General features: G+C 40.4%; 5 pseudogenes; 3 read left to right on the top strand and 2 right to left on the bottom strand.

Moving 5' to 3' along the window:
• Window positions 1-301453: 301453 nt before the first annotated feature.
• On the bottom strand, window positions 301454-301717 carry LOC147440571 (cytochrome b-c1 complex subunit 6-1, mitochondrial pseudogene; annotated as a pseudogene).
• Window positions 301718-405416: 103699 nt separating this feature from the next.
• LOC147440570 (uncharacterized) lies at window positions 405417-406419 on the top strand (annotated as a pseudogene).
• Window positions 406420-410569: 4150 nt separating this feature from the next.
• On the top strand, window positions 410570-411008 carry LOC147440569 (small ribosomal subunit protein uS3y pseudogene; annotated as a pseudogene).
• A 37-nt stretch (window positions 411009-411045) lies between these two features.
• On the top strand, window positions 411046-411680 carry LOC147440568 (small ribosomal subunit protein uS3x pseudogene; annotated as a pseudogene).
• A 159563-nt stretch (window positions 411681-571243) lies between these two features.
• LOC147440567 (large ribosomal subunit protein eL29z pseudogene) lies at window positions 571244-571618 on the bottom strand (annotated as a pseudogene).
• Window positions 571619-576716: the final 5098 nt, after the last annotated feature.

Here is a 576716-nt window from a genome sequence, read left to right as displayed (position 1 = left end):
AGCCTGAGTAGCCATCACACACAGTGTTCTTCTCATGACCAGCTACCTCATTTAGTATCTCATCCTGAAATGGGAGGGAAAAGTGATCTCTTTTTGTTGCCTCATTGAGTGGACGGTAATCCACACACACCCTCCACTTTCCGTTTTTCTTAGGAGTGACAACAACGGGAGAGACCCACTCTGAATTCTCCACTGGATAAATGAAACCTGCTGCTAGAAGCTTTCTTACCTCCTTGAGTAAAGCTTGCTCCTTGATGACTCCTAGCCTTCGTAGCTTCTGAGCCTTAGGTGTGGCCTCTGGCTTCAACTCAATTTTGTGTTGAGCAGCAACTACTCCACGCACATCGGTGTAGTCTTTAGCAAAAAGCCTAGGAAATTTCCTTAGCACACATTTGAACTCCTCTCTTTCATCCTTTGTAAGTGTTGTAGATAGCATACCTTCTAGCATTCTTTCATCTTCCACTTTTTGGTTCTCTTGGGAACCTACCTCCTCCAAACCTTGACAAGAGGTCTCTTGGTTGGTTGGCTTTAACCTTACCCCCATGACTTCGATGGAAGACTCCTCTTTAGTAATGCTGCCGCTACTTTCTTCTTCTGAAGTGTTATCGGTCCAACCTTCTTCCGTCTCACTTTGAGATGATTCTTCATGGAGCTCCTCTTGGCGTTGCTCCTTCATGTCAAAGAAAACCATCTTATGATTGTCGTTCCTGCAAATTAGCTTTCCACTCTCCCAATCCTGCAAAGCTCGCATTTTCATTAGCCATGGTCTCCCTAGGATAAATGGGTAACCATTTCCTTTGGTAGACATGACATAGAAATCCACAGCCTTCTTAATGCCAAAGGCCTCCACAAAAACATTTTTACAAATGCCTACGCACGTAGCCTTGCTATTGTTTGCCATCTTGACCTTAATTTCAGGTGTCTCATGGATGTGCATGCCTAGTTTTTGCATGAGTCCCTCTGTCATGATGCAAATTTGTGCACCCCCATCCACTAGACCTTTCCTAACCAATCTCCCTTTTATGTAACAATCTAGCACAGGTGTAATGTCCTCATTCATTTCAGCTTGTGCAATTTTTACAACAGGCACACTCTCTTTTACCTTTCTCCTAGTGCTAACTGCCCTTGTTAAATCCCTCCTAACTTGTGGACATAATGCAAGAAATTGAGGCCATGAGATATCACGACCCTTACCTCTCATGTCTTCCAAGAGGTCGTATGGAGCCATTCCATGTCCAAGAGGAAAGTCTTGGAGGTTGATATGACGTCGAGTCCTCTTAGCTTCCTTGGTCTCCTTTGCCTTCTTTTCTCGTCCATGGTCACTTTGTGATGTAACTCCTTCTTTCTCCTTACCTTTCCCTCGGCCACGCTTAATGCCATTTGCTTCCATGTCAACCTCTCTTGAATTTTTCACCTCTACCACATGCACGTTTGGGTCTGGAAAAGGTGGAACTCCTTCCACTCCTTGTGGAGGTGGTCTTGCTCCATTTGGCCTTTGTATAAGCCGTGGTTGCTGACTAGTTCCTTCCCCTGCATTCATCACTGGGTAATTCAAGTTAGGTCTCCCTGGGTCCCCACGGGGCCAAGGACAATTATACATCCCATGTCCAGACTCACAACAATTCCAACATTGCAAGACTCTCCTAGGTCGTGGGTCTCGCTCTTCAGACTTCTTTGCTTGTCGCTTTGGACCTACGGCTTGTGTAAGGTGAATTGACAAGCTGCTTAAAGATTCATTTAACTTCTCAATCACTTCTGCCGTTACCTCAGGAAGCTCCTTAGATGTTGATGCTTGTGACTTACCTTTGGGTCTAAGACCTTCTATTGGAACCTCCCCCCTTAAGCACTTGAGTTTCCTATATTTCTCAGCAGCCCTAGTTTCAGCTACATCAAAGGTAGCAGGTGCACCCGCCTCAACTTTTACCTTAAGGTCAGGAAAGAGTCCGGCTATGAACCTCTCCTTCTTTAGAAATTTTGCACCATCACCAGGGTTAGCAACATTTCGTATCCATAGAGCCCAAAGACGTAGGAACTCTTGCTTGTACAAGTAGTAGTCATCTAAGTCTTTTTGCTTATGAGAAACAATGTCTTGCCATAATTTCTGACTGTTTTGGGGATCAAAGAAGTATTTCTTGAAACGATTCAAAACTTCCGTGTAATTCCCTTTAACTTCCTCAGGCAAAGAGTCAAACCAAGTGCTAGCGTCTTTCCTAAGGACCACCTCAAACATTTCTACACGTTCTTGATCAGTTACTATCCTCTTGATATGGCAAGACATCTTGAAATTCGCTAGAAATAATTCTGCATCCTCTCTACGCTCTCCAAAGAAAAGAGGATATCCAGACATTTGGCGTTGGCTCTCCATTGAATTGATTTCAAAGTGACGCATTTTTGTTTTTTCTTTCTTTAAAAGATTTACACAATAATATTTTCTAAATTGCAATCTATTCTACAACAAAATAAAAATATTCACATCAAATGACCTATGATAATCAATAAGAGGTAGAATGACAGGGTTTGGTGACGCGAGAATTTCTCCTACTCTTTGGGCACCAAACATGAATACCATACGTTGTTGAAAATGGATTTTTCTACTAATTGCAATGTTTACTCTAATGTGTGGAGTGAGATGAAAGGGAAAAACCTGTATTCCTGAGCCATTATCCATGGTCTATGCATGACCTAATTCTTAAAACAAAACAAAAATATAGACGTCCAAACTAAGGTCGTACCTAATGAGAGGCAAAATAAAAGGATTTACTGATGCGTTTATCTCTACCAACCTAAGAGGACCTAAAATTCTACGAATTACTCGCTGAAATTGCAACTTAGTACTAACAATTATGTGTACCTTTTGCCTTGCAATGGGAATGAAGGGATCATACAAATTCTCGTGATTCATGCAAGCTACTTGATTATGCTAAAGGTTGAGCCTTCACAAAACATACACAAGCCTGCTCCTCCATGGGGGCACCAAAATTGAGGCGGTCCGGGGCGGGCAACAAGAGAGGCGACCTCTAAACACCCCTCAAGGCTCCCGTGTTGCTCAATTGGGGCTGGGGCAACCACAAGCACAACACAACAACAAACCCACAGCCAAACCCAAACAAGATAGAGGCACCACCTAGTTATGGTATGCGAACTAGGACGCAAGAGAGATTTTGGCACAACCAAGAAGATGCACCACACAGCACACACAAGCAACCTCACACCAAGACACACATGAAATGGACCAGAGAGAGCTAGAGCAAAGGGAAGAGAGAGAGGAATCGAAAGGATCTTGCGTAATACCTTATTTGTGACTTGCAAATGGAGATGGTTCGTTATGATGCTATCATAGAACTTGTACAAAACTCACTCAATGCTTAGTGATTGCTAAACATTGCCAAAACACACACACACATTGTCTTAGGGCGTGGGAGACCTCTCACCACAATACCCTCTTACAATGGACAAAAAAAATGGCAATGAAAAACACACTAAAACACTTTCTAAAATCAAGATCAACCGATAAAAACTCAAAATACACAAGTCACCTTGAATTCACCAAACCGTATTGCACAAATGGAAGGACGAAGATTTGAACGTCGAATCACGCCTTTGATGCACCAAACCTCAATTTATTGATGATGAAGGAGCATATACAATAGTGGTTTTGAGATTTGTGGAACTCACGCTCTCTCACTTACAATGTGTAGCTTGAAGGCTTCTCTCACACCAAGAGTGAAGCTCACAAGTGGTTGCTACACCTAAGTCTCTCCATAGAGTGTTGGGGTGCTATCAGAGATATTGGAGGTTGGTTTACAAGAAGGAGAGGGGTCTATTTATAGGTTGGAGACCCCTCATAAATATTATTGGAAATCCTAATTTACAAGCTAACAAATCAGGATTATGATTTTTTTGAATATCAAAACATTGCGGGCCTTCTTTGTCTGCTTGAGTCATGGGTGTGGGCTCAAAAGAGAGCATTATTGATGGTAGATAAAGTGAAAGTAAGTAAGGAGAGAGAAAGAGAGAGAGAGAGAGAGTGTGTTACTATACACATGTCTTGAGGTGAGGTGTCTTTTATGGTTAGGTCAATGCTATTTTGTGTTAGTATGTTAGTCGTTAGTAATCACTAGAAAGTTAATGGTACATTTACAATGGGTAGAGTGAGTTGATTTGATGAAGGAAGAGGGGTGAATTAAAAGAGAATCATTGAGATGGTGAAGCTTTGAAGAAGCTTGAACTCACCCTTGTGTAGATTGTGGAAAAAATGACCGCTGGTCTTCTTCTTCTTCTTCGCTTCTTTACGCCGCCGCCACGGTTGACCACCACGATGAAGAGAGGATTTGTTGATGAAAAATCCTCAATTTGCAGAAGTTAACATGGTTAAGATGATGAATTTTAGATATTTTTAGGAGAGGTAAATGAAATTGTAACATAGAAGCAATAGAGAGAGACATGGAGAGGGTGTATGTATGTAGAGGTTCATAAAAGAACTATAGGGATGAGAGAGAAGGGAAATGGTGAAGAGGGTGGGAGAAGCCATGGAAATTGCAGGTTTGAGTGAGGGAAGGAGAGGGAGGGATGTGTAAGAGTGAGTAGGTGTGTGGAAGGGTGAGAGAAGACTAAGGGCTACTTGTGAGAAAAGTGGGCAGACTGGGGTCCACTCCAAAAATCATAGCTCACCGCTGGTAGCTCCAAAAATCATGAAAAAATTTGAGGTGATTATTCAGGGCGTGGGCTACATTTTCGTTTTTGACCACTGCTCCAAATTCGGAGTGGAGATAGGTGCCAAAATTCTCACCAAAAAGCCTGTTTTTATGCCTGCAAAAGTCTTTTAGTGGCCCCCTCCTTTGTTGAATTTGTACAATGCATCCAAGAGTGAGCCCCTCCTTTGTCATATTATAATACAAAGCATCCAAGTTGCCCTTGACCCATGCATGGAGGAGGATAATTGGTGAATAAAGAAATATACACATGGTGGGACTAGTGTATGGACTATTCATGGACTTTAGCTCAATGAGCACATGGTGTTAGAATAATGAGTAAAAATAATAATAAAAATATGGAGGAGTTATGGATATGGAAAGATATTGGAATCATATGATATGGTCCCTCCTTGAATTATTTTAGGTGAAAGTGGAAAAGGTATGCAAGTAAATAATATAATAAACGTAACCAATGAGTAGAAATCAATTTTTTGTTTTCACGAGGGTGAGGGTGAAAATGTGGGAGTGATTTGTATAAAGGAAAAATATGAGGTTAGAGTATGTAAATATTGGCAAAAAATATAATTATGGTGTAAGAGGATGAAAGAAGGTGTACATAGGTTTAATAAAACACACACCTAAGTAGAAATATTTAAATAAAATACCAAAATAATTATTAAAAAACCCTATATTTAGGCATATATACAATGAAATATTTACACACAAAGAGGCCATAATATACTTTTATTTTTTTATTTTTTTATTTTTTTGGCTCAACTAGCCCAGTGACTAGCTAGCTGAGGGTTTTTAAGAAGATATGGGAAAACCCCCCTAACTCACACACGCCTATGTACAGTGAAATGGTAGGGATAGCCATAGCATTTGGGTGAATTTGGTAGGGTGGAGTAACTTAGTATGGCAATTATGGAGAGCCGAAAAACGGCTATCACTACCTTATCGAATGCAATGTTGCTTTAACAATCTTGAATTAAAACTTGACCTACCTCCATAATTTCCTCATCATTGCTCCGTGAGATGGCCGGTACTTGGTCGACCATGGGAGCTTTTCCCTCTCCATTAGTGTTGCTTGTCCCCGCCTTGCGGTCGTGGAACCACTGAAACGAGTCTCTTTGCCGGGGCCATTTTATACTCACTACTTAATTGACAACTTGGAAAAAGAGAGCTAACATTCGAGAGTAACATACAACCATGATGACGGATTAGTTTCAATAAGCAAATCCCCTTGTACGAGAGGTTAGACTTACTTCAAGACATAGAGAATCCCGATAGCACCATACTTGTTGTATGGGAATAGGCCCTAAGGTTAATTACTTGACCTAGATAATTATGAAATTCAGATTTTTACTTAAATCAGTTCTACTAGAGATGAAATAGACGTGCTGAATCACTTCTTAATGCAAGTAGAGAATTGCAGATTTACGTATGCATAGATGAGAGGATTTCTCCCTTCCTAATGATTAATGATGGATTAATTTTCCCTAATTAAATCCTAATCCATGAGCAATTGATCCTAATTTAATTATTTACACATTATGGAGTAATAGAATGCAATGGACCATTCCCACCTCAAATCTGACTTGATTTTTAATCACAACGGGGACTAGTGGATGATTCCTTAAACATGCATTAAACTATGATTAAGAGTGACTAATTGCTTGCATGATTACTAATTAGATTAGGATTTATGCAATAGATCATGGATACGGAGAATTAAGAGTATCTAATGAGTATTTTGACTACGATTATGCATACTAGATGCGGAATTAAGAGGATATTAGAGAGGGAATTACAACAAGCATGAATTAAATCAAAAATTACCGAGGTTACGGCCGAATTCCTCTCAAAATTCTGATGCAAAGACCTCCTTGAGATGAGAAACAGGCAGCACCTTCTCTCCTAGCTCCTCTTCCAAAGACTATGTCCGCCGCCGGCAGCACCTCCTCAAGGTGTGTGTGTGTGTATGTAGGAGAGTGTGTGTGTGTACTTAGTGTGTGTGTGAGCATATATGTGTGGTTGTGTGTGTGTGATCATGCTCTTATATAGTCTCACAAGCTGAAAAATTCGAATTTGCCTGCTATATGCATCTGGAGGAGTACTCATTTCATGCATGGCAGCTCTAGTTGCATACTTACCAAGTGTCCCAACTTGCTCAAGAGCTCACTTAGTCTCTCTCTCTCTCTCTATCTCTTGCATGGAAAGTAGCCCATGAGCCCTCTGAGTGTGTGAGGGCACCCTCTTACTGCCAAACTTAGTCTGCAGTGGCCTGGAGCCAGTTCCCACACAGCCCCCGAGTCCCGGTGCCTCCCCGCACAACTTTAGAAAAATTTAATTTTAACCTAAGACGGGCAATACGAATCAGAATTTAATGCCGGAACTTGCTATACTAAGCTCTAACTAAGGTGTATTAACCTGGGTACCTGCCATATTTAGCAACCCTCAACATCCAAAAATGCATTTTTTTTCAAATTTGGGGTACGGGTGCAGTTTTTTGAGACGATCAAAACTGACGGGTCGGGTGACCAAAAACTTACTATTTCCACAAAAATTATTTTAATTCACTTTTGGAAGCTTTATGACATTCTAAACATCATGGCATCGACAGATTTTGAAAAACTGCTAAAAATAGTAACTTTTTTCATTATAATTGTTTCATGGTACGATGGTGTTCTTTTAGCTCGGGGTCAGAGACCTTACAATTTTTGTTTCATGCTTGGCTGTTCATGTATATCATGGTTGAGCAAGAAGGGACCTACTGTGTCCACTTCGAGTTGTGAGGCTAAGTACAGGGCAGTCTTCACAGCTACGGTTGAGTGTGTATGGCTCAGACGCCTTATGGTTGATTTGGGTGTTGGACAGGACACTGCCAACACTATCTACACTGACAGTCAAAGCGCATTGGCAGTTGCCAGGAACCCGGTTTTTCATGCTCGCACAAAGCACATTGAGGTGCAAATTACCACTATGTCAGGGAGAGGCTCTCAGCAAGAGGGATCAGCTTGGCTTATGTGCCAACACAGGACAACCTTGCAGATCTTTTCACAAAGGCATTGTCCCATGAGAAGCTTGAAGATTTCCACAAAGCTTTGGGCTTACTCTCCTTTGTGGACTGATCATGTCCTCAGGGCATGGCACTTCCCTTTACTCATGTGCCAGCTTTCATTCACCGCATCACTCTAGGGGGGATTCGTTACCATATACATGTGGTAGTGATGTGTGTGAACACACTAGGACTGCCGGGGCATTTTTTCCCTCTTTAGGAGGTTTCCCCCCCCAAGCATTGTATATACGCCCATCACTCTAGGGCTATCCATCTTTCCATTGCACACTAAGTAACACACTCTCTATTGTGTGCCTTGAGATTCCTTCATCTTCTCCAAGCTGTGTGCATTTCTCTGCAACCCTAATTCCAACGATCATTTGCAACGCTTGCTGAAACATTTGAAACGTTATAGAATGTGAAACATAAGTCACTTCTAGGTACAAACAATGAAATGTTTTGATTAAAAACACATAGCCTTGCTATATGCATAAAACAACCATCCGTTAATGTTTTTTAGCAGCACTTGTAACCTTAACAAGTCATTCTATGTATCTGACAACTTTTGGCGATTGAAATTGTTCCTGATCTGATGTGCTCAAAATCGTCTAGTAAAAAAATTTGACTAGCACCTGTGGGAACTTTATCGCAACACATAACTGTAAAAACTCAACAATATGAGTGAGAGAGACCCTCATTAACCTTGCTCCACACGAGATAAACCAAACTTCTTGAGTTCGTAGACCATGTTGTATCCCATGTGACAATATGTGCCAAATAAAATCCTACATATAGGTCTAAAATTCCTTGCTCTTACATGACCTTGTCATGTCTCTGAAGAGAAAAATGGATGAAAGCATTCAAGCTTATTTATCGGACTTGAAAAAGCCAAGCAAATCATATTGAAAAAGGGAATAAAACAAAACCATATGCATACCTAGAGGTTGAACATAATGTTCCTTTATCCACTAGAAAGATGACTTAACATAAAACCGGTCGTAAAGAGGTATAGATTAATGACCTGTTGAACACTAAATGAAATATTAGTGGAAAACAAGCAGTAGAACCTGTTAACCCTAGGTGTTTCCTTTGCAATGAAAACCCCTTAGTTAGCTTTTGTAATGGAAAATTGGTTGGCTAGACTTTGCATGAAAACTGTTCAACCTAGCAGCCAACGATGAACAACACAACCTACCGTGTCTAACAGTGATTGAAGTCAACTTTGGAAGTGTAACATTTAATGGCCTAAAATCTTATGTGTAGCGGAAATTAGCATGAACATAGTGCGCATTTCATTAGAGTTGATTCCTAATGAGAATTACAAGAGTGCTTGGGTGGAGAGAGCAACAAAAAGCATAACACCTAGTTAGATAGCATCGACAATACTTTCAAAAGAGAGAGCAATTAAGCTATTGACAACAGTTGAGGACCGGATTTGCATGGAGCCGGTCCCCCCTCCAAAAGGCTTTGTATTATGGTTTCTCCCATCAAGAGAGACATTGTACAATACAATTCTTTGTGTTCCTTCAAGACGAGCTAGTGCAATGAAGATGGAAGCTTCATACACCAAGCAAAACACTTAATCAAACACAACTTGAATTATCCCCGTTCTCAGACCCAAGACCTCACACACCTTCGAAGATGGTGAGAGCTAGCAGGGTATGAGAGTAGATTGAGAGGAAAAAGAAGTATCTTACGAGAAAGAAGTACATCTCCTCACATAATCACTCATATTAGCATAGCTTAGCTTAGTAATTAGCTTGGTAGAGAAGATGAGCATGCATTGAAGCTTGGCTCTTGGTTGGATTTGCATCCACATGCCAAGAGAGTGTTGATGTAGGCTTCTATCTCACAAGCTTGGAGTAGGTGATGAGCTCTCCATTAAAGCTTGGGAGGAGATAGAGTATTTTCCCTTCACCATGGTCAAGTGTGAGAGTGTGTGTGTCAATGCCAAGCAAAAATCAGCCCCCTCCCTCTCTTGGGCGAGCCCTAGCTGCTAAGTTAGTCTGGCTTTTGCCTCATTGGACCTCCCCAGGTCAAGCCAATAGGGATTAAGCAGCATAAGTGATAGCCTTCTGACATGTGTCCCCCTTTCCCCTTTTGTGAGAGCTTTAGATAATTAAATAATTAAACTAAACTCTCATTGGACCCTTTTGCCTCCTGGCCAATAGGAATCAGGCAAGCCATGGGGCTCCTGAATGCTCATTGGACCCCTTGGGAGACTGCCCAATAGTCTTCTAGGACACTTAATTCTTATTGGTTTCTTTTATTAAATGTTTTTAAATTAATTAAACTAGATTTACTCTAGCCTAATTCTCATTGGTCCACTTCAAGGGTCTTCCAATAGGAATTGGGCATACCTTGTGGGCATCTGGCCTAGGGAGCTGACATGTGTCCCTCATTCCCTTTGTGTAAAGGGAGCCTGTGTGTGTGTGTGTGGCTTTCTCTCTCATCCCCTAGCTTTGGGGCTCGCCCCCTCCCATGTAGGGATGTAGAAAGACTTTTTGGGCACACACTAAGCATCCAATTTTCCCTAAGGTTGACCTTTGGACACAACCTTTGAATTTTGGAACCTTAGCATTTTGGAAGTCTTAATGGGCTGAACCTTAGGGTCTTTTTAGCCCGTTGTTTCACATGGCTCTTTTGCAGATGGCCCCCCCTTTGGATCCCTATTTTCCCTCCTTTGGATCCCTACTGTGGCCGGTCTGCTAACTTAACCAATATTCTAGCTTTTTCTCCCTTGGCACTTCCCCACATTAAATGATCAGTTTAATATGAGAAAATCATTTAGGAGAATTAGATATTGATTATTATGACATTACCTCTCTCTTGAAATCATAGTCGTCCTCGACTAGGGTGTAGAGAAGATAAAGCATATGCATGAGTCCTTTTCTTAGCGGGTAGAGGATCCCTATGTTACCCTACGACATCATTCCATAATGGATGACTAGTCCATTTGGCGCTTGAGAGCCTGAGGCTGCCGCAAGCATGTCTGCACATTAGTCCTATCAATCTTCCATAGTAGAGTGACAAGCTCTACTTGGTGTTCGGGAGACGTCGTCTCCGCAAACTTGATCTAAGCATGCATACTACTTCATTTTTGTGCACAAATAAAGAAAAAGAGAGTCTTATAAGACAAAAATTTTTGTTCATTTTTAACATTTTGTACATTTGCTTACTCTTGGGAAGCATTGTAAGCATTGACAAGGTTTAGGTTATCCTTTAATTGTATGCCTTGCATCCATCTAGCATCTTCAAAAGGATAATTCTTAAACTTAATAAGATATCGTCGGATAGTCTTACCGCCTCTTAATACCTTGTCTTCATGTCGGAGAATGGACTCGGGCTGCAGCACCTCCTCGTGGTCCTCGATCTCCGGTGGGTCTTCAATAGTTGGTTCTTGAGGTGGCTCTCCTTTGTAAGGCTTTAAGAGGCTCACATGAAAAGCATTGTGTATGAGCCAATGATTGGGCAACTTAAGTTGATAGGCCATCTCATTGATTGGCCTAAGAATCTGGAAGGGACCATAGTACCTTTTTGCTAGTTTAGCATAGTACTTCTGGTGGCCCGTAGGATTCTTTCCCGTCGTGTGCCTTAATCGAGCCTTGGGAAACTTTAACAAGACCCAATCGTTTTCTTTAAAGGCTTGGGCTCTTCTGTGCTTGTCAGCAACAGCCTTTTGCCTTTGCTGTGAGATAGAGATAGCATCCTTAATCTTTTGGAAAGATTCTTGTAGGTCTCGGCTATACTCATCTGCAGCGAAGATCTTCCCATGTACCTTAAGTAGCAAGGGACTTTTTGATCTTCCCTCAATTACCTCGAAAGGTGCTTTTCCTGTAGAAGTATGTACAGTGTTATTGTAAGCATACTCTACTAAGGGTAAGTACTTCTCCCATTGGGATCTTTGATCTACTTCCGTTACATAGGCTTTTAGTAGATCGAGAATAGTTAGGTTAGCTATTTCACTTTGGCCATCAGTTTGTGGATGATAGGCCGAAGAGAAGTTTAGCCTTGTTCCTAAATTCTCAAAGAGACCCTTCCAGAAATTACTGGTCATTCTAGGATCTCTATCCGACACTATGGACATTGGCAAGCCATGGTACTTGAAAATTTGCGAAATGAAGAGGGTTGCCATTTGATGGGCTTTGATAGTCTTTTTGACAGGTATAAAATGAGCTTGTTTACTGAACCTGTCTACTATCGTCCATATTCCCGTATTCCCATGGATAGACTTAGGCAATCCAAAGATAAAATCCATGGATATGCTCTCCCATGGTGAATTAGGGATTGGCAAGGGTTGAAGCAATCCAAGTTGCTTCCCTCTATCAAATTTTGTCTTTTGACATACCACACATTTGGAAACATACTCATGTATGTTGACTTTCATGGTAGGCCAATAGAAATATGTTTCAATTCCCTTTAGGGTAGACTGAATCCCTCTATGCCCCGCATATGGGGGAGCATGAGATTCATACATTACTTTCTCACGTAGTGAGTTAGTAACGCATAGTCTATTGCCATAGAGAAGATAGCCATCTTGTAAAGTAAATGGTTCTTCTTTCTTCCCTAAGGCAAGGGCTGAAATCACATCTCTAAAATTGGGATCAATAGCATACTCATCTATCATTAAAGATAGATCATTGTGAGTTGCTATGGAAACCGCATTCACTCTCGGTCGTCTTGAGAGTGCATCGGCTACTTGATTATGCTTGCCAGCAATGTCAGCAATATGAAAATGAAATTGCGAAAGGAAATTTGCCCACCTCATTTGTTTGTCGGAGAGCTTGGTCTGCGTCATGAAGTACTTAAGACTTTGGTGATCCGTTCGCAGAATGAAAGGAGTCCCCAATAAATAGTGCTTCCATGAGTCTAAGGCATGTAGAACTGCAAGGAGTTCTTTTTCGTATATGCCTAGAGCTTGCTCAACAGGGTCGAGCCTTCGACTCTCATAGCCTATGGCGTGCCCTTCTTGGAGCAAAACAGCCCCAAGGCAATCACCACAAGCATCACATTGGACCTCAAATGGTTTTGAGAGATCCGGTAGTGTAAGCACAGGTTGAGAGATAAGCTTTTCGAAAGCATTGTTTTCCTTAGCAGACCACGTATACCTAACATTTTTCTTTGTTAGGTCATGTAATGGTCCCGCAATTTGTGAGAACTTTTCTATGAAGCGTCTATAGTATGCACACATACCTATAAAGCTTCTTAGTTCATGAAGATTCCTTGGTTTAGGCCATCCTTTTATTACCTCTAACTTGGATGGATCCATTTGGATTCCATCTTGAGAGATAATGTGACCTAAATATTGAATCTCTTGCAAGAAAAATTCACTTTTCTTTCGATTAACATAAAGTTTATTCTCTCTTAAAACTTGAAATATTACCTGGAGGTGTTGCTTATGTTCCTCTAATGAATTAGAGTAGATGATAATATCATCAAAGAACACTCCAGTGAAGGTTCGATGAGGTCTGAACAGCTTCTCCATCAAGCGGTTAAATGTGGCTGGTGCATTAGTCAAGCCAAAAGGCATGACAATGTATTCGTAAAGACCAAATGTAGTACGAAATGCGGTCTTTACAATGTCTTGATCAACTATCCTTATTTGATGATAGCCACTTTTTAGGTCAATCCTACTGAAGTAGGTCGATCCTTGTAGCTTATCAAATAGGTCTTCTACCCGTGGAACGGGAAACCTATTCTTGATAGTGATCCTATTTAGTGCTCTATAGTCGACACACATACGATATGTGCCGTCTTTCTTTTGCACTAATAGCACAGGTGAGCAAAATGGAGATGAGCTAGGCCTAACCATGCCCTTCTCAATTAACTCATGCACTTGCCGCATAATCTCCTCTTGTTGAGCTTGAGAAACTCTATAAGGAGATTTTTTAGGCGGTGAACTTCCTGGAAGAAGTTCAATTGCATGGTCGTCATTACCTCGTTTAGGAGGTAGCTCAGAAGGGATGTCGTCAATAAAGACATCTTGAAACCCCTTGAGAAAATTGGATAACTCTAATTCCTTTTGGTTGCTTTTATTTTCTTTTGCTAAAGCATTAGGTTCATTTTGAGAATCTTTAACAAAAATCATGTACACGGAAATAGAGCTCTTTATTGACTTGTTGAAAGCTGGTGTATGTACAATGGGGATGGTGTTACCCATCTCCCTAGCATCTATATACATGTCCTTTTCCCTGAACTTAAAGGAGATTCTCCTTTCAGGAAATTTAACATGGGCAGCCAGACGGTCAAACCATGGTGCCCCTAGGATTACATCCTCATGCTTGAGAGGAGAGATAAAGAAATCCTCTTTGTCCACATAGCCTTGGACATGAAGCCTTAATTTCCCGATTAAGGGAGTGACTGAAGCTTCTTGCCCCTTGAAGGCACTGTCTGCGGGTAGGATATCTCCCATCTCGTAGGATTGTATGCCTAGCTTGGTGGCTAACTCCATAGATATGAAATTGTGAGTAGAACCAGGGTCAAAGAGAATAAAAGCATCATGTTCTCTTACCTTTCCCCAAGCATGGCATAGAGGAGATCCTTTGTGGTGAGTTTGGTGAATCTCCTCCTCTTGGATTTCAACCAAAGAAGCTCTAGGAGGATCTTGGCGGTTGTTCTTTTGGGGACAAGCGCGGTACGCATGCCCTTGTTCGCCGCACTTGAAACACCGGTTATCTTTACGATAACGCTCAAGCTCTTCAGGAGAGAGTTTATTCTTTCCTTTGTAAACTCCCTTCTCTTTAGCTTTGTTGGAATTGCCCTTAGGAGACTTTTGGACATTGTCCTTCCCCTTAGGCTCATTGGAACCTTTGTTTTCCGGGGGCTTATTATTTCTTTTACCCCCCGTTTGGAAATTGATTCGCGAGGCCACCATAGTATGGTGTATTACCGCCGATATGGTACGTGGCCTTTGGGAGTTGACATACTCCGCCATTTCTTCGGTTAAGCCCGCACAAAATTGTTGCTTTTGCTCTCCAAAATCCAACTTTTTGAAGACAGTGGCTTTGAGTTGTAGGTCCCAAAACTTGTCTACATATTTGTGGATGGATTCATTGGGAGAGAGCTTTAAGCTTCGCCATTCGGTGAGTACTTTGTCTTTGGCATCGGTGGCCAAAAACTGCTTCATAATGGAAGCTCTTAAAGCCTTCCATGTTCGTGGAGCTTCACCGTTGGCTCGTAGGCTAGACCACCATTGTCTGGCGGACTTTTGAAAGTGCATAGCTACATGGCGTAGCTTAGAGGACTCCGTGAAGCCCTCATCTCCAAACGCCGCATCGAATTGCTGGATAAAGGCCAAAACTTTGTCTGTAGCACCGAAGGTGCCATCATAGGTAAGGAAAGAGATGCTCTTCCCTCCCTCTTTGAATTTCTTCAGCTTGGACGACCTCTTCCATGCGGCATAGGATTTCCTATGGCCTCTTCTTTTTGATGGTTCAAAAGTTCCACCATCACTTTCTTCAGAAGATGAAGAATTTGAAGAAGGTGGAGAAGAGGGTGACCTCTTTCTCGTCTTTTTCTTGTCTTGATCTTTGTCGTCTTCACCATAGCTTTCATAAGAGGAAGAGGATAAAGAAGATGGAGAAGAGGGTGTCCTCTTTCTCGCCTTTTTCTTCTCTTGCTTTTTATCATCCCTCTTTGAATTATGGCGTGGAGAAGAGTGTGATGGTCTTCTCCGCTTTGGTGGTGATGGAGAGCGTTTAGCCCGCCGTCTTCGTGGAGCCATCTCCGCCGAGGTGGCGGGAGACTCGCTTCTTTCTCGTTCCTTCGGTGGAGGCTCTTGAGTTCTCCTTTGGGAAGGAGATGCATCATCAAGAAGTAAGTTCTTGAGCCCTTCATATGGATTCTCTTCTTCTTCCCGAATCGGAGAGAGACCTCTTTTGGTAGTCTCACAAGGAGGCTTCCTAGGTGTTCTCTCGTCATGGTGATGAGCTTGGAGAATCCCGTGAGCACGGAGCTGCCGTTGCACTTCACTTTGGAGAGATGGATTGCCCATGGCTTGTTGAAGCCTAGAAACAAGATAATTAACAAGCATTGAAGCATCATTAGTAGCTTGCTCATGAGCAAAATCAAAGTTATCAACATTAATTTCACTCTCTTTAATATTGTCAGCCATTCTAACAACTTTTAGGTGTAAACTTTTTAGGTGTACTTTGGAACTTCAAGCCCTAGTTGCTACTCCTCTTTACCCCTTTAGAAAAAGCACTCAAGCTACTGTACCCGCGGCTCGAATACCATTAATTGCAAGGAATAGAAGAGAGGGTCTTTCGACACCAAAACAGCACCGGCTCCTGTCAAGCTTCTAATAGCTCAATAGTGGTTAAGCCGTAGGCAAGCCCCATAGGACTCCACTATTAAGACCATAGCTCTCGATGGTGATGCCCCGTTAACTGCACAAAGGCAGGCGCACTGCAAGGCTGAAAATTCCCTATTCTACTTACTCACAGGCAATTAATAATACCAACCATTTGTAGCTAGCTTGAGGACCTCCCTTCTTGAGCAAGAAAAGAGAAACCTTGAGCTCTGATACCAATGTAACATTTAATGGCCTAAAATCTTATGTGTAGCGGAAATTAGCATGAACATAGTGAGCATTTCATTAGAGTTGATTCCTAATGAGAATTACAAGAGTGCTTGGGTGGAGAGAGCAACAAAAAGCATAACACCTAGTTAGATAGCATCGACAATACTTTCAAAAGAGAGAGCAATTAAGCTATTGACAACAGTTGAGGACCGGATTTGCATGGAGCCGGTCCCCCCTCCAAAAGGCTTTGTATTATGGTTTCTCCCATCAAGAGAGACATTGTACAATACAATTCTTTGTGTTCCTTCAAGACGAGCTAGTGCAATGAAGATGGAAGCTTCATACACCAAGCAAAACACTTAATCAAACACAACTTGAATTATCCCCGTTCTCAGACCCAAGACCTCACACACCTTCGAAGATGGTGAGAGCTAGCAGGGTATGAGAGTAGATTGAGAGGAAAAAGAAGTACATCTCCTCACATAATCACTCATATTAGCATAGCTTAGCTTAGTAATTAGCTTGGTAGAGAAGATGAGCATGCATTGAAGCTTGGCTCTTGGTTGGATTTGCATCCACATGCCAAGAGAGTGTTGATGTAGGCTTCTATCTCACAAGCTTGGAGTAGGTGATGAGCTCTCCATTAAAGCTTGGGAGGAGATAGAGTATTTTCCCTTCACCATGGTCAAGTGTGAGAGTGTGTGTGTCAATGCCAAGCAAAAATCAGCCCCCTCCCTCTCTTGGGCGAGCCCTAGCTGCTAAGTTAGTCTGGCTTTTGCCTCATTGGACCTCCCCAGGTCAAGCCAATAGGGATTAAGCAGCATAAGTGATAGCCTTCTGACATGTGTCCCCCTTTCCCCTTTTGTGAGAGCTTTAGATAATTAAATAATTAAACTAAACTCTCATTGGACCCTTTTGCCTCCTGGCCAATAGGAATCAGGCAAGCCATGGGGCTCCTGAATGCTCATTGGACCCCTTGGGAGACTGCCCAATAGTCTTCTAGGACACTTAATTCTTATTGGTTTCTTTTATTAAATGTTTTTAAATTAATTAAACTAGATTTACTCTAGCCTAATTCTCATTGGTCCACTTCAAGGGTCTTCCAATAGGAATTGGGCATACCTTGTGGGCATCTGGCCTAGGGAGCTGACATGTGTCCCTCATTCCCTTTGTGTAAAGGGAGCCTGTGTGTGTGTGTGTGGCTTTCTCTCTCATCCCCTAGCTTTGGGGCTCGCCCCCTCCCATGTAGGGATGTAGAAAGACTTTTTGGGCACACACTAAGCATCCAATTTTCCCTAAGGTTGACCTTTGGACACAACCTTTGAATTTTGGAACCTTAGCATTTTGGAAGTCTTAATGGGCTGAACCTTAGGGTCTTTTTAGCCCGTTGTTTCACATGGCTCTTTTGCAGATGGCCCCCCCTTTGGATCCCTATTTTCCCTCCTTTGGATCCCTACTGTGGCCGGTCTGCTAACTTAACCAATATTCTAGCTTTTTCTCCCTTGGCACTTCCCCACATTAAATGATCAGTTTAATATGAGAAAATCATTTAGGAGAATTAGATATTGATTATTATGACAGGAAGTTGAACTTTTCCACCAGCCCTTGGCAGCTTGTGGACTTTGAATTGTTTGAGATCAGACTATACTTATGGGGAGATTTGCAAAACACATAGGAAAAAGTGGGAATCACAAGATTAATAAAGGGAAAAGCCAAAGAGTTGCAACAAGACGAATCTCATGATAAACTTGTGAGATCTACTCTGACAAAAAAGGAAGTAGATTATTGCAAAGGAAATGAAGGGAATACAACACTTCCTATGGAATATAACAAAGTCAAAACCATAGCGATACTAGACATTGGGGCTGGCATTGCCATATACACCAAAGCCATATGGGAAGCTTGGGGTAACCAACAATAAGAAAATCAAGAATGAAATTGCAATCGGTAGATGGTCATATTGAAAGACCGATAGGATTATTGAAAAATATTAAAGTCAGCTCTTGTGGGACTGACAACCAACATACTTTTGCCATTGTGAACTTTGAACTATGAAATCATTTTGGGATGAACTGTTCTGAGGTAGATTCAATCAATCCAGGATTGGAGAAATGACCACCTGTGTTTGAAATAAGTAAGATCAGTTACAAGGGTAAACTTAAAAGATCATTCTTAGAAGGATGACTTGAAAACATCAATCCAAGAATTTGATTTTGAGATCTCATTGAAACTACACTGCCATCATGGATAGACAAATACAGTCCTATTTGGATGTGTGGAGATTTGGAGTTTAAAATGAGATGATTGTATCTTGGATCTAGATATGAATGATGTAGAGTACATGACATAACCTTTCCCTGAGAATTTGTTTTTGACACATTTGAATCTACTCAAATACTAGCGGCCATGGATGAAAATTTGTTTTTGACACATTTGAATGGACTCAGATACTAGAAGCCATGGATGTTTGTGTCAACGAGTCCATTCCGACCATATCTTGTGATGAATAGGTCTATGAAATTATTCCAAAACAAATGGTAACCATTGTGCAACTTGTCATCAAGCTTTCTCTATCCACTACTATGATGCTACAATGAGCTAGTGGATGAAACTCTTATGAAAAAAGAGTTTAGCTCTAAGAAAGAGAAAATAAGAGCAAAGATGTTGCTATGTGGAGGAGAGAAAAAATACTTTGATTTTTTCAATCAATGACACATACAACAAGAATAGCAAGGCTATGAGTGTTGTGTCTCATCATAAGAGCTATCTCTATAAAACCAAAGGATCATAGTGGAGCAACCCACTAAATAGCCTAAAAATTCGGGAAAATCTTATTAGGGCAAAGGATTGACCTAATAGACCTAGGGAAGAGCCAAAACTTGCATATATTGCAAATTATTTGTCTCCCAAAGAAGAGAAAATCCTCATAAAAACTCGAAACTTGGATAATAGAGATGTCTTTACATGGTTATATAAAGATATTAAGGGTGTAGATCCTGACGTTTTTCAACATACAATACAAATGAGAGATGATGTCAAGCCAAGTAGACAAATACCCTATACTGACAATGATACATTTGCCAAAAAAAATCAAAGAGGAGATAGAGAAGCTCAAAGAAGAATAATTCATCTATTAGATTGAACGTACAGATTTGGTATTTTTTATTGTGATGGTACCTAAGAAAAATGGAAAATTAAGAGTGTGTGTCAATCTCAAAAAGGTGAATGCAATGACTATTGAAGGAAACTATTCTCTTTTGATCATTGATTATGTTCTAGAAAGAGTGACAAGAAAAGAAGCCTAGAGCTTCTTAGATGGATTATCAAGCTATAATCAACTGCGCAATGATTCAAAAGATTAACATCAAACAATTTTTTGCTAGAAGGTGGGACATATTTGCAAATGGATTTGTGCCTTTTTTGTTGATAAATGCTCCAATAACATCCCAAAGACTCATAGGTCATGCTTTCAAGGAGTATCTACAAAACTTTTTGGAAGTTTACATGGATGAACTGTGTATGCATTCATCTAAATGAACAAACTAGCACAATCAAGAGATGGAATGGTGATTTTCCTATCTCTTATGTTATCAAGCCATTGATAGAAGGAGAGGGCCTTGGAATGATTTATGATGTCAAAATTTTAGACACTACTTATTGACAAATAATTTTGTGTTCTTTGTGGATTATTGAGCACTAATCTATTGAGTCAATAAGCCATTTAATATAAGCATGATGGAAAGGCGGTTCATCAGTTTGATTCTACAATGGTTATTAAGAAGGTTACCATACACCATAAAGCATATCAATTATCAAGGATTAGCTGAAGGAGCGAACCTCCCAAGAAGGGAGTTGATGAAGATTTTTCTGATGCTTATATGTTCTCTATATAGATGATACCTAAAGTCAGAGCACTTGGTTACCTTAATAATTGTAGCACAAGTAGACTCATAGATTCCTCATTTTGTAACACCAAATATGATTGAGCAATCAACTATGTATCGATTTCTAGTAGGGAGATTACACACAAAAAATAAAGATGGGATACAACAGCAATTGGAATCCATTTTGATGACGACCAAGAGAAGGATTACATGGTTTGAGGTATACTAGCCAACCATGAAAAGTGTCATAATAATCAATATCTAATTCTCCTAAATGATTTTCTCATATTAAACTGATCATTTAATGTGGGGAAGTGCCAAGGGAGAAAAAGCTAGAATATTGGCTAAGTTAGCAGACCGGCCACAGTAGGGATCCAAAGGAGGGAAAATAGGGATCCAAAGGGGGGGCCATCTGCAAAAGAGCCATGTGAAACAACGGGCTAAAAAGACCCTAAGGTTCAGCCCATTAAGACTTCCAAAATGCTAAGGTTCCAAAATTCAAAGGTTGTGTCCAAAGGTCAACCTTAGGGAAAATTGGATGCTTAGTGTGTGCCCAAAAAGTCTTTCTACATCCCTACATGGGAGGGGGCGAGCCCCAAAGCTAGGGGATGAGAGAGAAAGCCACACACACACACACAGGCTCCCTTTACACAAAGGGAATGAGGGACACATGTCAGCTCCCTAGGCCAGATGCCCACAAGGTATGCCCAATTCCTATTGGAAGACCCTTGAAGTGGACCAATGAGAATTAGGCTAGAGTAAATCTAGTTTAATTAATTTAAAAACATTTAATAAAAGAAACCAATAAGAATTAAGTGTCCTAGAAGACTATTGGGCAGTCTCCCAAGGGGTCCAATGAGCATTCAGGAGCCCCATGGCTTGCCTGATTCCTATTGGCCAGGAGGCAAAAGGGTCCAATGAGAGTTTAGTTTAATTATTTAATTATCTAAAGCTCTCACAAAAGGGGAAAGGGGGACACATGTCAGAAGGCTATCACTTATGCTGCTTAATCCCTATTGGCTTGACCTGGGGAGGTCCAATGAGGCAAAAGCCAGACTAACTTAGCAGCTAGGGCTCGCCCAAGAGAGGGAGGGGGCTGATTTTTGCTTGGCATTGACACACACACTCTCACACTTGACCATGGTGAAGGGAAAATACTCTATCTCCTCCCAAGCTTTAATGGAGAGCTCATCACCTACTCCAAGCTTGTGAGATAGAAGCCTACATCAACACTCTCTTGGCATGTGGATGCAAATCCAACCAAGAGCCAAGCTTCAATGCATGCTCATCTTCTCTACCAAGCTAATTACTGATCTAAGCTATGCTAATATGAGTGATTATGTGAGGAGATGTACTTCTTTTTCCTCTCAATCTACTCTCATACCCTGCTAGCTCTCACCATCTTCGAAGGTGTGTGAGGTCTTGGGTCTGAGAACGGGGATAATTCAAGTTGTGTTTGATTAAGTGTTTTGCTTGGTGTATGAAGCTTCCATCTTCATTGCACTAGCTCGTCTTGAAGGAACACAAAGAATTGTATTGTACAATGTCTCTCTTGATGGGAGAAACCATAATACAAAGCCTTTTGGAGGGGGGACCGGCTCCATGCAAATCCGGTCCTCAACTGTTGTCAATAGCTTAATTGCTCTCTCTTTTGAAAGTATTGTCGATGCTATCTAACTAGGTGTTATGCTTTTTGTTGCTCTCTCCACCCAAGCACTCTTGTAATTCTCATTAGGAATCAACTCTAATGAAATGCTCACTATGTTCATGCTAATTTCCGCTACACATAAGATTTTAGGCCATTAAATGTTACATTGGTATCAGAGCTCAAGGTTTCTCTTTTCTTGCTCAAGAAGGGAGGTCCTCAAGCTAGCTACAAATGGTTGGTATTATTAATTGCCTGTGAGTAAGTAGAATAGGGAATTTTCAGCCTTGCAGTGCGCCTGCCTTTGTGCAGTTAACGGGGCATCACCATCGAGAGCTATGGTCTTAATAGTGGAGTCCTACGGGGCTTGCCTACGGCTTAACCACTATTGAGCTATTAGAAGCTTGACAGGAGCCGGTGCTGTTTTGGTGTCGAAAGACCCTCTCTTCTATTCCTTGCAATTAATGGTATTCGAGCCGCGGGTACAGTAGCTTGAGTGCTTTTTCTAAAGGGGTAAAGAGGAGTAGCAACTAGGGCTTGAAGTTCCAAAGTACACCTAAAAAGTTTACACCTAAAAGTTGTTAGAATGGCTGACAATATTAAAGAGAGTGAAATTAATGTTGATAACTTTGATTTTGCTCATGAGCAAGCTACTAATGATGCTTCAATGCTTGTTAATTATCTTGTTTCTAGGCTTCAACAAGCCATGGGCAATCCATCTCTCCAAAGTGAAGTGCAACGGCAGCTCCGTGCTCACGGGATTCTCCAAGCTCATCACCATGACGAGAGAACACCTAGGAAGCCTCCTTGTGAGACTACCAAAAGAGGTCTCTCTCCGATTCGGGAAGAAGAAGAGAATCCATATGAAGGGCTCAAGAACTTACTTCTTGATGATGCATCTCCTTCCCAAAGGAGAACTCAAGAGCCTCCACCGAAGGAACGAGAAAGAAGCGAGTCTCCCGCCACCTCGGCGGAGATGGCTCCACGAAGACGGCGGGCTAAACGCTCTCCATCACCACCAAAGCGGAGAAGACCATCACACTCTTCTCCACGCCATAATTCAAAGAGGGATGATAAAAAGCAAGAGAAGAAAAAGGCGAGAAAGAGGACACCCTCTTCTCCATCTTCTTTATCCTCTTCCTCTTATGAAAGCTATGGTGAAGACGACAAAGATCAAGACAAGAAAAAGGCGAGAAAGAGGTCACCCTCTTCTCCACCTTCTTCAAATTCTTCATCTTCTGAAGAAAGTGATGGTGGAACTTTTGAACCATCAAAAAGAAGAGGCCATAGGAAATCCTATGCCGCATGGAAGAGGTCGTCCAAGCTGAAGAAATTCAAAGAGGGAGGGAAGAGCATCTCTTTCCTTACCTATGATGGCACCTTCGGTGCTACAGACAAAGTTTTGGCCTTTATCCAGCAATTCGATGCGGCGTTTGGAGATGAGGGCTTCACGGAGTCCTCTAAGCTACGCCATGTAGCTATGCACTTTCAAAAGTCCGCCAGACAATGGTGGTCTAGCCTACGAGCCAACGGTGAAGCTCCACGAACATGGAAGGCTTTAAGAGCTTCCATTATGAAGCAGTTTTTGGCCACCGATGCCAAAGACAAAGTACTCACCGAATGGCGAAGCTTAAAGCTCTCTCCCAATGAATCCATCCACAAATATGTAGACAAGTTTTGGGACCTACAACTCAAAGCCACTGTCTTCAAAAAGTTGGATTTTGGAGAGCAAAAGCAACAATTTTGTGCGGGCTTAACCGAAGAAATGGCGGAGTATGTCAACTCCCAAAGGCCACGTACCATATCGGCGGTAATACACCATACTATGGTGGCCTCGCGAATCAATTTCCAAACGGGGGGTAAAAGAAATAATAAGCCCCCGGAAAACAAAGGTTCCAATGAGCCTAAGGGGAAGGACAATGTCCAAAAGTCTCCTAAGGGCAATTCCAACAAAGCTAAAGAGAAGGGAGTTTACAAAGGAAAGAATAAACTCTCTCCTGAAGAGCTTGAGCGTTATCGTAAAGATAACCGGTGTTTCAAGTGCGGCGAACAAGGGCATGCGTACCGCGCTTGTCCCCAAAAGAACAACCGCCAAGATCCTCCTAGAGCTTCTTTGGTTGAAATCCAAGAGGAGGAGATTCACCAAACTCACCACAAAGGATCTCCTCTATGCCATGCTTGGGGAAAGGTAAGAGAACATGATGCTTTTATTCTCTTTGACCCTGGTTCTACTCACAATTTCATATCTATGGAGTTAGCCACCAAGCTAGGCATACAATCCTACGAGATGGGAGATATCCTACCCGCAGACAGTGCCTTCAAGGGGCAAGAAGCTTCAGTCACTCCCTTAATCGGGAAATTAAGGCTTCATGTCCAAGGCTATGTGGACAAAGAGGATTTCTTTATCTCTCCTCTCAAGCATGAGGATGTAATCCTAGGGGCACCATGGTTTGACCGTCTGGCTGCCCATGTTAAATTTCCTGAAAGGAGAATCTCCTTTAAGTTCAGGGAAAAGGACATGTATATAGATGCTAGGGAGATGGGTAACACCATCCCCATTGTACATACACCAGCTTTCAACAAGTCAATAAAGAGCTCTATTTCCGTGTACATGATTTTTGTTAAAGATTCTCAAAATGAACCTAATGCTTTAGCAAAAGAAAATAAAAGCAACCAAAAGGAATTAGAGTTATCCAATTTTCTCAAGGGGTTTCAAGATGTCTTTATTGACGACATCCCTTCTGAGCTACCTCCTAAACGAGGTAATGACGACCATGCAATTGAACTTCTTCCAGGAAGTTCACCGCCTAAAAAATCTCCTTATAGAGTTTCTCAAGCTCAACAAGAGGAGATTATGCGGCAAGTGCATGAGTTAATTGAGAAGGGCATGGTTAGGCCTAGCTCATCTCCATTTTGCTCACCTGTGCTATTAGTGCAAAAGAAAGACGGCACATATCGTATGTGTGTCGACTATAGAGCACTAAATAGGATCACTATCAAGAATAGGTTTCCCGTTCCACGGGTAGAAGACCTATTTGATAAGCTACAAGGATCGACCTACTTCAGTAGGATTGACCTAAAAAGTGGCTATCATCAAATAAGGATAGTTGATCAAGACATTGTAAAGACCGCATTTCGTACTACATTTGGTCTTTACGAATACATTGTCATGCCTTTTGGCTTGACTAATGCACCAGCCACATTTAACCGCTTGATGGAGAAGCTGTTCAGACCTCATCGAACCTTCACTGGAGTGTTCTTTGATGATATTATCATCTACTCTAATTCATTAGAGGAACATAAGCAACACCTCCAGGTAATATTTCAAGTTTTAAGAGAGAATAAACTTTATGTTAATCGAAAGAAAAGTGAATTTTTCTTGCAAGAGATTCAATATTTAGGTCACATTATCTCTCAAGATGGAATCCAAATGGATCCATCCAAGTTAGAGGTAATAAAAGGATGGCCTAAACCAAGGAATCTTCATGAACTAAGAAGCTTTATAGGTATGTGTGCATACTATAGACGCTTCATAGAAAAGTTCTCACAAATTGCGGGACCATTACATGACCTAACAAAGAAAAATGTTAGGTATACGTGGTCTGCTAAGGAAAACAATGCTTTCGAAAAGCTTAAAGAAAAGCTTATCTCTCAACCTGTGCTTACACTACCGGATCTCTCAAAACCATTTGAGGTCCAATGTGATGCTTGTGGTGATTGCCTTGGGGCTGTTTTGCTCCAAGAAGGGCACGCCATAGGCTATGAGAGTCGAAGGCTCGACCCTGTTGAGCAAGCTCTAGGCATATACGAAAAAGAACTCCTTGCAGTTCTACATGCCTTAGACTCATGGAAGCACTATTTATTGGGGACTCCTTTCATTCTGCGAACGGATCACCAAAGTCTTAAGTACTTCATGACGCAGACCAAGCTCTCCGACAAACAAATGAGGTGGGCAAATTTCCTTTCGCAATTTCATTTTCATATTGCTCACATTGCTGGCAAGCATAATCAAGTAGCCGATGCACTCTCAAGACGACCGAGAGTGAATGCGGTTTCCATAGCAACTCACAATGATCTATCTTTAATGATAGATGAGTATGCTATTGATCCCAATTTTAGAGATGTGATTTCAGCCCTTGCCTTAGGGAAGAAAGAAGAACCATTTACTTTACAAGATGGCTATCTTCTCTATGGCAATAGACTATGCGTTACTAACTCACTACGTGAGAAAGTAATGTATGAATCTCATGCTCCCCCATATGCGGGGCATAGAGGGATTCAGTCTACCCTAAAGGGAATTGAAACATATTTCTATTGGCCTACCATGAAAGTCAACATACATGAGTATGTTTCCAAATGTGTGGTATGTCAAAAGACAAAATTTGATAGAGGGAAGCAACTTGGATTGCTTCAACCCTTGCCAATCCCTAATTCACCATGGGAGAGCATATCCATGGATTTTATCTTTGGATTGCCTAAGTCTATCCATGGGAATACGGGAATATGGACGATAGTAGACAGGTTCAGTAAACAAGCTCATTTTATACCTGTCAAAAAGACTATCAAAGCCCATCAAATGGCAACCCTCTTCATTTCGCAAATTTTCAAGTACCATGGCTTGCCAATGTCCATAGTGTCGGATAGAGATCCTAGAATGACCAGTAATTTCTGGAAGGGTCTCTTTGAGAATTTAGGAACAAGGCTAAACTTCTCTTCGGCCTATCATCCACAAACTGATGGCCAAAGTGAAATAGCTAACCTAACTATTCTCGATCTACTAAAAGCCTATGTAACGGAAGTAGATCAAAGATCCCAATGGGAGAAGTACTTACCCTTAGTAGAGTATGCTTACAATAACACTGTACATACTTCTACAGGAAAAGCACCTTTCGAGGTAATTGAGGGAAGATCAAAAAGTCCCTTGCTACTTAAGGTACATGGGAAGATCTTCGCTGCAGATGAGTATAGCCGAGACCTACAAGAATCTTTCCAAAAGATTAAGGATGCTATCTCTATCTCACAGCAAAGGCAAAAGGCTGTTGCTGACAAGCACAGAAGAGCCCAAGCCTTTAAAGAAAACGATTGGGTCTTGTTAAAGTTTCCCAAGGCTCGATTAAGGCACACGACGGGCAAGAATCCTACGGGCCACCAGAAGTACTATGCTAAACTAGCAAAAAGGTACTATGGTCCCTTCCAGATTCTTAGGCCAATCAATGAGATGGCCTATCAACTTAAGTTGCCCAATCATTGGCTCATACACAATGCTTTTCATGTGAGCCTCTTAAAGCCTTACAAAGGAGAGCCACCTCAAGAACCAACTATTGAAGACCCACCGGAGATCGAGGACCACGAGGAGGTGCTGCAGCCCGAGTCCATTCTCCGACATGAAGACAAGGTATTAAGAGGCGGTAAGACTATCCGACGATATCTTATTAAGTTTAAGAATTATCCTTTTGAAGATGCTAGATGGATGCAAGGCATACAATTAAAGGATAACCTAAACCTTGTCAATGCTTACAATGCTTCCCAAGAGTAAGCAAATGTACAAAATGTTAAAAATGAACAAAAATTTTTGTCTTATAAGACTCTCTTTTTCTTTATTTGTGCACAAAAATGAAGTAGTATGCATGCTTAGATCAAGTTTGCGGAGACGACGTCTCCCGAACACCAAGTAGAGCTTGTCACTCTACTATGGAAGATTGATAGGACTAATGTGCAGACATGCTTGCGGCAGCCTCAGGCTCTCAAGCGCCAAATGGACTAGTCATCAATTATGGAATGATGTCGTAGGGTAACATAGGGATCCTCTACCCGCTAAGAAAAGGACTCATGCATATGCTTTATCTTCTCTACACCATAGTCGAGGACGACTATGATTTCAAGAGAGAGGTAATGTCATAATAATCAATATCTAATTCTCCTAAATGATTTTCTCATATTAAACTGATCATTTAATGTGGGGAAGTGCCAAGGGAGAAAAAGCTAGAATATTGGTTAAGTTAGCAGACCGGCCACAATAGGGATCCAAAGGAGGGAAAATAGGGATCCAAAGGGGGGGCCATCTGCAAAAGAGCCATGTGAAACAACGGGCTAAAAAGACCCTAAGGTTCAGCCCATTAAGACTTCCAAAATGCTAAGGTTCCAAAATTCAAAGGTTGTGTCCAAAGGTCAACCTTAGGGAAAATTGGATGCTTAGTGTGTGCCCAAAAAGTCTTTCTACATCCCTACATGGGAGGGGGCGAGCCCCAAAGCTAGGGGATGAGAGAGAAAGCCACACACACACACACACAGGCTCCCTTTACACAAAGGGAATGAGGGACACATGTCAGCTCCCTAGGCCAGATGCCCACAAGGTATGCCCAATTCCTATTGGAAGACCCTTGAAGTGGACCAATGAGAATTAGGCTAGAGTAAATCTAGTTTAATTAATTTAAAAACATTTAATAAAAGAAACCAATAAGAATTAAGTGTCCTAGAAGACTATTGGGCAGTCTCCCAAGGGGTCCAATGAGCATTCAGGAGCCCCATGGCTTGCCTGATTCCTATTGGCCAGGAGGCAAAAGGGTCCAATGAGAGTTTAGTTTAATTATTTAATTATCTAAAGCTCTCACAAAAGGGGAAAGGGGGACACATGTCAGAAGGCTATCACTTATGCTGCTTAATCCCTATTGGCTTTTGACCTGGGGAGGTCCAATGAGGCAAAAGCCAGACTAACTTAGCAGCTAGGGCTCGCCCAAGAGAGGGAGGGGGCTGATTTTTGCTTGGCATTGACACACACACTCTCACACTTGACCATGGTGAAGGGAAAATACTCTATCTCCTCCCAAGCTTTAATGGAGAGCTCATCACCTACTCCAAGCTTGTGAGATAGAAGCCTACATCAACACTCTCTTGGCATGTGGATGCAAATCCAACCAAGAGCCAAGCTTCAATGCATGCTCATCTTCTCTACCAAGCTAATTACTAAGCTAAGCTATGCTAATATGAGTGATTATGTGAGGAGATGTACTTCTTTCTCGTAAGATACTTCTTTTTCCTCTCAATCTACTCTCATACCCTGCTAGCTCTCACCATCTTCGAAGGTGTGTGAGGTCTTGGGTCTGAGAACGGGGATAATTCAAGTTGTGTTTGATTAAGTGTTTTGCTTGGTGTATGAAGCTTCCATCTTCATTGCACTAGCTCGTCTTGAAGGAACACAAAGAATTGTATTGTACAATGTCTCTCTTGATGGGAGAAACCATAATACAAAGCCTTTTGGAGGGGGGACCGGCTCCATGCAAATCCGGTCCTCAACTGTTGTCAATAGCTTAATTTCTCTCTCTTTTGAAAGTATTGTCGATGCTATCTAACTAGGTGTTATGCTTTTTGTTGCTCTCTCCACCCAAGCACTCTTGTAATTCTCATTAGGAATCAACTCTAATGAAATGCTCACTATGTTCATGCTAATTTCCGCTACACATAAGATTTTAGGCCATTAAATGTTACAAAAAGAGATGTCACACTTATGTACAACAATATTTCCAATGCAAAAAGAGGACACCTATACCTCATTCTACTTAATTCCAAATATCCATTATACCAAAATGGAGCAAATATTTGGTAGAGAACCTAACAAATCAAAGATTTTTTGAAGACATGAGAAAATTTTGCCAAAAGAAAATCAAAATAGAAGCAAGAAATTACAAAATGATTGGACAATAGTTTTACTAAAGAGGAAAATATCAACAATTGAGACTATGCACCAATGGAATGATATATTCCTATCTTAGAGCAAGTACATATAGGTCTAGTGGGAGATCATTGTTCCCATCAAACTATAGCTAGAGACATATTAATGACTGGCATTTGGTGGCCAATGCTGCTTGCTAAATTCCAAGGAATTTGTGAGACAATGTTATGCATGCCAAAGGGCTAACATGACACTTGAATGGATCGAATGCCATTACGACTAATGATGGGAGAAAGAGCATTTGCAAAGTGGAAAATAGAATTTGTGGACCCTATACAACCACTGTTTTACAAATCACAAAGGAATAATATATTATTATGGACATAAATTATTTAATCAAGTCAATTGAAGCAAGAGCTACAGAGAAGAATGATGCAAGAACCATGATTTCATTCCTATATGAATGTGTTTTCATGAGATATAGGCTTTGATCAAACTTGTGAGAGCTTGAGGTACTCATTTTCTTGATGAGTTGATAGAAATCTTGCTAGCCCAAAGTGGCCATTGTATAGAACAATGAAACTATCATGGCTACTACGTACAACCCCAAGACTACCATTAATTTGTAGAAGAGCCCCAACCACACAATTGAGCAAGTAGGAACATCTAAGAAAGCTACCATAGCTATAAGATAGGACACAACCATAATACAATGCTCTGTTGATAGGCTTCAGGCCTTATAAAAGAATAGGTTGGTGGGTGACCTAGTCATTGACACCTCCAAAAAAATGAAAATAAAGTTATAATGTTCTAGTTACGAGATATGAAGCAGATAGTATTGATGTTAATATGATCACCAATGTCTATGTAGACACTATTCAGATTGGTTGGAACACAATAGTGACAGGCTTGGTTAAATGATGGAGGCTCATACAAGCATGCAAACCTTTGACATCTCTTGCCTCTAACAATAGCTGGAACAAGAGCAGCAATTGGTCATAGACAAAATGACACAAGATTTAGTAGAACAATCACAAATAGTAGTTTCTTATCAAGAAATATGAGAGTATACCTTCAAGGATAAAAAAGTAACTACTCCAAAATTGGGGCATGACATTGATCATGGAGGTAGCAAGAATCCTCATTGAAATGGCCATAATTGAATAGGTTGTGGAGACATTTAACATTGACACAAATACAATCACAATCAAAGATCAAAATATCTCCTTAATTGTTGCTATCTTTTCATCTAGAAAGCCTAACACTACAATGCTGATGCAATCATTAATTTCTTGAATGAAATCGTAAATCCAAAAATAAGCAGAAGTTAGGTGGACAAGGGATTTAAGTGTCAACACTGGAGCTGAAAGCAACATACAAATCTTCTATTGAAAACATCATCTTGAAGCCCAACTTACATTTTTGAAAGACTTTTCAACATGTTACTAGTGAGAGCACTAAACAATCCTCCACCACAAAAGAGTCACACAAACAACAAAAGTCAAATCCCAACATCTGTTCAAGGCATGGTATGTATGACAATATTTTTGTTGGATCACCTATGTCCTAGAACATGTGAATATAAAAAATGTCAATCTAAGGTTAGCAAGACTAAAAAGCTAGAAAATCTAGATGCTTTCCTTGTTTGAATCAATAACCGAGACAACCAAGAAGCACGCTTTGGAACAGAGTGTGGCACAAACCCATGGATGACCAAATTAAGAATTCTGAGATCAAGAGAGCACCAAATCAAAGAGGACAACAAGAACATCAAAGGAGAAGAATCCAAAAATGTCCACTGTATAGATAGCTAGAACTTCCACATCTAAATTTATTGTACTACTAGGTACAACCCTCAAGATTGCCATTGATTTGCAAAGGAGCCCCAACTAGATAATTGAATAAACAGGAACATTTGAGCAAAGCTACCATAGCTACAAGACAAGGAACAATCATCATCACAACCCTAGTACATTGCTCTATCGATAGGCTTCAGGCCTTACAAAAGAGTATGTTGTTGGGTGATCTGGTCATTGATAGTAAATTACAATGTTCCAATTATCATATATGAAATTGATAGTATTGATGTTGATACAATCATTGATGGTTGTGTAACCACTATTTAGACAGGCTGGAACAAAATAATGAATGACCTAGGGGAAATGATGGAGGCTTAGACAAGCATGCAAAACTTTGACATTGCTTGCATCTAGAAACAACTAGAACAAGAAGTCATCAATGCTAACAAGTAAAACAATGAGCTACAAAATTAAAAGAGATTGTGATCAAAGAAGAATATGAAAGAGAGCAACACATCAGGAAATTAGAGATCTTGGAAGATGTAGATGAGTTTTCCAAGTATGCTCATGAAGCAGTCGACAAGATGAAGGATGAGATTTATACTTGACATCAACATCTTCATCACCTACATCAACGTCTAGAGTTCAAATGAAAGGCTTGAGGTAGCCATATCTCTTGATGAATCATATTAAGAGGCTATGGATAAAGCAACAAAAAAACTAGAAGAGATGATTTAAAACCCAAAGAGGAATTGGGAGCCTTAAGGACCAAAAACCAACAACAAGAGCAACAACTGAAGGAGGTAACCAATGCTCTACAAAACTCCATGTCATCTACTCAACAACTGCAAGTCCAACTTAATATTGCAAATGCTCATATGGCCCAGTGTTAGAGTCCCATTGCCAAGATCAGAATCAATTACTCAACCAGCTGAGAGATAAACCCACCGTGGCTACATTGCAAAGCATGGATAAGGCTTACAAAGAGCTTGAGAAATGGATTAAAGATATTGCGATGGAGGTAAAGCTGGAGAAGATGCAGTGTCGAGAACTTTCAGTTGGGTTCATGCAAAAAGAAGAGCGCTACTAGAAGGAAAATACAGAGATGAAGGAGGAATTTAGCAAATCTCAAGAGGTTGCTAGATCTCAAGCCTCCACATCATGTGAAGGTCAACTAGAATCAACAATGGGAGAAATTGATGCTCTACAATTTATGAATTTTAAGAAGAAAGCACTCCAGAAGGAAATCTCCCTGAGCTTGTGATCCCTCAAGAGGAAGATGGTCCTTCCACTCACACAAAAAGACTGTTTGTGGATGAAGAAGCCTTATTGAAGAAGAAAGTAGAAGATGAAACATAGTATATTTGGAAAGAGGCTATGCAGTGGGAGGTATAGGCAAGACAAGGAAGTCGGGCTCAAGTATCAACAAGGATTGGAGCGACTAATTTTAGAATTCTTGACCACTACTTAGCACCCTAAGTAGCTTTGTCGTGGATGACGCAATCAAGGAGGGGGGACATGTTAGCTGTCTGCTGAGCTAGTAGAAGCATCAAAAGGACATCATCAACATTTTTCATTCTCGCTTACTGTATCAAAACCTCATTTATTAATGAGAAATCCCATAGAAGTTCAAATCTATTGTATCACAATCGATTGTCAAAGAGTGTAAAGGGGCTAGGGGCTTCCAAAGTTATAATTAACCAGTTTTTGTAAATTTTGACCTAAGTACTATGAGTTCTCTATTCTTTTAATCATTTGTGTCTCCCTTGTGCGGTGTTGCATTGTGGTTTTGAGCATACTAATGCGCACACAGGTAAAAGCTCTTCCTTTCTATGTAAGTATCTCGCAATGAAGTTCTATTTTTAGTCGTGTCTATCTATGAGTTGTTTTCATTCCTTATGCACCATACACGCATCCAAACTGGTTTTTGACCATAGGAGTAGATAGAGCACGCCCTAAGGAAGTTAAAGAGTGCTTTGGAGTCCGAAACTAATTGGCCCAAAATAGGTTGTTTATCATTTAGCCCAAGTTTCAAAAATAACTTTTGAGCACATGGGGATGTTGAGGATACTCTGCACATTCTAGGTAGCAAGTTTCATTGTGTTTGAAGCACTATAGCTATACAAATTTATCGTAATAGGCTTGCGGTAAGAAGGTTAGCTTTTGGTGTTTGACACACACCTGAGATTGATCTAAGTGAGGGCACACTATACTTGGGTTGTTCAAGAGATTAGCTATCTCTTGTAGCCTCCATGCACTAGTTGGGTCAGCTACGTCCAATGGATTGACATTTTATGCGGTTGTTCTCGCTTTGCTAGCATCGATAGGGTGAGGCTTGGCAGTCGACTGACAATTTGCCACTAGGCAGTCTTGCAAAGAAACCTGCAATGATGGGAGATGAAACATGGAATGCCCTTGACCAAAAGGAATTGGGAACACTCTGGCTATGCTTGGTGCCAACGGTGGCCTTTAGTGTTTCAGAGATCAAGACTTTGACGAATATGTGCATACCATGTGTGCAAGAATGTGACTGTGTAAGAGAGGTCAAAGGATGCACTTTTAGCCCCAAAAAATGGAGTGGACAACTTTATGATTTTTGCCTTCCATTACTCCTACATACAATCTTTGATTTGGGTGGAGATCATAGATATTTAATCTACACACTGAGCTCTTTCCATAGATATGCTGCATGATATGTTTTTTCTCACTATTTTTTAAATTTTATTTTGGGGGGAAAATTTGAATTCAAATAACCTAGCCATTTTGCCAATTTGAATTCAAAATATGTCCTTTGATTGCTTGCTTAATACTAGAGCTTTGAATCCCTTGAACTACCAAATAAAGAAGCCCTCCTAGACCCCATTCTCTTCCTAATGCTTGTGTATGGTAAGCGTGCAATTTCAAGTTGTGCAACAGCCTACATAAGTCACTAGTGTGGCATGGAATTATCGGCTTGGACGTATGAGTGCTAAAGGAATAAAATCCTTCAATCAAAGAAGCTTCTAGAAAGTTTGAAAGAAGTGGACTTGGAATTTTGTGAAGATTGCGTTTATGGTAAGCAAAAGAGGGTGAAATTCCTTAAAGTGGGGAATGAAAGAAAAAATAAAAAATTTCCCTAGCCAGTTCCCAATGTTCCTTCGGTAGATGCGAGTACTCTTGAGGTGATTTGTGGGGTTCAATTGAATTACCCACATCTATCAAGCCTTCGAATTGCCTGTCCTCCTACTTTGTCTCTTCTTCTATTTTCTCAAAATCAGGCCCTGCTTCCAAGGGTCCTTTCTCTCTAGGTGGGAGGTTCTATAACTGCTGTATTGTTGATAGTCTATAGATGTTTTCTTAAATCCTCCACCTCCTTCATAAGCATCTGGATGCTTTCATCTTTCGCCTTTCCCTCTTCTCTCATGGCCTTTCTCTTGGTTTGTAGAGCTTCTTCCAAACTGATTCTTGTTGTTTGAGAAACCTTTAGGGCCTGTTGCAGTTATGTAATCTGCTTCTTGTAAATGTTGATCTACTCAGAACTACTTGTTGGGATGAGCAAGGGATCTTTTGTAAATGCCTCTAGCTATTTGTTCTAATAAGATATACATCCTTTAAGCACATCTATTGCGATCCATTGCTTTTGAGAAAGTGTTGCTGATTCTTTGGCACTCTAATGAGATTTTTGATATTGCTTTTCCTTCTAGTCCATGGCAAGTTTAATGCTCTAAGCTATACCTTCTTGCACTTGCCTAGCCATCTTTTCTTTCTTGTACATATCCTTGTATTTTTTCAGCTCTCCACTGACATGCTCTAATTATGCATCTCTTCTTTGAAGGTCTTCTACTAAAAGAGTGTTGGTCTCGACCAACTCTTTGTTTTCGCTCCTTGTCTTGTCCATTTCTTGTTGTATATTGACCATTGCTAAGCTGAAATTGGCATGTTTTCTTCTTTCTCTTGTATTTGAGAGTCATCTGTATGATCTCCCTATTTAGATCCTCAGCTAGCTTGGATATCAATGCTGCCTTGGCCATACTAAACATTGATTCTTAAATGAGTGGCCCTTGAACAACAACTTGTGTCATTTGTCGGGTGGTTTCTGGTACAGACTCCTTGCTTTCATCTTTCTTGATAAGCGTATTTTTTGGTGGAGCAATTGTCTTGATCTTGTGCTTTGGTCTATCTCCATGTGGAACCTCCTTAGGAGAGTGTCTTGGCAAAGACGTTGATCCTGCCCTCTGGTGATTTCTCCATATTTCTTGTATCTTCTTGACTGCATGTATTACTTATTGTTGTTGAGCTCTTGATAAAATTGGTAAACCAGCCATCCCAAGGTATTCGCGTACTTTTTACAAGCCTTCAGGCTGATTTACTCTTTGTACTTGTTCATTTTTTATTTCCTATTCTTGATCAGTCGTCATGGGTTTTCTTGTGTTTTTTGCAAGCTCTCTAACTGATCATCTTCACCTGTAGCTTGCTTGAGTGTTTTTGACTCTAGGCTAGGTTCTTTTATGGACAACATTGGTAAGTCCACCATAGCCTGGGCCTCTTCTAGACTGTAGCATGCATCCAGAAAGTCTTGGATTGTCTTTTTGGAATTTTTCTCTTCTGTGAGAGGTCCGTATGGACTTCTACCTTTGTGCTTTCCGTATGGATTTTGTTGGCTTGCTCTACTTGAAGGCTTACATTAGTGGGTGAGGACTCCACATGAATTAGATTTGTAGGCACAAGGCTTGATATTTTTGGTTCTTCTTGTTGTTGAATTTCCTATTGCTGCCCTTGCCTTGCCTGATCCTCCTTCTGGTAGATATTCTCCATCATTTCTATGACATTGTCTTGATCAAAGATCTCTTCTTTCATAGTGATTGTAGCGGTTTGTTGGCGATTGAATATTTTTATTGTCCTTAACTCCCTGGCAAAGGCACTTGCTTTAGGTTGATCCTAAGTCTTCATTCTTGTAGACTCCTCTCCTTCTATTCCTTCTTTTGTTGGTCTCTTTGATGGCTGGCCCATTGTTTATTTGATCTTGGCCCTCATCATATCTGGCAAGCTTTGGGCCTACTCTATTTTTTTGAGCTTTTCTGTATCTCTCCTTCTCTGAGAAACTTCCCTTTGTTTTTGCTTTCTTTCTTCTTCACCTTTCTGCTTTCTCTCCTGTTCATCTTTAGCTCTTTGCTCTCTTTTCTCCACTCTCTTAGCATTTGCCGATACTGGCTTTCTTTCTTGACTAGTGGCGTTTAACTATTGGAGCTCTATCTTTTCTTTGTCAGTCTCTAATCCAACTAACTTAGAAACGGTGGCCCCTTCATCCCTTACATATTTCAGTTGTGTTGTTTTCTTAGCTCTTGTGGTCCTTGCAGATGTAGAAGGTGTTTCCACCTTCTTTTCTTTTCTTTTCTTTGTCAGTCTCTAATCCAACTGACTTCGAGATGGTGGCCCCTTCATCCCTTACATATTTTGGGTTGTGTTTTTTTCTTATCTCTTGTGGTTCTTGTAGATGGAGAGGTGTTTCAGCTTCTTTGCTTTGGGTTCTCATACTCTTTCAGCCCATTCATTTGAATTTGGGGCATCCTATCTAGTGAATCTCATTCTTTGACTAGACATGCCACAATCTTCATAAAAAATTCGGCTTCCCCTAGGTGTGGGGTGCCAGACTACTTGGCCCATTGATTTTTCTTGAATATTTCTACAAGCCGCTCAAAGCCCCATTTGGCTAGATCAATAGATACATGCCTGTGTTGTGATACTATCTTGTTGATGCCAGATTTTCGTCAGGTCTTGTGTATCTCATTTGACTGTCAAAATGTAGGTGGTGCTGACGTAGAACCCTCATCAAGTGCTAGGTTCTTCTTTTCTTGATATTGCTAAATGTAGGTAGCTTTGTGGTACTAAAGTCCTCATCAACATAGCCTTGTGGCTTTATTGGTTCTCCCCTTTGGTAAATTTGTGATTTTTGCTATGGCATCTGGGGTGATTTCCACGGTTACCTTCTCTCCACGGTTTGTGAGAGTTCTCATTATCTTTTTTTCATCTACCTATTGGAGAGTGGTGATCAGCTCATGAGATCATTTGTAGTCAACTCGAACTATTGGCGCAGATAGAAAATCCTCAACTCCTAGCCTTGAGATGGCTCTATTAGCATTTTGGGGTGTATATGCAATTGTGCTGAAATATTTTGGCATCTGTGGTGCCTCCTATCTCTTTCCTTGCTTATCTTTCCACCCACAATTGAAAACTATGAGGGCGTGCTGCACTTGGATGGTCCCGTCGACAAAACAAGCTCTGGACCCTATAATATGGTCACTGTCAACCTAGTCACTCCCTCTACTTCAAGCTTGTAGATACTTCTGTGTCTCATTTTTATGGGAAACTGTGGTTGTTGTCATTTGTGCCAAATCTGAGTTTTTTTCACATATTTTTTATATTCATCTATCCCTAATCTCATCCATGCTATGCATGATCAATTTGGACACTTAAAATCTCAAATTAGGCCCAAAAAGTGTATGGACCCTTTTTCACTTGGTCTTTTTGGGATCAAGTTGGGAATTTTGACTTTTGACCTACCTTTTGACTTCATTTTTTTGTTCTATTGTTTAAGTGGGTTCATTGGACTGGCAGCATACTATAACTATCAAATTTCCCGACTCACGTGTACTTTTTAGGTCATGTGGCAACAACCATGGTACTTGTCAATTGTGGCTATTTTTTGCATGAGTGGTATCATCTAGTTTCCCTTGATGTGTAGAGTCTACTGGTCATTTATGTGCTTTTCAAGGGTTGGGTGTAAACTTTGTCCCATGGGCTAGGCAAACTGTCTGTTATAAAGAAAAACGCATTAGAAACACACATTCTATGATAAGTTGAATTATGGCCAACTTTTTTCTCTTTTCCTTATGTTAATTGTTTCCTTATGGTTAGGTGGATCTTATGGTTCAAAAATTCAAGGCTTTTGCACAAGTTTTTCCTAGTTTTACAATTCTGTTAGCTGATGGACTCTGAAATATTTAAATCTTTGAATGGAAACTCCTTGTTGGCCCAATTTGAGCAAATGAAGTGTCTGTGGACTCCTCATCACATGTAGAAATTGCTGGTGTCAAAATTTTCCTGGTTTGAGCCTTGTGGCAGCAAGGTTGACCATATAATTAGAAACAAAAAATGATTTTTTAATATGTATGGAGCATATACAAGAGTATGGGGTCATTTTGGTCCTGTCATGACCTGATCCCCCTTTACTTAATTTTCAGGTAGTACTTACAATTTTTTGAAAAAATCATTTTGCAATAAAACACAACAAGGTTTAAACATTGTAAAACAGTGCCTGGTAATATATAAAAATCTTTTTTTCATGAGGTTTGCCATGTGTTTTGTCATGTCTACCCCCTCTTGTGTTTGAGACCTCCTAGACAAATTGGAGCTATGGGTTTGAGTTTCTATGGGTAATCCATATCTTATAAAGACATTTTCATATAGAAATTGTGCAGTGGTTCTGGCATTTGCCTTTGTGTGGCTTTGCTTCAATCCATTTTGTGAGATAGTCCGTGGCAACGATGATATATTGGGCATGGAATTTGTAAGCGGGTGGCGAGATTGGTCCCACAAAGTCTAGACCCCACTTAGTAAATGCCCTTGCTCCCATCATTGGCCATAATGGAATGTAATATCTTTTTATAGGTACCTTACTATGCTAGCAATCATCACATAGCTTAACAGATTCATCTGCATCCATGTGCAATGTAGGCCACCATATTCCAGCAATTAAGATAATTTTGGTTGTCTTATCTCTCCAAAGATGGCCTCCGCTAATTCCTCATGTGCTTGCTCTAAGATATTTATTTTCTGTTGCACATAACATAGAATTGGTTATTCTTCCCTCTCTTGTAGAGTTGATTTTCAATTTATGTGAATTCTTGAGCTTCTAGCTCAATGGATCTCTATCTAGTGCTCATTATATTTTCAAGGAATGTCCTTGTTAGGAAATCAACCATATTTTGACTCCTTTGAGATGCAATTGCTATTTGAAATAGTGTCGCATGTTCCATTGGTGGATTGTGCCTGTATATCGCACAATTTAGAACATAAATATATACAGTCGCATGCACATTTGGCCAATATACTCTTAGATGCTTTAAGCACTAGAGTATCTTCTTTTGAGAGAAATGGAAGTCTATGTGGTGTACATGGTCTTCCTTGAGGTAGCACTTGAAATGAAAATAGCCTATGAACTTTGAGGATAGAGTAATCAGGAGAATGAAAGAAAGAATTTTTGTGAGACTACTTTGAGAACATAGAGGGTGAACTTAATTGATGGTAGAAACATAATCACAGTACTTAATTAACTTGGCATGCATAATACTTTTGCGAGAGAGAGAGTTTAGAGAACTTGACAAAAAATTGAGGACCGGATTTATGTGGAGCCGGTCCCCCCTCCAATAGCCTTTTGTATTATAGGTTCTCTCATCAAGAGAGACTTGGTACAATACAATGTTTGTGTTCCTTGTGACCTAGGTGATGCAATGAAGATGGAAAGCTTCATGCATCCCGAGCATAACATAGACTTTGTAAAAATCATTAATTATCCCCAACATCATTCCCAAGGCCTCAAACACCTTCAAAGGTGGAGAGAGCTAGCAAGGAATGAGGGTAGGGTAGAGGAAGAAGAAACATTCATAGGAGAAAGAAATAGTTCCTCACTTATCATCACTCTTCTTGCTAGCATACATAATAGCATAGTAATGAGGATGGCAAGCTTCAGCAATGAAGCATGTCTCTTGGCTGGATTTGCATTCCATAGCCAAGATTGTTGGTGTAGGCTCTCAACTTCGCTACTAGCTTGAAGAAGGAGATGGAGCTTTTGCACTTTGCACTTCACACAATGAGAGAGAGAGAGAGAGAGAGAGAGAGAGAGAGAGAGAGAGAGAGAGAGAGAGAGAGAGAGAGAGAGTGGGAGAGTACCCTAAGCAACCCTCCTCCTTGCTTTGGTCACAACCCCCTCTTCTAGCACTATCTTGCATATGATTGGACCTCCTCAAGCTTGGCCAATCACAAGCTTAGTGCATATCAAGAAACAAGGGTGGTCTTGGGACAAGTGTCCCCCTTTCCCATTTGGGAGAGAGGACTTGATAAATGAAAAAACAATTAATTAAATCAACTAAATTATCATTGGACCCCATGGGAGGATAACCAATAGGTTTTAGGCACACTATGAGGGCAACATGAGGAGGAGCTTGACAAGTGTCCTATTTTCCTTCTTGGTACCAAGCTTGCCTTGTGTGAGGGTGTGTGTGTTTTCTCTCTAACCCCTAGAATGAGGGTTCACCCCACCTTGTGTATGGACATGCATTGACTTTGAACATCTTACCCCCTCAAGCACCTTTGTCATGGAGCACCTTAGCACCTAGTCATTAATCACCTCAAGCACCTCAAGAACCTTAGTCAGCAAGCACGCAACAAGCACGTCAAGGTTCCCACCTCAAGCACAACCCTAGCTTATCTAAGGTCAAAGGACTTTTAACACTAACCTTTGGAGGTCTTCAATGAAGCTAACCCTAAGGTCTTTAAGCTCCATTGGCTAGCCTTGCTCCTTGACAAATCATCTCTCATTTGGACCCCTTTACCAATGGCCTCATGTTGAGATAGACCCGTAAGCACATGTCTATATTCTAACCCTTGTTCTCATCTATTCTTCCACATTAAATGATAAATTTAATATGAGAAGATCATTTGGGTTGATTAGATATTAATTTTTTTGACATTACCTCTCTCTTGAAATCATAGTTGTCCTTGACTTATGAGGGTAGAAGAGATAAAGCCTTAGTCATTAGTCAATGTTGACTAGGAGGTAGATGATCCCTTTTTACCCTACGACATCATTCCAAGATGAATGACTAATCCATTTGGTGCATGGGAGACGTAGCTGCTGCAAGCATGTCTGCTCTAGTCCATTTCATTCTCCCAAAGTAGAGTGACAAATTCTACTTGGTGTTTGAGAGACATCGTCATCTAAACATGAATACTACTTAAATTTTTGCACAATAAAAAGAGAACTAGTCCTTTAAGACAAAAACATTGATAATTTAAAAGAAACATGTATATTTTCTTACTATAATGTAGCATTGTAAGCATTGACACGGTTCATACTATCCTTAAGCTGTATTCCTTGCATCCATCTATAGCATCTTCAAAAGAATAATTTTTGAACTTAATAAGATATCGTCGGATAATCTTACCATGTTGTAGTACCTTGTCTTCATGCCGAAGGATAGCTTTGGGTTGTAGCACCTCTTCTTGGTCTTTGATTTTGGGAGGGTCTTCGATAATTGGTTCACTTGGTGGCTCTCCTTTATAGGGCTTAAGTAGGCTCACATGAAAAGCATTGTGTATGAGCCAATGGTTGGGAAACTTGAGTTGATAAGCCATCTCATCGATTGGATTCAAAATTTGAAAAGGACCATAGTATCTTTTTGCTAGTTTAGCATAATACTTTTGATGGTCCATAGGATTTTTGCCTGTCGTTTGCCTCAATCGAGCCTTGGGAAACTTAAGTAAGACCCAATCATTTTCTTTGAATGTTAAGGCCCTTTTATGCTTGTCAGCAACAACTTTTTGCCTTTGTTGAGAGATGGATATAGCCTCCTTAATCTTATGAAAAGATTCTTGTAGGTCATGGCTATACTCATCAGCAGAGAAGATCTTCCCATGTATTGTAAGTAGCAAGGGACTTCTAGGTCTTCCCTCAATGATTTCAAAAGGTGCTTTTTTTGTAGAAGTATGGACAGTATTATTGTACAGATACTCTAGAAAGGTAAGTACTTTTCTCATTGTGAGCGTTGATCTAGTTTTGTAGCATAAGTCTTTAGTAGATTCAAAATCATAAGATTGGCTATCTCACTTTGGCCATCCGTTTGTGGATCATAGGCCGAAGAAAAATTCAATCTTGTACCTAGATTTTCAAATAGACCTTTCCAAAAATTATTGGTCATTCTAGGATCTCTATCTGACACGATGGATGTTGGCAATCCATGGTGTTTGAAAATTTGGGATATGAAGAGATTTGTCATTTGGTGTGCCTTAATAGTCCTTTTGATAGGAATAAAGTGTCCTTGCTTGCTAAACCTACTAACGATTGTCCATATTCCCGTATTCTCATGGATAGATTTGGGTAATTCAAAGATAAAATACATGGATATACTCTCCCATGGTGAATTAGGGATTGGAATGGCTGGAGTAATCTGAGTTGCTTCCCTCTATCATACTTAGTCTTTTGGCATACCACATATTTTGAAACATACTCTTGTATGTCTTCTTTCATGGTAGGCCAATAGAAGTACATATCTACTCCTTGGAGAGTAGGTTGAATGCCTCTATGTCCCGCATAGGGAGTAGCATGGGATTCATACATGATTTTCTCACGAAAGAAGTGGGTAACACATAGCCTATTGCCATGGAGAAGATGACCATCCTGCAAGGTGAATGGTTACTCTTTGTTCCCAAAGCAAGGGTTGACATTATGTCTTTAAAGTCAGGGTCAGTAGCATACTCATCTATCATAGAAGATAGATCATTGTGAGTAGCCATAAACACTGCATTAACTTTTTGTTCGTGAAAGTGCATTGATGACTTGATTGTGCTTACCAACAATGTGAGCAATATGAAAATAAAATTGTTAAAGAAAATTTTCCCACCTCATTTGGTTGTCGGAAAGCTTGGTTTGCATCATGAATTACTTGAGACTTTGGTGGTCGGTTCGTAGAATAAACGGAGTCCCCAATAGATAATTCTTCCGTGTATCGAGGGCATGTAGAACAACCAAAAGATCTTTCTCATAAATGCCTAAGACCCGTTCATCCGTATTGAGCCTTTGGCTCTCATATGCTATGGCATGCCCTTCTTGAAGCAAGACTGCTTCAAGACAGTCACCACAAGCATCACATTGGACCTCAAATGGATTTGAGAGATTTGGAAGCATAAGGACTAGTTGTGAAGTAAGATTCTCTTTGATCTCGTCAAAAGCATCTTGCTCCTTAGCAGTCCATGAGTACTTAACGTTCTTCTTTGTTAAGTCATATAATGGTCCTGCTATTTGAGAGAATTTTGCTATGAAGCGTCTATAGCATGCACACATACCAATAAAGCTTCTTAGTTCATGTAGATTCCTTGGATTAGGCCATGCTTTTATTACCTCTAACTTTGATGGATCCCATCTTGAAAGATAATGTGACCTAAGTATTAAATCTCTTGAAGGAAAAAATTTTCTTTTCTTTTGATTGAGCAAAAGATTGTTCTCCCTCAAGGCTTGAAAATTCACTTGGAGATGTTGCTTGTATTCCTCCAAGGACTTGGAGTAGATGACAATATCATCAAAGAACACTCCATTGAATTTGCGATAGGGTCTAAAGATTTTATCCATTAATCGAATGAACGTGGCTGGTGCATTAGTCAAGCTAAAAGTCATGACTAGATATTCATAAAGACCAAATGTTGTACAAAACACGGTCTTTAGGATATCTTCATCCACTATCCTTATTTGATGATAGCCACTTTTAAGGTCAATCATATTGAAGTAGGTAGAGCCTTGTAGCTTATTAAATAGACCTTTTAATTGAGGCATGAAAAATCTATTTTTGATAGTGATATGGTTAAGTGCTCGATAGACCACACACATACGGTATGTACCATCTTTCTTTTGCACTAAAAGGGCTAGAGAACAAAAGGGAGAGGAGCTAGGCCTCACCATCCCTTTGTCTACCAATTCTTGTACTTGCCTCATGATCTCCTCTTGTTGAACTTGGGAAACTCGATAAGGAGGCTTCCTGTTGGAAGTCTACATTTGATGAAACATTAGGACCTTTTAGGGAATCTTTGACAAAAATCATGTATGGAAAACTTGAGCTCTTCATTGATTTATTAAAAGCAAGAGGATTTACAAGTGGTATAATATGATCAAGCTCACTAGCATCTATATATATGCTCTTTTCCCTATAGGTGAAGTAGATTATCCTTTCAGGGAACTTCATGTTGGCAGCCATGCAGTTGAACCATGGTGCCCCTAGGATAGCATCCTCATGTTGGAGAGGAGAGATGAAAAAGTCTTCTTTGACGACGTAGCTGTGTACATGAAGCCTCAACTTCCAATCAAGGGAGTAATGGAGGCTCGATGTTGCTTGAAAGATGTGTCGGCTGTTACATATCTCCCATCTTGAAAGCTTGAATGCCCAACTTGGTGGCCAACTCCGTTGATATGAATTTGTGAGTAGATCCAAGGTCAAACAAGATGAAGGAATCATGCTCCCTTACCTTTTCCCAAGCATAGAAGAGAGGTGATCCTTTGCAACGAGCATACTCTTTTGGAGCTTCAATAGTGGAAGCTCTAGGAGTCTCATTGCGGGCATTTCTCTTGGGGCAAGAACGATAGCCATGTCCTTGCTCCCCACACTTAAAACATTTATGGTCCTTGCAAAAAGCTTCAAGCTCTTCAGGAGAGAGTTTGTGTTTACCTTTGTAGACTCCCTTCTCCTTGGACCAATTGTTGGTGTTGTTATTGTTGGAATTACCTTGGGAAGAATTTTGGGCATTGGTTTTCCCCTTTGCATCACTTTTTTCTTTGCTTTCCATGGGATTGACATTTCGTCTAGCCCCTTGTTGGAAACTGATGCGCGAAGCAACCATAGTGCAGTGAATTACTTTGGTGATAGAACAAGGCCGTTAGGAGTTGACGTACTCGGCCATCTCTTTAGGTAATCCTGCACAGAATTGCTGCTTTTGCTAGGAAAATCTACCTTTTGAAAGACAGTAGCCTTGATATGTGAATCTCAAAACTTGTCCACGTATTTGTGGATAGAATCATGGGAGACAAGGTTCAAACTCCACCGTTCGGTAAACACTTTGTCCTTTGCATCGCTTGCAAAAGGAATTTCTTCATGATGAAAACTCGTAGAGTTTTCCATGTCTTTGGGTCTTTGTTGTTTTCATGAAGGCTAGCCCACCATTGACAAGCCAATTTCTAGAAGTTCATAGATACATGGTGTAGATTGGAGGACTCCATGAAGCCCTCGTCTACAAAGACCACATCAAATTGCTGGATGAAGGCAAATACTTTGTTTGTAGCACCAAAGGTGTCATTATAGGTAAGAAAAGAGATACTCTTTCCTCCCTCTTTGAATTTCTTAAGCATTTGTGACCTTTTCCATGCAGGGTAAGATTTGCGATGTCCTCCCCTCTTGTATTCTCTAGGAGAATACCCATAACTTTTGTCATAAGAGGAGGAGGGTGAAGAAGAAGGAGAAGAGGGTGACCTCCTTCTTGCCCTTTTATTCCTTTGTTTCCTCTTTTCCCTTTCGGAGTGACGAGGAAAAGGACTAAGGGTTGACCGTTTCCTCTTGGAAGGAGTTGGTGACTGTTGAGAGGCAGAAGTGGAAAACAGACCGAGTGGCCTCTACACCAAGACTATACACGATCATCATGGAAGGTACACAATAGGGGCACCACCTAGCAAGATATGCATCTTGGACGCATACATATACACAATCAAACATTCCATGGAAAAAAAATTCAAGATCCACGCCCAAGTGTGGGATGGGGTGGTCGAAAAACAAGATGTAACATTTGAATGGCCTAGTAACTTGTATGTAGCGGAAAATAGCATGAACATAGTGAGCATTTCATTAGAATAGATTCCTAATGAGCATAACAAGAGTGCTTGGGTGGAGAGAGCAACAAAAAGCATAACACCTAGTTAGATATGCATGAACAATACTTCAAAAGAGAGAGAAACTAAGCTATTGACAACAGTTGAGGACCGGATTTACATGGAGCCGGTCCCCCCTCCAAAAGGCTTTGTATTATAGGTTTCCCCCATCAAGGGAGACATTTTACAATACAATTCTTTGTGTTCCTTCAATAACTAGTTAGTGCAATGAAGATGGAATCTTCAAGCACTAAGCAAACACTTATAAAACACAACATCAATTCCCTCACGGTCTCAGACCCAAGACCTTATACACCTTCAAAGACGGTGAGAGCTAGTGGGGTATGAGAGTAGATTGAGAGGAAGAAGTAGTAGTATTACGAGAAAGATGTACATCTCCTCTCATAATCACTCATAATATCTTAGCATAGCTTAGTAATTAGCATGGTAGAGGAGATGAGAATGCATTGAAGCTTGGTTCTTGGTTGGATTTGCATCACAAAGCACGGAGTTGTTGGTGTAGGCCTCCCTTCTCACAAGCTTGGACTAGATAATGAGCTTTCCATTAAAGCTTAAGAAGGAAAGAGAGAGTCTTCTTGCTTCACACATGAGCTAGTGTGAGTGTGTGTGAAATAATGCCTTTGAAAAGTCAGCCCCCCTCTCTCTCTTGGTCGACCCCTCTTGCTAAATCCTCGTGCTGGCACCTCATTGGACCTCTCTAGGCTTAGCTAATAGGATTTTAGAAGCATAAGTGATAGCCTTCTGACATGTGTCCCTCTTTCCCCTTTTGTGAGAGCTTTAGGTAATTAATTAATGCAACTAAACTCTCATTGGACCCTTTTTTCTTCTGGCCAATAGGAATCAAGCAAGCCATTGGGCTCCTGAATGCTCATTGGACCCCTTGGGAGACTGTCCAATAGTCTTCTAGAGAGCATAATTCTTATTGGTTATTTTATTAAGTGTTTTCAAATGAATTAAATTAGATTTAATCTAGCCTAATTCTCATTGGTCCACCTCCATGGCCATACAATAGGATTTGAGTGCACCTTGTGGGCAATTGGCCTAGGGAGCTGACATGTGTCCATTATGCCCTTTGTGTAAATGGAAGCCTTTGAGTGTGTGTGTGTGTGTTCTCTCACAAGATTCTCTCTCTTCCCATACCTTTAGGGCTTGCCCCCTCCTTTGTAGGAGCTTGTATTGACTTTTGTGTACACTCAAAGCATCCAATTTCCCTAATGTTTCACCTTTGGACACAACCTTTGAATTTTGGAACCTTAGCATTTTGGAAGTCTTAATGGGTTGAACCTTAGGGTCTTTAAAGACCATTTTTGCACATTGCTCTTTTGCAGATGTCCCCCCCCTTTGGATCCCTACTGTGGCGGGTCTACCAGCTTAACCAATATTCTAGCTTTTTCTCCCCTGACACTTCCCCATATTAAATGACCAGTTTAACATGAGAAAATCATTTAGGAGAATTAGACATTAGTTATTATGACAAAAGATGAGAGGAATGGTGAGTGAGTGAGAATGGGCTTGCTACTTGTGCATGTAGTAAGGAAGATAATGAGGTAAGGGAAACATGCAAGTATGCTCACTTCTCATACTAGAGGTGGTGAATTTTCACACCTTAAGATGCAAGTAGCAAGATGATAGGAATATGAGAGGGAGAGAGAGTGTGTGTATGTTGGAGAATCCGTACACCTCAACATAAGCAAAATGGAAAGAAACAAGCATAAACCATAGTCACGATGAAGTATATCCCAAACGACACAAGGTATGACACCAAGATGGAGTGTATTGATTGATTGAAAAAGATGAGTACAATAGGTAGCATAGGGGAAGAAGATGAGAAGGGGACAAGACTGTAGGATGCATAATGGAGGCATGGGAGTTGATGGCCAAGAATATCATGAGTGTAGCCATCATTATTCTTCTTGAAATCATGCCTTCAATACTTCATTACAAGTGTGAGGAGACATGGTGCTCATTTTGTGCATGGTGATGGTGTTGTGATTATGTGATTAGGGTTTAAGCTACTAGCATGTAACACAAGGGTGTGTATATATAGGTGTTTGGATATGGGATAGCGTGCATATGGGGTAGTGTGTGTGTGTGTGTTTACAAAAGAGGAGGCCTCCTTTTATAGGCCAAGAGAGTGATTAGGGAAGAGCAAAAGGATTTATTACAAAGTAACCTCAGGTAGAGGCATTCCCTCAATGAGAGAGATCTGTGTGCCCTGCTTATTGACAAATTTCCTCCTAATTGCCTTCATCATGGCGAGCTTTGTCTCCATGCCACATTCCATAGCTCGAGTCCAAGAGCTTCCTTATAATATTTGAGAGTCTTGATAAAATAAGAGAAAATACAGTAATAATGGAGAGAAACCTATAAAAACTTGTGTCTGTGGAGCTAGATAATCATGAATTCTTCCCACGTGGATAGATAGAGTCCACCATTTTGCCCATATCTCTCAAACCGTAGCTTCAAAAATTATTAAAAAAATAGGGACAAGAAGACCAGCTCAACGCTTACAAATCTTTTGTTTGAAACTTTTTCCAAATCAGAATGAAAAAAATAGAGAAAAATATGTGTTCGTCTTTTTCCTTCCAAAAGTCTTCTAGGTGGTCCCCTCTTGACTCCATGTGAAAGCCTTGTGTCCACAAGTTAATTATGCTTGAATTTAAAAACATTGTGTGGACTCCAACTCAATAGTGCATAAGATTCTCCTCCCTTTTACTATTGACCCTTATTCTTTACCTGTAGTGATCGTCAAGTAGAATACGCATCCAATGAATTTTTTGTTTTCATAGGGTTTGTTCCTACCTCTCCTTATTTTTGAGATCCCAATGTGTCAAAACCATAGCTATGTACAAAATAAATACACAGATTTTTTTGTGATTTTCATGCATCAGATCCTTCCTCCTCTTAGGGTCCTTAAAGCCTTGCCACCAAGTGCATACCAAGAGAGAGGTGGAGCAAAATTTGAAAAGCGGCTCTCATCGTCTAGACCGCCATCTTCGTGGAGCCACATCTTCAGAGGAAATTAGGGATTCATAACTTTCTTGTTCTTTGGATATTCCTCTCGTAAGGGAGAGAGTCTTCTTTTGGGGATCTCATCAAGAGGCCTCCTAAGTTCTCTCTCCTCTTCAAGAGGAAGGAAAATCCCATAAGCACAAATTTGTTCAATAACTCTGTCTTGAAAAGCAAGGCTGCCCATAGCTTGCTGCAACCTAGTAGCAAGATAATTCACCAACATGGGTACATCATCATTAGCACCTTCGTGTACAAAAATCAAAGTTATCAATGTTCATTCTACTCTCTAGGTTATTGTAAGCCATGCTAGTTAAACTTATGTATAGGATTACTTTGTGCTTTGGTACCCTCAAAAACCTTAGTCACTATTCTTCTTTACCTCTGAAAATTAGCTCTCAAGCACCCATACCCATGGTTTCGACATTGTTGATTGTAAAGACTAGTGGAGAGGGTCTAACATTGTTCGGTTGATTATGGTTCCTGTTGAGCTTTCTCGTAGCTCAATAATGGTAAAGCCAAAGGCAAGCCCCGAGAGGCTCCATTATTAAGACTATAGTTCCCAACGGTGTACCTCAAACTAAGTGCTTCTGACCAAGATAATAGATCCCTACCCCATTTACCCTATTGTAATAAACAATCCCAACCTTTCATGGACAACTTAAGGACCTCTTTTCCTAAGCAAGAAAAGAGTCTAAACCAATAGCTCTGATACCAATGTAATGGAAATAGCCTATGAACTTTGAGAATAGTGGAATAAGGAGAAATAAAGAAATAATTTTTGTGAGACTACTTTGAGAACATTGAGGGTGAACTTAATTGATGGTAGCAACATAATCATAGTACTTAATTAACTTGGAATGAACAATACTTTTGCAAGAGAGAGAGTTTAGAGAACTTGACAACAGTTGAGGACCAGATTTATGTGGAGCCGCCGGTCCCCCCTCCAATGGGCTTCTGTATTATAGGTTCTCCCATCAAGAGAGACTTGGTACAATACAATCTTTGTGTTCCTTGTGACCTAGGTGATGCAATGAAGATGAGAAGTTTCATGAATCACGAGCATAACATAGACTTTTTAAAAAGCATTAACTATCCCCAACCTCATTCCCAAGGTCTCAAACACCTTCAAAGGTGGAGAGAGCTAGCAGGGAATGAGAGTAGGGAAGAGGAAGAAGAAACATTCATAGGAGAAAGAAACAGTTCCTCACTTATCATCACTCTTCTTGCTAGCATACATAATAGCATAGTAATGAAGATGGATAAGATGGTAAGCTTAAGCATTGAAGCATGGCTCTTGGTTGGATTTGCATTCCATAGCCAAGAGTGTTGGTGTAGGCTCTCAACTTACCTACTATCTTGGAGAAGGACATGGAGCTCTTGCACTTTGCACTTCACACAATGAGAGAGAGAGAGAGAGAGAGAGAGAGAGAGAGAGAGAGAGAGAGAGAGAGAGAGAGAGAGAGAGAGAGAGTATGTGTGGGAGAGTACACCCCCAAAGCAGCCCCCCTCCTTGCTTTGGCTGACCCCCTCTTCTAGAACTATCTTGCATATGATTGGACCTCCTCAAGCTTGGACAATCACAATCTTAGTGCATATCAAGCACCAAGGGTATAGTCTTGAGACAAGTGCCCCCCTTTCCCCTTTTTGAGAGAGGACTTGATAGATGCAAAAATAATTAATGAAATCAATTAAATTATCATTGGACCCCATGGGAGGCTAATCACTAGGCTTTAGGCACACTATGAGGGAAACATGAGGAGGAGCTTGACAAGTGTCCTACTTGCATTCTTGGTACCAAGCTTTCCTTGTGTGAGGGTGTGTGTGTCCTCTCTCTAGCACCTTGAATGAGGGCTCGCCCCCCCCTTGTGTAGGGACATGCATTGAATTTGAAAACCTTACCCCCTCAAGCAGCTTAGTCATTAAGAACCTCAAGCACCTTTGTCAGTAAGCACAAAAAGCACCTCAAGCAACTTAGTCAGCAAGCATGACAAGCATCTCAAGAACCTTAGTCAGCAAGCACGGCAAGCACATCAAGCTTAGGCCGGGTTCCCACCTCAAGAACAACCCTAGCGTACCTAAGGTCAAAGGACTTTTAACACTAACCTTTGGAGGTCTTCAATGAAGCTAACCCTAAGGTAGTTAAACTCCATTATCTAGCCTTGCTCTTTAGCAAATCGTCTCTCATTTGGACCCCTTTACCATTGGCACGGTGTTGAGATAGACCCGTAAGCACATGTCTATATTCTAACCCTTGTTCCCGTCTATTCTCCCACATTAAATGATCAGTTTAATATGAGAAAATTATTTGGGTTGGTTAGATATTAGATTTTATGACATCACTCGTATTCTTCTAGACTAATGCATAGTCGTAGAATTCCTTTGCAACCTAGGTGGTACAAGCATCCACCTACTAGATGAAAGTTTTTAGCTTGCCTGATTGTTTGTTGCTTATGGGTTTTTTGAGTCTTAACAAATTTACCACCGTAAGTCAAAAGATTGACTACCTCTTGAGACCACTTCAGAACCATCTCAATGTTGACAAGGTAAGCATCAAGTATATCATCATTTACTGCTTTAGGTGCTTTGCCATTGGGTAACCTAGAGGGATAATTTTCTCTAAGATGTGTTTTCCTCTTTTTTACCAAAACCGTAAAGAAAATTCAAGAATTACGATGAACCAACAAACAATTCTTCCTGTATTGCAAGGTTTGTAACCAACAAACAATTCTTCCTGTATTGCAAGGTTTGTGAAGGTGCCGTGGGAAGCGTGTGCGAGAGCAGAGAGAGAGAGAGAGACCTGCTTTGGGTGGAGCAGACAACAACGTTATCCTATTGCAGCTCCTTATTCTGTTGTATTAAAGAATAAGTGTATAATGGTTAAGTTAGTAGATGGGTTAGTAGTAAGTGGGATGTCCGGCCAGTTGGCTTGAATCCCAATAAACTCCCCTATATATGTGGCCCTAGCCACCTATGCTGGTACGGAAACCTTGAAAGCGATTGAAGACTTTTTGGATACCGGTCAGTGCTCTGAGAGATTGTCGAAGCTACAAAAGCGGAGGGTAGTACAAAAATCTCGCAAGTTTACACTGATAGGGGAGGATCTTATGACTTATGGACGGGATGAAGTGCTGCGAAGAGTACTTTATAAAGAAGAAATTGGTATGGTGTTGCAACAATGTCATGAGAAAAGTGGGCATCAAGGCAAATACTAGGTTTTGTTTTGAATCTTGAGAGCGGGTTTTTGGTGGCCCTCGATAGTACGTGATGTGCACTATTGGTGCAAAACCTGCCAGGAATGTCAGACTATGGGCGAGAGGAGGCTGATAGCCAAATCACAGGGAGCTATCATTGCCCAAGATGCTTTTGAGAAGTGGGGTTTGGATGCCGTTGGTCCACTCCCGAAGTCGGCAAGCGGTTAAAAATACATTATAGTGGCGATTGACTACCTTACGAAGTGGGTCGAGGCCAAGGCTGTCAAAGAGGTAAATGCAAATGTAGTAGCTCAGTTCGTGTTTGACAGCATTTGTTGCCGTTTTGGTGTTCCATGGGTGCTGATCTCGGACAGAGGCCAAGGATTTCAAAGCAAATTAGTGCGGGCTTTAGTGGAAAAGCTAGGTATCCAACACCGCTTCTCTGCACCATACCACCCGCAATGCAACGGTCTAGTAGAGAGTGCCAACGGGCAGATTGTGAAGATGTTAACCAAGTATGTTTATAAGCAGGTGACAGAATGGGAGGTAAACTTGGAGCAGTGTTTGTGGGCCTACCGCACATCCTACAAGGTGGCCACAAACTTCACTCCATTTGATCTGGTTTATGGTAAAGAGGCGGTTTTGCCAGTGCATGCACAGCTAAGTGCATTGAAGGGTATGTGGCATGTCAGTGCCACTCAACAAGACGTGTTGCAGGATCGAATCACTAGTTTGGAGGCTTTACAGATGGATAGGGAGGCTGCGGCAGATTTTTATGTGAAGCAGAGGGATAAGCGAGTGGCGAAGTTCAACATGAGCTTGCCAAACAAGGAGATTCAAGAAGGAGATCTGATGATGAAGTATGAGAGCTACTTGGACTTTACCTTCCAAAAGAAGTTTAAGAAGAAATGGACAGGTCCGTACAAAGTGCATAAAGCCTTTCCGAATGGGCCCATACCTAGTATTGAAAGCCGTCTTTGGAATATCCGATTCCTTGATCCTGATTTGGTAATATCCTGACCTTAGATCTATCTTTGTAAATATTTTGGCACCGTGGAGTCTGTCCAAGAGTTCGTCAATCCTTGGAATTGGATACTTTTTCTTGACAGTTACCTGGTTCAGTCCCCGGTAATCTATGCATAATCTTAAGGTCCCATCCTTCTTCTTCTGAAAAAGAACTGGAGCACCCCAAGGGGAAGTACTGGGTTGAATAAATCCTTGCTCAATGAGTTTCCTAAGTTGTTCCTTGAGTTCGATGGCTTCCGGAAGTGACATTTTATAAGGTCTTTTTGAGATAGTCTCAATCTCATGATCTACCTCTCTGTGAGGTGGAAGATTCGTAAGGTCTTCAGGGAATACATCATCATACTCCCTCAACCAGTCTGGCCGAAGTGAGTTATCTGATTGGTCCACCTTGTTGAGTTTAACCGCATAAATTTGCTGACCCTTCCTTAGTCCCTTCAAAAGTCTGTTGGCCTTAACTAGAGTAGCCTTAGGTCTCCCATTTTCCCCCTGGATTAAGGCTTCATTACCCAATTTATCTGTAAAGGTAAAATTCCCTGGTGCACAATGTATGTGGGCCCTATTTTGCTTTAACCAGTCCATCCCTAGTATCCCATCAAAGAATCCTAAGGGTAGGGTTCGAAATTGGGCAGAAGTTGGGCGTCCCCCTAAATCAAAAATCAATTTTTCCTGCAGAATGTTGAGATACTACTTCCTTGCCGTTTGCTAACTCTACAACTAGCTTGTTTGTTGGATACTTATCTAGCTTTAGCTTTCTCATGCATCGGGGTGAAAGAAATGAAAGAGTACTACCACAATCTATAAGGAAGTTAACTTGTTCACCTCTGAGAGATCCTGGCGTATGAATGACTGCGTATTGCTCGCAACCATTGGGATTGTCAATTGCAGCATGTAGGGTTGCTCTCTCCACTGCTTCATCACCCACAGTTGGTTGTACCACTGCGGCATTCACTTTGGCGGTAGCTCCATGCCCTCGCCCTCTGTTCATTCTTCCTCGTTCTCCTCTTACATTAGCTTGGCCACGCCCACGGGTATTCAAGGGTATGGCATTGGCGTTGGTTGCCTGAATATTCCTGGGGCAATTGGATCTGTAATGTCCATGCTCACCGCAACCATAGCATCGAACATCAAGGAACGCCATGGTTGTGGTGGTAGCCACAATAGGACGCTGGTTATACGCTTGGTTGGCTGGACTGCTATCCCAAGCAGTCATCCTTGACCTCTTTGCCCAATGATTCCTCCTGTTCTGATTAGCCTTTTGTACTTCGAGAGCTAGAGATTTGGCCCTCAACAAGGCATCCTGTAGCGTCGTCAGCCTGAGAGCTTCCAACCGAGTATTCAAGGGGTCGATTAGTCCTTGGAAGAACCTTGCCACCTGTTGTTCCAAGGTCATCTTAGGAGCATATCTCCGAAGAGTGACAAACTTTGCATAGTATTCTTCGACAAATGAATTCAGCTGCTGAAGTGAAAAGAATTCATCCATCCTCAAGGTTCTATAGGCAGGCGGTAAATATCGCCCCATTATTGCAGCTTTAATTTCTTCCCAGGACTGGGAAGATCCCTTAATATCCATGTCCCTGCAATGTTGCTTCCACCATATCTTGGCATTGCCAGTCAGGCGGAACATCGCAAGCATGGTCTGATTTACGGGTTGGGTCCCCGCAGCTTCAAAGTAATCGTCCATGGCTTCCATCCATACTTCCGCATCTCTCTCCACATTTTCTCCCTTGCCCTTAAATATCGGAGGTTGGTCTTGATTAAGGAGGAGCTTCTTCTCTTGCGCTGCCGAGGACAGAGCAACATGCAGTGCCTACATGGGTTATACGAAATTCTTGATACCATTACTTGGATTTCAAAATAGACACGAGACTTTAATAAAATTTCAAAATTCCACTTTATCAAGAGACAAGATTCAGAGACAAAAAGCACTTTATTGATAAAAATTTATTACAATCGAAACCTCTCAAGGTTTAGGATAACTGATGATCAGCTTATTACATGGCTTTATGGATTGCGTATAAAATACGCCTAGGAGATGGTATTCACATGATGCACTACTTCATTCGTGTAATAGTTTCTATACTCATTCTTGAGTGGATAATAAACTAAGATATCAAGCCGGAGTTCCGCTTTCAGTAATCCAAAGGTTTTGACTCGGTTCGCTGGGATCACATTGGTGACCTTCTCCAAGAGCCAATCGTTGATGGTTTGATTGGAGTTGTCTGAAACGGTCTGGTCCAATCGTGTAGGCACCAAGTAGAATATCTCTATGATCCTCAACTCTTCTCCCCAACGTATCTGCTTCAAATCTGTAGCCAGGCATCCTAGCTTCCGAGCGTTGATGTAGTAAACCCCCCCTGGAAATGTCCAATCAAGTTCCCATCCTTTATCAATGCAAGTGGAGTGTGGCGTATAAGCCTTCAAAAGTATCTCCATGACATCTCGCCTGAACTGGTAAACTGGGAATCTTCGAGCTTGCTCATAAATAAGCTCAAACACTTGGAACTTCCGATATTCGAGCATGGGGTCTTCCTGCAACACCAAAGCAAGGAATTCGGATCAACTCCTTATATACTTTCAGTTCCTTATTTAAATATTCAAACACTACGACTTTATTTCCCAGCCTAACCTAGGCTCTGATACCAGGTGTGAGGTCCCCACCCCACCGTATCAACAGCGGATTTGATGGTGAACCTGGTGGCCACTAGATCTATTGCAGAAGCAAACAAAATGGTTCGGGGTTCAACTAGCGGACGATCTCTCATCACAAAGTGAGTCGAGTTCGAGCCTACTAGCAGGGAGATCTAGCTCCACCTCGCAGGGGAAGCGTACTTGAGCTATCTAGCGATCCTAATACCCACCTTCCAAGAGGAGAGAAGCCTCGAGTGCCTTTTTTCCCATGTTTCAGAGGCACGTACTCTCGAGAATTCCCCGCTCTAGGGGCAATGAGCATTGCTAATATCGAGTAAGCACTATGGGGACAGAGAGTTCCCGACCAATTGGGACCACCCATCTCGTAGGCATTGGAAACCTGAGCCAAGCCCCCACTTTCCACCCCCACACTCACACTTCCTTGTGTGACCTAATTACTACCACAAAGGTTGTTCAACATAAACATTCCTTGTTTTAGTTCCGAAGCACATTGTTCGTTAAGACAACCCTTCAACCAGTATTGCAAACAACACCAAGACAGTATTCTAGTAAAAATTCTACTCAAACTTATTCATTAAAATTCCAATGTTCTAGAGGTACAACATCCCCTCTCCAGCGAGAGTTCACTCCTCCTGTTGTCGCCTAGCTGCCCATACAACTAGGTATGTCCACCACATAGAAAGCACGTCATGGACACTCCCACCGCATAGAAAGCAAGACGTGGGTTCCCACGGCATAGAAAGCAAGTCGTGGGTATCCACCGCATAAAAAGCAAGTCGTGGATTCAAGAGCCCTTTAACGAGGAACTCTACCCCCTGTGATCAGTAGGGGGGTCAGGACTGATTCAACATTGGAAATAAAATGAACATGTTGAGCTAAATTTTCCCTAGCAGACATTCTTTCCTATTGCAACTAGCATACCCATCAATCATTTCCTTCCTACTTTAGAACTTAATGTACAATGAATTCAATGCCGAGGTTTCCGTCAGATTTCTCCAACATGTTTGGGGATATTTTCATTCCTAACTAGACGTGTGCAATGTTAAATTAAACAGCTTGAATGAAATTATGACCTATCTCTTCCATTTCTTCGTCGATGGCCCGTGAGATGGCCGGTATTTGTTCCTCCATGGGATCTTTTCCCTTTCCGTTCACCTTGCTCGTTCCTGCCTCGTGGTCGTGGGCTCCACCAAGGCGAGTCCTCCTAACCGGGGCCATTTTAAACTCACTACTTTAAATAATTAACTTGGAGAAAAGAGCTAATGTCAGCAAGTGTCATAACAAATCAATAGATAGATTAGTAACATCAATTAATCCCTCATATATGAGAGGTCTAGATTTTTCCATATAGCAATCATTATGAATGACACATAATCCTATGGGAACCGGATCTAAAGATAATTACTCGGCTTACATGATTAAGAATAATAGGATTTCACTAATGGAATTACCAGAGATATGAATTAAGTATGATTAATCTCTTTCCTAGCAACTAGATGATGCAGATTTACCTTATGCATATGTGTGAGGAAAGTCGACTTGTAGAGACTTAATGATAGATTAATTATTCCTTAATTACATATTAATGCATAAGAGAATGGATCTAATTTAGCTACATTGTTAATAAAAAAAGTGATTTTTCATCAATCTACACAGTTACCGGCTTATCGATTAATCACTATGCTACCTAGAGAGAGAAAATTCTGTTAATCATGCACTAATCATTAATCAAGGATGATGAATGGCTGATAATTCAGCTTTGGAATGATGATTACTTAATAGAATATGGTTAAAGAGAATTTAGGGAGTAATTATAGAGAATTACGACTAGGAATAAGCATAATAGACGAGAAATTTAGGTGGTAATGAAAAGGATTTGCAGAAAGTATTAATTAAACTGTGGTCCTCTTGATTCTCTGATCTAATCGAGCTTCTTGAGGTGAGAATTCGACAGCACCTCCTTCCTTGCTTCTCCTTCAAAAGGTGTGTGTTCCAGCAGCACCTTCCCAGAGTGTGTGTGTGTGTGTGTGTGTGTGTGTGTGTGTGTGCACGCCTTTAAATAGGCTCCTACAGGCTGAAAATTGACCAGCCTTGCTAAATGCAACTGCAGGAGCACTCAGTCTCTGCATTGGCAAGTCGAGTTCCCCTACCCACCAAGTGTCAGGTTGGCTTGGTTAAGTGGCTCTGAGACTTAGTTACTGGCTTAGAAACTCTCCCAAGACTCCCACAAGGAAAGAGGGCGCCCCCTAGCTGCTAAAGCTGGTCTGGAGTGGGCTGAACCTGTTCCCATACAGCCTCGGGCCCCCGGTACCTCCCCGGACAATTTTTAGGAAATTTGGTTCTAGTCTAAAACGGGTCATACAAGTCGGATTTTGATGCCAAAAATTGCTATAGCAAGCTCTAACTAAGGCGTACTGGCCCGAGTACCTGCCATATTTAGGAGCCCCCGGGGTTCGAAAATGCATTTTTTTGAATTTCGGGGTACGGGTGCAATTTTTCGAGACGATCAAAACTGGACGGGTCAAGTGACCAAAAACTTGCTATTTTTGGAATTTTTTTTTACAAAAATTATTTTAATTCACATTTCGAAGCTTTAAAACATTCTAAACATCATGGCACTGACAGAATTTGGAAAACTGCTAAAAATAGTAACTTTTTTCATTATGTTCATTTCATGGTACAATGGTGCTCTTTTGATCGGGGTCAGAGACCTTACAAAAATTTTGTCTGTTGCAGTTGTGCATGTGTTGCTATTGCTACTGGTTAGCTTTGGTTCTCATGCATTTGAACTCTCGGCTCGACTTGATGGTCTCTAAGAATAATCTCTAAGCAGATCCTGGTCATCATTAGCAAAATTACTCCCGCTTGAGTTTGATAAGACTTCTTTTGCCAAAGTACTTTTGGTACTTGATTGCTCTAAGACTCACAAGAGTTGATTAACTCTAGCTCAAAAGTGTCACAATTGATTGAAACCTTTGAAATGATGAAAATCTAGGCCTTGAATAACCTAACCTGCAATCCAATGTGATTTGTGCCACTGTTTAACTACCTGGAAGCTCAATTTGCAGTGCAATTACTTGCACTTGTCCGTTTTTGGTCGGCAAAATCACTTTTAGTTCTTCTATGTGCTTTGAATCCACCGTGGTCTAACTTCCAAATCTGGATTAGAACAATGATGTTTTTGGTCTGTGTATATCACTTCAATCTGAGCTAAGTAAGTCAACAAATGAGACTTCCAAATTCTACCCTTCCAAAGAGCTAAAGGACTAATCGCAACCTGGAAACTGAATTAACATGTACTAATTTTGATTCGATGGAGCCCAAACTTGACCAATGGCCTTGTATTACATTGTTCTAACACTGTACAAGCAAAAAATTCCGAAATCTTGTCTCTGGGACTCAAAAGTAAATAATCTAATTATTTACTTTTCTCACTTTTTAGTCTTGTTTTTCCATATAAACATCTGGTTGTAGTCTCTGGACAAGTTTCACTGAGTTTGAACAAGATTTTCCCAAATGATCAATTGTTTAGTGTCTGCAGACTTAGATTTCAAGAATATCACTTTTGTGATCCAAATTTCACCAAATTTGATATGAGTAGTTTACTTGATATGCTTGACCTTGTGGTATACTCAGTTGTGCAAAGATTCTCAATTCTGGAGCAGATGTAAATAATCACGATTATTTACTTGTGGGATTTTTTTAGCAACTTTTTGCCAAAATATTGATACAAACTGGTAAAGCAACTTAATTTAATCTCCTTAGAAAATTTTCACCAAGTTTGGATAAACCCTACTCAATTTGTCAACAGTTTTGTGTCTACAGAGACCGACTTTACAAAACTGGCCATAATTTCCACATTAAAGATCCAAATCTTACCAAATTTGTGTGAGTGCTCAATAAAACATGATAGAACTTGTGGTATGCTTGGTTGGCTAGAAATACTTGAAAGTTGAACAAAAATAAATAATCGCGATTATTTACTTCCGGTAAATTTTAGCATCTTTTTGGTCATTTGAGCATACACACATGTTAAACACTTTAAACTAAAGTCAAGTTTCACAAAAGTTGAAAAAGATTCATAAAGTCAAACTCAATTTCTCGACAATCAGTACATATTCTAATTTTTATTATGTTTTTGGTCTGTTTTGTGATCCAAACTCTATGAGCCTTCACAAAAGATGTTTGTAATCATGCATAGAGTCTTTGGTATTAACCTTGATCAATTTTGAGCAAAATATAAATAATCATGATTTTTTACTTTTGACCTAAAATGAACAATTTTTGCAACTTTTCCAATGGCAATCTTTTTGTGACATTTTTTAATCCTTTGAGTTAAGTTTCACAAAATTTGAACAAGATTCATCAAGTCAAACTCAATTTCTCAACAATCAGTACAGACTTCAGTTTTTTCCAAGTGCCTGGTCTGTTTTGTGATCCAAACTCTATGAGCCTTCACAAAAGATGTTTGTAATCATGCATAGAGTCTCTGGTATCAACCTTGATCAAATTTGAGCAAAATGTAAATAAACGCAACTATTTACTTTTGACCTAAAATGAACAATTTTTGCAACTTTTTCAATGGTTAGTCTTTTTGTGACATGTTTTAAGCCTCTGAATCAAGTCTCATAGAATTTGAACAAAATTCATCAAGTCAAACTCAATTTCTTGACAATCAGTATAGACTTCAGTTTTTATCAAGTGTTTGGTCTGTTTTGTGATTCAAACTCTATGAGCCTTCACAAAAGATTTTTGTAATCATGCATAGAGTCTTTGGTATCAACCTTGATCAATTTTGAGCCATATGTAAATAATCACGATTATTTACTTTTCACCTAAAATGAATAATTTTTGCAAATTTCTTAATGGTCAGTCTTTTTGTGACATGTTTTAAGCCTCTGAGTAAAGCCAAAACTTAATTTGGCTAAATTCTCAAGAAAATATAAATTCTAAAAGTTTTTGCAGACTCTTGAAAATTTACCTCAAATGCATCCTTATGCTTACTTACTCGTTTATACAACTTTTATGAGCATAATCTCTAGCTAGATTCCGTGGTTGACAGTCTTTTGATGTTGTTTCAAGTCATAGACTTGAAATTTTGTATCTTCACATGAACAACTCACAGATGATTCTTTTGGAGTGAGCAATGATTTGAGATTCCACCTTGGATTCTACTTACCCTACTCCTAGGTTCTACTGCAATTGGGTTGTGGAAAGTGTCCACAAAAACTTGTTTTCTTGCTTTTATGGTTTCCTAAGCATTGATCTTAAGACTTGTCTTGTCCATCAATCATTCTCAAATTCCTAACCTAATCCTACAATCCTACAAGGTAGTTAGCAAGTAAAAATTAACCTCACTCCAATCTTATAACGTGTCAAGATCTCCTTCACTTGCTTTTGGAATATTTTGCACTATTTGAGCCATAACTTTTGCATATGAAGTCCAAATTTAGTGCTCAAATGGTCCATGGGTGGCACTTGACGAGCTCTATCCAATGAGTACCCATGTTGTATAGTTTTGGTAAGATCTTCGTGGTCTTTTTTAGGTTGCCATTTTTTAGATCCCTACACAGCCCTTTTTTCATCCAAATTGCCCCTAATGACTAGAAAGAAAGGATGTAAGATATCTAATCCCTCCGTGTAGTGCAACTGGGTGGTCAGCAACAACCAGAGACAAAAAATCTAATTATAAATAGTGCGACACGGAGGTCAGGAGCAGTCACGGACGAAGCGTCTAAAGTCTAACCCCCCTTGCAGTGTGTCACAAGGATCAACACAGCCAAGGACGGGTGTCTAAACTCTTTCTCTTTGCAGTGTGACATGGGGGTCAACATAGCCACCAAAGAGAATGACAAACCTCCAAACTAACACTAAGGTGTGAGCAAAGCTCCACAACAACAGTGCTAGCAAAAACAACCTCCAAATTAACACTGAGGTGCGAGAAAAACCCCACAAGAACAGTGCTAGCAAATAAATCTCACAAAAAAAAAACAGAAGAAGAGATTACCTAACTATCGTGATGGCACTATTGCTATCGGTGCGGGCTCTCTCTCTCTCTCTCTCTCTCTCTCTCTCTCTCTCTCTCTCTCTCTCTCTCTCTCTCTCTCTCTCTCTCTCTCTCTCTCTCTCTCTCTGATCTCTACTCTCTCTCGCTGTCTCTATCAGCGATGTCAATGTCACAACAATTTGTTCAAACTACTGCGACGCATTTTTTAATAAAGCAAACAATATTTTGATCAAAATATATTTTGATTGAAAAATGGTTTATTCGGAGATACGAGTATAATACCAAAATATACATATAATTTTTTTTATACGAGCGTATAAATGCAACTTAGTGAAGTACTTGAGACTTTGATGGTATGTTCATAAAATGAATGGAGTCCCCAATAAATAGTGCTTTCATGTGTTTACGCATGTAGAACAGCTAAAAGCTCTTTCTCATAAATGCCCAAGACTCATTCATCCATATTGAGCCTTTGGATCTCATATTCTATGGCATGCCCTTCTTGAAGCAAGACTTCTCCAACACAATCACCACAACAATCACATTGGACCTCAAATGGATTTGAGACATCCGGAAGCATGAGGACTGGTTGGGAGGTAAGCTTCTCTTTGAGCTTGTCAAAAGCATTTAATTTTGCTCCTTAGTAGTCCATGAATACTTAATGTTCTTCTTTTTAAGTCATGTAATGGTCTTGCTACTTGAGAAAATTTTGCTATGAAGTGTCTATAGTATGCACACATACCAATAAAACTTCTTAGCTTATGTAGATTGGATTAGGCCATGCTTTTATTACCTCTAGCTTTTATGGATCCATACAGATACCACCTTGAGAGATAATATGACCTAGCTAGTGAATCTCTTGAGAGAAAAATTTGTTTTTCTTTTGGTTGAGAAAAAGCTTGTTCTCCCTCAATGCTTGAAAAATGACTTGGAGATGTTGTTGTTCCTCTAAGGACTTGGAGTAGATGATGATATCATCAAAGATCACTCCAATGAGTTTGCAGTAGGATCTAAAAATTTCCTCCATTAATCAATTGAACGTGGCTGGTGCATTAGTCAAGCCAAAAGGCATGACTACATATTCATAGAGACTAAACAATGTGTGAAACACAGTCTTTAGGATATCTTCATCCACTATCCTTATTTGATGATAGCCACTTTTAAGGTCAATCCTATTGATGTAGGTAGAGTCTAGTATCTTATCAAACAAATCTTCTACCCGAGGCCCGAGAAATCTATTTTTGATAGTGATATGGTTTAATGCTTGATAGTCCACACACATGTGGTATGTACCATCTTTCTTTTGCACTAAAAGGACTGGAGAACAAAAGGGAGAGGAGCTAGGTCTCACCATCCCTCTGTCTACCAATTCTTGTACTTGCCTCATGATCTCCTCTTGTTGAGCTTGGGAGACTCGATAAGGAGGCTTGTTAGGCGGTGAGCTTCCTGATAGGAGCTCAATTCAATGGTCATCATCCCCTTGTTTTGGAGGTAAGTCCATAGGGATATCAACCATGAAAACATCTTAGAATCCTTTAGAAAATTAGACAAGTTTAACTCTTCTTGATTCCTACCATTTACATTTGATGAAACATTAGGATCTTTTAGGGACCCTTTGACAATAATCATGTACGTAGAAACTAAGTTTTTCATTGACTTACTAAAAGTAGGTGAATTTACAAGTGTTATAGTATGACCAGACTCACTAGCATCTATATACATGCTCTTTCTCCTGTATGTGAAATAGATTCTTCTTTTAGGGTATTTCATGTTGGCCGGCATGTGGTTGAACCATGGTGCCCCTATGATAGCATCCTCATGTTGGAGAGGAGAGATGAAAAGGTCTTCTTTGTCGACATATCGTTGGACATGAAGCCTCAACTTCCCAATCAAGGGAGTAACGGAGGCTTGTTGTCCCTTGAAAGCCGTGTCAGCTATTACAGTGTCTCTCATCTCACAAGCTTGAGTGCCCAAGTTGGTGGCCAACTCCTTTGATATGAAGCTGTGAGTAGAGCTAGGGTCAAACAAGATGAAGACATCATGCTCCCTTACCTTTCCCCAAGCATAGGAGAGAGGTGATCCTTTGCAATCCTCTTTTGGAGCTTCGATGGTGGAAGCTCTAGGAGTCTCATTGCAAGAATTTCTCTTGGGACAAGAATGATAGCCATGTCCTTGCTCCCCACACTTAAAAACACTTATGTTCCTTGCAAAAAGCTTCAAGATCTTCAGGAGAAAATTTGTTTTTACCTTTGTAAACTCCCTTCTCCTTAGACTGACTGTTGTTGTTGTTGTTATTGGAATTGCCTTAGGGAGAATTTTGGGCATTGGTTTTCCCCTTTGCATCACTTTTGCGTTTGTTTTACATGGGCTTGACATTACGTCTAGCCCCTTCTTGGGAATTTATGCACAAAGCAACCATGGTGTGGTGGATTACTTTTTGGTGATAGTGCCGTTGAGAGTTGACATACTCGGCCATCTCTTCAGGTAATCCCACACAAACTTGTTTCTTTTTCTCAACAAACTCTACCTTTTGGAAGACATCAGTCTTGAGATGTAAATCCCAAAAATTGTCTACATATTTGTGGATAGACTCATAAGAGAGAAGCTTCAAATTGCACCATTTTCTAAGCACTTGTTCCTTTGCATTGCTTGCAAGGAACTGCTTCATGATGGAGAATTGTAGAGTTTTCCATGTCTTTGGGGCTTCACCGTTGCCATGAAGGCTAGCCCACCATTGACGAGCCAATTTCTATAAGTGCATAGCTACATGGTGTAGCTTGGAGGACTCCATGAAGCCCTTGTCTCCAAAGGCCACATCAAATTGTTGGATCCTTGGTTAGTCGCAACTTTAGTCACCTTCTTGTCAAACACTAGGGTGGCATTAGGAAGGTCTATCATGAGGAGGTATTTAGGTGATTTCAAAAACCATCTTCCCCTTTACCACATTATCCCCGTACTTGTTGTAGTTCTCTGGATCCTTAACAACAATAAGGTAATGTGTTACCTCCTCATCACAAAATCTATCCCCGTCATTGTACGCTAGAAGGGCATCCACTCCTTCTGCTGGTTTTTCCTCAGTACATATGCTTTTTCATCCTCTTTCGTCAGCACATACCAAAGCCCCATCGGAATTTGGGCCTTTTAATTAAAGGGTTGTATACCTTAATGTCCAAGGAGGGTTTTAAAAGGTGCTCCCTCCTTCTCCTTGGATTGGTTGGTTAACCGTGGTGTTTCTGTCCATTGGGGGTTCACCATGAGATAAAAAGATTGTTCAGAGGAGGTGTCGGTTCCACTACCGTCTTCTATGATTGGTGCTAGTGGATCTATTCTAGCTTGGGTCACACTCTCCTCTGTAGACACTATGCTGACCTAATCTCCTTGTGATTTTTGGTCTCTTTGGAGGTTTCTTCCTGATCTTAAATACATCAATCCCTTAACAAACTACTACAAATCCAAACCTTTTACCTTTAGAGTTAGCTCTATAGTGTCTTTCTCTCCCTATTTCAACTCTCCAATTGGTTGATTGATTGCACTTCCGATTGGTCTGGACTTGCTGGACCTTGTTGTTGACTATCTGTACAAAACTTTAGACTCTGCAAATCTTTGTCAATGGTGGTTCTCCTTTTAGTAACATTTAGTATTGATTAGGAAGAACATGCAAGTATTTCTCGTCCAAAGCTTATTTTGGAAGGGTTGGTTCCCTGTATATATTCTTCTCACTGAACTGACTAGTAAAATGTGTTGTCAGAGTTAAGTGCAATACCTAGCAGACTCAATTTTCTCAGTATGCTCTAAATCTGTCTCTTGGACTTTATACATGTATAAAGTCTATTTGACAAAAATGGAAATATTTATTCACTAGGCCTTCACTACCATTCATCATAACTCTCAAAAACTTTCAAAATGACAATTGGACCACTTTACTGTAAGTTACAATTTGATGCAGATTGATTTTGTATATTTTTTTTGTTCTTTGGCACTTACAAGCTCAAATGCTTTCCATTTTCAATGTAATCTTGGCTATTGGCTTCTAGGGTTCCTTAGAATGCAAGGATATGCCCCAGTTTAGCTTTGGAAGTCAATAGGACCAAAAAGACATTATACGCGTATAAAGTCTTTCTTGACCAGATTGACTAAATTTTTGGAGGTTTGTACTTATAGTTGTGTGCTCATACTCCCTGTATGGTTTGAAGTTCAAATAATGGACAATAACATCAAAAACATATTATATGCGTATAATGTCTTTTTGAGCCAATTGACATGAAACTTGCTCCAGAGGTTGCAAGCACTCTCGGGCTTCACAAACATTCTTTGACTTGAGTTTAGAATCAAGTTGGTTCAAGTTGTGACCAAAAAGGGTGTGTAGAATGTTTGCATTGTTTCCTGGTCTTTTTAAGCTCAGATTTTGGTCCAAATAAACTACAGACTCCCCCAAGGCTTTAGGAAACTTTGGGCATATCCCTTTGTACCATTTGAGTCTATTTTGGGCAAAAAGACTTTATACGCGTATAAAGTCCTTTTGATAAAAATGAACTTAAATCTCAACCCAAGGTTCTCTTTTGAGTGTACTCAAAGCATATGTGCTCAAAATCAAGTTTTGATGCCAATGATTCACCTATTCACCACTTTTCTTTGTTTTTGGCTAGAATTTGCAAAATTATCTCCCGATGTAAAGTTGGTTGACCAAATGGTTTGGAATCGTAGTCAAGCTTATAGACACATCCCAAATGGCTGAGTGATGACAACATGCAGGATATTTCCCAAATCTATGTTGGAGACATTATACTCGTATAATGTCTTCTGTCTCAGAATTAAGATCTGTTTCTACCCTAAGTTTCACTATTTCTCAGCAACATGTACATGTATTCACAACAAAATTTAAAGCTCAAAAGTGCTCACAAACACAAGTGTCTACTTTTTTTCCATCACAATCACTCCGAGTTTTGGCTTTTGATTCCGAATTTTATGACAAAATTTCCCACTCAAGGTGTTCCTAAGGTATAAATACTCATTTGAACACTTTGGCACAGTCAATTTCCACAACTTTGGTCTCCTTTTAGTCCTGGAGACTTTATACGGGTATAAAGTCTAGCATTGCAAAATTCAAATTTTTATGTGCAAAGCTCTTTCTAATGCTTCTTATGCCCTCAGCCACCCTCAGTCATGCAAAACATTTTTATGAACTTTTTTTTGCACTGTTTCAACTAAGAATCACTCTCTTTTCGAGATTTCAATGCAACCAATCAACTCAAGCAAATTTTCATTGCTGGGCAGCTCTTGATCTATATCAAATCATCTACCTAAAAAGCTACTCCTAAACATAAAAAATGGATTTTGCAATTGTGAGTAGATAAGCAATTAACTGACACACATGGACTAGCCAATTCCTTTATCACCTCTTCAACCACTTAAACTCCCAAACCAATACAATTCTAAACTAAAACCATCAACACGGGTGACCAAGGCAAGACACACGTTTCCTAGAACCTCTCTATAGGTCCTTGTTAGAAGCTGGACACACCCTACGGAAAATGACTGCTCGACAGATTACTATTTTTTGTAATTATTCATTTATTGAGGAAACCCGACATTTCACCTTGTAAATATTGGGGCTTACAGAAGTTTCCAGATTGTATCCCAGTTTTGACATTTAGATTGAGTAGATGGTTAAATTGGAACATTAGGGTTTGAGAATTGTAAGGTATTTATACCACTTTTTGACCTTAATGAAGAGGAACCTTTTGTCATTTTTTAAAAAGTTTGAAGTCTGTGAGTGAGCGTACTGTGTAGAGAGAGTGAAAGCTTCATGTTGACACTACGCACGCACCGGTGGTCAGAATCGAGTGCGGAGAAGTGCAGCGTGTTGCTCCCGACACGAGCTACACACCAATACCTACATTGCGCGCGTACGGTCTGGTTTTGCAAGCTCCACCTGCGAGCTTCATCTAGTGATTCAGTGAGTATACGTTGTCCGATTTTGCATTGCAGCATATCCACACGTTCGCATTAAGTAGAGCTACACATTAGGCACTTTAGATTTTGCAAACGACGACCTGTAAATTTCGGTCAGACATCCTACGTGATTTTGCACCAGGTGTTTTGGGTTGGGATTTTGGTTCATAGACTTTAGGGAGAGTGATCTATTGGTGTTAGTAGGGTCTCCTTCAAGTTCTGTGGCGTTTCGAGATTGTTTGATGGGTGTTCGGCTCTAGAAAGCGTTGTAGGAAGTTTCCTCTTAAGCACTCTTGAAGGCAGTAGCTTCGACATTGGGTAGAGACCTCTGTAGGAATTAGTTAGGAGTCGGTTGAGTGTAGGTTGACACCCTATGCTTGCTTTCACGCGCCTGCGGGTCGAGCTTCATTCTTAGCTGACAAATCTTGTTAGGTGAGTTCTCGCTATGCTGACATCCGTCGTGGCGTATCCGTCCAACATTGGCGCCGTTGCCAAGGACGAAAACCTTAGGTAGGTGACCGAGACTAGTGCTTGAGGATAGGGATTCTTTGGCTTGCCAAGGTTCTTGTTTTACAGTTAGATAGGATCATAGGGTTGAGGACTCTCTAGGTCTTAGAGGGAGTCTAGGGAGCGTGTGTCTGGCCTAGATCCTTCGACTTAGGTAGATTTAAGTAGACTGAGATAGTTTTAGGTATTAGTTGAGTAGAGAGTAGGAGTTGGAGTAGTAGAAGCGGTGAAAGGAAAGATTGAGAGTCCAGAGAGGCCAAGAAGCAACCAAAAAACCATTATCACCATTTCACATGATGAATAGGAGTAGAGTAAGTAGGACATCATGATTTAGGATCTAGAGCACTTCATGCATGTATACTTGCTTGTTAGATTCATCACAAGGTTGTAAAAGACGCAAAAGTGTGTTTGAAAGCTGAAGTGAAGTCCAAAAGTTACTGTAAGTGTTTCTGATAGAGCTGCAGAGCATTAGGAGCATTTCTGTCAGAAAAAAAATTAATTTTAAGCCAGGAGACATCCTACGCGTAGGATGTCTATAGGCTAATCTGGTGAGAATTTTGGAATTTTGAGTTGACCAGGGTGTTCAAAAGGTAGGTTTACCCTATTTTCACATGGAAAGTGGAAATTTGACCATATCTTGACAGGATAAGGCCATATACACTGAAATTGCCAGACATCCTACCCAAATTGTGCCAAGGCATTATTTTAAGACCAAAACCATAGGATGCATGATATATTGAATGATTGAGAGAGGTTTCATCTCATTTGGGTGAGAAAATTGGGTTCTAAGCAGACTTTAGCACTTTTGAATGAAAAAGGCTAGAACAGCTAAAATTGGGGACTTTTGAAATCCAAACCAAAATCTAAGCATATCACTGGGTTTCTGACATCAAGGGGAAGCTGTGGGTCAAGTCTGTGGTCAAAAAGACCAAAAAAAGACATCCTACACGTAGGATGTCATCTATGTGATTTTGCACTTCAAACCTAATTTTGAGCATACCAAAGTGATCAGCACCTCAAGAGGAGTCTGTGCTTTGCATTTGAAGCCATTCAGAGCAAAAAGACATACTACGCGTAGGATGTCTAAAGCAAGAAATTGAAGCCAGATACTGACTGTGGACCTAACAAGGTGTTGTATAGCCTGAGGCAAGCCTCCTAGTCAATTTTGATCCAAATTGGAGTTGATTAGACTGATCAAGACCAGCAACAGGCTGTTGGAATAGATTTCTGATCCATTGACCAGCTTATAGGTGTCCAAATCAAAAAGTAAAAATAGTTGTGGACTTAGAGAATCAAGGGGAATCCATAGTGCAAGAATCCAGGCAAAACTGAGCAAGAGACATCCTACTCGTAGGATGTCTACTTGGGCTTAGTGAAGGGAAGCCGTTGAAGCTAGGTGGTGCCCCGTGATTTCTTTACTATGATAGGCACGAGGCGCGCCATTCGGTCCCCGGTGTTTTAGAGGCCATCGGGGGTTCGGGGTTCGCTTTGCTCCCGTAATTTGGTGCCCCCACTGAGGATCTTTTCATGAAACCCTTCAATTTACAAGACTGAAACCCCTAAACTATTGTGAATGGATGAATGGCTAGCAGGATTTGCTAACTGGACGACAGAAGAAGAAGAGATCCAAGCACAACTAGACGAACTCCGCATCTCCATCGAAGCTCGAGTGCCAGGTGTAACAGTAATCGATTTGCAGTGGGAGAGTCAATCAACACGCCAAACCCAGTGGATATACATAGGCCAAGTGCCAAGAAGAAGAAGGAGAAGCTCGAAATCATGTCTGCAACCTACAACGAACCCACAACAACAAAATGGAAGGAGCTATGAACAATAGAGAATCAGCACTATTCTACTTTGAGAATCGGGTAACTCAAGTCACCGAGGTAATTATCACAGTCAGTTTTCAAGTCGCACCTGATGCTGCAGCACAGATAACGGAATCATTGGCTCACACTCTCACTAGAGAAACCAGGGATCTACTGAGTTTGTTTTAGGAAAGAACACCACCCTCTCCCACAAGCTTGGACAGTGACTAAGCACCTCTAAGCTTCACATGAATCAGTACAACCTACCTCAAGACAGATCACACATACCAACACGTGTACACTCAATCAAGGGAATACTAGACTTGAAGGCTCACTACCAGCACGTCATTGACACCATGCTGGGTGGGGAGCGGTTTTTTGAGGTTCTGGCATCAGATCAGCCATTTGTCTTACCTTTGGTACAAAGCAATGTACCGTTTGAAGTTTTAATCTATGTCCTAGTATAAGAGGGTATACACGCCTCCTTGTAAAGAAGAAAAAAAACTTTTGCAAGTTAAGCAGTGTGTCTTTCTAGCTCTCTCTCAGTAATCATGGCAAGTGTAGCATTTCCAACATTTAAAGGAAATAAGGGGGAGGATTTGGTAACAGACTTCCTAGATGACTTTGAAGTAGCATGTGTAGTGAGCAACAAAGATACGGATGAATCCCGGGTTAGAATCTTTAAGCATCTCATGAAGCTAGAAGCTAGATCATGGTACAATGCACTTCCATAAGCAACCAAGGATGACTGGGAACCCTTAAAAACCGCTTTTAAGAGGCGCTTTGGGGGAGGTACCACTTCAGAAAAGTTGTGGGACAAGTTGAGAGACTTGAAGCAGGAGGGTCTTTTAGAATATGCCACCTATGAGTCCAAATTTGTGGATTGTGGGAACGGTGGGTTGAGTCACTGGCAAGGGGGGAAGCTACACCCGATTTCCTAAAAAAAGATCGGTTCATGCATGGCTTATGGCCGCTTCTCAAGGAGAAGGTGAAAGGTAGATTCCCGGCTACGTACGAGTTAGCCGTTGAGATTGCTCGCCTTAAGGACAAGAAGCTACGAATGAAAGCCAAATAAACCGAGTCAACAGAAGCAGGAACATCGCGTCGACCAGCAACTACGACAACCACCATTCCACCACCACCACCGGCTCTTGGGGTAAGAGATGACCAACAAGATATGTTGGCCCATATTACTGACCAACTGCAGAATTTGTCTGTCCACTTAATACAGCAAGGGAGGAGTCAAGAAAGAGATCAAGACCCTGGAAGAGCACGACCACAAAACAGGGAGTATCATTGCTACAACTGTGGAGAAGACGGTCATGGTATGTACTACTGTCCCAAACCACGACAAAACTATAATAGAGGAGGTAGGAGGAACCAATTGTCACCCCCTAGAGAAAGAACACCCCCACCCTGAGCACCAACCCCACCAACACAAATTCTACGTCCACCCCAGACACCACTACAAGCATCCATCCCACCTCTTCCACCAGCCCCACCACCTGATCGCCCTGTAAACATCATAAGGCTAGAAGAGAAAGGAAAAGCCGTAGTAGTGGATCCACCCAGAGCAAAGGAGAGGGACAAGGGTAAGGAGAAGGTAACCTTTTTAGAACCACTTGAAGCCATGACTGTGAAAAGAGCTAGGAGGGAGAAATCTACACAATCAGATGATGAGAGAAGCATGAGAGGAGAGACTAGCAAGAGGCCATCTAGGCCACGATGGAAATTGGGCATCACCGACTTCCAGCTAGGGTTACTATCAAAACTGGGCTACTATCAAAACTTGTTCTACCACTACAACAACTCACTCAAAGATCAACTTTCACTCGGGACAAGGAAAGCGAACATCACTACAACAAGGTAAAGGAGGTCTTAGCCACCCTGCCAACTATCTCACCACACAAGTGGGATGAAAAATTCTATGTCACCTCAAGTATTGGTAATGACTCATTGGGGGTTGTGCTACTCCAAAAGGATACAATGACATCTTTCATGAGGCCAATCTACTTCTCTAGTCGAATGATGACAACAGGAGAGAAAGGTTTCACCCATGTGGAACACTTAGTCCTAGCTCTTCGATTCGCAACTACAAAGTTTAGGTCATATTTGTTGCCTAAGCAATTTGTGATTCTAACCACGGATGAAATATCTCCTTATGTTGTACAACACATGGATATGTCTGCTAGGATTACTAAATGGCTAGTTCGTCTGCAAGAGTTTGACTACACGGTACAGGTAGAAAGCACGACAAGGGCAAGTTTGGGGGGACTCATGACCTACCAAGTCTTTGAAAGGAAGGAGAAGCAATCTAAGGGAGGAGAAGTCTGATTACCTCCAGTACCACTGATGGTAGAAGGAGCACACTCTCTCTACTTTGATGGAGCCTACAAGCAAGCGTCTGACAAAGTAGCTGCAAGCATAGTGGTCTTTGATGACAAAGGGACAAAGGTATTTTCGTTGGGCCAATTGTTAGATTCACATTCTAACAATGAAGCTGAGTATGTAGCACTAACCAAGGGTCTACAATGGTGCGTATCGCAAGGTGTACAACGTCTTAATGTGTTTGGGGATGCTCTACTTCTGGTAAGGCAAGTAAATGGAGCATGGACATGCAAGAATCCTAGTTTAAGGACTCACTTAAGTGGTGTAAAAACCTTGTTGGGTAAGTTTGAAGAAGTTCAAATACACCATATCCCAAGGGCTCAAAACCAAGAAGCAGGTGCCCTAGCAAGTGAAAGACTACAGGAAGTGGTGGTTGGAGCAATAAAGCTAAAGCTCCCTCTATTTCAAGGCAGTGATGCCTTGCCTGACATCATGCATTTTTTGGAAACAGGAGAATGCCCATCAGATTTAACAAAGGGACAGAAGCAATGGCTGACGCGGAAGACCACAAGGTATCAACTCATCAATGACGGTTTGTACTGTAAGGGTAAGGACCAAATACTCAGGAAGGTCCCTCTCTCTCAGGAAATCACGGGAGTAATTGCTAGCTGTCACGACGGGGTTTGTGGTGGTCACTTTGCCCTAGACATAACAAGTAGGAAAATCTTGCAAGCAGGCTTCATATGGCCTAGCCTCAACCGTGATGTACACCACTTGTGCAAAACATGTAAGTTGTGTCAAAAGGCCGGCACTAGATCACGTATGCCTGAACCACAGACACCTATTCTCTCATATGGCCCATTTGAAAAATGGGGTATCGACGCCATTGGGCCATTACCTAGGGCCAACTCAGGAAAATTCTACATTATCATGGGGGTCGACCACATGACTAGATGGGCAGAGGCCACAACCACCACTAGAATCAGAGCGGTAGAGGTAGCTAAATTTATCTACGAGCACATATGTTGTAGGTTTGGCACACCTTTAGAGATCATCTCTGATAGAGGGCCAGGTTTCAGAGCAGACTTGGTAGGAGAATTAATGCAGAAACTGGGCATTACAAGGAGGCACTCTTAACCATATTACCCTCAATGTAATGGCCTAGTTGAAAAGGTAAATGGAATGGTTTCTAAAATTATTACCAAGCAGGTAAACAATCATCCTGGAGACTGGGATAAGTACCTACTACCAGCTTTATGGGCCTACAGAACTTCATTCCGTACATCCTTGGGATTCACACCATATCATCTAGTATTTGGTAAGGAAGCAATCTTGCCCATTGAAGTGCAACTACAAAGTCTCAGAGTAATGGCAAGCCAACTTCAACAGCCCAACATGCATTTGAGAGATCACATCATCAACTTGGAAAGACTCCAGCTGGACAGAGAAGAAGAAATAAATATTATGCGACACAAGCAGAGCATAGACGGCTTAGCTTTAACCAGCATCTCCAGCAAAAAGAATTGAAGAAAGGAATGTTGGTGCTCCGCTAGACAATTGCTTCGACACGCGCAAGGATAAGAAACTCCTACTCCGATGGGAAGGTCCTTTCATCGTCAGGAAAAAGTATGCCAATGGAAGCTACCAGCTTATGGAGGCTGATGGAAAACTTCATAAAACCAGGTAAATGGTTGGCGACTTAAACCTTATTTTCTTCGATTTGACCAGGCTCCACCTATTAACATTCCATATGAGGACACACCATCAGCCGCCACCTCCGACGATAATGATCAAACAGATGAGCTAGAGACATGAATGCCTCTGGCCAAAAGGGGAGGGCTAATGATGGGGGCTTTTCACAAGCCAAGCTCCCATAGCCCTCTTCTCTCGTCCCCACCCCATGAAAACCCCCTCTTAGAGAGGGAGTGATAAAAGGCATTGGAAAAAGTAAGAAAAAATAAAGTATGATTATGTAAATATATGAGAAAGGTAAAATAGGCCACCTCATGCCTGTGGGGCAGCCCATCCCCACCTTGCCTCCTTTTTCTTCACTGCTGCCCTGCCGTGTGTCCCTTTTCCTCTCCTCCACTCAAAAGGTCAACCCCCTCTCTCTTCCCCTTGTCCTTTCTCCTTTCTCTCTCCCCTCAAGCTACCCCACCTCTCACCAATAATGCATTTTAACTCACCAATAATGCACCCTAACTCACATGCAACTTCTCCTATCTTCCAAAATAGTATACCCCACCCCCCTTTCTCTCTCCTATCATATCCCATGACCCAAATACCCCCCTCTCTCTCTAAAGGGCACCATGTCTCTTGTCTTGTAGCTAAATAACCTCCCCCACACTCACACACACTCAGTTTCACTGAAAAAGGTGCCCACAAACCCATCCCCACCCGCTGGTTACCTGATTTTTCTTGTGTTCACACACATCTGCACACTGATTCACCTCTGAACACACTACCCTCTCTCCTCTCTTGTAATTACTTTATTCTCCATGTCACCTCTCACTTTTTTTCATCAACCCATCTCTCTCTCTTAGTCTCTCTCTCATGAGACTACTGTTCTGGCACATATACACACAGCCAGACAAGTGGGGCCCACAGTCACATGGCCTATGTAGATAATGATTTCTTCATTTCTAAATTCTAGAATTTCTCCCCCCTCCTCCCCTATATAAAGAGGGGTTACCATCACACTTCACACACACACAACATCACCAAATAGTACACTATGCACTGTGTGTGCCTAGTGCGCACACACACACACCCACACCATCACCATTACCGCAATCACCATGCTCGTCTTGAGCATGACCTCTACACCCTTGGACTATGGAAGATGAAGGGCAGCTAAATGAAGGATGATGGTAATAAACCTCGTGCGAGTCTTCGCCATCAGCTCCCACCTATCCGCCATGTGCTCTACCACTCTCTCCCTTCTCATTCCCCTACCCTATGCTCCCCATTTCATCGCCTTATTCTCTAAATAAAGCTTGAGGTTTTGTGAGTATGTTTTCTTGCAATGTTTTGCCCATGTGAGGTGTGTGGAATTGCCACCTAGTCTTGTGTTTGGAGTGAGCTTGTGTATGTGTGAAGGGTGTGTGGATTCGCCATCCTTCTATGGTGCCTAAGTACTAAGCCGCTATACCCCCTCCGTCACTCTCTCTCTCTCTCTCTCACTTGATCTCATTTTCCTTCCTCTTCATCATTACTCCCAAGCATCCATCTCTCTTGGATGAAAAATTTGTTATGGTGGTGTGTTGTTTGCGTCCTAGCCGATGAAGCTAGGTGGTGCCCCCTGTTTGCTTTACTATGACAAGCACGATGCGCGCCATTCGGTCCCTGGTGTTTTAGAGGCCATCGGGGGTTCGGGGTTCGATTTGCTCCCGTCAGTAGCTTCTCCTCCAATTCCATCGATGCTTAGGTATCAAGCAGGCAACCTACCAGGACCTGTAGGTGTAAAAAGACTACAACGAGTGTTGGGGCAACAACCACCCCTAACAGGATTACGACCAGTCGGCATAAGATACACACCAACAGTAACCAAATCAAAAGAGAAGGCTTTGGTGCCTATGCATGCATATTATGAAGATCCCAATGGATATGTGGAAAATCATGTCTATTATCCATCAAAAGAACCCTCAACACCAGAACCATGGATACTAGAAGTAGTGACTTCCAGTGGAGGATAAGAAAACGAAACAATAATACCTATTCAGGTAGTGACACGAGCCCAAGCTCAAAGAATGACGAACGAACCCATAATTGAAGAGCCAAAAACTGATGCCCCAAGTTCAGAAATGAAAAATCCTACAAGCACTTGGAAAGCCAGAAAAGCGCGTATGAAAGCCATGAAAGAACGAGAGCAAACAGCTCTATCTGAGGACTTAAAACACACAAAGGATAGATTAGAGCTGTTAGAGGATCCAGTTAGCCTAAGCTCACACACTGTGACAACCATAACTCCCAAGGAAATAGCAGAATCTAAAAGTGCAGGATCAGGAGGATTAGTACTAGCAGACAAGGTAAATAAGCAGTTAGAGACACTTCTAAAAGCTTACGAAGCCAGATTCAAAAAGAACCAAACCCAAGAGCAAAGATGGATGACTTATCCATATGCTGAAATAGAAAAACAGAGGTTGGAAATGTGTAAAAAGATGATTGAAATAACTCAATCTTTGATAGAAAAACCGCTTGGTAAACCTGCAAATTGGCATGAAGTACCAGATCCCACCCCTATCAAACCAACTTTAGAGGAACAAGTAGAAATGAAGGAAAGACTCACGAATGCTTATGAGTCTAGGGGAGAACCTATCATAGTGCCAAATACAACAGATGAGGCAAGTGGCAGGTTCCAACCTAAAACATTAGTAGAAATGGGTAAGGATTGTAACGGTCTAAATGATCTATGGAAGAAAATCCGTGAGGCCAACGAAGCTAACAGGGTGAATTACCACATGAATAGCTCGAGAAGAGAGAAAAATGAGTTCTTACCTCCTATTGAAGAATTTGAGGCAAGATCACAAATGAACTTTGATACACATTCATAAGGGGGAGACTAGGGATCAATTAGTTTGGGGCACAACCAACCAGACTCGCTAAAAACTCTACCCTCTTACCTAGAAGAGTATGAAGCCAAGACTGAGGTGAGAGAAATCCCATCTCAAAGAATTTCTTCTAACATAGTGATGGATTCACAGGGGTTGATTGAGTTATTGTCCACCCCGGTGGCATGCACAATCACATTAGCCGAACTCCTAAGGTTACGACAAAACATGTGGACAACAGTAGGCAAATGCCTAGAAAAATATGCAGTGAAAGATCCCACCTCGAAGCTTCAGGAAGGGATCAGAGAATTAGACAGGCCTCAACTAAACACTAGGCCAGTACCATTAAACAAGGTTGGAGAGTATTGCGAGGGAGAAGATGGAAACACCACGCTACCAGTAAAATTCCAAGGAGTAGTTTACAAGGCTATTCTTGATAGTGGAGCAGGAGTTGCTATCCCCACCAAGGAAATCTGGAAAAAATGGGGAAAACCATCTTTGAGAGCTACTAGAATGAAATTGCAATTGGCATATGGGTTTATGGAGAAGCCTCTAGGACTCTTAGAAAAAGTGATTGTCACCTCATGCGGAATCGAGTATGAGCATACATTTGAAATAGTCGATTTTGACAAAAAGAACAATTACGAGATCATCTTGGGAAGACCATTGATGAGACAATTAAAGATGGTCCAGGATTGGGGTTACGACCACATATACCTCAGACATGGCGAGACAACAACCAAAATACACCTGAAAGACCATAGTTACAAGTTTGAACCAAACACCAGTGGGAGAGATTGATTCAACTACATTAGCAGGGTCGGAACTCCCAGCATGGTTAGGGAAACAAAAAGAGCTATGGATGTGTGGAGCTTCACATTGTGGGAGCTTAAAAAGAGAGGAATGCATCTTAGAAAGAGCGATTGAGGACAAGGATTATATTCCAGAACCTTTTCCTGAAGATGCCTTGGAACCTCTAGAATGGGAACACATACTAGCAACATTGGATGTTTGTACCATTACAGATAGTCCAACAACAAAATTTTGCGATAAGGATGGCTATGATGTGCTACCCTATGACATGGTAATCATGATACCAGGAGGAGATGAGATGGTAGAACCACCAAAACAAGAAGAGTTTCATAACTCCTCTGAGCATCTGGAGGTAAATAACGATGCAGATAATGAGTGTTCAGACAACTCAAGTGAGCGTAGGGAGAAAACAGAGAATCTCAAGTTTTATGATTTTGTGAATCAACACCCTAGACACCAGGAATGCTATAGGAAAAAACGAGCAAGAAAAAAAATGAGAGAGAACCTGATGCCCAGGATAAAAGATAAAACTCACTATCTATTGCTTGTAAAAGCAGAGGATTGTGCAAAAGATCAAATATCAGGAAGATTCTCAAAAGTTCGAAGGGAAGGAACGTGAGAGGAAATAAGACAAGTACGGAAAGCTAAAATAGAAACAAGATCACAAAAATCTCAAAAATAAAAAACAAAAACAACAAAAGACCCAGAGTGGACCAAACTGGAGCGTAAATAGAAATACCAAGAACTGAAACAGTCTTTGCGAGAAGAATGGACTACTGAGGGAGATAGTGATGGGAAAGGGGAGTCAGAAAAAGGAAACATGAATGTACCATCACACTATCGAAAATTTACCATCCAGGACAGAAAAATCATAATGACACCACCAATCAGAGAAAGAACAAACCAAGAATCTTATGATGGGCTATAAAATGCAAAACGGATAGACCTCGCTAAACGAGGTGAAGAGCCTCAGCCGGTCTATATAGCAACTGATTTAGAGCCTAAAGAAGAAGAACGGCTAACAAAACTTCTCAAGAAGTATAAAGATGTGTTTGCATGGTCCTACAAAGACCTCAAAGGAGTTGATCCATCAATATGCCAACATACAATTCCTTTAAAATCAGATGCTAAACCTAGCAAACAGTGTCTTTATACATATAATGACACATTTTCTAAACGAATCAAAGAAGAGATTGACAAGCTGATGGATGCTAAATTTATCTATGAAATTGAACATACAGATTGGGTGTCACCCATTGTGGTAGTCCCCAGAAAGAACAAAAAACTGCGGGTGTGTGTAAACTTCAAAAAGGTAAATGCAGCCACCATAAGGGACAATTATCCCTTGCCGATCACATGCTCTTGAGAGGGTGGCCGGGAAATGGGCTTATTCCTTTCTAGATGGGTTTTCAGGATAGAACCAACTTGCAATTGCAATAGAGGATCAACACAAAACAGCGTTTGCCACAGAACGGGGAATATATGCGTATAGAGTTATGCCCTTTGGCTTAACTAATATCCCAGCTACCTTTCAAAGGTTAATGACGCATGCGTTCAAAGAATACTTGAGAATATTCTTAGAAATATACATGGATGATCTTTGTGTACACTCTCTTCTACAAGAGGAACATATTGACCATTTGCAAAAGGTATTTGAAAAATGCAGGACATATCAAATCTGTCTTAACCCGAAAAAGTGCATTTTTATGGTTAGGCAAGGCCGCATCTTAGGACACATTGTCTCCAGAAATGGCATAACCACTGACTAGACAAAATTAAGATCATAGTAGACCTGCCCAAGCCTACTAATGTGAAACAAGTGCAATCCTTCATGGGACACTACGGGTATTATCGAAGACTCATATATATGTATGCAATCATCGCACAACCTCTATATCGTTTGTTAGTCAGTTTTGACTGGACTAAAGAGTGTGAAACTTCATTCCAAAAGCTGAAGGAAAACCTTGTATCAGCACCTGTACTTAAAGCACTGGATTGGAAAAAGATATTCCATGTTCATATTGATGCATCTGCATATGCAATTGGGAGTATTCTGGCTCAACCTGGAGACGGAACAATGGATTTTCCAGTTTGTTATGCAAGCCGACAGTTAAATAGTGCGGAAAAGAACTACACAACCACTGAAAGAGAGGGGCTAGCAATGCTTTATGCTGTAAAGAAATTTCGGCATTATTTGCTTGCAAACAAATTTGTGTGCTTTATAGATCATGAAGATCTTTTGTATCTGGTAAATAAACCATGCAATACAGGGAGGATTGTACGCTGGTTTATTATATTTCTCGAGTTTGATTTCACAGTGGTAGTCAAAAAGGATAAAACTCATCTACGAGCGGATCATATTTCAAGGCTACACAACAAGGAAGCTCCTGAAGGAGTAGATGATCACATACCAAATGCTTATCTTTTCAATATTGAAATGATACCCAAATGGTCTCAGGAAATTGTTAGCATTCTTTCCTTTAGAGACAGGTTTGATAACACGGAAGACAGATCCAAACAACAAACAATTCAACAAACAAAAAACTTCCAGTTGATAGCAGGACGGCTGTATCATCTAGGATCGGACCAAATTCTATGATTATGTATAAATCCGGAGGAATTCGAGTGTTATCTTGAAGAAGCCCATGTCCAAGATTGTTCATTTCATTGTTCAACAGTAAAAACACACCAGAGACTGAAACAATTAGGGGTTTATTGGCCAACTATGTACGCGGATGCACATGCTTATGTTAACAATTGTACTACATGCAGTGCCAAAAGACCAGTGGATCACGCAACATTGTTTCAGTTAAACATTGCACCCGCATGGAGTCAATATATCATTGATTTCTTAACCACAAGGACATTTCCTAAAAACATAACAAGAGCACGGAAAAGGGCTATAGAGCTGGAGGCTCGTGACTTTCAGTTAATTGGGAACCAACTCTATAAGTGAGGAAAGGACAATCAACTTAGAATTTGTGCAAGTGAAAGTGAATACCTGCTGATTCTAGAACACGCACATGGTGGAAAAAGTGGAGGCCATTTTTTAGGCGTGATAAGACGATAAAAATTTTCTTAACCGAAATTTTACCCTCTTTTGTTTACCATAAACACAATCTTCACAGAACTCTAAGTCCACTTCTTTCAAACCTGGTAGAAGCTTCTTTGTTTGAAGGATTTGCATTCCTTTGGCACTCATATGCCCAAGTCGGTAGTGCCACACCGCACTGTCAACTTCTGTAGTTGCTGCACAAGCTGAAGGTTGCGTGCTAACAGTACACAAGTAAAGTGTACAGACTTTTTCACCCTTGGCAACCACCAAAGATCCCTTTGAGATCTTCCACCGTTTGTTTCCGAATGCAATGTTGTGACCTTCATCGTCCAATTGTCTTGTAGAGATCAAATTTTTGCGAAGAGAAGGAACATGCCTAACATCTTTAAGCTTCCATTCATTTCCGTTAGCAGTTTTGACAGAAACTGTACCTTTGCCGACAATCTCACAAGCTTCATCATCTCCCAAGTATACATACCCAAAATTACCTTTGGTGTAGTCTTGGAAATGTTGCTTGTGTGGTGTCGCATGGAATGAAGCCCCGGAATCTACTATCCAGGAATTAGACACATTGTCTAATGAGAGAATTCGAGCACCTTGCTCTACTTTACCTGCCACATTGGCCTCCGATATTGTCTTGTTGTCTTGAGACTTTGTCTCCTTCTTCTTCTTGGACCAGCAATCCTTCTTGACGTGGCCCTTCTTGCCGCAGTTCCAACATTCAAGAACTGACTTTGTGCGTGACCTGCTCCACCTTGAGCGATCACGACCCTTTTGGTTTTTGAACCTCTCCTTAAGCCTTCCTCTTGTTTCCACTGATAGTGCAGCACTTGATGATTCTCCTGTGCTTCTCCTTCGCATTTCCTCGACTAGGAGAACACCCACAACATCATCAAACTTAAGAGTATTTGTGCTAGAGATAGAATTACTTACATCCATCACAAGGCTGTCCCAACTATCCGGTAGAGATGATAGTATAAGGAGAGCTCGCACTTCGTCATCGAAATTGATTTTCACTGATCGAAGTTGACTTATGTTTGTGTTAAAGTCATTTAGGTGTTCTGCAACTGAACCATTCTTTGCCATCTTTAGATTGAACAAGCGCTTCATAAGAAATACCTTATTGGATGCCGATGGTTTCTCGTAGAAGTCGTCAAGTGACTTCATCAAGTCGTCCGTGGTCTTCATCTCCGAAACATTGAAGGCCACCGTTGATGCCAAGCTTAACCGGATTGTTCCCAGTGCCTTTCGATCAAGGACAATCCATGCTTCATCTGCCATTGTTGTGGGTTTCTTCGCAAGACCGCCTAGTGGCAAATAGAGGTCCTTCTGGTAGAGATAGTCTTCAATTTGCATCTTCCAATGTTGGTAGTTTTTGCCGTTGAACTTCTCAATCTTGAGCTTCCCTTCCTCTGCCATAACTCCCACTCAATTCAAGGAATCCTCTCCTTGAGATAATTTAGCTACGAGCAAACCTAATTCTGATACCAGTTGCTAGGAAATAAGACGTAGCTAAATATATAATTGAGTAGATTACTTAATGGAGAGAGACAGATTTATATACACGAGATTATAAAGTAGAGAGAGAGAGAGAGAGTACACACGATATATGTGGTTCACCCAATGTGGGCTACATCCACGGGAAAGCACCCACTCAATGGCTTTAGTACTTCAAAACAAGAAGTAGTTTACAAAGGGATTATACCCTTAATGGAGCTCCCGCCTTGCTTCACTCTCACCACCTCACACTCACCTTGTTGCATCAACTTCACACTATGAAATGTGTGTAGAAATGGCCTCCTTTTATAGGCCAAAAGGGCTGCCCTCTCTTATGAGAGACAGCCATGTGTAGCCGCCCTTGTGCGAATAAGTCCAAATCGGACCCTCCAATCCGCCCATGTGTGGCCGCCCTTGAGAAGACAAGTCCGCTTTTGAATTCGGCCACCGGCCATTGAATTCGTCCACCGGCCACCGGCCATTGACTTCTGACCACCGGCCACCGGCCATTGACTTCTGACCACCGGCCATCGGCCATTGACTATCGGCCATCGGCCAACCGACCGGTTGTTTTCCGACCACTTTCCAGCCGCCGTCCGGCCATAATATTCCGCCGTCCGGCCATAATAACCGATGTAGGGTTAGGTCATCCCTTTCCCTTTCTGCATCTTCCAATGACTTGCTGAGTTTTCTATATTCTTCTTCGGCTCCTTGCAGTCTTTGAGCTGTCGCCTACTTTTTGTTAAGTATGGAGCCTGATTTACCCTTGTAATTTTCTATGGTAAAAGCGCACATTTGTAAGGCCCCCATTATGAGGAGAAGCCATCGTGCGTGAAGGAAAATCACTCACCGGAAACCAAAATTTTCAAGGACAAGAATCAGGGGCAACATTAAAGGCCTCCGTCCGGAATATTATGGCCGGACGGCGGCTGGAAAGTGCTCGGAAAACAACCAGTCGGTTGGCCAGTGGCCGGTGGTCGGTAGTCAATGGCCGATGGCCGGTGGTCGGAAGTCAATGGCCGGTGACTGGTGGTCAGAAGTCAATGGCCGGTGGCCGGTGGCCGAATTCAAAAGCGGACTTGTCTTCTCAAGGGCGGCCACACATGGGTGGATTGGAGGGTCCGATTTGGACTTATTCGCACAAGGGCGGCTACACATGGCTGTCTCTCATAAGAGAGGGGAGCCCTTTTGGCCTATAAAAGGAGGCCATTTCTACACACATTTCATAGTGTGAAGTTGATGCAACAAGGTGAGTGTGAGGTGGTGAGAGTGAAGCAAGGCGGGAGCTCCATTAAGGGTATAATCCCTTTGTAAACTACTTCTTGTTTTGAAGTACTAAAGCCATTGAGTGGGTGCTTTCCCGTGGATGTAGCCCACATTGGGTGAACCACATATATCGTGTGTACTCTCTCTCTCTCTCTCTACTTTATAATCTCGTGTATATAAATCTGTCTCTCTCCATTAAGTAATCTACTCAATTATATATTTAGCTACGTCTTATTTCCTAACAACTGGTATCAGAGCAAGGTTTGTTCGTAGCTAAATTATCTCAAGGAAAGGATTCCTTGAATTGAGTGGGAGTTATGGCGGAGGAAGGGAAGCTCAAGATTGAGAAGTTCAACGGCAAAAACTACCAACATTGGAAGATGCAGATTGAAGACTATCTCTACCAGAAGGACCTCTATTTGCCACTAGGCGGTCTTGCGAAGAAACCCGCAACAATGGCAGATGAAGCATGGATTTTCCTTGATCGAAAGGCACTGGGAACAATCCAGTTAAGCTTGGCGTCAACGGTTGCGTTCAATGTTTCGGAGATGAAGACCACGGAGGACTTGATGAAGTCACTTGACGACTTCTACGAGAAACCATCGGCATCCAATAAGGTATTTCTTATGAAGCGCTTATTCAATCTAAAGATGGCAGAGAATGGTTCAGTTGCAGAACACCTAAATGACTTTAACACAAACATAAGTCAACTTCGATCACTGAAAATCAATTTCTATGACGAAGTGCGAGCTCTCCTTATACTATCATCTCTACCGGATAGTTGGGACAGCCTTGTGATGGCTGTAAGTAATTCTATCTCTAGCACAAATACTCTTAAGTTTGATGATGTTGTGGGTGTTCTCCTAAGCGAGGAAATGCGAAGGAGAAGCACAGGAGAATCATCAAGTGCTGCACTATCAGTGGAAACAAGAGGAAGGCTTAAGGAGAGGTTCAAAAACCAAAAGGGTCGTGATCGCTCAAGGTGGAGCAAGTCACGCACAAAGTCAGTTCTTGAATGTTGGAACTGCGGCAAGAAGGGCCACGTCAAGAAGGATTGCTGGTCCAAGAAGAAGAAGGAGACAAAGTCTCAAGACAACAAGCCAATATCGGAGGCCAATGTGGCAGGTAAAGTAGAGCAAGATGCTCGAATTCTCTCATTAGACAATGTGTCTAATTCCTGGATAGTAGATTCTGGGGCTTCATTCCATGCGACACCACACAAGCAACATTTCCAAGACTACACCAAAGGTAATTTTGGGTATGTATACTTGGGAGATGATGAAGCTTGTGAGATTGTCGGCAAAGGTACAGTTTCTGTCAAAACTGCTAACGGAAATGAATGGAAGCTTAAAGATGTTAGGCATGTTCCTTCTCTTCGCAAAAATTTGATCTCTACAGGACAATTGGACGATGAAGGTCACAACATTGCATTCGGAAACAAACGGTGGAAGATCTCAAAGGGATCTTTGGTGGTTGCCAAGGGTGAAAAAGTCGGTACACTTTACTTGTGTACTGTTAGCACGCAACCTTCAGCTTGTGCAGCAACTACAGAAGTTGACAGTGCGGTGTGGCACTACCGACTTGGGCATATGAGTGCCAAAGGAATGCAAATCCTTCAAACAAAGAAGCTTCTACCAGGTTTGAAAGAAGTGGACTTAGAGTTCTGTGAAGATTGTGTTTATGGTAAACAAAAGAGGGTAAAATTTCAAAAATCAGGAAATGAAAGAAAAAATAAAAAAATTGAGTTGGTTCATTCTGATGTTTGGGGTCCTGCAAGTACACCATCACTTGGTGGCTCATTTTACTATGTAACATTCATAGACGATGCGACTAGAAAAACATCGGTTTATGTCATGAAGAATAAATCCGATGTATTTTCCATATTTCAAAGGTGGAAAGCCTTTGTGGAGAATGAAATAGGTACCAAGGTTAAATGCCTCAGATCCGACAATGGAGGCGAATACTGCAACCAAGCTTTTGAAAGCTTTTGTGCTAGCAATGGCATTCGGAGGCAAGGGACAACCCCAAGGACACCTCAACAAAATGGGATTTCGGAAAGGATGAACAGGACAATCATGGAACGAGCACGAAGCATGCGGCTACGTGCAGGCCTACCGCTTGAGCTTTGGGCGGAAGCTGTAAGTACGTCTGTGTACTTAATCAATCGGTCACCCTCAACGGCATTGGATGCGGGAGTTCCAGAAGAGGCATGGACAGGTAAACCGGTGAATTATGCATTTCTCAAAGTGTTTGGGTGCGAGGCTTTCATGCACATAGATAGAAGCCTAAGATCAAAGTTAGATGCAAAGTCCAAAAAGTGTTTCTTCATTGGCTATGGAGAAGGAGACTTTGGGTATCACCTATGGAATCCTGAAGATGGTAAAATCTTAAGGAGTAGGGATGTAATTTTTAACGAACAAAATATTTACAAAGATTACTTGGAAAGAAAACAAACAAAAGAAACAGGTGATGGGTACATGGAGCTTGAGGACAGTGAAGACTCAAGGACTGCAAACGGTGACAATGTGCAACAACGTCAACCAAATGAGGAGCCTCAACCTATTCCCCGAAGATCTACAAGAGCAAGTAGACCTCCAGAAAGGTTTGTTCCTTCCTTCAACCATCTCTTGATCTCAGATTCTGGAGAGCCGGAATCATATGAAGAAGCTATGAAACATGAATCCAAAGAAGAATGGACGAAGAGCATGCAAGTGGAGATGGACTCACTACATCGCAACCAAACATGGGAGTTGGTTGAGTTGCCTAAAGGTAAGCGGGCACTTCAAAACAAATGGGTGTACAAGCTAAAGGATGAAGAAGGTGGGAAGAAAAGGTACAAGTCTAGGCTTGTGGTAAAAGGTTTTTCTCAAAAGAAAGGTATTGACTTCAATGAAATATTTTCTCCTGTTGTAAAAATGAACTCAATTAAGCTTGTCTTAAGCCTTGTGGCTTCTCATGATCTAAATCTCGAGCAAATGGATGTAAATACGGCATTCCCTCACGGTGACTTAGAGGAGGAAATCTACATGCTTCAACCAAAGAGGTATGAAGTAAAAGGTAAGGAGAAAATGGTTTGCAGATTAAAGAAGAGCTTGTATGGTTTAAAGCAAGCATCAAGACAATGGTACTTGAAGTTTGATCGATGGATGTTGGATCACGGATTCACAAGATGCAACTCGGATCAGTGCGTCTACACGGAGAATTTGGGAGATGGGAAATTCATCATCCTAATGTTGTATGTTGATGACATGTTGATTGCAAGTGCTAACATGCAGGACATCAAAGACCTAAAAGAGGAGCTGTCCAAATATTTTTCAATGAAAGATTTAGGTGCTGCAAAGAGGATATTTGGTATGAAAATATCAAGGGACAGGACGAAGAAGACAATAAAGCTATCTCAAGAAGATTACATCAAGAAGGTACTAGAAAGGTTTGCAATGCAAAATGCAAAACCAGTTTCTACACCTTTGGCTGGTCATTCTAAAGTAACGAAGGATATGTGTCCAAAGACACAAGAGGAGATAGCCTATATGTCTAAAGTTCCATATGCTGCAGCGGTAGGTTCTCTAATGTATGCTATGGTCTGGACAAGGCCAGACATTGCACATGCAGTGGGAGTTGTGAGTAGGTTCATGGACAACCTAGGTAAAGAGCATTGGCAAGCTGTGAAGTGGATACTTAGGTATCTAAAAGGGACAACAACAAATGCTTTGTATTTTGGAGGAACTGATATTTTTCTAGAAGGGTATGCTGATGCAGATATGGCAGGTGACAAAGATACTCGAAGGAGCACTACTGGCTATGTGTTCACGGTTGGAGGCACAGCAGTAAGCTGGGCTTCAAAGCTGCAGAAAGTGGTTTCACTTTCTACCACGGAAGCAGAGTATGTAGCAATGACGGAGGCAAGCAAAGAAATTCTGTGGCTTCACAGATTCTTAGAAGATCTTGGATTCAAACAAGACAATTGTGTCTTGTACAGTGATAGCCAAAGCGCGATCCATCTTGCGAAGAACTCAGCCTTTCATTCAAGGACAAAGCACATTGAGGTGAGATATCACTTCATATGCACTCTTTTGGAAGAGGGACAACTAAAGCTAGGAAAGGTGGATACAAGTGAAAATCCTGCAGACATGTTTACAAAGGTGGTCAACAAGGAGAAGTTGAGCTTTTGCTCATCTTCAATCGGCATTCAAGGATAAGAAGCCAGAATGGAAAGCAGTCACAAGTTTGGTTTGGAGATCATTCTCCAAGTGGGAGATTGTTAAGTATGGAGCCTGATTTACCCTTGTAATTTTCTGTGGTAAAAGCGCACATTTGTAAGGCCCCCATTATGAGGAGAAGCCATCGTGCGTGAAGGAAAATCACTCATCGGAAACCAAAATTTTCACGGACAAGAATCAGGGGCAACTTTAAAGGCCTTGGGGACAGAGGCCCCCGAGACTTTTTTTTCGCCGGAATATTATGGCCGGACGACGGCCGGAAAGTGGTCGGAAAACAACCCGTCGGTTGGCCGGTGGCCGGTAGTCAATGGCCGATGGCCGGTGGTCGGAAGTCAATGGCCGGTGGCCGGTGGTCGGAAGTCAATGGCCGGTGGCCGATGGCCGAATTCAATGGCCGGTGGCCGAATTCAAAAGCGGACTTGTCTTCTCAAGGGCGGCCACACAAGGACTTATTCGCACAAGGGCGGCTACACATGGCTGTCTCTCATAAGAGAGGGAAGCCCTTTTGGCCTATAAAAGGAGGCCATTTCTACACACATTTCATAGTGTGAAGTTGATGCAACAAGGTGAGTGTGAGGTGGTGAGAGTGAAGCAAGGCGGGAGCTCCATTAAGGGTATAATCCCTTTGTAAACTACTTCTTGTTTTGAAGTACTAAATCCATTGAGTGGCTGCTTTCCCGTGGACGTAGCCCACATTGGGTGAACCACGTATATCGTGTGTACTCTCTCTCTCTCTCTACTTTATAATCTCGTGTATATAAATCTGTCTCTCTCCATTAAGTAATCTACTCAATTATCTATTTAGCTACGTCTTATTTCCTAACAGAAGCAGCTCAACAGCCATGTCGGGGACGACATGAGCATGGAGGGGGGGAGTGTTAGAAGCTGGACACACCCTATGGAAAATGACTGCTCGGCAGATTACTATTTTTTGTAATTATTCATTTATTGAGGAAACCCGAAATTTCACCTTGTAAATATTGGGGCTTACAGAAGTTTCCAGATTGTATCCCAGTTTTGACATTTAGATTGAGTAGATGGTTCAATTGGAACATTAGGGTTTGAGAATTGTAAGGTATTTATACCACTTTTTGACCTTAATGAAGGGGACTCTTTTGTCATTTTTTAAAAAGTTTGAAGTCTGTGAGTGAGCGTACTATGTACGAGAGAGAGAGTGAGAGCTTCATCTTGACGCTATGCGCGCACTAGTGGTCGGAATCGAGTGCAGAGAAGTATAGCGTGTTGCCCCCGACGAGAGCTATGCACCAATACCTACATTGCGTGCGTACGGTTTGGTTTTGCGAGCTCCACCTACGAGCTTCATCTGGTGATTCGGTGAGCATACGTTGTCCGATTTTGCATTGCAGCATATCCACGCATTCGCATTGAGTAGAGCTACACATTAGGCACTTTAGATTTCAGAAACGACGACCTGTAAATTTCGGCCAGACATCCTACGTGATTTTGCACCAAGTGTTTTGGGTTGGGATTTTGGTTCATAGACTTTAGGGAGAGCGACCTATTGGTGTTAGTAGGGTCTCCTTCAAGTTATGTGGCATTTCGAGATTGTTTGATGGGTATTCGGCTCTAGAAAGCGTTGTAGGAAGTTTCCTCTTAAGCACTCTTGAAGGCAGTAGCTTCGACGTTGGGTAGAGAACTCTGTAGGAATTAGTTAGGAGTCGTTTGAGTGTAGGTTGACACCCTATGCTTGATTCCACGCGCCTGTGGGTCGAGCTTCGTCCTTAGCTGACAAATCTTGTTAGGTGAGTTCTCGCTGTGCTAACGTCCGTCGCGACGTATCCGTCCAACAGTCCTAACTAAACTAAGATATAAAAGAATACTCTGGCACACTAGAGGAACTCTCACCTAATTGGTTAGTGTAAGGTCACCTACCTAGGGCTTTTTTCCTCGATAGTGGCGCCAATGTTGGAAGATACGCTATGAGCGAACACTAGCATAGCGAGAACAGAACCAAAAACTCTATGTCGGCCAAGGGTGAAGCTTAACTCGTAGGCACACGGAAATAAGAATATGGGTGTCAACCTCCTTCTCGACCTTCTAACGAGGAAATCACATCTAAGCATTATTATGCAGTAGTGAAAGAAATCCAACCTACGATGCTCATGCTATCCGAATCTAGGCCAAATGCATTTGAAATGTCACAAAGCTCACAAGATATACTCTCCTTATCACGAGACCAACACCCTATGGATTGTGACTCGATAATCGACCTCTAACTACCTCTCGTGACAATCGCGTATAAAGACAGGTAGCAAAATACAGGCTACCATTTTTGTGGAATATGATCCTAATGTGTATTCCTACTCTCCGTGAATACATATGTACAAAGAACTCACCAAACAGACACCTGATTTGCAAGAAAACTCACCCGGAAGCTCATAAGATCTCACTTTGCGTCATAGTCAGAATCTCACACTCTTGGCATTGAATGGAAGCCATTACTAACATGATGGTGGTGTTGCTTTAGCAATGGAACTTCCATAGTGCACGTAGGGAAGAGAAGAAATCACACACTCTCTCTCACTCTCTCTCTCTCTTAGACACCACGCACAGTGAAAACCGGACTTGATTAATTCAAAAGTTGGGTTAAGGGTTCCAAAAATTGACTTATATACATTCCTCCTTAGAGGCTTGTTCCCACAAATTCTAATGGCTGCTCAAATATTATAGAAATTATCATTTCACTTCAAAAAATAATGATACAACGTATTTTCTTTTGTGTTCCTCCGTCAACAGCCTTAGACTCTTCATTGTATCCGATAAACATACAATTCTTGCTTTTGGCTTCTAGCTTTGCTCTTTGTGAATTAGGAATATGTGCATAACAAAAACACCCAACTGTTTTGAAAATGCATTACCAAAGGTCTCTTACCAAAATAGTCTTCTTGAGTCATTTTCCCTTTCAAAGACTTTGTGTAGCTTCGATTGAGAATGTACATTGTTGTACTTACTGCCTCGTCCCAAAAGGAATCTGGCATATCCTTGGCTTTGAGCATGCACCTTTCCATTTCTACCATTGTTCGATTGTTGCGATGCTCCATAACTCCACTTTGTTGTGGTGTGTAAGCTATAGTTAGGTGACATTTTATGCCATGATCTTTGCAGTAGTTGTTGAATTCTTTTGAGATAAATTCTCCTCCTTGATCTGTGCAAAACTTCTTCACCTTCTTTTTTGTTTCATTTTTTACAAGATTTTGCTACATTTTAAAATTTTCAAAATCTTTAGACTTCTCACAAATGAAATACACCCACATCTTTCTACTAAAGTCATGGAATAACATCAAAATGTAAAGCTCCACCCAAAGCAGACTTGGACATTTTACCACAGAGATCCGCATGTACCAACTCTAGAGGAGATTGAGCTTGATTTCTACTCTCTTGTGGAAATGCCTTTATTTGTTGCTTTCCCCTCATGTAAGCTTTACAAACTTCATTCATATATGATATTTGATGCATGTGTGCCACCATCCCAAATTTTTGTGTCTCTTTTAGCACAACAATGCTTAAGTGACCAAATATTTCATGCCATAATTGAGTTGTACCTTTTTCTGTAGTGACTATAAGTGTAAAACGTTTGTAAAGGTTGCTGCACCTTATACCCTTCCGCATTGTGTTGCCCTCAAAATACATGATTTTTGCTCCACTTTTCTTGAAATGGACTTTAAGACCACAATTAGTGATTGCAACAATTAAGAGAAAATTTTTCTTGATTTGAGGCACGTACAACACATCAAAGATTTTCTTAGTCTCCCTTGTAGCTACTAAAAAGGAAATTATCCCTGATCCTTCAATTGAGCATTTGGTATTATTTTCAATAATTACACTGATGGGTTCATGTAAAGGCTTCCAAGAACTATACCAGTCTTTATATGTTGGGATGCACCACTATCTAGAATCCCAGAACCATCAACAAGAGGAGTTTGTGCTGAAGAGCATAACTCTTTTATGACACCCCATAATTTGAGGTCTACCTCACCATTGTTGGAGAATTCTCTTTCCTTCCAAGGAGCCTTGATGGTGCCATTCTTCTCATATGCTTTCTTCTTTCTGTAGTCTTTGGCAACGTGACCCTTCTTGTCACAGTAAAAACAGTTACCCAAAAATTGCATCTTCTTTGGCTTCTTCTTAGAGGCATTTGACATAGTCCCTTGCCTTTTTCACTGGCTGTGAAGGTAGCATCATCTCCACCATCCCTGGTCATGAGTCATAGCTCCTCTTCAAGAAAAATTGCACTCAATTCTTCAAACATAAGAGGGGTTGGATTTCATAATAAATAATATCTAATTCTCCTATATGATTTTCTCATGTTAAACTGATCATTTGATATGGGGAAGTACTAGGGGAGAAAAAGCTAGAATATTGGCTAAGCTAGTAGAGGATCCACAAGAGGGATCCACAAGAGGGAAAATAGGGATCCAGAGGGGGGTCCATCTGCAAAAGAGCAATGTGAAACAATGTGCTTTAAGGACCCTAAGGTTCAGCCCATTAAGACTTCCAAAATGCTAAGGTTCAACCCATTAAGACTTCCAAAATTCAACGCTGAAACACTAGGGAAATTGGATGCTTTGTGTGTGTACCAAAAAGTCTTCAAGACTCCTACAAAGGAGGGGGCGAGCCTTACAAGTAGGGGATGAGAGAGAAACACACACACACACACACACACACACACACACACACACACACACACACACACACACACACTCAAAAGCTCCCTTTACACAAAGGGCCTAAGGGACACATGTCAGCTCCCTAGGCCAATTGCCCACAAAGTGCACTCAAATCCTATTGGATGGCCATGGAGGTGGACCAATGACAATTAGGCTAGAGTAAATCTAGTTTAATTCATTTGAAAACACTTAATAAAATAGCCAATAATAATTAAGCTCTCTAGAAGACTATTGGACAGTCTCCCAAGGGGTCCAATGAGCATTGAGTAGCCCAATGGCTTGCCACTCTTGCTATGCTCGTTAGGATTCTATGCTCACTATGTCTATGCTATTTTCCGCTACACACAAGTTACTAGGCCATTAAATGTTACATTGGTATCAGAGCACAAGGTTTCTCTTTTCTTGCTCAAGAATGGAGGTCCTCAAGCTATCTATAAATGGTTGTTATTATTAATTGCAATTGAGTAAGTGGAATAGGGATTTTTCAACCTTGCAGTGTACTTGCCTTCGTGCACATAACGGGGCATCACTGTCAAGAGCTATGGTCTTAATAGTGGAGTCCTCTGGGGCTTGCCTATGGCTTAACCACTATTGAGCTATTAGAAGCTTGACAGGAGCCGGTTCTCTTTTGGTGTTGAAAGACCCTCTCTTCTATTCTTTTCAATTAATGGTATTTGAGCCATAGGTACAATAGCTTGAGTGCTTTTCTAAAGGGGTAAAGAGGAGTAGCAACTAGGGCTTGAAGTGCCAAAGTACAACTAGAAAACGTCTACACCTAATAGTTGTTAGAATGGCTGACAATAGTAAAGAGAGTGAAATTAATGTCGATAGCTTTGATTTTGCTAATGAGCAGGCTACTAATGATGCCCCTATGCTTGTTAACTACCTTGTTTCTAGGCTTCAACAAGCCATGGGCAATCCATCCGTCCAAAGTGAAGTGCAACGACAGCTTCGTGCTCATGGGATTCTAAAACATCCCCACCATGACAAGAGAGTACCTAGGAATCCTCCTTGTGAGACTTCTAAAAGAGGCCTCTCTCTGATTTGGGAAGAAGAAGAGGATCCATACGAAGGGCTATTAAATTTACTTCTTGATGATGCGTCTCCTTCCCAAAGTAGAACTCAAGAGCCGCCACCAAAGGAACGAGAAAGAAGCAAGTCTCCTGCCACCTCGGCGAAGATGGCTCCACGAAGACGGTGGGAAAAACGCTCTCCATCACCTCCTAAATGGAGAAGACCATTGCACACTTCTCCACACCATAATTCAAAGAGGGATGATAAAAACCAGGAGAAGAAAAAGGGGAGAAAGATATCACCCTCTTCTCGATCTTCTTCATCCTCTTCCTCTTATGAAAGTGATGGTGCAGACAAAGAGGATCAAGGCGAGAAAGAGGTCACCCTCTTCTCGATCTTCCTCAAATTCTTCATCTTCTGAAGAAAGCGATGGTGCAACTTTTAAACCATCAAAAATAAGAGGCCATAGGAAAGCCTATGCCGCGTGGAAGAGATCGTCCAAGCTAAAGAAGTTCAAAGAGGGAGGAAAGAGCATCTCTTTCCTTACCTACGATGGAACCTTTGGTGCTACGGACAAAGTCTTGTCTTTCACCCAACAATTCAATGTGGCGTTTGGCGATGAGAGCTTCACGGAGTCATCTAAGCTACACCATGTATCTATGTACTTTCAAACGTTTTCTAGGCAATGGTGGTCTAGCATACGGGCAAACGGTGAAGCTCCACGAACATGGAAAGCTTTAAGAGCTTCCATCAGGAAGCAATTTTTGGCTACCGATGTAAAAGACAAAGTACTCACCAAATTGCGAATCTTGAAGCTCTCTCCGTATGAATCCATTCACAAATATGTAGACAAGTTTTGGGACTTGAATCTCAAAGCCACTGTCTTCAAAAAGATGGATTTTGGAGAGAAAAAAAACAATTTTGTGTGGGCTTAAAACTAAAGAAATGGAGGAGTATGTCAACTCCCAAAGGCCATACACCATATCTGCGGTCATACACCATACTATGGTGGCTTCTCAAATTAATTTCTCAAATAGGGGCTAAGAGAAATCTTAAGCCCACGGAAAACAAGGGTTCCAATGAGCCTAAGGGGAAGGACAATGCCCAAAAGCCTCCTAAAGGCAATTTTAATAACAACAAAGCTAAAGATAAGGGAGTTTATAAAGGCAAAAACAAACTCTCTCCTAAAGAGGTTGAACATTATCGCAAGGATAACTGTTGTTTCAAGTGTGGCGAGCAAGGGCATGCGTATCGTGCTTGTCCCTAAAAGAATACCCGCCATGAGCCTCCTAGAGCTACCTTGGTCAAAATCCAAAAAGAGGAAGCTCACCACAAAGGATCTCCTCTATGCCATGCTTGGGGAAAGGTAAGAGAACATGATTCTTTTATTCTCTTTGACCCTGGTTCTACTCACAATTTCATATCCACAGAGTTGGCCACCAATCTAGGCATCCAAGCCTATGAGATGGGAGATGTCCCACCCGTAGATGATGGTGCTTTCAAGGGGCAAGAAGCTTCAATCACTCCCTTAATTGGGAATTTGAGGCTCCATGTCCAAATCTATGTGGACAAAGAGGACTTCTTTATCTCTCCTCTCAAGCATGAGGATGTAATCCTAGGGGCACCATGGTTTGATCGCATGGCTGCCAATGTTAAATTCCCTGAAAGGAAAATTTACTTTAATTACAGGAAAAAAAATATGTACATAGATGCTAAGGAGTTGGGTAACACCATACCCATTGTACATAAGCAAGCTTTCAATAAGCCAATAAAGAGCTCTATTTTTGTGTACATGATTTTTGTTTAAGATTCTCAAAATGAACCTAATGCTTTAGCAAAATAAAATATAAACAACCAAAAGGAACTAGAGTTATCCAATTTTCTCAAGGGGTTTCAAGATTTCTTTATTGATGGCATCCCTTGTGAACCCCCTCCTAAATGAGGTGGTGATGACCATGCAATTGAAATTCTTCCAAAAAGTTCACCGCCTAATAAACATCCATATAGAGTTTCTCAAGCTCAACAAGAGGAGATTATGCGGCAAGTGCATGGGTTATTTGAGAAGGGCATGGTTAGGCCTAGCTCATCTCCATTTTGCTCACCCGTGTTATTAGTGCAAAAGAAAGATGGCACATACCATATGTGTGTCAATTATAGAGCACTAAATAGGATCACTATCAAGAATAGGTTTCTTGTTCCACGGGTAGAAGACCTATTTGATAAGCTACAAGGGTCCACCTACTTCAGTAGGATTGACCTAAAAAGTGGCTATCATCAAATGAGGATAGTTGATCAAGACATTGTAAAGACCGCATTTCGCACTACATGTGGTCTTTTCAAATACATTGTCATGCCTTTTGGCTTGACCAATGCACCAGCCACATTCAACCACTTGATGGAGAAGCTATTCACGTCTCACCGCACCTTTACTGGAGTGTTCTTTGATGATATCATCATCTACTCTAATTCATTAAATGAACACAAGCAACACCTCCATGTAATATTTCAAGTCTTTCAAGTCTTAAGAGAGAATAAACTTTATGTTAATCGAAAGAAAAGTGAGTTTTTCTTACAAGAGATTCAGTATTTAGGTCACAGTATCTGGCAAGATGGCATCCAAATGGATCCATCAAAGTTAGGACAATAAAAGGATGGCCTAAACCAAGGAATCTTCATGAACTAAGAAGCTTTATAGGTATGTGTGCATACTATAGATGCTTCATAGAAAAGTTCTCACAAATCACGGGACTATTACGTGAACTAACAAAGGAAAACATTAGGTATACATGGTCTGCCAAGGAGAAAAATGCTTTTGAAAAGCTTAAAGAAAATCTTATCTCTCAACCTGTGCTTACACTACCGGATCTCTCAAAGCCATTTGAGGTCCAATGTGATGCTTGTGGTGATTGCCTTGGAGCTGTTTTTCTCTAAGAAGGGCACACCATATCCTATGAAAGTCGAAGGCTCGATCTTGTTGAGCAATCTCTAGGCATATATGAAAAGGAACTCCTTGTAGTTCTACAGGCCTTAGACTCATGGAAGCACTACTTATTGGGGACTCCTTTCATTTTGTGGATGGATCACCAAAGTCTTAAGTACTTCATGATGCAGACCAAGCTCTCCAAAAAACAAATGAGGTGGGAAAATTTCATTTTCATATTGCTCACATTGCTGGCAAGCATAACCAAGTAGCTGATGCACTCTCAAGATGGCCGAGAGTGAATGCAGTTTCCATAGCAACTCACAATGATCTATCTTCTATGATAGATGAGTACGCTATTGATCCCAATTTTAGAGATGTGATTTCAGCCCTTGCATTAGGGAAGAAAGAGGAACCATTCAGTTTACAAGATGGTTATCTTCTCTATGGACAATAGACTATGCGTTACTAAGTCACTACATGAGAAAGTAATGTATGAATCTCATGCTCCTCCTTATGCGGGGCATAGATGGATTCAATCTACCCTAAAAGGGATTGAAACATATTTCTATTGGCCTACCATGAAAGCAAACATACAAGAGTATGTTTCTAAATGTGTGTTATGCCAAAAGACAAAGTTTGATAGAGGGAAGCAACCTGGATTGCTTCAACCTTTGCCACTCCCTAATTCACCATGGGAGAGCATATCCATGCATTTTATCTTTGGATTGCCTAAGTCAATCCATGGGAATACCATAATATGGACAATAGTTTGACAAGTTCAACAAACAAGCTCTTTTTATACCTATCAAAAAAAATATCAAATCCCATCAAATGGCAACCCTCTTCATATCACAAATCTTCAAGTACCATGGCTTGCCAATGTCCATAGTGTCAGATAGAGATCCTAGAATGACCAGTAATTTCTGGAAGGGTCTCTTTGAGAATTTAGGGACAAGTCTAAACTTCTCTTTGACCTATCAGCCGCAAATGGATGGCCAAAGTGAAATAGCTAACCCAACAATTCTTGATCTACTAAAAGCCTATGTAACGGAAGTAGATCAATGATCCCAATGGGAGAAGTACTTACCCTTAGTGGAGTATGCCTACAATAACACTATACATACTTCCATGGGAAAAGCACCTTTCAAGGTGATTGAGGGAAGATTAAAAAGTCCCCTACTACTTAAAGTACATGGGAAGATCTTCGCTGCAGATGAGTATAGCCGAGACCTACAAGAATCTTTCCAAAAGATTAAGGATGCTATCTCTATCTCACAGCAAAGGCAAAAGGCTGCTACTGATAAGCACAAAAGGAACCAAGCCTTTAAAGAAAATGATTGGCTCTTACTTAAATTTCCCAAGGATCTTTCCAAAAGATTAAGGATGCTACCTCTATCTCATAGCAAAGGCAAAAGGCTGCTGCTGGATAAGCACAAAAGGACCCAAGCCTTTAAAGAAAATGATTGGCTCTTACTTAAATTTCCCAAGGCTTGAGTAAGGCACACCACGGGCAAGAATCCTATGGGACACCAAAAGTACTATGCTAAGTTAGCAAAAAGGTACTATGGTGCCTTCCAAATTCTTAGACCAATCAATGAGATGGCCTATACACTCAAGTTGCCCAATCATTGGCTCATACACAATGCTTTTCATGTGAGCCTACTAAAACCTTACGAAGGAGAGTCACCTCAAGAACCAACTATTGAAGACCCACCAGAGATCGAGGACCAAGAAGAGGTGTTGCAGCCGGAGTCCATTCTCCGACATGAAGACAAGGTATTAAGAGGCGATAAGACTATCCAACAGTATCTTATTAAGTTTAAGAATTATCCTTTTGAAGATGCTACAAGGCATACAATTAAAGGATAACCTAAACCTTGTCAACACTTACAATGCTTCTTTAGAGTAAGCAAATGTACATATGTTTAAAATGAACAAAGTTTTTGTCTTATAAGAGTCTCTTTTTCTTTAGTGTGCACAAATGTTAAGTAGTATGCACGCTTAGAATCAAGTTTGTGGAGACAACGTCTTCCAAACACCAAGTAGATCTTATCACTCTACTATGGAAGATTGATAGGAATAATGTGCAGACATGCTTGCAGCAGTCTTAGGCTCTCAAGCGCCAAATGCATTAGTCATCCATTATGGAACGATGTCGTAAGGTAAAATAGGGATCCTCTACCTGCTAGAAAAATGACTAATGAATAGGCTTTATCTTCTCTACCCAATAGTCGAGGAGGACTATGATTTCAAGAGAGAGGTAATGTCATAATAACTAATATTTAATTCTCCTAAATTATTTTCTCATGTTAAACTGATCATTTAATATGGGGAAGTACCAAGAGAGACAAAGCTAGAATATTGGTTAAGCTAGCAGACCGGCCATAGTAGGGATCGACAAGAGGAAAAATAGGGATCCAGAGGGGGGGCCATCTGCAAAAGAGCAATGTGCAACAATGGGATTTAAAGACCCTAAGGTTTATCCCATTAAGACTTCCAAAATGCTAAGGTTCCAAAATTCAAAGGTTGTGTTCAAAGGTCAAACACTAGGGAAATTTGAGGCTTTGTGTGTGTACCAAAGTCTTCAAGACTCCTACAAAGGAGGGGGCGAGCCTTGCAAGTAGGGGATGAGAGAGAAACACACACACACAAACTCACAAACTCCCTTTACACAAAGGGCATAAGGGACACATGTGAGCTCCCTAGGCCAATTGCCCACAAGGTGCACTCAAATCCTTTTGAATGGCCATGGAGGTGGACCAATGAGAATTAGGCTAGAGTAAATATAGTTTAATTCATTTAAAAGCACTTAATAAAAGAACCAATAAGAATTAAATCCTCTAGAAGACTATTGGACAGTTTCCTAAGGGGTCCAATGAGCATTCAGCAGCCCAATGGCTTGCCTGATTCCTATTGGCCAGAAGAAAAATGGGTCCAATGAGAGTTTAGTTGCATTTATTAATTACTCAAAGCTCTCACAAAAGGGGAAAGGGGAACACATATCAGAAGGCTATCACTTATGCTGCTTGATTTTCATTGGCTAAGCCTGGCATGGGCCAATGGGGTGCCTGCATGAGTAATTTGCAAGAGGGGTCGACCTAGAAAGAGAGGGGGATGATTATGGGAAGCATTATTCCACACACACTCACACTAGCTCATGTGTGAAACAAGAAGACTCTCTCTCTCCTTCTCAAGCTTTAATGGAAAGCTCATCACCTACTCCAAGCTTGTAAGAAGGGAGGCCTACACCAAAAACTCTTGGCTTTGTGATGCAAATCCAACCAAGATCCAAGCTTCAATGCCTGCTCATCTCCTCTACCATGCTATTTACTAAGCTATTCTATGCTAATATGAGTGATTATGTGAGGAGATATACATCTTTCTTGTAAAACTACTCCTTCTTCCTCTCAATCTACTCTCATACCCCACTAGCTCTCACCATCTTTGAAGGTGTGTGAGGTCTTGGGTCTGAGACAGTGAGGGAATTGATGGTGTGTTCAATAAGTGTTTTGCTTAGTGCTTGAAGCTTCCATCTTCATTGAACTATCTAGTTATTGAAGGAACCCAAAGAATTGTATTGTAAAATGTCTTCCTTGATGGGGGAAAACTATAATACAAAGCCTTTTGGAGGGGGGACCAGCTCCATGAAAATCCGGTCCTCAACTATTGTCAGTAGCTTAATTTCTCTCTCTTTTGAAGTATTGTTCATGCCTATCTAACTAGGTGTTATGCTTTTTGTTGCTCTCTCCACCCAAGCACTCTTGCTATGCTCATTAGGAATCTATTCTAATGAAATGCTCATTATGTCTATGCTATTTTTTGCTACACACAAGTTACTAGGACATTAAATGTTACATTGGACAAACCTAAGTGTTGAGTGTCGTAACAAGATCATCATATCTCACCGGAAGTATGCGAATGCAGGGTGGAGCTAAATCTTTTGGAGAAATAACCACACCAACAATGGATAATTGATATTGGAGATCCTTCATCCACTTGATAAAGGCCTCCACCTTCTCTCCGTCAACAAGATTCTCAGTAGAAAGCTAATTTTTTTATATTTTGAGTTTTGGTGTGATTGTGTGGCTCATAGTGGCGAGCCAATAGGTTCCAAGATTCATGTGCTTTAGTTGTATGCTGAACCAAAGTGAGGACCAAATCACTTACACACATGATGATGGTGCATCATGCATTTGCATTCCTTCTTTTCCATGCATGTAGAAGAGTAGCATCGGGGTGAATTACAACACTTGGATTTATCGAATCATTTGTTATAGTGGGCTACGAGTCTGCACCATTTGGCCCCAGCACCGTACCCAGTAGGTTGTATGAATCTAGGATTGTAGAAATTTGAAATTTCCAAAATGTGTAGTTGATGCCATCAAGCTTGCCTTTGGTGAAGGCTGGTGGAAACATGCAAAGCAGAATAGAACCGGTAGCATCACTTGCAGACATCGACCTGATTAATTTTGAAAAGTAATACAAGTACTTCTCGTACTTTCTTAGCTACAAGAACCTAGTGTTCTGATACCATGTAGGAAATATGGAATACAATTAAGGATCTCGTAGCAAGGAGAGTAGAGAGATATACAATCCAAAGTAAATTAGTGGAAAATCAAAAACTTTAGATTAGCACACTACTACAAAGTGATGGAATCATCCACCCATGCGCTCTCAAGGTAGAGCTTAGATGGCAATTTAGACAACTAGAGCAAGTAGGACATACAAGGGGCTAACAATACTTCAACAAGGATGTATGTGTGTGTGTGTCACAAGTGTGCACACCTCTAGTGTATAGTGCTAAGAATACTCATGGAGAAGGCCTCCTTATATAGATCTAAGGGAGCCTATAAACACCCATGTGTTGTTTCTTAGATAGCCAAGTCCAAGGAGGGATCTCCCATGCACCCATGTGTAGCCGCTTTTGGGTAGACAAATTTGCCTAGAATTTGACCATCGGCTAAGGAAATCCGGTCACCGGCCAAGGACCATCGGTCATCGTCCACCGACCAAATACCACAGACAACCAGCCATCGGCCATCGGACGACCATTTTTCGATTGTCTTTCGGCCACTGTCTAGCCATGATATTGCGGCAAACAGGAATATTTTGGTGAATAAAAAGTCTCAAGGGCTTCCATCCCCCGAGGCCCCCAAAGTTGGCCCTTAATTTTTTACGTACCATACAGGATCACAAATAAAGATCTCATCAGCATGCAAAGTTGGAATCCACCAAATATATGTGCACCATTGGCTTCTCCTCATATGGGGGCCTTATAAATTGTGAAATACTATATTGCGGTGGAAAAATTGAGAGCAGTGGGCATTGCAAGTATATTAACATAAATCTCCCACTAAAAATGCCAACCATATAGCTTTCTTACTAGCATTTGATGCTACAACGTACTCAACCTCTGTATTGGAAAAAGGCGTACAATTTTGGAGAGATTATCTCCAAAAAATTGCTCCTCCTCTTGCAAATAAGAAAATTTAGTAAGAGCTAGATCTCCTACTATCTCTGCAATCCACGTGATCTCCATCCATTGGTGCAGTCAAAAGTGTGCCAATCCTAACAGAGGGCATAGACAGTGATGTGTATGCTTATAGATGCATGGCAAAGGGCTAGAACAGATGAGGAGAACTTGTGCAGGCAAGTGACAACGGAGATGTATGCTTTATGTGGTGTTTTAGGCCAACAAGGCTCCAGATAGGGCCTGTTAGGGCAACAAGTGAAGAATGTCCAAGGTGTTGGTTTTTGTTCCTGATATGGAGAGCTTGAAGTGCTGAAGGAATAGCTCTAGACGGCTCGTCAAATGGAGCTACAGGGCGAAAGATATGGCAGCTCAAAGCGGGAGTGCATTGCAGATTTGAGAGGATGTGGCCAATGGGGACACGTGGTCAAAGTTGATGTGAATGTACGGTCTTTAATTTCTCATCCTAGGGAGTGTGTTCCACTTTTCAGATTGTCATTTGGAGTACTAGATGCCAAGTTATTGCCAGATGAAGTTTCAACGGGGACCAGTTTTGAGCCAGTTGGGAGCCGCTTCGATCTACGTGCCATCAGGTGTTTTTTGAGACTTGAAGGGAATCTAAAGCATGATATGCATTGTGCTGAGTTAGTAGGAAGTGAAAGCTCCTTGATTGGATGCCTAATCAGTTAGCTATGGCCTGTTGAAGTTGGTGTCAATTATAGGCGGTGGGTAGCAGATAAACTTGTACCTTTTTTATTCCCTCTGTCAAGGTGTCCGGAAAATTTGAATAAATGGGGATGCTTGCTCAAGATGAGTTTGGGGATCCTCTTTGAAAATGGGATCTTACAGATGGGTAATAGGAGTTATGGGCAAGGATTGGCAAGTGGTGGAAGATATGAAGAAATGGGGCTTTTTAAAGTTTTTGAGCGAGTTTTGGTGGGTTTGTGAGCTAAGAAGAGCTGGGAGTGACCGCGGGTCGCCACGTGATAAAGGATGGCCCCATATGCGGAACCAAGGATTATAGCGTGCGGTATTTAGGATGGGTGGCGCACTCTCTGTAAACGTTGCAAACCTGAGCCCGAGCTCGAGGGTCTCCGGCTATGGCGGTCTGTCACCTTGCTGCTACATGTTGTCGTAGTAGTAGATGATGGCAAATGTTTGGCGTACTAGTCTGCTGTCAACCATCGTTGGCATTCTTCCTGCGCAGGAGTGACGTGTCAAGCGGTGTTCTCATGCGGGCCTTCAATGGCCACATTCCTTTTTGAATAAAGGAGGCAAGAGGGATGTTGTCACACCTAGGGGGCCCCTCCCACATGCCTTGGTACCCAAGAAAAGGAGCCAAAAAAGAGGGACAATATACATGCAGTTGGGAGCTAAAAAAAGAAGTGTGGAGCCGAGAATAGGGAGAACGCTCACGTGCTCTAAGGGGGTAGATTTTAGCCGATTGGGGAGGAGCTCTCAAGGAGAGGTTTTTTTGGACATCTTGGGAAGAAGCTTGGACAAGCCTCTCTTGAGTAGGAAGGTAGGGCTCGATGGGAGCTCGCTTTGAAGGGAAAGCTCAGAGGAGCTTTTGAGAAACAAGTCAAAGCCAACAAGGACATCAATAATAATGTTTTTTTTGCGCCGCTCTCAGTGAGGAGAGCCGCACGGAGGTGAAGCCATCAATTGACAGGGTCTTTTTGCACTCGTCCAGGCTCGTGCCGAGACAGAGTCGATTGTAGCAACAAGGGTTTTTTTCAAGATTGTTTGTAGACGGTGTTCTTTGCCGCAATCGAAGCAAACCATATCGATTCTTTGTGCAATTTCTTCCCCTTTTCCCCATTCTTCTCTTTGCTCTATTCCAACAAGTTGGTGTCGGTGCGAAGCAGGAAACCAGAGCTAGGAGAGGCAAACAAAAAGTAGACGAGAGGAAAGAGCAGGCAGACTCAAGCAAAAGGAGATGACGGTAGAAGATCAAGCAAACAAATTTTTAATTAGGGTGTGGTCATCCCGAATATGATCTGGTGAGTGATGTTTAAAACCAAAAGGCTAATATCACCTTTGGACAATTGCTTGCATTGAACCCCAGATTCAAGAAGCAATGGTCAACCAATGTTAGTAGGAGGCTACCCTGTGCAAGAGGTGATGCCCATGCTGTGCAGAATCTAGCCTTAAGGGTGGGAAGTCCCACGGATGTGCTTCCAGTTGTGGAGGCTTTGGTTGAAAGGAAGAAGCGGGTGCAGACCTATATTGATGGTGGTGCTCAAGTCTGTGTGATAACGGAGTCTGCTATGAAAGATATAGGCATCAAGTCTATGGTCAGGTCTAATGTTCGGATGAGGATGTCCAACCATGCCAAAGCTCGATGTTTAGGAGTGGCCCAGGATGTGAAGATAAAAGTTATGGGTATTGAATGCAAGATTGACTTTTTTTTAATGAAAGCAAGTAAAAATGCATATCCAATCATTTTGGGGAGGCTGTGGTTGTTGGCAATCGAGGCCAAGCAAGATTGGGAAACTGGGGTTTTTACCTTGCTGGATGGAGAGAATGGTGGGAAAATTGTGCTTGACTTCAAGACCAGATAAAGCCACCTTCACTCAGGGGCTAAGGACGGTCAAGATAGCTCCACTACAAGCTACAAGTATGAGACATAATTGACTTATGATGAAGGCTCAAGTAGTGTGGAAGAGGAAGAGAGTGATGAAGACTTGCTAAAGCTGGACACGAACCTATTTAGTGTCATGGTTGATTCTACTACACCCTCTAAAGGTATGCAAGCTCTAATTCATGGTCTGGAAGCGAGAGAAATAGATAATATGTTGGGAAAGGACCTGACCAAGTAGGAAAGGAAAGCTATGTGGAGCTATGTGCATCATATCCTAATTTGTCTGCCACAGAGTACAAGGATTTGCGGGGAGCTAAAGGAGTGGAGCATCGAATTCTTCTTAAGCCTGAATGCAAGCCAAATGTAAAGAATGAGGATGCAAGAGAGCTACACAAGACAAGCACAAAGCACACAGAGATGGAAAGCTTCTTCTTCTTCTCACAGAAAAGAGAATACAAAATGACTAAGTGCTAAAGTTGAAAAGTAGCACATATGTACATGCGGTCACTAAGTGTGAACTCGCTAGAAGCGTACTAGGCTGGCACTATAAGTGTAGTCCAGCTGTAGAATCACTGGCAGAGATCCTCCGTGTCGGTCACCTAACGCGCCAGTGAGTAAATGCCGTACTAGCAGAGATCCTCCGTGTCGGTCACCTAACGCTCCAATGAGTAAATGCCGTAAGCGGCCAAGACCCGTAGTAGATGCCAGCTCAAGGTGTAGAGCTCGACATCTCAACACTCCCCCTCGAGCTCTGCATGTCGCAGAGTCCAAGCATAGTCCGGAAACGTCGAAGCTTCTCAGCTCCGAGGGCCTTGGTAAAGATATCTGCTATCTGCTCCTCTGTGCTGACGTAGACCAAGTCGATGTCGCCCGCCAACACTTGCTCTCGAACGTAGTGGTAATGGACCTCTATGTGTTTGGTCCTAGCATGGAACACTGGGTTCCTAGCCAACTGCATGCTGCTGAGGTTGTCACAATGAATGACAATCTGCTGGTCCACCTGCACTCCCAAGTCCTCAAGTAATGTGCGTAGCCAAGCTACCTCGCACGCCGCAACTGCTGCACCTTTGTACTCGGCCTCTGTGCTCGATAAAGCAACCGTAGGCTGCTTTTTGCTGCTCCAAGTAACAAGAGCACTCCCAAAAGATAACATGAAGCCACTCGTAGATCTCCTATCAACAATGCTACCTGCCTAATCTGCATCTGTATACCCATACAATGCTAATGGCACATCTGCAGCATAGAACAATGCGTAGTCAAGAGTCCCTTGCACATACCTAAGTGTGCGTCGTACTCCATCCAAATGTGTCTTCCTCGAAAGCTGCATGAACTGACTCTCCAAGCCTATTGTGTAGCTCAAGTCTGGCCTCGTGATAGTCAAGTAGATTAGACTACCCACAATCTTCCTGTACATCTTGACATCCTCAACAACATCACCCTTCTCTGCACTCAGCTTTGCATTCACATCCAAGGGAATAGAAATTGGCTTACAATCAGCCATACCATACTTTGACAACATGTCCAAATCATATTGTCTCTGTGATAGCCATACACCCTCTGGAGTCCTGATCACCTCAATGCCAAGAAAGTAGCGCAACTCGCCCAAATATTTCATTTCAAACTCCTGTTTGAGAAGACCCTTCACATGGTCAATCTCCATAGCATTGTCACCCACAATAATAAGGTCATCTACATATATGGTAATGACCACAATCCCCACATCACTCTCACGTACATAGAGTGAATGATCTGCATGAGCTCTCCTAAACCCAATACTGACAAGATACTTGGCAATCCTGTCATACCATGCTCTAGAGATCTGCTTCAAACCATACAAAGCTTTGAGAAGCCTGCATACATAATCTGGATAACCTAGATCGACATAACCAGGTGGCTGATCCATATACACTTCCTCTTGCAACTCACCATTCAAGAAGGCATTCTTTACATCCATTTGATGCATAATCCATCCTCTAGATGCAGCCACTGCTATGACAGCTCTCACAGTCGTCATCTTTGCCACTGGAGCAAAGGTCTCCTCATAGTCTATGCCATACGTCTGTGAATACCCTTTGCGACCAGCCTTGCCTTGTGACGCTCAATGTTACCATCAACCTTATGCTTGGTTTTATACACCCATTTACAGCCAATAGCTTTCTTGCCACTTGGCAATGGCACCAACTCCCATGTGTCGTTTGCTTCCAATGTAGCCATCTCTTTATTCATTGCATCATCCCAATGCACATTTCCAACTGCATCCTCAAAACATGTGGGCTCCACATCCTGTATCACCTTAGCCATGTAGGCTTGGTGATGCGCTAGATAGCCATCATAAGTCAATTTCTGAACTGGATTTCTGACTCTGTTAGATCTGCGCGGTCCTGGGTCACTCCTTTGCCCTTTAGCATCTTCTTGTACTTTCCTTACACTAGGTGTCCTGACAGCCGGAATTCCAAATTCCTCATCAAGACTTTGTTCAGAACCATCTGAATCCATGTCTACATGTGAAAAACCTGATGATGCATCAGCCATAAGGGGAGGTTCATCAACCTTTTCCTTTCCTTTTCGTGATACATTCCCTGTACCTGCTGGTGGAGTAACCTGCGTACGTAGTCTACCAGTCCATGGCTTCTCAACAGAGCCACGAGAAGAGGACTCTTGTGGTCCACTCAAAACCTGTGACTGTGGCCTCACATTTTGTACAACCACATCATCTTTTACATCAGCCCCAATAGTGCCATGTGCATTACTGTACCAACTGCTCATCTCATCAAAGACTACATCTCTGCTCACTCATAATTCTCGTGTAGTAGGATTGTAGCACCTGTACCCCTTTTGTTCAAGGGAATATCCCACAAGAATACATTTCTCTGCATAGTTTCCATGTTCTCTCTTTCCACTTGCTTTTCCCTTTGGACAGTCACGTGACATGTGACCTCTTTCACCAAAAGTCCAACATTCTCTGCTATCTGGAGTATGTTGCTGCCTGCTTGATCTTGCACCACGACCTCTTTGACTCCCCCTGCCTTGAGAGTGGTTTCCTCTGCCACCAGTATTGTTTTGATTTGATTGACCTTCCAGAAATTGGCCCCTGCAACCCCTTGGGCCTCGACCACGACCTCTACCTCTACCTCTGTTAGAGTTAGAATAGAAGGCCTATTCAGAATTATTTCTGCCATGAGAAGAAGATGTGTCAAGGTTCTTCTCCTCCAGAATAAGCATAGAAATCAAATCTTGGAACACGGGGATGTCGTCTCTTGTATTCATGGAAGACCTGAAATGTACATACTCATCTCCTAGACCATCCAAGCATGCACGGACAATGTCATCATCTTCCACTGAGACTTTAATAGATCCAAGAGCCTTAATGATACTCTTGATCTTCAAAGCATAATCATTGATGGAGAGGTTGTTCCTCTTAACCTGATTTAGCTCCGACTTTAGTTGAAGCTTCCTGGCCTTGGTGTTCACCTCGAACACTCTGCCTAAGTTTTTCCATGCAATGGCGGGGGTTTCAGCATCCTGTAGATAGCCCATCATGCCATCTGTGATGCTCATAGAAAGCCAATACATCACTTTGCTCTGGCCTTGTTGCCAGTCCCTCAAAGCTTTCCTTTGTTCTGCTGTAGCATTTGCCTCGGGAATCTCTGGTTCCTTTTCATTGTCTCCTTCTACATAGTCACAATAACCTTTTCCTTTTAGGAAATTTGTTATTCTGAACTTCCATGCAGGGTAGTTATTTTTCTCAAGCTTCTCAGTGACAATCTGACTGAAACCGTCAGACATCTTGAAGCACTAAGACAAAATAGCTGCAATCTGCAAAAACCTGCAAATCTGCTGAACCTGCTATCGTGGTACCTGTAACGCTTCTTACACTCAACGAGTGTCCACAATCTAGCGTACATACAACCAATGTACTTGTACAGTAAATCTCTGTGTACTGCACTTTGGAGACTTGTTCAGAAACTTGGACGAAAAACTCGGCATCTGGTTGTGGATTGCGAACGAAGGGATTGTGATGCTCTTGCTCTCTTAGCCTCTCTTGCCTGCACCAGGCTCTAATACCATGTAAAGAATGAGGATGCAAGAGAGCTACACAAGACAAGCACAAAGCACACAGAGATGGAAAGCTTCTTCTTCTTCTCACAGAAAAGAGAATACAAAATGACTAAGTGCTAAAGCTGAAAAGTAGCACATATGTACATGCGGTCACTAAGTGTGAACTCGCTAGAAGCGTACTAGGCTGGCACTATAAGTGTAGTCCAGCTGTAGAATCACTGGCAGAGATCCTCCGTGTCGGTCACCTAACGCGCCAGTGAGTAAATGCCGTAAGCGGCCAAGACCCGTAGTGGATGCCAGCTCAAGGTGTAGAGCTCGACATCTCAACACCAAAGGCACAAAAACTGAGAAGGCTAGGAGATATCGAGAAGGAGGCTTTGTGGCAGGAGATCAAAAATTTGTTGGAGTCAGGTATTATCTATCCTATAAAAGAGGCTGAGTGGGTTTCCCTTGTTGTCATTACACCAAAGAAGAACGGAAAATGGAGGGTCTGTGTAGACTACAAACCATTAAATGCTTCTACCAAGCAAAGGATATGAACGGTATTCCATTTTCAGGTTACTTTCAGATCGGTATAGTGTTGGAGGACCAATGAAAGACTAGGTTCATCTCACCATGGGGGTGCTTTGCTTATCAGCGGATGCCTTTTGGATTGGTGAATGCATATGCGACATTTAAGGATTGGATGAATAGGGTATTCATGCCATATTTGGGTAGGTTTTTTAGAGTTTTTTTATGGATGATATTGGTTGCTATAGTTCCAGGACGGAGCACTTGTCCAAGTTGAAGTTGTGTTTCCAAAGACTAGATGAGGAGTGCAATTGAACCCAAAGAAGTGCAAGTTGGCACAATCGCGGGCTCATCTTTTGGGCCATGTGGTCTCACAAATGGTATTGAAGCGTATCCTGAAGAAGTGAAGGCTTTAGTTTTGGTGGAGCCTCCCACCGATGCGATAGGTTTGGCTTCTTTTGTGCACAAACTTAAGTATTTTGCTAGATTAATTTTGATGCTTTCCCGGTATGTGTACCCCCTTCAAAAGTTGAGCGAGCAGGTTCACATACGGTTTCCAATGGACTAAAGATGCACAGGTAGCCTTTGACAAGGTGAAGGAAATATTGTGTCGATTGCCTATGGTGTGTCCTCCCAACAATGAGGATGCTTTTTATGTGGCCATGATAGTGGGTACGGTTGCCATAGGTGCGGTGTTGATGCAAAAGTTGGGTAGGTGCTACAAGCCGATCTATTTTGATAGCAGGGTGATTAGCCTCGGGGAGAGAACATATATGGAGGCTTAACAGTGGGTGATGACCTTGGTCTTTTCTTGCCTCAAGTTTAAAGTGCATTTGATTGTTCAAAAGTTTTATGTGCTCACATCTAACAATTTGTTGCCTGAAGTGGTCCTTCATCTAAAACCAAGGAGAAGAATAAGGAAGTGGGTACTGGAATTGCAAGAGTTTGAGTTCAAATTTGAAGTTGATCATACGAGTAGGTCGCATTTGGCGGATATCTTGGTCAACAAGGAAGCTGACCTACCCATCTAGCCAAGGGTGGTGAAAGAGGATGTTGCGGAGGAACCAGATCTGAAGGAAGCTTTTACCATGTGGTTTTATGGCGATTACATAAGGGTTGTATAGAAGGCAGGGGGTGGTGTGGTCATTCAGGATCCCCAAGGTACGATAATTTTCTCAAAGGCCTATGATTTGGAGGGTGTTCACACGAATAATGAAGCAAAATACCTGACACTCCATTTGGGGCTCAAGCAGTGTGTGGAATTCAGTATCTCCAAGTTGGTAATTAAGGGTGATGCTCTCCTAGTTATAAAGCAGCTTTTGGGGCAATGGAAAGTAAAAAGAGATTCTCTCAAGAACTGGTTTTTTTCCATAAAGAAGGTGTTAATTTTTTTTTGAGAAGTGCAAGTTAAGCATGTTAGAAGAAAACAAAATCAAGAAGCGGATCGGTTAGCTAGCAGTGCAGACTCAAGTATCAAGTTTATATGTGGCACCGATTGCTTATACGGGTAGGGAAACTCTCAAGGAGGTTGATGATTTTTTGAGAATAGGTCAATGTTCGAAGGGATTGTCAAAGTTGCTGAAGAGAAGGATTGTCCAAAAGACATGAAAGTTCAGCTTGGTGGGAGAAGATTTGATGACATACGGGAGGGATGGAGTGTTGAGGAGAGTTCTTTACAAAGAAGAGATTGGCATGGTATTGGAGCAATGTCACGAAGAAAGCGGTCATCAAGGCAAAGATCAAGTACTGTTTCACATTTTAAGAGGTTGTTTTTGGTGTCCTTCAATTGTGCGAGATGTGAACTACTTGTGCAAGACATGCCACCAATGCCAAACAATAAGTGAAAGAAGGCTAGTGGCTGAGACACAGGGGGCTATCCTATCTCAAGATGCCTTTGAACATTGGGGATTGGATGCCATTGGTCCGTTGCCCAAGTCAACAAGTGATAAAAAATACATTGTGGTGGCCATTGACTATCTTACAAGGTGGGTTGAATCAAAGGCGATAAAGGAGGTAAATGCTCATAGAGTTGCCAATTTGTTTTTGATTGCATATTTTTCCGTTTTGGGGTGCCTTGGGTGCTCATTTTTTATTGGGGTCAAGGATTTAGAAGCAAGCTAGTGCGGGCACTAGTGGAGAAGTTGGGTATTCAACACAGGTTTTCATCTCCATATCATCCACAATGCAACGGTTTGGCTGAGAGCGCTAATGGACAGATAGTCAAAATTCTCACCAAGTATATATACAAACAGGTTGAGGAGTGGGAAGCTAATCTTGATAAGTTTTTGTGGGCATACAGGACCTCTTATAAAGTGGCTACAAGATTTACTCCTTATGAGTTTGTTTATGGCAAGGAGGTGGTGTTGCCTATGCATGAGCAGCTAGGTGCACTAAAAGGTATGTGGCGGATTGATAAGTCTCACCAAGATGTTTTGCACGATAAAATAACTATTCTTGAAGCTCTGAAGATGGATCATGAAGCCGCATCAGATTTTTATGTGAAGTAGCAGCAGAAAAGAGTGGCAAAGTTCAACCAACACTTCCCAGAGAAGCAAATTGCGAAGGGTGACATGGTGATGAAGTACGAAAGCTATTTGAATTTCACCTTCCAAAAGAAGTGGATAGGACCCTACAAATTACATCAAGATTTTCCTAATGGTACTTATTTACTGATGCGGATGAATGGTCGTCTTCTGAAAAACAGAGTGAATGGTGTGTGCCTCAAGCCCTATTTTGAAAGGGAGCTTGTGCTAGCAGTGCATCAAGTTTCAATAGAAGGGGTTGGGCAACCAACCTGAACAGGGTTTACACTAGCCACAAATAAGACTTTGTACATACAATAGGTTTTTTGATTTGCTCACAATTTTGGATAGTGCTTGCCAGTTTTTGCAGTTGATAGAAGAATAAAGATGCTTTTTGGCTAAACACGAATGTTCAACGAGGGGGTTGGGCAATGATGGTGCAGACAAAGTTTGTCAATCCTAACAGAGGGCACAGATAGGGATGTGTATGCTTATAGATGCATGGCAGAGGGCTATAGAAGATGGGGAGAGCTTGTGCGGGTAAGGGACAACGAAGATGTATGCTTTATGTGGTTTTTTAGGCCAAAAAGTCTCTAGATAGGTCTTGACAAGTTGGCAAGTGAAGAGTGTTTGAGGTGCTGGTTTTTGCTCCTAATATGTAGAGCTTAAAGTGCTGAAGAAACAGGTCCACACGGCTCGTCAAACGGAGCTACAGGGTCTAAAGATATGGCAGTTCAAAGCGGGAGTGCATTGCAGATCTGAGACGAATGTGGCCGCTAGGGACAGGTGGTCAAAGTTGATGTGAATGTACACGCTTGAATTTCTCATCATGGGGAGCATGTCCCTCATTTTAGATTGTCATTTGGAGTACTATATGCCAAGTTATTGCCAGATAAAGTTTCAACGGGGGCTAGTTTTGAGCCAGTTGGGTCGCTTCCATCGACGTGCTATCAGATGTTTTTTGGGACCTGGAGGGAATCTAAGCATGATATGCATTGTGGTGAGTTAGCAAGAAGTGACAACTCCTCAATTGGATGCCTGATGAGTTAGCTATGGCCTAAGGTGTGAGTCAAGGAGACGAGAGTGGATTTATCCCACATATTGTGGAGCAAGGCTGTAGAGCTACTTAAAGCTCATCTCTTGAATCAATAAAAAAAAACTCATTTTGCACTACATGCTTGTCTATGGTGAGCTTGTGCTAAGCTAAGTCAATACTCAAGATTGTGTTTATGAGTCCAAGCTAATTCTATCTTGGAACCTAATTCACTTGAGTGATAACCTTTCTTACACACACACTCACACATTGAAGCCATGTTTCTCTTTCATCCACCATAGCTAGCACGATCCAATTCCTAACATTTGGTATCAGAGCTTTAGGCTATGCTGGCTAGGTTTGCTATTATGCATTTGTGTGTTTGTACGATTAGCATTCTTTAATTATCAGTAGCTAGATCCATTAAGTTTTCTCTTCTATTGCTTATCATACTCAACACTCAGTTACATTCTATTCTTTTGAGCTTCGTTAGTGATGGATACGTACTATTGAAGTGCCACTACCACCATTGATGGAATAAGAGAGAACGGATGTGATTAGAGCTTCTTGAATCATTAATTATACCACTTATTACACGGTGTTCCACTCCTTTTCTAGCTTCCATTCCCTTTCCTTACTCGTGTGTGCTACAAGCCCTTCTTGAGAGCTTTCAATTGATCCAAAGAATGCCAAATTTGAGTTAAAACTCAACGATTAATGTCCCAATTGTGTTTTGCTCAATCTCTGGAATTTTCTGCAGAACAAAGCCACAGGGGCATTGTGTGAGAGTGTGTGTGCCTAAGAGAGCATTCAATGCTCATCAACTTTTTCCCACACCATCACCCTTCTTCTGAGCCCACATGGTGGGAACAACCTACTTTTGGCGAAGTCAAACTCACAAGGGGCCACACACACTAAGGCGCCCACGGCAAACTTCAACCAAGCGCTCAACTGCATTGCAATTGTTTTTCGACTCCGGATGACTGCAGCCACCGGCCGGCCAGTCGAGCTCGCTCCGTTCGCTCCTGTGTGCGCCAGTGCCCCTTGCCTGCCCGATTGGCTGCAATTGGATGCCATCGCCGTCCGGCCACGGACTTCCCCCGTGCGCTCCATTCCTTTGAAAAGGCATTTAGGGTCCGCCCGTGTTGGGCCCCCCTTCCCGTGACTGCCTGGCGCTTGCTGCCTTATGCCAAGCCCCCAAAGTCACTCAATTTTTAAGCGGGCAATCCTGCCTCACTGCATCCGAGCCTATTTCAGCCCCCTTTCCCACAAGGACTTCAAAGGCCACTAGCCTTTTAAACCTTTTTTTTTTTTGCCACGGGATGACTACCAACGGCATCGGGGCCACCAAAAAGGGCAGTTCTCACCGACCAAACACTGCAAAAGAAATTCAAAGAAGATTATTACCAAGCTTTACAATCTAAAGCAACCAAAGTTCCCAAGAGTTGGAAATCTCCACCAGCTTTGACAAAGGCATCTCCAAGCCAAATATGCCAAGGTAAAACAAGACCGTGAAGGGTGACTTCACCTCGAGTGAAGAGGTACTTCACATTTTATTGAAAGGAAATTAAAATTGGAATCTTGAAGCCAAGCACAATAACTTGCAAATAAATTTTTCTATCATCAATTGTGCGCCGTGTAAAGAGGCAGACACTGGCTAGGAGAGTCTCCTAAGCTAAGACCCCTCTATTGGCACAGATGGGGGACAAGGGAATAGAGAAATTCAATGGGGAGGGATTTCACAATTGGCAAACAAAGTTACGAGGCTACCTTATGAAAAAATGTTTGTGGTCTGTCATTAGCACTGCCTTAGAGCAACAAGCCGAACCCGATGGAGTGCACACTAGGGCATCTACACTCATAGCAAGTGCACAAAATTTGGCCAAAGACGAACAAGCATTGGGAATTATCATAACTTCTTTTCATGATAACTATGTGCATTTCATAGATGAATGTAAGCATGCACATGAAGCCTGGCATGTCCTAGAAAGTAATTTTGGAGCTAGGGACAAAAGAGGCAAAGTTAGTCTTAAAAGACAGTTTTACAAAGTTACTACGATTGAAGGGGAGGAAATTGCTAGTCTAGTGAATAGGCTTAAGAGCATTGTCACACAACTCACTTACATCCGAGTTGAAGTACCAGAAGATGACAAAGTGGCCATACTTTTAAGTGCACTTCCACCTTCTTATGACCACTTAGTCACAATTCTTGAAGAAAAAGAACCACCACCACCATTCCAAGATGTCATCAACTCAGTACAAGTAGAAGAATGAAAGCAAAGAGGTTCACTTCCCCCATCAGGAGGAGTTTTCATTGCAACATCTTCAAGGGGAAGATATTCGCCATCAACATCGACAAACGGACGAAAGTGTTATGAATGTGGAAGAATGGGACACGTAGCGGAAGATTGCTACACAAACAAACCTTGCAACAAATGTGGTAGGAAGGGACACCCTCCGTCTTGGTGCTACTCAAGTGGAGGCAGTAGTAGTGGAGAAAGCACCAACAGTAGAAGCAACAACAGAAGCAACGAAGGCAAGAGACCTGACAGAGGATCAACTCACATAGTAGAAGACAAAAAGGACGAAGACGAAGGCAGTGTTTGGGAAGACCCATTTTGAAGATGCAAACTCTCTACTTGTAGGGGAGGACTTTTTCCTGTGTGGATACCAGCTTATCATCCTGTGTGGACATCACCATCATTTGTGGATATTTCTTGTGTGGATTTTACCATCCTGTGTGGATATTACCATCCTTTGTGGACTTTATTTTCCTGTGTGGATATCACCATCCTTTGTGGATTTTGTTAGCCTGTGTGGATTGTGCATCTTTAGTATCTTGTCTTAGTCCAAACCTCAAGGGGAGGATTGTAAAGTGTGAGCTTTTTCCTAAGGTGTGAGTCAAGGAGAGGAGAGTGGATTTATCCCACATACTGTGGAGCAAGGTTGTAGAGCTACTTAAAGCTCATCTCTTGAATCAATAAACAACAACTCATTTTGCACTACATGCTTGTCTATGGTGAGCTTGTGCTAATCTAAGTCAATACTCAAGATTATGAGTCCAAGCTAATTCTATCTTGGAACCTAATTCACTTGAGTGATAACCTTGCTTACACACACGCTCACACATTGAATCCATGTTTCTCTTTCATCCACCATAGCAAGCATGATCCAATTCCTAATAGTTGGTGCCAATTATAGGCGGTGGGGTAGCAGATAAACTTTTACCTTTTTGATTGCCTCGATAAGGTGCTGAGAAAATTCAAAGAAATGGGGATGCTTTCTCAAGACGAGTGTCAAAATAACTAATATCTAATTCTACTAGATGATTTTCTCATGTTAAAGTGATCATCTAATATGGGGAAGTACCAGGGAAGAAAGAGCTAGATTATTGGTAAGGCTAGCAGACTGGTTACAGTAGGGATCCAAACGGGGACCATTTGCAAAAGAGCAATGTGCAAACAATGGGCTTCAAAGACCTAAGGTTCAGCCCATTAAGATCTTCAAAATCCCAAGCTTCCAAAATTCAAAGGTTAAGTCCAATGGTCATTCCTTAGAAAAATTGGATGCTTTGTAGTGTGCAAAAAGTCTTCAAAGACTCCTAAAGAGGAGGGGGTGAGCCCTATAAATAGGGGATTAGAGAGGAATTAAGGAGTCCAAATGGGGCCTTATAAGAAGTTTGACTTCCTCTCTCATGTCCAAAACGGGCGTGCAATAAATTTTTGCAAATCAACTCTAAACTTGGAGGAGATTTGACAGTTATAATCTACGCTTCAAGATCTTTCTATTGATATATAGCACACCATTAGATTCCTCATATTTTGAAAGATTTTATTTTTTATTCTCTTGTGATGTAACAAATCTGTCTAGAATCTAGAGTCTTGTGATGTAACAATCCGTCTAGAATCTATGTGATGTAACAAATCTGTCTAGAATCTAGAGTCTTGTGATGTAGCAAATCCGTCTAGAATCTAGAGAATAAAAAATAAAATCTTTCAGAATATGAGGAATCTCGTGGCGTTCCATATATCAATAGAAAGAGCTTGAAGAGTATAATCTAACCGTCAAATCTCCGCCAACTTTAGAGTTGATTTGCAAAAAATTTACCCACGCCCATTTTGGACATGAGAGAGGAAGTCAAACTCCTTAGAAGGCCCCTTTGTGAGTCCAAATTTCCCCTAATGAACACACACACACACACACACACACACACACACACACACACACACACACACACACACGCACACACTTACAGGCTCCCTTTACACAAAGGGAATAGGGGACACATGTAAACTCCCTAACCCAATTTCCCCCAAGGTGCATTCAAATTCGATTGGATGACCATAGAGGTGGACCAATGAGAATTAGGCTAGAGTATATTTAGTTTAATTCATTTTAAAACACTTGATAAAAGAAACAAAAGAAATTAAACTCTCTAGAAGACTATTAGACAGTCTCCCAAGGGGTCCAATGAGCATTCAACAGCCCAATGGCTTGCTCGATTCCTATTGGCTAGAAGACAAAGGGTCCAATGAGAGTTTAATTGCATTAATTAAATACGTAAAGCTCTCACAAAAGGGGAAAGGGGACACATGCAGTCAAAAGGCTATCACTTATGCTTCTCAATTATCATTGGCTAAGCTTTGAAAGGTCCAATGGGGTTGGCAACATGAGTAAAATCCAAGAGGGGTCGACCAAGAGAGAGAAGGGGATGATGTTGGCAAGGCATTACCACACACACACTCACACAATCTCATGTGTGAAGCAAGAAGAATCTCTCTCTCTCTCTCTCTCTCTCTCAAGCTTTAATGAAAAGCTCATCATCTACTCCAAGCTTGTGAGAAGAGAGGCCTACACAAACAACTCTTTGCTTTGTGATGCAAATGCAACCAAGAGCCAAGCTTCAATGCATGCAAATATCCTCTACCATGCTAATTACTAAGCTATGCTAAGCTATCATGAGTGATTATGTGAGGAGATATACTTCTTTTTTGTAAGAATACTCCTTCATCCTCTCAATCCACTCTCATATCCTGCTACCTCTCACCATCTTCGAAGGTGTGTGAGGTCTTGGGTCTGAGACCATGAGGGAATTGATGTTGTGTTTTATAATTGTGTGCATGGTGCTTGAAGCTTCCATCTTCATTGCACGAGCACAAAGTATTGTATTATAAAATGTCTCCCTTGATGGGAGAAACCTATAATACAAAGCCTTTTGGAGGGGGGACCGGGCTCCATGTAAATCTGGTCCTCAACTGTTGTCAATAGCTTAATTTCTCTCTCTTTTGAAGTATTGTTCATGCCTATCTAACTCGGGTTATGCTTTTTGTTGCTCTCTCCATCCAAGCACTCTTGATATGCTCATTCGGAATCTAATCTAATGAAATGCTCACTATGTCTATGCTATTTTCCGCTACACACAAGTTACTAGGCCATTAAATGCTACATTGGTATCAGAGCACTAGGTTTAAATCTCTCTTTTTAAAGACTTCCCCAATTTCGTTTGAGATGAGGGCATCTCAAATTCTTGAGTTGGGGTAATTGTAAGGTGTCCACCTTTCTAGCTGCTGCAGAGGAATCAACTTTAAGCTTTAGGGAAAACCATTGGACATACAAACAGGTAAAGCACTATCTCAAAAGCAGTTAAAAATGGTATGTTTGGAAACTTAAGCATAGCAAACCCAGGGCTAGAAATTTTCAGAATTAAGTTCGGACTAAAACTAACCCCGCTAGTCCCTCCAAAAGATTCAATGTAAATTAAACTACCAATAAAAATTAAACAGTTATAGTAATCATTTAAGCATAGACTTTTACTAAGGTCTCCTAGATATTTTATAGATATTTATCAGATATTTACCAATTAAGCAAAAAATAGGTCAAAATATAGCAGATTTGATTTTTTAAAGATGGCAAGTGCTGGGAGGGGTCATCACTGACGTGCCACGGATAGGAAAAGAAGAAGGGGGCGCTAGGTGTGCTCTGGGGCTGCTCCCTTGGGATGCAAACTACTGCCATTCCCAGCATATGAGTGCCCATAAACCTTTAAATAGGACCCCTTGCTTCACAATTTAACTCACACTCGAAGTCTTGGCCATTTCTCTCTCACATAGAGAGAACCCTACTCAAAAATCACTAGAGAGAAAAAACTCTAGCTGATTATCCACGATAATTTTCCTAATATCTTTTTAATTAGTGAAATTATGCTAATTTACCTCTATTTTTCTAACTAATCAAGAAGATTAAACTTATTTACAATCTAAATTACTCTCTTATTTTTTAATATTCTTTTGTTTACTTAGATTAAGACTAGGGATACTAATCTAATTATTTATTAAGCCATATTAGGACTGAAATTAATCTTTTTGGTCTTAAATTAAGGTTAGTTATACTAATTAAACTTAGATTGTTATAAGATAATCATAAGAGCTGGATTAGATTGTCAAGAAGCTAGGAAAATTATCTCTTAATTTTCTAATTTGTTCTTGTAATTAATTAGGCAAATTTTAGCTGTTTTATATCAAAAATTTGATGAAAAATCTACTTAATAAACTCAAAAAACCATAAGTTAATTATCACAGTTAGGATACACTGTTAGGAATGCAAGGTAAACTACTTATTAGCAGATAATTAATCTAAGTATTTAATTAAGCTAAAATTAGCTATTTTTAGCTAAAAATTAAAAGGGGAAATTAGTAAATCATATTAGATAATTAAGTGCTAATTATCAGAGTTAGTTTACATGATTAAAAAGTTGTGATAATTATCTTAAGGTTAGAAAATTAATATAGATATTTATCTAGGTCAAATTAAATTAATTCTAGCTAAAAATTAAAGAGAGAAATTAGTAAATCATGTTAGATAATTAAGTGCTAATTATCAAAGCTATTTTACATGATAAGAATAATCCTTATAATTACCTTAAGGTTAGAAATTTAATATAGCTATTTATCTAAGTTAAATTAGCCTAATTCTAGCTAAAAATTAAAGGAAAAAAATAGTAAATCATATTAGATAATTAGGTGCTAACTATCAAAGTTACTTTACATGATAAAAAAACCATGAACGTTATCTTCAGGTTAGAAATTATTATAGCTATTTATCAAAATCAAATTAGACTAATTCTAGCTTTAAAAAATTGGGAAAATTAATAACTTATGTAAAATAATTAAGTGCTAATTAGCAAATGTTTTTTTAAATGATGAAAAAGTTGTGATCATTATCTTAAGGTAATAAAATTAATATATCTATTTATCTGAGTAAAATAATACTAATTCTAGCTGAAAGTTAAAGGGAGAAATTAGTAAATCATATTAGATAATTAGGTGCTAATTATCAAAGTTAGTTTATATAATAAACAAGCCGTGATAATTATCTTTAGGTTAAGAAAAATAATACATCTATTTATCTAAGTCAACTTAGACTAATTCTAACTCAAAATTAAAGGGGTAAATTAGTAAATCTTGTTAGATAATTAGGTGCTAATTATATCAAATTTATTACACATGAAAAAAAAATCCGTGATAATTATCCTAAGGTTAGAAAAATAATATAGTTATTTATCTAAGTCAAATTAGACTAATCCTTGGTGAAACTTAAAGGGGGAAACTAGTAAATCATGTTAGATATTTAGTTGCTAATTTTAAGAGTTAGTTTACATGATGAAAAAGCTACGATAATTATCTTAAGATTAGGAAATTAATATAGCTATTTATCTCAGTCAGATTATACTAGTTCTAGTTGAAACTTAAAGGAAAAAAATAGTAAATCATGTTAGATAATTAAGTGCTAACTCTTAGAGTTAGGTTACATGATAAAAAAGCCATGATAAGTATCTTAAGGCTAGAAAATTAATATAGCTATTTATCTAAGTCACATTATACTAATTCTAGATGAAAAGTAAAGGGGGAAATTAGATAATCATGTTAGATAATATGGTGCTATTGATTAGGGTTATTTTACATTATAAAAAATCTGTGATAATTATCTTAAGGTTTAAAAATTAATATAGCTATCTATCTAAGTCAAATTCTAATAATTCTAGCTAAAAACTAAAGGGGAAATTAGATAATCATGTTAGATAACTAGGTGCTTTTTTTTAGAGCTAGTTTACATGATAAAAAATTTGTGATAATTATCTTAAGGTCATAAAATTAATTTAGCTATTTATCTAAGTCAAATTAGACCAATTCCAATTGAAAAAGAAAGGGGAAAACTAGATAATTATGTTAAAAAATTAAAATATATTTACCAAAGGTCAAAAGTATCATTATCTACTTGTGATAATTATATCATAACTAAGTAATCAGCTAGGAAATTATAATTGACCAAAAGCCCTATGTGCAAATAAAAGATCAATTAAAATAAATAGACTTTGTAGTCAAAAGTTTGTAGCAAAAATATTGTAAGTGTAAACTAGTAATATAAAGTTGAGAAAGTGAAATCTTTAAGAGAAAATAAATAGAATAAATATGAAGCTCGGAATAAGTATACTCCAAGCTTAAAATTTGATGGGGAAATTAGGAAAAAGATATAGAAATTCTAAGAAAATTATCGGATCTTAGAAAACCCTTAGGGAGGCTTTGGAAAAAGTTGTCATACCTATATACGCAAATAAGAAATTACTAGGTCAAGAATTTATCAACTAAGACTACAAATTTAATATTCATTGGGTTAAGATTCAATACAAAGGTTAAGTCTAGCCTTCGGATAATTTACCTAATGATTAGATGTCCTTTTTTATAAGGATAAGAAGTTATGGCACTTAAAAGGACCCGAGCAAATTCTACATCCGATGATGAGGACGGAGCTCCAAAAAGAACCAGAGTGTTGCATGACGACGAAGCCGGACCTAGTAGTGGGACTACTGATGAGAGTGTACACACCCTGGTGCTACAACAAATACCAGATCAGTCTCAGGTGGGTCTTCATTATAATTAAGGTCAAATAATTCAAGTTTTCTTTAAATATTAACATTGTATACATTGGAGAGGGGGAATGGGGGAACACGCCCGGCACAAACACAAAGGCCTCTCTATAGCTCAGGGTATCCACAGCACCCCTATCCTCTCAGAAAACACCTTCAAACACACAACTCACACTAGTAAGCCACTGCCTGCTCAATTACCACCGCTCACAAACTCCACAAAACCACCATACGACGCACACCTACTACCACTGCCTGTATCCACCCTTACACACACTCACAACCTCTCAATCTCACTCTCTCACACAAATCACCGGTCCGGGGGGGCACACACTTCCACACAGTCGGCACCGAGGAAAAACACTAGAGCAGGAGAACGAGAAGGGGGGACGGGGAAACAACGGCAAGACAAGGCAACAACGACTTGATTTCACTTCACAAAGCACCTGTACAGACTCACACTACCATAACCATGGCAATTTACACAAGAAAAATGCAAAGGGATTGACAGGCATACTCCTCTGTCCAAAGCTCCACTCTGCAGGCTTCCAATGGGCTCCAAAAACCAAAAAAAAACTAAGAAGAAGCCCCTAATTTGATTCATTTTTTACTTTTATAGGGTGGGGGGGTTCAATTTGGGAAATTGCACTTTAATTGGTCCATATGGCACCCATTTTTGGTATCTTTTGGGGAGGGGGGTACCGCCTTGCTCTATCTCTCTCTTCTTCTCTCTTTGCACCTGGGGGGGGGGGGGGGGGGCATTAGCGATGTCGCTATTGCCCCCTAGCCTTTTCATTTTTTTATTTTTTATCCCTCCATTTTAACCCCTTTTGGAGCTTAACCTTGCACTGCTTGATTTTGACTTTGACCTTCACTCCCTATTCGACTCCTCTTTGCTCTTTGGTCCACGGGGCTTTCACTTTGGCTGGCCTTGGCTTTGCTTTGCACCCTTTGGAGGCCTCCGGATTTTCCATCTCTCTCTCTCTCTCTCTCTCTCTCTCTCTCTCTCTCTCTCTCTCTCTCTATGCTTCATGTCCGCGGGATCCTCCCCTCTCGCTACCAATAGCGATGTCGCTATTGGGGGGGAGGGGTTCTCCCTCCAAAAGACTTGAAGAGTTGGGGCCCTAAGGCCGCAGGCACAACCCCCAGTGGGCAGCCTTGCCACATCAGCAGTTAACTTCTCGGGCGCCAATGTCGTCTCATTCGCCAAGCCGCCGCCCCATTCGGCCAAAAACTGGATCGGTTCCACCCTGCGCAGCGCCTACTCGGCGCCACCAAGTCCGCCTTCCAACATGCCATAGCCAGGCCTTTCTCCCTCGCTTCGTGCTTCACAATGGACACGGTCCACCTTAAATACCCCACACCACCCAGTGCCTCTCATGCATATGGGATTTCGCCTGTGCCAGGTGGCAGCCCTTGGGCCACTTAGCCTCCATGAAAAAAAAAACACCTTTATACATTTCTTTTCTTTGGGCACACCTTCCCCGTGATCCCCTGCACCGCTCGATGGTCGGAACCTTGGGCCGCCAAGCCGTGCTGAATCTTTGCCGTGCCGGTCCCCGGTCGTGCAAACCTCGCCGCCTTATAATCCTTCTGAGTTCGCTATCCGAGGCCGCAAAAAACGTAAAAAATCATCTACAAATACTCCACCCTCGACTGCTCAGGCTTGGCCATACCGTAACTCGGTGCTGGAAGCTCGGAATCACGTGCCGTGACTTTGTGCTGACTCTACATGACTCACCCTATCAGGAAGAACCTTGGTGAGGCTCAAAAAAATGCCAGATGGCACATTTTTCAGTGCGGCCAAATGAGCTCAGACCCGGCCCCCAGAAAATCTTCAACTGACTGTATCTTGCTATCAAGAGCTCTGATTTGTGATCCGAGAAGATAGGCATGCTCCGTAACTTGAGCACTATACATGTATATACTGACATCAGACCGGCCCACTTGCCCCCATTTGCCCTGCCCATTGGCAATCTGCTACATACTCTAGCTTTAAACTTCAGTATCTTGCTCACCGAGGCTCCCTTTGATGAGCTGTCTGGACCGGCTTCTAGAGCACACTGAGCACCACATTCTAGCACATAAAACCCACATCTTAGGAAAAGTAGGCCAGCAACCTGCTTGGCTCTTTGCAGCACACCTTTGGCCTAAAGAACCGCTTCGAGCCTACACCTCCGCTATCCTTGGGCTGCCTAGGGCTTTGGTACCGGCCCTAGCCTTCTGCACTGCACTCACATGGTGCCTCTGCATGGCATTGACCATCTCCTAGCTCAGACCAACTTTAGATGCACCATCATTGCCCACCCCCTTGTTGAACATTTATGTTTAACCATACATGGCCTTATTGCACTAAACAAACGCACACCAAAAATAGACTCTTGGTATGCTACAAAACCACCTAACATATGTACAAAACTGGCTCCTGCTTCACTCAAACACAAAATTGTATTTCAATCCGATGATAGGCGAGTATGACATAGAGATAGGTACATTTGTACCTCCTCAGTACATTCAAAGTTTTCATACTAGTATTCCTTTGATTTTCTTTTTATATGGCTAAAGATGATGATACATGTTAGGCTATACATACTGGCTGAACAATTCTAATTCTGAATGGATGTCGTTTTATGCTCAATATCATAATTAACTTGATGGTAAATTTGGAGGAAGCCTTGTATTGATCATGATGCATAACGGGATTTGTTGTGGCACATATGCACTTGGTCCTTGACACAAAGTTTTTATACTTCTATCTTTATATGCAGGAACTCACTTTTGATGAAGGTAAGTATATAGTGGTGAATTCACAATTGTAAATTTCTTTTTGATGCTATCCTTTCTTGGTGGATAAATGCATAATTTTAAAACAAATGTTTGTAATTTACTTTGTAAATTTTCCAAGGATTGTTAAAAGAGCCTTAATCCTCAAGTGGGGTCTCGGATGAGATGGCATTAGACTGAACTTTTGAGAATTGATCCAATTTACAAAGGAGATGGTGTTCGATTTTTTAAAAGATTAAATGATGTAAAAATTATTGTAAATAAATGGACCATTCTCTAAACATAATATTTGATCTATGTTATGTTGCTAATTTTTGTTGTAATTTTTGACACCAATAACAAGGGGAAGGAGTCGTTGACACCTAAGTGCTGATAGACTTGCATTTTTTTTGGATGGTGGTAGGTAAGATGTTTCCTCCTTGGGATTACTTCAACAATAACAGATGATCACCCATGTCCAATTATTTTTATAATTGATTGACAGCCCTTGTATATGCTTCTTTAATAATTTCATATATTGACAAATAACACTATATATGTCAATGTCTAGTCTATATCTCAATTTTATACTAAAAGAATGAAGGGTCCTTTGGATTTTCCTAAATCCTACTTACCTCTATCCATGCTTAGTTTCACTTAAAACACCATCAAAAGCTCAAAACGAGCAATTAAACACACTAGGCAACCTAGAGCTAAAACCGCTCATTTCCTCGCACCCGCATGCACGTGCACACACACACACACACACACACACACACACACACACACACACACACACACACACACACACACACACACACACACACACACACACACACACACTCAAACATAGCACATTGAACATGTACACAATGCCAAGGGCATGAGGAAGCAACACATGAAGTTTCATTAACAATGCTTACCTTTACAAAGAGTCGTGAGCACGCAAGCGCATGCTACTCTTCACTACACGAGCTCCAAAGTATAAATATCCACCCTTAATCATTACAAATTTTGGCTTATATACCCAAGGTAGAAATTTGGTCATTTGACTAGAAAGGGATAATTACTTTAAAAATGTGATGGATTAGGGCATCTAGCCTCTTCATTAAGTACAAAATGGTTTGGAAATAATCAAAATATTTTAGGTTCAAGATTTAGAACACTGGCTTAAGTGGAAAATAAATGATTAAGGGAAAAAGGTTTTGTAGGCCCGTCCAAGTTGGCATGATTGGGCTCCTTGCTTCAACACTCCCCCTCTTGGATTCTTGTCATCCCTGACAAGACTTCAATCTTTGAGCAAGGGCTTTCTTTGCTTTTGTTCATCAACATACTGCTAGAATGCCAACATCATTGAGTGTACTTGGTACTCCTCCTATGGCTTGTAGATTCTTGTTAGGGGTTTTCTCGTTTGTGGAGGGCTTATAGATGGGCATGAAAATTATAGAATCCATGTCAAAGTAGCCCATATGGAAGGGCTCCTTGAAGGTCTGCAAGTAGTGGTTGGGTAGGAACATGATTCTAGAGAATAGGCCATAAATTTTCTTCATCTTGGGGGTATCATTCAAGATGAATATTAATCCTTTGTAGCCCCCAAGAATGAAGTTCATTTAACTTTTGGCCTCTATATTCCTAAAAGTGTTGATGCTTGCGGAGAGCATGTAACATATTTTCAACATCATCTTGCATGCTATATTTGGCTTTCCTCAAACTAGGCCGTTCATCTGTTTAATAGAATTCCTCATGTAAGCAAGGAAAAATGCCTCTCTTGGTTCAGGGAAAACTAGGTAATTCAGCCATGTGGGGTGAGAGACAAGCAATTGCTCAAAATCTACCCACCTTCTCCTTTTGATGATTGGGAAATATGTTGGGTCAATTTGAAGGTGGGTGGGAGAAAAGTAGTTTACTATGATTTCCTGCTTATTCTCCCCCACGACTTTAATTTTCCATTCTAGCTGGATTCTTTGATATGTTCTATGGTCCATTCTAAAAGATCCGCTTCTTTGTAACTTCCTTCGGCGTTTGGTAGAATTTCTGGTAGAAACTCTTTCTTCTTTTCTATTGTCAGTCATTTGAGTAGTGGATAGGTAATTTATGGCTCAAGAACCTCCTCTCGTAGTTTTTCTTGAGTGATGTACTTTAGTAAATCTGATTTCAATAAATGGTGCTCATAGTGGAGTTTCCTAGCCACAACTTCTTTAGTCACTTCCCATTGCTCCTTCAGTAGATGTGAGTACTCTTGAGGTAATTTGTGGGCTTCAATTGGAGTACCCACATCTACCAGGCCTTTGAAATTCTTGTCCTCTTGCTGTGTCTCTTCTTCTATTTTCTCAAAATTAGACCCTATTTCCAAGGGTCCTTTCTCTCTAGATGGGAGGTTCTAGAACTGCTTGACCATTGATAGTTATTCTCTTAACTCCTCCACTTCCTTCATAAGAATTTTGATGCTTTCATCTTTTTCCTTTCCTTATTTTGTCATGGCCTTATTCTTGGTGTGTAGATCTTCTTCCAATGTGATTCTTGTTGTTCGAGAAACTTCTAGGGCCTGTTGCTTTTCTGTGATCTGCTTCTTGTAAATGTTGATCTGCTCAGAACTACTTGTTGGGATGAGCAAGAGATCTTTGGTAAATGCCTCTAGATGTCTGTTTTGATCATCTATCTGACCTTTAAGCATGTCTAGTGATATCCTTTGCTTTTGATCAAGTGCTAATGACTCTTTGGCACTGTGGTGGGCTGGTTGATATGGCTTCTCTTTCTGGTCAAAGGCAAGTTCACTACTTTGAGCTATACCCTCTTTCACTTGCCTCTTCATCTTCTCTTTCTCATACATTTCCTTGTACTTTTCTAGCTCTACATTGACATGCTCTAATTGTGAATCTCTTCTCTAAAGATATTCTATTAAAAGAGTGTTGGTCTCGACCATCTTTCTAATTTCACTCCTTGTCTTGTCCATATCTTATTGTATACTGACCACTACTAAGCTGTGATGTCGGCATTGTTTTCTTCTTGTCTCTCGTATTTGAGAGTTATCTGCATATTTCCTTGTTTAGATCCTCAAATAGCTTGGATATCATTGTTGCCTTGGCCATACTAGACAATTGTCTCTTGGATGAGCGGCCCTTGAATAGCAGATTGAATATAATTGTTGCCTTGGACATACTAGACAATTGTTTCTTGGATGAGTGTCCCTTGAGTAGAAGCTTGTGTTGCTTCTATAGAGGTTTCTGGTATGGACTCCTTGTTTTCATTTTTCTTGATAGGCGTGATTTTTGGTGGAGTGGTTGTCTCAATCCTATTCTCCGATCTATCTCTGTGTGGAGATTCTTTAACACTAGTTTGGTAATGAGACACTTTTATGTCCTGTTAAGGGACCATTTTCCTTGAATTATGTCAAGAGTTTCAAAATGGATTTTGAGGTGTTATCTGTCTAGAAAGTTGTCTCATGAGCTGAAAAAAACTCGACATTTTTTTGGAATATCAATTCCATCTTTAACCTTGTCCTTGCACAATTTTTGAATTTTTTCAACTTTTTGCAACTATACCACTCTAGAATTCATATTTGTGAGGTCTATAATGCTAGAGAACTATCTTTAGTAGTCCTCAACATGTCTTGATGCTTCTAGGGAGAAATAAATGTTAAAGTTGTAAGTTATGACCAAATTACAAAAAATGTCAAATCCTGTTTTTAGCCAATTTTACCTCTTCGATGATTTTTTTGGTGGCTTTCATGATATCCAAATTCAGTTTTGATTTTCTATGTTGCATATTGTAACATGAATCTAATATTCCTTGAGTTTTGGGGCACCTAATACCCTATTTTGCATAGTAGACAACGATGGTTGATTTTTTCAATTATAGAAGAAAACGAAACATTTTAGTATATCAAGTATAGCTTTTTCAATATTGTTAGTTTCTTGTGACAACTACATGCATTTTGTAGGTAGTAATCATATCTAGTCATAAGGATCAAATTTGGCTAGATATTGAATAGTTTCTATGGGACTCTACAACTCATAATGTTGAACCCAGTTTTTTCATGTTTGCTGTATTTAGCACTTCATCTTTGTCACCAAGATTCCCCTTGGTGAGAGATGTATTATTCTTTTGACATCCTCCATGGATCCTTATGAACCTAAAGGACAATAGGGAACCAAGAAAACATGCATATATTATTTGTATTGAGTGTGGCTATAGAAACTTTGATGATAGGTTTGTAGAATGGTAAAAATTCAACTTTTTTGTACCTATTTCTTTTGGCAAAACAAAAAATAGTGAGTGAGAAGCAATCATATGTTTTGATCACCAACCCATTGAAGTTAACTAGGGAATTTATCTCAAGTCCTACAAAAATCCCTAATCTTATTTTTATGCGACAAAACGTAAGAAATGACTGTTTTGATGAAAATGTACTGGTCCATCAACTTTGGAGGCTTGGTGTGACCAAAAGATGAGAAATTTTCCAAGTTTCTTATTTTTTCCATGTGTAGTAGGCCTTGAACTATAACCTCATGAAAGGATTTTACAAAATGAGTGGATCTACTATGGTTTTGGAGGTTTTTTTCAAAACCCTGAAAAGACACTTTTATGTCCTGTTAGGTTACCAACCTAGTGTTAAGATAATGTCTGGGCAAGTATTTCAATCGTGCCCTTTGGTGCTTTCTCCACATTTCATGTATCTTCTTGACTACATGGATTACTTGCTGCTATTGAAATTTTGATAAATCAAGTAAACTAGCCATCCCGAGGTTTTCTTGTACTTTTTACAAGCCTTCAAGTTGGTTTACTCCTTCTTGTACCGGATCATTTTTTATTTTTTGTTCTTGATCAGTCATCATTGGGTTTTCTTGACTTTTTTACAATCCCTCTAATTCATGATCTTCATCAGTGTAGCAAGGTGCCAGTCAGAGAGGCTCCAACTATGGAGGAAGTGTTGATGGTTCTAGATCAGGTAGAAGATGCATGGATGAGTCCAGGTATTTTTGATCAAGCTCCATTAAGTAGTGTTGGAGATTAGAAGCTGAGGTTTGTAGATGAGATTGAGGCAAAAAATCTGGATGAGATTCTAGAGATCGAGACAGAAGAGAAGTTTGAGATGACATAACAATTCTATGGATGTAGATACGACTTGGAAACTAATTTGTCTCAATCAAGGTATGAGGACTTTGATCTCTTGCATGTGAGTGGAGATGATGTGAATGTGTGTGAAGAGCAAAGAGAAGTCCAAGACAATATGCTTGATGTAGATCAAGTGTGTGGGTCCAAGCCTATAGGTGGAGGCATGCAAGTAAGGATGGTATGTGGTGCCATGCTAATGGCTATGCTCGTGAAGGTTTCAATGGAATGAGCTATGGTGGTGCAGTAGGTACAAAGCTTTGTTGGTAGGGATGAAGGTGGCCTTGAGTATGGAAGAAGAGCAGAGTGATAGTGTGGTATGGGGTGGTTTTCTTTCTTCTTTGGCTGAGGATGCAACAATAATACATGTGGCTGAAGAGCATGCAAGTGAGGTCAATTGGCAAGAGGAGCTGTTTGACCTTGAAGGGCTAATTGATGAATGATTCTAGAATTGAGTTCATTGCAAGTGTGGAAGAGAGCATAGAGACAAAGATACAAGAGTGTGCAGTGCCACATGTATGTTCTATGGAATATGAAGGAGAATCCCAGGTTGCGGCTTTGTCCAAGATTTTGAAGGAGGTATGTGAGTTGTGGTTGAAAGATATGCTAGTAGGTGCCACTGTGTAGTGGGCTATTCATCAATTATAGAGTTTTCTTGAGGAGGACCTTGCTAAATACATGGATGGGAGGCAAGGTCAAGTATGTATTTGTGCAGTGAAAGTGATGGTTTTCTTGTTGATGCTTTGTTGGAAGTGAGCAATATGCTGATGGGTGCTCAATGCCGTGGAGGTGTGCCATGGGCAATTTGTGTGGGTGGTTGGCTATATGCATGGGTGAAACTGTGCTGTGGGTGAATGGGCAAGGTCAAAGCTAGGTGTTTGACCCAGGTGGTAGCTATGCTATGATGTAGGGGTCTGGGCAACCCGCTTGAATAGAGTTGGCACTAGTGTGGTTTTGTACACATGGTAGTGGTTATGTGTGTGTACATAGTGTTGGTTTGGTGGTGATTTTTTTGTAGTTCAAATAGCCTATGTGTGGTCGAACATAAATGTTCAACAAGAGGGTTGGGCAATGATGGTGTAGCCAAAGTTTTTTGGAGCTCAAGAGTGGACTATGCAATGATGAGGGTATCTATAGGTGTATGGAAAAGGGCTATAGCCAGTTTGAAGACCCTAAGAAAGCAAAGGGAAACAAAAATGTATGTTTCATGTGGGTTTTCCGATCAAGAAGTCTCCATAATTTGCCAAATGAAATGGTAGGTCCAAGTTTTCAAAGTGTCAGATGGTGCCTTGGAGTGTAGAGTTTGAGGTGCTATACAAGCCGATCTAGACAACTCCTCAAACAGAGCTACGATGTGAAATTTATTGTTGTCTAAATGTGGAATGCTTTGCCAATCCTCAATAGATAGGGTAAGTGGGGACATGTGGCCAGATCTGGTGTGAATGGATAGATTCAAAGTACTTGAATTGTGGAGCATGCCAACCTTTCTTGATCATCAATTAGAGCTTGAACAAGAAAGATATGGCTAGTTGATTTTTTGGGGGCCAGTTATGGCCCCAATTTATCGCAGTGGTAGGCGTTCCATTTGGTGTTTTCTTGGGTTCAACCATGTTCTGGAGGGGGGTGCACTATATGAAGTAAGCAGGATTCAACGGCTTGTTAGTTGGAGCTATGGGCATCAAGATATGGTGAGTTGAAGTTGGAGGCCTATGCTATGCAGGTGGGTGCAAATGATTTTTTTGCAAATTATGGGTACTCTATTTGAGGCCATGGAAAATCAAAATGCACCAAGGATTATGGGGTTTGGATTTGTCAAAGGGGAATTCCCGTGGCTTTATAGGAAAGGGATTTGACCCCAGAGCCATGAATAGAGGCAAGTAAAAGTGGGCTCATGGAGAAGTTTGATCATGGGGCTCGTGGTCCATGGAGCGCCACATGGCTGGGAGTAATCCCACATGAAAATGGAGGTACTGGGGGGTCAAATGCATATATATAAGATTGAAGCATTGTGTGTATTTTCTCAAGAAAGGGAGAGAGATCCGAGTGATGTCAATCCCCTCACCTCCCTTGTGCAAGTGGCTTACAATGTTGTGTCCGGGCATGCACGATGTTACAATGGCGACAAGTGATGGTTTTGGTGGTAGTGTGGGTAGAATGCCTGCTGGCAATCATCGACTAGTGGAAATATGCAATGATGACATGGTAGACCTTAAAGGGATCGTTCCGATGCCCAATGGGCACCACATTTTTTGAGAGTAGAAGGCAAACCTCCCCCCCCCCCCCCACTAGTGATGTCAATAGTGCAATGGGGAGGGCACCACATTTTTTGAGAGTAGAAGGCAACCCTCTCCCCCCCCCCCCCCCCCCCCCCCCCCCCCCCCCCCCCCCCCCCCCTTCCCCCACCCTCCCCCACTAGTGATGTCACTAGTGCAATGGGGAGGGGAGATGAAGGTGAAAGTGGGTAGGAGAGAGGAATTTGAAAGGGGTGACAGAGAGAGAGAGAGAGAGAGAGAGAGAGAGAGAGAGAGAGAGAGAGAGAGAGAGAGAGAGAGAGAGAGAGAGAGAGAGAGAGAGAGAGAGAGAGAGAGAGAGAGAGAGAGAGAGAGAGAGAGAGAGAGAGAGCTCCCACGGATTTGAAGGCAAGCCCAAGACCGGATAAAGGGGCAGTTCTAAAGGGTGGAGACCCCACAACAAGGTAGAGAGAGAGAGAGAGAGAGAGAGAGAGAGAGAGAGAGAGAGAGAGAGAGAGAGAGAGAGAGAGAGAGAGAGAGAGAGAGAGAGAGAGAGAGAGAGAGAGAGAGAGAGAGAGAGAGAGAGAGAGAGAGAGAGAGAGAGAGAGAGAGAAAGAGAGAGAGAATAAAATGAAAAAATTGAAGTGTGCCTCTAGTGCACCCCTCCAAGTCAAGAGAAGAGAGCATGCAAAGGGCAGTACCCTCCTTCCAAAGATTGCAAATTGAGATACCAGATGGTCCAATAAGGGAGTAGACGCTAAAAATGAGTGAAGTACCCCTATAAAAGATATCTTTTTGTATCATTTTTAATGCTTTTTTCCTGTCGTTTCCAAGGGAGACAAAGGTTAGTGTGTGAGCTTGGTGTGGGGCATGAGCTATAGAGAGGCCTTGTGTTGTGTGTTGGGTGTGCTCCTCCATTCCCCCTCTCCTACGTCCATCTCAATCATAGAAGGTGATCATCGGATTATAACGTTGAAGCTTGACTTTTGGTCGAAGATAGTTTAGCTCTGGATAGATTTTTGGATTCACTTGGATAATGTCATTCAGCTCTAGAGAGGATGGGTAATAAAGGATTATTTTCTCCAAGATAAACCATCCTTCTTGATCTAGAATATGGCATAATTCTATGGGCTGGTATGTAGGCCTCTCAAATATTGGTTGGTGCTTTTTGTATAGTTCTTCTTGTAAGTCTACATAACGTGCATAGGAATCATTGTGTGACATACAATGCTAACAACATATGCCTTTACGTGTCCCTTAGACTCAAATGATTGCACACTATTGGCAATGGATTTTTAATCATTTTCAAACCTAACACGTGTTTTAACATTCTGTGACATCTAAGTGCTTTTGACTAAATTCACGCATGAGTTTATAATTTTCTTGTTCCAATTTTAACTTTTCAAGTGCTTGTGTATCTTCATGCATATTTTGAACTTGCAATGCTTTTTCAAGCGTTTCTATTGGTAATGAGGGAGCATTTCAATGCACCAAGATGATGAATTAGATGCATTTAAATAAAACTTTGCAGTTCCAGTTTTCTCTCTGCTTTGCTTTGTAGTTGCTATGTCCCTGTTGTCCAGGTTTTTGAGACAATCATTTAGAAAATTTCCACCTATTCTTCCACAATTTGAGAAATACACCATCACGCGTGGTACTTCAATCTTTTCATCCATTTCAAGATCTTGTCGATAAATTTTTGCCTCTGGGTTGGCCACGTTGTTGACATCCTCTTTTAGAATAGTTAGCATAATCTATACACTGGTCCATCTTTATCTTTATATTGTTATGGCTTGGTTCTCTGATAAGACTTGTTTCCATCAATTGATTTGTTGGGTTTTCTATCTGTGTCTCTTCACTATAGACTTGACCATTGTAGTCCATGCATAAAGATCTTGATTCCATATGTACCAACTATATGGTTCTCTATCTTGTGGAGATGTCTGGATAGCACCTTGGGTCAATTTCTTGAAAATCTATTTACACCTCATCTTTGAGCTTGCAATACTTGGATCCACTAAAATCTATAAACATTTTGGAACTCTGGATCTGGCTTCACTCGAATCAATAAGATCTTGGCACTTGTGTTGCTTTTATTGTTTATAAGATACCTATGGACTTCTAAATCAGCATATAAAACATTGTCTCCACTATAGTCATAGAGCTATAAGATTTTCTTTGTTGCACTATTCTTTGTTCTACTACTAATGTTGCTAGTTGGCTGTACTGAATTTGAATTCTTTGCTAAACTCAATTCCATTGTGTGCTTCATACATAGAACTACCTTCCAACAGATTTTGATGTTGCTCACTGTAGAATTTTATCCTACTCGGGATGAAAAGGTTGCTTATTCCAAGACAAATTTTGCAATAGATTGTTTTTTAAATCACACTAAAGAGCTTCCTGACTCTACCTCAAATGAGTTAGAATGGACTACAACCCTTTAAAATGATGAAAGGTTGGGCTCTTAATAGCTTAATCTACACAATATTCCAATTTGCCTTTGGTCTTACGATCCTAAGTCTAGAGTGCAATGCACATGTAATGATTGCACTTGCTAATTTGTAGTGTGCATGATCTTTTTTAGTTCGTCTGTGTTCTTTGTTGAACTATTGGCACCGGTTTCCAAAAATGTGTTAGAGCAATGATATCCTTGATTGAAAGGATTGACAGTCGACTTTTGAAAGTTTCCTAGGTTTCTATGTCAAAATTTTAAAGCTTTGGTGAGTTTTAAGACTTGGGTTTTGCTAGTTTTCACCAAAAGTAGCTTAAAGCTCAACCTTCAATTGTAGTTTTAGCCCATTTGAGTTTCCCTAATGATCAAAATTTTATAACAACCAATTTTAGATCGAGGTTTTGTGTGCATTCTTTTTAGTCAATTGGGATTTAACGGGTTTGCAATCGCTCGGTTTCAACCACATTTGTTTTGCATTTGTCCATTTTTGTTAAATTTTGTGAAATTTTTATCGATTCACAACTCAGCTTTGTCTTGCTTTCTTTTCTTTTGTTGGTTTTTTTCTTGTGGTCGGATTACCTTCATGGGTGTTTTTCTTTTTTCTGAATTTAATGATTTTTTTGGATATTTTTTTTGTGTTTTTATGAATTCCTTTGATTTTTTGAGCTTTTTTGGATTTTTTGTTATTCTTTTAAAGTTTTTATGTTTTCTTGGAGATTTTTAATGACTTTCTATTTTTTTTATATTTTTTACAAATAAATTCTAAAATAAATGCAAATATGGAATTTAAATGAAATAAAAAACAAGTGAAAAATAAAATTGAAATTTAACAATAAAAATCAAATCAAATTAAAAATGAATAAATTTAAATTGAGAAATAAATCTAAAGTTTAAATGGTCAAACCCATAAAAAGGCAAAGAAATGTGAAGATAGTGGCACTAAATGTGAGCTATAGTCAAAGCCTCACCATTGAGTTTGCCAGTGATTGTCAAATCTGTTCAGAGTGTGCATTGAGGCTTGTGAACATTTGTTGGGACTTGTCGAGGCAAAAAAATTTATTTTATTTTTGTTAATCTAAGAAAATACCCAAATTAGCCAAAAAATTTAAAACCCACCCGAACATTACAAAAGTTTGCAAAAAAAATCTAAAACATTCCTTTAAAAATCCAACAACATTAAAAAATAATTGGAAATCACATTTTCACACATCAAGCGTGTACAAGCATGCCAAAAATAGCAGCTTTTTTGAAAGCACCAAGTATGACAAAATCATCAAACCAACTTCAAAAAGAGCAAAATGCACAAAACTCAACCAATGAGGGTACAAAAGTGCTCCAAATCATACATTATCATGAATTCAATATAGTTCTTCATGATCATAATATATCAACTTTTACAAATTTAACTAAAAATTAATGAAAAAAGTAGCAAAAATTGCCAAAATCTTACAAAAAATACTTGATTTTTTTTAAAAATCCCATACACTAGGTGAATGTTTTAGCCAAATAAAATATCAATTACCACATTGAATAAATTTCCAATTAATCTTACTAGGCAATAAAAATCAACAAATTTAGGTCAAAAAATTGTGCGATTAAGGTGTTGAAGTCCCTGTTTTGAGCTCAAAGACGCATCAATCAGCCATTAACACATAAAATTTCTAATCAAAGATCCGATTAAGTATGCACAATGATCACTTTTATGCGTATATACACCACTAATTGGCAATTTTTAATCAACCATCCCATTTCCAAATCCCTAATTACACATAATTCATTTTTAGAGCACACACAAAGGTAAATCAATGCACAAACACCTAGGATTAGGCATGCAAAAACTTGATTTTGTGCACATAATCACAATTGAATCATTCAAGCACACATTAGGCAAATCAATAATGAAAATTACCATGTGAAACCAATAATCTATGCACATTTGATTCTAGGAAAAATTTGGCATTACGATGGCATGTAAGTGCAAAAATGAAAACCCTAAAATCATGGAATTAACAAAGGCTATGCATACTACACCTGTTTGATTCCAATGGCATTGTATATTTATTTATTTTTCAATGTATAGCCTTGATTTCATTGATGCACCAAAGCCCTAATCTTGCATTTTGAAATCAGCAAATGGTTATGTGATTAACATAAATCGACACTGTTAGAATACAATACAAAACTCTAATTAGGCAAATATCAAAGTATATGCACGAAATGTTCATCCAATAAGAAAAAGATTAGCGTGTAAGCTAGAAAAAATTAGTGAAATTTAGCAAGGGGTTGGTGAAAAATTAGAGTGTGTAGACACACAATTAGAAAGATATGATAACAATTTAGGTAAAATTGAGCACATAACCACTTGCATACAATCCACAAAACAACAAACAAAAAAAGAAAATTAGTGAGGAACCTATTCAATTATTTCATAGCTACACTAGCGTAGGCCATGAATTTTTGGAGCCAAATGTTGGTGGTACCATCATAGAATAGCTCGAATGACCATCATATAAATGTTAATCCGGAGTAATGAGCTACTTCGCTAAGGCATGGAAACACTCACACACAATTAGTGAGCTAATCATGACAACACAAACGGTGACTCTATGAGGTAAGCTTCTTGGCACACTCCACATCACCTCAATCAATTCAATAACACACACTAACAATGATGCACAACATTACTAGTCCCATCATGTAGCACAAAAATAACAAGTGCACACACTTAGATCTATCAAGCATCCATGCTCCAATCAAACCTACATGCATACACAAAGAGTATATGAGAATCACACAAAATTAGAGAGAAATTAACCACTAATTAGTTACGATATAGCTAATCAAAGCATCAAAAAAATCAATAGAGAGAGTGATAGAGGTATAGTGAACTAGAATTAAGCATTGATTAGTGTTAATTGAGTCACATGAGTAAGGATAAGCTCAAGGACTCCATAGCCTTTAACAAATCCATTAAATTGACAAACTTGGCTAGGACATGGAAATACTCACACATGATTAGTGAGATGACATGAATAGCATTTCTATTAGGTGAGCTTCCCGGCATATGGAGGAGCTAAGCCACAATATTGGCAATCTCCACATCCATTTCTATTCACCTCAATCAACTTAAATGCACACACTAGCAATTGCAATGAAACACAACATCACTAATCCCATCATACAACAAACTAACCACAAGCGCGCACACATAGATCTATCAAGCATTCTTACGGCAATCAGTCCTTCATGCACACACAAGGAATCGAGAGAAGTCACACAAGACTAGAGAGTGATTAACCACTAGTTATTTAACATCTAGCTTATCAAAGCATCAATACAATCAATAGAGAGAGTGAAAGAGGCATAGTGAAAGAGAATTAAGAATTGATTATTGTTAATAAAGTCACATGAGAAAGAAGAATCTCAAGGAATCCATAGAAACACACTTTGTGATCTCTCACTAGAAGTGGTCTCAACAAATGACATTGAGAATCCTAATTCCATTTACATATTGCCTTATATACCTACGGTTAAAATGTGCAATGTCGGGGTGTCCAAAGCCTTTAGGGATCCACCCTTACTATACTTGCAACCTACACAGACACTAACATATTCTTTACAAGTTGGAACTCTCATTGAGCTCGTAATACATTACAATCATTACAATGCCTTGAAATTTTGAATTGAAATTTACAATACACTGTCATATTAAGAAAATGTGTAAATGAGAGATACCCTTCCGAGGGTCTATGCACAATTTATAGTTTTATACAATTTTCAATATACATCAGAGTTGCAGAAGCATTTGCATAGGGATGGAGTTCTCAGCACCCAACCTAGCATGGAGTTTAGGCCATGAGAATACTGCATCTAGAGGCACTTAGCGACTAGTCCTACCTCTGAATGGGTGATATGAGTGAAAGCGTACTCAAGAAAAATAACATTATGGAGGGTTAATATAAGTGTACACCGTATTGTGGGAATAGAGAAAGAGAGAAATAATAGTGGAGGGTGAAATAGAGTGCACAAAGACACAAGAGAATGACAAAAGAGAATCTTTAAATGCCCCATCTAAATGAGACAAGAAACCATGTAATAATAGAATCTGGGTATACCATAACATTGAAAAAATATAACAAAATGACTAGCGAAGCACTGAACCCTGTGTAGGGATCGACCGGTCCACCCATCCACTTCCTCTCTACTACAAACATAGAGAAATTCACTTCGTTAAGAGTGAGCCACAACACCTCCAACCTACCTGAGCTAGACATAGGTTGAGTCCTCTTCCCCCTCCCTCCATCAGAATCGTTTCATGATCCAATCCAAAACCATAAACCATAAGTCAATCACATCACATGGTAAGTACTCCACCCTACTTAGGGTGATGCACATCCATCCTTGTAGAAACCATTTTAGAACATTGCATGACTGCAAAAACCACATTCACATTAAACCAACTCCCACACTTGGAGTTTGGTATATCCACTACAATCAAACGGAGCCCACACACATGGCCCTTAAGACATGAACCTTTTATGTATAAATTAAGTATGACCAATAACTAAACATGATATCAAAATCCAATTTTGACAATATCTAATCATGCATAAGTGATGCCCATATACACTTCACCCTTCTAGCATATAGAGCTAGTTTTGACCTAGAAATCTAGAAAGTATCATACACATGCACATGAGGCATCCAGATCTATCCATGTGGTTCCATACATCATATGATATCATTCCATCAACATAAACATGATGCAAAATAGCTCCGATACTTAGGTTGACCATAAAACAGAGCTTCACATATATGCGAAAACAACTTTTTTCCATTTTTGAATGCATACGTAGCATGCAAATGAAATTGTTCAACCTCAAACCCATGATCAATATCAGATCCATTAGAAAAAAACACCTCATCACATCACTTTGCCCATGTGATACTCATGCAACAAACAGTTACACAAAAAGAAAGCCACTATATTCATAACTGCTCGTACGGTTCTGGTTGACTAACCATATACCCTCATATAAGTTTATGGACATCTAAAACTTGAAATCAAATCACCAAAACAAACCATAAATCATAGATAAACATATCGGTCAACTCATGAGGTCATATGGTACTCCCCCTAGGTAGCACCCTTACACGCGTAGGTAAGCCCAATTATAGAATATTTCATAAGTCGCATTCTCAAAGTGATATCGGAGACCTAAATACATTTATCATCAATTTTAATCAAGATTTTTAGCTAGATACGTGGGTTTTCTCATCCGATGAATCTATATGGTGGTTCTCCAAGGAGCCTGGGGTCTAAAAATTTGACATGTGTAGTGGACATCAAGCTGTTTTTTGACCATAACTCTTAGCTCGTGTGTGATTTTTACATGAAACCCCAAAGAGAAAATGTTTCAAATGATGTGTTTTATCTCTGATTTAAACGTCTCAGGCTGATTCATAACGGTTTGTGAGTTATGACCAAAGCAGTGCTCCTACCACCTACGTGAAACGAAAAGCGCTTTTTATGTACACACGTGACCATAAACACATCAAGTGCATAGATCACCGCGTTAAAAATGATGAAATAAACATGGAGAAACTTCATACACACTCGAAAAGCTCATACTTTCACTCGTATACAAAAAGCAGCCACCGAGAGGGTAGTTATAAAAAAAAATGACATAGAGAAAGAGAGATATGATGGCTATGGAGTTTAGAGATTCTTGCCATGCTTTAGGATTAATTAGGAGCTGTCAAAAGGCTTCTTGCTTTGCCGCAAGAGAGCGGTAATGAGAGCTATGTAGAGGTTTTCACCACGAAAGCCGTCGGAGAGGACGTACACCGTGAAAAGAGAAGAGATAGTAAGCAAATAGAGAGAGAGTATTCTTCTCCTTCTTCTTCATGTGAACAAGAGAGAGCTTATGGAGATGGTGATGAAGAGCTTGCACCACTCCATTTAGATACATATTCTCGTGCGGTGTAGTAAACGCAACTGACGGCACTAAAAACTGAGCACTACCTGCCAATTTATAGACTCTGCAAGAGGCTAGAGTGTGTCCCAGGCAGAGAGATACCACTACCTCCTCAGCTAAACCTAGATGCAAGATTTTAAGCACTTCGCTAAAAACATGGCTTACCTTTTGACAGTCAACTCTCCGCATTTTTCATCAATTTTTATAGTAAATCTGACTAATTGGAAAATATCCAGGCAACTAATGAAATCGTGACTAGACTATGCCACATAATGATACCCCGATAGAATTATGACTTTCTCGTACTACCTCAATATATTTACAGTACCGCTTTTTATAAAAATAATTCCCTTAAAAATCTCGTTTAATCTCGTTTTTTCTCCGGGCGGACGTTTTAAAATCCGACGGAGACTAAAAATAATATGTTTATATTTAGGTCATCTCAAAAAGCTTGTTGCTTTTCAAAAATGTCAAAAAGCACGAAAAGGTTAAAATAGCATAAAAAGAAAAAAAAACAATTTTTTGGAAATTGAACCACGAGTTTTCCTCGTCCACTGGAATAAGAAAGCGGACTCTCTTTTCACTAAAAAGCACTAAAAATCATGAAAAGCTAAAAATAGCATGAAAAGCACTCGAAAAGTAGATTTTTATAAAATTGAACCATAGCTTCCTTGGGACTTGTAGATTAAGGATCCGGACTTGCTTTTGAAAAAAGCACCAAAAAGCATGAAAAATCTTTTTAAAATGATTTTTTTTCAAAACGGCACCAAATGTCTGTTTGACCTATTGGAACATGAAAACAACCTTGCTTTTCACATTAGAACCTCACAACATTGCGAAACAAGCATTCTAAAACAAAATCTGGTAAAATCTCTTATTTTTAAAAGAGACCCAAAATTTGGGGATCTTACAGTAAATCCAATCTTTAGTGATTCTTTGTATTCATCCTTTATTTGTAGTTTCTAGGCTTGGGTTTTTAGCAAATCTTGTTAATTGACGTGGTTATTTATATTGTTTACATCCCCTCCTTTATGCAAAGGCTAGACCATGTTGAATTGCTGGTTAAACATATCGCACATCCAATCATGTGATAAATCTCCCATCTATTTAATCATTTTTTACTTGATAGCTTGAAGATCTTCCGCTTTGTTAGTGGCCAACTTTTCAAGCTTACCACACACATCCTCAATACTAAAGAAAGAGAGAGCACACATGGGAGTGAGCCATAAAATGTCATCTTTTGACATTTTGTTGCTCATATAGGTGCCCACAATGCTTGTACATACCCGTCAAACTCAAGTTAGCAAAACATACATGTGTCTTTTCTTGAACTTGGGAAAATTGATGCTTTACTTTCCATGTTATTATCTTCTTTTGAATCAATCCCTTGTATGCACAGAAATGACTTCGATAGTTACCTCTGTCCATAGTTGCATCTGGCTTAATCAATGACTTTTGGGCATCTTTATAGTCTTTATCAGATTAACTTTTGTGTGATCTACCTTTGTTGATACCATTGACATACTTTATGGGAAACCATTCTTTGGCAGAACAAATATCTTTCTTGAAAGATTCACATGTAGTTTCCAATGGTGCATCATTTTGAAGATTTTTCATCCATACCTTTTTCTCAACCATTTCAATACACATTGGCATCCTTTGAAATCCACACAAAGAGAAGTTTTCTTCCCTTTGACTGAGATTTTCATGCCTACTTGCTAATACATAAGGTTTGATGCCCTGATTTTGAAGTCAATTGACCAAGTGTAAGACTATTTATGCAATACATTATGGCTTCAGAGAGAAGCATATAGTCACTTAGGCTATCTCCATTGTGTTTTTTATAGGTAAATCCATCGGTTCCATTGATCCATAAAGATACACCATTCGTGATGAGCATACCCATACTATTTCACATGTGTAAAAGTAGTTTTCCATAGTGATCCAAATTTTTTTAATCCATTGAAGTACAATTATATTAGAGCTTTGATAACTTGTTCTCAAGCATTTGAATATACATTGCTGCTCATTTGAAATACACACAAAGAGAGCTTTTCTTCAATTTGGTTGAGGTTTTCATTTTTAATTGTTTTCACACATGTAAGGTCAATACATAAGGTTTGAAGGTCTAGTTTTGAGGTCCATTGACCAAATGTAATACTTTTTATGTGATACATGATGACTTCAAGAGTAGCATATAGTCAATCACACTATCCCCATTGCCATTGGTTCCACTCCATAAAGATATACCATTGGAGATGAGCATACCCGTACTATTGTACATGTATAAAAGTATCTTTCCATAGTGATCCAGTTCTTCCTCGATCATCCATGAAGTAAGATCATAGAAGTGAACTTCTTTGAACTCCCTTGAAATGCATGAAATATCAAATTGCTGGGTAGCATGTTGTTGTAACTTTTTTGTGTGGGAATTTATGTCCCCAAAGACAATAACATTATTGTTGCCTTCAAAATGAGTAATGTTCTCCTCTAAATCAATAAATGTCTGGTTTCTATCCATGCAAGCATAAAAGGAGAGTCATGATGAGGAATGTAGTAAGTGGCTACAAAAAATAGGTGGTTGGTTTGGTGTCACAATTTTTAGCAATATATAATGTTAGTGCTTGTTATCCTTTACAATTGATACAAAATCTTTCAATATTTTTTTAATTAGACATGCGACCCCTTCTTGCCATCTTCGCTGCTTGAGATTATTTTACCAAATCAATGAACGTACATTGTATTCCTCGAGCCCAATCATCACGCTGCCAAATTTCAACAAGAAGTAAAACTTTGGGTTTGTTAGTTAGCTCATCTATGCCAATCCCCGTATTCCAAGGATATCTATTGCAATTCCAAAAGCAAACTTTCAATTGTAACTCGACTTTACAGGTCACATATTTCTATTTGCTCAAGGGACTTGCCTCCTTGTTGCGCATTGTTAGTAGTCAAACCCCAATGCACATCCTTCGAGTCGGAACCCCTTCATTCATGAGCCCTAAATTGTTAATATATCTTCATTATTTTTTTTGAAAAGCCTTGTATTTAATTAAGAGTCTTTGATTGTAGTTGGACAATCTCTGGGTCTATTGATGCCAAAGCTGAGTTGTAAAGTCTGTAATTGAGTCTCAGCCTTGTGAAGTCTGTCATTGGCCAAGAAATCCCCAGGTATAAAGTTCATTTTGTAAAGTGGAAAAAGAACCCTTATCATTATCAAAGTTTTGAGTTTTGGAGCGTACGACCGAGAGCGGCTACTCTCATGCACCTTGTAATCCTCATATCTTGAGCTTTGGTAATCACATTTTAATTCTAAAACTTGCAACGTGTTCCTTGTCTCTTTCTCTTTCATTCAAGCATGCTCATTGTCGATTCTGTTGTGATTTATGACTACATGTTAGGAGGCTAAATCTACTAATCTGAGTGCATTAATGACCGTATTTTGACATTTTGACCATAAGAGAGTGTTCCTAGACCCTAGGACAACCTTTTTGATATGTTCTATTGCGGTTTATAGGACCTTGATCATGATGAATCGTGAATTTGGTACCTCATTGGATTGCAACCAAGCTTGGTAGGTTAGTGTCCCTAAGTGTTGTGGACCTCCTCCTAAGTCTAATAGCATTTGAACTTCATTCGAGTGTCAAAATTTGTTGATGGATGAATGTAGTGACATAGGACATAGGCAGGTTTCCAGACCAAAGAGTGATAGATTTGAGGGTGCTAGAGATACTTCCGTTCTGTAGGTTCACTTCTTGAGGTTGACACCCTCAAAGACTCTATGCTCCGTCCGAGTCGCTTTCTTGAGTATTGACATTATGTTAGTGCTAGAAAGCTATGATATAGATGTCCATCATTGAACCACTAACATTGGCACCATTGCCGAGGATAGCAATCCTTAGGTGGTGAGTGACCTAGTTGTATCTTTTTACTTATAGACGTTTGATTTTGATTTCAAATTCATTTACACTTTAGCAGCTAGGCAGCTAGAAATGGGGTTTAGCACTTGTTAGAGGCTAGAAGTTGAGGACTTTCTAGGTCTACTCTTGAGAGGTATTAGGAGTTGTGAGTGAGATACGAAAGCATTTCATTTTGCATATTCTTTGATGCTTTGAAAGTACTATTCCATATTCTATTTTTCTTTCAGTTTTTACTATTTGTTGATGTTTAGTAATAGGATTCAATTCTGCAATTAAGAGTAGGTTAGGTAACATCTATATCATCAAATTGAGTAGAAGGGATCAATGAAAAAACTGTCAAAACCTTATTTTGATTGTCGAGACCATAAACTCTAAATTTAAGAAATCTGATGGTTTGAGCTCAAAAGCAAACTCAAACCCAAAAATAAGTGGGTAAAGGGGTTGACAAATTTTTTTTCTTTTGGCAAGAAGACAGGTGTTCAAATCCAAAAATAAGTGGATAGGAAGATTCTATAGACTTCAAGTAACCATCTGACCAAGTTTGGGGTTTAGACATGGATTCCGTTTGCTAGATTTTGGGATTATGACCTTACAAATTTTTAGTAGAGACTAACACCGACAACTTCTCCAAAAACAAGGGTAACAAAAAACTTCAAGAAGAGGCTCAAACAAAGCCAAGGTCAATCAAGACCAAAACCCACAAATCAACAGAAAAAGTGACCTTTGAGAGACCTAAATTGGATTAAGTAACTTACAAATCACTTAATAGCCATCAAGATACTGTAAGAGACCTGTATGTCAAGCTTCAAGTGATTCTAACACTGGGGTACATGGATCACATCTATGACCCCCTATCACAGAAATTTCCTAGATTGATACTAGGGTTAGCACTAGTCCTTGAGAGCATAGTGGTGTTTTCAAATTCAATTTGGAGTTGAATTATGCATGCTACAAGAAAAATAGGAGTTTGTGCTAGAATCTTGAAAAAATCATAATCCACGTAGATTTTGACAAGCCAGTGGCTATAAATCTATAGCCACCAAGTGATTTTTGCATAGGTTGTGTGGGTCAGAGTTGTAACAGATTGCTTTTGATTGGAGGAATGAACGCACCATAAAAGTTAGCAAGTGAAGGTGTTGCAAGCTTCATTTTCTTGATGTGTTTGTGATTAGGCAAGTTTTACCAAAATAGAAACCCTTCTGCCAAAGACCAATCAAGCCATGTTTCAACGAAGGGTACTGTCAATCAAGGGACCATACCTACCTTAGAGCCAATATTGGAGGAAAGTCTTTCTGATACATCCTCCAAGAGATCATATACCTATATGGATGAGGGATCTAAAAGTGTGAGTTTCAAGGAGCAAACCAAAATGGGAGTGGGGCCATCACATATTGCACTTGTGAAGGAATTCTCAAAGAGGGAATCAAGCACAACACGATTTCTCAGATCTATGCTTTCAAACAAAAATAAAATGAAAAGGTGAAGGAAGCTTCATTGCGTTTCAAGCAATACATCAAAAGATGTCAAGTGAGAGAGTTACTATAGGATGATCTCTTTTTGGCTCTCTTCATCAAAGGCTTGAGAAACAAATCTCTCAAAAAGGACATGCACAACATTTTAACAAGTCACTAGGGAAGCATTGTACCTTGTTGTAGACAATTGTAAAACATACGGGGAGGGAGGAATCTCAAATCTCGAGCGAGATTTTCCTAGAAATCCCTAAAACAAGCAAGATTGGCCAAGGAAGAATATACAAAACAAAAACCAAACAGGATTTTTTAGGTAACTTCAAGCACCAAAAAAAAAAATTACACCTAATTTTAATGGTAAAACGACCACAAATTTTTGACAAGAAAAACCCCTTGAACAAGGGTTTGGTAGAATTTTTCCTTTGATGGGATAGAACAATTGGAACCCATACAATGGCATGTTGATATTCCTCTTCTTGGAACTAGTTGCCCTCAAATATTAAAATCTCATTTCTACCACCATTGATCCTTGTTGGGAATAGTGGCACTATGATTCCAATGGATATAAATCTCCTATTCCTACCTCCCTACATGTAGGACCATGAGACTTACACTAAAAGAGTAAGGTTATTGCCACTCAAAAAAATCTCATGAATAAGGAGAGTCTAGGATCTTGAGATTCTCTTCACTTCTTCTTCTTCTCATCTCTCTTGCTCTACCTCAAGTTATTGTGGGTTGATGTACAATAACATACTATGCATTTTAAGTGACTCTAGAGAAAACGGAGGAAACTTGAAAATAATTCTATTATTGCAATGAGGCTATTCTTTTGAGAAAATCCACATCATAGTATATATTAAAGTTTGGATCACACCATCATAGGTAGCCTTCTACCAGGGGGGGAGTGGGAGTTAGTGGTGTTTCCAAAGGTGGTGGCAACAAACGTGTCAAGGGAGGTGGTAACGATGGGGGATTATAAAGAGTGCTTTGATAGAAGAGTATGCAAGGTTGATAAAGCTATGAAAAATTTCCTTTTGAAAACTGTGTCCACATGCTAGTTCTCTTTCACCTACTCATATCGATAGAAATCTAGGTTTAGTGTAATTCCACCTACAAATTTTGAGATTTATCTTCAAATTCAAAGTAGAAGGTGAATAAACCTACAAACTTTAGAGAAATTTAGTGTAAAAACCTTCTCTTAAATTTTCCATGTTAATATGAGCACAATTCAAAGCTCCTAGACTGCTCACAGATCCTAGTCTGCTGAGTTGTCCGTCATGCCTCGACCCAGATACTCACCCAACGTGTGATGCCCCTATGATGAATACACTTCTTAGAGCCATGGTGTATGATTGTCATTGTAGTCCTTTGAAACTCTTTTCCTAATGCCGCTTAGCCCTCCATTTTTGTTTGTACTCTATTTACTGTTTGGGAGTTTTACGTCCATCGATGCCTCATAGCAATTCAAATGGATGGTAGTCCAACACTGCATCTGTCATCTTGTAGAATGCTGTGGCCCAAGTCTCGGTCCTTAGCACCCCATAAGGTAAACCCCTCAAAGGGGTAAGTGGGAGGTGGGTTGTGCTACAGTAAACAACATTGTGCCATGTTGAGACAATTGTGTTGGCTAGAAAAGGTAAATCTCAAGGCCCTAATCATTAACAAATTTGGTTTTGAAGAAATTGGGCAAGCAAACTGACAATAGACGAGGCAAGAAGGTCCTCGAGTTCAACCATCGTCATTTTCAACATCTATATAGTATAAACAAAACCCTTCAAAAAATATTTTTGAAAGAGACACGGACTCTTTCACGCACGGGCAGGGACCAGTGCTTGAAAAAAACTTTGTTCTGAAAACATGACAAACCCACCTATGAGAATTTTAGTGGTAAACTAACTAAATTTGAAGGTTTTACACCAAATGACGCTAAATTTCTCTAAATTTTGTAGGTTTTCTCACTTTCAAATTTAAAATTTAGAGGTAAATCTCCAAATTGCAGGTGGGATTACACTAAACCTAGTTTTTTTTTCAACCCCTCCCCCTCTGTTTGTTTCGCCTCGCTCTCTCTCATTAATCTCTTTAAAAAAAAGTCTTTGAAAGAGCCCGTGCCAGCGTGAACTTTTTGTTTAGAGAGATTGAGAGAGATGGAGGAGAGAGAGAGAGAGAGCAGGTGGGATTACACTAAACCTAGTTTTTTTTTCAACCCCTCCCCCTCTCTTTGTTTCTCCTCTCTCTCTCTCTCATTCATCCCTTTAAAAAAGAAGTATTTGAAAGAGCCCGCGCCGGCGTGAACTTTTTGTTTAGAGAGATTGAGAGAGATGGAGGAGAGAGAGAGAGAGAGAGAGAGAGAGAGAGAGAGAGAGAGAGAGAGAGAGAGAGAGAGAGAGAGAGAGAGAGAGAGAGAGAGAGAGGAGGAGGAGGAGGAGGAGGAGGAGGAGGAGGGTATCGTATATGGGCGAGGGAAGGCTGGAAGGGAAGCGACTGAGGAGATGGAGACCGTGCATGTTGTAGGATCAACATATCTATGTTGATATGTGTTACACGACCTTGTCCTCTGTCACAAGGAGAGCTTCTGTATGTTGATGCAGCCCGACCTAATCTCTTGTCGCACCATCGTTTTTGGTGTTGCGGATTGAGTAGGGTTTTCCCAACCCAATTAAGCATCCAGTGTGAAGAATCATGGTGGTTGTTGGACTAAGCGAGGCAGAGGAGGGAGAGAACGCACTCCTGCGAGGCAAGAGTTCAGAACTTCTGTTGGGGACGCGTAGAGGCACCAAAAGGAGACCTTCAGACTCCAGAGAGGAGCAGCCGCTAAATTGCACTTCTCTTTCTCTCTCTCTCTAAGTGAAAAAGAAACTGTCTTGAATAACAGGTCTTGAGTTCAACTCTCCTCGTCGGCTAGATCTTTAAGGTCTCTTGGGATAGTTTCCTATGACATTAATGCCATTTCCCTCTAGAATAATAGGTATTGAGTTCAACTCTCCTCGTCGCTAGATCTTTAAGGTCTCTTGGGATAGTTTCCTACAACGTTAAAACTCTCTTCTTCTTGTGTGTGTGTGTGTGTGTGTGTGTGTGTGTGTGTGTGTGTGTGTGTGTGTGTGTGTGTAGGTGTGGGTGTGTGTGCTAATAAAAAGAGGGAAATGGTATAACCTTTCTATCACCCAAGTGTGGTAGATTGGTTATGTCTTTTCCCTCTTGAATAACAGGTCTTGAGTTCAACTCTCCTCGTCGGCTAGATCTTTAAGGTCTCTTCGGATAGTTTCCTACGTTAAAACTCTCTTCTTCTTCTTCTTCTTCTTCTTCTCCTCTCTCTCTCTCTCTCTCTCTCTCTCTCTCTCTCTCTCTCTCTCTCTCTAGAATACTATACTAGATGTGTCCAAAATTTGAACCGCTTGACACAAAAGTTTAAACATTACAAAAGCCGATCCAATTGTATGATAAAAAATTTGTAATTCTCAAAAGTAAACCTTATTAATGTCTTAATTTGTTAAACATATTGCAAAACCTAATTGCGAACCCTTGTAAACTCATCAGAGAACTGTCAGTGTACAAAGAGGCTGACCTTGATTGAGAGCTACAAGCTCCTAAGATCCAAAGCTAAGCCTTGAAAAAAACAGAGCTTGTGATCTTGCTACATGCAACGATTGAAGTGATACGATAGCACATTGCAAACGCGAGATCTTGTAAGATGCTGGTCGGAGGAGAGAAGACAGGATCAGAGACGAGGAAGGGTTGTGGGGAAGCATCATTGCAGAAGGCCTCAAGCAATTTGACCTTAATTAAGCGGACATCTGTGTAGGATTCAGGTAAATGGGAACGCAGAGGAGGTGCAGACGTGGAAGTTGAAGGCGCAGCTTGTGTGTAAGAGAGGAGCGAGTGCTGAAGGATAGATTATTGTCTGACCTGACTAAAAAAGTGGCAGGCTCCGTCATCTCAATAGAGCCTTGCCACTTGTCCACTGGAAGGTGCATGGAGCCCCTAAACATATCTACCTTTGCATTGTGGACGATCACGGTTGTCTCATTGCCAACAAGGCATTTAACCAAGCGCAAAGGGGTGCGTTGAGGGGGCTCTTCTGCATCATGACCTGCTTGGTGCTCAACACCTTCACCACCAGGTTATGGCCGGATGTGCCGGGCCTTAGAGTTTTCACCTTAATTGCCATCCCCTGCTTCTGCTTTGATGCTGCCATGCCTACAATTCTGTCCCCCCTCTCTCTCCCTCTCTCTCTCTCCAAAAAAAAAGAAGCTCTCTGAAAGAGAGCGCGCCGGCGCGCGCTCTTTCAGAGAGCTTCTTTTTTTTGGGAGGGAGAGAGAGCAAGAGAGGAGAAGTGAGCAGTTCGTGTTTGTATAGATCGTTCCGAAATGCTTGCCTCATCATCAAATGTTATCAACAGAGCTGGACGAGGTGTTTTGTTATACGCGCAAACTTTGCACTCTTTCCTTGAGCTATGCCAAGCTATCTCACAGCGAGGCGCTAGAGGTGTGTGTCTGCATGGGGGGGGGGGGGGGGGGAGAGAGAGAGAGAGAGAGAGAGAGAGAGAGAGAGAGAGAGAGAGAGAGATGGGGCTAGGGTGGTTCATCAAGACCAAGTACGAGAAGCTGAAGCAATTGAAAATGGCCAAGTAGAAGCACCTCTCTGCGTCCAGGTAGAGCTAATTAGAAGGCACAACATTCAACGTCGTGGGAACACTGCACACACACACACACACACACACACACACACACACACACACACACACACACACACACACACACACACACACACACACACACACACACACACAGAGAGAGAGAGAGAGAGAGAGAGAGAGACCCGCTTGACTCAAAACAAAGCCATCCCCAGGTAGACCTTGACAATGAATACATTCCTGTTAAGGAAGACAGCAGAGCATGCCAATGAAGCTCAATCTTGAATGCCTACACCATTTTCACAACGATGGCGAGCTTACCACTCCTATGAAATCAACCAGAAACACCTGAATACATACATATAATTTCCAAGCCCAGTACATAGTAGTGCTCTCAATTAATTTTGAGCTTGCCACGATATTCTTCCTCGAACTTCCTCCGTAGATTTTCTTCATATAAATTTGCTTCATCTTCACATAACTTGAGCAGACTCTAATTCTTGTACGACAGTGTTATTTTGTCAGTGATTTCCACTGGATAATTATCGGTGCATATTCATCTGATAACCAAACTTGTAATTATGTAGACCCCATTCATTCATCAATAGAGCTGGACAAATACACCTTTCCCCAAATACGCCGTTCCCTCGACATTGAGTTGTCTGCCACTAATGGGCCCTCACACACTGATCTGCTAAAAGCGCAAGCAGCTAGCTGCACTCATGAAGCCGCTGGCTTAATTACTTGAGGATTATAACCATCATACAATTTTCTGCCCTCATGTCCACTTTGACGTTTACTCGTTCTATTTCTTAGCCCTCTGCGGTCTGCATAGCCAACAGCCTGAATCCTGATAGCATCAACAAAAAACTGTGCTGACACGTGGGGACTCAAGTACGATCACTAACATTGTTTCGTCCAAATGCCTTCTTAAGGAGGATCACATAAGATTTGCGACTTCTCAGTACTACTATGAAGCTTGTGAGCCTTGATGTAGTCCCATACTCGCTTGAGGGCATTAGGAATTGTGCTCTCCGAGGTTGGAGGAGACCCTATAGAGGATCTGAGCGCCACCTCTAGGCTCAGTCTTGGGAGTGGATTTGAGTTTGGCCTTGGGCACTTTCTTGCTCATCTATTTATCAACTCATGCAAAACGCAGAGCACTCACACACTAGACCAGGGGCAAGATCCCGATCGATGGCAAGAAGAAGGATTGGGATTCGTTGGGGTTGAGCGATCAAAGTTGGCACTTGCACGTACAATACCCCCATACTATAGCACAACAAGGCTGCATGATACAACCAAGCATTAGACGACCGAATTCAAGTAGTAAATCATGCAGGTGCAATTAGGAAGGGAGAGCTAATTGGCCATCCGATATTGGGAAGAAGCAAGAGGCATGAGCAACAGCTTGCACTACTATGATATGATTTCTGCAGTCGCCAATATTTTAGCTGACTACAAGTAGTAGTACTAGCACCAGCGCACAACATTTGAAGAGCATAATAATTCATTGCTTATTAGATATGATGCTGATCACTGCACTGCAAAATTACAAAAAAATTATCTTCTAAAAGATCTTGTTACAAACAATTGGCCACAGAGCGTATCATAAGGCCTATGATAGAATTTAATGGGAGTTCATACTTCAAAGTGTATATGATATGGGTTTGGACAGATTCTTTTTCACATTCAGCTTTTTGGGAATGCGTGAGCTAGAATTTTAGGTAATGGTACTCTTACAGATGTTATTTCATTGCATAAATCCATAAGACAAGGGTTCCTATGATATCGCATCTGATGCCTTCAGTTCTCTTGTTAAAGATGTTATGGAGTAGGAAAAACTCATTGCCATAGACGTACTTGGCTCTATGAAGCAAATGTGCCTCCAAAAGTGTATTGATCATACCAATGCAATTGTGAGGAAGGATGTACATGCAAAGGAGAATTTTAGGGCTTGTCTTACTATGTTGTAAGTGGCTCAATTATTAACCATGCTAAAAGTCTGGTTTGATGGGGCTGTTTGCTTTGTCTAAGCCAGTTTTCACCAGAAGACTTAAACTGCTTTGTTGGGAGAAAAAAATGCCCGTGCTGCCTGCTGACTGGTGTTTTAGGTTGAGCCATTATTTGATAGTTTATAGTTTAGCTTATTTTTTATGTGCCATATCCACACGACAGGCTAGTCAAATCAACATTGATGGAGTCATGCTATAAATATCCACTTTCTAGCAAGGCAATTTGAATGATTGGAAGATCCACACCAATTAAAATTGTAAGTGGAGGTCTGAATATTGAAATAGTTAATAGGATTTTTGGTTATGACTTGAAAAGTGATGGTGTTCCAAGGATCCTCTATGACTGAGAGAGAGAGAGAGAGAGAGAGAGAGAGAGAGAGAGAGAGAGAGAGAGAGAGAGAGAGAGAGAGAGAGAGAGAGAGAGAGAGAGAGGATCCTGCTTCACCAAAACCTTTTGTAGGAACCAATGGAAAAAAGAACATTAAATATCTTAACAAAAAAAATTGGATTTTTATTGATTTTTACACTAAAATCCTCCAAATTTAGCCAATTTCCTTCAATGCCACCCTCAAAACTAGCCTGGAATTTTCGATTTTGGCCCCTAAAAATACACTTTATAAGGCCTCGTTTTTGCAAATGATAGTAATATTGTTTCTCATTAGAGAGAGAGAGAGAGAGAGAGAGAGAGAGAGAGAGAGAGAGAGAGAGAGAGAGAGAGAGAGAGAGAGAGAGAGAGAGAGAGAGAGAGAGATCTAAGCATCTTCTCTCACTTAGCATTGTTCGTTTTGATGGATACCACCTTATCTCGAGCAGCCACAAGCTCAAAACAAACTGCAAACAAATTAGTATGCAAAGTGACTGCAAGCGACCTTCCCTCTTGTTGAAATCATCATTCCAGATTTAAAGAAGGCTCTAGTACCACCTTTTAGGGTATTGCATGGCTTTGATCTTCATAGATTGGAGCCGAATTCGCCTCTTATAATTGGTGGCGGCATGAATATTCCACATGGCCAAAGATGTGAAGCATATTCCGACGATGATGTGCCCATTGTGTGGTGGATGCTATGGCCTTCCTGACATCTACCATATTTTTTCAAACAATGATTCAAAATGGAAAGGAGAAGCATCTTCAATCTTTGTGAAAGAAGTGCTTTGAAGTTGTCACATTGTATGGTAAAAAGATCCTCAATATTTTATTTGTTTCCAACTAACTTATCTCAATTATGATGATGTCTTTGTAGAAAATTTTAGGCATAGAACTCTATTAATTTTATTGTTTTTGTAAATTGATTAAAAAAGGAATATATTGGTCAATTAAAGAAAAACATGATTTTATTGTAACATAAGAAGTCTTTCATAATTAATGGTGTTTGTCAAACATGTGTCGTGTAAAAAGGGTGCCCTTGTATGAAGATCACAACCTTGTAGTATGGGCAGGGCAAGACGACATGGAAGGGACAATTGGTGTATAAATGAACTAATGAGGTGCAATAAATTGTTATCAAATTGATGTGGCTAAGAGGAGGAAAGATGCACATGCTCTCAAGTATAAATGACAATCAAGAACCAAAGTACCAGACAAGGGAGCACTTACCTTACAAAAAGAAACATAGGATGACTTGAGCATTAAGTAAAGGTCTAAAGCTCTTATTAGTCTATCAATCTTACTTCATGCTTAAACATGTGAAGCCAAAGCGAGAAAAATCCAAGCCAAAGAAGAGTAGAAGCAGAGGAGATTACAGTTAGATAAATAGATATTGAGCCAGAAGATAATATTTTCAAATATTGTGCTACTTTTGTTAAAGGTAAACTTTGATCTTTTGGAATTTAGGAGGTAGTCTATCCATTGAAAACTCTTTTTTTTTGTAGTGCATCAATATATAACAAACAATAAATATTTTTTTGATGATAAAATTTACTATATTGCGTACAAACACTTGCTCGAGTTTGTCTTTGCTCGGAAAAACTCACTCGGTGCATGGTAAGACTCACGGGGAGGTAACTGAAGATGTGAGACGAACACTAGAACTGCCTCTTCTACCACCAGTGAGTCAACTAAAAAAAGTAGTGCTCCTTCTTGAATCACACAAAACTTAGATCAAGTAGTAAAAGAATTGGTTTGCAAGATGAATCAGACCTACAAAAAAGATCCTAATTTGTGGCCGCATCAACCATAAGTATACAATGCTCCAAGAGAGTTGAAGTGGTGTTCCATTGAGAAACAATACATAGACCGTGACACTAGTGAGTGGTTTTATAACCATAATTACGTGAAGGAAAGTCCGTATGGATTGTTGATAGTAAAACAATTGCCACCACCTCCAAGGTATGAGATCGGAACCAAAGATGCAATACAAGGAGGGGATAAACCACAACCAATGTTGGGACAATAGCCACCTTTGCCTCATGATAATAGGGCCATTGTGAATTATGTGCAGCTGGCAAAGTCACTCATAACTTAGCCAATGATGGAACCAACTGTTTACTATGAGGAGACAGTCAAAACCATGTGAGAGAAACAGAGAGAGTAGCTTATGCCCCTAAAGAAAGTCCATTTTGGGCTAGCATTGATGAAGCGACTGAACCTCCATATATGAATCAAATTTCTTGAAATCAATTCATAATGGATGAAAACTTACTCATGTTCATAGCAAACCAAAACTATAAGCCCAAGGGATATCCGCCTACGGTAAACCACCCAGCGGAGGCACCACTAGGAGCTGAGGGCCCATGCTATAATTGTGGAGGCAACCAGCGGGCACAAGTGTGTCCAGATAAACTTGAACAAAGATTTTTGGAATTTGCTAGGCGACAAGTGTGGGAGAGATCACTTGATCAAAAGTCTGCAAAGAATCCCGACAACATGGGAAAATCAACTATCAATGTTGTTGGGATTCTACCATCCACAAGCAGATCCGAGTTGGAGCCCACAATTCCATTCAAATTGGTGACTAGATATCAAGCTCAAGAAGTAGTAAAAAAATAACCTATAGTGGATGAATTGAAGCTTCTTGAACTGTGAGGACCATGCCAAGGTCCATCGGTTGCACCATCTCCAAATGATACACCATGATTCTTCTCTCTCTCTCTCTCTCTATATATATATATATTTATATATCCATGGAAGATTAGGCTAGTACCATATCTACAGAGAAAATGTTGGAAGATGAGCACGATCCCTCCAGCAATTTTGTGCCAGGGATACCTGCATTTACAAAGGGTACTATAATGGGAACCATGAGCATTCATGAACCTCTTAGTAACAAAGAATTTCTGCAGGACTATTAGACGCAAAAGAAGTGCAAGTAACAAAAAAAGGAGAACAACCCTGCTAAAGCCTAAGACAACTAAACTTTCAACAACCAGGTCTTTTTTAGGTGGACAAGGAGATTATAGGAACAATCAACCAATATTGCAAGGGGATTATTTCCCCTTGCTCTAAATTATAAGCACAATTGACCTATATTGCAATGAAAATAAGGGGATCCATGTGGGTGTTAAATTTCCATGAAATTCCTTAGGTTCCTTCAAGGAAGACCCACCAAAGATGTTCTATTGCACCAATATCTCCAAATGCCGGTAGACATGTGATGATCATCTTTGTTATCTTTGTTAGCATCTAGCATGCTAGGTCAAGCACATCCCTCATTTTAGCAAAGACTTGTTGGCTTGTAGTTGTTGATTGATTTTGAAAGCACTGGTAATTCAACACAAAGGGTCTTCTACTCTTTGATGTGTTATAGATATACCAGGATCACTGTCTAGGGATTGGACAATAGGTTAGGTTGATCTTGCGATGTTGTGGTGCATTTTTGTACACGGTCTCATCTTGTGGTGTTTTCTTGAACAAATTCTTTATCCACAAGGGTTGACTCTCTAGGATAAGTAGCACTCGATCTGCAGTAACTCCCACATCCTTGTAGTCACCCTTTGCATTTTATTATAAGGTTGTTAATAAAAGATTCTTTCTCCATAATATTGCCTCTTGTTTCATGGAAGTAGTATCATCTCGTGGCCAACATTTTCCACCCCTTCATTGGACTTGATCATCAATAATGCCGTTGATTCCAGTACCTTCGCCTTGTAGAGCATAAATTCTTTGTGTGATACAGTTGGCATGAAATATATCCATCTCTTGAGCTCATCACAAGCATCAGTTTTCTTTGTTTCCTCTTCAAAATCATGTAGACCTCCCCCTGTTGATGTGCTTGTTATGTGCACGGGACAATAGGCTTTGTCTCTAGAGCACTAATTGCTTAATTTTTAGATTGTAATTTCGTAGCATGCCTCTCTGTCTGGCTGGTCAATTTTGCTTGGTCTTTAAGCTTTTTGCGTGACCTTTAGCTTGTATTTCCTTAGCATGCCTCTCTATCTGGCTCATCAATTATGCTTGGGATGTGGCTTATTGTTCCTATAGCTCCTTGATCTCTTTCTCCCTTTGAGTGTTTTTTTCCATTGATCTAGCCATGAAAATTTGCCTTTGAAGCTTCTCCTAAGCCACCTCTGCTTTTAGTGCTTTGATTTATTCTATTATGGCCATATAAGCTTGAGATGTTGAGGCAAGGGCAGGGACTTATTGGATTGCCAAGAGAGTCAACAATGTGTGCTTGACCACATCATATGATTCACACAGTTTAGAATAATTCTTTTGCTCTCCTACCAAGGTCTCCTTGAGAGCCTGATGCTCTACCCGAAGCTCACTATTGGCATCGATCTGCTTTTCTAAGTCTTGAAAGATACTGTCCACATCTAGTTTTTCACATGTGAGGGTTGTTTTGAGGTGCTCCTTGTCTTCTTCTAAGCACTCAATTTGTTGGTGGAGTCTCTCAATCTCTCTTATGGCCGCATTGGCTTCCAACTTGGCATCTCTTGCCTCCAATTTCCATAGATAAAAAAATGCTCTTTGGCATTTGAAGTATAATCGGATCATTTCTGATTGATCTTGTGAATCAAACTATTTAATGAGTTTTTTTGCGGCTTCAGATTCAACTCTTGAGAGAGGTGGTACCTCCCTATGCACTTGACGTGTTGGTTGCCACCACAAGCTTTGAGGCACCTGTTCTCTTTTTCCTTGATCTTCCTTAGGTTGTTGTTCATGTAGCTTATGTTCTCCTTTTGGATTTCTTTGATGTAGTTTTGTAGTTTCAAGATCCTTATGCTCGGCTTGAGTTTGACCTTTATTTTCTTCATGGTCTCTCAATTCTTCTTGATCTTGGTCAATAGGAGGAGGGGTCAACGGTTTGGGTGAGACTTGTTACTATATCTCAGACCTCCTCTCCTCTTGTTGGGTTGTTGTAGCTTTATCTTCCAACGAGTCTCTATGCATTGACTGTTGACTTTGTGGTGAGTCCATTGGAGATTCTAAATATGCTATCTTTTGTCTCTTTGAGTCTTTCTTTTTTGTTTGGTCAACTTTGTGCTTTAAAACCTCATGGATCTTCTGTCTGTAAGATCCTGCCAATTGAGCTTCTTCAGTATCTTTTTGGCGTTTTTGTTGTTTGAGCTTCTCAAACCTCTTCTTTTTTATTTTCTTGAACTTATTATCAAGCTTCACATCATCTTCTCCATCATCTTCAGAGATAACTTCTTCTACCTTCTTCCTTTTTGCAGCTAACTTTGCTATTCATTTCTCTTGGAGAAACTGCACTTTTTACATTGATCTTTGATATTGTGTCTAAGTTGGAAGTTGCTAAATTATTTGTGTTTTATTTTGGATCAATGGTACAGTAATATCTTCGTCATCTTTAGTAGAGTAGCATTCCAGAGGAATGTTGTGTTTTTTACCTTTGATTTTGCCACTTAGTTGAAAATTTGAGTCCATGGCCTCACTATCCAATGTTTTGGCCCTAGAGCCGTGACCTTTGTTTCTTCTCTTGGTGTGCATTGTGGATGAGTTGCCTGCCAATTTTACCGTGTGCTTTGCTTTGTGTAGAAAATTCAACTACGACTCTATCGTGTTGGTAGCTAATCTATCATGCTCAGTGATTGATATGATATCCTAGTTAGCACTAGGCCATCATTCATGTATGACTTCTTTCAATCACTTCCCTTGAGGTTTGTTTCTTCCATATTTTCAAGGATGTAATTTCCAAAGTCATATTTGATTATTCTCCTTTTTGCCAATCCCATATCCATTACCATTGCACTATGGAGATTAGGCTCGTTATACCTCGGTGGCTATTGTACTTTGAGGTGTTTCATATTGGATCAATGGTGTAGCAATATCATCCTCCTCTTTAGTAGAGTAGTATTCTGGAGGAATGTCATGTTTATTACCTTTGATTTTTCCACTTAGTTCAAAGTTTGACTCCTAGCCTCACTATCCGATGGTTTGTCCCTAGAGCTGTGTCCTGGTTCTTCATGTGGTGGGCATTGTGGATGAGCTACCTGACAATTTCACTGTGTGCTTTGCTTTGTGTAATAAATTCAACTACAACTCAACCTCTGGTAGCTGATCTATTATGCTCAATGCTTAGTATGCTATCCTGGATAGCATGGAGCCAGTATTCATGTATATCTTGTTTTGCCACTTCCCTTAAGGTTTGTTTCCACTAGATTTTCAAGGATGTAATTTCCCAGGTCACATTTGATTATTCTCCTTTATAAAAATCCCATATCCATTACCATTACAATATAGATATTAGGCTTGGCATACCTTTGTGGCTTCTGTACTTTGAGGTGCTGTGAAATAAGCTAGAGGAGAAACTATGTATCTAAGTAGATAAGGTCTTTATAAGTCAGCTTATGCCTCTAGTACTTCCCAAAAGCCTTGTGTTGTTGCTTGCCTTTGTTTTGTTGGTTTCCAATTGGGAGGTGCAAGGCTTGGTTGATCAATTCATCTGTGATCCTTACTTTAACTTATCTCCATACCTATCTGTCAAGGTTGATTCACCCTTATACTGGATTGAACTCATGTGCCCTTTGGTAGTTTATTCCCCAAGGTGGTAGGCTAATAAGGCCATCTAGCTACAGGGCACTAGCTCCCTCTAGGACTTATCTTTGTTGGTGTAGGGTCCACAACTCTTTTGGGAAGATGGTGGCCTTCACTTTGGTGCCACCTATCGCTAAAAATCTCCTAATGGACACATTGGTGGTAGATATATTTACTAGCTATTCATTGATAATGAGGGCTTTTTCATTGGACAAGATATCCACAACTTCATTGGGCATGGCTTACCACTCCTTTTGAGCTTTTTGGTGAGGCATTTTTCTACCAAAAAATCAATTGTTTAGGCTTGTAAACTAGTTGAGATTTTGTGAAAAAAGTAAAAAAAAACACAAACTTGACCATAAAATAAAGAACGAGCTTGACTTGTTCAAAACAACTCTAATTTTGACTAAACTTCACCAGTGTGACTAGGACAACTATATGCACTAGGTCAATGGGATGATGGTCAATTCTGGTTTAGAGGTACATAGATTGGGATCCATGTTGGAACACCTTTTGATGATCTGATTGCAACATCTCCTTATGTATGTTATGGGCATGCTATGGTTCAAAACTTTTGTGATTTGGATCAATAGTTTTGGATCTAGGCCAAAATTTGAAAAATTTCCATAGACTTAGAGAATTATGGCATTATTACAATGGTTTTGATGTCGAAATGACTTGAAATTATAGGTTTAGGTTCTACCTGGAAGTTGGGATTTGATGGTTAGGTTTTGGCCTAGAAATATAAAAAAGATATATGGATCGCAATCCATGTTTTTTCACATTTGGGAATGAAATTTTGCAGGTTGTCCCTATAGCCTATCCTAGAATATTGGTGAAATCTTTTCAAGTTTGGATATAATTTTAAGTTTACCCGATTTTCCACTATATGGCCCAATTTTTTCTTACTTTACCACATTGGTTTCCTACGGCCAAGTTGGATTGATCCCTATGGCTAGAATGTGTTGAATTTTGTTGACTTGATGCTTTAAGGTTGAAGTTTATGCCCAAGACCAGTTCACTATCCATTTTGAATTCACTTGGTGATGATTTATCTAAGCTAGCAAAAAGTGCCCAATTGGCAAGCATTTTGTGACTTTTTATTGGACCAATTAAGCATTCCAAAACTTCTCATTCCTTTGTTTTCAACAGATGCCCTAACTTTTTTTGAATGCTCTAAAATTGGATAAATACTAACATTGGAACCATCTTGCATTAATTCCGAGATTCATTGAAGACATTAGCCTTGGAAAATACTATTCAATCTAACTCTACCAAATTTTCCCCTCAGGTACATGGATTGTGATCCATGTTCGATGGTCAAATTGCACAAAACTTGGGGGGAAGGTTCTTGATAATCCCCCTAATCTATTGGTCTTACCATTTTGGAGTTTGGATCAAATTTTCTTTATTTGGGTCAAAATGACCATTTGAAGTCTAGCTTTCCAATTCTATAGGATTGTAGGGTCTATTTGAGTCCATATGTCCCCAAACTTGCATTGTGATATCCCCTGACTAAGATCTAGCTATTAGCAAACTTTTGCAGGATTCTGACAATGTTTGGTACATGGGTCACATCCATTTTTGGAAGAATATTTCACTTATGATTGCATAAGTGTGTAGGCGCATATGGGGCAATCTCCTTCTAAATTTTCTCTAGATTTGGAGGTGGAGGAACATGGATCCAGATCCATGTTCGACTCCCTAGTTACACTGTGATGGTATGAGTGGATTTTGCCATGTTAGATGAGCTCATTGGTGAGACATTTTTGTGTCTTGAAAAGTTTTGATGCTCCTAAGAGACCTTAACAATTTGCAAAAAATCTATTGATTTTGATCTGTGTGGTTGATTTGGTGTTTTTTGTGCAGTGTGGGCTGTACACATTTCTTTGTGATCAATTGTTGAACATACCTATCAAATTTGGTGTAGTGTGGTAGATCTGGGTCCACAATAGGAAAAAAATACCATTGTGACTCTAGGTAAAAAAAATCTGTGTGTGTGTGTGTGTGTGTGTGTGTGTGTGTGTGTGTGTGTGTGGCTCTAAAAATTGCAAATGAGCCCTACATTGCCCCATTTTTCATATATGTGCCCGAACTACCTCGAATGATAAGTGCATACTTACCTTGTTTGCCCTGATTTCACCTAATATACCAATCGTGTCTTAGATAGTTCATCATTTGGATACTTGATTGCTAATTGCCCTCGATTTTGCAATTTTAGTTCGTCATAAGCTGGCCTAAATTTTGACTTGTGGAAAATTCTTTCAAACTTGATATGCTTGAAGCTCTTGCTTTGTCGATTCAACGTTGCTTTTAGAACTTGATTCCAGCTTTACTGGCTCAATTTATTAACTTGTTATCCTTATTAGCTTTAAAATGAAGAAAATTATTGAAAGTTGTTATTATTTGGCAAAAAAATAGCCAAAATTATTCCATACACTCATATATACATATTGTCACTCTAGGCATCATGTCTATAAAAAAATGTTGCTATGGCTCATTATTATGCCTGATAAGTGATAAATCTTTATAAAAAGAAAGAATAAGACAAAAATTTAAGCAAAAAAACACACTGTCCACTATAATCATAATTTCTTGACATCTTGTAGCTTCAAATATTGTAAGCAGCTTTTAAATCTATTGCTACTCCCCCCTTTCCATTCTGAGTTGTTCTAGAAAAAGGTTTGTGCAATGTGCATGGGTGCAAACAAAGTTTCTATGCAAGGCCGTGTAATGGGTCCCTATTATGATAATGGAAGAGATGCATGGGGTAACAATATGATGTGCAAGGTGCAAGTACTGAACAAATTGTTCAGTGGATTTTACTAACGAGGCTCCATCTATATTATGATGTCCAAAAAAAAGTTGTTGAAGATGGTGCATTCCTTATTTGATTGTTGGTTTGGTGAGTAGCGTTAGATGGATGTTTGTGTTTCTTTGTGTTAGCTTTGGTACCCACTTGTACTTTGGTTGTGGAGATAGTGAGGGTAATTGTTTTGGTGGATTTTACTAGCGAGGCTCCATATATATTATGATGTCCAAATAAAAGTTGTTGAAGATGGTGAATTCCTTATTTGATTGTTGGTTTGGTGAATAGCATTGGCTAAATGTTTGTGTTTCTTTGTGTTAGCTTTGGTACCCACTTGTACTTTGGTTGTGGAGACAGTGAAGGTAATTGTTTTGGTGGTTTCTTTGGTCTACTTTGCTAGATTGGTTTGGGATTTGGTGTCTTGATCTCTGTTTTACACTTGTATCCATTTATACTTGAGCTGACTTGGTACATAGTTGGTTTTCTCTTTGGGATGTCACTTCCAAGTATATGTGAGATGTGGTAGGTGTTTATGTCTTTGAGATAGATGGCACTTTCAAAGCTTGTGTATTTGGTTACCATATTTTTGCTGGTTTGGTTGCCATGATTGAGTTCTTCATCCAAAGTTTCTTGATTTGTTTTCCATTGGGTGGTTGAGTAGATTTAGGCTATAATTCAAGATGTTCTTTGGTGTTAATGGACTTTATGTCCCGAATATCATCAGCATGTGCCAAGGGAGTGACGTAAGAGGTGCCATTAAGGTTGAACTTATAGGTTTCCTCTTGCCAATCTGGAACTGCTTTGTGCGCACGCATACATGAGACATCGAATATGATTGCCACATTCTCATAATACTATGAACCTATGCACGTAGCCTTGGAAGCTTTCAAGTCTGGATTGAAAGCAGGTCAGACATTAGAAACCAAATGGAAAAAATATCCAGCAGTTGATATGAAAGCAACTAAATTAGAAGCATGCAAAAACTTAGTACAAATCGTGTAGTCCATGCTAGAAAAACAAAAACTTGAGCTAGAAATCATAAGAAAATTACAGAAATATTGACAAAAACCAACAAAGAAAAATTACAAGAGAACGAATACTTGAAGAAAAGTGTAGCCCCGTATTGATTCACCTTCACCTAAAGTGATAGTTTTGGATAGTGAGGATAGATTGGATGGAGTCCCTATAGTCAAGGAAGATCGGCCTAACCACTTGTGGAAACGAGTTAGCGAAGAAAAAGATGGGAGGCTGACACTAAAGTCGGATCCAATTGAATAAGTATGGCTAGATAGACCACCCATAGAATCAAAAAAATAGTCTTTCTATGGTGATTGGGGACCATAGTAGTCAGGCTTAACAAAAGCAGGAACATTGTTGACACTACCTTCATACATGGGTGAAAATGAAGAGCAATCATTGGTCGACAGAATGATGAAACTAAATAGACCCAAGCAAACCTTGTACATGGCAAATTTGCAATCCATTATGTCCACTCTAATCCAACACACAATCACATTGGGTGGGCTACTAAAGATATGACCACACCTTTGGGGAGATTTGCAGTCCACTATGAAAAAGATGGGCTTAAAGGGAGTAACCCAAACAAATCAAGAGGAAGAGAAAACAAGGAGATATGGGCTAAAGTTGTCAACTCGGTGCCCATGAACAAAGTAGGAGACTACTGTGAGGGGAATAAAGTAAACACGACCCTTCTAATACAATACAATGACATAACAACCATGGATGTTTTGGACAATGGAACTTGCAGGCATTTCCATAGCAACAAAAGCATGTAGGAAACCATCAATTAGACAAACATATATGAAACTTCAACTGCCAGATGGACACGTTGAGAAACCGATGGGCTTACTAAAAAATGTGATAGTCAGCTCTTGCAAAATCGACTACCAACACATTTTTGCCACTTTAGATTTTGAAACGAAACTCAATTATAAAATCATCTTGGAAAGACTATTCATGATACAAATACAATTAATCTAGGATTGGGTAAATGATTATCTTTACTTGAAACAAGTGGGAGCGATTACTCGGGTAAATTTGAAGGACCATTCTTATAAGGATGTCTTGAGGACACCTATACATGAATTGGACTTCGGAACCTCAGTGGAGACTAAATTTCCATTGTGGATTAAAAAAGACACTCCAATTTACATGTGTGGGGCTTTTGAATCGGACAATTTACAAAGGAAAGACTGTATCTTAGACAAAGAAGTGAATGATGCACAATACATACCTGAACCATTTTGTGAACATCTGTTTGATTCCTTTGAGTGGACTCAAATTCTGGCCACTATGGATGCGAGTGTTAACAAATCTACACCTATACACTTTTGTGATGAGGAAGGCGACGACATAGTCCCTATCCAAACAGTATTTATCAAATGATTGAAGAGCAACAAGTTTTCTCTAATCACTACTATGATGCCATGGATAAGCTGGAGGAAGAAACACTCACAACAAAGGGATCATATTTTGAAAAAGAGCATGTAAGGGAAAAACTTTTACTTGGGGGAGGGAAAGAGAAGTTTTTTAAGTTTTCAAATTAACATCGTAGATGCCACCAAAGGTATCAAAAGAAACAAGACAATAACATGAAAAGAAAAATGTCAAAACCAGTCACAAAAAACAAAACTCAGTTCTTGATGGAAGTTGATGCAACAGACTACATAAAAGACAAGATAACAGGACAATATCCAGATATGAAAACTCATATCAAAGAACCAAAATAAAACAAAATTCATGTAAGACTAATAGGACTAAAGGAGAAGAACCTCCAATGACAAAAAATGAATAGAAAGAAAAGTTTAAGATGCTCAAGTAGACCTTGAAAGAATTCTGGATCATGGAGATGGAATCAAAAAGCGATAAACCAAAAGCACTCAGTGTTCCATCTCATTACAAAAAATACACATTGCAAGACTGACAATTAATTGTAGAGCAACCATTTACGACAACCACATGAGCTAGGAAAATCCTATGAAGGGCGGGAGAACGCCAAACAAATTGACCTTGCAAAGCCTGGAGAAGAGTTGAGGCTTGCATACGTAGCTACATATTTGTCTCAAGTGAAGGAATAAATCCTCATTTTAAGGTTAAAAGAGTATAGGGATGCCTTTTCTTGGTCCTATAAAGACCTCAAGAGAGTGGATCCTACAATATGTCAGCATACTATCCCTATGTGAGACGATGCTAAGCCAAGGAGACAACGACCATACACCTCTAACGATACATTTTCCAAGAAGATCAAGGACAATATCAAGAAATTCAAGGAAGCTGAGTTTATCTATGAAGTAGAACACACCATTGGGTATCACCTATTGTGATAGTGCCAAAAAAGAATGACAAACTCAGAGTGTGTGTTGTAAACCTCAAGAAGGTGAATGCATCCACCATACGAGATAACTATCCTCTTCCAATCATAGATCATGTTCAAGAACGGGTAGCTGGCAAAGAGGCCTATAGTGTCTTGGATGAATTCTTTGGTTACAAACAATTAACCATAGATCCCAATTATCAACATAAAATGGCTTTCACCATGGAATGAGAATTTTTTTTCTTATAGGATCATGCCTTTTAGATTGATCAATGCACCAACAGAATTCCAAAGGCTAATGAGACATGCTTTTAAGGAGTATTTATGGAGTTTCCTAGAAGTATACATGGATGATCTTTGTGTGCATTCTACAAAAGGAGAGAGTCATGTCAAATACTAATGGTGTGTCTTTGAGGAATGGCATCTACATAGGATTTGTTTAAATCTTGAAAAATGTATATTTATGGTTAGATAGAGAAAAATTATTGGATATAATGTATCAAAAAATGGTATTTCCACAAACATGGAGAAGGTGGCAGTGATTTCTAAAATGTCTAGACCTACAAACGTCAAGGAATTTAAGGTATTCATGGGACATTATGTATATTACCATAGATTCAACTATATGTATGCAGTCATAGATAAACCCATTTATAGACTTATTACTCATTTTGAATGGACATACAAATACGAGGTGTCATTCTAATAGCTTATACAAGCTTTGATCACGTTGCCAATAGTGAAAGCTCTAGACTGGACCAAAGTGTTCCATGTGCATGTGGATGCTTCAAATTTTACTATTGGTTGCATCTTAGCTTAGCCAATAAAGGGGGTTGTGGATTTTCCTATATCTTATGCTAGGAGGTAGCTAAACCTAGTATAAAAGAATTACACAATCACTAAAAGGGAAGATCTTGGAATTGTGTATGTGGTCAAGAAATTCATACACTACTTGTTAGCTAACAGGTTTGTCTTTTTCATGGATCATCAAGCATTACTCTATTTGATAACTAACCATGCAATATAGGAAGAATAGTAAGATGTTTCATCATCCTACTTGAATTTGACTTCATAAAGATAGTCAAAAATGTCACCATGCAAGGATCACCTCAAGGGAAGCACCAAAAGGGGTTGATGATGATTTACTAGATGCTTATGTGTTCTCTATGGAAATGAATCCAAGATAGTTGGAAGATCTTGTATCCCTAATGAACATAGAGCAAGTATATTCCCAAATATCACTTCCTATCACACCACGATTGATAGTGCAATCCAACCTATATCAATTGTTGGTTGGAAGACTGTATCAAAAAAACAAGGATGGAATTTTTCTTTTGTATGCTAACCTAGAGGAACAAGAAACCTACCTAATTCAAGCTCATAGTACAATGGTAGGACTCCATTTTGCAATGGAAAAAACCATGGGCAACTTGGCTAGGGGTTTATTGGCCTACCATAAAGAAAGACATTCATGATTATGTGAATAGTTCCTTTGAATGTAAGGAAAACGCCACCATACTCCATGCCATGTTATTTCATATTTCAATGACACCGCAATGGAGTAGATATCTGGTGGAATATCGGACCAAATGAACATTCCCTGAAGATATGAATAAACGAAAATGAAGATTAAAAGAGACTGAAGCGGCCATCTATGCAATTATTGGAAATAAACTATTTCGACAAGGAAAGGACTAGCAACTTAGACTGTGTGCCAATGAAGAAGAGTATCTCCCTATCCTCAGACAAGTCCATGCTGGTCTTGTAGGGGTCCATTTCTCTCATGAAACTATAACCAAGGCTATATTGATGGCAATCATCTGGTGGCCAACTTTTTTTTTTGACGCCAAAGAGTTTGTTTGACTATGTGATTCATGCCAATGAGCAAAGGTGCCAATGAGAATTGATAATATGTCATTCTGACCTATGGTTCGGGAGCTCCCGCATTTTCTAAGTGGGGTATAGACTGTGTGTGTCCAATACAACCATCGGCATACAAAACTTGAGTGCAATCTACTATTGTGGCCACGGATTACTTAACCAAATGGGCTGAGGCAAGAGATACTAGGAAGAACAATGCTAGAACCAACGCTACATTTCTATATGAATGCATATTCACTAGGTACGGACGTCCTATTGAGCTTGTAAGTAATAGAGGTTTGTTGAAAGATTTTATGGTGATATATAAAAAATTTGCAACCTATCATCTTCAAGTGAATGGTCAAGCACAACATACAAACAAGATCCTAAGCTTTGTGCTTACCAAGATTGTTAGTATAGGTAGAAAAAACTCGGAGATGCATCTTAATTCCTCTTTATGGGTGTATCAAGTTTCATTCAACACAGCCTTGAACACAACTCCTTTTAACTTGGTATATGTATTAGACGTAATTCTGTCCATGGAGTTTTTAATACTCACTCTGAGAATTGCACACAAGTTAGAATGAAAAGGGCATGAGTTGTCAAAACAATGCGACGACTTAGAACCACTAGATCAATAGAGATTGGCGGCCATTGCCCATATATATGCACAAAAATCCAAACAAAAATAGATTTTGACTCACGTTTGCTGACAAACGTTTTCAAACAAGGGAATTTGTTATAGTTTACTTCTTGAAAACAACATATACCCAAATTCATGAAAAAGGGACACAGTACTTTTGTCATTGAGGATATTTTATTGAGTGGTGCTATCAAACTAGCCACATTAGATGGAAAGATAATGGAAAACTGGATTAGTGGATGTCGTCTTTGTAAATATCATCTACCTTTGACTATCAAAATTTTGCAAAGAATGCATCCAGTAAAGGAACATAAGCTTAAAAGGTGGTAGGTGATTGAGGAAGCCCAAGAGGAAATGCACATTCAAGTTCTAAAGCTAAAAGCAGCAAGACAACCAATCCCTCAAGTTCTACACCTCAATACCCTTCATAATCAACCCCTAGCAGTTGATGAGGTAGAGACCAATGATGAATGGAAAAATAGATTGGACATGTGTATAACAGTGACCTTGAGGGATGGGTTCAAAGTCAAAGAACTAGCTAATACAAATGCACCACTTAATGCAATCAACTAGACAAGCTACAAAAAGGCAACAACCCAGCTGCTAGAATATTGCAGAGCGCATGTCAAAGGATTCCTTAAAGAGCTCACACCAACATTGGGTCTGATCAATCTTAACAAATGTACTTAAAAAATCAAAATAGGGATATGTAATATGATAATCCCTAGATCTGTGTGTAAGTAATGTAAATACTACCAAAAAACCAAAAAAGACAATTTTCACTTTTTTGCATGCTTAATGGCCAAAAAGGGAGAAAACCACAAAAATATGGACAAGTATTAAAGTTAGATGTGTTTTTGTATTATGTTACATGGTTGGCCAAGGAATGTTGGGTTCAAGCCCTTCACCATAGGATACAACCCTTATTTTACAACTGATAAGAGTCACTCCTTTTTTTTGGAGTTTTCATGGCATCTTTGCATAGCAAGAGAGAAAACCCTATCTAGACACCTTTTTTAATAAATAATATAGAATTATGTTGTTGCAAGTTGTGTCAAGTCTCTCTCTGTCCATCTCGTTCACCTCCTCCCCCGATCTTCCCACCTCGCCATGGCTTGCAGCCGGTAGCACCCACCATAGCTCAAAGCCTAACACTGGTATCAGAGCCTTAGGGCGTTGCAAAGGCGGCCGGGTAACTGTCTACAGTCGATGATTACAACAGGACCATACGAGCATCTCAAAACTGTAAAGAAAGAGGATGCAAGAGAGCTACACAAGACAAGCACAAAGCACACAGAGATGGAAAGCTTCTTCTTCTTCTCAAAGAAAAGAGAGTACAAAATGAGTAAGTGCTAAAAACTGAAAAGTAGCACATATGTACATACGGTCACTAAGTGTGAACTCGCTAGAAGCGTACTAGGCTGGCACTATAAGTGTAGTCCAGTTGTACAATCACTGGTAGAGATCCTCCGTGTCGGTCACCTAATGCGCCAATGAGTGAATGTCGTAAGAGGCCAAGACCCGTAGTGGATGCCAGCTCAAGATGTAGAGCTCGACATCTCAACACTCCCCCTCGAGCTCTGCATGTCGCAAAGTCCCCGGAAACGTCGAAGCTTCTCCGCTCCGAGGGCCTTGGTAAAGATATCCGCTATCTGCTCCTCTGTGCTGACGTAGACCAAGTCGATGTCGCCCGCCAACACTGGCTCTCGAACGTATTGGTAATGGATCTCTATGTGCTTGGTCCTGGCATGGAACACTGGGTTCCTAGCCAACTGCATGCTGTTGAGGTTGTCACAATGGATGACAATCTGCAGGTCCACCTGCACTCCCAAGTCCTCAAGTAATGTGTGTAGCCAAGCTACCTTGCACGCTGCAACTGCTGCACCTCTGTACTCGGCCTCTGTGCTCAATAAAGCAACCATAGGCTTCTTTTTGCTGCTCCAAGTAACAGCAGCACTCCCAAAAGAGAACATGAAGCCACTCGTAGATCTCCTATCAACAATGCTACCTGCCCAATCTGCATCTGTATACCCATGCAATGCTAATGGCGCATCTGCTGCATAGAACAATGCGTAGTAAAGAGTCCCTTGCACATAGCAAAGTGTGCGTCGTACTCCATCCAAATGTGGCTTCCTCGGAAGCTGCATGAATTGACTCTCCAAGCCTACTGTGTAGCACAAGTCTGGCCTCGTGATAGTCAAGTAGATTAGACTACCCACAATCTTCCTGTACATCTTGACATCCTCAACAACATCACCCTTCTCTGCACTCAGCTTTGCATTAAGATCCAAGGGAATAGAAATTGGCTTACAATCAACCATAACATACTTTGACAACATGTCCAAAGCATATTGTCTCTGTGACAGCCATACACCCTCTGGAGTCCTGATCACCTCAATGCCAAGAAAGTAGCGCAACTCGCCCAAATCTTTCATTTCAAACTCCTGTTTGAGAAGACCCTTCACATGGTCAATCTCCATAGCATTGTCACCCACAATAACAAGGTCATCTACATATATGGTAATGACCACAATCCCCACATCACTCTGAGGTACATAGAGTGAATGATCAGCATGAGCTCTCCTAAAACCAATACTGACAAGATACTTGGCAATCCTATCATACCATGCTCTAGAGCCCTGCTTCAAACCATACAAAGCTTTGAGAAGTCTGCATACATAATCTGGGTAACCTGGATCAACATAATCAGGTGGCTGATCCATATTCCTCTTGCAACTCACCATTCAAGAAGGCATTCTTTACATTCATTTGATGCATAATCCATCCTCTAGATGCAGCCACTTCTATGACAGCTCTCACAGTCGTCATATTTGCCACTAGAGCAAAGGTCTCCTCATAGTCTATGCCATACGTCTGTGCATAACCCTTTGCGACCAGCCTTGCCTTGTGACGCTCAATGTTACCATCAGCCTTATGCTTAGTTTTATACACCCATTTACAGCCAATAGCTTTCTTGCCACTTGGCAATGGCAACAACTCCCATGTGTCGTTTTCTTCCACTGCAGCCATCTCTTCATTCATTGCATCATCCCAATGCACATTTCCAACTGCATCCTCAAAACATGTGGGCTCCACATCCTGTATCACCTTAGCCATGTAGGCTTGATGATGCGCTAGATACCCATCATAAGTCAACTTTTGAGCTGGATTACTGACTCTGTTAGATCTGTGCGGTCCTGGGTCACTCCTTTACCCTCTAGCATCTTCTTGTACTTTCCTTACACCAGGTGTTCTGATAGCCGGAATTCCAAATTCCTCATCAAGACTTTGTTCAGAACCATATGAATCCATGTGTACATGTGAAAAACCTGATGATGCATCAGCCATAAAGGGAGGTTCATCAACCTTTTCCTTTCCTTTTCATAATACATTACCTGTACCTGCTAGTGGAGTAACCTGCATACGTAGTCTACCATTCCATGGCTTCTCAACAGAGCCACGAGAAGAGGACTCTTGTGGTCCACTCAAAACATGTGACTGTGGCCTCACATTTTGTACAACCACATCATCTTTTACATCAGCCCCAATAGTGCCATGTGCATTACTATACCACCTGCTCATCTCATCAAAGACTACATCTCTGCTCACTCGTAATTCTCGTGTAGTAGGATTGTAGCACTTGTACCCCTTTTGTTCAAAGGACTATCCCACAAGAATACATTTCTCTGATTTAGGATCCAATTTCCTATGCAACTCATCTGGTACATGCACGTAAGCTATGCATCCAAACACTTTTAAGTGTGCCAAATCAGGCTTTGTACGTGTAAACTTCTCCTCAGGCGTTACATCATGCACCGTAGCTATAGGTGTCCTGTTCATAATGTACACAGCTGTATTTACAGCTTCAGCCCAGAAATGATAAGGCATGTTCTTCTCATTCATCAATGTACGTGCAACCTCTGCAATGTGCCTGTTTTTCCTTTCTGCGACCCCATTTTGTTGTGGAGTATATATGCATGTAAACAACCTGCGTATACCATGCATTCGCAGAAAATCTGAAAAATCATTGGAGAAGTAATCTCCCCCTCCATCTGACCTCAATGTCTTGATTTGCATATCTGTCTCCTTCTCAATCATGACTTTGAAGTCTTGAAAGTGACCAAACACTTCACTTTTGTTACGCATGAAGTAGACCCATACTTTCCTTGTATGGTCATGAATGAAAGAGACATAATACCTGCAACCATGTATACTTGCAGTATCAGTTGGACCCCAAACATTTGTGTGCACCACCTGAAGTGGCTTTTTACATACATTGCGCTCATGTGGAAATGAGCCCTTTGAATGTTTTCCAAACTGGCATGCTGCAAACACTTTATGCATACCATCCACCTTGAATTTGTGCAAACCTTTTACGATCTGTTTTGATTGCATGCTGCACAATCTCTGCTCATTGACATGGCCAATCCGTTTGTGCCAAATTTCAACATCAACCACAACACCTGTGCCCTGTGCAAATAATGCAGCTTTTACCTCAGGCATGTTTACATTCAGTGTAAACATTCTGCCCACACATTTGCCCTCTGTGATCAGCTTACAGCCATTCTGAAAATCTTCTACATAACAGCCATTTGGATTGAAGCGAACTTGCAAACCCTGTTCAACCATTTGTCCAATAGAAACAAGATTCTTTGTAATGTTTGGGACATGAAGTACATCTACTAAGTTCTTTGATTTCCCACTATTCGTATTTAGAGGTATGTCCCCTACATGAGCAATGGGGTGAGCTGTGTCATCTCTTGTCTGCACATAGCCTGACACATCTGGTTTGCGCATATCTCTAAACCACTCTCCACGAGACGTCATGTGATTAGAGACACCTGAATCCACATACCAAACATCATCTTGGGTGGAATTCTCTGCAGTCATTGTATTCATTACATGCTACATAACAAACATGCGCTCGTTTTTGCTGTCATCTGCATCTCTACTAGTAGATGCATAGTTGCCCTATTCTCTCTTTCCACTTGCTTTTCCCTTAGTTGTCTTTTGGTCGTGGATTGCGAACGAAGGGATTCTGATGCTCTTGCTCTCTTAGCCTCTCTTGCCTGCACCAGGCTCTGATACCATGTAAAGAAAGAGGATGCAAGAGAGCTACACAAGACAAGCACAAAGCACACAGAGATGGTAAGCTTCTTCTTCTTCTCACAGAAAAGAGGGTACAAAATGACTAAGTGATAAAAACTGAAAAGTAGCACATATGTACATGCGGTCACTAAGTGTGAACTTGCTAGAAGCGTACTAGGCTGGCACTATAAGTGTAGTCCAGCTGTAGAATCACTGGCAGAGATCCTCCGTGTCGATCACCTAACGTGCCATTGAGTAAATGCCATAAGCGGCCAAGACCCGTAGTGGATGCCAGCTCAAGATGTAGAGCTCGATATTTCAACAAAAACGTGGTTGATTGTGAGGTGGTTGAAGGTGTAGGTCACAAAATCGACATCTACAGAAGCTTTAGGCATTTTAGACGCAGTCTCATCCATAGTGCAGTGAAGTGTGGAGACTTTGCGAGCATCTCAGCACACTCACAAAGCTGAAGCAAGGCTATGATCAAGAACTGTGGCTGTGAATAAGCTAATTAGCTCAAGCTAGAGCCTTTTAAAATGCTATCCTAGAATACTGTGGTGGCGTGTGGAGCATTTTTTATCACAAAACACAGCCTAGATTATTTTCTACAACTCACTATCAATCAAGCAACTCAGGCACAACTGATGAGCTTGTTTTCTATGAGTGTTTCTTTGCATGAGCATTCATACCTCTAAGGCTTATTTTGAGCATGTCCGCCCATTCTACTCTTGGATGCCCCCCTATGCATGAGGTGCTTCTCACCTTCAAGGCCAACTTTGTGGGTTGTGTGGTACATCAAGAGAAAATGCACAAGCAGAGTAGGTATGATTTCTTAATATTTGGAAACTTTGTACAAGATACTTGGTCTCCAAAATTCTCAACCATAGAGATGCAGGTTTTGGGTTGTGATGCCGACATTAGGTGCAACATTTTTGGGGTCAAGCTCGATGCAACCAAGCTTTATGGGTACCTACTTGATCAGTGCATGGAAAATAGAACCAATCCCAGAACTGATGAATATGGAAACTCTTTGAACAATAGGATCACAATTTTTTGTACCAATTCAATGTCATAAGTTTTTCAATTGTCAACACAATAACATATTTTCAGTCAAAGCCTCTTGTTGAGTTCAAGCCCTTGACCATAGGATACAACCCATAATTCACAATTGATAAGAGCCACTCCTTTTTTCAGAGTTTTCATGGCATCTTTGCATGGCATCTTTGCATGGCAAGAGAGAAAACTCTATGTAAACACCTTTTTATAAAAAATATAGCATTATTTTGTTGCAAGCTGTGTCGAGTCTCCCTCTGTCCATCTCGTTCACCTCCTCCCCCGATCTTCCCACCTCTGCATCCGGTGGCACGCACCATATCTCAAAGCCTAACAAGGAATAGCTAGAGAGCTAGCATGTCACAATCTATCATGGGATATTCAAAAGTGCCCAAAGAAGCTCAAGAACTAGCAAGGGAAGACATACTTAGACTATTGTGGGAGAAGATTAGTCTCACAAACTATATGTAGCTAGAACCATGTTGGCCTCAACTGCAAAAGAGCTTATGAGTTGTTTCATAGCATTAAAAGATGGTCAAAGCATTTTTTTAGATTTAAACAACATTCCAATAGAGGTGAACATTACAGAAGATGAGATAGCAGATACTCTGAGACTACTCGAGGGGGGGAAACCAATGAGAGATCGCCAATTGACTACCACAAGTATATTCACGAGCAAATAAGCATCATTCACAGATCTCAAAAACAAAGGAATAGAGCGGACACTAACTTTACCCCACCAACACTTCCATTTCACTATGAAGAGGCCAGGCCTCAATATACTTGCCCTAATCACGTAGTGGCTTTGAGAAAGAGAGGGCTACAAAGGTCAACCATGCCCATTATATCCATACAAACCTGACACATGTAAAGAAACCATAGCACATGTTTTGCTGGGGGGATCCAGAAATGCTCACTAGGATAGCATATTATGATATCGGCCAAGCAAAACACCTATCGCCAGCCTCGTAACAAAATTTATGGCTAGCAAAAATATTGCTGGAGACAAATAAGAAGCACAAACCAAGGAACCACCAGTGGCCACAAGATTAAGAGTAAACCTTGTCAACATATCTGAAGCAGAGGAAAAAATAGAAACTGCTACCACATCAAAAGCACCTGAAAGCGACAAGGAACAAGAGGAGGAGGAGGAGAGACCCCTCAAAATCAAAACAAGAGAAAGAGGAAATGAGGTAGTACCCAAGAAACGACCACACCGTGTCACTCTAGTCAAAGAGTCAACCCAGAGAGCGGAAAGGATAGAAAGAGAATCAACATCATTCGAGCCTAGAAGAGGGCTAAAAGGATATTTTGAAGAAAAGTGGAAACCCTCACCCAAACAAATCCAAATCCGTTCCAACAATCCCATGTACTACCAGGATGATGATCCTCTGGAGGAATTAGACTACCTTTACGGAAAAGAAGAACACTAAAGAGAGCAAGCCAAGACACAGAAAGATGAACCACCACCACCAAGGGAAGACAAGCTTGAGCAAGGGTGAGAAATAAAAGAGGAAATTCTACACACTTCTTCTCCAACTAAGTAACCTCATCAAAACACCAGTGCTCACAATATGGAAAGTTTTGAAGAACAAACGGAGCTCCCAGAGATGTCTGAACAAAAATCAACTAATCAGCCAAGTGAAGAACTCCCAATAGAAGACAAAGATGTACCATCACATCAACATGAAATAAGAACATCTAAAACGATTAAAGAATTACAACAAAAAATTGAACAATTGAAACTCCTTAAATCTAATTTAAATGCTAAATCATGAAAACTCACTTAGGAATTGATAGAGCACAAGTCATTTTTGGATCAAAAGTAGAGAGCTAATGAGATTCTAAAGGAAGTACGCAATTTCCTAAAGCATCCCACAATGGACAAGTATATTTACCAGCTACTAGTCAACATCACTAACTCAAGCGAGACGAATTATAGAACTTAGTAGTAGTTATAAAAAAATTTGGAGGACAAGAGCTACAAGTTCACTAGTGCACTGGAAAACTAGGCACTCCTAGAGCATTTGAGAACAAATCTGGATGGAGAGGTTGACCCCACGGATGCTCCTAGTTCTAGTCAAGGAGGGGTACCAATTAGGCATGTGATGTGTCCCAAGCCCAATATAGCTAGACCCTAGAATCCAAACTCCAAATTAGTAGACTAATGACGAACAACATCAAATGGTCCTCTCACATAGAGATATGGAAAAAGCCATCTAGTAAGAGGAGCCAAACTCAAACCACACTTTAGATTTCTCAATTTGATGTCTAAAGCTAAGAAAATACTTAAGAAAAGAGAATCACGTTCAAATCCAAACATACCTTCAAGATGATGATGCCTATTCGAATCTGGAATTCTATGATATGTTTTTATGTGGGAGCTAAAAGGATGATAAAGCAATGGAAATATATCAGCTAATAAGAATAGTACATTTGAATGTACTTCAAGTACTAGATAGAATACCTAAATACATTTGCATGTAGGATGACACTATAGTAGATCCCCAGACAAAACAACTGACTACAATGAATATCCAAAGTCTAGGAATTCAATAAGGAGTGTTATTGGGAAGCATGCTAGCTTACAAATTCATGTAGGATATCCAAAATAAAGTCAAAGAGATGCTATTGAAGATGAAAATAGCCAAAGGGAGTCTAAAACATCATGTACCAAACATGTTAGAAAACAATGCATCCGATAGGTGAGGGCAACACATTTAAATGACCATCAAGGAACAAGGACAAGCATTGAAGAGATCCATTTTATATGGTGCAAATTTTTAGAAAGATGATGCAACAATAAATCCAAATAGTATTGCACTACATTGAGGCAATGCTAGATTTACCCATCCTAATGTATGCAATTACAATGAAAGAAGAGAAATTGCCAAAGTTCAATCCAACCATCTACCCCTTTTACAACAAACTTGATGATCAAATGAAATATATTCAAAATGTGGATTAAATGAGAAACTGATAAAAACAAAGTAAGGCCCTATGGGTGGCCTAGAAAATTTTCCTCAGTGTGACACTGAACAAAGGAGTACAATCTCAGAGCTCAAGGATGTTCTCATTAAATTTAGAGGCATGATGACACCATCAAATCACAAATTAGCACGCTAATCAAAGATACTAATGATTTGTTGTAATTATCTATTGAAGCATTAAATAATCCTAACAGGGAGCTTGGTAGAAAATCTAGATCTAAACCCCAATTCAAGGAAATGACTGAAGTTATTTTCAAAGCTAGAATCAAAGAAAATCAACCAGATCTAGTTGAATGGATCCACACAACATACATCTATCATAAACTAGCAAGGGCATGAGTAACCAAAGGCAAGAAGACCTTGTATGACCCTAACATTAAGACCTAGCATGAACTCAAACCTTATGATGTGGAGATTCTCATTGAGAAAAGGGAGCAATTGGAGAAAGAGTCTATATATAGAACCATCCAAAAAGAGAATTCCACCTCTAGTATTCCTCGATGACAAATTATGGTGAGAATAGTTCAACCACCAGCTCAGCAAGTATTGAAGTCTGAACACAAGAAATCTTTAAATAAGAGAAAATCAAAGTAGAAGAGATGAAGTTAGGCGAGGTTCTTGAAACGTTGGAATACACCAAAATTGAAGAAAGTGGAGGAGGATGTAGTTGGTGGGAAGCTACCCCTAGAGATAGTCTACACAAAATTTGATTCTATGAGTTACCTGGAGAAATTTCTAGTAGTTACAAGACTTTGTATGACTATAGAGTTAGTCAAAACCCAATATGGTCATCGATAAATAAGACCCATTCCTTTTATTTTAGATCTCTCTCTCTCTCTCTCTCTCTCTCTCTCTCTCTCTCTCTCTCTCTCTCTTGTAGAGCCTTTTGGTCTAGGTCCATCAGTTGATTGGAACTCTTGTATAATTTGTAACTAGTTGCTCTATGCATTATAGAGATTATGAGCACTAAGTGTTGTATCCATTGTACTTTCAGACTTTTAGTTTTGAATTGGTTATGGATCTAGATCTCTAATTCTAGCTGTCTCAATTCATGCTATCTGAAGTTTTTTTATTTAGTTCACTTCTCAATCTAACTTTTTTGTTTGTTCTTTTGAATTTTGATTCTTTACATATCTAATCTGACATGTAGCATCCGACTTTGGAATTTTAAACCCATAATAGATATCAAGTGACCAACACATTCCAGGGTCTCAAGAAGTAGAAAGCCTATAAAATCTTATCACCGATGGTCAAGATGACTACTTTGCATATAGTGGTTGAAGTAGTAATAGCTATTGAGGACTTGGAGTTGGTCCAAATGGATGTGAGGATAACTTTTCTTCATGGCGATCTCCAAAGAGGACGTGTACATGCACAACATGAAGGGGTTGGTAAGTAAATTAGAGAAGAGCTTGTATCTAGACTAATAAAAGTACTTTATGGCTTGAATCAAGGATCCAATCAATGGTATCAAAAGTTGGATATGTTTTGTAGTCTCATGGATATAAAAGGAGTCAAGAGGCTTTCTCATTATTCTTTTGTTATATGTCAATGGCATGCTTATCATTGGGAAGAAGTCTCATGAGATATTTAAAGTAAAATTTAGGTCAAATTTCTCTATGAAGGATTGGGGAGAACATATTCACCTTCTTTGTATGCGATGTGATGGATGGCAAAGTCATTCTTGAGTTGTCTCAAGAATCTGAGGTCCTACAACATTTCAATATGCAAGGGGGAAGGCATCAAGTATCTCAATGCTAACATATGTGAAACTTAGCAAGGGTCTGACTCTCCTTAATTAGATGTTGAGATCTGTATTTCTTAATTGTGGAAAATCTCATGTATGCTTTGGTGGCTGTGAGGCCAGACATTGCCTTTGTAGTGGGATTGGTGAGTCATTACATGGTTGACCCAAGCAAGAAACATTGGGATGCAATAAAGTATATCCTCAAATATTGAAGTGTATAGCGAGCAAGTGTTTAGGTGTTGGCCGACTGCCAAGCCTCACCATATCAATGCTAGCAAAGTGAGAACCACAGACATAAAAATTTTCAATCCATGGGACGTAGCTGACCCACCGACTAGTGCATGGAGGCTACAAGAGATAGCTAATCTCTCAGAAAACCCAAGTCTAAGCTATTCCTACCTATCTGAGTCTCAAATGTATGTTAGACATCAAAAGCTACTTTCTTTACTACAAGCTTGTTCGGATGATTTGGTGTAGCTACTACAAGTTTTTGAATTCAATGAAACTTTATGTCTAGCATGAGCAGAGGATCCTTAACACTCCCATGTAAAATGTCATTTTTGACACGCGAACAAAATCGCACCTAAGATAAACAGCCTATCTAATGTCAATTAGTTTTGGACTCCAAAGCACTCTATAGCTTCCTCTAGACGTGCTCTACCTATTCCTAAGGCAAAAAGATTTGGTGCTTGTATGGTGCATAGGAAGCAAAATCAGCCTGTAGACAACACAACTAAAATCACACTTCCATCACGAGAAACTTTAGTTAAATGGAAGATCTTTCACCTGCCAACATGTTGGTATGCTCGGAATAGCAATGCAACACCGTACAAGAGAGACATGAAGATTCAAAGAAACAGTAGACTCACGTTGAGCTTACTTTCATTATCCAAAACTTGGGTTCTTTATCACAAAATTTGGCTTTTATACCTTAGCCAAGGTTCAAAGAATGGATTTCTAGCTATTTGGGCTCAATACAAGGTGTAGAAGCTACATATGAGTACAAACTTGGAGGCCCTCAACCCCTTTAGACTCATTAAAAATCAATAATATTACAATGGCTTTAGACTTTGTGGGATTTGTTAGTGATACAAAGGGATTTAGTACATTCGAATGATTTTAAAAAAGGAGTGGCACCTCTTTTGATGCTCTTCCTTCAACTCTTGTTAGCTGAGTAGCTAACATTCCTCCCCTCCTTGCCTATGTCGTCTATGACACATCTACTTAGGGTGCTAAGTAGTGGTTAGGATTCCTTTCCTTTGTCCTTTGTGCGTGCTGCTTGAGACCTTGCTGGTATTTGAGGTGGAGATCTTTATCTTCAATTGACATAAACTCCATAGTGACTTTATTTATTTGCTCAGCTATGGAGTAACTAACAAATCTTTCCCACAAATTGGTGATTACGGGGCCAAAGATCTTGGATCGATAAGTGAAGAAGCCCGTGTAGAATGATTCTTCAAATTTTTTCATGTAGTAGGATGCCCGTAGGATGGTAGAAACATCACCCTAGCATTAAAAAATCCATGAAGCACTTCTTCGGAGGGTTGGCCTGATAAATCATAGCATAAGCCCTTGTCGCCTTCAAGAAAAAACATCCATGCTGCATCTGTTTTTTCTGCACAATGAAAAAGCTACAAGCAAGTTAAGAGCATTTTTGAAATCTTTACTAGCATGATGCATGCCAAATCTAGAATGCCGCAAAATAGCTAAATGGTCAAGGAAGGTGTTTCCACCATGTAGTCCTCTATGGGCTGGTTATTTGAAGGAGGTGGAAACCTTGGGTACTTTAGCCAAGTATGCCGTTTTTTATGGAGAAACAAGTGTTGTTGTCAAATTTGTACTCTTGGCACCAGGTATTGCACAGGATCTTGTCTGATATGAGCTTGCACATTCGTATACAAGATCAGATACTGGGGGTGTCGGTTCAGTCAGATCTCCCGCCATTGGGATGTGCCAGTGTTGGGTTGTCTTGAAAATCTTTGAGTAAACTCTCTTTGATCTAGAGTACTTCAAATTTGATGAGAGGAAAGGGTAGATCTTGCTGATTCCATGCCTCATTTATATATGGTGGTGTGAGAAGGTTGACATTGATGGAATGGAGTATTCACTCTTCCCACTGCATGGCTTCCTTCCAGATGGTCTATGTCTCCTCTTCCACCTGATTTTTTAATGTTACTTCCAACAGTTAATCTTTTTGATTGAGCGGAGGGTCCAACTTTAACATGAGGAATATCTAGATCAGGAAGATTGTCAGTTGGTTGCTACCTCAAAATCCATAAACTGTAGGGTATTGTTGGCTGATACGGTGTGAGAGGACACTAGCATAGCGATCATACACTAGCATAGAGAGAACAAGTCTATCTCAACCAAGGACAAAGCTTAACCCGTAGGCGCATGGAAACAAGGAGATGGATGTCAATCACCTACTCGGTTTTCTAAGACAATCTCTGCTCAAGGAAACCAAGACTAGATGTCCTATGCACTTGTGAATACAAATCAATCTACAATGCTCATGCTATCCGAAACTAAAACAAACACATTTGAAAAGGCACAAAACTCATAGGAAACACTCTCCTCATCAAGAGGTCATTACCCTATGGACTTTGACTTGATATCCTACCTAGAACCGCCCCATGAAACAATCACGTATAAAGATTGGAACCAAGTCATCACTCCCCCTTTTGTGTCCATGCTGTACTGACATGATGGTGAAGAGGGGGAATGGGGGGACACACCCAGCACAACAACATAGGCCTCTCTATAGCTTAGGGTATCCACAACACCCCTAACTCTCAGAAAAAACCTTAGAGAACACACCTTACACTAGCAGACCACTGCCTGCTCTTTTCCCAATGCTTACACACTCCACGGGTCCACCACACAACACACACACATGCTGCCATGACGTGTCTCCACCCTTGCACACACACACAACCACTCAATCTCACTCTCTCACACAAAACACCGTCAGTTTGGGGGGGCACACACATCCACGCTACCGGCACCGTGGGGAAACACAAGAGTAGGAGAAAGAGAAGGGGGGGGAAGGGGAAACAACAACCAAATAGGGCAACAATGGGTTGATTAGGCTTCCACACGCACGTATAGAGCTTGCAATGCCACCAAAATGGACATTTTCATGAAAACTTGCGAAGAGGATTGGCAGGAATACTCTTTTGCCAAAGAGTTCCACTCTGCAAGCTTCAACTGGCACAAAAAAGCCCCCCAATTCATTAAAAGAATGGTTTTTATAGTGGGGGTCTTTAACTTTGGAAATTGAACTTTAATTGGCCCATCTGGCGTCCCAATTTGGAAACTTAGGAAGGGAAGAGCCGCTTTGCTTCCTTCTGCTCTCTAGCTACTCTCTTGGGCTTGTGCTTGAGAGGGGGGGTGCACTAGCAATGTCACTAGTGCCCCTTGGAATATTTTATTTTTACTTTTTACTCACTCATTTTTCCCCTAACCTTACCTCCTTTTTCCCTTACAAATTTACCCCATCTGCCCACCTTGGTCAGCTTTTAAGTGCCCCTTGGTATTGGATCCTTTGAATTCTTCCTCCTTCTTTCTTGTCTCTCGGCTGGCTTTGACATACCCTTTTTGACCGCCCTTGACTGGTTCCCCCTCCCTCTCTCTCACTTTCTCTCCTTGAACCATCAGTTTGTTTTTGATTGGCCACTCCCCTTGCATTTGAGCTCTCTCTCCCTCTCTCTCTCTCTCATCCCATGGAACTGATCTGATCCGCACTAGCAATGGGGGGGGGGGGGGGGGGGGGGGGGGGGGGGGGGGGGGAACAAGATTTTTTCTTTGCTTTTCACTAGCTCCCCCGACTTGATGTGTGTGCTGATCAAGAAGATATGAAAAACCCTCTTGGAATCCATTGAAGTGTTCGCACCATCTAAAGCTACGGACTCAGCCCTACTATCAACGGGAGACACTATCATGACAATGACATTTGCTTTGTCAAAGCAACCATCCCGGGAGGTGTTACGTCTGTTATACGAAAGGATAATATTCTTACCACTACCACATGCAAGCTTTTGAGGAATCCTTCCACACCGGCTTCTTTACTTATGACATCAAAATATTCGGCCACATAGTCACCTTGGGCAACATAAGGTACGAGTCATACTTGAAGCTGCTAAAGCCCCAAGGATTCCACTGACTCAAAGGCTGATAATTATTACCAAATTAGGAGATCAAGACCCGTTGGTGCAGCCAAATTTTGTCCAAGCTGGAAAGTGTGCAATGCCAGGCTAAGGTTGTAGGTAGGAGCAATGCAGAAGGCTAAAGCAGGCATGGAATCCTTGGGCAGACTAGTGGCAGCAAGAATGTATGCTTAATGCGGCTTTTTAAGCAAGAAAGGCTTAATAATGTTCCAAATGGGATATCACATAGAGGTGCTCGAAGTACCAAGTCAGTGCTCTGGAATGTAGTGTTCAAGGTGCTCTAGAAGTCGGTCCAGACGGCTCGTCCAACGGATCCTCGATGTGCAGGGTATTGCAATTCAAAGTTAGAAGGTTTAGCAGATCCCCAATGGATAGGGTAGCTGGGGGTAGATGGCAGCATATAGATGTGTAAAGCTCAAATTATGGAGCATGCCTATCTTCTCATATTGCTAGTCGGAGTTCTGGATTGCAAGTTATGGCCATCATAGGATTTGTTGGGGGCTAGTTTTGAGCCAAGTCGATTGCATGGGGAACCGTGCCATCTAGCATTTTTTGGATCATGTCAAAGTTTGAGAAGGTAGGGTGCAATTCATGAAGCATATAGGAATTAACGGCTCATCAAGCAGAGCCACAATTGGGGGGTCAATGTTTGTGGCAATTACCCAAGTGGAGAGCACCAGAGGACTTTTGCCCTTTTTTGCGGCCTCATATGGCAAGCTTGGGAATCCTGAAAAGCAGCAAGGGACGAGCGCTTTCAAGTTGGCACAGTGGCTGGGCTTTGTAGCTTTGGGGTCCGACCTCAGAGCAGTACATGGGAGCATGGGGATGGTGATCCCAACAAAGGGAGTGTATGAGGGTTTTTTGGAAATTTTCATAGCCTTTAGAGGCTTGAGGAACCTAGAGTTGCCACGTGGCAAGTAGAATTACCCCATATGCGAGCTCGTGGCTAGGGGCCACAATGTATATATCCTGGGGCGTAAGCCCTCTTGAAAATTCAAAAGGGAGTGAGAGTGAGCTCCGTCACCCTGATGGCTATGACGTGTTCGTCAGGAGGCGCATAAGGCGCTATGTTTGGTGTGCACGACGATGCAGCTATGCGGAAATGGGTGCTTTTGGATGAGGCTGTGGTGGCGGCAGTAGCCAATGATGGTTGTTGGCAAATGGGTGGTCATGATCATTGGTCAGATGACATGGAATGCCCGCGCGTGAAGGGGTTGATCTGATCCTTTAATGCTGCCCTTTAGGGTTTTCACCATATAAGATACACTTATTCTCTCTCCTTCCTTGGGCGGTGGCGTAGATGGGTAATTGATCCAGGTGGGATGTTTCTTCAATATTATGGTGTAGTTTACCTATGTGCGTACACACAAGACTGCACAAAACAGAGTGTCATCCATGATGTTTTTGGGAGCTTCCACCAAGTACTTTAGAAATCCAGGGTACTTGAGGAGCCATGCTTTTCTCCACTTTGGTTGGGAGTCACTATCTTCTTTGTAGTATCTGAATCTTTGAAATATCCCTCATACACTAGCTCTACTGCTTCTTCTTTGATTCTTTTTATCACCATCACTTCATACTTTAGGAGAGGGTACGAGAGTGAAGGCTGCATCCATTCCTCCCTAAGCACATTTGTGGCCAGCACTTGGGCTCCTACTGAGTGTATCATTCGTGTCTCCCACTCCAAGGTTGCCTTGTGATCTTCAGCTGTGGATTTTTCAATTAGAGTTTGGAGGTGTGTCTCCTCCTCTCCAGTTAATGGTTTCTCTCCTTCCTACTCTATCTGTAGTTCTTCTTCTAGGTTTTGTAGATATTTTGCACATTTAGGAACCTCCAAGGGCTCATCTCTCACGTTAATCCCAAGGTCACTAGACCATGATTCTGCTTCCCTTGTCCTTGATTTTGCTATTTCTTTTTGTAGTTCTGTTATCCGTTGTTGAGAAAGTCTATCTTTTTTTTTAGCTTCTTCTGCTTGATCTACCAATAGCTCATGTAGAGTAGCTAGCTGTAGTTGGGCTCTTTGTGTTCTTTGCGGAGTTCTTGGTGTTGAGCCTTCATTATTTCCTCTACAGCTAGAGACCCTTCTTCCATAATACACATTCTTTGTCTTTGCTCTAATCATGATTTCTTTCATAGGATAGTGATTTGTGCTTTACAAAGCTTGTATAGCTTGGCTATCTGCTCTTGTAGCTCTCCATGCAGCCCTCAGGGTTGCTCTAAGTCTCTTGATTGTCAAGTCCTAGAGCTCTAATTTGGGTTTCAACTCTAGTACTTCATCTTTTGTTGCTTCCAGTCATCCTCCACTCCTTCCTTTTCTTCCTAAAGATTCTTTACTTCACGCGTAAGCTCCACCGTTTGTAGTGCCAGATTGTCTTGTTCGCTTTTGGCAGCATACTGTTTTCTTTAGCCAATGCTAGAGACCGCGTTCTAATTTTGTCATGTACTTGATATGCAGCTCTCACATCCTCTTCATTTGTTGCAACCAGGCTTCTTGTTGATGGCTTGGGGATTGGGCCACAAAAGGGAACTTGGTGTCCCATACTCAACATGACTCCTGCTAGAGGTGCTCTCCAAGGGCTCCTCAATGGTCTCCATTGTGGTGCATGTGGGATTTGGACCAACCCTAGAGATGCTATGGGGATTTCCTTTCTTGTTCTCTTCTTTATGTTTACTGGTTTAACTGCAGTCCTTTTGATCTATCATCTCTCATATGTTCCTTAGGAATCTCCTTTCTGTCTTGCTCATGTCTGGCAATCCACGGTGGGGTTGGAATGCCACCGTAGAAGCCTCTGCCAATGTGTATCCTACTTGAAGAAGGTATTCATAAGTGTCCCTTTCTTCTTTTTCCTTGTCTTTTGGTGCAGGTTGTGCCTCTTCTATCTTTTCTGGTGAGTGTTGGGGTTGGGATGTAGAGGGATTTTGACTTGGAGGAGGAGTAGAAGAGCCTGGTGGTGAAGGTGGTGAGGTTAGATTTTTTTTGTCTAGTCACCTTTTTGGCATTTCTTGACTGGAGCCTCTAGCATTTCTTTCAGCTTCCTCTTGATATCTTGTACCCCCTCCATTGTGAAGTGTTCTAAATTTTGTTTTTTAATCACCTTTTTAGTTTCTTCATAGGCTCCGATGTAATGATTGAATTGATCCTCCACCGATCTTGAGGAGTTTCCTTTGATTTTTGTTGGGTCTGGTACCCAAGACTCCTCAAAGTCTCCTTTGAGTGCCCGTTCTACCCTGAACTGCTCAATCAACCTCTTGATCTGAGTGGCTTTTGGGTTGTTTGCCTCTTTGGGCCTTGATTCTTTTGCTGATATCATCTTACACTTCTTCTTTGGAGGCTCCTCAGACTCGTCCTCTGATAGATTCTCTAGCCTTCTCCGAAGTCGTGTGGTTATTGGTGGTGCTACTGCTATTACTGGTTCATCTTTTGTATCTAAGCAGTCTTTGTCCTCAGTGTTTCTCCACCTCCAATGTACTTGGCCTTTCTATACCCATGCCAATTGCTCATGTAGATATTGGGTGTGATTCACTTCTTTGGGCACACTACTTTTCAATGACCAAGTTATTGTAGTAGCCACTACATGGGGAGGCGTGTACTTTTGTGGCCGCTTCCTGCAAACATAGACGTATTGGTTGTATAGCTTGTAAATGTTTGCATCTCTTGGGTCTACCAAGTCTTTGAATGTCTAATTGGGTTTCTTTTGAGAGTAGACCTTTACTTCATCTCTTTTTTCTCTAACGGAGCTACACTTATTGTGGAGCCCCAATGCATCTACTATGGTTTGAGGTGTAATCACCATCTCTGTCTTCTGTCCATCCAAAGCAGTAATCACTACCTTTCCATATTTCTAGATTGAGCTGACTAGCTCGTAGACACTTTGCATATCTACACCCATTGGTGTTGTTGTGAAGAAGTTGTAAAAAATTTCTCTTTCCAGCTGGGTGATTGTTTCTTCTTTATTTGCATATTCCAACATTTATTATGGATTCATTGGGATATACATTGTATATCCTTGTAGGTCTTTGAATGTACCTTGGTACACTGCCAATCCTTCCCTTTCCAATATGGCTTCATCTACCCAAGCCTTGGCTGGCTTCAGTGTCTCTTCTGGTAGTGAAGGCTCATTTGCTGCAATAATGTCCTTCAAAGATAACCTCTTCTTATTAGCTAGTAATTTGCTGGCTTCCGTTGACTTTGCAGGCACTCAAGTGAAAAATTTAGCGTTGTTTACAGAACTTGGCATTTTCTCAATTTCTAGCTATCCAAATGACTTCAAATTTGAAACACAAGCTAACTAGGGCCTAAGGGTGTTATGCATGTGGTCAAAATTGCATTTTGGGATTCATGTTGTGAGACATCATACGTTATGAGCGGGATGGAAACACACACAACGCCTCTATAATGACCCAACACACACTCTTGGAATGATACACACACACACACACACTATGGGGAACCACTCGGCTTACACAATCCACCTGGCCGAGACAGGGAACACACCGATGGAGTGAGCGCAGAGAGACTGTCTGTTTACCCACTCCACACAGACACACACACACACACACACACACCCAAAAAACTCACCTCAAAAGAGGATAATCTCTCATGTTAAGATACAATTGAGCTTGGGCCAACACCAATGGGGAAAACAACTCACACAATATGGGTAAAATATGCCAGATACAATCACAAATTGGAGCAGAAGCTTTGCTCATAGAAGAAACTTACACAGCCAAAAAAAAATAAAAAATTAAGGAATTTGGCAAAATGGACAGCACCATCACATCTAGAACGGCCCAAAACCCTAGTCTACGATGTCAAAGTGCTCAAATCCGACCTCGGATGAGCAGTTTAGGGCCAAAATAGGCTCCAAAAACACCAAAAACACAGTTGCGGTTGTTCCTCCTCTTCTCTCCACGTTTTTTCTGGTCTTCTCTCAGGTTTTTGAGTTCCCACACTTAGCTTTATCACTTGGACACCCTTGGCCTTCTAGATGACCTCAAACGGACCCCGAACAGGCCAAAAACTGATCTCGCAGTGCATAGTTGTCACCCTGCTGCATCCTCCGCACACCTGGCACTCGACTTTTTTCAATAATGCATCCCGCCACCACGTGAAGTGGACCCAAAATATGGTCCTCATGATGAACTTTCTGCATAATTATCACAAGAAAACACCCACGTTGTGTCCGTACTCATCCACGTGCAAATATTGACCCCATTCAACCTCCTGACGCCACTAGATGCCATCTGACGCACCTGCTTACCTCATGTCGTCGGCCCGCGGATAGCCTCTTTGAGAAGTTTTACACGCTACCAACTCCTCATTATTATAGAAAAAACACACTGGTACTGGTGATAGTGAAAATCGATGCACTATGTACATGATGTCCTACCTGTACACATGTGGGTCCCACGCAACCACCTGGCTTTGGAAAATGGGCAATCCTTTATTTGATGCATCATGCATGTGTATGTACATATGCTCTATCTCTCAATCCAAAAAACTCCTGACAACGTGTATGATGTCTAGGTGCTTAGAACTGAGTGATGTTTCATATGTGCATAGCTCACAACATGTACATCATGGATGTATGCATGGATTTCAATTTGGACAAGATGTGACCATTAGAACTCCTTTTAGGATCTGAAGCTGGATTTTGACTTAGTTTTGTGAAAATGAGGTTCAAATGGGGTGAAACTTGGTAGGTGCTCTCATAATCATCTGGTAAAGGCTTAGAAGGGGTCAAGTAAGCTTCCAAGTTCCTTTTCAGGCTAGTGAGACATCATACACGTATGATGTCTACTTTGATTAAAATGGCTCAAACTTGTACTACAGCTGGGCCTTAGCATAGTATAGACTCTTGTGATGTTAGTCTTTGATTTGGATTTATCCACATGTGTTTGAAACCAATAATCGGGTATAGAGATTAGGATTCCAAAATTTGTGTTTGTATGGGTTTATGAAATCAAAACTTGATGAGACTTGGGTTGTGGGCTAAGATTAATGGGATAAAGGCATTGGAAGTGAGAAATCCCTCCTAGATTGGTCATTTGGACCTCTGGAGACATCATAGCATATGATGTCTCTGTTGAGATCTTTGGCCCAGACTTCATGTGTAGTATCCTCAGGTGATAGGAAATCCTTTGCTCATCTCAGATTTTGAGTTGGAGACGAGTCATGTGTTTGAGGCCATAGAATGTGTCTTTTGCTAGAATTTTCCAATTATAGGCTCTAAGTGGTCACAACCTTGCTTAAACTTTTCCAAATTGAATGCATGGCCTTTATACTATGTGGTGAACATGGTCATGATGAAACATGTGGAATTTTCCATCTGCATAAGAGAAGAGACATCATACGTGTATGATGTCTGCTGATGCAAAACAACTTGAAACTCCTTGGGTAAGTTGTGTATAGCTTGTGCATGGTGTCCCATGGTCTCAGATTTGAAATTGAGCTTGTCAATGGGTGTCAAAGAGCTTGAAGGGGTTTTTGCATCTAGATTTTTTCTTTATTGGGTGATTGAAGGTCAAAAGATAATCCAAATGTGATGAAAATTTGTTGGGGAGATCATAATGATGTGTATAAAGTATTAGAGTTTCCAAAATGACAACACAATGTCAATTCAAGGGGTCTAGACATCATACGTGTATGATGTCTACTTTGGCATTTTTGGCTCAAACTTGTGGTAGAGGTAGCTCATGATGTGTGTATATGGCTTTGATGTGTGAAAAAATGAATGTGGACTAGTTCTATGAGCCGAAGGCCATAGAAATAGTTTATGACACTTTGATTTGAAAAATGATGAGGGTGGTGTTTAAAACATGCCCAAAGGTGCCCAAACTTGGTGTAGAGGCTATATGTACCATGCTTTACAAATCTAGATTCCTTTGTGAGAGGTCTAGACATCATACACATATGATGTCTATTTTTGTAAACTGGATATTTGAGCATTGAGACATGATGTATAGGATATATACTTGTTTTGTGTAAAATTTCACATGATTTGAAGTAGTTTTCGTAAGTCCAAAGCCAAATTATGGGATTAGGCCAAGACTTTGAGTTTTTTGGGTCTTGAGTACCCTAGTTAGCTCCAAATCTTATGAAATCTTATGTGCTTCATGTTTAGGGTATGCACAATGTGTTTGTGAATTCAAGTAAGTGATTTTTGGGCAAAATCTGACATACACGTATGATGTCTACTTTGATAAAAAGTGAGTTTGATGCCTTGGGTTGTTTTGTGCTTGAGCCCTAATCCCTACTAGCTAGTTTTCAACTTAAAAAGCTGGATGTTTAGCGTAGAAACTCCATGTTTGGAATTTCAGTCTTCTGAAAGAGATTTCTTCATTTGAAGACGACTTCCCGCAAAGATTCTTCTTGAGCTCCATCTCCCAAGATTGTGGATGCAGAAGGCACCTTCCCATGGCTTTCATGTATCATTTGGCCTCACAGATACCCTTCTTGGCGATTTGTCCCTCAAATAGCATCTTTTTATGAGGAGATGGTCGGAGAAGATTTTTCTTGATGTTTAATCCTACATGTTGGTTGTCAATGATATGTCGATGATGCATGTGAAGTTTGGTGGCAAACAGACGTCTCGCTTGGGCATGCGGTCCAAAGGGGACGCTTTGCGTGTTCAAAACCTAACTAGATGTTTTGGCCCACTTTTTTATGATAGATACGAGAGGAGGCTACATGGGCTTGTAGACATACTTGAGACTTAACTTCTCATGAAGTTTTTTAGCGATCCATTCCAGATCAAATTCTATAGTGTGCCCCAAGAGGTTAGGTTTTTTCTAGTTGATCTAATCCCTCATTGGAGTTCATAGAGGTGTTCTTCTAGGTTAGGGTTAACTCCCTGTCAAGTCTTGTAGCTCTCAGGTTAGTGGTTGAAGCTTTATGGACCCATTTTGGTTTCTTCCCCACGATGCCACATTGTCCTTTTTGGAGTTTTTTGCAACAAAGTGAATATAGAAAAAGAAGAGCATATGGTAACGAGACTACCTCTCATATTTGGTGCCAATCGGTGTGTCATGTGCATTTTACAAATTCGTAGAAGGTCCGCGCGCTCTAGGTCTCTCAAGCGCTCTCACACTTGTGAATAGTGAAAATGAGCTAATAAGTGGACCCAAATTAACTTATATTGGGGTTCCCAGACCACTTGTTACCAAACTTGACATGTGCTCTTATCTTGTTGCGAAATGCACTTTAGGCTCGGAAATTTCTTCATTTGGACTTTGTTTGCTCTGTTTCTGGAAAATTTGTCAGTTCATCCAAAAAATGGTCAAATAGGGCTTTGCAACTTTTCTCATACTTGCACCCCGTCTTCACCCCATAAGCTGCTAGTGTGTTCACTCACGAGGGTCCAAGCAAGTGGGTGAGGTCGCGTAGGAGTAGGAGTCGAAGCTGGAAAGTGTGTAGATTCCAGCACCGCAGCTCCCGTGTGAGTTATGAGGTGTGTGTGTGTGTGTGTGGATAAAGCCAAGTCTGTAGGTGAGAAGGGTGCGCCAAGTCAATCCAGAGTTGCAGTCTGCGGGCAAGTACGTGGCCAGCCAAGCATACTCAAAGCATTTTATTAATTTTATATATATATATTTTTGAAAAAAAATTCCCTTTAAGAGTGGGTTCTCGTGACTTCACAAGCCTAGAAGGGGAGCGAGTGTGTCCGGATGATTTTGAGCTAGGCAGGCTCGGTTAAGGTGAAAGGAAAATTTCTCGAGGATCTTGTATCCAAAGAACAAGGGAGAGAATGTAATTCTTGACTCTTGAAAGAATTTCATACATAAATTCATAGTCATAGTGGCAATTTTAACAATAGGATATTTGCTTTTGCAATTGATCGGAAAGTAATGTAATCTCACTCATTTCTAATTAAACTCTGACATTTTATGATGAGTATACTCCCCAGACAAAAGCGCATAGAGCATGCAACGCACAATGATGCTATCTACCGTATCTTCATATGGGCATCATTCTAGCTTTCAAAATCCATGTTCATTGTTTTCAAGGAAAGAATTCCTGCAATTGAGTTGAAGAAATTTATGAACAAGGTTTCAAATCCATCAACACGAAAAATGAGCAACCCTCTTTGGCCATTTCAAACCCGATTAGCAATCATTGCAAAATCAATTGCTCATCTCCGATTTCTCTAATCATCCAAACCCCATTGGATTTGTCATTTGGCATGTATGGCTACTCATGAATGAAAAATATCCACAATTGAGCATTAATTGAGTGTTGAATCTCTTCTCGAAGCCAATTTGTGATGCATACTTTAACTATTTGGCCAAATTAATCATCATAATTGGTAAAAAATACCAATTATTCATTCAAGCACCGGATTGCGCCTGCCATTGAGTAGGCACACACAACCAAATTTAGGCCAAAAATTTATACAATTCACCGATCAATTTCACATTGAAATTCTCAAATTGAAAACTCAATCAAGCATACGTAATTGCATGCATGCTCAATTTCTAAAAAGTTAAACTACTTTCACCCAATCAAGCAATGCACACACTCAAAAATTAAGCACAAATGATCGAATTTTTTGCAATTGGAAATGAATTTAGGCTTATACTGAATGATTGCACATACTTTTCATGAACATTTCACAATAAAAGAACCATTTAGGTGTCCCAGTTGACCATCAATCATTGAAAATCAAGTGGTCATGGATGGGCACACACACTCAATTTTTGCGCAATTTTTTTGGCAATTCGGCTTATCCAATGATTGAATTAGCCTAACATACACACCATTTACATGATTGCATACTCATGTATCATCAATCCCATCAATTTTTATGTATGCACACATTTGAGATTAGGTGCACACACACTTGAAATTTTTGACAGTTTTTTCCCTCTTTGGTGTGTGCACACACACAATGATTTTTATGCACACACATGAATTCTTGATGAGAAAAAAACATTATTTGGATACACACAAAGTTCATTAGTCACAATTTGAATATCAATTTCATTCCAAGTGTATCAAATTAAGCACAAAGTGTAGGTCAATTTGTGTTACACACCTAATTTTAGAAAATAATTAGCAAATTGAATCACATTGATCAATCAAAAATTGACATAACAAGTGAGTGCACTTACATCATAATTACACTCCAAGCGATTCTTTTGCTCCACGCGAAGTTGCATCATTGCACACACGAGTGTGTGCACCATCAAATCAGTTCCAAAATTGACCATTTGTAGGTCAAAATCAAACATAAATTGGTACAATTAACTTGATTAGAGTGATGATTCCACCTCTTGTAAGGGGATTTCACATACTTTACACTTTAAATGTTAGTGGTTAGGTTAGCAAGGTTAGTCAAAATTAGTAGAAATCAGCTTGAAATTAATAGAAAGAAGCGAAGTTAGTAAGGGTTAACATGAAATTAGTGAAATTGGGGGTGGAATTGTGGGTTTGGGGTATTCATAGCTCCACATTAGCATCAATTTATTGCACAAAATCATCAAATTAAACCAAAAACGAGTTACACACACTCAAAAACCAACAAAATTAGTAATTAAATTACTCTATTCTATACATTCTAAACTCACTAGCTTAAGTTATCGATCCTCGGCAATGGCGCCAAATGTTGGGAGTCCCATAGTTGCAATAGATCCAATGACCAACAAAATTATCAATCCGGAGGGATGAGTCCCCTGGCTAGGACATGGAAACACTCACACGGTTAGTGAGCTAATCGTGGCAACACAAATGGTTAACTCTATGAGGTGAGCTTCTCAGCCTATGGAGGAGCTAAGATGCAATGAGGGGCAATCTCCATATCCACTTCTCTTCACCTCTAATCAACCCAATCACACACACTATGATTGCAAGATGCACACAACACTAATCCTATCATGCAACACACTAATCACAAGCACACACACACACATAGATCTATCGAGCACCATAGGCAATCATAGGAAGTAAGAGAGAGGTATAGTGAGAGAGAATGAATCATTGATTAGTGCTAATCAAGTCTCATGAGCAAGGAGAAGCTCAAGGACTCCATAGCCACACACCTCAAGAGATCTCACCAAAGAGTGCTCTCGACAAATGAGCTTGAGAACCCTAATTTCTTTTACACACTGTCTTATGTACCTAGGGTAAGAATATGCAATGTCCGACCGCCCAAGGCCTTTAGGGCTCACCACTTACTGAATCTGCAACCTAGGCACAATAAGTGACCTATTCTTTACGACTTGGAACTCCCATTGAGCCCATCACGCATTAAAATATTACAATGGCTTGAAATAATTTGGGAATTTACAATACGTGACCATTTTAAGAAAACGTGAAAAATGTGTAATTCCAATATTTATTGCTTCTTTGTATTCATCCTGGATGTGCATCCATACTTCTTTGGTCTTTAGCAGCTTCTGTTAACTGACGTTGACTCAGTTAACATAATGTAAAAGTGAAAATGTGACATTCCTAAGAGTGGACATGCTAGTATAGTGATAAATGCTCATGTAATAGTGTATGAATGATTAACAAATTCTTATTCAAAAAGGGATTTAGGCATACCTTTGCTATTGTGAAGAGGATTAATTATGTATCTAGAAGAGGCTTATGATTTTGGGACTTTACAATTGATTAGATGGGGGGAATAACCTTTATTGGAAGAAAATTCCCACTTCCAAGGAAAAATTCCTTTGACTAAGATAGAGTTACCCTTCAAAACTCAACACCCCTTGAAAGAATTAGTAACAACTTATTTGTATTTTTGAGGTCCCCAACTCTGAGAAGATTGGGGCGACTTTGATAGATGGCCTTGCTTTATTCTCCTTTTCCATTGACGACATTCTACTCTGTTTCCACAAAGTAGAGATACGGGCAACAGAAGAGAGAAAGTCATCTATCCATCATTTACGTGGCTATAAGGGTCATACGCCATAAGCCAGGTCGATAATTTAGAATTCTAATGAAATTGTTTCCTAACATAAAGATGAAATCCCATTGACATATTTAGAATCCATAAACAATGCGTTTTTCCCCACATTTAAGAGGCACGGCCACCATCCATAAACCATAAATATGATATGAGACTTAGTCTAGACTAAATAGTAATCTTGTGTCACGTAGATTTGGGTCATCTCGACTCTTGACACAATGACTCTCTAATTTCACTTCTCCTAATAAGAGAGAGTGGAGAGTTTCTCGACTAATCGAGACCACCAATCCTTGATTGGCAACCTGAGCCAACCCCCACTTTCCATTCCACATGCACACTTTTTACCACATTGTTTTACATATACAAATAATGTTCCTTAATTAATCCCAAACACAGGTTCTTTTATACAACCCTTCAAATAATACCAAAAAATTTTAAACAAGGCCTAATCAAGACAGCCCTATTATTCAACAAAACTTACTTTTTTAATTTCTCATGAGTTTGCCGCTACTCGCGGACTTCCTCTGTCTTACCAACAGAGCCTTTGCAAAGGATTTATTCGCTAACCGCGAATTGCGTAACCTTCACATCTTGCCAACCACGAGGCATCTTGCTAACTGCCAGGCATCCTGCTAACCGCAAGGCATCTTGCTAACCGCCACGCATCCCACTATCCGCAAGGCATCCCGCTAACCGCAAGGAACAAAAGAGAGCCAATAAGCTCAGCTTAATCTTTGCTAACCGAGGAATCATCTCGCTACCCGCGAGAACAAAGTATATTCTTTCAGCAATTCTTCTCTTTAAATGATTTTTCAAACATGATCAAGAAATTCTTTATATCAATCAGTAACTACTTATCCAACAATAATAATTTATTAAGCAATAATAACTCAACAAACAGTGACCATTTTATCAAACAGTTATTTTACTAATCTATGAAAACATATGCTTGTTTCTTGTGATAGAATCACGTTTCTTGCACAGTTTAAGGGGTTCCCTATGCTCAATTTCCCAAGTCATTATAAATAGCAATGCAGAAGTATAAATTTGTCTTATCGGATTAGCGGTTTGTTTGATTAACTCCCGTGTTTGAGGTTGGACCGCTTCGACTTCTTCCGCGATCATCACATCCACTTCAGCAACGTTTGGAGTAGATGATACCTTCTTTTGCACCTTCCTTGGAGGTGGAGCGACATGAGCGTCCTTCGAACTTCGAGTCACTCGCTTCGGGGCCATCGTATCGATGTAGAGAAGAGAGAAAGAGAGAAGAGAACTCCAGAAATTCAAGGGCAACACGACGATGGTAGAGAAAGACTTGGAGATGGAGATGGCTTGAAGGTAAGAGGTTAAGGGAGAGAGCCTTCTTCCGGCACGTTGTTGCAAGAGAGCTTCCGCTACCGTAGATGTGTGTATGCAAAGTGAGAGGAGAAGGGCCCTTTATATAGGCCCTAGGGGGGTGCTAAGAATAGAGGGATAAGTTCACGTATGTTCGCGGCTCCAATATATATATATATATTATTATTTATTATTTTTTATTTTAAGTACACGGATTTCGATGCACGATTTCGGCTCTTCAATTTTAGAAGAAGCTTGGGCTCCAAGAAAAGAACTCTAAACTTAACTCCCTCCCTTTCTTTCCTAAAAATACGCCTCCTTTCCTAAAGTTGCTCCTTCTTTCCCAAGAGTCAACTCTTATCTCTAGATACAACCTTGAGGCTTAAGTCTCCCATCAATCTTATTGTTTCCAAGTGAATAAGGGTCATAATTAATAGTTCTAAGGTCCGTTTTTTTATCCAATCGTCCCATTTAAACGTATTATGACTTAACAAAATGAGAACCTTAAATATTTGCAAAGTGCATAAAATACTTTTATTGGAAAATGTTGGGTACATTACAGTCTCCGCAACTTAGGGATTCGAGGTGTCCTCATCTCGAGGAAAAGTGAGGATACTCCTACTCTAATTACTAGTGATGATCATTCTGTAAAAAAGGGTGATGCCTTTAGTCTGCTTCACTTGCTACTGCTGTTCCATTACTCAGTCGTGGACAAGTGTTCCGATAATGTCTTAACTCTCCACATTCAAAGCATTGAACATTCAAGCGTCAAGAATCTTGCACTGTAGCGGCATAAACCCTTTGTGGTTGTCTATGGTTGAATCTTTGATTCTGTTTGATTCTTCTTGTAATCCCTCGTTCCTTCATCAAAGGTTTAGCTCGTAGTAAAGCATCTTGTAAAGTGCTAGGCTTCAGGGCTTCCAATCACGAGCTAATTGGTTCTCCTAAACCTTGGAAAAAGCGAGCTACCTACTGCTCTATGTTCATTGATGGTGCATAACATCTAAGTTTTACAAACTTTGAATAGTACTCTTCCAAGGATAAACTGTATTGTTTCAAGCTAAAGAACTCATTCATCTTTATCGCTTCATGTGCACGAGGTAAGTATCTTTCCTTCACTGCTTGTTTGATTTCCCACCAACTCTGAGAGTTCTCCAACACTCCCATGTCACGAAAATGTTGTTTCCACCATACTTTCACTTCACCAGAGAGGTGAAACATCTCTAGCATCAGTTGATTTGCAGGTGTGGTCCTTGCAGTAGAGAAGTAATCATCCATAGCTTCAATGTATACTTCTGCATCTTTCTCAATATCATCACCCTCTCCTTTAAAAGAAGGTGGTTACATTTGTTTCAACAATAACTTCTTTTCCTGAATCTTCGTATAGATAGCATTGTTCTGCGGGTTTTCCAACGTAGAAGTGATTTGAGGATTCCCTTGAGTGTACATCAATTTTTATAATAACTCAAATCAATAGGGTACTTTCCAAACCTAGACTTATCCAGTCCACTAAAAGCTCAATCATATGACTTAATCAATCCTTACTTATCCGATTCATTAAAACTCAATCACATGACCTAACCAATTTTGACTTAACTAGTCCATCAAAACTTAGTCATATGACTTAACCAGTCATGGCTTATCCAATCCGTTCAAAACTCTACCATATGACTTCACCCGTCATGATTATCTCAATCACATCACTTAACCAGCCATGGGTCATCCAATCACATGACTTAACTAGTCATGGCACATTCAATCCACACAAAAGCTCACTTACATGACTTAATCAATGAATTAATTTCTTTGTAGAAAAACAACTCAATCTTCTAATCATAAAGTCAGAAAAATGTCATATAGGGGTCCACAAAAGATCTCTCTATGAGAAAACTTCATAGAGGGTTCAACCATAACTATGGTACATGTCAATTGACATAGTGTTATATCTCTATGAGTTGGATAATGTATATAGTAACCATACACATGAGGAATCTTGAAGTAGTCAATTTAATCTCTTTAACCTAGGCTCTAATACCAATTGTGAGGTCCCCAACTCCCACAAGATTGGGGCGACTTTGATAGATGGCCTTCCTTTATTCTCCTTTTCCATTGACCACACCCTACTATGTTTCCACAAAGTAGAGATACGAGCAACAGAAGAGAGGAAGTCCTCTATCCATCGTTTACGTGGTTATAAGGGTCATACGCCACAAGACAGGTCGATAATTTAGAATTCTAATGAAACTGTTTCCTAACATAAAGATGAAATCCCATTGACATATCTAGAATCCATAAACAATGCCTTTTTTTCCACGTTTAAGAGGCACGGCCGCCATCCATAAACCATAAATATGATATGAGACTTAGTTTAAACTAAATAGTAATCTTGTGTCACGTAGACTTGGGTCATCTCGACTCTTGACACAATGAGTCTCTAATTTCACTTCTCCTAATAAGAGGGAGTGGAGAGTTTCTTGACTAATCAAGACTACCCATCGTTGACTGGCAACCTGAGCCAGCCCCCACTTTCCACCCCACACACACACTTTTTACCACATTGTTTTACATATACAAACAATGTTCCTTAATTAATTCCAAACACAAGTTCTTTTATACAGCCCTTCAAATAATAGAAAAACAACTTAAACAAGGCCTAATAAAGACAACCCTATTATTCAACAAAAATAACTTTTCCAATTTCTCATGAGTTTGCTGCTACCCACGGACTTCCTCTATCTTACCAACAGAGCCTTTGCAAAGGATTTATTTGCTAACCACAAATTGCTCAACCTTCCCATCTTGCTAACAGTGAGGCATCTTGCTAACCGCCAGGCATCCTCCTAACTGCGAGGCATCTTGCTAACCGCCAGGCACCCCGCTACCCGCGAGGAACAAAAGAGAGTGATAACCTCAGCTTAATCTCCGCTAACCGCGGAATCATCTCGCTACCCACGAGAACAAAGTATATTCTTTCAACAATTCTTCTTTTTAAATGATTCTTCAAACATGATTAACCAATTCTTCATATCAATCAGCAGCCATTTATCAAACAATAACAATTTATTAAGCAATAATAATTCAACAAACAGTGACCATTTTATCAAACAGTTCTTTCACTAATCTATGAAAACATATGCTTATTTCTTGTGATAGAATCACGTTTCTTGCACAGTTTAAGGGGTTCCCTATGCTCAATTTTCCAAGTCATTATGAGTAGCAATGCAGAAGTATAAATTTGTCTTATCGGATTAGCGGTTTGTTTGATTAACTCCCGTGTTTGAGGTTGGACCGCTTCGACTTCTTCCGCGATCATCACATCCACTTCAGCAACGTTTGGAGTAGATGATACCTTCTTTTGCACCTTCCTTGGAGGTGGAGCGACATGAGCGTCCTTCGAACTTCGAGTCACTCACTTCGGGGCCATCGTATCGATGTAGAGAAGAGAGAAAGAGAGAAGAGAACTCCAGAAATTCAAGGGCAACACGACGATGGTAGAGAAAGACTTGGAGATGGCTTGAAGGTAAGAGGTTAAGGGAGAGAGCTTCCCTCCGATGCGTCGTTGCAAGAGAGCTTCCGCTTCTGTAGATGTGTGTATGCAAAGTGAAAGGAGAAGGTCCCTTTATATAGGCCCTAGGGGGTGCTAAGAATAGAGGGATAAGTTCGCATACGTTCGCGGCTCCAAATTTTATATATATAAATATATATAATTATAATTATATTTATTTATTTATTTTAAAAAATTTATGTACACGGATTTCGACGACGATTTCGCCTCTTCAATTTTAGAAGAAGCTTGGGCTCCAAGGCAAGAACTCTAAACTTAACTCCCTCCTCTTTCTTTCCTAAAAGTACTCCTCCTTTTCTAAAATTGCTCCTTCTTTCCCAAGATTCAACTCTTATCTCTAGATACAACCTTGAGGCTTAAGTTTCCCATCAACCTTATTGTTTCCAAGTGAATAGGGTCATAATTAATAGTTCTAAGGTCCGTTTTTTGATCCAATTGTTCCATTTAAACGTATTATGACTTAACAAAATGCAAACCTTAAATATTTGCACAGTGAATAAAATACTTTTATTGAAAAATGTTGGGTACATTACAGTATCACTAAACAAATCTTACACACATGCTCTCTTTCTCTTAGAAAGAAGAAAAATCCTATAACACCATTTTAGATAATTTGGGAAAATCCCGTTTCCCAAATCCTAAATATGTATGCTAGGATTGTGTTATTTAATGATTTCTAGGCTCTAGTTGCCTTTAATTTAGATAAATTATCATGATTGTATAAGTCTATTTTAATTTCTCTACTATAAAATTTAAGAATAAACCTCCAATATAGTTTTTGAAAGAGGATTTGTATGACATCAATGCGTTTCAAAATTCAACAAATGCTTCTAGAATTAGCTTCTCAAAAAATGAGGTGTCAAGAAAACAATTGATATGATTTTTTAGCAGCATATAGATTGATTACAGCAATTAAAAAAAGATAGTATGTAAAGACAAATACTATTAAACACTCTTGTCATAAATTTGGTGACCTTAATCCACAGTATAACAAAATACTTGGTCATGGGTTTGTAGCATGCTATCAAGTTTTAAATACACGATAATTAAAACAAAATTCAAACTAATATTTCACACTTAAAAAGTCAAAACAATAATATAGAGTATCCTATGGCTATAGAGAATGAGATGCCATCTATTGCACGTATGGCCTTAAGGCCATATAGTGCTCTTTGTAGATATATCTATGACTTTAAGATAATCCAAAATATGTCTCTTTATGACCTCAAGGCCATAGGGTTAGGATTGTTAGCTGGTCTCAACGTATAAAGAGATCCAGTGCTTCAAAGCCATATGGGATTGTATTTATGTGCCACCCTATATCCCTAAGGTTGTAGGTTGTCTTAGTGCCACAAGATGTTGTTTATGACAATAAGAAACCCCTCTATGCTCTATGTTGGCACTCTATGTCCCCAGGCGCACAAGGTGTGCCTTGTTTGCTAGTTAGAAATCCTTTATTCTATATGTTGTCACCATATGTCCTTACACCATAGGGTGCCTTCTATGCTAGTAAGAAATCCTCTATACTCTCTGTTTGCACCCTATGGACCTAAGGCAACAACGTACCCTCTATGCTAGTAAAAACTACTCTACGCTCAATATTGAGACCATGTGGCCCCAAGGCCATAGGATATCCTCTATGGTAGTGAGAAAAATGTTGGAATTAGGGTTGCAGAGAAACGCACACAGCTTGGAGAAGACGAAGGAAGATGAAGGCACACAATAGAGAGTGTATTACTTAGTGTGCAATGGAAAGATAGATAGCCCTAGAGTGATGGGCGTATATATAATGCACGGGGGGCAAAACCTCCTAAAGAGGGAAAAAATGCCCTGGCGGTCTTAGTGTGTTCACACACATCACTACCACATGTATATGGTAACAAATCCCCCCTGGAGTGATGCGGTGAACGAGAGCTGGCACATGAGTAAAGGGAAGTGCCATGCCCTGAGGACATGATCAGTCCACAAAGGGGAGTAAGCCCAAAGCTTTGCGGAAATCTTCAAGCTTCTCACGAGACAATGCCTTTGTGAAAAGATCTCCAAGGTTGTCCTGTGAGCTTACATTACTGTCTCTAGTACATGACAGCAAGGGCTGAACATAATCTTCAACAAACACTACATCCCGTGAAACCAAAATACGTTTTTTTTGCGGATGATACAACCTGCAACCTTTGCTTTCAGTACTATAACCAACAAAAATACATTTGACAGCCTTATCATCCAATTTTCTGCGCTGTACTTGTGGCACCAAAGCATATGCCAAACAGCCAAAAACATACATGTGCTCAATAGAAGGCTTTCTATCATGCCATGCTTCATATGGAGTAATAGACTCTAAAGCTTTTGTAGGACACCTATTAAGTACATAAGTGGCACACATGATGGCCTCAAGACAAAAAGAATGCGGCAAAGCTTGACTTTTGACCATACATCGTGCCATTTCCATCAGTGACCTGTTTTTTCTCTCAGCAACACCATTTTGCTGAAGTGTAGAAGACACTGTACATTGGTGTTTTATCCACGACTAGCCAGAAATGCATTAAATTCATGAGACATATACTCCCTCCCTCGATCCGAACAGAGGGTGCCCATAGTACATTTCGAGACATTTTCAGCCATAGCCAGAAATTGTTTGTGTGAGGTCCCCACCCCACCGTATCAACTGCGGATCTGATGGTGAACCTAGTGGCCACTAGATATATTGCGGAAGCAAACAAAATGGTTCGGGGTTCGACTAGCCGACGATATCTCATCACAAAGTGAGTCGAGTTCGAGCCTACTAGCAGGGAGATCTAGCTCCACCTCACAGGGGAAGCGTACTTGAGCTATCTAGCGATCCTAAGACCCACCTTCCAAGAGGAGAGAAGCCTCGAGTGCCTTTTTTCCCATGTTTCAGAGGCAGGTACTCTCGACAATTCCCCACTCTAGGGGCAATGAGCATTACTAATATGGAGTAAGCACTATGGGGACAGAGCGTTCCCGACCAATCGGGACCACCCATCTCGTAGGCATTGGCAACCTGAGCCAAGCCCCCACTTTCCACCCCCATACTCACACTTCCTTGTGTGACCTAATTACTACCACAAAGGTTGTTCAACATAAAGATTCCTTGCTTAATTCCGAATCACATTGTTCGTTAAAACAACCCTTCAACCAGTATTGCAAACAACACCAAGACAGAATTCTAGTAAACATTCTACTCAAACTTATTCATAAAAATTCCAATGTTCTGGAGGTACAACATTCCCCCTCCAGCGAGAGTTCACTCCTCCCGTTGTTGCCTAGCTACCCATACAACTAGGTATGTCCACCGCATAGAAAGCACATCATGGACACTCCCACCGCATAGAAAGCAAGACGTGGGTTCCCACCGCATAGAAAGCAAGTCGTGGGTATCCACCGCATAAAAAGCAAGTCGTGGATTCAAGAGCCCTTTAATGAGGAACTCTGCCCCCTGTGATCAGTAGGGGGGTCAAGACTGATTCAACATTGGAAATAAAATGAACATGCCGAGCTAAATTTTCCCTAGCAAACATTCTTTCCTCTTTCAAACAACATATCCATCAAGCATTACCTTCCTACTTTAGAACTTAATGTACAATGAATCCAATGCCGCGGTTTCCGTCGGATTTCTCCAACATTTTTTGGGGATATGAGCATTCCTAACTAATGTATGCAATGTTAATCTAAACAACTTAAATGAAAATATGACCTACCTCTTCCATTTCTTCATCGATGGCCCCTAAGATGGCCGGTATTTGTTTCTCCATGGGAGATTTCCCCTTCCCGTTGACATTGCTGGTTCCCGCCTCGCGGTCATGGGCACCACCGAAGCGAGTTCTCTTAACCGGGGCCATTTCTCACTACTTTAAATGATTATCTCGGAGAAAGAACTAAGGTTCGCAAGTGTCATAACAATTCAATAGGTAGATTAGCAACATAAATTAATTCCTCCTATATGCGAGGTTTAGAATTTTTCATATAGTAATCATTATGGATGACACATAATCCTATGGGAACCGGCTCTAAAGATAATTATTCGGCTTATCGTGATTAAGGATAATTAGGATTTTACTAATGGGATTACCAGAGAGATGAATGAAGTATGACTAGTCTCTCTCCTAGCAACTAGATGATGCAGATTTATCTGATGCTTACATGTGAGAAAAGTCAACTCGTAGAGACTTAATGACATATTAATTTTTCCTTAACCACACCTTAATGCATAAAGGAAATGAATTTAATTTAGATACAATATTAATGGGTGATAGAAAAAGTGATTCTCTTCAATATACACAATTACTAGCTTACCGACTAATTACTATGCTACCTAGAGAGGGAAAGTTCTAATAATTATGCACTAATCATTAATCGAGAGTGATGAATGGCTGATAATTCAACTATGGAATGATGATTACATAATAGAATATGGTTAAAGAGAATTTAGAGAGTAATTATAGCGGATTACGACTAGGAATAAGCATAATAGACGAGGAATTTAGATGGTAGAGAAAATAATTTACAGATAGGATTAATTTAACCATGGTTACCATGATTAAGGACTGATAATCTTCTCGATTCTATGATCTAATCGAGCTTCTTGAGGCGAGAATTCGGCAACACCTCCCTCCTTGCTTCTCCTTCAAAAAGTGTGTGAACCGGCAGCACCTTCCCAATGTGTGTAGGTGTGTGTGTATGAGCATAAGTGTGTGTGTATGTGTGTGTGTGTGTGTGTGTGTGCAGGTATTTAAATAGGCTCCTACAGGCTGAAAATCGACCTAGGCTGCTAAATGCATCTGGGAGCTTCTCCAGTTAAGCATGGCAAGTCTAGTTCCCTACTCACCAAGTGTCAGGTTGGCTAGTTTAACTGACTCTAAGACTTAGTTACTGGCTTGGCAGCTTCCCCAGGACTCCCACAAGGCAAGAGGGCGCCCCCTAGCTGCCTCTAGAGTGGCCTGGGACCTATTCCCACACAGTCCCGGGCTCCGGTACCTCCCCGGATAATTTTTAGGAAATTTGGTTCTATGCTAAAACGGGTCATACGAGTCGGATTTTGATGACGAAAATTTCTATAGCAAGCTCTAACTAAGGCGTAGTGGCCGGAGTACCTACCATATTTAGCAGCCCTCGGGGTCCGAAAATGCATCTTTTCAAATTTGGGGTACGGGTGCAGTTTTTCGAGACGATCAAAATTGGACGGGTCAGGCGACCAAAAACTTGCTATTTTTGGATTTTTTATACAAAAATTATTTTAATTCACATTTAGAAGCTTTAAAACATTCTAAACATCATGGCACTGTCGGAATTTGAAAAACTGCTAAAAATAGTAACTTATTTCATTATATTCATTACATGGTACAAGGGTGCTCATTTTGATCGGGGTCAGAGACCTTACAACCTCCCCAATGTGAAAAATTTGAGATGTCCTCATCTCAAGAATGTGTTTGGGTAGTCTTTTATGAGCGTTGGTTTGTCCTCCAAAGTTGCATCTTCTTCAGGGTAATCCTTCCACTTTACTAGATGCTCCGTGATAGTTCTGTTGCATAATTTCCTTTCCCTTGTTTCAAGTACATAGTCAAGTTGGAGTTGGAGGACTCCTTGTGCTGGCATGACTATCTGATCTGAGTCCAAAAATTGATCAGGGTTAGGAATATAGGGTTTGAGTAAGCTGACGTGGAACACATCATGAACCTTCAAGTTTGCAGGTAACTTTAGCTTGTAGGCTTGGTCACTCACAACCTTAACGATCTCGAATGGTCCACAGTACCTTGGGCTGAGCTTCTTATATCTTCCTAGTGATAAGTTTCTTTTCCTTGGTCGGACTCGCAGAAAAACTTAATCCCCTTCCTTGAAAGTTCTTTCTGAACGATTCTTATTTGCATAGTGCTTTTGTCTATCCTGAGCGGCCTGAATATCCTGGCGAATAGCTCTAGTATGTGCTTCCATATCTTCTAACATATTTCTAGAGGCTTCTACCCTGATGGTTGGATCTGAGAAGTTCAGTGGTGCTAAGCATTCCTGTCCATAAAGAGCTTTGAAAGGTGACATTCCAATGCTTCTGTGTTCGGAAGAATTATAAGCATACTCCACCAAAGGTAGATATTGTAACCACTTCTTTGGCTCTTGTGAACAATAGGCTCTGAGAATGTCCTCGATGACTTGATTAACTCTTTCAGTTTGCCCATCTGTCTGTGGATAATACGATGTACTGAAGGCTAATTGTGACCCAATAGATTGGAAAAGGGAAGTCCAAAATTTCGATGTAAACTTGGCATCTCTATCGCTGACGATACGCTTGGGCAAACCATGTAACCTAAAAATCTCCTTAATGAATACCCGACTAACATCTGAAGCAGTAAAGGTTGTCTTTACGGGTATTAGATGAGCCACTTTTGTGAGCATATCAACAACCACAAAAACAGAATCATAACCTCCTGTAGAAGGTAATCCTGTAACAAAATCCATACTGATGCATTCCCATTTCATCTGGGGTATGTCAAGAGGTTGAATTTGCCCTGGTAACTTGATTCTTTCGGCCTTTATCCACTGACAAGAAAGACATTGCCTCACATAGCGAAGTATGTCCCCTTTCATTCCAGAACAAAAATAACTCCTTCTGACAGCATGAAGAGTCTTAGCATAGCTTGGATGTCCGGATGTAGGGCTATCATGTGCTTCATATAGAATAGCTTTCTTTAGAGCTGGGTCTCTGGGTACAGAGAGTCTATGTCTGTAGTAAAGACATCCTCCCATAAGAGAGTAATATTTAGCTTCAGGTATCTTATTTTGCTGAACCAGTGATACTACACATTGGTACTCTGGATCTACCAAGGATGCTTCTTTGATCCTATCCCAGATAGGGTTATTTGGAATAGAGATAGCTCCGAGAAAGGATTTTCGGCTAAGACCATCTGCAACTGCATTTTTCTTCCCTGGTCTATACTTTATGTCAAGGTCATATTCCTGTAATAGCTCTATCCATCGTCGTTGTCGCATATTGAGAATAGGTTGAGTAAAAATCCATTTTAAGCTCTTGTGGTCTGTAACCAGCTGAAACTTGCATCCGAGAAGATAATGTCTCCATAACTTCAGTGCATGAATAACTGCTGGAAGTTCCAAATCATGAGTAGGATAATTCTTCTCATGATCTCTCAGCTTTCGCGAAGTATACACCACTGGTCTTCCTTCTTGAGTAAGAACTCCACCTAGAGCGAATTTGCTAGCGTCGGTCACTACTTCAAATTCCTTACTGAAATCTGGAGGCTTTAAAATAGGAGCTGAGACCAAGAATTCTTTTAGCTTAGCAAAGCTAGAATTGTGCTCAGTCTTCCATTCGATCCTCATTCCTTTCTTCAGGAGTTCCGTCAAAGGTGCAGCAATACATGCATAGTCCTTGACAAAAATCCTGTCCCATCCCGTTATCCCAAGAGATCCTCTTACTTCGTTGATAGTGGATGGTTGAGGCCAATCAACGATGTCCTTGACCTTGTCTAGGTCCACTGAAATACCTTCAGTCGATATGACAAATCCAAGATAGTTGACTTTTGGTGAGCAAAAAGTGCACTTGCTCTCTTTAGCGTAAAGTTGGTGTTTTCGAAGAAGATCAAGTACTTTGCGAACATGTTCTTCGCGATCTGCCTCGTTCTTAGAGTAGATCAGAATGGCATCAAAGAAAACCAAGACAAAATCATCCAGGTAAGGTCTGAAAATATCCTGCATAAGTCGATTGAAGCTTGCAGGAGAATTTGGTAGACCAAAAGACATTACTGTGAATTCGTAGTGCCCATACCTAGTATTGAAAGTTGTCTTTGGAATATCAGATTCTTTGATTCTGATTTGGTAATATCCTGACCTTAGATCTATCTTTGTAAACATTTTGGCACCGTGGAGTCTGTCCAAAAGTTCGTCAATCCTTGGAATTGGATACTTGTTCTCGACAGTTACCTGGTTCAGCCCACGATAGTCTATGCATAGCCTTAAGGTTCCATCCTTGTTCTTCTGATAAAGAACTAGAGCACCCCAAGGATAAGTATTGGGTCGAATGAATCCTTGCTCAATGAGTTGCCTAAGCTGTTCTTTGAGTTCGATGGCCTCTAGAAGTGACATTTTATAAGGTCTTTTTGAGATAGGTTCACACCTAGGGATAATCTCAATCTCATGATCTACCTCTCTGTGTGGTGGAAGATTCGTAAGGTCTTCAGGGAATACATCATCATACTCCCTCAACCAGTTTGGCCGAAGTGAGTTATCTGATTGGTACACCTTGTTGAGTTTAACCGCATAAATTTGTTGACCCTTCCTTAGTCCCTTCAAAAGTCTGATGGCCTTAACTAGAGTAGCCTTAGGTCTCCCATTTTCCCCCTGGATTAAGGCTTCATTACCCAAGTTATTTGTAAAGGTAAAATTCCCTTGTGCACAATGTATGTGGGCCCTATTTTTCTTTAGCCAGTCCATCCCTAGTGTCCCATCAAAGAATCCTAAGGGTAAGGTTCGAAATTGGGCAGAAGTTGGGTGTCCCCCTAAATCAAAGTCAATTTTGCCTGCAGAGTGTTGAGATACTACCTCCTTGCCGTTTGCTAACTCTACAACTAGCTTGCTTGTTAGATACTTATCTAAATTTAGCTTCCTCATGCATCTGGGTGAAAGAAACGAAAGAGTACTACCACAATCTATAAGGAAGTTAACTTGTTCACCTCTGAGAGATCCTGGCATATGAATGACTGCGTATTGCTCACAACCATTGGGATTGTCAATTGCAGCATGTAGGGTTGCTCTCTCCACTGCTTCGTCACCCGCAGTTGGTTGTACCACTGCGGCATTCACTCTGGCGGTAGCTCCACGCCCTCGCCCTCTGTTCATCCTTCGTCGTCCTCCTCTTCCATTAGCTTGGCCATGCCCATGGGTATTCAAGGGTATGGCATTGGCGTTGGTTTCCTGAATGTTCCTGGGACAATTGGATCTATAATGTCCATGCTCGCCGCAACCATAACATCGAACATCAGGGAACTCCATGGTTGTGGTGGTAGCCACAATAGGGCGCTGGTTATACGCTTGGTTGGCTGGTCTGTTATCCCAAGCAGTCGTCCTTGCCCTCTTTGCCCAATGATTCCTCCTGTTCTGATTAGCCTTTTGTACTTTGAGAGCTAGAGTTTTGGCCCTCAACAAGGCATCCTGTAGTGTCGTCGGCCTGAGAGCTTCCAACCGAGTATTCAAGGGGTCGATTAGTCCTTGGAAGAACCTTGCCACCTGTTGTTCCAAGGTCATCTTAGGAGCATATCTCCGAAGAGTGACAAACTTTGCATAATATTCTTCGACAGATGAATTCAGCTGCCGAAGTGAAAAGAATTCATTCATCCTCAAGGTTCTATAGGCAGGCGGTAAATAACGCCCCATTACCGCAGCTTTGATGTCTTCCCAGGACTGGGAAGATCCCTTAATATCCATGTCCCTGCAATGCTACTTCCACCATATCTTGGCATCGCTAGTCAAGCGGAACATCGCAAGCATGGTCTGATTTACGGGTTGGGTCCCCGCAGCTTCAAAGTAATCGTCCATGGCTTCCATCCATACTTCCGCATCTCTCTCCACATTTGCCCCCTCGCCCTTAAAGATCGGAGGTTGGGCTTGCTTAAGGAGGAGCTTTTTCTCTTGCGCTGCCGAGTACAGAGCAACAGGCGGTACCTACATGGATTATACGAATTCTTGATACATTACTTGGATTTCAAAATAGACACGAGACTTTAAATAAAATTCAAGATTCTACTCTATCAAGAGACAGAGATTCATAGACAAAAAACACTTTATTGATGAAAATTTATTACAATCGAACCCTTCAAGGTTTAGGATAACTGATGATCAACTTATTACATGGCCTTATGGATTTGCGTATAACATATGCCTAGGAGATGGTATTGACATGATGCACTACTTCATTCGTGTAATAGTTCCTATACTCATTCTTGAGTGGATAATAAGCTAAGATATCGAGCCGGAGTTCCGCTTTCAGTAATCCAAAGGTTTTGACTCGGTTCGCTGGGATCACATTAGTGACCTTCTCTTAGAGCCAGTCGTTGATGGTTTGATTGGAGTTGTCTGAAACAGTCTGGTCCAATAGTGTAGGCACCAATTAGAATATCTCTATTACTCTCAACTCTTCTCCCCAATGTATCTTCTTCAAGTCGGTAGCCAGGCATCCTAGCTTCCAAGCGTTGATGTAGTAAACCCCTCCTGGAAATGTCCAATCAAGTTCCCATCCTCTATCAATGCGAGTGGAGTGTGGCGTATAAGCCTTCAACAGTATCTCCATGACATCTCGCCTGAACTGCTAAACTGGGGATCTTCGAGCTTGCACATAAATAAGCTCAAACACTTGGAACTTCCGATACTCGAGCAGGGAGTCTTCCTGCAACACCAATGCAAGGAATTCAGATCAACTACCTATTTACTTTCAGTTCCTTATTTAAACATTCAAACAGTACGACTTTATTTCCCAGCCTAACCTAGGCTCTGATACCAGGTGTGAGGTCCCCACTCCACCGTATCAACGGCAGATCTGATGGTGAACCTAGTGGCCACTAGATCTATTGCGGAAGCAAACAAAATGGTTCGGGGTTCGACTAGCGGACGATCTCTCATCACAAAGTGAGTCGAGCTCGAGCCTACTAGCAGTGAGATCTAGCTCCACCTCGCAAGGGAAGCGTACTTGAGCTATCTAGCGATCCTAAGACCCACCTTCCAAGAGGAGAGAAGCCTCGAGTGCCTTTTTCCCCATGTTTCAGAGGCAGGTACTCTCGACAATTCCCCACTCTAGGGGCAATGAGCATTACTAATATGGAGTAAGCACTATGGGGACAGAGAGTTCCCGGCCAATCGGGACCACCCATCTCGTAGGCATTGGCAACCTGAGCCAACCCCCACTTTCCACCCCCATACTCACACTTCCTTGTCTGACCTAATTACTACCACAAAGGTTGTTCAACATAAAGATTCCTTGCTTAATTCCGAATCACATTGTTCGTTAAAACAGCCCTTCAACCAGCATTGCAAACAACACCAAGACAGAATTCTAGTAAAAATTCTACTCAAACTTATTCATAAAAATTCCAATGTTCTGGAGGTACAACATCCCCCCTCCAGCGAGAGTTCACTCCTCCCGTTGTTGCCTAGCTGCCCATACAACTAGCTATGTCCACCGCATAGAAAGCAAGACGTGGCTTCCCACCACATAGAAAGCAAGTTGTGGGTATCCACCGCATAAAAATCAAGTCGTGGATTCAAGAGCCCTTTAACAAGGAACTCTGTCCCCTGTGATCAGTAGGGGGGTCGGGACTGATTCAACATTGGAAATAAAATGAACATGCCGAGCTAAATTTTTCCTAGCAAACATTCTTTCCTCTTTCAAACAGCATACCCATCAAGCATTACCTTCCTACTTTAGAACTTAATGTACAATGAATCCAATGCCGCAGTTTCCGTCGGATTTCTCCAACATGTTTTGGGGATATGAGCATTCCTAAATAACGTATACAATGTTAATTTAAACAAGTTAAATGAAACTATGACCTACCTCTTCCATTTCTTCATCGATGGCCCGTGAGATGGCCGGTATTTGTTCCTCCATGGGAGCTTTCCCCTTGCCGTTGACATTGCTGGTTCCCGCCTCGTGATCATGGACACCACCGAAGCGAGTTCTCTTAACCGGGGCCATTTGTCACTACTTTAAATGATTAGCTCAGAGAAAGAACTAAGGTTCGCAAGTGTCATAACAATTCAATAGGTAGATTAGCAACATAAATTAATTCCTCCTATATGCGAGGTTTAGAATTTTCCATATAGTAATCATTATGGATGACACATAATCCTATGGGAACCGGCTCTAAAGATAATTATTCGGCTTACCATGATTAAGGATAATTAGGATTTTACTAATGGGATTTCCAGAGAGATGAATTAAGTATGATTAGTCTCTCTCCTAGAAACTAGATGATGCAGATTTATCTTATGCTTATGGGTGAGAAAAGTCAACTCGTAGAGACTTAATGACAGATTAATTTTTCCTTAATCACACATTAATGCATAAAGGAAATGAATTTAATTTAGATACAGTATTAATGGGTGATAGAAAAAGTGATTCTCTTCAATCTACACAATTACTAGCTTACCGACTAATTACTATGCTACCTACAGAGGGAAAGTTCTAATTATTATGCACTAATCATTAATCGAGAGTGATGAATGGCTAATGATTCAGCTATGGAATGATGATTACATAATAGAATATGGTTAAAGAGAATTTAGAGAGTAATTATAGCGGATTACGACTAGGAATAAGCATAATAGACGAGGAATTTAGATGGTAGAGAAAAGAATTTACAAATAGCATTAATTTAACCGTGGTTACCGTGATTAAGGGCTGATAATCTTCTCGATTCTCTGATCTAATCGAGCTTCTTGAGGCGAGAATTCGGCAGCACCTCCCTCCTTGCTTCTCCTTCAAAAAGTGTGTGAACCGGCAGCACCTTCCTAGTGTGTGTAGGTGTGTGTGTGTATGCACTGTGTGTGTGTGTGTGTGTGCAGGTATTTAAATAGGCTCCTACAGGCTGAAAATCGACCTGGGCTGCTAAATGCATCTGGGAGCTTCTCCAGTTAAGCATGGCAAGTCTAGTTCCCTACTCACCGAGTGTCTGGTTGGCTAGTTTAACTGACTCTGAGACTTAGTTACTGGCTTGGCAGCTTCCCCAGGACTCCCACAAGGCAAGAGGGCGCCCCCTAGCTGCTAAAGCTGATATGGAGTGGCCTGGGACCTGTTCCCACACAGTCCCGGGCTCCGGTACCTCCCAGGACAATTTTTAGGAAATTTGGTTCTAGGCTAAAATGGGTCATACGAGTCGGATTTTGATGCCGGAAATTGCTATAGCAAGCTCTAACTAAGGCGTACTGGCCCGAGTACCTGCCATATTTAGCAGCCCCTGGGGTCCGAAAATGCATTTTCTCAAATTTGGGGTACGGGTGCAGTTTTTCGAGACGATCGAAACGAGACGGGTCGGGCGACCAAAAACTTGCTATTTTTGGAATTGTTTTACAAAAATTATTTTAATTCACATTTCGAAGCTTTAAAACATTCTAAACATCATGGCACTGACAGAATTTGAAAAACTACTAAAAATAGTAACTTATTCCATTATATTCATTACATGGTACAAGGGTGCTCATTTTGATCGGGGTCAGAGACCCTACAGTTTGAAGCACATAAAAACTTTGGACTTCGCTAAGTGGAAATACCCATGGATGCTTGGAGAAATTATCAATGAAAGTCACGAAGTACAGGTAATTGCCCAAGGACGGAGTTTGCATCGGCCCACAAACATCAATATGCACAAGCTGCAACCTGCATGTGGCCCGAATTGAACCATCCTTTGGAAACCTAGAACGTTGCATCTTACCCAAAATACAGCCTTCACAAACATGTTTTACAGGTGCTGCAAGAGGCGGCAAAGAAGTAACCATACCAGATTTCTGCAAACGCAGCAAACTGGCAAAATTCAGATGACCAAAACGTGCATGCCAAAGTTTTGCATCTGAAATAGCCCTTGAATCTGCAACAGCATTTGCAAAATTTTGTCCACACTTTTTATACAAAGTGAGCTTATATAGCCCACCGCACAAAAGGCCAGATGCAACAATTTCATCACCAAAAGTGAGATCATGAGTTGTACATCTATCATCCACAAATTTGACTATAGGTCCAAGTCTAGCAAGTGCGGATACAGACAAGAGATTCTTCTTGATCCCAGGTACATAAAGTGCATCAACAAGTGTGAAAGAACTGCCATTAGCAGCAATAAGCACAATCTTTTCAACTCCCTGAACTGGATAAGAGGCATTGTTGGCACAAGTGATTGAATTCCCATGAGGGACAGACTCGAGAGAGGTAAACAATTCACGATGTGAGGTAATGTGCTCTGTAGCACCACCATCGAAACACCACACATGTGAATCTGCAGCAACTGACAAGCATGCATCATGGACAGCAGGATTGTAAGTGCTCTCTGCGCTAAAAGCCCATTCTGCATCAACATGAGCATTACAGTCTCCTTTCACAGAAGAATCAACAATGGCTGCATTTGTAGTGGAACCAGCATTTGCAGTGGAACCACCCTCTTTCTTCTTAGCCTCTTTGGCCTTCAACTTAGGACACGACATTGATCAAGTGATCATTAGCTTTACAATAATGGCAACACATCTTCTTTTTGCCCTTATCACCAGAATTTCCAAACGAATTGCTGCCAGCAGAAGCATTAGGAACAGAATTTTTGCCACTCGCAGTAGAACCATAAGAAGTGGCTGCATTACTGTTACCACCCTTTCTTTGAGAAGCAATAAAAGCTAGTCCTGTTTTTTCGAGAAAGTGACTATTGCAACAGCAATGTGCATAATGCATCAAACTTGACAACTTCAGGATTTCCTTGGGTCATCAGTCTCCAAGTACTAGCAAAATTCTGGTAGGAATCTAGTAAGGCATCAAGAACAGTCTACACAAGGGATCTGTCTCAAATGACTTCACCTGCAGAAATAAGTTGCTCATTGATATCCTTGACACTAGCAAGGAAAGTTTCCATATCATCTTCCTCATGCATAATCTTTGACTCCAGCTCTTTACGCAGCAAAGCAATTTTAGCCTCATTGCGGCTTGCATAAAGACTAGCTAGAATATTCCAAGCTTGTTTTGCAGATTTTGCTGAACGGATGTGAGGAACAATGGTGCGCTTCACAGACAACACAATCAATGCATGAGCCTACGCATCCTTTACATCCCAACAAGCTTGTTCTGTCGTAGGCAAAACAACTCTAAGAGCAGCAATCCTTGCAGCAAGACCTGCAAGACCTTGCAGCAAGACCTTCAACATCCTCAACATCACCTACATCCTCAGAACCAAGACGTACATCAATGCCCTACACAATGTTCCAGACGCCCTTTGACACAAGAACATGTGCATCATATAAGCCCACATAGGGTAGTTGTCCCCATCCAACCTGTCCTCATCAGCAAACATCTTGAACACATTTGTGTTGTTGTTGTCAGCCATGGTAAATGCTGCACCTAATGTGAAAACTGCCCAAGGAGAAATGGAGCGGGAACAACACATGCTAAATAGCACAAACCGTAGAAGACTATAAGGCACCTGCTATGTAGAAAACGGCACTGACAAAAATAAATGACAAAATAGAATGTGCAGTACTAGTAGCCTGTAGTGGAAACGGAGGCCGAAATGAGTCCAAATCAAAAATTTGAGCAGACCTACAAACGCTCGCCAAAGCTCGCTGAAATCCGAGAAAGTGAGCAGGTGTGTACTAGAGCAGCGGGCGACTAAGCTCGGGAGGACGCAACCTGCTCTGATGCCAATTGTTGGAATTAGGGTTGGAGAGAAACGCACACAGCTTGGAGAAGATGAAGGAAGCTCAAGGCACACAATAGAGAGTGTATTACTTAGTGTGCAATGGAAAGATAGATAGCCCTAGAGTGATGGGCGTATATACAATGCACGAGGGGAAAAACCTCCTAAAGAGGGAAAAAATGCATCGGCGGTCCTAGTGTGTTCACACACATCACTACCACATGTATATGGTAACAAAAAACCCTCTATGCTCTATGTTCACAAACAACTAAAAAATCTAAACAATAATATAGAGTATCCTATGGCCCTAAGACTATAAGAGGTCATCTATTGCACCTATATTCCCATTTGGTATTTTATACTATACAAAGTTAAATGAGGCACTTACTTAGATAAACTATCATAATTCTAACTTTGAATTTGTTTCTTAACATAAAACTACAATATAAAAACTCTTAATATAAGTTTGTGCCAAAGAATCTATGTTAAGATGAAGATTTTTTACATCAAGTACATGCTTTAAAACTTCATTCAAAGGTTTTAGAGATGGTGTCTCAAAAAAAGGAGGTGTTTAAAAACACCACTTGATGTGAATAATACTAATTGTATACATTGATTATGTCAAAATAGTATAAAATATAGACACAAAGATTACCACCAACAACTTGACACTTTCATAAAAATGATGGTCTTCATCGCATGTACAACAAAGTACTAACTAGAAAGACTATGATATCTCCAAGATTGAGGGTGTCCAAAAAACACCGTTTTGTAACACTACCAAATGTCAAGAACATTCTGATTGTTTGCATCACTTAATAAAGACAATTACTATGAAAAAAAGTTAACAATACCATAGAAGCATCAAACAATGAAATCAAAAAACTTGAATGAGAGAAGTCTCCTCACAATAGGATGCACTTCAATAAAAAAATAGTTTAAAGATTTTTCAAGCTATCCCACAACTTTCCATCAAGTTTAAAAGTTGAAAAGTATACAATGCCAAATACTTGGTAGATTCTATTCAGAATACTTAACTAGTACACTTAAGGTGGCATCCTTCTCTTGAGATTTGGAGTCCTTTGAGACATATAACATTGCATTACATAGTGAGTCTCAGGATCGGGATGGAACATTACAAAATTTCTTATGGTATATTCTCTCTTGTCTTTAGCATACAACCATCCACATAACCATGGAACAATTTCATCTTCTAAAAAACTTTGAAGCAATTGAGTAGGTTGGTTCCAAAACTTTGGAAAAATCATATAAGTTCCTTGCTTATTCCACGTCACTCGGTATGGACTATCATCAAATATTATAGTGTTGCCCCCATATAAATAGTCAAATATCTTCCATATGGTCAATTTTTTTTTTGTGATAGGCTCTTTTATGACCTATCATGAAATTTGAATTTTGGCAGCACCTGTTATCCATAATCATCTTGAATTTGTGACTTTGTGTAGGAAAACAGGTCTTGATTATGTGCTGAGATTTTTGTAAATGATGGCAGCTCCAAATCCAAACCTCAAAGAACTCAAAGCAAAATCTTAAGAAATACTCTGCATCTGGATGCACCGCATACACCTCATTGTTATCTTCTACAATGCACATGTAATTGGTCCAAGTTGGCCTTGAGTGAAGCTCAAATTTTGCAAGAAGCACACCCTCTAAATCCAAGAAAAGATTTTTTTTCTCCTGTTTGAAAGATGCTGGTAGATAATGAAACCATTGCTCTTGGTTTGAATGTTATATTTGATGTAATATGAAAGGGAGCTCCTCTATTTTGTGATAATCTAATAGAATTTTTTTTTTTCTTAGAAGCCCTAAAATGATTTTAAAAAAAGTAAATATAGAGATCTTAAGTGTGTTGAAGACCTTAGGGACATAGGGTGCTAATTTGTGGTTACACTAAGTAAGTCTTATGCAAGAACACATGCCAAACTATGACCCTATGGCCTTATAGTCATAGGGTGTTGAGACCATAAAGTGCAAATCCCCCAGAGTCATAGAGCAAGATTTGACCTTATGATCATGTAGATTGTCATTGATGGCACAATGAACTCAAATTTCAAAGCAAACAACTATTAAACCTTTAAAAAAAAAGAGCATTTGGCGCACAAACTCAAAAGTTACTTATAGTATTGGAAGACAAATTAAAAAACTATTAATCATTTACATCTTTATGTATCTTAAAACCCTAAGCACTCTAACAAAGTCTCTGAGTACATGTTTGGCGGAGGAAGCGACAAGCGGCCATTTCCAAAGAAGGGTCATATTTTTATGAGAAACCTTTGTAAAATTCTTTTGTAAGGGAGAATCTCTAAGCCGAGAACTTGTCAAAGGATTTATGATTATTCTTCTAGGAGCAATTGTATATTAGAGAGCCATTTAGAAGTTTAGGAGCTTTTGGCCGGACAAGCCATTTGTAAAGACCTTAACTATAAAGGTCATTTTTTGTAAGTTTGAACATTATCTTTTTTATGGGAAACTGAGAAGACAGCGTAGGTTGGAGAGCTCCTTCTTGCTCCAACTTGTAATCTTCGCCATTGTGGCTACGGTAATCCAAATTCATATTCGATTATTGCATTGTGTTCCTCTTACCTTGCTCTTCCATTCAAGTGTAATCATTGAAGATTCGGTGTAGGTTCTTAACTACAAGTTTGAGACCTTAAATCGCTGTTTTGAGTGTCTATATGCGTATTTTATGTTGTTTTGACCCTAGGAGAGGCTTTAGGGACCCTAAAACGACTCATTAGGATCACATGTTCGGTGTTTTTGCTGACTTTGGGACGAACAATCGCGATCTTTGTACCTTTTCAGAATGCTGTGACAGCGATAGGATACGATCCTGATAGTCCCCTGTAGCTTCCCTTCAAGTTTTGTGCGATTCCGAATAGATTTTCATGGTAAACGGGCGTGACAACTATAGAGCTGTGTAGAAGGACATAGTCAGATTACTTGGCGATAGTGCGTTTGATTTTCTTGTAGAGTGAGTAGATGCATCTCGTCGAGTTCACTTCATTAGGAGTGACACCCTAGTGAGTTTCCATGCCTCATCTTGGTCGCTTTCCTTGTATGGATAAATATGTTGATGCTTGAGAGCTATGCTATGGACGTCTGTCACGGCGACTCGCGAACATTGGCGCCGCTGCTGGGGAATGCACCTTAGGTGATGAGTGACCAAGTGCGCAATTAGATTCTTTAAAAACAAGATCAATCCACAAATCCATTTTACACCTCAGTTAGGTTGCTAGACAAAGGTTTAGAGGTTAGTGGAGTCTAGAGTCGTTCAAAGCATTTTTTCTCTTCAATTTCTCTAATTCGATTGAGTACTGAAATCTCACCCGAAATCCGTCGTGTTTGTTTTGATTGATTCATTTCCTTATGTTCTTTCATTTCTGTTATACTTAGGAGTAGGATAAGCAAATCACATTCCAATCAGATTTGGGACAAAAGTTAGAGTCGAGAAACCAAAAAACCATAACTTTGGCGCAAAGGCCATAAGACTCTGAAATTTTGAAAATCTGACCAAACAGAGCTGAAATTGATTCAAATCACAAAGTGGTAGCACCAAACACTAGGAAATACTTGTAATAGGAAGCAGACCAAATTTCATTAGATTTGGCCCAGGTACTAAGATCGCGATCGGTGTACCTATGTGCCAGATTTTGACCAAATTTGTTGTGTGCCTTCCTGATAAGATTCTAAACAAGTTTGTCTAAAGCAACAACATCCAAAAACATCAAGAATCAAGGAAATCATGCCACTTGGGTAAAACTATCCTGACAGACCCAGAAGTGAAAATCTTGGCTTTTAATGATCCAAATGCAAAAAGACTTGGAGGATAGCTCTAAAACATCAGTGTCTACAAGCATGTCAAATTTGGTCTAATTTGGGCTCAGAACTACGATCGCAATCGGTGTACCTAAGTGCCAGATTTTGACCAGAATTCATTTGTGGGATCCTCAAGTGTATACAAACACAAAAGTCTAAAGGACCTAGAGCCAGAAACCTCAAAATACCTGTCAAACCATTTGAATACAGATCCAAGTCAAAAACTACTAAACTGGCATAGAAATTGACTTTCAGTAGACCAAAACACATCAAAGCTGGGAAGAAACCATACAGAGGGATAGCCTGTACACAGGACAACCCCAGATAGCTTCCAAATCCCTAATCAAGCACCAAAATTAGATCAAACTGACAGATTCTGAAAAACATACACTTCCAACCAAGAACTGGTAAAAGCTTGACTTTTTAGAGTCTAAATACAAAAGTATCAGAGAGGTAGCCTTAAAATAGCCTAGTGAACAAGCTGATGAAGTTTGGTCAAATTTGGGCTCAGAAGTACGATCGCGATCGGTGTACCTCTGGCCCAGATCTAACTCATTTTTGACATGTTCATAGACCTAGACTATTTAAGATATCAGGAGTTGTCAAAACTCAAATTGGACATACTGTCAATAATCTGCAATCAAAATTGTGTTGAAGTCATTGTGAAAGTGTTGAATATGCTGACAGTTGGAATGATACAGGGATCTCATTGGCATCAAGTGTATTCATTTGCAGAGACCGATCAAGTAACAATCCATGCAGTCGCAGGAGTTAGAAGATCACTCCATCTCCAGGTAAGAGGTTTGGATTCAGTTAAATCCCACTTTCTTCATGTTTTTGAGATCGGAAAAACAAATCAACATCCGACACCAAAATTTAGCGGATCAAGCAAGTGTTTTATCAACGGAGGAGAGTGTAAACCAAGGTGTAGTACGACCGTTAGAGCCAATCATTGAAGAAGGCATCTCCGATACTTCTTCAGAGAGATCTTACGAGTATTTCACAGAACACTTGGGACAATTAAAACTAAACGGAAGAGAAAACATGGCAGCGGGACCATCAGACCCCTCGGCCACAATGAAGCTATTGTTCATCAAGTATCAATATGACAACAAGCAAGGTGCCAAGATATACAAAGATGGTATGGACCGCTATTGTGTGAAAATAGAAGATAGACCAAGTGAGTTCAGGGACTTAGTGCCTGTGAGCTATAGCGGAGATAGGTACCTAGATGACGAGGGTATCATGTACTTGGTAGTCCTAAATCCTAACATTGTAGACAAGTGGGGATTGATGGGCACGAAAGCCAAAATAGATGAGGAACATGAGGAAAAGGCACCAACAATGAGCTTACCTAATGCGAGGTTAAGGCGAGAAAACAAAACTTTGAGAGTCAGCACGGATAATGTCTACTTGGGGTTATACAAGTATAATAATGGAGAGCAAGATCTCTATTATAGATGCGAGGAACCCTACGTCGGAGAGATGAATGAGCGGAAAAGACTTTATGTCTTCACCTACACAGAGGGAGCAAAAATGAAAATCGCTGCATACAACAAGTATGGAAGACGATGCGCAGCAATCGATAAAAAGAAGTTGGAAGGATATACGTACTTTGGGGGACCACTTCACCAGTATTATGTCACTCCAAGCCCACTAAGATTAGCACCTACAAATGTCGTGCCAGACCCTATGACAACATGTGGAGAGAGGACTCATGTAGCTGATTCTTTCAGTCGACCTCATTATTCTATGCCAAGCCCCATGGGAACGTTACATTCCATAGAATCAATGGCTACGAATCCAGGTAGTGTGGCTCTTATCTCTACACATACAGCAGTAGGTCCGACATTTGCAGCCACACCATCACATTTGCCTCCTAGTAGTAGATTCGGGGCGGGGGAGCCAACGAGAGCAACCCACGACATCCATGATGCACGAGAATGATTAAGTCGAGACACAGGAGCAATGAGACTAGTCACAGACCATAGACAGATTAGGCCATCCCAAGTAGCGAAGTGCATGCCGAAGAAGTATAGCGGATCAAGGGATCCATATGCCCATGTATCGCTCTTCAAGCAAGTCTTCAGAGCAAAGCAGATCACTGATTTCCATACTCAATACGAGGGATTCGGGCTGACCTTGGAAGGACGACCTTAACATGGTTTCAACCTTTGAACCTTGAAACTTGTCCGAATATTGAACATGTATTGTGCGAGTTTGCGGAAGAATTCTCAAAACGGGGTATAAAGCATAATACTGTATCACAGATATATGCTTTTAAACAAAGGGAGAACGAAAAAGTGAAGGGAGCATCCTTGAGATTCAAGCAATACATTGAGAGGTGCCCGAGGAGAGAATTACCACAGGACGAGAGATTTTATGTGCTCTTCATTGAAGGACTTAGTAACGAAACCTTGAAAAAGGACCTTCACTGAAGGCCTGTAGCACATTTCAACAGGTTACAAGGGAAGCATTATATCTTGTTGATAACTGCAAAGCATATGGGGAAGTATCTTAACTGTAACAAGTGGCTCTTCATCTATTAAGAGCAAACCCTCTATCAACAAAGATGCTCAGGATTCCTTGATGCCGACAGCTGACCAAATGATAGAGGAGGTAACGAAGAGAATGCAGCAACATATGAGATCAAATCCGATAATGAGACAGTCTCAGACAAGGAAATGTGACATATGTGGGGGGGATCACCTGACGCCGTGGTGCACACAACAGCCGAAAGCACCAGTTGCAAATGGACGAGTACTGAAATGGTGCGCCATAGAGAAAAAATGGACAAATCATGGCACGGAAGAGTGTTCTTACAATAAAAACTATGTGAGAGAAAGACCGTATGGACCTCCAGCAGGACCACCCTAGACACCTCCTCCAAGATATCAAGTTGGACCAAATAAATATGGTAGTAGGAGCAGAGAGACCTCAACGTGTATTGGGTCAACAACCTCCATTACCACAGGAAAATAGAGCCATGATTAGGTATGCTCAACCTTGTGAAGCATCACCAGGAAAAAATAGTACACTTCAAGTTTCTTATTATGAGGAACCGAATGAGCCTTACATAACAGAACCTGAATCACAAATGTACGCAGACGAAGCCTATCAACCGTGGGGAAATAGCGAGGGTATGGCACCACCAATGTATGTAGCACAACCTTTGAGAGATCAATATTTGGTGGACGAAAGAACGCTAATGTTCATTGCGAACCAGAACTACAAACCAAGAGGATATCCTAATAGGGCAGGATAACCTATGGGACCACCTCCTCAAAAGCAACCACCAATTGGGCAGTGCTATAATTGTGGAAGTACGGATCATTGGGAGCGTAGCTGTCCTTTCAAAGGCAAAAGAGTGAAAATTTTTGGGTTTTGTGACGGATGTGATGTGAATCACATATTGCCAAATTGCCCAAGGAATCCGGACAACAAGGGAAAATCAACTATAAATATTGTGGGGGTGTTACCAAGTGCAAGCAGTGGATCAGAAACCGATCCCATGATCCAAATCAATGCGATAACCAAAGCCCAAGCCAAGGACTTAGAGAAAAACAAGCCATTGGAGGAAAGGTCGAGTTGCCAATACCCACAGAAAATGAGAGTTTATCTGTGAGAACCCAACGAAAATCCTGGAAGGCGAAACGAGACAGAATGAAAACAAGAAGGTTGAAAACCCAAATTTCCATGCAAAACAAATTACATGAAATGAAAGAGCAACTGAAACAAGAGAGAGATAGTAACATTGCTGAGGATAACAAGCCGATGAAAGGATCCTCAGGAGGATCAGTCTTGGTTGAGAAAGTGCTAGAGCCTTTAGATGCTCTATTCCAAGCGTACGAAGCAAGGCTAAAAACAAACCAAACCTTAGAGCAAAGATGGTTAACTTATCCTCAACCAGAAGTAGAAACGAAGCGTTTGGAAATGTGTAAACACCTCATTGAAACAACCCAGGCATTGATGGAACCAAAGGTGGTTAGAACCCCAGAACAGGAAGTGTTGATTCACAAAGAGCGAGAAAAACTAAAAATCGATGAAACAGAACAAGTAAACGGACCCAAGCCTAAAATGATATTGTCACTGGATCACCGAGTGGTGCCGAACACCACGGATGACGCTAAGTCAATGACTATAATGCCAATTCTAGAAGTTGAAGAACCATGGCCACAACACTTATGGGAAACCATTAGAAATAGAAAGAACGGAAGCGCGACGTTACATTCTGCTCCAATTCCTGAGATTAACTTGGACAATGGATTTTATCTAGGAGATATACAATCGATGTATGGGGATGCGGGAACGGAGGTTTCGATGGAAAGAAAAGCTCAATCCTTGAAAACCTTGCCTTCATTTATAGGTGAACACAAGGCAGAATCGAAGATAAGGTTAGTTCCATCCCAGATGAGAACTATTCCACAAATGATTGACTCAAAAAGTCTTCAAGAGATGCTGTCGACACCTATAACATGCACAATCACACTGTCAGAACTCTTGAGAGTCAGACCACACTTATGGAAAGACATGGGGAAACATTTGGAGAACAAAGGAGTAAAGATTACTCTTCAGACAAACCCTACCCAAGAAGAAAACAAATGGGAAGGTCAACCCAAAGCCCAACCAGTGCCCATAAACAAGGTCGGAGATTACTGTGAAGGCGAGGAAGGTAATACAACCTTACCTATTGAATATCATGATATAAAAATGATAGCTATCCTAGACAGTGGAGCGGGAGTGGCGATTGCTACAAAGAAAATATGGGAGAAATGGGGCCGTCCAACTCTCAGAAAGACGAGAATGAAACTGCAACTCGCAGATGGGTATGTAGAGAGACCATTGGGAATCCTAGATTAAATAGTTGTAACTTCGTGTGGAATTAACTATGAGCACACCTTTGTTGTGGTGGATTTTGGGAAAACGAACTACTTCGACATTATTTTGGGGAGACCTTTTATGCCTCAACTCAAAATGATACAAGATTGGGGGTACGACCAAATTTACCTAAGGCACGAAGAGCTAATAACGAAAATCAACATGAAGGATCACAGCTATAGAGACGTTGCAAAAACACCAGTGCAAGAATTTAATTCAACCACAGTAAATGAAAAAGAAATTTAATTCAACCACAGTAAATGAAAAAGAAAGAAATACTTGCATGGATGCAAACGAAAGCACATGTCCGGATGTGTGGAGCATCTGATTGTGGAGACATAATCAAAGAGGGATGCGTATTGGAAAGATTCGTAGAAGACGAGGCTTATCTCCTAGAACCTTTCCCTGAACATTTATTTGAGCCATTTGGGTGGACTCAAATATTGTCAACCTTGGACGTATATGTTAACGAATGCACGCCTACAAAATTTTGTGACGATGAAGGATACGACCTAGTAACGTTGCAAATGGCTAGCGTCATCCTTGAGTAAGGATCAGAGAGCAAGGAACAAGAAGAACCACCATGTGAGACTGAGTGTAAAAGAATAATTGATGAGATATCTGTAGTGAACGATAGGAATCGAACAGAGGAGGAATTCACGGATTCACTAAGCGGTGACCTTCCATCACTGGGTGATGAAATCCAAATGATAGATGCTGATGATGAAAGATCAAGTGGATCAGAGACTAATAGGAAATACAGGTCGAGACAGAACAGGTTTTACGAGTTTCCTAACCAAAAACCTAGTTGACAAGAAAATCAAGAGCGAACAAGCATAATCTGATGCCTCTTGTCAATGACAGAACGGGATATCTAAAGCTTGTCAAAGCTGACGATTGTGTCAAAGACGAGGTCACTAGCCGGTTTATCAAAACTAAACCATGGAAAAACAACAAGAAGAACATGCACGAAAAGCAAACGACTAAGTCACATAAAGGGGGGAAAATAGGGTCTGGAATGACCAAAACAGAGAGAAAAATGGAGTACAATAAGCTCAAGCGAACCCTCAGAGACATATGGACGACTGAATTGGAAACAAATGAGGACACCAATTCTGGCAAGATGGATGCACCATCCCATTATAAGAAGTATACCATACAAGATAGGAAAATCATAGTGCAACAACCGATGAGGGAATTGAAGGAACCTGGTACAGCGTACGACGGTCCTGAAAAATCCAAACAAATAGATGTAGCGGAGTCGAGAGAAGATCCAAAACCTGCATATATTTCCACAGATCTTATTGAAGACGAGGAAAAGCTTTTGGTAGCTACTCTTAAATAGTATAGAGATGTGTTTGCATGTCATACAAAGATCTTAAGGGGGTGGATCCAAGTATCTGTCAACACACAATACCCCTTAAGAATGACGCCAAAACCAACAGAAAACGTCCCTATACTTACAATGAGACATTTGCAAAAAAGATCAAGGAGGAGATAGATAAGCTTAAAGAGGCAGAGTTTATTTACGAAATTGAGAACACCGATTTTGTTTCACCGATTGTGGTGGTCCTGAAGAAAAATGGAAAGTTAACAGTGTGCGTCAACCTCAAGAAAGTAAACGCTGCTACAATTCGGGACAACTATCCCCTACCCATTACTGATCATGTAATAGAAAGAGTGGCAGGTAAAGAAGATTATAGTTTCTTAGATGGCTTTTTGGGTTACAACCAAAGCTAGAGGATCAGCACAAGATAGCTCTTGCAACTGAATGGGGTATTTTTGCATTCCGTGTAATGGCTTTTGGCTTAACAAATGCACCAGCCACATTTTAGAGGCTAATGGGTCATGCTTTTAAAGAATATCAAAGACAGTTTCTAGAAATTTACATGGATGACTTGTGCGTTCACTCTCTTGTAAGATTGCAACACATAGAGAACTTGACCAAGGTGTTCGAAAAATATAGACTATATCAGATTTTCCTGAATCCAGAGAAATATGTCTTCATGGTAAGACAGGGCAAAATATTGGGACATATAGTTTCCAAAAACGGTATTTCGACAGACATGGAGAAGATCAACGTCATTATTGATCTACCATGACAAGTAAAGGTAAAGGAGGTACATGCATTTATGGGCCATTGTGGATATTATCGCAAATTTATCTACTCATACGCTATAATTGCAAAGCCACTTTACGCGCTGATAAATAAATTTGAGTGGATAGATGAGTGCGAGAAAGCTTTTCAAACTTTGAAGCAAAGGTTGATTGCCTCTCCAATTTTGAAGGCTCCGGATTGGGAAAAGATATTCCACATCCACGTAGATGCATCAGCATATGCTATAGGATGCATACTTGCACAACCTGGAGAGAACAACATGGATTTTCCAATCAGTTACTCCAGTAGACAACTGAACAATGCAGAGAAGAATTACACAACAACTGAGATGGAGGGTTTGGGTATGATCTATGAGGTGAAAAAGTTTAGACACTACTTACTTTCCAATAAATTTGTATTCTTCGTTGATCACCAAGCACTGTTGTATTTAGTAAACAAACCTTGTAGTACGGGGAGGATTGTTCGATGGTTCATCATACTGCTTGAGTTTGACTTCACGGTAGTAGTTAAAAAAGGAACTACACACCAAAGAGCGGATCATTTATCTAGAATGATGCATGGAGAAAACCCGGTAGGAGTTGATGATGATTTGCCAGATGCATATCTTCTCAACATATAAATGGTTCCAAGATGGAGCGAGGATGTAATTCCTTTGCTGACTATCGGGTCATTGAATGTGACAAGACAAACATCTACCATTGCAACATCTAGATCATTGGTAATGTTGGCGGGAAAAATATACAAACAGGGATCGAATTAAATCCTTAGGCTTTGTGTTGAATCAAGTGAACGGGAATTGTATCTAAACCAAGCTCATGTACAAACAACGGGGATTCACAATGGGCATGCACAGATGTATCAAAGATTGATGAGATGAGTGTGTATTGGCCAAAAATGCAACATAGTGTTCATATGCATATCAAATCATGTGTTAGATGCACATTTCAAAATCCAATAGAACACGCGACTCTATTCGAATTATCTGTAGCGCCCGGATGGAGTAACTACATTGTTGAATACCTCACCACCAGGATACTGCCAGAAGCGATGAGTAGATCACGTATCAAAACGATCACGAAAGAGGCAGAAAACTATGTACTGATTGAGGACAATCTTTACAAGAGGGGAAAAGACAATCAATTGAGAATGTGTGCGATTGAAGAGGAATACATTCCTATCTTAGAGCAAGCACATGGCGGACAAGCTGGTGGACATTTCTCAGCTGACAAAACGGCCATTGAAGCAATTCTTATTGCAGGCTATGGTGGCCTACACTATTCATGGACGCTGAAGAGTTTGTGAAACGATGTGACGATTGCCAAAAGACAAAGATTCCTAGAGCATGAGATGATATGTCCTTGAGGCTAATGATGGGGGCAAGAGCATTTGCAAAATGGGGAATAGATTGTGTAGGACCAATTGTGCCTCCTGGATATAGAACGAACGCTCAATACATTATTGTGGCAACAGATTATCTAACAAAATGGGTGGAAGCGAAAGCAACAACCAGAAATGATGCAAAAATGACAGCACAGTTTTTGTATGAGAACATTTTCACCAGGTATGGCTTACCAATAGAGATAGTGAGCGATAGAGAGACTCACTTCATCAATGAAGTGATTGAATTCCTATTGGATGAATTCATGGTAATTCACAGGAAGTCCGCTCCGTATCACCCACAAGCTAATGGCCAAGTAGAAAGTATGAACAAGATTTTGGTGACAATTCTCACCAAAATTGTTAGCGAATCGAGAGTTGACTGGGATCAAAATCTGCATTCAGCTTTATGGGCATATAGAGTAGCTTACAAAAAATCAATTGGGACGACTCCGTTCAACATGGTTTATGGAATTCAAGCGATTTTGCCACTTGAATTTCTTATCCCCACGCTTCGGGTCACTAAAGAATTAGAATGGACAGGCCATGAATTATCCAACCACGTAGATATCCTGGAAAAACTGGATGAAACTAGATTGAGAGCCGTTGCATCAATCTATGTGAAAAAACAAAACATGAAATCATTCTCTAATCAACATGTTATCAGCAAGGAATTTGTTACGGGGGATTACGTCTTAATGTATACCCTGAAACAACATTCTCGGAAACTCAAAAAGCGAGGCAATGGACCCTATGTGATTCATGACATATCATCTAGCGGTGCCATTAAACTTGTGACATTAGAGGGAGAGAAGATGCCTAACTGGATTAGTGGGTGCAGACTAAAGAAGTACAACCTACCACTAACCTCAGAGATGCTTGCCAAAATACATGTTGTGAAGGAGCGCGAGAACAAAGCAAATGAGACAAAAGCTCAAGCGTAGGAGGAGGCCAGAATCAGGATTTTAAAACAAAAACAAAACTTACAACAACAAAGACTTCCTCAACTAGCAGATACGGCTCAAATTCTTCTTTCTATAATTCACACTGATGAGCAATGGGAAACAGGAATCGATGTTCGCATCAATGTCAGACTTCCGCATGGCAGATATGAACGAGCATTGATTGACATAGGAGCAAGAGTCAATGTGGTCAACTTCTCCACTTACAAGATGCTTACAGATGAACCCCTAGTGCAATCCACATGTGATTTACAAGCCGCAAACGGAGCAACAATGCCAACATTAGGGATAGTAAACTTACCAATCAATATTGATGGAAATAGTTTTCCTCATCAATTTTTCGTAATGAAAGACGGAGAAATCGGAGAATCGCTATGTTTGGGAGTTCCATGGATGAGAACGTACAATGCAGTCACTGAATGGTCAGAACATGCGTTGATGTACACACACAACTCTAACACGTACATGACTCCATTCGCCAAAATAGATCACTCGTTGCCGAGTATCCCCGTCGACAAAAAGCAACCAGCTCATCAGCCAAACACACCAAAAAAGGCTATTCAGAAAGTATGGATAAAGAAAAGAATTATGCCGAACAAACCGAGCTAGATATGGCTACCGAAGGACAAACTCCCGACGAAAGCAGCACCATATCAAAGACCTTCAAGAGTTACTCGAGAGTGGAAATGGCAACCAAAACTGGAGAAAACCAAAGATTTGGTGACAAAGCTCGAAAGGAAACCCAAAACTCAAAACAGGAAGCCTGAACCTCCAAAATGGCACTGGAAACCTATGAAAATTCAGGAAACTAAAGTCGAATCTGTAAAGATGCAACAAACCGCATACAAATGGGTTCCAAAAATAGTTTCCATCACAACACCAACAATCAAGGAAAGAGCAATTCGACTGCAAGCTCTTCTGTTCCATACACAGCTACCCTCGCCATCAAAAGCCACTGAAAACTACATTCAGTCCCCGCATCTTGCACAACACCTTGTTACCCAACGCATGGTCTCAAACATGAGAATAGGGCCACATTACACGGCCATGCATAGACACAGATTTCAAAACCCATGCACATGCACCCAACCTTCATCCGGGACGTCTCAGTCAAGAAAGGGGGGAGTAATTGATGAATCTAGCAGCAGTTAGGACCATTAAGGGGTCCAATGTGTATATATGCTCATTATGTGTGTGTTTTTTCATTATTTAGAGTTCAATTTCAAACATATTTGATCAAAATCTGGTATTTTTAGCGTTTTTATCATCCGACCAGCATAATAATGAGCTGTAATGACAAAATCCGGAGCATTGGGATGCTTGTAGTGAGAATATATGCTTAGGGGTGAGTATAATAATTTTGGCTAATTTTTGCCAGTTAATAAGTATTTTCAATTTATTTTATTTGATTTTCGTTAATAAAACATCAAAAATTAAAAAATATCACTCACAAGTGTCGGAATCAAGTTCTGGAAGCAAACGCCGAAGTATCATGATAAGGTTATCAAGCATGGAAGATATGAAGCGAATCTGAAGATGTTGAATTTCAGCCTTAATGATCATGACTACATTTCGCCGAAATTGCATCAAACGGCCGTACGATGTCGGAATGACTAGCGGTTCAACCCACAGGTGGTATGCAGATTATATCGGGATCAAAGGTAAGAAAAATCAGCCCTATGTCACGAAAACCTCGGGAAGATATAGGTCGGGTAGGCCAAATTCTAGCTCATTGTTCATTTTCACATTTTGAGAGAGAATAAGAGAGCTTCTTGACCTAGAGCGAACTGCCACATTTCTACCTCTTACGGATGGTCGGAGCCAGCATTTCATACCAGATTTCACAGGTATGTTCCTGATCAAGTAAAGATCCAGTCTATTACGCATGCAAGCGCGAATCATTGCACAAACGGGTGAAGGGATCAAATCAAAGTCGGATCGGGTCAAATAGGTCAAGGGCCCTTAGAGGCATCCAAACAAAACTTTTTGCAAGCACATAACACATCAATGTGCTCCCCACAAGGTCAGGAACAAAGCCATATGATCAAATCTCAGTTTGGTGGTGGTACACCGATTGCGATCGGTGTACCTCACTAACAAAACTTGGGACAGAATCTGCAAAAACCTCCCCTCGGCCTCGCCTACAATCTACAGGTGTCAAAAATCATTTTGACCTTTGTGGTACGATCACGATCGGTGCCCCCAGATGCAGGTTTTGCAACTTTTGATTTTGGCCCAGGCTTGGAACTCAATTAAAGATACACTCTCTTGAATTTTCAAGGAAAATGCACAAATTTTGCTCATAGAATGGGCCTAATTTGTCAAACACAACCAAAACGGGAAAATTTGACCTACAACTACAAAAATCCGGTTAAAAATAATAATGGATAGTTTGAAGGGCATACCTGTCCGACTAAGAGTCAGTACATTTGTAGAAAACCTCGAATGGATCTCAGAATCTCCTACAAGTACAGATATGATCATTTTAGTCTTGAATGATCACACAAAGGGAGAATTGTGGCCGAACCAATGCCAAAGACCAAAAGGTGACTTAGGGATGCTCAAATATCACATTGGTATCCAAAGAATGCCTGAAAAATGCACAAGTCTGGAAAATCTCCCAAGACGGGGTATAATGTGCCTGATCAAGTCAAAATCAGACAGTGGAGTAGGTTGATGGTAGCAACACATCATGGAAGCATTGAAAGCTCTAAAACTAACTCCAGGCTCCAACCAAATTTCATCAGGAAAACCCAATATGGTTAGACTTAGTAAAATAAGGTCAAACAGTGAAAAATTACTCTAATTTGTTCATTTTAAGTCCAAACTTGGAAATAAATCATCAGTGGGCTAGGCAGGCATAGGGGTCCATGACCATTTAGTTTTCACCCAAAAAAGCTCAGGTACTATGATCGCGATCGATGTACCTCAGCATAAAATTTTAACTAAAACGTAACAGATCCCTTGTATACATCTTGTTCAAGTCACCCACCAAGTTTCAAGCCATTTGGACATCAAAACCTCATGAAAAGTCAAAGTCTAGTCCAAAACTCCCTTGTAACCCAAAATTGGGACGTATAAACTCAAAAGTGGTTCAAATAAAACACAGACTGGACCAAAACGACCCTCCAACTATCAGCAAACCACTCATGTGATCAGATCTAGTTTTGGCCTCTGTACTACGATCGCGATCGGTGTACCTCAGGCCCAGAATTGGCTCAGATTTTAATCAGTCATAGCTCTAGTCTTCCTAGTCCTACAGGTGAATTATGGACAAGAATGGATGAAATTTGTTCAAGTTATGATCAATTTTAACTTTTGAACTGTTTTTTACTAAAAGTCTAAATGCGATTGATTGCGAAAGGAAAATCCTGACAACTTGTGATTCTACTGACACAGAATGCCTCGCCAAAAGAAAGAAAGGCAGTGGACAGCAACACCATATGAAGTGGATGAGCTGGTTACAAATAAAAAGGCTCACATCTCGGATGAAATACTAGCTCAGATCCGTGCTTACATTTTCATCTCGAAGTTTAGGGATGCTGATGGTGATATGGTAAAAACAACTATCATGCCACGGGAAATATGGAATCTCCACCAAAGGCTGGAGGTAATAGAGGCAGTGCGGGCTGTGCGTTTGGAGCAGTTTTTCAGATTACAGCCATGGGGAACAGATTACATGAGGGCCACGAGCTCATGAGCTCGATACAATATGATGGGCAGGCAATGCTCACGGACAAGGATGGATCGAAGATGAAAGTAAAGATCACGAAAGAAATCATCAACAAAGCTTTGCATTTGCTTCCAAGGCAACACGACTTGCTGGCAAAGACAAAGTCACTGGATAACGAGAAGGCATTCGTCAAAGCAAAAGGAAACAAATAAAAATACAGTGACATGATATACGTAGAGCTGGAATTACCGATGAGATTGATCTCTCAGCATTTCAGAGTACAAAAGCCTCCTCGCTACACCGAGCCAATCCTGCACATTGCTGTGGTCATGGCTCTAGCAACAGCCAAAAATAGAACCATTCGCTGCGACTATGGGTCTTACATTTTGGAAAACTTGGGCGAAGAAAATTTGAAAAGCTCGGCAAAAAACAAAAGCTACATGAATGCAAGGCCAATGCTAATAAGAATAGCATACCAAGCTTTGGGAATGATTGAAGATCTACCAGCTGCCAGTTCTCAAACGGCCCAGATTCAGGCTGGTTGCTCATTCAGTAAGGACAACCCCTGGCGCGACATCATCGCGCTCAACCAAGGCATCCAACAAAATCTTGAGTGATGAAGAAAAGACAAAGACTGATGATGAAGGAAACTCTCAAGGATCGAAAGACAAAGGGCCATTGGAGTTTGAAGAAAGCAAGGAGGAAGACTCCACAAAGCCGCCCGAGAGAAAAAGGAGGGAAAGAAGTTCAGTACCGCAGTCGGACCTTCAAAAAGCATATGCAAAAGCCCAACAAAGAGTTGAGGAAAGAAGAACCAAGTTACGGGCTGACAGACAGGCAAGAGCTGCTGCAACACAACAAATACAAAAAAGAAGATTCGAGAAGGAAAGACAAGAAAGAATAGAAAATGCAGCTCGCATACAGGCTGAGAAGCAAAGGTTAGAAGCAAAACAAAAGGCTGCAGAAGTGGACATTTCTTCGCAGTCCACTGAAGGAACGAAGGAAAAAGATGCAGCTGATGATACAAACCAAGTAGAGCAGCTAAAGAAGACTCAAAGAGAGAGGAATGTGGAAGCGTGACGGGCGGCGGATCTGGCCTGCCAAAGAATCATCAAGATTTTAAAGAAAAGAAAAGCGAAAGCATCTGCTTTGCAACGAGGGGAAGATGCTTCCAAAAAGAGGCATATACGAGAAGAAGCAAGATCGCCTCCTCCCTTGCCTAAATCATCACCTCCTCCCTCGCCTAAATCACCACCTCCTCCCTGGCCAAAATCTCCTCCTCCTCCTCCTCCTTCTCCATCAAACAAAAAACCGCCACCTCCTCCTCCTTCAACCTCGCAAAAGGAGTTTATACCTCCTATGGAAGCAATCGCATACCACGAAGCCTGCGAGGTTGTTGCTGGTTTTGATTACATGCAAACTTTAAAGAAATTAGAAAGACAGTTCGAGTGCCAGCACATGGTGCTGAGTGAGAAGGAAAAGCAGGTACAGGAGGCCCAACAAAAGCAAGCATTTGAGCAAGAGGAGTTAGAGAGCCTAAGGGCATGACTAGAACTCACAACGAAGGAAAGAGACCTTGAGCGACAGCAGGCTCAATCTCTGCTCAGAGATTTGGTGGACGTGAGGACAGATTTGACCGCCAAAGAAAAAGAATGCCATGAATTGACGGCAAGAGTACAAAAAGCAACGGAGCAGCTTGCTTACGAGAGCACAAGGTTTCAGAGAGTTAACAGTTCGTACAACACTGTCAAAAGAACTCTGACAACCTTGATGGCAAACCAAGAACCTGTTGGAGCATTGGTCTCCACATCGGACAATGCCACAGTAGTGAACACCATAGCGGCGCTGGTATGGGAGCTAGAGCAAGAAAATCTTCAAAGATAGCTGCTCTTATCAGGAATGATGGCCCAGACGGTGGCAAATGAGCAAAAGATAAAAGAACTGGAGCAACAACTAGCACAAGTAAGCGCCGAATTAGAGACTCAGAAGCAGATCGGTGACACACTGCTGAAGGAAAAGAAAGATCTGATTTTTCAACAACAAATCAGAGCAGACAAAGCCTAAAGTCAACCGCAACTGCTGCTCAGACAACAAGTGCCTGATTTGCCTAAACATCACACCAAGGGGAACAAGAGCACAACTTTGCAGAGCCAGATCTGGATATTAGAGATGAGATCACTGAGAGCATTAAGGACATGCCAGAGGGACCAACAAAGGATTACATGCTCTATGAAAAGAAGATAATGGACTCAGCGGCCCTAGCCTACTTACAGCCATAAGAGCAGGTGGAAGGGTTTGGCCATGAGTACCTACCATTTCCTCTGTTATGCCATGAAGCAATTCTGTGGAAGGAAAAGATGCGGCCAGCCCTACCACGAAACATAGATGGGGGTTACAAAGGCGTTGCACTGACAGCGAAAGAAGCCCAGATGCTTGTTGATGACCACCCAAAGTGGAGGCATAAGTGGTTGGAGAAATTGCCACAGGATCTAACTAACTACCACAACGCCCCTCATCATATACAAATAGATCCTACTTTCTGCCCAGTCTCTAGAAGACGCATGTGGAGGGATTTTGGCACATGGAAAGGCTCAAGGTAGCAAAAGCTGAACTACCCAGTCTTGACAGCGCAACAGCCTCCTACAATAGCCTACATGGTCAACACATTGAATTCGACAGTCACCTTGCTACAGAGGATGTCCCCGACGTGGCTTGTCAAATGCTGGTAAAGATAGCTCGGATAATCATCATTTGCATCCAGGTGTTTAAAAACACTGAAGGTAACGATCATCTGTGGCATCTCTTCTTCAAAGGGCACGGAGGGATCTGATGGAATCTCCAAGATTCACCTCCATGACACATTTTGATGGCAATGTACTCCAGGCTAATGTACCTGCCTTCACACTACTTGCAGACATTCGAAGAGGCCTTCATCACAGGGTTCTTCGAAATCAACTCACGGATTTTCCATCCTATGGCGAAGGACCTCAAGGCACGGTATGTAGCATACCAACACACATTAAGTGAAAATCCTTTCAGACAGCATCAAGAAGCCCTAGAAGCTGTCCTTTGAACAAGACGTTTTTCAGCAACACTTGCTTCATTGGAGCCACATCAACGTCCAAAGCACCGAACATGCACGAAGGTGTGCAAGGATAAGAAAGGGGGCAGTGTTTGGCGGAGAAAGCAACAAGCGGTCGTTTCCAGAAAAGGGTCATATTTTTATGAGGAACCTTTGTAAAATTCTTTTGTAAGGGAGCATCTCTAAGCCGAGAACTTGTCAAAGGATTTATGATTATTCTTCTGGGAGCAATTGTATATTAGAGAGCCAGTTAGAAGTTTAGGAGCTTTTGGACGAACAAGTTTGAACATTATCTTTTTTATGGGAAACTGATAAGACAGCGTACGTTGGAGAGCTCCTTCTTGCTCCAACTTGTAATCTTCGCCATTGTGGCTACGGTAATCCAAATTCAGATTCCATTATTGTATTGTGTTCCTCTTACCTTGCTCTTCTATTCAAGTGTAATCATTCAAGATTCGGTGTAGGTTCTTAACTACGAGTTTGAGATCTTATATCGCTATTTTGAGTGTCTATATGCGTATTTTATGTTGTTTTGACCCTAGGAGAGGCTTTAGGGACCCTAAAACGACTCATTAGAATCACGTGTTCGCTGTTTTTGCTGAATTTGGGATGGACGATCACGATCTTTGTACCTCTTCAGAATGCTGTGACAGTGATAGGATACGATCCTGATAGTCCCATGTAGCTTCCCTTCAAGTTTTGTGCGATTCCGAATAGATTTGCATGGTAAACGAGTGAGCTGTGTAGAAGGACATAGTCAGATTACTTAGCGATAGTGCGTTTGATTTGCTTGTAGAGTGAGTAGATGCATCTCATCGAGTTCACTTCATTAGGAGTGACACCCTAGTGAGTTTCCATGCCTCATCCTGGTCGCTTCCCTTGTATTGATAAATATGTTGATTCTTGAGAGCTATGCTATGGACGTCCGTCGCGGCGACCCGCAAACAGTACATAAAGATCTTTGTAAATGACAAAATGTTACAAAACATTGTTGTATCCTTTCTTGATATAGGGCTATTTGAGATCATAGTGAATTTTTAGATGCTTTATATAATTCCTGGCTTCATGTACTTTGATCACAGGCTCCTTGTATCCCAATTTTTGGGCAAGCATAATTGCTTCTATACCTTTCAAGGCTGATAACAATTTGATATTCTTTGAAATCCTTACTTTTTCTCGATCACATGCTGAAAGTTTCTTGTCTTAACTTCGAGTGGACATTCCACTGGTGCTAGATGTTGCAACTTTCTCATCGTGAAGAGGACGAGAAACTTCTAGTAGCCTACCCGTGAGTAGGTTTTTTCCTAGAAAAATTAGAGTTCTCTCCTCCCACTCTGTAACAACCTTGTGTTTACAGTTATAAAGCTCATGACCTTGAGAAATGGGTACTTGTCCATATAAATGAGACCTTATAATTGTGCAAATGTTATTAACATGATTGAGAGCTTTGATATATGGTAGAAGCTCCCCAAGGAGGATGTTATCATCCTCATCATCAACATTAAATGATGGTGGAAAAATACAATTCAATGCAGGATTCACGCATCCCTTTAATGGTTCGTTGTCTACAAGAAGCAATCTTCTTGCATCAAGCCCAAATTTTGATGATGCAATAGCCAACGGTTTGAAAAGTGCTTCTACTCTTGGATTATCTAAGTGAGTGATCCTTGATTCTACGCATGGTTGACATTGGCTTTGCCCCCAGATCTGCCCCTAGATCATAAAGAATGGAAATTTTCCTTTAGCTTTGTTTTCTAAAATCTTGATGATGTCCACAACATGCATGTCATTAGCAGCTGACCATATCCCTACATTGAAATTGCTAAGTAGAGCCTTTAAAAACTCGATGCATCCTGGACGAAGAACAATATGTTCATGTCCAAACTTTAAGCTCTTCATTTTCCTGGACTTTTGCCAGCATCTCCTTAAGAAAAATCCACACAAGCTCACAATTATAGTCAGCATTGGTTTGTTGGTGGATGGAAGGTCCGACACACCATGCACTTCAATTTCCAAATCCTGGGGTGCTAAATTTTTTGTGTTGGATTCTCCTTGTAGTGTTGCACATGTTCTGGAACTTGCATTTCCTTCTACTTCCATTGTAGTGACATGCAATCCAATTCCCAAATCTTGGGCTACTAGAATATTTTCATTGGATTCTTCTTCTTGCCTTGCACATGTTCTGGAACTTTCACTATCTTCTTCCATTGGATTACTCTTTAAATTTATCTCCAGTCGTTGTAGCGGTTGACCTTCAAAAACTTGTAGATTCTTGTCATCTTCTTCACGCAACTCTTTGGTTGACATGGAGATTGATAGAATATTTTTCAGTAGGGTCAATGGCGTGAGCATCCTCTATACCAACGATCTGGAGTAAAAAACTTTGTTAGCCGCAATATCTTGTTGAAGGACTGCAAGTTTAAAGAACACCTAATTTTAGATTCCAAAGTATCTACATTTTATAAATCTTTTTTGTCACACTCATAGAAAAAACTAATCGAAAATAGCAAATTTGCTAACTGACAACACATCTACAACAAATTTCTTTTTATGATCCTCACTGTCTAGAGATTCCTAATCTTTATCTAGCTACATTAGTTCTTTGTCCATGATGGTGGCATCTAGAAGTATACTTGGAGAAACATTTATGCCTTTAAGCTCTAGAGCACAAGTCTCATTTTCTATTGCCATGATCTTCTTTCATTGGATGATTTCCTTCACTAAGTTTCTTATGGCCTTCAGGCCATAGGGTTCTCTTTGTAGATATATCTATGACTTTAAGATAAACCAAAGTATGTCTCTTTATGGCCTCAAGACCATAGGGTTAGAATTGTTAGCAGGTCTCAACATATAAATAGATCTATGGCTTCAAGGCCATATGGTACTTTATTTATGTGTCACCCTATGGCCCTAAGGCCATGGGTTGTCATAGGGCCACAAGATGCCCTCTATGAGCACTAGTAAGAAACCATCTATGATTTATGCTGGCACCCTATGGCCCGAGGGCCACAAGGTGTGCCTCTTATGCTAGTAAGAAACCCTTTATGCTACATGATGTCACTCTATGGCCCTTGGTCCATAGGGTGCCCTCTGTGCTAGTAACAATCCTCTGTGCTCTATGTTTGCACCCTATGGACCTAGGGCCACAAGATACCCTCTATGATAGTAAGCAATCCTCTATGCTCTATGTTTGCACCCTATGGACCTAGGGCCACAAGGTACCCTCTATGCTAGTAAGAAATCCTCTATGCTAAATATTCAAACCCTATGGCCCCAAGGCCATAGGATGTCCTCTATGGTGGTAAGAAAAACCCTCTGTGCTCTATGTTGGCACCCTATGGAGACTTGAGGGCCACAAGGTATCCTTTATAATGCTACTAAGAAATCTTGTATGCTCTAATTTGGGAGCACCAAATGGCCCTTAGGCCACAAGGTTCCCTCTATGCCAGAAAGAAAACCTCTACGCTCTACATTGCAACCTATAGCCCCCGAGCCATAGGGTGCATCAAATGGCTCCTAGGCCACAAGATGCCCTCTATGCTAGAAAGAAAACCTCGGCACTCTACATTGACACCCTATGTCCCTGGGGCCATAGGGTGCTCCCTATGCCTACTAAGAAACCATTGGAACTCTATATTATCATATAAAGACCGTAGGCCACAAGGTGCACTCTATGCTAGTAAGAAACCATCTAACTTTATGCTGGTAGCCTATGGCCCAAAGGCCATAGGGTGGCCAAGGAACCCTTTAGGAGAATTCCCCACAAAGACCACCTTATGGCCCCATGGTGATTAGTGGCTAGGTGCCCTTCTTAAGACTCTTCTATTTTGGTATCATATGGACCAGGGAAATAAGCTATCCTCTATGCTATCAAAAAACCCTTTATGCTCTTTGTTGGAATCATATGGCCCGAAGGCCATAGGGTGCTCTCTCTGCTAGCAAGAAACCCTCCATGATGTATGTTTGTACCCTATGCCACCAAGGAAATAGGGTGTCCTCCATGATAGTAAGAAACCCTCTATGCTCTATGTTTGCACCCCATTGACTATGTTGACACCCTATGGCCCTAGGGCCGTAGGGTGCTCTCTATGATAGTAAGAAACCCTATATGCTCTTTGTTGGCACTATATGGTCCCAAGGGCCATGGGGTGGAAAATGTGACTTTTGAGAGTATTACTTACCATGTTTGCAAAGACCACCTTAGCCTAGGTGCCATCTTAGAGACTCTATATTGGCACCCTATGACCTAGGGCCATAGGGTGCCCATTATCTTATAAAGATACCCTCTATGTTAGCAATAAACCCTCTATTCTCTATGTTGGCACCCTATGGCCCTAGGGGCACAAGGTGCCCTTCATCCTAGGAAGAGACCCTTTATGCCCTACATTGGTATTCTTTGGCCCTAGGGTCATAGGGTGCCTTCTATGCTAGTAAGATACATTATATGGTCTAGGTTTCCACTCTATTGCGTAGGGATAAAAGGTTTTCTCTATGAAGAAACCATGTATACTATATGTTGGCAGTGTATGGCCCTAGGGCTAGAAGGAAACCCTAGGGCTATAGGGTGTCCTCTATGCTACTATCATATGGTCCAAGGGCCAGATGGTGGCCAAGGTGTCATGTGTGAGAGAATTCTCTACTACATATACAAAAACCACTTTATGGCACTATGGCGTCCCAAGGGCAACAAGGTACTGATAAAAATCCCTTTATGTTCTATGTTGTCACCCTATGGCCCCAAGGCCATAGGGCGGCCTTTACGCTAGTAGAATTACCTCTATGCACTATGTTTACGTGTATACTTATAAGAAGCCATTTATGCACTATGTTGGCATCTTATGACCCTAGATCCATAAGATGTCCTCTGTGGTAAAAGAGAAATCGTGAATGGGCTATGTTGGAATCCTACGGTCCTAGGTCCATAGGGTGTCCTCTATGCTAGCAAACCCTCTATGCCTAATGCTAGCACCCTATAACCCCACGATCACAAGGTAGCCCTTCATGCTCTATATAGGCACCCTATGGCCCCATGGCCATAGGGTCATTCTATGCTAGTAAGAACCTCAATATGATTTATGTTGGCACCTATGGCCCTAGGGCCACAAGGTGACCTCAAGCCTAATATAAACCCCTAATGTCTCATGTTTTCACCCTATGGTGCTAGTACCACAAGGTGTTGTCTATGCTAGAAAGAAACCTTGTGTGCTTTGTGATCACACCCCATGGCCCTAGGGTTCCCTATATGCTACTCAGAAACACCATATGCTCTATGTTGGAACCCTGTGGCCCTAGGGACATAGGGTGCTATCATAAGAAACCATCGATTGTCTATGTTGAGGCCCTATGGACCTAAGGCCATAGGGTGGCCAAGGTGTCCTTGAAGAGAACTCCTTACCCCAAGACCATTGAGTGACCTAAGTTCCCCTTTAAAGACTCTATATTTGTACCCTATGGACATTGAGTGACTTACGTGCCTCTTCATAGACTCTATGTTAGAGCCCTATGGCCCCAGGGTCATAGAGTGCTCTCTATGCTAGTAAGAGACCCTATATGATCTTTGCTGGCACTCTTGGGGCCATAGGGTATCTTTCATGCTAGCAAGAAATTCTCCATGCTTTATATTAGCACCCTATGGCCCTAGGGCCACAAGGTGCCCTCTATGCTTCTATGCTAGAAGGAAATCCTCCATGCTCTAAGTTGGAGTATGACCCAAGGGCCAAAGGGTGTCTTCAATGCTAGTAAGAAACACTATATCCTCTAAGTTCGTATCCTATGGCCCAAGGGACATAGGGTGGTCAAGGCATCCACGTTACATTCACAAACGGATTTTGATTACGATGTCATTAGAGAACATATCATTCTTTCTAATATTAGTAATTTCAATAAAAAAAGTCAAGTTGTTTTAGTGATCTTAAATACCATTTATATAGGTGATATACTTTTGGACATAATTTTCAAGGATGAATACACATTAAAAGTTTTCATAATAAAATAGTTGTGAAAAAATCCAAGTGTATATACACATTAAAATAATCATAGGTGGTATATATCAATTTAATTAGACAATGATAGTCATGAAACTTTTTTATAAAATCTCAATGTATTTATGATCTTATTAAAATGTGTACGTTAATACTGCCGTAAATAGCAATCCAATATACAAAATTGAGTCATTACCATACATCATATAGTTGTTGCTTTGCCACACAGTTGAAGGGGTCTTTGCCTTCAAATGTTGACATAACATTCAAACATTTAAATCAAATTTTCAAGTACTTTAATTCACAAATGCATTGATCTGTTGGTGGATGGAAGGTCCGGCTCACCATGCACTTTGATTTTCAAATCCTGGGGGGCAAAAATATTTGTGTTGTATTCTCCTTATGGCATTGCACATGTTCTGGAACTTGCATTGCCTTCTACTTTCAATTTACAAACTTAAACAATGGTTATACATTATACAATCATTTCTTTGTACTAGTCCTAGCTTCCATCTATTGAAAAAAATTCAAGATATGAATTCCAATTCTCTGTATCATCTAGAAGAAAAACAAAATCATAGTTTGGAACAAAATAATCGCACTTTATATCTTTGAATAAAATCTTGTTACAATTAAAGAACTAGTTCTTCACATAATCCAAAGGACAAATGCTTTAATAACCATTTGCACTTTGATACTCGATGTTTACTATCTAAGCAAATAATTGGCATTCACAACAAATGTTGAATATATGTTTAATCTAATTAGTTGCAATACAAAGATAATTATTTCAAATGCTTACACCATCAATTCACAACAAAAGAACTTACACCCAATAAAAAATGATCATACATCAATTGTTCAGACTCTCGATTTGGAATTTTGAGGACTAAATAATTTTTAGTTTTTTCTAGCTTATTTCATTCTCAATATCTAATATTAAACCTTAATCACAAGATAAGTAATATATGTCCCTAATGTATATGAACACAAGATAGTAAGGCCAAAGAAAAATATTTTTAAAACACTTAAAGAGTCTTTAGATGACCTAGAATAACCAACCTATGGTCTAAAGGCCATAGGGTGTCATGTGATATTTTATATGATGTGTCCATAGAGAGCTAAGTGATTTGCATCCATGGGGTGGTTCAAGTGCCCCTCTGGAGATTCTATGTCACCACCCTATGGCCCTAAGGCCTTAGGGTATCCCAAATGATCTTGGATAACTTATATTTCCTTGCCAAATTCTTATGTGCCCTTTTAGAGACTTTATGTAATCACCCTACATCTATAAGATTGTAGGCTAGCCCAAATGCTTTTGGGGGATTTTGTGTTGACACCCTATGGCATTAAGGTTGTAGACTAGACCAAATGCTTATGTGCTCTTTTAAAGACTCTATGTAATCACCCTATATACGTAAGATTGTAGGGTAGGCCAAATGCTTTTGGGGGATTCTATGTTGACACCCTATGGACCTAAGGCTAGAAAGTAACCCAAATGCTTATGCTCCCTTTTAGAGACTTGATGTAATCACCCTACGTCCATAAGGTTGTAGGTTATCCCATTTGCGTTTGGGGGATTCTATGGCCCTAGGACCATAGGGTGCCATGTCTACAAAGAACTTTATGATCCTCAAGTCATAGGGTGTTCTTCCGAAACCTCATATGATCACTTAACTTTAAAGTATTACATAATATGTCTTATGATCATATATATAAGTAGAATTCTATTTGCCACAACATGTCCATATAATATTATACACTTAAGTCTAATTTATTTATTGTGAAAAAACTCAAATTCACAAGTTCACATTTTTTCAAAGAAAATAAATTGAGAAGAATAACGAACCAAACATCAATGAATTTAACATCATGGGCCAATTTGAGACTGGACAAATAAAATCAAATGACAACAATAATAATCTTAATATCAGTAATGTAATATCATGGGTAGCTAGCTTAACTTGTTTCCTGTAGAATTTCTAGAATGGCCTCATCACTTGCATCCAATGGTTCTTCAATTTCTTCTTCCTCTGAATCCTTGGCATTGACTTTCTTTGTGTTATCCACACTTGCCCGCCTTCTAAGATCAAGGTCTTCTTCCACTACGGAATGGAAAAGAGATTCCAATTGCGTCATTTGATCACTACTACATGCAAATGATATCACATTTCTCTGTTGTTGTAGTGCCTCTTTAGTCCAATATCCTAATGAGAAGATTTCTATTACTTGATCATCTTCTTTGACACAGATGCATTTGATTGCACGACGCACAAAAAATGCTTTGTCCATGGTCACAGTATCATACTCGCCGTCGTTGATGCAAAGAGTATGCATTGGCTCCAACAGTGACTCTTTAACAGTAGAGTAGTTGGTGTACTTCTCTCCTTGACTGAAGAATGCCCAAAACCCAGAAATTACTTCGCAAAGATCACATTCTTGGATGGTCTCTAATCCCATTAAGGAGCTCAAAGGTAGAATGTGCATTTTATACCATTTAGCTTTTTCAAAAATTGCCTTCTCTAGGGAAGCAGCATGTTGATACTTGACTAAGCCGGCAGTTAAAACACTGATGGTTGATGTGCTACCCCACATACTCCATCAACTACTTTATCAAATTGGGTAGCACTCCAACCACTAGATGTAAGAGGTGTGTTGTATCTATGATGCAAACACCAACACAAATTGTAGAGCTATTCTCACTGTAGAGAAACTCAATGCCTTCGAAATTCTTTCCAGCACACTTGATTGTCCATGGTAAAATGAATTGCAAACTAGAAGTACCAATATTTTTTGCAATGATCAACTGCACATATCCCCTAGTGATCTCAAGAATTGGCTCTTTCTCCTTTCCTTTTTGTAGCAAGAGATTTAGCCATTGCGTACAGCTCGTGAGGAGCAATTTGTAAATCTCATCTGTAATGTTATAATGAGACTTCCATTCATCCCATGAAGTGACTGCTATTTCCGATGGATCTATCTCTTTAAATGCCATCAACGTTTGAGGCTCAAAAACCTTGGTTTTCTTTAAATTCGTTGCACGCGCAATGAGGTCGAGCATGCCCGCTTGATGTGGTTGCTTCACTAAGAAAATATTCTCATCTGTCAGCTCCTGTTGTATTAGCTTGACATCATTATCTTCTAAACCATTTAGGCATCTAAAGGTTTTTATGCTTGGTTGTCGCCCAGGAGCAGTTGATGTCTGATGCTTCTCCAAGATGTTTATGCACCGATCATAGATTTCATCATTGTACATGACTATGTGTGCTTCTTTGTTGGCAAATGATTTATGGTTGAACGTGATGTCTTCCACATCTACAAAGGACTTCAATATACAGAAAAGAAAATTAACTTTATTTCAAGACATATTTGTAACAAAAACAAGCATAGGGAAGTGGAACTTACATCCCAAGGTGATTGACTCGGATGACCGATAGAAACACCTGCCATGGGTTTTGTTGGTTTAGAATATGCAAGCCATTGACTACGGCCATGCTTCAAGACATCCACATAAGGTTGGTGTTTCATTGCTATTATTCTCTCCATGTTCTCAATTTTGGAAATTTGAAAAGCAACCTCTTTGGGAGCGTCTACCACTATCCTTGCAATTCTAAACTTGCAGAAGTCTTTTCTCAAAGCATACTTAGTGTTGCTATTACGCAAAAAAGCTCTAGCCTCTATGATGGAATGTTGAACAACTAGAATCTAGTACTGGTATGTTGATATCTTGTCTCCATGCACTTCAGCTATTTGTAAAGGCATTTTTGAAATTGGGTTATATGAAATCAGGTCTGCTACACTGGAGACTAGCCTAGAGTTGCTTCATGAGATATTTCACATACACAGCTGACAATGATCTGCATTTATAGCCATTTGGTGCAAGGTTGCATTGCTCAACTGGGATCAATTGGGTAAATTTTATACCAAATTTAAAATAGTGTGCAGTTCGGACGTATCCATTTAGCCCACTCTTAGAAGTTTTGGCAACTTCTTTATCAAGATCTTTTTCTTTGGGCTATATAATAGAGTCCAACACAGCTAAGGATAATGAGTCCACAACAACTTCCACTAAGGGGGTTTCAACTGTTAGGGTTGAAATTCCACTAGAATCTCCTGCTTCTTGAGTCTGTAAAAGTATAACTGAAAGATTTTCTTCGGCCACATTTTCACTATTTTCTCCAAGTGAGGGAGTCTGACTCGCCTTGAGAGTCTTAGATTGATTTACTTTACCTGTGTCTTCATTCTTTCGCTTCTTATTCTTCTTTGTGCTGCCCAATTTACCTAAATATTGATTGGATTTCTTAAAGCCCTCAATATATAAGTCTATAAAGTTTTCACTTGGAGTGTCGTCTTGAAGATCCACCCACCTTGCTTTTGTCATTGTCACTCCGTCATAATCAACCTTCACCAATTTTTGAGCAAAGGCCACAGACTCCAGTAAGTAGGAGTCACCATTGAGTAGTTTTACTCCAAGGCATGGAGACATTTCAAGATCTGAACAATCTTTCTTTATCTCCTTGACAATACCACAATCCTTTAAGGGCAATTGCTCTTTATCTTGAAAGAACAAGTGGAATCTCTCATCACTTCCACCATTTGGTAAGTGAAAATCTAGATACCAAGACCTTGGTGTTTAGCTTGTTGCATCAATTGACTTTGAAATTCTCTTCTGAGACATTTTCTGTAAAAAGAATGACATATATCTAGACAAGATGGATATTAATACATCTGTATGGACCTAGGGCCATAGAGTCCCCTCTATGTTAAACCATGTGGTCCTAGGTCCAAAGGGTGCCAACAAAATGGTTCTACAAGTGTACCTAGGCCACTCTATGGTACTATGATCACATTAGAGGAACCTCAAAGTAGTATCCCTTTAATGGCCTAAATACCCCTTTAGAGCCTCTACACCAACACCATATGGCATCATGTGGCCTAAAGGTCATAGGGTCCCCTACATGCTGGTAAGAAACTCTCTATGCTCTACATTGGAATCTTATGGCCCCAAGGCCACAAGGTGGCCTCTATGTTTTGAAGAAACCCTTCATGAGGGTTTTCTGGCAACGTATGGCCCCAAAGCCATAGGGTGCTCTTTATGAAATTAAAAAAACACTAATTGCTCTATATTGAGGAGACCTTGTGGGCTGAAGTCCATAGGGTCCCCTCTATGCTATTAAGAACCTTTGTTTACTCTAGATTAGCACCCTGTGGCCTGAAGGCCATATGTTTCCCTCTATGCTAGTAAGAATCTCTTTGTGCTCTATGCTCTATGCTCTATGATCTATATTGACTTCCTATGGACCCAAGGCCACAAGGTGTCCTCAATGTTTCCAAAAAACACTCATTGTTTTGCTATGGCCCCAGGGCCATAGCTCTCTATGCCGGTATAAAGCACTATTTGCTCTATATTGGCACCCTAAGGCCTGAAGGCCATAGGGTTGGCCTCCAGGTCCCCAAGGGTGCTCTATATGCCAGTGAAAAATACTATTTTATCTATATTGAGAAGACCTTGTGGTGTGAAGGCCATAGGGTCCCGTCTATGCTAGTAAAAACCCCTGTTTACTCTATATTGGCACCCTGTGGCCAGAAGGCCATAGGGTTCCCTCTATGCTAGTAAGAAGCTCTCTATGCTCTATATTGACATCCTATGGCCCCAAGGACACAAGGTTCCATCATTGTTTCCAAAAAACCCTTATTGTTTTGGCAACCTATGTCCCCAGGGCCATAGAGTAGTCTATATGCCAGTATAAAGCACTATTTGCTCTATATTGGCACCCTCAGGCCTGAAGGCCATAGGGCCCCTCTATGTCCCACAAGGTTTCCTCTATGTTTTCAATTTGAAGAAATCCTTCATGATGGATTTTTGACAACCAATGGCCCTAGGGCCATAGGATGCTCTATATGCTAGTAAAAAACACTATTTGCTTTATATTGGCACCATGGGACTTGAAGGCCATATGGTTCCCTCTATTCAAGTAAGAGCCTCTCCCATGCTCTATATTGGCACCCTTTGACCTGAAGGCCATAGGGTCCGTTCTTTGCTAGTAAGAACCAATCTATGCTCTATATTGGTACCTTATGGCCTAAAGGCCATTGGGTCCCCTTTAAGCTAGTAAGAACCTCTCTACGCTCTACACATTCGATGACCCCAAGGCCACAAGTTGCCCTCAATGTTTTGAAGAAACCTTTCATGAGGGTTTTTTGGCAACCTATGGAACCAGGGCCATAGGGTGCTCTCTATGCCATTGAAAAACCCTGATTGTTTTGGCACCCTATGGCCCCAGGTGTAAAGCACTATTTGGTCTCTCAATGCTAGTAAGAACCGATCTATGCTCTATATTGACACCCTTTGGCCTGAAGGCCTTAGGGTATGCTCTTTGCTAGTAAGAACTGATCTATGATCTATATTGGCACCCTATGGCTTGAAGGCCATAGGGTCCCCTGTATGCTAATAAGAACCTCTCTATGCTCTACACATCCTATCACCCCAAGGGCACAAGGTGTCCTCTATGTTTTGAAGAAACCCTTCATGACGGTTTTTTGGCAACCTTTTGACCCAGGGCCATAGGGTGCTCTCTATGCAAGTAGAAACACTATTTTCTCTATATTGAGGAGAGCTTGTGGGCTGAAGGCCATAGGGTCCCCTCTATGCTAGTAAGAACCTTTATTTTCTCTACGTTGACACCCTGTGGCCTGAAGGCGATAGGGTTCCCTCTATGCTAGTAAGAAGCTCTCTATGCTCTATGCTCTATGCTCTATATCTACATCCTATGGCCCCAAGTCCACAAGGTGACCTCATTGTTTTGGAAGAAACCTCATTGTTTTGGCACCCTATGGCCCCAGTATAAAGCACTATTTGCTCTCTCTATGCTAGTAAGAACCAATCTATGCTCTATATTGGCACCCTATGGCTTGAAGGCCATAGGGTCCCTTGTATTCTAGTAAGAACATCTCTATGCTCTACAAATCCTATGACCCCAAGGGCACGAGGTGCCCTCTATGTTTTGAAGAAACCCTTCATGAGGGTTTTTTGGAAACCTATGGACTCACGGCCATAGGGTACTCTCTATGCCAGTAAAAAATCACTATTTTGTATATTGAGGAGATCTTGTGGGCTGAAGGCCATAGGGTCCCCTCTATGCTATTAAGAACCTCTACTTTCTCTATGTTTACACCCTATGGCCTGAAAGCCATAGGGTTCCCTCTATGATAGTAAGAAGCTCTCTATGCTCTATGCTCTATATTGAGATCCAATGGCCCCAAGGCCACAAGGTGCCCTCATTGTTTTGAAAAAACCCTCATTGTTTTGGCACCCTACGGACCTAGGTATAAAGAACTATTTGGTCTCTCTATGTTAGTAAGAACCGATCTATGCTCTATATTGGCACCCTATGGCCTTTAGGACATAGGGTGTCAACATAGAGAAAGCAGAGGTTCTTACTAGCATAGAAGGGACCCTCTATGCTAGTAAGAACCTCTATATGCTCTACACATCCTATGACCCCAACGCCACAAGGTTCCCTCTATGTCTTAAAGAAACCCTTCATGAGGGTTTTTTGTCAACCTATGGACCCAACGCCATAGGGTGCTCTCTATGACATTGAGGAGACCTTGTGGGTTGAAGGCCATAGGGTCCCCTCTATGCTAGTAAGAACCTCTGTTTTCTTTTATATTGACACCCTGTGGCCTGAAGACCATAGGGTTCCCTCTATGCTAGTAAGAAGCTCTCTATGCTCTATATTGACATCCTATGGCCCCAAGTCCACAATGTGCCCTCATTGTTTCAAACAAAACCCTCATTGTTTTGGCACCCTATGGCCCCAGGTATAAAGCACTATTTGCTCTCTCTATTCTAGTAAGAACGAATCTATGCTCTATATTGGCACCCTATGGCTTGAAGACCATAGGGTCCCTTGTATGCTAGTAATAACCTCTCTATGCTCTACAAATCCTATGACCCCAAGGGCACGAGGTGCCCTCTATGTTTTGAAGAAACCCTTCGTGAGGGTTTTTTGGAAACCTATGGACCAAGGGCCATAGGGTGCTCTCTATGCCAGTAAAAAACACTATTTGCTCTATATTGAGGAGACCTTGTGGCCTGAAGGCCATAGGGTCCCCTCTATGCTAGTAAGAACCTCTGCTTTCTCTATTTTGACACCCTGTGGCCTTAAGGCCATAGGATTCCCTCTATGGTAGTAAGAATCTCTCTATGCTCTATGCTCTATGCTCTATATTGAGATCCTATGGCCCTAAGGCCACAAGGTTCCCTCATTGTTTTGAATAAACCCTCATTGTTTTGGCACCCTATGGACCCAGGTATAAAGCACTATTTTGAAGGGACTCTACTTCTGAAGTCAAATCTTCTCCAAACCCAAGGATGAAGCGACTTAGCTTTTGTTCCTCTGTCATGAGAGGAGCATATCGTGAAAGTCGGACAAAATCCTCATAGTAAGCTTCAACATACGTATTCCTTTGCTTGCAAGAAAGAAACTCATTCATCTTAGTGGTAGTTCACTAATTTAGTCTAATGAATTTGAATGGTAAATGGAACCGATGAGTCTTTGTGTTTTGGGATTAAGAGATCCATATGAGAGAAAGTGAATGTTATCACCCCCTTGAGTTGGCATAGAAGAGCAGGAGGATTCTTGTCTTGATGTTGGTCTCAAGCGGGAGGCATGCCCAAAACCGTGGTGTACCCATTTAGAGACGGTGCAATAGACCGTCCCTGGCATGGCCCTCACAAGTGGTATCAAAGCAAAGGTCCATCGACTGATGAGGGCAATTTCGGCCCATTTAAGCTCCTAGCCTTTCCAAGGTTTCTTTTTACCAAACGTTCCTTAATTAAATCACATCCTCCTCCTTTATCTTGATCCCTTCATGGATCCATTTTTCCTTCCTTGTTTTCCCATTGGTAGCAGGCCTACTAGGACTAGGATGATTTCCAGACGCATCCATGGGTCCATATCACCTGGCGAGGACTTAGTCCCATTCAATCCCATTTCTAGGGTAGTGAATGAACTCGAGCTCAAAACATAGATCAAAGGTTATCACTCCTAGCCAAAAGGACCATCCCCCATTGTATCCCATAGATAAACACCTGCGGCTTTTCCAAGCATGTAAGACAAAGTTCACACATAAGTCTTCTATGTTATGCTAGGGCTATCCACGTCAAATCTTCTCTGTAAAGTTTTAGTCCTATTTTAAATTTAGATTAACTTCCTTGAGTTATAATCTCTTGGTTCCTAGTGCATTTTAATCTTTAATCAAACAAGACCTTAAGAAATACAACGAGTCTCTTGGGAGTTTAAATTGTTATCTCTACATAAGTTTCAAGTTAACCCCAACTTTGACGAGTGCCATTTTCGTCCCTTTGCATCATTTTCCATCCATAGGGAATCTCCATGGAAGCAATGAGAGTTTCATGTTCAAGCAACACGGTCACAACACAATGCATATGCTTTCTAAAATGAATTTTTTCTTTGGTGTGATCTATGCATTATAAACACAAAACTACGGGAATGCACCAACTTGCAATCTTGAGACAAATAATCATGGAACTTCCTTTGAGTGCTTATGCAAGAGTGAAATTCTTCCATGCATGGTAGTGTAAGCGTAAAAAAATACAAAGTTTCTAATAGTGGACATGTTAGTGTGGTGAAAAATGGTTCATGCAATAGTGTATGAATGATTAACAAATTCTTCTTTAAGAAGGGATTTTAGGCATACCTTTGCTACCGTGGAGAGGATTAATTATGTAGCTAGAAGAGGCTTATGGTTTTGGGATGTTCCAATTGATAAGGTGGAAGGAAATTTCCACTTTCAAGGAAAAACTTCGTTGATTAATTTAACACTAGACTGGTAACATGACACTTTTATGTCTTGTTAAGTAACCACTTTGCTTGAGTTATTTGAAGAGTATGAAAGCGGATTTCTAGGTGCTATATATCCACAAAGTTTCCTTATGAGATGAAAAAACTTGAATTTTGTTTTGGAATAACGATCTCACCACTAACCTTACTTTTGCACAACATTTTTGAACCTAAAGTGTGAGGAAAAAACGGATCCTTTTTTTTGTTTTTTCTTCATATTTTTGCAACTATACCACTCTAAACTTCATGTTTGTGAGGTTTATATTTCTAAAGAATAAGCCTTTATAGTTTTCAACATGTTTTGGTGCTTCTAGTGAGAACAAAGTGTTAAAGTTGAGAATTATGACCAAATTTATAAGAATTACCTAATCCTGTTTTTTGGGCAAAATTAGCACTTTTAAGATTTTTTGGTGGATTTCTTGATATCCAAATGCAATCCTAGTTGTTTAAATGTCATGTATAACATAAAGTTAATCTTCCTTGAGTTTTGGGGGACCTAATATGCTATATAGAATAGTGTATGATGATGGTTGAGTTTTTCGATTATTGAAGAATACGAGACATTTTAGTGTAGCAAGTGTAGCTTTCTCAATGTTGCTAGTTTTTTAGTCCAATTTTGTGTATTTTTAGGTAGTAAACATTTCTAATTATAAACTGTAAATTTGGCTGGCTAGATATTGAGTAGTTTCTTGGGATTCTAGAGGTCATAATGCTAAACCCAGTTCTGTCGTGCTTGCTATATTTAGCACTTCATCATTGTCCCCAAGGTTCCACTTAGTAAGAGATACATTATTCTTCTAACATGGTTCATGGCTCCTTTTGGATCCAAGGGACCAGTAGAACTAAGAAAGCATGTATATAGTATTTGTATTGAGCGTGACTATATAAACTTTGATGATAGGTCCGTAGAATAACAAAAATGCAACTTTTTTGTACCTATTTTCTTCCCCCAAAAAAAATAGTGAGGCAAAAGTAACCATATGTTTTGATCACCAATTGAAGTTAACGGGGAATTTTATGTCATGTCCTACAAAAATTCCCATTCTTATTTATATGCAATCAACTGTAAGAAATGGCTGTTTTGCGCAAAATCCAATGGTCCATCAACGTTGGAGGCTAGTTGTTACCAAGACATAATAAGTTTTATAAATAAGCTCATGAAAGGATTTTTCAAAATGAGTGGATGTACTATGGTTTTGGAATTTTTTTCCAAAAACCATGAAAGGACACTTATATGTCCGATTAAATTACCATACAAGTGTTAAGATAGAGCTACCCTTCAAAACTTAACTCTCCTTGAGAGAATTAGTATTAACTTATTTGTATCATTAAACAAATCTTACACACATTCTCATTTTCTCTTTGAAAGAAGAAAAATCCTACTTCTTAAATCTAAAGAGAAAATTGTGAACCTTTCATAAGAGCATTCTTTTTTTAGAGTAAATTATATTGCCACTTTGAATAGAATGGTTGATTCCAAAAAATTACAATACTTAATTGCTCGTGATTATGTGGAAATTATCTTGTGCATCTTACAAATAGTATGATCTACAATTACCTATGGTTAAAGAGAGTGCTTTCTACTCTCTCTATGCCATATTAGTCTGGTAATCTAGAGAATGGAACATAAATATAAGTATGATTTCCAATCATCTAGGGTTAAAGAGAGTGCTTTCTACTCTCTCTATGCCATATTAGTCTGATAATCTGGAGAACAGAACATAAAATATAAGTATGATCTCCAGTCACTCATGGTTAAAGAGAGTGCTTTCTACTCTCTCTATGCCATATTAGTATGGTAGTCTAGAGAACAGAACATGAAAATATGAAACTTGAAATAACATCGGGGTTAGTTGTTAGCAACATGGTTAGTTATGATTAGTAACAGACCATAATTAGGGTGAAACCACAAAATTAAGTATTTATTTCTTCTTACCAAGCAAAAGGCATTCGGGAAAATTTGAACTCTCAAAGGGGCCCTATAAGGAGGTTTGACTTTGCCTCTCTTGTCCAAAGTGAGCAACCCGGTAAAGTACATAAACGCTTTGTCAAAACCTTATGAACCAATATACCACTGAAGAGATCTTAGAAAATGGGATCTAAATGCCCAAACTCCAACAAATTTGGAGTTGATTTGTAAAAGTTATGGCCTGTGGGGAGGGATTCCATTTATAAGAAGGAGTTGTCACATCAAAAAATGGAATCTTCTAGAATATAAGAAATCTAATGGCATGTTATGTATCAATGGATAGATCTTGATGAGTACATTCTAAATCCAAAAGATCCGACTAGTTTTGATTTCATTTGTACAAACTTTACCGTACGCCCCTTTTGGACAAGAGGGAGAAAGTCAAAGTCCTTATGGTGCTCATTTGAGAGTCCAAAATTTCCCTAATGCTTTCTTATGGAAAACTAAGAGCTTAAGCATAAATTTCTGTAAGCATGAAAGTAAATCACTTTCAAGAAAATGCAATAGCATAAAAAGAACAAGAAAACATTACTTTAGTGTGTGTATGGTCTAGTCTTCTCCTTGCTCTGGATGTAGTCGGCTCTTCACTTTACTTGAAGACCACTAATTTGGCTACCTGGAATGAGAGAATGGTAAGAGGCAAAGGGGATTCAAGTTATAGAAATCTTGAGAATTAGGAGAGAGGAGAGGCAGAGTGTAGTGTGAAGAAGAAGATCAAGTTTTTGACGAACTTCATGATTAGGGTTTTCGCCATGGCTTATCTTGGAGAGCTATGTGTGTGTGTGTGTGTGTGTGTGTGTAGGAGGTGTGTGTGTGAAAGAGGTTTGTCTATGGATTTCTCAAGCTTACTCTCAAGATTGCACCTTGTGAAAATGAAGGAGAGAAGTGAAAAATGAGAAGAGAAGCCCTCTTTTTATGCACATTTTTTATAAGTGCTTTCACTTATCTTGATAGCTTGTCTTCATTATCTTGATAACTTATCTTACTTATCAAAACTTTCTCAACAAGCTACTTCCTCTATCCTTATGTTCTCTCTTCTTCTTTATCTTTTTCTTTCTCCTTTTTCCTTTTTCATCTTTTAAGTCGGTGGCTTAAATGTGTTGGCCTTGCGTAAGGGCTAAGAGAAGGCCCTTTTATCACATCCAAAACTACATTTGGGGAAATAATTAATGGTCAATAGAAACACCTATTTAGCATTTTGTAAGTGCTAAGTTCCCCCATTTCATGCTTTTGAGACAACTACCCTTACATCTCTAGGGTTCATAGTAATCCAAAATGTAATATTATAGACTAGCATTAAGAAATAAATTTCAAGCCCAAATTACAATGCCAATTTGTTTCAACAAGGGTCCAACAATATTACTTGGGACCTGGTCCCAATTTTTCTATCACCATTTCTAGACAGAGATTATCCAAACCATAGTCATGGGACCCAAGGCAATAATCACGTTATATTGTACTGGGTTTCCTATCTTTGTAGATTTCCAATTCTCTCTTTGGTAGGAAAGATGAGGTAGAGAAAGTTCTTTATCATGTCCTTTTTCTTTTATTCTTTCTTTTCTATAGTTGTTGCTATATCCATTTATTCTTACACAAACTAGAGATATTTCTCTTCTTTATATTCCCATGTCATTTTTGTGGATACCTCATTCTCCTCCTACGAAGGTTCATACCAAAAATCTTTGTATGTTCAAGGATATATACTGTGCTCTAATACCACTTCTGAGGGCCATGCCAAGGACCACCGGTTGTACCATCTCCAAATGATACACCATGATCTCCAACATCCCTCCCACTTGAGACCGACACCAAGAGAGGACTCCTCCTGCTATTCAATGCCAACTCAAGGGGGTGATGCCTGAGAGATACCCCTCCCTGGTGGTCTATGCACAAAATATATGATTTACAACTTTATATCATTTTCAGTATACATCAGAGTTGCAAAATCATTTGCATAGGGGAGGAGCTCTCAACACCCGACCAAGCACGGAGTTTAGGCAATGATTCGGACTGTATCCAGAGGTACCTAGAGACTAGTGCTACCCTTGAATGGGTGTTATGAATGAGAATGTACTCAAGAAAATATAACATTGTGGAGGGTGAATATATGTGTACACCACGTTGTGGGAAGAGAGAGGGAGAGAGAGAGAGGATATAGTGGAGGCTAAAATAGAGTGCACAAAGGCGTGAGAAAATGACATCAGAGAATCTTTAAATGCCTCGTCTAAATGAAACATGCAACCATGTATTAATGCAATGACAAAATTTGGGTATACCATAACATCAAAAAGTTTATGACAAAATAACTAGCAGAGCACCGGGACCTGTGTAGGTATCAACCGGCCCATCCATCCACATCCTCTCTACTATGGACAGAGAGAATTTCACTTTGTGAGGAGCGAGCCAAAACACCTCCAACCTACCTAAGCCAGACATAAGCTGAGGCCGCTTTGAATCTCTCCATGAACCCGAGCTCTGAAAGGATCCCAAGTACCAGTAGATGGTAGGATATCAACACCAACCATACCAATTTAGGTGCCATGCCTCTTCGATACCGAGCACCGGGTTTTTAGGAAAAGCCAAGGCAAAATCCCCGACGCGTTATCCATGTAGGTCATTGAACCCCCGACGCACTAACCATGTAGATGAGCCTAAAAAAAAGAAGAAGACCTAGGCAACACTCCCGATCCAGCAAAGCCGCAGGTCAAGCACCCCTTAGTCTAAGGCGAAGCGATGTAGGTGATCCTAGTCTTGTAGCGATGCTGCCATGAGAAACATAATACATGAGTCCAATCACAATAGAACTTTCCATAAGCACAAGCAAACTTTTCCAAGCAGTTAGACTGTACAAGGTCTCTCCCCTTACACGTTTAGCAAAAACCATTTAGATCACTTCATGATCCAATTCCAAAACCATAAACCATAATCCAATCACATCACACGGGTGAGCACTCCGGCCAACTTGGGTGAGGCACGACCAATTTAGCATAACCACTTTAGAACATAACATGGCTGCAAAAATTTTGACAGCATAACCATATCCAGAAAAAAAAACCATGAGCCACACAGGCTTCCACCATAAAATCACAACCATAATCCATGAGGGAATCTCAGCCCTTAACAATAAATCATATTTGCACTGGATTAACTTCCACACTTGGAGTTTGACACATCCCCTGCAGTTAATCGTAGTCCACACACATATGATTCTTAAGACATGATTCTTTCATGCATAAACCTAGAGATGTACAAAGTCCTATAATAAAATACATATATATGCATTCCCATTTTATTTGTGGAGCATCAATAGGTTGAAGCTTATCGGGGTATCGGATTTTTTCAGCTTTAATACATTGACATGTTAAGCATCTTGTAACATAGTTGAACACATCACGCTTTAGTCGTGGCCAAAAGAAACCCTTTCTTACAATAGAGTAAGTCTTAATGTATCCTAAATTTCCTTCTATAGATATATCATGAGCTTCTTGAAGTTTGATTCCACCCTGATTTGGAATACAAAGACGGTTATCAAAGTAATGGTCACCACCTTCAACGTGGAAGCCTTTGATTTGACTCTCTTGCTTCTCTGTGCCATTATTTAAGTTCATTAAATATAGTATTTTTATGTAATACGGGTCCTAAGTCATACCTTCTCAAATAAGGTTAATTAAAGAAGTAGTAGAGGTTGTGACAGCTCCGCTACAATACTCTTACCGCTTAAGGCATCGGGCACAAGATTTTCCTTTTCAGTTTTATATTCAATCCCAAAATCATATTCACATAAAAATTCCATCCATCTTTGTTGCCGCATATTAAGGTCAGGTTGGGTGTAGAACCACTTCAAGCTTTTATGGTTGGTATGTAGTTGAAATCTTCTTATAAGAAGATAATGTTGCCATACTTTAAGAGCATGCACAAAGGCCAAAATTTTAAGTCATGTGTAGGATAATTTAACTCATGTATACGTAATTTATGAGATTCATAATCTATTGGTTTTCCTTCTTGAGATGGAACGCCACCGATTGATTGTCCACTTGCATCAGTGAGCACAGTGAATGTCTTTGAGAAGTCTAGAAGCTGTAGTATTGGAGCATTCACCAAAGCTTCTTTGAGTTTCTCAAAACTATCTTGAGCACGTTCATTCCAAGTAAACACTTTAGCCTTCTTAAGTGAATTAGTCAATGGAGATGCAATCTTAGCGTAGCCTTGAATAAATGTACGATACCATCCTGTTAAACCAAGAAATCCACCCACTTCTCGTATTGATTTCGGTGTAGGCCAAGCTATAACATCTTTGATCTTACTTGGGTCAGTAGAAACACCATCCTTGGATACAATAAATCCCAGTTATTCCACCTTGTGAGTGAAAAAGGTGCATTTGCTACATTTGCCATATAGTTGATTTTGACGGAGAAGTTCGAGTGCTTGCCGCTGTCATGAGTTTTTTGGAGTAAGGGATTGCGCATATGTACATACACATGCATGGTGCATCAAATGAGGAATTTCCCATTTTCCAGAGCCAAGTGGTTACGTGGGGCCCACATGTGTACAGGTAGGACAGCATGTACATAGTGCATCAATTTTCACTATCACCAGTACCAGCATGTTTTTTCTACAATAATGAGGAGTTTATAGCGCGTAAAACTTCTCGAGGAAGCTATCCGCAGGCCGACGACATGAGGTAAGCAGGTGCGTTAGATGGCATCTAGTGGCGTCAGGAGGGCGAACGGGGTCAATATTTGCACGCGGATGAGGACGGACACAACGTGGGTGTTTTCTTGTGAGAGTTATGCAGAAAGATCATCATTAGGACCACTTTTTGGGGCCACTTCACATGGTTGCGAGATGCATTATTGAAAAGAAATGAGTGCCAGGTGTGCGGATGATGCAAAAAGGTGACAATTATGCACTGCGAGGTCAGTTTTTGGCCTCTTCGAGGTCCGTTTGAGGTCATCTAAAAGGCCAAGGGTGCCCAACTAATAAAGCTAAGTGTGGGAACTGAAAAAATAGAGAGAAGACCAGAAAAAACATGGAGAATAGAGGAGGAACAGCCGCAACTTTGTTTTTGGGGTTTTTGGAGTCTGTTTTGGCCGTAAACTGCTCATCCGAGGTCGGATTTGAGCACTTTGACATTGTAGACTGGGGTTTTGGGCCGTTCCGGACGTGATGGCGCTGTCCATTTTGCCAAATTCCTCCCTCTTTTTCTACTATTTTGGCTGTGTAAGTTTCTCCTATGAGCGAAGTTTCTGCTCTAGTTTGTGATTGTATCTGGCTTATTTTACCCATACTGTGTGAGCTATTTGCCCCATTGGTGTTGGCCCAAACTCATTTGTATCTAAACATCATAAGTTCTCCTCTTATGAGATGAGTTTTTTTTTTTTTGTGTGTTGTGTGTGTGTATCTGTGTGGAGTGGGAAAGTGGATAGTCTCTCTCCTCTCGCTCCATCGGTGTGTTCCCTGTCTCGGCCAGGTGTGTTGTGTAAGCTGAGTGGTGCCCCATAGTGTGTGTGTGTATCTTTCCAAGAGTGTGTGTCGGGTCGTTATAGAGGCCTTCTGTGTGTTTCCATCCCGCTCACATTCTTTTGGCGCCCCCACGAAGGATCTTCTTCGAGTACCTTCTGCTTCGAGCTTCAAGCTTCGAGATTCGGGATTACAGGTTGCAGACTACAGGTTACAGGGACAGGTATAAGTACAGGTGATTCACACAGATACAGGTAGCTGGAGTACAGTGATATACTAGCAGTGGTGTCACTTGCAATTGTTGTGGGTATGCATCAATTGGCGCCTCTTTGAGCGCATTGTCTGTTGGATTGTACGTTACTTGTGGAAACTGCCATTGTACGCCTTCGTGGATCCATATTTGGTTGTATTTGGCAGTCCCAGCCATTTCTGAGACTTGGTCTGGAAGATAGTCATTTCTGAGACTTGACTATACGCGATTTGCATTAGCCTTCGTGTGAGGGTCGATAGCGTGAGGTTTTTATTGAGCTGGGGGATTCTCAAATGTGGAGATCCTTTCGGTGATACAGGTAGCTGGAGCACCCTTTTTGTGACCTCGCCATAGGCTATGTACTAGTGAGTCCTATTTGATGCTCGGTTTCTATTGTTGACAGTTTATGCATACATATACAGTCTATATTTTGGGTTCACACTGCTCTACTTCTGGGGAAACTCTGTCAAAATTTTTCCAAGTTATGATGGCTGGTCTTTTGGTCTTTTAAGACATTTATGATGTTATGCTGCTAAAATTTTTGCAAAATCAGAGGATAAGACAGGTGTGCTTTCTTGGGAGCTTCATGGTTGGCTTTAATGGATTATCAGAATGGCCCTCAATTCACTCCATTTCATTTAACTCCAAGAATCCAGATAAATGTTCATGTGTCCAGGAATAGTTTTTTCCAGCAGCGCATAGTCTTTATGTTTGGGCCAAGAAGATTACGAGAGATCTTGGAATTTCCTTTGCCTGTTGTAATTCCGATGATCAACTATGAAAACTCATTTGATGTGCATTTGTTTATCCTTATCTAAAGTTGAGCTCCATTGAAGTTTCTGGGGATTGGATAGTCAAAAGTTTTGGGTTCTTGCACGTGTGTTCAAAGGGGTTCTCAAAGCATTGTAACTTGGGTAGCCATGGATTTCTCTTATCTGGAGTTTCATGGAAGAAGTGATGAAGATGTGGAAGAATTTTTGGAAAAGATGGAGGTTGCCTGCATTAGCAACCAGATTCATGACCCTGCGTAGATGTTACTCCTTCTCCAAATTTGTTTGAAGAGTGATGCACGAGTTTGGTCTAAAGCATTTGAAGAGGAGTTGCCTGTGGCTGATCCACCTGTAAGGTTGAGTTGGGACAATCTACGGCATGGGTTGGAAGTGGAGTTTGTGAAGATAGAATATCTTGACAAAGTGTGGCAAGAAGTACAGGCTTTGGTGCAAAAGGAAGCCAGTAGATGCGTACATACGTAAGTTTTCATTGGCATGGGAGCGGATGTGCAAGGCCTTAGCACCACAGGTACCCCCGCCTGACATGATGAAGAAGGACAGGTTCTTGGCTGGTCTTTGGGAGAATATACGTTGGAGAGTGGAGCTAAAGAAGCCTAGGACATATGAAGATGCACTAGAGGTAGCAAGGAACAAAGAGTGGAAGTTGAGAAAAATGAGCCAGCTAGGGGTGGAGTTTTTGCCCATGAGGTCTGAATTTCAGCCTATAGAGTCTTTACAAGGTCGCATGTCAGGGGTTCATCGTGAACCAGTGGTTCCTGTTACTACTCAGGTTATGCCAGCAGTGGTCACTACATTGGTGCAAGATGATGGGCTAAGGCAAGACATGAGGCAAGTGGTAGATTTGATGAAGAATCTCAGCCTCAACATGCTAGGTCAAGTGGGAAATAATCGAGGTCGAGGGAGGTTTGCAAATCAGCCAGGAGGTGAAGAAAGGCCTAGGAATGGTGTTGGATAAAGCAATGGTAGGTTTTGGAGGTAGACGCCCACATGTTATAATTGTGGAGAGTTAGATCACATCAGCACGCAATGTGATAAGCCACCAAGGATGGGGGGAGACATGTATCCATTGCCAAGACAGGTGCTAACTAGGTCAAATGATTATGGCATCGAAATTAAGGGAGACGAAGGAACTAGTGAACTGACCCAGGAGGAAAAGGGAAAGACAAAAGTGCTAAGTGTAGTCACCTTGGAGAAGGCATCAAAGCTAGAGGATACATTAGTGATGCCTATTGGGAAGAGGACCACAGAGGATAAGGAAGGAAGAAGTGCCCCAGATCCTAGTAAGAAGAAAGGAAAGAGCCATGAAGGCGAGGATGTCAAGGCCAAGAGGAAAAGGAGAGCTCGTCGAAAGTTTCATGTTTCAGATTTTCCACTAGGGGATGGTCAATTAAGCTATGACTTGAAGGAGGACCTGACGAGCAGGAAGGCAGATGTTACTTTTGGGCAGCTTATAGAGATGGTGCCTAAGCTAAAGCGACAGTGGAAGAGGATGGTTAACCCAATGGAGAAAGAGCCAGAGAGAGGTTCAGTAAAGGTGTTGGCAATGGATGAGCTACCAGACATTTGTCCAATAGTAGATGTGTGGCATAAAAGGAAAAATTTGGGACAAGGTTATGTGGATGGCGGAGCCCAAATATGCGTCATAACACACTCATGCGTTGAAAAGATGGGTCTCACAGTGGCTGGGGTGTCAGGTTTCCGGATTAGATTGGCAAACCATCAAAAAGTAAAATGCTTGGGTGTTGTAAAGAGCTTAGAATTGGAGGCATATGATGCAAAGGCAGTGGTTGATTTTCATGTGATGCCAACACGGTTGGGAGCATATCCTATTATACTGGGCAGACCATGGTTACGTGTAGCGGGAGCTGTTCAAGATTGGCGACATGGTACGATTAGCCTCTATGGAAAGATAGGTACCAAGAAGCTTTATAATATGGACACAAGGAAACGATTAGAGGAGCTTTATGAAGATGAGGATGAGTCTAGTGATGAAGACTCTTCCACGGTGACAGATGAGGATAGTGATAGCACTACCAGCAGTGATGAGGATGCTGATGTTGCATTTCTTTTGATGGACAAAGAAATACAGGAGTTTGGTTTAGTTGCATTTGCGAATCAGGTTGAAGATGAAAGTGAAGGGCCTTATGAAGTGATTGAAGGGCTGATGCAAACCAAGGTTGAGTTGTCAAAGAAGCAGGAATTGATGACACAAATGATCAGTGGAGACCTCTCAGCTATGGAGAAGGATATATATTTGCACATGCTGGCTAGTTTTCCTGATTTGTTCATTACTTCATATGAAGAGATCAGAGGATTCAAGGGCAAAGAGATGCATATAGAGCTGAAAGAAGGTGCTAAGCCAGTGCAGCAAAGGCTAAGAAGGATGGGTCAAGAGCAGATGGAAGCCTTGCGGGTAGAGGTGGACAAGTTATTGAAGGCAGGGTTCATAGTTCCAGTAGAGACCACAGAATGGGTGAGTCCAGTAGTGGTCAGTCCAAAGAAGGATGGGAAGTGGAGAATTTGTGTAGATTTTAAACCCTTAAACGCAGCCACTAAGAAGAACCCATATCCTCTTCCATTCATTGATCAGATCTTGGATTCAATGGCGGGTTATGAGAGGTACAGTGTGTGTGATGGTTTTTCAGGCTATTTTCAATTGAAGATTGCTCTTAAAGACCGCACAAAGACCACTTTTATTATGCCGTGGGGCTGCTATTGCTACACAGTATTGCCATTTGGGTTGTCAAATGGACCTTCCTTCTATCAAGAGAGAGAAAATTGGGTGTTGAAACCATTCATTGGTAGCCTTTATGGATGACTTTTGTGTTTATAGCAGTAGGGCTGAACACCATGAGAAGCTGCAGATGGTATTGGCTCGATATGATGAATGTGGAGGACAACTAAATCCAAAGAAATGTCATCTAGCACAGCCAAGGGTGAAGTTATTGGGCCACATGGTGTCAGAAAATGGCATTGAGGCTGATCCAGACAAGGTTAAGTCTATTATTCTTCTTCCATCACCTACGAGTACGAAGCAATTGGAAACCTTTATACACAAAGTGAAGTACATGGCAAGGTTTATTCCATTGTCTTCTCAGATTCTTTATCCATTACAACAAGTGGCAAAGCATGATCCATTGCAATGGAATGACAAGTGTGAAGAAGTGTTTCAAGAGGTGAAAGAGGTGTTAGGGGGGTTGTCAGCCATGCAGACTCCTGATTGGGAGAAAGTTTTTTATGTAAATCCCTCAGTAGGGGATGATGCCATTGGAGCCATGCTATTGCAAAAGGGGAAGGGCAGCCATTATATGAGGCCAGTGTATTGTGCAAGCCGAGTGAAGTTGGTAGCGGAGAGAAAATTCTCGGAAGTAGAGCTAGTGATGGCCAGTGTAATATTTGCTTGTCGGCGATTTCATCATTACTTGCTACCACGGCCTTTTGTTTTCTTGACGAGTTATGCCTTTTTGCCACAGTTAATTAATGGTACTAACATGTCAAATGTGGTGAAGAAATGGGTAATTGAGTTGCAGGAGTTTGAGTTCTCTTTTCTAGTGGAAGATAGTACAAGGGCTACCCTAGCTGATTTGTTGACCTACAAGGAGAATCCACTTATTGTTAAGGAAGAGGTGGTGAGAAAGGTAGTTGAAGAAGTGCCACAGATCAGCAATGCACATGTGTTGTTCTTTGATGGTTCATACAGAAAGAGCCATGATGCAGCTTCAGGGGGTATAGCACTTTATGATCCAGAGGGGAAGCTAGTATGCAAGAGAGGGTTCAAATTGGATGCTCATAGTAACAATGAGGCTGAATATGCTACTCTGGAAGCCGGATTACACATTTGTTTGAAGCATGGGGTTCGAAGGTTGAGCATAAAAGGTGATGTCTTGTTAGTGGTGAAGCAAGTGCTGGGTGTGTGGAAGAGCAAGAACACCTCATTGAAGGAAATGTGCTTCAGAATTAAAGGCCTGTTAAAAAAGTTTGAAGCATGGATCATCAGACACATTGAACGTGCTCTAAATGGAGAGGCACATGAAGCAGCTCAAGGCATGATTGGGGAGCTATTTGTGTTGAGGACCACTTTACCTCTTTATCATGGCCGGGAAAGTTTGGCTCAAGAAGAGGATTTTTTGCTAACAGGAATCATTCCAAAGGAGATTCAGAAGTCTAAGAAGTATGGCTTTGTGCGTAGAGCATACAGGTACAAATTGATTGGTGATGTCTTATACATGAAAGGGGCTGATCTCGTGTTGAGACATGTACCTTGGCGGGAGGAGCTTTACAGAGTGTTGGAAGAGAATCATGAAGGCGCATGTGGTGGCCATTTTTCTCTAAAGATCACCTTGCATAAGATTTTGCAAGAGGAGTATGTATGGCCTAGTTTGCACAAGGATGTTCACCATTGGTGTAGGTCTTGCAATAGGTGTCAAGCATTTGGGAAGAGAGTGTTGAAGCCAGAGCTACGAAAAACCATTATGGCGTTTGATGTGTTTGAAAAGTGGGGGATTGATGCAATAGGCCCGTTACCTATCACAAGCAGGGGCAAAAGCTATATCTTGACGGCAGTGGACTATCTCTCTAGATGGGCAGAGGCTATAGCAGTAAAACAGATCACTGCAAAGGATGTGGCAAAATTTGTGTATGATGAAATATGTTGCAAGTTTGGGGTGCCATTAGAGCTACTTTTAGATAAGGGGCTAGGATTTAGAGCTAAACTGCTAGACTTCTTATGCACAAAGATGAAGATTAGGCCCAAGCATACCACTCCTTATTACCCTCAGTGTAATGGCTTAAATGAAAGATTCAATGGTGAGTTGGTACAAATTCTTTCTAAAGTGACAGAGAACCAAGGAAAGAATTGGGATTTGGAATTGCCTAGTGCATTATGGGCTTACCGTACTTCGGTGAAGACAGGTACATGGTTTGAAGACAGGTACATGGTTTACTCCATTTCATTTGGTGTATGGAAAGGAAGCACTATTGCCTATGGAGGTAGAGTTTCCTACGGTCAAGATGTTAGAGAAGCTGCTTGGGCCACCTAATGATGCATTCAAAGAGAGGCTCTTGCAGTTACAAGAGGTCCAGTTGGATAGGATGAGCGCATTGGAGCATTATGGGCAGATGCAGGATAAGGCTTTGGCAAAGATAAATGAAAAGGTCAAAAGTAAGGGTATCAAGAAGCATGACTTGGTTTTGCGCTACAACAGTAAGCTGGAAAACACCTTCCAAAAGAAGTTTCAAATTAAGTGGGAAGGCCCTTTCAAGGTAGTGGAGTGTTTCCCGAATGGTACATATCAATTGGCTAACCTGGATGGGTTTCTACATAAGTCAAGGGTAAATGGATTGCGTCTTAAATTGTATCATGCTAGATTGATGATAGTGGAGCAAGATGAGTTGTATGTGGATCAAGGAGTGTTGGTGAAGGATGAGGAGACTTGTGACGCTGCAAGTCTCATATCGCTTTTTGCTGCTGCTGATCATGAATGATCTAGTAGGCTAGGGGATGGGAAAATTATGTCAGGAGTTTTTTGGAGCAAGGGATTGCGCATATGTACATACACATGCATGGTGCATCAAATGAAGAATTGCCCATTTTCCAGAGCCAGGTGGTTACGTGGGGGCCACATGTGTACAGGTAGGACAGCATGTACATAGTGCATCGATTTTCACTATCACCAGTACCAGTATGTTTTTTCTACAATAATGAGGAGTTTATAGCGCGTAAAACTTCTCAAGGAAGCTATCCGCAGGCCGACGACATGAGGTAAGCAGGTGCGTCAGATGGCATCTAGTGGCGTCAGGAGGGCGAACGGGGTTAATATTTGCACGCGGATGAGGACGGACACAACGTGGGTGTTTTCTTGTGAGAGTTATGCAGAAAGGTCATCATTAGGAAAATTTTTTGGGTCCACTTCACGTGGTTGCGAGACGCATTATTGAAAAGAAATGAATGCCAGGTGTGCGGATGATGCAAAAAGGTGACAACTATGCACTGCGAGGTCAGTTTTTGGCCTCTTCGGGGTCCGTTTGAGGTCATCTAAAAGGCCAAGGGTGCCCAACTAATAAAGCCAAGTGTGGGAACTGAAAAAATAGAGAGAAGACCAGAAAAAACATGGAGAAGAGAGGAGGAACAGCCGCAACTGTGTTTTTGGGGTTTTTGGAGCCTGTTTTGGCCGTAAACTGCTCATCCGAGGTCGGATTTGAGCACTTTGACATTGTAGACTGGGGTTTTGGGCCATTCCGGATGCGATGGCGCTGTCCATTTTGCCAAATTCCTCCCTCTTTTTCTGCTGTTTTGGCTGTGTAAGTTTCTCCTATGAGCGAAGTTTCTGCTCTAGTTTGTGATTGTATCTAGCTTATTTTACCAATACTGTGTGAGCTATTTGCCCCATTGGTGTTGGCCCAAACTCATTTGTATCTAAACATCAGAAGTTCTCCTCTTTTGAGCTGAGTTTGTGTGTGTGTGTGTGTGTGTGTGTGTGTGTCTGTGTCTGTGTGGAGTGGGAAAGTGGATAGTCTCTCTCCTCTCGCTCCATCGGTGTGTTCCCTGTCTCGGCCAGGTGTGTTGTGTAAGCCGAGTGGTGCCCCATAGTGTGTGTGTGTATCTTCCCAAGAGTGTGTGTCGGGTCGTTATAGAGGCCTTCTATGTGTTTCCATCCCGCTCACACCGCATATGTTGTTCGTGTTCTTCTCTTTTCCTTGAGTAAACCAGGATATCATCAAAGAAACCAAGAACAAAATCATGAAGATGCTCTTAAAACACATCGATCATGACTGTAAGTCCAAAAGGCATAACTGTAAATTCATAATGGTCAAAATGAGTATTAAATCCTGTCTTTAGTATGTCCTCCTCCTTGATTTGGATTTGGTATTACCCTGACTTAAGATACTCCATGTAATCGATCAAACAGTTTATCAATCCTTGGTATTGCATACTTATTCTTGACTGTTACTTAGTTCAATCCACGATAATCAATACAAAGACATAGAGTACCATCCTTCTTTTGATTAAAAAGAACATGAGTACTCCATGGAGAAACGCTAGGTCGAATGAATCCTTGTTCAAGGAATTAAGTTAATTGCTCCTTGAGTTCCGTAGATTCAGGTACTAACATTTTGTAAGGTCTACGGGCAACTGGTTGAGCTCCTAGAGTAATGTCTATTCCATGATCAACATCACGTTTAGGTGGTAACTATGAAAGTTATTCGGGAAATACATCATCAAATTCTATTATCCATCTGGGTTCAGGTGAATCTATCTTTTTCTACTTAGGGTTAAGATTTATTGCGTAAATCCTTTCATTTTTCCTATGACTCTTTATCATAAGTTTGGTAGAGTTCACTAGTCTTAGCTTAGGCTTTCCCTGCTTCCTAGTAACTATAACCCTAGAGTTATTGTCATTTTCAAAAGCCAATGAAGAGTTGTTTGGTGGACACGGCGAACTGACACGTAAAAAGCAGATATACACCAAACCCTCTAGTACTTGCTCATTTTTTTTAAACAAGCGATGTAATTCAGCTAATGAGGATTCGTAATTGTAATAAAGTTTGTCATGCCCTCTTATCCTCTCTGAGTCTACACCCCTTGTAAGTGGCCAAATGGCCGCAGGAAAGTCCCCTTAGCTCTTAAGTCAAACTCCTTAGTTTTAAAAAAACACATTATCATTAGCTAAGAGGAGAATTGGACATTCACTATGAGAGCCTCTTGCTGCTACAAGGTGTGATCCACTTTTCTCCTTGTCTGGTAATCAGAATTCATTTTCGAATAGCACATTGTTGTAAGATCCCCAATTTTTGGGTCTCTTTTAAAAATAAGAAAAATAACTTTCAATATCTATTTCGTTGAATTTTGGTTGATAAGTATTGGAAAGTCATAGTTATGTCGGATATTAAGGTATGGCATAGTCTAGCTACGGTTTTCATTAGTTGGTCAGATACTGTTTGGATGGTCAAATTTAATGTAAAAATTGAATGGTAAGTGGGGAGAGTTGACCACCAAAAAGCAAAGGCTTGTCTCTAGAAAAGAAAAAGTCTTTTTAAAAAAAAGGGAGGAGGAGCTTAGTTTAGGACTCTTTTCTTGGGAGCCAATCTTCTTCTTAAAGTCTCTAAATTGCACGTCCAAATCCGTGTCCTCAAAAAAAAAAAATATATATATATATTTTTTTATTTTTTTTTTTTGAAAAGCTACGAACATGCGTGAACTTGTTTCTCCTTGCCTTACTCTATTCTTAGCTAGTGCTTTTGGTCTTGAGAGCCTATATAAAGACCTCTCTTCTTTCACTTGGGAGGATAGATACACTCTCAGACGCGGAAGCTCTCTTGCCTTGACGTCAGAATTACTTATTTATTATACAGAGTGGTGCAAGCTCTTCATCACCATCTCCATAGAATCTTCTCTCTCGTGAAGAAGAAGAAGAAGGATACTTTCTCTCTATTTGCTTATTATCTTCTCTCTTGTTCCAAGGCGTACACGCTCTCCGAAAGATTTCATGGCGGATACCTCTACGTAGCTCTCATCACCTCTCTCTTGCGGCAAAGCAAGAAGCCTTTTGAAAATCTCAAATGGATTCGAAATCACGGTGAGAAACCACAAGCTCCATAGTCATCATCTCTCTCTCTCTCTATGTCGTTTTTTTTGGTAGTCACCCTCTCCATGATTGTTTTTTCGTATGCAAGTGCATGTATGGATTAACCAAGTAAAAACGAGGTTGCCTCATGATTTTTTCATCGTGTTTTACACGTTGATTTATGCACATGATGCGTTATACTCACACATGTGCATAAAGAAGCGCTTTTTGTTTCACATCAAAGAAGCGGTAGGAATACTGTTTTGGTCATAAATCACAAACCGTTATGAATCAGTCCGAACCCTTTATACCATAAGTGAAATACATCATGTAGCACATTTTCTCTCTTATGTGTCATGTGAAAAACACGCAGAGTTAAGAGATATGGTCAAAAAACAGATTGCTACCGACTATAGTTAACCAAAATTTTTGACTCGAGGCTCCTCAGGGAACTACTATAAAGATTCACCGGATGGGAAAACCCACTTAAACAATTGAAAATATTGATAAAACTTGATGATAGATGAATTTAGGTATCCGTTATCACTTCGGGAATGCGAGTTATTAATCACTTTGTTATCAATGTTTACCTACACGTGTAGGAGTGATATCAAAGGGGGATACCATATGACGTCGTGAGTTAACCGATCCATTTTGATATGTTTTATGATTTTTTTTGGTGATTTGATTTCAAGTATTAGATGGCTCTAAACTTACATGAGAATATATGGTTAAACATTCCGAACCGCATAGGCAGATATGAATAAAGTGACTTTCTTTGGGGGTTATGTTTGTTGTGTGAGTATCATATGGTCAAAGTGACATGATGGAGTGATAGTCTACATTATAGAGCTGAACTTGATGCATTGGTTTTTTGTCAAACACTTTCATTTGCATGTTTTGCATGCACCTGAAAATGTCAAGAAGTTGTTTTTGCATATGTGTGAAGTTATTGTTTATGGTTGACCTAAAGGTCGGAGTTGTTTTGAATCATGTTTATGGTGTTGGAATGTTATCATATAATGTATGGGAAGTCATGGATTGATGTGGATGCCTCATATGCATGGTTATGATTGCTTTCCACCTTTCTAGGTCAAAACTAGCTCTATGTGCTAGAGTGGGAAGTGCATATGTGATGTATCAACTTTGGATGGTTGGATGTTGTCAAAATTGGATTTTTATATCATGATTAGTCGCTGGTCGGACTCTTGTTATGCATGAAAGAATCACTTCTTAAGGGTCACATGTGTGTAGACTCCGATTGATTGCAACGGATATGTCAAAGTCCAAGGGTGGGAGTTGGTTCAGTGTGATTATGATTTATACTTAAGGACTAAGATTCCCTCATGTATTCTGGTTGATATTTTATGGTGGAATCCTGTGTAGCTTATGTTTTTTTTTTTCTCGATTGAGTTATGCTGCCCCAATGTTCCTGAAATTTTTGCAGCCATGCTATGTCCTAAAGTGGTTATTCAGGATTGGTCCTGCCTCACCCAAGTAGGGTGGAGAGCTCAACCGTGTGATGTGATTGGATTATGGTTTATGGTTTATGGTTTTTGGATTGGATCATGAAGTGATTAAGATGGTTTATGGTAGACGTGTAAGGGTAGAGACCCTGTACATTCTAACTGTTTGGAAAAGGAATTGTTTGTGCATCTGGGAAGTGCTATTGTGATTAGACTCATGTGTTATGTTTCTCATGGCAGCGTCGCTACAAGACTAGGATCACCTACATCCCTTGGCCTGAGACTAAAGGGTCACTCACCTGGGGCTTTGCTAGATCGGGGGTGTTGCCTAGGTCTTCTTCTTTTTGTTAGGCTCATCTACACGGTTAGTGTGTCGGGGGTTGAATGACCTACATGGCTAACGCGTCAGGGATATTTCCTTGGCTTGGCCTAAACACCCGATGCTGGGCATCAAAGAGGCGTGGCACCTAAACTGGTATGGTTGGTGTTGATACCCTACCACCTGCTAGTATTTGGGATCCTTTCAGAGCTCGGGTTCATGGAGGAAGGCGAAGCGGCCTCACCTATGTCTGGCTCAGGTAGGATGGAGGTGTTTTGGCTCGCTCCCGACAAAGTGAAACTCTCTCTATCCATAGTAGAGCGGAAGTGGATGGGTGGACGGGTCGATCTCTATACAGGGTCCGGTGCTCTGCTAGTTATTTTGTCATAAATTTTTTTGGTGTTATGGTATATCCAGATTTTGTCATTGCATTAATACATGCATGCCTGTTCCATTTAGATGGGCATTTAAAGATTCTTTGTGGTCAATTTCTCATGTCTCTGTGCACTCTATTTCACCCTCCACTATATTCTCTCTCTCTCTCTCTCTCTCTCTCTCTCTCTCTCTCTCTCTCTCTCTCTCTCTCTCTCTCTCTCTCTCTCTCTCTCTTCTCGCAACGCGGTGTACACATATATTCATCCTCCACAGTGTTATATTTTTTCTTGAGTATGCTTTCATTCATAACACCAATGTAGGGGTAGCACTAGTTGCTAGGTATCTCTGTATGCAGTCCAGCTCATGGCCTAAACTCCATGCTTGGTTGGGCGCTGAGAACTCCTCCCCTATACAAATGCTTCCGCAACTCTGATGTATATTGAAAATTTTGTAAATTTGTAAATTGTATATTCTGTGCATAGACCCCTCGGGAGGAGTATCTGTCACCTGGTATCAGAGCCAATGGTTAAGGTTATAGGGATAGCATAAAGCCTGATACTAGTCGGGGTAGTTATGCATCATGCACGCATTCATGCATGCAATCCTTAAGCTAACTATAAATGGTTGGTATTATGAATGGCAACTGAGTAAGTAGAATAGGGATTTTTCAGCCTTGCAGTGCGCCTGCCTTCGTGAAGATAATGGGGCATCATCGTCAAGAGCTATGGTCTTAATAGTGGAGTCCTACAGGGCTTTCCTATGGCTTAACCACTATTGAGCTATTAGAAGCTTGACAGGATCCAGTGTTGTTTTGTGTTGAAAGACCCTCTCTTCTTTTACTCCTTGCAATTAATGGTATCCGAGCCACGAGTATAGTAGCTTGAGTGATTTTCAAAAGGGGTAAAGAGGAGTAGCAACTAGGGCTTGAAGTGCGAGTACACCTAAAAATTGTTAGAATGGCTGACAATAATAAAGAGAGTGAAATTAATGTTGATAGCTTTGATTTTGCTAATGAGCAGGCTACTCTTTCCCATATGCTTGTTAACTACCTTGTGTCTAGGCTTCAACAGGCCATGGGCAATCCATCCCTCCAAAGTGAAGTGCAATGGTAGCTACGTGCTCATGGGATTCTCCAAGATCCCCACCATGAAGAGAGAGTACCTAGGAAGCTTCCTTGTGAGACTTCCAAAAGAGGCCTCTCTTGATTCGGAGAAGAAGAGGATCCATACGAAGGGCTCAAAAATTTACTTCTTGATGACGCATCTCCTTTATAAAGGAGAACTCAAGAGCCCCCACCAAAGGAACGAGAAAGAAGTGAGTCTCTTGCCACCTTGATGGAGATGTCTCCACCAAGACGGTGGTCTAAACGCTCTCCATCACCTCCTAAACGGAGAAGACCATCGCACACTTCTCCACACCATAATTCAAAGAGTGATGACAAAAAGAAAGAGAAGAAAAAGGCGAGAAAGAGGACACCCTCTTCTCCATCTTCTTCATCTTCTTCCTCTTATGAAGAAAGTGATGGTGATGACAAAGAGAACCAAGGCAAGAAAAGGAGAGAAAGAGGTCACCCTCTTCTCCATCTTCCTCAAATTCTTCATCTTCTGAAGGAAGTGATGGTGCAACTTTTGTACCATCAAAAAGAAGAGGCCATAGGAAATCCTATGCCGCGTGGAAGAGGTCGTCCAAGCTCAAGAAGTTCAAAGAGGGAGGAAAGAGAATCTCTTTCATTACCTATGATGGCACCTTTGGTGCTACGGACAAAGTCTTGGCCTTTATCCAAAAATTTGATGTGGCATTTGGAGATGAGGGCTTCAGGGAGTCCTCTAAGCTACACCATGTAGCTATGCACTTTCAAAAGTCCACCAGGCAATGGTGGTCTAGACTACGGGAAAACGGTGAAGCTCCACAAACATGGAAAGCTTTAAGAGCTTCCATTATGTAGCAGTTTTTGGCCACCGATTCCAAAGACAAAGTACTCACCGAATGGTGAATCTTGAATCTCTCTCTTTACAAATCCACTCACAAACATGTAGACAAGTTTTGGGGCTTACATCTCCAAGCCACTTTCTTCAAAAAGATGGATTTTGGAGAGAAAAAACAACAATTTTGTGCAGGCTTAGTTGAAGAAATGGTGGAGTATGTCAACTCCCAATGGCCACGCACCATATCTGCAGTTATACACCATACTATGGTGGCTTCTCAAATCAATTTCCAAACACGGGCTAAGAGAAATTCTAAGCCCACATAAAACAAGGGTTCCAATGAGCCTAAGGGGAAGGACAATGTCCAAAAGTCTCCTAAGGGAAATTCCAATAACAACAAAGCTAAGGATAAGGGAGTTTACAAAGGCAAAAATGAACTCTCTCCTAAAGAGCTTGAGCGTTATCGCAAGGATAACCACTGTTTCAAGTGCACCCAAACAAGGGCATGCGTACCGCTCTTGTGTCCAAAAGAACACCCACCATGAGCCTCCTAGAGCTACCTTGGTCAAAATCTAAGAAGAGGAAGCTCACCACAAAGGATCTCCTCTAGCCATGCTTGGGGAAAGGTAAGAGAACATGATTCTTTTATTCTCTTTGACCCTGGTTCTACTCACAATTTCATATCCACAGAGCTGGTCACCAAGCTAGGCATCCAAGCCTATGAGATGGGAGATGTCCTACCCCCCGTAGATGGTGCTTTCAAGGGGCAAGAAGCTTCATTCAATCCCTTAATCGAGACATTGAGGCTCCATGTCCAAAGCTATGTGGACAAAGAGGACTTTCTTATCTCCCCTCTCAAGCATGAGGATGTAATCCTAGGGGCACCATGTTTTGATTTCATGGTTTCCAATGTTAAAGTCCTTGAAAGGAAAATCTACTTTAAGTACAGGGAAAAAGATATGTACATAGATGCTAAAGACATGGGTAACACCATACCCATTGTACATATGCAAGCTTTCAATAAGTCAATAAAGAGCTCTATTTTCGTGTACATGATTTTGTTAAAGATTCTTATGCTTTAGCAAAAGAAAATATAAACAATTAAAAGGAGTTAGAGTTATCCAATTTTCTCAAGGGGTTTCAAGATGTCTTTATAGACGACATCCCTTGTAAACTACCTCCTAAACGAGGCAATGATGACAATGCAATTGAACTTCTTCCAGGAAGTTCACCGTCTACGAAACCTCCTTATAGAGTTTCTCAAGCTCAACAAGAGGAGATTATGCGGCAAGTGCATGAGTTAGTTGAGAAGGGCATGGTTAGGCCTAGCTCATCTCCATTTTTCTCACCTGTATTATTATTGCAAAAGAAAGACGGCACATATCGTACGTGTGTCAACTATAGAGCACTAAATAGGATCATTATCAAAAATAGGTTTCCCGTTCCACAGGTAGAAGACCTATTTGATAAGCTACAAGGATCGACCTACTTCAATAGGATTGACCTCAAAAAGTGGTTATCATCAAATAAGGATAGTTGATCAAGATACTATAAAGACCGCACTTCACACTACGTTTGGTCTTTACGAATATATTGTCATGCCTTTTGGCTTGACCAATGCACCAGCCACATTCAACCGCTTGATGGCGAATCTATTCAGGCCTCACCAAACCTAAACTGGAGTGTTCTTTGATGATATTATCATCTACTCTAATTCACTAGACAAACACAAGCAACACCTCTAGGTGATATTTCAAGTCTTAAGAGACAATAAAGTTTATGTTAATCAAAATAAAAGTCAATTTTTCTTACAAGAGATTCAATATTTAGGTCACATTATCTCTCAAGATGGCATCCAAATGGATCCATCAAAGTTAGAGGTAATAAAATGTTGGCCTAAAGCAAGGAATCTTCATGAACTAAGAAGCTTTATAGGTATGTGTGCATAATATAGATGCTTCATAGAAAAGTTGTCACAAATCAGGAGACCATTACATGACCTAAAAAAGAAGAACGTTAGGTATACATGGCTGCCAAGGAGAACAATGCTTTCAAAAAGCTTATCTCTCAACCTGTGCTTACACTACCGGATCTGTCAAAGCCATTTGAGGTCCAATGTGATGCTTGTGGTGATTGCCTTGGAGCTATGTTGCTCCAAGAAGGGCACACCATAGCCTATGAAAGTCGAAGGCTCGACCCTGTTGAGCAAGCTCTAGGCATATATGAAAAGGAACTCCTCGCAGCTCTACAGGCCTTAGACTCATGGAAGCACTATTTATTGGGGACTCCTTTCATTCTACGGACGGATCACCAAAGTCTTAAGTACTTCATGACGCAGATTAAGCTCTCTGACAAACAAATGAGGTGGGAAAATATCCTTTTGCAATTTCATTTTCATATTGCTCACATCGCTGGCAAGCATAATCAAGTAGCCGATGCACTCTCAAGACGGTCGAGAGTGAATGCGGTTTCCATAGCAGTTCACAATGATCTATCTTCTATGATAGATGAGTATGCTTTTGATCCTGATTTTAGAGATGTGATTTCAACCCTTGCACTAGGGAAGAAAGAGGAACCATTTACTTTACAAGATGGTTATCTTATCTATGGCAATAGACTATGCGTTACTAACTCACTGTGTGAGAAAGTAATGTATGAATCTCATGCTCCTCCTTATGCGGGACATAGAGGGATTCAATCTACCCTAAAAGGGATTGAAACAAATTTCTATTGGCCTACCATGAAAGCAAACATACAAGAGTATGTTTCTAAATGTGTGGTAAGCCAAAAGATGCAGTTTGATAGAGGGAAGCAACTTGGATTGCTCCAACCTTTGCCAATCCCTAATTCACCATGGGAGAGCATATCCATGGATTTTATCTTTGTATTGCCTAAGTCTATCCAAGGGAATACGGGAATATGGATGATAGTAGACAGGTTTAGTAAACAAACTCATTTTATACCTGTCAAAAAGACTATCAAAGCCCATCAAATGGCAACCCTCTTCATTTCACAAATCTTCAAGTACCATGGCTTGCCAATGTCCATAGTGTCGGATAGAAATCCTAGAATGACCAATAATTTTTGGAAGGGTCTCTTTGAAAATTTAGGGACAAGGCTAAATTTCTCTTCACCCTATCACCCTCAAACGGATGGCCAAACCGAAATAGCTCCCTAACAATTCTTGATCTACTAAAAGTCTATGATAACGGAAGTGGATCAAAAGTCCCAATGGGAGAAGTACTTACCCTTAGTGGAGTATGCCTACAATAACACTATACATACTTCCACAGGAAAAGCACCTTTCGAGGTAATTGAATGAAGATCAGAAAGTAACCTTCTACTTAAGGTACACGGGAAGATCTTCGCTGTAGATGAGTATAGCCGAGACCTACAAGAATCTCTCCAAAAGATTAAGGATGCTATCTTTGTCTCACGGCAAAGACAAAAGGCTATTGCTGATAAGCACAGAAGAGCCCAAGCCTTTAAAGAAAATGATTGGGTCTTACTCAAATTTCCCAAGGCTCGATTAAGTCACACGACGGGCAAGAATCCTACAGGACACCAAAAGTACTATGCTAAGTTAGCAAAAAGGTACTATGGTCCCTTCTAAATTCTTAGGCCAATCAATGAGATGGCCTATCAACTTAAGTTGCACAGCCATTGGCTCATACACAATGCTTTCCATGTGAGCCTACTAATGTCTTACAAAGGAGATCCACCTCAAGAACCAACTAGTGAAGACCCAATGGAGATCGAGGACCAAGAAGAGGTGCTGCAGCCTGAGTCAATTCTCCGACATGAAGACAAGGTATTAAGAGGCGGTAAGACTATCCGAAGGTATCTTATTAAGTTTAAGAATTATCTTTTTGAAGATGCTAGATGGATGCAAAGCATACAATTAAAGGATAACCTAAACCTTGTCAATGCTTACAATGCTTCCCTAGAGTAAGCAAATGTACAAATGTTTAAAATGAACAAAGTTTTTGTCTTATAAGACTCTCTTTTTCTTTATTGTGCACAAATGTGAAGTAGTATGCATGCTTAGAATCAAGTTTGCGGAGACGACGTCTCCCAAACACCAAGTAGATCTTGTCACTCTACTATGGAAGATTGATAGAACTAATAAGCAGACATGCTTGAGGAAGCTTAGGCTCTCAAGTGCCAAATGATTTTTCATCCATTCTGGAACGATGTGGTGGGGTAAGATAGGGATCCTCTACCCGCTAGAAAAATGACTTATGAATATGATTTATCTTCTCTAGCCCATAAATGTCATAATAACTAATATCTAATTCTCCTAAATGATTTTCTCATGTTGAACTAATCATTTAATATGGGGAAGTGCCAACGGAGAAAAAGCTAGAATATTAGTTAAGCTGGCAGACCAGCCACAGTAGGGGTCCAAAGGAGGGAAAAAACGGATCCAAAGGGGGGACCATCTGCAAAAGAGCAATGTGCAACAATGGGCTCCAAAGACCTTAGGGTTCAGCAAGCTAAGAGTTCCAAAATGCTAAGGTTCCAAAATTCAAAGCTAAGTCCAAATGGTCAAGCTTAGTGGAATTGGATGCTTTGTGAGTGTACAAAAAGTTTTCAAGTGGTCCTAGATTGATGGGGGAAAGCCCTTTTAGTAGGGGATGAGAGAGAAACACACACACACACATACTCATGCAAGCCCCTTTTACACAAAGGGAATAAGGGACACATGTCAGCTTCCTAGCCCAGTTGCCCCCAAGGTGCACTCAAATCCTATTGGATGGCCATAGAGGTGGACCAATGAGAATTAGGATAGAGTACTTTTAGTTTAATTCACTTAAAAACACTTAATAAAAGAACCAATAAGAATTAATCTCTCTAGAAGACTATTGGACAGTCTCCCAAGGGGTCCAATTGAGCATTCAGCAGCCCAATGGCTTGCATGCTTCCTATTGGCCAAAAGACAAAGGGGTCCAATGAGAGTTTAATTGCATTATTTAATTTCCTAAATCTCTCACAAAAGGGGAAATGGGGACACATGTCACAAGTCTACCACTTATGCCTCTTAATTCCTATTGGCTAAGCTTGGAAAGGTCCAATGGGAAGGCAACAGGAGGAATTACCAGGAGGGGTCGACCAAGATCAGAGAGAGTCTTACCAAGCACCGAGGAAACTTTATCGAGCAAACAAGAAAAACCGAGTGAAATCCAAGCAAAACAGGAGGAGAGAGAGATAGATAGATAGATAGAGAGAGAGAGAGAGAGAGAGAGAGAGAGAGAGAGAGAGAGAGAGAGAGAGAGAGAGAGAGAGAGAGAGTCACATGCGTGGAGATAAACGACATGAGAGAGAGAAAAGTTAGGCATTGCATGCAATCAAAGTGATCCCTCTCTATAATTTTAGCACTTGTCAGCTATATATATATAGGTATGTATATATGTATGTATGTATATGTATAGGTCAATTCAAGCAAAAAATTCGAAAAGGTACTCATTTTGCCTTATTTGCCTATCATATTAATCAGGTGCCTCTAGTCTTGAAGTTTCTTATTTTCTGAGTTTATATTGCTTTATATAGCTAATGTTGGAGATTGATATCTCCCGCACTATTCTTTTTGCCTCCCCTTACATTACATCCCCCTTAACCATATTGCATCAGCACGGAAGCATTTACGGAAACGTCCCACAATGGATCCTTACTCTCGAAACTTTATGGCACTTGAAATGTAAACAAGGTCACAAACGCAGTAAAGGTAAAGCAGTTTAAGAGGTCATTAATACAACGAGACATTGAATTTGCCTATCCTCTAGCAAAACGGTATGGATTAGAGCTACATCATAAAACAATTATGTGAATCTTTTATTTGCTTTACAACTCCGAAGATAACCAATTTTTTGCATTAACTCTCCCGCACCGGTGCGATGCTAATTGACGCAATTACCATGTAATTCTAATTTTGCTTTGTAATCTCAAGAGATTGCATGTTTTTTACCCTTATGCCTTCCTAGCCGATGCGTATCACTTGATGCTTACTTTTTTTCTCTGCTCATAAGGCACTGCTAATTTTGTTCATTTAAATGATCATTTCATCAATGTAGCCACTTTGGTTCATCTCTACACTTCTATTCTAAATTTGATTGTTGGGTTTGTGTTCTAATACATGTTTTCTGTACAGAACCAGGAGTGGAATGAAGGTTACACTTCGCCAATCTTTCATTGCTTTTACTAGTTTATTTAATACACACTATTGATTTTGACAAACCTAGAACTTCGACATTGCAACACTATCTCTGGGTCCCAAGTCAATGTGGTATGGACTTTGGCCATGTCCCTTTTGAATTAATGATGTAGAAAGAATTTTTAGCAATGTCCCGTCTTGAAAACGGAGCCTTACTCTCTAAACTTTATGGCACTTGAAATGTAAACAAGGCCACAAACGCAGTAAAGGTCGAGCAGTTCAAGAGGTGGTTAATAGAACGGGACATTGAACTTTCATATCCCACGCCGAACGCGGTATGAATTAGATCCACGTCCCAAAAAACAATTGTATAAATATCTTGTTTGCTCCCATGCCGACGCGGTGATGATTGAGGAAATGTCCCACTTGCTGCTCGGTTTGCTTTGCAAGCACAACAGTTTGCAGCGACGAGGGATAGTTAATGAGTAGGACCAAGTCTTATTGAGAGAGAGGGAGATGAGAGTAGCCACTAATGTGCCCACCTCTGTATCTTGCTTTTCATACCTTTTCCGCACATTGTGTGGAGCAACTGCATCAACAAAAAATCATACGATGCACATTGAATTTTTGCACCTATTCTTGGCCCTTCAACATGCCGTGCCAGCACGGAAGGGCAAGCAACAGATTCCGACGCCTTGCAGTGAGATCATGTCTCATTAAAAAAACGCATAAATTCGTTTACCCGTTCTTGGCCCTTCAGCATGCCGCGCCGGCGTGGAAGGGCAAGCAGAAGAGTCCGAAGCTTGTGAGATAATGTATCATTTTAAAAAGCCATAAATCAGTTACCCATTCTTGGCCCTTGAGCATGCCGCGCCGACGCGGAAGGGCAACCAACAGATTTTGAAGCCTTGTGAGATCATGAAAAAAACCTTGTGAGTTTACCGGTTCTTGGCTCGTCAACATACCGCGTCAGCGCGGAATGTATTACAGCCGAGTCTTCAGAGATTTGAATGCTAAGTCATGAGGAAATCAACCCACACTATATCTAATACTAAATGAGCAACCCTATATGGTTCTGTCCTTTTTCGCATCGACGTAGGATAGATTTCGCGTGCTTTTTTTATATTGAGTGCTCTGCATGCATTACCATTTTCAGTAGTTAAGAAGGTTTACTTTGCACCCATGGATTGTGATGCCATGTTTCTCTCTCTCTCCTGTTTGCGCTTTTCTGTTCCTCTCTCTACCTGTTGTAGACGGTCCTCACGCTGAGCTCCTGCCAGATGATGTCAAGGATTAGTTCTAACTAAGCCTCACGTGACCATGCCCTTATTTATTCATTCAACCTCCCAATTATGCCTTTAACTTCGCAACTATGCCAAAATCGGCATAGTGACAAAGGGTGGCATAGTTATTCATTTAATGTTCTTTTGTGCGTGTGATCAAGAATGGGGATTAGTTAGTTCAAATCATAGATAACTAAGCCTCCCATGAGCCATAATCAGCGGGAGACTCTAGCTATGTGATCGATGCTCGCTTACTTAGAAACGAGTCCTTGATTTTTGCCTCCATAGTACTTGTGCTTTGGTAGCAGTAGTAGGTTCTATATTACAAGTAGGGGGTATTGGATGGAAGAAATTCAAAAAATCATGCATTCGCTCCAAGTGGAAAAGGGAAGGGTGGGGAAAATAAAACATTAGTGGAAGGGGGGCAAGGCACATCTCTCATGCAAAGATTTCCAGTCAGAGTTTTCCGCGAAATATTCTGTGTGTGTGTGTGTGTGTGTGTGTGTGTGTGTTGTTGTTGTTGGAGTCTAGAGTGGAGGCAAGGTAGGAGACATCTCTCTCTCTCTCTCTCTCTCTCTCTCTCTCTCTCTCTCTCTCTCTCTCTCTCTCTCTCTCTCTCTCTCTCTCTCTCTCTCTATCTCTATCTCTATCTATCTATCTATGAAAATGTCGCATGACCAGTAGATTATAGGAGAGGAGGTAGACACATCTCTCTCTCTCTCTCTCTCTCTCTCCCTCTCTCTCTCTCTCTCTCTCTCTCTCTCTCTCTCTCTCTCTCTCTCTCTCTCTCTCTCTCTCTCTCTCAGGTCGACGAGCATATGTGGCAAGGCTGTGTGATAGGGCTTGACATAGTGTGTTCGCATGCCTATTTTCTGGTGGAAGAAGAGGAAGTATTTGGCAGGGGCAGCCAAGGGAAGAATATGAGCGTGGTGAGGGAGGGCAATAGAGGCATGGGGGGTGGAGGGGCATGGATGCAGGGAACTTGAACAAAGGAGGACAGAGGAGTTAGGTGTGGGTAGGGACAAAGCTTGTGGAGAATTGGGAAGGTGGCGTGCAAAGGAGGTAGCCAAAAAAGGTGGGGGACTTAATAAAAAATCCAATAATTCTCTTTACTTTTGCTCAAAAAACAGCACGCTCGGTTTTTTTTGCTCGGTGTCTGGAATTTCTCGATGAGAGAGGGGGCTGATTTGTGAAGGCTTTATCACTGACACACTCACACAAGCTCGGGTGTGAATCAATAAGACTCTCTATCTCCTTCCCAAGCTTTAATGGAAAGCTTATCATCTACTCCAAGCTTGTGAGAAGGGAGGCCTACACCAACAACTCTTGGCTTTGTGATGCAAATCCAACCAAGAGCCAAGCTTCAATGCATGCTCATCTCCTGTACCATGCTAATTACTAAGCTATGCTAAGATTTTACGAGTGATTATGTGAGGAGATATATTTCTTTCTCATAAGACTACTCCTTCCTCTCAATCTACTCTCATACCCCGCTAGCTCTCACCATGTTCGAAGGTGTGTGAGGTCTTGGGTCTGAGACCATGAGGGAATTGATGTTGTGTTTTATAAGTGTTTGCTTAGTGCTTGAAGCTTCCATCTTCATTGCACTAGCTAGTTATTGAAGGAACACAAAGAATTGTATTGTAAAATGTCTCCCTTGATGGGGGAAACCTTTAATACAAAGCCTTTTGGAGGGGGGACGGGCTCCATGTAAATGTGGTCCTCAAATGTTTTCAATAGCTTAATTTCTCTCTCTCTTTTGAAGTATTGTTCATGCCTATCTAACTAGGTGTTATACTTTTTGTTGCTCTCTTCACCCAAGCACTCTTGTTATGATCATTAGAAATCTATTCTAATGCAATGCTCACTATTTTCATGTTATTTTCCACTACACACAAGTTACGAGGCCATTAAATGTTACACAATACAACAGATGGTATGTATTCACAAAGCACCTATGCCAGTTCCTGAAGTGGAAGAACAATCTTGAGAGATTCACAATCTAGTAACCCCTATATAACGTACCTTCGTGGGGTATTAGAAAAACCCTCTTTTAACATGTCTGGATGAATAAAATGACCCCTTATTTTAGTGTATCTCTGTTATTTACTTAAAAGTTTTGCATTTTAAAACCCATCCTTTTGAACTCACGTTATATATTAACATGATTACACAATGCACCCCCCAAGAGAACAATGGCTGCAGGATTTGTGGGAGGATATCATAAACAGAAAAGATGAAAGTACAACACTTCAGTCAGCTCCTACCACTGAGATCCACCTCGAACATGAGCTCTACCCAAATGATATGCGATCACTGTATGGTGATGCAGGCACGAAAATGTCAGAAGATAGCGAAACTCAGTCGTCATTGAAGATGTTACCTTCATTCATTGGCAACCATAAAACCATATCAGAAGTTAAAAAAAGTACTATCTCAATGAAAGGCTGGTCCTAAGATGATGGATACCAAAACTCTTCATGAGCTGATGTTGTCCCCTATCCGCTGTATGCTAACTCTATCTGAGTTACTGCATATAAGACCTCATCTTTGGGAAGAAGTGGAAGAAAATTTAATAAAATAGGGCTGGTATAATTCCACCACCAATTGTTTCTCCAAAAACACCGAATAACCAAACCTCGAAACAAACTAAACATGAGCCAATACTAGTGAATAAGGTAGGAGACTATTGTGAAGGAGAAGAAGGGAACATGACCTTGCTTGTGGAGTACATAGAAGTAAAGCCGGTAGCAATATTAGATAGTGGACCCAGAATTTCCATAGCCACCAAAGCAATATGGGAAAAATGGGCAAAGCCTGCTCTAAGGAAAACTAGAATGAAACTTTAATTAGCAGATGGGTACCTGGAGAGACCTATTGGCATTTTGGAGCAAATCATAGTCTTACAGAATCGCATATGAACATACATTCCCCATTATGAATTTTGATGAGAACAGTTATTTTGATATCATATTGGGTAGACCGTTTATGAATCATCTCAAAATGGTACAAGATTGGGGCTATGACTATAGCTACCTAAGACACAAGGATGTCACTACAAAGATCAGTGTCATGGACCATAGTTATAGATATGTGGAACAAACCCCTGGAGAGGAATTCAACTCCATAGCTGACCAAGAAGGAGAAATACGTGCTTGGCTGGAAAGCAAAGCTCACAATTGGACACGTAGAACTTTTGAGGGTGGCAATTTGAAAAAAGAGGATTGCATTCACGATAGGTTAATACAAGATGAGGCATATGTACTAGAGCCTTTTTCGGAAGAGATATTTGATCCTTTTGGATGGTAGCAGATATTGGCCACTCTTGATGTGTGTGTGAATGAGGTGACCCTGACCAAATTTTGTGATGAGGAAGGATATGATATCATTCCATTCCAGATGATGAGTGTCAGCCTAAGTCCAAAATCAGAATTGAAAGTCTCTGACCGGGAGGGGATTGCAGATTGCCGACGCATAGTGGATGAAATCTCAGTTAGGGACCTTGACCGAATTGATGAGGAAGTATATCAAGACTCCACGGATAAGCTTTTAGAAGCTAATGTGGACGACGAGCTTTCTAATAGTTTAGATCACGACATCCAACGAGAGAATTGACAGTTGATCTACTATGATTTTCCAAACCAACATTCTCGAAGACAACATAAATATTTGAATAAACGCATGAACAAACGAGACAATACAAAAGAATATTCAGTACCTCTACTAACTGAAAAAACGCAGTATTTAAGGCTGGTTGAAGCAACTAATTGCCTTAAAGATGGGATATTGAAGAGGTACATGAAACCCGACTCAACCAAAACAAACTCGAAGAGGAAGAACAAACAAAAACCACATACGGAAAGCATTTTTGAAAGTTCAACAAAGCTATCCAAAACCAAGTGCAAACACAAATACAATGAATTGAAATGAAATTTGAAAGAGGTTTGGACAACAAAGTTGGAATTTGATGATGAATCAAATGATGATAAGTTTGATGCACCTTTCCACTGCAAAAAGTATACTATTCAAGATAGAAAAATTGTAGTGAAAAAGCCCAAACAAGACCCAAAAGAGCCTGGAACTTCATATGATGGGCTTGAAAAAGCCAAATGCATAAACTTAGCAGAAGCAGACGAGGAACCTAAACCGGCATACATTGCCACGGACCTCATGGAAGAAGAAGAGCGTCTTCTGATAGATACACTCAGACGATATAAAGATGTGTTTTCTTGGTCGTACAAAGACCTAAAGTAAATAGATCCAGAGATCTGTCAATACATGATACCCCTTAAAAGTGATGCCAGACCACGCAAACAACTCCCTTATATGTACAATGAGAATTTTGTAAAAATAATTAAGGCGGAAATAGACAAACTGAAGGATGCAAAGTTTATCTATGAGATTGAGCACACCGATTGGGTGTCCCCGATTGTGATAGTACCCAAAACGAATGGTAAATTACGAGTATATATGAGCCTCAAACAGGTAAATGTTGCCACCATTAGGGACAACTATCCACTACCAATAACAAACCATGTTAACGAGAGAGTTGCGATGAACGAGGTCTATAGTTTTCTAGATGGTTTCTCAGGCTACAACCAATTGACCATAAAACCATAAGATCAACATAAGATAACTTTTATGGTAGAGTGGGGCATATTTACATATAGGGTAATGCCTTTTGGCCTGACCAATGCACCTGCCACTTTTCAAAGACTAATGAGTCATGCATTCAAGGGATATCTCAGATAATTTTTAGAGATATACATGGATGATCTTTGTGTTCATTCTCACCTGAGAAGTGATCACATAACGCACCTAGATAAAGTCTTTAAAACGTGCAAAACTTATTGTATTTTCTTAAACCCTAAAAAATGTGTTTCCATGATAAGACATGGTAAAATGTTTGGCCACATTGTGTCCAAAAATGGGATTTACATTGATAAAGAGAAGATACACATAATTGCCGCACTATCGAGACCAAAAAAAATGAAAGAAATGCAAGCATTTATGGGTCATTGTGGGTACTATAGGTGTTTCATATACATGTGTGCGATAATAGCTAAGCCGTTTTATGCCCTCATTGCTAAGTTTGAGTGGACAGAAGAATGTGAGAAGGCTTTTCACAAAAGCAGGGCTTAATTTCTGCTCCAATTTTGCAAAGCCCTTGATTGGAGCAAGATATTTCACGTTCATGTTGATGCATCAGCCTATTCCATAGGGTGCATATTAGCCCGCCCAGGAGAGAAAAAATTGGATTTTTCCATTTGCTACTCTATTAGACATTTGAACAATATTGCGGAGAAAAACTATACCACTATAGAGAGAGAAGGTATAGGAATGATATTTGCTGTCAAAAAATCTAGACATTACCTTCTTGCAAACAAGTTCATTTTCTTTGTAGCTCACCAAGCACTATTACATTTGGTAAATAAACCTTGAAACACTAGAAGGATTGTGTTGGAATTAGGGTTGCAGAGAAACACACACATCTTGGAGAAGACGAAGGAAGCTCAAGGCACACAATAGAGAGTGTGTTACTTAGTGTGCAATGGAAAGATAGATAGCCCTAGAGTGATGGGCGTATATACAATGCACGGGGGAAAAAACCTCCTAAAGAGGGAAAAAATGCCCCGGCGGTCCTAGTGTGTTCACACACATCACTACCACATGTATATGGTAACAAACCCCCCCTGGAGTGATGTGGTGAACGAGAGCTGGCACATGAGTAAAGGGAAGTGCCATGCCCTGAGGACAAGATCGGTCCACAAAGGGGAGTAAGACCAAAGCTTTGCAGAAAGCTTCAAGCTTCTCACGAGACAATGCCTTTGTGAAAAGATCTACAAGGTTGTCCAGTGTTGGCACATAAGACAAGCTGATCTCTCCTGCTGAGAGCCTCTCCCTGACATAGTGGTAATGCACCTCAATGTGCTTTGTGCGAGCATGAAAAATTGGGTTCCTTGCAACTGCCAATGCGCTCTGACTGTCAGTGTAGATAGTGTTGACAGTGTCCTGTCCAACACCCAAATCAGCCATAAGGCGTCTGATCCATACACACTCAACCATAGCTGTGAAGACTGCCCTATACTTAGCCTCACAACTCGAAGTGGCCACAGTAGGTTGCTTCTTGCTCAACCATGATATACATGAACTGCCAAGCATGAAACAAAAACCACTCGCGTGTCAAAACAACCAGCCCAATCTGAGTCTGAAAAAGCATGTAAGTCTGGCGGCAATGATCCCCCCTTGGGATAAACCAAGCCAAGATGTAAAGTGCCACTAAGGTAGCGGAAAATCCTCTCGACATCCTGCCAATGCTTAGACCTTGGGCTATGCATAAATTTGCTGACCTGTGAGACTGCAAACTGAATATCCGGCCTAGTGTTGCATACATAAATGAGGCAGCCAACAACAGTTTGGTAAAGAGTGACATCAGCAGGATCGCTAGCATCATGTAGACTCAACTTCAAACCTATTTCCATGGGAGTGGCAATAGGTTTGCAATCCTCAAGTCCAGACTTACATAGCAATGTCTCTATGTAACTTTTCTGACACAAGGAAATACCACCATCACACTTCTTAAACAGTATACCCAAGTAATGATGCAACAACCCCAAATCTTTCATCTTGAAAGTAGCATTCAAATCAGCCTTAAATTCAACAATATGTCTCTCATTTGGTCCAATGATCAGCAAATCATCAACATAAAGAACCACAATGAGAAGTACATCACCCTCACGCTTTACATACAATGTGCTTTCTCCTAGACTGTTACGAAAGCCTTGTTTGACCAAATGAGTGACAGCTTTCTCATACCAAGCACGAGGAGATTGCTTCAACCCATACAAAGCCTTGTTACATTTGCACACTTTGTCCTCTTGTCCTTTTATGACAAAACCGCGAGGCTGCTTTACATAAACTTCCTCAAATATGTCACCATTCAAGAAAGCAGTAACAATGTCTGATTGATGTACATCCCAACCAAAATGAGCTGCCAATGCACATAGAAAACGTTCAGTAGTCATACGACAAGTGGGAGCAAAAGTCTCTTCATAGTCTATGCCTTTTTGCTGTGCATAACCTTTTGCAACAAGTCGAGCCTTATGGCGATCGATCTCACCATCCGGCTTGCGTTTCAACTTGTAAACCCACTTCGTACCAATGGCCTTTTTGCCAGGAGGCAAATCACATAAAGTCCATGTGTCATTTTCTATAAGTGCATCATATTCTGATTGCATGGCAGCCATCCAATTTTCTGAATTCTGTGCTTCATCAAAAGATAGAGGCTCCTCAACATCATGTAAACTAGACACAGCCAAAGCATAACAATCTGATGCATAAGATGCATGGCGAGAGACTGAACGAGTACGACTAGACAAAGGTGCATCCAATTTACTGTCACGCAAAGTGTGCACCAGCCATTTTGGCATACGTCTAGCCTGCTCATTTTCAGCCCTTTCCTCATCAAGTACATCATGTACATCTACATCAGTAATAGGCTGATCTAAAACATTTTTAGAAACCACCATAGGCTGTACATTTGCCTCATTGGAACTTACATTCGTATTTCCACCACTGAAAAGAGGCAACAAAGTGTCATAAATGTCCTGTGAGCTTACATTACTGTCTCTAGTACATGACAGCAAGGGCTGAATAGAATCTTCCACAAACACTACATCCGGAGAAACCAGAATACATTTTGTTTGCGGATGATACAACCTATAACCTTTGCTTTCAACACTATAACCAACAAAAATACATTTGACAGCCTTATCATCCAATTTTCTGCGTTGCACTTGTGGCACCAAAGCATATTCCAAACAGCCAAAAACATGCATGTGCTCAATAGAAGGCTTTCTATCATGCCATGCATCATATGGAGTAATAGACTGCAAAGCTTTCGTAGGACACCTGTTTAGTACATAAGTGGCACACATGATGGCCTCAAGCCAAAAAGAATGCGGCAAAGCTTGACTTTTAACCATACATCGTGCCATTTCCATCAGTGACCTGTTTTTCCTTTCATCAACACCATTTTGCTGAGGCGTATAAGGCACTGTACATTGGTGTTTAATCCCACGACTAGCCAAAAATGCATTAAATTCATGAGACATATACTCCCCCCCTCGATCTGAACGGAGGGTGCCCATAGTACATTTCGAGACATTTTCAGCCATAGCCAGAAATTCTTTGAAGCACATAAAGACTTCGGACTTCTCTTTAAGCGGAAATACCCATGCATGCCTAGAGTAATCATCAATGAAAGTCACAGGGTATAGGTAATTGCCCAAGGACGGAGTTTGCATGGGCCCACAAACATGACTATGCACAAGCTGCAACCTGCATGTGGCCCGAGCTGAACCATCCTTTGGAAATTTAGAACGCTGCATCTTACCCAAAATACAGCCTTCACAAACATGTTTGACAAGTGCTTCAAGAGGTGGCAAAGAAGCAACCATATCAGATTTCTGCAAACGCAGCAAACTGGCAAAATTCAGATGACCAAAACGTGCATGCCAAAGTTTTGCATCTAAAATAGCCCTTGAATCCGCAACAGTATTTGCAAAATTTTGTCCACACTTGTCATACAAAGTGAGCTTATACAGCCCACGGCACAAAAGCCCAGATGCAACAATTTCATCACCAAAACTGAGATCATGAACTGTACATCTGTCATCCACAAATTTGACTACAAGTCCAAGTCTAGCAAGTGCGGATACAGACAAGAGATTATTCTTGATCCCAAGTACATAAAGTGCATCAACAAGTGTAAAGGAACTGCCATTAGCAGCAGTGAGCACAATCTTTCCAACTCCCTGAACTGGATAAGAAGCGTTGTTGGCACAAGTGACTGAATTCCCATGAGGGACAGACTCGAGAGAGGTAAACAATTCACGATGTGAGGTAATGTGCTTTGTAGAACCACTGTCGAAATACCACACATGTGAATCTGCAGCAAATGACAAGCATGCATCATGGACAGCAGGATTGTAAGTGCACTCTGCGCTAAATGCCCATTCTGCATCAACATCAGCAACACAGTCTCCTTTCAGAGAAGACTCAACAATGGCTGCATTTGTAGTGGAACCAGCATTTGCAGTTGAACCACCCTCTTTCTTCTTAGCCTCTTTGGCCTTTAACTTAGGACACGACTTGATCAAGTGATCATTGGCTTTACAATAATGGCAACGCATCTTCTTTTTGCCATTATCACCAGAATTTCCAGACGAAGTGCTTCCAGCAGAAGCATTATGAACATAATTTTTGCTAGTCGCAACAGAACCATAAGAAGTGGTTGCATTACTGTTGCCACCTTTTCTTTGAGAAGCAATAAAAGCCTGTTCAATTGCACGCTGCCTAGTCCTGTTTTTTTTGGAAAGTGACTCTTGCAATAGCAATGTGCATAATGCATCAAACTTGACAACTTCAGGATTTCCTTGGGTCATCAGTCTCCAAGTACTAGCAAAAGTCTGGTAGGAGTCTGGTAAGGCATCAAGAACAGTCTGGACAAGGGAACTATCTGAAATGACTTCACCTGCAAAAATAAGCTGCTCATTTATATCCTTGACACTAGCAAGGAAAGTGTCCATATCATCTTCCTCATGCACAATCTTCGACTCCAGCTCTTTACGCAGCAAAGCAATTTTAGCCTCATTGCGGCTTGCATAAAGACATGCTAAAATATCCCACGCCTGTTTTGCAAATTTTGCTGAACGGATGTGAGGAACAATGGTGCGCTTCACAGAAAACGCAATCAATGCATGATACTATGCATCCTTAACATCCCAACGAGCTTGTTCTGCCGTAGGCAAAACAACTCTAACAGCTGCAATCCTTGCAGTAAGACCTGCAACATCCTCAACATCGCTTACATCATCAGAACCAGGACGTTCATCAATGCCCTGCACAATGTTCCAGACACCCTTTGACACAAGAACATGTTGCATCATATAAGCCCACATAGGGTAGTTGTCCCCATCAAACCTGTCCTCAACAGCAAACATCTTGAACACATCTGTGTTGTTGTTGTCAGCCATGGTAAATGTTGCACCTAATGTGAAAACTGCCTGAAAATAGGAGAAACGGAGCGAAAACAACCTGTGCTATATAGCACAAACCATAGAAGACTATAAGGCACCTGTAATGCAGGAAACAACACTGACAGAAATTCTGCACAAAATGACGAAATAGCCTGTGCAATACTGCTTGTAGTGGAAACGGAGGCCGAAATGAGCCCAAATCAAAATTCTGAGCAGACCAAGCTCGTCGAGCTTATCCAAAAATTTTGTCGACCTGCAAACGCTCACCAAAGCTCGCTGAAATGGGAGAAAGTGAGCAGGCGTGTGCTGGAGCAGCTGGCGACTAAGCCCGGGAGGACGTGACCTGCTCTAATACCAATTGTTGGAATTAGGGTTGCAGAGAAACACACACAGCTTGGAGAAGACGAAGGAAGCTCAAGGCACACAATAGAGAGTGTGTTACTTAGTGTGCAATGGAAAGATAGATAGCCCTAGAGTGATGGGCGTATATACAATGCACGGGGGAAAAAACCTCCTAAAGAGGTAAAAAGTGCCCCGGCGGTTCTAGTGTGTTCACACACATCACTACCACATGTATATGGTAACAGATTGTTCACTGGTTTATCCTATTTCTTGAGTTTAATTTCACAGTAGTTATAAAAAAGGAAACTATACACACACACACACACACACACACACACGAGCAGACCATATTTCAAGACTAATCCATTGGGAAGCATCTCAAGGAATTGATGATGATCTTCAAGATTTGTACCTATTTAACATTGAAATGGTTCCAAGATGGAGTGAAGAGGTCATCCCTCTACTTACAATCGGATCACTACAGGTAGAAAGACAGCCATCAATCATACATCAAACAAGAAATCTCCAGCTTTTAGCTGGACGACTGTACAAGCAAGGTAAGGATGGGATCTTGAGACTATGTGTACAATTGGATGAATACGAATACTGCCTCAAACAGGCTCATATACAACATACGGGGTTTCACAATGGAGAAATGCAAACATACCAAAGCCTAAAGAGACTAGGGGTCTACTAGCAAAACATGGAAAACAGTGTCCATACTTATGTAAAATCATGTGATATCTGTACAAAGAAACCTCTAGTGGAACATGCCACCCTGTTTCAAGTAGTGCAAGCACCCAAATGGAGTACTTACATAATTGATTACTCAAAAAACAAGACCTTCCCAGAGGGATGGGGTAAATCAAGAATGAGAATTGTAGAAGAAGAAGAAAATCATTATTTGTTGATTGCAAACCAACTGTACAAGCGGGGAAAGGATGAAAAATTATGATTGTGTGCTACTGAAAGAAAATATTTCTTTATCCTAGAACAAGCACACTCGGGCTAGCCAGGGGGACATTTTTCTACAGATAAAACTGCAAATCTAGTACACGCACGAATATGGTGGCCAACGTTGTTTAGGGACGTGGAGGCCTTTGTCAAAACATGTGATGAATGTCAACGCAAAAAACCACCCCTATGGAGAGATGAAATGCCATTACGGCCAATAATGGGAGTACGCGCATTTGCCAAATGAGGCATAGATTTTATTGGCCCCACCATACCTCCTGCATACAGGACAAACACACAATACATTATAGTAGCAACATATTTTTTGACCAAATGAACGGAATCAAATGCCACATAGAAATACGATGCATGGATTACGGCTCAGTTCCTTTTCGAACATATCTTTACTAGATACGATCTACCCATTGAAATAGTGAGTGATAAAGAAACACACTATGTGAACAATGTCATTGAAAGCTTACTTGACAAATTCATGGTGATCCATCACAAATCAGCACCATATCACTCACAAGCTAACGAACAAGCCGAGAGTACCAATAAAATCATATGCACGGTGCCAAAATAGTGACTGACTGTAGAAATGATTCGGATCAAAAACTACACTCTGCATTATGGGCTTACAGGATAGCGTTTAAAAATTCCATCGGAATCACTCCTTTTAACCTTGTGTTCAAGATTAATGCAACTCTACCAATGGAATTCTTACTTAACACATTACAAGTCGCAATAGAATTAGGATGGACAGGACACGAACTATACAAGAGACTAGACATCTTCAAGGAGGAATTAGATGAAACCAGAATGAGAGTGGTAGCAGGTATATATGCTCAAAAATGACAAATGAAAGCTTTCCATGATCAACATGTGATTAACAAGGAGTTCCAAAAAGGGATTACGTTTTGGTGTATACCCTAAAACAACACTCCAAAAAACTCAAAAAGCGAGGGATGGGGCCTTTTGTAATACATAATATATCACAAAGTTACGCCATCAAGCTTGCAACATTGGCCGGTGAGGAGATGCCTAATAGGACAAGTGGCTGCAGGTTAAAGAAATATCTTCTTCCACTAACACCAAAAGAACTACAAACAATACGTGCAACAGATCAACAAAGAAGTAAAGCCCATGATATTCAGAAACAGGCACAACAAGAAGCTAAGATCAGAATATTAAAGCGTAAGGAGCGAGCAAACCTTCATAGAAATGGCCAACAGAATAATTGTACCAATTCTCCTCCAAACGCATCCATACAAATGGAGTCTACATGGTTAGGTGGCATAGATCTACGAATTGTGTTGCAACTTGATAATGGTACCACCAAGCCCGCATTAGTGGACACTCGGGCAAGAGAAAATGTTGTCAACTACTCCACATTTTTGAAATTAACAAAAGTACTTCTGACGCCAAATGCTACTGGGTTCAAAGTGGCCAACAAAGGAACAATGAACAGCCTGGGTCATGTAAATTTACCAATAACTGTTGATGGAACAATTTATCCTCATCAGTTTCATGTGGTTGAGGATACAGACCTTAATGAAGTAGTTATTCTGAGAGTGTTGTGGATGCTCACCTATCAAGACACACCAAATTGACAGGATAATACCTTAAAAGTCATGCTACATGAAAAATATTTTGCCACACCATTTGTACATCAGAATACATATGGGAACCTCTCCAATCAACACCTGCTCCCATACAGCGATGTTCTCAAACGGTGGTCAGGAAAACCTGGGTAAAATAGTCTATCTGCAAAACCATCCAAATAAATTATGGATACCCAAACAAACTGCTACTACAAGTCCACCCACGTAGCACATCAACCAAACCCAACCCTCAACAAACCACCCAACACTTCTGTTAAGCAAACCCGATCTATCCAATCATATCAGAGACAACCAAAGGACGTCAGTTGGATATGGAAACAGAAACCGACTCGCTCACTGAATGACTCAAACCTAAAGTCAACATCAAAGCAACTTCAGTGGCGTCCAAAACAGAGCCCTCAATCAAAAGACAATGCAGTATCATAACTTCTAGGTGCCACAGTCAAAGAACCAACACATTTTCTACAACTACTTTTGTTCGGACCACGCAGCTTCAACTAACCTCATCAGTGAAAGCCCCTGAACTTGTTGTTCAGAATCCATATCTTGCACAGCACTTTGTTACCCCATGTATATCTTCAATTCGCATTATAGCGCCACAATATACGGCTATGCATAGACATTTACTTCGTACCCATGCACTTTGACACATGTTCATCTGGGACAACTCACTATAGGAAAAGGAAAAAAACACAGCAAGATACTCATCATTTTGTATATATTATTTTCTTTTCTTTCTCTTTTCCTTTAACAATTTTTTTTTAGCCTTTTAACTCTTAGCAGGCATAATCATGAGCCATATTGACACCATTTTAATGTTGGGTTAAGAATATGTATGTATGAGTAATTACAATAATTTTGGTCAAAATTTTCGTCATTAATAATAATTGTGGATAATTTTTCTTTAATTCTAGCACTAAAAAGCTAAAAAGAACAAATAATCAACAAAAATTAATAAGTTGAGCCTGGAAAGTCAGAATTGACTTCTGACAGCAAACACCAAAATTTCAAAGCAAGGGCTTCGAACATGGCAAATATGGAAAGGTTTGGCACAAGACGGATTTTGAGCCAACTTCTAAGGATCAAAATTGCAGATTAAAGGCCATTTGTCTGAATATCAAAATTAGAACGGTTCAAATTGCAGGTGATATGAAAAGCAAGATATGATCAATGGAGGTAAGTATGAATGGGGCATTCTGGGTAGATAGGGAACATATAGTCAAACGAGGCAAAATAAGCTCATTTGCATTCACACCCACACACACACACACACACACACAGACAAAAGCATAGAGTTTCTCGTTTTGTCTCTACCTATTGCGACCACCTCGGTAGCTCTTACTCCACCAGATTTGACAGGTAGGATTATTAACCCTACAAGAACATTTGTTTATGCTTCACACCAGCATTACCAAAACAATAGATCACAGCATAGCAAAGTCAGAAATTTTGCAAGTTGTTAAAGCCAATAGGGGAGTTCAAACCTTGCCCAAAACAAAACGTTTTCATCAGTAGACCCCTATATAATAGCTAGCAAAATCATTGCATGCAAAAACAGTTGCAAAAGGGGTTGGAACATGGATTGCGATCCATATTCCCCAAACCCTAAAATCAAAGAAACTTGCATAGCGAGTTCCACGTAAGTCTAGGGATAGCTTCCACTAATTGAAACCTCAATATCCTTCCCAACATGGATCGTGATCCATGTACCTTGATGAAAAAATCAGGGGAGAAGTTGATCACTGGGTAGAGGATGCAAAAGGATAACTGACCAGGCAAAAAGTCACAAAAAGGGGTCTTAAAATCATTAAGACCTAATGATTTTCTACCTTTACTTTGCAAATAGTCATTTGGAAGTAATCAAGGCTAAAATGTTCAGCTGACAGCAAAAACATTAAGGAATAGGGTTAGCAGAAGAAAATGCAGCTACCCCACTAGCCAAAGCAGCAATTGAAACATCCCGAGGCATTATTCCAAAGTAACCTAAAATAAGAGGGAGTCCAGAAGAGGGTGAAACACAAGCATCATGGAGAGGTTACATCAAAGGTCTGAATAGGGGCAAGAGTAGGGGCAAAGCAAAGCAAAACAGTACCTACAAAGTTGTGCAAATTGACGGGATCAATTTCCCCCTTCGGATGAGTTCAGAAATTGATGAAAGTTGGAGGGGAGATAGGAAAAACTGTGGTTTCTAGGCACAAATCATCCAAAGTCAAGGCATTATCAGATGCCAATCAAAAGAAGTGCCCAAAAGTGGTTCCACAAAACCAATATGGTCAAGACGAGGAAAACATGACCATAAACTGGGAAATTGAGTAAACACATAAAAACAAGTCCAAATTTGAAAAAATTTCACAAGTGTGCTAGGAAGACCTATAGGAACATGTGTGAAAAAGGCTACCCATATATCCTTCCCAACATGGATCGTGATCCATGTACCTTTATTCCCAATCGGAGAAAAATTTACACCATCTGGCTCAGGACACCAAACAAGTTCTAGACAAATTCTCAAAGTTTGAGGATAATTACCAAAAATTTTCCTAAGTACCAAACCAATGATCCAAATCCCAAATTTTTGGACCAAGGCAACACCTTGATGAGCCCCACCAGCTGGTATCACCACATTTCCAAAATGTGTCCCGACATGGATCACGATCCTTGCACCTCAGTGCCAGATGTCATCGATGAACTCATGCCCTTGTCACTATAGTAATTCTAAATGTACTGGTGAAATTTGGGGTAGTTTTGACAAAGTTATGCTCATTTTTCATTTTATGGTCAAGTTTGCATTTTCTTTTCAACTTTTTGACAGTTTTTTATTAGTTGTTAAACCCTATTTTCAATCTGAAATTGGCCTCTGAATTCCCCGAAGAAAATCACAAAGGGAGTGGGAAGCAGTTCCATATGAGATCACGGACATATCCTCAAATGAGAAAGCTCATATCATAGAACAAGTGCTAGAAACAATACCTACAAACAGATTCATCGAAAAGTTTCAAGCAGCAGAGAAAGAGATAGTAAAGGCCACCCTTTTTCTAAGGGAATTGTGGGCCTTACACTAGAGGTCCAAAGTGCTAGCAGGGGTCAAGTGTCTACAACTAGATAGATTTCTACGACTACCTCCATGGGGAGCAGAGTTCAGAAGAGCACATGAACTCATCAGCTCTATTCAATGGAGAAGCCACCCTTACAGACAAAGATGGAGCTATGGTCAAGGTTAAAATCACTGCAGAGATAATCAATGAAGCTATCCACCTCCATCAGGGAACACACAATCTATTGCAAAAGACCAAAGAAATAGATAATGACAAGCATTTCTAAAGCAAAGAGGACACAAATTAACCTATCAAGACTTAATCTACACAGAGACAGAACTGCCATTGCGCCTCATATTGCAACATTTCAAGGTACAAAAGACACCAGGATACACTGAACCACTTTTGCACATGGCAATGGTGATGGCAATGGGATTAGCGGAAAGAAGAGTAATCAGCTATGATTTTGGCAACTACCTACTTGACAACATAGTGGAAGCAAATATCAAGGGTAGCCAAAAGAGCAAGACTTACATGAATGCTGGACCAATGTTGACTTGAATTGCTTACCAAGCATTAGGAATGATTGATGAATTACCACCTGCAGAAGCATAACTAAATTTGATCCACAAATCTAAAAGAGCAGTAAAGCCAGTAGTAGGACCATCAACAAGGCCACAATCGGAGATCAAACAAATGAGACAGAGCTCAAGGACACACGACAAAGGCAGTGACAAGACGGAATCAGATGCACCAATCAGCGAAGAAGCTTGGTTAAGAGAAAGAGAAACTCCTTTAGAATATCAATATTTAAATGACGAACATGCAAGTGAATTTTCACTTAGACACACAAGACTGAAGAAGAGGTCAACTCGGGCGGCGAAGGCAATTCCCATCACCCAAGCCTGAAGGACAATGGAAGAAGCACAAGCACAAAGGGAAAGACTCCACGAACAAAAACATGAAGAAAAGAGAAGTCAGGGAATGTAAGTGGACGACGAAAGAGTAGAAGAAGAAGATGTGCCTCTACAGCACAGAAAATCAGAAGCTCTAGAAAGGATCAAACAACACAAAATAAAGGAAGTATAGGAGAATCTAAACATTGCCAGCAAAATGCGGCAACAGATTCAGAATGAGCTTAAGCATAAAATGGTGCAAAGAGAAAGAGAGGATGCAAAACGGCCACACGTCGATGATCTCGAATCATCCGACGAATTTACCAAGGCAAGGGAGAAAGCACAAAACCAAGAAGAGGAAGGTGATTATGACACCCTTGACCAACAAGAATATAAATTTGAATCAGCAAAGAATGAAAAGCTACCTTCAAAGACTGAAACAAAAAGAAGAGAAGAAGCCATGGATCTTTTAGAACAAATGGCAGATAAAGTGCTATCACTAAAGCAGGCAGTTCAAGAAAAAGAGACATCACAAATCACTATAGCTCCCGCTGCTCATGAAGTACTGAAAACAAAATAAAGAACGACAAATGATGCTGGTACCTCTGACCAGGGCTAAAGAAGTCAAAAACAACCAAGATCACCTCGTTCTCAAGTTGTGGTAGAGGAGGGAGCACAAATGATAAAATTGTTTGACATTAATGCACATTTAGACCAGATCAAGCTCCAATTTCACTTCCAAAGATCTCTCTACAACTTGCATGAACTAGAGCTGGAGGACACAAGGAAAGAGGCCATAGAAGCAGTCGAAAGCACACTAAAGTAGCAAAACAAAATTGAGGGATGCAAAAAGTTCAGCTGCAACTCCAATTAGAATTAGAAAGGGAACGGGAGCATGTTGCATACTACTACAAGGAAGTCTAGCAATCTAATGAGTCCATCACTACTCTGCAGGTTGAGCAGAAAGACTAGAGGAAGAGCTAGTCAAGGAGAGGGAACAGAATGAGAAGCTGCAAGAGTCTTATGCAGTGGTCAGCAAGACTTTGATCTAGCTTTTAGCCTTGCAAGAGATGCCAAGCTCCATAAGCATGACAAGGAAATCGACCTCGCTGACCAAAGAGGTCCAGGATCTAAAGGAGGCCCTTGCTCAAGAGAAGTATGACATGCAAATTATGACAACAAGACATAGAGCTTTGCTAAAAGCTAAAGACAAAGAAATTAAAAATTTGAGAAAGCAACTGGAAGAGGCAAAGGAAGATTTGGATCCTCTAAGGGAAACACAGGTGAAGCTAGTACGAACAATCCATATGGAAGTTGAACAAACCAAAGGATTGGGACATTTCACCTTTGAAGCTCACCACATAGATATATCAGGTACACGCACAGGAACGACAATGAATGAATCTGAAGATCCAACCATGACATCCATCTTGGATGCTGCAAAATAAAAAATTCAGCGGTGGATCTTAGAAGTCAAAGACCCTTCACACAAGGAGTATCTGCAATACGAGCTCAAGGTGTTGGAGTAAGCGGCCCTTCTCATGATCACTCCCAACGACAAAGTGGTAAAAAACCTTGGGCATGAGATGATCACAATACCACTGATGAGGCAGGAGGATCTCTTATGGAAACAAAAAATTCTACCTGCCCTTGAACCAAACCAAAGAGGAGATTACAGGGATGTTTCTGTAACTGCCATACAAATTCATACTATCATCAACAATCAACCAATCTAGTGAAGGAAATGATTTGAGCAGTGCCCAGCTGATGAAACATATTATAGAAATGCTCTGCAACATCTCACGATCGACCCAACTTATTGCCCCATCAACACACGGTGATCCTTAGGAAGATTTTATTCATGGCAAAGCAAAAGACCAACAGTTCTGAACTACCCTATTATAACGAAGCCAAGCAATAACATTCTTCCATCAAAAAAGTATATGGGTTAGATGCTCCGGGGAGTCATCAACATAATGAAGGAAATACCAGATCTTGCACGCCAGATGCTATTGAAGATTGCAAAGATGCTAATCACCTGCATTATGACATTCAATGATATAGAAGCAGCAGAGCATCCTTGGCAAGTTTTTGTGGAAGGCACAAGAGGGCTGTGCTGGAATATGGAAACAAAAATTCCCGCCAAAATGTCATCATGGGATTGTATGCGAGAGTCATGTTCTTGCCCTCCCACTACATGCAAACTTTTGAGGAGGCATTCATGATAGGATTCTTTGAAGTCGACTCCTCCATCTTTAATCCCTTGATCAAAGATTTACTAGCTCAACATATAGCGTATCAAAGCACTCTCAACAATAATCCTTTCAGAGAGTTGGTGACAAAGATGGAGATCGAGGCAAGGGCACAAAAATATAGGCAACTCACTGGGACACTTGAAAAGAGGCTGATCAACTACTAAGGCGACAGTCAAAGGCAGATTGCACGAGGATGTGCATAGGAAGGGGGGAATGTTTGGTGGACACAGAAGAATGTCACTCAAAAGGTAGATTTTTTGTACTCAATCATTTTTTCAAAAGAAGAGGTGTAATTCTACTAATGATGATTCTCCAATTGTAATATAATCTATCATTCCCTCTTAGTCTCTCTAAGCCTACAAACCATGTAAGTGGCCAAATGGCCATGGGAAAGAGTCCCAAGTTTTTAAGTGAAAACCCTTAGTTTTGTAAACAAATTTATCATTATCTTGGAAAGAATTTGGACGTCGAGACTGAGAGCTACCTTGCTGCTACAATTTGTAATCAATATTTCTCCTTGTCTGGTAATCAAAATTTGGTTCCAAATAGCACATTGTATTCCTTGTCTCTGGCTCTTCAATCTAAGTGTAATCATTCTCAATTCTGTTTTAGTTTGTGACATCTTGTCTGTGAAATAAATGCATTGATATGAGGTCTAAAATGGTTGCTTCTTGATGTTTTGACCTTGAAAGAGAGTTTCTATGCTTAAGGGGAACCTTTTCGTGTAGTTATGTGTCAGTTTTCTATACAATTTTAGGATGGATCATGACTTATGTACCTTCCCAGATGACTACAAAATTTGGTAGGATTATTCCCTTAGGTGTTTTAATACCTCTCCTTAAGTTTTATTGCATTCTGAATTCGTTTAGATTCCAAAAAGACGTGATGACCTAGAGCGTTCAGATTGTACATAGACTAATTTTCTGACTAGGAAGTGGTGATTTGCTATTATAGAAGTGTGAACAATCCTTTAGGTTCACTTTGGTAAGATTGACAATGTCATTGAGTCTTCGTGCCCCATCCGGAGTCACTTCCTTGCATATTGACATTATGTTAGTAACAAAAAGCTATGATGTAGACGTCCATCGTGGCGACCCGCTAACAGATCCATGACATATTTGTCTATCTCACATGTTCTACTTTCATAGTCAAAAGTTTCATTAGCTTTCTTCAATACTTTTATCATAAAACAAGGATCTATGTCATAGCCATCCTTATCACAAAGTTAGATCTTTATAGCCCTTTGATCTTTGGAAATTGGTTTTGGGTATCCTAAAAGTTTGGAATTGGAAAACCTAGCTTTCTTGATGGCTATGTCTGACTTAATTTGGAGTTGTGTATCAAAAGTTAGAGCAATTTTGGTGAGCTACACTTGAAACTGCACTCAAAACAATCTCAGGCAGGACCAGGGCACAAACACTTTGGCTTGTATCTTGGTCTCCAAAAGGTATTTTTAGCTAAAACTTGATATTTTAGAGATACTCAAGTATATCTACATGCTCATCAAGTTATATAGCCCCACTATGAAGAGGAACATGGATCACGATCCATGTTCCTTTGTCAAAATTTCACTCTAGATCTTCATAGTAGCTAGACAAGGTTATATGCAAGATTTGTATCAATCTTCAACAATTTTGGAGGTGGAGGTACATGGATCGCGATACATGTTCAACCATACCTAAACATCATCTTTTGGGATCTTGTTACACTTTATGTCCACAAGCTAAATCTCAAATCTTTTTGAATTTGAACTTGTTTTGATAGGTCAAATGCTCAACACTAGGTCTGCACTGCGGTTTTCCATCTGTCACTTGTTTTGATATCTTTTGACCCAAACTTGCTCGTTTTTTCCAAAATTAAACTTGGGGATATGTTTTCTTGTATATCCACTACAGATCTAAAAACTTTCACGTCAAGCTGTCACCATGTGTACATGGACCGCAATCCATGTTAGAGCCCAAATTGGGTTTTGTTTTTACCATTAGGATCAACATGACTAGTAGATGCTATGGTATTAAACGTTTTGGGTTTGGACCTTTGGATTGAAAATTAGTTCAATTCCTGTACTATCTCAAATTACTTGGTATTTATGGGACTTTGACTTGGGATTTGATGTCCAAATAAGATGAAATTTTGGGGCTAGGCTAGAAATAGCATGTAGAACATAGTGGCTAAGTTTTGGTTTCAAATTTACAAAAGGTACATGGATCGCAATCCATGTTTGGAGAGCTTTTGAGCCCAAATTTGAGCCACTCGTAGATGAAGGTATTTCTGGGCTATCCCCAAAATCTTTTTGGGTTTGGACAAGTTTTGGTCAACCAAAAGTGAAACCCTACGTCTGTTTTAGCAGTTTTTCACTTTGAACTATTTTTTGTCCTTTTGATCCACTTTTTGAACTTTTTTTGGCAACCCTCCTTTTGGGGGTTATACAAATTGACGAGCGAGTATTTTTTAGCAAAAAAATAATCGAGCAAGTCCCTATGGATTTCTCTCTCAAGCACCAATATCCAAGCACAGAGCAACGAGCATGGGATTATTATACGGCAGAGCCGTTAGTGCTTGCAACAAGCTGAGGGCACCTAATGTCTACTATTCTAACACTTTCCACAGGTCTGTATTATCTACTTGGAATACATTTCCATTATAGTCTCCAAAATTCATCCAAGGGCATTTTCCCAACTTATCAATTGACTCCCAAGTGCATACCACATAGTGTTCTATAGTGGTATGTACCATTAGAGCACGGCTGTAGCAATCTTGAAACAAACATGGCAAAAACCAGTATATGTCCAGACGACAAGCAATCATAAAATTGTTTTAATATATTTTTTCAACTCCTCCAAAAATGTACCACCATGATGACCATAATCAACCTAGCTACAAGCGGTAGAAGAATGTTCCCTTGCAGAAGAGCTCTCATCATATATCCAAAATCCATTATGAGTTTTTTCTTTTATAATCAATGTCTGGAATGATCTTGTTGATCACAAAAACGTTCTTCCTCCACAGTCCTCCAATATGGGAAGCCTTCTTCAACATGAGATGCAGTCTAGCAGGTCCTTTCCTTCAACACCAATGGTTGTTTGTTTGGTCCAACTGAAGAGCCTTTGTGCAACATTCTTATCGATATAAGCCCAATAATCAAAATATTGGCCAGTACAGTGTTTGTGTCCAGTTTAGTCACCTTCAATCCGTTTGATGCAAGCTTTATAGCTCATCAACTGCTTGACACATTTTGGCTTCGCTAGCTCATCTAGGTGAGCTCTGGGATCTACAACTTCTCCTTCATCGGACATTGTCACGTGTATTGCACAAAGCTCTTCCCGAGTTTATGTTTTGATCCTCTCTCTCTCTCTCTCTCTCTCTCTCTCTCTCTCTCTCTCTCTCTCTTTGCGTAGAGCTTGTTGGCTTGAGAAGCAAAAGCGAGGCCTGTGAGAAGTAGAGAAGAAGGAGGCATGTCATGCAGGTGGTTCAATTTCAATACATGAAATCTCCACAGATTTTGTCACTGCCTCTTCTTCCAGAACAACACGGAGTAAGCAAAACTACAAGGCTGTGATTTCAACCTTTGACCACTCAAGAATTTGTATCTTGGGTTATGGAATGAGGTTGGAAGCCACCAATCTCGTCCAGGTGCTATCACCCTTGTCCCAACACATGGGGCACATTAAAGTATGTTCATGTGCACCATTGCCCTATCATACCCCAACCCACATGCATCATTCAGAGGGTCTCCTAAAGGCTAGGAAGTTTCTAGAATGATTAGGGGACTTGCACGAAGGAGACGTCAGGGGAGCATTGACAATGTACAGTAGCACCCGAATTAAGAAAAGGGATGGAGGATCATATCTGCATCCATCATCACTACATACTCAGCATCTGAATGTTGCACACCAAAATTTATGTTTCCCCACTTGAAGTGGTGAGGCACACCAGCTGGTACCTGCATTAATGCCTTTCATGGTTAACATGCCACTACAAAATAAAGAAAGCAGAGTATGCACGCATTTATTATCATGTTGATTAATATACTTCTTAAAGGAGTATAAGTAATTATATAAATTACCTTTGTATCTTCTTAGGTGGACAAGTTGATCGCTGCCACTTTCGACCCGTATTTTTTCACAAAATTCCTTGAGATCATCATCAGCTAGAGAGAGGGCTGCCAGAATGCTCTCTTGGGGCACATTAGTGGGCTCTTTGCAACAAGGGATCATAATATGCACACAAGGATACCTTACCAAAGGCCCATGAAGGAGAGGCAAATGATCACCAAGGCTGCATGGGTAGTACTTAGATAATTCCATCTTAATGCTGTCATCTTGTTCCTCAGAGGCTGGGGGTGTTAGCGTTGGTGCAATCATAGGTGGGATGAGGATATCCACGGCTTCAATAATGTTGGAAAGAAAGAAAATCAGCTCACATGCCAAGAGGAGGAGAAGCCAAAGTGCGGCTAGAGCCTCAGGGAGCTCTTGATAGTACAGCCTAATTTTGAAACACAGGTAACTTACGTCGCTGGCAAGGCATCCAAGGAGAAGTAGAGAGGTGAATAGGTGGAGGATGAGTAGCTTGATACCAGGGGCTGTATTGGATGGACAATAAATTTGGCGCACATGCTGAGGAGCTCAATACTGGGGATGAGGTGGCGAGACAACTTGATGAGGAGCCTGGGAAACCATGAGCTATTGATGGGATGATGCTGAGCAGTGTTCACTACACATCTCTGCTAACCAGTCCGCCACTTAATTGGATAAGATGGTGGATGTTGGGGGAGATATATTTTCAATATGAAGGCTCTATAGTGTGCATGGCAAGATCGGATGGCTCCACCATAGGCCCTCTGTCAGTGCCGACGAGCAGTGCTCGGTTCGTGATCATCTCTTCTGCTCATCTTTTCAAAAATCCTCGCACCCTTACTGGATTGACATTTTTATTAAAAAAAATTAGCCTCCTTGGTCTGATGTTGCAAGCAGTCCGCGCCGGTGCAGACTGGTTGCAACACCAGACCAAGGAGGGTAGGGTCATGCGGATAGTCACTTCTTGGGAGTTATTGCAGTGGGTGGCACCACAAGCAGATAAAGTGGCACAGGGGATGGTTAGCGGCAAGAGATCATTCAATTGCGTGCCTCTTGGGAAAACAAATGGTGAGGCATCATGATGTTCATGTGTTGAGGGTGGACGACATTACAACGATTGCAATGTGATTGCAAGCAATGAGAGGGATTTATTTTTCATGATTGAAGGGATTAGGACATTGGATTGCAACCAAAGACGTTGGCATGTAGAAAAAACAACTCTGCTCCTATGATGGTTGCTCTTGTTTACGTGTTGCTGCAAAGGATTTGGCAGGCTTTGGAAGCTTCGATCGCCATTATGTGAGTTAGGACAAAAATATTCTTTCAATCTTGGTCTGAACTCTGAATATCCTAGGACCTTGGGTGTTTTCAATAGTGAGAGCACTCACATCATAGGAGCTTTTAAGAAATTGATGCTTCATGACTTTACCTCTCCATCCAGCAGTCAAATGCATCTGAGACTTGGGCCTTCCCTATGCTGAAGAACTTGCAATTGCCATTAGGTCGGATCGCTTTTTTTTAATTGTCATGATAGACTCGTTAGGCATAAAAATCTCCCCGCAAAAAGTGGTTCCCAGAAGCAAAATGACCAGATCAAGTAGCCTTTTGGAGGTCCATGTAGGGCACCTCTTCAAGCTTACAAAAAAGATAATTGTGCTAGAAAAGATAATGTTTAGATAGTCTACATATAAAGCTCAAAACTACTTAGAGAGTTTGGAGTGTGTTTTTTTTGTAAGCTTTTGATTTAGAGCTTTTCCAAGAAATTTAGATCTAAATCAAAAGCTTACAAAAAAAAACACACTCCAAACTCTCTAAGTAGTTTTGAGCTTTATATGTAGACTATCTAAACATTATCTTTTCTAGCACAATTAGATCAAATAAATTTTCCACCTTGTTGCATGAGGTTGCTCTCCTTCTAGAAAATTATGGGAATGTCCAATTTTTGTATAGGTATATTCAACAAGTCCCTTGGAATATTTACACACACTTTTCACCACCTAGTATTATAAAGCCTATCATATTTGTGTCGACATGATATAAAAACTTGCTTTGCACTTACTACCTTACAGAAGACTATGATCACAATATGTTGTATTATTTAGACCATTGATCTCATGGCCAACCCACAATATCTAATGATTGAGGGGGGGTCCTAGACATGCAAACATGTTCAAAGCTATTAGTGTTTAAGCAATGGGTCCCATCCTTAAGTGGCCACATTGACTTCCTCTACAATTTAATATTTAGAAGGTCTACATGAGGCTTCACCCTGTTACACACAAACAAAAGTAATGTACTTGGCTACACAAAACAAACTACATCTCTCTCTCTCTCTCTCTCTCTCTCTCTCTCTCTCTCTCTCTCTCTAAAATCTTATGTGAAAGTGTCCATAGACTTTGTGATGGTAGTGTAACAGGTACAAATATTGGCCAAGAAAGAGAGAGTTATTGCGGTTATGGAAGAAGAATAGGTTGGAGAGGATGGTCTACCATAGGAAATGGCAGAGTCTTGTGGATCTATTTTCTTGGATGGTCTTGAGGATGCTCCAGTCATGGAGTGGGATGAGGAGTTGATGTAGGTGGAAGAGCCTTTGGTCAAAAAACAGGTGCTTATGGAGGTGCAAGGCAAAGAGGATCATGCTATGGATGCAACTAAGCTGTCAAAGAGGTATGTGCTATATTTTTTATGGGGTATGTTTGTGGATGTTGCTATGCATTGGATAGAATTTCAGCTATAGGAGATCTTGGAGGAGGCATCCACTCTAAATGGTTGGGAGGGAGGGTGAGCTATGTTTTGCGGTAGCGGTATGTTGATTGTGAACCCTCCTTCCTCCATAGCGCGCTCATATCCAAATCATACATCGAGATTTGAATCTCCTTCAGCCATCAACCCTACAATATGAAAGCTAAAATCATAGAGTCCATGGTTACTTTGGAACCTAAAATTAAACTACCTTCTAGTCAAAGGATACCCATGTTTCGAATCAGGGGTTAATAGAAACCAGCTCCAAAGCACTATATCTTCCACAACCTACCTCGAGAGAGACCATGATCTTCTTAGAATTGGTTTAGGGTCCATAATTCACTTTGTATTGGCTGTGACATTGTTCCTACAATCAAAATTCTCGAGTTTCCTCTTGATATATACATGGCCACCCATCCCTCTACCCATGACATTATCCTAACTCAATTCAAGCTAAAGTTATTTCCAATGGTAGAATGGCCCTCCCTAATCATGGATGTTTAATTTTTAAGACATTCTCATAAGTCCAAAACTCTTTCCCCTATAAGATATACTAAGCATATATATGGCTCGTGCATAACAGCTTTGTGACCCACTAATCAAAGCACTGGTTTTCAAAACCTTGTCTTCCTAGCAGTGTACCCTGATTCAACAATTTATGGTGGATACATAAGCTTCCAACAAAAGAAATCCCAACTTGTACAAGTGTCTCTCTCTCTATATATATAAATTTATTCCCAGTGACATCATTATGTGTTTGATGATACCCATTAGGTAAATAGTCTAGTCATAATATATTATTTATGCCTTATCATCCATGCCTATTATATCTTGTTTCACTATTTTGGTGGAATATTTTCATGTCTCTTCATTACTATCCTTTAAACATGAGTTCAACCATGCACTTACAAAGACACACTCTCACACATAAGAGATATTTTTTTCACACAAAAGACACCATTTATTAAGTATGAAAGATGAACTTAAGCTCCTAGCCCAAAAAGCTCTATATTTTTAAAAAAAGCTCTGATTGAAAAGCTCACATATTTATTATCCTTGAGAGTTTGAGGCTTTAGAGCCAACTTGAGAATCACCAATGTCTTGAAGATTTGGCCATATGGACAAATCTCATATTGTTTTGTAAGGCCACAACCTTCACCAAGGTAGTACTTGAAAAGCTCTTTCAAGCCATGCTCTCAAAACTTTGGCTAAGATTTGGCCATGTGGTCAAATCTTAAGCTTTTTTTGAAAGTGAGAATTGGGAAATCCCAAATTCACTAAATGGTATTTTTAGGTAATTAGTAAAGTGGAGCTTGCCACAACCCTTTTACCGTCTCTTCTCAAAATACCTTTCCGCTTTGCTTTTGTCTTGGACTCCTCCCTGAAAATATTATCTAAGACCTCATGTAGGTCAGCAATTATGTTCACAACTACAGAAGACAACAATCAGTTCCCACAAGCTTAGGAAATTCTATGATATATAGATATGTTAACTTCTCAATCAGTTTAACTTGCTTGTATAAGCACCTACTAAATTCTCATAATGATTATAAAATCTCATTTTTTGTCAATTAAGTGTCAGATTTGTGGTAGTGAAAGTAATGTGCATGGCATAAATGTTTTCTTTCACCATTGTTACTCTTGTATCAATTTTATTGGATTTATATTTGCTCGGTGAATAGAAACCCCCCCTTTTGGAAGTTTTGTTTACAATAGTCTCTGCTATAGGGTGGTATAGTTTTTGTCCAAAAATCATGATGAGGTACATGAATCGCGATCTATGTTTAACCTTCTTTTGATATGAAACTTGGTTAGATTGTAGTCCTTACTGCCAACACTATCTACACTAACAATCAGAGCGCATTGGCAGTGCAAGAAACCCAGAGTTTCATGCTCGCACAAAGCACATTGAGGTGCATTACCACTATGTCAGGAAGAGGCTCCCAGCAGGAGAGATCATCTTGGCTTATGTGCCAACACAGGACAACCTTGCAGATCTTTTCACAAAGGCATTGTCTCGTGAGAAGCTTGAACCTAACCGCAAAGCTTTGGGCTTACTCCCCTTTGTGGACTAATCATGTCCTCAGAGCATGGCACTTCCCTTTACTCATGTGCCAGCTCTCATTCACCGCATCACTCCAGGGGGGGTTTTTTATGTGGTAGTGATGTGTGTGAACACACTAGGACTGCCAGGGCAATTTTTCCCTCTTTAGGAGGTTTTTTCCCCGGAGCATTGTATATACACCCATCACTCTAGGGCTATCAATCTTTCCATTTCATACTAAGTAACACACTCTCTATTGTGTGCCTTGATCTTCCTTCGTCTTCTCCAAGCTATGTGTGTTTCTCTGCAACCCAGTTAGCGGGTTTCCACCACAATGGACGTCTATAGCATAGCTATCCGGCACTAACATAATGTCAATACTCATGGAAGTGACTCGAATGGGGCACGGAGACTCTTTGAGGTTGTCAATCTCAAGAAGTGAACCTAACAAGCAAACACATCAACTCAATAAGAAAACCACCACTCAATGATCAAGGAAATCTGCCTATGTCCTTCTCCCACCGCTCTAGGTCATCACGCCATTTTGGCACTCGAACAAACTCCAAATGCAACAGAACTTTGGGAGGAGGTCTAAGACACCTAGGGGCACTATCCTACCAAATCTGGTTGTAATTTGACAAGGTACCAGAATCACAACCCATCATGAAAAAGATCCTAAAAAATATAACAGATCAGTCTAGAAAGGTCGTCCTATGGTCTCGAAACACTCTCCTATGGTCAAAACGACTAAAAACAGGGATTTAAGCACTCAAATCGCATCCTTTCAAATGTAAGTCCTTTTTGGGAGTTTCATTCTCGGCAAGCCCTCTATGAAGAGAATTGATAATCTTTCATCTTGCGATAGCTCTCTCATAGGACATCTATCTATGTATTGTCTGAAGCAAAGTAGAGCTTCCTTCACTTTTTTGTCCTTTTTCTATTTGAAAGAGTAGATCTTGGACATTGTGTTGTGTTTGATCCCCCTTTTTGAGAACTCCTCTACAAACCCTTGTAAGAATTATGCTATGCTTGGAAAATCATCTCTGTTCAATGATTGGAACCAAGACAAGGCTATTCCTTCCAATGTCATCCCAAATCCCTCATACTGAGTATGTATATCCGCAATTTGTTCAACTCTCAAAACTTGTTTGAAGAGTGAGACATGAGCATATTGATCCCATGACCCATTGTAGTTTGTCTTGACACATTGGGCCACTTGATATGGTCTTAGTTATTTCGGTTCAGTCACACTGATCTAACCAATTCATGGTCTCGTGGGAAGACCTCTCGCACTCTCTTCTCTCTTTGTGGACAAAATCCCGATGGAATCCTCTCTGATATATCGTCTTTGACTGAAAGTAAGTGGAGATTGGCTTAGGTCAATTGGATCAACAAGTTTGTACTCACATCCATACTTATCTACCATCAAAAATTGCACTCCTTGGGCATCTCTATATGTGAAGGCATAGAGATTCTTATGGGTGGTCAACTCCCTAGCATTGGGTTCTACACACTTGTAGAAGATACATGGATCCCCGTTTGTGAACCTATATAAGTCCTCATGAGCATAATCCATTAAAAACTCATGGCTTTGTTGGTTTTGATGAATCTCACGTTTGGTTCGTTTATCGGAGGATGCCTCTCCTCTAGGTATTCTCCCAATCCCACTATTGTTGGCATTGCAGTGCTTCTTGCATTCTTCATGTCTCTGAGTGGAGTAGAAAACCTTGGTGGTGGATGTTTTTGCATGTTTAAGGCTTACTCAAAACTCTCAAGATAGTCCTTAACAAGCCCACTTTTGCTTAATGCAACTTATCCCTTTCTGCCCCTAATCAGGTCTCTCAAAAGTCAGGAACATTTGACTCTTTTGGTCTCTGAAAACTAGTTTTGGGCACCCTAAAAGTTTGTAATTAGGTAACCTAGAAAAATTCAGCTCTAGGTGTATCCTATTACCCACAAGCTTTCTTCCCTGCTATACTTGACTAAATTTGGAGTTGTTTATCAAAAGATAGAGAAATTTTGGTGAACTAAACTTGAAACAACACTCAAAACAATTTCAGGTTCAGACATAGGATCTTTGGCTTGTATCTTGACCTCTCAAAGGTATTTTTAGCTCAAACTTGAGATTTGGGATGTTCTCCAAGTATGTCTACAAGATCATCAAGCCAGATACCCCCACTATGAAGAGGTACATGTATCATGATCCATGTTCCTCTGTCAAATTTTTTTCTCCAAAGTTTCCTAAATTTTGACAGTATGTAGACAAGGTCATATGCAGGCTATGTACCAATATTTATCAAATTCTGAGGTTGAGGTACATGGATCACGATCCATGTTCAACCACATCTGGTCTCGATCTCTTAGCAACTTGTTGCACTCTATGTCGACAAGGTAAATCTCAACTCTTTTTGTCTTTGGACTTGTTTTGATAGGTGCCCAATATTGGGTCTGCACTATGGTTTTTGGTATGTCACCTGTATTTCTCCCTATTAACACAAAATTATTGATTTTTTTTCAAAATTGGACTTGGGGATATGTTTTCTTGTGTATGTACTACTGATCTAGAAACATTTAGGTCAAGCTGTCACCATGGGCCATGTTTGGAGGCCAAGCTGACTTTTCTTTGTACCATCAAAATCAGCATGACTAGTAGGTTCTAAGGCATCAAATTTTTTTAAATGGATCTCTGAATTGAAAATTAGATCAGTTATGGCACTTAATCAGAGTACTTGGCGGTTTTGGGATTTTGACTTGGTTTTTTATATCAAAATTCAGTTTTGAAAAGACCATAGACTCCTTGTGATGCTCTCTAGCTATGGTGCAAGTCTACTATCAGTCTCTGGTGACAGAGGAACATGGATCACAATCCATGTATCCTTGTGTCAGATTGCACTAAAACTTGGCACACAGCTTGCCCTTGGTCTCCTAATCCCTGTTAAATGGTCTTTTTGTGATTTGGATCACTTTAGATCAAGAAAACGTCAATCCCTAGTTCTGTTTTAGGGTTTTTACCTTGAACTATTTTTTGCCCTTTTGACCCACTTTTTGAAATTTTTTGGCAATGCTTCTTTGGGTACTTTTGTTCACAATGGTCTTTGCAGGCTAGTAAAGTTCTATCAAAAATTCCTTAGGGGGTCATGGATCGCGATCCATGTTCCATTACTTTTGGATTTGAATTTTGGTGTGGTGATATCTTGTGATGTTTGTAGCTTGTTCCACAAAAAAATTCTGAATTTGGATCAGTTTTGCCCAACTAAAAGTGAACTCTACAGTCTACTATGACAATTTTGACAATGAGCTGTTTCTGGCTCTTTTGACCACTTTTAACAACGTTTTTGTATTTGGTTCTTTTGGGAAAAGTGTTTTTCTATTTCTCAGCTACTTACTGCTCAAATCTCAGCCCAAAATCATGATGAGGGACATGGATTGTGATCCATGTTCCATCAAATCTGAACACCAAATATGGCCTGTTGATTATTGGCAGTATCAATAGTCTACTCCACCACTTCTTTTTGAATTTGGACAAATTTTTTCTAGTCAAAAGAAAGGTTTTCTGTTTTCTCTGTGGTTTTTGGCTATCTGGTAAAATTTTGGTGTTTTGATAAACTTTTTTCAATTTTTAGCTATGGTCCCTTTTGGCAAAGTTGTTCCACTAGCTATTAGGGGTGTTCTGGTCAAATATCAGTCCAAAATGTCAAAAAAGTACATGGATCGCAATCCATATTTGGAAGCATTTTTTTATGACTTTTGTTCTAATGGTTCTCTATTCCCTATAGAAGCAAAATCTCATCGCTTTTTTGATTTGGATCCCAAAAAGTTGAAAAACCCCAGATTTTGTGTCTATAATGTCAATTTTGCTGTTTTTGCCCTATCAACCAATTTTGTTGTGCTTTTTGAGTTTTTCTTTCAAGCAAACTTGATCAGAGAAATATCCCATTGATGCACAATCTCACTAGTCACTTTTCGGCAAAATTGGACCCTAGGGGTCATGGATCACGATCCATGTTCCTCCACAAAATTTAGTGAAACTTTCCAGACTGCTTATAGAAAGTCTGTTAATGCCCTTGATTCACAAGTTTTTGAATTTGGATCACTTTTGAGGTCTCTACCATCAAATTTTCAAATTTTAGAGTTATGGTCATTTCGGTCATTTCGGTCAAAATATGATTTCCAGCCTTTTTTCCCTCAAATCTTTTATCCCAAATTTGATGGTGTTAGTTTCTAGTTACGCTACTCCTAAGTACTAAAATGAAACATGAAATAAAAAAAAACAAAAGGGTACAACATAAAGTCAATCCAAAAAATGGAACAACACTTTAAAAGCATAGAGAAAGTCAAAGAATTAAATGCTTTCGGCTATCTCACCCAGAACCCTCTTTACCTCTCGAAAATAGATCTAGCAAGTCCTCGACTCCTAGACTCTAGCAAGCACTAAACTCGGTGTCTAGCTACTTGACGGCTAAGGTGTAAATGGAATGGAAGATAAATAATTAAAAAGGAATGCTCTAAATATTCACTATGTCACTCACCATCTAAGGATCATATCCCCAACAGTGGCAACAATATTAGCGTGTCTTCGCGAGGGACGCCAATAGCATAGCTCTCTGGCTCTAACATAATGTCAATACTCAAGAAAGTGACTTGGATGGGGCACAAAGACTCTTTGAGGTTGTCAATCTCAAGAAGTGAACCTAACAAGCAAACAGATCAACTCAATAAGAAAACCACCACTCAACGATCAGGGAATTTTGCCTATGTTTTTATCTCATTGCTCTAGGTCATCATGCCATTTTGGCACTCGAACGGACTCAAAATGCAACAAAACTTTAGGAGGAGGTCTAAGACACCTAGGGCACTATCTTACCAAGTATGGTTGCAATCTGACAAGGTACCAAAATCATGATCCATCATGAAAAGGTCCTTAAAACTGCAACTAATCAGTCTAGAAAGGTCACCCTATGGTCTAGAAAGCACTCTCATAAGGTCAAAATGACTAAAGATAGAGATTTAAGCACTCAAATATTCAATTAAGGGTCACAAACATGTTGTCAACTCCATAGTAGTAAATCTGGGAATCTCCCAATTTCCACTTTCAAACCAACCTTAAGATTTGACCACATGGTTAAATATTAGCCAAAGTTTTGAGAGCATGGCTTAGAAGAGCTCTGCAAGTACTACCTTGTGGAAGTCTTTGGCTTTAAAAAATAGTTCTGAGATTCATCCATATGGCCAAAATTTTAAGAAATTGGTGATTCCCAAATTGGCTCTAAAGTCTCAAACTCTCTAATATGGTGTTAGTCGTGAACCACATCAAAACTGAAAATACTTACACTTGAATGAAAGAGCAAAGAGACAGGAACACAATGCAAGTTTATGAATTGAAAAGGATTACCCAATCTTTAGAAAGTTGATTACAAGTTTGAGCACCTTCGTAGCTTGAGCATACGTACAATAGAGCTCTTTCTTCCTCACAAGATAAGCCTCCTTTTACAGACTTACATGGGTTTTTACACTTATCATTACAAAATTACATCTGAAAGAATTGACCTGCTAATTTGGAATAGGGATTTATACAGAGTATCACTACACTAGCTCGAAAAAAAATAATAGAGTACAAATGTGGTGTCCGAGTACGTGTCCTGCCAGGTGGGCGCCTGTTCGGTCAATTCGCTAACAAAGATCCCTTACAAAGAATTAAAAAAAATTAGTCTAGCTTGCTTTGTATTTAAGCACCTGGTGATGAAAAAGGAGTGTTCGATGGTGATGATCATCAAGCTCTCGATGATCTTGACCTTGATGATGATGAAGATGAAGATGGAGAGGCTCTCCTCTTTTCTCTCTGTGCCGCCACAATTGCCAAGTCTTATTCTTCTTCTCTTGCTCAAAAAAGAAACTTTTACTCTATACTCCAAAAAACAAAAAGACAAAATATTTTCCCCTATTGAGTGAGTTGTCCCATCTTTTTTTGGTCGATTTCCACTTATTCTCTACTTTGCATGTGAGTCACTCCTTTTTGTTGCTATTCTCGACAGGATTTAGCACCATAGCTTATGGGAGCCCCCTCCCCCTCCCCCCCTTGCTAGGCACTACCACCAGCGCTAGTGGTGGGAACCCTTCCCTCATAAAATATTGGGCTATTAGGAGGCACCACGGGACCGTTCCCTATCAGTTGCCACATCATCAATGCATTCACATGTTGCCGCTTGCAAAGGCCTCACTACCCAACGCATCCAAAATCACCACAGTACCTATTGGGCCGTCCATACAAGAATGCATGCAACACCGGATTATCCTGCCATAGCTCATAATGGGAGACTCCTTAGCCTTCCTTTCCTCATATGATATCCCAAGGGACACTCGCCTCAATCCTTATACCATGCATAATAGTCTCAAACATTGTATATGGGGCCATTGTCCCTACCACGTCGTACATCTAGAGCCTTGCACCCCTTTGGGGCTCCCAAAAATCACCAAGAACTTTAATAAATTACCAAAAAAATTTCTTTCCCAAATTCTATCTCCTACAGTCTGATGCACAGGGACCCGGTGATCGAGATGTCAATTCCCGGAGAAACTCCATCTCCTCAACTTCGAGCCCTTGGCCTTTTCTACCTTCCAACCTTCCCAAACCCGCAAAACAATGTACCCAAAACTGAGAAAAATCATTTTCCACCTCACCGCCAGTAACTGATGTCGACTTCAACTTGTAATATCTTGCCAATCCGGACTCCGACTATCGTGTCAACAAATCCTATTGACTTCATACACTGCACATCACCTTTGAAAACTTGGTCAAATCCCTAAAACTCCCAATTGGAACACTTCAAATTACATACCCACTTTTAGCTTCAAGGACATAGTTTTTGGCCCTTTAAAGCCGCATCTGGCATACATTTAGCATGAAACTTTCTTCATACCAAGCCCTTATCTTTGCTTAATAAACATGCAGCCTTTAAATAGACTTAACTCACATCATTTTTCTCTTTTTCACATCATGGAATCATAGTGGCACGACATTGGAATGTATCCATCAAATGTGGTTAAGTATACACTTGGGTAACTCTCAACCTCTTTGAAAACCTACTGAACATGGCATCTATGTCCTCATGTGTATGCCTAACCATCAAAAATCCTAGTTGGATGTTTTTGAAAACCAGGAAAATAAGTATCAATTTTTGTTTTCCCCTACACAATTATCCTAGTTGTAGCAGCAAGTTCTCTGGTAGCTTGCAAAATGTTGACCTTAGTTCCTCTTGTACAGTTTCTAATGTTTGCACAATGGGCTATATTCCATCGCACAAGTTGTGGTAGTCAAAAGCATCCCTTTAGCTCAAAGCACATATTAGTGAAACACCACTCATTAAAAGTCCATTTTTTACTAGATCACCAAGAGGATGATATCCTCTCTAGGTTATGTAAACAATTATCAACTGGGCCAATTGTAAGATTTGGATCAATTTGCCACAAACCATTGAAAAAAAAGTGTCCGTAATGACCTTTTATATGCCCATGAGTTATCATACCTACCAATGTCACTTGTAAATTGTATCCTAAATTCACACTATTAGGAACAATACACAATCAAGGAATGGCAGTCTTCTTTTGATCCATCATATCATGAATCATATGTATGTATTTTTGTGGTTGAGTTTTTGAATATATACACCATACATAATATAAGCACCTACATCTCTTTTGTTGTTCCATGATAATTTCTCTCTCTCTCAAGAGAAGAGCTCTCTCTTCAAGAGAAGGTTCAGCTTCTATCCTTGCTTTGGTTGAACTACAAATATTGCACATAGAGAACTCAACCAAGTGACATGTGGGTTTTCTTGGTTCCAAATTCTACCAGAAAAAGACTAGGATAACTTCCTCTCATGGCCCATTTGGTCAAGTGTAGTGTTGATTTGGCTTAAAATAATTACTTGTTTGTACATTGATAGAATCACTAATTGAGGCTCTCTTGAGCCATTTAAAAGTGTTCTACTTCTATGTGGCATCTTCTTAGATTTGTTACCCACAAACTGATTTACCAATTCTAGTATGTTGGTCCTCTTCTCAATGTATATGTGTTCCCATGCACATATTGGTGCACACCATTTTCAAAGTTTTCCTTGTAGTAGTAAAATGATGTCTTTGCTATTGCAAATGTGTTTTAATTTGCAAGATTTTGATTTCGAGCTTTCGCAATCAAAACCATTTTTGCAAGCTTTTTGATTTTAGATTTAAATCCTTTTCTAACAACACAAAAAAATTAATCCAAAAGAAAGACATCAAAATATTATACACAACAAGAAACATCTATCATCTTGCAACAATCTGGCTAAAGATTTTGAGTCTCTTTTAATGATACACACCAAAAACATGTACAAGTTTCCAAAAGCCCTAGTTTTGAACTTGTACAATTGTCTAGATAGACACCACAAAGCATGTTTCTCTTACAAAAAGGAATTCAAATGAAGTCTCATTAGTCTAGAAAAGCTACTCCACATCTAATACATAAGAGAAATCTCCTTCATTGCATACCTCTACATGACATTCTCCATGATTTAGGTTCACTACACCACAGGCTTTATCTTGCAGGTTTGCCCTAATACAAATGCATGGTCTGTGGGAGTTAGTGCAGGCTGATGAATGACCATGTGCTCTTTTGGTTCAAGCCCTAGAATATGTTGATACACATAGTACATGTGCTTACATGCCAAAAAATCTTTTTGTGTAGATTCCCTCTTTTGAAAATCAGGACAGGTGCAACTAGGCTCTACCTTAATGTGTACATCATTACAACTCTCTGTCAATACCCAAATTATATGTGTTGTTTTCTTTCTAGTTTCTTGTCCAAGAATGTTGCAACCATACTTGAAGCTGACTCCAATCTCTTTTGCGCTTCTTTGGAAATACCATGTCTCCACTTACGCTTCCTACTATTGGAACCTCCTTGTGTAAGAGCAACATTTGTGTTCTTCATGTGTCATAATGGTGTTGCAAAATATGTAAATTGAAATCCACTTTGTACCAAGTTGTCACTCTCTTCCTTTGATAATTTTGTTCCAATATCCACTTGTCAAAAAGTAGGAATGACATGCAAGAATTTAACTTGTCTCTATACTTTTTGTGTGTGGGCTACTTCATAATTGCAAAACCATATCCACTGTGCAATTGTCTTGTTTTTTAAATTTCTCTTAGACCAAAAACAGGGAGCAACCATTCCCACTTGACGGCTCTGTAATTTGTTACCACAACTTTTCTTCCCTATCATTCCAAAACATTTCCTCATGCAATTGGCTAGCAACCTTCATAAAGCCCACTCTTCATGGGCAACTTTGACCTCTTGAATACACCTTGCTGAATTCTCCCTAGGCTGAATTGGAATGCTCTCTCCTGCTTCACTGTGAGTGACAACATATACTTCTTCATTATCCCCTCTATCAAAATGTATACTCCGTGGTCTTCCTCTTGTTTTGTGTTGTCTTGCTTCCATTTATGTGAGCTTGTACTGACTACACTAGTTTTCTTCTTCCATTGTACTGTCCCTTTGTTTCACCTTCCATCACAGGCTCCTCATACAAAGGACTACCAGCAACCAAGCCTTTCAATGTACACGCAAACTGAGTTGGATTTGGAGATTCTCTGTGTTTGGATCTGGCCATCATTTCTTCTATGGAAGGACCCGTTCTAATGTATCTGCCTGTGGTGTATCCCAATCTTTTTTCACATTAAATATATGCATTCAAACCATCACTAACACATGCATCATAAAGTGATATTTAATGTTTACCACCTTCACCTACTAGCCAATTAGCATGGATGCTCTCTGACAAGTTTATGCTCGGAATTTGAGCTTTTTCCCATGGACTCTTACTGACTTATAAATACAAAATGATTGAAACCATAAACATGTAAATCTCTATTTTCATGTATTTAATAAGAACCAAAAAAATAATTGATATACCACTCTCTCAGAGCTTCTCCAATGGGCAATCCATTGCTCCCACCAATGTAAAGCTTTTTTATTATCCCCTGTCACAGATTTCACCCACCATTCTCGTATTGTGGAAGCTTTATGGGAGGCCTCATTTGTAGTTTGTCCTAAGTGCCATGCTTCACACATTTCAATGTGATGCATTTATAGCGACATGTTTTTTTGTGTGTTTGTGTAGACTCTGCTCCCAATGGAAAATACACGAGCGCTCCCTCCCCTCCATTACATTATGCCATCCTCCATTGTAGTGGATAGATGTGCACCCAAGTTCAACAGTACCAAAAAGTACCAAATTTGGTACTGTAATAGTGGACAGACGTGCACCCAAGTTCAACAGTACCAAAAAGTTCCAAATATGGTACCGTAGATTTGGTACTATTGGTAGGCTTTGGTACTCTATAGATATTATTCGGTACTCTACATATAGGCTTTGGTACTATCAGAAGTGTGGGGTACCCTGTAAATAGACTTTTGTCCTATAGTGGTAGGCTTTGGTACTCTACAGATAGGATCTGGTACTCTTCAAAGAAGATTTGGTACTCTACAGATAGTCTTTGGTGGTATCCGATGAGTTTGGTACTCTACATATAGTCTTTGGTACTATCAGAAGTGTGGGGTACCCTGTAAATAGACTTTGGTCCTATAGTGGTAGGCTTTGGTACTCTACAAATAGAATCTGGTACTCTTCACAGAGGATTTGGTACTCTACAGATAGTCTTTGGTGGTATCCGATGAGTTTGGTACTCTGTAAATAGAATTTGGTTCTCTATACATAGGCATTTTTGTACTCGATATACCGGATTTGGTACTCTACAGATCTGAGTTGGTACTCCATACATAGGCTTTGGTACTCAATATACCGGATTTGGTACTCTACATATGTGCTTTGGTACTTCATAGATAGCCTTTGGTACTCGATAGACAGTATTTGGTACTCTACATATAGGCTTTGGTACTATCATAAGTGTGGGGTACCCTGTAAATAGACTTTGGTCCTATAGTGATAAGCTTTGGTACTGCACATATAGTATTTGGTACTCTAAAGAGAATATTTGGTACTCTACAGAGTCTTTGGTGGTATCCGATGAGTCTGGTACTCTGTAAATAGTTTTTGGTTCTCTATACATAGGCATTGGTACTGGATAAATAGGTATTGGTACTCTATCAAGAGGGTTTGAAACTCTATGGATAGGCTTTGGAACTCGATAGCTAGGATTTGATACTTTATAGATATTCTTTGGTACTATAAACACCCTCTGTTGTACAGCACACTACCAAATTTTGTACTGTTTGGACCAAATAAGCCTTAAGTAGCACCAAACAAGATGTACAATTACTAGAAGTTGTTGGTACTTGAGATTCATCGAGTAGATGTATAGGATGTTTGACGACAGTTTTCCTTCCGATTCTCATCTTGCATATGTCTTTCTTGTTGGGTGAAACTCTGCTCTCTGATGTCCAAAAGGCATATACCAAATCTCTTGTTTCATTGGTAATAACGGTTCCTTGTGGCAATTGTCCCTCACAAGCACTCAATGGCAACACTTCATCTTCATCTTTATTCTCTAGCCGTGAGCTTGCTGCAGCTATATTCCTTTGATGGATCCCTAGGATACTAGCCATTCTGGATTGGTTTACTGATTGTGAGTTTGTACTATTGTTCAAAATCATTTCCAAAGAGCTTCTCTTTACAAAAAGTTCACTTGTTGAATGAGGGACCTTGATTTGAGTCAAAGTGTTGCGCACACCCGATACAACAGTGTCTTCTTTGCAATCCCTACTGTTTGCTTGTGCCAACATCGAGCCACCGCTGCACAAATGTTCTTTCTTGACCTCGCTTCCCGTAATCCAAGAGCAGACGTAGGATTTCTTTCCTTGCTTCTCTGTGCGCGTTTCTTTGCAGCCCAATAATCACGAAGAAAAGCCTGATTACCGGTACATGCAGCTAGAATACTAGTGCTAATGGAATTGATGTGCATCTACTGAACATTGCTTGGGCCACCTTGTACCTCGTCAAAAGAGAGGAACTGTGTGTCACCTTCCATCTCGTCGATAGAGAGGAGCTGTGCATCACCTTCTACCTCGTTGAAAGAGAGGTCCTGAGCATCACCTTCTATCTTATCAAAAGAAAGGTCCTGAGCATCACCAAACCAGTAATCTCTTGCGCTACTATCCATTTGCAAAGAGAGAGAGAGAGAGAGAGAGAGAGAGAGAGAGAGAGAGAGAGAGAGAGAGAGCTCGAACACAGAAGCTTGGTGGCTATGGAGGCGGCAAGGAAGGCGAGAAGGTTCAAAACTGAGAGAGAGACACAGGGAGAGGGACGTGCGAGGGAGGGAGGGGGAGAGAGAGAGAGAGAGGTGCTGGAGTGAAAGCTCCCAACCGTAACCCCACCCCTCGGCCCCGCTGTCACCCCCAACGTCTTCTTAGGATTGCATGCTTCTAAAGTTTAAAAAAAGTCCACTTAAAAAATAAGTTTATTTGCCCTCCCCAATTCCAAAAAAATGCCCATGGCTTTTACACACAAGAATCACCAAGCATATGTTGTTTCAAGGACACTAATTTTTGTACCACCAAACCATGCATTGACCCATGAGACTTTGCTTACTATTTCCTTATTGTTTTTACAATCTTTTCCTCAGCCTACTCTAGGCACTTTTCTCTCACTTTTTCTAAACATGGAGAATCAATGTTTTGAAGGCCAGTCTCCTATGTTTGTGGTAGCACAAATACCTACAACCACCAATGATGGAAGTATAAACATTAAAACTGATAATCCTATCTAGCATGGCACCTAGCCATCCTTATATTTCATTAAAATGCACCCCTTATACCCAAATGAGGGTGCTACTAAAATAAATAGCTATTTCAAAAATAAAATTTATGTTCAATGTTTACAAAATCCATTGTGAATACAATTTATACTAACTGAAATCAAGAATATATCTAGATTCGAAGCTTCTACTTGAAAATATTGGCCAAGTAATTTTACAGGATTCATTGTAAGATGTAATTACTTCAGGTGTATTCCTTCTTCTTCCTAATTGACAAACGTGTTACCTAAGAAAAAATCAAAGAATTTTTGTATCCACACTGATGCAGACACCTAGAAACAATTCTTAGACTGATCACACACTAGCTACTCAAAATTGTCAAACTTGGGCCACAAATTTGCAAGAGTACTTGGAAGCCACGAGGTAGAATCTTGTTGAGTGTGCCGAGACCCACCTCCCCCCAAATGTGGATGGGAACACTTTGATTTGCAAGACCCACAAGCTCTCAGTCACACACAACTTCTCAAAGATGTTAGAGTTCTTGGTGTGTAATGAATAGGTGCCCTTCCTAAAAGTGGATGGACAAGGGACTTTGGAGGGTAACCAGCCTTAGATACATTGGTTTCTCTATAAACTATTATATATTATTACATAAAAGTGTTTGAATCTCATAGATCGACTTCCTAATCATCCTCAAATAGACCTATTTGTAGCCGTCCGCGCCGGCGCGGATGGCTACAAACAGTGAAATGATATGGACGAATAGGGACTGCACAGACAATTCTTGCCTTGGTCCCACCCCCGACGCTTGATTGTATCCATCCACGCTGGCGCACATGGCTACAGCAATTAGGACCTTACTACATGAATATATTAGGGAGCATACATACAACACAGTGACCAGTGCAGGGTACCACAATAGAAGGGTGATTCTTGCCCTGTCAAGATCGACAGAGAGAGAGAGAGAGAGGCATCGGACCAAGGGCGTGAGAGCCCGCTGCTCAATCGTGGTTGCAGGTGTGATTTTGGTAGGGTTGGTGATGGTGTTTATGGATCTACATACTACAACAAGGTGGCACTGGCGGTGACATTGAGAGGTGAAGGTTAAAGGATGGACAAACAAAGTTCGATCTAGAGGTAGCCGAGGAAAAGTGGTTCTTGCGATGCCTTCGATGGGACTTGTGGGACAATGGGATGCAACTGCAGTAACAAAGCATTGCCAGGGAAACACATGGATCATATTATGAAGTCACTACAGACGCGGGGTGGTATACCAAGTCTGAGAGAGCAGTGTGGGGTGATGTACATGACATGGCCGGTAGCGTTAAATTTGCAAGGACCAAGAATTAAATATTATCAATCTTGCTAGTTTGATTATCCTGGTATTTTGATGCTACCACCACAGTTCCACACACACACACACACACACACAGATAGATTATTGAGGGCTCTTAGTTTTTTTTTGTGATGCAAAATTCTCTCTTCTTTTTATTATTATTATTATTATTATTCTGTGTGTGTGTGTGTGTGTGTGTGTGTGTGTGTGTGTGTGTGTGTGTGAGAGAGAGAGAGAGAGAGAGACAGGGGGAGAGAGAGAGAGAGAGAGAGCCCTCAATAATCTATCTGTGTGTGTGTGTGTGTGTGTGTGTGTGTGTGTGTGTGTGTGTGTGTGTGTGTGTGTGTGTGTGTGTGTGTGTGTGAGAGAGAGAGAGAGAGAGAGAGAGAGAGATCCCTCAATAATCTATTTGTGTGTGTGTGTGTGTGTGTGCGTGTGTGCGTGTGTGCGTGTGTGCGTGTGTGCGTGTGTGTGTGTGTGTGTGTGTGTGTGTGTGTGTGTGTGTGTGTGTGTGTGTGTGTGTGTGTGAGTGAGTGAGAGAGAGAGAGAGCTATGTGTAGCAGCATTCTTCACTTGCATAGTTTTTTGTTATCTTGCTTCACCTTTCACCCTTCATTGGTTCAATGCTCACAAAACCATTTTTCCTAGCAAGTGAGAAAAAGTTGATATTAAAATTAACATGAACTTCTTCCAAGCTCTAGAAGTCCATATAAAAGAACCTGAAGAGCCATATTTGGAAAATCAATGTTTTTAAATTTTCAAAGGTGTCTGTTGTCTGGCACCATTTTTTTCAATAAATTAATTACAATCGCTTTTAAATTTGAAGGACAATTCAATATTTATTGAATGGCAACTAAAGAGAAATTAAATACGGTGTTCAATGCCGATGCTTGAAAGAGCTATTGTCATAGCAGTGCTTCATTCTTAGCCTTGTTGAACAGTTTGCACACAAAGCCACTCTTCATTTAATTCTTCTAGAGGAAAATCACCATCTTTGATTCTGACTATATGGAAAAGAATAGTGAATGTCTGGGGGGAGTTTGATAGACCAAGAGGTTGCTATTTTGAGAAAAAATTTCTCCTAATATAACACATGTACTAGCCTCATTTAAAGGTCTTGATGAATCAATGGATTTGATTAGCCCAATACTGAGCCAAGGAGAGAATATACACGAAAACATGCATTCATATAGTAATATTCATGAGATTCTCATCATCTCATAGACTGGCCATCAATTTTTGTATACCTTTGAGGCCCTTAGTGTACACACTTTTGCTCATACCCAAACTTGGGCAATGTTGAATGAGTGGTGAGTGAGCAAATAGTTTGAGATGCCTAGCTTTAGAGGCTTCCTGATACAAGGAAGACTCTATTTGGGTTGCAATGTGTATAGTGTACAATGTACATTGAGGATTCACAGATTAGAAGTTTTAGGTACCTTCTTCCAGGCTAGAACAATGCTCTCATAATGTTGTGTTCATTTTTATTTGTTGATACGTTAGGTTTTTTAAAGCAATATGTTTTCATGTTCAAGCCTTGTTTGATTATTAGTCCACCATTGTCACATGTTGTATATGATTTTTGTTTTGATGATGTCAATCATCATCAAATTTTGCTCGGTTTTGAGATTGCTCGAAAATGTTTTCTCGGAGTTTGGGATGGCCCCCTACAAAAATTACTCTCGAGCATACAAGAAAAACCAATTTTTCTGTGCAGTTGTTGTAAACGATTATACTTTCCATCACAATTTTCAAGATATTGCAAGCATGCAATAATCGAAAACTATACCAAAGTACCATTGCAAATAGATTCTAATGGTAAAAAACCAATCTGTAATAGTTGCATTTACTATTGTAATAAAGGTAAGGTTCCAAAATACTACTCTCCCACTTTCATAAGAATGAACTCAGCAATTGAGGAAGTCCAATCGCTAACAGACCTTGAAGAGCGCTTAACCGCCCCAAGGAACACATTCGCTCAAATACGCCAATACTTGCACTACGGACAATACCTTTTAAAAGCGAGCATTATAAACATACCTGCAAACCTTGATATAATCCAAACAACATTACCAAGAATAGACCTTGAGCACACCACAATTGGTATTGCAATCAAAAGAAAACTAGAATACAAATCAATATACAGGAGCCGATAAATACATCCAAAAACAATAACAAAGGCTCTAGACATTCTTTTGACTACTCCACTATATAGAAAGTACAATATTCGACTACTACCCAAAAATTTGACTGCTTTGAACATTAGCCACTCTCAAGAAGTCCAAACTAATGACATGAGCTGCATGGATGATGATCAAGAGGACATCCACGATCAAGAAGAGAAGACTGAACTGCATACTGATACATTATTGCACAGCTTCATAGATTCCAACGAATTTTACGATGCTACGTCGAAGGTTTTGACTATAGCTCCATGGGAACAGCAAGAACCACTAGGCTTGTTTTTAGATAAGGACTGTGAAGAGCTCAACTTTCCCACTTTGTTCTACGGTAGTCAACGGCACACATCACAACATCCATGTCACTTCACCTACCAAGAGTTTTGTCAATGGGAAATAAGTCGCTTTGCATATCACATCAAAAACATATTTTTCAAAGTGATTAAAATAATAATCCATCAAATTTGGACATCAGCATGGGTGCGCCTCCGTAAAGCTTTACTGCACAATCGAACTATATGTGCTAGAGAACTCAAAGACTCAACAGACATTGAGAGCATAATAAAATCACATGTCGCCGGTTATCAAGACCTTCAACGGTTGCAAAATTCACCGGATTATTATGAAGGCCTACGAAAAAACATTTTCGCTATGATCCAGAAACTAGGACCTCCAACATTCTTTGTGACTTTCACAAGTGGTGAAAAAAATTGTCCTCCTCTATATGAAGCACTAGAGCATCTCTTCAAGAAAAGTAAACACCCTCACATGAACAATGGAAACTTGAATGACTTGATATGAGAGGACCCTGTCACTTGTGCAAGATACTACCACCACAGAATCTCAAACCTGTGCAAATTACTAAAGAAAACATCGCACATATATGGGAAGATAACCGATTACTTCTTTGTCATAGAGTTCCAGTCTAGAGGCAGCGAGCATGACCATGGCCTACTATGGATTGAAGATGCTCAAGTATTTGATGGCTCAAACAATGAATCCATAACAAAATTCATTGACACATACATATCGTGCGATAAAAGAGATATACACGAACATTTTTGAAGCATCCAAACACATCTACACACACACATACATGTAGGAAATGAAATAGAAAACAATGTAGATTTAAATATCCTCAACCACCCTTCTCACAGACAACAATTCTAAAACCACTGGATGACAGAAACGACAATGACATTGCAAACACAACAAAAATATTTGAATACATACAAAAAATGACCTAGCTGAACATGACATGGAGTTCAGTACTTTCCTCCAAGAAATGAACATGACAGAAGAAACTTGCAAGAGATCAATTTCTCGTACTTTGAAACGTATCACAGTTTTCCCCAAAAGACGAATTTCAGATATACGCACAAATGCATTTGCAAAAAACCTTGTCAACATTTGGGAAGGAAACATAGATTCACAATTTATACTTGAACCATATGCAACTGCAACATATTGGACATGTTATCTGACAAAAATGGACAATAAAGTCACCAACACGTACCAACACTTACTACGAAAGCTTAAAAAAAACACAACTGATGTAGCTTCTCGAACAAAACAACTAGGTTCCACATTGCTCAACACACAACAAATGTCTGTGCAACAGGAAATATATTTTGTATTCTTACTTCCTCTCTTTCATTCATCAAGGCAATTCCAATTTGTAAACACGGCTCCTACACATGAACGTGCTATCATTCTCAAACGCCAACATCAACTGCAAGATCTACCTGATGACTCCACAAATATCGCACAAGAATCAATCATAGACAAATATAAAGAGCGTCCAACAAGCTTAGAAAGACAAACCTTAGCTGACATTGCAACAAAGTATAACTACAACAAAGACTTCACTCAAAGAAAGAAACTGAGAATCTTGAGAAGTATACATTACAACAAACAAAAGGACAACGAGAATCATTACAGAGAAATGCTTCTGCTACATACTCCTTTTCGGCAAGAAGAAACTGAACTCATTAAAGACCATGCAACCTGGAAGGAAGCATATTTGTCTAGGCAAGACTCCATACTTGAGAACTACGAAAAATATAATTACAGCAAACCAATAGCAAATAGAAACGAATGGCATGAATTAGAAAATATACCATTACAAGCATACGAAGAAGACACATACGAACAAACCATGGACCACATCAATATTACCAACACACAGAACATAGAGAGCTATGATCTCAACCTTGATTTTGAAAATCCACATAGAAAAACAAAGAACTCACAAAAAATTCAATTACTTCCTGCACAAACAATACAGCTCAATACACAACATCATTTCAAAAACATTAGGAACTTCAATCCCGAACAATGCTGCATATTTGATGATATCGTGTTGAAAATCACATATGAAACCAAACAACAAATATGTTCCTTCATCACAGGAGGAGCCGGCATCGGAAAAACAACAGTATTGAAAACATTGGTCGAGCACCTAACAAGATTCTATAATACAGTCCACAGAAGTGATCCACTTAAAATCAAAGTACTCAAACTGGCATTCACAAAAAAATCCGCATACAACATAGACGGAACAATGATACAGTCTGGATTACATATACCCATCAATCAAAATGTGCTCACACAAGTGCCTGACGAACAATTGGACACTTTGACAAAAAATTATAGTGAGCTAAAAGTAGTCATTATCGACGAGATCTCACTAGTCAGTGCAAGAATGTTAACACATATCAATAAAAATCTACAGACAATCCATCACACACATCGTTTGCCCTTTGGAGGGCTACAGGTCATATGTTTTGGTGACTTATACCAACTTCCACCCGTGAAAGACAAATGGATTTTCAAAGACATTACACCAATGCACACAAATTTATGGCGAGAAAAATTTAAAAAGTACGAACTCACACAAGGCATGCGCCAAACAGACCCCACATTTGTAAACATTTTGAATAAAATAAGGAAAAACACTCATGATATCCAAGACATTGAGTACATGAACAACATTTTCCTTACAAAATAAACATACAATAGTCACATGCCACACCTGTTTTACACGCAGCAAAAAACACAAGAACATAATAATTTATTGTTGCAAGAAATTGAAGGCCCAACATATACCCTAATAGCAATAGACTCCCCTCCAACATTGCCTTCAGGAATTGCGCAAGACGTTAACAAAATACCAGGCCTTCAAAAAAGTCTCAAGCTTAAACCAACAATGGTCGTTGAGCTTTGCTCAGGCAATTATGACATAGCAGATGGCCTTTTCAGTGGTGCTGATGGGCACTTTTAGACAATATCAACTTACAAGAACCAAACAATTATCTGGATACAATTTCTAAATACAAAGGTTGGCCATCAAACACTCCAAAAATACCACCATCTTTATACTGATAACATAAAATCTACATGGACATGTATTTTTCCAATCACAAAGGAGTTCCATATATCAAATACAAACACAACCAAACTATTCAGAACACAATTTCCCATTTAACAAGCATCAGGAAGAACTATCCATCGATCCCAAGGGTTATCTCTAGACACCATGGCCTTCTCACATGACAAAGCACACACACATGGGTTAGTCTACACAGCATTGTCTAGAGTTAGAACCAAAGAACAACTATTTCTCTTACAACCGTTACAAGCTAGAAATTTCTCCGTGGATCAACATGTACTAAATGAAGATCACATACTGCCCACGGAAGGGAAATGGAAATTCTCAATAGACCCGTTCGTCCTAAATAGAGATCAAACAACCATCATAAGTACTCTGAACACTAGATCACTACCTAAGTATTTTGAGGACTTACAGGCACACCCACTTTATAGATATAGTGACTTCATTTGTCTGCAAGAAGCAAAAGACACCAACTCCATCATAACAAATAAGCTAACATTATACAATGCAGTTTCTCACCCTCCACAAAATAACACAATCACACTATGAATAAAAACTACACACTATCAACCACATCAACTTACACAAGAACCAAACCACGAAATCGTTGAAAAATTGCTTCTGACAGATACTAACCAAGCAATCAAAATTGTTAACTTATATCATTTGCCGACCAGCAAAGACACACACACATTCTTTGAAACTCTGAGCAGCACCTTGCAACGCACAATCCACCCAATGAAAACTTTTGTGTTGGGCGATTTCAACATTGACTACCTTCGACAATCAAGAGACCGAGATACTCTTATCGCCATAATGACAGAAAACAAATTCCAACTTACTCATAGCGGACCAACAACAGTCTACGAATCTCAACTAGATTATTTATGGACAAACTTTACAGACTATCAAATCATATAAAAAAATTACCCAACATATTGGACAGATCACAATATGATATACATATCCCTCAAAAACAAAACAAAAAAACAACTACGTTCCCTGGACAACACCACCAACTACAGTTAAACCTCTTCTACTACACTTTGCATATCTTTGTCTTGCTGAGATCAAATACATACTTATGCAACAATCTCCCATGCAGTACTATGACATTTTCAAAGCTGCTCGCCAGCACAGCATGGTGGCATCCACTACAAAGCACCAGCTCATACACGCAGTCCCATTGTGAACTTCTTCTGCCTTCAAATCAAGCACACATGTTATCGCATCAGGTAATCAACTACTCGGCGCATGCCTACGTTAAAATATCAACTCCACATGCTTTCATTCCTACGTCCCTGTATCTCTCTACACTCCAATGCAAAAATGAGACCATTTCCCTGTTTTTCTGTGACTAAGTGTAACCAAACCTCCCTCCCCCCCGCCCCCCCCCCACACCACCCCACTCTCTCTCTCTCTCTCTCTCTCTCTCTCTCTCTCTCTCTCTCTCTCTCTCTCTCTCTCTCTCTCTCTCTCTCTCTCTCTCTCTCTCTCTCTCTCTCTCTCTCTCTCTCTCTCTCTCCTCTCTCTCTCTCTCTCTCTCTCTCTCTCTCTCTCTCTCTTCTCGGCAATTTAGTGCCACCCTTGTTTAAAGGAAAGTTTGGTTGTTTTAAAGTTTGCACACATTTTAGTTCATTCTGATTGTTTTCCTTTAGTTTTAAATTTTGATCCAGGGCACTCTTTGGGAGCCAATTTTGAGGGTGTTAAGAAGAAATTTTGAGAAAGTTTTGCATGTAAAAAATGCAACCTTTAACACAAGAAAAAAAGATTTGCGCTCTCGGTATTTGCAGATTCCCTGTTCTTTATGCTCCTTGAACATAGTAGATTAAGAAACTAGTTTGCCTTGATTGCTCTACTATGCAGATCGTAAGAAGGAAAAAGTGATAGTGATGTGGATTTTACTTGATGGTAGAGCTTGTGATGATAGCTCCTTAGCATCTCTCCTTAAATCTTTTGCCAAAAACTCTATGACCTCACATCACAAATGAGATTTTGCATTAAAAGATGTATGGGGGGGAAAAAATGCACATTCTATCATTCATAGATGGAGAGATGCATTTTGTGCGTTGCAATGCTTGTGCCCAAAAAACATAGAAAAAACCATATGTATGTATGGTGCGGAGTTGACACCATTTTCCACATTTATAATAATACCATAGGGAACGTGCCCTTCCCCCACCACTTTTATCTCCTCCAATGTTGAAGGGGGACTTATGCTTCTTCTCCAGTGTTGGAGGGGACTTTTTTATTGCAAAAATACTAGAATTGTAGAAGGAATAACTTACTGTCGATGTTTTATAAAGACATGTATCATTCCACATTGCCATGTCATGGTGTATTATCCATGTGTTCCTTTATTGAGCATAACAAAAATGCTTGAGTCCTTGTCTCCTTTTTAAGATCACATAAAGGAAATCAAAATACAAAATAAAAGTGTACCTTTGATATTGGTCCTCTCTATCAAAGTACAATCTTAGATGGATTGGTTGCTAGACCTTGTTCCACCACCTTCCCACTAGTATGTGTTCTGGCATCGCCATCCCTTTTGCAACTTTTGCCAACATGTTGATTATCATGCCTACCATTACCTGCACTACATCTGATGTTATTGGTATTAGAGTAGGCTAAATCAATGTACGCCATTTTGAACAATAAGCAAGCCTTAACCACTTTTTGTGCTTTCTGAAGTGCACCACATTTGGCATACATATCAGCTAAGCTAGTGCCAAGTACGATTTCTCTTCTTACATAGAGCCACATGCCTTCAAGATGCATCCATAGGTGATAGCGTTTAGATAAAGTCCCTCGCTTCGCATCTTGCAATGAGTATATCCAAGTGATGACATTTCAAAGAAGAATCCCATGAGGAACTTCTTGTCCTTTCATGATCGCACCACATTTGGCATATATCAACCAAAGCACAAGCAAGCACATCTTTCTCCAAAAGCCCTTAACAAGCAATATAATGAATTTTCTTAACAATGTCGACATCTTGTGTAAGGTCATAAACCTTCAAGATGCAACCCAGGCTTTAACTTGGCATGTATAAGCAATAGCACTTTCCTAGTCCCGTTTTTCCTAGTTGCCCTGCTCTTTGCTTTGTAGAAGCATGAGAAATGGGTGTGATGGTAAGTGAATCTAGCCCAGGTAAGGATATCAAGTGTCATTATTGTAAGAAGAAGGGGCACAAGTAGCCTATTTGTCGATAGAGGAAGAAGAATGAGGCTGACAAATCCAAGCGGGCTTCAACATCGACTACAATGGTATCTGCAAGCTAGAGTGAGGATGTCTCATTGCTAGTAGTATGCAACTTTGCACTATTAACATGTAGATTATGCAATCATATACATCGAGTGTGCAATTAAAATGCTTGTGTGTTGTAGAAGCACATCATGCACACAATGCTTGTGTATTGTGGGGGAAAAACAAACCATACATATGGTGTGGAGTTGGCACGGCTCTCCACATTGTTTATAATATCGTAGGGAATATACCCTTCCTGCGCCACTTTTATCCCTTTCAATGTTGGGAATTACACCTTTTGTTTGACAAATTTTCTTGTGTAAAATCAAGAAAATGAAAACAATTTGGTACCTTTACTTTGTTCCATTTAATTCAAGGAACATTGGAAGTTAGCATGAATCCAGCGTTCAGATCCTTTACACACCAAACAGGTACAAATGTGCTACTATGGATATGCAGCATGGTAAAATTTGAGGTAGGGCTTCTATTCCATAACTTTCATCAAAAGAAACGGAAAGGGACTGGTTTCCTTTGTGGGTATTGGGGTCTCAAAATAATGTGATGACTACGGCCAACGTTATGACCAATGTCGAATTTCCTATGACCCTTTTGTTTGCAAGAAACTTACAAATGAGTTGTTTCCTTTCAACTTTTATATTTATGTATATTTTTTCTCTTTAACCAAACATATACTGGAGCACGAATTAATATGCACAAAGATTAGCCAGTAGTCATGACATTGATATAGGAGCATAGACAGAGTCTTCTTATTCACAAACTAAAAATTTTGAGATACCTTTTGCAATTAGTACACCACTCTCTCTCTCTCTCTCTCTCTCTCTCTCTCTCTCTCTCTCTCTCTCTCTCTCTCTCTCTCTCTCTCTCTCTCTCTCTCTCTCTCTCTCTCTCTCTCTCTCTCTCTCTCTCTCTCTCTCTCTCTCTCTCTCTCTCTCTCTCTCTCTCTCTCTCTCTCTCTCTCTCTCTCTCTCTCTCTCTCTCTCTCTCTCTCTCTCTCTCTCTCTCTCTCTCTGATTATCTCTTTGCGCAGTCGATGGGGAGGAGATTCATGATATGCTTTGGTGCCTTCATGCGCTCAAATTTTGGCCGCTCATTACATGCGATTTTTTACCTTGTTTTTTTAAACCAATTCTTTTCCCACTTTCTGCATAGACCAATGCTTTTCCCAATGTCTCTATCCAATAAAGGGAAGCCAAGTGGCACCCCTCTCCTTCCTCATTTCTCCAAATTGCTCTTGGATAATCAAAATAAAAAGTAAGAGATATTTGTTTCACATATTTTTGTATAAATTGCCAACTTGAAGGCTCATGTTTTGAGAATCCAAGCAAGATGTGACGATCAAAGAGCGCGACGATAAGAACAAATTAATGTGAGACGATAACGGGCAGATTCAGAGCTGATTGGGAGCTACAAGCCATTGAATATGGCCTAAAATTATGGACTTCAAAATAAAATAAAATATACGTATTGGATATTTTTGTGGTTTTGTGCAAGACACCTCCTCCTTGCTATCGGGTTACCCTATTCAAGCCTTGTCATTCGCTGGTTCATTGGTCGCTCGCAGCCAACTTTACCCACTGCGCAAAATTGCTCGTGCTACCTTGCTTTTTCCGTCCTTGTTGCCCAAGTTTCCCTGCTGCCAAACTTGATGACCCCCCGGCCTAGATAGTAGTATGCCCTGCCCGCCGACTTGAAGGGGTGCTCCCACTATACACCCCCCCCCCCCCCCCCCCCCCCCCTTAAGTCTCACACCAACTTTCCCTCAAAATCCTAAGTTCTCACAGATGCCAACTATGACTTGGTGCTACAATGAAGACTCTAAACCCCTGTTCTCCCATAACAGAGCAGCATCTTTATTTTTTTAAAAGACCATCAAGCACTTGACTCAACTAAATTTCAGACTTTTTCAACTCCAATTCAACGGTTGGAGTATCCTCAAAGCCTCATACCCTTAAACTTGTATTGATAATTCATTTGGCTCCCTGATTGCAACCAAAGTTATTGTGTATGCACTATTTGAGCTAATAGGCTCCACCATCTTGCACTCCAACATTGTAAAAGGGCCCGGACATTTCCACATTGTTTGGTAAGTGTGGGATGGGTGTCTTACCTCACTCCTATATTATTGCAAATTTAGAGAGAACCAGGATTAAATTGTCAATCCATGGGACGAAGCTGACTTGACTAGTGCATAGAGGCTACAAGAGTTTGTCAATCTCTCGAAAAACAACAAACAACTCGCATGTAACTTAAGCTACACTCAAGTGACTGAAATCACCGAAAGCCAATCGCTCATCGATAAACAAATCACATCCGTTACAGCATCAAATGACATCCAAACGTAATGAAACTTCTAAGACAAGTTTATTAGACCTAAGCACACATGCTTATGGTCTCAATTTCCACTTTAGGTCAAGTGCAAAAATCACGATTATTAACAGTAGTGGATTTTTGACCTAGTCATTTTTGACACAGAATGCATCTAGATGCTTAGCAATGATACCCCAATATCCCGCCTATGCTTAGTTTTTTATTTTGAAGTGTAAATTCCTACTTATGATGAAATTAGGCTGCGGGTTGATGATGCCAAAAGCTACAAAATACTGTGAAATGCTTACGTCAATGCGTAGAGCTCTTACCTGCAATTGCAATGCAACAAACACGACTACAATGTGACAACCGGAGAGGGAGTAGGAAGCGCGAGAAGGAGAGAAGTGAGCGTCATTAGCTCACGCTGTATATTTACTTATCCAAAACTTGAATATAACTTACAAAAATTAGCTTTTAATACCTTAGCCAAGGTTTTTGGTGATCAAACTATAATCTGGGAGCTCTAACTAAAGATGGGTAAAGACAGGATGTTGATACAATCTGGAAGCTTGTAGCCCCGGCTCATCAATTACAAAGTTTATTCAAAAAATAAGAGTTACAATATTCCCGATTTATCAAAATAATAAGTGTTTTTACAATGAGAGCTCCGAAAATGGTGTCCACGTTAGCTTGCTGCTAACATTTCCCCCCTCGCCTGTGTTGTCCCTTGACACAGCTTATGGGCTCAAATAGTCTTTGGGTTGACGATTGGCAAGGTGGTCTTTAAGTGCATGTAGAGCCTTTTCGTATATGATCTTTCTTTCTTTGTCTGGCACCTGGAAAAACTGCATAGTGACTCTGTTTTTAAGCTCGACTGCGGAGTAGCCTACAAATCTTGAAGTCAAGTTGTTGATCATCATTGGCCCAAAAATCTTCGTTCACCAAGTGAAGAACCCTGTGTAGAACGCTTCCTCAAATGCCAACATATTATGAGAAGGTAAGAACATGCATCGGGCGTAGAAGCCATAGAGGACTTATATGGAAGGTTGAACACTGAGATCATAGCATAAATCTTTATTTCCCTCAAGGAAAGACATCCACGGGGCTCCTTCTTGCTCTGGCTCATGAAAGACTTCAATGTAGGTGAGCAGCATTCGGAAAATTTTATAAAGCATTGCACATGATAGATCAGATAGACTTTTGAAGAATGACATGGTGCCCGTTAGGGTTTTCACCATGTATTCTTCTATCGATGATCCCTTTTTTGGTGCTAGAAATCTTGGATAATTTAGCCATGTTGGCCGCTTCTTTTTTATTGCCTCATGTGCTTGCCATGTCCTTACTCTTGGTACACGACAAAAAGTTGGATCCTTTTGAAGTGCTGCAGGTGCTCTTGTGAACAGAATCAAGTATCTTGGATTCTTGTTCAACCAAATCTTCCTCCACTTAGGGTGGTCTTCACCTGCGTCTTCTACTTGCTTGTCTTTATAAAGTCTTTCTTTGACTTGGAGCAACTCCACCTTTATTAAGGGATATGGCAGGGATTGTTGATGCCATTGTGCATTGATTTGATTGGGAGTGAGTTGAGTAGCATTGACAGAGTGAAGAACTCTCAACTCCCAATCCATCACTAATTTTCAATGCTCATCCATCTCTTGTGTAACCTTTTCTTTAAGTGCATCCTCCTCAGCTTTTGACAGCTGGACCATTGGCACTTCATCTGCTTCTGTTAATGGTACTCAAAAATCCTCTTCGCCACCTAGCCCTTCTGCTGGCTGTGTTTCCATCTCATCAAAAGAGACTGAGGGAATATCAATATGTGGCTGCTCTGAAGTACCTGCTTCTTCCTAGGTCTCTTGCCGTCCATCTCTCAGCATTTGGTTGACTCTTTTTAGCTCGGCTATTTCTTTGAGCAGCTCTTCTTCTTGTTGTACCCGCATTAATGCGAGGTCTTTGAGTTGAGACTGCTCCTCGAGGTCTTTATTCTTTTTCTCTAGTGCTTTGTACACTTCTTCTATTCCTTTGATCTAGGCAACTGTGGGATTTTTTCGTATCTGTCGCAAAAAGGTTGCCTAATTGTTGATCCTCTGCTCTGAATATTGCAAAGAGGCATTCACAACATCTAGCTACACTTGAATCTTTTGCACTGACAGAGTTGTCATTAGAAGTTCATAAATAACCTTTGTTAGTTGTTTGTCTTTTGTTTTGCAAGCATCTGCCAACTTCATGAGAAGTTCACCTAACTCCTCCATTTTCTTTTGCTGTTTATCTCTTACTAGCTGGTGTTGTTTAGATTCAGCTTTCAATACCTGGACTTGGGTTTGCAGATCGGTGATGACATTTAATATGTCTTCTAACTCTCCTTGGAGAGTGTCAATCACCATCTCCAGTTCTTTAGCCTTTGTGTTGCGGCTAAGTGCTGCTGATCGGAGTTTTTCTGTCATATCCTGCATATTCATTGACTTGTAGGATTACCTCATTATTTATCTGCGAGTCTACATTTCTTGTGTGTTGCCTAGACATTTTGGTAGTCTTTTGTGACTCTGTCGGCAGGGTCGTGGCGGCTGGTTGTTCTTGCCCTTGAGGCTGTGGTTGGCCCTCTTCTGCTTTGTCATCTTGAGGCTTCATGTATACCTCAGCCGTGTCTTGCTATGTAAAGGTAGAAGGGGTTTCTTCTGTTTCTTGTTCTTTTATTTGCTCAAAATTTGTTGTCTCCTTTGGTGCAAGACTTGCTGCCCTTTCTGTCTCTGGTTCTTTTACTTTAACTTGCTCCTGAGTAGTCGCTGCCTATTGTGCAGATTCTGCTGTCTCCTTCTCTTCATGCTCTTTTTCTTTAATGGGCTCTTCTTGTGTGGTTTTATATGTTGGTGAAGGTGGAGGGCTTGGCATGGGATGGTCATGCTATTCCATAGCAGGTGAAGAAGGTTGGGGATACATGTTACCTTGTTCATGTTGGGTCTCTCCTTGTGTGGTTGCTTGAAGCTTCTTCTGCTTGTTTTTGCTGCTCCACCGCATCCTTAGCTTTCTTTTCTGCTTCTTGAGCCTCTTTTAGCTTCAATGCCTCTACCTCTTGATAAATTCTTTCTAATAGGTCCTTTGGATCTTCTGCTCCTCTTCGTCCTGGGTGCTTTGTTCTTGGTCCTTTGACTTCGATAGGTACCCACTTAGCAGGGTCCTTACCTTGAGCTTGGCAGTTGCATCCATAGGAGTGCTTTTCTCTCTCAAACCTTGCCTACTTCTATTGTGGCTCCTCTTGATGTGATGCCATTTCTTTTCTTTTCATTTCTATGATGCGTGCTCTTCTTTCCTCATTGTTGGAGCTTTCACTGCTATGCCTTTCGGGAGAGCTCTTAGCAAAATCTTCATCAAATTTGTAGGTTCTTTTGGTGGACCTTGTGGCTCGAGGGGATGGTTGTGCAGACAAGATCCATGTGTTCTGATCTGGGGCAGGTGGCAAGTTGTCTGCCATGCCGATAGCATGGTAGGCAATTCTTGTGAGTACCTCTGGTGCTCCCAAATATGTTATCTTACCCTCTTTCTTTGTCCCCTTCAATGTGGACAACACGTACTATGCGTGGTCGATGGGTTTCCTGGTTGTTGACTTTAAAACTTGTGTAAATGTGGTCGTAATCGCATGATTGGGTGTCGTGTACCTTGGCGGTCTCTTTGCAAGGAAGTGCTTGCCAAAGCTCACTAAAATCGGAGAAAGTGAGCAGGCGTGTGTTGGAGCAGCTGGCGACTAAGCTCGAGAGGACGCAACCTGCTCGGATACCAATTGTTGGAAGTAGGGTTGCAGAGAAACACACACAGCTTGGAGAAGACGAAGGAAGCTCAAGGCACACAATAGAGAGTGTGTTACTTAGTATGCAATGGAAAGATAGATAGCCCTAGAGTGATGGGCGTATATACAATGCTCGGGGGAAAAAACCTCCTAAAGAGGGAAAAAATTCCCCGGCGGTCCTAGTGTGTTCACACACATCACTACCACATGTATATGGTAACACTAACTCCTCACAACGGCACCAATGTTAGCGGGTCGCCGTGATGGACGTTTGTAGCATAGCTATCTGGCACTAACATAATGTCAATACTTAGAAAGTGACTCGAATGGGGCACAGATACTCTTTGAGGTTGTCAATCTCAAGAAGTGAACCTAACAAGCAAACACACCAACTCAACAAGAAAACCACCACTCAATGATCAAGAAAATATGCCTATGTCCTTATCTCACCGCTCTAGGTCATCATGCCATTTCGGCACTCGAAGGAACTCAAAATGCAATGAAATTTTAGGAGGAGGTCTAAGACACCTAAGGGCACTATTCTACCAAGTCTAGTCGCAATCTAACAAGGTACCAAATCCACGATCCATCATGAAAAATGTCCTAAAAATTGTCACAGATGAGTCAAAAAAGGTTTCTCTATGGTCTAGAAACACTCTCCTATGGTCAAAACAACTAAAAACTATGATTTAAGCACTCAAATATGCAATTAAGATGTTCAAACGCATAGTCACCAACCATAACAAAACTGACAATGCTTACACTTGAATGAAAGAGCAAAGAGAGAGTAACACAATGCAAGTTTTAGAATTGAAAACGGATTACCCAATCATTAGAAAAGTTGATTACAAGTTTAAGCAGCTTTGTAGCTTGAGCGTACGTATAGTAGAGCTCTTTCTTCCTCAAAACATAAGCCTCCTTTTACATTAAAGTTATTGGACCTCAGTATTGACATTATGTTAGTGTCGCACAATTATGATACAGATGTTTGATCATGGTGACCCGCTAACATTGGCACCATTGTCGGGGAATGATCCTTAGATGATGAGTGACCTAGTTTGTATCTAGAGCATTCATTTTTAGAGTTTTGTCTTTACATTCCATCTACACCAGCTATGAAGCAACTAGACACAAGATTTAGTACTTGATAGAGTGTAGAAGTTGAGGGCTTGCTAGATCTATTCTTGAGAGATAAAGAGAGTTGTGAGTGAGATAGCCAAAAGCATTTCATTCTTCAATTTTCTCATTACTTTTAGAGTGTTGTTCCGTTTTTTGTTTCGATAAATCGATATCGTTTTGTTTGTTTTTGTTTCTAGTTTTTTTTTTAGTACATAGGAGTAGAAACCACACCATCAAATTCGGGTTGAAAGATCAGGGTAAAAAGTGTTGAGAACCATATTTTGGCCAAAATGACAATAACTCTAAAATTTGTAAATTTTGATGGTAGAGACCTGAAAATTGACCAAAAAATTGTTGATCAAAGGCCTTACAATGCTTATCAGAAGCAATTCTAAAGATTTCACCAGATTAAATGGAAGAACATGGATCGTGATCCATGTACCTCAGAGGCCTTTTTTGCAGAAAAGTTATGAGTGACATTGTGCATTAGTGGAACATTACTTCAAAAAGTTTGGCTAAAAGAGAAATTCAAAAAACATATCAAAATTGGTTGATGGGGCAAAAAAACAAAATAGGGATTTAAGACACAAAACTGAGCATATCTTGCGATTTTGTGATGCAAATTCAAAAAAGGTTGGGATTTGGCATCTACAAGGTATAGGAAACCACCTGACCAAATTTCATGCAAAAATGTTGTGAAACATGAATTGCGATCTATGTATCTTACCATCATTTTGTGCTGAGATTTTAGTAGGAGGTACCCCAGACCATTTGAAACAATTTTCCCAAAAGGCACATTAGCAAAAGCTTCACAAAAGTTGGTCAAAAGTGCCAAATATAAGATAGTTTTCTTGAGTGTTCATACATCCACAACGGTAGTTTTGTTGGGAGTTTTTTGCATGTTGTGATGCAAAGTGACTGTGCTAACCAAATTGAAGTCGAGTCTGGTGGATTAGAGGCAAAGATGTCTCAAATAAAAAATCAAGTGTTTTTTCTTGAAAGTCATGCATCTTGCTCAAGAGGAAGTGTCTAATGGTTGCAAAGATATTGGAGATGCTCAAGAGGAATTGTCTAATGGTTGCAAAGTTTGCATCCCATCTTGAATATTTTTTCAGTATTTTTGAGGAATATGAAATTGAACCCGAAGCTGAAAAGAAAATTGAATTTATTCTTGAATGTATACTTGAATTTGAAAATGGACCTGAAGACCCGAAATTACTTGAAGAAGAGGAGAATTTACTGCTTTGTAAAAGGGATTTGAAGCCGGATACGAGAAGCAAAGATCAATTTGGCTATTTTTTTCCTGACATGAGTGAAGAAGATCAAGGAAAGCATGTTTGTGAGAAAGTGAAGTTCAGAGTTGATTCTAATCTTCTTTCACAAGTGTTGGAGATGTTGAAGAAGCAATGTTTGATGGTTTGTAAGATGTTTTTTCCTATCGAATCATTCATATTGCATTTTGAACTACAATCTGATTATCTAAAACGTTATTTGCGGCAAATTGCTAGTTGAGTGTGGAGATGTTTTTGAGTTATGCAATGATGGTTACCGAGCTTAGCGTTGCAGATGCTTCAAATTTTGAAGTGTCAAAAGTGGATGAATGAGAGATACCCCTCCCCGGATTCTATGCACAAAATACACAATTTACACCTTTGTTCAATTTTCAATATATATCAGAGTTACGAAAGCATTTGCATAGGGGAGGAGTTCTCAGTGCCCGACGAAGCATGGAGTTTAGGCCATGAGCCGGATTGCATCTAGAGGTACCTAATGACTAGTGCTACCCCTGAATGGGTATTATGAATGAAAGCGTACTCGAGAAAATATAACATTGTGGAGGGTGAATATATGTGTACACCACATTGCGGGAAGAGAGAGAGAGAGAGAGAGAGAGAGAGGGTGAAATAGAGTGCACAGAGACGTGAGAAAATGACAACAGAGAATCTTTAAATGTCCATCTAAATGAAAACAGTCAACCATGTATTAATGCATTGACAAAAATCTAGGTATACCATAACATCAAAAAGCTAATGACAAAATAACTAGCAGAGGATCGGACCCTATGTAGTGATCAACCAGTCCCCACCCATCCACATCCGCTCTACTATGGACAAAGACAATTTCACTTCATCGAGAGGAGTGTTACCATGCACTGAGTGATTTTTTCCAAGCAAGGACAAACCCGAGCAAGTGTTTGTACACGATATAGTAAATTTTAACGTCAACAGAGTATTTTTAAGTTTCATTTTTAAGGTCATTTGTGTGTCTAGTACTTTGGTTCTTGATTGTCATTTATACTTGAGAGCATGTGCATCCTTCCTCATCTTAGACACATCAATTTGATAGAAATTTATTGCACCTCATTAGTTCATTTATACACCAATCGTCTTTTCCATGTTGTCTTGCCCTATCTATACTATAAGGTTGTGATCTTCATACAAAGACACCCTTCTTACACGATACATCCGCGATAAACACCATTAATTATGAAAGACTTCTTTTGTTAGAATAAGATCATGTTTTTCCTTAATTGACCAATCAAGGAATTTTTTAATCAATTTACAAAAAGAACAACCAACATTTATAGAGTTCTATGCCTAAAATTTTCTAGAAAGGCATCGTCATACTTGAAAAAAGTTAGTTGTAAATAAATAAAATAATTAGTATCTTTTAACCATACAATGTGGCAACCTCAGCGGCTTAGGGGCGTGAGTCTTCATATGAAGAGCTTCTTCCACAAAAGATTGAAGATGCTACTCCTTTCTATTTTGAACCATTGTTGGAAAAAGTATGGCAGATGTCAGATGTCAGGAAGGCCATAACATCCATGACTCAATGGAAAATTAGCACATTATAGTTGGAATATGATTTACATCCTTGCTCATGTGAAATATTCATGTCACCACCATTTATAAGAGGTAAATTATGCTCCAATATATGAAGATAAAAACCATGCCCTACTCTAAAAGGTAGTATTGGAGCCTTCTTCACATCTGGAACAATAGTTTCAACAAGAGGGGAAGCCGCTCTAGTGACTTTGCATACTAAATTTTTTGCAGCAAAATGCAATCTTTTTTGAGCTTGTGTCTGATCAAGATAAGGTTGTATGGAAATCTTACAAGCTGGATGAGGGAAAGAGCTGCATCGTATTGACAATGCATTGTTTTGCGATTGATCATGTCCCTCCACCAAAAAGAACGACACTAAGTGAGAGAAGATGCTTAGATCTCTCTCTCTCTCTCTCTCTCTCTCTCTCTCTCTCTCTCTCTCTCTCTCTCTCTCTCTCTCTCTCTCTCTCTCTCTCTCTCTCTCTCTCTCTCTCTCTCTCTCTAAAATGAGAAACGATATCATAAAGGGCACATTAATTAGCGATCGATTTTCAACAATAATGCCATAGAAAACTGGTCTTTAGTGTATTTTTTAAAGCAAGAAAAGTAAAAATTCTCAGTTAGTTTTGAAGGTCGCACCTTGAAGGAAACCAGCTAGATTTGGCAGATTAAAGTGTTAAACCCTCAAAAAATCCTATATTCTATGTGGTGATTTTCAATGCTCTCATTTTTTCCATTGATTCGACCTAGGTGTTGGGAAAAAATGTGTCTCAGCTTAATATCATGCCCTTTTCAATTTAAAAAATGCCAGTATGTCCCAACAATTTTTGGAAAAAAAAGTACGACATGAATCCCAAGAGATGCCTGTTGCAAAGACAGAGGATGGGACTGACAAAGGAAGGGCATGGAGTCATCTACTATAGCACGCCTAAAAAATGGTTTTTCCTAAGCAGTTGAACCGAGTAGGGGGTACCACCTGGAAAGTATTCGAAAAAAAATTAGAATCTCAGATGATGCAAGCAGAGGCGATGATGCTACGCAGAATGAAATTGAAGGCAGCGAAGGCCTCAATTGTCAGGCGAGGGGGATACGGATCGTGAGCGGAGGCATCAAAATGGTGGATACTGTGCGGCAGGCTGTGCGTAGGATATAGAGGGAGTCCTATGTCAAGAAGATACACCCTAAATACACACACGTAATATCTTCTTGCAGGCCTCAACTGCCCCTCTCTTCCCCCCGCCTTTCCCCCTCTCTCACACACATCGTCGACACTTTCGGCTTGGTAGGAGAGAGGAGGCGAGCACCTCTCTCTCTCTCTCTCTCTCTCTCTCTCTCTCTCTCTCTCTCTCTCTCTCTCTCTCTCTCTCTCTCTCTCTCTCTCTCTCTCTCTCTCTCTCTCTCTCTCTCTCTCTCTCTCTCTCTCTCTCATCTTTGTGTGCTTTGGCGCAATTTCTCTTTGTCAAAAAAAGAAAGAGCCTTTGCGCTCTCTCTCTCTCTGCACGCCGGCACGCGCTCTTCCAGAGCGTTTTTTTATAATCTCTCTCTCTCTCTCTCTCTCTCTCTCTCTCTCTCTCTCTCTCTCTCTCTCTCTCTCTCTCTCTCTCTCTCTCTCTCTCTCTCTCTCTCTCTCTCTCTCTCTCTCTCTCTCTCTCTCTCTCTCTCTCTCTGTGACGAGGCTACTTACCTAAGAGCCAACTGCTGTCGAGAGTGTGCAGGGCACGCAGGCTTAAGGACATTGAGGTGCTAGTACTCATGCAGGGTTGAGTGTGCGTAGAGGCAGCACCCGAGCTGAAGTTCGTGTGATCGTACACACACCCATCCACACACTCGTACCCTCATTCACACAAGAAGAAGCACCCAAAATGAACCCTAACCTCCTGTAAACCACTGACCCAAGAAAAAAATAGTCCTCCCTCACGTGCACAAAGACCCCATCAACAGCGTGAAACATAGAGGGGATCAGGGGCAGCGCGCTTAGAAGCTGTCGGTAGCAGGGAGAGCAGAAACAGAAGGCAACAACGCGAGCAGAAGCAGGAGAGAGAGAAAGAGAGAGAGAGAGAGAGAGAGAGAGAGAGAGAGAGAGAGAGAGAGAGAGAGAGAGAGAGAGAGAGAGAGAGAGATATATTTTTAAAAAAAACTCTTTGAAAGAGCGCGCACCGACGTGCACTCTTCTAGAGATTTTTTTTTTTAAAACTGAAAGAGTATGCAGTAGCAATGATATGCAATAGCAATGGTATGCAGTAGCAACATGGTAGCATCTCTCAGTGCTTCCTGTGTCATGGCAGATAAAGCATAGGCCGATTGCATGGTGTTGCAAGAATTTTAGTATGCTTTGTGGATGAAATTTTTCTCGCCTTCTTCTTCCTTCTTTAGTTGATTTTGCATCCATGAAAGCTCCCTCTACCGGTTCATCTCTGGCCCTGTCGTGAAAGTTTGGAAAGCCTGTGAGACGTTGGCATGCGATGAAATTTCTAGTGAGGGGAGGAGGAAGGCGGGCGTCAGAGAGAGAGAGAGAGAGAGAGAGAGAGAGAGAGAGAGAGAGAGAGAGAGAGAGAGAGAGAGAGAGAGAGAGAGAGAGAGAGAGAGAGAGAGAGAGTGTTGGAGTTTGGGTAAGGGCCAGTCATATGCGCACGAAGAAGCACATGAGAGCGCTATTGTGGGCTTGGAGGGCTCTCTGAATGTACTAGGAATTTGTCAAATTAATGCATTTCATTGCCTGCACATCCCTATGATTTGGAAGAGGAGAGGAATTCCAGCACTCACATCTTCAAATTGGATGTGCAAGTGCATGAAGATGGTACCTTGGAAATTACTGGGGAGTTCAAGAATGTGGAAGAGAAAGGACCCGTGACATGGTATGTCGCAAAGAGATTGCTTGGCCGTTTTGTTCGACAATTTCAACTACCTGATAATGTCAAATTGGATGATGTGAAAGCTGTAATTGAAGCTAGTGTGCTAACCATCACTTTCCCTAAGAGACACCAAGTGAAATCCACCGCTAGAAATGTGCCTGTTATAAGCAAGCTTTAACAAACCTAGCTACTTATTTAATGTGCTAGTTGTTGTTGTTGCTTGCTTCATTAGAAAAAATGTAAAAAGGAAATGGTATAGTGGCCGTCAATGTGCGTCTTGCTTTGTCAAAAAAAAAGGAAAAAGGCATCATGAGTGTTGGTTGCTCTCAATCAGTTTGCATGAGTAGGCGGTATCCATTGCCATGGAAATAGTACGCCTATGTATTCTTTGGATCTTTGTAGAATTGTTTTTGAGATAGACTTGGGCCATATTTATCAGTTACTTTTTGAAAGAATTGTGCCTCATGCATGGTTGCACGTATACTAGTTATTTGCCTTACATGCAACTATGCAACTCTTTCGGTAACTATGCCAAAATGGCGACTTTTGAAGAGAGAGAGAGAGAGAGAGAGAGAGAGAGAGAGAGAGAGAGAGAGAGAGAGAGCCTCCATTGCTACCCTCTGCTAGTCCCCACCATCATCTATGGACTCCCAACTCCCAGGAATGCCTACTCTCCCTCCCCTGCCTTGCTTGGTCCAACCTGTTCCCGATTCTTTACGCTTGTTGGTAATGACGATGGCGATGTTGCTGATACTCATTTGCCGCCTGTTGTGCTGCCTCCCAACGCTTTTCATTCAAGAACTGCGCTCCCTTTGGCCCCATCTCCTCAACCTGCCACTTTTTTATCGCAATGTTGTGCCTCGATCCATGCGAGTAAGGGTCTTTTGTGTTGTATCCTCGTTTTTGTTAAGGTTCCCTAATCTATCCACCTATCCTTTGAAGAGAGAGAGAGAGAGAGAGAGAGAGACCTATAGAGCATGGAGGGCTACTCTATCAAACGGCCTATGGAGATGGTGTTGGCAACCCAATACATTCTAGTAGGTAAAAGTTGCCAACCTCCATCACACAACCCTAGAGCAACTCTCCAGTTTTTTTCTTACACGTGTTGATGTTGTTGCCATCTGGAAATGCAAATTGTGCTCATGAGACGGTCAATATCGGGCATGCACATGATTAATAGTCAGGACAGACTTTGAGCCCCTAGGTGGTCGGCTTCAGCTTCGATATCTTTTCTGCCTTCAACCTGGGCATCACCCTGCTATTTGCGCCTTGATTGGCCGATGCCAATGATGGGCTCTTGCTGAGGGACATTGATTGACTCGGTCACTTGGTGGACATGGCCACGTTGGCTCGCCTGGAGCTACATTTGCAATGGCTACAGCATGCCATGATTTACCTTCTCCATGACTCCCTTTTCTTTTGTGCCAGAGATAATGGGCATACCCCATTTTCCCATGGGGGCATCCCTCCATGTGGAAATATAGAGCCTCCGGCACATTGCCCATTGGTGTGCTCATCATGAGGTTCTTCCTCTTCTTGCCGAGGCCGGCTATGGTATTGTCCATGTGCAAAGGATTATGTGCCAAATTCTTCCATGGTGGACGTACATCAGTATAGTGCATGATGCATTAGGGAATTTTGACAACTTGGACCCCTAGTCCAATGTGATTTTCATAGAGAAGCAGCTACAACGGGAGTAAACAATGGATATGTAGCTAGATAGTGACAAAGAGAATGGCAGTAAGGAGTTTATGATTTTTGGTCAGCCGCATGTCTGCATGGTTGGAGAGGTATGCATGCAACGTGCTGGTCGAGGATATGCCCCGTAATTTTTCTGAACAGTGTGTTGGCACCACTCATGCACATGTGTCCACACCCATCTTTGTGCGAGGCAGTTGTGACACAGCTTAAGAGTCAGATGTCGGAGGTCTTCTCGACTAGGCACGATGAGACAATAAGCAGAAGGCAATTTTCAATGGGGGGGGAGAGAGAGAGAGAGAGACTACAACACGTCATGCAAAAATTGGTGCAGATACCGACGAGACAAAGATTCTTTTAAAAGTAAAATGCGCTAGAATAAGCATCAAAATACACGCTGGTATGGTGTCTACGCTATATGCACCGGTATATACACCATAAAGAAACACGTTGTTACATACATCGAAACACACTAATACATGTGTCGGTATTTTTTTTAATATATATATATATATATATATATATATTGACACATATTCCGAGGCCCCTACCAGTGCGTGTACCGAATTCTATTCCGACGACCAAGCCTGCAAATTTTTTTCTGGGCAGAGAGGGCTGGGAACTGATGTTGCATGTACTATCCTTTCCCTGCCAAAGATTCTTCCTTCACTTTCCGCTTCGTTGTTATTTCCTTCCATGCCAAATGGCAATGACTACACCCCATTAAAAGGAAAGGAGAGAGAGAGAGAGAGAGAGAGAGGCTATCCTTTCCTTGCCAAAGATTCTTCCTTCGCTTTCCTCTTTGTTGCTATTTCCTTCCATGCTAAATGGCAATGACTACACCCCATTAAAAGGAAGAAGGGAGAGAGAGAGAGAGAGAGAGAGAGAGAGAGAGAGAGAGAGAGAATGATGCCTATCCATTCTTGTGTAGCACAGATATGGAGGTCCATGGGGCAGACTAGGGAGGAGGGTGTCAATGTCATCGAGGGTAGGCTCAGTTCAAAGTCGATGTTTGGTATCTCTAAATGCTCGTGAAGAAAATAGAGAGAATCGTAGACACGGACCCACTTCCTGTTGCCATGTGGCCATTTCAAGAGACGCCTCTCTCCATTGTTATAGTTAGATTTAGAATTTGCCAAAAAATCCTTTCAGCATAAGGGCATCACACATTGGGTTAGTAATCTGGGTTGAGGCATGATGGACAAGTCAGCAGACTAGGAATCCCAAGCAGTCTACGAACTTCGAGCAATGCATATAAACATGGAAAACTTAAGAGAAGGTTTTTCCACTAAATTTCTCTAAAAAGGTTTTGTTGGTCAAAACATTGTGGTTGATTTACCATTAAAAATAGGTACAATCTTGAATTAATTTTTTATTGTTGTGCTTGAAGTCACCTAAGAAATCATGTTTGGTTTTTGTTTTGTATATGTGCCTTGCCCTATCTCGCTCGTTTTAGGGATTGCTCGGAAAATCTCACTCGAGCTTTGAGATTCCTCCATCGAGAGCGAGCCAGAACACCTCCAACCTACCTGAGCTAGACATAAGCTGAGGCCGCTTTGCCTCCCTTTATGAACCCGAGTTCTGAAAGGATCCCAAGTACCATTAGGTGGTAGGGTATCAAAACCAACCATACTAGTTTAGGCATCATGCCTCTTCGATGCCCAGAACCAGGTGTTTAGGCAAATCCAAGCTAAAATCTCCGATGTGTTAGCCGTGTAGGTCATTCAATTGCCGATGCACTAACCGTGTAGATGAGCCTAACAAAAAGAAGAAGACCTAGGCAACACCCCCAATCCAACAAAGCCCCAGGTCAACAACCCTTTAGTCTAAGGCTAACCAATGTAGGTGATCATAGTCTTGTAGCGATGCTGCCATGAGAAACATAATACATGAGTCCACTTAGTACACAAGTGAACCAAAACTAAGTCTATGCTTCTTCTATTCATCAAAATTTGATTTTCATGATCTCATTATAATATTATGGGTGTCTCGGAGCTAATTATCTAAATATCTTTTTAACTATCATGAGAGGGTATTCTCTCAGACCTCCCATGTGATAATGTGGTCTGTAGTTATCTTATAACTTTGCTTTTCCTATGATAGTTGCAAGAGCTTCAAACTTCTTAGCAACTTCAGCAATCCTTAACATTTGGGAGCACATCGCCAAGTAGTAGAACATGTCTTCTAGGCTTAACCATATTCTGAGTTGAAGTAGCCTGAGGTTGGCAAACCAATCTCTTGCACTATCATCAATATAGATAAAGAATAGACGGAAGGGTTCTTGGTGATGAGTAAGGTAACTATGGTCAATACTCTTCCAACAAGTTGTGCTTCCTGGCATGCCAAAGACTTTGGTTCTGATTTCTAAGTAAAAGAGTTCTCGTTCATTCCTGGACAACATTGTCTCCATATTTTTGAACACTATGGCCAAAACCTGATTCCCCTGGCTAAATCATTCAGACGTCACTCTGGGATCCATTAGTTACTACAAAACAAACATTTAAAGAAATTACAGCGCCGTTGTTGAACACTTCAGCCACTTCACCATAACTCAACCGAAACACTTCCACCTAAGAAGACAAGTCAAACAAGCACGATGCATAACTAACCCAACTAGTATAAGGCTTTAGGCTATTCCCATAACCTTAAGCACAGAATCCAATACCAGGTGAGGGATACCCCTCCCCGGGGTCTATGCACAAAATACACAATTAACACCTTTATTCAATTTTCAGTATACATCAGAGTTGCCAAAGCATTTGCATAGGGAAGGATTTCTCAGCACCCAACCAAGCATGGAGTTTAAGCCATGAGCCGGTCTGCATCGAGAGGTACCTAGCAACTAGTGCTACCCTTGAAATGGTTGTTATGAATGAGAGCGTACTTGAGAAAATATAACATTTTGGAGGGTGAATATCAAAAAGTTTATGACAAAATAACTAGCATAGCACCGGACCCTGTGTAGGGATCAACCAGTCCCCACCTATCCACACCCACTCTACTACAGCCAAAGAGAATTTCACTTTGCTGGGAGCGAGCCAGAACACCTCCAACCTACCTGAGCCAGACATAAGTTGAGGCTGCTTCGCCTCCCTCCATGAACCCGAGCTCTGAAAAGATCCCAAGTACCAGTAGGCGGTAGGGTATCAACACCAACCATACCAGTTTAGGTGACATGCCTTTGTGATGCCCAGCACCAGGTGTTTAGGCAAATCCAAGGCAAAATCTCCGACCCGTTAGCCGTATAGGTCATTCAACCCCCGATGCACTAACCGTGTAGATGAGCCTAACAAAAAGAAGAAGATCTAGGAAACACCCCCAATCCAGCAAAGCCCTAGGTCAACGACACTTTAGTCTAAGGCTAACCAATGCAGGTCATCATAGGCTTGTAGTGACGCTGCCATGAGAAATATAAAACATGAGTCCAATCACAATAGTACTTGCCATATGCACAAACAATCTTTTCCAAGCCATTAGACTGTACAGGGTCTCTACCCTTACACGTCCACCATAAACCATCTAAATCACTTCATGATCCAATCCCAAAACCATAAACCATAATGCAATCACATCACATGGGTGAGCACTCTACCCAACTCGAGTGAGGCACGACCAATCCTGCATAACCATTTTAGAACATAACATGGCTACAAAAATTTTGCCAACATAACCATAGCCTGAAAAAAAAACCATGAGCCACACCGGCTTCCACCAAAAAATCACAACCATAATCCATGAGGGAATCTCAGCCTTTGACCACAAATCATAATCACACTAAACCAACTCCCACACTTGGAGTTTCACATATCCCCTGCAGTCAATTGGAGTTCATACACATATGACTCTTAAGATAAGATTCTTTCATGCATAAAAAGAGTCCCAACCAAAAACTAATCATGATATGAAGATCAAATTTTGACAAAATCCAACCATGCAAAGTTAATGCATCACATTTGCACTTCACCGCCCTAGCACATAAAGCTAGTTTTGACCTAGAAAGGTGGAAAGCAATCATAAACATGCATATGAGGCACCCACATCAATCCATAAGCTCCCATACATCATATGATAACATTACATCACCATAAACATGATGCAAAACAGCTCCAACCTTTAGGTAAACCATAAACCATAACTCCACACATGCAAAAAACAACTTTTTGGCCTTTTCCAGAGCATGCAAAACATGCAAATGAAATTATTTGACCTCAAACCAATGCATCAAGTTCAGCTCCATAATATAGATTATCACTGTATCAAATCACTTCACCCATATGGTACTCACACAATAAACGGTAACCCAAAAAGAAATCCACTTTAATCATATCTACCTATGCGGTTCGGGATGTCTAACCATATACTCTCACATATGTTTATGGGCATCTAATAGCTGAAATCAACTCATCAAAAAAAACCATCAATCATACATAAACGACTCGATTAACTCATGACGTCATATGGTACTCCCCCTCGCTAGCACCCCTCTACATATAGGTAAAACTGGTTATGGAACGATTAATAACTCGCATTCACAAGGTGATAACGGAGACCTAAATACATTTACCATCAAGTTTCATCAAGATTTTCAATTGGTTAAGTTGGTTTTCCATCCGGTGAATCTATATAGTGGTTCTCCAAGGAGCTTGAAATCAAAACAATTGTTGTGTAATGGAGAGCAAGCTATTTTTTCACCATATCTCTTAGCTCGTGCGTGATTTTCACATGTCACCAAAGAGAGAAAAAGTTCAAAAGGATGTGTTAAAGGGTTCGGGATGATTCATAACAGTTTGTGAGTTATGACCAAAACAGTGTTTCTATCGCCTCTATGATGTAAAACGAAAAGCACGTTTTATGCACGCATGTGATCACAAACGCATCATGTGCATAAATCAGCATGTTAAACATGATGACATAATCATGGGGCAACTTCATACATACTCGGTTAATCCATACATGCACTCGTGTACAAAAAATCAATCACCAAGAGGGTGACTACTCAGAAAAACGACATAGAGAGAGAGAGAGATGATGATGGCTTTGGAGTTTAGAGCTTCTCACCGTGCTTTAGAATCGATTAAGAGTTGTCAAAAGTCTTCTTCTTTTCCACAAGAGAGCTGTGATGAGAGCTACGTAGAGGTATTCACCATGAAAGCTTCAGGAGAACGCTTACACCGTGAAACGAGAGAGAAGATAGTAAGCAAGTAGAGAGAGAATATCCTTCTTCTTCTTCTTACTTATAGATAAGAGATATGGAGATGGTGATGAAGAACTTTCACACTCCTTATAATAGATACGTATAGCCTTGTGGTAGTAGACACAACAGACGGCATTGAAAACTGAGGCTTGCAAGTGAATTTGTAGACTCTGCAGCTCGTTGGAGGGGGATGTTTCCAAGCGAGCAATTTTTGGTGAGTGCTTTTTAGGAATCAGGGGAGCACATTCCTAAAAATATTCTCTCTTCCTCCTTCTCTATCTCTCTCACGCAATTTTATTAGTCTCCACTCCTTCGTCTTTTTCTTATCTCTATCTCTCAGAGAGAGAGAGAGAGAGAGAGAGAGAGAGAGAGAGAGAGAGAGAGAGAGAGAGAGAGAGAGAGAGAGAGAGAGAGAGAGAGAGAGAGAGAGAGAGAGAGAGAGGAAATGAAGTATTAAGGAGGTTGAGACATAGACAAAGATATGCAAGCTAAAAAAATTGTTTCAAAAAAAATAGAGACAAGGGTACTTAAAACAAGAACATCCATTAATCATAGAAAGTTACATTTTATTGCACTTGCATTACATAGGCAAGAAGCATTCATCTTCTGGAAGGCCCGGTTTTAGGCGTAGATGTGCTGCCTTCAAGTGGAAAAAAAAGATTCACCATGTTCCCTAGCTGCTGGATCATTTGCTCCTCATCCTCCTTTGTAATGAGTCCAATCTTCTTCCAACAAGAGAAAGCGAATTGTCTCTTCTCGTTCAAGCTGAGCAAGGTCCTCAATTTGAGTTCCGTGCAGCAATGATAGAGGCGATACACATTGACTATTGCCTTGAGAGCCTCCCTAAACCAGTCAGCTCCATACAACACCTCTCCACTAGGAATGGCTTCCATGGCATGCCACACAGACTTGATTTTATTCTCAAGATCGTTCAACATCGTGAAAAGTAAGAGAAGTGCGCTATGGTAGCTAGTGGACGCTTTCAACAAAATTATTCAAGCAATGGCAATTTATAGCCATTGTGGAAATATTATATTAATTTATTCATGATTTGACACATAAACAACCACTTTTCAAATTTGAAAAAAATTGCAAATCAATGTACCGAAATGTGACCATCATAAGATAGAATTAGAACCTGGTAGAGTTGTCCATTTTGTGAATTGACATATAAAAAGTGAGAAACGACAAATGCTATGCATCCATGCCTGGATAGGTGCGACCTTGGCTCAGTGCCCTGAAGATATCAGCATCTACCAGAATTGGTTGATGGATAAACATGTTCTCATTTTGGCTTAACCCTAGCACACGTAGATAAATAAGATACAAATGTTTACATGCAAGATATGGGTTTTGCTTTGACACCCATTCCATGAAGTCTGGACATGTGCACGATGGCTGGTTGCAAATACAAACATTGTAGAGCCCAACATGATCATCTTCACTTTTGGTCTCTACTTTGAAGACCTCATTAACACCATCTGCCGCACATATCTCTTCTACGATCTTGGCTCTCAGCGCTAGTGTTAAACTGATCTTGTGAGCAGAATCCTGGAAATGGAAGTCCGATACCATACATGCACACCATCTTGCACTGTGACTCGTGCACTGCCTTGAGGAGTGGATGTATCTTTTGAATTGAAAGGAGAGTTGGTCATATTTTGTGCAGGAACAACCGGCGTTACATTAAAGATTCCTTATTTCCTGAGCTCCACTTGATAGCCCCCTTCATGCAATATTTGCACCTCATCCTCAGATAGGTTGGTGCCCACATGCAGGGGCCAAGTGTGTGGTGGATGCTGAGGTTGTGGCTCAATGTTATGGTCTACTATATGGCAATGCAAGACATGATCCAGGCAAAACCAAAACCATTGGTGCACCACACCATTCGGATGCTTTCAATATCCTTCAAAAGATGAGGCCGGTATGCCAAGGCTAGAACCTTCAATACTGCTTCCACACCTTCATCCTCCTCTTGGAATGCCGCTACACGTGACTACTACCTTGTGGAGTTCGGTGTATGGCCCACATTGCCTCATTGACCTTGCGTTCCACTGCATACTGCCCACCCAAACCTATACTTCGTTTTGGGGTTTGTGATATCCCTTCTTCTGCAAAGTTGATCTTACGGGGTGTCCATTTCTTGCGATCTTTGGTGACCGAGTTGTACTCAGGCCTATGCAATGCATCATCTTCCACATTGATAACCTCATTTGGCTTGCATTTTTGCCTTGATGTCTCCTTATCTCCTTTCAATGGAGTTGGTTGTTAATACATTGGAGTGCCCTTAGTAGCCTCATTCACTACTCTTATTACTTGACCGGGACGTTTTTCATGGCGTTCCACAAGCTTCTGTATCAATGGACCTTCTCAATGTGTTTTCCATGACTGTATGAAATGGACTTTGTGCTCTGTGAAATGGAATTATCAAGGTCAGTTGTACATGCATCATATAATGAAATGCGTTTACGAAAACCCTCCTCTGCTAGCCAGCTGCCATGCTTGCTCTTCGCGAGGTTTGTGCATGGAGTGTTTGGTCCATCAGAGCTTCTTTCTGTGCACTTCATAATGCCACTTCAATGTGCAATACAAATTTCCCACAAACTAAGCCATGAATCTATGTATGGAATGTTACGGTCTATGCAATGACCATTACACCACCATTGGCGTATCAGACGAGCCTCTGTTGTTGCTGCCTCTTTTGATGATGCTTGCCTCCACTTCTCACACATTTCTTTGTGTGTGTGTTGAGAAGCTTGCACCACATACTTCATTGTTTGTTGATTCAAGCTTTGCTTCCAATAGAAAAGACAAGAACTCTCTCGACCGCTCATTGTATTGGTCTTGTCGCCACCATTGAAAACAATTCGAATTGCATTCCAATTTGCTTGAGCTTCATCTGCCATGAATCCAAAGAAATTAGGTTTGTCACACCCACATGATAGCATTACATCATTGAGGCACTCCCAAAACAGACATTGTGTTTCCATGTCTTCCTGTTTCATTTTACAAGTTGCAATAGTTAAAAGGTCTTGCATTCTGCAAACAAATTGTTAGAGAGAGAGACTCAAAGGAAACCCTCAAGGTGCACCATGTACCTTGGATCATAGACATGACAGGCCATAGTCACCCATTCGTTAACACCTCTGGTGTGATCAAACTAGATCCCTGCATGTCGAAGATCACCATCCCTATCTTGTCTCATTCGGTTCACCATGCCTACAGCGGATGCTGGACCAATTGTGGACATTTTGAAGACATAACATTTCTCCCCCTCCATATCTTGACTAGGAAACCTACTTCCATGGAAAAAGTCAAATGTGCAGTCTCGCTTCAGCTTTAGGAGTGCATCAATGCCAAAAGATTCTTTGTCAACCCCTCTTCATAAACTAGATACTGAACTTCAAAAGCTAACAATGTTCAGTGTTCATAGCAAAAATAATTTAGCATAGAGTTTTGCATCTAAATAAGAATCTAGTAAATACTCATACCAATTATCTTGCACCAATGGCTCTAACTCCTCAGCGATTGCAAATAGCTATTGCTCGCGTAAAACTCCTTCATTGGTGTTGTTGCGAAGAATTGTTGTACTTATAATTTCTTTTGCCAAACACATTTGAACCTTCCTAGATCCTGCATGTGGGTCAACAGTCAAAATCCTTTGCACCATCACCTTGGTGTTGGACTCTATTAGTGTTTTGGATGTGCCGCTGTGCACATCATGTCTATGTGTGGCACGATGAATCATGACTCTGGTGGCATGACATAGTATACAACACAATCACATATTGCAATGCAAAAAGCAATTGCCTTGCAAAAGTGGCATGTAAGGCTCTTATCTCCAATCTCACAATATTGTCCAGGTGCAGTTCCTTTTATATGTACCCATTGAAATGACTTGTATTGGGAATATGATAATTAGCAAGCGGGTACATTGTTCATTCATGCACTTTAGAGATCCTATGCAATGACTAATACACACTACACCTCAGAAAACTATATTGGACGTTTGTGGCTTCGACCACAAATGAGGATCATACTTATGCTCCATTGCATCCATATGGTGCAACCTCCCCATGGTATGTGGAAATTCTAAAACAAGATCACCGTTGTAAGCCCTTGGAATCTTTGTAACTTGTTCCACTTATTGTATTTGCATTAAAAGTTTTGTCAGTGTGCCCTTCTTTTCAGCCTGCAAAAGTTTCTGTCTTGTACTCCTTTTGAAGTTATTTGGAAGAAAAACTCGAGGCGGGGTGCATAGATCTACTAACTCCTTTTGAGCGAAGTGCACCTCTGACGGACTATCCACAATGGAAATGGGAGTCATGCTAGGTGAGCCTGCATAGTGTGTTTGATGGGATACGTTGACTTTGTATTTACGTGAAAGCTGTTCATCCAGTACATAGGTGAATTCACCCAAATTGTTGAGCATCCTTTCAAGAGGCAAATTCATTTCAATATCGCCCACTTCAATGACTGCATCTAAATTTGTAAATTGCATTGGAGAAATTATTTCTAAAAGAAATGATTCAGATATTACAAATTTACCATTGTAAAAAGGATAAGAAAGCTCTTTATCTAGGAAAAATAAAGAGCAATCCATAATAATAAGCTAAACAATAATTAAGCAAAACATCACATTATATAAACTAACAAATTGTTTATATACTCACGTCTAATAATATAGCCATTATAAATTTACATTTAATAATATTTTAGTATTTTAACAAATTTATTTAAAAAGTATTTGTGTCCAATTGTGTGCGCACCTCAATGCCGATTGAACGTAATGGGTAAAAGGAGACATTCTGTTCCAATTCTATTAAATTTAAATAATTCTTTTAAATTTTCCTCTTCGCAACTTAAAGGCCTGGTGGCAGTGTGTATTTTTGTGGTAGGGGGGGCATGCCCACCCGGGTGTGCAGGGGGGGACCAGTGTGGGGACGGGCGGCCTGTGGTTGGGGGGGCCCAGGTGTACGAGCAGGCGGCCAGGGGAGAGGGAGGGGGGGCGACCAGGTGTGCAGACAGGCGATCGTGTGTGTGTGAGGGCGGCTACGGGGGGCGAGTGTGTGTAGGCGACGGCCAGGTGCTGCCACGCAGCGGTGTGTGTCCACCCCTGGCCAAGGATCTGGGGCCCAGCATGCGACAGCCACGCGTCCCCACGTGGAAGCTTGTGTCTACCCTTGGCAAATGGTCGCTTGGTGACAGGTAGCCCAAGGGCCACGTGTCGCCCAGTAGCAGACCACGTGGCCACAGAGCGGCCACGCAGGCCGCCTCGTGGCCACGTGGTTTGCCACATGTACTGTCACCAGTCGACTGTACACATGGCATCCCACATTGGCCACATGTCTGCCACGTTGATAGCACGGTGGCTAGGTGGCATGCCACGTGTACCGCCGTTGGGTGATAATACATGTGGCACGACATGTGGTGCCTTTTTGGTGCCATGTATCCTGCCACATGTACTATCGCCCAACGGTAGTACATGTGGCATGCCACGTGGCCATTGCGCTGCCGATGTGGCAGACCTCGTGGTCAATGTGGCATGCCACATGTATCGCCGGCTGCCGACGGTACACGTGGAAAACCATGTGGCCATGAGGTGGCCTGCGTGGCCACTCTATGGCCACGTGGTTCACCATTGGGCTTCATCTAATCCCCTAGCTTAGTTACATGGTCGAGAGGTACTTTTTGGTTTGGGATGGAAATCAGAGATTGGAGGCATGGATGTGGTGGATGAACGAGAACGACATTCCAAGTGAGAAGGCACCAAGGGTGGAGTGCGTGCTTGTCAATTTTCAACCCCATGAGACAGCAGAGTTTCTATTAGTTTTGGGAATGATAAACAAGTAGGTCCAACTGTTTTTTGCGAGTGTAAATGTATCTTATTGTTTTGACAATGTGTATTATATTCGAGTGTTAAACAGGGCCACAAGGGTTTCAATCCCTCACACAACTACGCATGATATATTCATGATGAGAAAGCTAGGGTTGGCGGACCCTACTTCACTCTTGCAAAAATTTTCGGAAAGAGCACATATGGGTGTAGAGAGGGCTTTGAATTTTAGGGGTCCAAACAAATCAAAGTGGCTAAAATTTCCAATGAATGTCCTTGTGCAACTCATTTGGAACGTATGCTTGAAGCCAGTGCTAAATGAGAATATATTTCGATTGTGAAATCTTATTATGTGTGTTTTGATTGTGTCCTTGCCAAATGATATGAAGAGGTTGATGCTATGTACAGTAGTAAAACTGAAGGGCTGTCATCAAAAGGGAGTTTCGACTACGAGTTGGCACCTGACGCATATGAGCAAAGCATCATTTTTGTGCTATCTCAAACAGAGCAATATTTTAGGCGTAAAGGGCTTGAGATAGCACCCATTGCAAATCCAATAAATGGCAACGATCTTTTCTAAAAATGTATATCATTTACAGGTTGGGGCAAGAAGACCGCCAAAATGACACCCTCTAGAGTGGCAGAGATTGCACACGCACGCATTAGCCCAAAAGAGTAAGTAAATGTCATTTAAGTCTTTTGATATCTTTCTCTTTCGATTATGTCGCAATGAAAAAGAAGTCTCCCTTTTCCTTTGCTAGAAAGTGCCGCTTAATTGACTTTCTCCAAGGTGGTGATGCATCCTTGAAAGAGAATGGCATAGGGTTGACGGAGAAGGCATGGATCCACTGGCTTTGATATCACGTGTATTGGTGGAAATTGGAAGGTGGATCAAGTGATTATGTCCTTGAATAAATTTGTTGGTAATCTAACTTGTGTCCTAGACATCTACGCTCATAGCAAGTGCACAAAATTTGGCCAAAGACAAATAAGCATTAGGAATTATCATCACTCCTTGCATGACAATTATGTGCATTTCATAGACGAATGTAAGCAGGCACATGAAGCTTGGCATGTCCTAGAAAGCAATTTTGGAGCCAAGGCTAAAAGAAGTAAAGTTAGTCTCAAAAGACAACTTTACAAGATCAGTATGAGTGAAGGGGAGGACATTGCTAGCCTAGTAAGTAATCTTAAGAGAATTGTCACAGAGCTCACTTACATCCAGTGCAAAGTACCAGAAGATGAAAAAGTGTCCGTACTTTTAAGTGCACTTCCACCCTCTTACAACCACATAGTCACCATTCTTGAAGAATAGAACCGGCTCCACCTTTCCAAGATGTCATCAACTCAATTCAAGCAGAAATCAGGAGGGGTTTTTGTCACTTCATCCTCAAGGGGAAGATATTCACCATCGACAACTGGGAGAAAGTGTTATGAATGTGCAAGAATGGGACACGTAGCAAAAGATTGTTATACACACAAACCTTACAACAGATGCAGTAAGAAGGGACATCCTCCTTCTTTATGCTACTCAAATGGAGGCAGTAGCAGTGGAGAAAGTAGCAATAGTAGAAGCAATAAAAGAAGCTACGAAGGGAAAAGACCTATCAAAGGATCAGCTCACATGGTAGAAGACAAAGAAGAAGACGAAGGCGAGAACAACCTTTTCTTCTATGACGACATACTTTGAAGATACGGCCTCTCTACTTGTAGGGGAGGAATTTTATTTTCTTGTGTGTATGTTATCATCCTGTGTGGATTTTGGAAACCTGTGTGGATTTTACCATCCTCTATGGATACCAACTTATCATCCTGTGTGGATATTGTATCTTCAGTATTTTGTCTTAGTCCAAATCCCAAGGGGAGGATTGTAAAGTGTGGGTTTTGTCCTAGAATCTAAGTGAAGGAGGGAAGGGGGGGAATTATCCCACATGTAATGGGGTCAAGATGTAGAGCTATTTAAATCTCACTTTCATGAATAAACAACACAATTCAAGTTTTCACTTATTCACATCTCTGAATTTAGCATAGATATCTAAATTCCTCTTGTACAACTAGTCTGCAAAGTTTGCACTATATTATTCATACCAAGAATAGAAAAAAACATTTTTTTATGACCATAGTACTTTGAGAATCGGTATCCCAGTAACATGCAGAATTCCAATCCTGATTCAATACATTCCCATCTCAAAAGCCAATACCCAATCCAAAACCACTTCTAGGAGAAATATTATATGTAAGTCCATTTGTATTTATATGTAGCTATAATTGAGATACCTAAAGGATAGTACTATATGTAGTTGTAGAAAGATTTCCTCAAAGTATTCAAAACGATAAATTGTATTGGCATATAAACCCATTTTCAAAGTAATTGAAACCAATCTCACAAAGTATAGCTACATCACAAAGGAGATCTACAGATCAATCATAGCATGCAACTTACTCTCAGCATGTATGTGTCCCACTTTCTAAAAACCAGGCATCAATATTTATGATCAAGCACGATTTGCAAAAGTAGTTGGTTTGTTGCCTATCAGAGACAACCACCACAATTGTGTGTCATCTTCATAATTACCATTTTGACACTATAATTAGTTTGTAATATCCAATTGTGTCTTATCATCCTCAGTAGGGTTCAACTACCCATATTATTCAAGGCCAGAACTCATCAAATTTTCCTATGCAAACATGAATGAATATAGATCCAAATGATCGAAGCTTCCATAGCAATCTCTCAAGTGTAGTTTCCTCCCTGCCCCCCCCTTTTCTACTTTTTTTGCTTGTGTGTGGTGCCAGTGTGGATGTGTGTGCCCCCACAGGCCCCTTTTTGTGTGCATAATGGAAGTGAGAGTGGTTATGTGTGCAGCAACAGTGTGTGGCTTAAAACAAGTTGTGAAGTGCATGTGGGTAGCTATGGCGAGTGTGTTTGTGCATTGGAGTGTGTACATGCAATGGCTTGTTTGGTAGAATGTGAAGTTTGAAGGTGTTTTCTGAGAGAATAGGGATGATGTGAATGCCCTGAGCTTAGAGAGGCCTCGTGTTGTGTACCGGGTGTGTTCCCCCATTCCCCCTCTCCATCTTTTGGTGCCCCCACTGAGGAGGGCATTGATGCTCCTGATTGAATTCAAAGCGGCGGTTTTTCCAATGTCAAAGATACAAGCTTGAAAGATCAGGTTGTGGTAGAGATGGAGTGGTCCATTTCCCATTCTCACTAGGGTCTAAGATGCGAAAACCTAGCTCCAAGACTATGGATTGTTTCTGCTAGAGAGTAGTCTATTGAAGGAAAAAGGCGTGGTGCAAGTGTTCCCGCTCCTGGTTCATGAAAAGCGAGGAGATGGTACGATGGCCTATGCAAAGAAGAAAATGCCAGTTGTACAGCCTTGGAAGTGGCTTTTTGAAGCAGGTTTGTAGCAAATGTATGCTTGATGAAGTGAGGAGAAAGTTGGATAGATTGAAGCAGAGCTTGGAAGGGGATTTTCAAGCGTTCATGTGGGAATTTGAAGCCCTTTGGGGACGGCTTATCAATATGATTGTTGTAGAAAATGTTGGTTTTCTTAAATTGAGAAAGTTTTTAGATTGCGTGCGTGAAGAAGTGGGAGACAAAGTGGAGATAGATGAATCATTTTAAGAAGTAGTGGCTTTAGCAAAAGGGTGGACCAAGAAGATTCTAAAGAAGCGCAAAGCTAAGCTGGGTTTTCCAAGTGTTGTGGTGCCAAAGAGAGTTGATGTGGTGGTAGTCAAGCCAAAGATAGTGCAAATAGATGTCTTGGTACGAGAAGAACCTAGGTTTCTATGGCTGCAAAGAGATAGGGTGGTTCCTATGCCGAGGATGCCAGCTGGAGAGGCTCCAATTGTGGATGAAGTGTCAGTGATTCTAGATTGAGTAATAGGTGCACAGCGAAGTCAAGGTATGGTTGTTCAAACTCCATTGAAGTGTGCTAGAGATCAAAGGGTGCAATTTGCAAATGAGGTCAAAGTGGTGAATCTAGAGGAGATTCAAGAGCTCAAGATGGAGAGGAGATTGAGCAAAGTGAAATCAGCTCTATGGATGCTGACAAGAGTTGGGAGGCTAAGTCGTCTTAGTCAACGTATGAGGAGTTTGATCTCTTGCATGTGAACAAAGATGTAGTGAGTATGTGTGAGGAGCATGGTGAAATGCAAGCCGATATGTTGTATGGAGACCAAATGGAGGAGTCAAGGCCTACAGGTCCTTGAAAGAGAATGGCATAGGGTTGACGGAGAAGGCATGGATCCAGTGGCTTTGATATCACGTGTATTGGTGGCAATTGGAAGGTGGATCAAGTGATTATGTCCTCGAATAAATTTGTTGGTAATCTAACTTGTGTCCTATTATTTGCTGTAAGAGAGTGCTGGAAATGGCCGAGAAAATGGAGGGCGCGAATCAACACGTTGCCATCCAACATGAGAAGGCTGAAGAGAGGCATGGTTGCACACTCGCACACACATTGCAGACATACAGACGGAACCACTTTGACAAAGCCTTCAAGAAGTGGAGTGCACAGATCAAGTCCACACAAGATCCCGAAGAGCAACCCCACTTTGCTTGCACGGCACGACACCTGTTGTACAGATTGGACATCTTTGATTGACTCATTACGAATGTTGTATGTTAAATTAATCTTGTCTGGGTGGCTCAAAACATTGTTTGTTGTCTTGTAGATGGTGGGGAGATGCTCTAGTCTTCCTCATTTCCGAGCACCCTAGTGATGCATGCTGCAGGTCGAAGAGAGAGGAGACGGGCTTATATCCGGATGCGCAGATAGATTCTTGCGGCCAAAGGGAGCGTGGCTCAAGTGTCCTTGGTGGTTGGATTACCCGGACAAGGAGTACCCACCCAAAGAGGAAGCGCTTTACATAGATATCATACTATGTAGATTTTGCCTTTGCCATGCAATACGACATGGGCAAAATAACTATCCTTTTTTTGATTAATAGTGGAGCATACTATTTCATGAAATAAAGCCATTGTGATAGAGGATGCACTATCTCCAAACACAACAAAGAAACCGGACTCAAAGAATTAGGCCTCAAAGAAAGGCCCAAAGATTGGCTCCACATCGGCCCCGCAAGCATCGTTGGCTGACCGGCAATGTGGGAAGAGAAAGAAGAGAGTTGTTGCTTCTAGTGATAGTGAGAGCAAGCATGTGGTTGAGGAGTATTCTGTAGAAGTCAGCGATAGTTCTCAGAGCCTTGGTGCTATGAGCCACAGTGTATCGACACTTTCCTTCACTCCAAAACCCAGGAGTCCTCTCCATGTTCACCATCACAGGGCAGGGCTTCAAAGGACCTATCGGACATGGCCAGAGTGGTCGGAGAAAACCCTCTAGGTACATGGAAATGGTTAATGTTGTGTTGTTCTCTTTAGCATTGCATGCAAGATATATTTGATCTTATGTTGAGCATATAGATATGCATGTAGAGCCACACCACATTGCAGTGCATGCTAGTGTCAAGTGCTTGGAAAAAGCTATTCCAAATGTGTTGTGCAATGACAGGTAAGCCACACTAATTTTCTTTCATAGTTATGTTAGTGCTAACAAATATTGTGCGTAGTTCTATGCAGTCACTACGTAGATTCTTGGGCTCTCTAGCAGAAACAGGGCAAATGAACCCCAACTTGAGATTGGGTGGCATACATTTGATGTACATGGCCTTTACCTTACACACTAGGCCACATGCAGTTAGCACGGGTGGGATTCCATTATGGAACCAATGGGATAGTGAGCTTGTGGATGTGCATTCCTTCTTGCAACCAGGTTTCTTTTGCTTGATGGCATGGTTGCGGAAACATGTCGTGCAGAACATCTGTCCATTGTCACTTCAAAGGCAGAGGGAGCTCATTTCCAGTTGTTGAGGATATTGTACATACGGCTGCCGAAGTCTAGCTGCACGACTGTTCAGGACTATGTAGAGGGGGTATGTAATTTTTTGTTTTGATATTGAATAGTATCTTAAATGTTCACATTTCAAAATATCTATGTTTTAATGTTATCTGTAGGTTGGTACTTTGTTGCTAGTCATTTTTTCACCCTCTAGAATCGATGGGTGTCGGCTTCCGAGGTATGATCGAGCAGATGGAGAGACTGCAGAAAATGTATGTGGCTTCTCTGCAGATGACGACATGTTGTGGGAGAAGCTACCAGGTAAAGATTCCACACAATGGATGCTTGATCATATGGGCAGGCCTTATCGTAGAGGTGTTGAGAGGATTCCAACCTTTGCCAGGTGCTAGAAACTTATTGGATATTATTTCTTCATGTTCCTAAAAAATTGGAGGTATAACAAATCTAAAGATTTTTGTTGTTTTGTAGATGGCTACTGGGTACCTTCACAAACATGGGAGATGTTGTGTTGGAATCCTTTGCAAGAATGGGGACATTGGCAGCACAATGTTTACTACTACACAGGCATTGCATCAGTTGTTGATAGGAACTAAGTTATGGCGGGTGCCGGCGGAGGTGAGGGGGCCATGGCTTGGAGATGGTGTGCTGCAGAGAACGAGACAGAGAGAATTTGATACGGTACTCAGCAGGCTAAAAACCAACACGCTATGTATGAGTATTAATTTGTGTAAAAAGCCTTACAATATATGAAGCCAAACCTGCCATGCAAACTTAACTTGCCACTGAACCTGCCTGCATCATGTGATAAGCAGTGTTCCCACAAGCTAAGACACCATTACTGGGCTTGCATATGTATGATTATTAATTTGTGTAAAAAGTCTTACAATTTATGAAGCCAAACCTGCCATGCAAACTTAACTTGCCACTGAACCTACTTGCATGTGATAAGCAGTGTTCCCACAGGCTAAGACACCAATATCAAGCTTTCATACCCAACAGTTGTGAGAAGGATTGGTCAGTTTTAGTGCTTATCTAGAGCCGGCTCAGCGCCTACCTTCCGATTTAGGTGCGACATTGATGTTTTGTAGGAGTGACAGAGTTCATGTAACTAAGCATCCGAAGCAGGTGACAGAGCAGATTTATCCGTTGGAGCCACCTTTGCTGACACCACTCAGCAGTCAGGGCGGGGCAGTAGCAGCTCCATATACTACTTTCACGGTCCCAGTGTTGGCATGGCGTGCAACTGGACCATCTCCCAGTGCATTCAGTGCCTCCACATCATCTGAGGCCCCGCCTGGAGGTGATCCATTGCCTCTTTCACTACCTACAGGCCCCCCCACATATGGTTCATACCCTCTGCCATTTAGAGGAGTTCTCCCACTGTTTGGTGCATTGTCCCCGTTGGCACGACCTTTGTTTCCTTTCGAAGCATACGGCCCCCCACCTCCCTTCTTTCATCCACCTCACCCATGATGTATCCCCCTCCCAAATGCATTTACTTTTGACGCAATGGAACACATAGATTTGGGGTTTGTTATATGAAATAGATCATAATTGTGTGTAAGGAACTTCTCTTTTTCTTATCGATAGTGTATTGAATGCATCCATATATGGTGGTTTTTGTTTGAATGTAAGTTGGCCCTGAACCTGCAATCAAATTTTAGTTGAAAAGAGAGAGAGAGAGAGAGAGAGAGAGAGAGAGAGAGTGGTAGATAGAGGAAATAAAAAAGAGGGGAGAGAGAGAGAGAGAGGTAGATAAAGGATCTTTTGGGAATCCGCTCGCCTGATTCTTAAAAAGCGCTCGCCAAAAATTGCTCGCCCAAAAATTGCACCCCTAGCTGGAGTAACTCCCAAGCAAAAATTTAGCTCTAGTTTTTGAGCCAGGAATAGCTACAAGCTTTTGGGAACTTTGCTAAAAACATGCCTTTTCTTTGGGTGGTCAACTTTCCCACTTACCATTCATTTTTTACAACAAAATTGGCCAATTGAACAATTTCCGGCCAACTAATGGAAATCATAGCTAGACTATGCAGCACCGTAATGTCGTGACATAATTATGACTTTCTCGTACTGCCCCGGCATATTTACGGTACTGCTTTTTATAAAAATAATTTCCGTGAAAATCTGGTTTGGTCCGTTTCGGCTCCGGGTGATCATTTTTAAATCCGACGGAGACTAAAACTAATATTTTTATATTTAGGTCATCGTAAAAAACATATTACTTTCAGAAACGTTGAAAAGCACAAAAAGCTAAAAATAGCGTAAAAAGCTTTAAAAAAGTAAAATTCTCTAAAATTGAACCACGATACAGTCGTTTGGTCTTGTTTTTGCTCCGGGTGATCATTTTTAGATCCGACGGAGACTAAAATTAATATTTTTATATTTAGGTCATCATAAAAAGCACATTGCTTTTCAAAAACACCAAAAAGCACAAAAAACTAAAAATAGCGTAAAAAGCAAAATTTTCTAAAATTAACCCACGGATCCAATAGCGGAAGCTCCTCAAACCTCATCACCAATTTATGTCTAAAAATAGGTGTGTGTGTGTGTGTGTGTGTGTGTGTGTGTATGTTTTCATGGGTGAAGGACTGCAGAACCGAGATCATATATCCTAACTTTGGACTCTATCTCACGTGGAGCACATTGGGCCCCTTGGTCTAGCACAAACACTCACTTAATAGTGAATTTGGTGGGTTGTGGGTTCAATGTGGGCTCCCTCAATTAGGCAAGTCCGACGGACTTGTAGTAGGCAGTGAAGTTCAATTTTTGACAATTCGGGTCCGTAAGAGGAGCTTCACATGCACACCCCTTTTACTCATTGACTTCGAAATCGTCCCCTACCTGCCCATGTTGCCCCCGCCTGCTCGGCCTACCCGAACCTGCTCGCACCTACTCGACCTGACCCCAACTGCCCACTTGCCCCAGTTGCCTGACTACCCTGCTCTCACAAGTTCGTGTTCCTGTGGCCCCAAGGCAGCCCCAAGCAAGAACTATTTCCCCATGGTGCTCCAATTTGCACACTAGTAGTGCTAAGTAGCAATTCCCACTAGCATAGGACCATAGTTTGCTCGGAAAAGCTAACAAAAACTTGACTTTAAGAGCTTTTCAAGCCGTGCTTACAAGCGTCAAAAGTCTACCAAAAGTCTTCAAGAAACTTCAAGAGGATTTCTTTCGAGCATCAAAGAAAAGGGTCATTTTCCCTAAGAGGTGCTTCACTTTCATAAGGGAACTCTCTCTCTCTCTCTCTCTCTCTCTCTCTCTCTCTCTCTCTCTCTCTCTCTCTCTCTCTCTCTCTCTCTCTCTCTCTCTCTCTCTCACACACACACACACACACACACACACACACACACACACACACACAACTTGCAATGAAATGAATCCATCCAAGCAAAATGAACTTCAAATAATTTTCAATTTTTGAGGGATAATTTTGCTCGTGTAAAGAGGTAGACATTGGCTAGGAGAGTCTCCTAAGCTAAGACCCCTCTATTTGCACAAATGGGGGAGAAGGGAATAGAGGGGTAGAAAGGTCAATGGGGAGGGGTTTCACACCTAGAAAGCAAAGTTAAGGGGATACCTCATGAAAAAAAAATTATGGTTTGTTATCAGCATAGTCTTAAAGCAGCAAGCCAAAACTGATGGAGTGCATACTAGACATCTACGCTCATAGCAAGTGCACAAAATTTGGCCAAAGACAAATAATCATTAATAATTATCATCACTCCTTGCATGACAATTATGTGCATTTCATAGACGAATGTAAGAAGGCACATGAAGCTTGGCATGTCCTGGAAAGCAATTTTGGAGCCAAGGCTAAAAGAAGTAAAGTTAGTCTCAAAAGACAACTTTACAAGATCAGTATGAGTGAAGGGGAGGACATTGCTAGCCTAGTAAGTAAGCTTAAGAGAATTGTCACAGAGCTCACTTACATCCAGTGCAAAGTACCAGAAGATGAAAAAGTGGCCGTACTTTTAAGTGCACTTCCACCCTCTTACAACCACATAGTCACCATTCTTGAAAAATAGAACCGGCTCCACCTTTCCAAGATGTCATCAACTCAATTCAAGCAAAAATCAGGAGGGGTTTTTGTCACTTCATCCTCAAGGGGAAGATATTCACCATCGACAACTAGGAGAGAGTGTTATGAATGTGCAAGAATGGGACACGTAGCAAAAGATTGTTACACACACAAACCTTGCAACAGATGCAGTAAGAAGGGACATCCTCCTTCTTTATGCTACTCAAATGGAGGCAGTAGCAGTGGAGAAAGTAGCAATAGTAGAAGCAATAAAAGAAGCTACGAAGGGAAAAGACCTATCAAAGGATCAGCTCACATGGTAGAAGACAAAGAAGAAGACGAAGGCGAGAAAAACCTTTTCTTCTATGACGACATACTTTGAAGATACGGCCTCTCTACTTGTAGGGGAGGAATTTTATTTTCTTGTGTGTATGTTATCATCTTGTGTGGATTTTGGAAACCTGTGTGGATTTTACCATCCTCTATGGATACCAACTTATCATCCTATGTGGATATTGTATCTTCAGTATTTTGTCTTAGTCCAAATCCCAAGGGGAGGATTGTAAAGTGTGGGTTTTGTCCTAGAATCTGAGTGAAGGAGGGAAGGGGGGGAATTATCCCACATGTAATGGAGTCAAGATGTAGAGCTATTTAAATCTCACTTTCATGAATAAACAACACAATTCAAGTTTTCACTTATTCACATCTCTGAATTTAGCATAGATATCTAAATTCCTCTTGTACAACTAGTCTGCAAAGTTTGCACTATATTATTCATACCAAGAATAGCAAAAAACATTTTTTTATGACCATAGTACTTTGAGAATCGGTATCCCAGTAACATGCAGAATTCCAATCCTGATTCAATACATTCCCATCTCAAAAGCCAATACCCAATCCAAAACCACTTCTAGGAGAAATATTATATGTAAGTCCATTTGTATTTATATGTAGCTATAATTGAGATACCTAAAGGATAGTACTATATGTAGTTGTAGAAAGATTTCCTCAAAGTATTCAAAACGATAAATTGTATTGGCATATAAACCCATTTTCAAAGTAATTGAAACCAATCTCACAAAGTATAGCTACATCACAAAGGAGATCTACAGATCAATCATAGCATGCAACTTACTCTCAGCATGTATGTGTCCCACTTTCTAAAAACCAGGCATCAATATTTATGATCAAGCACGATTTTCAAAAGTAGTTGGTTTGTTGCCTATCAGAGACAACCACCACAATTGTGTGTCATCTTCATAATTACCATTTTGACACTATAATTAGTTTGTAATATCCAATTGTGTCTTATCATCCTCAGTAGGGTTCAACTACCCATATTATTCAAGGCCAGAACTCATCAAATTTTCCTATGCAAACATGAATGAATATAGATCCAAATGATCGAAGCTTCCATAGCAATCTCTCAAGTGTAGTTTCCTCCCTGCCCCCCCCTTTTCTACTTTTTTTGCTTGTGTGTGGTGCCAGTGTGGATGTGTGTGCCCCCACAGGCCCCTTTTTGTGTGCATAATGGAAGTGAGAGTGGTTATGTGTGCAGCAACAGTGTGTGGCTTAAAACAAGTTGTGAAGTGCATGTGGGTAGCTATGGCGAGTGTGTTTGTGCATTGGAGTGTGTACATGCAATGGCTTGTTTGGTAGAATGTGAAGTTTGAAGGTGTTTTCTGAGAGAATAGGGATGATGTGAATGCCCTGAGCTTAGAGAGGCCTCGTGTTGTGTACCGGGTGTGTTCCCCCATTCCCCCTCTCCATCTTTTGGTGCCCCCACTGAGGAGGGCATTGATGCTCCTGATTGAATTCAAAGCGGCGGTTTTTCCAATGTCAAAGATACAAGCTTGAAAGATCAGGTTGTGGTAGAGATGGAGTGGTCCATTTCCCATTCTCACTAGGGTCTAAGATGCGAAAACCTAGCTCCAAGACTATGGATTGTTTCTGCTAGAGAGTAGTCTATTGAAGGAAAAAGGCGTGGTGCAAGTGTTCCCGCTCCTGGTTCATGAAAAGCGAGGAGATGGTACGATGGCCTATGCAAAGAAGAAAATGCCAGTTGTACAGCCTTGGAAGTGGCTTTTTGAAGCAGGTTTGTAGCAAATGTATGCTTGATGAAGTGAGGAGAAAGTTGGATAGATTGAAGCAGAGCTTGGAAGGGGATTTTCAAGCGTTCATGTGGGAATTTGAATCCCTTTGGGGACGGCTTATCAATATGATTGTTGTAGAAAATGTTGGTTTTCTTAAATTGAGAAAGTTTTTAGATTGTGTGCGTGAAGAAGTGGGAGACAAAGTGGAGATAGATGAATCATATGAAGAAGTAGTGGCTTTAGCAAAAGGGTGGACCAAGAAGATTCTAAAGAAGCGCAAAGCTAAGCTGGGTTTTCCAAGTGTTGTGGTGCCAAAGAGAGTTGATGTGGTGGTAGTCAAGCCAAAGATAGTGCAAATAGATGTCTTGGTACGAGAAGAACCTAGGTTTCTATGGCTGCAAAGAGATAGGGTGGTTCCTATGTCGAGGATGCCAGCTGGAGAGGCTCCAATTGTGGATGAAGTGTCAGTGATTCTAGATTGAGTAATAGGTGCACAGCGAAGTCAAGGTATGGTTGTTCAAACTCCATTGAAGTGTGCTAGAGATCAAAGGGTGCAATTTGCAAATGAGGTCAAAGTGGTGAATCTAGAGGAGATTCTAGAGCTCAAGATGGAGAGGAGATTGAGCAAAGTGAAATCAGCTCTATGGATGCTGACAAGAGTTGGGAGGCTGAGTCGTCTTAGTCAACGTATGAGGAGTTTGATCTCTTGCATGTGAACAAAGATGTAGTGCGTATGTGTGAGGAGCATGGTGAAATGCAAGACGATATGTTGTATGGAGACCAAATGGAGGAGTCAAGGCCTACAGGTGGTGATATGCAGGTAAAGATAGTGTACAGTGCCATGATGATGCCCATATTGGTGAAGGTGGCAGTGGAATGTGCTATGGTGGTGCAACAAGTGCATAGTTTTTTTAGGAAGGGTGAAGCATCATTCCCTACAATAGAAGACCAAGATGACGCGGTAGAGAATGAATTCCTCTCTCCTTTAGCTGAGGATGAGTGTTAGCAGTGGATAACACAAGCTACACCTATTAATGCACCGAGCTGTGGATGTGCTATAGTGCACAATATTTCATTTTCATTGTATAAGGCCTTGGGCTCATGTAGGAGTTCCAAAGTTGTATGAGTCTAGGCTAGAGAGCTTAACTTTATCCCATAGTTGAAGGGTTTGAGGCCCAAAGCTATAAAAGAGCCCTATGCTTAATGAGTAGTCATTCTTGGGTGAGTTCTCCTCTTTGTAGAGTGGATGGTCATGAGGCTCATGGGATTTCCATGCCCATGTAGCTCTTGATTTCTGATAATCAATTACACTTTCTTTCTTATTAGTTTTCTTTGTTTCATTATGTGGAGTGGGGTCATGAGGCTAAAAGTCTCATGAGCTAAGATGGATTTCAACTTGAAAGAGTTTTTCAAAAGCCTCTAGATCATGAGGATCTTGTTATTAGTACGATTGACACTTTTGCACATGGTTCAGCTAGAAAGAGTCATATTAACGTGCTCAATAGGCTTAAAAACTGAGTCTCTAGGTTGTGAAGTTCAAACTTAAGATGAAGACTCATGAATTAGAGACTCACAGAGAAGATCAGCTAGAAAATTTTCTAAAAGGATCTTTGGCCTTTAAGTTTAAGCCTCATGAGATAGTACTCTTGTGGATGACATCTAACTTGAAAGAGTCCTACTAGAATAGTCATGATTCTTAGAAACTCGGTCTTTACATCAACTCAAATATGATTTCAGGCTTCATGAGGTAAAGATTCAATTCATGCTTTGTCAGATAGATACTCTAATAGATGGTTTCTAACTAGAAAGAGTTCTACTATAGTGTTCATAAGGCTTGAAAATTGAGTGTCCAAGTCATGAGGCTCGAACTTAAGTTTGAGCCCAAGGGCTAGAGGCTTAATTCTTAACTAGAGATATTTTTCAAGAGTCTTTGTCTCAAGTGGCTCACAAGTTTGAGCTCAAGCCTCATGAGCCAGATACTTTTCAAATGGTTTCTAGCTAGAAAGAATCCTACTAGAATATCTAGCTCATGAGGCTTGAAAAATTGAGTCTCTAAGAAATGAGGCTCGAGTGTAAGTTCAAGCCTCATGAGTTGGAGTCTCTAGGAGACAAAATTGTAGCTCATGGGGCTTGAAGTTCATGAGCTAGAAACTCCTAGCTTATGAGGTCCTAGCTTACGAGGCTCAAATGGTTTCTAGCTAGAAAGAGTTCTACCAGAATATCTAGCTCATGAGGCTTGAAAATTGATTCTCTAAGTCACGAGACTCGAGCGTAATTTCAAGCCTCATGAGTTTCTCTAGGATAAGATATTGTAGCTTATGTGGCTTCAAGTTTATGAGCTAGAGACTCCTAGCTTATGAGGTCCTAGCTTACAAGGCAAAAATGAATGTTTGACCCTCATGAGCTAGAGATTCTAAGAGTAGATCATTTAGCTTATGAGACTTCTAAGAGTTTTTTTAGAATAAAGAGTCTCAAGATGCTTTCATGTTTTAGCACAAGCATTATTAGTTAGCGACTTTTGCAAATGGTTTCAAGCTAGAAACAATCTTTCTAGGATATCTAGACCATGCAATGTGAAAATTGATTCTCTAGGTCATGAGGCTCAACCTTAAGTTCGAGCCTCATGAGCAACACACTCCAGAAGAACATGTTGTAGCTTATCTGGCTTCAATATTATGAGCTAGATACTTCTAGCTTATGAGGCTTCAGGCTTATGAGGTTGATACTTCTAGCTTATGAGACGTTAATCTTATGAGGTTTGAGCCTCATGATCTAGAGACTCTAGGGGCAAAGATTGTATCTTATGAGGCTTCAACATTATGAGTCTTTCAAGGGTATTTGTCTTGGGTGGCTCTCAAGATTACACTTAAGCCTGATGAGATAAAGACATTTGAAAATGGTTTCTATCTGGTAAGAATCCTCCTAGAATCTCTAGCTCATGACACTTGTAAATTGAATCTCTAGGTGAAGAGGCTCAAACCTAAGTTTGAACCTCAAAAATCAGAGACTCTAGTAGTAGAGACTATAGCTTATGAGTTTTTCAAGACTCTTTGTCTCAAGAAGCTCTCAAGATAGAGAATGTTGCAAATGGTTTAGAGCTAGAAAGAATTTTTCTAGGATCTCTACATTGTGAGACATGAAAATTTATTCTCTAGGTCATGAGGCTCAACCTTCAGTTTGAGCCTCATGGGAAACACACTCTAGGAGCACAGGTTGTAGCTTATGTGGCTTTAAGGTTGTGAGATAGAGACTTCTAGCTTATGTGGCTTCAGTTTATCAGGTTGAGACTTCTAGCTTATGAGAGTTGAAGCTTTAAGCCTTATGAGATAGAGACTCTAGAAGCAAATAATGTAGCTTATGAGGCTTCAAACTTATGATTTTTTAAAGAGTCTTTGTCTCAAAAAGATCTCTCAAGCCTCATGGGGTAAAGATTTTTTCAAATGGTTTCTAGCCAGAAAGAATCCTCCTAGAATCTCTAGCCCATGAGACGCGAAAAGTGAATCTCTAGGTCATGAGGTTCAAACTTAAATTTGAGCCTCATAAACCAAAGAATCTAGGATTAGAGATTATAGATTATGAAATTTTCAAAAATATTCGTCTCAAGAGGCTCTCAATTTAGGGAATTTTGAAAATGATTGAGCTATAAATAATCTTGCTAGGATTTCTAGATCATGATAAATGAAAATTGATTCACTAGGTTATGAGACTTGACCTTAAAATTGACCCTCATGAGCGAAAGACTTTAGGAGCATAGGTTGTAGCTTATGTGGCTTCAAGGTTATGAGCTAGAGACTTCTATCTTATGAGGCTTCAAGCTTATGAGGTTGAGAGTTCTAGCTTTTGAGACTTCAAGCTTATGAGGTTTGAGCCTCATGAGCTAGAGGCTCTAGGAGTAGAAATTGTATCTTATGAGGCTTCAAGCTTATGAGTTTTTCAAGAGTCTTTGCCTCAAGATGCTCTCAAGCTTAGGCTTAAGCTTCATGAGGTAAAGACTTTTGAAAATGGTTTCTAGCTAGAAAATAATCTTCCTAGTATCTCTAGCTCATGAGACTAGAAAATTGAATCTCTAGGCACGAGGCTCAAACTTAAGTTTGAGCCTCATGAACCAGAGACTTTAGGAGTAGAGATTATAGCTTATGGTTTTTTCAAGACTCTTTGTCTCAAGAGGCTTTCAAGCTAGAGACTTTTGCAAATGGTTTTGAGATATAATGAATCTTGCTAGGATGTTTAGATCATGAAACATGGAAATGGATTCTCTAGTTCATGAGGCTCAACCTTAAGTTCAAGCCTCATGAGGGAGAGACGGCAGGAGCACATGTTGTATCCTATGTGGCTTCAAAATTATGAGCTAGAGGTTTCTAGCTTATGGGGTTTCAAATTTATGAGTTTGAGACTTCTAGCTTACGAGCCTTCAATCTTATGAGGTTTGAGCCTCATGAGTTAGAGGCTCTAGGAGGAGCAGAGATTGTAGCTTAGGAGGCTTCAACCTTATGAGTTTTCAAGATAGTCTTGGCAATGACGAGGCTCACAAAAGAGGTGGTGCAAGGCTCTTGGGAATGGGAGGCTATTAACAAGAGTGAGGTTCATGGAAGAAGAACACAGGTGACCTTCATGGCAAAAGAGCAAGTTGAAGTTGAATTCAGGATAGACGCTGTTAGGCGCATTTCTGACACCCCGTTTTTTGTAAATTTGTACATATGGACATGATTCCCGATGTCAAAAGGGCGTGTGGGATTTCTTTTTGAGGGGTTTTTAGCTTGCTTTAGCAAGCACATCTACATGCACTGCAAGTCGCTAGTCTAGTGACAGCTGTCGGGCTACTGTAAGTGCCCGTGATTGAGTTTTTTGAAGTGAGACTTGTATATAATTAAAACTCATGTACAAACTTAAAAAAGTTCAGCCAAAAATCAGAAATTTGCAGGTTTTAGCTCGTTGTGTCTCCTTGGTGCTCTTGGATGCAGTTTTTTGCCCCGACTAGCCTTCTCTACTTGTAGTCGTGCTGGGACAGCTCTCTCTTCGCGTCAATTTTGCTCATGGGGGCATATGGAATCAATTTTAGTCATCTTCAGCTTTCTCACCAGTCATTTCTCAAGCTTTCTCTCAAGCTTTAAAGTGCCGCAATTGGAGTTGTGCTCATCAGGTTATGACTAGTTCTCTGTAGGGTTATGGCTATGGCAGCCTAGTGGCAAATTGTGTGCTGACAGAATTGGAGGGCATGGATGTTGAAGTTGTGGGTTGGTGATGTTCAATTATGAAAGGGGAGGCCCTTGTCTTCATATGCATTGGTCGGTGTGTGCTGTAAATCCGTGCTTTGGTAGGGTTTTGCTCCTATGTGACATAGTCTCTTGGGTGGGCGACGGCCAGTAAATTCCCAAGGGTCTACTCCTATTGGACTTGTGGTGTTTCAAAAGGATTTTGCGAAGATTTTGGTGTCTTGTAGTTCTCTTTCAACGCTCTTGGGTGACATCGCTATAGAGGTGTTTCAGTTTGCTTGTTTCCCAACAGTGTTTTGGTGCCCCCACGGAGGATCTTCTTCAGGTGACCTTCAATTGACAGCTTTGATGGCTATGGTGACAGAGTTTCCAAGGTTCTATGGTCATGTAGGTGAGGATGCTGATGCATTCATTGAAAAGATGGAGTTTTCTTGTTTGATGGCAAATAAGGAAGATCCAATGATTATGCTTAAGATTTTGTTCTTTTGCTTGAAAGAGGATGCAAGGATATGGTATGATGAGTATGAGTCTTGGTGGAAATCATCTCAACCTTCACAAGTGATGAATTATCATGTAGTAAAGAAGACTTTCCTTAAGAGGATTAAGAAAGTAGAGGACCCAACGGATGTATGGCACTCCATTGAAGGACTTGTCCAATGTGATGGTCAAAGTGTAGATGCCTTTGTCAAGGAGTTCAATGCCTTGTGGAAGAGATGGTATGTTTCTTTGGGCAATGATTCTCCTCCTCTTATGCTTAAAAAGTGTATGTTTATGAAAAGTTTGAGGGCTGATTTGAAGTTAAAGGTTGAGCTTAAAAGGCCACTTACATTTGAGGATGCAGTACGGATTGCAAAGCATAAGGAATGGAAAGTAGAGAGAATTCAAGAGCTTGGATTGCAGGGTGATATGGAGCCGAAGGTTTCTCTATGCATTGATGTAGGTAAAAAGACTCCCTCTAATGTAACATTGTATCATGATTGTTCTCTTGGGAAAGAGGAGAAATCATATAACGAGGAGAAAGATGCTAAGATGAATGTACCCACCATGCCATCTTGGTTGTTTATGCCACTTAATGGTGCTTTACATGCCAAAGGTGATGTTTCTACCAATGTGAAAGTTAATGAGAAGGAAAAGGATGCAATTAGTGAAGTCTTAAAGAAGGATCATGATGAGAATCAAGTTGTAGATGCCATTGTTGATGTGTCCAATGTGAAAGATGAGCATGTGGGTGATGCAAAAGTGGATGTTGAGTATCCCTCTCCTTTATGTGAAGTAGTTGAGAATGATTTGCAAGTCAATGAGGATACTTATATAGAAGTAAATGATGTGAATGAAGATATCTCTCAAATTCATGATATTGTTGAGTCTTTTCCACTAAATTATGATGCTATTGAGCATGTTGTGGACCTTGCTAATGAGGACATTTTCCATGAGGACTCTCATGCTTGCATCTATGATTATGTATGTAGCCATGCCTTGATCAAGAAGGAGAATTTGGAGGTTTTTGAGCATGTGGAAAGCCATAAAAATTTAATATGGATGCCTAATGATGAGATGGTTGATTCTTCCTTGCTTGATCCTTATGATGAGCATAGGAAGTTATGTGTAGAAGATGGCTTACCTATCAAGCATGATATGGTTGAATTGGATAGAGGCCTAATGAAGAGTGGGGAGAATGAAATGGATATGCATGAGGATATAAAAATGGCAGAGGTAAATATTGAAGGAATTTTGGATGAGATTTTAAAGGCCTCCTTGCATGCTATATTGATGAAAGGCTTTCTCCGTGTGGTATCTATTGAGAGTACTTTATGCCTAAAGAGGATTTGGATTCTACATATGGTTTATGCCTTGATATTGGGAGTGACACAATTGATATGGCTGATGTTTCTTCGTGCATTTTGTGCTTATGTTGTATGGCCCTTTGATCCAGGTGGAAAATATGATTATGCTACTGCTGAGCATGAATGCTCTAGCAGACTGGGGGGTTGCCAAACTATGTTAGGCGCATTTCTGACACCCCGTTTTTTGTAAATTCGTACATTGGACATGATTCCCGATGTCAAAAGGGCATGTGGGCTTTCTTTTTGTGGGGTTTTTAGCTTGCTTTAGCAAGCACATGTACATGCATTGCAAGTCGCTAGTCTAGTGACAGCTGTCGGGCTACTGTAAGTGCCCGTGAGTGAGTTTTTTGAAGTGAGACTTGTATATAATTAAAACTCATGTACAAACTTAAAAAAGTTCAGCCAAACATCAGAAATTTTCAGGTTTTAGCTCGTTGTGTCTCCTTGGTGCTCTTGGATGCAGTTTTTTGCCCCGACTAGCCTTCTCTACGTGTAGTCGTGCTGGGACAGCTCTCTCTTCACGTCAATTTTGCTCATGGGGGCGTATGGAATCAATTTTAGTCATCCTCAGCTTTCTCACCAGTCATTTTTCAAGCTTTCTCTCAAGCTTTAAAGTGCCCGAATTGGAGTTGTGCTCATCAGGTTACGACTAGTTCTCTGTAGGGTTATGGCTATGGCAGCCTAGTGGCAAATTGTGTGCTGACATAATTGGAGGGCATGTATGTATGAATGGTGGAATTGATGTCAAAGTTTTGGGTTTGTGATGTTCAATTATGAAAGGGGAGGTCCTTGTCTTCATATGAATTGGTCGGCGTGTGCTGTAAATCCGTGCTTTGGCAGGGTTTTGCTCCTATGTGACATAGTCTCTTGGGTTGGCGATGGCCAGTAAATTCCCAAGGGTCTACTCCTATTGGACTTGTGGTGTTTCAAAAGGATTTTGCGAAGATTTTGGTGTCTTGTAGTTCTCTTTCAACGCTCTTGGGTGACATCGCTATAGAGGTGTTTCCCAACAACGCGATGCCGATGATAGGCCTTTCGCCGTCAATTTCAAATTTTAAAAGTAACGACGAGTTCAAATTTGACGGGATTTGCAATCACGAATTCAATATAGAAAAGGTGAGTGAACTCTGACAACAAGCTTCAACTTCTCTTTCTCTCTCTCTCTCCGTGTGCGCCGTGCCTCCTCAGGAGATGAAAGTTGGGCCTTGGATGCTACAGATCTCTCTCTCTCACGCGCGCACACACACACACACACACACACACACACACACACACACACACACACAGACTTGTTATCACAAAGTAGACAAATCTATTGGAAAAATCCTGCTGAAGACAACTCTACATCCAACAGGAACCCTCGATCTAATAGCCTGCATCCCTGTGACCTCTCGTGGATCAGCCCTGCCATTCCTACTTCTAGCAGCTCGACCAGCCCATCTTTGACCCGGCACATATGAAATTTGCTAGCTTTGAATCTGCCTCGTCCAGCTTTTCAAGGAGAAGGGCAAGCAACTCGATGTTGCAGGCTTGCCGAGAGAGAGAGAGAGAGAGAGAGAGAGAGAGAGAGAGAGAGAGAGAGAGAGAGAGAGAGAGAGAGAGAGAGAGAGAGAGAGAGAGAGAGAGAGAGAGAGAGAGAGAGAGAGAGAGAGAGAGAGAGAGAGATCACCTGTGTTGCTCACCGGGTAGTTCTTTTCGCAAGGCCGATTCCATGTATGAAATGCAGCATCAACCCATCTAGGATACACCAAATGGTGGTTCTGCTCTTGTGCCCATATCGTTTTCAGTGTTCCTTCGTTTAATGCCACAACATGAGTCACGCCATGATCGACAGAGATGGAGCAAGTTGCACCAAGACATTCTACAAGTTGCCACAATGGATGTGTCTCTGAGAAAGCAGACACGGGCTTTTAGATTGGAAAGGGTGGTGGACACACGCATCAAGTCAAGGAAAAATAGATGGAGTCACACACTGCAGCATGGACGTGCAGGCTTGGTACGACAAGGGGGGAAATATGGACTTTGCACTTGCTTTTTTTTACAACACGGACGTCAAGTGACGGTCAAAAAAGGTCTGCAGGTGATACAATGAACATGAAAATATTCTATTGGATAGAATGAGATAGACCCCATATGTCTCCTATGATCTTTTTAAATGCTCAATGAAAGCTAAGCAGGTAGGCGGCTATAAGCAAGTAAAAGAGGAGTGTGAATAGCTACGAGACAAGCCTCAAAGCAATTAGGGGAAGGGATGTACACAAACGTGTATCTTGTGCATAGGGTTACGGCATTAGTCGGTCCTGCGGAGGTCTGGACATTGTGGATCAGGAGTCATGCGGTATGGGGCAGCAACCGTGGCGGTAGTTCTTCACAAGATATCATGGGACAGGGGGAGTGTGTTCCTGATCTGCGCTGGAGCAGCGGTTGTATATGGGGGGCATACCTGTCTTTTTGATGTAACTTACCAATCTCTATGTTATTCATGGCATCTGCTGTTGTAACTCTGTGTCTGGATTACATATAAATGAAGCAAGAGGTGTTCTGTGCCTGTGTACTGTCTATTGTCTTCTATCGTCATTCTATGTGTTGATGTTCACATAATGTAGTTGCGGGTAATCATTCCCGTAATGCCTATTGCTCCTGTGCGGGCAATAGCCATTACATCTGGCGACCACGATGCGTGATGGACGACCTGCGATGAATATGCATGCGCACTAGGTCGCAGTGTCCGCCTGACCCTATGGTTCCAATTGTAGGAAGACATCGGAGGAGAGGCGGTTCGGATGAATTTGTTTTTTCTTCACCACAGGTTGAGGAATCTGTATCTCCATCACCAAGCCCGGTGCATGGTAGGCGGTTGCGGCGAGTGAGGCGTACTCCATGCAGTCAGTCATGTCCTCCTGCCGTACGTTCACCCTCACCCACACAGGTTGCTCCACCACCGTCTCCGATAAGCAGTCCGTGGGTGTCTCCGCCACTGTCCCCACCTCCTAGTGCTCGTGAGCTTTTTCTGGGAGGAGGTACAGTTGGGCAAGGGGTGATGGCTCATCCTCAGATTAAGTATAGTCGGTTTTGAGGTCTTTCGAGAGAAGACCCTGATGCACATTTGCGCCAATTCAATAAAGCTTATGGATTGAATCATCCTAGGGTGGTGATTCCTCTCCATCAACAATCAATGTTTGAATCTACACTCTCGGGGAAAGCTGCGAAATGGTTCTCCGAATACCCTGATGATCATTTTCAGACGTATGTCAACAGCTCCAGAGCGTTTCTACAAAGGTTTAGAATGGAAAAGACAATCCCTCAACATTTAGAAAAGCTTCGAACGTTGCGGCAGAAGTCATTGCCAGTGGAGGATTACGCTGCAAAATTTCGGATGCTTTTGCAGAGGGTACCTCAGGCACAAAGGCCGGCAGCCGAAGTGCTGAATGATTATTTTTTGCGGGGGCTCAACAAGGATCTCAGAACTGCTATGGCAACATTGGATAAGGTAACTACTCCACTGGATAATGTAATTGCTAGGGCTGTAGTAGCAGGAGAAGCTTTAGAGGATACGAAATCTCCAAAGAAATCAAAGAAAAAAGACACGAAGAAATCTCATCAGAAGTCGCAAGACAGTGGCAATGATAGTTCAGAGTCGGAGTCCGCAGTATCAGATTCCTCAGACTCAAGAAACAGCGATTCGAGGAAAGAATCGGAAGAGACACCTCGGAAAAAATCCCAGCATCACGGGAAAGGAGTTTCATTCAGATCGTTGGAATCGGCTACGGTGGCTAAAAGTCTGAAGGAACTATGGTGTACCCAGTGTCGGAATCCGGGCCATGCCGCTCAGGAGTGCGTAATGAATCAGAAGTGTGCAATTTGCACGACCAATACTCATAATACAGTGGAATGTTATTTCAATGGCCGGGGTCGTCGGAGTCGAGGAGACTCTTCTACCTGGAAACAACCACAGATAGGGCAGGGACAAGAGCCTGCTATGGTGATGGCTCATGCTCATACATTCGAGACGCCTTTGCAAGGTCAAGCAGGAGGACGGGGTCAAGGGGGAGGACAAGGTCGTGAAAGAGGTGGCTGAGATCCTAATCGCCCCAAGACATGCCTTTTCTATTTGGGGGATGGGCACTGGCGATCTGAGTGTACTGAAGCTATGGAATATGATCGGAAGAAGTAGGAACGCGCTGCAGGGAAACAGCCTAGTTTGGCTATGGTTCAGATTGAAGGATTGGAGGAGTCTGATCCAGTGGTTTCATTAATCACGCGATCGGGTAAAAATGTGGTTCCAACACCCGATGTAAAGATTCCGGATTGGACGGCTTAGGAAGAAGTGCGGAAAAAGACTCTGTCCTGGTTGCCACAATCCGCACCACCAGTGAACTCATCAGGACCATCGACTGTGGGCCTGGAAATAAAGGAAGGAAAAGATGGAAATAAGGATGATATTAGAGAAGAGGAGGATTGGAATTCAATTTGGAAAGAGGTCCTCACATCGCCAATACAAGTACCTCTGGGTTCATTGCTGAAATTGGTCCCGAATTTTCATAATGCATTGCTGCGACAAACATCCATAGAGCTGAGGGAAGTCACCATTGGAAAATTTGAAAGCGAGGATGATCTAGCCCCGTTGCCGACAAATAGGATCACAGATACCCTCATTCCTGAGCTTTCAGTTAGATACCATGGAACATACATTGACAAGGTACTATTGGATGGAGGAGCGGGAGTAAACATTATTACTCAGCTTGTGAGCGTTTTGGACTTAGTGATTGGGAGCCTGCACCCTTTGTTGTCTGCATAGCAGATCAAAGAAAGTGCAACCAGTGGGGTTACTTCGGGGCATTGTCTTGGATGTGGCAGGCTTATCCTTTGCTGTTTCCTTAGTGGTCTTGAATATTGAAGATCATAATAAGCATTATCACATTATCTTGGGGAGACCCTGGTTACGACAAGCAAGGGTAAAGCATAATTGGGAAGCAAAAATGCTTACAGTAAAGAAGGGTAGAAGGAAAGTGCGGGTGATGTTGGGAACATGCAGACAACCAGTTCAAGTAGCATGTCCGGTGATAGCAGAAATAGTAATTATGGCGGAAGGATTAGAAGAGGATGAAGAGGAGCAATTTCTGAAAGCTAATCCGGATTTGGTTTCTTTATATCTTGCGGATATTTCTTTGGTTCCAAAAGGGAACTCGATGGGGGTTTCAAGAACTCCACCAAGAATAGGGGAGCAACAACAGGTGCTTCCAAGTCCTGAATCATTGGAGGACGTTATTCAGTAAGAACATGTGTTTGAGCCACAGATGGAAAAAATTACACATAGAAAACACACCTAGCATAAACAAATGTACATAGTGTGTTGGCTCTTTTGGTAGTACCTAGGTGACTACCCTTAACAACGGGCATCCCTGACATGGGTGGTGTACAAGAGCATTAAGAATTCAATTGAATCTGGGAGTTGCGAGGGTTCAAATGATAAATCTCTAGGCTCTAAGTGGATTCTCAAGGCTCGAACTAGAGCTTGAGCCTTCTAGGGTAGTTGTTCATCAAGGCTCAAACTATAGCTCGAGCCTTGCTTTCTGTGATCAAGAACTCATTGCAACTTGTTTCTTGTGAGAATTGTTGAAAGAAACTTTTAGCTCAGCATGAAATTTAAGATGTTTTCATTTTGGTTGGGAAAGAATTCTCAAATCCTAGTTATGTATCACTAGATAGTTTATGCTAGTTCTCATCACACATACTAAACTATGACCTAAAGCAGCCTCATGAGCTTCTATGAAGGGGAACCATATCTCTAAGGAAGCATTGTTGGATTGCCATGTTTATGGGAGAGGGCATGTGGCCTCTTGCCCTACACTTGCACATGATTATGTAAGCAACCATAGAAGACCTACATGGACGCGTGCCTTGCATAGAAAATGAACTTGTTGTAAACTAGCATAGCAAGCATGTTATCTCTTTTGTTAGTACATGGATGCCTACCCTTGATAGCGAGTAGCCCTCGAATGGGTGGTGTACAACGAAATCAAGAATGTAGTTGAATTTGGGAGTTAGTCAAAATTTTTTGCACGATCAATAAATAATGAGGCTGGGTTTCAAAGCCTTGAGCGATGAGGAGAATGTGACAGGGCATCAAGCTGATAAATGATTAAACTTAGCAGAGTTTTTAACGTTGGCTTTAAATTTTAAAACTAACATTGATTTTGATGAAGTTTGTAACATTGCTGTCAGCTTTGATGGAATTTCTTAATGAATAATTTGAGTGTTTGGTGTAGGCCGTTCCTTCAGGCTCTAGGTAGGTCCTCAACGCTTGAATTATAGCTCAAGCCTTGTAGGATCTAGGTGGTTTCCCAAGGCTCAAACTTACTAAAGCCTTGTTTCCTATGAGACCTTGTTTCCTGCGAGAATTGCAAAAAAAAAAATAAAAAATCTATCTCAACATGAATTTAAGGTTGTTTTGTAAAAGAATTCTCGAGTCCTAGTTATGTATCACTAGATGGTAACGTTCATGAAAATTATCATCATACATCTTAAACTATGACCTAGAACAACCTCATAAATTTCTATGAAGGGAGCACCACATACCTAAGTAGGTGTTGTTTGGAGCACGCGATTTCCATGTTGATGAGACAGGGCATGTGTCCCATTTCCATACAATTGCACATGATACAATGACTCCCAAGTGGAAGCTCATGAGTCCCACTTTCTTACACCAAGAGGTCTTTTTCTTCTTGTTTTCAATTTTGATTTTCTTACTTTTGTACTTTTCTATTTTGGATGCTTAAGCTAGCCTCAAGTACTTAGTGGAATCTTTCAATCGTGAGTGGCTCATGAAGACTTAATCTCTAGTTCAAAAACTTACATGTTCCTTGGTACACTTTCCCAATATGTTTTTAAAACCAAGAGGTTATGTTTAAATAGCTACATTGTGTGCTTGTTGTCTATCAATGAGAAGGTGGAGTAGAATACATTTCATAGTGTGAATCACTAAAACATCACATTCGTTTGTAGAGGAGGCACCACATACCTTGCTAAGTACTACTGGCCCTTGCCCTCCAATTGTATATGATTAGGTATGAGGAAAAGAAAATTTGTCTTTCTGTTATGTCCTATATGCAAAATGGCAAGAAAGAATCCAATAAGATCCTACATTTCTTGTAGATTTGTACAAGAATTTGCATTGTGGGGTTTTCTCTTGTTTCATCTCATAATATCTAGTATGTCATTATTTCAGTCAAAACCCATATTATAGCATGGATTTTGCATGGTGGGTGGATCCTCGAGCATCAAATTAGACTGGACACGACTTGTCTTCACAAAAAGGTAACATAATTTTCTCTTTAAGCACAACATCAACTTTGATTCATTCCATTTCAATGTGTGAGAAAATTGGAAAAGTTATAGTGGTGCTCATAGGCATTTTTCAACAAAAATTTATATTACTTCTCGTTTTGTGACATACCTCTATATCATGATCTTTTTTGTGGGGGAGACCACATACCTAGCAAGGTGTTATTGATCCATGTTGGTGTAATCTTCACAAAAAATACTAGAAAATCCATTTTAGATTAACATTAACTTTGATTATTCCATCTATATTTGTGAGAGTATTTCTATATTCCTAGTGATGTTCATAGAAAGTTTTGAATAAAGTCTCCTATTATTTCCCACATTGTGACATACCATATGATCATGAGCTTTTGTGCGGGAAGAACCACATAACTAAGTAGTTGATATTGGGGTAAGTAACACTGATGGGGGGTCAATGGCCAATATGTGGCCTCTCCCAACAATCTCATGATCTTGAGCACAATATGGAAAAGGGTGAGAGAAAGAACCCTCTTCCTACATACAAGTGTTGGAAACTTCTTCTCATTTTGTATGCTCAACTTTCTTTTGGCCTTTAGGTTGTTTGTTGTCGTAGTGAGTATTCTAGGTGACACACGTTTCAACATTTTCTCTTGAGTAAAATCAAGTTTTGGTATTTGTGCTTGTAGAAAAATTATTCCTTGGGACCTTAAAAAATAAATCCTCTATTCTTTCATTATTGTGAAAAATAAAATAGCAATGCTTTCTCTATCACAAACTGGCACATTTCAAAATTTAGTTTCGTAGGACAACTAATCCAAGCTTCCAAAGGAGTGGCATTTAACATGGTAGCTCTCACAAGTAACCATTCAAGGCTCTCAAAGTTTCTTCAAGCTCTACTTCTACTTCTAGAGCAAGGCAAAGCTATGTTCACTTTACAATTTTGACATCAAGGTTTCCGAAGTTCTTTGTATATTTTTGATCCCAATTTAAACATCAATGTTTTCACAAGTCCTCCATACACTCTTCAAACTATCCCATCAAAATGTAATATCTATGAGTCTTAGTAGAGCTTAACATCCAATCATTGACAACAAAGCAACATTTGCTCTAGATGTTGACAGGAATGTTTGACAACAATGCAACCCAACACAATGCAGATTGAACTCTAGAACTTGACACAAAATTTTGAAAACAATGTAAGCTAAACTTTATAGCTTGACACCAATGGTTGATAACATTGCAACCTAGTACATTGTGACCAGTGCTCAAGAGATTGGTTAGCAAAGATTTGTCCCAAAATTGTGCATTTTCCCCAGAATTCCTAAATATGTCTTGATTGGATTCTGACTCCACAAACAGCTTGCATACGAGGTCTATACACAAATTATATGATTGGTTTCATAAAATCAATCAAACCAAGCCCTCAAAAAGCAAAAAACGCCTCGAAGACGACAAAGCGTCAAATTCGACATACGAGATCAAATTGACTCCAAATGGGCCAAAATTGGATGAGTTGCTTTAGGACTATGTTGCGGACAAGTCCATAGCCTCAAAAATGACTAGCCAACTCTATAGGCCATATAGTCACAAAAATCGGTGATCTCAGAGTCGACAAAGCACGAAGTGATGCTGGCAAGACCAAATTTTACCAAATTTAATTTAGGACTTGTTTTAGGTGTATAGAATATGTTCAGGTCAAAATTTTCAAGTTTTGGAAGAAAATGTTGCCAAGTTGCACCAAAAAATGTTAATTTTGATGAAAAAGTTAATAATCGCGATTATTTACTTTTTGGCCAAGATGGGGGAAATTTGTAACTTTGCCATCATGGGACCAAAGTACATGATGTCCTAAGCCCACTAACCAAGTTTGAACAAATTTTGAGATCAAAATCTCAAAATCCCTTTACATCTACTGTTTCAGAGACCTAAAGCCCAAATCTGGGACCATATTCATCCTGTGCACTCAAATGAGTCCATATTTCACTCAGAGTATTTAATTGATATATACTTCAAGCCTGTAATGCCAAATTTGCAAAAAGTTGACAAATTTACTTAGCTGTAAATAATTGCGATTATTTACTTGTTGTAATTTTTTGTTTTGACTTCATGATTTTGATCTTTACATGTTTTTATGCATCTATGCATGTTCAAAAATTGATTTGAAACAAATTGGACTCAATTTCTCAGCAATTTAGACTGAAGGACATTTCAAGGTGGAATGAGCCAAATTTTCTAACTTTGACACTCTATTCACTTAACAGGAGCCATGCAAGCAGCACAAAAGGCCAAGAAGAGGGTTTCTCAAAAGGATAAGTTGCAAGAGCTACCACCATACCAACTGGACCCTAGTTCAATCAAAACATCCAAAGCGACCTATCTGTCGAAATAATAGTTGGAGGAGAATAACACAACAATTTTCACAGGTAGATTCAAAAGCGAAGAAGGGCATCAGATAAAACTGCAACTTCTACCAAAAGAGGTCTATGATGTCGCAGCAAAACCCGAGACAAAAGAAGTAATAGAGGGCTTGGGCTCAAAGAGTTCTACGAATAAGAGCCGTGTGGAGTGGATTTCCAGAAATCTTATGAGCTCTTGTCCACAATCAAAGAAGATGGGACAGCCCAGATCTCTGACCAACAAGGGAACAAGGTAGAAGTGGTAATTACAAAAGAGATAGTGGCTGAAGCTCTCAAAGTGCCAACAGAAGGAATGACCATGAGGGCAAGAGACAGAAAAATAGCAGGTACTTTCATCAAGGAAACCACTGCTGCAACATTTGCCGATCTTATCCAGAAGCAAGTGGAGGAACTAGCAAGGTTATACCACCAACACTTCATTCGTAGCTCGACAAAAATTTTGGGCAAGCTCGTAGAGCTTATTCAGCTCAGATTTTTTATTCAAGCTCATTTCGGCGTCCGTTTCCACTATAGGCAGTACTGCACATGCTATTTCGTCATTTTGTACAGAATTTCTGTCAGTGCCGTTTTTTGCATAACAGGTGCCTCATAGTCTTCTACGGTTGATGCGATATAGGACGTGTTATTCTCACTCCGTTTCTCTGATTTTTGGGCAGTTTTCACATCAGGTGCAACATTTACCATGGCTGACAATAACACAGATTTGTTCAAGATGTTTGCTGCTGAGGACAGGTTGGATGGGGACAACTACCCTATGTGGGCTTATATGATGCAACATGTTCTTGTGTCAAAGGGCGTCTGTAACATTGTGCAGGGCATTGACGTACGTCCTAGTTCTGAGGATGTAGGCGATGTTGAGGATGTTGCAGGTCTTGCTGCAAGGATTGCTACTATTAGAGTTGTTTTGCCTACGGCATAACAAGCTCGTTGGGATGTAAAGGATGTGCATGCTCATGCATTGATTGCGTTGTCTGTGAAGCACACCATTGTTCCTCACATTCGTTCAGCAAAATCTGCAAAACAGGCTTGGGATATTCTAGTAGGTCTTTATGCAAGCCGCAATGAGGCTAAAATTGCTTTGTTGCGTAAAGAGATGGAGTCAAAGATTATGCATGAGGAAGATGATATGGACACTTTCCTTGTTGGTGTCAAGGATACCAATGAGAACCTTATTTCTGCAGGTGAAGTCATTTCAGATAGTTCCCTAGTGCAGACTATTCTTGATGCCTTACCAGATTCCTACCAGACTTTTGCTAGTGCTTGGAAACTGATGACGCAAGGAAATCCTGAAGTTGTCAAGTTTGATGCATTATGCACATTGATGTTGCAAGAGTCACTTTCCAAAAAAAACAGAACTAGACAGCGTGCAGTTGAACAGGCTTTAATTGCTTCTCAAAGAAAGAGTGGTAACAACAATGCGGCCACTTCTTATGGTTCTGCTGTGAGTGGCAAAACTTCTGTTCCTAATGCTTCTGCTGGCAGCAATTCGGCTGGAAATTTTGGTGATAAGGGAAAAAAGAAGATGCATTTCCATTATTGTAAAGCTAATGATCACTTGATCAAGTCGTGTCCTAAGTTGAAAGCCAAATAGGCTAAGAAGAAAGAGGGTGGTTCCACTACAAATGCAGCCATTGTTGAGTCTTTTGTGAAAGGAGACTGTGTTGCTGATGTTGATGCAGAATGGGCTTTTAGCGCAGAGTGCACTTACAATCTTGTTGTCCATGATGCATGCTTGTCAGTTGCTGCAGAATCACATGTTGGTATTTCGACAGTGGTGCTACAAAGCACATTACCTCACATCATGAATTTTTTACCTCTCTCGAGTCTGTCCCTCTTGGGAATTGAGTCACTTGTGCCAACAATGCCTCTTATCCGGTTCAGGGAGTTGGAAAGATTGTGCTTACTGCTGCAAATGGCAATTCCTTCACACTTGTTGATGCACTTTATGTACCTGGATCAAGAAGAATCTCTTGTGTGTATCCGCACTTGCTAGACTTGGACTTGTAGTCAAATTTGTGGATGACAGATGTATAGTTCATGATCTCAGTTTTGGTGATGAAATTGTTGCATCTGGCCTTTTGTGCCGTGGGCTATATAAGCTCACTTTGTATGACACGTGTGGACAAAATTTTGCAAATGTTGTTGCAGATTCAAGGGCTATTTTAGATGCAAACCTTTGGCATGCACGTTTTGGTCATCTGAATTTTGCCAGCTTGCTACGTTTGCAAAAATATGATATGCTTGCTTCTTTGCCACCTCTTGAAGCACCTGTCAAACATGTTTGTGAAGGCTGTATTTTGGGTAAGATGCAGCGTTCTAAGTTTCCAAAGGATGGTTCAGTTCGGGCCATATGCAGGTTGCAGCTTGTGCATAGTGATATTTGTGGGCCAATGCAAACTCCGTCCTTGGGCAATTACCTTTACTTCTTAACTTTCATTGATGACTACTCCAGGCATGCATGGGTATTTCCGCTTAAAGCGAAGTCTGAAGTTTTTTTGTGCTTCCAACAATTTCTAGCTATGGCTGAAAATGTCTCGAAATGTACTATGGGAACCCTCCGTTTTGATCGAGGGGGGGAGTATATGTCTCATGAATTTAATGCATTTTTGGCTAGTCGTGGGATAAAACACCAATGTACAGTGCCTTATACACCTCAGCAAAATGGTGTTGCTGAGAGAAAAAACAAGTCACTGGCGGAAATGGCACGATGTATGGTCAAAAGTCAAGCTTTGCCGCATTTTTTTTGGCTTGAGGCCATCATGTGTGCCACTTATGTACTTAACAGGTGTCCTACAAAATCTTTGCAGTCTATTACTCCATATGAATCATGGCATGATAGAAAGCCTTCTATTGAGCACATGCGTGTTTTTGGTTGTTTGGCATATGCTTTGGTGCCACAAACACGGCACAGAAAATTGGATGATAAGGCTGTCAAATGTATTTTTGTTGGTTATAGTGTTGAAAGCAAAGGTTATAGGTTATATCATCCGCAAACAAAGCGTAAATAGGAACCATAATCAATCGAGCAATGTTAGACCCTCCCCACTAGTCTTTGCAATCAACATACTCTAAACCACGAGTGTGGCTGCTTGAGAACTAATTTTCGAAGGTAAAGAAGAGTAGACACTAAGGTTTTTGAGGGTACCAAAGCACAAAGTAATCTATACATAGGTTAATTAGCATAGATGACAATAACAAAGAGAGTAGAATGAACATTGATAATTTTGATTTGGCACATGAAGGTGCTAATGATGATGCCTGCATGTTTGTTAATTACCTTGTTACTAGGCTGTAGCAAGCTATGGGCAACCCTGCTTTGCAAGACAAAGTTACTCATTAACTTTGTGCTTATGAGATTTCCCTTCCTCTCCCAAGCTCTCTCTCCAAGACGAGAGAGAGCTTGGGAGGCCTCTTGATGAGACTCCTCAAAGAAGACTCTCTCCCATAGGAGAGGAGGAATACAAAGAACAAGAAATATGTGAATCCCTAAGTTCCTCCGAAGATATGGCTCCATGAAGACGATGGTCTATACGGTCGCCAACTCCTCCCAAGAGGAAACGGTCAACCCATCATCCTTCTCCTTGTCACTCCAAAAGGGGAGATAGGAAACAAAGGAAGAAAAAGGCAATAAAGAGGTCACCCTCTTCTCCTTCTTCTTCACCTTCCTCCTCTTTTGATGAAAGTAATAACTATTCTCCTAGAGAAACAAGAGGAGAGGGTATCGCTAATTTTACACTGCATGGAGAAGGTCTCAGAAGCTCAAGAAATTCAAAGAGGGAAAAAAGAGTATCTCTTCTATCACCTATGATGGCACCTTTGGTGCTACCGACAAAGTCTTGGCCTTCATCCAACAATTTGATGCGGCCTTTGGAGACGAGGGCTTCACGGAGTCCTCCAAGCTACTCCATGTAGCTATGCACTTCCAGAAATCTTCTCGTCAATGGCGGGCTAGCCTTTGTGGCAACGGAGAGGCCCCAAAGACATGAAAAACTCTACAAGTTTCCATCATGAAGCAATTCCTTGCAAGCAATGAAAAGGACAAAGAGCTTACCGAATAACAGAGTCTAAAGGTTGCTCTCCAACAAGTGTATCCTCAAATATGTGGACAAGTTTTGGATTTACATGTCAAGGCTACTGTCTTTCAAAAGATAGACTTTGTCGAGAAAAAGCAACAAAATTTTTTGTCGGATTACCTAAAGAAATGGCAAAGTGTGTCAAATCTCAACGACCTGGTTCTATCACCAAAGTAATCCACCACACTATGGTTGCTTTGTGCATCAATTTCCAACAAGGGGCTAAAAGGAATTCCAAACCCATGGAAAGAAAAGACAAAAATGATGCAAAGAGGAAAAACAATGGCCAAAAGTCTTCCCAAGGTATCTCTGACAACAACGATCGGTCCAAGGAGAAGGGAGTTTACAAAGGTAAAAATAAACTCTCTCCTGAAGAGATAGAAGCTTTTTGCAAGGACCACAAATGCTTTAAGTGTGGGGAGAAGAACATGATTACCGTTCTTTCTCCAAAAGAAATGCCCGCAATGAGACTCTCCTATAGATTCAACGATCGCAACTCCAAAAGAGGATAAGGATCACCCCTCTCCTATGCTTGGGGAAAGGTAAGGGAGCATGATGCCTTCATTTTATTTGACCCTGGCTCTACTCACATTTTCATATCCATGGGGTTGGCCACCAAGTTAGGCATTCAAGCTCATGAGATGGGAGATGTGACTGATGGAGTGTTTAAGGGGCAAGAATTCGTAGTTACTCCTTTGATTGGGAAATTGAGGCTTCATGTCCAAGGATATTTTGACAAAGAAGATTTCTTAATCTCTCCTCTCAAGCATGAAGATGTCATCCTAGGGGCACCATGGTTTGGCCGTATGGCTCTTAATGTAAAGTTCCCTAAAAGAAGGTATAGATGCTAATAAGGCTGGTCGTACCAGACCCCTTGTAAATTCTTTTGCTTTTGACAAATCAATGAAAAGCTCAATTTTGCGGACATGATTTTTGTCAAGCAATCTATAAAAAGTCCTAATGTTTTATCAAATAAAGATGGTAGGAATCAAGAAGAGTTAGAATTATCTAATTTTCTAAATGGATTCCAAGATATTTTTATCGATGATATCCCTTTGGACTTACCTCCAAAATGAGGGGATTATGACCGTCGAATTGAGCTCCTACCAGGAATCTCACTGCCTAGCAAGCCTCCTTATCGAGTTTCCCAATCTCAACAAGAGAAGATCCTGAGGCAAGTACAAGAATTGGTAGACAGAGGGATGGTGAGGCCTAGCTCCTCTCCATTTTTTTCTTAGTCCTTTTAGTGAAAAAGAAACATGGTACATACCGCATGTATGTGGACTATCGAGCGCTAAACCATATCACTATCAAAAACAAATTTCCCGTACCACGGGTAGAAGATCTATTTTCTAAGCTACAAGGCTTGACCTACTTCAATAGGACTGACCTTAAAAGTGGGTATCGTCAAATAAGGATAGTGAATGAAGATATTGTAAAGACCACGATTCGTACAATGTTTGGTCTTTATGAAAATCTAGTCATGCCTTTTGGATTGACTAATACACTGGCCACATTCAATGTTTGATGGAGAAAATCTTTAGACCCTACCAAAAATTCATTGGAGTGTGAATTGTGTATATCATCATCTACTCCAAGTCCTTGGAGACACACAAGCAACATCTCCATGTGATTTTTCAAGCTTTGAGAGAGAACAAGCTTGATTCTCAATTATTATCCAAAATGGCTTTGAGAGATCCAAAAGCATAAGTAGAGATATACTTCTATTGTCCTACCATGAAACTGGACATACAAGAGCATGTTTCAAAATGTGTAGTATGCCAAAAGACTAAGTATGAGAGAGGGAAGCAACCTGGATTACTCCAGCCATTGCCAATTTCTAACTCACCATGGGAGAGTATATCCATGGATTTTATCTTTTTGGATTACCCAAGTCTATCTAGGGGAGTTTGGGAATATGGACAATAGGAGACAGGTTTAGCAAGCAAGCATACTTACTTTTTGTCAAAAAGACTATTAAGGCACACCAATGGCAACCCTCTTCAGATCTCAGATTTTCAAACACCATGGATTGCCATCATGGATCGTGTCAGATAGATATCCTAGTAATTAGTGGAAAGGTCTCTTTGAAAATCTAGGTACAAGATTGAATTTTTCTTTGTCCTATCACCCACAAACGAATGGCCAAAGTGAGATAGCCAATATATCTTACGATTCTCCATCTACTAAAGACTTATGTTACAGAAGTAGATCAACGCCCACAATGGGAAAATTACTTACCCCTTGTAGAGTATGCGTACAATAATACTATCCAAACTACTAAAGGAAAGGAACCTTTTGAGATCATAGAGAGAAGACCTAAAAGTCCCTTTCTACTTAAAGTACATGGTAAGATTTTCACTGCTGATGAGTACAGCCGTGACCTACAAGAATCTTTCCAAAATATTAAAGAGGCTATATCCATCTCTCAACAAAGGCAAAATTATGTTTTTGACAAGCACAAAAGTGCATTAACATTCAAAGAAAATGATTGGGTCTAACTTAAGTTCCCCAAGGCTTGATTAGGGCAAATGATAGGCAAAAATCTTACGGGCCATCAAAAGTATTATGCTAAACTAGCAAAAAGATACTATGGTCCTTTTCAAATCTTGAAGCCAATCAATGACATGGGTTATCAACTGAAGTTGCCCATATGAGCCTACTTAAGACCTACAAAGGAGAGCCACCAAGAGAACCAATTATTGAAGACCCCCTAGAAATTGAAGACCAAGAAGAGGTGCTACAACTCAAAGCTATTCTTTGGCATGAAGACAAGGTACTATGACATGGTAAGGTTATCCGATAATATCTTATTAAGTTCAAAAATTATCCTTTTGAATGCTATATGGATGCAAGGAATACATCTTAACGATAATATGAACCTTGTCAATGCTTACATTGCTACATTTGAGTAAGTAAGTGTACATGTTTCTTTTAAATGATCAATTTTTTTGTCTTATAAGACTAATTATTTTTATTGTGCACATATTTAAGTAGTATGAATGCTTAGAATCATGTTTGTATTGACGACATCTCTCAAACACCAAGTAGAAATTGTCACTCTACTTTGGAACTATGATATGGACTAAAGAGTAGACATGCTTGCGGCTACTAAGTATCCTAAGCCCCAAATGGATTGGTCATCCATCTTGGAATAATGTTGTAAGGTAAAAAGGGATCATCTACCCGCTAAGAAACATTGACTAATGACTAAGGCTTTATCTCTTCTACCTTATAGTCGAGGATGACTATGATTTCAAGAGAGAGGTAATGTCATAAAATATAATATATAACCAATGAAAATGATTTTCTCATATAAAACTGATCATTTAAGGTGGGAGAATAAACAATAACAAGGTTTAGAATATATACATGTGCTTATGGATATATCTCAACATGGGGCCAAGGTTAAAATATTTAAATGAGAGACGGTCTGTCAAAGAGCAATGCTAGCTATTGAGCTTAAAAACCTTAGGGTTAGCTTCATTAAAGACCTCCAAAGGTTAGTGTTAAAAGTCCTTTAATCTTACACAAGCTAGGGCTGTGGTTGAGGTGGGAACCCGCTTGAGGTAGTTGTCGTGCTTGCTGACTAAGGTGCTTGAGGTGCTTGCTAACTAAGGTGCTTGAGGTGCTTGCTGACTAAGATGCTTGAGGTGCTTGTCGTGCTTGTTGACTAAGGTGCTTAAGAGGCTTGAGGTGCTCCATGACTAAGGTGCTTGAAGGGCTTCCAAAATTCAAACAAGATCCCTACTCAAGGGGAGAGATCCCTCATTGTAGGATCATGAGAGAGAACACACATACCCTCGCATAAGGCAAGCTCGGTCTAAAGAAGAAACAAGGACTTTTGTCAAGTTCCTCTTCATGTTGCTGTCATGGTGTCCCTAAAGCCTATTGGTTTGCCTCTCAAGGGGTCCAATGATTGTTTATGCATTTATCAAGTCCTCTCTCTCAAAGGGGAAAGGGGGAAACTTGTCCCAAGGCTAGCATGGTTGCTTGATTTAACTAAATCATGTGATTGGCTAAGCTTGTAGGGTCCAATTAAATTCTCTCATGAGCTACAAGGAAGGGTCCACCAAGTGAAGCTATGGGTGTGATGGGGTGTACTTGGTGGGTATACTCTCTCTCACACACACGCACGCACACGCACATGCACAAGATCATTCTTGCTTGGCAAAGTGCAAGAGCTCCATCCCTTTCTCCAAGCTTATTGAGAAGTTGAGAGCCTACACCAACACTCTTGTCTATGGAATGAAAATCCAACCAATAGCCATGCTCCAATGCCTAATCTTGGCATCTTCTTCACGATTATCATGCTATTATGATATGCTATGCAAGAAGAGTGATGATAAGTGATGAACTATCTCTTTCTTGTATGTTACTACTTCTTCCTCTTCCCTACCTTCATTCCCTGCTAGCTCTCTCCACCTTTAAAGGTGTTTGAGGCCTTGGGACTGAGGCCGGGGATGATTAATTCTTTTTACAAGTTTATGTTATGCTCGTGATGCATGTAGCTTTCCATCTTCATTGCATCACTTAGGTCACAAGGAACACAAAGATTGTATTGTACCAAGTCTCTCTTGATGGGAGATTTTATAATACAAAGGCCTATTGGAGAGGGGGGACAGGGTGCACATAAATCCAGTCCTCAACTATTGTCAAGTTCTCTAGCTCTCTCTTGAAGAAGTATTGTTTATGCCAAGCTAATTAAATATATGGTTATGTTGCTACCACTAATTAAGTTCACCCTCTATGTTCTCAAAGTAGTCTTATGAAAATGCTCACTCAAATTATCTTAGTTCTGCTATTCTCAAAGTTCAAAGGCCATTTTCATTACACGAATCGTGTTTTAATGGGGACGAAAAACTTCATTCAACATAAAATTAGAAAGAATAGGTATGGAAAATGGCCCTTTTCTAGAGACCATAACTCAAATTTAACAAGAATTAGAAGAGGCTTGTGAGAACTTCAAATGTTCATCTTGAAAAGATCTATGACCATCAAGAGATCAAACGGTTTGAGTTTTGATCTCCTTTCTCCAAAATTAGCGCGCAATTTTCAAAAGTCTAGAGAGAGAAGAAAATGCAAGCATTCTTTTGCTTTCACTAAGCTTTAGAGCATCAAATGGAGCCCAAAATGAATAGATCATTAGACTCTCAAAGAGAGAAAGTTGTTCTATGTTAGGTGGAGTACATTTCAAACATTTTTTTTTTTTTAAATTCTTTCGTTAATGTACTCAAAATTAGCACACAAAAGGCATAGTCAGAGAGGTTTAGAGAGAGTGTGTAAGAAATTATAAAAACTATAAGTTTCCCATGTGTTTATAATGACCTAAAAACCACTTTTAAGCATCTACTATATGCTAATTTGAAAAAAAAGTTTTTTATAAAAAACTACACCCAGGAGGCTCACTCACCAAAACAAATTAAAAGTAACCCTTATACATCTTATATACACATGTTTCTGTAGCTCCACAAGAAAATAAATCCCTTTTGTTGATGCCATGTGCTATGCTACATTTAATTAAGTGAACTCATTGGGTCAAAGCCATTGAAAATAGACTCATTGTTGCAGTTGTGTGGTTTTAACATTCATAATTTGTCAATTCTATGCAAAATTTTAGCAAGAGGAATACTCTTTTTAATATTGGCTGTTGATTCATTCAATCATTTAGAACTTTTTTCCACCACATTTTGAAGCTTAAAACCAAACATTGTCTTGATGGTAATTCTTTTCAAAATTCACCTATTCCGTGGGTTTTTTTTTTTTGCGGGAGGGGGGGGGACCCTCCAAGCAAGGCATTTAAAGCTAGGTCCACCACTTGTCGAAACTACATTCTAATATACCAAGGAGAATGTGATTTCAATATCCATCACTTGTCCGACCCTATTTCCATGCTAAGAAGTAAGGACTACTTGGACATTGGGAAGCAACTTGGTCCTCTAGTAGTTTGCCGTAGGCATTGGTCATTAGAACTAAGTCTGCCATTTTGTCTAAGCTACACTCTAATATAGAAAAAGGCTATGGTTTCAAGATTCTCCACTTGTCCAACATTGCTTCCATTGTAAGAAGCAAGGGGTACTTTGACACTATGGGAGGCAAGGTTTTCCAATAGTTCACCTTGGGAATTGGCCATTAATGCAAGGTCCATACTTGTTCAAGCTATACTCTAATATAGTATGTTCTTTGGTTTCAAGATCCACCACTTGTCCAACCTTGCTTCCATTTAAAGAAGCAAGGACTCAACATTGGGAAGCAAGGTCCTCTACTTGTCTACCTTGGGTACTGGCCATTAAAACTAGGTCCACCACTTGCCCAAGCTACACTCTAATATAGCAAGGGGTATTGGTTTTAAGCTCCACCACTTATTTAGCCTTGATTCTATAGAACAAATCAAGGACTAATTGGACATTGATAAGCAAGGTCCTACAACAAATCACCTTGGGCATTTGCCAGTAAAACTAGGTTCACCACTTGTGCAAGCTACACTCTATATAGAAAGGGTATCTTGTTTCAAGAACCACCATGTGATCCACCAATTTTCCAACCTTGCTTCCATCAAAAGAAGCAAGGGATACTTGGGCATTGGGAAGCAAGGTCCTATAGCCTTTTACCTTGGGCATTGGGCATGCAATAGTAGATCCATCACTTGTCCAAGGACGTACACTCTAATATAGTAGGGGGTTATGGTTTCAAGATAGACCACTTGTCCAACTTTGCTTCCATGGAAAAAAGAAAGGGATACTTTGACATTGGGAAGAAATGTCCTACAAACAGGTCACCTTCGTCATAGGTGATTAAAACTAGGTCCACCACTTTTCCAACCTATGGTCTAATGTAGAAAGAGGGTTTTGGTTTCAAGATTCGCTAGTTGTACAACCTTGATTCCATTGAAGAATCCAAGGCTACTTGGAAATTGGAAAGCAAGGTCCTATAGTAGTTCCTCGAGTAGATAATTGATGATACTCGGCACTGGAAATAGGTCCATCACTTGTCCAATCTAGGCTTTAATATAGTAGGAGATTTTGGTTTCAAAATCCACTACTTGGACCAAAATTGATTTGCTTCAATTTGCTAGCTTTTCATTTATTGGTGCACCAAGGGTGGTTTAATCACAAGATTTGACACCTATCCAACCTACCAAGATCTTTTGCATGTTGTATCATGGGAAATTTGAACTTGAGATCCTCCACCAGCCCAAGCTAAGCCCCATTTATGAATGGATAGAAGAAAGGCCTACAAATTGGAGAATTCAGAAACAATGTCAGTCACTTATCCAAGCTATACTTGATTGGACTCATCAAACTGATAGGTGGTGGAGTTATAATACTTATAACCCTCATGTATTTTTTTAAATGGAATATATAATTTTTTATTTTAAAGGGGATTTATGTATGACTATGATTTGGACAAGGTCATCTTTTCACTTACAGGGTGGATTTTGAATTTGGAAAGAAAGTGCATATGATACTTGATAATGAAATTGTTGGTATTGGTTGTGTGTGTAGAACAGATCCAGATTCCACTTGTGGGGGTACAAAGATAGAAAAAGAAAATTTATATTTACTTATGGAGGAATGTTTGAAGGATGTGGTTCTACCTTTTCCTACAAAGGATACTACATCTCTCCACGGTTCATTATGGAGTTTCGTTTGATGGCCTGAGCTTCTTTTGCGGTCTGTCATGATGAATGACAATTTAATTGACCAAAACAAAATCTAGAGTAGTGATGAACAAGGGAATCCCTTTCAATACCTATAACAAGCTTAGAATTTGAAACATTGATTTTAGAATCTTGGAAAAAATCAGAGGGTCCTTTTAAAGGATGGCACAATGATGCAGATTTTGAATGAAGAGACCATCTTATATGTATTTCCATATGATTATGTCAACTTTCAAGAACTTGGTAATGGTTTTATGGGTGTGGGTATTAAAAGGGAAAGTGCAATCACTGAGAATATGGTTGAAGTGGGTAGCATCACTTTGCTAAACTGACCCATCCAGTAGATGGTAATGTTGAATAGGATCCCATTACAATGCATTGTTCCTATTGATGGCATGCATGCAAGAAGTGTGGATGTATCCAATGATGATAATGTTGAAAAAAATCTTGATGGGAGTAACATTGTCCCTTTGTCAAGGAAGAGATGATACACTTCCATCAACAGGACTCAAAAATCAAGAGTAGCACTAGCTTTTTCCTTTTATCTATCAACCGAGTCAATTCGAAGGGTTTCATGTTTTGCGTGTTTTGTACAAAAATGTTGTCGGTTTGTAGATCATGATATGGTGACAAGGTTATGCAAAGAATTTTGGGGACACTCTCAGAAAGCACACACTAACTATGTTTATGATGTTCTTTCTATTTTCTATCAGAAAGATGAGAAGATGTGATACCAATTCAAGCTCAATGGCTCTATTGTTTGCTGTAGAGTAGGGTATGAGCTACATGCAATGGCATGAAATTTTATTTTTGCGAGCTTTTAGCTTCAATCTTTTCCAATTCAAACTTTTTTTTTTGAGATTTTGAACCCTTATTTGACACCAATGATATCTTTAAGTGTCATTGTCTAGTGGAAAAACTCAAAACCTCATAGTACAATCCTTCTACTACCAAACACTTTTTAGAATTATGGAAACACAACAATGCTTATGCAAAATGAAACATTATAAAAAGCACCATTTGTATGTATTTTTGAGCTTGTACGTAAAACGTGACTCTCAAAAAAAATTTGCTAGAGTCTCCTTTGTATGGAGACCTCTTCATAAAAAAAATTGTACACCCTTTCTTGGGCTCCCACATGGGATTTCCTTCACATAAACTCTTATTTCCACCACTTAAACATTTTTGTGTTATCTCACAAAAATCAACACACAAGCGAATAGTGTAAGTATAATTTAATTACATAGGAAAGCTCCAATCAAATTCATCTCCACATCATGTGGCCATCATGTACCAACCAAACACAAAAATGAAATATATGGAGCATACCAAAATTCCATGTCAATGTCATATGGCTGCCATGTACATAAAAACATAAATCAAAACATCAAGATGTGTACTGTTAGAATATTGTTTCCTCAACCAAGTGTGCATCCGCAATCAACATTTCACAGGTCCAGATGCAATGCCGGTCAAACATCTTTCATAGAGCACATCATCTAGCTCTAAACACATGCAATGCCTCATATCTTCCACAGAAGCTCGGCCCAAACCACCACACCCCGCAAACAAGTCCAAAACATAGTCATGAGGCTCAATAAATGCTACCAACAACCACCTAACTATATAAAAAGTAAATTAGAAACCTAATGCAAACACATATATACCATAACATTCACTAGTATCATACTTTGGACTAGTCTTACCAAAAGAACAAAGAAGATCATTCTCCCTCGCCTCTAAGAATAACACCATCAATCTCGATGGGGAAGACTACATCATCTACCATGTACATTAGGAAAATTTTGGAGTCTCAAATGGGCCCTATAGTCATGAAACGTTACCAGCAACCACCTAACTATATAAAAAGTAAATTAGAAACTTAATGCAAACACATATATACCATAACAATCACTAGTATCATACTTTAAACTAGTCTTACCAAAAGAACAAAGAAGATCAATCTCCCCTGCCTCTAAGAATAACACCATCAATGTCAATGGGGAAGACTACATCATCTATCATGTACATTAGGAAAACTTTGGACTCTCAAATGGGCCCTATAAGGACTTTCAATAAAATATCCATTATTCTTGGCCATGCACATGGTGACTAAAAACCCCTCATCTGCCAAAAACTCAAGAGCTACATCCATGCACCCGTCACTAGACCCTTGGAAAATGTGTTCCACTTGGGAACACTCATGCCCTCTACAAAAGTGAATGATGACATGTAAGCATACAACCCTAGTTAGCTATAGGTACCACCACAAAGAAAATCTACTTACGCAATGGGATTGGTCCTAGAACATCCAGAAGCAAACTTGTAGGAAAATCTGCAAAGATAAGCCTAGCAACCTCACGGCAAGGCACACCATCTTTGCTATATAGATTTGTATTTTGGTCCCAAAAAAATTGTTGATGCTACAAGAAAACCAAACATGAATCATGTGCAAAATCATAGAACAATGCAAGAAGAAAATTCAAATAGGTAAGCATTATGAAAATTTACCTATCAAGGCAAAACTTATCAATTTGTGATATATCCACAAGCAAAACATCTACAATGATTTGGTAATGGAATCCTGCAAGCATTATCCAAATTAGCTTTGAATTAGGAAATATGGAAGACTGATTTTCTAACAATTTTATAATATTTTACCTAAACTTATCAATTTGTGATATATCCACAATCAAAACATCTACAACGATTTGAATGGAATCCTGCAAGCATTATCCATATTAGCTTTGAATTAGGAAATATGGAAGACAGATTTGCTAACAATTTTATAATACTTACCAATAGATCGTGTGATTGGCCTTCTCTCCCAAGCCTCTCACCCAAGTGAAAACTCTACAACAAACAAAGTAGCGTGCACTAATGAGCATGTAGTGGGCACAATAGAAGAGGGTGCCATATGGGGTATAGTGGTTGCCAAAGAGGACATGCCGCGCTCCGTAGATGGCACAATGGGAGGCCTCAAAGAAGGAGTGGGTATCCTTGATGTACTTGGAGGCTCCATTTTCCCTTTACCCTTCTTGAGTACATTGCTTGCTAGTGGAGTACCTTGAGTACTCCATGAGAAATGGGAGGGAGAGACTCTTCTTGTGCCTTCTCTAAGTACTCATCACTCTCTTTTTGAAACGCTTCACTCAACAACTATACAACACAATATCACATAAATTAGCACTAAAGTAAGACATATACATTGTCAAAAGAAAATATCCGCAAGTGTTTAGGTACTTACTCTCCCGTAATTGAAACTCTTGCTTTGGAATAACTCCTAGTGGATAATCCAACCACCAAGGAAAAACATTGGCTTCCCATGTTGTCAGATCCTTTTCAATCAAAGAGGGAGAGAACATTGTATTCTCATCACGCACATTAATCCACTGTCTAGTGAATAATGGAGCTTTATTCAATTCATGCATCTCAACACATTGCATAACTCATCTACAAAATTTTAAGGCATCATCGACTTTGAAAAGCACATTCACACAATAATATAATAAATGACATGTATCCAAAAAAAAGACGCCACAGTGTCCTTTGTATGGAGTATACTTTTTCAAAATAAACCATAAACTCTTTCTTGGGCTCCCACAAGGGATTTAAGTGTTTTCAACGTAGACATTATACACGCATGTATTATCAAAAAAACCATCCACCCCATATCGAGCTTCCACAGGGAATTTAAGGATTTTTTGTAAATAAAAAATGATATGTCATCAATCTCAAAATGACCCACTGTCACCAAACTATATCAAAAAAATAAAATGCTCTTTTTTTGCAAAGAGTGCAAGTGGAAGATGCAAACCTGTAAATCACTCTCTTAGCCGACAACACAAGCTCCGGCATCTTCTCACTAGAGGTGAAAGATTTCACATCATCCATTAGATAAATAAAAGCCTACATACATAGTAACAATCAAAAAACATACTCAACTTCATCTTGTGTAAATTAAAACATGTCTATATTCTATTAAAAACAATGGTCAAATGTCTACCTACAAAATATAATTTTTCATGTTCATCTTGTAGAATAGGTCAAAAGAATTTGGAAGTGGTGGACCTTCTACTTGCAACCTTTCAATCATAAGTGTAGCTTCCCCATGCAGGTGAGCCCAATCAGTCTCCTTTTTCATGTAACTTCTAAAAAGCTTGTAATCACCAAAATGAAGATAATGTGGATTCTTAAATTTAGTGAGGCTCATGAGGTGCAAAATTATCTTCTTTCTACGAGCAATAAGAACAACATATTACTTAATCATATAGAAAAACAAAATGGAACGAACAAAATTATAAATGAGAAACTAATAGATACAATACCTCTCAGAAGTGGTTTTAGAGCTTGTCAAACAATAGAGCTTATCTCTAGTGATCTTTAGCATTCCAGGTTCATCCCATTTAATGCTATAAAGCAACTTGAAGAACTCATCACTATTAAGAGGATTGGTGCTTGATAGGTACTTGTAGACCCTATCTTTGAAGTGTTCCTCTTCTACCTTTGCGGCCTTGTCAAGTCTCTTCTTCTTCTCATCTAGCTTTTTTCTCTTTCTTTGGACATAAACGCAATGAACTCATCCTAATACAAAACACTGTATTGAAACCATAATAAAATTTGCATTAATTACCCAATATGTAGAGTAGGTATCACCTTTCACACAAGTTGAGATATCAATCCACATGAAGCGTTGTACCATGGTGCAACACCATGGTAATACCATGCCTCCACAGTCATCTCCACTTTATAGCCCATTCTCTCATATTGGGTGTCAATTTTTGAAGGATAGACTCTTTATTTGCCATGCCAAATCTTTGAAATATATACACTTCATGAGTGATGTTTGGCATGACATGTGCCCTAGAAATGCTACAAAAAAAATATAAAACAAAGAGTTGAACACAAGCATTGTTTACAAAAAAAAAGAGAGTCAACATGTGATTAACAAACTTACGCATTGGAGGTGTCAAGTGCAAGAAGCAACACTGCTTCTTTTTCTCTCGACAACTCAAGGAATTGACAATGAACACTAACATGGTATTGACCATTTATATATATATATATATATATATATATATATATATATATATATATATATATATATATATATATATATATATATATATATATATATATATATATATATATATATATATATATATATATATACTGTATATAGTGTGCTTATTTTTTACCTTTTTAATGTAGTATCCTATATATAGTCCATTTTTTATAATATATTCTATACTATGTATTATACATATGAATTTATATTGTATATACTCTACATTACATATACAATATCAACTCTAATGTTGTAAGGTTTCCAGTTTCTGAAACCTTAAATATTGTACAAAGCTTGCAAAATTTAATGGAAAACCACTATTGAAGGATTCAAACACTACTAATTTTGGTATTTTTGGAATCATAAGCAGAGCTTTACTATGTTTAGTAATTTTCAGAATCTGAATCCGATAAAAACTGAAAAAGTTACGGACCCTAGAAGATTACAATAGAAATTCAATTAATAATAAAAATTGGATGGTTTTAGTATTAATCATTAACAAAGACTTTTTACACTAAGGTTCTAGAACTAGCTAGAAATTCCAATTTTCATCATTAAGGATCTACAAAAATCAACCAAAGTAAATTCTGGAAGGTATGGGGGGAGTGTGGAAGCAAGGGAAACCTGCCAAGGACAAAGATAGCAGTAGATGGCGCAAAATGCAAGCTGGGGGGGTTGCTTGGAGTGTGGGAACCTGCCAGAAACTGCCTGGTGCCCAGAAAAAGCTATAAAAGGACCCCTTCTCTTCATAATTCTCAGACTCGGAGCCTTGATACTCTCTCTCTCATCTAGAGAGAACACTACACATAAATCATTAGAGATTAATCTCTAATTGATTATAAACGATAATTAGCCTAATCTCTCTTAATTAGCAAGGTTAGATTAAGCTATTTTGTTAATAAATCAAAGATTAGGCTTATGTATACTCATAAACCCTCTCTTAATTAATTACTTTCTGTTAATTATTGTAATTAAGCTTAGTAATGTTAAGCTAATTTATTATCCTATCATATTAGGGATGAAATTAGCCAAATTAACCATGAATTAATGGTAAATATATTAATTAAGCTTAGATTAAGTTGAGGTAATTATCAAAGCTGCATTAGATAGTTATTAAGCTAGGAAAATTATAGGATAATTTTCTGAGTAATTTTACTAATTAATTAGGCAGATTTACACTGTTTTTTAGAGAAAATTAAAGGGGAAAATAATCAGACGAATCCCAAATGCTGTGAGATATTTATCAATGGTTAATTATGTGTTAAGGAACCCGTGATAATTAGGAGAATCTCAGATAAGTAATCTAGCTAATGCAGATTAAGCGCTCGATTGTTCATCTCTATTGCAATCGAGAAGTTCACCAAGACATCAAAAACCTTCCCTTTTCTATTATGGAAGGTCCAAATGGGTCCCTCCTTCCTCATGTCCAATACCTAGGCGAGGCTAGGTCTTTTTCTCCAGCAAAGGTTCTTGGTATGGTCTTGTCTACCCTTAACACTAGTTTGGTACCAAAACATGACACTTTAAGTGTCCTTTTTTAACAAATTTAAATTAAATGATACTTGCATTAGACGGTTTATTTAAGAAAACCCTCTTGATATGCTTAAAAATATGTTAGCTAGAGGGTCTTTTAAGAATATAACCTTGCATTTTAGAATGTATCATGATCAAGAACTATACTCATCAAGTTGACCCTCGTATGCGTTTGACGATTTGAAGAAATCGCCTTTATAAGCTCAAGGAAAAATGAAGCGACCTTGTATAAAAATTTAGGTGACTCTTCCACAAGTTTGCTATAGATAATTGAAAGTTTCATGTGCACAAAAATTGACTTTGGAGTATATAAAATAATAGAAAGTTCCATGTGTTTGATAAGATTATTTCAAGAATATCGTTGTATACAAAGAAAAATATGTTTCGGATGTATTTGTGAGTTTTAGAAAGTGATACATTGCTTGCCCTTTCCTTTGAGCACTTAGAAGGGCATTGGTATGCAAAAATTATTGGATCATTTTAAATATTCAAAACTGCATAAGAGGAAACTTTCATATTTTCATTCTTGAGACATAAGCATTTTATAATTCAAATAATATCAAACTTTCGATGTAGATCAACTAAATGTATCAAAGTATGTGGTACATACGAAATTGGGGTGCCTAAAACCTTTGTTTCAATGTTATTATGGAGAACTCAAGATTTTTAAGATTTTTTGCACGATAAAAAATTCAAGATAGAGTTCAAGCAATGAGATCTAATTAAGTTAGGGAGCCCAAAAAATACATAGTTTCTTGGTTTAAACATATAAAGTCATTTCTAGTTGTCAAATTGAACGATAATAGTACCACTTTCATTAGGGGACATTAGGAAGACCAAAATTATGCTCTTATTCAGCACGTGCTCAAGTATGAAATTATGTCTATAGCTTGCATGTGACTTGAAAACTTATCTTTGAAGTGCATTCCATTATTTTGCAACACTAAGTGCTAACACTTGGCTTTTATAAACATAAAAAAGGCCATCTCTACAAAAAGATATAATGATTTTATGATTTTTTTTGACAAAACAGCTTGAAATTTTACTAAAATTTATGTCTTAGAACTTACCAGAATTCTCTCCATGTAGATTGTATTTTGATAAGGAGAAAAATCCAATGTTTTCTTTCCCTCATAACCAATCTATGGTAGAAGCAAGGAGGAACAAACGTCTTTCTAGCTTGACAAATAAATTGCCAAAACTTGGTAGAAAAACAGGACACTTTAGTGTCTCGGGACACTTAAGTGTCCAATTATAGAACTAGTGTTAAAGGGATTGCTGAAAAGAACCTTCAAACACATGTTACAAATTGTGTCATTGGAATCTCTGTCTTCTTTAGGGAGATCCAATGTCATGATGTCTTGGATGCTACTGCCATTGCTGGACTCTGTCCTCTTCGCTTGATGCATGAGCCCACAGTCCCACTGCCTTAGCATATGGGATATACAAGACTAATTTACCACAGAGAGACACAATCAATGTTGTGTTTGTGGGCATTGGTCACGTGTCCACTACCTTGGCATATGGGATATACAAGATGGAATGTAGCAGTGTCAAAAGGTTTTCGAGTGTAGTGGGCTGTGGTAGTAGAACGAGTACTTTCAAAACCATTCCATGGCAAAGAATGGGGACCACGGACAGGAATTCAAGATAACCTGGCAACCTTTCACATTGGTAGCATCTCGGCGATTGAATTTTGAGGACAATCGTTTGGGTAAAAGTAATACCTAGTTTTGGCAAGCAAGTGGTCGGTTGGACATGAGCCAAAGGAACTCCATAGCAATCAGTAGGTTAGTAAATCAAAATTGAGATGTTTTGAGCCAACATGTGGTCTCAGCTTTGATGCTAGAGTGTGAATGTATCCAATTGGATCCAATGGGATCCAAGCATTTCATCGTTGTCCTTTGTTGAAGGCAACCAGCTACAAGTACAGTAGTTTTCTACTAGAAATATCTTCACTCAGCATACCATCAATTTGCAGTTAACCATGGTCAGATACATTACAATCATCTTCATGGACTGGAGAACTCAAGGGAGGATTGGGCATCATTAGCACATTTCTTTGAAACTCATATGGTCCACATCGCTATACATATAGAGCATGTCATGGATATTGGTGGGAAGATCTTGGACAGTTAGTTTGGTACGAGTTCCAAAAATCTCATGGGCAAAAACACGAGCAACGAGGAACCCTTCAAAGCTGGATGTCCTAATCCAATGGCTCTAGATGGCTACAATGATACTAGGGATAATAAGCACTACCAAAGAAGAAAGATCGGGTTTATATCAAATCAGCACCCTGGTCAGAAAAATTGGGTCGGCATCAGATTAGACACATGCTCAGAAGCATCTGGCCAGTACATGCTCAAATTCAACCTCTAAAGAGGTTAAGTCAGAAGCAAATCAGTAATCAGATCTGGTTCGCTTCAGAACAGCATTTGCTCTTCAAAAGATATCTGGGTCGCCTCAGATTAGCATATGGTTTGCCTCAGATCAGCGCATGGTTCGCTTCAGATCAGCATATGGTTTGCTCTACAAAAGAAGGATTCTTGATGGTCTTGATGAGATGGGCATATTTGAGGGTGTCAATATCGTTTTGCTCAGTGATCATGGCATGGTCGGGACCTGCGACACAAAGGTGATCTATCTGGAAGGTTTTTGGCCATGGATGAACATATTACCAGAGTGGGTGGACACCCTTGCTCCAATTCTCGCTCTACAAAACTTCGAACAACGAGTATGCAAGAGCGCAAGGGTATGAAAATATGGCATTGTCAATGCGGGCTATCTTTGTTGCTCATGGCCCACAATTTGCTCAAGGACGCAAATTGGCGAGCTTTGCAAATATCAAAGCGTATAGTCACTGCTCTCTCTCTCTCTCTCTCTCTCTCTCTCTCTCTCTCTCTCTCTCTCTCTCTCTCTCTCTCTCTCTCTCTCTCTCTCTCTCTCTCTCGCCGTCTCTCTCCGTCTCTCTCCTTCAATCCATGATAAGAAACTTCACCAGTCTTGACGTCCCTGTTCAAAAGCATAAAAGCTATGAAATTGCCACTTGTCAAAATTTGCAACTCTGCCTGATGCGTTTTATATAATTCCTAGAGTGTTGTGACTATAGAGACATTGATGTAGATGAAGAAGATGGGCCGTGTGCAAAAACCAAATCCGTTCAAGATGGAGGAGAGACTATTACGCAGTGGCTTGCTCTGTCTGCCACTTGGCAAGCTCTTGGAGGTGCGTACCGTATGCAAGTCTTGAGATTCTGTTGTGGGCTCCCCCATGTTTTGGACAACCTGGTATGCCAGGCATGAGAACTGCAGCTGCTACCCTCCATGGTTGATTATGGCAAGAAAGCCCACCGGGGCTCCCACCTTCGCTCGGAAGCTTGTCGCATTGGATTCCACCTTGGGCACCTGGATCTCCTGGAGACCCCACTCTGCACCCGCTGGTCAAACGCAGCCCTTGCGGCCTTGGGGGGGGGGGAGGGGCATCCTGTCCGCTGGTGCTGAACTCTTCTATCGGGGCCTATGTTCCTTCGTTCGTGGAGTTCACGGCAACAGGATGCCAGAGCGGTTTAGCTTGCTTTGTATGTGCGCTCAGCAGGCCAGACTCGCTTGCTTGGGGTGGTGGTGTTGATGATTCGGCCTTCTTTGTAGATGATACTATCTTCACCCTTGATGTGTTCGATTGGCATGCCTACTACTTCCGGGTGATCAACCCTCATATACCATTTGTAGGGTGTGTAATAGGAAGCCCCAACCATTCCAAGGCAGGCACGACAGTTGTGCAATCTTCCTTTACTGAATCTCTCTCTCTCTCTCTCTCTCTCTCTCACACACACACACACACACACACACACACACACACACACACACACACACACACACACACACACACTTATCTAGCTGACAAGTCCTTGGCTAACCCTTGGCTGACAGCTTCCCTTTTTGGTGCTTTAGTCTTGGACAATCGTCACTCGCGCGCGCGCACACACATACACACATACACACACAATCACACTCATGTGCATACTGTAGGCATAACAACCTTATGGCTTGACATAGGCTAAAATTCCCGATTAATCAGCTCTGAATGATACTCTGAGCTTTTGGAAGGCTGCCGACATGTGCTTTTGCAGGTATTGCATCATTACCATCCCAAACCGGTTCAAATAGAAGTTTTAGGTTGTTGAAGGCCCTTTACTGGTAGGGGTTTCCACAGTGATCTTCATACCTATTATTCGTTTCTTAGTGATGGAAAACTACATCTAACCTTGAGGTTCAAGATGGATATCTGTAGGTCTTGGTAGTAAACTTCAATTAGGGAATATATGGGAATCTTGACAATGGATCACAACCAATATTTTCTTTTGTTCAATGACTTTTTTGGGAATGGTACAGGTAATACCATAAGCACATTAATCAAGTGGCACCTAACTATTGCTGGCATACCCACGAGGACAGGTTTTAATGCACCGTTTTCTCATCACCGGTTGTGAATCTTCTGGTTACAAGCTCTCCTCCATCGCTTTTCCCTTATCCTCCTCTTCTGCTCTCGAGCTCTAGCAGGACACGCAAGGAGCTTCCCCCACACTAGCACAGGTTGTGCTCCGCATTCTCACACGCACACACACAGGCCATATCTCCACAGTTCTCTCTATATCTCACTCTCAACAAGCGCCGCATGGTGTGAAGGGTTGCTATCATAAGGTGGGATCTGCATCCAGGTGATTGCCCGCCCTTCTCAATCGTGTGCAGTACACACACAAAGTCTCTGCCTTGCAAGCTGAAATTATGGTGGAGAAACCTCGGACATTGGTTCACATAAGCACATCAGTTTATTGATTGAGGTGGAAAAGCTACCCTTACTGTCCCATGGCAGCTTCTCAAGGCACATACGACATCCAGGTAGGTGCATCTGTACCTACTCAGTTCGTAGTTAGATTATCTTAAAACATTTTTTTTTGCTCATGATTTTGAGAAAGTGTACAAGGTTTTTTGGTTTTCACAACTAATCAGTTGAACTTAATGACAAATATGGTTTTTATTTCTCATGTTATGCAATTCATATAGAGTTCGGATGGTTTATCAGACTTATCAATTGACCTGAATGCAACAAGGTTGGATTAAACTAAAATAAAAGACACTCTTTGTCTGAGGAAATGATTGTCACTATCTGTTGCATACAACCTCATGTGAGGGTCTCGTTGGAGATGGCATTGACTGGTCTTTTTTGAAATGACTGAGTATAAACAAAGGAAATGCTGTTAAAATTTTTGCATACATAGTTTTGATTCGCCATACCCTGGTGCTTTGCTTGCATATAATATCAGATGGTTTCTTTGGGAATGTTTCTCGAAAAACGTCCACTAAACACAGAAGTCCTAATCTTATACTAGAGATTAGGGTGGCGGTAGTATCCTTTTGCATAGTCTGTGTCTTGAGTTGATAATGGACGCTTTACTGGTGCTGATATATTGTTGCATACCTGTGACCTGAGCGATTTTGACATTAAAAAAAAACAATTGCACCTACTTAGTATATTTTGGGTTTTTGATAAGTAACAAGTTCTTAGAAGGTATGTCGAAAAGGAAAACATTTGAAACCTGCAAGTAGTAGTGTCCATTTCCGGGTTTTGTACTTAACATAATTTGAAGTTTCTGGATTTTCTATTCACTGATGTGATTTTGCCTGAGTTGATGGAGCGGAGTTGGGGATCCATTGGCCCTGATATCTACCTAGATTGCTAACTACATTAGTCATTTGGTTACTAGAAGTCGACACTAAAGTGTATGTATCGGATTATGTTTGGGGTTTGGCACTCAGCGTTGCAATACGGAAATGGGGTGACCTGATTGGTCTAAATTACCCTTTAGACTTGGAGTTAATCAAATTTAGGCATTGGTCTTTTTATCACAGAGATATTTGCTTGCTCTCGGAACTTGGCAAAAGTAATAATAAATGTATGGATGGGGAATGACTATCGTTAGCATAAATATGCTTATGCCTTTGGTAAAGATCTTCGAGGAAGTGGTAATGATCGGAAATTTTGAAATACAATCTGTATGTAAATAATATGCTGTCAAACTTAAAACATCCACCTAGAAAAATGGCCTTAAAGACATGTACTTCTATCGTTGTATGTAGGAAATCACTTCTGATGAAGGTAAGTATATGGTGGTGACTTCACAATTACAAAGTACTTTTTGATGCTTTTGGATAAGTACATAATTTTTAACACAAATGTTTTACTTTGAAATTCGTTCAAATTAAAAGATCCTTAATCCTCAAGTGGGGGTCTAGGAAGAGATGGTAGTAGATTGTACTTTTGAAAATTGATCCAATTTACAAAGGAGATGTTGTCCAATTTTTCCTAGAATTAAAAGATGTAAACATTAGCATAAATAAATGGCTCAAACTTGATATTAGATCTTTGTTATGGTGGTAGTTTGTATTGTAATTTTTGACACCAATAACAAGGGGAGGGAGTCGTTGACACCTGTCTTCCCAAGTAATGCTAGTTCTGACAGGCTTGTGTTTCTTGGATGGTGGCAGGTAAGAGATTCTTTCCTTGGGATTACAACAAAAACTGCAGCAGTAACGGAAGATCGTCCAATGTACCAACAAATGTACCAGTTGGATCCTTCTACATGTAGCTGTAGTGGAAGCTCATCCCAAAGGATGAGCACATACGATACAGATATTATATTGTAGTGATCAAAGATCAAATTTTTGATCTAAATGATTGTATTATCCATTGGATACAGAGTTTTGTATTGGTTTATATGAAATGATTTATGACATCTTGTTGTTATTTAATATATTATCTAACTCAATTGTCTAAGTATGGTTCAATTATGAGGGGATTTTTTCATACTTAAACACACACACACACACACTAAACACTATTGGTCCGCATACCTTGTGCTCCTCCTACCTTGCGCGTAAACGGTCTGCTGCTTGCTCCTGCTCTCGACCTCGCGATGCTCTCGTCCCGATGCTCTCGTCCTCATGGTGACAGATGTTTTCTTTAGCAGGCGCACAAACCAGCGCTAATTTTAACAAGCACCGCTATTTTTATCACGGGTCGAAGGGAATCTCAAAAAGCCTAAAAAACGGCCTAAAAAATGTGTACCCAATTTCATAGGCAGCACGCCTATATCACTTCTTGCAAGCAGGTAGTGCCAACAAAAGTTATTGTTAAAAATAAGTCCTATTACAACTTGGTGCCTCACATGGTGACCGAATCTACACTTTACAGAGTCAAAGGAGAGAAGTAGTGGGCACATGCACCTCCTCCGTATACAGGGTAGCCTTTGAGACTTTCAAGGAAGCCTTCTCACACACACACACACACGTGCGCACACACACTCATGGAGGTGGCATCATCTAGAACTTTAAGTAGTGGCTTGCATCTAGCCCGCACCGATGAATAACAATAACAAAACAGGACGAACAGGACGGATGATAAATGGGCCATATGAAAAGCGAGCGTGCCTAAAAAAGCTTGGCAAAGTACTAGTAGCGTAGGATGCGTTTGCAAGATCTAACGTCAGACAAGTGGAGAACGTGGCCCGTTCTGTGCTCAAATACCCAAAAAAGAATATTACCGTATGGTCCTTTTGAAAAGTATGCGTTTCGTGCATGCAGGCCATAGTTTGGCTGTGCGGTGTTCTATTTCTCGACGTTGTACCGGGTGGACTAAACAAAAAGAGTTGGCGTGGCCTTTAGGGTAAAGAGAGAGATTGTCTGTGGCGAAGGACGAGAGGAAGTAACAAGTGCAGACGCGAGCGACGCAGCTATGGCTTCCACACAGATAAGCAAGAAGCGCAAGTTTGTTGCAGATGGCGTCTTTTATGCTGTGTTAAACGAAGTTCTCACGCGAGAGCTCGCCGAAGATGGCTATTCTGGTGTGGAGGTCAGAGTCACGCCCATGCGAACCGAAAACATCATTCGTGCAACGAGGACAGAAGGATCAGGGAGCTAACTTCTTTGGTTCAAAAGCGTTTCAACTTCCCAGAAGACACTGTTGAATTGTTGCAGAAAAAGTTAACAATCGAGGTCTGTGCGCAATCGCGCAAGCTGAGTCTCTCCGGTACAAGCTCCTCGGAGGACTTGCTGTCAGAAGGGCTTGCTATGGTGTCCTGTGATTTGTTATGGAGAGCGGTGCAAAAGGTTGTGAGGTCATTGCCAGTGGCAAGCTTAGAGCCCAGCGGGCGAAATCGATGAAATTCAAAGATGGGTATATGATCTCATCTGGGCACCCTGTGAACTTGTATATTGATTCGGCTGTTCGCCACGTGCTTTTGAGACAGGGCGTCTTGGGCATCAAAGTCAAGATCATGTTGGATTGGGATCCCAAGGGTAAGCAGGGTCCTTCCATCCCTCTACCGGACAATGTCATAATTCACAATCCAAAGGATGAGGAAGAGATTGTCCCAAAGTCTGTGGTTGGTAAAGAAGAGCCGGTGCACGAGATTCAGGTGGCTTAATCAAGGATCGAATGTAATTATATGGTTTGCAGTTTTGATGAAACTCAGAGGGTAATTTGTAATGAGGGATCTTTTATTGTGATCTAAACTTGTCACTGAATCTATTTTTGATGTGGAGTTTTTGAAGTTTTTTGTTGTGAAAGAGTGAACTGTTCTCACTTTTATTCATATTGAACTCTTCAATGATGCAGCAGTCATATCTTGTAATCGCCCTACATTGGTAGGCTTGAAACATTTTTTACTGATGAAAGTGTGATTTTGCCAGCATGATCTTTATTGTTTCGAAGAAAGTCGCAAAAGTGTGCATGGCAGGATGTGGCCTTACTCAATTCCAACCACACTGTCTCTTCTATTTGAAGCTATAGATTTGTGCCAATGTGTTCTGTTCGATTCTTGTTTTAGCAACTGAGGCGACAAAATTTTGGGCTCTTCAGTTTTTTGGATTCATTGAGATGGCTAGAGTTGGGAGTGGACAAAACACTAGTTTTAGGTTTCTATTAGAGAGGGAACTTTATGGGTTGAAAGACTTTGGCATTGAAGTAGACAGAGGAGGATGGATTGTGGCTGATTAATTATTCCAGTTTTCTCTTAACTAAGAGGTTCTGAGTTCAAGACTTATTGGATAGATCAGTGAGGTCTCTCCCTAGATCCTAAACCCTAACCCTAACCTTGGGTTAATGCTAAATGGGGCATTCTGTGGTGCTAGTAGTGCTCACATATCTGGTTTGTAGTGAGATTTCCCCGATTGAGCATGAAATATCCTGGCTATAATGTAATTGAGAACTTTCTTGCATTTTTACTATGAACACTGGAAAAATACTTGGATTTCCACATGAATCCTGGTTGTCAAAAGTAGTTTGACGCTAAAAAACGAGGCTGAAAAGTTTTTTGTTTTTGACCAGAGGATTACTTGTCAATTCTCTCATGTGTGCATTAGTGTAACTGCATCGAATTTAACTTAATTGAGATGAGAGGAGTTAAAAGGATTGTTGTATTAATCTTCTTTTGAGGCGGGATTGCCCTCTATACATTTGCTTGCTTCTCATCCTTCTTTGCTTCTCTGATTTGTGCTAGTTTTTTTATGTTGGAGTCTTTTATTGAAGCAGTCCACTAGATCAAGGGGCCCACTGTCGATGGTCTATTCTTCATTGCATTTGTTCCTACATTGTAGGGTAGAGGTGCCAGTAAAAAGCAGGGGTTCTGTTAGGGTTGCCCCCGATAAAAGATACTACATATCTACTTAAAGAGAGATTGTCAGGCGTGAGAAGGCGGCAACATGTTGGTTACGTGGATGCCTCCCATTCGCTTTGAGATGGGTCCGAGCCTTGCTGTCGCATGCTGCACCCCCGATGCGGTTTCTGAGTGGTGCGTACTTTTGGTACACGCGATTTTGAAGATGCTGTCGCACTTTGCCGTCAGGTCATCAATTGCCTGGCCATCTTTTGCCATCAACAGTCCATGCCCAAAGCTTTCACCTGCACCCCTGAGCGCGGAAAATAGTGAATCGCAGTGGATGCTTGGCGCTTACGAATTTAACTTGCTCTATACTGGCCCCTCTACCCTACTCATCCTTTTCTTTATCTTGCCTAGGTTGCTCTCATCGCTAAGGGAGGCAAAAGTATTTTTTAGCTGTTCCTTCTTTAGGAATGTTGGTAAAATGTATGTCAAGAGCAGGTGGCCTAGCAATAAAGGCCAACGGCTTTAAGCATGTTGGCTATGGTTCAACCCTTCCACATGAGGGTGTGGGGGTGGGGGTGTGGGTGCAATCTCTCCGTGTCTTCTAAAGCATGTTTTAGCATGGTAACAAAAGAAAATTTCAATGCTTTACATCATATCACATGAAAAGGTAGGGCCTATCAACAAAACAAACGGTAAAATTTTAAATTTATGGCCAACTCTTCTCTTCTGTAAAGCTTGTTTTAGAAAGCCAAAAGTTTGAGCTTCTTAAAATTTTGGGTTCCTTACCATAACAAGCTCAAGGCTTTTGACATCCTATAACGGTCTTTCACTACAATACATCTACCAACTAGCACAATACATATACCAATAACAATTTTTATCACCTATCACAATTTTTTTTAAAAAGTAGTGTTTTGATTGAAGCCTACTTTTACAATTGTTATAATTAAAAGCTTGTGATCACTTTTAGATGTATTGTACAAGGAAACGTTTCTTTTTTGTTTTTTTTTTTGTTTTCGCAAATCACAAGTATTACAAGGGTAATTTTTGAAAGGTTGGCTTTCATGTTTTAGACCCATTCGGCACGAGTAGATCCCAAAGATCCTTTTTGTCAAAGTGGGTATATACAATTTTATAGTAAACAACACTAATAACTTTAACAACCTTCAGCATATGGCAAAATGCATGAATAACATTAGCTAAACATTGAGATGGGAGAAACATACCCATATAGTGATATTGAAAGGATTTAAAGTAAACATCTTAATTGAAACAACAATGGAAGAAGGATAAATATTGAATAAAACAAAACAATACAATAATGCCAAATGGCTGCAAAGTTCACGGGCTAATGTTCTAACATTAGCTTACAATTGTCGTTGCTGTTGTCATTGCTAGTGTCATTGTCCTCATCGTTTCCATTGTTAGCTCCACTAAGCATTTTTTGTGAAGCAATGTATTCATCCACACTTGTACCCAAGCCTCCACATGCCTATCCAAGGTTACACACTCATGTGGGGTACGATATCCAAGATCTCCCTAGTTCATAAGTGCATTGTGGACAGTAACCTTGCTTGACATCCTCTTTAGTTGGGTTTGCATTACCATCTAGCTTATACATGGCATTGAATAGGGACTTTGTGGTTTCGTTGATTACACGGAAAGCCTTTGTGTTGCTACATTCACTTTGTGCTTCCAATAAGTTACCCATTACATACATGATGTCCAGAATATAATTAGCATGCACATTGTTGATGGGGTTGACATGGGGAACTGGTGGAACACCGTGAGAATCAGGCCCATATTGAGCAACTTGTCCACACTCAATGCATTGTCCGCGGTTAACCCTCAACATGATGAATGTGTGGATGCGAGAAGACTGAAAGAGAGGCTTGTCAATAAGTGCAGAGAGAAATTGCGAATAAATGATACGTGTAAACTATAAAAAACCCAATGTCACTTCATTATCGAAGGCCATTCACACCATGACTTCTGATTTCATTTTGAATAAAATATGATATTAAACAAAATTCCACTTCAAGATTAAACACCATTGGTTAAATTACATGTAAACCTCCATTACTAAATATCACAAATGCACTGTACCATTTATAGTGTGGAGAGTGCGTGAGAGTGAGGTTTTGCATGCTGTGGGTGTGAGATTTAAGCACCAAGGGTTATGTGTGAGTTTTGATCATCACAAGGTCATGTGGGTTGGTTGGTGCAGAATCGGAGGTGTTTTTCTCGGGAAGGGTGTTATTTGTAGTGAGTTTTTTTAGTGGATTGGGGTGCTGTCAGTGCCATGAGGTATAGGGAGACAATAGTTTGTGTGTTGGGTGTGTTTCAGTTTCCCCCTTTCCATCTTGTGGTGCTCCCAATGAGGAGCATCTGATTGCTCATGAATTGGTGAGAAGAAGCAATTTGTCTGACAAGAAGTGATGGTGGCACAAAGCTATGAGCCGATCTTCAACGACAAGAAGAATTTGGGGGAGTGGATTGGTGATTTTGAGCTATACATTCTATCACTGCATATGCTGAACAAAGACATCAAGATGCAAACGATTCCATGGCTAATGTGTGGCAAAGCAAAGGCATGGTTTGATGCATTAGAAGGTGAACCAAGGCAAGCATGGTAGGCCTTGCGGGCCCACTTCTTCCAATATTTTTGTAAGGAGGCATCACCAATCGACGTGGACACAAAATTGAAGGCTCTAAAGCAAGATATAAGTGAAGATTTTGGTGTTTTCCTTAATTGTTTTGAAGAATGTTAGACAGAACTTGCAATCGCTATGCAATTGGCAAACACAAAATACTTCATATTGGAAAAATTCATGGCATGTTTGCATCCTAAAGTACGAGAGAAGGTGGATTTTGAGAGTGGAAAATAATAACAACGCGATCACAATTACACAAGAAAAGAGAAAAAAGATCAAGAAGAAGATAGAGCAAGGCGCATTGGGATATGAATCAATGTCTCCGAGTCCCCTCTAAAGTCCAAGGGATAAAGTTCAAGAAGAGAACCAAGCAAATCGAGATGTGACACCTGCTCCTCAACAATGGGTACGTAATGTCTAGGATCAATCTGAGCAAATGCAAGAGCTTCATTCGAGTGTAATGGACAGGGAGCAGCCAAGGGCTGGTACCCGGGCTGGTAGAGGTAGAGCTAGGCTGCTGCCTGGCTGGTGTTACAATTGTGGGGAAGAAGGCCACTATGCTCTAGATTGTCCATATCCACCTAGGGAAAGAGGAGGTATGTACCCGTTGTTTGGTAGAGGTAGAGAACAAGGGAAATTCAATGGCCAAAGGGAGAAACTTGTAGCAGGGAATCTGATATCGCCAGTTTTGGCAAGTAATGAGGAAATCTCTAGAGTTAATATCATTGGTGTGGATAAGCAGGATGTTGAAGTTTTGACCAATATAAAGAGCACAAGGAGAAAGTGAAACAAAGACTAAATGAGAAACTAGAGATTGCAAGGGAAATGAGAAGGTGTACAAAGGTAGAGAGCAACCAAAGACTAACAAGAGGAGAGGATGCCGCAAAATTAAGATGTTGGATTTTCAACTTGGGCGGGGTCATCTAGAGTATGATTTGGTGAGTGATGTCCAAAACCAAAAGGCTAACTTACATTTGAGCAATTGTTAGCATTAAATCCCAGGTTGAGGAGGCAATGGTGTACCAATGTTAGCACAAGGCTACCATGGGTTGTGCACGTGGTTCAAAATTTATCTTTAAGGGTATGGAATCTAGTGGATGTGCTTCCTAGTGTTCATGTTTTGATTAAAAAGAGGATGCAGGTTCATGCATATATTGATGGCGAGGCACAAATCTGTGTGCTAACAGAGGTAGCTATGAGGGACATTGGTATCAAGATGGTAGCCAAATCCAATGTATGAATAAGGATGGTCAATCATACCAAGGCGAGATGTTTTGGGGTGGCCCAAGATGTGATGGCAAGTGATGGGAATTTAGTGCCTCATTGATTTTTTTTGTGATGAAAACATGCAAAAATGCTTACCTAGTCATTCTGGGAAGTCCATGGATGCTTGCAATTGGGGTTAAGTAGGATTGGGAGAAGGGGCCTTTCAATCAAGGACAAAGCACATTGAGGTGAGATATCACTTCATGCGTACTCCTTTGGAAGAGGGATAACTAAGTCTAGGAAAGGTGTACACAAGTGAGAATCCTACAGACATGTTTACAAAGGTGGTCAACAAGGAGAAGTTGAGCTTTTGCTCATCTTCAATCGACATTCAAGGATAAGAAGCCAGGATAGAAAGAAGTCACAGGTTTGGTGTGGAGATCAGTCTCCAAGTGGGAGATCGTTAATTATGGAGCATGATTTACCCCTTGTGACTTTTCGTTTTAAAAACGCACATTTGAAAGGCCCCCATTATGAGGAGATGCCATCGTGTATAAGAAAAATTCACTCCTCAAAATAAAAATCACACCTAGTGCTGAGCTTTGTCTAAATATTCCTTTTTCACCGGAATATTATGGGCGGACAACGGCGAGAAAGTGATCAAAAAATGGCTCATCGGTTGGCCCGTGGGCCCGTGGCTGATTGTCAATGGTTGGTGGCAAGTGGTCAGAAGTCAATGGCCAGTGGCCAATTTCTAGGCAGACGTGTCTTCTCAAGGGCAACCACACATGGACACATTGGAGACTTGAACTTGGACTTGTCTACACAAGGCAGGCTACACACGGCTATGTCTCATGAGAGAGGGAAAACCTTTTGGCCTACAAAAGGAGGCCTCTTCTACACTATTATCTACTTAGCTACCCCTCTAGTTCCTAACAGTGTGGGTAGAGTTGACTTTACCAATTTAGATGCCTTCTACTCTTGTGGAAATTATGGGTAACTTTGTAGTGCAATGCCAGAAAAATTAAAAGTTGAAGTGGCTGAGGGAAAGGTGGAAAAGACAGTTCTAGTATGTGTGATCACTAGGGTGACTTTGTAGCGCAATGCCAAAAAAATTAAAAGCTGAAGTGGCTGAGGGAAAGGTGGAAAAGCCAATTCTAGTATGTGTGATCACTAGGAGTGATGGAGTTGTCATCAAAGAATTACCATGTGAGCCATTAAGTCAAACAAGGCAAGGTGAAGAGGCTCATAAGCGAGAGAAATAGAGAGCTATTTGGAAGGCTAAGGAAAAGGCCAAAGGAGTGGATGAGTGACATAAGAAAAGGACACTAGGAGCTTTGATCACTCAGGATCTGGAGAAGAGGATGCTAGAATAGCCAAAATGCTCAGATGTCAAAACGGCCTTTCAAAGGATTTTGTCAAAACCTTTAAAAGATCTAGAGAAGAAAAGGGCCCAGCTTGTGAATTTGGTAAGAATATTGCTGAAGTAGGGACTAAATGAACAAAAGTCTCAAAGGAGTATTGTGAGAAAGAGGTATAAATCATACATATCCGCTACCCCTTGCCTGCACTTGAACTTTAGAGCTATCTAACCACTCTTTGACATGCCCTTGAAAGCACACACAACCCTGCATTGTACTCCTCGTAACATCGACCGACTTTAGTTTCACCAATGTCATTGAGTTAAGATGGTGGTGAATGGTGCTACTTCTACCTCTATCATATCAGAGATTACAACAAAGCATGCTATTGTGAGTCCAGAAGGTGATAACTCTATGGTTGATTAAATAAAATTTAGAGATAGAAAATGCTCAAGAACAACAATTTGAATCTCGACACAAATCAAAACCAATAACACCTAAAATTGGAGAAGGGAAATGCATCTAGAGTAGTTATGCAAGAAGTATGGGAAATAGACTTGAATGTAGTTCTCTTGGGTCAACAAAGGGTAGAGAAAAAAAAGTACCCTGATAAATTTGTTGAGTCAAAGCTAGGGAAAAGACCAATTAATTTGGAAGGAAGACCATCAGGGGAAGATAAAATCCAAACAATTGGGGAGCGCAACAACGGCTCGAGGTCAAGCACTGGCCATGTGGACGACGCGACAGGTTGGAGAACGCATTTCCTAAGGTACATCCTTGATTTTTATTATTGTTGAGAATGTGTTCGATCTTTATGGAATTATGCATGATCTTGTTGCTACCGCAAGAGGGAGCTACTCCAAAGGCAAGATGCACTATGGAGTTTTTCATCGATCACGTAAGACACGCCCTAGTTATGAGCCGCAATCCACATGGGAAAGTCCCATGATCACTTGTTACAGATTGAGAATTCATCAAGAGTCTCTATATTTTCATGTTTTGGATTTGCATTTTTGCTAGGACATGGTTCCGAGCAATGTTTTTCCAACCTTTCATCGATCAAGACAAACCTATATGATCAAAGGCAACAGTACTCAAGCCAAGCAGGTAGAAGATACATACATTGCAAGTTTTTCCAGATGTTTACAGATGTTTTTCCATCTGACTTTGTAGAGTGGGAACCAATAGAGTCCTTCACAGGAATGTTGCCTCTCTCGCTTTGATATCCGTGATATCCTCCGAATTCTTCCCAAAAGCAAGCATGCCTTTCAACCTCAAATGTATCGATACATGGCTTAGTAGCCATTCCACCTACCCTTTATGCCAAAACAGAGTTGAAACTGATGAGATTTTCATTGTGGAGTATTTTTCATCTATAGTTAAGCACAACATCAATGAACCCAATTGAAATTCCAGTGCAAGGAGGCCATCGTCAGGCGAGCGTAATTAAATCTTGAAGCCTTAGTAAAAATTAACAGAGCGTTTTAGGTCTTTATGTGCGAAAAGAAGTTGAAAACTAGAGAATGCAACCGAGTCTTGATAATCCCAAAAACAACACGAGGAAAAAAATGAGCTTATGAAGGTCTAGCAGTAGTAAATTGAAGCATGGGAAAATAACCATCGATTACTAGGAGTCCATCCACACTGAGCTTGGCAAGTTGCTCTATGCTGGTTGTCAGTCCTCTGAGCTTGCCTCACATGATATTTTTTTTATAATCATACTTATGTCACACCTAGGCAAAATGGATATGGTAATCTATCTCTGGTTCACTTGCCAACCTTGTAGAGTTTGGAATGGCCTAAGCCAGATAGTTCCTTGATCGCAACAACCAAAAGGAGAATGGAGGTGGATGTGCAAGGAGCAATGAAGTGCACCTATGGTTCCCATAAAGCCATGATAACATGGTTTATGTCTCTTTATGTGTTTGTGTTTATATTTTGACTTCAAAGTGTTCATAGGACACCAACAATGTGGACTTGCAAAGGGGGAAGTGCGATCAACTGGTTTCTTGCAGATGGATGGGAAACGAAGGTGGTTAACCACTAGGGAGATAGAATCAAGTGCTTTGTAGTTGCTGACAAGGTGGTGTTCAGATACCATATTGCAAAGCAAAGCTTGTCAATGGTCTTTCCCTATAGCAGATGGAAGCTGGTGATGGGAGAATAGGAGGCACTAGACTCTGAGGTTGCTGCTAGAGAATCAATTGACCTGCAAATACATCTCCACAATGATGCAGTGCACCACATTACAGTGAACAATGACTGGCATCTCAGTCACCTTTGCAAGTATCTTAATCTTAGATATACCTTGGCCAAGCAATATCTCTTTGTAATCAATGAAAAGATTGTTCGCTCCAGAAAAGGGAAGAGCTTTATGTGTGAGAACGTTCCGTTTCCGCGATGTATTTTTGTAAAAGCTTGTAATTGACAGGGATTTTGTCCACATTAATACATACGGTGTTTTGAATCTCGTTTCTATGCATACTTGTTTATTCTCAACTTGTTCAAGTTTTTGATTGAAAAGTGCAATTTATTCAATGTGGAGCACAAATGTTTTCAATATTAGTGTCTTTCAAAGCTTTGTCGCGTGATTTTGTTTAAAATTAAAGGTTTAAGTTATTTTGACATTAATTTAAGTGCTTTCTAAAAAGTGAATTTGGGTATATAAGTGACTTTCTAGTTTTTAAACTTCAGTTCTCACATTCACAAAACTCTAGCTCTAAGCTTTCTTTGCATCTTCTTTGCAAACGAACCCATGGCAACGTCTACTGATGCACTTCTCACACAATTAGAAAAGGTAGGACTTGCAGATCGAGCACATGAACTACTCAGTGTGTTCGAGGGGACAATTGACATGCAAGCCACTGCCAACCTTCATGCAGAGGCATTCAGAAAGCTTTCTTGACTATATGGCACAAAACATGGAGGAATATGTCATAATCTTTGAGGGATCTGACACGGCGTGGTTGCCAGTGGATTTCTTGAAGCATCTCTTTGCAACTGACAAAAACTTCCAGTTTCGCTTGTTGAGGTTTATTAAAGGCCTCACGGAACGGGACTACAGGATAGAGGATGAGGATGATCTCATGGATTTGGGCATGGGGTGCATAGGCACCCAATTTATTTCATGGGACATGGACAAGGGAAAATCAAAGGAAAAGGTCAACCAAAGACATAGTGTGACCATTGTGGAGGAATCAAATGAAGTTATCTAGAGATAGATGAGCAGGCCGAAGAATCTATGGCACTCGTACTCTTGCAAGATCCCATCTCCACTGAGGAGGAAGATCGAATGATAGAGGGAGATGAGGTGCTGGAAGAAGCCCCGGATCTCCAAATTCTCACTTTGCATCCAGTGGTGATGGATGATCGTTAGTTTTTGCTCCTTGACGACATTGCCAAAACGTTAGGACTCAGAGAAGATTAGTCACTTGCAGTGCTTTCTATCTATGCGGGCATGAAGGATCCCAGTGGAAAGGAAGAGAAAGTCAATTTTCAAATATACTTCGAAGACTAATATCTCCAAGCAAGCCTCTCTTTCCTCCCCAGTGAACACGAACAATAGCTGGTGTAAACAATAGCAAGTACACTAATGGAAATAAAATAATGTGCCTCTTTCTACGAAAGCGTACCGGAGAGCGCATTTCATCCACACAAACCACTGATTGCCTGGTAGAGATGATCAATCTAGCATAGATCTTACAAAGAAAAATCTTGAAGAGAAGGATGAAGAAACGAAGGTAACAAATCTTAACCTGGTATAATTTCTATTATTCTTTACTGCAAATGTTAATATCAATTAAAATGCTCTGCAAATGGCTTATCATGTTGATAAGTTCGCAATGCGTACTAGAGGTTCGTCCAACGTCTCCATGGGTAGGGATAGCTCTCTTTGGCACTACCTGAGCCACCAGGGGCCATCAATTCTTAGAGTTGCTCACACAGAGTTCTCCAAGAATGGTTCTGTAGAGCTGTGAAAGTGTAAAGCATTAAGTGGCATACTCGTTGAAGATTCTCTCACCCTAAACGCTCACAAATGTATATTGGTGGACCGAGAGGCAACATTGTATGCCCTTACAGGAAAGCACCCAGGCTCGGTCCTCTCCCACTGTGCCTTGAGCCTAGGTCAAGGGTTGACAAACCCAGAGGAAATTGTAAAATCCCTTGGCGTCAAGTCAGCCATTCACCCCATACCCAAAGATGTAATTCATATAAAAGCCAATCGACCATGATGTAATATCCAAATCAATAAAGAATAATTGTTTTTGTCAATGATTTTTGTCACCATTCAGTACTTGTTTTTTTATTCATATTGTTCAATAATTTCCATTTTTGCACCCGAGCCAGAATTGCTCCCTGCGCGTCGTGGCGCACATGGTTTTTTTTTTACCTCGTCCGACCTTGTCTGGCACCGCCGATGCGTTACCTGGTCTTCTTGACCCCTTACGTCCCCCCCGTTTTGCAAAATTATCACCGAGACGTGCCCCCCAACCGCCCGGTGGCTGTATGTTCGAGGTTCTATGCATGTGTGTGCCTCGGGTGACGAGCCAAGAGCCATGGTGGTCAACTTAAATTTAACATATCTAACAATTCAAATGCTTATAAAAAACAATGTACAAATAAAAATTGAACAATTGGATGAAATGGTAGAAATTCGCCATTTGATATTATAGAGAAAGATTACAAATCTCCTGAAGAGAGAGTACATGGGATAAACGACATCTTATGAAGGCATCCTTCATTTCCTAAATTTATTGATAAGGCTAAATCCATATTTTTTAATGTTACACACTTTGCATGCACCATACAAGAGACGTCATCTTGAAAAAGCTGCACCAAAATGTCTTTGACGGCATCTTGTAGCGCCAGTAAAGCTGCATGTGGTATTCTTGTAACGGAGTCTCTATATTCATCGATCATCTCTCTCACCACCCGAGAAAAGGCCGCTTTGGGTATGATTGGCTCAGTGCTCTTTTGATATTTTTTGATCTCACACAGAGCCACTGTGCCTAGCCTCCATCTCCGTCTTTTTTTGTGTTGTTGGTGGTGGTGGAGGAGCCGCCTGCTTAGCCCATTGAGGATGATCATCTTTATATTTTTTCATTCTCTCCTCTTGGGTTTGTTGCTCTTCAGGTGTCACCTTGTCCCTTTTTCTTTTTGCAGATTGCTTGGCTCTCTCAGGGATTTTCAAAGGCCTTGAGCTCCCAGCGTTTCCTTATTGGGTGGCTTGAGCTCTATCTTGTGCCGCCTTTCTCTCTGCCTCTACTCGTGCTTGTAAGTTGGCCAAATGAGCTCTCTCGGACTTAGCTCTTTGCCTCTCCTCTTGCTCTCTCTGTCTTCTGTGCTCTTCTTATACTCTAAGCGCTTCCTTCTCAATTGCATCTTTCTTTTCCTTCTCCCTTTGCCTTTTCCTCCTCTTCGCCTCTTTTGCTTTAGAAACCGGGTTGCCTGGTATAACTTTGATGAATCTTTCTTTGATTTGTGATGAAAACTTTTGCGGCGTAGTATTTAGGGTGGCCTGAGCACCAGTGGTAGTGGCAGGAGGCGATGCGGCAGATTTTCAAGCGGACCTCAATATTCTTCTTCTACTTCTCTAGTTTCTTGCATTGCTTTGTGAAGAGTTGAATCAGTGGGGGTTCTGACAAAGGTGTGCGATTGGCATGGGTTATATCTCCGAGATCTCCAAATATGTGTCGCATGTTGCTTAGATCATTTGGATTGATGGTTGGGGAGGCTCTTGGGTGTTTGGAGAGGGCTGGGGTGTTTGGTTATCCACTTGTGGTTGCAGATGTGGATTTGAAGCCGTAGATTTTGCATGGGGTTCAGGCTATGGCCTGTGGATTTTCTGCGGTGTGAGGGGCTATGGTTGTATTGTTGTGGGCAGTGTCAGTCTGATAGTGTGAATCGTCCATGTGGTGCAAGATGTGAGTCGTGTGCATTTGTGCTCGAGTGGATCTTTTAGAATGTCCCGGGGAGGTCACCTAAGAAAAATGTAACCTATCACGTGAGTTCAACAGAAGGGTATTTAAAGTTCTTGAAACTTACAGAAATATATATACAAAAGGACATTATTTTTTCAAATTTGAAAAAAACTTACAGATTTTAAAAGAAAAGGGTACATTATATTCCTAAAAAAATTCACAGATAAGGGGTTTTACAAACATGTCTTGAACGCATGTGATATGGTAGTTTTACACATACTGAATTCCCCGAGTAGAATGTGCAAACAAGAAATGAACTTCAAGTTGTGAGTTTTGACTTATAGAGTACTAATTTTTTTTAAAAACCTAAAAACTCAATAATACCATCAAAAATAAAAAATAACTCCAAAATTGTCAAAATTTGTTACATGAAACCACTGATTGGGGTGTCACCAAATCACGTGGCATTACAATGTATGCTTAATATGGGAATGGTTAATGTCAAAATTTTATTGGTTTTCCACTCAACGTCTGCCATTTCGTCGCCTTGTCGCCAATTACCGTTGGAATCGATCTTTTGCACTAGAAGCATGATATGATTGCGATCGCCTCACGCTAACCACTTTCTCTATTCTGCATTTCAAGCTTCTTTGAACTCTAGTCTTCTTACTTTCTCTCCCTGCTAAAACTCTGTAGAACCAATTGAACATTTCCTGTAGGGCATTGCTCTTTTTCCTCCCACCTCCATGCCTTGTATTTTTAAAATACACTTCTTTTGCTTGATAGTGTGAGCGCTCCATTCCTTGGCTACTCCAAATGCCCAATGAACCGAATGTGTCGAGAAAAAATTGAGCTATGAGCAAAAAGAACACTACAAGAGGTACTTCACATTAGCGACGCTCGCACTGCAACGCTCAAAAGTGAAAATCCACGGTGTTGCTATGAGCGTCACTATGGGCGTCGCTATTTTCTTTGCTGCATAGTGACGCCCATAGCGATGCTCATAGCGACACCAACAATGATAAAAAATAAACCGAGAGCGCCCAAAACTCAGATCTCAGATCTGAGTTTCGACGCTCAAGCGAAAGAGGTAAACCCGCACTCTCCTCTCTCTCTCTCTCTTTCTTCCCCCCCTACACACACACACATACACACACACAAACACATGAGGAGAGGAAGGAGAGCCAGGTATGCTCCTTCCCTCTCCACACACACACACACACACACACACACACACACACACACACATGAGGAGAGGAAGGAGAGCCAGGTATGCTCCTTCCCTCTCCTCTCTCTCATGTTCCCTTCCCCTCTTTCTCTCTCTCTCTCTCTCTCTCTCTCACACACACACACACACATATGCACACATTGTGTCTTTGAGAGAGAGAGAGAGAGAGAGAGAGAGAGAGAGAGAGAGAGAGAGAGAGAACACACATGCATAAAAAAAACACACACACACACACACACACACACATGCATAAACAAAGAATTTATACACACACATTGAGACACACACACACACACACACACACACACACACACACAGAGAGAGAGAGAGAGAGAGAGAGAGAGAGAGAGAGAGAGAGAGAGAGAGAGAGGAGAAAACAAAGAGAAAGACAAAGAGGGAGAGAGAGAGAGAGAGGGGGGGGGGGGGGAGAAGACGAAAAGAGAGAGGTAAGGGGAGAAAACAGAGAGAGAGAGAGAGAGAGAGAGAGAGAGAGAGAGAGAGAGAGAGAGAGAGAGATAAAAAAGTAGAGAACATATGAAATGAAATGTTACATTAAAATTTAGGGTTAAGTTAGATTTAAAATTACATTTAAAATTAGGTTATATTAAGATCTAAGATTAAGTTAGATTACATTTAACTTATATTTAAAATTTATGCTAAATTTAAAATTAGGTTAGACTTAAGATTAGGTTAAGATTTAAATTAGATTTAAAATTAGGTTAGATTACATTTAGTTTTAGGTTAGATTTAGGTTTATGTTGAGTTTAAGATTAGGTTAGATTTAGATTTAGGTTAGATTTAAAATTAGGGCAAGATTTAAGATTAGCTAGGTTAGATTTAAGTTGCATTACATTTAGGTTTAGGATTTAAGATTGAATTAAATTTAGGTTTATGTTGATCAAGTTTAAGATTAGATTAGATTTAGATTTAAGATTAAGACAATATTTAAGATTAAATTAGATTTACATTTAAGTTAGACTACATTTAGGTTTAGGTTAGATTTAAGATTAGATTAGATTTAAGTTTATGTTGAGTTTAAGATTAGATTAGATCTAGATTTATGTTAGATTAGATTAGCAGTCGTTAGGACAAGCGTGAATCAAATTGTAATCCATCCCCAAGTTTCACAAGATCTTTCTTGCTTCCTCTCTAGAATTTGGCATCACATTATCAGCTGGAAGTATGTGCTCTTTGAGCAATCTACACAATGAAAAATGCGGTACACTTGTGTAAGTAATCTATCAGATCATACATCTAGAGTTTTTTATTGAAGTAAACACATTGTAATAGATCACCTGAAAAGTGTTATGACGCTAGTGTCACTCCATTCAATCTTTGCCTACATGTTGAGAAGAACCAGGAGCGCCTTCAATCTAGGCACACATGCTCCATCATACAATGGCGTATCAGCTTCACTTTCTTTTCAGAGAAGAAGTGTCCGAAATGTGATTCCGAGAGATATCAAGTAGATCTCCACGGAACATAAATTCCACAAAAGGTTTTGCGACATTTTCCTCTGCTTCCTCGCATCAAGCATTTCTTTGAATGCAAGTCAATGGACGCCCTAGCATCATGGCACGAGGAGAATAGATATTCGGATGGTGTGCTACGGATTCCTGCAGATTGTGCAGCCTGGAAACATATAGACGATACATGGCCGGATTTTTCCAAGGAAGCTCAAAATTTGCGCATAGGCTTGGCTATGGATGGCGTAAATCCATTTGGTCAGAGATCAACATCTTACAGTGTATGGACCGTTGTCATCATTAACTACAAAATTCCCCCGTGGTTGACTACTAAAAAGGGGTACCTGTGGCTAAGCTTGATTGTGCCGAGGCGGTATAAAGTGAAGAATATGGATGTGTATCTTCGTCCACAATTGGAAGAGCTACAATAATTGTGGATTGTCATAGAAGTGGTGGATATGAGCCGGCACACAAGTCGACGGAATGCTTTGATCAGAGGCATTCTAATGTGGACCATGCATGGCTATCCCTGACTAACAGGATGCTTAGGTGATTTACACTCAAACTCAAACACTGTAAATCTTGGTTTTTCTCAAGCTTATCTATTGTCATGTGTATACATGTAGGGCTTCAAACAAGAAGATATAGAGCATGTGTCACATGTGGACCTAAACTCAATGCACATTGGGTGCCCTTATTGAAGAAGCAAATCTAGGAAGGTCATTAAGCGTATCTTCCAGAGAATCATGTGTTACGCGATGGCTTTTGGGAAGAGAGTCACCGAGGATGTCTGCAAAAGCATGGTTAGAGAAAAAGGAGATGTGTGATGACGATTGCCCCCAGGGATGAAGAAACTCTCTCTATGGTACAAGTTACCATATTGGCCCAGACTTGTGATCAATCACTTGCTCGATCCAATGCACATATTCAAGAATGTGGGTAATCTGTTGTGGGACCATCTGACCGGCAAGAAAGATACTTTGGGAGCCAGGGTTGACCTTAAAAATGTGGATCGTATGGAGCAATATTGGCCGCAGACATCATCCGATGGATCAATAAAACTCCCTAAAGCGCCATGGATTTTGATAGGAGCCCAAGAACGCAAAGTAAAAGAGACCATTCGATCTGTGCAAACCCCCACTGGTGTATAAGTCATACACAAAAGCATGGTGTAAAGGTCGACATTTTAGGGTGGAACGGATCGACAAAAATCGTTTTACTCAAGATTGTGGAATTATAGAAACATTTGAGCAGTCTAGTCAATGATAGTCCTTTGATGCAGATCCTGTGGTGGCGGAACTCACTTACTTTGGCACACTACAAGAGATTTTGAGGATCGATTATAGAGGATAATTTGTCGACTTGTTCGACGTGCAATGGTTCAAGATAAACATGGAGGGTCGCAACGCTACTGTGCGTAGAGGAGAGTCTGGTTTCCTTGAGGTGGATTCAACTAAAAAATGGACCGACCTAAGAGATACTTTTGTACTACCCTAGCATTGCAAACAAGTAAGTATGTAAATAGTTAACATCCAATTTTATAAGTTATGTGCTTGGAAGCTCTCATGTAAGTTATGCGGCTCTGGCATGTGATATTTCATTCTACAAAGTCTGCATCAAACTGGCGGTACGTCATAGAGGTAGCCCCTCGTAGTGCACGGACGTATGAGGGCTACCATGTGCCAATCACAATGGCATCAATGGAGGAGATCGGAGAAGATGCTCAATCAGAAGCCGCCGAGGTGGTGCCAGACAAGCATCAAGCTGCTACTCTCTAAGGGGTGTATGTAGAGGATCTACAAAATAAAATGGAGGACATCTGCCTAAACGAAGAGCTCTATATATACATAAAGAGTTATGCTAAGCTATGCGAGGATGAGAGAGAGACCTCTTAAAGCCATAAACATTGTATTTGAACAATTTTTCTCCGTTTTATAATATATATTATATTCACGTGGCTTTTTGTCCATTCGTGTCTATATGCTATACTTGAGAAACAAAAATTGTGTTTAATCGTCATTGCTTCCACTCTAGGTATGCTCCAAGTATGTTCTCACAATCAAGGACACTCCTCAGTGTGTCATGAAAGTCTGATACACCAATGCAGCAGTGCGCTCCGAGTGCAATGGAGACTGAGGTTGCAATCATGAAGGAGGTGATCCGTCTTTGCTCATAAATGCTGCATCTATGAACAGGGACGGATCACCTCTTTCGCAATTGCAGACTCGGTCTCCATCGCACTACGAGTTTCATCCTTTTACAAGATATGTAGAATGCACACGGGAGACAAATTCACAAGAACTTCACATGAATCTCTCTACACAGGAATCCCTCCCCCTTTATGAGTTCTCTCTCTCTCTCTCTCTCTCTCTCTACAAGAATCCCTCTCCCTATTATCTATAGTATAGATTATAACTTGTCCATGTTTTCTTCTCCATTCAATATTAAGATTAAATGTTCGTGTGTTTAATGCAGGTATGGATGATGATGAGTTTATTTCTTCTTTGTCAACCCAGCAGAGGAGGTGGTACGAGGAGTGTCATCGCTCTAGAGCACCATCACGTCATTCCACTCCTTCAGCGTCCCCCTCTATTTTGGAGCATTTAGCACTCTCCAAAGCTTCGGTGTTGACAAGACGATCTTCACACTCGTCTAGGCACCGATGCTCTAGTGGTGGCGGTGGTGGTGGCAGTTGTTGTGGGGATGCCGCCGCTGATGCCTCGACACCACCTCATGTTTGACAAGGCTCCTTACCTTCCCCTTCTTTGCCCGCCCCCACACTTGCCACGACATTGCCATCTATGCCAAGTTTTGTGCGGTTATCAGCCGTTCCTGGCTACACACCACTAGCTACTCCTCCGGGAGTCACCCTAGTTGACACTCCAAAATTCGGGACCCAGACTCCATTGGAAACACCTGACTTCCGTACCCCCATCAAGACGTTGCTAGAGACCCCTATCGAGACACCCAGGTTCACGCGTCACAGGCGAGAGGCTTGCCGTACTCGATCGACATCAACGACGGCATCATCTTGGATGACGAAGGCAAGAAGGTGATCTCGCGCATGCGCAGTCTTTGCTCTCAGGTGTTTAGATACTACATATTAAACACCTAGAGTGAAGTGCCAAGTGAACTAAAAGACAGAGTCATCAGCATGCTGCATAAGGAGTCTCTCGTGTCAAGTCGGGATGAGCACTTCAATGAAGACCTGATGAAGGTTCGAATGCGCGAATACTACAAGCACAAGCAGTCTAAACTACAGAAAGAAATAAAGCATGGGTGGAACAGACCAGATTGGGTGGCCAAAGAAGATTGGAAGAATGAAAATCGAGCAGCACGCGAGAATCTTGACAAGTGGAAGCAACAAAAGGAGGCAGCCAAAGCGCGAGTAGAGGCAGGGAGCTCACACCACTTGGGGAGCGGAAAGTGGACATCATTTGAGGTTGATTTTGTAAGTGTTTTTGCATTGCTCTTTAGGTTTGGTAGTTACGTCTATTTGTACTTTTAAATTCTAACATAATGGATTCTTTGTATGTTTTGAATAGTGGTCGATGACAGAACGTGACCCCACACTGTACGAGCGCGAGTACAAAAACAGAAAGGGCTTAAACGCCCTGATGGACATTCTGGGTTCTTGCGGCGGCATGTTTAGTATTTCACTTTACTCTTTTACATTTGTTGTATTTTAATGATAAGCTAAGAAAATAGATTGTTTTGTAATTATATGTTTATACTTACAGAAAGTCTTATTGTTTTTTTCTGCAGAATCCGACAGATACCCCGCTTGGACACGATGAGACTTCTGATTAGACGATGTCAGTCTAGTCGCAGCCAGATAGCATTAGTTTCCTTTTGTCATAGCATATATAATGAGATGACATGTATACGTGTTTTTGTAACTATTGGAAAACCATGTATTTTCTTAATAATGACAATGGTGTTGTAACTATTACATTTGCAAAGCTTATCAATCAAGTGAATTTCGCCTATGGTGTGTAGTCATTGATTTACTTTCATCAATTTACTTTTGTCACTTTTGTATCTTTATTCTGCAAACAATACTATGCATGATGGAGTTAATGGTTGTATTGTCTTGTGGGTGACTACTTTGGGTCTATAACTTGCACTTTCTTTCAAAGGTGAATCTAGGCTTATCTTGGATTCACTTAGGTTTACTATATTATTGAAACATTCAATATGGTTGATGGGTGGTAGGGAATTCAATGCCCTGCCACCCAAATTTTTTTACTCTCGGACGTCGCTATAAGCGTCACTATATAAGGCTCTGCAACGTTGCTATGAGCATCGCTATAAGAAGCTTGCAACCATCAATATCTGTGTCACTATATGCGTCTCTATCTACGTCTCTATATGCATCGGATAGCGACGCATATAGAGACGTTCCCATAGCAACTCTATTAGCGACGGTCTTAGCGATGCCGGGGAGTATAAAAACCCAATGTATTTTTGTCGCTAAAAACGTCACAAGTGCACACAACCTCTTGTAGTGGAATGTGCTACAAAAATATAAAACTTTAGTTCAAACATTGATGTGTTTTTACTGCAAAGACAAAGTGTTCAACCCACCATATAATCTGTTATGTGTGTCTCACCCCAGGCTCCACCATTTGCATTGTGAAACTATTGATTACAAACTTTCAAGTGGATATCTCAGTAGAAATTAGATTTGACTTGTCAAGCAAACAAAAAATATCATCTACAGACTGCCATACACGAGCATGCTTAATTCCTAGGGTTGCTTCATTACCTCTATAGGTGGTAATGTCACACACCTTTTTCCACAATTGAAACTCATTGGGACTTTGGGAGTCAGAATTGCCTGAAAGCATATGCCTAGCTTTACTACCACCCATACATATTTTATTAGGACGATCCTTGTGCTTCCAGATGCCTTCTTGTCCTTTGATAGCTCTACTGCACCCCATGCATGCCAACACTTGATAGAATAGATTCAAGTTCTCTGATACACTCTTCCCTTCTTTCTGCAGGCTCCATATTCCAAGCATAATTAATATGGAGCATAAAAAACTTGTCAAGAATTTGTAGACGGGCATGAAGAGTACACGCATGCACATTTATTAGAGGAATCGGTAGAATAGGATCCCAATTTGGATCGTCCATGTCTCGATTAGGGGGTATACTCTGGTTACAACTGAGGATACCTTGAAACCATTGTTGTAGTGCTTTATCCATTGTTTGTGTAGTGGTCACATCTTTCGCAGAACTGACTGCAGCTTTGCCACCCTTACTACTACCCTTACCCTTACCTTTTGCAGAGTTGAATACAGCTTTTCCACCCTTACCCTTACACTTGCCCTCAGTTCCTAATGAGACTTTACTGTGGCAACAATAAATGCATGGAAAGAGGGTCATTGCACCTTGCTTGTATCCTAACATACACTTGAGAGCTTTCAAAGCTCGTGCCAAATGCCACTCCACTTGGAACATACCCAAACCTGAAACCTCCGATTGTTGTCCTTCTTGTTGTTTACGAATGACGTCATTGATTGGGGTGTGATTAAAAAACCATTTCAGGGACTCATGTGTCTCATGTGGGAGATGAAAAGCTGCCAGCCACCAAATATTCTTCTCTGACTGAACACCTAAACATGTGTTTTCCTTCTCGCTGGCATTTAGCTCAACATCGATGCCCACCAAGGCTCTGTTCATAAGCACAACGCTTACCCTTTTGAGTTGTTAACCTTTGACAATCTGGCACTCATCAAGATTCATCACAAATATAACTTTGCCATCACAGTCTTCCTGTGTCAACCCATAAAATCTGATCATTGACTCCTGGAGCTTCAAAAAGTCAACATAGACATTATTGAACTCGTTGTAACGAAATGATTTGTTCTCTTCTAATGGCAGGTCATCCTCCACATATTGAAATCCACCCAACAAGCTTGCAACATCATTATTGGTGCACCTTTTTGCAATGCTAACACTGTAAGGCGTTGGCAACAACCTAAACAAACCTTTTGCTCTGTGACCTAGTGTGACAAGTCTATCCAAAGCTTCGTAGGCCTTGAAACTTATTCTTGCGCTGCCACACACCTCCATCATCTCCTGAGGTGAAATAATGCTCTTTAGCTCACTAAAATACTTATGGTGCAAAACTTTAGCAATGCCAGCATTGGATGGATCATCCAATAGCTCCACCAACTTCTTTGGTTTGATAATATGCTGCAGTAGAGTCTGTCCAATCATTTCAGCATTGGAATCAATTCCCATCATCATCCGAGCCAAGTTCTTGCATAATAATATTACAACAACCTACAAAAGATGTATGAAATTAGAATCTTGCATTTGTATTCCTACCGAGTTTGACGGAAACGTTTCTTTCAAGCTCCACCGCTTGAAGATAACATAGACATTGCATGTCTCTTGCGCTTGCAAATGTGATAGCCCAATGGAATGTGTGAGAGATGATCAATTCGCCGGTGCATATTACGTGCAATGTGTTGTAGCTGAACATAATTGTCTAGACGATGCTCTTGCTCCATTTTTTGATGCTCTGTCTTTTTAATAAGCTTTGACATCTCGTCATTTAGCTCCTTCGTCTTCTCATTGGCTTCCTCTCTGACTTGCTGAATGTCTTTCACGTACTTGTCTTGCAATGATGAATAGGAAGCACAGAGATGTTTTCTTGCTTCCCTTTCATTGACAAAAGATGAATGTAATCTTCAGCAGTAGCCAAACAGTCCGTCTCTCCCATCTCTAATAAAATGCAGTAGCTCAATGACATAACAAAAAGGCGGTGATGCATTGGTCATTGGATCGCTAGGGTAAGTATGACCATCAACCCATAAGTTGATTGCCTTGCATCCATGGTTCCATAGTAGCTGGTCTCTAGCATTGGGATTAGATGTGCCAAGTCGTACAGTAGTGTACTCCTGCTCTAAATCAACATTTAACCGATATCATTTTGACTTGTTAGTAATGTCTTACTGTGGTAGGGGATTGAATGACATTGGTGTTAGTTAATCAAGGAAATTAGTGAGAATGTGTAATGGTGATTGCTACAAGCAGGTGAAGGTGACTATGGAGGAAAGAAGTGGAGAGTACTCAGAGATAGGAGAAAAGGATTATGTTGTGGAGCGAAGAAAGAGAGAAAGTGCAACTCAATCTCCTTTGAATTTGAATTTTTGATCATGACTGTAGAGAGAGAAATGCTGTTGCACACAGAGGTAATGGAGTTTCCCATTACACTCAGTTGGAGCTGGAGAGAGAGAGAGAGAGAGAGAGAGAGAGAGAGAGAGAGAGAGAGAGAGAGAGAGAGAGAGAGAGAGAGGGAGTAGGCAGCTAAGAATGTTCCTTGATGATTGGAAGAGGAAGTGACATGAGAGAAAAGAGGGGAAAGAAAGAGAGAGAGTTGGCTCACATTTTAGAGAGAGAATACAGTGAGAGAATGTGGAAAATCTTTTTTTTTGGGAGGGGCCTAAAAAGTGCCTCCTTTAATGAGTTCTAAGTAAGAGAGAGAGTGTTTTATACGTTAGAGAGAGAAAAGGGGTGGGAAAAGGACACTTTAAAATTCATTTACCCACGTCTCTTTTGGGTTACTAAATAGACTATTTTCAAATTCAAATATGAAAATGGCTTTTTTTAAAATCTCAGCATAGGCCTTTTTGCCCTCTCTTTTAGGCTTTGTCAAACTTGGCTTAAGCTTTAAGCATTCCCTTAAACTGCCAAATAAAGAGGCCCTCCTATACCCCATTCACTTCCTAATGGCATACAAACTTGGGGCAACTTGCCAAGGTTTCTACAGGTTATTACACCCTAAGAAGGTATATATGGTACATACAATAACTCACTCAAGAAATAGATATGGCTATGAGCCAGATTCAAGCAAGCTTTTAACTTAGAATTACCGCAAAACTGGCCACAAGTGGGAAATAAGGTTACAACTTTCAAGTTCTTCTTGTTTTTTTGTATTTTAAACTTTACTTTGAAAAATATTTCCTATTGTGCAAAGCAAAGTGCTTTGACAGAATTCACAAGAAGCAAGGCTTCTGACTGTGCCCAAGTATCGCCCATTGATTTGAGATCAAGTGCAATGGCACAAAAGTTTAGGATTGTGGCACACAAGTTTGGGGATTTTGGAAATAGAGATATAAGTTCACATTTTACATAGGATAACATTGAATTGTAATGTATCAAAGACACTCCAGATTGTGCATGGCACTTACTATTTTGGCTCTCTCTATTGAGACCATCATTCTAGCTAAGGGCTTACCGCTTTGAATCTCTGCTTTGCATACATGGCATACCATTACAATAGTGGAATCAATTCCACCTCATCATTTTTAACACTTCCACTATAACACCAGCCACTCTGTCAAGGATATAGTAAAATATTGAATGTTTAAAACCATTCAATCAAACAAATTTCATTCAAGGGTGAAGCACCGAAAGTAATAAGTCAATTTGATACAGTTATGATCACTGCCAAGGATCGGTGGACAAGCTATGAGTTATGTTTTTTGTTGCATCTCCATGAGAGAGTGTCATACAAGCACACTATTGTGCGCTTATATGATAAGCTATGACATAGACATTGTCTGCATAGAGGCATACACAAGGGGCATACAACACAATAGAATAAGGGATTTTCCTTAGCCCAACATTCTCTCTCTTTTCCTGTTTTCTAATTCTCTACCAGTATAGTGAAATTAGGTATGATGTTAATAAACTATTTTGATGTTGGTATGGTAAAAAGCAAGGGCTAAGAGCCATCTATTTTGAATGGCTACGAGCCATCTATTTGGGAATGGCTAAGAGCCACATGTTTGCAATCCATCATTGATTTCTATCAAGATCGAACAATCAGTATTCATCCATCCTAATAGACAAGCAAGAGTCTTTCCATCAATGATTTTTTGGGTGTTACTTTAGCACTACATACTTTTAGTGAGAAAATCATGTTGAGTTTTTGAGTGTCGTAAAATCGTAAAGGCTTATCTCTACCAAGATGTATAGATGAAACAAACATTTTAGAAAGCACAACTGTCCATAAAAAACCCAGGATTATGGATTTTCAAGTCCACCAAAGATAGTCAAATCCATTTACTAGATCATTTGGAGCACGTCATATCAGGCACAATTTCAATGGCCAAAAGTTGGCGGATACTTAGAACAACTTGTTAAGGTTACAAGTGCTACTAAACAACATTAATGGATGGATTTTTATGCATAGCAAGGCTATATGATGTTAGTGAAAACATTTCAGTGTTTGTACCTAGAAATGACTTATGTTTCACATTCTATTATGATTCAAACATTTCAACAAGGCTTGCAAATGATTGCAATAGAAAGTATATACTTTCTTTTCAAAACTATTTACACTTGTCTTTCATGTGTGCTTTGAGAATCATATTTGCCATAAGCATTGGAAAATATGGTTATGGATATGCAGGTTTGCATCTGGTTTTGCTAAATGCATGCACACTAGGTGTTATGGGCCCTAGTGTTTAGCAAAGGCTGATATGGAGTGGCGTGCACATTCATGGCATATGTTTAACAATCACCAATAGAGTTCATGGCTTGGTTTGGGTGCTTGTGGATCTTTCAAGTTAACCAAGATGGTTATTTATAATATTTCTGATTCCTTAGCCCTGTTGTAAGGCACTATGATCCCTATTTACCCAGTTATTTTGGATGACTGTCTCTAAACGATGTGGAAGCACACCACAGTATTATCGTTTATCCAAAGAGGATAGGCATATTCTAAGTGTAATATTGTGCTAAAGGATATACAAAGCACGTATGTTAGCACCAAGCAATCCAATTAGAAAGCATGTATCTCTCTAGTTGGAGTTTGCTTACCATAAGGTACATCATGTTTGTAACTAGGTTTAGTATCTTCATGTTTAAACCAGGTTCCCAACCTTGAACACTAGTTATGGTGGGGTTGTTTAATGATGTGATAATATTACAAGTCAAGGACTTAATCTTTGTTGATGAGCTACGTCAGCATATTACTTTCATGGAAAGTGAGAAGAGGTATTCTTTGTGACACCTCCTCATTGCAATAACTCATTTAGTATACTCAAGTGAGTTCAAAATAGAGTTTATACACTATGTTAAATATTGGTCGATTACACAAAATGGTTACAAACGGACAAAAATGTGAAAAATCAAGGTGTTATTTTTTATTTCATTCAAATGAATAGTTAGATCCATGAAGGATGCCATTGTGGAAAAAATTCGTGTTCTTATGAAGATACAACCACTTTTTTTTTTGAGGAGGAAAACGCTTCTCTAAGGGGGGATAATGTCAAGCCTAGGATAAGACCAGGCAGGCCAAGGCCCAGGATAGACATGCGATACAAGGGGTCCCTATTATTAGGAAGGTAGGGACTATATAGGTAGAAAAAACGCTCAATCCCTAATGCAAAACTTAGTTGTATATCACACAACAAAATCTATTCATCAAGTTGATAAGAAAGTCATGACAATTCACTAAGCTACTAAGCTCTAAATTGTACCGAACTTATAGGATATGTAGTCAAGGTCTAGACACACAAGCCTAAGGACTCAAATCCAATTTTTTGACCACTTAGAAAAAAAAACAATTGTTATCAATAAAGCAGATTTAACAAAGTCAATATTGTTCTAGAATGCACCTAAAAGCTTACCCTTGATGCCTTATCACACCTCCTTAACTAAAATGCAGTTTTTATGCTTGAATCTTGAGATATGAGTAGACTAGTAAGAGGATAAGAGACATCAAATTCACAAAACCATCATAAGAGACTTATATTGTTGGGTAGAGATTTCACATGTGGACATGTAGAAGTAAACGGCACTCCAAACAGACATTCCACAAGAGAGATGCAAGCATCAAAATGTAGAGGGAGAGTACACAATGCTCAAAGATGGTGATGTATGGTTTGTTTCCAGATCCTTTAGAATTTTTACAAAATTTGGCTTTTATACCTTATCCAAGGTTTAGAAATGATGGTTTTGACTCAGACTTGGGGTAAAGTGGGGCTAGAGATCACATCTAAGTAATAAAAAATTATAATATAGAAGTCAATGGCCCCAATTACAAACTACACAATTGTGAATGAATAAAAGAAAGTACAAGATAACGATGAAATTACAAATTTTTATTCAAAAATAACGATGTAATTAAAAATTTTGGGCTCAATATGACGGAAAATAGTATCTTTGCTAACTTGGGTGTTAACACTAGGTTGGTAACCTAACAGGACATAAAAGTGTCCTTTCAGGGTTTTGAAAAAAACCTCCAAAACCATAGTAGATCCACTCATTTTGTAAAATCCTTCCATGAGGTTATAGTTCAAGGCCTACTACACATGGAAAAAATAAGAAACTTGTAAAATTTCTCATCTTTTGGTCACACCAAGCCTCCAAAGTTGATGGACCAGTACATTTTCATCAAAACAATCATTTCTTACGTTTTGTTGCCTAAAAATAAGATAAGGGATTTTTGTAGGACTTGAGATAAATTCCCTAGTTAACTTCAATGGGTTGGTGATCAGAACATATGATTGATTCTCACTCACTATTTTTTGTTTTGCCAAAAGAAATAGGTACAAAAAAGTTGAATTTTTACCAATCTGCAAACCTATCATCAAAGTTTCTATAGCCACGCTCAATACAAATAATCTATGCATGTTTTCTTAGTTCCCTATTTTTCTTTAGGTTCATAAGGAGCCATGGAGCATGTCAAAAGAATAATACATCTCTTACCAAGGGGAATCTTGGGGACAAAGATGAAGTACTAAATACAGCAAACATGAAAAAACTGGGTTCAACATTATGAATTGTAGAATCCCATAGAAACTATTCAATATCTAGCCAAATTTGATCCTTATGACTAGATATGGTTACTACCTACAAAATGCATGTAGTTGTCACAAGAAACTAACAATATTGAAAAAGCTATACTTGATATACTAGAATGTTTTGTTTTCTTCTATAATTGAAAAATCAACCATCGTTGTCTACTATGCAAAATAGGGTATTAGGTGCCTCAAAACTCAAGGAATATTAGCTTTATGTTACAATATGCGACATAGAAAATCAAAACTGCATTTGGATATCATGAAAGCCACCAAAAAAATCATAGAAGAGCTAAAATTGGCTAAAAAGCAGGATTTGACAATTTTTGTAATTTGGTCATAACTTACAACTTTAACATATATCTCCCTAGAAGCATCATGACATGTTGAGGACTACTAAAGATAGTTCTCTAGCATTATAGACCACACAAACATGAATTCTAGAGTGGTATAGTTGCAAAAAGCCAAAAACAGGACCTGTTTTTTCACACAGTTTAGGTTGTGAAATGTTGTGCAAAGACAAGGTTAAAGATGGAATTGATATTCCAAAAAAATGTCGAGTTTTTTTCAGCTCATGAGACAACTTTCTAGACAGATAGCACCTCAAAATCCATTTTGAAACTCTTGACATAATTCAAGGAAAATGGTCACTTAACAAGACATAAAAGTGTCCCAGGACATAAAAGTGTCCCATTACCAACCTAGTGTTAACATTCCGCCCTCCAAGCTTGGGTCGTTTTCAACATAGCTATCTGATGGTGAGGTGGTGGGTGGGCTTCAACGGCACTAATGGAGTAAAAGACATCGTGCGCACACTCACACACCCTCGCACCTACAAACAACACAAGGAATTCACTTGATTCCTGCACCTCACACACCACCACTCAAAAGCGCAATGAAAATCCTCCCCCCAAGCCCAACTCAAACTCCAAATGTCTCGATCTACAAGCCCTTGCCTTCCCACAACACTACAAGATGAGTCGAGTAGATCAAGGCTTGAAATCACACTTGATGGTGACCAAAAGACATAAGAAAAACCATAAAAAAACTCAAAAACTCCAGCCAAAAAAGGACTCTCTCAAACCATTGCAAAAGCTTCACCAAACTCCACTCTGTTGGACTATTTGGAGTAGCCTCAACCCTAATGGCATCTATTTAGGGTCACATAATCTTGCAGGAAGCTGCACCTCCTTCCCTCAATCTCCCCCCCAAACACATCCATGGAAACATAAAAAATTCCATAGACTCTCCCAAGTGCAAAATTGAAGAGATGAAACTCTCATTCACTCCTCCACACACTCGAAACGAGACACGAACAATTGGGACTGCATAGGACCACCTAGAGTAACCCTGCTTCCTCCTACACACAGAGAGATGAAAGTGCTGATTATGAACTTTACACACTCTCCCTAATACTAGAAACTCACAGCACCATGAGTGATGTGGCAAAAATCACCCATTTCATACCTTTTTTGACCATTTTTGGACCTTTTTGGGCTCATTTTTGGCCTGTTTTGACCCTTGATGGGCATTTTTCGTGGGAAACATACCAAAAAAACTCTAAAATACACCAACTTTTTTAGTTTTGATCCTTGATACACAAAAGTTATGGATACATACCAAAATTCTATTTTTGACCTCTTTCAAGGCGGTTCATGCGTCGCTACATATCGAGCACCATAAATGGATAATTTGCATGTGTCAACTTTTGGGGCGGGATGAGAGTGCTCACATTTCACACTTGCATCATTTACATTTTAGAAAGATCCAAAACATTCCCTAAATTCAAAGTAAGCCACTCGGCATCACATATAAGGCTTCGCTGTCATGTCCAGGCATATACATGTATGCGACTACTAGCACACAAAGCTAACTTTTTACAATGCACACATTCTCCACCATACTTAAAACCCTATATTACATTGTCAAAGCTTTAAAAACCATGTATTATTATTTGCATGTACACATGCACGCACATATAAAAACTACTATTCACATGCCAAAAGAGGTTTATTATCATTGCCCAACCGCAAGTTCAACATTCATGCTCAACACTTGCATCAATCATTGACATAAACCTAGAAAAGTGACCCCAAACTTCCTCCTAGATCATATGGAAAATCATATGCTTGCATACCACCACATAAGCTCCCACGCGTGTCACCCGCATCAAAGGCAAATAATCTATTTTCTTGCCAAAATTCTACCACCCACCTAGATCCCAAGCATGATACGTATCTTCTCCAAGATTGACACATGTTATTTTGTATCATATGTCATTTCAACCAGCCAAACCCACAAATACCTTAAAATGCATCTCATAACTAGAGATCATCCCACCCATAATAATAAATCCCACATCATTTTCCTGATGCACTGATTGCTCTTCATTCATTGTGCTAAAGAGACCATCAGTCCAACCACTAATAGCTCCAATCCAAAATTGGAAAGGCACCTCGAAAACAATATTGTTAGTATCTTCTTCTTCTACATAAGGCATCTACCACTTGAAAAGTTGAAGGCATACATACAAATCCATGCAAGACATCATAACCAAGCCTTCATCATGCCAACCTTTCCCACAACATGCTAATTTCCAATTAGGATCTTCACAGGTAAAATGATTTTGTCCAACCATACGTTGAATCATGTGCACTGCATCCATAAGATCACTATGTATGCAAAAGATCATGCTAACTACCTTGTCTACCACATCCTCAAGATTTTTTATGAGCAACCACATGGCACATATCATCACTGTACATCCCTTGGAGATGGCACTAGCATCAAATACTTGCACACATAGACTTCATTCCTACCACCTTCATGACCCAATACCTTTGCATCACAACCAGTAGAGGTTTTTCCAACCCCCAGCTCTGGTAAAGCACATGTACCCAAGTCCAAGGTATCCATCATAGCATCGCTCTCTCCTAAATCATCTTCATCCCGTCTAGAAACTCCTTGAACATAGCCTACCATTTCATCTTCATTACAAGAACCTATGTCTTGTTGCTGCAAAGCTCCTTCCCAAAATAGACACTGCACTTGGTGCAAGGATACCAATTCCTTCAATGGATCTTGCAACTCTATGTCATCATTGCATACACCACTACACCAACTCTTGTCAGTATCATATGTGTCACCATCATAGGCTGCCTCATTCTCATCAATTGAACTCTCATCATCTTCACTTTCCATGCTATTGCTCAAACTTTCACATTCATCTATTGCATCCTTGCAATTATGCACCATAGGCATGTGTATGGTTTCCACATCTGCTTTACATGCTTCATTCACATTGATTGAAACATATGGGCATTCACACTTGTCTCCAAACTGCTATCCTTACCAACATGAGGATGTACAATAGTGAATTTATGCACATAAAGATCATCCATGCTATCCATATCTGCTATAGACAAAGGGAGCTTCATGCCTGTAGAAACACATAACCCTCTCTCTTTTTGTAGCGCTATCTTCAATACTTCACACATGGATGTGGGCTCTTTCTCTTGCACTTTTTAAAAAAAAGATTGGGTGTAGCAAACTTGTGAATACATCTATCTTTGTGTATTTGTAAATGAAGATTCCTCTTTAGGCATGGGTTCCACATGCAATTCAGCATCTTTCCAAATTCTCCAAGCATCATTGAATCTTGACCAAAATTTTGCATTAGACTCATGATCTTGCATAAGCATACTAGTGACCTGTTTCCATGCATCTTGGTGAGGGATCACCTTCTTGAACCGCTTCAAAAAGCATCTCTTAAACATGTCACAATTTCCTTTATCATCTTGTGACAAGCCCTCATACCAATCTCTTGCATTCCCTCTTACCACCACATTGATACCGGCAAGCCTTTGTGCCTCACTTGGAATAGCACGGCATAAATATATCACGTCAAAATCTTATGATGCAATCCAATCCTCTGCATCCTTGCACCCTATGAAAATAGATGGTTGGAATGGTACCACCATTATAAAAATCGTTTCAACACCCAGAATGTGAAAACATAACCGCTCAAAATCCAAATTTTGAGAGGACAATTGGCAATTCTTGCTCTGTAGTAGTAGGATCGCCAAAAGATGATGGAGCAAAAGACACAGCGCCGCGCACACTCACACACCCTTGCACCTCAGCACAACAAAAGAAATTCACTTAACACCATGCAAAATCTCAAATAACATTCTTCACCCAAACCCAACTCAAACTCCAAATGTTTCAACCTACAAGCCCTTGCCTACCCACAAACACTAGAAGAAGAGTTGAGAAGATCAAGGCTTGAAATCACACTTGATGGTGACCAAAAGATACATGAAAAACCATCAAAAGTTAAAAAACTCCATCCAAAAAAGGCCTCTCTCAAAGCATTGCAAAATCTTCACCAAACGCCACTCTCTTGGACTATTTGGATTATCCTCAACCCTAATGGCATTGATACAGGGTCACATAGTCTTGTAGAAACCCGCACCTCCTTCCCTCAATTCCTTACACACACACATCCATGGAAACATTAGAACTTACATAGACTCTCTCAAGTGCAAAATTGTGAGGTCCCCAAACCCGCTGACACCAAAAAGCGGAATGGGATCCTTGAAAGGTCTCTAGGCCTAATAAAATCTGAGTCCCTAAACAAAAAGAATCACTCTTACCATTAATAATGGTTTAGGTTTATAGCCCTAGAAGGAGACCTAGTCCTGTCTTGCAATGGAAACGGGACAACTTGTTGAAATAAAAAAACTATTCCGGTCTTATAACTTCCATCATTTGGATCAAGGTTTCCCTTGCCAACGCTTTTTTCCCCTTAACATACGTGAGGGCACAGCCGGCTGGTGGACTCCTCTTCCAAGTGGAGAAGTTTCTAAACGCTTTCAGTGTGCGGGAATGGATAGTTACCTGACTAATCAGGTCCACCCGTCCATGATTGACAACCTTAGTCAATCCCCACTTGCCACCCCGCACTCACACATGTTACTTTGTTATTTAATAGCTATTACCACATTCTTGTCGCAATTAAAACAATGATTTATTTTAATTTTCATAACTGAATTTCATTAAGACAACCCTTGAAAACAGTATTGAAAACATTCTTTTAGGAAACAAACATCTTTAGACTTAAGACAAGGTATTGTCATCCTGGAGTATCTGCGACCAGTACTGGCTTGTCTCAAGACCACCTATACAGGGGTGAAAAAATGACACAGTCCTTATTTATAAAAACCGGGATGGAAAAAGCCATCACCCATAGTCTGGGCGCCCATACTCCAACCGGTTGCCCATACAACCGGGCGGTTCCTCTAGGATAAACTCGATATTCTAAGTAATATCCACAAGCACGGGGTAAAGACTCCACGCGCACTGAGGAAACCGACTCATCTAAGGTGGAATCACCATCATTACTCATTACCTAGAGTAAAATATTCCAAAGAATCAGAGGTGTCTTGAGACAAACTGTCTTAAGGATGATCAAACATTTCTTTCCTAGGTCAATCAGTCGTAACCCAATCATTTCTTTCCTATTTACAACCATTGCTCGTTGGTTTCTTGGAAGTTACCTTCCGTTTACGGCCAGTTAATCGTTCCTAATCCTTACGTATGTAATGTTAATTTAAAAATGAACTTTAATCTAATTAAAGACTTAAGTGAAAAAAATGGAAATCCACATGTGACTGGTCAGCCACGTGCTGCTGCGCCGGTGCCTGTAGAATTTCCTTCGTAGGCCTATGACTAGGCCCAGCCTCATGGTCATGAGTGGCTTTATTTCTTTTGTTGATAGTATCCTCTTCATCGGAAAGAGGATTTCCTCTGGTTCTCTTTGGAGCCATATTGACAGCCTTTATAAAAGGACTTAATCAATTAGAGAATTAAATGAATAATTTCTTTTCTCCCTTTTTATCAAAAAATAAGGATTTTTGGAATAAATAGGTATCCTTAATAATTATTGGATGAGATATTTCTCCTGTAACTTCCTTGGACTATTAGTATTCTCCCATAATTATTGTATAATTATTGGAGCTATTTTATTGGATTTCTCCTTAGTTTATATTCCAAAAATATCCTATTTTGGCCTCAGTAAATTATGAGTTACCTATCTGCTAGTGGGTTATTTATCCTAGATGAAACTTGATAGGTTATATCTCTAAGAATTTTTTGGCTAACTTATAAAATTGATTTATAACTTTTCCTTTCTATATTTATGGTCTAACTTAGGCAATATTAGCCAACGGTAATTTGTTATACTAATTATTTGGACTAAGGTAATTTTCTCAATCTTTAAAAGAGATTTTTTACCTTTGGTAATTATTGGGTAATTATATACATTTATTCTAATTTCCTTTCCCCAATTTTTACACAAAATCACTTACTTTTAGTGAAAATAAGTAGCTAAACTAATTATCTGAGATTAAGATATTTACCACCGGTTCCTCAAGATGTATTTTACCTCAAATAATTATCTCAAAGGTTTTTGGATTAATTTACCATTTTTTTCATTTTAGTTTTCCTTAAAAACACTATTTTTCTACTGAGATAATTAGTCAAACTAATTATCTCAGGTTAGTATAATTGTCACAAGTTTGTTAAGATGTTTTTTATCTCTAATAATTATCTCAAAGCTTTTTGAATTAGTTTACCATTTTCCCCCTTTTATGTTTCCTTAAAAACAATGTTTTTCTTTTGAGATAATTAGTTAAACTTATTATCTGAGGTTAAGATAATTATCATGAGTTTCATAAAATGTATTTTTCTCTGATAATTATTTCAAAGATTTTTGAATTAGTTTGCTATTTTCCCCTTGTATTTTCCATTAGAAACAATAATTTTCTGATAAGATAATTAGTTAAACTAATTATTTGAGATTAAGATAATTATCATGGGGTTTTTAACACTAGGTTGGTAACCTAACAGGACATAAAAGTGTCCTTTCAGGGTTTTGAAAAAACCTCCAAAACCATAGTAGATCCACTCATTTTGTAAAATCCTTTCATGAGGTTATAGTTCAAGGCCTACTACACATGGAAAAAATAAAAAACTTGTAAAATTTCTCATCTTTTGGTCACACCAAAACTCCAAAGTTGATGGAACAGTACATTTTCATCAAAACAGTCATTTCTTTCGTTTTGTTGCATAAAAATAAGATTAGGGATTTTTTTTAGGACTTGAGATAAATTCCCTAGTTAACTTCAATGGGTTGGTGATCAGAACATATCATTGCTTCTCACTCACTATTTTTTGTTTTGCCAAAACAAATAGGTACACAAAAGTTAAATTTTTACCATTCTGCAAACCTATCATCGAAGTTTCTATAGCCACGCTCAATACAAATAATATATGCATGTTTTCTTAGTTCCCTATTGTCCTTTAGGTTCATAAGGAGCCATGGAGCATGTCAAAAGAATAATACATCTCTTACCAAGGGGAATCTTGGGGACAAAGATGAAGTGCTAAATACAGCAAACATGAAAAAACTGGGTTCAACATTATGAGTTGTAGAATCCCATAGAAACTATTCAATATCTAGCCAAATTTGATCCTTATGACTAGATATGGTTACTACCTACAAAATGCATGTAGTTGTCACAAGAAACTAACAATATTGAAAAAGCTATACTTGATATACTAGAATGTTTCGTTTACTTCTATAATTGAAAAAATCAACCATCGTTGTCTACTATGCAAAATAGGGTATTAGGTGCCCCAAAACTCAAGGAATGTTAGCTTTATGTTACAATATGCGACATAGAAAATCAAAAGTGCATTTGGATATCATGAAAGCCACCAAAAAAATCATAGAAGAGCTAAACTTGGCTAAAAAACAGGATTTGATAATTTTTGTAATTTGGTCATAACTTACAACTTTAACATTTATTTCTCCCTAGAAGTATCAGGACATGTTGAGGACTACTAAAGATAGTTCTCTAGCATTATAGACCTCACAAACATGAATTCTAGAGTGGTATACTTGCAAAAAGTTGAAAAAAAGCCAAAAACAGCACCCGTTTTTTCATACAGTTCACGTTGTGAAATGTTGTGCAAGGACAAGATTAAAGATGGAATTGATATTCCAAAAAAATGTCGAGTTTTTTTCAGCTCATGAGACAACTTTCTAGACAGATAGCACCTCAAAATCCATTTTGAAACTCTTGACATAATTCAAGGAAAATGGTCACTTAACAGGACATAAAAGTGTCCCATTACCAACCTAGTGTTAAGATGAGTTTTACATCTGATTATTATTTCAAAGCTTTTTGAATTAGTTTGCTATTTTTCCTCTTTTTTGCCTTTGAAAGAGTGTTTTTCTGTTGAGATAATTAGTTAAACTAACTATCTGAGGTTAAGATAATTATCATAGGTTTCATAAGATGTGTTTTTCTTTTGATAGTTACCTCAAAGCTGTTTGGTTTTTTTGGTTATTTTCCCTCTTGTATTTTCCCTTTAAAAAATTGTTTCTCTAATGAGATAATTAGTTAAAATAGTTATTTGAGGTTAAAATAATTACCTTGGATTTTTAAAGATGTATTTTGCCTTTGATAATTACCTCAAAGCTTTTTGGATTAGTTTGCTATTTTCCCCCTTGTATTTTCCCTTAAAAATAGTGTTTCTTTGATGAAATAATTAGTTAAACTAATTATTTGAGGTTAAGATAATTATCACGGGTTTCTTAAGTTGTATTTTACCTCTGATAATTATCTCAAAGCTTTTTCAATTAGTTTGCTATGTTCCCCTTTGTATTTTCTCTTAAAAAGAGTGTAATTTTGTTGAGATAATTAGTTAAACTATTTATCTGAGCTAAAGATATTTATCATGGATTTATGAAGATGTGTTTACCTCTGATAATTATCTCAAAGCTTTTTGGATTAATTTGATCATTTCTTTCTTTACTTTTTCCATTAAAACAGTGTAATTTTGCCTAAATAATTATAAAAATTACTCAAAAAATTAAAAGATAATTTTCATATCATAATGACAGTTTAACACATCTCTTATAATTATCTCATCTTAATCTAAATTTAATTAGTATAATTATCATTAATTTATGGTTATAATGAGTAATTTCAGTCCTAATATAATATAATAATTAATTAGCTTAGAGTTCCTAAGCTTAATCTCAATAATCAGCAAAGAATTTTGAATTAGGAGAGAATTTTAGATTATACATAGGTTTAATCTTCAATTACTTAAGGAAATTGTAAATAGGTTAACATAGGTCTACTAATTCAAAAAGGTTAGTGTTAATTACCGTTGATTAACCAACTAGAGCTTTTCTCTCTAGTGATTTCTGCGTAGAGGTCCCTCTAGATGAGAGAGAATTTATCAAGGCTCTGAGTCTAATTTTTTGTGAAGAAATGGGATCTTTTTATAGCTTTTCAGGGCCCCTGGGCTGTTTCTGGCAGGTTCTAGCACCTCAAGCAAGCCCCCAACTTTCAACTAGCACCACCTGATGCCAATTTTGTCTCAGGCAAGTTCTACACAGCCTCCCCAGCTTCCAGAATCAATTTCTACTATTTTCTTTGATTTTTAATGATTAAAATTGGAAATATATGCAATTTCTAGAACTTTGGGATAAAAAAGTCTTTAGCAATGATAATTACTAAAACCATTCAATTTTAATTAACTAATCAAATTCCTACTGTAAACTTTCAGAGCCCGTAACTTTTCTAAATTTTATCGGAATTTGATTCTGAAAAATTATAACCATAGTAAAGCTCTGGTTACGGTTCCACAAATACCAATATAAGCCATAGTTGGATCATTCTACAGTGTTTTCTCAATAGCCAAGTTAATTTGGATAGTCTTTGTACAATTTCTAAGGTTTCAGAAACTGGAAACCTTACAACCATCCTCAACTTAAGGACTTGAGATGTCCTCATCTCAACCGAATTTGGGAAAATTATTGAGAAGTGATACTTCATACTCCCATGTGGCGTCTTCAGTGGGGTAGTCCTTCCATTTTACTAAATGTTCCGTGATTACTTAGTTTCGCAGACTTCTTTTCATAGTATCGAGAATACAATGTGGTTGGAGTTCAAGAATTCCTTGCTTCTGCATCACAATCTGTTCGTCATCTAGAGTGTGATTGGCATTTGGGATATAGGGTTTTAGAAAAATGATATGGAATACATTATGGACCTTGACGTGTTCAGGTAGTTTTTATTTGTAAGCTTGATCACTGATTACTTTAATCACTTCATAAGGTCCACAATATCTGGGGCTTAGTTTTTTGTATTTTCCCAAGGATAAATTGCTTCTCTTTGGCCGTACCCTAAGGAATACTTTATCCCCTTGTTTGAAAAACTGATCTGACCATTTTTTATTAGCATAATGTTTTTGACAGTCCTTAGCTGCCTGAATGTCCTATCGTATGGCTTTGGTTTGGGCATCCATCTCCTCCAATATTTTTTTTGAAGCTTCTACTCTTGTAGTAGAGTTAGAAAAGTTTAAGGGTGATATACATTCATGCCCATAAAGAACATTAAATGGTGACATCCCAATGCTTTTATGGAATGAGGAATAATAGGCGAATTCCACCACAGTTTGAAATTGTATCCATTTTCGGGATTCTCTACTACAGTAGGCTCTAAGGATGTCTTCAATAACTTGATTCACTCTTTCCGTCTGGCCGTCCGTCTGAGGGTGATCGGCTGTACTAAAACATAGCTGGGTACCTAAGGATTCAAATAAAGCTTTCCAAAATTTTGAAGTAAATTTTGCATCTCTGTCACTGACTATTCTCTTAGGAAGTCCGTGTAATCTAAATATCTCTTTGATAAATAAACGGCTTATGTCTGATGCAGTGTAAGTTGTTTTCGCAAGCATCAAATGAGATACTTTAGTCAACATGTCCACTACCACCACAATGGAGTCGTAACCCCCTTGAACGGTAGGAAGGCCTGTTACAAAGTCCATGCTAATGAGTTCTCACTTCATTTGAGGAATGTCTAGAGGTTGAAGTTTTCTTGGCATCATTACTCGTTCAGCCTTAATCCTTTGACAGGAAAGACATTGTTTGATGTAGCAAAGTATATCCCCTTTCATTCCTGGCCAAACATAGCTTTTCCTTAGGGCATTAAGGGTCTTTGCATAGCCAGGATGGCCGGTAACTGGAGCGTTGTGTCCTTCATAAAGGATTAACTCCTTTAATGTTGGATTCTTAGGAATGTAAAGCCGATACTTATAATAGAGAAGCCCATCCTCAAGTGAATAATCCTTGATTCTATCTTTCTCTTTCTCTTTTAGGTTCTGTTGATTGATAACCTGTAGGATTATTTGATAATCCTCATCTTCCAAAGAGGCTTCTTTAACCTTGTTTATGATTGGATTGTCGAATGTGGAAATGGCCCCAAGAAAAACCTTATGGCTAAGGGCATCAACAACCACATTCTCTTTTCCTGGTTTATATTTTATTTCAAAATCATATTCTTGTAAGAGTTCTATCCATCTTCTTTGCCTCATGTTGAGTGTTGCTTGTGAAAAAATCCATTTTAGACTTTGATGATCAGTGATTAACTGAAACTTTCCTCCTAGAAGATAGTGCCTCCAGATTTTAAGAGCATGGATGGCGGCTAGGAGTTCCAGATCATGAGTTGGATAATTCAGCTTGTGGATTTTTAATTTCCGAGAAGTAAAGGCGACTGGTCTGCCTTCTTGGTTTAAGACTCCTCCTATAGCAAGACCGCTGGCATCTATTACTACTTCAAACTCTTGAGTGAAGTCAGGAAGTTTGAGTACATGGACTGATGTGAGATTTTGTTTTAGTTTGAGAAAACAATCCTCTTGTTCTTTTTCCCATGTAAGTTTGGTTGTCTTTTTAAGTAGCTGCATCAAGGGTGCGACGATGACTGCATAATACCATCCTGTAATGCCCAAGACTCCTCGAATCTCACATACCGTCTTGGGTTGTGGTCAATCTATTATTTCGTTAATCTTTGCGAGGTTTATAGAGATTCCTTCAGGGTTTATTATAAATCCAAGATAACTAACTTCGGGCGTGAAGAACACACATGTACTCATCTTGGCATACAACTGATGTTGGCGTAGAAGATGAAGTACTTTACGTACATGGCCTTCATGCTCTTTTTCATCTTTGGAATATACCAAGATATTGTCAAAAAATACCAACACAAAATCATCCAGATATTCTCTAAATATATCTTGCATGAGATGGTTAAAAGTAGCCGGAGCATTCGTCAGACCAAAAGGCATCACGATGAACTCATAATGCCCATACCGGGTGTTGAATGTAGTATTGTAAATATCTGCCTCCTTAATTCGGATTTGATGGTAACCTGCTGTTCTGAGATCAATTTTTGTGAATACCTTGGCTCCATGTAATCTATCAAGTAATTCGTCGATGCGAGGAATAGGATACTTATTCTTTACTGATACCCGGTTAAGTCCCCTATAATCGATGCAGAGACGTAAAGATCCATCCTTCTTCTTTTGGAATAAAATAGGCGCTCCCCAGGGTGAAATGCTTGGTCTTATGAATCCTTGTTCAATAAGCTGATGAAGCTGTTCTTTTAATTCAATAGCTTAAGGGAGGGACATTTTGTAGGGTCTTTTTGAAATTGGTTCACTACCTGGAAAGGTTTCTATTTCGTGGTCTATGTCCCTTGGAGGAGGTAAATTTGAGAGATCTTCCGGAAATATATCCAAAAATTCATTAAGCCATTCTGAAGTTGTGTTGTCTTGAATCATCAGCCTTATTAAGTTCTACTACAAAGATCTGTTGCCCCTTGCGTAACCCCTTCAGAAGTTGACTAGCCTTAACTAAATGAGCCTTAGGCTTCCCATTTGATCCTTGTACTAACGTTTCTTCACCTAAGTGATTTTTGAAGGATAGGTTCCCTTGAGCACAATGAATATGGGCTTGATTTTTGATTAACCAATCCATTCCTAGAATAGCGTCATAGATTCCCAGTGGTAGAGTCCAAAAGTAAGACGAAGTAAGGGTTCCTCCCAGTTCAAATTCAACTTCCCCGACTGTAAATTGAGATAGAACCTCTTTCCCATTTGCTAGTTCTACCACTTATTTCTTGGTGGGATATTGGTTTAGTTTAAGTTTCCTTAAACATTTAGGGGGGAGAAAAGAGTGTGTGCTGCCACAATCTATAAGCAGTTCAAAATTTTCACCTTCTCTGTTTGCAGTGGTTTGGATGACAGCATACTGATGCTGAGCTCCAGGTTATCAATGGTGGCAAAAAGAGTAGCTCTTTCTTCTTCTTCATCCATAAAGGTTGGCTCTCCTACTGCAGCATAAGCTCTAGCTCCTCTACCTCTTCCTTTGCCCCGTCCTCTATTTACTCCACCTCTTTAATTATTTCCTTGGCCTATCTAAGTCTGAGGAGTGGTTCCAGCAACAACTCGAGGATTTTGCCCCTTGTATTTTCCCTTATTCTTCCTCTAAAGTTATTGTAGTTATATTAGTTCCTTGCAGGGGGGTTTCCTTCACCCGCAAGCGGTTTAGCTCTTAGAAGAGCATCTTGAATAGATGTGGGTATCATAGCTTCTAAACGGGTACGTAAAGGTTTGTTTAGACCCTGGCAGAAACAAGCAATCTATTGTTCCATTGTCGTTGGTGGTGCATAATGTCGTAAAGACACATATTTGGTGTAGTATTTTTCCGAAGTAAGCCCTAACTATTTGAGGGCAAAAAATCCATTCATTTTGATAGCTGATAAGCCGGAGGAAGATATCTTTCTTTCACTGCCTGTTTCATTCTGTCCCAGGATGGACTAATAGAAGGAAAATCTCTACAGTATTGTTTCCACCAGAGTTTAGCATCTCCACTGAGTCGAAACATTCCTAGCATTGCCTGATTTTCTGAAGCAGTTCCTACTGCCAAGAAATAATCATCCATGGCGTCGAGCCAGGCTTCAACATCACGTTCTAAGTTGGTTCCCTCTCCCTTGAAAGTTGGGATTTGAACCTATTTTAGTAGTAGTTTCTTCTCCTGGGTGGGAGTGTAGAGGCTTTTTGCATTACCCTGGGTTTTTAATTAATGAAGATCTTTTAGTGATAACAAGTAATTTTGTGTTGTCATGCAATTTTTCTAATCTATATACTTTCAAAACTTTGAATGAAAACAAAAATCTGACAATTACTATAACCATCCCATTTAAACTACACAAAGCATGCCATTTTCATAAAACCATGGTATATACAAGAGTTAATACAATCACTAACTCATACTATGTACAAAATGGACTCATAATATATACAAGATGGACTCATGCTATATACAAGATGGACTCATACTATATACAAGATGTGACTATCTATACCAGAATCTTCTTAACCACTGGTGGGTCTGGCAGGGGATAAAAAAATATAACATCTTTTGGTCCCCTAAATTTAGGGCCTACCCTCATAGGTCTGATCCTACTTGGGTATATTACTTTGGCTACCTGATCATATACCCACTGATTTTGTGACACTTCTACCCCATCTATAGTAATGGTCTGATCTTGATCTTCAATCCCACTGAAAAAGAAAACTTTGATGGTCTGAAGTGCTTCTACCCACTTGAGTCTCTTCAAATTGAGTGCCAACCCTTCTATCTATCCTGCATCAATCAGGAAAATTCCGCCAAACTGTAACCAACTGATTCCCCATGTAGGAGGAGGGAAAAACATTTCATCTAATAATTGCATGATGCTCTTGCAAAATAAGAATTTACTGGAGTTGCAAGCAGCCTCAAACATGATGTTGAAGATCATAAACTTTCGGTAAGCTTGGCGGACATTTCCTGGTAGTATTGATAGGGAAATTATCATCTCACAATATACTATAATTAAAAATGCAATATACCTTATTGTGCCTATTTTGTCAAGTTTTCATCCTAAGGTCAGGGCCTGGTTAAACCATGCTCTGATACCACTTGTGAGGTCCCCAAACCCGCCGACACCAAAAAGCAGAATGAATCCTTGACAGGTCTCTAGGCCTAATAAAATGTGAGTCCCTAAACAAAAAGAATCCAGGGAATTCACCCTTACCATTAATAATGGTTTAGGTTTATAGCCCTAGAAGGAGACCTAGTCGTGTCTCTCAGTGGAAATGGGACAACTTGTTGAAATAAAAAAATTTATTCGAGTCCTATAACTTCCATCATTTGGATTAAGTTTTCCCTTGCCAACGCTTTTTCCCCCTAACATATGTGAGGGCACAGCCGTTGGTGGATGTCATAATAATCAATATCTAATTCTCCTAAATGATTTTCTCATATTAAACTGATCATTTAATGTGGGGAAGTGCCAAGGGAGAAAAAGCTAGAATATTGGTTAAGTTAGCAGACCGGCCACAGTAGAGATCCAAAGGAGGGAAAATAGGGATCCAAAGGGGGGGCCATCTGCAAAAGAGCCATGTGAAACAATGGGCCAAAAAGACCCTAAGGTTCAGCCCATTAAGACTTCCAAAATGCTAAGGTTCCAAAATTCAAAGGTTGTGTCCAAAGGTCAACCCTAGGGAAAATTGGATGCTTTGTGTGTGCCCTAAAAGTCTTTCTACATCCCTACATGGGAGGGGGCGAGCCCCAAAGCTAGGGGATGAGAGAGAAAGCCACACACACACACACAGGCTCCCTTTACACAAAGGGAATGAGGGACACATGTCAGCTCCCTAGGCCAGATGCCCACAAGGTGTGCCCAATTCCTATTGGAAGACCCTTGAAGTGGACCAATGAGAATTAAGCTAGAGTAAATCTAGTTTAATTAATTTAAAAACATTTAATAAAAGAAACCAATGAGAATTAAGTCTCCTAGAAGACTATTGGGCAGTCTCCCAAGGGGTCCAATGAGCATTCAGGAGCCCCATGGCTTGCCTGATTCCTATTGGCCAGGAGGCAAAGGGGTCCAATGAGAGTTTAGTTTAATTATTTAATTACCTAAAGCTCTCACAAAAGGGGAAAGGGGGACACATGTCTAAAGGCTATCACTTATGCTGCTTAATTCCTATTGGCTTGACCTGGGGAGGTCCAATGAGGCAAAGGCCAGACTTATTTAGCAGCTAGGGCTCGCCCAAGAGAGAGGGGGGGCTGATTTTTGCTTGGCATTGACACACACACTCTCACACTTGACCATGTGTGAAGGGAAAATACTCTATCTCTACCAAGCTTTAATGGAGAGCTCATCACCTACTCCAAGCTTGTGAGATAGAAGCCTACATCAACACTCTCTTGGCATGTGGATGCAAATCCAACCAAGAGCCAAGCTTCAATGCATGCTCATCTTCTCTACCAAGCTAATTACTAAGCTAAGCTATGCTAATATGAGTGATTATGTGAGGAGATGTACTTCTTTCTCGTAAGTTACTTCTTTTTCCTCTCAATCTACTCTCATACCCTGCTAGCTCTCACCATCTTCGAAGGTGTGTGAGGTCTTGGGTCTGAGAACGGGGATAATTCAAGTTGTGTTTGATTAAGTGTTTTGCTTGGTGTATGAAGCTTCCATCTTCATTGCACTAGCTAGTATTGAAGGAACACAAAGAATTGTATTGTACAATGTCTCTCTAGATGGGAGAAACCATAATACAAAGCCTTTTGGAGGGGGGACCGGCTCCATGCAAATCCGGTCCTCAACTGTTGTCAATAGCTTAATTGCTCTCTCTTTTGAAAGTATTGTCGATGCTATCTAACTAGGTGTTATGCTTTTTGTTGCTCTCTCCACCCAAGCACTCTTGTAATTCTCATTAGGAATCAACTCTAATGAAATGCTCACTATGTTCATGCTAATTTCCGCTACACATAAGATTTTAGGCCATTAAATGTTACATTGGTATCAGAGCTCAAGGTTTCTCTTTTCTTGCTCAAGAAGGGAGGTCCTCAAGCTAGCTACAAATGGTTGGTATTATTAATTGCCTGTGAGTAAGTAGAATAGGGATTTTTCAGCCTTGCAGTGCGCCTGCCTTTGTGCAGTTAACGGGGCATCACCGTCGAGAGCTATGGTCTTAATAGTGGAGTCCTATGGGGCTTGCCTACGGCTTAACCACTATTGAGCTATTAGAAGCTTGACAGGAGCCGGTGCTGTTTTGGTGTCGAAAGACCCTCTCTTCTATTCCTTGCAATTAATGGTATGCGAGCCGCGGGTACAGTAGCTTGAGTGCTTTTTCTAAAGGGGTAAAGAGGAGTAGCAACTAGGGCTTGAAGTGCCAAAGTACACCTAAAAAGTTTACACCTAAAAGTTGTTAGAATGGCTGACAATATTAAAGAGAGTGAAATTAATGTTGATAACTTTGATTTTGCTCATGAGCAAGCTACTAATGATGCTTCAATGCTTGTTAATTATCTTGTTTCTAGGCTTCAACAAGCCATGGGCAATCCATCTCTCCAAAGTGAAGTGCAACGGTAGCTCCGTGCTCACGGGATTCTCCAAGCTCATCACCATGACGAGAGAACACCTAGGAAGCCTCCTTGTGAGACTACCAAAAGAGGTCTCTCTCCGATTCGGGAAGAAGAAGAGAATCCATATGAAGGGCTCAAGAACTTACTTCTTGATGATGCATCTCCTTCCCAAAGGAGAACTCAAGAGCCTCCACCGAAGGAACGAGAAAGAAGTGAGTCTCCCGCCACCTCGGCGGAGATGGCTCCACGAAGACGGCGGGCTAAGCGCTCTCCATCACCACCAAAGCGGAGAAGACCATCACACTCTTCTCCACGCCATAATTCAAAGAGGGATGATAAAAAGCAAGAGAAGAAAAAGGCGAGAAAGAGGACACCCTCTTCTCCATCTTCTTCATCCTCTTCCTCTTATGAAAGCTATGGTGAAGACGACAAAGATCAAGACAAGAAAAAGGCGAGAAAGAGGTCACCCTCTTCTCCACCTTCTTCAAATTCTTCATCTTCTGAAGAAAGTGATGGTGCAACTTTTGAACCATCAAAAAGAAGAGGCCATAGGAAATCCTATGCCGCATGGAAGAGGTCATCCAAGCTGAAGAAATTCAAAGAGGGAGGGAAGAGCATCTCTTTCCTTACCTATGATGGCACCTTCGGTGCTACAGACAAAGTTTTGGCCTTTATACAGCAATTCGATGCGGCGTTTGGAGATGAGGGCTTCACGGAGTCCTCTAAGCTACGCCATGTAGCTATGCACTTTCAAAAGTCCGCCAGACAATGGTGGTCTAGCCTACGAGCCAACGGTGAAGCTCCACGAACATGGAAGGCTTTAAGAGCTTCCATTATGAAGCAGTTTTTGGCCACCGATGCCAAAGACAAAGTACTCACCGAATGGCGAAGCTTAAAGCTCTCTCCCAATGAATCCATCCACAAATATGTAGACAAGTTTTGGGACCTACAACTCAAAGCCACTGTCTTCAAAAAGTTGGATTTTGGAGAGCAAAAGCAACAATTTTGTGCGGGCTTAACCGAAGAAATGGCGGAGTATGTCAACTCCCAAAGGCCACGTACCATATCGGCGGTAATACACCATACTATGGTGGCCTCGCGAATCAATTTCCAAACGGGGGGTAAAAGAAATAATAAGCCCCCGGAAAACAAAGGTTCCAATGAGCCTAAGGGGAAGGACAATGTCCAAAAGTCTCCTAAGGGCAATTCCAACAAAGCTAAAGAGAAGGGAGTTTACAAAGGAAAGAATAAACTCTCTCCTGAAGAGCTTGAGCGTTATCGTAAAGATAACTGGTGTTTCAAGTGCGGCGAACAAGGGCATGCGTACGCGCTTGTCCCCAAAAGAACAACCGCCAAGATCCTCCTAGAGCTTCTTTGGTTGAAATCCAAGAGGAGGAGATTCACCAAACTCACCACAAAGGATCTCCTCTATGCCATGCCTGGGGAAAGGTAAGAGAACATGATGCTTTTATTCTCTTTGACCCTGGTTCTACTCACAATTTTATATCTATGGAGTTAGCCACCAAGCTAGGCATACAATCCTACGAGATGGGAGATATCCTACCCGCAGACAGTGCCTTCAAGGGGCAAGAAGCTTCAGTCACTCCCTTAATCGGGAAATTGAGGCTTCATGTCCAAGGCTATGTGGACAAAGAGGACTTCTTTATCTCTCCTCTCAAGCATGAGGATGTAATCCTAGGGGCACCATGGTTTGACCGCCTGGCTGCCCATGTTAAATTTCCTGAAAGGAGAATCTCCTTTAAGTTCAGGGAAAAGGACATGTATATAGATGCTAAGGAGATGGGTAACACCATCCCCATTGTACATACACCAGCTTTCAACAAGTCAATAAAGAGCTCTATTTCCGTGTACATGATTTTTGTTAAAGATTCTCAAAATGAACCTAATGCTTTAACAAAAGAAAATAAAAGCAACCAAAAGGAATTAGAGTTATCCAATTTTCTCAAGGGGTTTCAAGATGTCTTTATTGACGACATCCCTTGTGAGCTACCTCCTAAACGAGGTAATGACGACCATGCAATTGAACTTCTTCCAGGAAGTTCACCGCCTAACAAACCTCCTTATAGAGTTTCTCAAGCTCAACAAGAGGAGATTATGCGGCAAGTGCATGAGTTAGTTGAGAAGGGCATGGTTAGGCCTAGCTCATCTCCATTTTGCTCACCTGTGCTATTAGTGCAAAAGAAAGACGGCACATATCGTATGTGTGTCGACTATAGAGCACTAAATAGGATCACTATCAAGAATAGGTTTCCCGTTCCACGGGTAGAAGACCTATTTGATAAGCTACAAGGATCGACCTACTTCAGTAGGATTGACCTAAAAAGTGGCTATCATCAAATAAGGATAGTTGATCAAGACATTGTAAAGACCGCATTTCGTACTACATTTGGTCTTTACGAATACATTGTCATGCCTTTTGGCTTGACTAATGCACCAGCCACATTCAACCGCTTGATGGAGAAGCTGTTCAGGCCTCATCGAACCTTCACTGGAGTGTTCTTTGATGATATTATCATCTACTCTAATTCATTGAAGGAGCACGAGCAACACCTCCAGGTAATATTTCAAGTTTTAAGAGAGAATAAACTCTATGTTAATCGAAAGAAAAGTGAATTTTTCTTGCAAGAGATTCAATATTTAGGTCACATTATCTCTCAAGATGGAATCCAAATGGATCCATCCAAGTTAGAGGTAATAAAAGGATGGCCTAAACCAAGGAATCTTCATGAACTAAGAAGCTTTATAGGTATGTGTGCATACTATAGACGCTTCATAGAAAAGTTCTCACAAATTGCGGGACCATTACATGACCTAACAAAGAAAAATGTTAGGTATACGTGGTCTGCTAAGGAGAACAATGCTTTCGAAAAGCTTAAAGAAAAGCTTATCTCTCAACCTGTGCTTACACTACCAGATCTCTCAAAACCATTTGAGGTCCAATGTGATGCTTGTGGTGATTGCCTTGGGGCTGTTCTGCTCCAAGAAGGGCACGCCATAGGCTATGAGAGTCGAAGGCTCGACTCTGTTGAGCAAGCTCTAGGCATATACGAAAAAGAACTCCTTGCAGTTCTACATGCCTTAGACTCATGGAAGCACTATTTATTGGGGACTCCTTTCATTCTGCGAACGGATCACCAAAGTCTTAAGTACTTCATGACGCAGACCAAGCTCTCCGACAAACAAATGAGGTGGGCAAATTTCCTTTCGCAATTTTATTTTCATATTGCTCACATTGCTGGCAAGCATAATCAAGTAGCCGATGCACTCTCAAGACGACCGAGAGTGAATGCGGTTTCCATAGCAACTCACAATGATCTATCTTTAATGATAGATGAGTATGCTATTGATCCCGATTTTAGAGATGTGATTTCAGCCCTTGCATTAGGGAAGAAAGAAGAACCATTTACTTTACAAGATGGTTATCTTCTCTATGGCAATAGACTATGCGTTACTAACTCACTACGTGAGAAAGTAATGTATGAATCTCATGCTCCCCCATATGCGGGGCATAGAGGGATTCAGTCTACCCTAAAGGGAATTGAAACATATTTCTATTGGCCTACCATGAAAGTGAACATACATGAGTATGTTTCCAAATGTGTGGTATGTCAAAAGACAAAATTTGATAGAGGGAAGCAACTTGGATTGCTTCAACCCTTGCCAATCCCTAATTCACCGTGGGAGAGCATATCCATGGATTTTATCTTTGGATTGCCTAAGTCTATCCATGGGAATACGGGAATATGGACGATAGTAGACAGGTTCAGTAAACAAGCTCATTTTATACCTGTCAAAAAGACTATCAAAGCCCATCAAATGGCAACCCTCTTCATTTCACAAATTTTCAAGTACCATGGCTTGCCAATGTCCATAGTGTCGGATAGAGATCCTAGAATGACCAGTAATTTCTGGAAGGGTCTCTTTGAGAATTTAGGAACAAGGCTAAACTTCTCTTCGGCCTATCATCCACAAACTGATGGCCAAAGTGAAATAGCTAACCTAACTATTCTCGATCTACTAAAAGCCTATGTAACGGAAGTAGATCAAAGATCCCAATGGGAGAAGTACTTACCCTTAGTAGAGAATGCTTACAATAACACTGTACATACTTCTACAGGAAAAGCACCTTTCGAGGTAATTGAGGGAAGATCAAAAAGTCCCTTGCTACTTAAGGTACATGGGAAGATCTTCGCTGCAGATGAGTATAGCCGAGACCTACAAGAATCTTTCCAAAAGATTAAGGATGCTATCTCTATCTCACAGCAAAGGCAAAAGGCTGCTGCTGACAAGCACAGAAGAGCCCAAGCCTTTAAAGAAAACGATTGGGTCTTGTTAAAGTTTCCCAAGGCTCGATTAAGGCACACTACGGGCAAGAATCCTACAGGCCACCAAAAGTACTATGCTAAACTAGCAAAAAGGTACTATGGTCCCTTCCAGATTCTTAGGCCAATCAATGAGATGGCCTATCAACTTAAGTTGCCCAATCATTGGCTCATACACAATGCTTTTCATGTGAGCCTCTTAAAGCCTTACAAAGGAGAGCCACCTCAAGAACCAACTATTGAAGACCCACCGGAGATCAAGGACCACGAGGAGGTGCTGCAGCCCGAGTCCATTCTCCGACATGAAGACAAGGTATTAAGAGGCGGTAAGACTATCAGACGATATCTTATTAAGTTTAAGAATTATCCTTTTGAAGATGCTAGATGGATGCAAGGCATACAATTAAAGGATAACCTAAACCTTGTCAATGCTTACAATGCTTCCCAAGAGTAAGCAAATGTACAAAATGTTAAAAAATGAACAAAAATTTTTGTCTTATAAGACTCTCTTTTTCTTTATTTGTGCACAAAAATGAAGTAGTATGCATGCTTAGATCAAGTTTGCGGAGACGACATCTCCCAAACACCAAGTAGAGCTTGTCACTCTACTATGGAAGACTGATAGGACTAATGTGCAGACATGCTTGCGGCAGCCTCAGGCTCTCAAGCGCCAAATGGACTAGTCATCCATTATGGAATGATATCGTAGGGTAACATAGGGATCCTCTACCCGCTAAGAAAAGGACCCATGCATATGCTTTATCTTCTCTACACCATAGTCGAGGACGACTATGATTTCAAGAGAGAGGTAATGTCATAATAATCAATATCTAATTCTCCTAAATGATTTTCTCATATTAAACTGATCATTTAATGTGGGGAAGTGCCAAGGGAGAAAAAGCTAGAATATTGGTTAAGTTAGCAGACCGGCCACAGTAGGGATCCAAAGGAGGGAAAATAGGGATCCAAAGGGGGGCCATCTGCAAAAGAGCCATGTGAAACAATGGGCCAAAAAGACCCTAAGGTTCAGCCCATTAAGACTTCCAAAATGCTAAGGTTCCAAAATTCAAAGGTTGTGTCCAAAGGTCAACCCTAGGGAAAATTGGATGCTTTGTGTGTGCCCTAAAAGTCTTTCTACATCCCTACATGGGAGGGGGCGAGCCCCAAAGCTAGGGGATGAGAGAGAAAGCCACACACACACACACAGGCTCCCTTTACACAAAGGGAATGAGGGACACATGTCAGCTCCCTAGGCCAGATGCCCACAAGGTGTGCCCAATTCCTATTGGAAGACCCTTGAAGTGGACCAATGAGAATTAAGCTAGAGTAAATCTAGTTTAATTAATTTAAAAACATTTAATAAAAGAAACCAATGAGAATTAAGTCTCCTAGAAGACTATTGGGCAGTCTCCCAAGGGGTCCAATGAGCATTCAGGAGCCCCATGGCTTGCCTGATTCCTATTGGCCAGGAGGCAAAGGGGTCCAATGAGAGTTTAGTTTAATTATTTAATTACCTAAAGCTCTCACAAAAGGGGAAAGGGGGACACATGTCTAAAGGCTATCACTTATGCTGCTTAATTCCTATTGGCTTGACCTGGGGAGGTCCAATGAGGCAAAGGCCAGACTTATTTAGCAGCTAGGGCTCGCCCAAGAGAGAGGGGGGGCTGATTTTTGCTTGGCATTGACACACACACTCTCACACTTGACCATGTGTGAAGGGAAAATACTCTATCTCTACCAAGCTTTAATGGAGAGCTCATCACCTACTCCAAGCTTGTGAGATAGAAGCCTACATCAACACTCTCTTGGCATGTGGATGCAAATCCAACCAAGAGCCAAGCTTCAATGCATGCTCATCTTCTCTACCAAGCTAATTACTAAGCTAAGCTATGCTAATATGAGTGATTATGTGAGGAGATGTACTTCTTTCTCGTAAGTTACTTCTTTTTCCTCTCAATCTACTCTCATACCCTGCTAGCTCTCACCATCTTCGAAGGTGTGTGAGGTCTTGGGTCTGAGAACGGGGATAATTCAAGTTGTGTTTGATTAAGTGTTTTGCTTGGTGTATGAAGCTTCCATCTTCATTGCACTAGCTAGTATTGAAGGAACACAAAGAATTGTATTGTACAATGTCTCTCTAGATGGGAGAAACCATAATACAAAGCCTTTTGGAGGGGGGACCGGCTCCATGCAAATCCGGTCCTCAACTGTTGTCAATAGCTTAATTGCTCTCTCTTTTGAAAGTATTGTCGATGCTATCTAGCTAGGTGTTATGCTTTTTGTTGCTCTCTCCACCCAAGCACTCTTGTAATTCTCATTAGGAATCAACTCTAATGAAATGCTCACTATGCTCATGCTAATTTCCGCTACACATAAGATTTTAGGCCATTAAATGTTACAGTGGACTCCTCTTCCAAGTGGAGAAGTTTTTAAACGCTTTCAGTGCGCGGGAATGGATAGTTACCTGACTGATTAGGTCCACCCGTCCATGATTGACAACCTTAGTCAATCCCCACTTACCACCCCATACCCACACATGTTACTTTGTTATTTAATTACTATCACATTCTTGTCACAATTAAAACAGTGATTTATTTTAACTTACATAACTAAATTTCATTAAGATAGCCATTGAAAACATTCTTTTAGCAAACAAACGTCTTTAGACTTAAGACAAGGTACTTTCATTCTGGAGTATCTCCGACCAGTACTGGCTTGTCTCAAGACCACCTATACAGGGGTGAAAAAATGGCACCCATTCCTTATTTATAAAAACCGGGGTGGAAAAAGCCATCACCCATAGTACGGGCGTCCATACGCCAACTGGTTGCCCATACAACCGGGCGGTTCCTCTAGGATAAACTCGATATTCTAAGTAATATCCACAAGCACAAACAATCACGGGATAAAGACTCCACACGCACTGAGGAAACCGACTCATCTAAGGTGGAATCGCCATCATTACTCATTACCTAGAGTAAAATATTCCAAAGAATCAGAGGTGTCTTGAGACAAACTGTCTTAAGGATGATCAAACATTTCTTTCCTAGGTCAATCAGTTGTAACCCAATCATTTCTTTCCTATTTACAACCATTGCTCGTTGGTTTCTTGGAAGTTACCTTCCGTTTACGGCCAGTTAATCCTTCCTAATCCTTACGTATGTAATGTTAATTTAAAAATGAACTTTAATCTAATTAACGACTTAAGTGAAAAAAATGGAAATCCACATGTGACTGGTCAGCCATGTGCTTCTGCGCTGGTGCCTGCAGACTTTCCTTCGTAGGCCTATGACTAGGCCCAGCCTCATGGTCATGAGTGGCTTTATTTCTTTTGTTGATAGTATCCTCTTCATCGGAAAGAGGATTTCCTCTCATTCTCTTTGGAGCCATATTGACAGCGTTAATAAAAGGACTTAATCGATTAGAGAATTAAATGAATAATCTCTTTTCTTCCTTTTTATCCAAAAATAAGGATTTTTGAAATAAATAGGTATCCTTGTTAATTATTGGATGAGATATTTCTCCTGTAACTTCCTTGTACTATTAGTATTTTCCCATAATTATTGGAGCTATTTTATTGGATTTCTCCTTAGTTTATATTCCAAAAATATCCTATTTCGGATTCAGTAAATTATGAGTTACCTATCTGCTAGTGGGTTATTTACCCTGGATGGAATTTGATAGGTTATATCTTTAAGAATTTTCTGACTAACTCATGAAATTGATTTATAACTTTTTGTTTCTATATTTATGGTCTAATTTAGGCAATATTAGCCAACAATAATTTGTTATACTAGTTATTTAGGCTAAGGTAATTTTCCCAACCTTCAAAAGAGATTTATGACCTTTCGTAATTATATAAATTTATTAACTAATTTCCTTTCCCCGTTTTTTACACAAAATCGGTTACTTTTAGTGAAAATAAGTAACTAAACTAATTATCTAAGGTTAAGATATTTACCACCGGTTCTTCAAGATGTATTTTACCTCAAATAATTATCTCAAAGGTTTTTGGATTAATTTGCCATTTTCCCCCTTTTAGTTTTCCTTAAAAACATTATTTTTCTATTGAGATAATTAGTTAAACTAATTATCTGATGTTAATATAATTGTCACGAGTTCCTTAAGATGTTTTTTATTTCTAATAATTATCTCAAAGCTTTTTGAATTAGTTTACAATTTCCCCCTTTTATTTTTTCTTGAAAATAGGTTTTTTGTGCTGAGATAATTAGTTAAGCTAATTATTTGAGGTTAAGATAACTATCATGGGTTTCAGAAGATGTAATTTTCTTTTGATAATTATTTCAAAGCTTTTTGGATTAGTTTGCTATTTTTCCCCTTGTATTTTCTATTAAAACCAATGTTTTTCTGATGAGATAATTAGTTAAACTAATTATCTAAGGTTAAGATATTATCATGGGTTTTTTAAGATGAGTTTTACATCTCATTATGATTTCAAAGCTTTTTGGATTAGTTTGCTATTTCCTCCCTTTTATTTTCCCTTAAAGATAGTGTTTTTCTGTTGAGATAAATAGTTAAACTAATTATCTGAGATTAAGATAATTATCACACGTTTCATAAGATATATTTTTTTCCTCTGATAATTTCCTCAAAGCTTTTTGGATTGGTTTGCTATTTTCTCCCTTGTATTTTCTCTTAAAAGTAGTGTTTCTCTAATGAGATAATTAGTTAAAATAATTATCTAAGGCTCAGATAAATACCACATGTTTCTTAAGATGTATTTTACCTTTGATAATTATCTCAAAGATGTTTGGATTAGTTTGCTATTTTCCCCCTTGTATTTTCTCTTAAAAATAGTATTTATCTGATGAGATAATTAGTTAAACTATTATTTGAGGTTAAGATAATTATCACAAGTTTTGTAAGATGCATTTTACCTCCGATAATTATCTAAAGCTTTTTGGATTAGTTTGCTATTTTTTTCCTTGTATTTTCTCTTAAAAACATTGTAATTCTGCTGAGATAATTAGTTAAACTAATTATTTGAGCTTAAGATAAATTTCATGGGTTTATTAAGATGTGTTTTACCTCTAATAATTATCTCAAAGCTTTCTGGATTAATTTGATCATTTTCTCCTTTACTTTTTTCTTAAAAATTATGTAATTCTACTTAAATAATTACAAAAACCACTCAAAAAATCAAAAGATAATTTTCCTAACATACTGCCAGTCTAACACAGCTCTAATAATTATCTCATATTAATCTTAATTTAATTAGTATAATTATCATGAATTTATGGTTAAAATGAGTAATTTTAGCCCTAATATAATATAATAATTAATTAGCTTAGCGTTTCTAAGCTTAATCTCAATAATCAACAGAGAATTTTGAATTAGGAGAGAATTTTAGAGTATACATAGGTTTAATCTTCAATTAATTAAAAAATGTAAATAGGTTAACATAGTTCTACTAATTAAAAAAGGTTAGTGCTAATTACCGTTGATTAACCAACTAGATCTTTGCTCTCTAGTGATTTTTGCATAGAGGTCTCTCTAGATGAGAGAGAATTTACCGAGGCTCCGAGTCTAATTTTTTGTGAAGGAAAGGGGTCTTTTTATAGCTTTTCTGGGCCCCTAGGCTATTTCTTGCAGGTTCTGGCACCTCAAGCAAGCCCCCCAGCTTTCAATTAGCGCCACCCGCTACTAATTTTGTCCCGGGCAGGTTCAACACAGCTCCACACAACCCCCCCAGCTTCCAGAATCAATTTTTGCTATTTTCTTTGATTTTTAATGATAAAATTGGAAATATCTGCAATTTCTAGAACCTTAGGATAAAAAATTCTTTAGCAATGATAATTACTGAAACCATTCAATTTTAATTAACTAATTAAATTCCTAGTGTAACCTTTCAGAGCCCGTAGCTTTTCCAAATTTTATCGAAATTTGATTCTGAAAAATTCTAACCATAATAAGGCTCTGGTTACGGTTCCAAAAATACCAATATAAGCCATAGTTGGATCATTCTACATTGTTTTCTCAATAGCCAAGTTAATTTGAATAGTCTTTGTACAATTTCTAATGTTTCAAAAACTGGAAACCTTACAAAAATTGAAGAGAAGAAACTATCATTCACTCCTCCACACACATGAAAATGAGATGTGAGCACGAGGGACTGCATAGGACCACTAGTAGTAACCTAACTGCATCCCACACAAAGACGGGTGAAAGTTCTGATTATGAACTTCACACACATGCTCCAAGACTTGACACTCACAGCACTGTGAGTGATGTGGCAAAAATCACCCATTTCACACTATTTTTAAAAAACCTTTTTTGACCTTTTTGGGCCCATTTGTGGCCTGTTTTGACCCTTGATGGGCATCGTTCGCGGGAAAAATAGCAATCGGACTCCAAGATACACCAACATTTTTAAGTTTCATCCTTCATAACCAACACTCATGTCCACATGGAAAAATTCTATTTTTGACCACTTTCAAGGCGGTTCGGTTCGCACATGCTACATATGAGGCACTACAAATAGACAATTATCGCATGTGTCAAACTTTCAGGGTGGGATGAGAATTCTTACACTTTCCAATTAATTTATTTACATTTTGGAAATCTCAAACACATTCCCTAGAGACAAAGTAAGCCACTTAGCATCACATCTAAGGCTTCAACGTCATGTGCAGGCATGCACATGTGCAGGACTACGAGCACACAAAGCTAACTATTTACAATGCACACATTCTCCACCATACTTGAAACCCAATATTACATTGTCAAAGATTTCAAAACCATGTATTCACATTTGTATGTACACATACCCACACATATACACATCACTATGCACATGCCAAAAGAGGTCTATCAATGCTTTGTGCAAGGCTTCCAAATCCTCTCAATACTTGATGCATATTTCTTCTCCCCTTGATGAGGAAATGGTTGTCAATTTTGTTCTTTAGTTTGATTGTTGAGTAGCTGACAAAGCGGGTGCAGAGGTTGGCTATCATGGGTCCAAAGATCTTTGACCTGGGAGTAGATTGCCTCCTCAAAACTTTTCATGTAATAGGCTCATGGAAAACACATTGGTCTAGCATAGAAACCACAAAATATTTCATTTGTGGGTTTTCCTAAAAGATCATACTGTAATCCTTTTTTGCCTTCAAGGAATGAACATCCGTGGTGCATTTGTTTGCTTGGAGAGATGGAATGTTCAAACGTATGACTAGCATTTTGGCTATCTTGAAAAACATGATCCATGAAAGATCCAAAATGCATTGGAACATTGCAATATCATATGTTAACCTTTACCATGTAGTCTTCTGTGGGGCTTTCCTATGGGTGGAGATAGCCTTTGGGTAATTGAGCCAAGTGGACTGGCTTTTGAAGATGAGTTGGTGGACTCCCTAGCTCCGGACTCATTGGCATGGGACATAAGGTAAGATATTTATTTATCTCTGTGGAGCATGCATGTCGAGGATCAAGTACCTTGAGTGCCAACAAGTGAGCCATATATTTCTCCACATTGGACCTGGTTTGACCAATGCCATGATCTTTCAATAAGCATCCCTTAATTTTGAGGACCTCAAACTTAATGAGTGGGTACGGTAAGGACTAATTGTGCCTTGTGTCAATGATTGGATTTGATGTCAAGTGGGCTACGTTTTTTAAGTGAAAAATGTGTTCTTCCCAAACCATTGCTTCTTTCTAGATCTCCTCCATTTCTTGCACTATATTTCCTACATTGTGCTTACTTTAAGAGTTTGTTTTGCTTTGACAATTAAACTATGCTCTTGTCTCTAATGGATCTATGTCTGGGAAGAAGGTGGTCCATTCTATCTTGTCCAAATAGTGCAAAAATTTTAATGCCTCAGTGTAGGGTGTGCAAAATGTGCCTCTATATAGGCTTATACAATTAGATAGCCTTTTGACACATGAACACAAGATGTGGCTGCCTATGGACAAATACAAGTGGTTGTGCTTTACAAAAAGGTTGTAAGAGGTTATTCACATGGATTGACACTTGAGGTGGAAGGGGTTGTTCACAAAACAGATGCAACAAAACCTCACATCCAACAATCCTCCCCTATGTGGGTTTTAGTTATATATCACTCACACAATCCTTCCCTCAAAACACACTAGGGTGAGGCACACAATTCACAAGACTCCCCTTGAACAAAAAGTTGCCTCCCCTAGACACAAAGGCTCTAGGCACACACAAGCCTTCCCTGGCACAAATAGAGGGTAAGGTACAATTAAGAGAATGCTCACATCATAATTTATTTGCTGTTTATTTTGGAGAATTTTCTCCCGCACAAATCTGCAAAAGTTGTTGTACTTTGTTGTTGTTATCCTTGCCATAGGTTGATGTTGTTGTTGTTGATGTTTTGATCCAATGTAGAATGTGAAAATGCAAAGGAAGACACAATGCACATATATGTACAATAGAGGGAAAAACCACGTGGGAAAAAGCCCTCAAATTATTTATGCTATGCAAAAGGACTTTGAGATATTTTGAATATGTTGGAGAATGTCCCCCAATATATGTCCCTTCGTCTTGATGTCCTAACTTTGTCTGCATTGTTATTTCTTCATCATCTGCATGTTGATGTTGATTTTCTTCATTCTTGTTGTTGGTCCATTTTGACAAAGTTGCATCTCCATGGCGAATGGGGTACAATATACATACATTGCACTAGTAGTGCTAATTGATGATGTTGTTGTTCATTTAGTGGTTTTCTTATCCTAGTCACATGTATGCAACACAAGTGATTGATGCATGTGTAAGAATAACATGGGTGCACATATCTATAGCATATGAGGAAGGTCTTACCGGTTTTAGACCAGCAATGTCTAGTCCTTTGACAAAAGTGGGTACACATGAAAAATCATAATTATATACGTACAGATCAATTGTGATGTCATAGTGGTGCACTAAATTTACATACATAGCTTGGTTTGCTGCCTTTCCCAAAGTGGTGTGCTAGTTTTGTAGCTTTGGAGGAGCGTGAAGCTTGTGGGACAAGGCCAAGATGGAGGTTTTGAGGCCTAAAATCCTTTGGATGAAAGCGTTGCAAGATGGTGTGCTAAAGATTAATTTTTGAGTGCTACCGTGGGTGGGAGATGGCTCTTAAGTTGAAGAACAAACTTGATTTAATCTTTAGGCTACAGTGCTAGTGTGGAAAGCTGGTAGGCTAGCAAAGTAGAGCAAAGGTCATTAATGAGGTCTGTCAATTGTGCAACATTGCAAGTTGATGGAATGTGATAGAGTCAGCACGCATGAGGGTGACGTCGGGTGATGATGCCGCAAGCACCATGCAAGAATGGGTAGAATTGAACTCATTACAACTTGACACCTTTGAAAGAGAGACACAAAGAGATCTTTTTAACCTATAGTCCTCTGTCACATTTATGCCTGCTACAACCACCTTGGACCTTCAAAGCACACTAGATTTCTTAGTAGGTATGCTCCTTATCAATATATTAACAGTCTTGGATGGTTACAAATGCACAAAAACTATCAGATAAACTATGCTAATCAAATCAAAAGAGGGATTTGCACAAATTGGTAGAGGACTTTTGGGAAGGAAAATCAAATTCAAATTCAAAAACAAGTGCATGCAAATGTTCCCCTCACTGAGAAAAATTAAATAATGTAATCACATTCTGGAAGTGGGGTGGAACATGGATCACGATCCATGACCCCCACCTCTAATTGCAAGAAAAAGCTGGGTGAAATCATCTTTGCGTTGCTGTAATTATAGTCAAAATATGTTTGAGAACATGGATCGCGATCCATGTCCCCCAACATGGCCACTCAGAGAATTTTTAACACATAAAGTTTATTGCTACCTTGGGGAATGTGTCTTTCAAATTTGGTACAAAATGGACATTGCAATCATAAAAAACCAAGGAAATTGGGGATTTCAACTTGCAAATGGTCATTTTCGCTCATGGTTGAGAAAATTTGACCCAAACCCAATAAAAAGTACACCAATATCTTGGGGAAGTTACCTGGAAGCAAACCTGTAAGTTTCATGCAATTTGATATCAGAACATGGATTGCGATCCATGACCCCCTTGAAAAAGACTGGCCATAAATCAAGTGCAGGTTGTTTACAATGAATTTAAGTATCACAAGAACCTTAAATGTCAAAGTGAGAAAAGTCAAAGTACAAAGTGTAGAATTTGTGAACAAGTCTAACACCAAAGAGCTTGAAAACTTGTTTTGACCAAAGTAATGGCCAAAGTACTTGACAATGAGCTCAAAGTTACTAGAGGGCCTAGAGTGTGCAAACAGACTCCAAATTAGATACAACTCAACAAGAAATTGGGATTGGGGTACTTCTTCAATTCCAACTCTTCAACAAAGTCAAATGATAGACATGTTGACCAGGACGATCACAGATCTAAAGTGCCACCCAAAACCACATATGGAAAAGTTGGCCCAAATTAGACCATAACTTGGGAAACTAGGGGAAATAGAGAGAAACTTGTCCAAATTTGAAAATAACTTCACAGTGTGTTAGGATAGACTATACGAACAAGCTCCCAAAGTTTTATCCCAAATGGCTGTCCAACATTGATCACGATCCATGACCCTAAAAGTTGTACAAGTAAAAATCACATCACCTGGTCCCAACTATGAAGGACAACCTAACCCTAGAATCTCATGTCATTTGGATTGCAAAAACTATGCCAAGATACCAAAATCCCTAATTCGGAGAAAAAAATCCAAAATCTCTCTTGAAATCCCTACCACTGATCCATAATCAAAAGAAGTGAACCATAGCATCCCCCAACTCCTGCTTGATCAAGTCGTACCACGCGAATTTCAAAATGCTATCCAACATGGATCATGATCCATGTCCCCTTGAGCCAAAAATTGACTTGTAGTTTGAACTAGTGCTTGTAGCTACCCTAGATGCATTGGTGAAATTTGGGCTTGTTTCAATAAAGTTATACTCATTTTATGGTCAAAGTTTGCAATTTTTTGACTTTTATCGAAAATTTTTTGACCAATTTTTGGATTTAATTTTTGGAATGTTTTCTCAAATAATGCCTCACAAACGGCCGACAAAGCAGTGGGAAGCACCACCCTATGAATTCATAGACATTTCATCTAATGAGAAAGCACGTGTCAGATGAGGAGTTGGCACAAATACCTGCAAATATCTTCATTGATAGGTTTGAAGTAGCTGATGGCACTAGAGTAAAGACAACAATCTTCCCACAAGAGCTCTGGAGTTTGCATCAGCAACAATAAGTCATTATAGGCTCAATATGTCTCCATCTGGACACTTTCTTTTGGCTCCAACCATGCGGCACAGACTTTCAAAGAGCCCACAAATTGATGTCTTGAATTCAGTACAACGGGGAAGCCTCATTAACGGACAAAGATAGAGAGAAAGTGCAAGTAAGAATCATGGCAGGCCTGATCAACCACGCTATACATCTGCCGCTAGGATACCATAACTTAGTTCTAAAGAAAAAATCCATAGATAAAGACAAGGCCTTTGTCAAGCAGTAATGGAAACATTTCACATACAAAGACCTTGTGTACTCATGAATAGAATTTCCCTTGCGTATGATTGCCCAACACCTCAACATCCAAAAGCCACCCCAATACACTAAGCCAAATCTCCATATTGCTGTGGTGATGGCTACCGAGCTATCAGAGAAAAGATTGATTTGATGTGACCTTGGCACATATATCTTGGAGAATCTGGTAGAATTGAACCTTAAGAACAGTGCCAAAACCAAGACTTACATGAATGGGGGAGAAATGCTTACAAGAATTGCATACTAGGCACTGGGAATCCAACAACAAAGCAACAAAATTTGATATACAACTCAGTGGAGAAATAAATCCAAAGAACAAGGATAAACCTTCTCGATATCAATCCTCAAATGATGACAAAGATGATGAGGAGGAAGAATAAGAATACAAGATCCACATGATATGTCTAAAAAGAAGATCAGTAGAACATACAAGAAACATCCCTATTTCTTAGACATGAAGAGCTATGGAAGAGGATCAAGCCCAAAGGAAGGAGCTCCACTAAAAGAGGGATGAAGAAAAGAAGCATCTCGCAGCAGAAGCAGACGATGAAGGTGAGGAGGATGAAAATAATCCACTGGAATAATGCAAGGAGGAAGCAATAGAAAAGATAATATAATACAAAAGAAGAGCGGCTAAGGAGAAATTGAAACATGCGGCAAAGGATTCAACATGAGCTCAAAAGAAAATCTGCTCAAAGGGAGCAACATGACTCTAAAAGAAAGAAAACATATGACCTAGAGCCATTTGATGAGTCCACCCATTTTGAAGACAAGAAATAAAAATGATACAACCTTTGAAGGAGCAAAAGGACCAGCTAAAAGAGGAGAAAATGGGAGAGGAGGGTGGTGTGGAACCTTTAGAACTCCACACAAAAAATGTTCCTTTGAGCTCAAATTTACCCATCACACCTCCTCCTAATCAATATTCAACGGACCCTCCATCAAACCAAGAAAAGGATGAGCTCACCATGGATATACCAAACAAAGCAAAAGAGAAGGTGATAACAAACCCATCCACAGATCAAGCCGTTTGCATTTATGAAAACTAAGAAGGGAAGGATGAGAATCCACCGGCATCTCAAGGGCAAGAAGATAAAAACTATTAACTTTGGTCATCCTTGTTATCGTTATTGAGCTATGGGTTGGGCTTGTTTCTCCACACGTGTATTCGTGGGTGATCGTTGTTTGGAGGTGATAACAACATACAAGTGCCCACCTAGCCAAGGCGCCCGTTGGGTCAGCCGGCCAAAGTTTTGATGTGGTCACATTGTTTTTCCGATGTTTAATACATCAAACCCTGTAAAAGCCTAATGTCAATCGTCTGTGTCAAGTCTAAGTCAAAGATGTAATTTTTCCAATGATGTATGTAAAGGTCCATGAGAAGTTGGCCGCCGGCCACTTTAGAAAGCCCTAGGTATATAATACACTAAGGTTAGTGGGAAAGGGAGATTATTTTTTGAAGATAAGTGACTATTACGTTACGCACAGAGAGCTGCCTCTTTGCTCAAACTTGTAATCATCGCTTCTGTGGCTACGGTAATCCAAATTCAGTTTTGTTTCTTGCATTGTGTTCCTCTTACTTTGCTCTTTCATTCAAGTGTAAGCATTCAAGATTTAGTGAAGATTTCAAACGCATCCGTTTAGGCCTTAAATAGTTGTTTTGAGTGTTTATATGCGTATTTTATGTTGTTTTGACCCTAGGAGAGGCTTTAGGGACCCAAAACGACCCTTTAGAATCATCTGTTTACTGTTTTTGCGCACTGTGGGACGAACGATCGCGATCTTTGTACCTCTCCAGAATGCTGTGACAGTGATAGAATATGTTCCTGATAGTCCCCTGTAGCTTCCCTTCAAGTTTCGTGCGATTCCGATATGATTTGCATGGTGAACGGGCGTGATGACTGTAGAGTTGTGTAGAAGGACATAGGCAGATTACTTGGCTTTGGTGCGATTGATTTTCTTGTAGAGCTAGTAGTTGCATCTCTTCGAGTTCACTTCATTAGGGTTGACATCCTAATGAGTTTCCATGCCTCATCCGAGTCGCTTCCCCTGTATCGATAATTTTATGTTGATGCTTGAGAGCTATGCTATGGACGTCCGTCGCGGCGACCGGCAAACATTGGTGCCGTTGCCAGGGAATGAATCTTAGGTGATGAGTGACCGAGTGCGTTTTCAAAGTTTTCTTATTGTTCCAAAAGATAATTTCCATTCCATTTACATTTCAGTGAAGCATCTAGACAGGGGTTTAGTGCTTAGTGGAGTCTAGGGTCGATGGACTGGCTAGATCTACTCTTGAGAGATACAGGGAGTTGTGAATGAGGTTGCTTTAAGAATTTTTTCTCTTCAAATTTCTTTGTATTGATTGAGTACTGATCCATCATCCGTTTTTTATCCTATTTGTTTTGTTTGATTCATTTTCGTATGTTCTTTGATTTCTGCACTTAGGAGTAGGATAAGTAAATCACATTCCAGTCAGATTTGGGGCAAAAGTCAGAGCCAAAAAACCAGAAAATCATAACTTTGGCAAAAGGGCCATGAGACTCTGAAATTAGAAAATCTGACCAAACAGAGCTGAAATTGATTCAAATCACAAAGTGGTAGCACAAAACACTGGGAAACACTTGTCAGAGGGAGAGCAGACAAAATTTCATCAGATTTGGCCCAGGTACTACGATCGCGATCGGTGTACCTCAGTGTTAGAATTGTACAAGATTTAACATGTGCCTTCTTGATAAGATTCTAAACAAGTTTTTCCAAAGCAACCACACCCAAAAACATCAAAAATCAAGGAAATCAGGCCACTTGGGTAAAACTAGCCTGGCAGACCCAGAAACTGCAAAATAGTGACCAGATTTCATCGGTGGGATCCTCAGGTGTATACAAACATAAAATTCTAAAGGACCTAGAGCCAGAAACCTCAAAAAATTGGTCAAAACCACTGAATACAGATCCAAATAAAAAACTGCTAAACTGGCATAGAAATTGACTTTCAGTAGACCAAAACATATCAAAACTGGGAAGAAACCATACAGAGGGATATCCTATACACAGGACAACCCCAGATAGCTTTCAAATCTCAAAACAAACACCAAAATCAAGTCAAACTGACAGATTCAGGAAAACAGACACTTCAGACGAAGAAATTGTAAATTCTTGACTTTTTTGAGTCCAAATACAAGAGTGTTTGGCAGGTAGTCTTAAAATAGCCTAGTGAACAAGCTGGTGAAGTTTCATCCAATCTGGGCTCCAAACTACGATCGCGATCGGTGTACCTCAGTCCCAGATTTTGACCAGACTTTACCCACACATACACCTAGGTTATATAAGATACCAAGAGTTTTCAAAATTCAAAAAAGTGACCAAAATAGCCAAAATTAGCAGACAGTCAGAAAACCACTACAGCAGACCAAGATTTGGTAAAAACTTGACTTTTTCTTGTCCAAATTCAAAAAGATTTTGGGAGTATATTGCACACATCATTGTCTACCATATCCACAAGTTTCATCCAATTTGGGCTCCAAAGTACGATCGCGATCAGTGTACCATAGTGACATTTTGAGTTGAGACTTGGTGAGTAGGTAGCTGATAACTAGACAAACAACTTTCTCAAAAGAACCAGGGTCAAAAAACCAAAAGACAGTTGTCAAATAGGGCAAACACTGATCACTGATCCTTCACACCAAAATTTTGAGAAAATTCAAGTTTTTGTGATCCAAATGCAAAATGGGTTGGGGAATAGACTAATCATACCCATGTCTATCAACTCCTAAAATTTCATGCAAAAAGGAGCTGGAACTATGATCGCGATCGGTGTACCCCAGTGACATTTTGGATTGAAAATTTATGAGTAGGTAGCTGACATCTAGTGCAACATATTTTCCAAAAGGATCAAGGTCAGAAAAGAAAAAGAAAGTGGTCAAAAGTCCCAGTTACACAATCAGGCCAATAACCGCAAAACCACCTGGGATTTGGGTTTTCATTGGTCAAAACATCTCCAAATTCAAAAATACAAAGACACTTGGTATCAAGACATCAAGGGCTAGATACTGTGCAAAAATCTTCCAAATCTGTGACATGGGGTCAACGATCGCGATCGGTGTACCTCTACATAGTGGGGTTATCTGGCTTCATAAGTTTGTAGACCTACTTGAGTACATCCCAAATCTCAAGTTTGAGTGAAAAATACCCTCTGGAAGCCAAGATACAAGCACAATATCTCTTTGTGCCCTGATCTTGAAACTATTTTGAGTGCTGTTTTAGGAGCAGTTCACCAAAAGTGCTCTAACTTTTGATAGACAACTCCAAATTGAGTCAGGTATAGCTAGGAAGAAATCTTGCAGGCAATAGCACACACCGAATTTTTAGAGCTGATTTCTAGGTTTCCTAATTCCAAAATTTTAGGGTACCCAGAACCAATTTCCAGAGACCAAAAAAGTCACAAATTCCTGACTTTTTAGAGACTTGACCAGGGGCAAAAAGGGATTGTGTGCACTAAGCCAATGTGTTCTTATCAAGGACCATCTTGAGAGTATTGAGTGAGTCTTAAACATGAAAACTCATCCATCATTAGGGTTTCCCACTCAACTCAGAGCTATGCCACCTACACAAACAACCAAAAATACTGCAACACCTATAACAAGAGGGTTGAGACAAGACCATGAGGCTTATCAATCATATCAAGCCAAACCTCAAGGCATGGCTCATGGATATTTTTCAAGTGATCATGTAGCTCACTGGAAGCCAAACCAATCAACTAAAATGCGGGAGTTTGGAAGAGCAAAAGTGGAAATTGCTGGAGACTTAGAGGAGAAGAATCCTCTAATCAACAAACCCAACGTGAGGTTCATCAAAACCAATGAAGCCACGAGAGTTCTAACAGATTACACTTATGATGTCCTTTATAGGTTACCTATTGGGGATCAAAAAAACTTCTATAGATGTTTAAATTCCATCATTGAAGAGTTGACAGACTACAAGAACCTCTATGCCTTCACATACACAGATGACCAGGGAGTGCAAGTTCTAATGGTAGATAAGTATGGACGAGAGTACAAACTTATTAGCCCAATTGAGCTAGAAAGATATACATACATGGGTACTCCAATCTCAGTTTACTACTTTTAACCGAGTGTAAGCGTACCAGGGTTTTTTGAGACCGATTTGCAAGAAGCTAACATTGAAACTATGGGATCAAATGAACCTCAAACATCCAAAATAGCTATTCACGGGAGTGTAGCTCCTACCTCATTGAGTGGAACCAAGAGACCACCGATTAGACTTACAAACCCATCAACATTTCCAAAACATGTCTCAAAGGGGATTCCACCAGGATTTTCTCCAAGATGAGAAGAAGGAACGAGAATTGTCTTTGTGAGAGACCCCAACACGCTAAGATACATGGTTGAACTAGAACCAATGAGACCATATCAATTGGCCAAATGTGTCAAGAAGAAGTATGATGGATTAAGGGATCCATACGTACATGTATCCTTGTTCAAACAAGTGTTAAGAGCCGAACAAGTATTTTATTTTCATACATAGTATGAGGGATTTGGCTTAACCTTGGAAGGGATATCATTGAATTGGTTCCAACCGTTGGACAAAAATTCCGTCTCAAACGTTGAACAACTGTTGAAAGAATTTGTTGTGGAGTTCTCTAAAAGGGGAATCAAGCATAACACAGTGTCCCAAATCTATGCATTCAAGCAAAAAGAAGATGAGAGAGTGAAGGAAGCATTGCTATGCTTCAAACAATATATAGAGAGATGTCCGGAACGCAAGTTACCACAGGATGAAAGATTATCAATTCTCTTCATAGAGGGTTTGAAAATTGAAACTCTCAAGAAAGATTTGCACTTAAAAGGATGTACTTCCTTTGAACAAGTCACGAGAGAAGCGGTATACCTAGTTGACAATTGTAAAGCCTATGGCGAGGAAACTGGTGATACAAAGATCACTATGGATAATGCTCCTTTAGCATCTAGTGAAACAAACACAAGGCAAGTGATTATGTCTCAATTAATGACCAACCTAGATGAGCTAGTAGCGCAAGTAGCACAATGAATAAAATGGTGTGCCATTGAGCAAAAATGGACCAATCATGAGATGAGTGAGTGCTACTATAATCAAACCTACACAAGGGGATACTATTTGGACATCAAATAGAAAAACAAATTCCATTACCAAATCATCCATTATTTCAAAATACGGTTGTATCAAGGGCTTTACAAGGAGCTGAGGTATCACAACCTAGGCTAGGGCAAGAACCTATGAGAAAACTCTATTCATTGAATGAGGACACTCTGATGTTCATAGCCAATCAAGAGCATAGACCAGAGACCATTCTGGCTAAGCAAGAACAACCATCAACTATGCCACCAGTGACTCAGCAAGATGGACCATGCTACAAGTGTGAAGGTAATCATTGGGCCAAGAATTATTCTCGTGTAGAGATAATTGGATATTGTTTGGAGTGTGCCATTACACACGTTGTTCCAAATTGTCCAAAACACCCAAACAAATAGGGGAAAATAACAATGAATGTTGTGGAAGTGTTACCTTCTCCAAGTGGATCAGAGGCAGAACCCAAAATTCCTGTGAAGGTAGTGACTAGAGCCCAAGCAAAAGAAAATGCTGAGGACCAAGGCAATGAGAAGAAAGATCAACAACCCAAACAAGGGGAAACAACTAGTGTGTCAGTGAGGACTGGGAGAAAATCCTGGAAAGCCAAAAGAGATAGAATTAAAGCAAAAACAATTACAAATCAAACTGCACTACAAATAGAATTACAAGAGACAAAGGAGCAGTTAAAACAAGAACGGGAAAACAAAACGGTGGTGAGTGATAAGAAACCAAGGAATGCATCTTTTGGAGGATCTGTGTTGGTAGACAAAGTCCTAGAGACATTAGACTGCACTGGAAGCATATGAGGCTAGATTGAAACCCAACCAAACCCTAGAGCAACGAGGGATGAAATATCCTCATGCTGAGGTAGAGACTGAGAGGTTGAAAATGTGTAAGGAATTGGTAAAAACTGCACAGGCAATGATGGAGCCTGAAGCACCAATTCCACCTCCAGAAACAAAACCAAAAAGTGTTGGATTTGAAATGCCTAAGGCAAAGGTTGTTGAAACGTTAACTCAAAGAAACATTGAGCTAGAATCACAAAAGGATATGCAAGCAAAGACTGCAACACAAGAAACCAAAAACCTAGAAATTCAACTAGACGATCAAGTAGTGGCCAACACCACTAATGATGCAAGGTCAAGATCACAATTTATGGCACCTATCCCAGAGATAGATGAGCCATGGCCAAATGAATTGTGGGAAGCAATTAGAAGTGCAAAATATGGAAGTGCGACTTTCCAATCTGCACCCATAACTGAGGTCAATACAGGGCATGAAGTCTATCAGGGAGACATTCAATCTCTAAATGGAGATGCAGGGACGGAAGTTTCAATTGAAAGCAAACCAGAGTCCTTGAAGACCTTACTCTCATACATAGGAGAACATGAGGTAGACTCAGAGACTAGAGTGGTGCCATCTCCGAGGAAATGCATATCGAAGATGATGGATACAAAGAGTATGCAAGAGTTGATGTCGGATCCAATCCAGTGCACCATTACTCTATCTGAACTGCTTAAGATTAGACCACATGTATGGGATGAAGTAGGCAAAAATTTGGGGAAGATGGGATTAAAGATACCTCTTCAAGATCTACCCTCAAATGAAGAATCAAACAAAACTCAACAAGAAAGTGCAAACGCTAAACCTATGCCAATAAACAAGGTGGGGGAATATTGCGAAGGAGAAGAAGGAAACACCACCTTACCTGTGGAATACAAAGGAGTTAAAACATTGGCTATACTTGATAGTGGGACTGGAGTAGCCATAGCCACAAAAGACATTTGGGAAAAATGGGGTAGACCAGTGCTTAGGAAAACTAGAATGAAGCTGCAACTTGCAGATGGATACACGGAAAAAACTATGGGAATCCTAGAGCAAATTATTGTGACTTCTTGTGGAATTGAATATGAACATAAATTTGCAATAGTAGATTTTGGAAAAGGGAACAATTTTGATATCATTTTAGGAAGACCTTTCATGCGTCAACTTAAGATGGTTCAAGATTGGGGCTATGACTATATCTACTTGAGACATAAAAAGATCACCACAAAAATAAGCATAAAAGACCATAGCTATAGAGATGTGAATAGAGCTCCTTTAGAAGAAATTGATTCTACTATATCCAATGGGAAAGAGATACCTGCGTGGCTACAAACTAAAAAAGAAATTTGGATGTGTGGTGCTTCGAAGTGTGGAAGCTTAGTGAAGGAGAATTGCATCCTAGAAAGATCAGTGGACGATGAAGCTTACATACCGGAACCATTTCCAAAGGAGTTATTTGAACCCTTTGGATGGGATCAAATACTGGCGACTCTTGATGTGTGTGTGAATGAGGCGACCTTGACTAAATTCAGTGATGAGGAAGGCTATGATATAACTCCCTTATTTACAATAAGGGTGTTGAAGGAAGCTAATGAAGTTTGTCAGTGTGAAAGCAGAAAAAGTGAGACAGATAGCTACATCTTGGAGCATGAGGCAAAATTGAAAACGAAGGAAGCAAAGCAACCACAATAATATGTCATTATTGACATACCTGAAGAAACAACAAAAGCTGTTTCAAAGAAACCGACTCCAGAAAAAGTGCAAATGAAAGTAGATGAAGGACAAAAGATTTCGAGTTCAATGGAAAATCTTCAACAAACGCAAGATCAAAAGAAGAACAGGGACAAGGAAGAAGATGGACTATCTCCTATGATGATCAAATTCAATTTATGCGGACAAACAAGGCTCAAGGTTACATGTTCGGCCGCAATTGTGATCCTTATGCTACTAAGAATCTAATGACTTATAGAACATGGATCATGATGGGAAAGCCACCAATCAATGAGCTAGAAGAAACACTTTACACAAGTTCAAAAATGCCGATTCCTAGCTTTGGAGTGGTAGAAGCTGTACTCAAATTGAGTACTGCGGAGTATAAAGATACTTTCCACATAATCAACTCCCATCATATCAAAGAGAGTATGGTCCTGACAGAAAGCTGGAGGAGCATCTTCTTTCAACAACAATCAAAAGCTTCAACAATAACAGCGGTGAGACTCCATGAAGCTTCTCAAATCCATGCAGAGAAGAAATCACCAATCATCGTGGAAAAAGGTAAAGCAAAGGTAAACATTGAAGTATATCAACCTCGCCAGACGACTTTACCTTCAACGAGATTCCATCAAATTTTCCACGAAGCCTCTACATCAAGAGCCACACCATCAACAATGCAATGGAAACCAAAGCAAAAAGTCTATCAACCAAAGTTTCCATCACAAAAAAGCATCCAGAAGATGCCGAAGAATTTCAACCAAGTGTTGGTATCCAAAGAGCACATCCAAGTCAAAGACCCAGTTTGGATACATGAAACACGGGTTCAACCACAACAACAAAAGGTGTCAGGGTGGATAGCATCAAATGAGTCAATCATTGCTCAAGGCTACTTCGAAGGAAATAGTAATGTTTGGGCCAAAAAGCCTAAAGTAATAGCCTGGATGTACTCACCTCAAGAAAGAAGTGCTACAATGAGCGAGCCAAGCTCTCGACGAAATAAAAACAACTCAAGCAGGAGAAAGAACAACAAAAAAGGACAGAAGAAAAGACCTTCCAAGAAAGCAACACAACAAGTATGGGTACCAAAGTCAAACTTCAACAAAGCTACCCAACACAAACAGATGTAGCAGCGGATGGTTCCCCTCAAGCTACTTGAAGCACAAGGATTCTATGAAGGTAACACCCAAATATGGTTACCCAAAGTAGTTTCTCAACCTAGAGCCACTAAGACGAACCAAGTAGCAAAGGACCCCACACAAAGACAATCAACAACAACAAAGATCCAATGGAGACTAAGCACAACCAAGGGAAAAACAGCCTCAAAATGGATCCCTCGTCTTCTACTACAAAAGCAAGGCTTTTACAGTGGTAATAGCCAAGTATGGATACAAAAGCCTAGTGTCCATCAAGTCAAGGGAGCAACTCATGAAGCAACAACAAAGTGGGTCCCAAAAACATTGTTGAAAACTCAGGCTCCTCACAAAGAAGAAAAAGTAAAGGTACAACAATGCGGCCTCCTTACGGAACATCCCATGCAACAAAAGAAGCTAGAGGAGTCAAAGTATGCCAACTTACTTGAAACGATGGTGGCATCCAAAGACCAAAGCAATGATAGAGGCCTTAATCTCAAGAACTTATGGCATTGGGTTTCAGGCCATGAATAGGTAAGTCCAAGTCGCCATTAAAAATACATGGCATAAAAGTCAAGAGTCGGGCAGCTGAGCCACTAAATGAGCAAGGCATTAGTCCCAAAGCTTCAAGTAATATTCTTTGTGGTCTAAGAGTCTTAGCTATTCTAGGTACTGCTCAAGGTGGAGGAGTTGAGCATATTTATGTTGTGTCGCTCATGCTGGTATAGGTGAGCATAAGAGTCCAAGTCTATGTATTTTAAGTTTGGTAAAGTGAAGAAGAGAGTCCAAAAGACACTCACGCACTATGCATAGTGAGTAATGAGTGGAGAAGCTTCAACATAAAAAACCCTTCTTGGAAATGTGGAAGCTATTGAGATGTCCTTGGATATCACATGTGATACATTTGTTCCTTGAAGCACCCAACAACTCATTTTTCACACCACATGATTTTCTTGAAAGAACTCTTGTATACATATAGAGTGTCCCATAATTGGCACTTGCATTACGCACTCTTACTTTATTTCTCCCAAGCACTCACCTTGCATGAACAGGTACTCAACTTCCAAGTGTTCAACCCCAATAAGAGCGTATACCAAAGGCATTTTTTCCCACTGGGTTTTTCCCTTTGGTCATTTAGGTTCTAGACCCTAATTTAGAAACACCCATCACTATTCTATTGTATATATTCATTCCATCAAATGAAAACAATAAAGAATTTGTTACACGATCTTCAAAGAGATAAAGTGGGGTCACATTGTTCTCAACTACGCTTCGACAAGAGCAGCTCTTATCTTCAAAGATACCAACAAAGCTCTATTGACAAAGTGGCAAAGAAAGTCAAATTGGAGATGACAGTGCACACACGTCAAAGTCTCAAACATTTTGAGATATGAGCTCCAATAAAAAGTCAACTGCACCAGGAGGCAAAGTATCCAAAGAAGCAGGTATCATCGACCAATTGCACAAATGGAAAGGTAAAGCAGGATGTGCAACAACATGCACAAATGCCTCGTCCACAACATCCAAATCACAAAGAACACATGTTCATCAATCAAAGGCAAATGGACACCCCATTTGAACAAGCAAAACATGCCATATATAACTCAATGAAGGAAGGGGGGAGTCTCATCAACAAGAAGACCAGACTACAAATGGTCGTGTCAAGGGACGACACGAGCTAGGAAGGGGGAGTGTTTGGAGGTGATAACAACATACAAGTGCCCACCTAGCCAAGGCGCCCGTTGGGTCAGCCGGCCAAAGTTTTGATGTGGTCACATTATTTTTCCGATGTTTAATACATCAAACCCTGTAAAAGCCTAATGTCAATCGTCTATGTCAAGTCTAAGTCAAAGATGTAATTTTTCCAATGATGTATGTAAAGGTCCATGAGAAGTTGGCCGCCGGCCACTACTTTAGAAAGCCCTAGGTATATAATACACTAAGGTTAGTGGGAAAGAAAGATTATTTTTTGAAGATAAGTGACTATTACGTTACGCACAGAGAGCTGCCTCTTTGCTCAAACTTGTAATCATCGCTTCTGTGGCTACGGTAATCCAAATTCAATTTTGTTTCTTGCATTGTGTTCCTCTTACTCTGCTCTTTCATTCAAGTGTAGCATTCAAGATTCGGTGAAGGTTTCAAACGCATCCATTTAGGCCTTAAATCGCTGTTTTGAGTGTTTATATGCGTATTTTATGTTGTTTTGACCCTAGGAGAGACTTTAGGGACCCAAAAACGACCCTTTAGGATCATCCGTTTACTGTTTTTGCGTACTGTGGGACGAACGATCGCGATCTTTGTACCTCTCCAGAATGCTGTGACAGTGATAGGATATGTTCCTGATAGTCCCCTGTAGCTTCCCTTCAAGTTTCGTGCGATTCCGATATGATTTGCATGGTGAACGGACGTGATGACTGTAGAGCTATGTAGAAGGACATAGGCAGATTACTTGGCTTTGGTGCGATTGATTTGCTTGTAGAGTTAGTAGTTTCATCTCTTTGAATTCACTTCATTAGGGTTGACATCCTAATGAGTTTCCATGCCTCATCCGAGTCGCTTCCCCTGTATCGATAATTTTATGTTGATGCTTGAGAGCTATGCTATGGACGTCCGTCGCGGCAACCGGCAAACAATCGTCGATGATGGGCACACACCACATTTAGTAGAGAGAGAGAGAGAGAGAGAGAGAGAGAGAGAGAGAGAGAGAGAGAGAGAGAGAGAGAGAGAGAGAGAGAGAGAGAGAGAGAGAGAGAGAGAGAGAGAGAGAGAGAGAGAGCATACTAACTGTTGGCCAAGTGGGGGTGCCCAAGTGTGGTTGAGACGACTCACATAAGGACCCATAAACCTAACTTTTTTCTTATTCTTAAATGTAAGAATTCTTGCTTTACCTTTCTCCCACGTGGACTCTTATTGTGTGTGAGCATGAGATAGTGTGTGTGTGTGTGTGTGTGTGTGTGTGTGTGTGTGCACACACACACACACAATAGTGTGTGTGTGAGCATGAGATTGTGTGTGTGTGTGTGCACACGAGCGAGCAAGGATGAGCGAGTGATGATACAACAACAAAGATGCAGTTGAGTAGCGGGCGACAAGCTCCCTCTCACGACGTGCAAGATTCCTGCGTTGATAGGTTACAGAGGTGAGTGACACATGGGGACGTCAATGCATCTGTATTGAGGAGCAACCAACGAGAGGATTGGTAGTAATCACGGTAACCAACGATGGTGATAGGATCCACAATGAGGAGGGAAACCACTATCTTATTGTCAAAGATCTAAAAAATCACAATTGGTATGGAGACAACGTAGCAAAAGGGAAGATGGTGATGGAGATCGGACAAATAACTCATAAAATCACTCTTTCCAGAGCCTTCTACATTCGTGACAAGAGAGTAGAGAGAATGGCTACAATCCAAGAAAATATGGGGATTTACAAGCACAAGGAGGGAAGAGTCACCTCTTACTACCGGTGCATGGAACCCCATGTGCATGATTAAGCATAGACAAAGTCCTATACTTGTTTTTGTATGATCCAATAATTGGAAACTATTTTTTTATGTTGATAAGTATGGACGAGAATACGAGCCAATTCACCCAAAAGATGTAGGGAGAGGTATAATGCCAGAACTGATGGCACATGCTTTGGAAGAGAAGCAAAAGCCCATAAAAATCCCAAGCAAGGCTACAAATACCTTCTCAGATGATCACAACACCACAACACAATCAAATAAACAACAACTGCCAAACCGTTAGAACTTACAAACATCGACACTATCATTTCAAGCATAGCTCAAGCAGTTTGCAACACCAGACTTGAACGTGAAAGGGGGTGGATATTAGGCCATGTCAAGGGTAGAAGCACCACCAAAACCACCGCTCCATCAACAATACCAAGATGAGAGATGAGAATACCAAATCTGACCATGACTGAAGCTCGAGAAGAAGAAGAAGAAGAATGACCACTTGATAGACCAATCAAGAATTATGGGGGTGAAAGCATGTTTAGGTGGTACCACTTTTTACACCTTTTGGTGGTATCACCAATAGTACCTAGGTGGAGGAAAACTCAACGTTTTTCATTTGCATGCAATATAATTTATGTACCTATAATCTAGATGCATGCAAGCCATTATGGGGTGGAGTGGGTCCCCTTTTTTTGAGCTTACAATCCTCATGGCCTAGACACTCCTTGTCCTCTTTCTCCTTTCCTCTCACGCAACTAGCTTGTCACTCAAACTTCTGCATGTACCTCACTTTGCTCCCATTGCTCGTGATCCCCCCATTGCATGCTTTAGCCATCGCGCTCTACCCCCCATTGAACCCGTCGCGCTCTGCCATAGCTTTGGTGGAGCTATACCCCCATTGACCCTAGCACGGAAGCATAAAGGCTGCAACAACACCCTCTGTAGAGATGACTCCCAAGAAAGCACTCCCTCCAAGAAGCACAAAAAGCCGACTTAGAGCACGGAGGTGACACATCAAGCAGCCCCTGCAAGAAACATCACAACACATCGGACCCCTGCAAAAGCCACCACATAGTAGACCCCTGTAACACATGAAACATATTAGATGCCTTCAACAACCATGACATAGAAATCCCTTGCAACTAACATGACGCTGTAGACCCAGCAACAAACATGACTGCCAAAACTTCCCTCCCCAAATACATGTTGTCTGCTAAAAATCTGCTAAAAAAGGTGAGTTCTATTGTTCGTTTTGGTTGTGTCTATGCGCCTCATGGCAATGCATGGCAAAAAAATCCATTTTTTCAGCATTGACTGAAAATCATTTTTCTCCATGGCTTTGCTTGCAACATCGGTGGAGTATCCGGTACTTGCCAGGTTGTTTTGCTATTCTACATTGCAGCTGCATGAGGAATATGGACTGAGCATGGAGGGCAAGATGCCCAAGGATTTAACAGACAAGGACCTGCCACCTGAATAATGGTCAATAGTGCTCAAGGTACCACCTTTACGATGCATGGAGGCTTCTGTATCAGAAGGTCTACCAAGCTGCCCCCTCCAAAGGCGAGCTCATGACGAGGTTTGTGAGGGGGTTTGTATATGAATATTGCGATGCTTCCAAAGCAAACCCCGACAACCATAATATTGCATGGGATTTGGTTGGGGATCAAGTATTAGAGAATGTCAAGAGCCAGAAAGGGGGACTCAATTGGACAATATAGAAGTTCATTTCCGATTACGGCATGAAGGAAGCCCCATATTTGAAGGACTGATAGAGAATGTTGTGGACGGTGGTCCTACGGCATCCAGCCTCCCTCTACAACACATATGGATAGCCTCTTAGCCCCTCTACATAGCATGGGTGGATAATCTTTCCGATTACCTTGAGTAGCAGGCAGTGAAGGCAGAAGAGAAGGTGAAGTCTACAAAGATAGTCCTAGCTGCAAAGTGGGACTTAAGGTTGCACAAAAAAGGTACCTCAGCTTGTGCACCCATCATTGCAGAGGTGGAGAGCCTCAGAGAGGAGGTGGAGAAACGAAAAGCCTCTTCAATAGAAAACGCATCTGAAATTGCCAAAAAGGAGGCTGAAGTTGGAGCCTTTACAAGGATACTCTCCAAGTCCTTTGTATTCAATGATGCTGCAAGGATGAAGGAGGAGGTGTCAACCATGCAGGTACTCCAATCTTCTCTGTCTTTAAAGTGTAAAAAGTGCTAAAAGTGGTTGAAAGTGCTCACCTTTTAAGAACTTTCAAGCACTTTTAGCCACCTACTACAGGCTCTTTTAAGCACATGCAAGCACTTCCAAACACTAAAGCACTTTGAAGCACTTTCAACCACTTGCAAACTCTTGCAAGTGCTTGAAGGTGCTTCAAAGTGGTTAAAATTTCTTCATAATGCTTTCAAAGTGCTTTCTGCGATCACTTCAGAGCACTTTTCAGAACTTTTAAGCACTTTAAAGCACTTTTAACCACTTTTAAGACCCTGCAAGCACTTGCAAGAGTTTACAGGTGGTTGAAAGTGCTTCAAAGTGCTAGCAAGTGCCTTTCAAGTGTTGCAAATGGACAGATAGAGCACCTCCATGCACTTCCAAGCACTTTTAAACACCTACAAATGTCTGCAAGTGCTAAAAAGTGCCTAACTGTTATGCACTTCCAAGCACTTTGAACCACCTGCTACTGGCTGCAGGCACATTAAAGCACTTTGAAGCACTTTCAACCACTTGAAAAGTCCTGCAAGTGCTTGAATGTGCTTCAAAGTGGTTAAAATTGCTTCAAAATGCTTAAAAGTTTATTCTGCACTCACTTCAGAGCACTTTAAAGCACTTTAAACACTTTTAAGACCATGCAAGCATTTGCAAGAGTTTGCAGGTGGTTGAAAGTGCTTTAAAGTGCTAGTAAGTGCCTTTCAAAGTGCTGCTAGTGGACAGATAGAGCACTTGCAGGCACTTGCAAGTGTCTACAAGTACTTGAATGTTCCAGAAAGTGCTCCAAGGTGCTTGCAAGTGCCTGATGCTAGGCCCTACTTGTGCCCCATCATGGTTGGTTGTGCAATAATCTTCCTTTGTTTTTCATTTTGTACACAAAATAGTTCATGGAAATGGACAAGGAGCTTGGTGAGTTCAGAAGACAGACCTCCTTCATGAAGGGGTCTAGCAAGTTCATGAAAAGAGAGGGTAGGGACCTTCTAGTGTCCACTCCACCTTCCAAGTCTAAATTTAGTGTGGATACTGTTCCTTGTGTGGAAATTGTGTGGCCTGTGGTCAAGAACTGTCGGGCAAGTATGTGACCAATGTCTTTCAGCTCCCGTGTGCCCACAACTACCATCCGTTCTGCTTTTCAGTGGTCAGACCAACTGAGCCCAAGTGTGTTGTAACAAACTATCATTAGGGAAAATTTGGACTCACAAAGGGGCCTTATAAGGAGTTTGAGCTTTCTCTCTCATGTCCAAAATGGGCGTGCGGTAAAATTTTTGCAAATCAACTCTAAACTTGACGGAGATTTGGCTGTTAGAATCTCCTATTCAAGCTCTTTCTAATGATAAATAACACACCACTAGATTCCTCATATTTTGAAAGATTCTATTTTTTATTCTCTAGATTCTAAACGGAGTGGTCACATCACAAGAGAATAGAAAATAAAATATTTCAAAATATGAGAAATCTCATGGCGTGCTATATATCAATAGAAAGAGCTTGAAGAGTATATTCTAACTATCAAATCTTTGCCAAGTTTAGAGTTGATTTGCAAAAATTTTACCACATGCCCATTTTGGACATGAGAGAGGAAGTCAAACTCCTTATAAGGCCCCTTTGTGAGTCCAAATTTTCCCTAATGTGGGAGATACCCCATATAGAAGGATGCTGGGCACTTGGTATTTCTTATGAGGAGCTTGAAGGTAGGTTGGTCATTTTATACAACAAAACTTATGCTAATTTTTTGTGGAGACTAATTGTGTGCGTTGGTTTAGCTGAGCGAGTGGCTGAGAAGCTTCCACATTGTCCATGCATGAAGTGGACAGGTCTTTGACCTTGACGCCATGCTGCTGAAGTACAAGAACTTTGAGGGTGGGAAAACTGTTGAGGGTGGTGACGAAGACATTCTGAAGGAGACAACTTCGTCCGTAAGAAACCTGTAATATTTAATGGTCTAGTAACTTGTGTGTAGCGGAAAATAACATAGACATAGTGAGAATTTCATTAAGATTAGATTTCTAAATGAGCATAGCAAGAGTGCTTGGATGGAGAGAGCACCAAAAGCATAACACCTAGTTAGATAAGCATGAACAATACTTCAAAAAGAGTGAGAAAATTAAGCTATTGAAACAATTGAGGAACGGATTTACATGGAGCCGATGGTCCCCCCTACAAAAGACTTTGTATTATAGGTTTCCCCCATCAAGGGAGACATTTTACAATACAATACTTTGTGCTCCTTCAATAACTTTCTGGTGCAATGAAGATGGAAGCTTCAAGCACCAAGATTATACTTGAAAACACAACATCAATTCCCTCATGGTCTCAGACCCAAGACCTCACACACCTTTGAAGGTGGTGAGAGCTAGCGGGGTATGAGAGTAGATCGAGAGGAAGGAGTATTCTTATGAGAAAGAAGTATGTATCCTCACATAATCACTCTTAATAGCTTAGAATAGCTTAGTAATTAGCATGGTAGAGGAGATGAGCATGCATTGGATCTTGGATCTTGGTTGAATTTGCATCACAAAGCCAAGAGTTGTTGGTGTAGGCCTCCCTTCTCACAAGCTTGGAGTAGATGATGAGCTTTACATTAAAGCTTGAGAAGGGAGGCCTACACCATGAGCTTGTGTGAGTGTGTCTGTGATAATGCCTTGCAAAAATCAGCCCCCTCTCTCTCTTGGTCGGCCCCTCTTGCTATTTTCTCATGATGTGATCCTATTGGCCCCTGCAAAGCTTAGCCAATGACTGTTAAGAAGCATAAGTGATAGCCTTGTGACATGTGTCCCCTTTTGTCCTTTGTGAGAGCTTTAGATATTTAAATAATGCAATTAAACTCTCATTGGACCTCTTAGTCTTCTGGCCAATAGGAATCAAGCAAGCCATTAGGCTGCTGAATGCTCATTGGATCCCTTGGGAGACTGTCCAATAGTCTTCTAGAGAGCTTAATTTCTATTGGTCTTTTTTCAAGTGTTTTTAAATGAATTAAAATAAATTTACTCTAGCCTAATTCTCATTGGTCCACCTCTATGGCCATCCAATAGGATTTGAATGCACCTTGGGGGCAACTAGGGTAGGGAGCTCACATGTGTCCACTATTCCCTTTGTGTAAAGGGAGATTGCAAGAGTGTGTGTGTGTTTCTCTCTCATCCCCTACATAAAAGGCTCGCCCCCTCCTAAATAGGGATGTGGGAAGAATTTTGAGTCTTCCCACAAGCATCCAATTCCCCCACACTTTGGCCATTGCACATTACCTTTGAATTTTGGAACCTTAGCATTTTGGAAGTCTTAATGGGATGAACCTTAGGGTCTTTGAAGCCCATTGATGCACCTTTATCTTTTGCAGATGGCCCCCCTTTTGGATCTCTATTTTCCCTCCTTTGGATCCCTACTGTGACTGGTCTGCCGACCTAACCAATATTCTAGCTTTTTCTCCCTTGGTACTTCCCCATATTAAATGATCAGTTTAACATGAGAAAATCATTTAGGAGAATTAGATATTAGTTATTATGACATTACCTCTCTCTTGAAATCATAGTCGTCCTCGACTATGAGGTAGAGAAGATAAAGCCTAGTCATTAGTCCTTTTTCTAGCGGGTAGAGGATCCCTATTTTACCCTACGACATCGTTCCAAAATGGATGACTAATCCATTCGGCGCTTGAGAGTCTAAGTTGCCGCAAGCGTGTCTACGTATTAGTCCTATCAATTTTCCATAGTAGAGTGACAAACTCTACTTGGTGTTTGGAAGATATCGTCTCCACAAACTTGATCCTAAGCATGCATAATTCTTAACATTTGTGCACAATAAATAAAAAGAGAGTCTTATAAGACAAAAACTTTGTTCATTTGAAACATTTTTACATTTGCTTACTCTAGGGAAGCATTTTAAGGATTGACAAGGTTTAGGTTATCCTTTAATTGTATGCCTTGCATCCATCTAGCATCTTCAAAAGGATAGTTCTTAAACTTAATAAGATACTATCGGATAATCTAACCGCATCTCAATACCTTGTCTTCGTGTCGGAGAATGGACTCGGGCTGCAACACCTCTTCTTGGTCCTCGATCTCCGGTCGGTCTTCAACAGTTGGTTCTTGAGGCAGATCTCCTTTGTAAGGCTTTAGTAGGCTCACATGGAAAGCATTGTGTATGCTACTATGAGCCAGTGGACTGGGTAACTTGAGTTTCTAGGCCATCTCATTGATTGGTCTAAGAATCTAGAAGGGACCATATTACCTTTTTACTAATTTAGCATAGTACTTTTGGTATCTCGTAGGATTCTTGCCCGTTGTGTGCCTTAATCGAGCCTTGGGAAATTTAAGTAAGACCCAATCATTTTGTTTAAAGGCTTGGGCTATGTTGTGCTTATCTCAGCAGCAGATTTTTCCTTTGCTGTGATAGAGATAGCATCCTTAATATTTTGGAAAGATTCTTGTAGGTCTCTCATATACTCATCTGCAACGAAGATCTTCCCGTATACCTTAATTAGCAGGGGACTTTAAGATCTTTCCTCAATTACCTCAAAAGGTGATTTTTTGGTGGAGGTATATATAGTGTTACTGTAGGCATACTCCACTAACGGTAAGTACTTCTCCCATTGGGACCTTTGATCTACTTCTGTTACAGAGGATTTTAGTAGATCAAGAATTGTTAGGTTAGCTATTTCACTTTGGCCATCTGTTTGCGGGTGATAGGCCGAAGAGAAATTTAGCCTTGTCACTAAATTCTCAAAGAGACCCTTCCAAAAATTACTGTTCATTCTAGAATCTCTATCTAACACTATGGACATTGGCAAGCCATGGTACTTGAAGATTTGTGATATGAAGAGGGTTGCCATTTGATGGGATTTGATAGTCTTTTTGACAAGTATAAAATGAGCTTGTGTGTTGAATCTACCTACTATTGTCCATATTCCCGTATTCCCATGGATAGACTTAGGCAATCCAAAGATAAAATCCATGGATATGATCTCCCATGGTGAATTAGGGATTGGCAAAGGTTGAAGCAATCTAGGTTGCTTCTCTCTATCAAACTTCGTCTTTTGGAATACCACACATTTAGAAACATACTCTTGCATGTTTACTTTCATGGAAGGCCAATAGAAATATGTTTCTATCCCTTTTAGTATAGACTGAATCCCTCTATGCCCTGCATACAGAGGAGCATGAGATTCATACATTACTTTGTCACATAGTGAGTTAGTAATGCATAGTCTATTGCCATAGAGAAGATAACCATATTGTAAGGTAAATGGTTCCTCTTTCTTCCCTAATGCAAGGGTTGAAATCACATCTCTAAAATCGGGATCAATAGCGTACTCATCTATCATAGAAGATAGATCATTGTGAGTTGCTATGGAAACTGCATTCACTCTCGGCCATCTTGAGAGTGCATCGGCTACTTGATTATGCTTGCAAGAAATGTGAGCAATATGAAAATGAAATTGTGAAAGGAAATTTTCCCACCTAATTTGTTTGTTGGAGAGCTTGGTTTGCATCATGAAGTACTTAAGGCTTTGGTGATCGGTGCGCAGAATGAAAGGAGTCCCCAATAAATAGTGCTTCCACAAGTCTAAGGCATGTAGAACTACGAGGAGTTCCTTTTCATATATGCCTAGATCTTGCTCAACAGGGTCGAACCTTCAACTTTCATAGGCTATGGCGTGCCCTTCTTGGAGCAAAACATCTCCAAGGCAATCACCACAAGCATCACATTGGACCTCAAATCTCTTTGAGAGATCTAGTAGTGTAAGCACAGGTTGAGAGATAAGCTTTTCTTTAAGCTTTTTGAAAGCATTGTTCTCCGTTGTGGACCATGTAGTCCTAAAATTTTTCTTTGTTAGGTCATGTAATGGTCCCATGATTTGTGAGAACTTTTTTATGAAAGCATCTATAGTATGCACACATACCTATAAAGCTTCTTAGTTCATGTAGATTGCTTGGATTAGGCCATCCTTTTATTACCTCTAGCTTTGATGGATCCATTTGGATGCCATCTTGAGAGATAATGTGACCTAAATACTGAATCTCTTGTAAGAAAAACTTACTTTTCATTTGATTAATATAAAGTTTATTCTCTCGTAAGACTTGAAAAAGTTACCTGGAGGTGTTGCTTGTGTTCATCTAGAATTAGAGTAGATGATTGTATCATCAAAGAACACTCTAGTAAAGGTTCAGTTAGGCTTGCATAGCTTCTCCATCAAGCGGTTAAATGTGGTTGGTGCATTGGTCAAGCCAAAAGGTATGACAATGTATTTGTAAAGACCAAACGTAGTGCAAAATGCGGTCTTTATAATGTCTTGATCAACTATCCTTATTTGATGGTAGCCACTTTTTAGGTCAATCCTACTGAAGTAGGTTGACCCTTGTAACCTATCAAATAATCTTCTACCCATGGAATGGGAAACCTATTCTTGATAGTGATCCTATTAAGTGCTCTATAGTCGACACACATACAATATCTACCGTCTTTCTTTTGCACTAATAACACGGGTAAACAAAATGGAGATGAGCTAGGCCTTTTTTTTTCATGCTATCTTCTTTAGATTGCAGCTTTGTATCTTTTTTCTCAGTAATATAAATATAAGTATTCTCTCTTAGTTTTTGTCCATTCGTGGTCTGTAGTTAAAATTCGTGTGGTTGGCTCAAAACCACCACCGCCCACCACTGATGAGGTAGAGCACATTGATCGCAAGTTTCCTTGCTATGAACCAATGTCTCGCTTCCCACTCCATAGAGATTTGGTAGTAATTGTAGACTTCAACAATGTGCTTGTTTGTGTGCATGATAAGCGCAAAGGATTGGAACCCCCAGATTTAAACACGTTGTACTTTGACAAAGTAAAGGGGGTTGATAACATCACCTACTATGTAGGGAATGGTGCAAAATTATTCTTGCTTGGACTGAGTCAGATAACAAAGACTTTTCTGCGGTCGTTGCATGCCTGCCACAATTTTCAAAAGGGTATGGACAAGTTCCTATCTCATGCCAAACCTTGTCTGAGTGGGCGGCTGCTGGCACAAAACTACTGCCATGTTAGTAGTTGGGAATATGGGATTTTAATATTCCCAGTAACTTTGTCATTCTACCTAGGATAGGAAAACAAAATGAGTGGAAATGGAAAAATTTCCTCAAGGAGGATGTTGCCTCATTTATAATACATTGGGCTGAGACTCTTGATAGAGCCAAAACTGTTAGGGAATCTCCATTTGATGTTAAAAAGGATGAACTTGCACAATTGGACTGGGCACTGGCACATGGAAAAGTACGGGGACAACGTAAAATTCTTGCACCAAGACTGGCACCTTGAGAAACCAAGTAGAAGCGGCCACCTCAACAAAAATGGCCAAAGCAGTCTTCTAACTAGCTGACTTTACTCCTTGAAAAAGCTAACTCCCTTGTAAAGCTAATTGTCCTTGTATCTAAACCTTAATATACTATGGAGACTTTTGCAAGTCAACTGTTTTTGCCGCTGTCAACTAGATTGGGTGTTAAGTGGTTCAAAGTGCTTAAAAGTGTTGGTCATGTGGTCCAAAGTGGTCCAAAGAGCTAGTCAAGTGGTTCAAGTGGTTGTTAAGTGGTGTTCAAGTAGTACAAAGTGCTATCCAGGTGGTTCAGGGGGCTGGTCAAGCGGTTCAAAGTGATGGTTAGGTGGTTCAAAGTGATGGTCAGGTGGTTTAGAGTGCTTGTCAAGTGGTATAATGTGCTTAAAATTGCTAGTGGGGTGGTCCAAAGAGCTGGTCAAGTGGTTGAGGGGGCTGGTAAATGGTGGTCAAGTGGAACAAAGTGTTGTCCAAGTGGTTCAGGGGGTTGGTCAAGTGGTTCAAAGTGTTGGTCAGGTGGTTCAAAGTGCTTGTCAAGTGGTATAAAGTGATGGCCAAGTCGTTCACGGGGTGGTCAAGTGGTTCATAGTGCTTGTCAAGTAGTATAAAGTGCTGGTCAGGTGGTCCTAAGTGGTCCAACGAGCTGGTCAAGTGGTTCAGAGGGCTGGTAAAGCGCTTAGAAGTGCTTTTAAGTGTTTCAGGGGGCTGGTAAAGTGTGGTTCAAGTGGTCAAGTACTTAGAAGTGCTTTCATGTGTTTTAAAAGACATCTTTTATCACTCTACTGTGAAAAGTGCTAGCTATTCAGCAGGGGTGATTAGCTGTAATTTTAGAGAGAAGTAGCCAGGTCATCCCCCCCCCCCTAGCTTTGATGTAATCCTTCCCGACTCTCTTTAATATAGTTCACTGCCTTCTTTTGGTTTTATAAAAAAAAGGTTTGGTCAAGTCCTCAAGTCAAATTTACAGAGATAAATCTTACAAGTTCTCCTCTGGGGACATGCTGTTATAGATTTGCTCGAATATGTCATTTGACATATCATATACATTATACTCACCTTCCCTCGGGGACATGGAAAACCTAATGCTTGCATGAGATGGAAGTAGATTAGAGCAGTGGAATTGTTGTTCAGAAGGGAATAAGTATCATCTCAGCCATTTACTTTGTCGTAGAGTAGGCCCTCAACCACATACGAGTTTTTCTTAATGATGTTGTGCCATTGATCCTTTTCCTTTGTTTTGGCCATGCGGTTTGTGTTGGTGCATTTCAGGACATAGAGGTTTGCATCTGTCTCCTCTGCAGTCACTGCAAAGTTTTGGCCAACCATCAAGGCATCACTCAGGTCATCATGTGGTGGCTAGCATACATGGGGGCATATTCATCCTCATCCTTGCTCAATGCTTCTCCATTTCTTTCATCCGTAACTGTGGATTGTATTTGCAAGTATACCCACCCCTGCACATGATCTTTGTTGGCACATCTCCTCCATTGACCTTTGATGCACGCATTGCAAAAGCAAGAGAGTAGTTCGTGCCTTAGTCCGTGCATATCTGTCTGACTATAGTCATTGACGCAGTGCCAAGATTGAGACCCTATCATGCGCTTACAATCCCACGCTATAACTCTATCGACATCAGCAAGCTTGACCTCCGAGAAAGCACGATTGACTTTCTTGCCTGTCTGTGAGCATTGATTTCTGAGAGTTGCATTGAGGAACGCAACAACACTTGAAGCATTATGCAGCACCCACCCATCAAATTTCAACTGCTCGTGTGTGAGGGATCTTTTGACCACTGCACCAGCCCCGTGATGTTCACCCTTTTCATGGCCTAAAGCAAAGAAATTGTTCGTCATTTCAACACCTGTCATATTGAAGAATCGTGCAACAAAATAGAATGGCCACCTTGCTTTGAATTGTGACGTAGCACCATCCGACCACACCCAATCTCGCTTGACACTATATCCGTGTCTTTTTAGTCATTCATTGTGCAAAAGAAAATAGTGATGCACAAACAAAGTGTCATGTGTCTTGTCATCAAAGATGTAGAAATGATTCGTCTTTTGTATAGCACCAAGCGCATCACGTAAGTATGAAATGTGAACAAATATTGCTTTATGCTAAGGAAATTAAATGTACCTTTTGTTCTCTCCAATCCAGCTATCTTTGATTTATTATAGCTTCCAAAGGTATCTCAGTCAACCCTGATAAAATGAAGGACATTGTGGAATGGCCTCAACCTACTTCCGTCAGTGAAATAAGAGGACTTCTTGGGATTACAAGATGGTACAGGATATTTGTCGAGGATTATGCTCTTATTGCAGCACTTGTAATGGAGTTATTAAGCATTGCCTATTTGATTTGAGTATAAATCTAGCCATATATCAAGAGGTATAGTACTGATTACAATCAATGCGCCCGCTGGCTACCTAATGAAATGATGATATAAAATTGGAAGAACCAAATGAACATTCTTTTTTGACTGAGATGAATACCAATGCATTGATTGGATCTCATTATGCACCTTGAAGGAGTAATTCTCTAAAAAATCCACTATAGACACCAATACCTCGTTAAAAAAATTGGCCAAACACTCCTTGAATTGTTGATCTTGCCACCTATAGAAGTAGTTGTGTTTGATGAACTTCCCTAGTTTCCCTCGGAGCACAAAAATGAAACTCATCGGATTGAGTTGCGGATCCACGAGGTCTTTTCTACATTTAGCTAGACCTTCTTCATCCTTTTTCTGTGTAGGAACCTTATCAAAAAGCTTGACAATCATTCTAGAGATACCATCACTCTCTTCAACGGGACACAACAAGAGCCTTTTAATCCCGGAATCAGTGCATGTTCCCAAAAGACATTTACTACGGTGAAAAGCACTATCAGTTGGATTTGGACATAATACAGACTCCCATAGTTCTGTCAAGGATGAAAAAATGGCCTTTGATGTTGTCCACTGCGCTATTCCATCAGTCAAACTGCACACAAGATATCTGCAAAAGCATGACGCTCCATGTAGCCCGTATCTTCCATGGCGCATTTGATATAAGCCTTCTCAAGTAAACAAGCTAAACATGGTATTCACAACAACAGGTGTTGCGGTCCTGCAACTTGCGTACAAAGTATGGCTTCAGACCCTCAAAGAATTCATCCTAATGCTAGGATGAGCCTCCTGGAAGCGCATCTACAAATCCCTCTCCCACACAAAAGACATTTAAAAATACTATAAAGTACTGAAATCTAATTGCAACACCTACCTACTACCACCTCGGGGTGTATTTTAACAAAAATATGTATGATTTCACCTTTTGTTCACAAAAAAAGTAGGTATGTGTAAGATCCCCAATTTTTGGATCTTTTCTAAAAATAAGAAAAACAGCTTTCAATATCTATTTTGCCAAATTTTGCCTTAAGATGCTTGATTGACAGTATTGGAAGGTTCTAAAGTAAAAAGCAAGGTTGTTTCCATGTTCTAGTAGGTTAGACGGATGGTTTGTTTAGTTGTGGAAAAATCCATTATTTTTAGCTTTTTTATGCTTTTAGGTTTTTTTTTGCAAAAAGCAAAGTCGGATGCTTAATCTATGTGTTCCAAGGAAGCTATGGTTCAATTTTGTAAAAATCTGTTTTTTGAGTGCTTTTCACGCTATTTATAGCTTTTCATGATATTTAGTGTTTTTTAATGAAAAGCGAGTCTCCTTTCTTATTCCAATGGACGAGGGGAACCCGTGGTTCAATTTTAGATTTTCTTTTTTGCTTTTTACACTATTTTTACCTTTTCGTGCTTTTCGGTGTTTTTGAAAAGCAATGTGCTTTTTATGATGACCTAAATGTAAAAATATTAATTTTAGTCTCCGTTGGATTTAAAAATGATCACTCGGAGCAAAAACGGGACTAGATGGGATTTTTACGTGAATTTTTTTAAAATAAAAAATGGTACCATAAATACACCGAGGCAATACGGAAAGTCATAATTATATCGAGATATTACGGTGTGGTATAGTGTAGCTATGGTTTCCATTAGTTGGCCAGATACTGCTCGGATGGTCAATTTTGCTGTAAAAATTGAATGATAAGTGGGAGAGTTGACCACCAAAAGCAAAGGCTTGTTTATAGGAAATATTGGAGCTTTTTTTTCAAAAGCTAGGGGCTAATCCAAGCAAGAAGTTAGCCATCTCTCAGCTTGGGACACATTCCAGCCTGCTACACTTGCCTATAAGTTACCGGTTAGTGCTCAGTTTTCAGTGCCGTCTGTTGCATCTACTACTGCAAGACTATACGTATCTATTATACGGAGTGGTGTAAGCTCTTCATCACTATCTTCATAAGATCTTCTCTCTTGGGAGGAAGAAGAAGAAGAAGAAGAAAGATACTCTCTCTATACTTGCTTATTATCTTCTCTCTCGTTTCACGATGTACGCGCTCTCTGGAAGCTCTCGTGATGGATACCTCTACGTAGCTCTTATCACCGCTCTCTTGTGGCAAAGAAAAATGCCCCTAATCAATTATAAAGCACGATGAGAAGCTCTAAACTCCATATCCATCATCTCTCTCTCTCTCTCTCTCTCTCTCTCTCTCTCTCTCGTTTTTCTGAGTAATCACCCTCTTGGTGATTGTTTTCTCGCATACTAGTGCATGTATGGATCAACCAAGTACATACAAAGTTTTCCCATGATTTGACACGCTGATTTATGCACATGATGCGTTTATGATCACGTACGTGTATATAAAGCGCTTTTTGTTTCACGTCATAGAGGCAGTAGGGATACTGTTTTGGTTATAAATCACAAACCTCTATGAATCAGTCTGAACCCTTTATTCCAGAGATAAAACACATCATTTAGAACGATTTCTCTCTTTGGTGTCATGTGAAAAACACACATGAGCTAAGAGATATGGTCGAAAAACAGTTTGCTGCCCACTACAACCAAATTTTTTGACTCCATGCTCCTTGGAGAACCACTATATAGATTCACCGGATGGACAAACCCACTTAAAAAATTGAAATATTGATGAAACTTGATGATAAATGAATTTAGTTCTCCGTTATCACTTCGAAAATGCGAGTTATTAATCACTCTATAACCGGTTTTACCTACACGCATAGGGGTGCTACCAAGGGGGGGTACCACATGACGTCGTGAATTGATCGATCTGTTTTTATATGTCTTATGGTTTGTTTTGGTGAGTTGATTTCAATTATTAGATAGCCATAAACTTATGTGGGAGTATATGGTTAACATCCCAAACCGTATAGACAGATATGAATAAAGTGGCTTTCTTTTGGGGTTACCGTTTGTTGTATGAGTACTATATGGATGATGTGATGTGATAGAGTGATAGTCTATATTATGAATCTAAGCTTGATGCATTGATTTGAGGTCAAATACTTTCAATCGCATGTTTTGCATACTCCCAAAAATGCCAAAAATTTGTTGTTTTGCATTTGTGAGAAGTTATGGTTTATGGTCGACCTAAAGGTTGGAGCTGTTTTGCATCATGTTTATGGTAATGGAATGTTATCATATGATGTATGTGAACTCATGGATTGATGTGGATGACTCATATGAATGGTTGTGATTGCTTTCCGTCTTCCTAGGTCAAAACTAGCTCTATGTGCTAGGGAGGTGAAGTGCAGATGTGATGCATCAACTTTGCATGATTGGATGTGATCAAAATCGGATTTCTATGACATGATTAGTTGCTGTTTGGACTCTTTTATGCATATAAGAATCACATCTTAAGGGTCACATGTGTGTAGAGTCCCATTGATTGCAGGGGATGTGTCAAACTCCAAGTGTGGGAGTTGGTTCAATGTGATTATGATTCATGTTCAAGGCCTGAGATTCCCTTATGGATTATGGTGGATATTATATGGTGTAAACTAGTGTGGCTCATGGTTTGTTCTTTTGGATTTGGTTATGCTACCAAAAATTTTACAGCCATGTTATGTTCTAAAGTGGTTATGCAGGATTGGTCGTGCCTCACCCAAGTTGGGTGGAGTGCTCGCCCATGTGATGTGATTGGATTATGGTTTAGGATTTTTGGAATTGGATCATGAAGTGAATTGCATGGTTTATCATAGAAGTGTAAGGGTAGAGACATTGTACATTTTAATTGCTTGGGAAGATTGTTTGTGCATCTGGGAAGTGCTATTGCGATTGGACTCGTGTGCTATGTTTTCTCATGGCAGCATCGCTACAAGACTAGAATCAACTACATCGCTTAGCCTTAGACTAAAGGGTCGCTCACCTAGGGCTTTGCTAGATCGGGGGTGTTGCCTAGGTCTTCTTCTTTTTGTTAGGCTTATCTACATGATTAGTGCGTCAGGGGTTGAATGACCTACATGGATAACGCGTCGGGAATTTTTCCTTGGCTTTTCCTAAGCATCCAATGCTGTGCATCGAAGAGGCATGGCGCCTACATTGGTATGGTTGGTGTTGATACCCTACCACCTACTGGTATTTGGGATCCTTTCAGGGCTCGGGTTCATGGAGGGAGACAAAGTGGCCTCAGCCTATGTCTGGCTCACGTAAGTTGGAGGTGTTCTGGCTTGCTCTCGACGAAGTGAAATTCTCTCTGTTCATAGTGGAGCGGAAGTAGATGGGTGGACCGGTCGATCCCTACATAGGGTCTGGTGCTTTGCTAGTTATTTTGTCATAAATTTTTTGATGTTATGGTATACCCAAATTTTGTCATTACATTAATACATGGTCACCTGCTCCATTTAAATGGGAATTTAAAGATTCTCTGTTGTCATCTTTCATGTCTCTGTGCACTCTATTTCACCCTCCACTATATTCTCTCTCTCTCTCTCTTCCCACAAAGTGGTGTACACATATATTCACCCTCCACAATGGTGTATTTTTCTTGAGTAGTCTTTCATTCATAACACCCATTCAGGGAAAGCACTAGTCGCTAGGTACCTCTGAATACAGACCAGCTCATGGCCTAAACTCCATGCTTGGTCGGGTGCTAAGAACTCCTCCCCTATGCAAATGCTTCCACAACTCTGATGTATATTGAAAATTGTATAAAGGTATAAATTGTATATTTTGTGCATAGAACCCGGGGAGGGGTATCTCTCACCTGGTATCATAGCCAATGCTTGAGGTTATGGGGATAGACTAAAGCTTGATACTAATCAAGTTAGTTATGCATTTTTCACGCATTCATGCATGCTGTTTGAGAAAGGATATTGTATTCATGATGCATCTATAAGTGACATTGGTTGGTGGTACTTGTTTGACTTGTATTCTTGAGTGGAAGTGTTTGGTTCGAGTTATGGTGAAGCGGTTGAAGTGTTCAACAATGAAGTTGTAATTTCTTTAAATGTTTGTTTTGTAGTAACAAATGGCTCCCAGCGTGACGTCTGAATGCTTTAGCCAAGGGAATGAGGTTTTGGCTGTAGTGTTCAACAATATGGTGACACGGTTGTCTAGGGATGAATGGGAACTCTTTTACTTAGAAATTGGGACCAAAATATTTGGCATACCAGGAAGCGCAACTTGTTGGAAGAGTGTTGACCGAAGTTACCTTACCCATCACCAAGAACCCTTCGGTCAATTCTTCGTCTATATTGATGACAATCCAAGAGATTGGTTTACCAATCACAGACTACTTCAACTCAGAATATGGTTAGACCTAGAAGACATATTCTACTACTTGGTGATCCGTTCCCAAATGTTAAGGATTGCCAAAGTTGTTAAGAAGTTTGAAGCTCTTGCAACCATCATAGGAAGAGAAGAGCTAGAGGATAATTACAAACCACGTTGCCGCATGGGAGGTCTGAGAGAATACCCTGTTATGAGAGTTAAAAGAATATCTAGAGAACTAGCTTCAAGACACCCATAATACTATAATGAAATCATAAAGATCAAATTTTGATGAATAAAAGAAGCATAGACTTAGTTTTGTTTCACATGTGTACTAAGTTTTCTCTCTCGTTATCTTATTTAGATGGATCTTCTTAATTGTCTAGATGAACTCCCGAGTGACTTTGCACAAAGAATCTTTTTCAATTCTGCAGTTAGATTCAGTCTCCATTGACGAATTGAAGTGGCTCGAGTTTCAAAGGGGACTAGAGATTACCTTGTACCCAGTACTTACGTAGCATGGGAGTTATATGTTGAAGCTTAGCCTGAACATCAAACACAAGTGCCTGAAAGGTTCATGACCAACCCACAACTTTGGGTGAAGGAAAATATCTAAGAAGGCGATGTTAAAGTGCAAGGATATGTTCTTTACCTTAACTTATGCTCTCTTTTGGACATACTGAGTTGTGAACTCATACTTAGTAAGAAGGCCCTTATGCTAAACCAAAGATACGGCTTTTGTGAGAAGGTCATAATCAGAGTATGAAATAAGTGAAATGGCGGCAACCAATTCTATTTATGTATCCCACGATTGGTTTCATAGAGTCTATGGACCTATTGTTTGGCGAACAAAGCAACAAGCGGTTGTTTCTAGAGAAAGATCATATTTTTCTGAGAAACCATTGTAAAATTCTTTTGTAAGGAAGCATCTCTAAGCCGAGAATTTGTCAAAGGATTTATGATTATTCTTATGGGAGCAATTGTATATTAGAAAGCTAGTTAGAAGTTTAGGAGCTTATGGCCGGACAAGCCATTTGTAAAGACCTAATCTATAAAGGTCATTTTTTGTAAGTTTGAACATAATCTTTTTGATGGAGAACTGAGAAGACAATGTACGTTTGAGAGCTCCTTCTTGTTCAAACTTGTAATCTTCGCCATTGTGGATACGGTAATCCAAATTCAGATTTGTTTATTGCATTGTGTTCCTCTCATCTTGCTCTTCCATTCAAGTGAAATCATTCAAGATTCGGTGTAGGTTCTCAACTACGAGTTTGAGGCCTTAAATCGTTGTTTTGAGTGTCTATATGCGTGTTTTATGTTGTTTTGACCCTAGGAAGGGCTTTAGGGACCCTAAAACGACCCATTAGGATCATCTGTTCCGCTGTTTTTGCTGACTTGGGGACGAACGATTGCGATCTTTGTACCTCTCCAAAATGCTGTGATAGTGATAGTATATGTTCCTGATAATCCCTTGTAGCTTCCCTTCAAGTTTCATGCGATTCTGATATGATTTGCATGGTAAAAGGGCGTGATGACTGTAGAGCTGTGTAGGAGGACATAGGCAGATTACTTGGCGATAATTCGTTTGATTTGCTTGTAGAGTTAGTAGTTGCATCTCTTCGAGTTCACTTCATTAGGAATGACACCCTAGTGAGTTTCCATGCCTCATCCGAGTCGCTTCCCTTGTATTGATAAATATGTTGATGTTTGAGAGCTATGCTATGGACGTCCGTCGCGGCGACCCGCAAACATTGGCGCCGTTGCCGGGGAATGCACCTTAGGTGATGAGTGACCGAGTACGCAGTTAGACTCCTTCAAAAAGATGAATCCACAAATCCATTTTACACCTCAGTTAGGTTGCTAGACAAGGGTTTACATCTTAGTGGAGTCTAGAGCCAGTGGACCGGCTAGATCCTCTCTTAGGAGATTTAGGGAGCTGTGAGTGAGAGTGTTAAAGCATTTTTGCTCTTCAATTTCTCTAATTCGATTGAGTACTGAAATCTCACCCGAAATTCGTCGTGTTTGTTTTGTTTGATTCATTTTGTTATGTTTTTTCAGTTTTGTACTTAGGAGTAGGATAAGCAAATCATATTTCAATTAGATTTGGGGCAAAAGTTAGAGTCGAGAAACCAGAAAACCATAACTTGGTCAAAAAATCCATAAGACTCTGAAATTCTGAAAATCTGACCAAACAGGATTGATATTGATTCAAATCACAAAGCGGTATCACAAAACACTAGGAAACACTTGTCAGAGGGAGCAGACAAAATTTCATCAGATTTGGCCCAGGTACTACGATTGCGATCGGTGTACCTAAGTGTCAGAATTGTACAAGATTTGACATGTGCCTTCCTGGTAAGATTATAAACAAGTTTGTCTAAAACAACCACACCCAAAAACATCAAAAATCAAGGAAATCAGGCCACTTGGGTAAAACTAGCCTGACAGACCCAGAAAGTGCAAAATCTTGGTTTTTGGTGATCCAAATGCAAAAAGACTTTGGGGATAGCCTTAAAACATCAGTGTCTACAAGCATGCCAAATTTGGTCTGATTTGGGCTCAGAACTACGATCGCGATCGATGTACCTAAGTGCCAGATTTTGACCAGATTTCATCTGTGGGATCCCCAGGTGTATACAAACATAAAAGTCTAAAGGACCTAGAACCAGAAACCTCAAAATATCTGTCAAACCATTTAAATACAGATCCAAGTCAAAAATTTCTAAACTGACTTAGAAATTGACTTTCAGTAGACCAAAACACATCAAAACTGGGAAGGAACCATACAGAGGGAAAGCCTGTACACAGGAAAACCTCAGGTATCTCTCAAATCCCAAATCAAACATCAAAATCAAGTCAAATTGATAAACTTGGGAAAACAGACACTTCCAACCAAGAAATGGTAAAAACTTCACTTTTTTGAGTCCAAATACAAAAGTGTCTGATAGGTAATCTTAAAATAGCCTAGTGAACAAGCTGGTGAAGTTTCATCTGATTTGGGCTCAGAACTACGATCGCGATCGGTGTACCTCTGGCCCAGATCTAGCTCATTTTTGACCTCTTCATAGACCTAGACTATTTAAGATATCAGGAGTTGTCAAAACTGAAATTGGACATACTGTCAATAATTTGCAAGAAAAATTGTGTTGAGATCATTGTGAAGTGTTGAATCTGCTGACAGTTGGAATGATACAGTGATCTCATAGCCATCCAGTGTATTCATTTGCAAAGACCGATCAAGTAACAGTCCATGTAGTGGTAGGAATTGGAAGATCTTTCCTTCTCCAGGTAAGAGGTTTGGATTCAGTCAGTAAATCCCACTTTCTTCATGTTTTTGAGATCGGGAAAACAAATCAACACCATACACCTAAATTTAGCGGATCAAACAAGTGTTGCATCAATGGAGGAGAGTGTAAACCAAGGGATAGTACGACCGTTAGAGCCTATCCTTGAAGAAGGCGTCTCCGATACTTCTTCAGAGAGATCTTCCGCATATTTCACAGAACACTTGGGACAATTAAAACTAAACAGAAGAGAAAACATGGCACCAGGACCATCAGACCCCTCGGCCACATTTAAGCTATTGTTCATCAACAAGTATCAATATGACAACAAGCAAGGTGCAAAGATATACAAAGATGGTATGGACGGCTACTGTGTGAAAATAGAAGATAGACCAAGTGAATTTAGGGACTTAGTGCCTGTGAGCTATAGAGGAGATAGGTACCTAGATGATGAGGGTATCATGTACTTGGTAGTCCTAAATCCTAACATTGTAGACAAGTGGGGATTGATGAGCACAAAAGCCAAAATAGACGAGGAACATGAGGAAAAGGCACCAACAATGAGCTTACCTAATGCGAGATTAAGGTGAGAAAACGAAACGTTGAGAATCAACACGGATAATGTCTACTTGGGGTTATACAAGTATAATAATGGAGAGCAAGATCTCTATTATAGATGCGAGGAACCCTACGTCGGGGAGATGCCTGAGCGGAAAAGACTTTATGTCTTCACCTACACAGAGGGAGCGGAACCGAAAATTGCAGCATATGACAAGTATGGAAGACGATATGAAGCAATCGATAAAAAAGAGTTGAAAGGATATACGTACTTTGAAGGACCACTTCATCAGTATTATGTCACTCCAAGCCCACTAAGACCAGCACCTACAATTGTCATGCTAGAACCGTTGACCACAGGTGGAGGGAGGACTCATGTAGCTGATTCTTTCAGACGACCTCATTATTCAATGCCAAGTCCCATGGGAATGTTACATTCCAGAGAATCAATGGCCATGAATCGAGGTAGTGCGGTTCCTATCTCTACACATACGGCTGTAGGTCCGACATTTGCGGCCACCTCATCACATTTGCCTCCTAGTAGTAGATTTGGGGTGGGGGAGCCAACGAGAGAAACCTACGACCTCCATGATGCATGCGAAGGATTAAGTCAAGACACGAGAGCAATGAGATTGACCGCAGACCATAGACGGATCAGGCCATCCCAAGTAGCGAAGTGCATGCCGAAGAAGTATAGCGGATCGGGGGATCCATATGCCCATGTATCGCTCTTCAAGCAAGTCTTAAGAGAAAAACAGATCACTGATTTCCATACTCAATACGAGGGATTCGGGCTGACTTTGGAAGGGACGACCTTAACATGGTTTCAACCTTTAAACCCTGAAACTTGTTTGAATATTGAACATGTATTGCACGAGTTCGCGGAAGAATTCTCAAAACGGGGTATAAAGCATAATACTGTATCGCAGATATACGCTTTTAAACAAAGGGAGAATGAAAAAGTGAAGGAAGAAACCTTGAGATTCAAGCAATACATTGCGAGGTGCCCGAGGAGGGAATTACCGCAGGACGAGAGATTGTATGTGCTCTTCGTTGAAGGACTTAGGAATGAAACTTTGAAAAAGGACCTTCACTTGAAAGCCTACAGCATGTTTCAACAGGTTACAAGGGAAGCGTTATATCTTGTCGATAACTGCAAAGCATATGGGGAAGTTTTAGAGGATACTGATTCAGTAACCAGTGGCTCTTCATCGATTAAAAGTGAACCCTCTACCAAGAAAGATGCTCAGGCGTCCTTGATGCCGACAGAGCTGATCAATTGATAGAGGAGGTAACGAAGAGAATGAAGAAACATATGAGATCCAATCCGGTGTTGAGACAGTCTCAGGCGAGGAAGTGTGACATATGCGGGGGGGATCATCCAACGTCGTGCTGCACACAACAACTGAAGGCACCAGTTGCAAATGGACGAGTACTGAAATGGTGTGCCATAGAACAAAAATGGACAAATCATAGCACGGAAGAGTGTTTTTATAACAAAAACTATGTGAGGGAAAGACCGTATGGACCTCCACCAGGACCATCCCAACCACCTCCTCCAAGATATCAAGTTGGACCAAATATGAATCTGGTAGCAGGAGCATACAGACCTCAACCTGTGTTGGGTCAACAACCTCCATCACCACAGGAAAATAGGGCCATGATTAGGTATGCTCAACCTTGTGAAGCATCACCAAGAACAAATAGTACACTTCAAGTTTCTTATTATGAGGAACCGAATGAGCCTTACGCAACAGAACCTGAATCACAAATGTACGCAGACGAAGCCTATCAACCGTGGGGAAATAGCGAGGGTATGGCACCACCAACATATGTAGCAAAACCTTCGAGAGATCAATATTTGGTAGACGAAAGAATGTTAATGTTCATTGCAAACCAGAATTACAAACCAAGAGGATATCCTAATAGAGCAGGACAACCTATGGGACCACCTCCTCAAAATCAACCACCAATTGGACAGTGCTATAGCTGTGGAAGTACGGATCATTGGGAGCGTAACTGCCCTTTCAAAGGCGAAAGAGTAAATTTTTTTGGGTTTTGTGATGGATGTGGTGTGAATCACATATTGCCAGATTGCCCAAAGAATCCGGACACCAAGGGAAAAGCAACTATGAATATTGTGGGGGTGATACCAAGTGCAAGCAGCGGATCAAAAACCAATCCCATGATCCAAATCAATGCGATAACTAGAGCCCAAGCCAAGGACTTAAGCAAAAATGAGCCCTTGGAGGAAAAGGTTGAGTTGCCGATACCCACAGAAAATGAGAGTTTGTCCGTGAGAACCCAGCGAAAATCCTGGAAGGCGAAACAAGATAGGATGAAAACAAGAAGATTGAACACCCAAATTGCCATGAAAAACGAATTGCATGAAAGGAAGGAGAAACTCAAACAAGAGAGCGAGAATAAAACTGTTGAGGTTAACAACAAGCCGAGGAAAGCGTCCTTAGGGGAATCAGTATTGGTTGACAAAGTGCTAGAGCCGTTAGATGCTCTATTACAAGCGTACGAAGCAAGGCTAAAAACAAACCAAACTTTAGAGCAGAGAGGGTTAACTTATCCTCAACCAGAAGTGGGAACAAAGCGTTTGGAAATGTGTAAACACCTCATTGAAACAGCCCAGGCGTTGATGGAACCTAAGGAGCTTAGAACCCCAGAACAAGAAGTGTTGATTCACAAAGCGCGAGAAAAACTAAAAATGGATGAACCAAAATAAGTAAACGGACCTAGGGCTGAAACGATTTTGTCACTGGATCATCGAGTGGTGCCGAACACGAGTGATGACACTAAGTCAATCGCGATAATGCCAATTCCAGAAGTTGAAGAACAATGGCCACAACACTTACGGGAAACCATTAGAAACAGAAAGAACGAAAGCGCGACGTTACAATCTGCTCCAATTCCTGAGATTAACCTGGATAACGGATTTTATCCAGCCGATATACAATCGCTATATGGGGATGCGAGAACGGAGATTTCGGTGGAAAGCAAAGCCCAATCGTTGAAAACCCTGCCTTCATTTATAGGTGAACATGAGGCACAATCGGAGATAAGGTTAGTTCCATCCCAGATGAGAACTATTCCACATATAGTTGACTCAAAAAGTCTTCAAGATATGCTGTCGACACCTGTAACATGCACAATCACGCTGTCTGAACTCTTGAGAGTAAGACCACACTTATGGGAAGACATGGGGAAACATTTGGAGCACAAAGGAGTAAAGATTGCTCTTCAGACAAATCCTACGGGAGAAGAAAACAAACGGAAAAGTCAGCCCAAAGCTCAACCAGTGCCCATAAACAAGGTCAGAGATTACTGTGAAGGCGAGGAGAGTAATACAACCTTACCTGTTGAATATCAGGATATAAAAACGATAGCTATCCTAGACAGTGGAGCGGGAGTGGCGATTGGTACAAAGCAAATTTGGGAGAAATGAGGCCATCCAACTCTCAGGAAAACGAGAATGAAACTGCAACTCACAGATGGATATGTAGAGAGACCATTGGGAATCCTGGACCAAATAGTTGTAACTTCGTGTGGAATTAACTATGAGCACACCTTTGCTGTGGTGGATGTCGGGAAAAAAAACAACTTCGATATTATTTTGGGACAACCTTTTATGCATCAACTCAAAATGATACAAGATCTGGGGGTATGACCAAATCTACCTAAGGAACAAAGAGTTAATAACAAAAATCAACATGAAGGATCACAGCTATAGAGACGTTGCAAAAACACCAGTGCAAGAATTTAATTCAACCACTGTAAATGAAAAAGAAATACCTGCATGGATGCAAATAATAGCGCATGTCTGGATGTGTGGAGCATCTGATTGTGGATACATAATCAAAGAGGAATGCGTTTTGGAAAGATCCGTAGAAGACGAGGCTTATTTCCCAGAACCTTTTCCGGAACATTTATTTGAGCCATTCGGGTGGACTCAAATATTGTCAACCTTGGGAGTATGTGTTAACGAATGCACACCTACAAAATTTTGTGACGAAGAAGGATACAACCTAGTAACGTTGCAAATGGCCAGCGTCGTCCTCGAGTCAGGATCGGAGAGCGAGGAACAAGAAGAACCACCACGTGAGACCGAGTGTAAAAGAATAATTGATGAGATATCTGTAGTGAACGATAGGAATCGAACAGAGGAGGAATTCACAGATTCACTAAGCTGTGACCTTCCATCACTGGACGATGAAATCCAACTGATAGAGGCTGATGATGAAAGATCAAGTGCACCAGAGACGAATAGGAAATACAGGTCAAGGCAGGACAGGTTTTAAGAGTTTCCTAACCAAAAACCTAGTCGATAGGAGCGGTATAAATCCAAGAGAACGAGAAAATCAAGGGCAAATAAGCATAATCTGAGGTCTCTTGTCAATGACAGAACGGGATATCTAAAGCTTGTCAAAGCTGATGATTGTGTCAAAGACGAGGTCACTGGCCGGTTTATCAAAACTAAATCGTGGAAAAACAACAAGAAGAAAAGCAAACAACTAAGTCTCAAAAAGAAGGGAAAACAGGGTCTGGAATGACCAAAACAGAGAGGAAAACAGAGTACAATAAGCTCAAGAGAACCCTCGGAGACATATGGACGACTGATTTTGAAACAAATGAGGACACGATAGGAAAATCATAGTGCAACAACCAATGAGGGAATTGAAGGAACCGGGTACATTGTACGATGGTCCTGAAAAAGCCAAACGAATAGATCTAGCAGATCCAGGAGAAGATCCAAAACTTGCATAGATTGCCACGGATCTTACGGAAGAAGAGGAAAAGCTTTTGGTAGCTACTCTTAAACAGTATAGAGATGTGTTTGCATGGTCATACAAAGATCTTAAGGGGGTGGATCCAAGTATCTGTCACACACAATACCCCTTAAAAATGACGCCAAACCCAGCAGACAACGTCCCTATACTTACAATGAAACGTTTTCAGAAAAGATCAAGGAGGATATAGATAAACTTAAAGAGGGAGAGTTTATTTACAAAATTGAGCACACTGATTGGGTTTCACCGATTGTGGTGGTCCCAAAGAAAAATGGAAAGTTAAGAGTGTGCATCAATCTCAAGAAAGTAAACGCAATTCGGAACAACTATCCCCTACCCATTATTGATCATGTAATAGAAAGGGTGGCAGGAAAAGAGGCATATAGTTTCTTAGATGGCTTTTCGGGTGGGTTACAACCAACTCGCAATAAAGCAAGAGGATCAGCACAAAACGGCTTTCGCAACTGAATGGGGTATTTTTGCATTCCGGGTAATGGCTTTTGGCTTAGCAAATGCACCAGCCATATTTCAGAGGCTGATGGGTCATGCTTTTAAAGAATATCTAAGACAGTTCTTAGAAATTTACATGGATGACCTGTGCGTTCACTCTCTTGTAAGATTGGAGCACATAGAGCACTTGACCAAGGTGTTCGAAAAATGCAGACTGTATTGGATTTCCCTGAATCCAGAGAAACGTGTCTTCATGGTAAGACAGGGCAAAATATTGCGACATATAGTGTCCAAAAACGGTATTTCGACAGACATGGAGATGATCAACGTCATTGTTGATCTACCACGACCAGTAAGGGTGAAAGAGGTATAGGCATTTATCGGCCATTGTGGATATTATCGCAGATTTATCTACTCATACGCTATAATTGTAAAACCACTTTACGCGCTGATAACTAAATTTGAGTGGATGGATGAGTGCGAGAAAGCTTTTCAAACTTTGAAGCAGAGATTAATTTCCGCTCCAATTTTGAAGGCTCCGGATTGGGAGAAGATATTTCACATCCACGTAGATGCATCAACGTATGCAATAGGATGCATACTTGCACAAACTGGAGAGAACAACATGGATTTTCCAATAAGTTACTCCAGTAGACAACCGAACAATGCAGAGAAGAATTACACAACAACTGAGAGGGAGGGATTGGGTATGGGCTATGCGGTGAAAAAGTTTAGACACTACTTACTTTCCATTTAATTTGTATTCTTCGTTGATCACCAAGCACTGCTGTACTTAGTAAACAAACCTTGCAGTACGGGGAGGATTGTTCGATGGTTCATCATACTGCTTGAGTTTGACTTCACGGTAGTAGTCAAGAAAGGAACTACACACCAAAGAGCGGATCATTTATCTAGAATGATGCATGGAGAAAACCCTGTAGGAGTTGATGATGATTTTCCAGATGCATATCTTTTCAATATAGAAATGGTTCCAAGATGGAGTGAGGATGTAATTCCTTTGCTGACTATCGGGTCATTGAATGTGACAAGACAACCATCTACCATTGCAGCATCCAGATCATTGGTAATGTTGGTGGGCAGGCTATACAAATAGGGATCGGATCAAATCCTTAGGCTTTGTGTTGAATCGAGTGAACGAGAATTGTACCTAAACCAAGCTCATGTACAAACAACGGGGATTCACAATGGGCATGCACAGATGTATCAAAGATTGATGAGAATGGGTGTGTATTGGCCGAAAATACGACATAGTGTTCATATGCATGTCAAATCTTGCGTAAAATGCACGCTTCAAAAGCCAATAGAGCACATGACTCTATTCAGATTATCTGTAGCACCCCGATGGAGTAACTACATTGTTGAATACCTCACCACGAGGATACTGCGTGAAGGGATGAGTAGATCGCGTATCAAAACGATCATGAAAGAGGCAGAAAAGTATGTACTGATTGAGGACACTCTTTACAAGAGGAAAAAAGACAATCAATTGAGAATGTGCACGACTGAAGAGGAATACATTCCTATCTTAGAGCAAGCACACGGCGGACAAGCTGGTGGACATTTCTCAGCTGACAAAACAGCCAAAGCAATTCTTATTGCAGGCATATGGTGGCCTACACTATTTATGGACGCTGAAGAGTTTGTGAAACGATGTGACGATTGCTAGAAAACAAAAATTCCTAGAGCACAACATGATATGCCCTTAAGGCCAATGATGGGGGCAAGAGCGTTTGCGAAATGGAAAATAGATTTTGTAGGACCGATAGCACCTCCGAGATATAGAAACGCACGGTCAATACATTACTATGGCAACAGATTATCTAACAAAATGGGTGGAAGCTAAAGCAACAACCAGAAATGATGCAAAAACGACAACACAATTTTTGTATGAGAACATTTTCACCAGATATGGCTTATCAATTGAGCTCGTGAATGATAGAGGAACTCACTTCATCAATGAGGTGATCGAATTCCTATTGGATGAATTCATGGGAGTTCTACCAAACATTAGGCAAACTTATCCGAGCATGCTCAGAACCGAGCAAAGTTATTAAGTGAGTTGCTCAGGTATATGTATTCTTTTCTATAGAGAGATGAGAGAGAGAGAGAGAGAGAGAGAGAGAGAGAGAGAGAGAGAGAGAGAGAGAGAGAGATCTTTCTCTAAACCCAAACAATAAATGTCAGCACCATTGCTCCCCAAAAGCATGGTTATACAAATCTAGTCATTATTATACATGTCACCATTGCTAGCAAATCGAGCAAATGTCAAGAAGGCCATAATTTGTTTGCAACAAACTTCAGTCTCTTTTGAGCTTGTTTCTGCTTAAGAGAAGGTGGTAAGGAAACCTTGCTAGCTGGATGAGGGAAAGGGTTGCATCGTATTGACAATGCATTGTTTTGCAAATAATAGGGACTTGCCAAACCAAGAGCTACCATGTCCATCCACCAGGAAGAGTGCTAATAAGTAAGAGAAGATGCTTAGATTTCTCTCTCTCTCTCTCTCTCTCTCTCTCTCTCTCTCTCTCTCTCTCTCTCTCTCTCTCTCCAAAATTCTCTGAAAGAGTTCTTGCCTCTTCGAGTTTTCAGAGTTCTCTAGGCCAGTTCATGTAAAGGTAGGGTGGAAACCAATTGAGAACTTTTTTAGTTTCCATGAGATGTTTTTTTTAAAAAAAAAGGACGTAAACTGGTTGGCAACCAGTTGCGACCCTGCTCCTAGGCGCAATGGTGGAGCAGGCTGGGAACCACCAACAATGCCAAGCAAAGTGAAACTTGTGATATATTCTTTTGGGCTCTCACAAAATTTAAATCACACAATTGCTTGCAGTTCTCATGGGAAAGTAACATGGTTGGTTGTCAGTGCACACAAATGGACAACCATTGAAGCCAATGTTCAGGAAAAGTGTACCTCAACATAGAGGCGTGTCCTGCTAGAAATTTATAACTTTAGCAAAATCAATCCTTAAAAAGCAATCCCGCTAGCCCGTAGCTGAAGACAAAAATGAGAAGAAAGGGAAAATGTCTCCTAATTCTAGAATCAACGGCAACCATTGCCCTATATTGAAACACAAATGCCACGTAATACTAGTAATGTAGACAAAAAAAGCTGCATTTCCAGCACTGCACAGATCTCGGCTTCATGTTCCCTTCATTGGCATTGGTTATATTTTGGCTTGCTTGCCATCGTGGCAAGCAGTCGGAACCAGTCTCGCAGTCAAATGAACCGGCTAGCATGGAGCTGACCAAAAAGTTCCACATGGTTTTCACACGCAAGCTTCAAACCTAGCACTATGTGTTAGCGACCTCAATTCTCAACCACTACACCTGCATGCGAGCTTTGAAAGGGTCACGACTGGCCATGCTGGTAACTTCCACCTACATACTAGCTAGCTAGCCCCGGAATTAATACAGAGTGAGGCGCCCCCTTCATTGTGCTAATATATAGTTCAAGTGCAAGGCCACAATTTACTTAATTTACTTAGTTTTATTAATCTTGCTAAAATACAATGAGACTCGGATCTTAGCATTGAGTCGATTGAGAATTAAAATATCCGCTTTGAAAATTCAAAAAAATAGAGTTAAATTGTAAAAGATGCATGTTATTTTGAAGAATTTCCTTTGATTTTTCCCAAACCTCGACTTAAGCATGTGAACCTGCTCTCTCTCTCTCTCTCTCTCTCTCTAAAAAAATTGTCTGAAAGAGTGCGCGCCGGCGCGTGCTCTTTCAGACAGTTTTTTTAGAGAGAGAGCGTTGCTCCCAAATAGTTGCACTTGGCGATGGTATTGCTCGCTCTTCTCTGTCGCATTTCTCGATTCTCGCCTAGCCCTCGTGCCTCTGCAATATCTACTCCTCTTAACATGTCGCCCAAGCACACACACACACACACACACACACACACACACACACACACACACAGAGAGAGAGAGAGAGAGAGAGAGAGAGAGAGAGAGAGAGAGAGAGAGAGAGAGAGAGAGAGAGAGAGAGAGAGAGAGAGAGAGAGAGAGAGAGAGAGAGAGACCATCACCGCATGTCCTTGAATTTTGAGATAGGGCGGCCCAGATTGGCGAGCCTTAGCTTCTTGTGCAAGAAAGAGAACATCTTGTGCAACAGCAAGCAATAACGTAGGCTAGCGACGCACCTCGCAGGACCTCCATGGTGCAGCTTGCGCTTGCCTTGTCTTTCAGGTCAACAACAGAGAACCTCATTCCTATCCGCATCGATGTGGAGGTCTAAGTTCTCTCTCTCTCTCTCTCTCTCTCTCTCTCTCTCTCTCTCTCTCTCTCTCTCTCTCTCTCTCTCTCTCTCTCTTGTGGTGAAGTGTGTTCGGAGTAAGGAGGGGCGGCCTCCACAACCTTCACGCGTGTGCTTGCTTGTTTGTCGTCCATCTGTGAGGCTCGTCATGGACAACATGCGTCGCGTAAATCGGCGCACCGTCCGTGCTTCGAAAGCCAACGATTGGATCTAACACTGCGACCACAGGGACCCATCACCTCCAAAAATCCCCTTCTCTCCACAGCTGTGTCATCAGATTTTTCTAATAAGGTATCTCCTCAGTTTCGTGAGTTTCTTGCTGAGGAACTTGGGAAATATGACTCTCTTTCAGATGCCCGTGGACGAATAGAAGAGGTTCGCGCAAAGGTGCTGCATAATTATACGTCAACATATTTTGGTGGGATTGACGCGAAGACTGTCGAAGACCTGAAAAGAGCTCTCATAGAGGAAGGTCTTCCCCATTAGCAAGCCTTGCTTTGCTCAATTTGGTGGCTGCGAGTGAATCTTAGGAGGGATTGGGAACAATATTGTGCATCCCAATGATAAGTGTAGTGTAGTTTGGGTCTTTTGGAGTCTCGCAAAGCTTATGCTCTTTCTTTTGTTTTCATTTGAGCCATGGAGACTTCATTTTTTGAATGATATGAGATTGAACTTTGAGCCGGCTCAGAGAGAGAGAGAGAGAGAGAGAGAGAGAGAGAGAGAGAGAGAGAGAGAGAGAGAGAGAGAGAGAGAGAGAGAGAGAGACCCTACGAGGAGGAGTCTCGTATCGAAAAATGTACAATGAGGAGGGAGAGAATGTGGATTTTTACATCCCTAGGAAGTGCTCAGCTTCAAATCGGTTGACAACTGTAAAGGGACAATGCTCTTCACAGCGCTCCCTGAGTCCTTGCATGATAGCCTCGTCTATGGAGGTAGTGAGTACTTGCACTTAGCGGAATTGACATTCCAGTGCAACAGCCTTCTAGATTGGCTTTCAATACATTAATCAAGTTCACCACAAGATGTCGGCCTTGTCTAAACCTCTTCTCAAGACTCTTGCACTTCAGCTACGAAAAAAGGATGATGTTGCCTTGCCCTTGCACTAGTCTTATATCGCTTCTTCAAGCATTTTTGAAATTCTTCCCCAGCTCGTGAGCTTGCAATAATCTTTCTAACAATCCTCTTAGTAGCTATGGCCTCATAAAAATATGCACCACGAGCAACCATTCGGGCAATGATCTCAATAATGGCAGTCTAGCCCAAAACAAGGCATGGATTGCTCTTATCCCATCAGCCCCAGGAATCTCAATTGCACGATTATTGGTTATCTTGAGATGTCCACCAATGAAAGGGTCAAACATACCTAGTTTGGGAAGCTTAGTGATATATGAAATCTTGCATTGCCGCATCGATGCGGCTAGAGTCATGGGGATGCTGTCAGGACAGTGTACTAGACAAGATAGAGATAAGGCAGGGTAGGACAAAGCATGCACTCTCACCGAGGTACGGCTATGGTAGAAAGCATACCAGTGAAGAGCTAAAAATAATGAGCACTGAGCTCACCATTAGAAGCTAAGCTTTACCCTGGCAATGACACATGCCTAAAATAATGAGGCATGGCATTAGTGGACGAGAGAGGGATCTGTCGCCTACAAATCAAGCAACACATATATATATACATATATATATATATATGTATATATATATGTATATATATATGTATATATATATATATATATGGAGAGAGAGAGAGAGAGAGATTTTCCACCTCGCCACTTGGACTGCAAATCCTTTGCTTTCTTTCATTTCATTGCATGCAAAGTCTAAGATATCGAGTAAAAACTCTTTTGCACCACCTTCTAGGTTGTCATATTTAATGTTGAGGATTTCATTGTTAGCAACATTTTATGTATGCATTTGTAAATATGTATCAATATTTCATGAAGTATTGTCGAGCAATAGTTTGCCCAAAGTGTTCCATAGAATTTCCCCAAGCTTCTGGAGTTGATTTTATCAACTTGTTCTTGGAATTAGTGTTAACTATCTCACTGCTAGAAACATTTTATATATGTGCTTATGAATATGTGTCAATGTGTGTGTGAAGGCATCAAAGTACAAGTATGGTTCTTTTGTTTGAAACTATTTGATAAAGAACGGGTTTATTTTTCTACCCTATCCTCTGAGAGGAACTATTAAGGTGTTGATATGGTCTATGGCTACATGGGATGAAGGTCTTCTTATGTAAGGTTTTATGGGGATCCATCCAGATTGGGATAAAGGTTTGCACCAGGGGAATTGGTTTCAGATGTAGAACGGCTAGTGAAGACTTCCCTCACCTTTTCAAAGAGATTTTGTCAATTTGTAGCCTTGCAAGGACGATTTGCAAATGGGTTCAAAAGACCTAGAAAATAGGATTCTTCAAGAATGATCTCTTCTTGGAAGGGAAGGCATTCAAGATACAAGTGCTACTCATCGCAACACCAATCATGAGATCATTTTGTTACTTCAAACATGTTTGGAAGGCAAGGAACTATCGGATCTTTGAGAACACCATGGAAACAGCTAAGTTCACAAAGATAATACAATAAAGCAAGAGGTTATTCATTGCCAATGGGGAAACAAATGAACTCTGATGAGTGGAACATGTCCATAGGTGCCGCAATGACTGACTTGCATGGGTAAAGATATGGGCTCATCCATTGTTGTGGGGTGGCTCCCATATCAGCAGATGTATCTCTGTTCCCTTGAAGATGTCATGGTTCTTCACGAGTATGGCAAAAAAATGTACTGTCTTGGTTATGCTAATAAAATTCACTCACCATGTGCACTATGAGTCTTGGAGGGAGGGGGGGGAAGGTGTTGATATGGTTTTTCATTGTGTATTCTTGCTCGATTTCATCTTTGCTCGGAAGTGCTCGCTCGGGGATTGGGATTCCCCAATTCATGGTAATTCACAGGAAATCCGCTCCCTTTCACCCACAAGCGAACGACCAAGCAGAAAGTATGAATAAAATTTTGGTGACAGTTCTCACCAAAATTGTCGGCGCTGACTGGGATCAAAAGCTGCATTTAGCTTTATGGGCATATAGAGTATCTTACAAAACGTCAATCGGAACGACTCCGTTCAACATGGTTTATGGAATTCAAGCGATTTTTCCACTTGAACTCCTTATCCCCACGCTTCGAGTCGCTAAACAATTAGAATGGACGGGCCATGAATTATCCAATCAGGTAGATGTCCTGGAAAAACTGGATGAAACTAGATTGGGATCCATTGCATCAATCTACGCGCAAAAACAAAACATGAAATCATTTTTTGATCAACATGTTATCAGCAAGGAATTTGCTACTGGGGATTACGTCTTAATGTATACCCTGAAACAACATTCCCGGAAACTCAAAAAGCGAGGCAATGGACCCTATGTGATTCATGACATATCATCTAGCGGTGCCATTAAACTTGCGACATTAGAGGGAGAGGAAATGCCTAACTGGATTAGTGGTTGCAGACTAAAGAAATACAACATACCACTAACCACCGAGATGCTTGCCAAAATACACGCTGCGAAGGAGCGCAAGAACAAAGCAAAGGAAACAAAAGCTCAAGCGCAAGAGGAGGCCAAAGTCAGGATTTTAAAACGAAAACAAACCTTACAACAACAAAGACTCCCTCAACCAGCAAATACGGCTCAAATTCCTTTGTCTATAATTCAAACTGATGAGCAATGGGAAACAGGCTCATCAATGTCAGACTCCCGCATGGCAGATATCAACGAGCATTGATTGACATAGGAGCAAGAGTCAATGCGGTCAACTTCTCCACTTACAGGATGCTTACAGATGAACCCCTCGTGCAATCCACACGTGATCTACAAGCAGCAAACGGTGCAACAATGCCAACATTGGGGATAGTAAACTTACCAATCAATCTTGATGGAAATAGTTGTCCTCATCAATTTTTCGTAATGAATGACGGAGAAATCAGAGAGTCAATATGCTTGGGAGTTCCATGGATGAGAACGTACAATGCAGTCACTGAATGGTCAGAACATGCATTAAGGTACACACACGACTCTAACGTGTACATGACTCCATTCGCCAAAACAGATCACTCGTGGCTGAGTATCCCCATCGACAAAAAGCAACCGGCTAATCAACCAAAAACACCACAAAAGGTTATTCAGAAATTATGGATAAAAAAAGATTGCTGACCAACAAACCAAGCAAGATATGGCTACCTAATGACAAACTCCAGACGGAAGCAGCATCATCTCAAAGACATTCAGAAGTTACTCCAGAGTGGAAATGGCAACCAAAACCGGAGAAAACTAAAGATTCGGCGACAGAGCTCAAAAGGAAACCCAAAACTCAAAACAAGAAGCCTGGACCTCCAAAATGGCACTGGAAACCTGTGAAAACTAAAGTAGAATATGTAAAGATGCAACAAACCACATACAAATGGGTTCCAAAAATAGTTGCCATCACAACACCCACAATCAAGGAAAGAGAAATTCGACTGCAAGCTCTTCTGTTCCATAAACAACTACCCTCGCCATCAAAAGCCACTCAAAACTACATTGAGTCCCCGCATCTTGCACATCACCTTGCTACCCAACGCATTGTCTCAAACATCAGAATAAGGCCACATTACAAGGCCATGCATAGACATAGATTCCAACACCCATGTACATACACCCAACCTTCGTCCGGGGCAACCCAGACAAGGAAGGGGGGAGTAATTGATGAGTCTAGCAATAGTTAGGGACATTAAGGGGTCCAACATGTATATATCTACAAAATGTGTGTGTTTTTTCATTATTTAGAGTTCAATTTTGAACATATTCGATCAAAACCTGGCATTTTTAGCGTTTTGTATCATCGGACCAACATAATAATGAGCTGTAATGACAAAATCCGGAGCATTGGGATGCTTCTACAGAAAATATATGCTTAGGGGTGAGTATAATAATTTTGGCTAATTTTTTCCAGTTAATAAGTATTTTCAATTTATTTTGTTTGATTTTCGTTAATAAAACATCAAAAATTAAAAAATCTCGCTTACAAGTGTCGGAATCAAGTTCTGGAAGCAAACACTGAAGTATCATGATAAGGTTATCAAGCATGGAAGATATGAAGCTAATATGAAGATGTCGAATTTTAGCCTTAATGATCATGACTACATTTCGTCAAAATCGCATCAAATGGTCATACGACGCCGAAATGACAAGCGGTTCAACCCACAGGTGGTATGCAGATTATATCGGGATCAAAGATGAGGAAAATCAACCCTGTGTCACAAAAATCTCGGGAAGATATAGGCCAGGTAGGCCAAATTCTAGCTCATTGTTCATTTTCACATTTTGAGAGAGAAGGAGAGAGCTTTTTGATCTAGAGCGAGCTGCCACGTTTCTACCCCGTACGGACGGTCGGAGCCAGCATTTCACACCAGATTTCACAGGTATGTTCCTTATCAAGTAAAGATCAAGTCTATTACGCATGCAAGCGCGAATCATTGCACAAATGGGCAAGGGGATCAAATCAAAGTCGGATCGGGTCAAAGAGGTCAAGGGCCCTTAGAGGCATCCAAACAAAACTTTTTTCAGGCACATAACACATCAATGTGCTCCCCACAAGGTCAGGAACAAAGCCATATGGTCAAATCACAATTTGATGGTGGTACACCGATCGCGATCGGTGTACCTCACTGACAAAAAAATGGGACAGAACATGCAAAACACCTCCCCTCAGCCTCGGCTACAATCTGTTGGTGTCAAAATCAATTTTGGCCTCTATGGTATGATCACGATCGGTGCCCCCAGATGCAGGTTTTGCAACTTTTGATTTGGCCCAGGCTTGGAACTCAGTTAAAAGTACACTCTCTTGAATTTTCAAGGAAAATACACAAATTTTGCTCATGGAATGGGCCTAATTTGTCAAACACAACTGAAAAGGGAAAATTTGACCTACAACTACCAAAATCCGGTTAAAATAATGATGGATGGTTTGAAAGATACACTTGTCCGACTAAGAGTCAGAACAGTTGTAGAAAACCTCGAATGGATCTCAGAATCTCCTACAAGTACAGATATAGTCATTTCAGTCTCGAATGATCACACAAAGATAGAATTGGAGCCGAGCCAATGCCAAAGACCAAAAGGTGACTTAGGGATGCTCAAATATCACATGGATATCCAAGGAATGCCTGAAAAATGCATAAATCTGGAAAACCTCCTAAGACAGGGTATAAAGTGCCTGATAAGGTCAAAATCAGACAATGGAGTAGGCTGATGGTAGAAAAACCTCATGGAAGCAATGGGAACTCTAAAACTAACTTCAACTAACTCCAGGATCCAACCAAATCTCATCAGGAAAACCTAATATGGTTAGACTTAGTAAAATATGGTCAAACAATGAAAAATTGCTCTAATTTGTTCATTTTAAGTCCAAACTTGGAAATAACCATCAGTGGGCTAGGCAGGCATAGGGGTCCATGACCATCTATTTTTCACCAAAAAAGGGCCCAGAACATTGATCGCGATCGGTGTACCTCAGCTTCAAATTTTGACCAAAACCTATCAGACCCTTTGTATACATCTTGTTCAAGTCACCAACCAAGTTTCAAGCCATTTGGACATCAAAAACTCATAAAAAGTCAGACACTAGTCCAAAACTCCCTTGTAACCTAGAATTGGGACCTGTAAACTCAAAAGTGGTTCAAATGAAACACAGAGTGGACCAAAATGACCCTCCAACTATCAGCAACCCACTCATGTGATCAAATCTAATTTTGGTCTCTAAACTACGATCGCGATCGGTGTACTCAGCTCTAGAATTGGCTCAGATTTTAATCAGTCATAGCTCTAGTCTTCCTAGTCTCACTGGTGAAAAATGGACAAGAATGGATGAAATTTGTTCAAGTTATGATCAGTTTTAACTTTTGAACTGTTTTTTACTAAAAGTCTAAATGCGATTGATTGCAAAGGGAAATCCTGATAGCTTGTGATTCTCCTGACACAGAATGCCTCGCCAAAAGAAAGAAAGACAGTGGACAGCCACACCATATGAAGTGGAGGAGCTCGCTACAAATGAAAAGGCTCACATCTCGGATGAAATACTTGCTCAAATTCCTGCCCACATATTCATCTCGAAGTTTAAGGATGTGGATGGTGACATGGTAAAGACAACTATCATGCCACGAGAGATCTGGAACCTCCACCGAAGGCCGGAGGTAATAGAGGCAGTGCAAGCTGTGCACTTAGAGCAATTTTTCAGATTACAGCCATGGGGAACAGATTACATGAGGGCCCATGAGCTCATGAGCTTGATACAATATGATGGGCAGGCAATGCTCACGGACAAGGATGGATCGAAGGTGAAAGTAAAGATCACAAAAGAAATCATCAACGAAGCTTTGCATTTCCTCCCAGGGCAACACGATTTGCTGGTGAAGACAAAGTCACTGGATAATGAGAAGGCATTTGTCAAAGCAAAGGGAAACAAATACAAATACAGTGACATGATATACGGAGAGCTGGAATTGCCGATGAGATTGATCTCTCAGCATTTCAGAGTACAAAAGCCTCCTCGCTACACCGAGCCAATCCTGCACATTGCCGTGGTCATGGCTCTAGTGACAACCGAAAATAGAACCATTCGCTGCAACTACGGTTCTTACATTCTGGAAAACCTGATTGAAGCAAATTTGAAAAGCTCGGCAAAAAACAAAAGCTACATGAACGTAGGGCTGATGCTAACCCAAATAGCATACCAGGCTTTGGGAATGATTGAAGATTTGCCAGCTGTCAGTTCTCAAACGGCCCTGATACAGAAAGCAAAGCTGGTTGCTCATTCCGTAAGGATGACCCCTGGCGCGACATCATCGTGCTTGGCAAAGGCCACCAACAAAAGATCGAGTGATGAAGAAAAAACGGAGACAGATGATGAAGGAAAATCTCAAGAGTCAAAAGACAAAGGGCCATCAGAGTTTGAAGAAAGCGAGGAGGAAGACTCCACAAATCCGCTCAAGAGAAAAAGAGGGGAGAGAAGTGCAGTACCGCAGTCGGACCTGCAAAAAGCATATGCGGAAGCTCAAAAAAGAGTCGAGGAAAGAAGAACCAAGTTACGGGCTGACAGACAGGCTAGAGCGGCTGCAACACAACAGACACAAAAAAGAAGATTCGAAAGGGAAAGGCAAGAAATAATAGATAATGCAACTCGCATACGCGCGGAGAAGCACAGGTTAGAAGCAGAGCAAAAGGCTGCGGAAGTGGACATCTCTTCGCAGTCCAGTGAAAGTACGAAGGAGAAAGACGCGGCTGATGAAACAAACCAGGCAGAGCAGCTAACGAAGATCCAAAGAGAAAGGAATCTGGAAGCGCGACGGGCGGCGAATCTCACCCGCCAAAGAATCATCAGGATTTTAAAGAAAAGAAAAGCGGAAGTATTTGCTTCGCAACAAGGGGAAGAGACTTCAAAAAAGAGGCATGTATGAGAAGAATCAAGCCCACCTCCTCCCTCGCCCAAATTGCCTCCTCCCTCGCCAAAATCTCCTCCTCCTCCCCATTTTGCATCGAACAAAAAACAGCCAACTCCTCCCCCTTCAACCTCGCAAAAGGAGTTTATACCTCCTACAAAAGCAATCGGGTACAACGAAGCCTGCCAGGCAGTGGTGGCTGGTTTTGATTACAAGCAAACTCTAAGGGAATTAGAACGACAATTCCAGTGTCAGCACGTGGTGCTGAGTGAAAAGGAAAGGTAGGTACAAGAAGCCCAAAAAAAAGCAAGCACATGGGCAAGAGGAGTTAGAAAGCATGGGGGCGCAACTAGAACACACAACGGAGGAAAGAGACCTTGAGCCACAGCAGGCTGAGTCTCTGATCAAAGACTTCGTGGACGTCAGGAAAGACTTGACATTGCCAAAGAAAAAGAGTGCCAAGAATTGACGGCAAGAGTACATAAAGCAACGGAGTAGCTTGCCTACGAGAGCACAAGATTTCAGAGACTTAGCAGTTCATAAAATACTGTCAAAGGCACTCTAACAACTTTGCTGGCGAATCAGGAACCTGCTTGGGCATTGGTCTCCACATCTGACGATGCCACAACAGTGAAAACTATAGCGGCACTAAAAGCGGAGCTAGAGAAAGAAAAGCTTCAAAGACAACTGCTCGTATCAGGAATGGTGGCCCAGACGGCGGAAAATGAGCTAAAGCTAAAAGAAATGGAGTAGCAATTAGCTCAAGCAAGCGCGGAACTACAGATTCAGAAGCAGATCGGTGACACGCTGCTAAAGGAAAAAGAAGATCTGCTTTTTCAACAACAAATCAAAGCAGACAAAGCCGAGAGTCAACCACAACTGCTGCCCGGACAACAAGTGCCAGATTTGCCTGGAACATCACACCAAGGGCAATAGGAGCATGAATTTGAAGGGCCAGATCTGGATATAAGAGATGAGCTCAATCAGAGCATTCAGGACATTCTAGAGGGGCCAGCAAAGGAGTACATGCTTTATGAAAAGAAGATAATGGAGTCAGCAGCCCTAGCATACTTACAACTAGAAGAGTAGGTGGAAGGATTTGGCCATGAGTACCTCCCATTTCCTCTGCTATGCCATGAAGCAATTTTGTGGAAAGAAAAGATGCGGCCAGCCTTGCCACAAAACAAAGATGGGGGTTACGAAGGCATTGCACTAACAACGGAAGAAGCTCAGATGCTTGTCAATGACCACCCCAAGTGGAGGTAGAAGTGGTTGGACAAAAGGCCACAGGATCTAACCAATTACCACAACGCTCCTCAACATATACAAATAGATCCTACATTCTTCCCAGTCCCTCGAAGACGCACTTGGAAAGACTTCGCCACATGGAAAGGGTCAAGGCTGCAAAAACTGAATTACCCGGTCTTGACAGCGCAGCAACCGCCTACGGTAGCTTACATGGTCAGCACACTGAATTCGACAGTCACATTGCTGCGGGATGTCCCCGACTTGGCATGCCAAATGTTAGTAAAGATAGCCCGGATGATCATCACCTGCATCCAGGTGTTTAAAGACAGTGAAGGCGACGATCATCCATGGAATCTGTTCTTGGAAGGACACAGAGGCATCTTCTAGAATCTATAGGATTCACTGCCACGACACATATTGATGGCCATGTACTCCAGGCTAATGTACCTGCCCTCACACTACTTGCAGACATTCGAAGAGGCTTTCGTCATAGGATTCTTCGAAATTGACTCAAGTATTTTCCATCCTATGGCAAAGGACCTCAAGGCCAGGTACGTAGCATACCAACACACGTTATCTAAAAATCCATTCAAACAACATCAAGAAGCCCTGGAAGCCGTTTTGCGAACAAGAAGTTTTTCAATGACACTTGATTCATTGGAGCCACATCAACGGCCAAAGCATTGAACATGCACGAGGGCGTGCAAGGATAAGAAAGCGGGGAGTGTTTGGCGGACGAAGCAACAAGCGGCCGTTTCCAGAGAAGGATCATATTTTTCTCAGAAACCATTGTAAAATTCTTGTGTAAGGAAGCATCTCTAAGCCGAGAATTTGTCAAAGGATTTATGATTATTCTTATGGGAGCAATTGTATATTAGAGAGCCAGTTAGAAGTTTAGGAGCTTATGGCTGGACAAGCCATTTGTAAAGACCTAATCTATAAAGGTCATTTTTTGTAAGTTTGAACATAATCTTTTTGATGGAGAACTAAGAAGACAACGTACGTTTGAGAGCTCCTTCTTGTTCAAACTTGTAATCTTCGCCATTGTGGCTACGATAATCCACATTCAGATTTGTTTATTGCATTGTGTTCCTCTCATCTTACTCTTCCATTCAAGTGAAATCATTCAAGATTTGGTGTAGGTTCTCAACTACGAGTTTGAGGCCTTAAATCGCTGTTTTGAGTGTCTATATGCGTGTTTTATGTTGTTTTGACCCTAGGAGGGGCTTTAGGGACCCTAAAACGACCCATTAGGATCATTTGTTTGCTGTTTTTGCTGACTTGGGGACGAACGATCGCGATCTTTGTACCTCTCCAGAATGTTGTGAGAGTGATAGTATATGTTCCTGATAATCCTCTGTAGCTTCCCTTCAAGTTTCGTGCGATTCCGATATGATTTGCATGGTAAACAGGCGTGATGACTGTAGAGCTGTGTAGGAGGACATAGGCAGATTACTTAGCGGTAATGCGTTTGATTTGCTTGTAGAGTTAGTAGTTGCATCTCTTTGAGTTCACTTCATTAGGAATGACACCCTAGTGAGTTTCCAAGCCTCATCCAAGTCGCTTCCCTTGTATTGATAAATATGTTGATGCTTGAGAGTTATGCTATGGACGTCCGCCGTAGCGACCCGCAAACACCTATTCTTAAATACAGTCCTCACAACGTTACCATTACCTTTGATGACTTTGCTCGATCACAACCAATAGCAGTGAACTCGAGTAGACACTTCTATAGAAATGATGTAAATGAACAATATGCTCATGTAAACTGCTTTAATGGATTATCACCCAAGGATGTATCACGGGGGGAAGAATGGTACGAAAAGAAAGACGTGACTTTTATTGCACAAGTGGAAGTGATAAACTTTGACACCCGAGATGTGAACAAGTATAAGGGCAGAACCACAATTGTAGGAACCAAGAATTGGTTCATAGGGACCCTTTTGTATCTATGTATCTCCCTAGAAACACTATGTATCTTTTTGGTCCTCTACAGTTATAAAGATTTGATTTTGATATAACACGTATTGTTTTGAAGATATAATAATTGAGTTTGAATCTTGGTTTTATCATTCTAACTAACTTGAGTAATGGGGTGTGTGTGTAGATGATTGACATCTTACCTCGAGGGATATGGGTGTATATACTCTCTCGCCTTATGGTGGAGGAGCATTTCCAAACTGGAGTGGAAGTACAAAAACTTGTCACTACCACTTATAATAGGAAAGAGACTAAAAGGTTGATTTCTATGGATTTCATTGTGCCAGATACCTTCAGAGGTTGGTATCATTATGCTGCACGGAACCTTGAGTTTAGACATCCTCGGCATAAACCCTTGCCTATTGGGAGTATTGAGTGGATACAATCTAAGTTGGGAATGGTGATTGTTGTTACTAATTGAATATTGTACATGAATGCTTATGAACTTACCCTAAGACCGACAAAAGAAACATCGATGGCTAGAAACATACTTCCTTTTTAGTAATGGCTACAGGATGCTTTGACATTGTTATGTTTAATGTATGGAAACAACAATGCAAAAACAATGATCAACATTCCTATAGTCCAGTACTTTGGGAGTTATTCTTTGACTTGCTTAGGAAGTCACTAATCTACAATCCTTGCAATGCAAAACTTTTATACAATGCCTACAACAGACCTTAGTGACTTGCAGATTGTGCAAATATCCACAGCTCACTAGGATGGGACACACCGGATGTGTTTCCAAAAGAATCTGCTTTCTTTGATGACTACTTCGGGTACAAGACGGTGATTATTCACACCAAAACAGGGGTACTTGTAACAAACAAATCTCTTACCCAAGAATGGTATGACTCACACCGTGAAAGAAGAAACGTTTGAGCCAAAAATCATAAAGGATTATTGGAGTCAACCATCACAACTATACTTTGTTGGTGGAAGGATTTCATAATGGATTTTACCGAGTGCATTATGTTAGAGCCACTAGGATTTATTAGAAACTTTTGAGACACTTGTAAACTTTAAAAAACCCAAGCTTTGTGATATAGAAATTGGGTCAATTTATTCATTATTCTTTCTCCTATTTCTTCTCATCTTATCATTAAATGTCTATTCTATTTGATTTAAGGACTTCGAATGGGGTAGAATATTTTTCTAAGTGTAACCTTGGTTGATATGATGCAGTAAGTTGCCATGCCTCCTAGAGGATATGCGACTGCTCCTAACGCAAATGCACCTATTGTTCCTTAACACACCATCATCGATAGAGACATCGATGCTATGCTTTCCAAGTCTAGACCTGGGAATTTTAATGGGGAAAGAAAATGTGTAGGAAAAGTTCTTGAAGATTGGATTGAGCGCATGGATGACTACTTTGATTTGGCTCATTCATCAGTGGTAAACATAGCTATCATTGCTAAGTTCAAACTAGTGAAAACATCCAAGCATTGGTGGAGAGACCATTGCATAGAAAACAATGTTGATCCTAATGCTGCAACTTGAGATTATCTTAAGACCCAACTTAAGAAGAGTTAATAGAACAAGGTTTATCATTCAGACTGTATGAATGAGTTTTTTAATGTACTCAAGGAACCAAATATCTGGAATCATACTACCAACATTTCTTAACCCTTGTCAAGTATGCTCCAGTAGAAATGACTCAAGAGGTCAAGGTAGCTTGATTTATGTCAGGGCTACATAATCCTATGAAGACCGAACTTTAGAGTCTTCGTCTTACCAATTTTGCAGATGTCCTTGATGCAAGAAAACCCATTGAAATAGAGTTATTTACTGCCGGAAAGAAAAAACTAGAACCTGGTCCTATTCATGAAATCAAAATACCTCGTCACGAGGAGGAACAAGTGTTTGCAGGTCACCGGGACGGACGTCCATAGCATAGCCTTCAGGCATCAACATAAATATCGATACCAGGGAAGCGACTCGGATGAGGCATGCAAACTCACTAGGGTGTCAATCCTAATGAAGTGAACTCAAAGAGATGCAACTACTAACTCTACAAGCAAACCAAACGCACTAAAGCCAAGTAATCTGCCTATGTCCTTCTACACAGCTCTACAGTCATCACGCCTGTTTACCATGCAAATCATATCGGAATCGCACGAAACTTGAAGGGAAGCTACAGAGGATTATCAGGAACATATACTATCACTGTCACAGCATTCTAGATGGGTACACGGATCGCGATCGTTCATCCCAAAGTACGCAAAAACAGTAAACCGATGATCCTAAAGGGTCGTTTTTGGGTCCCTAAAGCCTCTCCTAGGATCAAAACAACATAAAATACGCATATAAACACTCAAAACAACGATTTAAGGCCTAAACGGATGCGTTTGAAACCTTCATTGAATCTTGAATGCTTACACTTGAATGAAAGATCAGAGTAAGAGGAACACAATGCAAGAAACAAAAGTGAATTTGGATTACCGTAGCCATGGAAGCGATGATTACAAGTTGGAGCAAAGAGGTAGCTCTCTGTGCGTAACGTAATAGTCACTTATCTTCAAACAATAATCTCCCTTTCCCACTGACCTTAGTGTATTATATACCTAGGGCTTTCTAAAGTGGCCGGCGGCCAACTTCTCATGGACCTTTACATACATCATTGGAAAAATTACATCTTTGACTTAGACTTGACATAGACGATTGTCATTAGGCTTTTACAGGGTTTGATGTATTAAACATCAGAAAAATAATGTGACCACATCAAAACTTTGGCCGGCTGACCCAACGGGCGCCTTGGCTAGGTGGACACTTGTATGTTGTTATCACCTTCAAACACTCCCCCCTTCCTAGCTCGTGTCGTCCCTTGACACAACCATTTGTAGTCTGGTCTTCTTATTGATGAGACTCTCCCCTTCCTTGATTGAGTTATATCTGGCATGTTTTGCTTGTTCAAATGGGGTGCCCATTTTCCTTTGATTGATGAACATGTGTTCTTTGTGATTTGGATGTTGTGGACGAGGCATTTGTGCATGTTGTTGCACATCCTGCTTTAGCTTTCCATTTGTGCAGTTGGTCGATGATACCTTCCTCTTTGGATACTTTGCCTCCTGGTGCAGTTGACTTTTTATTGGAGCTCGTATCTCAAAATGTTTGAGACTTTGACATGTGTGCACTGGCATCTCCAATTTGATTTTCTTTGCCACTTTGTTAATAGATCTTTGTTGGTATCTTTGAAGATAAGATCTGCTCTTGTCAAAGCATATTTGAGAACAATGTGGCCCCACTTTATCTCTTTGAAGATCATGTAATAAATTCTTTATTGGTTTCATTTGATGGAAGGAATATATACAATAGAATAGTGATGGGTGTTTCTAAATTAGGGTCTAGAACTTGAATGACCAAAGGGAAAAACCCAGTGGGAAAAAATTCCTTTGGTATACGCTTTTATTGGGGTTGAACACTTGGAAGCTGAGTACCTGTTCATGCAAGGTGAGTGCTTGGGAGAAATAAAGTAAGAGTGCGTAATGCAAGTGCCAATTATGGGACATTCTATATGCACACAAGAGTTCTTTCAAGAAAATCATGCGGTGTGAAAAATGAGTTGTTGGGTGCTTCAAGGAACAAATGTAGCACATGTGATATCCAAGGACATCACATGTGATGTTGAAGCTTCTCCACTCATTACTCACTATGCATAGTGTGTGAGTGTCTTTTGGACTCTATTCTTCACTTTACCAAACTTAAAATACATAGACCCAATTGGACTCTTATGCTCACCTATACCAACATGAGCGACACAACATAAATATGCTCAACTCCTCCACCTTGAGTAGTACCTAGAATAGCTAAGACTCTTAGACCACAGAGAATATTACTTGAAGCTTTGGGACTAATGCCTTGCTCATTTAGTGGCTCAACTGCCCGACTCTTGACTTTTATGCCATGTATTTTTAATGGTGACTTGGACTTACCTGTTCATGGCCTGAAATCCAATGCCATAAGCTCTTGAGATTAAGGCCTCTATCATTGCCTTGTTCTTTGGATGCCACCATCTTTTCAAGTAAGTTGACATACTTTGACTCCTCTAGCTTCTTCTGTTGCATGGGATGTTCCGTAGGGAGGCCGCATTGTTGTACCTTTACTTTTTCTTCTTTGTGAGGAGCGTGAGTTTTCAACAGTGGTTTTGGGACCCACTTTGTTCTTGCTTCATGATTTGGTCCCTTGATTTGATGGACACTAGGCTTTTGTATCCATACTTGGCTATTATCATTGTAAAAGCCTTGCTTTTGTAATAGAAGACGAGGGATCTATTTTGAGGTTCTTTCTCCCTTGGTTGTGCTTAGTCTCCATTGGCTCGTTGTTGTTGTTGATTGTCTTTGTGTAGGGTCCTTTGCTACTTGGTTGGTCTTAGTTGCTCTAGGTTGAGCAACTACGTTGGGTAACCATATTTGGGTGTTACCTTCATAGAATCCTTGTGCTTCAAGTAGCTTGATGGGAACCATTCTATTCTTTGTCTTCATTTGGCCTTGTTGGGTAGCTTGAGAAATCTCTGACTTTGGTACCCATATTTGTTGTATTGTTTGCTTCTTTGAAGCTCTTTTCTTTTGCTTCTCCTTTCTCCTAGTTGAGTTGGTTGTCTTGCGTTGAATGCTTGGCTTGTTCTTTGTGGGGTTTCTTTGTAAGGGTGAGAAGTTTCATGCCGTTACCTTGGGCTTTTTGGCCCAAACATCATTTGAGGCCACCCACCCTGTCACCTTTTGTTGTTGAGATTGTTCTTGAGAGTGTATCCAAATTGTATCTTTGACTTTAATGTGTTCCTTGGATACCAACACCTGCTTGACATTTCTTTGCTTCTTTTGGAGACTTTGTTGCGATGGAGATTTAGGTTGCAAAACCTTTTGTTTAGGGATCCACTGCATTGTTGAAGCTTTCATTCTTGACGTAGAGGCTTTGCTTGAGCTTTGATGTGGGCTTGTCGAAGGTAAAACTGACTTGCGAGGATGATCTTCTTCAATGTTTAGTTTGGCCTTAGCTTTTTCTGTTGCAGATGGTTGTGTATTTTTTTTGTTGATGTCTCTTGGACTGTCTTTGTTGTTGTTGTTGATGCTTTTTGTTGTTGCCCAAAGAAGATATTCTTCCAACTCTTTGTTAGGACTAGACTTTCTTTGATGTGATGTGAGTCAATTATGCTGAAGTTGTCTTTGAACTCCCCATGACTCAACTTGAGTATTGCCTCCGCTATGCCAAAACTTGGGATTGGTGTTTTGGCATTGGTGTATACTCTTTCCTCCACTTACTTAATTGTCGGCTTTCCCATCATTATCCAAGTGCCATATGACATTATATTCTTAGTAGCATAAGGATCAATTGCAGCCGAACATGTAACCTTGAGCCCCGTTTGTCTGCATAAATTGAATTTTATCAATGTGGGATATTTTTCATCTTTGGCTTCTTCCTCATTCTTCCTTTGATCTTGAGTTTGTAGAACATCTTTTGATGTAGAGCTTTGCACATCTGAGTCTTCCTGTACTTTCAACTCTGCATCATTTGAAGTTAGTTTCTTTGGAGTAGATGTTGTTGACTCTTCAAGTATGTCAATGATGACATCTCCACATGGTTGTATTGCTCTCCTAGTTTGTGTTTGTGCAGCATCCTCCATGGCATAGCTATTTGTCCCTCTATTTTCATTCTCACAAATCTCATTAGCATTTCTCAGCACTTTCAACATAAAACATGAAACTAGGTCGTAGCCTCCTTCATCACAAAACTTGGTTGGAGTTAGTTCATTTACACACACATCCAAGGTTGCCAATATTTGAGTCCATCCAAATGGCTCAAATAATTGCTCTGGAAAGGGTTCCGGTATGTAAGCTTCATCGTCCATTGATCTTTCTAGGAAGCAATCCTCCTTCACTGAGCTTCCACACTTCGAAGCACCAAACATCTAAAGTTCTTGTTTGGTTTGTAGCCACGCAGGTATCTCTTTCCCATTGACTATAGTAGAGTCAATTTCTTCTAAAGGAGTTCTATTCACATCTCTATAGATATGGTCTTTTATGCTTATTTTTGTGGTGATCTTTTTATGTCTCAAGCAGATATAGTCATAGCCCCAATCTTGAACCATCTTAAGTTGACACATGAAAGGTCTTCCTAAAATGATATCAAAATTGTTCCCTTTTCCAAAATCTACTATTGCAAATGTATGTTCATATTCAATTCCACAAGAAGTCACAATAATTTGCTCTAGGATACCCAGAGGTTTTTCCGTGTATCCATCTACAAGTTACAACTTCATTCTAGTTTTCCTAAGCGCGCTGGTCTACCCCATTTTTCCCAAATGTCTTTTGTGGCTATGGCTACTCCAGCCCCACTATCAAGTATAGCCAATTTTTTAACTCCTTGTATTCCACAGGTAAGGTGGTGTTTCCTTCTTCTCCTTTGCAATATTCCCCCACCTTGTTTATTGGCACAGGTTTAGCGTTTGCACTTTCTTGTTGAGTTTTGTTTGATTGTTCATTTGAGGGTAGATCTTGAAGAGGTATCTTTAATCCCATCTTCCCCAAATTGTTGCCTACTTCATCCCATACATGTGGTCTAGTCTTAAGCATTTCAGATAGAGTAATGGTGCACTGTATTGGAATTGACATCAACTCTTGCATACTCTTTGTATCCATCATCTTGGATATGGCTTTCCTCTGAGATGGCACCACTCTAGTCTCTGAGTCTGCCTCATGTTCTTCTATGTATGAGGGTAAGGTCTTCAGGGACTATGGTTTGCTTTCAATAGAAACTTCCGTCCCTGCATCTCCATTTAGATATTGAATGTCTCCCTAATAGACTTCATGCCATGTATTGACCTCAGTTATGGGTGCAAATTGAAAAGTCACACTTACATCTTTTGCACTTCTAATTGCTTCCCATAATTCATTTGGCCATGGCTCATCTATCTCTGGGATAGGTGCCATAAATTGTGATCTTGACCTTATATAATTAGTGGTGTTGGCCACTACTTGATCATCTAGTTGAATTTCTAGGTTGTTGGTTTCTTGTGTTGCAGTCTTTTCTTGCACATCCTTTTGTGATTCTAGCTCCATGTTTCTTTGAGTTAACGTTTCAACAACCTTTGCCTTAGGCATTTCAAATCCAACACTTTTTGGTTTTGTTTCTGGAGCTGGAATTGGTGCTTCAGGCTCCATCATTGCCTGTGCAGTTTTTACCAATTCCTTACACATTTTCAACCTCTCAGTCTCTACCTCAGCATGCTGATATTTCATCCCTCGTTGCTCTAGGGTTTGGTTGGGTTTCAATATAGCCTCATATGCTTCCAGTGTAGCATCTAATGGCTCTAGGACTTTGTCTACCAACACAGATCCTCCGGAAGACGCCTTCCTTGGTTTCTTATTGCTCACCACCGTTTTGTTTTCCTGTTCTTGTTTTAATTGTTCCTTTGTCTCTTGTAATTCTGTTTGTAGTGCAGTTTGATTTGTAATTGTTTTTGCTTTAATTCTATCTCTTTTGGCTTTCCAGGATTTTCTCCCAGTCCTCACTGACACACTAGTTGTTTCCCCTTGTTTGGGTTGTTGATCTTTCTCCTCATTAGCTTGGTCCTCAGAATTTTCTTTTGCTTGGGCTCTAGTCACTACCTTCATAGGAATTTTGGGTTCTGCCTCTGATCCACTTGGATAAGGTAACACTCCCACAACATTCATTGTTGTTTTTCCCTATTTGTTTGGGTGTTTTGGACAATTAGGAACAACGTGTGTAATGGAACACTCCAAACAATATCCAATTATCTCTACACGAGAACAATTCTTGGCCCAATGATTACCTCCACACTTGTAGCATGGTCCATCTTGTTGAGTCAGTGGTGGCACAATTGATGGTTGTTCTTGCTTAGCCAGAATGGTCTCTGGTCTACGCTCTTGATTGGCTATGAACATCAGAGTGTCCTCATTCAATGAATAGAGTTTTCTCATAGGTTCTTGCCCTAGCTTAGGTTGTGATACCTCAGCTCTTTGTAAAGACCTTGATACAACCCTATTTTGAAATGATGGATGATTTGGTAATGGAATTTGTTTTTCTATTTGATGTCCAAATAGTTTCCCCCTCGTGTAGGTTTGATTATAGTAGCACTCACTCATCTCGTAATTGGTCCATTTTTGCTCAATGGCACACCATTTTATTCGTTGTGCTACTTGTGTTGCTAGCTCATCTAGCTTGGTCATTAATTGAGACATAACCACTTGCCTTGTGTTGGTTTCACTAGATGCTAAAGGAGCATTATCCATAGTGATCTTTGTATCACCAATTTCCTCGCCATAGGCTTTACAATTGTCAACTAGGTATAGCGCTTCTCTAGTGACTTGTTCAAAGGAAATACATCCTTTTAAGTGCAAATCTTTCTTGAGAGTCATTTTTCAAACCCTCTATGAAGAGAATTGATAATATTTCATCCTGTGGTAACTCGCGTTCCGGACATCTCTCTATATATTGTTTGAAGCGTAGCGATGCTTCCTTCCTTCACTCTCTCATCTTCTTTTTGCTTGAATGCATAGATTTGGGACACTGTGTTATGCTTGATTCCCCTTTTAGAGAACTCCACAACAAATTCTTGCAACAGTTGTTCAACGTTTGAGAAGGCATTTTTGTCCAACGGTTGGAACCAATTCAATGCTATCCCTTCCAAGGTTAAGCCAAATCCCTCATACTGTGTATGAAAATAAAATACTTGTTCGGCTCTTAACACTTGTTTGAACAAGGATGCATGTACGTATGGATCCCTTAATCCATCAAAATTCTTCTTGACACATTTGGCCAATTGATATGGTCTCATTGGTTCTGGTTCAACCATGTATCTTAGCGTGTTGGGGTCTCTCACAAAGACATCCCTCGTTCCTTCTTCTCGTCTTGGAGCAAATCTTGGTGGAATCCCCTTTGAGACATGTTTTGGAAATTTTGATGGATTTTTAAGTTTAATTGGTGGTCTCTTGGTTCCACTCAATGAGGTAGGAGCTACACTCCCGTGAATAGCTATTTTGGATGTTTAAGGTCCATTTGATTCCATAGTTTCAATGTTACCTTCTTGCAAATCAGTCTCAAAAACTCCTGGTACGCTTACGCTCGATTGAAAGTAGTAAGCAGAGATTGGAGTACCCATGTATGTATATCTTTTAGCTCAATTGGGCTGATAAGTTTGTACTCTCGTCCATACTTATCTACCATTAGAACTTGCACTCCCTGGTCATCTGTGTATATGAAGGCATAGAGGTTCTTGTAGTCTGTCAACTCTTCAACGATGGAATTTAAACATCTATAGAAGTTGTTTTGATCCCCAATAGGTAACCTATAAAGGCCATCATAAGTGTAATCTGTTAGAACTCTCGTGGCTTCATTGGTTTTGATGAACCTCACGTTGGGTTTGTTGATTAGAGGATGCTTCTCCTCTAAGTCTCCAGCAATTTCCACTTTTGCTCTTCCAAACTCCCGCATCTTAGTTGATTGGTTTGGCTTCTAGTGAGCTACATGATCACTTGACAAATATCCATGAGCCATGCCTTGAGGTTTGGCTTGATATGATTGATAAGCCTCATGGTCTTGTCTCAACCCTCTTGTTATATGTGTTGCACTATTTCTGGCTGTTTGTGTAGGTGGCATAGCTCTGAGTTGAGTGGGAAACCCTAATGATGGATGAGTTGTCATGTTTAAGCCTCACTTGATACTCTCAAGATGGTCCTTGATAAGAACACCTTGGCTTAGTGCACACAATCCCTTTTTGCCCCTGGTCAAGTCTCTAAAAAGTCAGGTTTTTGTGACTTTTTTGGTCTCTGGAAATTGGTTCTGGGTATCGTAAAAGTTTAGAATTAGAAAACCTAGAAAAATTCAACTCTAAAAATTCGGTGTGTGCTATTGCCCACAAGATTTCTTCCTAGCTATACCTGACTCAGTTTGGAGTTGTGTGTCAAAAGTTAGAGCACTTTTAGTGAACTACACTTGAAACAGCACTCAAAACAGTCTCAAGACCAGAACACGGGAACTTCTGTGCTTGTATCTTGGCTTCCAGAGGGTATTTTTCACTCAAACTTGAGATTTGGGATGTACTCAAGTAGATCTACAAACTTATGAAGTCAAATACCCTCACTATGTAGAGGTACACCGATCGCGATCGTTGACCCCATGTCACAGATTTGGAAGATTTTTGCACAGTAGATAGCCCTTGATGTCTTGATACCAAGTGTCTTTGTATTTTTGAGTTTGGAGATGTTTTGACCAATGAAAACCCAAATCCCAGGTGGTTTTGCGGTTATTGGCCTAATTGTGTAACTGGGACTTTTGACCACTTTCTTTTGGTTTTTTTACCTCGCCCCTTTTGGAAAATATGTTGCACTAGATGTCAGCTACCTCCTCACCAAGTCTCAACTCAAAATGTCAGTATGGTACACCGATCGCGATCGTAGTACCAACTCCTTTTTGCATGAAATTTTAGGAGTTGATAGACATGGGTATGATTAGTCTATTCCCAAACCCACATTGCATTTGGATCAAAAAAACTTGAATTTTCTCAAAATTTTGGTCTGAAGGATCAGTGATCAGTGTTTGCCCTATTTGACAACTGTCTTTTGGTTTTTTGACCCTGGTTCTTTTGAGAAAGTTGTTTGTCTAGTTATCAGCTACCTACTCACCAAGTCTCAACTCAAAATGTCACTATGATACACCGATCGCGATCGTAGTACCAGCTTCTTTTCAGGTGAAACTTGTGGATATGGTAGACAATGATGTGTACAGCCTACTCCCCAAATCTTTTTGAATTTGGACAAGAAAAAGTCAAGTTTTCACCAGATCTTGGTCTACTATAGTGGTTTTATGACTGTCTGCTATTTTTGGCTATTTTGGTCATTTTTTTAATTTTTGAAAACTCCTGGTATCTTATATAACCTAGGTGTATGTGTGGGTCAAATCTGGAACTGAGATACCCTGATTGCGATCGAAGTTTGGAGCCCAAATTGAATGAAACTTCACCAGCTTGTTCACTAGGCTATTTTGACTACCTACCAGATGCTTTTGTATTTGGACTCAAAAAAGTCAAGAATTTACAGTTTCTTGGTCTGAAGTGCCTGATTTTTCAATTTTATCAGGTTTGATTGATTTTGATGTTTGATTTAGGATTTGAGAGATACCTAGGTTTTTCCTATGCACAGGCTATCCCTCTGCATGGTTTCTTCTGAGTTTTGATGTGTTTTGGTCTACCGAAAGTCAATTTCTATGCCAGTTTAACAGTTTTTGACTTGGATCTGTATTCAGTGGTTTTGACCAGTTTTTTGTGGTTTTTGACCCTAGGTCCTTTAGACTTTTATGTTTGTATACCCTTGAAGAGTCTACTCATCAAATCTGGTACAAATCTGAGGTCTAGGTACACCGATCGCGATCGTAGTTCTGAGCCCAAATTCAACCAAATTTGGCATTCTTGTAGACACTGATGTTTTAAGGCTATCCCACAAGTCTTTTTGCATTTGGATCACCAAAAGTCAAGATTTTACAGTTTTTGGGTCTGTCAAGCTAGTTTTACCCAAGTGGCCTGATTTCCTTGATTTTTGATGTTTTTGGGTGTGGTTGCTTTAGACAAACTTGTTTAGAATCTTATCAGAAAGGCACATGTCAAATCTTGTACAATTCTAACACTGAGGTACACTGATCGCGATCGTAGTACTAGAGCCAAATCTGATGAAATTTTACAGGCTCTCTCTGACAAGTATTTCCCAGTGTTTGGTGCTACCACTTTGTGATTTGAATCAATTTCAGCTCTGTTTGGTCAGATTTTCTAATTTCAGAGTCTTATGGCCCTTTTGCCAAAGTTATGGTTTTCTGGTGTTTTTGACTCTATCTTTTGCCCCAAATCTGACTGGAATGTGATTTACTTGTCCTACTCCTAAGTACAGAAATGAAAGAACATAAAAAAATGAATCAAACAGGATAAAAAACGGATGATGGATCAATACTCAATCAATACAAAGAGATTTGAAGAGAAAAATTTCTTAAAGAAACCTCACTCACAACTCCCTATATCTCTCAGGAGTAGATCTAGCCAGTCCACTGACCCTAGACTCCACTAAGCACTAAACCCCTGTCTAGATGCTTCACTGAAATGTAAATGGAATGGAAATTATCTTTTGGAACAATAAGAAAACTCTGAATACGCACTCGGTCACTCATCACCTAAGATTCATTCCCCAGTAACGGCGCCAATGTTTGCGGGTCGCCACGACGGACGTCCATAGCATAGCCTTCAGGAATCAACATAAATATCAATACCAGGGAAGCGACTCGGATGAGGCATGCAAACTCACTAGGGTGTCAATCCTAATGAAGTGAACTCGAAGAGATGCAACTACTAACTCTACAAGCAAACCAAACGCACTAAAGCCAAGTAATCTGCCTATGTCCTTCTACACAGCTCTACAGTCATCACGCCTGTTTACCATGCAAATCATATCGGATTCGCACAAAACTTGAAGGGAAGCTACAGGGGACTATCAGGAACATATCCTATCATTGTCACAGCATTCTGGATGGGTACACAAATCGCAATCATTCGTCCCAAAGTACGCAAAAACAGTAAACAGATGATCCTGAAGGGTCGTTTTTGGGTCCCTAAAGCCTCTCCTAGGGTCAAAACAACGATTTAAGGCCTAAACGGATGCGTTTGAAACCTTCATTGAATCTTGAATGCTTACACTTGAATGAAAGATCAGAGTAAGAGGAACACAATGCAAGAAACAAAAGTGAATTTGGATTACCGTAGCCATGTAAGCGATGATTACAAGTTGGAGCAAAGAGGTAGCTCTCTGTGCGTAATGTAATAGTCACTTATCTTCAAACAATAATCTCCCTTTCCCACTAACCTTAGTGTATTATATACCTAGGGCTTTCTAAAGTGGCCGGCGGCCAACTTCTCATGGACCTTTACATACATCATTGGAAAAATTACATCTTTGACTTAGACTTGACATAGACGATTGTCATCAGGCTTGTACAAGGTTTGATGTAATAAACATCAGAAAAATAATGTGACCACATCAAAACTTTGGCCGGCTGACCCAACGGGCACCTTGGCTAAGTGGGCACTTGTATGTTGTTATGACCTCGAAACAACAAGGATCTAGAAATTCACAACAAAGAAGGGAGAACTTATTACGTATGAAAGCTAGATAGGATCATTTATGCTACACTTGTCTTGAAGTTGGTCATCAATCCAGGGGTTTTCCCTTTAACAATTCAAGTTTCATAGGATTGGTGGACATTTACGAACATACAAACTTCAATCCGAATTGGAATTTTGGAGACTTTAGACCTAGACCATCGGCAGTTCAGAGGAACTTCAATCAAAAGAACTTTAGCCAAAACTAGAGACAACCTCAAAACCAGGGGAATTTTATACCAGCCAATCCACCTTTTGTTCAGAATGGACCACCTGTCAATAATAGCAACAATGGAAATATTAACACTAGGTTGGTAATGGGACACTTTTATGTCCTGTTAAGTGACCATTTTCATTGAATTATGTCAAGAGTTTCAAAATAGATTTTGAGGTGCTATCTGTCTAGAAAGTTGTCTCATGAGCTGAAAAAAACTTGACATTTTTTTGGAATATCAATTCCATCTTTAACCTTGCCCTTGCACAACATTTCACAACCTAAACTGTGTGAAAAAACGGGTCTTGTTTTTGGCTTTTTTCAAAATTTTTGCAACTATATCACTCCAGAATTCATGTTTGTGAGGTCTATAATGCTAGAGAACTATCTTTAGTAGTCCTCAACATGTCCTAATGCTTCTAGGGAGAAATAAATGTTAAAGTTGTAAGTTATGACCAAATTACAAAAATTGTCAAATCCTGTTTTTTAGCCAATTTTAGCTCTTCTATGATTTTTTTGGTAGCTTTCATGATATCCAAATGCAGTTTTGATTTTCTATGTCGCATATTGTAACATAAAGCTAATATTCCTTGAGTTTTGGGGCACCTAATACCCTATTTTGCATAGTAGACAATGATGGTTGATTTTTTCAATTATAGAAGAAAACGAAACATTCTAGTATATCAAGTATAGCTTTTTCAATATTGTTAGTTTCTTGTGACAAATACATGCATTTTGTAGGTAGTAACCATATCTAGTCATAAGGATCAAATTTGGCTAGATATTGAATAGTTTCTATGGGATTCTACAACTCATAATGTTGAACCCAGTTTTTTCATGTTTGCTATATTTAGCACTTCATCTTTGTCCCCAAGATTCCCCTTGGTAAGAGATGTATTATTCTTTTGACATGCTCCATGTCTCCTTATGAACCTAAAGGACAATAAGGAACTAAGAAAACATGCATATATTATTTCTATTGAGCGTGGCTATAAAAACTTTGATGATAGGTTTGCAGAATGGTAAAAATTCAACTTTTTTGTACCTATTTCTTTTGGCAAAACAAAAAATAGTGAGTGAGAAGCAATCATATGTTCTGATCACCAACCCATTGAAGTTAACTAGGGAATTTATCTCAAGTCCTACAAAAATCTTATTTTTTATGCAACAAAACGTAAGAAATGACTGTTTTGATGAAAATGTACCGGTCCATCAACTTTGGAGGCTTGGTGTGACCAAAAGATGAGAAATTTTACAAGTTTCTTATTTTTTCCATGTGTAGTAGGCCTTGAACTATAACCTCATGAAAGGATTTTACAAAATGAGTGGATCTACTATGGTTTTGGAGGTTTTTTTCAAAACCCTGAAAGGACACTTTTATGTCCTGTTAGGTTACCAACCTAGTGTTAAACATCAACCTCATTTAGGAGGAGTAGGAAATCAAAGACCTCAGAGAAGACCTCAAGTTAAAATAGCTCAATGGACTAGAGGTGAAGGAAATCATGCAAACACTTATGTTCATGTTGCAATTGAACATCAAGGAGTGAATGAACAATTCGCAGTAATTCGAACCCCAGCGGAGTATCAAGGTAGCCATTTTACCTTATTGATTGATTCAGGGAGTACACATTCTTTCATATCTCTTAAGTGCCTCAGAAAGCTCATTTTGCATGAACACCATGATACAAACCTTACAATAAAATTAGCTACAGGTAGGAGGGTTAGATCTTCTACTTCAATGGGTTACTTGAATTTTGTTTTGGATGGTCATAATACTTCTACAAACTTCAGAGTCTTACCCATAGGAATTTACGATGGAGTCCTAGGAATGGATTGGCTTAAAGCCAATGATACTCACATACATTGTAAAGGCGCTTCATTGACTTTCAAGAATGATCAAAACTCTAAAGTTATAATTACTAGAAGTTGGGGGAAGCCTTAGATTAGACTAGTGAACTTTACCAAACCTATAAAGAGTCATGGGAAGAATGAGAGAATTTATGCAGTAAATCTTAACCCTAAAAAAGAAGAAGATAGATTCACCTGAATCCGAATGGATAACAGAATTCGCTGATGTACTTCTTGAAGAACTTTCACTGTTACCACCAAAGCGTGATGTTGATCATGCAATAGAGCTTCGTAGACCTTACAAAATGTCAGTACTTGAATCCGTGGAACTCAAAGAGAAATTAAGTTAACTTCTTGAACAAGGCTTCATTCGACCCAGCGTTTCTCCATGGAGTACTCCTGTTCTCTTTAATTGAAAGAAGGATGGTACTTTATGTCTTTGTATTGATTATCATGGATTGAACCGGATAATAGTCAAGAATAAGTACGCAATACCAAGGATTGATGAACTGCTTGATCGATTACATGGATCTTCCATCTTCACAAAGATGGATCTTAAGTCAGGGTATTACCAAATCCAAATCAAGGAGGAGGACATACCAAAGACAAGATTTAATACTCATTTTGGACATTATGAATTTATAGTTATGCCTTTTGGACTTACTAATGCTCTTGCAACTTTTAATCGTCTTATGACCAACATATTTCGAGAGCACCTTGATGATTTTGTTCTTGTCTTCATTGATGATATCTTGGTTTACTCAAGAAACAGAGAAGAATAAAAACAATATGTGTGGTGAGTACTTGAACTTCTCCGTCAAAATCAACTTTATGCCAAACGTAGCAAATGCACCTTCTTCACTGACAAGGTGGAATATTTAGGCTTTATTGTATCCAAAGATGGTGTTTCTACTAGTCCAAGTAAGATCAAAGCTGTTATAGCTTGGCCTACATCAAAATTAGTACGAGAAGTACATGGATTTCTTGGTTTAACAGGATGGTATCATACATTTATTGAAGGTTATGCTAAGATTGCATCTCCATTAACTAATACGCTTAAGAAGGCTAAAGTGTTTTCTTGGAATGAACGTGCTCAAGATAGTTTTGAGAAACTCAAAGAAGCTTTAGTGAATGCTCCCATACTACAACTTCTAGACTTCTCAATGACAATCACTATGCTCACTGATGCAAGTGGACAAGCAATTGGTGGCGTTATATCTCAAGAAGGGAATCCAGTAGCTTATGAATCTCGTAAGTTATGTATACATGAGTTAAATTATCCTAAACATGACTTGGAATTATTGGCCATTGTGCATGCTCTTAAAGTATAGCGACATTATCTTCTTGGAAGGAGATTTGAACTACATACTGACCATAAAAGCCTGAAGTGGATCTACACCCAACTTGACCTTAATATGCAACAACCAACTTGACCTTAATATGCAGCAATGAAGATGGATGGATTTGTTATGCGAATATGATTTTGGAATTGAATACAAACCTGCGAAGGAAAATCTTGCGGATGATGCCTTAAGCAAGAAGAGTATTGTAGCGGCTATCACAACCTCTACTACTTCTTTAATTGACCTTATTTGAGAAGGTATGACTCAAGACCCATATTACTTAAAAATCTAGTACTTGATGAGCCTAAATAATTGCACAGAGAAGCAAGAAATGAAAATCAAAGGCGTTCACATAAAAGGAGATGACGTTTACTATGATAACTGTCTTTGTATTCCAAATCAAGGTGAAATTAAACTCCAAATATTATAGGAAGCTTACGATATACCTATAGCAGGACATCCAGGGTACATTAAGACTTACTCTACTGTAAGAAAGAGTTTCTTTTGGCCAAGACTAAAGTGTGATTTGTTGAACTATGATACAAGATGTTTGACATGCCAGCGTATTAAAGCTGAACAAATTCGATACCTTGGTAAGCTTCAACCTATTGATGCTCCAAAAATGAAATGGGAATGCATATCCATGGATTTTATTACAAGACTTCCTACATCTCTGGAATATGACTCTGCTTTTTTGGTTGTTGATATGCTTACAAAAATAAGCCATTTATTTCTAGTCAAGACAAACTTTACGGCTAAGGATATAGCTCAAGTCTTAATGAAAGGTGTTTTCATGTATCATGGTTTACCTCCACATGTGCCCTCTTGTGATTATCTTTTGAACATCTTTGTTGTTTGGGGTTGCGGGTTTCCACTGACCAGAATTGAAACACGATTTCTTTGATTTCAATTGTTAAGGTACTGGCCCTATGCTATTTACATTGACATGTGTGGGATGGGTTTCTAACCTCACTCCTATCTTAATGCAGACATAGAGAGAACCACAAACATAATTGTCAATCCATGGGACGAAGCTGACTCAACTAGTGCATAGAGGCTACAAGAGGGTGTCAATCTCTTGGAAAACAATAGACAACTAACTTAGGCTACACTCAAATGACCAAAGTCCCCAAAAGTAGTCGCTAATAGGCAAAAAAAACATGACCGTTATAGCATCAAAGGACATCTGAATGTTACAGAACTTCTAGGACAAGTATATAAGACCTAAGCACACATGCTTATGGTCTCCAATCTCACTTTGGTGAAGTGCAAAAATCACGATTATTAACAGCAGAGAGTGAGTTTTTGACTAGTCGTTTTCGACCCCCAAATGCATCTAAATGCTTAGCAATGATGCCCTAATACCCTACCTATGCTTATTTTGTGACTTTCTAGCTTAAATGCCTACTTATGATGAAATTAGGCAGCAGTTTGGCGATGGCAAAAGATACAGTTTACCATGAAATGTTTACGTCAATGCATATAGCTCTTACTAACGGTTGCAACGCAACAAATGGAACTACAATGTGACAACTGGGAAGGGAGTAGGAAGCGCGAGAAGGAGAGAAGTGAGCGTCGTTAGCTCACACTGTGTTTCTATTATCCAAAATTTAAAAAATAACATACAAAAATTGGCCTTTATATCTTAGCCAAGGTTTTTGTGGTCAAACAATAATAGCTTGGGAACTCTAACTAAAGATAAGTTGATACAATCTGGAAGCTTATAGCCCCGACTCATCGATTACACTATCCATCTGGAAAATAGGATTTACAACATTCCTGATTTATCAAAATGATAGTTTTTACATAAAAGCTCCCGAAAAATGTTATTTGAGTTAGCTTGCTGCTAACATTCCTCCCCTCCTCGACTGTGTCATCCTTTGACACAACTTCATGGACTGAAGTAGTCTTTGGGTTGACGGCTGGCAAGGTGGTCTTTAAGCGCGTGTAGAGCTTTCTCATATCTAGTTTGTATTTCTTTGTCTGGGACTTGCAAAAATTGCATGGTGGCTTTGTTTTTAAGTTTGATGGATAAATAGCCAACAAACCTTGATGTAAGGTTGCTGATCACTGGTCCAAAAGTCTTTGTCCACCATGTGAACAATCCTGTATAAAATGCCTCTTCAAATGCCAACATATTGCTTGATGGCAGGGACATGCATCCGACATAGAAGCCGTAGAGCACTTCTTCTGAGGCTGTCCACTCAAATACTAGCATAGACCTTTGTTGCCTTCTAGGGAAGACATCCAGGGAGATCCTGCTTGCTCGGGCTCATGAAAATCTTGAATGCATGTAAGCAACATTCTGTAGATTTTATAGAGCATTGCACAAGAGACGTCAAGTAGGCTTTTGCAGAAGCTCATGGAACTCGTTAGAGTTTTCACCACGTATTCCTCAGTTGCCAATCCTTGATCTCGAGCTGGCAGTCTTGGGTAGTTGAGCCATGTTGTTCTCTTCTTCCTCAATGCAGCGTGTGCCTGCCATGTCCTTACCCTTTGGTACATGACAAAATGTAAGGTCTTTCTGTATTGTTGCTAGTGCTCTTATAAACAGAATGAGGTATCTAGAGTTCTTACTGAGCTGAGAGCATTTGAGTCTTTTGCGTGCATATCCTTGTAAAGTCTTTCCTTGACTTGCTGTAGCTCCACCTTTATCAAAGGGTAGGGTAGCGACTGCTAATGCCATTGAGCATTGATTTGGTTGGGAGTGAGATGAGTTACATTGACTGAGTGGAGAACTCTCAACTCCCAATCTATTGCCGCTTTCTATTCAACATCTACCTCATGGACAATTTGTTCCTTCAGTGCATCTTCCTCAGCTTTAGAAAGCTGGACCATTGGCACTTGATCTTATTCAATGATTGGTACTTGAAACTCCAAATCTCCTGTTATCCCTTGTGATGGCTATGTTTCCATATCTGCAAACGAGACTGATGGTATGCTTATGATTGGATGCCAAGGTTCTTGCCTCCTCTTGAGATTTTGTATGTCCTCCTCTCAGCAGTTGGTTGGATCTCTTCAAATCCTCTATCTCCTTGAGCAATTTCTCTTCTCTTTGTACTCGCATTAATGCAAGGTCATTTTTGTGCTTGTTCATGCTTCAACTCAAGTTAGAGGTCCTTGTTTCTCTTTTCCAAAGTCTTGTAGACTTCATCTATTCCCTTGAGTGAAGCTACGATGGGTTTTTTTCTTATTTGCCTTAAAAATTCCGCTTGGTCATTGATTCTTTGCTTGGAGTACTGCAAGGAGGAATTGGCTACATCTAGTTGCACTTGGATCTTTAGGATTGACTGAGTAGTGATTAAAATTTTGTTGGTCACTTCAGTGGTCCTTACTCTTGCATGCATCAAACAGCTTTGTGAGGAGCTCCCCAAAATCTTCCATCTCTTTCTACTGCCTTTCTTTGAGAGTTTGGCGTTGTTCTGGTTTGTTTTTTTAGCTCTTTTAGTTTGTCTTTGAAGATCTTCAATAATGTTCATCCTGTCTTTGAGCTCACCTTGTAGAGCATCTATTACCTGTTCCAATTCTTAGCCTTGGCACTGCGGCTAAGTACTGTTGTTCTCATCTTTTATGTCATTAGATGCATTTGATTTTCATACTCATTTACCTGCATGATCACTTCATCTATGGTTTCCCAATCTTCAGGTTCTACCTGGGGCTGCTTAGAAGTTTCAGCAGATTTGGTGTGCGGCTCTTTTGATGGTGCAGTGGATTCTGCTTGTGGCCTTGTAGGTTCAATTGATTCTTCTTGAGGCTTCAAGGATGCCTCAATTGATTTTGCTTGAGCTATTGTAGAAGGTCCATCTTCAGTTTTTTTGGCTTCCTTGGGCTGCTCAAAACTTGCCTCCTCCTATTGCTTCTCTTTTCCCTTTGCTTCCTTGCCTTCATTGGACTTAGCAATTGGTGAAGGGCTTGGTCTTGGCATGGAATGATCTTCTTGTTCTGCAATTAGTGAAGAGGGTCTGAGAGACATCCCTACTTTTTCAGGATTTGATTCACTTTTTTGTGCAAATTCTACTTGCCTTTGTTGCTCAACTGCTTCTTCTCTTGCTTTCCTTTGCGCTTCTAGAGCTTCCTAAATCTTCAATGCTTCGGCTTCCGCATACATCCTCTCAAGTAAATCCTTCGGATCCTCTGGGACCTTCTTCGTGGGGTTCTTGGTCCTTGGACCCTTGACCTCTCTCCGGCTCCATGACTTAGGGTTTCCGCTGCGGCTTGGTGGCTTCTTTCATATGATTGTTTCTCTCTTTCAAACCTTGCTCTTTTTTGCTGAGGTTCCTCTTGATGAGCTGCCAATGCTTTCTTCTTCATTGCTTCTCTTCGTGCCCTTGTTTCTTCTTTTCGGAGCTTTCACTGATGTGGGATTCATGCGAGCTTTCTGCTAATTCCTCATTAGATTTGTATACCCTTTTCTTCATCGATCTCGTGGTTCAGCTGAGATGATCCATGTATACTGATGTGGGGCTGGCGGCAAGTTATTTGACATTCTAGTAGCATGGTATGCAAATCGTGTTAGAACTTCTGGAGCAACCAAATATGTGATCTTTCCTTCCTTTTTTGTGCTCTTGAGTGTTGTAAGTGCGTATTCCTCGTGATCTATTGCCTGCCTTGTTGTTGACTTCAACACTTGTGTGAAAGTAGTTGCAACTGCATGATTCGAAGTTGTGTATCTTGGCGGTCTCTTTGAAAGGAAGTGAAAATGGCAGTGGCTAGATCCTCCACTTGCTTTAGAATGAGATCAAAGAAAATGGGGCAGTAGTATCCTTGGTAAAAGTACCTGCTGTCTTCCTATCCCTGGCCCGCATTGTCATACCTTCTGCTGGCAGCCTCAGTGCCTCATTTATTATGTCCTTGGTGATAATCACCTCAAATTTTTGTCCCTTCTAATCCGTGATCTGAGAAGATCCATCTTCTTTGATTGTGGATAACAGTTCATAGGCTCTTTGAGAATCCACTCCACATGGCTCTTGGTTGTAGAATTACCGAAGCCCCAGTCTTCTATTGGCCTCTTTAATGTCTAGCTTTGCAGCTACATCATAAACCTCTTTTGGTAGCATTTGTAACTCTCCCTGATGTCTGTCTTCACTCTTGAATCTGCCGATGAACACAGTAGTGTTGTTTTCTTCAAGCTGCTCTTTGGACAGGTAGGTTGCCTTTGTCTTCTTCACAGAGCTTGGATCCAATTGGTATGCTGGCAATTCTTGCAGCTTATCTTTATGAGACATCCTCTTCTTTGCCTTCTCAGCCGCTTGTACTGTACCTATTAGGAGAATACAGTGTCAAAGTTAGAAATTTTCACAGATTTTTCTCTGAAATGCCCTGAGTCTGAATTGCTTGGCAAATGCTGTCCATTTAGCTTCAAATCAATTTTGGAGCATGCATAGAATGCATAAAAACATGTAGAGATCAAAATCATGCAATCCATGCAAAATGCGTAACAAAAGTAAATGATCGTGATTATTTACAGCCAGAGAATTTTTCCAACTTTTTGCACTTTTGACATCATAGGCTTGAGACATGTGGTATCTAGATGCTCTGAGTGAAGTGTGGGTTCATTTGAGTGCACTGGGTGAAAATGGTGCCAGATTTAGACTTTAGAATCTGAAACAATAGATATAAAGGGATTTTGAGTTTTTGAGATCCAAATTTGATCAAACTTGATTGGTTGGCTTGGAACATCATGTACTTTGATCACATAGGGTCAAAATTGAAATTTGAATCCATTCTGGTAAAAAAGTAAACAATCGCAATTATTAACTTTTTCATCAACTTGTACTTTTTTTTTGTTGCAAGTTGGTTCTAGACATGATGTAGAGTCTGTGTGTAAGATATGGGGTGATTTGGATCAAAAAATGTTACTATTAACTCAAAATTTGGATAGAAAAGCCTTTAGTGCATTTTTTGACAAAATCAGAGATTTTGTTAATCTTTTTGGCTCATACTTGACATGTGGCACGTAATAGATATGTACAAGTGATATGTGAAGTGACAGGATAATTTTCAAGCCAAATGTGCACAAAAGTAAATAGTCGTGATTATTTATAGCAGTGACTTTTTTTAACATGAAATGATAATTTGATGACCTAAACATCTTTAATACATCAAACAAGTCCTAAAATGAATTTGGTGAAGTTTGGTTGTGTTGGCATCATTCCGTGCTCTTGTCGACTCTGAAAGCACCGATTTGTGACTACTTGGCATGTAGAGTTGGTTGGTCACTTTTGAAGCTATGGACTTGTCTGCTGCATAATCTTGATGCTGCTCATCCAATTTGGGCTCATTCGGAGTCAGTTTGACTTCATATGTCAATTTTGGCATTTTGTAGCCTTCAAGCTCTTTCCTGCTGTTTGAAAGCTTTCCTTGACTATTTTATGAAAACCATCTAGGTACATTGTCTATAGCCCTCATCTATAAACCACCTATGGAGTTAAAATCCAATTCTAGCATGTGGCTAAAACCTGGATTATTTAATTGGGACCCCTTCGACCCCTGCCAAATGGTCATGCAATTTTGTGTCGTAGAAGTTTGTGCGCAATTGGGATTCTAGGATTTTTTTGTGAGCCTAGACCTGCTACAAGATTGTATAGAAATGTTCTTTGATAAGTCTAGAACTTACCCCTCATGTCTTGTGTGAGACGGCACTGAAAAATGGGCGACTTTGGACTACGGGAAATCGCGCGCAAAGAAGGTAGAAAGCTCTCTACTCCAAGAGTGACTAGTGGAAATGAGGTGATTTTATGCTATCTTAGATATCTACACTCGGACTTCCCAAAGTAATTTTCCCTAGATTCCCCTGTTAGTCCTATTAGGTTGTGAAATCTATGTTAGACTCAAAAATTTCTTCAATCGGATTCTGTTAGCTCATTCTGCAAGAATTTGCGAAAGCAGGCCTTGGCGGCCTAATTTAGGCTTCCCTCTTCCATTTCTCGTTTTGATTGAAAATTTTTGTGCTTGTTTGCCTTGTTATTTTAACCATCACTGTATCTTCAATTTCTCCATCTGAGTTCATTTGCTATTTTATTTTTAATTTTTGACGTTTTTATTGAAAAAATCAAAGAAAATAATAAAATGCGCTTAAAAAGGGAAAGTGAAAAATCAATAATTAAGAAAATCCATTGAGAAACATTTCTTTATTACTTTTTGGTGGAATTCTCCATTTTAAAGCTCTAATAGCAAGAAAATTGATTAAAATAAGCAAAAAAGGCTATTTTTGATGTATTTTCTGATAGTATATACACTATTTACACTCATCAGGGAGATGTTATCAGTTGAAATTCCCATGTTGATGATATTTTAAGGGAATTATTAGGTAATTTGGCCAAAAATCACACGTTTTCTTTGAGTTGTTAGATTTGGAACTTTCTTTGGTATGGTAGATGAGTTCTTAGGTACCCAAATTTGAGACGGCTTGTCCTTGAGTTGTGCTTTTGGTATCCAAATTTTTTTGACTCCTTGCATGCTTCTTGTAGCATTTGTTTTTCTAGAGGATGAAGAAGATTGCTTGCTCCCTAGTTTCTTTTGTGGGTAACATCTTTTCCATTCCTCTTTTCTCGGTACAATTGGAATGATGAGTTTTCCTCCTTTATGTGATAGCTTGAGTTGATTGGTGTCCCAATCTAGTACTGCCTTGTATGTCTGCATCCATGAGATTCCCAGAATCATTGTTTCATTCATATGTTCATCTAGTATGCATACAAATTGATGAGGGCATGAACATCCATGTACTATCAGATCTAAGTTGACTACTCCCAATGCTAGTGTTGGGTTTTTGTTGCATCCTTTGATGGCCGTGATTCCCGATGCTAAAAAGTGATTCGTCACTTTCTTGTAATTGGAATAATTGACTACATTCACTCGAGCTCTGATACCTACTAATGCATTTGTCCTATGATTTTTCAGTTGTACCTGCATGCATCTTCTCTAGAAAATCATTGGCTAGTGGCAAATTGTACTTCTTTAAGCAGAATCCACTAATCTAGTTAGCCATTGGTTCACCATCTAGAGTGGAAAACTCAACTGCTCCACTTGGAGATACATCTTCAATGATAAACGGTCCGTTTCATTTTTTCTTGAACTTGGGAACGTGTTGCTTAAGGGAATAGACTAAAACTAGGTCCCCTTTTTTGAAGATTTTTGTGACTAGATGTGAATCAAAAAATTGTTTTTGTGCATAGATGTGAGCTACAACTGTTGTTAGCCTTTGCTCATCAAGCTTTTCTAAATCTTTGAACCTCTCTAACAATTCATGTCCGGCCCACTCAAGATATTTATCTACCCTTAGTGTGAGCAATAGAAACTCTATTAGTAGTATAGCATCAAGACCACAAACAAGCTTGGGTGTAGCATTTAAAGCTCTCTTGAATGAAACTCTATAATTCCATAGTGGGGAATGTAGATTCATTTACCAATCAGTCCTTCCTGAACTAACCACTTTAGTAAATACCGAGCTAAGAATTTTATTTGTGTGCTCAGCTTGTTCATTTTCTTGTGGATGATAGGGAGAATTTTTTTTATGGATGACTATAAATTCATTCAGCAGATACTCAATTACCTCATTGAGGAAATGAGTTTCCCTATCACTAACAATTTCTATTGGAAGTCCATATCTTTAGTTTCAATTTCTCTTTGGTGGTGTTTACTCATATCCTCCAGAAATGTTCTGCTTGATACATAAGTAACTAGATAGTTACTCCACTTAGGAACAAGTGAAACTTGAAATAATGTCACATGAGATATGGGTGCTTGTTTCTCGCATTGAAGATTTTTTTTACAAATGAGTGAAGATCACTTCTCATAGTTGGCCAAAATACTCCAAGTCTCAAGATCCGTTGCATAGTTTGGTCTTTCACAAAGTGAAGTCCCACTATGGTAATGTGTACTTGACTTAGTTATTGGGTTTTCTCCTCAGGATTAAATCACAAAATCAATAATCCACCTTTATTTATTTTGTATAATCTTCCAGCTAGTAATTGTTGATACATAGCCGATTGCCCAATTAATTCAGGTGTAATAGGAAGTGGTATTTGAAAATCCACTTGAGCTATGATCATCAATGAAACCGTATCTTCTGACCATCGGGGTATCATTCCTATAGAGAACAGATATGCATCCGGTAGATCATCATCTACCCCTTTTGGTGGTTCTCCTGAAATAATCCTTGATAAATGATCTACTCTTTGGTGTGTGGTGACCTTTTTTACAACTACAATGAAATCAAATTCTAAAAAACTGATGAACCATCTCACTATTCTTCCTGTGTTGCATGGCTTGTTGACCAAGTACAATAAGGCTTGGTGGTCCACAAAGAACACAAATTTGTTGTCTAATAGATAATATCTATACTTTTTTACGGCATAGATCATCCCTAATCCTTCTCTTTTTTTGGATGTATAGTTTTTCTCTGCCACATTCAATTGTCTACTAGCGTAAGAAATAGGAAAATCAATTTTTCCATCTCGTGGTTGAGCTAGTATACATCCAATGGCAAAATTGGAAGCATCAACATCTATATGGAATACCTTATTCCAATTTGGTGCTTTCAATATTGGGCCTGAAGTAAGAGCTTGCTTAAGCTTCATGAAGGATTCTTCACACTTATCAATCCATACAAATAGTGTATTCATGCTATACATGGGTTTTGCAATTCTAGCATACATGTAAATGAGTTGTCTATAATAATCACAATGTCCCATGAAAGCTTGAACCCCTTTGACTGTTGTTGGTCTAGGCAAGTCAGCAATAACATGAATTTTATCCATATCCATTGCTATGCCATGTTTAGACACTATATGTCCAAGAAGTTTTCCTTGTCTGCCCATAAACGTGCACTTTTGAGGATTTAAGAAAATCCTATAGAGTCTACATTTCTTGAATACCTTTTTGAGGTGCTCAAAATGATCAGCTCGGATTGATGAATGTACACATAAATCATCCATATGTACTTCCAAGAAATTCCTAAGATATTCTTTAAAAGCATGGCTCAACGATCTTTGGAAGGTGGAAGGAGCATTAGTTAACCTAAAAGGCATAACCCTATAGGCAAAAATACCCCATTCAGCTGCAAAGGCAGTTTTATGTAGATCTTTGGGATCAACGAAAAGTTGATTGTACCCTAAAAAGCCATTTAAAAAGCTGTAAGCTTCTTTTCTTGCAACTCATTCTAAAACATGCTCGGTGATTGGAAGAGGGTAGTTGTCTCTAATGCTAGCTGCATTCACTTTTGGAGATTGACACACACTCTTAATTTCCATTTTTCTTTAGTACCATGACAATTGGAGACACAGAATCTGTGTGTTCAATTTGATAAATGAATTCGGCTTCCTCGAGCTTTTCTATCTCTTTTTTTATCTTTCTAGCAAATGTTTCAATATAATTATATGGACGCTGTCTACTTGGTTTCGCATCATCTCTCATAGGTATGGTAATGTTGAAAGAGTTTTGGATCAACTCCCTTGAGATATTTATAAGACCAAGCAAAGATATCTTGGTATTCTATCAGTAAGCTTAGCAAAAGCTCTTCTTCTTCTGTAGCCAAGTCATTCTCAATGTAGGCAAGTCTAGGCTCTTCTCCTGGTTTGGCTAGATCCATTTTCTTTGCATTTTCAAGTCCTTAATAGGACTCACCCTATTTTGTTAGTTCCCTTACAGGTTGTTCAACTATGATCTTTCGGTCTTGGAGAGTATATTTCTTGTAATGGGATGGAACATCTCATACCTTTGGCTTCTTCTTTTCTTGGTCTTTTGGGAGGAATTTTTAGTATTCTCAGATTCATTAGAGGAGTTGTGTTTATTTTTCCTAGCCTAATCTCTAGTGATCACCTTGATTGGAACAATAGGTTCACTCTCCAATGAGCTACTAGGTATCACTTGGACTAAATTCACTACTTATTTTTCCTTGTTTAAGGGATTTCTTGGATAGTCTTCAGTGAAGTGTCCACCCTTTTTGCAACAATGTGTACAAAAAGCTTCAACTGGCTTAATGTTCTTGTCCGATTCTGGGCATTGATTTTTCCAATGATCATCTACACCACAATTATGGAAGTTTCCAGTCCTTGGCTTAATCAGGGGTCTTACCATAGGAGGTCTAACACCTTGATTAGCTACATAGTACATCGGTGTAAGCTCTGGTGTAGCATAGGTCACAGGTTATTCCCTTGGAGGTGGATGTGAATTATGCCACTCTCCCTCTACCATTACTGTAGATGGACTATGCTCCACATAGGGTGTAACAAGCACTAGTGATTGTTCATCTATGACTCCTTCTGAATGCATGTACTTTAGAGGCACTGCATTATGTCCAAGATATGGAGGTTATTGATCCAACACTGGTTGTGGTATTTCCATACCCACCGATGGTCTTTGTGCTGGGGCCATATTAGGCTGATATCTGTACATGGGTTGTCCTTGTGGCCTCATGGGCACATATTGAACATTTCCATCGTACTTTGGTCGGTATTAGCACTCATTGGTCTCATGGTTGGTCCGTTTACCCTTGATAGCACATTATTCTTGTGGCCTACTTGGTTGTCCCTGTTGAAGTATCCCTTGCTCTGGCCCTCTCATAGATGATTTTTGCATGTTATTCATCATTTTGTTCATCCTTTTGAGCATATATTCTATGGCAATTAGTGGTGCTGCAGCAGCCATTTCCACTTGTGTTAATTTTGGTGGATGCTGTTTTCTCACTCTGAGTATCCTTAGGGACATCTTCTTCATTGAAAATATCACAATTGTCTCCCAAGTCAATAGCATTTGATACATAATCTTCTAGGGTCATATGTTTCTTGCTATACATTATAGCATGAAGTTCCTTGTTTAGCAATCCTTCCAAAAACAATGACTCTAATATTTCTTCTACTGGTATTTCTAGTTTTGGGCAACCTGCAATGTATGGCTTCATCCTAGAGTTGCACAATCCCTAGCAGATTCACCTGTTTCTATTTGAAGCTATAGATTTGAGCTACCGTATTATGTTTGATCCCAGTTTTGGAACATGCAGCTACAAATCCCTCAGCTAATGTACTTAAGTCCATGGTTGACGTTGGTGGAATGTTTTGGAACCATGTCAATGATTTTCCTTTTAATGTCATTCCAAATCCCTCAAATTGAGCGTGGAAATCAAGTATGCGTTCTGCTCTTAGCACTTGTTTAAAGCTTGCTAAGTGGCCATATGGATCTCCAAATCCATTGTATTTTTGACCCATTTTTGAAAATTAACCGGTCTCACACGTCTGTTTGGTTCAACTCCAGTTCTTTTGGCAATTGGTCTTGAGTCCTTCAAACCAATCTATTGGAAATAGTGACTTATGTAGCCCTTGACTGGCTTTAGTGTCACTTGGTTTTCTTTGTGATGAGGTAGGTTCGGGTTTTTTAACATTGCTCCCAAAAGATCTCTCGCAGAGTTCCTCTCTTGGCATAGTCCCTAAATAGGTAAGTTGGTAGATGTGTTGAACCCTTGTCTTTGATTTTGAAGATATAGATGATTTTCATGGGTGTTAACTGCCTTAATTTGGCATGAGAAGTCCATGAAAGATCCTTGACGTTCCTGTCCTCCCAACAATAGACTCCGATCCTAGGATTATCTGTGCTAAGCTGTTTCAAAGGTTTTAGATTAACTTGATCTTATCCCTCAAATTCTTAAGTTTGTAGACCTTCTTTTGTTGCCATATCTCGAATGAGTATATTCACCTCTAATCCCCATTTGTCTATCACTTTAGGGTTTTCAACTTTTAAATACTGAGTCCCACTTTTATCCATATATATTTCCTTGTTTGTTTGCCCTGATTTCCTCTTCAAACTCTATCTCATGGTCATTAATGTGAATGGAATACTCTTCATTAGGATTCAGTTAAACGTGAGCTCCATAGTCATTAGTCTTATAAAATGTGAGTATGTGTTTATATCGCACTATGGTTCCGATTTCTGAATGAGTCGAATAGGAAGACATTTCAGATGTTGAGTAGGAATAGGTGTTTGAAACTTCTTCAAATATAGTGTCCAAGTAATCACCTTGATTCACACACTCTTCGGTGGATACTCTACTAGTAGTCTCTCCAAATATACCTTGATTTTCTAGTACACGACCAAATCTAAGGTTCATATAGACTGGTTAAGCCCTGGATAGAGTACTTACTGTTGGATTGAATTTTTATCCACTTTTTCACTTGACTTGAATGCAACTCCTGTCAAGCTCTCAATTCTTTGCCTGCAACCTGATTCTTGTGTCAGTTTCAACCAAGTTAGCAATTTTTCACAAAGTCTGTACAAGTTTTGCTAACTATGGGGATTGATCTATATATATCGACTCAATCTGAGCTAAATGAGTCAGTAATGAGACTTTCAGATTTTACCTTTGCAAAGTGCTAAAGGACTAATCTGCAACTTAAATACTGAGTTAAGAGGTACCAATTTGAGTCCGATGGGACCAAAAATTGACCAATGGCCTTGTATTAGGTTTTCCACACTATACAAGCTCAAAAGTCAAAAATCTTGTCTCTGGGTCTGAGTAGTAAATAATTGCAATTATTTACTTTTCGCAGTTTTTACACTTTTTAGACTTGTTTTACCAGGTAAGCACCTTGTTGTGGTTTCTGGACAAGTTTGGTTGAGTTTGAACAAGATTTGTCCAAGTTATCAACTGTTTAGTGTCCGTAGACTCGGTTTTCGAGAATATGGCTTAAGTCTCAAATTTGTGATCCAAGTTTCACCAACTTGATATGCTTGACCTTGTGCTATACTCAATTGTGCAAAAATGTTCAATTCTGAAGCAGATGTAAATAATTGTCTTTATTTACTTATGGTCTTTTTTTTGTAACTTTCTTCCAAAATGCTGATACTAGCTGGTAAAGCAACTCAACTTAAGCTCCCTAGCCAAGTTTCACCAAGTTAGGATAATTACTACTCAATTTGTCAGCAGTTTTGTGTGTGCAGACTGACTTTACAAATATGGCCACAATTTCCACTTTAATGATCTAAATCTTACCAAATTTGACATGAGTGCTCGATATAACCTGATAAAACTTGTGGTATATTGAGTTGGTCAAAAAAGTTGAAAAAAAGAACAAAACTAAATAATCACGGTTATTTACTTTTGGTAAATTTTTTGCATATTTTTTGTCATTTGAGCATATAGACATGTTTAACACTTCAATCTAAGCCTCCGAGTCAAGTTTTACTAAGTTTGAGCAAGATTTACCAAGTAACACTCACATTCTCGACAATTAGTACAGATTTGAGTTTTTCTTAAGGTTTTGGTGTGTTTTGTGATCCAAATTCTATGAGCCTTTACAAAAGATGTTTGCAATCATGCATAGAGTTTCTCGTATCAACCATGGTCAGTTTTGAGCTGAAAGTAAATAATCACAATTATTTACTTTTGGCCTAGAATGAACACTTTTTCCAAATTTTTCACTGGATAGTCTTTTTATGACCTGTTTTAAGCCTCTGAGTCAAGTGAAAACTTAATTTGGTCAAAAATCTCAAGAAAAAGTAAATAATCTGAGTTTTTGCAAACTCTTGAAAATTTACCTCAATTGCATCCTTAAGCTTACCCACTAGTTCATACAACTTTTAAAGTGTTATCTCCAGCCGGATTCAGTGGTTGACAATCTTTTGGTGTTGTTTCAAGTCGTAGACCTGAAATTCTGCAACTTCACATAAACAACTCACAATCGATTCTTTTGGAGTGAGTGATACTTTGAGATCCCACCTCTCATTCTACTTACCCTACTCCTAGGTTCTATTGCGATGGGGTAGTGAAAAGTGTCCACAAACACTTGTTTTCTTGTTTTATATGGTTTTTTGATCCTTGATCTTAAGACTTATCTCTTCCATCAATCATGATCAAAATACTAATCTAATCGTGCAGTCCTACAATCCTACAAGGTACTTAGCAAGTACAATCTACTACCAAGCGACCTCTACACAACAAAAGATGGCAATCTTCAGCTGTGCGATTTAAAAAAGAAATTTTTAACTCTAGGTGAACCTAGAGGAAGTTTAAAGGACAACTACACAAGATGCTCTTGTTTTCTCTAGTTTAGGTCTATTCGATCCCCGACAGCGGGGCCAAATGTGGGACAAGTTTCTAACCTCACTCCTATCTTATTGCAGACATAGCCAGAACCATAAACTGTATAACTGTCAATCCATGGGACAAAGCTGACTCAACTAATGCATAGAGGCTACAAGAGGGTGTCAATCTCTTAGAAAACAATAGACAACTCACATCTAACTCAAGCTACACTCAAATAACCAAAGTCACCAAAATCTAGTCGCTAATCAATAAACAAAACATGACCGTTATAGAATCAAACGACATCTAAACATTACAAAACTTCTAAGACAAGTATATAAGACCTAATAAAACATGCTTATGGTCTCCAATCTCACTTTTGATGAAGTGCAAAAATCACAATTATTAACAGCAGTCGTATCTAACCCCGAATGCATCTAAATGCTTAGCAATGATGTCCCAATATCCCACCTATGCTTATTTTGTGATTTTCTAGCTTAAATTCCTACTTATGATGAAATTAGGCTGCGGTTCGTTGGCGACATCAAAAGCTATAGTTTACCATGAAATGTTTGCGTAGAACTCTTACCTGTGGTTGCAACGCAACAGAAGGTACTACAATTTGACAACCGGGAAGGGAGTAGGAAGTGAGAGAAGTGAGCGTCATTAGATCATGCTGTGTTTCTATTATCCAAAACTTGAAAAAAAACTTACAAAAATTGTCCTTTATACCTTAGCCAAGGTTTTCGTGGTCAAAAACTAATAATCTGGGAGCTCTAACCAAAGATCATTTGATACAATCTCAAAGCTTATAGCCTCGACCATCGATTACACTATCCATCTGGAAAACATGAGTTATAACATTCCAAATTTATCAAAATAATAAGTGTTTTTACACTAAAAGCTCCCGAAAAATGTTATGTGAGTTATCTTGCTGCTAACAACACGTGTCTAAGGGAAGTGACCCCTCCTAGATATCAGTTTGCAACCGAAAACTAGCTCCCATGACATTTCTTCGATGAAGTCCTAATGCCTTCGCAACATCATTATTGCTCATTACATTGTCAGCTCCATTGACTCCATTGAGGCATTCCATGACAGTAGCCTATTTCAAAAATAGCTCATTATTTGAACGAGGAGTCTGCACCTCAGACAATGTATGAAAAATGTTAAAGAAAATCAGCCTCCCAAATGTCTTCGATGTGGGTTGCAACATTAAGAACGTTGGATGACTGCAAAGTTGTTGTAGAATGCTCCATTGAAGACCCTCGAAAAGCGTGTTTGTTTGATTATGCCAACACTTACCAACTGCCCTACAAATTTTCTTTGCCTCCTCCTCTTCAATGTCACCATCCTTTCAAGCTCGTGCCATTATTTTTTGCATGTCTCTTTGTTCCCTCTTCTTTGCAGCACAGTAGTTTTGTAGACTTGGCAGAAGATCCCTTGGGATATGTTGTGTAGAAAGTAATGGATGAAGATAAAGGGGGTTTGTACTACCATTATGATTATTATGTGATTCCATGTGGAACGTGCAAGGATGCTAATGACACGACAATGAAGACAATCAAAACAGTGACATGGTACTCATAGAGAGAGAGAGAGAGAGAGAGAGAGAGAGAGAGAGAGAGAGAGAGAGAGAGAGAGAGAGAGAGAGAGAGAGAGAGAGAGAGAGAGAGAGAGAGAGAGAGAGATATGGGCAGAAGAGGCGGAGGGGCCCATTGAGGCAGCGTTGCATAGAGCCTAGAGGAGTAGCAGCGAGGGAGAATTTAAATATGTAGGCAATTTGCTACTTTAAGCTTTAGTATTAAAGTGAAATGGAATTTCCAGTCCGCCTAAATTCCAACCTCTCAGCCAAAAATGATTTTATCGTTCCTTTCTTTAATATGAAAATGAATAACCCACCACCCATTTCATCTCCTCCCAAATGAATTTCCAAGATACTCCTTTTTGGTACCACTAAGCATGCTACGGCCCATGGATTAGAAGCACCCATAGGGGAGGAACATGTACCATATCCTAGGCTAGAAAGGGCTCATAGAGGAGGAATGGAGGATCCTATGTTTGGAATGATGGATCACCAGAGGATGAGACCTTCTCAAGTCCAAAACTAGGCTAACAAGAAATATTTTGGGAATAGAGAGACAAGGGATCACGTGGCATCATTTGTGCATGTCTTAAGGCTCAAGAAGTAGTACGATTTTCCACCCAGCTCACATGATTTGGGGTAACTCTAGAGGAGGATGCCACCACCTAGTTTGATTCTATTGAATGTAGATATTTTGAGCCAATGGATGAGGTATTTAATGAGTTTATCAAGTGATTCTCTCAAAGAGGTGTTGGAATTAGGGTTGCAGAGAAACGCACACAGCTTGGAGAAGATGAAGGAATCTCAAGGAACACAATAGAGAATGTGTTACTTAGTGTGCAATGGAAAGATAGATAGCCCTAGAGTGATGGGCGTATATACAATGCTCGGGGGAAAAAACCTCCTAAAGAGGGAAAAAATGCCCTAGCAGTCCTAGTGTGCTCAGACACATCACTACCACATGTATATGGTAACAAATCCTCCCTAGAGTGATGTGGTGAACAAGAGCTGGCACATGAGTAAAGGGAAGTGCCATGCCCTGAGGACATGATCAGTCCACAAACGGGAGTAAGCCCAAAGCTTTGCGGAAAGCTTCAAGTTTCTCACGAGACAATGCCTTTGTGAAAAGTTCTGCAAGGTTGTTCTGTGTTGGCACATAAGACAAGTTGATCTCTCCTGATGAGAGCCTCTCCCTAACATAGTGGTAATGCACTTCAATGTGCTTTGTGCGAGCATGAAAAACTGGGTTCCCTGCAACTGCCAATGCGCTCTGTCAGTGTAGATAGTGTTGGCAGTGCCCTGTCCAACACCCAAATAAGCCATAAGGCTTCTGAGCCATACACACTCAACCGTAGCTGTGAAGACTCCCCTGTACTGAGCCTCACAACTTGAAGTGGCCATAGTAGGTTGCTTCTTGCTCAACCATGATCTACATGAACTGCCAATTATGAAACAAAAACCACTTGTGGACACTCGTGTGTCAAAACAACCAGCCCGATCTGAGTCTAAAAAAGCATGTAAGTCTGGTGGCAATGATTCCCCCTTGGGATAAAACAAGCCAAGATGTAAAGTGCCACTAAGGTAGCAAAAAATCCTCTTGACAGCCTGCCAATGCTTAGACCCTGTGCTATGCATAAATCTGCTGACATGTGAGACTGCAAACTGAATATCCGGCCTCGTGTTGCATACATAAATGAGGGAACCAACAACAGTTTGATAAAGAGTGACATCAATAGGATCGCCAACATCATGTAGACTCAACTTCAAACTTGTTTCCATGGGAGTGGCAATAGGTTTGCAATCCTCAAGTCCAAACTTACATAGCAATGTCTCTACGTAACTTTTCTGACACAAGGAAATACCACCATCACATTGCTTAAATTGTATACTGAAGTAATGATGCAACAACCCCAAATCTTTCATCTTGAAAGTAGTATTCAAATCAGCCTTAAATTCAGCAATATGTCTCTCATTTGGTCTAGTGATCAGCAAATCATCGACATAAAGAACCACAATGAGAAGTACATCACCCTCACGCTTTACATACAATGTGCTTTCTGTTGGACTGTTATGAAAGCCTCGTTTGACCAAATGAGTGTCAGCTTTCTCATACCAAGCACGAGGAGATTGCTTCAACCCATACAAAGCCTTCTTACATCTGCACACTTTGCCCTCTTGTCCGTTTATGACAAAACCGCAAGGCTGCGTTACATAAACTTCCTCAAATATGTCACCATTCAAAAAAGCAGTAACAATGTCTGATTGATGTACATCCCAACCAAAATGAGTTGCCAATGCACAGTAGTCATACGACAAGTGGGAGCAAAAGTCTCTTCATAATCTATGCCTTTTTGTTGTGCATAACCCTTTGCAACAAGTCGAGCCTTATGGCAATTGACCTCACCATCCGGCTTGCATTTCAAATTGTAAACCCACTTTGTACCAATGGCCTTTTTGCTAGGAGGCAAATCACATAAAGTCCATGTGTCATTTTCTATAAGTGCATCATATTATGATTGCATGGCAGCCATCCAATTTTCTGAATTCTGTGCTTCATCAAAAGACAGAGGCTCCTCAACATCATGTAAGCTAGACACAGGCAAAACATAACAATATGATGCATAAGATGCATGGCGAGAGCTTGAACGGGTACGACTAGACAAAGGCGCATCCAATTTACTATCACGCAAAGTGTGCACCAACCATTTTGGCATACCTCTAGCCTGCTCATTTTCAGCCCTTTCCTCATCAAGTACATCATGTACATCTGCATCAGTAATAGGCTGATCTGTAAAATTTTCAAAAACCCCCCTAGGCTGTACATTTGCCTCATTGGAACTTACATTTGTATTTCCACCATCGAAAAGAGGCAACAAAGTGTCATAAATGTCTTATGAGCTTACATTACTATCTTTAGTACATGACAGCAAGGGCTGAACAAAATCTTCCACAAACACTACATCCCGTAAAACCAGAATATGTTTTGTTTGCGGATGATATAACCTGTAACCTTTGCTTTTAGCACTATAACCAACAAAAATACATTTGACAGCCTTATCATCCATTTTTCTGTGCTTTGTTTGTGGAAATAAAGCATATGCCAAACAACCAAAAACATGCATGTGCTCAATACAAGGCTTTCTATCATGCCCCTATCATGCCATGCTTCATATGGAGTAATAGACTACAAAGATTTTGTAGGACACCTGTTTAGTACATAAGTGGCACACATGATGGCCTCAAGCCAAAAAGAATGCAGCAAACCTTGACTTTTGATCATACATCGTGCCATTTCCGTAAGTGACCTGTTTTTCCTCTTAGCAACACCATTTTGCTAAGGTGTATAAGGCACTGTATGTTGGTGTTTTATCCCATGACTAGCCAGAAATGCATTGAATTCATGAGACATATACTCCCCCCTTGATAGGAGGGAGAGTGCCCATAGTACATTTCGAGACATTTTCAGCCATAGCTAGAAATTGTTTGAAGCACATTAAAACTTCGGACTTCGCTTTAATCGGAAATACCCATGCATGCCTGGAGTAATCATCAATGAAAGTCATGAAGTAAAGGTAATTGCCCAAGGACAGAGTTTGCATGGGTCCACAAACATCACTATGCACAAGCTGCAACCTCCATGTGGCCCAAAAGGAACCGTCCTTTGGAAACTTAGAACGCTGCATCTTACCTAAAATACAACCTTCACAAACATGTTTGACAGGTGCTTCAAGAGGCGGTAAAGAAGCAACCATATCAAATTTCTGCAAACATAGTAAACTGGCATAATTCAGATGACCAAAACGTGCATGCCAAAGTTTTTCATCTGAAATAGCCCTTGAATCTGCAACAGCGTTTGCAAAATTTCGTCCACACTTGTCATACAAAGTGAGCTTATACAGCTCACGGCACAAAAGGCCAAATGCAACAATTTCATCACCAAAACTGAGAAGAAGACTCAACAATGGCTGCATTTGTAGTGGAACCAGCATTTGCAGTGGAACCACCCTCTTTCTTCTTAACCTCTTTGGCCTTCAACTTAGGACATGACTTGATCAAGTGATCATTGGCTTAACAATAATGGCAAGGCATCTTCTTTTTGCCCTTATCACCAAAATTTTGAGACAAATTGATACCAGCAGAAGCATTAGGAACATAAGTTTTTCCACTTGCAGCAGAACCATAAGAAGTGGCTGCATTGCTGTTACCACCCTTTGTTTGAGAAGTAATAAAATCCTATTCAACTGCACGCTGTCTAGTCCTGTTTTTTCTAGAAAGCGACTCTTGCAACAGCAATGTGCATAATGCATCAAACTGAACAACTTCAAGATTTCCTTCGGTCATAAGTCTCCAAGTACTAGCAAAAGTCTGGTAAGAATCTGGTAAGGCATCAAGAACAGTCTGCGTAAGGGAATTGTCTGAAATGACTTCACCTGAGTGCAGAAATAAGTTTCTCATTGATATCCTTGACACTAGCAAGGAAAGTGTCCATATCATCTTCCTCATGCATAATCTTTGACTTCGGCTCTTTATGCAACAAAGCAATTTTAACCTCATTGCGACTTGCATAAAGACCAGCCAAAATATCCCAAGCCTGTTTTGTAGATTTTTCTGAATCGATGTGAGGAACAATGGTGCGCTTCACAGACAACACAATCAATGTATGAGCCTGCGCATCCTTTACATCCCATCGAGATTGTTCTACTGTAGGCAAAACAACTCTAATAGCAGCAATCCTTGCAGCAAGACTTGCAACATCCTGAACATCGCCTACATCCTCACAACCAGGACGTACATCAATTCCCTGCATAATATTCTAGATGACCTTTGACACAAGAACGTGTTCCAATCATATAAGCCCACATAGGGTAATTGTCCCCATCCAACCTGTCCTCAGCAGCAAACATCTTGAAGACATCTGTGTTGTTGTCAACCATGGTAAATGCTGCACTTGATGTGAAAACTGCCCAGAAATAGGAGAAATGGAGCAGGTACAACACGTGCTATATATCACAAACCGTAGAATATTGTAAGGCACCTATTATGCAGAAATCAGCACTAATAGAAATTCTGCACAAAATGATGAAACCGCCTGTGTAGACCTGCCTGTAGTGGAAATGGAGGCCAAAATGAGCCCGAATCAGAAACCTGAGCAGATTGAGCTCGACAAGTTCACTTGAAATATTTGTTGACCTACAAGCGCTCGCCAAACCTCACTATAATGGAAGAAAGTGAGCAGGCGTGTGTTGGAATTAGGGTTGCAGAGAAACGCACACAGCTTGGAGAAGATGAAGGAAGCTCAAGGCACACAATAGAGAGTGTGTTACTTAGTGTGCAATGGAAAGATAGGTAGCCCTAGAGTGATGGGCATATATACAATGCTTGGGGGAAAAAACCTCTTAAAGAGGGAAAAAATGCCCCGGCGGTCCTAGTGTGTTCACGCATATCAATACCACGTGTATATGGTAACAAGAGGGATAGCTCATAATATGGTCTCGCAAATCCATAAGTTCAAGAAGAAAGAGGGAGAATCCATTAGAAAAGTAGCCTTAAGGTTGAAACGTTATGTAAAATTTTTCCTTGTGGAAGAGTTACCAACTCAATCTCGACTCATGTTTTATTTATCCAAAAAATAATAAATGTGGACCTTCAAAATGATTTTCATATGAGGAAGAGCTCAACTCTAAACAAGCTGACCAAGGAAGCTCTATACCTAGTAGGCAATTGTGATGTCTACAAGGAAGGTGACTATAAGGATTTAGATGATGTTTTGTCATCACAGCATAGTGGAGCTAAGACCACAGAGTCAGGAAAAAAGAGTGAAGCAATTGTAAATCAAGAGGGACTTATTGGGGAAGTGTTCTCAAAAGGATAAGCCCATTTGCTAAGCCACAGGTTAAGCAACCCAAGTGGTGTTTCATTGAGCAAAAATGGACAAATCATGCGATTGAAGAGTGTTACTACAACAAGGGATATGTCAAAGAGAGACAATATGCCCCACCAGCCCAAATAGCACCTCCTCAGCTACCACCAGTGCCTAGGTATACAGTAGGAAAATTAACAAGACCACTAGGGGTTGAACGTCCACAACTAGTCTTGGGACAACAACCACCTCTTCCAGAAGTAAGACCAGTGGGCATTGGGTATGAACCCACTATAGAGGAATAAAAGGAGCAAGCCTTAGTGCTTGTGCTTGTGTATTACAAAGAGCCAAGTGAATGCATGGACAATTCAACATATTATCCACCCAAAGAGCCAAAAGTATCAGAACCTTGGAGCATGATTGGGAATGTTGGACCACCAACATCATGTCATGTTGTAGGAGAAGGTAGATCCAATTTAGACAAATGAACATTATTGTTCATAGTAGAAAACGGTGGGTTACCTGGACAAAGGCCAACCTATCAACAGAGAGCAGCTCTAGGAGCACCTTGACAACCATTAGGACCGTGCTACAAGTGAAAATTATTGTCCATAGCGAACGGTGGGTTAGCTAGACAAAGTCCTGCCTATACAAAGAGGAGTACATTTTTTTAACAAGCTTTGATTTTCGTGATTTTAAAACAATGCGCAATTTTTTGAGCTTTTTAGAGTCATTTTCTAGAGCAAATAAACATGTTCTAAACAATGTCCAAAACCACCCGGTAAGTTTATACACAGAAGAACAAATGGATTATCAACACAATAAGTGTCACAAACTAGAAATACATACATACATATACATATATAGATAAATTGCTGCATCATTAAACATAAAAAGATTTACCATGCCAACATTGTGTGATCAAAAACTTGAGAGCGTACTGCTTCACTAAATAGAGGGAGGGGCAAACTGGGGTTGCTTATTTTTTATGTAGAAAGTAAAGGGTTCATAGCACAGGGATTGCAATACGGCGTTGACTAAGTATGAAGGCAACATCCATCACGGTCAGTGTAGGTTGATGTATTACCATATGCTCCTTAGGTTGCAGACCCAAGACATGCACATACACATAATACATGTGCTTACAAGCAATGAATGACTTTTGAGGTATCATCATTTTCTGGAAATCTGGACATGTACAGCTTGGCTTGCCTTTGATATGAACATCATAGCAGTTTTCAGTAAGTATACAAAACACAACATGTTTCTTTTGAATCATAGAGACTTCCTCTAAGAAGGTTCCAGCCATCACTACAGCTACTTCGATCCTTTTTTTTGCTTCTTTTGAAATACCATGCCTCCACTTTCATCACCGACTACTTGAACCTCCTTCTCCACATAGCGAGGAAACCCTATTTTCCTTGCAGTTTGGTGTGCTAATACCAGCCACTTTAAAATCTACCATTGTAAGACTAGCGAGCTCTTCTCTTGAGACTTTTATCCCCCTTGCAATGGGCTAGATCATAGGGGCTATTGGTACCTCCTTCACCTGCTTTTTAACTGTCTTTGTGTGCTCCACATCATGATTACAAAACCATAGCCATTGCTCTATGGTTCTGTTTTTGTAGCATCTTTCTGACCAAAAGTATGGTGCGACCAAACCTGTACCATGACTATTAAGAGTGTTACCACAATGTTTCCTACCGAGAACACCAAAACACTTCCTATTACAATGAATGGGCATTCTGCGCAAGGCCCATTGTCACATGGAACATCATGTTCCTCTACATAGATTGACTGCTCTGTGTTGCATGTCAAAGGTTCATTTTCAGGCATGTAGTCTTTTTTAATCTCTTCTTCTTCTTCACTATTGCTTGACTCCATGGTTTCAAATCTGATATGTCGTGGACGACCTCGAACTTTGCATTGTTTTGACTCCACTACATATTTTGGACAATGAGAACTAATAGCTTTTCTTGTCTCTCTCTTCTTTCGTTGCACGGTTTCCTTGTCACCATGCAGTGTGGGCTCTTCATAGATTGGGGTGCCCGCAACAACTCCTTGCACCACCCTTGCAATGACAGCTGGACTTGGATTTTTCTGTCTCTCGACTCTTGAGAGCATAGATCCAAGTGTGGGACCCGTACCTTTATAACGACCTGTCAAGAATCCCAAACGCTCTGCACATTGTATATACGAGTTTAAGACATCAGTAACACATGCATCATATAGTGAAATCTTTATTCTTCCCCCTTCAGCAGCCAACCAGCTAGCATGAATGCTCTTAGACAAGTTTATACTTGGAATTTTTGCCTTCTCCCATGGAATTTTATTAGCCTATCCACAAAATTGTAGTTGAGTATTTGGACATGGTTTCTCTTGGATCACAAAGGAATAAAATATAAACTCACATTCTTGTTGATGTTTCCCCAATGCTCAATTCATTCTTCCCACCATTTAAACCATCATTGAAGGGCCTCTAAGTTCTCTTTTGGGACATGAATCAACCACCAATCTTTGGTATGCCTTGCTTGAATTGTAGCCTCTTCTACAATTTTTGAGAGTCTCCATGCTTCACACATTCCAATGTGCTCATTTTTCTTTGGTGCAGGCACAAATTTTCTTGTGTACTTTTGCAAGCTTTGCTCCCAATGGAAAAGGCAAGAGCGATCTCTACCTTCCATAATATTACGTGGGCCTCTGTTGTACATTGTCTTTATTGCCAACCAGTTTGCCCCTGCCTCATCTGACATGAACCTACAAAATCAGGTGGTTCTTTCCCACATTGAGCCATGGTAGCATTCAAACTTTCCCAAAACAATACTTGAGACTCCCCGTCCTCCTCTTTTGCTTCATAAATTGTGATAACCTGCAACGCTTGCATGCTATCCAAATATGATGCAAATGTTAGGAAAAACCTTTTGAAGGATAAATATATCATATTTTGAATTAGAAACAAATTTACCCCGGATCATACACAAAACACGATATTGTTGCCCATCCGTCTATCCTATGCGTATGATCAAAGTGAACCCAAGCATTCCTCAAGTCACCTTGCCCAGTTCGTCTCATTCGATCTACTAAGTCCACACCTGATGCAAGACCTTTTGTAGACATCTTAAAAAGGTGACATTTTTCTCTTCCATTGCCTTGTGCTGGGAATCTACTACCATGGAAAAAGGGAAACATACAATGTTGTTGTAGCTGCAAAATATTGTCATATCCTTCACCCATCTGAACAGATTGCTTCACCTTTTCTTTGGTTATTAGACCTTTAAATCTACATGAAATATCCGTAATAATGTGAATAACATAACATATAGAAAAAAAAACATAAGACACATGAATCCATGTATACCTGTTGTTTTGCACTAGTGGCATCATCTCCTCCAGAAAACCAAGTAAATCTCAATCAGTTGTGACTTCCTCACCTTCTGTTGTTAAAGACTCAAACAACATTTGTTGAGCAACTAGCATTTGTATTTTTTGTGGTCCACCTTTCTCTATTTTAAGAACTGTGCTAACCAAGTTCTGCACTTTTAATATATTGGCCCTTAAGGTGCCTGGTTGAACACTATGCTCATGACTTCCAAAATGAAGTACCATCAAGTCATACTCTCATCCAAAGGGAAAACATAATAGATCATAGCCTTACATACATGAATGCATGTCACTATTATTTCGCAATATTGACAATACATTTTTTATTTACCTTCACCAACAGGATATCCCTTGCTTACCTGCCTATTTAAATGACGAGTCTTACCATGTGGCAAGTAAATATTTCCGAGCAAGGCAATTATCGAGCGAGCATTTTTAAAGAGAGACAGAGAAAAAGATAGAGATAAAGAGATAAAATTTTCTCTAATTGCTCTTGACCAAGCAATTGAAGGTATACTAGAAAGGTTTCTCTCTCCGCTTATTCCATTCCATACTATCTAAAGAAAATGTTATCTGCCATATTTACTAAGTTATATTCTGCTTGAATCTTTCATATAGCTACAACACAGACCCCAATGCTTTTCATAGTACAAAATTTGAGCTGAATTTCTTAAAGAAGCAAGTCTTTCTCCTTGGTATAATCCCAAGGCACCTTGTAGGTGTGTAGGTGTATTACATATGCTCGACAAGAGGGTGTATTATAGATTCATACAAGTTACAAATTTACACTTACAAGTGGGTCATTTAAACTTGGATTTTAGAAAATGTTAAAGGTTTGTGAAGAAACAGGGCCGGGGTAAAAAATGTGTGAAGGGGGGCTTTTATTGGGCTTTAGTTGCAGAATGTCAAATATTACAAAAGAGATAATGATGGATATCAAAGTAGACACAATGATGAATATTATAGTAGACATGATCGGCATGATGGAAAAAGTTGCAAAAGAGATGATGATGGAGATCATAAAAGACATGATCAATGCAATGATAGAGATCATCATAGTAGACATGATTAACATGAGACAAGGTATGAATCCAAAGCGACCATGAAAAAAAGGATGAATACAAAAGGGACTTTCAACGTTAAGACCAACAATGACAGAGGGAGAACCAACACGAGCTTGAGCATGAGGGTAAGTTGAAAGAAGAGGAACAACACACAAGTAGTGGTGATGGTAGACATGATAGCCAAAGTGATCACGAAAATCGGTACAATGGTAGAAGTTGCTAAAGAGCTGATGGTGGAGATAGTTCTTCATCGTACAGAGGCGTCGTGCTCGCCCTAGCAATGCCAGGCCTGCCTCCGCCGCCTCTCCTCCGACATCTGCCGCATCTGCAACAGCGCACTCGGCGCCCGCGGCGAGTACCCCAACTGCTGGATCCACTACAAGGACATACTTGTTTGGTGAAGAAAGCAACTGCTTGTAGCCATCCAAGCCGGCGCGGATGTCTAGAGGCAGGTTTCATTTGGACGCATTCGGCATTTGTGACACTCAGCGACCACAACAATATTCAAGCTGCCAAGTGCTTAATCTGGATGCTTATTAAAATTGTTGGTGAAGAAAGAATTTGCCTGTAGCTGTCCACGCCGGCGTGGATGGCTATAGAGAGGTTTTAAATGGAAATTACTCTCTCATTCGGACGCATTGGGGGGACGTGCAGGGGCGAAGGCTAAGGCTACGGGTCGCGAGGGCGGCCCTGTGGGGGGTATTAATGCGTGAATTCTGTCCCTCGTCCAAGCCGAAGCAGCAACAGTCGGAGCAGCAGCTGTCAAACTAGCAGTGGTCGAAGCGAAGCTGCAACACCCGTTTGGTAGACGAAGCACCCTAAGGCCTCTGCAGCACCCGTTTGGTAGACGAAGAAAGCAGCAGGAGACGGAGCTCCACGGAGGAGGCCGGGGCAGAGTCTCTCTCTCTCTCTTTTGGTGGACAAAAATTTGTTTAAACCCAATGCAAATTAAGAAATATCAAAAAGGTCCCCAGTCAGAGCGACATTGGGAGGTAGAGAGGCTTGGCAGCCATCTCTCTGCTCATTACAAGAGCCACATATATGCCGGGTAACTACTCCAATTTACTCTTCAGCACAGGAGTCAGATCTTGGATCAGCACCACCAACTTGATTGTGTTTCTTTGCGTATCTCTAATTGCGTAGAAACTTAGGGTCCATCCCCTTCCTTGAAGTGTACTTGTGCTTCTTGGCCTTCTTGATTCCATTCTTGTGCGCTTTGTAAGACTGATTGTGGGCGGTGTGGTTCTTCGACTTGGCCATAGCTACTCTGTGGAGTTCAAAAACACCTTGCCCTCTCTCTCTCTCTCTCTCTCTCTCTCTCTCTCTTTCTCTTCGAACCCTAAGACCTCTCGTGGAACCCTAAGCCTTGGCTGCCTGTCGCGACCCCACAGCATCTCGGTACTTGTGTCAACCCTAGACAGCATCTCGGTACTGCACAAATCGCCTCCCCCGATCTCGGATAGTAGCTCAAAACAGAGCTTTCTAGCTGTGTATTGCGCAAGGGGTCAAAAAATTCAAAGCGACCAAGTGATTAAATTTGGATGCATTGGGTATTTGTGTGATGCTTCTTAAATTGCTTTGAACTTCAGACGCGGCCTCGTGAGAGAGAGAGAGAGAGAGAGAGAGAGAGAGAGAGAGAGAGAGAGAGAGAGAGAGAGAGAGAGAGAGAGAGAGAGAGAGAGAGAGAGAGAGAGAGAGAGAGAGAGAGAGAGAGAGAGAGAGAGAGAGAGAGAGAGAGAGAGAGAGAGAGAGAGAGAGAGAGAGAGAGAGAGAGAGAGAGAGAGAGAGAGAGAGAGAGAGAGAGAGAGAGAGAGAGAGAGAGAGAGATGAGCATCTTTGTCTTCTTGCAGTCGAATGTCTGCAACACTTCATGTTGATTTCAGATCTTCGGAGCACTTCAAATTGATTACAAACGTTTGTTGGTCTTGAATAGAAGCTCCTGAACCTCCCTAACCGGTAGGCCCGCTACAGGTTTGTTAGCTTTTAGGAAGACGAAGGCTTATTGATCCAAGAAGGAGTAGCATAATTAGCCAAAGAATGTTGATGGACCATGCCACTTGATTTAGATGCATAAGATCAACATCACAAGCAATATAATGTTCTTGATCATAATTAATGCAAATCTAGTTAGACATGTTTTTATTATGTTTTTTTGGAGTAAACTAAGATTATACATTGACCATGTTTGCTATATGGTGATTTGAATGTGAATATGTTTTTGTAAAGTTTTCTCTTTTTTGAGGGATCTCTTTGTAATTCAAGAAAGGGTAAATCTATGTTTTTTGAAGTGCACATGACAGGATTTCATCACATGTTTGAATGAAATGAGTATGTTTATAGACCATGGTGTTAGTCATGCGATCACACTCCCCCTTTCTCCTAAGCAATGTATGCATCTAAAACATGTGCTCTCTCAATCCACATTGTCCCTCTCTTGTGTTATCTCTCTTTCTCTCTCAAACATAATGACTCATCTCTCGAGCATATAATGATGACATGTGTGTGTGTGTGTGCGAATTAGCTCGCCATTTGGTAAGACTCTGTGAAAAACACGCACGAGTTAAGAGATATGGTCAAAAAACAGATTGTTGCTGCCCACTACACAACTAGATTTTTTGACTCCAGGCTCCTTAGAGAACTACTATATAGATTCACCGGATGGGAAAACCCACTTAACCAATTGAAAATATTGATAAAAATTGATGATAAATGAATTTAGGTCTCCGTTATCATTTTGGGAATGCGGGTTATTAATCACTCTATTATCAGTTTTACCTACATGCATAGGAGTGCTATCAAAGGGGGATACCATATGACGTAGTGAGTTAACCGAGCCGTTTTGATATGTTCTAAGGTTTTTTTCGATGATTTTATTTCAGTTATTAGATGGCCCTAAACTTTTATGAGGGTATATGGTTAAACATTCCGGACCGCATAGGCAAATATGAATAAAGTGACTTTTTTTGGAGGTTACCGTTTGTTGTGTGAGTATCATATGGTCAAAGTGACATGATGGAGTGATAGTCTACATTATATAGCTGAACTTGATGTATTGTTTTGAGTTCAAACACTTTAATTTGTATGTTTTGCATGCTCTCAAAAATGTCAAAAAAGTTGTTTTTGCATATGTGTGAAGTTATGGTTTATGGTTGACTTAAAGGTTGCAGTTGTGTTGCATCATGATTATGGTATTGAAATGTTATCATATGATGTATGGGAACTCATGGATTGATGTGGATGCCTCATATGCATGGTTATAATTTCTTTCCACCTTTCTAAGTCAAAACTAGCTCTAGGTGCTAGAATGGTGAAGTACGGATGTGATGCATCAACTTTGCATGGTTATGCTACCGAAATTTTTGCAGCCATGTTATGTTCTAAAGTGGTTATGCACGATTGGTCGTACCTCACCCAAGTAGGGTGGAGAGATCACCCGGATGATGTGATTGGATTATGGCTTATGGTTTATGGGTTTTGGATTGGATCATGAAGTGATCAAGATGGTTTAAGGTAGACGTGTAAGGGTAGAGACCCTGTACAGTCTAACTGTTTGAAAAAGAAATTGTTTATGCATCTGGGAAGTGCTATTGTGATTGGACTCATGTGTTTTGTTTCTCATGGCAGCGTCGCTACAAGACTAGGATCACCTACATTGCTTAGCCTTAGACTAAAGGGTCGCTGACCTGGGGCTTTGCTGGATCGAGGGTTGTTGCCTAGGTCTTCTTCTTTTTGTTAGGCTCATCTACACGGTTAGTGCATCGGGGGTTGAATGACCTACATAGCTAATGTGTCGGGGATCTTGCCTTGGCTTGGCCTAAACACCCGATGCTGGGCATCGAAGAGGCGTGACGCCTAAACTGGTATGGTTGGTGTTGATACCCTACCACCTGCTAGTATTTGGGATCCTTTCAGAGCTCGGATTCATGGAGGGAGGCGAAGTGACCTCACCTATGTCTGGCTTAGGTAGGATGGAGGTGTTCTGGCTCGATCCCGGTGAAGTGAAATTCTCTCTGTCTGTAGTAGAGCGGAAGTGGATGGGTGGACCGGTCGATCCCTACACAGGGTTCAATGCTCTACTAGTCATTTTGTCATAATTTCTTTTGATATTATGGTATACCCAAATTTTTGTCATTGCATTAATACATGGTTGCCTGTTCCATTTAGATGGGCATTTAAAGATTCTCTGTTGTCAATTTATCATGTCTCTGTGCACTCTATTTCACCCTCCACTATATTCTCTCTCTCTCTCTCTTCCTACAACGCGGTGTACACATATATTCACCCTTCACAATGTTATATTTTTTCTTGAGTACGCTTTCATTCATAACACCCATTCAGGGGTAGCACTAGTCGCTAAGTACCTCTGGATGCAGTCCGGCTCATAACCTGAACTCCATGCTTGGTCGGGTGTTGAGAACTCCTCCCCTATACAAATGCTTCCACAACTCTGATGTATATTGAAAATTGTAAAAAGGTGTAAATTGTATATTCTGTGCATAGACCCCTGGGGAGGGGTATCTCTTAGGATGGCCAAAGTGAGATAGCCAATCTTACGATACTCGATCTACTAAAAACTTATGTTAGAGAAGTAGATCAACACTCACAATGGGAAAAGTACTTACCTCTTGTAGAGTATGCGTACAATAACATTGTCCATACATCTACTAGAAAATCACCTTTTGAAATCATTGAGGGAAGGCCTAAAAGTCCCTTGCTACTAATTAAAGTACATGGGAAGATCTTTGCTCTGCCGATGAGTATAGCCGTGACCTACAAGAATCTTTTCAAAAGATTAAGGAGGCTATATCCATCTCTCAACAAAGGTAAAAAGTTGTTGTTGACAAGCACAGAAGGGCCTTAACATTGAAAGAAAATGATTGGGTCTTACTTAAACTTCCCAAGGCTCAATTGAGGCAAGTGATGGGCAAAAATCCTACGCACCATCAAAAGTATTATGCTAAATTCGCAAAAAGATATTATGGTCCTTTCCAAATTTTGAAGCCAATCGATGAGATGGCTTACCAACTCAAGTTGCCCAACCATTGGCTCATATACAATGCTTTTCATGTGAGCCTACTTTAAGCCCTAAGGAGAGCCACCAAGTGAACCAATTATTGAAGATCCTCCCAAAATCAAAAACCAAGAAGAGGTGCTACAACCCGAAGCTATCCTTCGGTATGAAGACAAGGTACTACGACATGGTAATATTATCCATCGATATCTTATCAAGTTCAAAAATTATCCTTTTAAAGATGCTACATGGATGCAAGGAATACATCTTAAGGATAGTATGAACCTTGTCAATGCTTTACAATGCTAGATTAGAGTAAGAAAATTGTACAAATTTCTTTCAAATGACCAATGTTTTTTTCTTAAATACTAGTTCTCTTTTTATTGTGCACAAATTTTAGTAGTATGCATCCTTAGAATCATGTTTGTGATGACGACGTCTCTCAAACACCAAGTAGAATTTGTCACTCTACTTTGGGAGAATGAAATGGACTAAAGAGTAGACATGATTGCAGTAGCTGTGTCTCCCAAGCACCAAATGGATTAGTCATCCATCTTGAAAATATGTCGTAAAGTAAAAAGGGATCCTCTACCCCCGCTAAGAAAAATTGACTGATGACTAAGTATTTATCTCTTCTACCTCATAGTCGAGGGCACCTATGATTTCAAGAGAGAGGTAATGTCAAAAAATATAATATCTAACCAACCCAAATGATTTTCTCATACTAAACTGATTATTTAATATGGGAGAGTAGATAAGAACAAGGATTATAATATAGACATGTGCTTACAGGTCTATCTCAACACGAGGCCAATGGTAAAGGGGTCCAAATGACAGATGATTTGTCAAAGAGAAAGGCTAGCTAATGGAGCTTAAAAGACCTTAGGTTTATCTTCATTAAAGAACTCCAAAGGCTATTGTTAAAACTCCTTTGAACTTAGGTAAGCTTGGGCTAAGATTGAGGTGGTAATCCGGCCCAAGCTTGAGGTGCTTTTTGTGCTTTCTGACTAAGGTGCTTCTCGTGAATTTGATGCTTGCTGACTAAGGTGATTGAGGTGCTTAATGACTAAGGTGCTAATGTGCTCCATGAATAAGGTGCTTGAGGGTAAGGTGTTCCACAAATTCAACACATTCCCTACTCATGAGGGGGCAAACCCTAATTGTAGGGGCTAGAGAGAGAACACACACACCCTCACACAAGGCAAGCTTGGTACCAATAAGGCATATAGGGCACTTGTCAAGATCCTCTCTATGTTGCCCTCATGGTGTTCATAAAGCCTATTGGTTAACCTCTCAAGGGGTCCAATGATAAATTAGTTAATTTAATTAATTGTTTTTGCATTTATCAAGTCCTCTCTCTTAAAGGGGAAAGG

The sequence above is a fragment of the Adiantum capillus-veneris genome, chromosome 15, assembly GCF_014529385.1.
Source record: "Adiantum capillus-veneris isolate H3 chromosome 15, ASM1452938v2, whole genome shotgun sequence".
NCBI classification, from domain to species: Eukaryota; Viridiplantae; Streptophyta; class Polypodiopsida; order Polypodiales; family Pteridaceae; genus Adiantum; species Adiantum capillus-veneris.
This window is presented reverse-complemented; position numbering and strand designations above follow the sequence as displayed.